This window comes from Lagopus muta, chromosome 6, assembly GCF_023343835.1.
Source record: "Lagopus muta isolate bLagMut1 chromosome 6, bLagMut1 primary, whole genome shotgun sequence".
Lineage (NCBI taxonomy): Eukaryota > Metazoa > Chordata > Aves > Galliformes > Phasianidae > Lagopus > Lagopus muta.
Window position 1 is genome coordinate 18,745,258 of NC_064438.1, and position 519,593 is coordinate 19,264,850.

General features: G+C 41.8%; 6 protein-coding genes and 4 long non-coding RNA genes across 26 annotated transcripts; 6 read left to right on the forward strand and 4 right to left on the reverse strand.

The window, feature by feature from the left end:
* Window positions 1-7,050: 7,050 nt before the first annotated feature.
* On the forward strand, window positions 7,051-51,676 carry LOC125695355 (uncharacterized). 6 transcript variants are annotated; one of them, XR_007377931.1, is made up of 10 exons: window positions 9,958-10,046; window positions 13,286-13,344; window positions 14,303-14,384; window positions 16,959-17,153; window positions 34,048-34,140; window positions 34,774-34,885; window positions 45,615-45,903; window positions 47,292-47,475; window positions 50,013-50,969; window positions 51,069-51,676. It is a non-coding gene; the product is annotated as an uncharacterized LOC125695355 (long non-coding RNA). The 6 variants fall into 6 exon arrangements; XR_007377928.1 differs by having other exon boundaries at window positions 50,013-50,230; window positions 50,863-51,676; XR_007377927.1 differs by having other exon boundaries at window positions 50,013-51,676.
* A 435-nt stretch (window positions 51,677-52,111) lies between these two features.
* Window positions 52,112-108,555, forward strand: CD44 (CD44 molecule (Indian blood group)). The gene is made up of 22 exons (XM_048948923.1): window positions 52,112-52,315; window positions 73,945-74,110; window positions 76,389-76,525; window positions 76,964-77,035; window positions 77,713-77,952; window positions 79,586-79,675; window positions 82,853-82,978; window positions 83,908-84,030; window positions 85,191-85,319; window positions 86,229-86,348; window positions 87,381-87,506; window positions 88,924-89,028; window positions 91,435-91,614; window positions 92,815-92,973; window positions 93,682-93,873; window positions 94,750-94,935; window positions 95,387-95,578; window positions 97,345-97,611; window positions 98,488-98,673; window positions 101,999-102,121; window positions 103,336-103,414; window positions 105,282-108,555. Exons 1-22 carry the CDS (start codon window positions 52,249-52,251, stop codon window positions 105,493-105,495), a joined length of 3,279 nt encoding a protein of 1,092 aa, XP_048804880.1. The 5' UTR covers window positions 52,112-52,248; the 3' UTR covers window positions 105,496-108,555.
* Window positions 108,556-112,870: 4,315 nt separating this feature from the next.
* On the reverse strand, window positions 112,871-197,523 carry SLC1A2 (solute carrier family 1 member 2). Of its 3 annotated transcripts, XM_048947758.1 has the most exons (12): window positions 196,163-196,568; window positions 194,422-194,617; window positions 148,348-148,487; window positions 146,322-146,474; window positions 145,488-145,738; window positions 141,915-142,083; window positions 138,856-138,982; window positions 135,062-135,295; window positions 132,169-132,363; window positions 129,981-130,115; window positions 125,016-125,247; window positions 112,871-121,830 (listed from the first exon to the last, which is right to left on the reverse strand). In XM_048947758.1, the coding sequence occupies exons 3-12, from the start codon at window positions 148,475-148,477 to the stop codon at window positions 121,759-121,761; spliced, it is 1,698 nt and encodes a 565-aa protein (XP_048803715.1). In that variant the 5' UTR covers window positions 148,478-148,487; window positions 194,422-194,617; window positions 196,163-196,568; the 3' UTR covers window positions 112,871-121,758. The 3 variants fall into 3 exon arrangements, with proteins under 3 accessions (XP_048803715.1, XP_048803713.1, XP_048803714.1); XM_048947756.1 differs by lacking the exons at window positions 194,422-194,617; window positions 196,163-196,568 and adding an exon at window positions 197,246-197,523; XM_048947757.1 differs by lacking the exon at window positions 194,422-194,617 and having other exon boundaries at window positions 196,163-196,567.
* Window positions 135,303-161,322, forward strand: LOC125694480 (uncharacterized). 2 transcript variants are annotated; one of them, XR_007377579.1, is made up of 5 exons: window positions 135,303-137,915; window positions 150,946-151,059; window positions 153,754-153,953; window positions 155,413-155,506; window positions 159,846-161,322. It is a non-coding gene; the product is annotated as an uncharacterized LOC125694480 (long non-coding RNA). The 2 variants fall into 2 exon arrangements; XR_007377578.1 differs by lacking the exon at window positions 135,303-137,915 and having other exon boundaries at window positions 150,816-151,059.
* Window positions 197,524-199,190: 1,667 nt separating the features above from the next.
* PAMR1 (peptidase domain containing associated with muscle regeneration 1) lies at window positions 199,191-256,901 on the reverse strand. Of its 3 annotated transcripts, none has more exons than XM_048950260.1 (12): window positions 252,270-256,901; window positions 241,001-241,177; window positions 240,235-240,363; window positions 234,015-234,129; window positions 228,418-228,635; window positions 225,031-225,138; window positions 208,747-208,947; window positions 206,620-206,832; window positions 204,935-205,001; window positions 202,815-203,047; window positions 201,489-201,784; window positions 199,191-200,241 (listed from the first exon to the last, which is right to left on the reverse strand). In XM_048950260.1, exons 1-12 carry the CDS (start codon window positions 252,340-252,342, stop codon window positions 199,705-199,707), a joined length of 2,367 nt encoding a protein of 788 aa, XP_048806217.1. In that variant the 5' UTR covers window positions 252,343-256,901; the 3' UTR covers window positions 199,191-199,704. The 3 variants fall into 3 exon arrangements, with proteins under 3 accessions (XP_048806217.1, XP_048806215.1, XP_048806216.1); XM_048950258.1 differs by having other exon boundaries at window positions 208,747-208,917; window positions 252,270-256,900; XM_048950259.1 differs by lacking the exon at window positions 208,747-208,947 and having other exon boundaries at window positions 252,270-256,899.
* LOC125695591 (uncharacterized) lies at window positions 239,082-246,347 on the forward strand. Its single transcript, XR_007378009.1, has 3 exons — window positions 239,082-239,176; window positions 243,303-243,393; window positions 243,993-246,347. It is a non-coding gene; the product is annotated as an uncharacterized LOC125695591 (long non-coding RNA).
* On the forward strand, window positions 251,021-475,509 carry LDLRAD3 (low density lipoprotein receptor class A domain containing 3). 7 transcript variants are annotated; one of them, XM_048950264.1, is made up of 10 exons: window positions 251,021-251,109; window positions 252,163-252,307; window positions 290,738-290,808; window positions 339,252-339,336; window positions 363,323-363,479; window positions 402,596-402,742; window positions 420,115-420,240; window positions 423,778-423,912; window positions 470,726-471,071; window positions 472,602-475,509. In XM_048950264.1, the coding sequence occupies exons 5-10, from the start codon at window positions 363,413-363,415 to the stop codon at window positions 472,861-472,863; spliced, it is 1,083 nt and encodes a 360-aa protein (XP_048806221.1). In that variant the 5' UTR covers window positions 251,021-251,109; window positions 252,163-252,307; window positions 290,738-290,808; window positions 339,252-339,336; window positions 363,323-363,412; the 3' UTR covers window positions 472,864-475,509. The 7 variants fall into 7 exon arrangements, with proteins under 7 accessions (XP_048806221.1, XP_048806222.1, XP_048806219.1 ...); XM_048950265.1 differs by lacking the exons at window positions 251,021-251,109; window positions 252,163-252,307 and adding an exon at window positions 279,307-280,064 and having other exon boundaries at window positions 423,781-423,912; XM_048950262.1 differs by lacking the exons at window positions 251,021-251,109; window positions 252,163-252,307 and adding an exon at window positions 279,309-280,064.
* On the forward strand, window positions 281,308-283,097 carry FJX1 (four-jointed box kinase 1). The gene has a single exon (XM_048950261.1). It carries the CDS (start codon window positions 281,308-281,310, stop codon window positions 282,460-282,462), a length of 1,155 nt encoding a protein of 384 aa, XP_048806218.1. The 3' UTR covers window positions 282,463-283,097.
* Window positions 332,026-355,964, reverse strand: LOC125695592 (uncharacterized). The gene is made up of 3 exons (XR_007378010.1): window positions 355,612-355,964; window positions 333,284-333,420; window positions 332,026-332,694 (listed from the first exon to the last, which is right to left on the reverse strand). It is a non-coding gene; the product is annotated as an uncharacterized LOC125695592 (long non-coding RNA).
* A 23,769-nt stretch (window positions 475,510-499,278) lies between the features above and the next one.
* On the reverse strand, window positions 499,279-506,016 carry COMMD9 (COMM domain containing 9). Its single transcript, XM_048949102.1, has 6 exons — window positions 505,919-506,016; window positions 505,704-505,829; window positions 505,454-505,593; window positions 504,778-504,812; window positions 501,350-501,453; window positions 499,279-500,250 (listed from the first exon to the last, which is right to left on the reverse strand). Exons 1-6 carry the CDS (start codon window positions 505,970-505,972, stop codon window positions 500,110-500,112), a joined length of 600 nt encoding a protein of 199 aa, XP_048805059.1. The 5' UTR covers window positions 505,973-506,016; the 3' UTR covers window positions 499,279-500,109.
* Window positions 506,017-519,593: the final 13,577 nt, after the last annotated feature.

Sequence of the window (519,593 nt, forward strand, 5' to 3'; positions counted from 1 at the left end):
ACTGTGACAGCTGCATTTATCAGTACCTGGTGACACACTTGGTTGTGTTTGAGGGAAGAATGATGCATTTAAAGGTCAATACTGTTTACCTGGAAGTCATTAATTTCAGTTTTAACAGACTCTGCTTTGATTTACAAAACTAGATCGAAACTCTCAGGAGTGTCTTAAATTGTACTTACATGACTGAAATCTCAAGTGAGTTCTAGAGCCTAGAGAGAGAGGTGATTTTGCCAAAGAATGCTCTCTGGCCGTTGCAGGAAGACATTGGCAGATAATTGCTATTGCATAGGGTAGAACAGATGAATGAAGATCAATCTTCTTTCTCAGATGATTTTAGTCAGTTTTCTCTATGTAGCGTAGTACCTCTATTTTGTTGATTATCAAGGAATACTTGGATTTTTTTAAAGCTGTAAAGCATAAGCAGATGGTCTCTGCCCATGTAATTATCTTTAGTAAATTTTTAGGGAAATACTTCTTCAAAATTCTTATTTCATAACACATTTATGAATTTGACTTTTACTCTTGCTTCCTTTTAAAGCGTGTAAAGTGTGTATGCATTATGTGTACTGAGATGGATTAGCAGAGAGGACCAATACTGCTTAGCAAGTGTTTGAAAAACTTTTGGACTCAGGCTGTGGGATGAACGTGGGGACAGGCTCATGAATTCTACTGCCAAGTCTTCAACATTTCTACTGTATACATTTTGAGATACTGTATGTATTACACTATAAGTGTGTGAATGTCTGTGTATTGGTACGTTGGGCAGGCCTATGGGAAACCTGCCCTGATTATGTTTAAGAAAATAATTGCAACGTTGCATACATTGCTCAAACAAAAATAATGAGCAAGTTGATAGTGAGAATCAGGTACTCTTGGTGGAGAGATAGCCTAAAGAATCTATGAAGCAATATGCATGGAAGAAGGTGACTTTCCTTTGTACGTATCTCCTCACAGTGTTTTGGACTGATATAAACTTGGCAGGGAGGGAGCAGGAGAGCCTTTTATCTTTGTGTGAACTTAGTGTCTAGTGCTCTTGGAGGTGGATTAAATACTTGATTTTGTTAGAATTGTATACCAAAAGACAACTAACTGAGCCGGAATTGTAACTGTTACAGAGGACTGCATTAAGTTTGTTGATAAGGCTATGAATCCAGAAAGGATAGGCTAGAGTTTTTAGGACACTGGGACTGATTTGGGCATAGCTTTAGTTATTGTTTTCTCTGTGCTTTTCAAAACCTGCATCCTACTTAGTTTTTAGGCTGTTTAATACAGTGATTGTCTGCTTGTGGATGTATTCTATATATGATTATAAACTTACTTGTAATTTCATAATTGAGTAGACAGACATTAGTACTTCATGTAATACCAGCTTTAAAAAATTCCTGAATTGCCAGAATAATGGATAATACTTAATCTAGTGATGTAAATTTTGCCTGTCTAATGACAGAAAGGAAGAGTGATTAGGGCAGGAAAACTGACTTAACTTGGAACTTAGTATCCAGAGTTCTTGTGAAACTTGCATACCTAGACAATATATTTTTTAATTTGTTGTTGTTCATTTTTCAGGTTAACTAAACATGGGAAATTTTAACTCTTCCTTGTTAAGCGACAAGCAGAAAAAGTCTTAATGAGTGGAAATTACCCTACCAACCACAAGCTCTAATTATAAACTCTGGCATATGTTTTTCTGACTGGAGGTTTTTAAGGTTTTTTCTGAAGTTTTTGTGATACTGAAAAGAAATGTTTGCATGTGTTCATATTGTTCTTTTTGTTAGCTCAAATACCTGGCTGAGTCTTGTATGTGAACAGCAGATTAAGCAATTATAGATTGTAATTGTAAATAGTGTTTCTTTAAGGTATGCAACTGCTAGATGTTTTCTAGGGTAGATTCCCCATCTCTCCCACAATAAGAAATGTGAAGAAGGCTTCTTTTCTAGGCTTTCAACAAGGTGAGAACATCTAATTTTTTGTAACCAAAGACATTTTTAAGTAGGTGAACATTTTCACAGATCTGTGGAGTTATATCTGTGGTTAAAAATGCATTTTCTAGAATTGCTATGGAGATTTTAAAGATGTTAATTTGCATTACATTAAAATAGAACTTTATTTTTATTTACTTAAGGTTTCCAAATATTCTTTCTTCAAGAATTATTTTCCTGCTTATATATGAATGGAATCCAATGTCATAAAATGAAAATGCTGTTAGAACTGTCCACAGAAGTGCCACAAGACTGAAAAGATTAGGATAGTTGTTCTAATGTCATCTTAAAAAAAGCTCCAATCTGCTTCCAGTGATGCTGAAATGTTAATGAGGGAAGGACATGCTGCTTTGTGTTCATGTGTTTCTCTTCTCCTGGCATTGTCTCATCTTTTTCAAGCTATAGTTCTATGAGAAGGCAAAGAAAACAACTCATATAACAGAAGTTGGAAGTACCTGGTTGAGCTACTGGGGGGTATTAACGAAGACTCCAGAGATTAGAGGTGAGAAATATTACAGAATGTTAGATTTCCATTTTTCCTTGTGATTTCAACAGTTTAAGATCAGTTGCCCCACTGACATAAATATGAAGCCAGGAACTTTTTCTGACTGCGATAAGGTCCATTTGCTCTTGTTTGTTAGAGAGAAGTCTCAACATCTGAAACAGTTTGTGACTTATGCTTACACCAACATCAGCCAACCAATAAAACCCCATAAAACACCACAGCTCTATTGCCTCATTCTCGTAAGCCTTGGTTGCCAGCCTTTCTCAGCTTTTAGCTCATCTTTCCTCTTTTCCATCTTCCCATTGGCTTTGAATTATCCCTGCTAGTGATGCTTCTTCATGACCTGTCTTCTGAGCCATTGTCAAGACAGGGTGATAGATTTACATTTATATTTGTGAATACTGCCTAACTCAGAACTAATTCCTTGAATGTATTATTTTGAGCTAACTAGTGTAAGTCTTTGAGGAAAGAGGGAATATTATAATTAAGATACACTTCTACATGCTCATTTGGAAATTGCAACTACTCATTGTAATCCATCAGGATTTGCCACTCTTTCAAAGAATTCCTTTGTCCACCTAAAAACTGTTCTTCATTTCTTCAACATTTGATGAGGCAGGCCTCATTAATTTAGGTCACACTCTGTGTTTTAGAGTTCAGAGTAGGGTTCCCATTGCCATTTCACTGTTAGAAGCTGTTTATGGAGGGATATATAAAATACAGCATTGCTGAAGCTAGTGTTTTATAATTTGCTTTGAAGTTTTACTTATTTTTCTCCCTCAAGTTACATGTTGTACTACAATGGCTTTTAAGAAGGGGTTAAAAAAAAATGAAGCAAGGGAAAACAATAGGGGACAATAGCTGCCCTTTTGGAGAAGAGGCTAGAGGGTAGCCAAAGTGACTAAAATAACAGAGGCTTGCATGCAAATGACTGACTCTCATCAGTGAGTAAGCATGGAGAGAAACTGCTCTTCATTTTTGGCTTGCTGTTTCTTGTTTCCCTAGAGAAACAGCATGAATGATTACTTTTAATGAGTGTTTGTTTTTGTTTTTTGAAAGGACCTTTTGTGCTCTCACTGCAGTTTATGCTATAAAGAGAATCATTTTTTCCATAAGCTTGGAGACTTGTCTCTAACAGCACCACCAGCTGTGCATGTCCCAGAGATAAAGGTACATATGGTATACACAGCCCTTAGAACTGCCACGTTCCTGGCACAGACTTGCTTCATGCACAGGTCAGGAGTCAGCTTGCAAAGCACTCTCTTGTAAAGAGAAGCAAAGGATATAGTTGCTTCTTCTGTGCATGTGTATTTCTATCTTTTAAATCAAAGAACCTTCAACCTAGACAAAAAAAAAATTCTTCTTCCCATTGTAAGGATATGAATTTACAGAGCATACGTGACTTTCCAAAGCAACCTAAGAGTAATTTGGTAGGAATCTCCTAAATTGTTTGCATGTACAAAATGAAACAAGGCTGTTCAGAAGAGGAACATTTCCTTAATGGATAGTAGGCTAAACACTAAAGCAGGAAAAATGTGGGGGAGAAAACGAGATGCTGGTACATGTTGGTGCTGATTACAACACAATAGGTTTGTCATCTTAAAACAAGAGCATGACATCATCAAACCAATGCCTTTGATCTCAAACACTGAGGAGAATTAACTGCTATAAAAAGCTATATGGTAGATTTTTCCCAGCACTGTTCCAGCCGATTATTTGGAATAAGAATTAATAGTTAGTTAATATGATTGTAATTCATACAAGCAGTCAAGTAATTAAGTCTGTAATTAGGCATGTCTTTGAGACCAGATGAGCATTTTCTAAGGAAGAAAGATTGGCTTGAGAGGGAATATATATTCCAGCAGGTGAGACCACAGTCCATGCTGAAGAGGGGCATGCTGTTTCCCAGCAGAGGAACGTATGCCAGAGATTAGAGATGCATGTTGAAAATGGAGCTGCAGGCCAAGCAGGCAGCATGGTAGGAAACAGAGCAAGTCTGGTGAGTGGAGGGAAGAGGGATTTGTCTGGTGACTTGCAGACAGTGAGTTCTAGGACTGTCTGCCTGTGTCAGTAACTGTCCACTGATCTCCAGAACAGAGAACTTACTTCCTGTGCCTCTTCTACATCCTGGCTTTTCATCCACATTAAGGTTATAATGTGTATGAGCCCCTTCACTCCAGCCTTTACAGGCATTTAGCACAATACATTTTTGAGATTTCTTATGTCAACTATAACAGCATCTGTGACCAGCAGGATAGAGAGGGTTTTGTTCAGTGGCTTCTCTCCTAATTCTAGTATCCAACAATGATCATTTGTGCCTGGGATGCCAGCAAGGTGCTGCTTCAGTTTGTTTTGATGGAAAACAATGACCCATTGGCTACAATTACTTAATAAAAAATAAAACCATTTACGTTCCAAAGGAAATAGCTCTGATTCTGCACCCCTTCTCTCTCCCATTAATCGGTATTACTGTGCGAGTGTTGTAGCCCTCTGTTGTCACATTAAAGATCATTATGGGAGGTTACTTTGTGGCTAAAGGAAAAGCAATCTATTAAGTACATATGCCCGATCTAGACTGAATTTTGCAGCTTTTTGCTTTTTTTCTTCTTTTTTTTTTTTTTTGGAGGCTGATATGCTTCAGCTCTTTTGGTGCCTTGTGTATAATGCATTAGGCATAAGTGTTGTACTAGGGAATAGGTAACCTCCTCCAGGAATCAGTGGATGATTTTGTGAGATGTTTTGTCTTCTGAACACTGCTGTGAACATGTGGTATTCATTGCAGGCATTGTGGGACTGCTTCTGCAGGGAAATGAATAGGAAAATGTTTCCGAGGCATTTTAATTAAAGTCCCAGAAAGAACAAGTCACAGCTTTATGCCTCAGAGATATTGAAGAGCCACAAACAGTTACCTTTGCCTGTATCTTTTGGGTGAAAGGCTTTAGAAATGTGTGAACAATAGAGGCTTATGAAATCTTTGTACATATGTGACATGGTGAAGGATAAAGATGTTTCTTTAGTTTTATGTGTTTTAAAGGAGTTCATCGTTTTCCCTCTGCTCCCCTCTGAGCAGTCAGCAATGTTGGACATCAGCCCACTGCAAGTGAAGGGCAAATCTGTAAAGGCAGATGTAATTATTTCTGATATACTCTGATATATATATATATATATTGTGCATGGACTAAATAGCAAGCCTTTTCCCAAGTGAGCATTTCCTACACTCCTTTTAACAACTTGTAATTAACAAAGTCATGGGTTAGCTTTGTAGATCCCTTGCCATTTCAACAGCAACTGAACCTTGATGAGTTTCTGCTTACATTATCACATGTCGATGCCCATTTTATCAGCCCATCTAACCTTTAACAGAAGAGCAGAAAGGACACATAACCGGTGGTCTTGATCAAAAGTTGCTTAATACTGTGCAGCTTGCTGTGCACTTACACACTGTTTCAAGATGAATACACTTCAGCAAATCAGTGCTTTTTCATTCTCCAGTGACTTTATTCAGTTCTGATGTTTCAGAGTAAAATCTGTTATTCAGATGTCAATCCTCTCTATGGCAGATTATTTTATAAAGTTTGTCTTTTTGATTAGAGAAAAAAATCAGGATCTTAAATAGAAGACAGTCTTCCAGGATTATTATTAGCAGGGTGGGTACTTGAGAAAAAAAGATCTTACCCGTAATAGCTAAGTGCATGATATTGTACGTCATCCCTAAAGTAATATGATTAAACTCCAGTGAGGTATCAGTTGTTCTTTTTGGAGTTTGGAAACAGTTGTAACTTTCCAGGCAACATTTCCACTGTGTATTGTTTAGCATGAATCTGCCAGAATTTTGAGCAGGCTTACCCTCACATTCTAATATTAAAATATTCTGTAGCACCTACTTCACCAAGAAATGCATTAAGGGTGTGGAAATGTTTCAGCTTGTCTGCTCTAGGGACAGAAGGCCAAATGATGTAGGAGGAAGAGAATTGCTGATACCAAAGACTAACTAAAAATATATATATATATCCAGATATCAACTTACTGTGTGACTTTGTAACAGCCATAGTGATGCAGAAAATGATGGTTGAAAAATAATAACTATTTGCTGCTAAGTCAGATGCATCCATTGCTCATATGTGCTGAAGTAGCAGTACTAGAAGAAGGCAACAAGGATCAAAGCCTGGAGTAAAACTGTCCTTGAATCTGGAAGAAACTTCTTATTTTGATCTGAGTTTTCAACAAGCTTTTTTTTTTTTCTTCCCTTTCCACTACTTATAAGGATAAATTATTCACCATTCTCAAACTTTAAGATTGGGTGGATTTCCATCATTGACATTTAGATCCACTACCCAATCACAATCGTAAATATTATCCTCAAAGCAGCACTGTCATTACTATGGCAATAAAAAACCTAAAGGAAAGGCAGCGAAGTATTAGACAGAGTTAGCATACTCTTTATTCTTGAGGAAAAAATCAAGTGGATTTAATAAGTAACAGCCTTATCTCTGGTTATAGTGTTACTGTACCTCACTGAATCATTAATTGCATGGATTATTATTGTGTTGTTTGCTGTTGTTTTTTAAGGAAAGTGTATACCTTATCTCTGCAGTGTGGCATCTCTGTGATATGCCAGTATATTTGGCAACATGCAAGCAGTTTCTGACTCCTGAGAGCATGAGTCCAATGCAAATTGTAAACACCAGCCCCATCTCTATAATTCTCATAGACTACAGATAAAACAGAAGTGCAGTTTGCTGTGCCTGCTGGGTAAATGCAGGGCAGTGAACCACAACATGTTTGCTGTCTGCTCCAACTGGGAAGAGGTAAGAATGACAAATTATGTGCTTTGTATCCCGAGTCTCTGAGTGGCTATCCAATCTCTTACAGTCTCTAAACAAGCAGTAAATGTGATTTCTCAACAAATTAACAACTGTTTGATCTAATGAAAAAGATCTTAAACGAAAGCATTCATTGTAAAGGTTAAAATTATGCTTGGTGTAGGTTAGTGACTTCAGAAAATTCAGTTGACTCTCTTTCACAAAATATCTTGCAACTGAATTTCCAAGACTGTATTCTTATTGAATCTCTTGACATTTGGAATGGCATGCTTTGACTGTCCAGTTCCTGATTTTCCTGTGGAACACAAATGATACAGCAGTCTGTCTGAAATCACTTGAAGTCATTCTTGAGGAAAAAACCTGGTGTTGTAATCAGATCTTTTTTTTTTTTCTAACCAGAAGAAAAGGAAGTACTCAGAATGAAATTACTACCAACGTAGGCTTTAGAGTCTCAGATTCTGAGTGTTCTTGAAGTCATAAAGGAACAGAAAAAAAATTAAAGTGAATCAGAAATCATAATGTTATATGTATTTTAAAGGTTATACAAATCAGATTTAAGCTGCCTCAAATGTTAGTGTTAACTTAGCTGGAAAGGCATAGGTGGTTAATGTCAATACAATACTGAAATTATAAATGAACACTTGGAAAATGCATTGTTTCAAAAAAAAGAAAAAAAGTATTGGATTTTTTCCAAACACTATTTAGTGCTAACTGAATCTCCAGTGTGTGCCTTCTCTATGTGCAGAGAATGATTTTAGCATCTTCGTTGTGAAACAGCCACAGGAATGTGCAATATTCTCCCTCCTTCCTTTTGTCTTGTCTTAAAGTTCTGCAGCCATGTTGTGTGTCCCATGTTTATACCATCTTCCACAGCTATGAACATATTCAGCTGCTTGTACTTGACATCTCCCCACTCTCAGTGCTGTGCACTGGGCTAATGTATGCATGCCATTCTGCATCACTGAAGACTGTATATGAATAAAGACTCAGCTGACATTGCTGGAGGAGATAATGAGCATCAGAGCTCTCTGAGGGTACTAATAGGCCTTCAGAGCCCCTAACCAGCCTCACTTGGAATACATATACGCAATATGTCTCTGCATATATCCCTGCCCGTGGGCCTGGCTCTCACATAAATTCAGGGATGAGGAGGCTTCACTACTGACCTGGATTACAATGCCCCTGTTTCTAGCTTTGTCTCAGCTCCTGCTTCTTTTGTTTTGCGTGGAAAGTTAATAGACCAGCAATTAGCTGGAAATCAGGACTTGATTACTTTGTCATGGTACAACTAGTGAAATGCTGAAGGGTAAAATTGTCCTAATAAATCAGGTTCCTATCACTGACTAATGGGATCTCAACGCCTAAAAATGTATCCTGCAAGAGCTTAAGTATTATTGTGTCAGTAGAATATAAATTCCTAAGTACCTAAGTCACTGCAAGAGAACCCACTTGTACTCCTCCTCATTTGGGTAGTAGTGATTTTTTTTTCATGTGAATTCATATGGAGCGCTAGCATTAAGGAATGATCTAGAAGCTTTAGTTCCTATGTTTCTTTTGCCTGATGTCTGTACCAAAGTGATTAAATTTGCCTGGCATGGTTTGCCCTTGAATGAACCAAGCTTTGTATAGGAAATAGGTAGATTTTTTGAAAGCTCTCTCTGCTTTCTTCCTTTTAAAGTCCAGTTTGGGAGCATTTAAAGACATTAAAATAAACACAACTGGATCCGCTTACCCACTTTTTCACATAACAAATGAGTTTTTATTTTAACCTTAATTGAATGCTGTATATTTTTATACGAGAACCAGTTGTATTGTACCTCAGCATTATACCTCTGCTATAAAACCCACAGGCTAGTAAAATCAGATGCTGTTACTTTCTGTCTTGCAAATTTTTTATCAGGTTCAACAACCTCATTGGATGAATATTCACAGGAATGGCCTAAGCAAGAAACATGTTGAATTGCCAAGTGTCTAGTTTAAAAATGTCTAGTTTAAAAAACAAAAAAACAAAAAAAAGAAACACCATCAAAATCTGTTGTAAGGGGTCACAGTAGATCATTTTTTTCCTTGGACAGCTATTCCTTCTTCAAGAACAATCATAGTCAGATGTTTGACTTGGAGGAGATTTAAAATTAGTGTTTGGGTACAAAAGACACAAGCGTGAGATGTGTATGATGCAACAGGATCTTCCTCAAGTTGTACTGCTAACTGCTGAGTATCAGGTTTTAATGTCACACTTGCAAGCTGTTTTAGAGACTTAGCAATGAGTACAGCAGTGTGCAATCAGTAACTCTCACTCGCTAGCCTACTGGATGATGAATACCCTGGAAATCTTTAGTGATTAAGGAAAAAGAACCCCTTCAGTGCAAAATGAAAATATATGTCTTGACATTATTAGGGCAGCCTCTGGAAACCTAACTTTGCAAAGACCCGTGGCCTTGTCTTAGTCTTCTGATCTCTCTTTTTTTAATTTCCTCTTTGTCTTAGTGTAACTCATTTCTCTCTTTCCTCCAGCTTTATCCTTGGCACTCACACTCCCAACTAGTTTTCACATAATTCTGTTTTGCTTGCCACTCAATTTTCCTTTTTTTTTTTTTTTTCTGTTCTCATTTCTAAGTCTCTATTTCCACTCTTATTTTAGGTCTCAGCTATATTATTAGCCCAGTGCTGCCTATTCAGATTTGCATGAAAGACAAAAGGATTTGAATGGAAGTGAGTGGTCTTTCACTCATGGCAACAGTAAGTATAGTTACTTGGCACTTAGGCCATTTTAATAATGGTATTTTTTTCCATGGAGTATTAGGGCTTTCATGCTGGAGTGTTAATTCTAAATCTTCTCCAAGTCAAACATCGGGCCAAGATTGCAACTACTCTGTCCTGCCTGGGAAGAGAGGCAAAGTTCCCTCCCTCTGCACAGTGCAATTACTAGCATGAGTAGCTTAAGGCTGTGTGATATACTACAGTGGCTGGCTTTTAAGGCTGCTCTGGAAAGTTAGCCAAGATTGTCACACTGGAACAGTAGAATAAGCAGTGAATTGGGAAGGGGCTGTGCAGTGACTTGTGCTCTGGGAAGTGCTCTAGGCAGATTGTCTCCCACCTCTCCAGAAAGGACTATAGAATCATAGAATGGTTTGAGTTGGAAGGGACCTTCAAAGGCCACCTGGTCCAACTCCCCTGCACTGAACAGGGACACCTACATTAGATCAGGTGCTCACGTGCTGCCTAATGTTGAATTTAAATTTTTGTTCTTATGCATTCAATAATATGAAGTAAAATATCCAAAAAACAATCTCTGTCATCACCGGTCTTACTAGCTAGCAAGGTCAGAGGAGTTTTGCTAAAACAGTGCTTTCTAGAATGTTTTACATAGAAAGTGTGTAAGGACTTCTGTCTTATATGGCGTACAAAAGCAGTCTTATAAAAAGAAGGGAAGTCTTTTCAACTATTTTGCTTTTTTTTTTTTTTTAAAGCAGCAGCTGATCCATCACAAGTCTGGCTCATTTGTCACCCCTAGATACAGTTTCTAGCTACATTATTTCTTTTAATAATGCTGTCTGGGCTTTGTGGTTAACTTTTAAAAGGAAGCAGTCTGTTATCTACGTGGTCACTGAATCACTGATGTTCAAGACGTTGGGAAATAGATTCTATCTCATCACTTGTGCTTGATGACTCAGTGGCAGCTGCCAATAGAAAAAGTACTGTTTCCCCATCAGGACATCCCCTTAGTGGAATGCTTGAAAGTGTGAGATGCTTCACAAGGAGCCATCAGAGTCTGAACTGACCTTCCTGCAGATCATTCAGTCTGCTCATCCTGGGGACTATGTTGCTTGAGTGGAGAGGCATAAAGAATGTTATTTATTGCAATATATAAGCAATTATAACATAGAGCTTATCCAAAATTTAGCATAATATTGATTGAAATAATAGAAACAAGGCCATTGTGTCTAGGATGCTTACCTCTGCCATGAGAATTTTCTTAGGAAGAAAGTGAAATATTGACTGAACTATCAAACTGCACAGTTTCTATCATGGTGTTCATCATTTTCTCAGTTTTAAGAAAATCGCTTTTGCAAAGTTATTAATGCTGAGAGAAGATTTATTTATTTACTTAGCTATATCTTGGCTAAAGAACAGATGAAAGTTGCTCACATCATTCTTGTCTTCCTTTCTAAGGATACTTTTTTTCCCCAGAAATGTGTTAGCAGTGATTTAATATTTAGTACTGTGAAAAAATATTGGAAAAAATATTTTTAGTAGTATGAGCACTGTACAGTTCTTACTCTTTTTATAGCCAGGTTCACTTGTCAGGTGGATATTTTCTCGATAAGTATGTCTGAGTTTTTATTTTTGTTTTTTCAACCTTGATGTTAGACACAGTTATCCTACATCATTTTCAGGTCCTTCCCTATCTGGTTAAACATGATGTGGGTCTGTTGTTATTACTATAAATTCTATCCAGTATCTTCTTTTATGACACTTATTGGGTCTGTTTCCAGAACTGCAAAGCTGTTGCTCCTTTCAGGTTCAAACAGCTCTTTTCCTAATTCTGGTCCACAAGAAAAAGTTGGCAGCCTTACATAGTGGTGTACAGCTCATTCATGGTCTAAGGAAAAGCCTGATGCAAAATCTGCCTCTGTTCTGTGACAGCTCTGCAGGCTGATCAGAAACTGTGGATGGTCCTCATCCACATGGGGCTAAACCAATATGTTGTCCGGGTTCTCCTGTGGCTCTCAGCCTTTGAGCATAAAACTAATTTATGTAATCTTTGCAGTGTTTTCAGAATGCAAAAGTGTTCAGGCACAGAGAATTTAAGTTCAGTGGGGCAGGAGCTCTTGTCTCTTATTTACAGTCAAACAGTTTAACCTGGAAGATAACGATTCACCTCTACATCCTGTTTTCAGTAGTGTTGTATGATTGATGAGCTTACAGTAAAACAGGAATAAGACACATGAGAAATATAGTCAAAGTCATACACAGAGGTGGGGAGAGGGTGGGAATTTTCCAGTGATTACACCCTGGCCCATGAGACTTAATTATCCAAAACAGTCTGATAAGTAATGTAATTTGTTTGCATAGCTAACTCCCCTGATTAGTTCTGGGGAGGTACGTGGCTTTCTTTCCACTTTAGGGAGTTTCTCTAATAATTTTCTTTCAAAGGTGAATAACGTCATATTTCCCTCAATGCAGCTGGTCTGAGAATCAAATTCTGTATTCAAGAAGTGAACTTTCAATCTCAAATGGCTTGATAGATGCTTCTGCCACAGGAGTTTCTTTCTCCTTTCCAGTGCATGTCTTCTGCGTGTTGCTTAGCTTGCTCTTCAGCTTAGGTCATAGTGTCCTTAAAGTACAGCTTTTTCAAAGTAAACCCATTCAGACGTAACTCATTCCATACTTTATCTGGGTAAATCTCTAGTTTGTAGGAGAGGACAGAAATATCACAACCCTTAATTTAAAGCAAGCAAACTCATTTCAGCATTATGTCCATTTTGTCTGGAAATTATTTGGATTGCGATTTAATTTTTTCGTTGTTCTTTTTTATCGTTCCATCAAACTGTAGTGTTCATGGATAGTGGTGTAGGCTGTCAACTGTTCTGTATACAAGACTTTATCACCAATTGACAACTGCCAAGTCTAAGTGTTGCTTAATGTGATCTCTCTTTTGTAAGACAGTTTTAAGGACTTTTTTGTTTTGTTCTCCCAGACATACGTTTCGAAGATCTCAATGGAAGAATTCTGTTTTTGAAAGTAAATGATTCAGTCTTGAATGACAGGAAACTTGGGTAGGAGGGGTAACTGAGTGATAGCATTTTGTTTTGCCAAAATCAAAGAATGAACATGAGTGGTTCCTCCTTATGTATGTATCACCTCTCCTTGCAGAAAGTAACTACTTTGAAATGCTGACTATTGCAACACCCTATTTTAAAGATTTTGAGAGTCTGTGATTTCTAACAAGGCAATCCCATTCACTTTTCTTTCAGAAGGAAGAAACTAAGAGACTTTGGTGCATGCTTTTGATGGACCATCTCCCATATATCTGGTACCAGTGCCAGTATTTATGCTTATAATTAATTCCCTGGGATTTCTGAGTCATTTAGACTGTCAGTTACTGAAAATCCTGGATGTTAATGATGGAATTCTCCAATGAAAAAGGGAACCTGTGGATAGTAAGCATCTTGCAGTGCATGGAGAGTTGGACTAGAAGCCAAACTGGTCATTCAAGGCAGACTGATGGAGGCCAGTAGAACAGCAATTCTGAAATCTGACCTTTATCTTTGCGTTAGAATTCTACTTTAGTCATGACTTGAGGGATAATAAAACTGGAGGTTTTTTTTTTTTTTTTTTTTTTTGTTATTCTTATCTGTGGTGGAGTATTTACCATGCATTTTTATGAAGGGAAGTCTTAAGCCTAGTCTTGCTTAAGAAGTAGAAGATGTAAGTTCACTTCTGTTTCTGATTCACATGTCTATGAAAACAACAACAACACACAGGTAACCCAGGGGGTAAAAATCACCTAATTATCTTTACCTATACTTAAAGAAGTGAGCCACAATGGAGCAGGCATTACAACATTCGAAGTCAAATACAGCCCACCAGGAGGTTGGTTGTCCTGCAGGAGTAGTTCTCAAGAGCGTGTCTACACTTTATCAATTATTACTTGCCAAAAACAAAGTTCTATTGACTGTTATTGTTAGGTAAACAGTAATCAATATTTCCCATCAATGATGAGAAATCTGACCATACTTTTTAGCTCTTCTGATCTCAGTGAATTTTGCATTTGGACTTTCTGTGTATGTCCAGGAGCAGAAATCAAAGTCATTTTAATGCAAAACCACCACTACACAGGGCATCAAAATACTAAGATAAGATTGTTGAAGATCACTGCTTTGGGCTGGAACCCCTGGAATCCTCTCTGGTTTGCACTTGAGGTATGTCTGAATCTATTTTTGAATCTAATTCATTGTATGTATCCATTTGTTGTTTTTGTTGCTTCATAGGATATCAGTAAACTGTCTGAGACTTGGGGAAAAGAAGGACCAACTGTTTGTTAGTGGAAGTGATATGCCCTGCAAATAAAAGGTAATAGATATCTCTTCCTTTCAGGCATAGTGCCTAGTGGGAGAAGGTGAAAGTGCTGCCTTCTGGATGATTAATGCCACTCTATGAAGGCATTCCCTTTTTCAGTGTGGCATTAGATAAATGATACTGTGGCTCTTCTGTCTGTTATCTGTGTGAAATAGTCCTGGCCAGAGATATGATATGTGCCAGCAAAGGAATTTATCATATGCTGTGTGATGGTTCACAACAGGTGAATCCGAAGGAAGTCTTGAATTGCATAGAGCTGGGCTGAGACAGTAACAGCTTGTATGTGTGAGTTACAAGAGTGTGATTTATTCCCTGGTCACAGTTTTCCATGATTATACCTCAAAGCCACAATACGTGGAAACGTTGTCCTGCTATAGCAACATGACTCATTTGTTCTTTTAAAGACATCTCAATTACATCAGAGGGATCATTTTTGGAAATCTGATCATTTTCACTGAGTCAGTTAACTGCCTTTTGCACATGTGCCTGATAATTTTCTGAGTAAGCTTAAAGAATGCGAGGCTGATGACTGTTGGTGGGGTCTGCCTGTCAGGAGGTGGAGAATACCCCCAGATGAATACGTGGCCTGTGTGTCATACAGTATTATTCATATGCATGCTATCTGAGCAGGGCTGCAATATGGCATACTAGTAATTAACTTTTTTCTCACAGTATAGTAAGTTGAAGAATGTGCTCTAAGGAAAAGATAATTCTGCTTTCTCAGAGTGCTTTCCCAGTTGCTTAGTTTGCAATAACAACCATGGAATCAACACAGATAACTTCATAAAGTCCGAACAGTTATCTGGGATATATAGACTGTATGAAAAAGCAACCAATTTTTTTTTTTAATTACAAACAATAAATCATAGGCTGTAAGATTTTAGAGGAATTTAAATGTAGAGGTAAAAATTGTCTTTAAAAAAATGACATGATATCATGTTGTCTATTTCAAAAGTATTTTTGTTTAGACTTAAATGGTCCAAGATATTTTCAGTGAACTTCTGAATGCTTAAAGAGAGTGTTTGGTTGGTTTGGTTTTTTTTTTTTTTTTTTTTTTTTTTGTGACCAGAAGAGATCAGGAGCACCTCTTTGTTCTATTTATGTATAGTTTTATTGGAAACATTTAAAATAGAAAAATATTTCTGTGTTAGAGAGTGTATTCATGTGTGCTACTGAAGAGAAGACTTGGGATTTCTTCTCTATGAAATGTTGGGTCTGAGAAGGTCACTTGATACAAACTGGATGTTAAAAAAAAAAAAGCCCTCAGAGTAAGTTAAACAAAGTCCTGCCCGCATGCTGTCCTGTGATTTGACTGTCAATGAATGATATATCCCCTGTCACTTGAAAACATGAAAAACAGGACCAAACAGAAGTAGGTTTGCCAAAATTAAAACTCTTAGTAAAGCATCTGTTCACTGTTTCACAGTGTTTCACAGAATGTTTAAAACATTCTGTTTTACTTTTTATTTATTACATATATATATAAAATATATTTTATCTGTTTTGCCAAAAAACAAACAAAAAAAGCCCTCCATTTACTATAGTCACTGTGTGCTTTAGGGGAACTTGTAAGAGTCTCTTGGTGTGTTCAAGAGACAGTTCTTGTTCTAGCTGTCTGCTTTTGGTAAATCTCAGACTAAGGAATTGTGAAATGGCTCTTGAAATTGAAGCTAGTGAGAGTTACTGGATGGGAACTAACAGGAAGGATTTCCCAGATTTCTCAGGCTTGGGGCTTTCTCATTTAGAAACACTGAATTATTTCACTTAAGTTGCCAAAAGTATCTCCACTGTTTCTGGAATACTAAGTTACACAATATCAGTGCTGTTACTGCGTGCAGCCTGCTCTGCTGCAGCCTGGCTAACATTCTTGGGGCATGAGTGGATGGCTACCAAGCAGAAGGCATGCTCAGCATCACAGCGGGCAGAGGCAGCTGATTTGACAGCATCTCAGTTATTAAATCTACTCTTACAGGGTCACCAAAACCAACCTGTAGGAAATAACAAGTCTCAGCTCGCTACGTGCAAAGGCAGCTCTTGCCTACTGCACCCAACAGGAACATTTGGGGCTTTGGATTAATTATAAAGCACTGTTATTAAACTTCTAATGAAATGATTCAGGAGAGATTGACATAGGAACTGTTGGGTTTTAAAGCTCTTATTCTATTTCAGAACACAGTCAACATCTTTATTAACGCAGTCCTGTGTTTGCTCTCAGGCAAAATGAGATGAACTGAGCACCTGTGCAAACCAGAGCAGTGATTGCAACAGCGCGCAGTTATACGATGCGTACCTGGCACTGTACTGCACGGATGTCAGGCTTAAAATACCAACACCGAGGTCCTAATTAAAACATGCATGTTGTTTGGCAACCAGTAGCTTTTGAAATCAAGGATTCACAGGATCAGGCTTTTTTCTCAGATCTCGTCTCCTCTGCATTCCAAGTGTACGTCCAAGGCATGTGTGCTATTTGATTTCTGAATGTATTCACTTTTTTTAAAGTACGTATTATGCCTAGTATCTCCAGAGGAGTTTATATTCAAATCATGATCAGAAATCCTGTTTTTCTAGGAGCTGATTGATTCCTTTTGGATGAGATTTGGACATTGATTGAAAGTGCAGAAGAAGAGTAACATCACCTTGGGTTTACTTCTGAGGAATGCACTAAATAGATACTCCACGCTTTAACCCCAGTGACTCCAACCAAAAGTTGATGTACAGATCTACAAAGAACAGCCTGGAAAAGAATAGCACAGGGGAACACAGGTACCAAAACATCTGAGCATGTATCTGTTTGAGGCTGGTTGTGTATTTCCATAAAGCAAAACTTACTTTAAAATATTCTGCAGCAGGAAGAAACCATTGAGGATCTTTATTACTTAAGGACATCATCATTTCTTTTTCCTATATCCTTTCTCTGTTTTTACCCTCAATATTTGTTTTGCAATCATTTTTTTCTTCTCTTCCTCTTCTCTAGGAAAATTATTACAGAAATAACCAGAAACGAGCAATAATTGTATTAGCACATTACAAAATAAGGCGCTCTTAAAACGAGAAATACAGCAAAGAACCTGTTCATGGCTAATTTCCTGGGTAGGAGAGAGAGCTCAGGGTGTGACTGGAAAGGGAGATTTATGCCATAGAAACATACTCATCCCCACGCACAAATAAGGGTCTGTTACCTAATGAGCAGAGAGGTTCTGCAAGGACCTCATTCTCTGCACTCGGTTCTTAGAGAATTCGTCTGGGTCTTTTTGGCCCTCCTGGCCAGGCAGCTGGCTTCAGTTAGGATGAAACCAACTGCATGAGAGAGCTGATGACTACCTTGCTGTAACTATGCTTATGAATGTTCCTTTGCATCTAAGAGCATAACCCACAGGTCTGGTGAGATTCCAAGTGACAGCGTTCTTCTACCTTACATTCTCACATGTATTCATCTGGAATAAACAATTGTCAAAACAATATGCTTTCAATTGGTTGCTGTATTGCAGTGACAGACATTAATCCTTAAATGTAGTCTGTACTTAGTCAATTGATGGTGATGGACTGCTAAATAAATAGCAATCTTTGTCCCTTGCAGATAGTTTTTAGATATTGCCATGATGGACAAAAAACAAAACAAAACAAAAAAACACCAAAATTGCTGGACAGAGGAATTGGTCTATTTTGCATTTTGCCTGGGAGGTTTAAAGTTGAGATGGGAACTTCAGTAGTGATATGTAAGTAGTGATATGAAAGCCAAACATCATAAGGTAATGTTTCATGCCAGTCAAAAGGAAACAGCAAAATCATGAGAAACATTATCAGATGTTTTATAACAAAATTAAACTTTCTGTTCCTTAAGAAGCAGAGTTTATGGTGCTTGGAACACAGTGATCAGAAAATGAAAAAGAAAATATAGCTACAGTGGAAACTGAAGAGTAACTTATTCAATTGATATTCACTTTTCTATGCTAATTAAGTTTCATGTGAATAATGCTAGATTGGCAGCTTGAAATATGAAGGCCTTTAATTAAGAAAAATAAAATCTCACTCACTTGGAGAGTATGTTAGAAATGGCATTAGATGAACTTCCTTGGGTTGTTTGAGCAGGATAGATAAATGGTTTGTTTCCTGGTATTTGGGAGACCTTTGATGGCCAGGTTTTCCTTTGTCTCCTATTAGTGTATCACATTTTGCTAACTCGAGATATTGCACAGGATGGTTCTCTACTCCACTATCATAGCTCCTTGATTATTTGAAAACTTCTTTATATGCCCTTCGTGATTTTACTTGAATGCATGTATATGTTTGAATCATTTCATGTCTGAATTAACTTCATTAGTGTAACTATTTTGTGCGGGTTATTAGCAGCATGTCACGTGACTGCTTTGCCTTCATATGTAGCGGCTGTCAGCCAAGGGGCAAAACATGTAAAACACCTACAGAAGCTAAGATTTTCACATCTCGGTGTAATTTCCCATTCTCAGTTCAAGAGATGCTGGCTGCAATCAAATGTGCGTTGCAGTGACTAATGGCTGAAACTGCACTCAGATGCAGTTGTGTTATTATCTGCAGAGTCTGCAGAGCCTGCCCTAGCTGATCTCTCTCTTTTTCTCTTAGCTCATGTGATCTGCTGTTTCAGTCTCCTTGTCATTCCCTGAGATTAAGCTTCCCATTAATTGTATCAAGGCATTCCCCATTTGAGATGAGAAACTGGAATTGAAAAATGTCCTTAGTGGGACAGGAGTGGGAATTCTGAGTGATTTCCAGGGATTTCAGAAAACCATTTAAAGGAATTCCTGATAAGAACGTCATTGCAGTAATATAGGAGGAATGTTTTTACTGAGTTTACATTTTAAAAAGCCCAGAAATTGTCTAAAGAAAAAAAAAAAGTTGTTGCTAAGATATTAAAGTTGCATTTTCATGTCAATGTTATCTTCTGCTGCATCCAAAAGTAGTGCCCCAGAGTGAACTTAGTCTTTAGAGGAGAAAATCACAGCAGAATTTGTTCTGCTTACTTGGAGACAGCTGGGCACAGGCAGAACTTGTTGGTGTCTACTCTTTGAGAGGAGGCTGTACTATATGTGAGAGAGAGACAACAAAAGGTTTGTTGCTGATGAAACACTAAAATGCTCCAAAGAATGAAAGTGTCCATTCACTGTGAGGTTGCCAGCACTGAGACTGTGGAAAATGCAGCCGGTATCGCTGCTATAGGCTGTTCTGCTCAAATGTGAACTTAGTAAGTAACCTGGAAGCTGTAAAGGAGAATGATTTTTGTTTTCTCACCTTAGGTCATCTGTGAGTATTCCCAACTCTTAACCCACAGTGCGCTCTTTCGCTACCTGTTCCTAATTTGTTGGCTTCCTCCCAAAGCTGTTTTTTTATGATTAGCAATAGATATTCCTGAACACGTCAGTAAGTATAATAAGAAATAATTAGATCAAGCCATTTAAAATTAATTGGGAAAGGAGATATAATTATATAGGCGTGCAGTTTGATTACAGCGGTCACAGTGCTTTCTTCACGCTTTCTTCACAATCACATGCTGCTTCTTCTCTTCATCTTCCCAAAACCCCAGACTCACGCAGTGCTTGACATTGACAGTGCTCACTTAATGAGAGTCTTTTGGTATTTTGTTTATGCCATGTTAGTCTACATGTGGCACTCAGGGGCTCTCTCTGGTGAACAGAAATCCCTCATGCTTCTCTGTGATTTGTGCCAGAATGTTTCAAAAGTGATAATTTGTCTTTACAATGCTCCCCAAGACAAACCACAGTACCTCCAGGAGAGATAGGTAGGGCTTATGAGGAAAAGAAACAACTTTGTGAGCTTGAGAAAGTACAGTTCTATTCATTAACATCATGTGCATTTCTGACAAAAATGGGACATGCAGGAAATCATGTTGTAGAATATGTAGGAGTAAAGAGAACTTCATGCACTCAAAGAGCAGCTCTCTCTGCAGTTGCAGCTGTGAACCAATGAGATTTTTGTAACTGGAGCTGAAGGTTCAGTTTAGTAATCCAGAAGCTAACGTACAGCCTTTAATTATTATTATTCTTTTAATTGCTTTAAGTTCTCCAGATCCAGATAGAAAATATGCGGCAGAGACAGGATTCATTTTCACTTAGCCCATGGGTGTCCAACCTTTTGTCTTGCCTGGGCCACACTGAGAGAGGAGAAATAGTTTTGGACTGCATGTATATAGGTCACTCTGAAAGTAATGCTTCCTATTTATTTCCATGGAAATTACAGATACAGTAAGCACTGTAACACTGCTTAATAGAGCAAATTCTCAGCTACATAACACTTATTTTTCAACACAGTTACCATTAGATCTGCATTTTTATCAGTGATGCACGAGAGCCTCCATGCCATGCTTGTGACAACCTGCACCAGTGGAGGTGACCCACTGTCACCCACTGCACCATCCACCACCCGCTGTGTCAGTGGGTACAATTTTTTCTTCATGGAGGAACTCGATAGCACACCTTTGATTCTTATGCACTTCCATGTCACCTGGCTTTCTGTCAGGCTGCCCCCCCTGCTGCCATTGGTCGTACAGCAACAGAATGACACAGAACATTGGCAGGAAGGTTCAACGTCTACCACCATACCAGCACTATCCACCTCTGGCATTGTGGGCAACATCATAAGATAGGAAATGTTAATTTTGGAGCTGCCCTCATAACATACGTAATATAGTTAATGTATATAAGTAACAAAAAAATAATTTAAAAATATTTTTTATTAAAACACTGAAAAGGAGAGCAATAAAACTAACGTGATATGTGACCTTGTTTTTGTGAAACTAATTCATCAATCCGTGGTTTGATGCTGAATAATGCATGGTGAAGGAGGAAATTATACGGCTGTGAAATTGTGAGGGCGGCTCCTTATGCATACAACAGAACAGAGTTATGATTATACATCTGTGCGTCCTGATATTTCCTAATTTTGGAACCTGCAACCTGAAAAACAAGAGGTGTTCTATGCAACCCTGCTGGGTTTTCAAAACCAAAATTAAAGCCTCCAAAAATGCTCCCTCTTAGAAAAACATCTTTGTTATTGTCACAGTTTTTGTCTCAGTTAACAGTGAAAGTTATCTGTGGTGCACTGATGCTGATGTCCAGACCATCACTAAGGGAAAAGGGAAAGAAAGACAGATGATTGAGGTTTTAGCACAGTGCAGCCACATTTGCAGAATGCATTTACTGTGTGTTCAGTGTGGAAGTCCTCCTGGCAGGAGGAAAAATAGGTCTTGAAAAAAGTTGTGTGAGTGTAGACATGGCTGTTGTTTATATTTCTTACAACACAAAGCTGAACCTTTCTATTGCTTCTGTTACACACAGTTTCCCTTTTGCTTTCTGGGCCGTTCCCATACTGAATCAACCTAGGTGGTCTTCTCTTCCAGCCAGGTCTTTTCATAGGATCCTTTTTGCAGTCCACTGATATGTGGATCAGCTCTTCTCCTTTCCTCGACTCTGATAGTTTCTTTATTTTTCTGAGTTAGTGTGGCTACATCATATTTGGCAGTTTGAAGGAAAGTTGTGCTTATCTCCATGTTTGGGCATGCCCTGTGGAGGTGGAATATTTGATAATAGCTGCAAAGAGCCACTGGGTGTAGGTGAGACACAGTTATTACCCTTACAGTTTTAGGGGTGGAATATGGCATGGTCCTGATGCAGCAACCACTCCCATGTAGAAATGTAAAAACATATGTGGGTGTAAGGAGAGCTGAAAGAAAAGTGTCAGAAATATGGAGTTTTGAGTAAAACAAATCTTATTTTTGTGTTTTGAAGCAATCATACTATTCTGATTGAATTTTTCCCAAACTGTATTTACATTAAAAAATACCCAGAAAAAAATAAGTTTAAAATCTAGCAGACCTTTAAAATAAGTGTTGTTACATGGCTTTAATAGGTGGAACAATGATAGAGGCTACCAAATCACCAGTAAATAGAAATATACAGAAATAGCTGCACAAGACTAACATGGAACCCAAGCAGCTATCTAGATATAGACCTATGTGCTGGATTTGTTCATTCACTTTCCAGTCTCAGAGCTTTTAAACTTATTTATTTCAGGATTTTCTTTCCTCTGGAGAAGGGATTTCCTACACAACCAGTGTCTCCTTCCTTTCTTCCCCTCTCCCTGCATATAATAAAATATTTTTCTCAGTCTACAGTACTGACACATAATTAAGCCGTCTGGCATTCTTTCAAGAAGATAGAGATACAAGGAGGATATTTGAGCTATTAGCTAAGCCTCGTATATAATTTTTTCTTTTTTAATTATGGTTTGGCACTTTCAGTGCTTTTTATTCTTTTATTCTTCTTAAAATACAACCTAAAAAATTCTTCATGAAAAAAATGAGTTAGATTGAATGGAGGAAGAAAAATGACATGTTATTGTAGAGCTCTGGAACACTCAGGCAGAGGAACTAAGCCAGATTTCACTCCGGTAGGTTTGGTTTCAAAATGGCTGGCAAAGGCAAAAAAAAAAAAAAAAAATTTGGAACTTCTCCACATTGCTCAGGATTTCTATGATCATCCCAAACCTCCTCTGAATTGCCTGAAGTAATTTCAAGGGGGAGCTGTATGCTCTCAAAGAGGAGTTGAATAGAGAGTAGTACTGTTGCTCTGGTACCTATTGTTCAGTTATTTGTACATACACGTACTTCCCAAAGGGAAATCACTGTGTAGTTTTTATTTTACCTTTTCTTCCCTTTCATTTCTCTCCTCCTCTTCTCATACATTCCTCAAAATATTCCTTTAAAATTTTATTTCTCTCTCTTCCACAACTGTTCCTCTCTACAACTCATTTTTATTGCTCACATTGAACCATAAGCTAGGATGATAAGTTTCTATGCCATTTATTATTTGCTAGTGAGAAGACTATCTCTTTGTTTAAAAGAAAAAAAAAATAAAGAAAAAAAGGCACAACAAGTCTCTGCCCTGTAAAGTTCCCATGGAGAGCTCTTGAAGGGTTTAAATTCTCTTCCATCACATTCACAAGGAGGCACGTTCCAAATCCTCTTTCATGTTCATGAGGGAGAAATTGGACTTATTTATAGGAAAAGAAATAAGAATGCTATGTTTGTATTTACACAGCTGATGACTACCTGCCTCATGGTAATTGTTAGGATCTACCTTTCCAGGTCTGGGTGTACAGTAATAAAACTGCAAGGAAATTCATTACGTCAAAGGCTATGTGAGAAAAGGACAAAGACCCTTTCTAAAATTCTCCTTTCTCCAACATCCTTGCAAAGAAAAATTAATTGCAAGGAAACTTAGAATGTTTCCTCTGTCAATCGACACTGCCAATGGAGTTTAATGCAGCCTCACAGACCCTCTTTTCCTAATCCCAATGGCCTTTGTCAAGTGCTGCTGAAGTCAGTTTTCTTGCAGTGTTGGTGATATGCTTTTCATTAAGCTACTTAGCATTTGAACCTTCATGAAAATAATTATTAGACTTTCATTTAAGAATCTTAGGGCCCAAATTTATTTCTTCTAAATGCATGTCTTTGCAATTGTATTACATCTGAGTTTTGAAAGGCAAATTTAGAACCCTTGGATAGTTACACAATAACAAGCTGTTCAAGATTCACTATACTTTCACAGTTCCTGCTGATACCAGATTCCTTCTGCTACATTTTTCCAGCCGTGTAGAAGTGTTGGGGACAAAAAAAATATGAAAAACTGTACAAAACTATAATAATATTAGATGTTCTTTTCATTCAAACAAAATATTGTATTGTTTTCACAGCATTCTTTTGTGGTTAACAATATCTGTGTTCCTGCTCATGGTAATGCAAGTTTGTGATGTGCTGCACAGAGACTTCAGGAAAAGATGTTTCCTTATCCCAGAAAGCTGTACCAGGCATGTATGAGGCATGATAAGTGAGCAGAAACAATCAAGTAGTGGTGGTTCAGTTAGCTGTCAGCATGAAGAGTTGTATGGTTCTCTAACTTCATTCAGTAATCATTATGTAAATCATAGCTATGGCAGCATAAAGGACTCTCTTTGGTATAGTTGTTTGATAAGGAAAGATTATTATTCTACATGAGTCACATAAAGAGCTATTGATCAATTGCAAAACTTCTAGAGCAAAGCATGGCATAAAATTGATTGCTGTATTGAAAATTTGACTTAGGAGGAAATTGTAAAAATGGTAACTCAGTCGTGTTAATAATCTACAAATGCTGAAGTGAATGCCAAAGGGGGAAAGGAGTTTACTGTGGTGCAAAGGAGGTGCAACAAGCACAAGAGAGATGAAAAAAATGGGGGAAGTACATCCATGATACTACAAAATGTTTTAAAGTAGATGTAAAAAATGAGAACAGGCAAATGTCTGAAAATATATAGTATGTGAATGAGACCAAGAATTGAAACTGAATAATCTACTTCCTGAGCTATGTAGCCTTTCCTCTTCCCTATTAGTTTATTTCCCATTTAGAAACCTCACTATTTGTGAAGCAGTTGTCTCACATTTCTGACTGTTACATTACCGACTGTGTAAAAAGGTAAAGGCTAATGGGTGACCTACTTTAAACATGTTCTATCTAATCAACTGGAGAAATCTCTGCAATCGTGATGAGACAGAAGAATTTTAAAATAAGGAGCAAGGGAAGAAGGAGGCAAAAGACCTGTATGTTTTCCAGGCATAGTTTTTTGCTCACCAAAAGGATGAAAAGTAAGATAAGTAAGAATACAAGAAAACCACAAAGTAGTCTCATCACTGTATAGCAAGAAGAGTCATGAATGTGGACTAAAATAAGGAACAGTATAGGTACAGAAGGAGCTGCACCTCATCTGAGAGACTGGGTGCGGTCAGTGAGAAATCAAATATTTATATAGTAATACTGCAGCCTGGCAACGCAACGGAGGAACTTGTGATGGTGGAGGAAATGAAACTAGACGGCATGGGAACAACAGAAACATGATGAATTAACACTCAGGACTGGATTGGAAGTACTGAGAGAGGTATGCTGTATGCAAAAAATGCTATTTATGCCCTTAACTGGTGGTGTTAAAGCAGATGAATAGTACAACGTTGTAAGGCTATGATGAGACGTAAACAAAACAATGGAAAAGAGGATGCATAGCAAAGGAGAGAAGGAAATCTAGTTAAGAACAGTCAAGTTATAGTAGGATAATACTGAACCATATTGGTGTTTTCAGACTTCCAGCCTTTCTAATATTTCATGGAAGTGTGTGACTTCTAGATTTTTGCTTTCTTGATAAACGTTACGTCACTTGCAATTATGAGTCTTAGACATTCTGAGAGTTTATAGTTAACACTTTATGTCATGGATTGTTCCCCCAATCAGGACGTGATTATGTTGTTTATTTTCATTTGTGCAATTAAACTTTCTACAAAGATGATACAGGAGAGCTGGCCACAGAAAACAATCACACATTGACTGATGGGGGCTTGATAAAGAAAAGCATATCTCTAAGTCCTTCAGTTTCAACACGGAAAAAAACCCCACAGCTTTCTTGTATAAAGTAAAATTACTTGAGCAAGAAAGCTGAGAAGCTCGAGTGTAGGCAAGTCCCAAAGTTTAATTAGAATGTTGTGAAACTATAAAGAATTCCTGTTTCATGCAAGGGGATACTTATTCCAGGGCCTTTATTCCTAAATGGGTAATACTGCCTCCAGAATTATGTTACAGTAAATAGTGTAGTGGGAATGGCCTGCTTACCAGGGGGAAAAAAATTTCAGACTTACCTTGGTCCTTCAGCCATATAAACTGGAAAGGAACAAGGAAAGATGTTCAGTGCAGTGAGAACATACATGATCTAGAGTGAGTTTGTTTGTTATAATTCAAAATTTAAACCAGTGTAAGCCTCTTTCCCATATTTTTAAGACTTTTGTTATTTGAGTTTAAATGCATCACATACAGTGCTACATTAGAAATAGTGAATTAAGAAGGAAATGATTGCAATTATAAAATAAAAATAGAATTGGTCAAAGAGGGAGGTAAAGCAGCAGCTTGGCAATGATGGGTTGGACTGACCATGGCAAGGTGATGTTACATTGTGATCACATAATAGAACTAGATCATAGAACAATAAAATATCCTGAATTGGAAAAGATCCATGAGGATCATTGAGTCCAACTTCTGGCTCCAGTTCTCTTAATCCACAGTGCAGGAAAAAATGTGAAGTTACTGAGCTAAATTACAAGAAAAATATGCCTGTCACTAAAGCTGTACTTAATTTTATAGTACTTTAATATTAAAGTGCTTCCTGCAGCTGTAGATGTTGTTTTCCTCCTATAGGAAGTCACCATGAAATACCTAAGGCTAATTGCACAGATGGCCAACTTTTTCATGCCAAAATAGATGCTCTGATTGCCTGGAGTCTGCAGAAACTGTACACTAAACACGTCCCTCCACAGACGGTACTATCTATCACCTCTTTGATGTCCTTATCTTGCTTAGTGTAGGCATGTGCATTATCATTTGGAAATGGTTCCACAGTCTTACAGTCTGAGCTAGTGGCCTATCTGGGCTGGCTAAGTCTGCCTGGAATTTTGATGTGCCAATCGTGTATAGTAAGATGTATTGTTTTAAAAAATTACAATATTTACTCTGTTGCTCTGAGAAAGTATCTTCCCTTCATTACCATCTTCCAGTCCACTCAGGAAAAGCTTTCAGAAGATTCCAGATTACAAGTTATATCATCAGAGAGGGGACGTGCATTATTAGCCATGGTTGAGTTTTGCAGTGGATGATGCTGAATATGAGGCAGTATGTCAGTGACATAAAAGATGAAAGTGGTAGAATGGCATTTCACTATCTAATCCCTTCAGTGCAGGAAAATATGCCCAATGTATGCAAAAGGAGATCATCTAAGATTTTTGAAGGAGGTTTGAAAAAAGCAGGAGAGATAGCTAGAAAGGAATATAGAACACTGTACTCAGAGTCATATGCTCTCATACTCTGCTGAAAGTACCCTGGTACAGAGTGAGATTGTTCCAAATCAGTGCTGATGTCTTCAATTCGATGTTTAAACTACATGTTAGCAAGAAAAGAGAGGAAGTAGCTCCACTGCCACAAGGCCTTGTACTTCTGCAAAACTGACAACAGAACACATTTTGCAAAGCGTTTTGCAGTTTTGCTTTATGGTCATTACTTAAAGCTTACCACTTGAGACACGCACAGAAAAAGAAAAAAAAAAGCTTGCCACAAAACTTTTTTCTCAGTGAAAATGAGAAATTCCGTAGTTTTCCATGTAATGAATTTCATATAGAAGGAATGGGGTTACATTTACCTGAATGAAAAGAGAAAAGCTGTGTTGAAGATTCTGTCTTCTTTTCATGTAGCTAATGAACATTTTCTGGAAAGTGCTGAAGAGTGTTCAGAAAACACGAATATTTTAGAGGTCTTGTCTGATAAATCTCAGGTATCACATTTCTTCATGTGGGAAACATTTTTAAAGGAAGTATGCACGTAATCTAGAACACTGTATTTCTTGTCTGGAAGGAACATTTCTATGTCCACATGAAAGTCTACTAAGTACTTTTTTGCATGATGCTTTCCTTTGATAGATACAAATACGCCTGTGAAAGTATTTCTGGGGGACCGGTGATATACACTTGAAAGGAACAAGTAACAGTTCAGACAGTGACGAAAGTTAGTGTTTCCGTGTTTTGGCTCCTTGGCCATCCTAGTTAGTTAGTAACGTAGCAGTAAGTCAGGCTGGTGATTCCACAGAGGTGTGGCAGCAGCAAGGAATGGAAAATGAAATACTTGCAGATGTGTGCATCTGACCCTCTCAGACCTTTCTAGTTGAACGTTTGAAGCAGTTAAGAATTTTTTTCTATCAGTTAATTTTGTATTACTCTTCAGTAAAAAATTTCTGTTCCTCTTCTGGGGAAACCCTGCTCAATTCAGTTGCTTTTATTAGTTAAACAAGTTAGTTTCATCGAGAGCAGGCAGTTGAACCATACCGAGTGAAAGGAGAACAAAAATAAATCAAGCGTTCTTGTGAACATGAGTTGCTACAATGGGAATTTCAATGGTTTTATATTTATAAATAGTGCATAAATTCTTTTCATGAATCTGCATAGCAGGAGGATTTGATCATACTTACAGCTGCTGCAGTCAGACAAGACAATGTTTGTTGGTTTTGTTTTAAAAGTGTTTGATTTAGTTCTCTGTAGTCTGAGTAAAAGTTTTAAAAAGTGACCCTTAGTCACTTCCTTAGGCCTACGAGAAGATTTGATGGAACTTTTTATTAGACTTATTGATAGAATTTACATTTATTTCCATTCTGGCATATTTACATCACACAAACCTGTTCCAAAATCCGGGTTTAAACTTGTTTTGGTTAAATGCTGTTTATCACTGATTGTCTGTAAACATTTGGACTGCTCCATGCACAGAGCCTGTTATTCTAATGATTTGACTAGAACAACCCGGCACAGCCCACTCTTGGGCTCATCTCTGAGTTGATATCCTACAATCCTACATAGAAAGTTGTACATTCCATGCTTACCCCATGCTTACCATGTTACAGAATTAGTTATCACAATTTAGTCCTTAAAGTAGTCCTAAGCTCCAGTTTGGGATTGAGATGCAATACAAAGTTCTGTGCTCTGTTAGTGTAAGCAGCCAGAGAGACTGTAAAGTCCATCTTACATTAACACAATGCCTTGAGAGCCCAGTTCACAGAACTTTTGAGGCTGGAATGGACCTCTTGATGTCATCCAGTCTAGTTCTTCTGCTCAATTATGGTAACCCAGAATGGTGTGCAGCAGGATTTTGAAGATCTTTGGATCTTTCTGGCCTACTTTTGATTCTGAGACATTTTAACATTTGTAAAGGTTCCTCAAGTAACCATTCGTATTTCTTCACAAAAAAAAAAAAAAAAAAAAAAAAAAAAAAAAAAGATAACTAAAAGGTCAATTTTCTACCCACTTATATGTACTTTCTTAATGGAATGGTGTGTGTTTCTGCATGGATAATGGATATAGCAAAAAAGGGATAAAGGGATAATCACAGGATGTGATGTCTTAATAGTTGGGAATGGAACTGGTGAGGTGCAGCAAGGCATATCATCACTCCTTTTGCCTATTGAATAGAATTCTTTATGGGCATAAACATATTTGTCCTACTTTGAAGGGCATCCCAGAAGTGAGGGAACAAACGTGTGCAAGGTAAAGACAAGAATCTGTGGAAGAAACTGACAATGTAGACGTGCCCAGTGTGCAGTAGAAGAGACAATAAAATCTATAAGTTAGTGTTAGCTCCCACTAGTAGCCAGGCCAAGATCAGCCTGGAATATCTCAAGATTCAGCAATAAATTAGGGCCAGAAGTGAATGTTTTTCAGTTTCCAGACTTCCTAGTTGCTAAACGAAGCTTTAAGACAACTTCAAGTCTTAATATATAGCTAGTTTACACTACTGTTTATTTTAAAGTGTTTTGTATGGAGACTTTGTATATTGGCATGCCTAGGCTGTTGCTTTTTGGTAGCTCTAGTAGTTTTTATAGAATCTTCTTGGAATACTGTTAGATACTACTGAATAATATTTTGAATATTATTAACTGGATTGTAAAGCATATCCGAATTTTGTACATTTTCTCACTAGTCATGCAGACTCAGTAAACACTGATTACACGTTAACATTTCTCAACTTGGCTCAGTGGTTTCTGTGTAGAGTTTTGTAAAAAATGTAATAATTGTGGAATTTTTTTTTTAATATTACTGGAGCAAAGAAATTCTGATCTGTTGACCAAAATTTACAGCGTGTTCCTCTCCGGGATGATAATTTTTCAGGTTCTATAGCTCAGTATATTTTTAGACAAGCAGTTCACAGTTGCGAAAGTGCAAAAAACAATAGAATCTGGCTAATATTGGGCAATTTAAACACAAAGGCAAAGCAAATTGCGGTTACAGGAGGTAACATACATTGTACCACAGAAATGAAAGTTCAGCAAAAAGTTTATTTTTCATTTGTCAGCTCCTTAGTCATCTAATCCCATTTAATCAGACCTGACAGAGTCAGTGACACTTTTCACTGGTTATTTCTATCTAGGAATCACTTCAGCAGTAGTTTTCTGTTGAAGAAATATAACGTGTTTTCCCCGAACAAACAGTAAAATATGATTAGAAGATACAGTGCTTTCAAGGTAGCATGTGGGAGGAAGGAGGCGTAGTGAAAGGCAGGTGTAGTACAAGTAGTATGGTCCCAGACCACTGAAGGTCAAAAACTTGTACTGCTTTCTTCTTTTGCACCTAATATAACAAACAGCTCTCTCATAGATCTTCCTTTGATAGGACTAGAGGGAACAGCCTCAAGCTTCACCAGGGGAGGTTCAGGTTGGATTTTAGGAAATGTTTCTTCTCTGAAAGAGCGATCAGGCACTGGAATGGGTTGCGCAGGGAGGTGGTTGGGCCACCATCCCTGGAGTGCTAAAGAAATGTTTAGGTGTGGTACTAAGGGGCATGATTTAGTGTGGGAAATATTGGTGGTAGGTGGACAGTTGGACAGGATGATCTTGGAGGTCTTTTCCAACCTTGGTGGCTCTATGATTCTTTAGATTATTGTCTGCTGTTATTTAAGACTTTGCTCTTTCCCCTCCCTCTGTTCCCCCCACCCCCTCCAATGGGAAGGGACTTGTTTGTTCTCAGATTGGAAAGATTGCAGTTATATATTTCTGACCACTACATATCTCCTGCATCTCTACATGGAAATCACAGAGAAAGTCATTGCCTCTCAGGTGTGTCAATATTGTTCTGTCTGTTGTAAGTATTTATAAGCTTCTGTTAAGCATTTGAATCAAACAAAAGTGTAAGTTCTAGGTGTGGTGGCAAAAGAGGGTTGACTGGAACTAAGTGCCAGATTTTCAAGATTATTGATCTTTTCATCTGTGAGATCTAAAATGCCTTTGGTCGCTGCAGCAAGGCAGATTCTTCACAGGAAACTTCATGGTTTTTTCTTTGTAGCATTGGATTCCTATACAGTGGAAGCAAACTTTTCTTGCATAATTTAACTTACTTCTGCTTGGTTGTTTCCGTCCAGCTTTTCAAACCACAGAAATCTTCAGTTGAACAAATGGGAAGTCCAAAATCTGAGAGCTCTTTGTGCAAGATAAGAGAGTTCTTTGTGAGGTCATATTAAACATGACCACACAGTGTAAAACAAACCATCTGAATTATATCCTCAAATGCATAACATATTAAGTTTGACATTTCTTGCAAGAAATTTTCAGTGAATGAAACAATTAGAGAACAAATAAGAAAAGAGGAAGGAAAGGGAGGGGATCTGAAACGTAAAAGTCACTCAGAGAGGAAAAGTTTCAGTTAAATAATCTCTTGCAGTTGAATAGATGAATTATATGAACTAGGTAGTCTTGCTCGAATAGCTGGAAGGAAGAAATTGATCCATATTACTTTCCCACAGATATTAGATAAAGGCAATTTAATTGAGAAATTGCTGAAGGCCTGGAAGTGTAAAAGAGCCAAAAAGTGTTTTGAAATTGTTTTCAGTCTATTTCTGTCTATTGTGATATTTCAATAAGATGCCAGTGTTGATTTCCCTATTCCTTTGCCACCCATTGGCTTTTAAAGTGAAGAATCTGCCACATCTTCCATAGATACGTGCTGGGTTTGCTGAGGGAGATCACAGTCTGACCACCTGATCTCACATTAGAAGCTGGTTATAACTTTTGGCAATAGCAGGAACAGAATAAAAACATACGAAGTTGAGAACCTGTGGGAATCACTTCAGCAAATATTAGGAGCGTGAAGAGAATATGAAGAGATTGCACTCTTAAATGCAACACGTGCATGTTACTTGTATATTATGGGTATTCCAAATAAAATTGTACATGCTCTGTCCGTTTTGCACTGGGAAATTAAACAAAATTTTACTAATAGGGAGATAGGGAAAACTAACAGGAAAGTAGGAAGAATTAGCTAATGGAAACGTGTCTAGAGGAGTCTCTGTTTTCTTGCTCCACTTGCTTTTAAATGTCTTCCATTTACTCTCAATAAGAAAGTAAAAAAATGTTTATGTAAAACATGGTGCAGTGATTAAAACGACCAGACAGTTCAGTTATACACAGCAGTCTAGTGCACATCATTGGTCTGTGCCTTGTGTTTTAGTACAGCTGCATGTAATATTTTACAACTGTAAGCAAAGAACAGTCTTCTAGGCAGGAAACTGAATCCCACAAAGGACAAACGGCAATGTGCATTTCTTTTTTTATCATTGGTAACTAACTGGCAAGAAGATTCTGGTATGCATGTAGCTATATCTGTGCCTTAGATCAAACCTTTGTCTAAATTGTTTTCTCTGATTTTCTTTTTTTTTTTTTTTTTTAGGGTTTGGAATTTTATTTTTTTTTTCCATAGGAACTGCTAAACCAAAAATGTACACAGTAACATTTATGTTCTGTTTCTTCTTTCCAAACGTAATATTTTTTTCCTGTTTCGACCACTATATTTCAAGTCCATTCAGTTATTTCATTTTACTCAATGTCTTGTTCAGTTAAGCATTATCTTTGCTTCCAAGGCAAAATGAGTACTTTGTCAGGTGTGAGGCTAACTTCTCCTTAGTAGGAATGAGTCATTAATATTGTTTGCATGGGTGATTTGTTTATTTTGCTTTCCCCTGGTGGCTTTCATAGAAGCAGCGCTAAAATCTTGGTTGATCTTTATAAACTGTCTACTACCAATTATTGCAGATACTTGATGTGCTATTTCACAGTCTAGAAGGAATTAAATTAAAGAAAAGGCAAACTGACTCAGACTGTCGGGAGGGGGGAGCGTTTATCTGAACTACAAAATAGGAAAAATGCTGTTATTTTCCAAGACATACACAAGCCTAAATTCAAGAGTCCTGGCAAACTGCTTGGATTCCCCATTTGAACGTCATTTTGTCTGCTAGAAGGCACTGCCAAGTTTATGCTCACCAGCTGCTCTGTAGCTGCAGTAGTAAAATACAATCTTGATGAGTACTTCAGACAATGAGTTGGACTTTCTGAACCTCCTTGCAAAGAATCTACATCTCTTCATTTTTGCAAAATCCAGGTGTTTTATTCCAGGTGCTTGCGCAATAAATATACAGCATGACAGAAAAGATGTTACTGTTACATGAAGAATAGTAAAAAAAAAAAAAGCATAGGTATTACTAAGTCAGGTGTACAAGATGTGTTTTGGGAACTGATGGGAATACAGCCAGGACAGTGCAGATTGAAGCAAGTGACTAAAATCTTACCTGAGCTTCCCCACAGCTTCAGATCTGCTGAGCACTGCTAATATGGCCAAAGGACTGTTGTACCCTAGGGCTTGTGCATGTGCATCCTAGCAAGGATGTGTTTGCAGTTTGAGGGCTCATACAGATGGACCTCTCAGGGAGAATTGGTTTGTTCTTATTTTCGCCTTCTCTGTGCTCTTCTTTAGGTCAAATGGTCTTCAATAAACTTTGCTCTTCACTGCCTCTGACTTTTCTCTTTAGTCTCTCAAGCTGATTAAACACCGGTCTTGACATTACTTTTGTTTCTTCATGTAACCTGCTGAGAGTAACTAATAATGTTGATTTCTGCTTTTTTTCATCCTGTGGCCCTGGAAGCAAGGCAGTGATGCTGGGTTCATTAATTAAACTGCTTTTGCAGAAAGACTCTGCAATATACAATAATCTCTTCTAACTGCTTATTTTCAAAGGCTTTTCTTCCTCAGGCCCATCCTGAAGGCTGTAATGCCTGGCTTTTTCCATCCTTGCTGATAATATGGTGATACCATGAGTGTGAATTTTAGGTAAGTACATACTGAGTATCACATATTTACGCATTTCATACATGAAACATATTATCACATAATTAATGGTGCATACTTAATGGTGCCTGTGACTAAAAATACAGGATTGCTGTCCACTTTGTATGTATTTTGTATTTATGTGAGTTTCATGGACAATTTTGTTGGTAGTGGATGGTTGGACTAGATTATCTTAGATACCTTAATGGTTCTGTGATTCAGTGGTTCTATAAAACTGAAGAGTCTGCAACTATACAGTAGATACCAATTTTTAAGTACTGGGTATCAGAAGGTATACTGGGAGGAAGAACATTCTTGCCTTTTTGCAGTTACCTCTGCTTATTTGCTTTTGCATTTTGCTTAGCACAATGAAAATAGCCCAGATTCATTTTGTATTTACTGAATTTTAGCCAATTTAATTCTCAGCCAGCTCTACAATGTTTGATTTGTAAACATCAGGGGAGATTTAATTGCTTTCGCAAAGAAATTTTCTTCTTGTTGTGTAGAAAGACAATTAGAGTAACTGCTGTTAGTAGTATTGGATTTATGAAAAATGATTCCCTTGCTTTAACATTTAATTCAGTGGCAATTAAAGCTGAACAAATTTTGTGAGATAACATAATATTTTTTTCCCAGATCAGCAGATATAATTAATGATGGACTGAAAATCAGCATCTACATATCAAGACCCAGGAGCAATACATTATGCATCCAGTTTTCACCAAGCAATGTTGAAATAATGCCTAAGGTACTATAAAGTAGTCTGAAGGAGAAATACAAAGCCTTGAAATCAAGCACATAAATAGAGATTATTGTCATTGATACTGTTTGATAAGTTCAAATTAATACAGCCTAACACTACTTAGAGTTCTACTGCCAAAATTACTGAAGAAAGTGTTATGCATTAGCTTTTGTTTTATTGCTGTTAATATGTTCTTATAACCACTTCGATTCACTTTACTGAAAGCGAGGAGAATGTAATAGCTGCTATGACTAAACTTGTAAATTTAATACTTTTCTGGGAAATGAACATGTAAACATCATTGACAAGGATTATTTAGTCAAATACAGCAATGCTAAATGCACATAATAGAAAAGCAGAAATATGGCTGTGTAGGCTGTGAAAGCTACTTTGAAGCAGTAGCTTTGCTGCTTTCGCTCTTCTGGGTAACTTCAGTGTTTAATGATTAAAACCACATGAAGCTTTGGCTCTGGAATTCAAGAAATAGGATGATTTTATATATTAAAAAAGAGTTGTTCTGTATGGTAACCACTTTATTTCTGAGATCACCAAAGCATGACAGAACTGGAGCACGCATTGGATTTACCTGTGAAACTTGATTAAATTGGGTTTAAGCTTAAATTTTTCTCAACCTATTTTCTATTCTTGAAGTGAACATTTGAAAGGCCATCAGGGGCATCAGTAGGCAAATACTGAAGTTTTGAATCATTACTGACTCTGTTGTTATTTAGAAAAAATAGTAGCAAACTCTAAAGATTTCTTACGGTGAAAGTACCAGCTTAACTCCTCAGGTATTTATTTTTTAAAAACAGTGGTTGTGATATTGGTCATCGAAATAATTCAGGTCTTTACTGAATGTAGACAGTACAGAAATGTACAGTAAATGTGCATGGAGATTGTCAAAGTAGTCCTTCATTAGTGCTTATTTATATAACGTTGTTTATAAACTCCTGATCTTTGCAGACCTGTACAAATAATACCATACCATAATTACCATGGAGTTAATCATGCAAAAGCCATGCAAAATTCCTATGGACACCACAGTGCATCCTCAAATCCTCTTAGTAATGTAGTATATGTTTTTTGGCTCAGTTTTGAAGTGTACACATCTGCATATGTCCAAAACAATGTGTATCATAAACATACTAAATAATCTATTGGTGTTGGAAAAGAAGAATATTTCAATATTCTGTATATCCACCACTGTATTGATTCTCCTCTTTTTAAAAGTGCCGTCACAATGAGAACTGTAAAAGAGTTTTGTGACACTGACCAATTTATTTCTAATTGTAGCAAGATATCAGTGACTTCCTAAGGCCAAGGTAATAAGAATGAATTGCTGGCTAAATATTTTAATTCCATCTCTTCCAATGACTAAGCCTGTTTCAGTGGGATTACTTGGTTTGTGTTTGGTTTGCATGCAGGCTGACTCTCTGAAGGAGAAACCATTAAGCTCAACACAAACATCAGCACTGATTAAAACTGCTTCACTTTATGCTTAATCTAATAATTTCTTCCATTAAGATCTGAATATGCATAAATGAGAATGTAAATGTGAGTGCATTTCCTTATAAACGCACAGTCAGTACAATTTCTAGGTCAGAATTGCAAAGCTATCTAAAATAGAGTGTTCTGACTTGTAAGTTGGGAGGGATGATGAACACTTTGCTTAAAGTGCTGTGAAAAGTAGATAATTTACGCTTAGTTTTTGTGTCCTAAGCCTAGAGAATTGAGAAAGAGATCAGATAATATTAAAGAATGCTATAGGCAGTGGAAGAAGAATTTCTTTAGTTCTAGTTATGATCTCATTGGTGGTGGAAAATCTGACAGTAACTGTTTCTTTGCGAGCACACATCTTACAATCTACTAAGTATGTAGAAAAAATATGTCATTGGCAGATGTAAATCCTCACTATGGTTGTATTCTACACAAGGGCTAGAAAATTGTTTGCTGTGAATTGCAGTGCAGTAAGGGAAAGACTGTCATTCTAAAAATTGATGTTGGACGTGGTTCCTACTTCATTAGTAGGAGTCCAATTTTATTTCCTCCTATGCAATCATGTATACAGGGGCCAGGAAGAAATTTATTAAAAAAAAAAAAAAAAAAGTGCATGAAAAAACTTATTTATTATGGCTTTTTTTTTAATCAATGAGATAAAAGGACAATAGACTGGATAGAAAATTTCTCTGAAAAGCAAGTTAATTCAACTTCTCTTTTTGTTCTCTTGATGTAATTATTATTAGTCCATTAAGTTCAGCAGAATAAAAATGAATTATCCCTTTGCCAAATGAGTGGAAGTACAGGCGAACATTTCTTGTACTAGGCGGTATGAAAGACAGTAAGAGTTGTGTTTCTGAGAGTCTTTAACAGAGAAATAGTTTTCTTTATTTGGGAATTTCTCATTGTCCTAAGCACTTCTGTCTGAACAAAATGCCCAGTCATCGATAGTTTCTAAGCAGCAGTTAGAAATAATGGAAGCTGCCTGGATTATGAAATAGATGGTTGATGAGCCAGTATCATGAGCCGATAACTGTACAATGACACAGAAACATTCTCTTCATTCAAGAGAGAATGTGACAGAACATATCTCTGTATTCAACACCTTCAGTCTTTAGAGAGACCCTGACAATTACCACATGGCAAAGCGAGGCTACTTACTGCATAAGAAGATGAGAAAATATCCTAGCTCACTTTCAAACACCATTTCAATTTGAAATTCTAAATGATCGTTTAAAGAAAATTTGTGTGGACTGAATTTTTGACCTAACATCCTGCTAGAGAAAAATTGGTTTAACAAGAATTTTATAAAACCTAATTATGGACTGAAAAAATGTGAGACACCTACTTGTTAAAACTAGTGAAGAACAAGGGGTACTTTTTTTTATGATGGAAGAGGTGAGATTACTGGTAATGCACGGGAAATGGCTTTTGTGGCACTGTAGAAAGGGGAAGTAGGAAAGGTAAAATAATGTGATGTCAGTTTCCTCAGTGGGTTCTGTAGAGGAGGCGCTGCACAAAGATGCAAGTTTTAGGTCTTAGACATACACACACACACACACACATGCACACACACACACAAAAACCAAAACAACATCAATAATCATGTTTCTGTTACAGTTAGAATCATTATTCTGGTTGTATAGATTCCAGTGGGACAGAGACCTTGAGAGAACTGAATGTCTTTCATAAATTCAACTCACTTCCACTTCTTTGTAGGCTGGCCAGTAAAAACGCCTTTTGAAACGTTCACCCGGAATCGCATTTTAAGTTGGCTTTCCTTAATTACAATTGCTTTCCCTGCTTCATTTAATTGCCAGTTTATTTCAATCCTTTCTTGCTCAGCTCCCCACCTCTGCATTGCTCCTTTCTATCTGATAATTCCTGGGCAAAACAGGGTGTTTTCCATGCCTCCCACAGCTCTAAACATTGTTTTTGACTGCAAGAAAATGCAACAGTGCAGTGTTGTAGAGGAAATACTTATTTTTCTATATTTTGAGTCACTGGCAGAAGTAAAGAGGCTTAATTTCTTCAGTACACTTCTCATCTATACAGATCTGAAAAGAGCTCAAAGCGTGAACTTTTCATTCCATTTTCAAGATACCAAGAATCAAAGAATAATTTAATAATTTGGTAAAATAACACTGTTTCAAAATGGTCTCCTAATTGAGGTTTGTAAGAAACAAATGTAATGCATATTAAATGTGATAAGGATTTTCATTTTTCATGCCTTGGACATGTAGGATTGATTTTCCTTGCTTGCTTCTCCCTGTGAAAAAACATTCATGTCTTTCCTACATTTGTTTGGGAAAGAACAAGGAAAGTGATCCAGCAAAACGTCAACAAATTCTTGTTTAAATTCATATTTTCCTAACTTATCAGTCTTTCATATCTTGTGAAAACTTTCTTGGGGGGCAGAGTTTAGATTACAGAGCTATGAAAAAGGCACAGAAAACTTGTTCTGCCATTGCCTCAAATTCTCAGTGGCCAGTTTGGGAGGATTGAAAAGGAGTTTATCATGATGTGCAAATAACATGGCAGCAGTCTCCATTTGCTTAGTTATAAATAGTAGACGTGTAGAAAGACAACAGTGTATATTAATGTCTCTGTGGCAATCAGTGATCATTTAGCAACAGGAAATCTCTCATTCAGAGATTTAAATATTTTGAATTCAAAATACCTAATCTTATTCACAAATTTGAGTCCAAGAATAGTCCCACTGAGACCTTTCAATCACTGACATAGTTTTTGAGGAATTTACTTTTCAGACTAGACCTTGTAAAGCACTTGAATGCTTAATAATTAGGTGTGTCAGCCTTCTGGCTGCCCGAGCAGAAGCCAAAACCTCACCCAGATTTCCCTAAAGAGTGGACAAAGAGAGTCAAGCATCTCCAAATGAGATTTATAAAAGACATTTACTACAGCTGTTTCTGGAAATGTTGAGAGGAATAGGGCCACTTCTGAAAGCTCACATTCCTTCCAAATTTAGATTTATTTCTCAGCTGTGTAAGAGAATATTTCCATTCACACAACATCACATCCCTGAACAGTCACTTGAAAAGAGGCGCCTATTATTATCATCAGTAGGTACCTACCTGTGTAAAGCAGAATCTGTAAGGATAAATACATAAATACCTACTCCCTCACACCAGAGAGAAAGCAAACTTCGACGTTCTTTTCTATACTCAGTAGCAGCAGTAGTGATTTTGTTGATGTCTGGAATTCCCTTTGTCTTCAAAGTGCTGATCAGTTTTATCCCCTTTTTTAGATAAACCCCATCAGGTTGAAGATGTTCATGGAGGCCGTGTTCAACTATGCGATGGGTGATCCATAAAGTTGCTGACTTTACATGCAGTATGTAGAGAGATACGTAACAAAAAAATCTGTATTTCAAATCATAAAAATCTCAATACGTATACAAGCATCTTTGTATTGCAATATGCTGGAGTGTAGGCTTCAGCCTTCATTTGCATTTCAGAATGAAAATAGACACAAAGAAACCTGATATCATAACTCTCTCGTTTGCTTGCTGTTTTGTTTTTTTTTTTCTTTAGTTCTTTTTCTCCCTCCCAGTCTTTCTTTGTTTTTAAAAGCAAGCACTTATATTTATAGACCTGCCACAAGTTTTCTCCTTTAAAAAAAATGCCTCCACTAAAGGTAACACCAATAATTGTCTCAAGGGAGTCCAAACAGTAGAGTAACTGTGCAGAAATACAGGGGAATATTTAAACCAAGCAATCCTTGAATGCCATTTTGGTACTTTCTATAATCTGTTTGCATTTCTGAGATCTTTATTTCCTTTAAGAGGATGTTGAGGATTTCTGCAAGTTTAAAATAAATCATAACTTAAGAAGAAAGTAACAAACTATAACTGTGTTTCCTTTTAATTAAGCTCTGCAGCTTCTCATCTGATGTGCAATTTCTTGACAATAATAGAGAGAGTTCGTTGCCAAGCACTTGGAATGATTGTTTATTCCTTTCCTTCACTCATCATGTAGGCACATGCAGAGGAAAGATATGATTGGACTAAGGTGGATACTGTGAAAAACGTGTTTGTTCACTTGGAAATTGGAATTTATTTATAAACCCCACAGATGGATCCTGATTCAATTTCAAAAGCTTTTGTGAATAATTAAACAAATGTGTTTGATGGTAAATTAAAGAATAAATTTCAGAAGTGAATTTCTGTTTATCTGGAACGTGTAAGTAGGTGGTGATTACGTGCAAATCATTACTGATTGAGACAACAGAGCCTTAACTGCTGGGTAGAAATGTGTTCTCTGTATCACAGCTCACGTTGTTTCTCTGACTTGTTTCTTACTTGAGAATATGTCTTAAAGCAGTGTTCTGAATTCTCCCCAGGTTCATATTTTCTCTGCTTTTTGCACTTCTTTCTGCCACGTTACAATTGCCAGAGATGCAAATTCTGGTGTCTTTTTTAACAGAGAAAGCAAGCTGAGGTTTATGAGAATTCTTGAGACTTTGGTGTTTCCTCACCCTCCCGCTAGAATGCGTTGGGTTTGGGGATATAAGCAGGGAGAAAAGGTAACGTAGTTTTGTGAGGCATATTGGTTTAATGGAGATATTCCTACCTTTATAAGTGTCCTGGATAGCTTGTGGGTCCTGAAGAAAGCTGAACTTTATAATCAAAAGGAGGAAATAGAACTTGATTTTAAATTTCAAAGCATGGAACAGACCACATTTTTAAAACTTTACTTTGTATCCTGCTCTCCTTTTGTTTTAAAGTTAAGTTTGAAGTCTTTGACAGATACAGCTGAATGCCATTTGGTTTGTGTTGTCAGTCACTGCTGTTCTCTTCACAAAATCTCAGACTGGTTGATAAGTAGCATTCAGATCCTCAAAATAGTGGGAGGGTTCAAGCTGCCAAGAAATAATGCTTCTCTCTTGTTTGTGTTTGTCATTTTCAGTGGTTTCTCTAGTTGGTTGTTTGTGCTGCTTCCTGCACAAATTCCTACACAGATTTTGTCTTGGGAAAAGGTATTTTTTTTTCCACCAATATCAAAAAATCAAGAACTAACTTTTCCTCCTCTAGGAGTATAACTCCACTTTTTACATTCAGGAACTGGGGACAATACGGAAAGATACACAGGATCATACTGTAGCTCATGACCCTTATATAGTTTCATTCTGAGACTTCTTAGCAGTGGGGAATATGAAACTGGTACTAAAGCTTCGGGTGAATTTGAGTCTCTGCTTGTACAAAAGAATGCCTAAGGCCAGTGCTGTGATTTGTCTATGTGTCCAGACTAGCTCAGCTTTGCCCCCCAAAAATCAGGAGGAATCATCCCCATGTGAGCCTTTTGTGGAACTCTCCTCTGTTTTCCCAGCTTCCTATAGTTTGTCTTGTGGCTCTCAAATTCATGAGGGTATTCTATGTGTTATTTGTATGGTCACTGTTGCATGGCTAAACCTGCACACATGAGCGAACTTAGCAGTCATCTGAAGGACTATAAGTATGTTTTGCTTGAGATTTTTTTTTTCTCTTTAGAATTGATATTTCAATGACCAAAGATATATCAGAAGTTATATTCTATACCTCTGTACTCTATTACCACACTTGAAAGAAGATGGCATTATGTATTTCATGGTTCTGAGCAGGTGCAAAATGATTAATTAATGATGTTAAAATAATCTCAACCCAAAAAAAAGCTTGTGGTTAGAACAGCCCTCGTACTCATGTTTCAAATGTTGTAACCCTTTTTTTCAATGACTTCTGTCCTACAGTACCACTCTGGTCGTAAGAATTTACAACAGAATTATAGCTACATAGTTGTTGTTTCCAATATTCTGTAGCACTGCATGCCATGCAAAAGTGATCATGATTTGCAAAGTAGTAGCTCTGTGTAGAAAGTATTGAAGAATTTGTAATAGCAAGCAGTATACAAGGCAGAAATTATCTTAAGGTGTTGATCTTGCTATATTCTAATTGAATTACACAGCCCAGAACATGGTAATATCTGCCCATGACAAAGGCACCAAGTGAAGTATAAGTAAATCAGTTCTTCTTTTGGAGTACGCTGTAAGAAACCATTGAGGACCAGTCTCATAAGTTGAAATTCAGAGTATTCCTTAGTTTCCACCCAGTAATTGGCCATCTGCTGGGAATCTCTCATTCTTTAGGGATGATGAAATGGATTCTTGGGGTGTGTAAAATCCACTGTGTCTGTGAGATGATCAATAACACGAGTACAATATGGGTTAAATGATATACGTCCTTTCACACCAAGTAATGAAGTGTACTTGCATTCCAAGAGAGGAAGTTTCTAGCTGGGTTTCATCCTGACAGCTGTGTGACTGAAAGCATTCTTTGTCTGCAGCAAAGCCTCTGAGGAGTGGCATATCCCACCACAGCGTGATTAACTCCTATGGCTGGTTTCAGAGTCTGTTCAGGTGTTACAAGTTTCAGTTGTGTGGCAGAGGAGATATGGGATGCTCTTCAGTGAATCATAGGTTCATAGTTACAAAGGAATAGTCATCTCATTCATCGTTCAGCAAGGGTGAGCATGTTCTCATAATTTTCAGATTAATTTTTTCTCTCTGAATTTTATCTTTCACACCAATTGGATCTCTGGAAGAGTTTCTTCTTGCTGAATGATGGATGCAAGACTTGTTTCTGTGGCCAATAATTTCTTATATGACAAGGCCAAAATCTTTTAATAAAATTAGTTTCTTGCTAAATAATTGCCTAAATCCATACCAGCAAAATAGAAAATCTTGCAGAACCTTGCAAAAGAAAAGAGAAAAAAAAAAAAAAGAGAAGGTGGGAGAGGGACACACTTCCCCAGACTTCAGTGGGTGATATAATCTTTCCTATTGAAAAATCACAAGCAGCATTACTAGTAACAGAGGACTAAATCTTGCAATATGCTGTGTTCTTCAGGTTAGTTTATCTCTGGGAACCCAGCAGAAAAGAGCAAAGAGGTGTATCCAGCTTGTATATCCAGAGCTAAGTAGAATCGTGAGTTCCTGAAAGCCATAGATCATCATGAGAATGAATTGGGCCCTAGCTAATTAGCTCTATCTGCAAGTCTAATTATCTTGTATGCAATACTCTATACTACGACTCCAACATTTTCACCTCTGAAGCGGGCTGAGCTGACAGCTGGCTAGGGCTTTCTTTGCTATGGAGGCACGCATACGCATGCTCACTACCTTCCCATGGAAGAAGGAAGAGGACCGAGGCTCTCTCAGAAGAGCCTCCCACAGGCTTGATTTCTTTCTCTGGTTCAATATTCCACTAGAATGGAGTAACTTCAGTGTGAATGCTTGAGAGAATCCTGGCTCAAGGGGACCAAGCAGTCCAATGCCTGGTGCGCACTTTCAGGACAGCACAAAAGAGTGCAATCAAGTACTTTGGTCTTACCTGCTCATAGATGTGTATGCAATTCTATAGTACTGGCTGCATTCTAACTCAGAAAATCACTGTATGAATAACTAAGGCTATATTTGCTGATAGAGATAACACTTATTTCTGTTCTCTGGAATTCTCGTCCTTAAAAATGTTGTGCAAAGGAGCTGCTGTGTTCTTTACATGATGCACCCATATTTTGGAGGAAGTGATTAATTTCTGGAGAGGCACAGTCTGGGTCTCCTCAGACATTCAGTGAGAGTTTCTGGGTGCTTGTGACTAGCAGTGTATAGTCTATCTTTATCTTATTTTTCAGTTTTCTACGAGTGCTTCAATTAATTCTCAGATGGGCTTAGCTTGGTATAGAGCAACATATTCTTTAGTAGCTTAGTTCAGTAAGGACTGGGCCATGCGAACTGAGTTTCGAATATCTGTCTGTAGAGAAAAGAATTAAGAAGAGAGGAAAAACTAGCTAGACTGGGGTTGGAGAACTGGATTTGAATATGGGAGGGAGAAGTTAAAAAGGAATCCTTAAATAGTTGAGATAAGCTCTAGTATCCTTATATCTTTATTTGAACCAGACTGTTGAACATTCATAGCCTGTCTATCTCACATCTATGCCCCTTGAGATATGCCTTGTATAATTCATCACTTAGAGAGTAATACATTTGTAAGAGTTGATGTTGATGTAGATCTATCCCTCCTAGGCTAGCTAATACCAAACAGCGATTTCTTCCTGTATAAGGGAAAGAAGCTTTACAGGAGTTCCCTTGATGCATTCCATTTTGTCCCAAGATTTTCAGAAACCTGTTTAATACAATATTCTTTACGGTACTGTCTGGCATTTCCTGCTTCCTAAATAGTGCCATGCAGATGTTATGCTCGTACCAGATTTGTCTGGCTTTTTCTCCCTTCTGTCCTCCCTACCCATTCCTTTAGAAAAACGTTTCTCTAAACTCCTTGTAACAATTAAAGAAGAGTTCACAACATTGTAGAAAGCAAACTTGGTGGAGTGTGAATTCTAGATAAATTCTTATGTATGTAAACATCTTCATCTTAATGTATCTTTCAAAATGTAGGAAGAGGGGCTTTTTGCAGATAGGACTTCCACGTGCAGTGGACAACAGGTAAACTGCAATCTCCCTTGCTAGTTCTCATATCCATTTGTATGTCACCAAATTTGCTCTCATATTGTATCTTTAAAATCTCAGATGACTCAGACATGCATCATTTCTTGTAAACTTAATGTAAATTGGCTGAAACTTTAACATCTCAAGGAGCCTTAATAGTTTTCCAGATCTAACTTGTTCAACATGCTGTTCAGACATGACCTGCTTAATCTTTCCAACACTTCAATAAAATATTTAGCATACATAAATAGTGTTTTAGAGTTGAACAAATAGCTCATAATACTTTATTTATTACCAATTGTACATTTCTACAAATTAAGAAGTTGTGAACATAGTGCAAATATTTTAGATGTGCATTATTCAGAAGAATTTGGTAAATTTTTGAAACGTGTTTTCTTTACCAATGAATCACAAATGACTGAAAAGCAGTATCCAGGAACCAAAGATAAAATGGGGTTGGTTAATAATGGTAATCATGTGATGCTCTGATATTTGATGATTAGTCTATTTATATAAGTCACCAACGTGGTGCCAATTTTGTAATTTACAATTGCATTAAACAATAAATTTAATTTTTTTATGTATAGAATTTCTATCCAGCAAATTTCTGCTTCTGGAAGACCCTGTCAGGTCTTATGTCTTTCAAAAACCAACTTGAACTGACTGCAACTGAATGCAAGCACATTTCAAAATCATATTCAAGTTAATATTTTTCCTCTCTTTTCTCTGTCTTTTGTAGACTGTTGGAGAGAATGGACGCAGTATTGTGTGACTGTCTCAAGTCTGTGGAATTAACCCCTACTCAGACTGGAGAAGGAATACATTTCCTGGATTCTTGATCTCTCTTTAAGCCTCTGTGCCAGGGTGCCTTGCTATTATGCTTTTAAAGGACAGAGATATCGAGGTCCAAAACAAACACTATTGTTGTTCAATATCCTTAAAGAAAAGACAAAGAAAATCAGCACTTCAGTAATATCAGCTTTTGGTCAACAGGAAACATGCACCCAGATTAAGCTGTATTATGCCAGGTATGTTATGAGAAAAAAAAACCCACCAAACTTCATTATATAATTGAACTCTTACCAGCTGTGTCATAATATTTCAGATGAGAGACTTTTTTAATTTGATTCTTTTCATTTCTGTAAGACTAGCTTTCATTGTTACTTAAGCCAAGTGATGATGTAGGCAATGGATGTGTGGTCTAGTGTGACAATTCTCAGTTCTGTGATTAATTCATTCTGTTGTAATAGCATTCAGCTCTTCTCTTACATATTTATTTAACAGAAATTCAGGAACATGGAGAAGTGAAGTTCATTAGCGGGGGGCCCTGAGTGCTGCTAGTTGTCAGGCTCCTTGTTTACCAGCTGGGCCATGGAGACAGCTGTCTAGGCTTGGGCTGTTTTGCCCAAGTGTAAAGGATCAAGTCTGAGTAAACAAGCCACTGCTATTGCACAAGGAAGGGACAAAGTCCTTTACTGCTGGCTATGTTTAATCTGCAGGACTAACAGAGTTTACTATATTTTATTTTGGAAGGGAGGGAACCTGATAGTTGCAGGTCCAATGAGGCAAGAGAAATGCTCTGTGGGGAATATGATGCTCTAGCGATGCACTAACTGAGGCTTTGAGAAAGGTCAGACTGCTTGATGCATGCTTTACCCAGGAAGTTGAGTAGTGAAATGCTCCCACTGCTGCGCCTGCTGGCCTCCTCATCCTGCTCATCGCATGACGTGCACACACCTGCACCTTTCCTCTGAGAGCCAGACTGGAACCAGCTATTATCTTAGTCTCTGAAAACAAACATGCCTATTATGGTCTAAAATTAGGATTCTTTTCCTTCCCTTCCACCTTTCACAGCGGTCATAAACTGACCAACAGGGAGACTGCTGAAATTCAGTAAGTTTCTGTTTACGTTAAGTCCAGGTCTGGTTTTAGTGTTCTTTTTAACTGGAAAAGAGAGGTTTAACTACCCATTCCCATGCTGCTAAGTTTAGGGCACAGCCTAAATGTGGCTGTGTTATATGTGGCTGTAGCAAGATGGGCACAAACATACACTGTTTGAATAGGAATTGTTCCATGAATGAATCAGCTAGGACTCAGTTTCTACTTTCTTTAGATAGGAAAATATTTGACTGTAAGTCTGATGGAACCCCTCTATCTTCTCAGATTATATACATACATGAAAAAAATGTTATCATAATACAGATACTGAGACTAAACCAAACATTGTTCACAGCTGGCTTGAGTGGTGGAAATTCCTCAAAATCAGCTCAGAGCTTGTCTTGACTTTGAAGGGCTCTGACCAGGTCCATATTAGGTGTAGCAGGCCTCTCAGATTTATCTGTTGGTGCAGTTAGCAGTTTGTTTATGAAAATCCTAAGTGTTTCCTGAGTAATACGAATCTTTGCATTTTGTACAGCTCACCTGCTCTTCTGGAGCATTAAGTCTTCAACTTTGTTATTCCAACACATGGCATAGAAGAGAGAGCAGATGAGAAAGGATGAGAGGTGAAACAAGTGCAGACAAGAGAGAAGTGGAGGTAGAAGTCAAAACCAGGAGGAGAATGGGGAAGACAAGAAACCTCACATCCTGGAGATGACCTGGTATAAGCATGGTTTACGTATTGTTAAAGGGCAAAAGCAAGAAACGAAAACAGGAAGACAAAAATGAGTGCCAAGATGGCAGCTCATGCCCTAGTGTGCAAATTTCTGTGTCCGTATTGTGCAGTGGGTGCTGGGAGGGCCAAGCAGGAAGCAGGAGGAGAAGAGGAAAATCAAAGCCACCTGCAGAGAATCTGTCCCCCCCATCTCTCAGTTCCCCCTGTGCTCCCCCAGCCCTCACACAGCTGCTACTGGCTCTGAGTCACCAGTACAAGCAGTGCATCTTTTCTGTGCGCTTTTTGGTGGCAGCTGATGTGCTCTGTGCAGGATCCTACCCCATCTCCAGCTCTGACCTAGTAACTAATGGGGTATAATGGTGTGAAAGATGTGGATGGGTACTTGTGCCAGGGTGTCCTGCTGGTGCCCCGCTGTGCGCCAGGGGGTTCAGCCAGGGGCTGATCTGTTTGAGACAGGAGGAGCGAGGAAGCTGACAGGACCACATGGTCTGCTGAAGAGGAAACCTTGCTGCAAAGCATTTCTTGCAGCGTACTTGAGCAATTCTGACTTAGAGATTTTTGACTGCATTGGATTAGCAAATTGTTTAGGGATCTGGGGCAAACCAGTAAAACAGGATGATGAATCTGTGCGGTAGGTGCCAATCTGGGTTGCTGCCTTTTTCAGAAGTAAACAACTAGCAACCATTGTTCATCTTCCTGACTCTCTGCAGGACACAAGCTGTAAATTACATCTGGGAACAAAAGGCTGATGGGAGTAGAACCGGGTGCCCAACTTCCCAAGGGAGTGCTTTGCCCTCCAGCCAAAAGAGTAGCTTTTCTGGCTCAGGCTAGCACAGCCTCCTCTTCTGCCTTCCCAACAGCACTCAGAGCCCAGGAAGTGTGCAGTACAGGATTTACTACACTGAAGCATTTACAACCATTTCCATTACAAAACCTGGTTTCAGGGTTGATCGTGAAAATTAAATCCAGTCTGAAATGTGGCAAACAAGATTGCAGTCTGGGGACACAGGAGGAAATCTTATTAAAAATGCCATATCTTATTGAGATCCCAGTTACATGGGTATAAAATCCTCCTTCCACTCCCAAACTGTCTTACAGCCAGACCAACTGTAGTCTATGCTGAATGTTATCTGCCATGAACAGAATTATCTAATGAGATTTTTTGTACTTTTTATTCTTACCAAAATTATATTCTTCAGGTCCCTACGATAATTGAATTTTCCCCATGATTTGAAATTTTCATAAAAATAGATTCAAAAAAGAATTCTTTATTAAAAATATTCCTTCAGCTAAAAATAGAAAAAAAGTTTTCAAATTAAGAACATTCTTTTTTCACGTTTTTTTTTTTTTTTTTTAAAAAAGGCAAGTGATTTTGACAGAAATAAAATTTCTTTCTTCCCCCTGTTTCAGTTGTTCCAATTTAGTAAAGAAACTGTTCTCCACTGATCTCATTTACTTCATAAGTTCAGGTATTTTCATTTGATAATCTGTATATATGATAAAAATCCAAATAAATATACAGGGAAAAGCTGCCCTACTGAATTCAGTGGAATTTTGATGTTTGACTTCAGCTGGACCAGAATTTAATTCCTCTAAGGGAATTCCAGCAAAAAAACGTATCTTTATATTGCTGTGAGCCACACGTTCCTTTTCAGGGGCTCCAAACCATGCACTCCCTAATAGGATTTTTATCAAAATTAATTGGTACTGGCTGCAGTTCACATGTGTGATAAAATCATGAATTGGTGCTGCTGTACTTGATAGCGCCATCGTGGACACAGTATCTGCTGTGTCAAAGGCTTCTGAACAAGGCAATTTTTTTTAAAGTTGTGGTTTTGCAATTTTAGTTGTTGGATTTGTTGATTGATTCTCCTTTGAAAATCCACCAAGTTCATTTGGTGCCACTTCATATTTTATAATTTTTTGGTGTCAATAATTTAAGTCATTGCGGCCAAAGCTAAGGGCGTTGTTAACACTGCTGTCAGGGGAACAGATTCTCAATTGAAATGAACTGATGGCCTCAACTTGAAGCAATGCTCTGCTACATTTCCTCAGCTGAAGAGCTGCTTCAAGATTTTCATGTTTCCTAGGATTATCTCAAGCTAAACCAGAACTTATTTATTTCTCTATGAAAAATTGTATGTCCTATACATTTTCCAGAGATGAACATTGCCTTTGACTTAATTTTCTGGGTAGCATCAGGCCCTGCACCCAGGCCAAATATGGATTGCTGCCTACCTCAGGCCAACATATTTTAAGGAAGAAATTCCATGTTTGGGTGGGAACTAAGGAAATATTTTCATGTCAGGCTTTTTATTTATTTGTTAGTGGCAGCACTTTGAAGTGTTCAAGGATCTGGAATGCAGGTCTGTGTCCTAGACTGGTGTGTATGCAAGCAGATGGCATGTGAAATGGCCAGACTGAATTGGGATGTACTCATTATTCTTTCTGTGGTTTATCACATGAAATGATGTACTGTGATGAATTATTCTTGTATACATCTGTCTTTTCCACTTGTATTAGGCACTAGAACATCTATGCACCTGATCTAAACATGCCTAATCTTAGCCTAATTGCAGCCAAAAAAGAAGAGACAGATATTTTGAAGTGGAATACCACTACCCCCAGCAAACACATGCAGGAGTACTGAGATGTCTAAAATAAGTATCAAATAATTGAGAAAAAGACCTGGTGATAATCTGATGTCAGAAGAGATGGAATGAGAAACTTCAGTCCATGGAGTGAGTAGGAATTTCCACTGCTGGTAAAATAAGAGTGTTGTTTCTGTAACACTTACCAATATCCCTGAAGTGAACATTATTCTCCACTTACCCATGGTAAAGAAAACATGTTTTGTTTTGTTGTTATTGTTCCATTTAAATTGGAATACAGGACATTAACAGAGTGGTATTTTATGTTTATCCAAAAAGAAACCAAAACAAACAAACAGCAGTCAAAAATATCCAAATTTTATTTAAATATTCAATTCCTTTGTCTCATGCATGGCGTGAATTTCAAAAGAAGTTTATCAGTTGAAGAAATTTCCTTTGTAGATCCTCAGTAAATTATAACAGGCCTTAACTGTGTACCAGCATTTTAAATCCCACTAAGCTTCATTCATTCATTCATAAAGTTAGATGTCTGCACATATGTATAAATATACAGGGATTCACAGAACTATTTTCACTCCTACAAACAGTAAGTTACATAGGAGGTAATTTTTGCTCTACTCTTAAAAACATTTGTTTCAAAAGAAAAAGCAACATATTCACAAAACAATATGTTTAATCTGTAACTTCAAAGTTGGTAGTTTCTTAATAAAAAGATCCTCTGGGTTTAAGGAAAAATTTTCACTTTAACCTTGTCCCATCAGATATCCCAGACCTGTAGGAAAGCCTGTTGGAACCTGTTGCTCAGGAGCCAGCTGACGGAGGAAGGGATGCCAGCCATCTTTAAGTCAAAAGTCAAAGGAAAGGCAAAGTATGAAGTTCTTGTGCCCGTGCCTGGAAAGACCTGTCTGTATTTTTCCACTGTTTGGTGTTAGCTGAGATTAAAAACTAATGAGAAAATTATTTACAGCAGGAGCATCATCACCATGGTAATCTGATACAGAACTTTTCACTTTGAATTTGCTGAGTGAAACTGAAACTGGGGAAGTACCATCTGCCTGCCCTGTCGGCTTCTATAGGTGGGATGTGCCCGGCTGGGTGAGCCCTCGCAGCCCCAAGTGCCACCCCACAAAGCACCTCATGACTGCTGAGGAGAGACACTGTGAGATCACCAGGGTGTGCAATAGACATGTCTCTCTCTTATCTGCAGGAGCTTTGAGGTTTTCACCAAGGATTTCATGTGGTGTCTTTTGCTAACTGTGGAGTCCCAAAGAGCCCCACATACTCTGTGTCTCCCTTGGGAAGCATGACTTCCACTGCATGCCAAAGACTGCTACGTGCTCTCGTCCTGTTCCTCTGCCTTGTGAATTGGAAATAGGAGGAACGACTCCTTCCCTATGTTGTACCATCAATACAATAAAGCATTGACCTTGGTCCTCGGTCCTGGCACTGAGTAGTTACCTACCTGCTGTTGGAGCACAGGGTGGAACGGGCTGCAGGCGACGGAGCCGCCTCGACTTACTTGCTGTGTGGGGATATCCTCCGGCTGTGAGCAGGAGCATCTCAGGAGAGCCCGTGGCAGAGCAGGTATTTTTGCTTGCCCTAAATTTTACTGCAGAGTGAGAGTATGATGAGATGGGACAAAATTAGCGAAAATATTTTGGAGAAACATCCAGGCAGTTGTAGGTGTTTAGCTGGGTTCTCAAAGCTGTATTGCTTTAAGTTTGCTTAGTTTACATTAATAAGATTGTAAAAGGCAGGAGGGGGAGCTTACAACAGTGCCTTCCTGAGCTACCTCATGAGAAATTACACACATTTTTCTGCAAGCACAACAGCTACAACTTTTGCCTGTACTTGTGTAAGAAAAGGCTTAGCGCCTCTTTAAAACTCGTGTGTCTGCTTAGTCAGAACTCACGGCCCCCCCGCGGCCCCCCCTGCTCTGCTCCGTAACTTTTGTTGCAATATGGGGTGTGACTTTTGATGGAGCTCCCCCTCCCAGTTATGTCATTACTTCAGTTCCTTTGAATCAGAATAAAAAGTGCAGCAAACTTCAGACTCATTGACTGCAGGCTTAACAGGCGCTGGGGCTTTTCTTCCTTCTGCAGCTTGCGAGGATCTCTGTTTTTTTGCAAAGCAGTTCTGAGGAAACAATGGCCAACTTCTACTTATGGGCAACTTTTGGATTATGCTTGCTGAAGCTTTGTCTAACAGAGACACGTAAGTTTTTTTATGAATGAAGCTTTTTATGATTGCTGATAAGTTCGTGCTTCAGACAGCAACAGTTCTGCTGCTGTATAGCTAACAGCTTTCTTGCATTTGTCTTTGTATAAACTGTTACTTGCAGGACTTATTGGAGATGCTTTTGAATTGTAACCTGGGCTGTGCTGTTCTGTGCAACCAGGGAAAGCTGGTGTACTGCTTGTAAATGACAATTCCAGATCCATAAAAAGGGAGTCGTAGAGCATTAAAGTTTAAATTAAGAGCAGAAGTATGCTTGGGAATCTGGAATAGTTCTGGTAAATCTGCGTTCAACACCCTTGGTTTGCTCTCCCAGCACTCTTGGAGGCTGGGGTGAGGGAACCCCCCTCAGCATACAGCAACTGTATTCCTGAGCTGAAGGGATTGAACTAACAGCTAATGCAGTCTGAATTTGGACACAGCCTGGAAAACAGAAACACAACTGCAGTGATCTGTGTGATTGAAATTTACAGAGCTTTTCTGCCGAGTGTGCCTGTTTCTGACTTCTTAAGTTTTCTTTGGGGCTGACTGATGAGAGTTTGAAACAAAGGGCGTCAGGAGTGCCCATAAAATTGATTGTGTGTCAATCAGCTTTCTGTGGCTTGGTTGTCTGCTTCTCATATTTGTATTTATAAATGTTCATATGGAGAAAGAAATAATAGCTGTGGTCCAAAACAGCAAAATGCTCTAGAAATTTGATGTGGTGCAGGCTCAGCAGTGTCCAAGGAAAATAGCCATGCTTTTAACAGACTCTCACTGTGACAGAAACTGCCTTGAGGCACTCTGTGGTCAGGGCAACAATTATCCTTCTACATTATTTTTTCCACTCATCAGTTCCAGAAATCTAACAAAGTACATTTTTCATTGCCATTGTCACCCAAGGGCTGTGTTTGTGCGTATGGTACATATATATATCATTTGTTTGAGCAGCAGTGAATACTTCTATAATGGTGGCAGTGCTGCCGGGCTGTGAATGGGTGTGTCGGAGTGAACAGTTCCCGGCACATCTGGGATAGCTGGAGAACCTTCCCTGCTCTCCCCTGCCTATGAATTGTCTGTCCACTGTTCCAAAGTGTGCTTGTTACAATCAGGTATAGAGATGCAGTCTATAGAGAAAGGGCAGGAGTACTGCGTGAGAGGAATATCCAAGACAAGACTTTGGCTTACTCCGAGTCTGTTTGCTGTATGAGAATTACAGTGTTTTGGTTACCCACCTGCTCAACTGATTTCTCCTTTTATGAGCTGCCAGGAGCGTCCTAAAAAAGTGGGGTCTGTACTGGTTCGGGGAGTCATGCAATTTTGCGGTGAGGCATGGAAGAAAAGCTCACCATCTACTCTTCAGAGTAGTTGCAAAAAGTATGTCAGACTGCATGTATGCCCCACGGGGAAGTTTCTTTAATGGCTTAGCAAGGTATTAGATTATAGCTACAATATATTTTAGTTGGTATGCAGTGCATTCCAGCATGACTTTGTAGTCAGTAATGACTTCAAAACGGCAGTTAATGGTAGTTTTATTTTCTTTTTTTAAACCAATGACTTCGCTGTGCATCACAGGATACTGGTCATAGCTGTTGATTACACTGTTAGTACTGAATGTGGCAAAAATGGAAACAGCCTGAGCTTACTGTTAATGTGACTGCTAAAGGAAAGATGAGATATAGAAAATCTGATTCATCCTGAGTTCAGTGCTGTTGTGACCATTCTGTCACTGTTATGTGAGGGAGGGGTACTTGTGGTATTGAGATGATTTCTGTTGTCCGATGAGTTTGAGCCACATTTCATAGGCCAGGAGAGTTTAGCTGCAGACAGATTGGTTAATGACAGCTCTGAGGGGAGATTTTCCCCTGTGGACATGATATATTCGTAAAAGCATTTCTCTCATGGTTTTCCTTGATTAACAAGAAGTGAATTGTAGAATTTTGACCCTTAAACTGGAAGAAGCTGAAACAAAAGTAGGAGCAAAGATGAAGTGCAAAGGGAGAGAATGAGTCTACCAGTGGAGGGAGGGATTCTCTGTTGGCACCCAAGACGTGCCAGAGCTGCAGGATAGGGCTCTGAGAAAGGGCTCCTCAAGTTATCAGTCAATCACAGAGGAAGCCTTTTAGCTTACATGTGTCATGGTAATCTGCAAATGAAGTAGATTAAATAAGCTATTTGCACTTCTTTGTGCTTTTTATTCACTTGTGTGTGTGTTGGCTATTCTCCCAAAGTTGCCAAGAAACTTGAATGAAGTTCGCTTTGACTTCCATCATTGTTTTTGTTAATGGAAAAGTTATATGTCTGCCCTTGAACTGCTCTCACACAAAGAGCCAACAATCCATGGCAGAAGATTGTCTTGCTATCTTTGGAGAAATATTTGTTGCTTCTTTAGTTCTCGGTGTTCACCACAACGCAGAGCCATTACCTTGAAAACAGGAAGAGAAAGGCTTAATGAGAGAAGATAGCATCGTACAAGTGAGGAGAACTTCTTTAACTAAATGCTTTTAAAACCACTGGTAGCTCAAGCCAAGATGAAATGAAACGTTCTCCCATACCTGGCGTGTCTTTCTTTCCAGAACTGTTCCCATGCCTTTCATAGGCCAAGGAAGGCCTGTACTTGAAGGCTGTACAAATACTGTGGTAATTTATCTAGTACCTAAACATGCAGGAGGTTCGACTGCAGCAAGAATGTGCTAGCAGCATGAGATGTCCTCAGCTGCTGATAGACAAGTATAAACAGTAGAGTAAAGCATGAGCTCATTGCTGCTAAAATACTTGATATTGTAGAAAAGAAGTAAAAAAAAGGAGTAAAAAAATTGTTTTTATTAATGGACAGCAGCAAAAGCATTTCAAATGAAAGACAGTGGAAAAAAGCAGAAAAAAATACAGTGAGGAAAAATGATGAGGATCTCCAAGTGATATTTGGTTGCATGGTCAGGAGCACAATGGATTTGTGAATAAACTAAAATTGGTTATATAGATATCATAAGCCTTGAAGAATTTTAACTTAGAGAAGAAATCTGAAAAGTATCTAGGCAGGAAACTAGTGTAAACCTCTGCAAAGATTTCCACTAATTTAGAAACCAACTGTAAGCTGTGGGGAAAAATAAGAAATTAGTAATAAATCAAGATTGCAGTAGCCATCAAGTTAACCTATAATAGGAATGGAGTATATAGATGTGTGAAAAGTTAGAATAAGTAAAATCTGTACTTTTCATATGGCAGAGGAGAATATAGAGGTGAAATCTGTGAGATATGTGTTAATTAAAAAGAAAAGGACAATCAATAAAATATGGCAACGCTCTTGCCAAAGTAAAGGTGGTATTCAGAGGGAACAGCTAAAAAGCAATGATAATTAGGTTTGAAAATAGGTTGCTAAGAGATATTTTTTCTAAGAAGCGATTACATAAAGAGATTGGATAAATGCCTTAAAAGGACAGTTTGGATGTTGGTGATCGTGCTCCTGGGTAAGAAGATGGAGTAGAAGTCCTGTGGTAACTGTGTTTTTGCTTTGAGAAAAGGGTAATTTTAGTTCTGAGTGCAGTTGACTCGTAGCGAAATATGTCATAGAGAAAGCAGGGGAAAAAATGATAAAGAGAGGAAAACTGTGCCCAAGAACTTTGGGGAAATTCCAGAGACGATGTAACAAAGCTTCCACACTGGCTTTCTCATCTTCTTGCTCTGTATTTCTGTTCTGACACTAACGAGCCTGTGCTAGGATAGAGTAAGGCAATTTTCAATCCCACATAACATATATTACATTATTTTCAAAAACATTGATATTTCTTTGAAAGAGAATCCCATGCAAGAGAACTGTTCTCTGAAATTGTTTTCCCAGGACTAAGTCTGAATGTATATGGCTAGCTCACAGAGAGGATAATGGTGAAATGGCCAGGACCAACATGCCTTCTCTGAAAAGAATACAATAGTGTACCGGAGTAAGTGATGCTGTTCAAAATATGATATATAAGCATCAAATCATAACCAAGAGCACGTATTAATCAAATTTGGGGTTTTGGCTCTGAATTGAATTTTTAGACTACAGAATTTCAGACTTCAAGTGGAAAGTGAACAAAGTGAGAGAAGCAAGACTAAGGTTGGGGTTGTCACCTGTACCTCTCTGCTAAACATGTTGGGGTTGGTACTGAGTAAAACCCACCCCTACAGCCTACTTTTAGTGGTGTATCTGGTGGCTTGGACCATTCTCTGTGGTCTATCGGCAGCTGGAAGGGAGAGACGCTTTGGAGCAGCCTCTGCCTTTTTCCAGATGGTGCCAGAAATTCAGGAGCACTGTTGTCTGTCACTCCAAGAGAGGTAATAGTCATTTCAAAGCCAGGCTTACAGCCATCAGACACTGTAATTGTCAGTGACCATTGTGGCTGCTGTTAATAGGGGTGGCAGAGAAAATTGTTTCAGCCCTGCATGTTTATCAGCTTCCTTCCCGTGAAATCACAGGGCTCTCCACGGTGGCATTAGCAGTAGTATCAGCAGCAGCTGGCGGTGATTTTCATCCCTCTCTGGGGCCCACCCCACCCAAGGCACAGTGCAGAAGCCCGGTGATGCATGAATGAATCTGCAGGCAGCGATGTGCAACAGAAGCCAGCAGAGGAAAGGGGTTTTCCTCGGAGAATCCTCTCAGTCAGACGGAAAGTTCAGCTAATTGCAACTTAAAGTTCAAGCCTCTGCAACTGTTTGCTGCCTAAAGAAACCTGCTGTCATTTTTGGAGTCTGTGCATACAATTAAATATGTAATTGAATTCCCTTTTGTATGCACTGGATTTGGGACTTTCCAGTTCCTGTATAAGACAACACTGGCTGTGTTTTATAGTGCAGCAATCTTACTTCAGAACAATAACCTTCAATTCTCATTGGGGGGAAAAAAAAAAGGAAGAAAAAGAAAGAAAACAGAAATAAATTGAATAATCAAACTTTAGTAATTACCAGCAGGTAGACTCCAGAAACAACACCAATTCAAAGTAAAAATCAGAGACCTGTATTTACACAGTTTGAAAAATACATTGCTTTGCTTTTTTTTTTTTTTTTTTTTTCTTCTAGTAGTGACTGGACACGATTCAGTGGCTGGAAGCTCTAACAGACTGTGCTATGTGTTGACACAAAAGGAAAAAAAAAAATGAAGCAACCTCAGACATGCTGCAGCTGTGGTAAAACTTCCGTTGCTGTCTTTGCTAATGATCCTGTCCCAACAGCAACGTGAGATGGCTGCAAAAGAGAGTGCCAGGCACAGGCGGGCAGCTGGTAAGGGAGAGGGTTTGAACCAGTGATCATCAGCTAGGCAGATCATGTCTATTTTAGTAGATACCTGCTTTTGTAAGTAAGAAAGCTGTCCTTGACATAACATATAACACCGAAAAATCTGTTGTTCTGTAGCTTTGCTTGATTATAGTTGTCTCACAGGGGCAGTGAGTTAGCAAGGCTCATGGTGAAACGGGTTCTCAGAAGTATATTTCCCTAGGGGGCTTTTTTATTGTTATTTTTGTTAATGGATAGGTGTCTGTAAAGCAGCAGGGTGTGGTATGTGTGGGCAGAGGTGATGAGCAGCTCCCCGCAGCATTCCCATGCAGAAGCGAGAGGTGAGCTGGCGCAGAGCGCGTGGTCGGTGCCCAGCCAGCACCCCTGGGCAGAGCAAGCGAGCCGGGTCAGGCAGCACACAGGCCTCCAGCCAGCTCAGGGGCTGCCCCGCCAGCAAATTGGCAGCTGCTCTGAGAGAATGTGTCTTGCTGCTGGGCGAGTGCAGCAGCCTGGGTCTGTATCACACCTACCTCTGCCATGCAACTTGAGCCTTTTCAAAGAGCAGGCAGAGCACATGTGCCCGCTCAAGGCAGGCCAAGGAAGCCAGGCAGCTGCTCCTCTGTGCTGTGGAGGAACGTGGAGGTGAAGGCGGTGGTGTGGTTTGGCTGTGCAGAGGCAGCCAGGCCTCCTGCCTCCATCCAAGAGTACCAGCGGAGCTCCTATGCAGGGACTGTGGAGTGGTTAACTGCAGAGCTTCAAGGGAAAGTAGTTTTGCCCATTATAAAGAAACATGATTCATTAGTAATGAAGAAACCGAGGGTGAAGCCTGAACTCATTTCATGGTTTGCTTTCACTGGCTTCCCTGTTCTTCCTTCTCCTTCCTGATTAGGTGTCCTCCATTCACACCTTTTCCCTTTTCCATTGTTTTCAGCCATGTAAGTGTAGAGAAAATGCCTCTTTTGTTAGTGAACCTCCAGATTTATAAATGTACTCTTTTGTTCTCTGTTCCTTATTGCTTACACGTAAGATTGGCATGTAGGAACATTTAAAACATAGAAATTAAATAATATTTATTCGGTGTTCAAACCAATTTCTCCAGAAGCAGTCTTATTAAAATCAGATAAAATTTCTCCATCACTCTGATGGTTCTGTCCTATTTCCTCGTGTGTATGTTATCCATACACACACTGGAGACTGGCAGTTATTTTCACTGCAATAACATTTGCTTCCTGTTAGAACACAGCCTACACAATATTCCATTTTCTTTAAAAGTTTCTTTTCAGGACTGATACTTCCCTGATAAGGGATGTTTGAAGCCGTTTGGCAAATGAGAACTTATCTAAATCTTTTGTCCTGCTGTCAAACTGAACACTTATTTAGATTCAAGAACTTTAAAATTGATTTAATAATTAACAGAAGGATGATGTATTAAATCTATTAATGTTTCTTTCCTGTTTGAGGCAGAAACTTTGTAATGATAACTACCATTTCATTTCTTGATATCATAGGACTGTTTTGCACAAAGGCTTGATACTCTGGGAAAGCTGAGTGTCAAGAGTCACAAAATGACTCAGCAAGACAGGGGAAGACCCAGGAGCAGACCTAGTGCCCTTGACCACCTTGTAGGTGGGCCATTTGGCTGCCATGCCAGAATATCACATAACCAAAAGGCTATGGATTTGGAGAATTTGAGTGTCCCTATGCAGCAACTGTGTGTATCCAGTTGGTAGCCAAGTGTATCTTTTAGATTCACACACCGTCTGTTGAAGAACAGCTTCTACCTATTTCCCATCTTCCCCATTAATCCATCTCTCCGTGGCATTTGGCTGAAGCAGTGCAATAAACTTGGACTCTTATCAGCCTGTGTCTGTGATAAAGGAATAAATCTATTTAATACAGTAAAAAAACTGCTGCTCAGCAGCAGTCATTCTCAGGCAAAAGGGAATGTGGAGACCAAGCTCTTTCAGGAGGCAGGCCTCAGTGAAGGCTCAAGGAATATGAAAATTCTCTTCTTCACCCTTTTTTAATTTCATTTCAGCCTTCTATGCTGGCAAGTCTGACTTGCTATCCTTGGGATTAATGAGAGGCTAACAAGGCAGAGAATCCACTGACTTCCAAAGAATGATGTTAATGAAATGTCACTCTTATTTTGGAGTGGCAAAAATCACTGCCTTCTTGAGAGGAGAAAAAGCACAGAACTCTTCTAGCACAGAAAATAAAAATGCTTCGCTAGAAGTGTCGCATTGAGCACTACTAAAACTCCACTTTCCCAGAATATAACAAATTCTTTTTATAGCTACAGAGAATTGGTACTTGGTTTTCATTGATATCTGAATGGATGTAGCATAAGTTACAGACAGGCAGCTGTCAACTTCCCAGTCCTTGTATGTACAGCTGCAACAGGCAGGCACTGTATGTGAGGCAACTTCCCACGGTGACTAACTAGAGAGAAGTTTCTTTCCTGCTTTTGTGGCTTGCCTCAGAAAAGCCTGAATCCATTTTCTCACTGCTCTGGTGTAAAAGGTTGCAGAGCTTTTCTCAGGATGCATATGACTTTTGTATCTCCTGATGTTTCCATTAGATCAGTCCCATTCATTCGTTTTCTTACGGCTGTATTTCCTGGCTGCTTGTTGGATGGCAAGTGGTCTGGGTAGTTCAGCTTTGTGTTCTCCACCTCTCCTTGGCCTGCCAAGTCTCACACATTATCTAGTAATGATGCAGCTGGTGTTCATCCTGAACATAGCGCAGCATTAACTGGCTTTTAACACAGAGAAGCAGAGAGAAGTAGAAGGCTAAGACCAGCACTGTTATGTTTAGGCATGAGGATTACATAGCATTTTCTGTCTGTGTGGGTTTCTGAGAATTGGAGAAAAGCATGATCATCCAGTTCTCCATGAGAAGGCACGTCCTGGGATTTAGATACTATTGAGATCAATGACTGCATCCGAATGTATTTTCTATTAACTCTTTGCTGAGAGTATATTTTTGTCTAAGCAGTTCATATGACAAGTAGTTCATGATTCTGGAGTTGGAGGTGTTTTTTTTCTTAAGTTGTTTTATATTTCCTAAGAAAACCTGTTACATGTATATGTGCCAGTGCAGTCCAGTAATGATAAATTAGACAAGAGTAAAAAATATATTGTCTGCAGAGCAATGCAAAACTAGTACAACGGTGCCTTTGAAGATCAGTGGCATTTTTATCTGAAATTTCACATTTGCAAATGAATGAATTTCTTAGTGACCTTCCTTTGCTGAGCAAAAGAGGAAAAGTTCAAAAAACCTTCTACTTGACTTGGTTACCCTTCAAAACAAAATACGGACAGGCTTACTTCTGTTGCTTCTGTGTTGTCACAAGAGATAAAAAATAGCCACAGCATTGAAAGTCTTGAGCTCAACAGGGGCTATATATATTAACAACCTATAAAACTGCTGATAAAATCTGCTGTTACAGAACTGCATTGTCAAAATGCAGTGCTCTCTTCTGAACGCATGCTATATTACTTTAAACATTTGAATTGGACATGAACACGTGTCTGAAATGTTCTCTTTCATTTGTCGCTTGCTGGATTCTCTCTGATACTGCAAAAGAAGAACTTGGGTTTTTCTTAAACAGAACTCAAATGTTTACACTTTCTCAATATATTACTTCAGAAATAGGAGATGTCTCTGATGAAATTTAGTTCTGTAGTCATTCTCTTTCCTGCATAACATGGAGTTCGTGTAAATGTTACAACATTTGGTTTGGAGAGATCAGCTGTCTCATCTGATGCATTTTGTCAACATAAATAGCACAGTTGGAATCAGGCTGAATGTGTTTAAGTCACCATAGAAACTGATATCTGAGTATATTGTCATTTAATGAGTAAAAGACCTTAGGTAGTGAGTGCCAAGTGAATTGACAGATACACTCATTGTAGACAAGAAAAAACTAACCTTTTTGTAGTACTTTGGAAGTTAGTGATGTTGCCCCCACCTTATGTGTGGGGAAACGGAGAGAAAGCAAAATAACTTACCCAGCAATGTAGCTGGAAACAGAAAATTTTCTCCTAAGCCTCAGCATGGTGCTCCATACACAGGATAAGTGCTTTTTTTTTTTTTTAGTTTAGATTTGAGAAAGCAGCTGTGATTTTGTATACAGGATTATTTCAGCTGAAATAAGCATTTTTTAATATTCAGAAGAGAAAAGTCCTCGAGTAAAATTCTTCCACTTGCAGAAATTTACAAGCGTAGAGAGAACTGGAGCATTTCTAGAAAGCTGGCATCTTAAAATAGGAAACTTCTTAGTTACTGGCTGCTTGGTAGTCTGCACCTGGCTATGCAGTCCTTACCACATTTGGACAATACATGTGAGAAAATATTCCTGTGTGTGTTTCATTATGAGCAAGAGATAAGTATTTTCCTAATTTGTGCAGTGCTTCATAAGCCATTGTTTGCAGACCGGCACTGAGATTATTGACCCTATCAGACACTTTACTGACTTTGTTGCTCATACTCGGTGCTCTGGCCATATCACTTTATCAGTACAAGTTACAATCTTATTGCTGTTGACTCACAGGAAATTCAGAATGCAGCAATTGCAAGACAATTATATTAACACCTTTTATTAACACCTGACTCACCCTGATTTCATACGAATGTATCCACAATCATAGCTATAGCAACATGTTCATGTCCCATGTAAGTCTATCTTTTGCCTTTTTATTTACTGGATCAATATCTCAAGTGGATTGCTAAGCACCCAGTATCTCCCATTCTTTCAGAATAAATAGTGTTAAGAGTCAGATGAATTAGCAGAATTTCAGAAGTTGGTTGTATGATGTGCCTAAGACACTTTCAGATTGCTCAGGACTCTTAGAGACTCTATATACAATGGCTGATAGTAGATCATCCTAAAAAGTGTTCCCACCCTACATCAGCTACTTCTGCTGTTTCTAAGAGCTATCTCTACTTTGTGTAAAGAACTTCTTGCTTCTCGTTTTTCTTAGTATGCGATGACATCTTCACACTTCTGTTCTCAGTGTCCTTTACTGGTTTCCTTTCTTTTTCATGTCTGCTGTAAACTTTTTGGTCTCAATTCAACTTGTACTTTTGTACCTACTCATCATGAAGGGGAATCACACAAAATCTGTTATTTACTTTGTCTAATGTATTTGACTTTTTTTTTTCCTAGAATGTAATCATTTTTCTTCCAAAAATACCTATTTAGGCTTTTCTACTTATGATGAAGACTTATGTCTGATTTGCTATTTGAATTGACTTTTGCTTAAAGTGAATCTGACTTCTTAATACTTTCCAGTCTTGGGAAAATTACAGCACATGAACTGAGTTCTGTCACTTCATCATTTGCTATTGAAATGTTGACATAATTTTGAATCTTTTCATAAAATCCACATATATTTCATTAAAATATAAGATTATAAGGATCTGTGAGCACCACAGCAAAATCACTGGCTTCACTTCAGGAAGACACTGAATCCACTTCTTGAGGATTATTGTCTTCAAACAGAAGTGTTCATACCTAAACTCATGTAGGATTTAGTGTAGTACTGGAATTCACAAAATACTGAGTTCACACTGCCAGTACTTCTTTCCCATTCTTCCCTCATGCACGTGAATCTTTACTCCCATGACAAATATCTGGGGACAGCAATAAAGTAGGACAGATATATGAGGCATTTTGCAGTTTTCCGTATATTTGCAGTAACAACAAATTTATACGTGTCCTAATGATAATTGCAAACAATAGGAATAGCATTTTCCTAAAACGTTTCTTAAAAGATTCAAGACTAGAACTGTAAGGATTACTTAAGAAATTGAGCTGAACATCTAACTTGATATACAAACAACCCGTATGTATCTTATGAAAATTTCTTGCTAGTTGATATTTTTGGTAGAAATCTCAAGATTTTTGAAACTTCTGTACAGATGGGTAGAGACGTGTGGCATCCAGCAAATGGAAATATTGTGCCACCAAAAGTTCCAGTAGAAGCTGCCTGCTGGCCTAGGCATTTTTGTTACAGGGTTTGTGATCCCAGCCCCTGAGGTATTGGAAAAATAGAGGGAAGAGCGGGTGTGACGCTGTTCTCTTCCATTGCAAGGAGATTGTACTGATTTAAGTGCCTTTAACTTTTCCGTTGACTTGCATGGACTCCAGATGGGATTTGATTAAGACGATTGCGTTAATCATTGCACATACTTATAGAAAGTGATCATTTTCAAAGCTGACTTTTTGTTTGAATATATACTGCAGATCACAAACCAAATCTTTCTGCCGATGAAAATCTTGGGCTTTTTCACTGTCTGTCCTAATTCTTCTGGAGTTAAATTTCACCGTTTTCAGGAAATGCGTATGAAACAATCATTTCATGAGTCTGATTTTTTTCAGTACTTTGTAGTATACTTTGCAATGATCCTAAAAGTGCTCTGGTTGCCATCCCTCTGTTGAAGTTGTACTCGTGGCCTGGTGCCTCTTGTGTTTTTACAGTGAGACACACTGGGATCAACGTACTCATGAAGTTAGAAGTTTTTGCCAAACATTGTTTCAAATAAGTAGCTTTCTTCAAGTTTTGTTCATGATTTAATTATCATTCAGCATCTAATTGGGTTGTGTAAGTGGCTGGTCATGGATTCATCCAATTGTTTGTTAGGGCAGTGATTGTTCAAAGAAACACAAGTATCAGTGCTTTTAACTCCTGCATATTCTGCAGGCCTCGGGAATGCAGATGATACCATATGTCATTAGCCTTTTTTTTTTTGTGTGTGTGTGAAAATCACAAACATTCAGTAGTAGTGTTTTACGCATGTTTCTAACTTCAAAGCTGTGTACAAAAGTTGCATCTATATTTTTAATCTGAGAAAGCTGAATCTACTATGAGTCATTAAAATATCTGTTACATTGGAGATTTCAGTGCTCCACTTTGAGTCACCAGTGAGGTCTTGGTCAGGTTGAATGGATTACTGGGCAATATTTCAATCGATATGCAGTTAAGAATTAGGCACCCTCATTAATTGTTTAAAATTGTGCTATTATTTTGCAAGGTACTTCCTTGCGAATTCATACAAGAAACTACTTTTAAAAAAAAAAATGTTTTTTTTCTAGCTTTTTCCAGATGTTTTGAGTGGGGATGTGAAAGAAACTGTGCATGAGTTTGTCTGCATTGTGAGGAAGCTGAATGCTGAATAAGGACTGACAAGGACTCCTGTTTGTCCTTTGACATCTTAGTATGTAAGGCATATTCTAAGAAGCCTTGTTCCTTTCTTGTTCCTTTTGTGTCTACCAGACTAATATTATCTTTACATTAGCTGCCTAGCTTTCAGAGCTTTTAAAAAGATTTTTGAGGTTCCTATAGCTGTTGTTTTTTTACAGGGGCCTTGTTCAAGGCAGTGATAATCTACTTTTTTTATTCAATGTCTTTTTTTCTTCTTTTCAGTTTTGATCATTGATTGCTTTTCTGTAATGAACTTGTAAAAATTCTGTGAACATTTACTAGAGGTTTTCATGCGGGATTTTTTTCTTTAAGTCCAGAAAATATTTACCAAGAAATCAGAGTTTTAAATGTTAGGTGAAAAACAGCCTCAACTCTCACCTGCTATTTTTATTCGCTAGCATGCTGCAAGTTGGTGGAATTTAAAATCTATCACTTAATTGGAGTTGTTGATCTTATATCTGATTTTGTATGAATCTTTTATCTAAGTAACCACAAAACTTTAATCAGGCTTCCCGTGACTTCTCAAAGCTTAGATGGAGGCTGACTGCAAAACTTGTAAGAACACAATAAAATAACAGGGTAATAGTTTGCTCTTACAGTGTTCTTTATCAGTCAATCTCAGATTGCTTTGTTAGGGAGGTTAGTTGCAAACTGAGGCAAAGAGAGATGAATTGGTGTACCTGCATTATACCAGCAGGTAAATGACAGAGCAGGGAATAGACATAAGGTGCTTTGAGCTCCAGGCTTGGGATCTATCTGCTGAGAATCTATGACCAGCCACTTACACAACAGCTTTTCCCCTGCTTTTGTCCCAAATGACATAACAATTTGCTTTCAGTCAAAAAAATGAAGATCAGACTCCAACTATTAATCACCAGCTTTCGTTTCCTGCACATTTCTTCACCTGGATTGCATGGAACCAGTCCCAACTGATTCACTTTGCAGTCCTTGTTATTCAGTCTTTGGGGTTAGACTGCTTATTGTACAGCCTGGAGCACTGCTGGTATGACAACGATGATCATGTTTTCATCATGTGCAGGGGGGCATATCTGATAACTGTCTAATTCCAAGACTATGATTTCACTGCCTGCAATTTTTCCGAAGAGGTGCTGCACAGCTGTACCATGTTCTAGTGGAGTCTGAAGGCTTTCAACCCACTGCTGGGCAAAGCTATTGCAAAGAAAGTAATATTAATGTCAGCAGCAAGGAAGTTTATCGTAAGTGATGACACTGTATAGGCTCACTCAGGATGTTTATCAGAACAACTGTTGCCAAGGAGATGAAGCAAGTTTGGAAGATGCATTAGCAAACTTTCTCTCTGCAGCAAATGCTGAGGAACTAAGCATATTTCTTGTACTTACTTGCATTCTGAATGCTTTATTTGATAAGTGCCACTCCTCCTCCCGCCATCCCCCCGTTTTTATGAAGGTAAATTGGTAGTCAGGGAAACTATCATACTAAGATTCTGATGATCTCTAAGTATCAGCAATCAAATAGATAATGATTTTGGTGGCCTGTAGGTATCTATAGGGGGAAGAACAACTTAGAGGGAAGCCAAGAACTTGAGCTCTGTTTTACATGCTTTTTTGAATGGGCGCTGACTGAAGTAGCACAGAGACATTAGGGATACTTATTAATATCTGGTAGGGAAAGCAGATCATCCTACTGCAGGTCACCCTTTTCATACTGTTGTCCATATCCCTGCCACATCTCTCCTTAGTACTTTCTTTTCATTTCAGAGGGTAACCTGAGTCCACTCGGCTCATAGGGTAATCATGGCTAAGTCATGGCTTTTTACATAGTTAACAATTGACAGAGACGTAAGGAAGCTACAATCTTATTTGCCTTTTCAGCCAAAATTACTACGTTCTCAAATATAACTGCATAGCAGGAACAGCTTTGGCATAACTTCAAAGAAAGGTCTGATTTTATAGCTCTGAATCTATGGAGACATCTTCACTTTCTTGTCACCACACCCAGCTATTAAGAAAATGCTGTTTCTATTTACAGCAGACAACCCTCACTGCATGCAGGTAATTCCTTTTCAAGTGTGTTCCTGGACTTTGCTGCCTTTAAAAAGCCAGCTGTGCAGAGATTTTCTTTCTGAATATTAGCAATCTGTTAGAGATGCAGCTGTGATCTTTTTCTCTCATGAAAATTTTCAAGATTCAGAAAAGTCTGTTAGATCGCACTGATTGAAGTCTGAATGAGTTATGGAGTGCAAAGGGGGGCTATGAAGATGAGGAATGGTCTGGAGTGCAAAGTGTATGAAGAACAGCTGAGACAGGAGGTGGACTTGATGATCCTTACGGGTCCCTTCCAATTGGGGATATTCTATGAATTTCCTATGCCAAACTGAAATAAAAATAAGAAATTAAAATTAATTCTACAAGGAAATGTTGGACTGGGTTCCTTAAACTGTCAACTTATATTGAAACCCAGTAAGTAATTTTTTTTTATTAATTTAATTTAAAATTAAAATTAATTACTTTAAAAAAATAATTATTTTTTGAAAATGTTTTTCTTTCCTCTTAGTTTATGCGAACTAATTGTTTCAAAATGAGAGAGTTTTAAACTGAAGAACAAAACTTTTCACAGATTCACAGAATATCTCAAGTTGAAAGGGACCCACAAGGATCACTGAGCTTTAAGTATCCACAAGGAATACTTAGAGAACAGAAGATATGGTTTATAACCACTGTATCTGGAAATATATTTCTTATAAATTACTTGACATTTCGCAACTTGGCAGGATACCAAGGAAAGTGTTTCATCTGCCAACTCCCAGGAATCTGTAAATTACTTTTACCTTGTGGCAGCCATTATTTGGAGAGGCCTTGCATATGATGTAGGTGGCTTATTTCCAGTTTTTTTTCCTCTGTTTTCTATAGAGAATGGGGACTAGAAGAACAAGAATCACAACTGGGAGAAAATAAAAACATCACCCATCCACGCTACATGACAAACAAGTTGCTTGATCCCTGGCACTTTTTTGTTGTGATGGTAAAGCTCTACAACCTCTACAAACACGCTTGCTTAACTCATGTGGATTCTGCAGATTTTGACTTCTAAATTTTCATCAGTGTGTAGTCATGCCAGTTTAGAGTCAGATTTTCCCGGTACAGCTTTCCTTTCCCCATCATGCCCTGAGGGATTCAGGTGTAGGTGTGTTTTAACGATGTCGACACGTGTCTATTAGTGAATGGGGCTGGGACTAATGAATCATTTTACATAACCAAATGAACAGCTATCCAGTGGTTTCCAGCAGTACTGACCTGGGCTTTAGTCCAACTTCTGACATCAAGGTGAAAGCTTCTGCATGCCCTCACAGTTGCCTGGACTGTGAATTGGTGTAGGGAATGGATTTACTAATAGACTCTAAAGAAATGGTGGAATGATCAGCAAATAATCAAGTCATTTAGGCCAGCATGTATGTTTTAGGTGATCACTGAACAATATTTTTGTTTATTCAAGTTCTCACAGATGTCACAATTACAGTAGTTGTGCTTTCTTAGTATTTGTGCAGACAGACTGTCTTGGCTTCTGAAGTGTTTCATGAATTCATCCCACGTGTGTTTTGTATTCAGCATTATGATTTAGCCATAAAGTAGTTTTCCCAATAAGCATTTAAAAAGCAAACACTAACTGTAGATAGATCTGAACTGAAAACCGAGCTCTGACTCATATACAGATCTTAGAGTCCTATCATCCATTTTCTAGATTTGCTTAGAGAGGAAAATTAATTACCAGGAGCTCTTTTTAAAAGGATTTTGATGTTTATAAAATGCCACTTTTCTCTTATTCTTTATCAGCACTAAAACAGGCACTAACATTAATAGTGTTGATAACAGTAGTAAGTAAGTTGATCCTTTTCCAAAGTGTCAGTACAAGATTAAATAATCTATACAATTAAATAATCTATGATTCTAAGGAAACATTTACCCATTTATATCTGCCTGAAGCCTGAAATCTGCTTAAGAAACTTAGAACAAATCTCTTATTAGCTAAGAGTAGAAGCCACATAAGCAAATAGAGAATGAAACTGTCTGCAATTTTAGTTCTGTCCCTGTTTTCAGACCCAGTTTATCACATTGTGGTCACCAGTCAATCATCCTGAACCACAAGCCAAAGAGGAAAATCCCCCTGAGAACAGCATACTAATGTTTCCTTTTTGTTGCCATGCAGTGATAAACACAGTGGTTTTACCAAGAAGATGATTAACAAGCTGATGTTCTTCTACAGGTTTTCTGTAAAGTGAAACAAGGTTTTCACAGGTCTTCCACTTCGTTTGCTTTGATGAATCTATGCAGTGATTAAAAAACCTTCATATATATATATACCTTTAAGTACATATATACATATATATATATATGAGAGTCATTATCCACCTTGAGAATTAAACCACTAGGTTTTCTCCTGAAAGCAATGAAGAGAAGAAAGAAGTGCATGAGCCATCCACACAGTACATAAAACATCTTTCTGCAGAAGTTACTATAGTGGGAAAAATTTACATGTGTCAGCACTACTCACTGTGAGTAAGGGTTGCAGAACCAGGATGGAAATGGAATTGCACCTGGCTTCTTATGGTGACAGCTTCTAACAAGTCTCTGGTATTAACAAATGGGGTGTAACTCACAATTTCATGAAGGGACAAGAAGGCTTTTTAGTCTATCTCATCTAGTTATATCACAACAGTGGGGTCTAGCTGGCAAATTCTCAGGAGAACAAGGATAGTAATATGGGCTGAAAATCAGTAATTAAGTTTGGTTTAGATACAGGATTGGTAATAGCTTTAAAGAGTTTACTGAAGAAGAACTCGCAGCTGTTTTCTGAGTGTCTGTTCATGACCAAAAAAAAAATATTAACAAAAAGGAAGAGCTGGAGAGAGAGGCAGAGCACCAGAAGTCATAGGAAAGGAAGGGAGAAATGACTTGTGTTAATGTTTTCCATGCTTTATAAAATTCAGTGCAAGCTTAAGGGCATTCCATGGCTTTGAGTTGAGTCAGCCAAGTCTCATGGTCTGGATGAGATTAATGATCATGACAATTCAGGCATGTTTAGTCCTTTTTCCTTTTTTAAGAGCTGTTATTAAACAATGTTGTCTTTCAGCAGCAGCAAATCATGTGGGTGTCATGGACAAATCATGGCCTGTCAGCCCTCAAAGGCTGCCAACCTATAGGAGGGGGCAGTAGGGAAGGTTTGGGTGCCTGTTATGATTCTGCTCTGAGTCCACTCTGAATCAGCTCCTTTGAAACTTCATATGCAGTGAGGGGATCAGTAATAGTCTGGCACACGATGTGTAGCCATAATGTAAGAACTCTGGAGTTTAATTTCCAGGTTCCCTGGCTGACTGCATAGTTCTGGTCAGTGTCCTCTGCATCTGTAGTTTGCCATATTTAAAATGTGGAAATTACTGCCTTCACAGAGGAGATGCTGGATTTATACAATGTGTTGAGACTATAAAACATTATGTGAGTTGTAGGCATCACTGTTATCCTTTTTTCACACTCACCGCTTCAAAAACATGTCTGCGCTGCAATAGTGTTGCAGACACTTTTAATAGCAGGTTTAGAAGATATAGTCAAAATAAGAACAAAGCTCTTCAGCTCAACATTATTTTAGGGCAAAGTGCCAGCTAAGAGAATGGCCTCAAAACCAGTTTTGCAAATGAGATTGCCACATGTGTCCCTGGTGTTTCCTGGCCTGCCATATGATCTCACGCATTGCATGGATACGGCTTCCTGGGAGCCTCAGTCCTTCTGCAGTGCAGATGTTCAGAACACGTGCACTGCGCCTGGTGCTTACCAGAAGTGTCCTGGTGTGCAGGATGTACAGTGTTGGGCCAAGCTCAGCATTTCCATGGAAAACATGCGTGTGCAGAGCTGTACCCTACAAGTAGTTCTATTAAGGTTATTTGTGTAAATAAGCCTATTTATCCTCAGCAGTTGGAGGTTAGGGAACTGACTGCCTTAAAAAGTGATTCCAATAGTGACTGGATCTCTGGGTGGTAACAGCACCTATGTTATAATGTTTAAAAGCCATGAGTAGACTGAAGTTTGGTGACAACTGAATCAAATTCCCTTTAAACAGAAGTGAACTTCACTTAATGTTTCAGTGAATCTATTATAAGCTGCAGGATTCAAATGTAATCCAAAACAGGGGGATGTGGAAATCTGCCTTCATAGCAGAAGTTCTTCAGATATGAAACTGAAGTTGTTGGAAGAAATGTTGATGTTTCAAAAAAACCTAGTTCCAAAATTACTGAATTTGTTACTTCTAACTAATACATCTTTGTGATATGACCTTAAATATAATATAATCTAGAGCTTCACAGAGTATGCTTATTTATTAGGAAACATCGACCTGTCTTGTTCTACAGGGGAGAGAAAAGCAAAAAGGGAAAAGTAAAGAGAAGACCCATCTGAGTTATTTATGCTTAATATAGCTGCTCATTAGACAACTTCCCATATAATGTCAGGTTTCAAATCAGGAATATTTGGAGTAAAAGTCACTCAGGTGGCAGCAATGAGAGCGGCTCCATCTCATAGTTGAAGCCATGGGCCACAACCATCTGCACGGAGTAGCTCTTGGTTGTGCTGTCATGAGAAAATATCTGTTGGGATCTACAACACAAATGCCTGTTGAGTACATTTGTTGTGAGTTACAGGCACGTTGTGTTGATGGCTTTTGAGCATGTTGTGCTGAGGCTTCTGTTGCTGAGGCTGTCATTTTATGTTAATCTACTTGCTTCTCCTTAGACTGGGAAACTCAGACTGGTTACGAAATATTAAGTCTTCCAGAGAAAAAAAGTACATTTGTTAGTGTTCCTTCCTTACCAGCTCTTCATTCTTGCCTTAAAAATCTCTCGTGACATGGCTGTCATCAGAGAAAGTTTAATAAAACTATTTTTCTCTGGAAGAAAACATGTGCCAAAAAAGACATTTTGAGAAAACATGTTAGACTTGCAGAAATTTTACAAAACTAAAATTTGTGCTGCCTTGGTATTTTTGGATTACAAGTCATTAGGACTATTAATAAATGTTATCAATAAGATATTATGTAACCTGTATCAATTTTGTACACATGAAGTGCTTTTCTCAATGTATATAATTTTGTGGTAATGGAGTGGGAGAGAGATTTCTGACATCCTTTTTGTGGAAATGCAGTCCAAGTAATGATAAGGATTAATTCTATTACCTACAGTAAAAACATTTAAGATCGGATGCACAGCTATTGTGCTCCTTTGGATGAGTTGCCACCAATACTACTGGATGCTACTTATCTTGTGCATGGTCGTTGTCTTCCGATAAGCTGCACAGTGTGGATTTAATCTGCTGTTTTATCTCCTTGATTGTTTCCTGTGATTGTTTCCCGTTACCTGTGGATAGGAGCATTCCTTGCAGTGAATATGCAGGAGCAGTGAGTAGATACACTGTAGATACAATAACCTCAGTTTGCCGGTGAACAAAAGTAAGGGGAGAATGTGTACATCTTGATTACTATCATTAGCTTTCACATCTTAGCTTTAGACAAAGGTAGACCATCAAGCAAAAATGGTGTTAGGAAGGTTGCTGGCTATTTACATAGAATGTGTCAATGAAAAAGAGCATGAAGTGCATTTGAGATATTTTAGGAAAGCAGCTGTTGTATGGCATCTTCTTCATATTCTTCAAATAGATGGGGCGGACACCCCCTTTTTCCCTTTTCTTGCACGTGGAATTCCCATTGAGATTATAAGTGATTCATGCTCCTCTCTTTGCTAGGAGTATCAGGCCACTCCTATTAAGCATGCTCTGCAGTTGTCATTCTAGTCTGGAGTTGCTACCACACTTTTCTCTTGAGGGAAAGGTGGGGCAGGAACAAAGTTATTTCACGTTGCTTTGAAGCATCCTGATCTTTCCATGTTTTCTATATCGAAGTTATTATTATTTTTAACTCTTTCTTTACAGTTTTTGCTAAAATAAAAAAAAAAAAAAAAGGACAACAAACAGATGTTCGTATTTCCTCTCATTTCACTCAGGCACAGACTTAGCTTTGATTATACAGTCTTTTCACTCTTCAGCTGTTGAACTGTGTAGGCAGCATCTTTCCAACAGAGAGGAGCGGATGGTAATCTCCTCAGAGCCTCCAACCCTTTTGCCTTTCATTCAGTGTCTGTAGTGACTTGAATGAGACATTCCCCTCCCGTAGGCTTTGCATGTACTGCTTATTCAGGGTGAAGGCCGGGAAATGAATTGCACAATAGAGCTATGGCACCCATGATATTATTTTAAACTTATTCATTACTTTATTCTCATACTGCTTGTCTTCTAAAGATAATTCCATGTGCAAACATACACAGTATTATTTGAAACTCACCTAATACACTTTTTACTACTAAAAAAACTTACTGCAGTATATATTGAAATTCTAACGTGGGTTGACAATAACATGTTTGTATTCAAGAGTGAGTTCAGAGTGCAGCAAGCAGAAGTCTTTCAAAATGAAGGGAAATGCTGTCAAAACTGAGGAACACGGAGCGAGAGGTTGGTTCATGTGTCCTCACACATTATGTATGGCCAAGGTTTCTCTTATTTGCTGGTAGAATAAGAAGAGCCTAAAGCTTGCCTTTCTGGGAGTATTTAACAGTGTTATGTTGTTCTAGTTCAGAATGTCTGTGCAGTTCTCTTTGGTTTCATATCAGGTAGATTCCCAGTGCAGTCTCCTGGCTTTAATAGGGTCACAATGAGATAAAGAAGAAACCTTATGATCATAAAGGTTTTGATTATACTATAATTTCATCTTTAAACGATTCTGCTTTGAATAAATATTTTCAAATGCATTAGAATATTAGGGTTTTTTTTTTTTTTTTTTTTTTTTCAGTAAAGTCTCAAAGATTTTCACAACTTATTTGTATCTTCTGCATTGTTATTGTTGATGATAAAGCATGCTGTATTGGTGGACTTGCACTTTTGCATTTTTTGAAAGGTTGCCATGTGTCTGAGCCCAAGGAAGAAAAATATGGAGAAAGTGATCTAATTTAAAGTGCCAAATCTCTTTCTAAATGAATTAATATCTGCTGTTTGCTGCTGGCTTGCACTGGAAGAGCTATACTTGAAAATAAATCAATTTCAGATCCTCAGTGAAGCATCAAGTCCAATAATTTGTAATTTTCTTTTATTTCAATCACAGAATTCAATGTAAGTTGCAGATATGGAGGAGTGTTTCATGTGGAGAAAAATGGTCGCTACAGTCTCACACGAACTGAAGCAATTGAGCTCTGTAGAGCTCTCAATAGTACCTTGGCAACACTGGAGCAATTTGAAAGAGCTCATGAACTTGGATTTGAAACGTGCAGGTAAAGAATTTGAGGGGAAAAATTATATATTGTGACAAGGCCATCCATAGTGTAATAATTACTGTTGTTGCTAATTAGATGGCCATGTCATTCCTGAAGTAAGTTATATTATGTGATGAGCAAACCATCTTTCAGCACATGTACATTTGCACTGGGTTCTACAATAAGTCTTTGACTGCATATTCTTCTTACCAACTATCTTGAAGAAATCATGAACTCCTCCAGATAAAATGTAAAGATTTAGAAGATTGAGAGCATAACAAACCATTAAGGGTGATGTTCAGGTCATCGCTGTGTCACTGGCTAATTGGTAAAGCAATTACATACAAAATATTTGTGATATTTAATGAACCTGATGTAGAGTCAATGGTATGCATAATGTGAGGAACTCTTTTTCCTGTCAGTCAACACAAAGAGCATCAAATAGCATTGTTGGGGAAAAATTACTGACTTCCAGTGAAGAACTGGTGACAGTGTTGGTACATTCTTAAATGATATGGATAGAGAAGTTTCAGAAGAAAAAAAAAAAAAAGGAAGAAAGAGAGAAAGATAGAAATACATTGTTAAGTAACTCAATTACCCCTTATAATTAATGTTTTATGGGGAAACAAATGTGAATAATAGGAATTCCTTAGTTTAGCAAAATATACACAAAGACATTGAAAGTTGATGATAATTTTGGCTTAAAAGACAAGTGTTGGAACAGATTCTTTGTCTCACCTAAGCTTCATCAAGACTGAATATTTGCCCCAAAGATGACATCTAGCTCAGGGTAGTCCAGTGGTCTGTAAATAGGTCAGACTAGAAAATCATGTGGCATTGTTTTACAAAAGACCTAGTACATTATTGCACAAGTCAACCTAAACATTCAAATTCAAAAGAGACTGACCTGGGGAGTTGTAAATTTGAAGGGTTTTTTTGTGTTTTTTTTCCCCGATCATGTGACAGATTCATGTTGAGTAGCTTTTAACTGTATAAAAAATTAAAATAAACAGCAAATATTGAAGAATTGAATTCATTACGCACTGGCATAGAAAAGTTCAGTGTACATTTCCTCACAATTTTAGTTTGCATTCTTGAATTTATCATTGAACTTGTTCATATCGTAGCAAAGGACAAATTTGGATATGTAAGGCATGTAGATAGGGTTCTTCCCTCCCTCCCTGCCTGCCAGCCCTCCGACCCTCTTATTTGCTGATGCTGTGTCAGAAGTCCTTGTCAGTAGAGCTAGGCTCTTATCGAGCTTGAGTAGGAGAGAAAAAATAATAGTATGAAATAGCTAAAATATGTGTGGAATGGTGAGTAAGCTGAATCAACAGATCATAAGAAAAGAAGGTGATTAACAGATTAAACATTGTCAACATCATAGGATTAGTTGGAAGTGGAGGTGAAGTAGTTTATAATTCTACCTACAACAGAATTTTAGAATTGCAATTAACTCTGTACATTATACATGCAACTGGAATAGAGCTCACAGATTAAAAAACTGCTAAGCTATGAAATGTATTCCTCCTGATGACTGTACATATTAAGAAGTAAAGCAAAAACCAGAATAAAGCCACAGTTTCATTACCATTCTTTCATCCCTTCAAGCTAAATACGTTGGAATTCATCAGGTGTTACAGAATTGCAAAATAGTACCAACATGTTGTGCATTCTGGAACTCTGTTAACCACAGTCTTCACTGAAATGTGCAAGCTCTGTACACAATTGCCATATTTTTCCTCTGTAAGAAACAGTAGGAACGTGTGGATGAATGACTGGTGTATCTGAATATTTTACTAAGATATCTGCATAGTAGAAACTTGTGTGTGTCTTGCAGTCACTCTCTAAATTTGATAGAGTACTGTAACACTGAGACCCAAACATTTTTGTATGAAATGGCACTGGGTAGAATGTTATGCTTAATGTAAAAAGTAAGGAAAAAGAAGCCAGACTATGGTATCAGGTGATACATCCTCTCACTGAATAAACAGCACATTTAGCTTTCTAGCCCCTCATTTTCACTACTTTGCTGTGGATCCAAGCATCTCAGCTAATGAAATCCTCAATTAAAATAGATTTAGCTGCAGACATTACATTACATGGGCTGGAGACTGATATAGCTACATGTGAGAGAAACATTCCCTGCATACAAAAATTATGCATAAATGCATGCACTGTTTTTTTTTAGGATGAAAATAATGGCTTATTTGTATCTTCTTCATGTTTGAGATATCTTGAGTGTTTGTTATCTGCTGTTGCACATATATGATGTGCTTTCCTCTGTACTTCACAGGTATGGCTTTATAGTGGGGCATATTGTTATCCCACGAATCAATCCATATCATCTTTGTGCAGCGAATCATACAGGCATTTACAAACTTTCAGCAAATACAACTGGCCGGTATGATGCATACTGTTACAATGCAACAGGTATGTATGTATGTTTATGGTGTTTTGTATACAAATTAAATAACCATGACATGTAATTCTTATTTAAGGTGCTAGAATGAGGTATTCTACATTAAATAGAACCTATTTCTCGACTGAGAAATACATTTTGTCAGCCTCCGGAAGTGCATCTATAGTATCAGCACACTTAATGATCTATCTCTGTGATTACGTACAATTTTAGAAATTTTCTGGGAAGTTTTCTGGATTGTCAGGTGAGGGACGAAATCAAACATCGCCATCTTCAACTCTATCTAAAAGCACAACAATTAGAAGAGGATCAAGTGATTTTTAGGAGTATAAAGCAAGCTTTCCAATAGGTTATTTTTAATAAGTCTTTCAGTCTAACTAATAGTGGTATATACAAGACTTTTTCGCATTTTCCTTAAATTAATACTTTCTGTTTTCCTTCTTTTTCAGAATCAAGGAGCAAAGCATGCGAGCCAGTTGAAAGAATAGATACTTCTTTCCTCAGCAATCAGAGTGAAATAGGTATTGTACTTACCAGAAAGCCTTGCCTTTTTTTTTTTTTTTTTTTTTTCATTTTTTAGGATTTGGTTATCTTTTTTCCACATAAACAATTGTTTTTAAAGATCAAGACAACCAAGAAAAAGATGTATAGATATACTGTGGGTAGTTAAAACGATTAATCACTCATCTTCCTATAAATCATATGGGGCTTAGTTTGTCTCAAGGTGTTAGGAGGCATGTTTTATTTGACATTTTTGAACAACAGAGCTGCTAATGTTTATTTAACCTAAAGGTCTTTGTTTAAGACAGCAACCCTTCAATATCTCATTTAAATTTCTGGTTAGAAGAGCAGCCAGAAGTGGCGGAAAATATTCATTCATAATAGATTACATTTTAATATTCCTGTTGACTTCACAGAAGCCAGGATCTTATGTTCAAACACAAACTGATCTGATTAAAATTTCAAATTATTTGAATCAGAGTAGCCGCCATATGTTTGACAGTTATGTATATTAAAACAGTAAGACGTTGCACATCCTTAAGCGATGATTTAGGTAGGTTGGATGAGATGCAAAAAACCAGATGAACTGTTTATTTTTACTTCTTTGTTGTTCTAAGACATAGCTGTCTATCATAACTGTAATGTAGCTATGTACCTCCTGGTTATCAACAGCTGCCCTATTTACTCTTTCCATCAGTTATTGACAATGAGGATGGCTCACGTTATAATGCAGATGGCACACGTCATAGTGGAGACTCCTCAACCTCAGGTGTGGATGATGAAAATTTAGGTAGTGGATCAATGCATGACACAACTCCAGGGGATACTTCTGTCAGGAGATCAACTCCTTCATATTATGGAAGTGTTACTCCTATCTCACATTTGCCAGATCATTCTTCTGGAGGAGGTGAAAAAGACCTGCATGTGAAAGAATACGGTAAGGACAATAGGATGCAACTATATCCCTTTTATAAAAACTGTGTGAAGAATTGCATTGCGAAGTAAATGATATCATGAGTGAAAGGGAAGCACTGTCTCTATTTTATATCACTGGGAAGTAAAAAGAAAAGTGTGTTTCTGGCTAAAAAAAAAAAAAAAGCAAACAAACAAGCAAAAAAAAGCCCACACAGAAACTTATTGAATTTCTAATTTTTTTCTTTTTCTTTTTCTTTTTTTTTTTTTTGTTTGTTTTTTTTTGTTTGTTTGCATGGGTGTACAAAGCAGCTGTACATATGCATAGTTTGGAAACATCAACGTCTTCCCAGGACGTTGAGAATAGATGTCCTAGGAATTTGCTAATGTCCTTGATAAAATATTGATTTCAGTTGAAGAATCAAAAACGTGTTTAGCAGTGAAAGCAGATAGGTTAGTGAGCCAATGCTTATGAATATCTAGAGATAGGATGACATATATTTATCTGTTCTCTAATAGAGTGGATTGATACTAAGTAATAAAAGGAATGGTATACAGTTCAAGTGACTTCCCTTTGCACAAATACAGGGATTTTTTAGAATGTCTTCTTACTACAGCATATTCACAACACATAAAGTGATAGAAGTTCAAATTAAAATGTAATATCTTCTTCCTTTAGGTGGTAGAATCATATTCTAATTTTCTGAAGTGTTACCAAATACAAATACTATACTCATTTCTAGGGCATTCAGCAGGGTGGAAAATCAGTGAATTAAGGTATCTTGCCTGCATTTTGCTTTCTTGTGAAGGTGCTGTATACTTAGTTTTGTTTTTTATGATGCTTGTGTACTGGAAATGATCAGAGGTCTAAAATACCAGCTCCCGTTGAGCCTAAGGGAAACAAATATACCTTAAGTACAATGATGTTTACTATGTGACCTCTGGCCACAGGCTTTCTATCAAATTGCCAACAACTTACCAGTGAAGGATGCCAGTGGTCTACATCATCATCCTCCATTAATCCCCACATTTTAAAAAAATATAAACTGAAACATGGACATTATAAATTATATATATTAGAATTACAAAATAGCTTTTCATTGTATATTTCACAGTATATTAATGGAATCTTCTACTTGTTTTTCTATGTGATTCACATCATAAATGGTAAATCCTAACATTTTCTACCTGAGAAATTAGGACCAGAGCCATTCTTCCGGGTGTATGCCATGTAGTTCAATTGCTAGCCATGACAATTCCTATTAGCTCTGCTTACTTACAGTTTAGTTCTTTAGGCTAAAGCTCAGAATATTTCTCAATAAAGAGGGGAGTACAAATAACATCACTTGCTGCTCTAGATTTCCTGTGCAGATGCCACACATGTACAGTCAGGGCTTTAATTGCACAAGAAAATCACTGATAGATAGTTCATTATCACTGTAATACATATACCTTTTGAAATGATTTATTTCGGTATTGTCTTTGCTACGTTACTAAAATAAGAATATTTAAGTTTGAATTGTGTGAAAAACCTATTCTGTATCTTCTCTTCAGTAAATGAAGGAACAAAGCTTTCAGTATAGAATAATTGAAGTAGTTGTGAGTAATGAGTTACACCTCAGCTAATGAAATAGTAATGATTCATCCATTTCATACAGGTTATGAAAGTTCCCCTACATCAACTGTTATCTTGGCAACAGCTGCTGATTTCCCCATAGAAGATGATGTACAGCATCCTGCCAGTACTAGTAAGATTTGTGCATTATAATAACTATATCAATTAATTACTGCATTAAAACTGCTTTCTTTTTTCCAGCAGTGCATTCTGGTAAGTGGTGTAATACACATTTTGTCCAACTTCAGAAATACCCCAAAAGACACTACTTTCTGGACTGATTACATCAGAAATAGACAGTGAAATGATTTTTTCACTTATTTAAAGAAATAAGGAGAACCAAAACACTTACTTTTTCTTTCCTTCTGAGAGAAAAAAAAAAAAAAAGGAAAAGAAAGAGAAAAAAAAAGAAGAATAAAAAGGTCTACTTCCCTAACTTACCAGAACTATTTACTCAAACAATAACTGTGACTGATTTTTTTTCATCCATTTCTATTAGACACTCTTGTGCTCTGATGAATTTTTCCTTATGTTTCATGTGGAGCATACTCTGAAAAATCTCATTCCTTACAAAAGGCTTTTGTCCATTCTTTGGCTGATTGGATAGGAAAGCATCTACATTGACATTTTATATATGGAAGGAAGCTGTAAATCCATATTTGTCACTCAAGTAAATATGTTCCTAACACTTGCTGTGGAGAGAAGGTAGGAGTGACTACAGCAAGTCAGATGACCATTCAAGGAGAAGTTGAATAAATGTGGGCATCAATAGTAGTTATGCTTCTACTGAATGTTTGCTACAAAATGCGCTGTACTTTAGTTTACCCATGGAAATTTGTGAAGTCAAGAACCAAAAATGATTCCATCATGCTGGAACAAGAACCATGACAACAACAAAATAAACAACTAGCCCCTCTAGTTCAAGGAAGTAAAGTCAGATATTCCCAGAAACACTGACACTTAGGTAGGAATCAGATGATGGCTAATCAATGTATTAGTCATTTGACATCTCTCATATTATCTCCCACGACACAAACTCTACTAGCAGAATTCCTTTCTTAAATAACATACAGGGGACTCATCTCTTGAGGGATGCTATAGACAGAAGCTCAATCTATCTTGTTCAACAGTAAGCAATGTAAGTGATCTTAAAGGATGGTGTCAGAAAAATCTTTCCTCCATTAAATCATGTGTTAATTCCTCACTATAATTTGAAGCTTGATTTGTAAAAGCTCTGCAGCTCTCTACTTCAATTATTTTCTTGTTGATAATTTTGATAATTTTGATCGTAGTTCCATCCAAGCCCCAGATAACTAATTTTTCGTTACTCAATTGCTCAGAGACCAGATTTTATAATGTTCAGATTTTCTGATCTTAAAAAAGGCAAGCCATCCTCTCTTCTTGCCCTGAAATGCCTGGAACTCAATTTGCACCTATTTTTAGTTTACTGAGTTTGAATTTTGTATCTAAAAAATTGCCTTTTAATTCTATGGGAATCTTTCTTATTAAATGAGCTTTTATGGCTTCGAGAAGAAGAGAAATCTTAAGTTTTTAAATTAACAGAATACAACCTGATCATGCTAGTTAAGTATTTTCATTTCAGATGGATGTATCTGCAGACCTCTTGGTTTACATAAAAGTCATCCAGGCACTCTGCCTGCACCACTTCTTCCACTTCTTCATTCAAAGTTGTTTTCACAATAGTCTTTTTTGAATCTTTTTAAATAGAAAACCTCACTTATCTGTAGATGGGTCCAGATGCAGCCCACAGAGTCAAATGAGAGAGACAGATTTCCATCGAACGTGTCTGCTAGTGCAGGAATTCCATATCTTCTTGTAAATGCTCACTGAGCATTTTATGTGGGGAAACTGAAGTTATAATGACTGAATTTTAGCAGGACTGGCATTTCCAGAAGCCAGTGTTGATTTTTTTCTTCACTAATATTGCATTCAGATTTATCTTACGCTCTTCTGTGTTCAAGCTACTTCTGTCAAACTATGAATTTGTGGCAATGAACAGATATGGAAAACAAAAAAACAGATATGTAGCATTTACACTGCTATGAGCATATCATCGTTTGTGAATTTTTGTGTAGTATTTCTTAATTCTTCATGGATTAAGAGAAGCTTTTTCCTGAATGTATTTACATGCTTTTAAAGCATTTTTGCTCAACATCACAACAAAATTCTACCACACTACAGTGATCTGTTTCTGCACTTAGAGAGTGATGGTATCAGATAAGCTCAATACTAATACTCCAGAAAATCCATCAGATTTGACTTCAGTGTTCATTATGTCTTAATCTAGTCTTCTTCACGACAGCTATACAGAAAACAACATGAAGGGAGTTATTCAACTTCAGACTGTTGGAAACGCTGTGAGCTTGTAGACTGTTTGTAATCTGTTTCTGTGTATGTATGTGCATACAACAATAAACCTTCTCATTAATTAAATTCTAGGGCATTTGTGATAACTTTGCACAGGTTTCTTACTGAGAAGTTATATCTTGCTTGAAGCATTTGTGGAATTTTCCATGTGATCATGTGTAATTCTGTATACATAAAATTGAAACATGACTACAGATGACATGAAAGAATGTATTAGCTCTCTTCTAACCAAAATATCCACACTGATTCAGAGTACATCTGTTGAAAATTGTTAACAATTGTAATTTTAAGTGCAGAGGATTTTTATGCATTACTGATCTACTTGTTTTTATTTTGGAGATTGAGCACTATTATCCTTTATTTCTGATATCAGAGTCAGAGTAGTATTAAATACAAGTCAAAAGTAAGCACAAAAAGAGAAAACAATTATTCAGTCAGGTGCAGCTTGCCAGAAAGGCACAATTTGTGTAGTTTTGGTGCCATAATTGCTACTCTTTGTAAAATTGCAGTTATATGTCCTTATGCTTTGTAATTAACAGTTAAGAAAACATAAATAATGATAAGCTGGATTTCTTGAGGATTTTCATTCTTGGTGTATGCATTTTTGTTAGCTTTGCATGCTTTTTGTCAAAAAGGAGTGTATTTCACACACAGTAAATATTTCAGAGCTGGTAATATAATCTTAAACTTCAGCAGAATGATTCAAACTTACACTAAAATGATTGGATATTTTTGCTACTGGAGGAATGTAATGATACCCCAGGTTCATACATTCCCTTTGTGCTCACATCCCTCTCAGTGGCATGAGCATGCAGCCCACATGTGTGCACCACATGGGTGCTGGTGGACTTGGCTTAGGCTGGAGAAAGTAAGCCTCTCAAGAAATAACAAGTTTTTGGTTCAATGAACCATGTCCTAACAGCTCCAGAGCCTCATCGTGACAACCTGGAGAAAACCACCACCCAGTCATGGTGGAATCCATTTTCAGACCAATGGTGGTGGTCATACCCCAGAGAGAAGACCCAAGAACCCACGCAGCCAACAAGGGGTAAAGAATGTCGTGCTAAGATGGTACTTTTTAAAAAAGGCTAAATGTCCAGTGAGCCATGGCAGCAAGCTTCAGAAGCATTAATTGTAGGGTGTTTATAGTGGGCAGTATGTGTTGCTGCTTTTCTCTGTAATGTTTCTGAAGAGGAAAAATAAAACAATCATAGAATCATTAAGGCTGGAAATGACCCTCAAAGATCATCTAGTCCAGCCTTCAACCCATTATCACCATGCCCAGTGAACCATGTCCCAAAGTACAACATCTACATGTTTCTTGAACACCTCCAAGGAATGTGACTCCATCACTTCCCTAGACAGCCTATTCCATTACATTAATACTCTCTTGGAAGAGACTTTTTTCTTTATTCCTAACATCCGAACTGAATCTCCTCTCATTCAAATTGAGGCCATTTCCTTTGTTCTATGAAAGTACAATGTTCTTCCTCTGTGGTAATATGCTAGCAAAAGAGCATTTGTCCATATTATTAGTGAACTACATACCTGAGAGGGTTGAATATTTGAGATATTCTGTAAAGGATGTATTAGAGTCTCTAATTTTCTATCTCCAAGTCACTTTAGAATGAGATTATTTTAATGAGAATTGTACAAGAAATGAAGAGTGTGTTTTCGTGGCAGTACACTACACTCACTCTGATGGAATAAGACAGGTGCCCTTTTGTGCTGTGACCTATAATTGGACACAGAAACGTAGCCAACAACAACAGTGGGGTAGCTTCAGTAGGGCCGTGGTAAGATAATGAATGTCTTGTGGGAGGAAGGACCAGTGGGAGATATGGACCAAGGCAAGCGTGGTGCGGTTCGGGCTCCTCTGTGACTGTGGGGTGCATGCTGGGGAGACAGCAAAGATTAAGTCTGTCAGCAAGAGACCTTGTGGGCTCAGGCTTCATGGCACATTTAACATCACCACAGCAGATGTGACCTCGAGCGGCAATGGTTCAGATGATGAAGACTCTTCAGAGGAGATGATATACTCAACGGTGTTTCCAGGATGGGAAATAAGTGTAGCCAAGAATGAGTATGCTCCAAGTACTAGTAAGGAACTTCCTCTCTCTTTGGGTACATTGCTGTTGTTGTGGTTTTAAGTTTGCTTGCTCATCATTCCATTTTCTGAGCAGTCTTCCCTTCCTTCACTATAGGAGCATTTGTTAAAGGAGTAGCTGCTGTTCTAGTCAGCTCTTGCTTCAGGTAACTCTCCCGTACCAAAGAAAAAGTTTATTTAGATCTTGTGAGGTCCTGATCCCTAGAAGGGCCTTCTTCCAGTGCTGCTAAAATTTATATCTCATTTCCATATGCACTGGATTTCCAAGATTCTCCTGAGTGACACTGTGTCCTGCAGAACAGTACTTCTCTGGAGGGAACTTCCAGCCTCTGTATATGCAACTCCATTCATTATGTTTATATACATGCATATATTTGTTTTGTATGGCACAGTGAAGGAAAAGGGGGTAAAGTCCTGTAATTTCTCTTGAGTGGAAATCTGTTTCCACACTCAAATGTCTGTCGCAGTCAATGGTTTAGTACTATTTGAAATGCCATATTCTGAGAAAATGCTGTGCGGTGGTAGTGTAATAGAGATGGAGTTGTGTTTCCCACATTTGTTGATGCCAAACTCAAAGGTGTTTCTGTTGTGGAGCTGGCTGTCAGCAGCTGACCAATGGGAGTGCATGCGTTTTTGTGCAGAATGGCTGTAGTTCTGAGCCCAGATCTTTGGCAGCGCCGGCTTCAAAGGGCTATCAGTAGAAGAGAATGCAAAAATAATGGGTGTGCTTGTTTCTGGGTACTCCTTCCAGCTGTTGCAGATACCTTTTTCTCTCTGTGTCATTTTTCTTCCAATTCCTGGTGGATGTTCTCCATTCTGGAGGTTATCGGAGGCTATCTGCTTTTTCTCCTACTGGCACAATCTGTAAGGAACTCTTTAACACACTAAATGGCAAGGAAAGACTCAGAGGGTTTTGTGATGCCTCCTCCCAAGCAACCATGTTCTTTCTTGGGATTGACCACAGTCTGTCTTTCAGCTATCTATGAGTTTCAGGAATGTACTGATTCCCAAGTTCATACATTCCCTTTGTGCTCACATCCCTCTCAGTGGCATGAGCATGCTCAGGGTGCTGGTGCTGGTGGATTGGCTTAGGCTGGAGAAAGTAAGCCTCTCAAGAAATAACAATTTCTTGGTTCAATGAACCACATCCTAGCAGCTCCAGAGCCTCATCATGACAACCTGGAGAAAACCACCACCCAAGCTCAGTGGAATCCGTTTTTGTACCAGTGGTGGTTGTCGAATCCCAGAGAGAAGACCCAAGAACCTACACACTCAACCAGGGGTAAAGAATGTCATACTAACATGGTGTTTTAAATCGTGAGACAGGGCAGCTAGCTTCAGAAGCATTATGTGGAGGGTGTTTACAATGGGCAGTGTGTGTTATCTCTTTTTTTGTATTTAAAGAGGAAAGAAAAATGTATTTGGCTCTTTCTTGGAGGCTGTGTATTTGATAGTGACAGACCACATCATGTATCCTGTGGTTAACAAACATTCGGAATATTAAGTCTGCCTATGAAAAGAAAGAACTATTGAAGTTCTAACATCAGTTAATTACATCCCACCAGTGGCCCAGATTGAAAAAATATTCTCTATGATATACAAGTTAGATTATATTACTGTGATGACTACAAGTGGAAATTGAATGAATGATCATTCCAGAAACTCCTTATGGTATTATTTCCATGGGGCTTATAACATTGAGGAATATTTGAAAAAAAGGTAGCAATAAGTACACTAAGTCATAACTCTGTCTTTTACAGACACCATAAAGTAGAAGAGTATACAGTTTTGCTTGTATGGACAACCAGTATTTCTGAAGGAATGAAAGCTGTGAGAGTAAAAACGATCGAACATTATTCTGAAAATTCATTCATATAAAACCAGATCACTCTTGATTAAATTTTGCTGAAATTACAGTTTGTCCTTAGGTGTGAAAAAAGGAATCAGATATCGGTGTTATGACTCTGTGTATGGCACAGAAACATAGCTAACAATATTGGGGTAGCTTCAGTAGGGCCGTGGTAAGATAATGAATGTCTTGTGGGAGGAAGGACCAGTGGGAGATACGGACCGAGGCAAGGGTGGTGCAGTTCGTGCTCCTCTGTGACTGTGGGGTGCATGCTGATTGAGTCTGTCAGCAAGAGACCTTGTGGGCTCAGGCTTCATGGCACATTTAACATCACCACAGCAGATGTGACCTCGAGCGGCAATGGTTCAGATGATGAAGACTCTTCAGAGGAGATGATATACTCAACGGTGTTTCCAGGATGGGAAATAAGTGTAGCCAAGAATGAGTATGCTCCAAGTACTAGTAAGGAACTTCCTCTCTCTTTGGGTACATTGCTGTTGTTGTGGTTTTAAGTTTGCTTGCTCATCATTCCATTTTCTGAGCAGTCTTCCCTTCCTTCACTATAGGAGCATTTGTTAAAGGAGTAGCTGCTGTTCTAGTCAGCTCTTGCTTCAGGTAACTCTCCCGTACCAAAGAAAAAGTTTATTTAGATCTTGTGAGGTCCTGATCCCTAGAAGGGCCTTCTTCCAGTGCTGCTAAAATTTATATCTCATTTCCATATGCACTGGCCCTGAGTCACACTGTGATATATTCGTCTTGTATGGCACAGTGAAGGAAAAGGGGGTAAAGTCCTGTAATCTCTCTTAAGTGGAAATCTGTTTCCACACTCAAATGTCTGTCGCAGTCAATGGTTTAGTACTATTTGAAATGCCATATTCTGAGAAAATACTGTGCGGTGGTAGTGTAATAGAGATGGAGTTGTGTTTCCCACATTTGTTGATGCCAAACTCAAAGGTGTTTCTGTTGTGGAGCTGGCTGTCAGCAGCTGACCAATGGGAGTGCATGCGTTTTTGTGCAGAATGGCTGTAGTTCTGAGCCCAGATCTTTGGCAGCACCGGCTTCAAAGGGCTATCAGTAGATACTCATACTCATAGCTTATACTTTTTTCTCTCTGTGTCATTTTTCTTCCAATTCCTGGTGGATGTTCTCCATTCTGGAGGTTATCGGAGGCTATCTGCTTTTTCTCCTACTGGCACAGTCTGTAAGGAACTCTTTAACACGCTAAATGGCAAGGAAAGACTCAGAGGGTTTTGTGATGCCTCCTCCCAAGCAACCATGTTCTTTCTTGGGATTGACCACAGTCTGTCTTTCAGCTATCTATGAGTTTCAGGAATGTACTGATTCCCAAGTTCATACATTCCCTTTGTGCTCACATCCCTCTCAGTGGCATGAGCATGCTCAGGGTGCTGGTGCTGGTGGACTTGGCTTAGGCTGGAGAAAGTAAGCCTCTCAAGAAATAACAATTTCTTGGTTCAATGAACCACATCCTAGCAGCTCCAGAGCCTCATCATGACAACCTGGAGAAAACCACCACCCAAGCTCAGTGGAATCCGTTTTTGTACCAGTGGTGGTTGTCGAATCCCAGAGAGAAGACCCAAGAACCTACACACTCAACCAGGGGTAAAGAATGTCATGCTAACATGGTGCTTTGCTTAAAGTACTAGTTAGGAATTTCCTTTTCCTTTGGATGTATTCGTTTTTCTTTTTTCCCTTTTTTATCATATATTTCTCACCTGTTGCTACATATATGTTTTGGGAAGAGTGTGCATTCTTCTTATCAATTCTTTCCAAAATTATTTTCTTTTCACTGGTAAAAGGATGTTAGAGAATTTATTGCTTCATTACTTAATGTTGACATGTCACTTTCATCCCTGTTTTAACCCAGTAGTTCAACACCTGCACTTCCTGGAAGAAATGTTTGTAATTTTTTCCAAGTTTTTCTTTTTTTGAAGAAAAACGGTATTAAATTATTTCTATCTTGTGTTATTTATAACATTCACCATATCTTTGCTGAAATATAACCATGGCCTTCATCACTATTTGTTGATATATTTTCTTAGTAGATTTCTTGGCTCTGTTATACAGAGTCTACTTATTATATGGAAGACTAAAGCCAATCTCTGTTCCCATTTCATTAGAAATTGTCACTCTATCACTTTAACTTGCTCAAAGATAGTAACATATCACTATTTTAAAATTTAATTTAATATAATTTAAGCACATCTTATTGTGTATTTTTCTTGTGCACTTGCGTACTTTGTAGTGTCAATAAATCTGTACTTTTAAGTATTTCACTATTTTTTTTCATCTGAATATTGTCAAATTTTGCCTTTTTCTCAGCTGTAGTCTTTGTTTTTCAGAAAGATACAAAATGAATGACTCAACTTGTTTAGGGTTTCTTTTTCTTTTGTCTAACCTTTAGATGTTTCTGGTTTTTATTCATTTAGCTCTTGCTCTCTGCGTTTTACTCTCTGACTTATTCCATATGGCACATACTATGCCAGCTCTACGGGCTAGTGATGTTTGCATACTCTCTGGGTGAAAATGTATGCAGTTTCTGATCATAGCCTCTTGTGGCAGTTTTATTTTATCATTTCAACTGTACTATAACTTTATTGACTAATACTAGGTGGCTATTGTAGTGCTCTCATTCATAAATCTGAATACTTGTTGAATACTTAGCAAGAATGTTTTACATTTCCTCAGACACCTACAATCTTCTTTAGGCCCAGGATTATTCTTTAAACTCAAATTTAAATGTCTGTAACTGCTGTAAGAGTTTTGCACTACTTCTGTTATACGTCATTCTTCTATCTCTTGTTTCCACCATTATTCCTGCAAGTCTTTGCATCTGTCTGATGCAAAGAAAAGAAATACTAGCTTGGTGTAAAGAAACTTGATAAGAAGAATAGTGTGACTATCATTTAGTTATGCATGCATATCCATTATCCCCTATCTTTATGGCACACACTAACAGTAGCGTAATAATGATAGAAGTAGAGCATGATCAGTATTGAATCCTCCATTGTCCTGACAGCTGTGGACTCACAACATGAAACGCTTCTGGACGTCTCCACACAAGATTATTGGAAACCCTCCTACACAGATGAAGAGGAGAGATATCCTAGCTCTGCTGGCAGGGGTAAAGCTATTAAACATTTCAGATAATATTCAGATTTGTGACATAATACAGTGAAGTCTAGCAATCTCACAGTGCTGCTAATTGTAATTCCCATATCACTAGCTTTGGTTATAACTTCATATTATTTGTGTTATAGACCTCAGAGGTGACATCTATGGCATTCATCTGTCACTCCAAATTTATCTTTTGCGCCTAATATTCATTACTTTCCCCTTCCCCACATGTCTCTGGGGTTTTAAAGCTTGCACTGCCAGTGGTGTAATAAAACTGAGCAGATTGCAACATGTAATTGTAGGTCCAGCTTGGTGAAGAAAAATCCCCCTTTTTCACTGTGAAATTTCTATTGTAAAATCTGAAGACAAAGACAGAAAATAGCACTGGTGATTCAAAAACATGAAAGTTAGATTAACCATAACTTCTCAGTTACATCAGGCCTCTTGAAAAACAAGTTTCTGGCAGTTACAAATGTGACAAAACTAAACAGTAACCACCTACTCTTTCCATTGCTTAGTACACGTGAAAGCATGGGAATACTTACAGAAACATCCAAGGCAATATTTGAAAAATATGTGGGTGGAAAACCTACAGATATAAAGCTCAGATTGATTTAAGTAGATTCTTCAGTGTGGGATAATAAGATAATAATAGTAGCATAAATTTGGCCATGTTAAGTTAAAAAATTATCCAGCCAGTACTACAATGTGGTCTTGAAGACAAAAGGCTCAGCCTAGGATCTGTTACTCCTGAGGGTCCATTTTAAATAGAACAGTAAGCATTGCATTCCCAACTGGGGTACAAAAGATAAGATGCTATCTCCAGAGCAATGTGAACATTTTCCTTCTGGTGTTAGTGTCATTAGCCAACCGAGCTATTGAAAATTCTCAATTATCACTTTCTTCAAGTTCAAAAATCTCTGTAGGCAAAGGCTTACGGAGTGCATTCTCCAGCTGTTTTTCTGTGTAGGTAAACAGTTTCCAGTTTGTTGCTGTTTGTTTGTTTGTTTTTAAAGCATAGCTAAATATAAACTTTGTTTTTGGCAACAATGCCATTTTATCTTGTTAAAAAGAAGATCAAAACTGAATAGCTGAAGATGTACCTTTCTACAGCTGGACTTGTGGAAAGCTTTATTATCCCTCTGTAAAGGCAACCGTTTTCTTCCTTCTGTGGTAGTTCTTTGGATCTGCCTTCATTAGCTACGGACATTTCTTTATGGTCCTGGGGTTTCTGGGAAGAATTCAGTTGGCATTGGGCAGGAGCTTTAATCACCTGGAAAGAGTTTCTGTGAAAAGTTTATTTTAGTTCTGAAATGTTGTTAACTTATGTGTTCATACTTTTCTTAGCTTTAATCTCCTACTAGCTGCAAATTCAGGAGCATATTTTGCAGGATTATCTCTCAATATTTTTCTAATTATGAAAATAATGAATTACATTTGTTGGAATGCTCTCTTTATGAACATTTCATCATTTGAAGATGCATCTCTCTCCATTTCTGTTCTTTTTGGAAAATGCTTATTGTAGGTTTCTCTAGCTGGTGACTTACTGCATGTGCAACAGCTCCAGTTCATTCTCTGTATCCTCTAGTTGGGACCTTTATTTTTGCTTTCATACATCATTTGTGGAAGTATTTGCTACCTAATGCTTTTTTCTATTATTTCTTTTTCTTTTTTTTAAATTTGGATTCTAATGCTCACCTTGGTGTTACAGGTATTCTTTTCTGATGTATGTTTTCTAAGCCTTTTAATGTTTATTACAAAATCTCTTGAGGTGGTGGTACTTCAAATTACTTCTGATTGCATCTTCTGCTATGTAAACAGTAAATCAAACATTGAGTATTTAATTTATTTTAGCTTTAATCATTACTCAGTTCAAGACTAGTATGCTTTTCAACCTCAAATATATGAACTTATTCATTTCATTCATCCAACTAAATATTCTTCCACTCCCAGAAGCAGTGGCAACTTCCTCAGAGCCCTCCTTGCAATTGTGTAGTTGATACATTTACTCAGAAGAGCAATTTCATCATCTCTTTCACTTTTATAAACCCCAAATCCACAGACTCAACTAATTAAGTTAGTGTTAATAAATACAAAGTAGAGATGCAAGCTGTTATTGCTGTGTCTTCTACTGCTTTTCCTATAGCTTTATTCTGTCACTGGTCATTGAGTACTCTGCAGCAAACTTAAATCTTCCACTGATCCTGGTGAAGCTTTCCTGGGCAAAACAGACTTTGGTTTCCAAAGGAGCTTTATTTCTTTCCGTCTTTCATTTCACACCCATTGCAACAAATTAAAGAAAAAAGGAAAACACAAAATCCAACCTTACTGCAGATAAGGATACTGAAGATAAGGATAGTATGACTGCTGTCGGGTATTTTGATCATTATTGATTCAATCATCATCTTATCAGCACTTGTTACAAGTGAAACTGAAAAACGTCAAGGACCAACCCAACATCCACTATTACACAGTGTTCACAATGGATGGATCAGTCAAGGACAAAATCCTGCAAACACCACTGGGGCTACTGAACAACAAGAATTTACTCCTCCAGGTGAAAATGATACTGAAAAGGAAACTTCTTATACAGGTAACATTGCAACTTAAATTCTAGTATATTATCCGAGTTTACTTAAGGTTTAGTTTTAGAAAGACTTTATGAACAATTTAGTACTCCGAGGTCGTAACAAATGTTTTGTGGATAAACCCAAGCAATACAGATCTATTGATTACCTTTTAATTTTTTTTTTTTAATCTATTCTTCAAACTTAGTCTTGGAACTTTGCTTTCTCTCTCATTTGCATCGTGTGTCAAGACCTATAGTGAATTAACACTGGAATTTTCTCTTACATTCAGCATTCTATGTCATGCAGTCACAAGGGTTTACCAGATTATCTGCAAGGGTTACATCTGCAGAAAACAGTGAATGTTTAAAAAGAAAAACAGTGATATCTGTTGCATTTTTTCATTTGTGAATAATATTTGTGAATTGTGTTCACGCTCCTGTTGCAAGTCATTATTGGAGCTGATTTTTGCACTTTTTTTTTTATATGGCAATTTTAACTAACTAAATAGTATCCAAAGTGTCTACTCATTTCACTTTTGAAATATGACAAGATGATATTGAAGTGAATGAAAAAAGCATAGTGTAGAAGAAAAGAGAGGTTTCTCAAAGAAATTGAAACATAAATGATGAAATTCTACAGTAAAGCTAGTGTCCGAAAATTGATAAATATTAGTTGTTGATGTCCCTGTGAGTGTATTGTTTGCTAGTTAATGACTGATGTGCTGTACTAAACAGTGCCATCTTTTCTTGATAATTATCAAACACTGAAGAGGAGATATACATTGTTATTTGGGATGCTCTATCATGAAATTGAGGGGGAAAAAATTGAATATAGTCAATACATCAAATTCTGTGATTAAAATCTTACCAACAGGTCAGATTCTTCCAGATACTTTGCATTTCTTACTTACACATTAGTGGATATTAGTTTGATATTCAACTAATACGAAGTCATGAGGTGCATGAGTCAAGTCAAGGAGATACACTGATTCTGAAAAGCATATGCTCAGTTTGAGGAAGGATTCAATCCTATTGGTGACAGTAGGCAGCCTTTCTAAACATAAACCATAATGAGAAGAAAATCTGCTTTACTTCTCTTTGCCATTAAATGTAGTAGACATGTGAGCAAGGCCTGTCATAGAGACAAGAACCGAAGAGGAGAATAATATGAGAAATGGATCTTTATGTACTGACTTCATAATTGCTTCACCATCATCATAACAGCTATGGTCTCCAATCATGGGGCCAAACAGAATGACTCAGCGCAAGACCCATTGGTGTATCCAGATTGGGGCAAGGAAGATTATTCCACACAATCCACTATAATGGATAGAGTTATTCCTTCCAGAGAGAGTAATCATGAAAAAGAGTCTTCTAATACAGGTACTAGTCATAACATCAATGATGCATATTTCATCACTTCTGTCTTTCAGATATCTTGTCTTGGAAAGCTATTGCATGACTTAGAAAGCAGGTAGCTTACTGATGTCCTTAAGTCTGTGACAAAGACTACAAAGTGACTCATTTTCTCTGTGATCTGCCAGGATGGTGTTGAGATATAGGATTTCAAATATGTCTTTCTATAAAACTTACAAGTAACAAGATAATTCTGTTAGGAAAACTACTCTTACTACTGCCATAAACAGATGTTCAAATAATATATTCCATAATTTGTAACTATTCATATAATCTTGAGCAGCAAAGGAGCATGAGTGGTTGCAGAAAGGCTTCTTTACTGCCAAGAATGATAACTGCAAGGTAAAATGCTCTGTAGAATAATTTGGAAATGACACTAACATTGAGGATCTGTGATCAGAAAGAGAACTGGTCCAGAAATTCCCCTGATTGCTTCCTCCATGTCCTCTCCGTGTGCCCACTGTCTTGGGAATCTTTTGGATTAAGATATGAAGTGCATTGACATTAATATTTCAAAGTGTAGCAATGAGGATTTAAAGGGGGACAAAACATTTTCTTCCTCTTTTTCGGTATGAAAAGAATAGCCATGTTTTGAAGGGAAGAGAAACTTGAATGTGATGGGGATGAGAGGGGCACATATTGAATTCACAGCTGATTCAACCATCATCATAACAGCTCTTGCCACACCTGATGATGGTGCTCCTCATGAAGACCCAACTCAGCCAACTCTGCCTTCAGAAAACGAAGCAGCACGGAGCACTGAAGGCATCACACATTCCACTGATGCCCCTGGGGGTCCAGTTCTCCTTGGGCTGGATCCCGCCAGTACTGACGAAGCTGGTGAGGAATCTCTGCTCACAAATACCAGTAAGAATAATGGATCAAGCTCATTTCTCACACAGCGTGTGAAATGAGACGTTATTTCTTCTGAAATTGACAACTTCTACTCTCTTTCTCATCTTTGGGTCTACATTCTTCTTGTGCACTTGCAGTGCAAAATTTGTGGCGCGATCTGATCTGCTGTTAGAGTGCCCTTCTGCACTTGGCGTAAGGGTCTCCTTGCTGTTGCGTTTGGTGGTTTCTGTTCTTTGCTGAAGCATGTTTCTGCAGGGGCGGCCTCTTGTCTTTTCTGCCTGTCACATATTTTGGTGACCCTGAATTTCCAGCCTCATTCTCCTCTCCTGCACATCAGGGAGATCAGGCTTGGTGTGCTCTGGTGACACGGTCGGTGTGGTGGAGGTGCTCTGTTGGGGTTAGCTGGGTGACTTGCTCTTGTGACTCAGCAGTGAAACCGTCTCCAGGGAGTGTTGTCCTGGTGGTGAGGGCAGGGCAGTCACACAGGAACCGTGCCCTACACGTTCTGTCTTTAATTCCTTGCACCTCCTTGCCTGTGCAGAACCACAGCAAATCTGGCTGTGGTGTGGGCGCTCACTCCTGAGTTACAGGATCAGGTTTCCTGCTGTGGTCTCTTCTTCTGAAGGTCTTCCCTCTCCACCTGTCACTGGCATATATGGATACAGCCAACATCTTCCTACAATGTGGCAAGCACGTGCTACTTAGGGGTCTCAAAAGCCACTGACAATGTGGAAGGAGAAGGGGAGTCCTTCATGCCTTCTCTCCTGCCATGCTCTCAGCCAGGTGGCAGGACATGCTTTCTGGTGTGCTGTGATATAGGTAGGAGGGAAGCAATGTGGGTGGAGGTTTGGTTGGCCTTTAAAGCTGATTGTGCCATCGTCCTGGCAGTCGCAGTGTCCACAGATGTTTTCCACCCAGAAGAAGCAACCAGCAAGCCCCTGGCACCCAGCACTCAGCCTGGAAGTGAAAGTGGACAAGCAAATGCCACAGATGGCTCTCATGTCAGTTTGATACCTGGAGTTTTTCCAGACATTGATGATCATCTTAACCCATTACCGACTCATCTTTCCACTAGTAAGAACTGCTATTTAATTGAATTTTCTGTATGGCAGAAAAAATACAGATAGTCTTGAGTAGAAAATGAGTGTTACTGAGTTATTGAAATTTTTTTCTGCCAAGAATGATAACTGCAAGGTAAAATGCTCTGTAGAATAATTTGGAAATGACACTAACATTGAGGATCTGTGATCAGAAAGAGAACTGGTCCAGAAATTCCCCTGATTGCTTTCTTCATGTCCTCTCCGTGTGCCCACTGTCTTGGGAATCTTTTGGATTAAGATATGTAGTGCATGACATTAATATTTCAAAATGTAGCAATGAGGATTTCAAGGGGGACAAAACATTTTCTTCCTCTTTTTCGGTATGAAAAGAATAGCCTTGTCTAAAGGGAGGAGAAACTTGAATGTGATGGGGATGAGAGGGGCACATATTGAATTCACAGCTGATTCAACCATCGTCATAACAGCTCTTGCCACATCTGATGATGGTGCTCCTCATGAAGACCCAACTCAGCCAACTCTGCCTTCAGAAAACGAAGCAGCACGGAGCACTGAAGGCATCACACATTCCACTGATGCCCCTGGGGGTCCAGTTCTCCTTGGGCTGGATCCTGCCAGTACTGACGAAGCTGGTGAGGAATCTCTGCTCACAAATACCAGTAAGAATAATGGATCAAGCTCATTTCTCACACAGCGTGTGAAATGAGACGTTATTTCTTCTGAAATTGACGACTTCTACTCTCTTTCTCATCTTTGGGTCTACATTCTTCTTTTAGACTTGCAGTATCATAAACTGTTTTATAATCCTGTTGCATGTTAACATCTAAATAAGAAATTCTATTCATCAAGAACATTCTTCCCTGGGCATCCTTTTTCTTATGCCTTCCAGTTCTTCACATGTTGATTTTAGTGGGATTTCATTCTTAGAAAAGATTGTTTTTAGAGTAAGTGAATCATATGCTTAAAAGCAGGTATTTATACCCATTCACTCTTGCTCTTGCTATTGTCACAGAAGACATTAGTACTGTAAATTAAAAAAAAAACCAACACCGTGTTGTTCATGAAGATCTATGAGTTTTTGCTCCTAAGTTTTTTAAGTTAACCTATTGAAAAGGCCTGAATATTATCCTATTGAATTATCCCCTATCACAACACTGGAGCTTTACTCTAAATTATTGTTTGTTTGTTTAATCATGGAGTCTTGATACTGTAGTGCTTTGGAAATTTTTCATCCCTTGTACTTTCTTAAAAGAGTAACAAATCTGCAAATAACCTTTATGGGAAAAAGTAATATTTATGCTTTCCCTTTTCTTCTTCACCTTTGGTTTTCTTCAGGATTACTTTAACTCTTGTGCTACAAAAAATGAAGTTTGCATTGGCAAAAGACAGCATGTTTCTCCACTTCCTCCTTTTGTTTGCTATGCATGGAAGGGATCACGTGAAGCTTTATCGTTTATTTTCATCAGCATGTTAAGCTTTATGAGGTCTGACAGATCAATTACAAATACAAAAACCCAAATAGGATTTTGAAAATTTACTCAAATACTTTCAAACAGGTCATTGAAATTTTACTGTTATGTAATGATGGGTATCATAATATTCATTTTATTTTAAAAATAGCATGATTTATTTCCCTCTTAAATAGTGATTACTAGATATTTTCAAAGATAACACTGTAGGCTACAGTTTTTGGAAATTAATGTTTTGGTTTCTCATTTTACTTCATAATGTTGAATTTTAGTGGTAAATTTTTCATCACTATTGATGTTTATTACTGAGATTGTATTTTGTGGCATTTGGATATTCTTCAAGTGCATCCAATTAGTCTGTGCTGCTTCTTAGCATGCTTTTGTGACATCCTTATTCCTTTACATTGACAATAGCCTCTTTAGAAGAAGAGCACTGTCTTAATGATGTAGGAAAGATATTCATTAAGTAGTTCAATTCCATAATCCTCCATGTGAATTCATTTTAAGTTTCCTAATGGGAAATGAGCACACATTTTTTTATGATTATCTCATGGAAAAGCAGAGATGGATAAATAAGTGAAAAGAAAAAAAAAAAAAAGGACTTTTTTTTTAACATGATGATATTATCAGTCTTAAATAGTTAGGTCTAAATAGCTGCTACTTAGATTTTGATAGATTTGCATGCTTGAAAAATGACTAAAATTTTGGAAACGAGTATGTAACTATTAGAGTGTTTGATAGAACAATAGTAAAGGAACAAAAAAGTAAAAATAATGAACGATCCAGATCTTTTTCTTTGTCCTACTTTTTTTTTTTTTTTCCCCCCTAACTCTACTCTCTACAGAGACTAATGAAGGAAAAGGTAGACTTGATAAATGAAATAAAGAGAAAAATTGATAAGGTAGGGATATGTAAAAACCTTTGAAGTTAACTTAGCCATCATCACATCACAACAGTCACAGACTCCAGTGATGTTCTGAAACCAGAAGATGTAACCCAAGAAGTGTGGACACCTCGAGTCATTGACACAGCTCTTGCCACATCTGATGATGGTGCTCCTCATGAAGACCCAACTCAGCCAACTCTGCCTTCAGAAAACGAAGCAGCACAGAGCACTGAAGGCATCACACATTCCACTGATGCCCCTGGGGGTCCAGTTCTCCTTGGGCTGGATCCCGCCAGTACAGATGAAGCTGGTGAGGAATCTCTGCTCACAAATACCAGTAAGAATAATGGATCAAGCTCATTTCTCACACAGCGTGTGAAATGAGACGTTATTTCTTCTGAAATTGACAACTTCTACTCTCTTTCTCATCTTTGGGTCTACATTCTTCTTGTGCACTTGCAGTGCAAAATTTGTGGCGGGATCTGATCTGCTGTTAGAGTGCCCTTCTGCACTTGGCGTAAGGGTCTCCTTGCTGTTGCGTTTGGTGGTTTCTGTTCTTTGCTGAAGCATGTTTCTGCAGGGGCGGCCTCTTGTCTTTTCTGCCTGTCACATATTTTGGTGACCCTGAATTTCCAGCCTCATCCTCCTCTCCTGCACATCAGTGAGATCAGGCTTGGTGTGCTCTGGTGACACGGTTGGTGTGGTGGAGGTGCTCTGTTGGGGTTAGCTGGGTGACTTGCTCTTGTGACTCAGCAGTGACACCGTCTCCAGGGAGTGTTGTCCTGGTGGTGAGGGCAGGGCAGTCACACAGGAACCGTGCCCTACATGTTCTGTCTTTAATTCCTTGCACCTCCTTGCCTGTGCAGAACCACAGCAAATCTGGCTGTGGTGTGGGCGCTCACTCCTGAGTTACAGGATCAGGTTTCCTGCTGTGGTCTCTTCTTCTGAAGGTCTTCCCTCTCCACCTGTCACTGGCACAGATGGATACAGCCAACATCTTCCTACAATGTGGCAAGCACGTGCTACTTAGGGGTCTCAAAAGCCACTGACAATGTGGAAGGAGAAGGGGAGGCCTTCATGCCTTCTCTCCTGATATGCTTTCAGCCAGGTGGCAGGACATGCTTTCTGGTGCACTGTGATATAGGTAGGAGGGAAGCAATGTGGGTGGAGGTTTGGTTGGCCTCTAAAGCTGATTGTGCCATCGTCCCGGCAGTCGCAGTGTCCACAGATGTTTTCCACCCAGAAGAAGCAACCAGCAGGCCCCTGGCACCCAGCACTCAGCCTGGAAGTGAAAGTGGACAAGCAAATGCCACAGATGGCTCTCATGTCAGTTTGATACCTGGAGTTTTTCCAGACATTGATGATCGTCTATATCAATTACCGACCCCTCATTCTCCTAGTAAGAACTATACATTGCCAGTGTTCTCATTTATCCATCTGTCTGTTCTTGTTTTTTCAATGATGATTTTCTGAATGTATTTGTAGTATCCCTTAACTTTCAGTTATACTTCTAGTGTATTTTGCTTGTATTTTTTTTTTCCACTGTTATTTTTTGTAGACATTTTTCAGTATGTTTTTAGTCCTCATTTAAGATGCAACTGAGGGGAATATTTTCCTCTCTGAAGCAGAATACTTGTCTCAAAAAGGTGATAGTAGTGTTTTGGAGATATTTTTCTCTTACAGTATGTATCTGTATTTTGTAACACTTCTCAAAAAATGAAGAAGTATAAACTTTCCCCTTATGCCCATAAGTACATGCTAGCATTTTGACTTCCTTTTAAATGGACACAAATGACTGCTGTGTAACCCAACTATCTGTCACTTTTTCAGCCGTCCTCCATCCCTCTGCATAGGTTAAACTTATATCAGAAATTTCTTGTGCAAACTTTTTTTTCCCCGATTAGTAGGTATATCTGCAGTTGGTATCATGGCAATGACCGAGTTGTAACCGACATTTTGTTTGTGAACAGTTTATTTAAAAGGGGTTATTCATCTGGTAATGTTAGTGTAATGTTAGTGTAGTTAATGCTTTACTTGTTACCCTACAGATACCTTTTTCTTTTTTGTCATTTGCTATTAGAGCAAGGAACGAAGGGACTTTTCCTTATTCCCAGATTTTCCATACAGATCATCATTCTAACAGCAATTTTTTTTTTCCCAGAAGCTATTTCTTTCTCATACTGATCTAAATAGTGCTTTCATGCACTTTCCTGGAAGTTAGTGGAGTTGTGCCAGGGTAGATTTTGGCCAATGCTATGTGGTTATTCTTTACAGTTAAGCACAATAACGTACCTATATATATTTAACATTATAGAGCAGATATTTTAAAGATAATTCTATTATTCCTAATGACTGGGAGTTAGAATTTGTTTCCAGTGAATGCAGTCATTTTGAAAAATTTTAGCTAGAAATGGAATTTAGAATGTAGGCTAAACGTTCCTAAGTTTGCATAATTTCTCTTTCCACTTTTACCCTGGCATAGCTCCACTCAATTTTGTGGAGTCTACTTAAATTATCATTAATTAATGTTAATTCATACAAGTGGAATTTGTCCTTTTTCTTCTTCAGAATTTGATATTGAGTCAACAATATCACTCTTATCAAAACTGCAAAAATTATAGTATTTAGACATAGATACAGCAATACAAATGCAAAATATGTATTTGCATTTTATTGGAAAGATAATCCTATTTTAATATCTGTTTCCTACTACAACAAATTCATTTCTTGGCACTCACTGCCCTATCACTTAATTAAGCTAAGCAGCCTCTATGTAGTGTGCAGACATTACAGTTTGAAAAAATGTTTGTTGCTTTTCTGCTTTGAGCATAGAAAACCTGTATGGATTGCTCTGGAGGCCTTTTTCAAAGTGAATGCCCTTTTTTTCCCCTGCTTATCTACTCTTTGTGCTTTTTATAATTACAGTCTAAAGGAATTACTAGTATTTATTGCTGGGTTTTTTTTAAGGCTCATTTTTTGAAGGACTGTTTCATTTGTATAGCTGTAATGGAATGAAAAAGTTTCATTAATATATTGGCTTGCTCTAGCTGTAGGCTTCTTCCAAACAAACGAATGGTGTCACGTACTGTACTGCTTTCTTTCAATTTCTCTTCCTCCACAGCAGTTTTAAAGCTGTGGTCTGACATCGCCCTAATGACTGATCTTTTGTCCAAATGTCACAGTGGAATAACAGAACAGTCCACTGAATGAATCAAAAAATAACTGTCGAAAAGAAGAAAACCCAGTATGTCATCAAAACAAAATGTCAGGGCAACTGAGAGCCCTCCCTGCCCACTGCAGGCACCTTCCTCAGAGCCGAGACACCAGGGGACACGGCCAAACTCTGCTTCTCCTCAGCACTCAGGAGAGGGGAATGGTGAATGTAGCAGTTCTTTTAGCACGGGAGTCTTTAATGTTTTTATAAGGGGCTTTGTGGTGGAAAAGCTCTACCATTTCTCAAGGGTGACATAAAGCACCTTAAAAAGTATCCACTGAAGTGCCAGTTAGGCAACAGTCAGTACAGTCCTCTTGGTCTGCTTTCTTGTCTTGTTAGATCAAGTCCTCTAGTTGCTGACTTAGTGCTCTGTCCGTTGGGATGAGCTATCGCAGAACAACTCATCAGTCAAAAAGTTACTTGTTAATAATAATGAAAACATCTGGAGCTTCATGAACTACTTGTTGGCTACGCTCAACAGAGGGGAAAAATGTGCTTCTTAGTTTGTATTTGCCAGCTGCTGTTAGGAAGTGAGATCAGAAAGGCTGGACAGAGGGGAATTGCAATATGTTCTAAAGAAAAGGAACTTTGCAGCTGATGGTGTCTAATTTGCTTTATCAGGGTCTGGAAGAGTTCAGAGAAGTGCAGATCTGTAATGTTGTTTTCGTACTGATAGCAAAGTTGTAGTCCCACGTGAAACACTGTATACAAATAATTTTAGATGTGGAATACCCCTATGGCAACAAAATGGCCCAGAAATATTACTGTTATCATGTAAGATTTCAGGCTATGTAACTGTCACAGGAAATACATGAGACTAGCAGAGCTCATTTGGATTTAAGATCTAATTCTGTCTTAGAACCAAGTTGCAAAACTTATTTTATAAGGGCTAAGGGACCCATCTCTGTGTTTACAGAGAGAATTTTTGTTAATAAGGAAAACATTTTGAATTTTTAAGGTCCCACATTATACATAGCTATCAAATGTAAACCATCCAGAGAACTATACTTCTATTTTATGAAAGCAGGAGAGTTTTAGAAATTCAATTTTATCCTGTATAAGAATAAAATTAAAAGTTTTAAAATTTCTTCTTATTGATCAATTCAGTCTTCTCTCTCTAGTCATTTCTCATTCTCTTATCCCTGTAGAACAGGCAGGACCTTTGACTTATGCAGTAGAAACCTCTTCAAGAAGTTGCCAATATGCAGAAGTCTTTACACTCTTTCCAGATAATTTCTAGGCAACTATAATTACATATTGGTTCATGAAAGTGAAGCACAATCAAAAATGAAACATATAAAAGGTGAAAGGGTACAGCCATAAGCTTTGTTATCAGAATATGAAAGCTAGCAACAGTTTTGATGAGTGCAACATTTATAGCCTGTGTAGTTTTTCGGTGTCATCTTTCTAGACATATATATGTATTTTTTTTTATAATGAAAATCATAGCTTTTGTACCTCCCTGTGAAATACTCCATAAGGATATCTGGACTTTTGTTTTGTTCTTTAGAGTCTACATCCAATATAGACAGTGATCAGGGACCATACAAGGGAGACAGTGAATCTACTCCTTTCCCTGGAGAGTCCACAACAACAACTGTAAGATCACAACCAAGCTCAGCCCAGGTACCAGGTAGGTTTCCAAAGTCATATATTTTAATAATATGCAAACAGAATGATGTGAATATGAACTGAACAAAAATGTAGGTCAAGTATGGTTATTCTGGTTTTGTTCTAAATCAGGTAACGTTCAGCATTTTCACTAGTAGTCTGAGAAATGGAGCGTGTTGTAACTCATAAAATACTCTAGCAGTATCTAGATGAGAGAAGTCGTGTTTTGGAGAACAGGATTTAGAGATAAATAATCTTGATACTTTGATATGCAATCAGACACAATTTGAACGTAGATGTAAAGTATCATATATGTGAAAATGTTCAGTGAAAAATATAGCTGAGACAAGCTTTGCAGAAAAAGGCTTGCGGATTAAAATGGAATAGAATAGAAAGAAGCCAACACAGTGATACAGTTGCAAAAGAATGCAAATATATTCTGTGACATATTAACAGTAAAGTGATTTTTAAGAGAGAGAAAGCAATTATCCCACTCAGTGTAGATCTGGCAAGTCCAGAGCTGAGGTACTGTATTCAGTTCAAGGCACTGAATCATACAGAAACAACAGGGAAGGGCAGAAAGATAAAGTCTGGTAAGGTAACCATAGCACGATCTGCATAAAGAACAGGGTACAGGGAAAGTTGCCATGAAATCTCCATTTTTAAAAAATCTAAGAGCAAATGGAACATTTGTCAGGAGTGTTTTTATTCACTGTGTTTCACTGGAAACAGCTTATGTGATCTCCCTTCCAGTTTTACCTCCTTATGATATTGCAGTTCCTTTTTATTTTTTAGAATTTGCCCTACAAATGCTCCTTAACTTAAGGTTTTAAATGACAAAATGAATGTAGGCATTTCACTCAAGCTTTCAATCCATCCTACTTTTGCACCTAGGATTGCAGTTGTCTCAGCCTTTTCTCCAGCTCTTGAAATAAATCAGTGATACAACAGCTTTACATCTATGTCAGCCAAAGTGCAATTCTTACATATGCTGACATTGGACAGGCATTTCATCAGAGTAGGCCTGGGCATAGACGAGCACTTTTTTTGGCCACATAGGCAACATGACTGATGAAAATGTATTTCATTTGCAAAGAAGAAATTTGCAAAAGGAGCAAATATCCACTTAAACTAGAAAGGAAAGTATTACAGTTTAAAGAATGCTTGAGTGTCCATGAAACTCTGAAATTGCATGGGATGGATTAACACATTCTTCTTCTCTCCATCAACCCCCAGAATGGCTGATCATCGTTGCTGCTCTCCTGGCACTGGCATTGATCCTCGCAGTGTGCATCGCCGTTAACAGCCGGAGGAGGTAAGGTACCCTGTACTTCTTCAAACACACTGAAGTGTGATGGGGGTGATAGAAAGAAGCACTGACACAATATTGTTAGAGACCACGTGAAATAAGAAAGATATCGGGCACATGGCGAGACAGAAATATCTACAGCTTTCTTTAAAGTTAAGCGGCTCTGGAGTTACACACCCTGAACAGCACGGCTTATTGATTTATATCTCACTCTGCTATGCCTATAAAAGCAGAGGCTGCCTTTGTTTCCTTCCTCATACCCCAAGTCACCATAGAAACAGACAAACAGGGCCAGGATGACTAATTATAGATTGCAACTGACAAGAACTGAAACGGTCTCAACGCTAAAAATTATGTCCCAGATGCTGCGAGTGGAAAACATCTCTTATGTAGAGCTGCCATGCAGCTGGGAGTGAGACCCAAGGACAGACAGTGAGCTTGGGTGGGTGCGTGTGTGTGGATTCACAGATTAGACCTTAGCAGCGTGCACTAATCCCTGTGGGGAGCAATTTTTCAAGCAGGGGCGTCATCTGCTTGAAACAGGTGGAATGTTTTCTCTCACTTTAGCAGGATCGAAATAACAAGAGATTCATTTGTTCTGATAAGTGCTAACCTGCTGCAGGGTTAGCTGGGCAGTGAGGTGGGAATGTTCCAAGCATTCAGTTATTTAAAAATGAGAACTACGTATTTGTTACAACATGAGTAAGGCAGCAATCTCAAGTACCTACACAAAGCAATTGGTCCTTCTCAGTGGATTGCAAATTGCTTCATCATACTGTTTTTGGTGTAGTGAGTTTTTTTATTTTTTTATTTTTTTATTTTTTTAAATGTTTAATGGCTGTTGTCTTAATTAAAACTGATGTTATCTTAAAACAAAGCAAAACCAAACAAATTGCCCAAGGTTCAGTACAGGGCAGTTTACTTGTTTATTTATGTCTTTATTATTCCTCGTGTTGCAAAGAAGACTGCCTGTGTATGGTGTCTGTTGCCAAAAGAGTTAGAATCTCCATGCAGAGTCCCACATTTAGGCACTCACTGTCATTTCAGGAAAGAAAAAAAAGTTGCACTTTTAAAAGTCTGTGCTCCTTCTGCATTTCATGGTTGCAGAGCAGGAATGATTCCCAAATGTGTATCCAACATTTACACAGCAAACTGAACTGCTTTGAATAAAATAACCCTCAGCTATCAGTCAGTAAGCATGAATAACAGTGATACTTAACTGCCAGATTAGTCATTCAGACAAAACCTGCTTCACTGAAAAGAGAACACTTTTACAGTACAAATTTAAAACTTGGTGTCCGTCTTAAGAGAGCTGTGCTGTGTGCATTCAGCGAACACTCAGCTGTTGAATCTTGATCCCAAGTCTGGATTTGGAACTGTCCTGTCTGTATAGTGGGATATATAAATAGTACATAAATATGGATATACCCGAATCAGAAAACCATCTCCATCTTCCAACAGTGCATCTTAGTCCCCTCTCTAGGAACAACAGATACTGGGTAGCCTGATGTAATGAGCTGCAATCCTACCCACGGCAGAGAGGTTGGAACCGGATGGTCTTTAAGGTCCCTTTCAATCCAACCATTTTGTGATTCTGTGATACTAAGTAGACCAGTGTGTTCCTGCAAAGTTTATGCACATAAATGCTGCATTTTTTCAAAAATAAAATATGCAACATGGAGAAACTGTGCACTTTGCTTTGCATAGGTTTGCGTTAGCAGACACAAGTTTCATTTCCAGAAACATTTTCCTAAATATTTACTTGAATTTTTTGTATTATTTATGTATATAGTATATATAAATATTTACTTGAGGTTTTGTATTTCCATTACTCTTCATTTATGGTACTTATATTCTTTTTATTTTGATCTAGATGTGGGCAGAAGAAAAAGCTAGTCATTAATAATGGCAAAGGTGCCGTGGAGGACAGGAAGACAAGGGAGTTAAATGGAGACGCCAGCAAATCTCAAGAAATGGTGCACCTGGTTCACAAAGAACAGTCAAATGACCAGACAGGAGCATGTGACGAATTCCTTACCGTTGATGAAACACAAAATCATGAAGTTGACATGAAGAGCGGAGTGTAGCGGTACAAAGTCACCAAATAGATCAGTGCTGGGGAAAAGTCAAAATCACACGGACCTTGGGCAGGAATTCTCAGATGCACTGTGCTACTGATGTCTTTTGAACACAATTAAGCTTAAGTTTCTTCTTCATTTTTAATTATTTTAACATGATGTCTGAGTTACAAAATTGACATTTGCTTTCTGAAACGAGCCCCAGGTGTTGCAGTCAGTTCCCAATTCCTACACAGAGGGCACTTACTGTGTCCTGGGCACGTGGCATGTCATTGTTCCCCAGATGCAGATGCCTTCGCTGTGCGGAGTTACAGAAGCATCCAGTTGCTCCATCTTACAGGCATTTAAGGTACTAAACTTATCGTGGTACAACAGTAAGTGAGTAACAAATGTCAAGAGCCAAAATAAAAAAGGCTTAAAACAGAAGTGCCTCCTATGCAATGCCTAACCCAGCAGAATTCACCAGCAATGCCTTCCAGCCAGGAAGAGTGGTAGGTGCACTCAAAGTCTGCCAGTAAAAGCAAAAAGTGACATTTTGTAATGATTGATGACTTGGTCTGTAACAAGAGAAACCCAGAAGGACAAAGTTTATTTATCTCTATTTTAAAATGTCTGTGGACATACAGCAAGTTTTTTTTGGGAGGGGGAACAAAGGGAGGAAAACATGAGCTGATACATAATAAACTTCTTTGTTATCCTAACAATCTGTACATATATCCTTGATTTTCTGAGGTGTCCGTTGCTTTTCCCCCTCCCTCCTTCACGGATTACAGTTCATGTATGTTTTTTAAGGAGTCAGTTAGTAAAGCTAATAAAGCAGTATGACCCCAGCTCTATTGTGCAAGCACAGAACAAGCAATTGGAAGTCATCAGAAATGATGACAGCATTTTTGTTCCTGAAGAATAGGTCTTTCTCTCTCCCTGCTCCATTTTAATAGGAGATGCAGTTTCTCCCATAACTGTTGTATTGCACCAGTTTGCCAATATTTTGAAAAGTTACTTTTGTATGATCTTGCTCACTTCTGATTTGTTTCATCCACTTTTTCTTCTTCTAGTCAAAAATGCCAAAAGAAAAACTTTTTTTATTGATAACAGAAGTTGAAATTTTACAGAAAAGATCAATGAAATTTTAAGGGAACTCTCCCAGTAATGTAATACAGTAAAATAGCTGCATCTGCATTGTCATAAACTTTTGTTTTGTCCTTCTGTGTCTGTTATGTGAAGTATTTGTATTAAGAAATGATGCTGTGCATTATATTGATATGAACTGCCAGAAAGAAAATTATTTACTACCAGTGATCTGTGCTATTTTTAAGCAAGCATATTGGAGTGGAGAGTACCTTCTAATTGGGCTGCCTCAGAAAAATGCAATTAAAAAGACCGGAGATCACTGCAAGCAGTGAGGTCTGTGTTGGCTGGGATGGGGAATGTTTGGTAAGAGATGTTCAGAGGTATCTGCTCCCTGACCACAGCACCTGCACTGGAAAATGTTCTGCTAACACAGGTTACTTTATGCTCTCCGTCTTGATGCAGTGCAGAGGATGGGCTTTCAGCTGGCCACATACTATCATAGGCTAGCACTGATCTTTACTGGGACACCAAGCACAACAAAAATTGTGATCATGGTTCTCAGTTTAGAGCCCTTCAGCAGCTTCCCAAGCATTCCATTGAGTTGCTCAGAGCCCTGGTATCTGCAGGCAGACCTCCTCAGGGAAAATGTGCACCTGGGCAAAAGGTCCCAAGATGAGGTGTGATTTCATTGTGCACATAGGATGCTTTCTGACTCTGTATGTCTCATCTATGAGCAGTCCAAGAGTGCTCAAACGAGGTGAAGTCAATAAGGACAAGGTGACATACACTGTCAGTACATGGGGCCCGTTGTTAAACCTCTCAGCCAACCATAAGCACATATTTCAACACTGAGCTGTGCTGTGCAAAGTCTGTTGACAGTCTGCATCGGTTTTTGTTTAATTCCTATACGGCCAGATTTTCTATTTCTCATTATAAATCAGAACAATCTATTGAAGGCTGTGTTTAAACTGGTGTTACATATGTATTTCTCTAGGTGTGGAGATTCAGAATAAGAATTTTGCCTCTTCTTAAATCTTAATTTATTATAAGCCTCAGTCAGAAGGAGATAAGTCTTGATGGGTGAATGTTCTTAAAAAATAAAAATAAAAAGGGCCAGGTCATGTTATTCATCTTCCTATGGAGATGTTGAGAAAATGGAGAAATCCACCAAATCTTTTTAATCTATCTAATGCTCAGTACCTATAGAAGTATGGACCGTACTTGTTGGCTTCTTGTTATATTTGTTATATGGAGATGCTCAATTTCTCTTTAAAAAGGCAGTGCCATTATTTTATATATGCTGATTCTTTTTAGGTTATGTTGTGCAAATAATGCATAATTAAGTTTCATTGTAGTTTCAAAACTAGATGGCCATTTCATACATGTAATATAGTGCATATTTTTATTAATCTTGGTTTTATTATTTCAGGGGTTGTTTGTTGCGTGTATGTATTTTTTTTATATAGAGCACTAGATATATTTGCATATTTATTTAATAGATTAATCAATGTTAAAGAAAATATCATCTCTAAATTGTAATTTAAAAAGTATTGCCAAAAAATACCACATGGAACTGTAAAATAAGCTTCCAGAAATAAACTTGGTTCCATGTTGAGGGTAAGTGAGGTCAATGTTGCTAGTGGGAGAGGAGAAGCATTTGGCAGTGTGGTCATACGGAGCCACGGGCAGATCTCCTGCTTGCAGAACTGGCTGTAGGCTGTGGGACCTCTCGTGCTCCACCAGCTTCCAGTGGGCCCCCATCTCCATGGGGTTAGCGACAAGCTCAGTTCCCTTGGAGCACAAATCTTGGTCCGAGTTAAGGTCAACGCAGTAAGGTAGAAATAACATTCAAAGCAGGAAGTATATTTAAAAGAGAGGTGATTGATATTTTTACAAGAATGTAATATTTTCATTGAACAATCCTGGGTGATGGTTTCACCTGTATTTTCTTGAAGATTCTGAAAGGAATGTTTGATTAAAGCAGAGAAAGGATGTACAGCCTTCGTCTCTATCTGTGTGCATGTTTTAAAGCCTTCTCAAAACACCAGTTCCCAAGTGATACTTCTGTATAGCATTCTTTCCTTCGTGTGATGTCTCCTGCACGTCCTTAGCCAAAAAACACGACTGCCAACTACCACTGCACTGAGTGCATGTTGGATGGAATATTGTCAGAGAAAATTTCCAGGTGTCTCATAGACTCTGACAAAGTCACACAGAGGCAGAGGTTTGTCCATCACCCTGGTTGGGATTTCTCCTTGTTGTTCTTTCTATAGATAAAGGGGAGCAATAAAATCCTCTGAGAACACTGTTCTGCCTCTGCTTACACAACACCAGCCGTTTGTTTTATGCTACATTAGGCTCTTAGCCAGCAATTACTTCGTGGCCTTATTAAACAGTTCAAGGCTCAGACATCTCTGTTTGCAAGAGATTTGATTTGTTAAAGAGCATATGGTTACCTTTGAGTAACCACATGTACTGATGTGTTTTCCTCTGCAGAGGTGAAAGCAACAGAGATGGGAGTAGAAATGCTGACGTGGGCAGATTCCTGGGTTGTAGCTCCAGATTTGTGGGTATAGGGGACAAAGCTCTCATCTCTTTTTCAAGGCAAGAAGCATGAAACAGTGGGAACTTTGGGGGTGGGAACGCCAGAGGTTTTGGTGAAGAAAGAGTACAGTCACTGGAAGACGAAATGGAGACTGAGTAAAATTTCTTTGCCACCTACTGGGAAAGTCCCCCAGTATCCCCAGGACTTTGGCATTTGAATGATTTCATGTTTCAGATAAGGAAAAGAGTATCAGCCTGTTCCTGTGAACTCCCCCACCTCCAGGTCACCTTCTGCATTCACCACCTGATTTGCAAATGGCTTTTGACCAGTTTTCCCCTGGTAGATTACTTCTCACCATTACTCATCTGTGTCTGTGCGTGCTCACCAATGCCCTGCTGAGAGCACCCAGCTCTGACTGTGGGAAACGAGAGGCAAAGCTCAGGCTACACAAAGGTGACTAACAGCACCTCGTCTTCTCTCTGCCCATCTCTCCCATCTGGAGCTGGGTGTGCTACAAGATTTCTAGTCGACTTCTGTCTTCACAGGTCAGTTGTGCTGCAGCATGGTTTTTTGAAAAGCTGAAGATGCCCTGACCTCAAGGGAGCTGTTGTTGTTCAGGTGCAGCGGAAGAAGAAAAAGCAGTGAAAGCTTTATATGTGCTTTAAACACAGCTTTCTCTAAGATTTGCTTGAATGGATCCAACAGAAAGGTTCTGTCTGAGCTACAGCTCCAAGGCTTTGCACACTTCTTATTAAATCTTTGTACTCTATAGGCAAAAGGGGTTGGGATGAACAAGTGGAGGGTTGAAACCCAAGGTCACACATTCTTTGCCGTGTATTGAACTTCGATGTCAATATCATTAGTTTTGTGTTTTCTTTCAGAAGAAAGGCATGAAGATGATGATGCTATCATCAAAACAGGTGCACAAAGGCTGTCAAATGAGCAATATTTTTTGTTTTAGAAATAGACATAGTTTAGTTTTAATATATCTGATTGAGTTTTAATATATCTGATTGATAGATTACTTTTTTTGGGGGGGGCGAAGGGGTGGAGAAGATGCCTAATATATAATACAACTATCTATTTGTACTGTGATATTATTAAAAGTAAATTATTTCCTGTTACAAAAAAAAAAAAAAAAAAAAAAAAAGAAAAGCCTGGAAATTTACAAAAAAATAGGACTTGTCAAGTCAAACAGGATCCAACACAACTTTAAGTGTATCCGTCAGAAAACTAAAACATTTTTTTTACACTATGAGTAAAAAAAGTCTCCCTCTGTAGCACCACTGAACAGACTGCAGCTCAACAGCAGCTCCATTCTGGTGCTGGATTGAGGCAGGTGGCTGCATTGCAATGCCAAGGACAGAGCAGAAGTTGGGGGCACGTAGGCAGCACTGGGAAGCCAGCATGCGGCTCAGAGACAGTGGCTGTTCTACTCACCAAAAGGATTTGGCTGCCAAGTTAATCCTGACATCCTTCAAATTCTGAGAAAGAAAGAAGAGAGGAAGAAACAAGAAGGCACTTTCAACCAGAGACTGTAAGTTTGCACCTTGTGTCTGAAAGCCTTGGGCTACTGTGCTAGGATGGTGTTTAACCTAAATGTCCATCTTGCAGTGGTTTGGTTACAGCAGAGTTTTAGCCTGAAATCTGAATTTACTTTGCAGTCATGGGTCTATATCTGCGTTCTGGCACCACGTTCTCAAAAGCCTATTCTTTTTCCTGGCTTAATCCAAAAAAAGCTTAGATAATTTTCATCAACCACATTTTCTTTGGGTGTATAAGACTCCATGCTTTCATTTTACGCGGAACAAGCTGGATATGTTTTGCCCAGAGATCAGATCTAAGTTCTGAGTTTATACTCACCATTTTTTATCAGCCTGTCCTTGTTAATAAGAAACATCTGTCTGGGGGCTGCTGATTGCTATCAGCATGCTCTCTGGAGCCAGCACAGACACAGCTGCCAGCAGACTGCAGCTTGAGCCTATACGATGAGCTGAGCCCTCCAAAGCCATGCCCAGTGCCCACAGATCAGGATCTCAGCTGGCTGCCCCACAGCTCCTTCACTCCTGCAAAGTCAGCCTTGCAATTATCACCACCATTTGGCATATTTTGCTTTGCAGCAGTGAGCTGTCAAATTCACCAATGGGGACAGCTTTATGGTGGAACTTCCCTGCACTTCTTTTGTGGTTTGTTCTCTAGTTATTGTTTATTTCACTTTTCAAGAGAAAGTCTGAAATACGCTCTAGGTGAGGATGCTTTTTTGTTCAGGTAGTGACTCAAAACCAGTGTTCCTTTGTTCACAAAGGGTGAAGGTCCCCATGCAGAGGCAGGCACAGAGCCTACATGCTGGTTACATGCCCTTCACGTGGCAGAAGCAGAGCTCAGGCACAGCTCAGAGGGTTGGCTTTGTGCTGCTTTTCTGCAAAGGTGAGGGCTTTGCTCACTGAGCCTTTTTGGAGCATTCTCCACACACACATTCAAAAATTGTTTGTAATGGTAAGCTGAAAGTTTGTTTAGTGCTGGTAATTCAGGTAATCCTGGCAATGTGTGTGAAACACACAGTGAATTTGTGGGCGAATTTCTTCAGCTCTCTCAGTTTGGAGTCAATCCTCCTCCTTCTGGGACACCTCCACAGCAGTACCTCTCACCTGCTGCCTGTGGGCTGTGGGAGCATGAGGCAGGAAGACCCCGGCACCATGTGGATCAGTCTCACAAATGAGAACGGAGGATGCACTCTGTTCAGTTTAGCCACGGATGAGCAGCTTTGCAGCTCTGCGAAGGGCAGGCCCTAGGATGCTTTCTTAGACACCTGAAGCTGGGGGTCTGGTTCCTCCGCTGCCCCTCCCCGTGGGTTTCAGTTGCCAGCTTTGCTATCTGTCACTGGTGATGTGCTTTGCTTATCACTGCAGAAACTTTCTGCCATGCCAACATCTCTGTGGCTGCACAGCCCGATACCGAGTGCAATCTCACTTCCTTCCTGCTTCCCTTGTGGCTGCACACTGCTGTGCGGCGAGGCCCGGTGCCAGCAGGCCCCACACGGCCGCCCTCACTTCCCCTCAGCACAGCAACCCCAAATCTGACTTGTCCTCTCCAGCCCTGTGCTTGGTGCAGGGGAGCCAGCCGCCTGTCTAGAGGTTATTTTTAATGCTCTTCCCCTCCTTAGGCATGGCACGTTGGGGACACCTGTTTCTTTCACAACCTTGTCTTGTTTACAGGCACCAATACAACAGAGGAGGCTGTTTGAGTTCTAGCAGCCCTCAAATCTCATCTCTTTTGCTCTCAAGTTGCAAGTAACGGGGAATAGCGAGTGCTAAAGAGACTGGAGTCGTTATGGCAGCAGTATATGTGAACAGGGCCAGGCCCGGATGTGGTAACATCCTTCCTCTGGCAGTGCGTGCCTCAGACACGCGGAGGTGTGAAGCAGGTTTTTAAAGCAACTGCAGCCAACTATCGCATCCTCCTACTCTCCTAACATTTCTTCTTCCTCCTCCATCCTTCATTGCCAAGGCTGTTCTAGACTTCACTGCAGTAAGCAGATGCTGGACTTCATGGCAAATCAGCTCAGCTGCAGCCGGTTCTCAGGGACATTTGGGGTATACAGCTCAGTGGGTGGATTCCTGGCGCAATGGCAAACCCAAGTCCACCTTCTGCCCTGCCTGCATCTCTTAGCTTCTCTCATCCATCCATCTGCTTTATCTAAACTCCTACCCAAATCATGCGAGAATTCAGCCCCGGCTGAGAGCAAAAGTCACAGATATAAGGCAGGAAAATTAGGAATCAACATTTATTGATGATATATACAGAAGAGGTACAACACTTAGTGAAATATTATATTCGCGACTATTTCCAGTATAGAAAGAATGTCCAGTTTGTTTTATACATGAAAGTTACAGAAATCAGTTCACACCGTAAGAAAGCATTAAAACCAAATGACTACAGATAACTGTAAAGGTCTGAACTACAAAAATAGAATTAGTCTACAAAGCATTCCAGCTACAATATACAAGAACAGAGCCCGGAGTTGGGAGAAATTTTATCATCTGCATTCATTAGTTAATAAAGTGTGCTATAGTTACTGTACAGTATGTTTCAAAATCTGGGGAACTTCTTGAGAGAAACAAAAAGAACCAATCCCATTCCTATTGCTTTTTATTCCTTTCAGGTGAAACATGTGAAAATATTCCATCTCGTGACTCTCCTCCACTTTTAAGAGGAGGCAAAGGGTATCAGCAGCAGGAGCAGGCAGTGTGCCGTCCCATACGTTGTGATTCACACTGAAACACCGTAGGAGGACTCACCAAGGATACTTCCTGTGCTTTGGGACTTGATTTTGATCACTTTCCACTTAATGGGGCAAGAACATATTTATGAGAACCAGACTCAGGTACCTTGGGCATGAACCAGCTTTTGTTTGCTTTCCCACCCAAACTCTTTCAGAACCACCTTCAGCTTCCGCCCCAGAAAAGTCACTTTCTTACAGATCTCAATCATAGCTCTTAGTTCTGAAGAATTTTGCCACTGAATACACAGTTCACGTCTGCCGTAGGATCAGACCTACTTCTTGTAAAAAACAGTCCCCTGGACTTCAACCACAGTGGTTCAAGAAGCACTCAGCTCTGCACTTATTTCCAGCAGTATTTTCTAGCATATTTTCCTATCAATATCCTTTTCAAACAATGTCAAAAGCAGTGGATCCCTGCCCATGAGTCACACACTGCACAAATAGCAGAGAGGGCACCTAGCAGGAAAAATTGATTTTCCCCTTGCTCATTGTGCTAATTTAAACAGTGACTTACTGAACTTCTGGTGCTAGAGTCCCAACATGTCAAGCAAACAAGAAGGAACAAAAAAACGAATCACTCCATGTGTGCATTAGTTCTTAGTGTCATAACAAGTGCACTCATGAGCCAGCACATTGATGCTGGCATCACTTTCTCTCACTACCAGGGAAACACACACATGCAGGTACTGACACGTACCATGCCAGTCAGAGAGCTGAAAACTAGAACAAGATATTTACAATAAGTTGGCTGCATACGTTATTCTGAATGTTATCAGAACAGAATAGTCCATAATCAACTGATAAAGCAGCTACTAAGCTATGAAAACAACTCAGTTAAATGGCCAGAAGGAAAACGAAGCCAGACAAAAGAACAAAACCCAAAAGTAGAACAGAATTTTGAAAGTCAGCCTAATTTCCTACTATGGCTCAGTACACAATGACCAATTAAATTAAATTAATGCACCACTACCCATACTGTACACACCATTTCACTGAAATTACACATTGATAGCTACATTATCTACACTAAGTGCAGAGAGGCACTGGACATCATGCTTCAACAAAATGTCAGAACTGGTAACAATAAGGTTTTACAGCTATTTGAACTATTCTACCTGCAGTTCTTATTAATACCTGGTACAAGTGATCTAAAGTACAAGAAAGATTATAATACAAGGGTACATCAACACATCTTCCTACATGACTATCTGCTAGAAATTTAGCCTCCGAAACCTCAGCAGAATAACACGGCCCCACAGAGTTCTGAATAAGTGGAGAGATAGCAAGTATCAGTTACACTGGGACAGTAGTATTTGCTTTTCAATGTTTTGCTTTGAATCAAGGAGCTAGCTGGCCATAAGGAAAACTACACGTGATACAATTGTTATTAATACTTATATATATATGTATATTTTAATTCCACTCCAAACAGTTCTTTGTTCTGTAAATAAAAATAATTGTAGCCACGGCCTTAAACGCCAACAGGAATTTGTCTAACGGGAACAGAGAGCAGTAAAAGAGGAGAAATTTCCACTTGTCCTAGTCAAAAAATATAGTGTCTGATCTCTTTAAAGACATAAGAAAGCAGGAGGTATTTCTATGGATGCTACCCAATTGCATTGGTCCCATGGCGGTTTTGTTGGTCCCCTTTCAAGAAGGCAAAGATAGGTGGCCAAGTCATGAAGTCTTTCTGCAGGCTGAACTCATGTACATTGCACTGTCGCACGATGGACTGGGTACCTATTTTTTGCCTACCCAGATGTACAATTTTCTTTAATCAGTAGTATGAGTCAGTCAGTTATACATGATCAGGTCCTAAGAAAAATCTGCAGGATTTGGCAAAGGTAACACCAGGAGAAATGACAAAAATGAGGGGCGATTGCCCAAGACAGTCAATCTAAAAGATTGTTCAGGTTATTATAACATTGTTCCATAATGAACTGCAGCATTTGAGGACATCTTGAAATTCCTATTTGCTTCTTGCATTTTGTGCTTTGTTTATAATTCATCACTAAGCATATCACAGAAATATTTCATTGATCCTAAATGTTATGAGAAAACTGGTTTTGTTCTAAGATCAGCTTTAAAGGACTACCTTCCTATCTATCATACAAGGTCATATAGAAAATATAAGAAAATATTAGAGTCTGTAAATTACAGATACAGGTAATTTAGTTCAGTCTACACTGTAGTTTCCAGAGAACAAGTACAAACCCCTAAAGCCTATATTAATAACTGAATCAGTACTGAGTATAGTGTATTTAACAATATAAATACATATGCAGCTTTTTCTCATGCATTCTAGAAGCTACAGTTCACACCAGATCATAGGAAATGGGCTATATTTAAGAAAGGGGCAGGATATGTTGGGTAGGAATGTATGCAATTGTCTTTAAGAAGGAAGGACAACCTGTAGTGCACAAGGACTCACAAGCCCATGCATAACACCAAAATGGACATGCCACAATCTACAATAGCGACTGCAAAATCAATTTGTAAACACAGTTTGCACACAGTCTTTTAAAAACTGTAGAAAAGAAATAGAAAAGAAAGATAGAAAAATCCCTGCACGCTACCCTATTTATGTACATAACGATATACAGGTACCAGACAATCCAGGTTGTGCGATGCTGTCTATGACAGTTTCCCTTCATGTAGTGGTGTATGCCACAAAGTGTCATTAAAAACAATTGCAGGGCTCCTGAATTTTGAACAATCATACTAGAAGGATTGGATGCTGCAGCATCCAGCAGCATTGGCTCCGTAGCAAAACACCGATAGAGATGAAAGCGGATCAAGGTTTGGGCGAAGCAAGAAATCTCACAAGTCTTCCTGCTTCTCCCAATCCGGTGTTAGTTTGTTGGCTGTTTCCATCTTGGGCTAGTAGAGACCTACTCAGTGACTCAGTGTTATGCTCTAGGATTTTTTCATGTTCAGAGTATGGGTTTTCTGTAAGAACTCTAGCTGCAAAAGCACAACCACCTTACCCATCAGCATTTGTACTGATTCAGTAATGGGAAGCCACCAAGCCTCCCCCAGCCAAGGGGAGATATTGCTGGGATGGAGGGCACAGCCAAGGGAGAGCACAGAGCCCTGTGCCAGGGAGCCCATTCATAAGAGAAAGGGAATCATCAGCACCTGGGCTGTTCAGCTATGAGCAGTTCAGCTCATTCATAGCAGCAGACTTCAATTAACTATCAGATATAATTAGAAGGAAAAAATGAGGGAGGCACTCCTTGTACAGCATAAAGCAGTGAGTCCTGCCATAGGCATGCAGAACTGGAGCCTGTGCTTTTCTGAGGCTTACTGAAAGCTGTCTGTGGGGAGGTAAGATCAATGACTTTCAAAGGAAAATGGACTTAATACAGCATTATAGGTAAATTTTGAACTAGCACATGTCACTTAAAAATAAGGTGGTAAAGATGAACTGTCCTTTTGACACTTCTGCACTGTAATTCCTTTCCTCCCCAGTACTCTATGCCATCCTCTATTTCCAGTTATTCAGCCAATGGAAATTGGGTAAATATTTTTCCCTCAAAATCATCGATATGATTGGAGAAAAGAAAATCACTCTTCATTCAGAGAGTGTTTTCTAGCAGGAGCAGGACTGCCCACGCAGTACTATGCAGGGAAGAAAGCACAACAGCCAAGGTGAGCTACACCAGTACTATGATTAATATGAAAAATATCTTAATGGGGTCCTTACAAGTCACAGTAATAAAATTGAGGGTAATCTCTGGCTCATAACAGACTAATATTACAGTACATTTTTATAAAGTGCCCTTATTTAGCCTTCTGTAAATTAATCCAAATGCAGCAATAAGAGTAGACTAATGGAGCTACTGAAATGAGAAACAGTTACACCTTATGTCTCCACAAAAGGATTTTTCTGAGCCTGGTACTAAAGCTCAGAGCCTTTTGAAACTTATTTACAGAAGTGAATCTCAGAGGTAAGATTTAATACTGCCTGTGTTTGGGGGGATTTGTGCGATCGCTGCTGTGTTGCTACAACAAGGCTGCAACAACACAAGAGAAGGCGAGGAAACAAAGACAACCCAGACAGTTGCCAGAACAAATTTGTTCAAACACTGCTGCTGCGGTTTCTCCTATGAACAGTCGGTTCTTTTGTGTATCAGCTACCAGAAATGTAATGGCACTGGCAGTGCTGGAAAACAAATCAGAAATCCGTACCAGTTTTACTTCCACGTGCCTTTTAAAGTAGCACGTGGAATTCCATGTGCTTTGAGAAAGAAATGAAGATTAGCAGTATCTCGAGGAAAGAACAGAAAAAAAACCCACCTCAATGACAGTAATCCTTATTTGTGTGCTGAGTTTTAAACTCAATGCTGGACTTGTAGGATAATTAGGAAAAAAACAAGCATCTTAACAAAAACTTTGAGAACCGAGAATCACCTTCATCTTAAGCAGCAGACAAAGACTGTTGCCTCTGATGGGATTGTGAAATCCCTTAGTACTTAGCAGAGACAGGAAGAGACTTGACCTTTCCTGGAAGCCCGTGATTCCCCTGGATTTCAGTGGAACTTTCACGCAGCCAGAACATTGCCGGCACAGGTTTTACTACAGCAAGCATAGTTTTTCAAAGACGTAATGAGTTTCTCACTGATTCAAATGGAAGAAGCACACTTCACATCATGGCTCACATGGCTTGTGCCCTACCTATCTAAAGCACATGTGTAAGAGCCACGTGTGTTTCTCACAGTGCTGGTGCAGCCTTTGTTTTCTAAGGGAAGAAATGAAGAAAAAAAACTGCAGGAAAGAGTTCCATTTTTTTTAGCTTTAACGTGTGGTGTGCTTTCACACACTCAGTGAGTGGATATCAAGAGAATGCTGACCTAGCTTCAGCAGCGAATGCACAAAATAAGTGTGTAATTAAGCATGCAATTAACTGACTCTTCGCCTGGTTTAGACTTCTCCATGTGCCAGTGCACTGTCAGCAATGCAGAGGGCAAAAGGTATCGGCTGCACAGACAACAAGGAGCTGACAGAGAAGCATGCAGGGTGAGCATTGGAAAGAAATGTTAATTTCTCCAGGATCTGCATGGAACGCTAATCACTTTCTACTGTGTTCTTCTTTTAACATTGCCACCCCAGCCCTGGAAACAAACACAAAATGTTTGCCACATGCAAATGCATTCATCAACACCTTCTAGTGAAACTAAAAAGAGAATGGTCAGTGGTCAGCCCTGCCTGCTGAAATGTGAACTTGCATTAGCTGAAGTGGCCAGTCCCTGGGTTAGTTTCTGTTTATTTAGTTAAGTAGCAACCCAGCCTCATGTGGAATGAGCAAATCGAGAAATGCAAGCCAAGAGTGAGTTACATTTTCCCAGCAAAATGGAAAGCTTTTGATGGTTAAATACAGTGCTGTGCTGGAGTAACACTATATTAAATATTCAGCCAGGGTAAAAGCACAGAGGTTTACCAAAAACAACATTTCTCCTTCTCCCACATCCACATTTAAGTGGAGAAATGCGATTGCAATTATTTCTTCAAACATCCCTGAGTTACTGTATCTATAGAATCACTATTTTAAAATCACAGCCTGCTATTCCAGTCCCGTCAAAAGGCCCACATTTATTTTCCCCTGTGTGGGTGGAGTTTCTCTAACGTCTCATTCCTTCCTCCCCTAGTCTCCATCCGAAGAACCATTCTTCAAAAGACAGCACGTCCCAAGCGGATATGCGTAAGCACATTGTAAGTGTTTCTCAATATGCAATTTTGAGGAGCTGCCCAGTCACACATTGCTGGCATCCCTTTTCATTTCCAACCACTGAACACTTTCAAAATACAGCTAAAAGTCTACGGACTGGTTTTCCAAATTCACTCACAAGACCCGTGGTTGCTGTGGCTGCTCTTCAGGCCAGTGAGCAGGCATCCGAGCCGGGCTGCCAGGTGCTGCCCCTTGTTCACCACTGCCCTAACCAGCCACAGATATGGCGTCTTGCTCTCAGGCAGGCCTGGCGCTCCAGTGTCAGCAAGCTGCTCGCAGCACAAGCCTGCACCCTCAGAGGAGGGAAGGCTTTGGGGCACCTGCAGCCTCCCCAGGCACATCTCCGGCACTTAATCCGCAAGTAACGTTGTTTTCACCTGCAGACTAGGGCCCCAATCCCGAGATAATCTTAATACCCAGACATTCTGTTCAACACAAACAGAGCAAAGTCAGTGACCTCCTGCTTCCTACCCTTGCCATCACAAATGCACTTTCTTAAAGTATTCGCATTGGTTCTCTTACGTATTCAGAGAAGCAGCAACTGAAGGTTAGTTCTGGTTATTTTGATATCAGTGACCAAAGAAAAAAGAAGACCACCTGCCTACCACTTCTCTGGATATTCTACTGTTCTGTACATCACAAATCATCCTTAAAATGATTCACAAGACCTGTAGAAAAGGCATCCACCTCTAATACATATTAGAGGCCTACAGAATTCACAGTGGTTCTATACTTGCTAGATTATTCAAGCTGACTTGCTTAGGATCATTGTGATGAGTTGTGAGAACAAAATACAAGGACAAAAAAATATTCCACACCAATAAAAGCATGACAAGGGGTGCTCTGACAGTGAACTTCGACTTGCACATAATTAAGAGCGTGTGCAGCTTTTTCAGAGGTCTTTATATGAATGCAGAAGAGGAAAAGCACATTATATTTATATTCTAATAGCTTCTATAGAGCCAAATACAGTCCACAGTTAAACACACAACTTCTGCTTAGACCTACAACAGGTCTTGAGCACAGATGCTGAATTGCCCATGTCTCTAAATGTTTTAGCTCTTTTCTCTGCCATTTCTAAGCTCACCATTCCTGAGAACCCCTGAGAGTTCCCCCAGACCCTGCACAGGGCCCACTCTGTGGGTACAGCCTCACAGGGTCCACCTGGCTCAGATTTGCTATAGAACATCGTTAGTAGTAGAGAGGCATTCACCAGAGTCTCAAAATTGCAGAGTATTAACAAGCACCTTTAAAAACACAAGGCGATTATTGCGACTGCAATTTCTTCTGATAGGATGAATAAGCTATAGTATGTTAACAAAACACCATCTTTCTGATGCAGATGCCATGTACTCTTAGAAACTTTTCTGACAAGAGATTTATATGAATCATTACTCTGCAAAGGAGAGAAAGACAGAAGGATATATTCAATGCATTGGTCTAAATCCTATAACTCTAGCTTATTCTTCATCAGTCCAAATCCTGGCCAAACTCTAGTAACCTTAACCAGGAATTTGGCTTACTAGTAATTTCAGGATTTAGTCATTCTCTGACATATGGCATGCTTGGAAGACACACTTCATGCCACTGATGGTTACATTCAAAACTTCCCAATTTCTTAGTGTAATATACTCAGCATTTACTTACAGAGCATTATCAAGTACCCAGTCATGACATCCTTGCTCACATTCAGTAGTATCTTATTTGAGTAGCCCCTTCCCCATGAAGACTCCCTCTGACATCAGTGAAGTAGGGTGAATAATAAGGTGCTACCTACTTTGATTAAGAATGATATAATTGAGCCCATGGTGTTCTATGTTTTGTACAATTGGCATGGATTTAGGAATGATCACCCCTGCAATAATACTGCCTTGTGTTACGTGATGCACTGCGGTCACAATAAAATGTGACCTAATAAAATGGGGGTGGCATCTGCCCTGGACAGCTGATAAAAATACATCGCATGCACATGCAAATCTAAGGTCTTAATGCCAAATATTAATTGTACTAGTCTAACAAAAGGTCCGGGATCATTTATTGACTTCCACATAGTAATCTTGCCCCTGGATCTCAGTTCTGTTTGAAGTACAACTAGGCACAAAAATTCAGTGCTTCCCATGTCAGGAGCTTATTATTATTGTAACAAATAGAAAACTTTATGGACACTTTCAAAAGCTGTTTCAGCCATACAGTGCTAACTAGATCAATTATGCCACAAGAGTCACTGAATCACTAGAAGGCTTGCATGAAGTTATATTTTTCTGTAACTATTTGTGACCCTGAGTCCCTTTAGTGAGCCCTACTGGCATTATGATCTTTCCATTTTGCAGCATTTACATTCTCTGCGTCTTGAATGAACAGGAAGGCAGGTGAGAACACATCACACTGCACGGAGTATTCTTCAGCTGCATTGTCCAAACAGTAACACAAGGGAGACAGATGGTTATGGATCACTGTTTGGCAAAGACACTACATTGACTATATGAGATCTTTGCTAAGTGTCAGTTAAGAAATTAAGCAGAAACTGTAGATGTTAAAAAAAAAAGAGAGAGAGAGAGAGAGAGAAAAAATCTTCCTTGATCGTGATATCTTTTACCAGAAGAAAGCTTCAGGATTTATTAAAGATGGAGCTGGGAATCTCTTCCCTTAGTTTTCACGTTTCCAAGGCTCTTCTTCAACACTGATGTCTGCGGATTTGCCATTGGTTGCCAGTGTTACCTGCAAGTAATTATCATCAACAACTGACTTAAAGGCCAAGGCACTTTGACAAGAAAAGTCATTACTTTTATAAGGAAGATCATGATATTTACAGGAACTAGATACACCACATCTTATTATATATGAAAAATATATTTATTCAGAATTCACATCACTCACAAATAGTGAGATTCCTGTGAATTTTATATGCTGGCAAGAAAACACTAACAGTAGAAAAAATGTTTCCTATTTTCTTTGTTGTAGTTTTGTTTTTAGTAACTGTTTCAGGTTATACTCCTATCGTCTATAATTTTTTTTTCTGGGTTATTTAAGCAACAGATTTCTTCGTCTGTTTTGATCTAGGAAGTTGTACTTTTTTAGTAGAACTCCTTCACAGAGCAAGATAGCTGACGCAAGGATACAAAAAATGTACAAGGCCAGAATAATCACAGATATGTATCTATAGAATCTCATCTACAATTACACCACCTTTAAAGAAAAGGAGCAGAAGTTACGCTGTGATAGCATTGTTCATTATATCACTACTTCTTATAGAGTAGTGAAACTTTATGACTACAGTCAGACCAAAAATCCATAGTAATGCTATTTTTGTCTCACAAAAATTACAGCACATCACTCTTGGCCATAAAGATCTGTGCTATATTTTGTTTATTTTATAGTATGGTAGAAGACCTACAGTGATCTACCAACTCACGGTGAACAGTGCCCCATAGGTTGCATCCCAGAAAGAGGTACTTCAATATATACTTCAATAAAGGTAGCTCCAGACAAATGACTTTTAAAAAATGAAGAAAAAAAGATAAAATGTTGGTTTAACTTCATAAAAATGATCTAGATCTTTATAACTGCAAGAGAACCTTTCTTTTAATGTCAAATGGATAGCTTAATCTTTCCTAACTTACCTTGTAAAATAACATCCTCAGCTTCAAATGAAAACTTAAAGACAGAGATGAAATTCCCCATGCTGGATAAACTGGATGCATGGAAACATTGGGGCATGGAAACATGACAAAATGCACTGATTTTGAAATGAAGTCAAGCTTTTTCTTAGATAATGGAAGGGGAAAACATGCAAGTACAGGAATGAACAGCTTATTCAGACATTAAAATCACATCAAGTCATTCATGTGAAATGTGATAATAAAAAAAATACAAAAACGTCATGCAGTAACATCCACTCTACCCCCATGTAAAGGTACACTACTTATTAAAAATGTACATTGACCATGCAAAATTATAAACTAGTAGTATAATACACGGAGTATACTACAGACTGTAAATAGAAAGCACATGCTAGCAGATTAGCTTTTGAAAACTCTGACCAGAGTTGCAGTGAACTTTTCACTCCACCAGGACATTTGACAGGATGAAGAGAAGTCATTTCAGATTTAACGAACGGCTGTTTTGAATCCCCAAATCCTATACTCCTTTGCTTTTGATACTCTAACACTTATGAGCTGTAGACCACTTCAACATCCAAGTGCTTTGCAAATGTCAGGATATGTTCATAGCTTACAAACTGGACAGTAAAACCACATCCTCTTGGCAGCTTACAGATAGACAAATGACCCACTCAAAGTCAGTCTTATGCCCTATCCAGTAAACCCTGGCTCTGTTCATGAATTTAAAAGTGCAAAGTGAAAGCCCATAAAACAATTCAAAAAAAAAAAAAAAAAAGGGCAAAATACTTCATAAGTTACTGGTCCCAGATTTCTACTAAAGAGCATACTTAGGATGTTATACTGCACCATGAGTCCATGTCTTTGAGGTAAAACAGTAACTCAACTGATGGGAATCAGAAGAGAAACTGAAGGAGAAAAGAAAGTACAGTAAATACTGTATCAAAGGTGATTAGTTTCTAGCTTGGCATGGATCTCTGAGAGATGGAAAGGAGTATTCAGCTCCATCAACCTGATTCAGAATGATCCATGCTAACTGTATTTGTCTTAAACTCAGTGAAAATTGAATATTCTCCAAAATAAATAATTTTGAAAGAAATTAATCAAAAAAATGTTGAGATATTTCTTTTCAAGTAAATTCCTTCTTCTTTTGTTGTTTGTTGTATTTTGTTTGTTTGTTTTGTTTTCCCCAATTCAATATCACTTTGTCCACTAGCAATTTAGGTTTGGCCGGACGTTATCTAGAAGTAAGCATTTGAAAAAAAGGGTATTCTAAAGAATGCTTCCAGACAGGCCACAGACAGGTGAAAGGACTAGAAGAAAACTTTCTCTCCAATCTATGTGATTATCTGCTAAAGGACTTATTGTAAGCATTCACAGTTAGATACTGGCTCAGTTGTGGCATCTAAAAGATGCAAGAGAATCTTCTTGGTTAAATGGCTGATGTAGGCTCACTGTGTCAAAGACAATGTAGAGGATCAGATTAGAAAAATAAATTACAAATAATAATTTTTCAAAAGATTTTGAATTTCAAAAGAAATTAAAACTTCTAGCTTGTTACAGTTTCTTTCTTCTCCTTTTCATTTAAAAACTCTCTTGATTCTAAACTGCCCTGTCCTAGTGGTGGGTGCTTTGTAAACTTCTAGCCATTAACCACCCCAGCTGTCTTCTCCTTCAACCGGTGGGGTTTCTCAAGCTCACATTGCTCTGATCATGACATTATTATCACTATTAACAATCCATGTTAGTTACAGCAAGGATTAGAAAGAAAATATGATGTTTGTGTCTTAATGATCCAGGAACGATGGAAGCAAAGCGTAAGCATGCTGTATGAGTGCAGGAGCATTCAGATGCTAAAGTGCATTCAATATGTCCATCTCTGAACAGCATATCATGGAAGGCAATCAGCAAACGACAACACCTGTATTTGGATTGCAGACACCCTTCATTTGAAGTTGGCAATTAAGTTCTCTGTTGCCAAAGAAAATTAGGTAAATGTCCACAGAAGGTGATGCCATATTTTCTGTGTCTTGGCATATTCCATAATACGCTGCGTCTTGCCTTTTGATATGTAAACAATGTACATGATTTTTCTCCTCAAACGACAACTTTTACGAAGAGTGCAAAAATCATCTTTTGCTCAAACTCATTCTGGGGTTCACGGAGCTTGTTGTCACAATGTTATTTGCGGAACAATTTCAAGAATACATGCAGGTTAAAAAATAAAATAAAACAAAGCATGCACTGCTATATACATGTCTCAATATCCATAAATGTGAAAGGTACCTTGCACTCATCTACTATGACTGAGTTGTGAGCTGCAAAAACACACTGGTTTGAGTTGTTTTCCCTATGATTTTTCATGTCGTCATAGATAGACTGAGTCTTGGTCATTTCAATGTCTTCGTGCTCTTTATGATGAGAATCAATGCTGTCAAGTTCTGCCTTAGAAAGGTGGTAGACGATGCCAGCACCAAAAGAATCCCCCACTACATTGACTGATGTTCTCATCCGGTCCCTATAAAAGAAGCAAAAGGAAGAGGCTGAATGGCACAAGAGGAAGAAAAAGGCCTGAAAGCCCTGTTAATGTTGCAGTTGTTGCACTTATTTCAGAAGATTTATGGCACTGTTAGAATAGAAAGATGGTAGCTTTCAAGTGAAATTGAAAAAACTTGCCTTTCCAGAGGACGTGTTCAGGCAGGAAGGATGTGCTAACTCCCATGGCCCAGCTGCTCATTCTCATGGGTTTTGGCAAAGAGTTTGCACAAGGACACAGCCAAACTGCAGAGCTGTGCTTTGCTGAGATCTCCCTGGCGCCTACTTCTGCAGCTGAAGGTTTCAGAGTCAGGGTGCCAGACTCACATCATTGCCCTTTGTTTAATCTGAATTTATCAGGGTACGTAACACAGTCAGAGAAAAGGATTTTGGATCTGATGAAGTGTGTGATTGCTGGAATGGATTAACAAACAGCCCCTCCCCTTATTCTTAGTGAGAAAATTGTTGGGATTAAACGCCTGAAACGTCTTCATGAGATGGCTCAGGCCATCACAACTCCTCTGCTGGCACCATCTTTACAGATGGTCATCTGTCAGATGGCAGCATGCCTGCCTACACTACCGTATGGCAGCACACAGTGGATGAGCCAGCCAAATACAGGTCACAGCCTACAAAATGATGAGCCTGTGGCAGCATGTCAGTAGCAAGTGCCCCTCACTGCACAGTGTGCCAGCGGAGGCCCATGTGCTCCAATACAAAGAAGCATGTTTGTTAGCACTTTCCAGACAGGATGCCTTTCTCCTGTCTCCTATTTACAGCATGACTGTCAGCTGTGAGGTCACGGCTGTGGATCTTCCCTCATTTTAGACTTCTGCCCAAAACCTCTCAAAAAAGGGAGATGTTCTTACAGAAAACTGCAGGACTGAGTGCTCCTGCTGTCTTTCCTGCTGCAGATAGGATGCACTGCACGTTTTGAAATCATTTACACCTGCCACCTAGATGTGAAGAGCTAACAGTTTTGGTGTTATATCTCAGCTGAAGCAGCTCCCCCCAGTTTTTTTTTTAATTCCATCAAATAAGAAGTCTAATAATCTCCCCCCAAAAAGATAAACCAACAACATCCTTCCAGTTTTGTCTCACATGAATTAAATGCTTTACAGATCTCACCCCATGCCTGTGAAAACTGTTTCAAACCTTGTCAGAGTGACAGAATAGGAAAAAATTACTTTCTAAAGAGTCACTTTTAATTAAGACCATCAAATGTACTGAACCCTCCCATACAGTGCTCCAAGAACCTCTGCTTCATTTTTATTTCTGAGTAGCATTAGATTTTGAAAGATGCCGGACAAGGGAGAGATAATATAAGCGTTGCCAAAAAATGAGAGGAGAATACACAAATATAACTGAGGCATGATTCAATTTCTGACAGGGTCATTTGACCAGAAGTGTCAGCCCATATTCATATGTTACTAGCCAAGAGATTCTGTAATACAAACTGCACGCTCTTACTGAGCATTATTACACTAAGTGAGCTGATGTAGACCAGAAACTTTCTTACAACCAAACAGGCAAAGTCATAGCTGTCAGAAATGAACAGCAAAGTGCTTCTGACTTCCTTGGGGTCAGAGAACACCCAAGGAGAAGTAAGACTGAGTTTACTCTTTTGTTAAAAATAACCAACAAAATAATTCCAGCTTCTTGGAACTTTGAAAACAAAATTAATATCAGAAAGTTGCAGTCTAGTCACCTGCCCAACATAACTACTTCTGTGTTCTTCATAACAGACCCTGAGAGGAATAATGGAAAGACAAAGTTCTCTCTCAAAAGCCAACTCAGCATCTGGTAAGAGTGTGTTTTGATATTGCTGCAATGTAATTCTGAAAAACCTGATAAGGATTAATGCCTAATTTCCATGAAGTGGCATAAATACGAACTGGAAGCTTGCTTATATAGATCAGAAAGAAGAAGAACTGAATTAGGCAGGCCCTCTTGTTATTAATGTAATAGCATGTATATAGTATGCTAATGTGCAAAAAAAAAGGTTCTCCTGCTCTCTGAAAGCTTGAAAACCTTGTATATCAACCTTACTATATTTTAGAAACATTAAAATCTTAGCACACCTGCTAATACAGAGAGTTGGTGATGTGTTTAGCATTTAGGCAATTATTTCTTAGCTGTTGTAGAAAAGAGCTCCTGTGTTTTTCAGTTCAATTCATTTGATTCATAACACCTAGATATAGAGTAAGTCTGAATGTTCTGAATTTGGAACTAAGCCATGGAGCAAAGTCAGAACTCAAAGTCAGTAACAGAGTTACTGAACAAAGGTAGATGTGTAAAATACTGGATTGGCTGCCCAAGCCCGTTTTCTCTAATTCCTCTTTCCTCACTGCAAAATATCACTGTATTTGAGGTTGTGCCATGATATTTGTTAAGCCTGTCAGTCTCACATTTGGAAAGAAGCCAGCTTTTAGCTGGAGGAAAAGAAGCTTGCTTCATTGCAGCTGTTGGCATATAATTGCTGTCCTATTAAATGTCACTGCTGCGTTGTGCTTAGTTTCAAACTGAGAAAACTGTGAGGGTTGTGAAATCTTGGGAAACTTGCCTGGTGAAAGAGCTCACTTTGTGTGTGTGCGTGGGAGGGGGAAAGGTTTAGCAACCTAATCTTTAGATATTGGAGAGACTTGAGAAGAAATCGATACGGAAACCTTTTGGCTCCTATTTGAAGGAAAAACTGCCAAGCTTAAAGCCAGTCAAAAGTCAGTTTTGTGTTGCACCATGACCAAATCTTGCAAAGTTGTTTTTGGTAAGACAGCAGTTTCAGATGATGGCAGTATTGTAAAATCAATTGATAGCTCCTTTCATTGGGAATACTGAAAAATTCATACAGTAGGCCATTCAACTGCTATAAATTGAACTATTCCAAAATATTTCTACTTGTTCCAGAAAAGTGGCTTTCATAATGCCTCAAAGATTTTCTTAACTTTCTCCTCTACATTCTGCTATAAATACTGCTGTAGTTTTATTTCATGATCTAAAGAAATGGAAGAAGGCAATGTTTGTATGTAAAGAAAATATGTTTTCATGACGATTTGTTTCAGATATCTTATATAGGGTTTGTGAGCCCAACAGACTGCTCAAAAGTTGGCTTGCGTGCCTTTCTTTACCATCTCCAACGTAAGCAACATTATTTTTCATATCTCATTAGACTTCAACACAACCACTGGAAGATGTAAAACAAAGCTGTTAGCCCTTGCCAAATGCTAATTAGCACAGTATCTTAACCAGCAAACTTTGCATAACTTCACAGCAGTAGTGTCAGGACACTAGAGCTTTTCATCTCATCTTTTGTCTCCTTTCCTCTGTCTTTCACTTCTGAACCACTCTGGAGTTGCACAAGTGATTGTTAGGCCAGAAGGATCCAAAACCAAAGTTTTGTGCTGGAAGGTTCTTCTGATTGGCATTTATTTTGGAAAGATACCATAAAATATTTCTTTCTGAATTACTTACTCTCAGTCTTGCTTCCTATACTTATATTCAACACTTCTACAGCTGCGCAGCAAGGTGCTTTTATTTCTCTAAGCAGTGCTGGATAAGCCAGAAGTAATGACACCTAAGCTGAGCCTGAAAAGCAACACGTACTGCTGGATCATAACTGCTGCTAACTAACGGCTCTGAGGTTTGCTAGTGTGGGCAGAGCTTCTCAGTCCACAGGAATATTTTTAAATGACATTTCCCTAAAAAAACAAACAAACCATAGGCTTCTTTTGCACATCCTCCTACCAGCTGCAGAAACCTACCTATTTGCCCCGCTTTGAGAGCCAGTAAAAACAGATTTAAAATGAGTATGCCCTTCCCTTTGCTTCCTTCTTTCCAGCTGCAGATGTCTACAACACTTTCCTGTTTTCAATCATGACCTCAGAAATATATTAAAACCCACAGAATATCACATTTTTCTCTATGCCAGCTGCACTCTGACTACAGAACCCTGCCCTACTTTGACATTCTGAGTCATGATATCATGATATTCAGTTATACATAAAATATGTAAGTAATTTTTTCCTCTGCTTTTCCAAGTTGTAATTCTTTCATTTCTCCTTGAAACAGAATCTAGAGTTGTACACCATTCTTCACAACTCATAGTGAAAAGACAGGTAATAACAGATACACTACAGAAGAAATGTCGAAGAATTGATGAAGACCTTGAATTTTTCTCAGTAAGTAAAGATATAATTACAAGAAAATAATTTTCTGGTTTAGCTTGAAATTCTCAACACTGCTTCTGCTTCTTGCATAGTTTTAGTAGTGTATCTTGGACTGAAAGTTACTGCAAATGAGGAGCTGAGGAGGAAATGCACAAGTGGTACAGAACACTTACATCTCCTGGAACAATAGAAAAATACGTCTTTACTACGTGCAAGTATATCAGGGGAGAGATGGCTGTTGATCATAATATGCTGTGCTGCTATCTGTGAGGCATTATTAAGAAGACAAAAATGCATGATCCTTGGGCTCATACAAGAACATCCTTTGCTCATAAAAATGGACCTTATTAGCTCTGTAACAATTTCTATCCCCTGAGAAGCTGCTTTCAGTGTTTCCTTCCTTATCAAATGGTTCGTGCCTGTTTTCTCTTTTGCTTCATCTGGCAGGAGATTCTTGGAGTTGTCTAGGATCAATAGCTGAAAAGCACTGCAGACAAGCAAGCATTCCCTTCATTCTTTTTCTGCATTGAGCAGAGAAGTCAGCACAACTTACAATAGCCAGTCAACAGCAACAAGCAAACTGATGTCCTGGGTAGGGAGACCCACTGCAGTCAGGATGAGAAGCATAGTGACGAGTCCAGCACTGGGAATACTGGCAGCTCCAACACTTGCAAGAGTGGCAGTCAAACTGCAAAAACAAAAATCAAATGAAAATAGCAGGAAGAGAAATATGAACTTTTGTTGCTTAATCATGTGATCAGTAGGAACGCATTATTCTTAGATGGTTCATTTATATTTATTCATGGTACCTAAAGAGTGAAGCTGACACTGTTCAGGTCTGAACTAATCTATGAGGATGTCAGCCTGATCTAGACCTGCCAGACGGCTGGGTTTGACCCGGACAGTCCAGGTCACAGTGTGTTTATCAGATGTCTGGGTTAGAGTGCAACTTGGCCTTCCAAACCTGCAGACAGATTCCAGCAGGCAGGATGCTTCACACTGCCATCAGGCTCTGCATGTGGTGTCATCTTCTTGGGCACAGCCATCCTGAGTTGGTGAGAGAACATTTCCAAGCTCTGCCAAGCAGAGGCTCTTTGCTGGCCTTTTCATAACAGTATGCACAGGGTTGCATGGGAAAGAAGCTGACACTGTTCAGGTCTGAACAGTCTGGCTTAACCACCATATCTGAGATCACCCTCTCCCAAAGATGATATAATCTGCACGATCAATATGAAGTAACTGTGACTAGGCAAAGACTAATAAGGTCATTGTGAATTTACATCCAGGTTATCTGAATATCCCCAGTATCACATCCTGGGTTTGGTAGGAAAAAGCTAGTAACTTCCCATTCATTAGTACTGGCAGCTGGAAGGATAGGCGTCATATAGGATAGGCTCTTGTAACATTGGAGCAGAAATGTTCTGTTATGGGAAGAGAACAGTTTTCCCACATAGTCCAAAACTACCTACTGCTTAATCAAATGTGAGTCATAGCTGACAACCACAGCCTTCACTTGGTGTGAGCAGACAGAGCTAGAGCCAGTTCCTTAGAGGAGGGAGGAGGCATAACTCAGATATGGGCTTAGCTGGCTTTAATTGTCCTGATTATAATTTGGTTTTTAGAAGTGGCATCTCTGAAATTACTCTTCTCATTTATCAGGCTAGACCTGAATATACTGAATATACTGAATATACTGAATATACTGAATAGACTTGTCTTCATTAGAAGCATCACTGAATGTTTTAGAAACCTTGTTTTTACTGTTTTAGGGGCCTGGGCAGGAGGTAAAGAAATGGAAAAACTGCTGCTAGTACAGCTGGGTAAGGAACACAGAATTATATATCCTTACACAGAAACTTCTTAAGTGTTAAAAGGGCTTAATAAAAGAAAGGTGGGTGGGTGAAAACTACAGGAAGAAGCCATATTTGGCAGCCTTCATTTGTGGTTTACATTTTACTCAAAATGTTACGCCTGGTGTCTTCATCAAGTTTTCCACTGTAAATTAACTAAAGCTGCAGCAGTCATAACTTTGCCTTTGTTTCTTATTAGTCACCGTATCTAATGGGCCTTAAAACTCCATTACAGTAAAACCATCCTGAATCACTTTTACCCATTTTGAATGGGTACTTTCCTTTGTTCTTCCAGAGATAGTCCTTAATATGAAGAGCTGATATCAAAAGAATAGAGCTAGCATTCTCTGGGTTAGAGAGAAAAAGTCCAAGAGTACCTAGATTGTGCTGCAGGCAATCTCACCCTCAGGATTTTTTACATTGAGTCCATTCTTTTTTTACTGTTCACAGAAATGACCCCTTCCACACCCCCCCCCAACAAACAAACAAACAAAAAAACAAAAAAACCCAAAGACATAGACATGTTTAGGAGTATTTTTCTCTTCCAATGTATATAAACACATACGTTCTAGAAAGTTAATGCCCCATGTATCACTTGGGGCATCCCTTTATACTAAAAGGTACTGCATTGAACAAAAAAAATGCAGTTTTCACAGAGCATCTTCAACAGCAAAACTGTACAAACACCACTAGAATGCATTGAGGCTGCAAAAGATTAAAGATTAACATCACTGGAAAGCCAGGACCTACATATATGCCATTCTTTTGCACAGCATTACTAGAAATCTGTGGTTTTCACAGTGGATTTCACAGCCACTGAGAAGACAGACAAGTGAAAGCTTCACCTTTTACTGTCTGTAGAAACAAATCTTGCAGTAATTTTAAACTGACCTCACAGTAACTATCTGGCCTCCATCCAGCTCAATTCCGTTCATCTGTGCTATGAAAATGGCAGCCACAGCTTCATAAAGGGCAGTTCCATCCATGTTAATAGTTGCTCCAACAGGAAGAACAAACCTCGTTACACGCTTATCAATGCCTAGGTTTTCCTCAAGACAGCGGAATGTGACAGGTAATGTTCCAGCACTGAAGGAGAGAAAGCAAATAAGTAAAGAAGACGTCATTTTAATGTAATATATATATGAGGAAACAAAGTCAGAAATTTTGCTCTTTGTTTACTTTCTGCTTCTACTTTCAGCTGTGATTCCAAGTTTTGGCCGTTGTTTCAATTAAATCTACATTTAGCTGGAGATGGGACTGAGGCCAAGGCATGAACTTGACTTCAGGAAAGGCAAGAGCTTGAGAGATTGTAGATGAAGCTTTCAGACTCATTCATGAATTATTTCTTGCATTTTGCTTAAAGAGGCCAGTTCCTAGTGTTTTCTGATGAACAGAATTACAAGCGTAGGGAAAAATCCTAAATGTGTTTGATTACAAATTTACTTTGAAGGGAGAAGTCAGTGCTGCATTATTGAATTAAGAGAAAAAAAAAAAAAAGTAGGCAAATACATAACAAAACACATGCAGCTCCCAGATAGTGGAAGACAGGAAAGAATATCAAACATGGTCGGAGTTTAAGAAGAGATGTGAAAGACAGCTGGAAGGGAGCACCTTGCACTGATCCGTAGTGTCTAGGCTCTGTGGGAATCAGTAAGGCTATTCTATTCACTTGTTCAAAATAAAACATCTTCATCTAAAAATACTCTTGAAAACAGAACATACTCCTTCCCTGTATATGCAAATATCTTTTACTTCCCTTCCCCAGCACGTCTGCATGCCTCAGGCAAAGGGCTTGCTGCAACAAGTATGAAACCCACACAGGAGCATGTTTTGTTTCCTCACTTTTCCGTATTATCTCTGAGGTCAAGTTCACCACTAAATGAAGTTGGTTGCTGCCTGAAAAGCCATTCTGAAAACAAACCTGACCTTGAGAAATGTGTTTTAATTGATGTCTCATACAGAAGCTGAAGAACATCTGCTGTGGTTTGTTTGCTTTTCTTCATCTGAGTTGGCAGAATTTCTCAAAGGCCTTCACTATCACGTACCACTGATGCTGGTGTCATTGCCCCTACAAAAATACTAGTTTGCTTATAAAGGAATAAAGACCTATCATATTTTCTCAGAAAAATACTTACAGTATATTGTTTCTAGTGCCTTGTAATTTCAGAGGATCTCCAACACTAAAATTCATCCATTACTGCAGAGATGCTATTGATTTTGCTATTGATTTTTCTAACAGATGTTTTTAATAGATGCCAGCAAGCCAGATACACGGCACCAATCACTTGTGTTCTAGAGTCTTTACAAATATATACATGCATTTACGATTTATTTTAATTGAAGTTGATTGAATGTTTAATATTCTCTCTTTTAAGCCAAATCAGAGAGAATTCATACTTTCTAAAAACAAAGTATTGCTCTTCCATATGTTACTGTAGAGGTTATATTTATAGCAGACGGATGAAATTATACGGTGACTCAGTAACTAATATTTGCAATTCACTTTTGAAGTCAGTTTCATCATCACTTTGCCTTTTACAGTAAAGGCACTCCCATATCTTGTTAAAAGAGGAACAGAACAGAGCGTAGTTCACTAACACACATTAAAACCCAGTACAATAACTCTTCTTCTGAAATACAATTGCCACCTTACCTTTACTTCCACAGAACAGATCACCAGCACAAAATATGTATCAGCCATAGGGTAACAGTGTCACAACATACCCTGGCTGGCTCAACAGGTAGAGACTAGATAAATATCTTCCCTCTCCAGTTCTGTCACCGTGAGCAAGGACACGTTAGCAGACCACAGAAGCAAGGTTTCTTTATTAAAATAGCACAGTAAATAGTCTCCTTCCATGGTTCCTCACCCAACCAAACCGAGAGCCTTAATAGGTCTCTGTGTACAGAGTACTTGCAGCTTCCAGAGGTACCAGGTTAGATTTGTATGATGGTGATTGTTGTCACATGGTCATCTGTCTGTGGAGCTATGAACTGGTTCATATCTGTCTGGCCAGTAATTCAAAACATAATACTGAGGTAAGTCCATAAGCAGAATTTATTCTCCGCATTAACAATGCATAGGAGTCTAATATATTCAAGGTTCTTTTGTGTTTTTTTTTACTGAAGTCCCCTTGCTCAGTCAAATTGGATGAAAGAACAAAATGAGGGCATTACAGTAACTTGGGAACCAGATTCTGTTTAAGCCTAATATGCTGTGAGCTCCCAAGATCTCTCGTGTGTCCTCCACAGAAGAGAAGGAAAGGGGCTTGAATGCACTGAAATCTTCACTAAGATCAGCAGATATACACAAATCCTATTGCATCTCTGCAGATCTCTATTACCATTATAAGTCAATACAAGAAGCAGCTAGTAGTCATCAGAGACTTCTATCCATTTCTTTCATTTCTCTCCTGAAGTCTAGGGCTATTTTTTCCCTCAGGGCAATGAGACTAGCCTTAACATGCTTTTAAAAGGTAAGTAAATAGTATAATCACTGTTTCCCAGCTGGTGAAACAAGGACAGAGGTAACTGCATACAAGTCATTTGGTCTATGTGAGAAAAGAAAACTAAAAGTGTGTCTCCCAGCTCTCCTCAGTGGGCTGTACAATCTCTGTAAAAATCCCTTGTGTGTTGTAACCTACTTCTTCCAAGAAGGCTGGATTTTTTAAAAAAGTTTTTATTCAGTGGCATAAAATGAAGGTCAGAACAGCAGATGTATGACCTTAAAGCAGCATCCTATAATCCGCTGAAAATAAATAAAGCTGTTATTTCTCAAGTGTACCTGGAAGCTGTGCCTAGTGCTGTGATCCACGCCTGGAAAATCCCAGCAAGGAATGAAAAGGGGCTTTTCCTCGTTATCACAAAGTAAAGCAGAGGCAGGAAGATTCCTCCATGGATGACAAGGCCCACAATCACAGTTACCATGTACATGCCAAGTTGTCTAGCAACTACTTCAAGGTCCTTGATTGCAATGATTTTTCCACAGATGAGACAAGCAATGCCCAAAGGGGAATACCTGGGGAAAGAGAACAAACATAGACAGAGCTGATCTTTGCAGCATGAAGTTGTAAAATGTGTCCTTAACAGAATACAGGCCAGAGAAAGACTAGGGGCTTCTCAGGCTCAACACTGAGATGCAGATCATGATGTGACAGAAATTCAGTGGCTTGCTTTCACACCTCTTCTGAAAACACTGGCCATCTCCAGCAAATTCCATATCTAATTCATTTCATTCCATTCTACTGAATGGAATATGCATTTCCCAAAAAGTGTTTGATCCTGGAATGACATCCTTTGAGGATATGATAACATTACACAGGCTTGTACAGGAATGTAGTAGTTGTTTTTAATATTTAACTTTCACAACTCATTTTTCATCTAGTTTCAGGAAGCTGTATTATTTGTTTCAGCTAAATGGCGTGCTCCTGAGAGCCTCTGCTAACTACTGGAGTTGCCACGTGCCCACAGCTCTGTGCAGGGATATCACAAGCCAAACAGAATGCAATTCTGAAATACAGTTGTCTTTATAAAGACACACACACATGAAAAAATGCTGCTTCTAGCCACAGCAATTCTTTAACAATTCTAGACAGAAGTGAACAAGTAGAACTCCCAAAACCAATCTCTTTGTCAAGAAAATAGGAATAAAAAGCACATCAGTAAAAAGAAACAAATATTTGCAGTCAATTTCTTGAAACTTGAATGGCTTCCTGCCATTGCAACACTGACTACAATGGAAAGTTCATAATTTAAATAAGGTATTATGTCTTGGGTGTACCAACTGGTGCTAAGTGAAATAAGAGTAAATTCTAGTCCTTGGAGTGTTATTAGACTATAGTCGCTGCCTCTCTCCATGCACAGTCAAGATCAGCAAGTTGCAGTAACTACTAAAAGTAGGAGGGCTTTGTGAATAAAAACAACTTTTTATGTGGCAAGATCCCCTAAAAGAAAAGCAGAAGCATAACAGGAAGAAAAAGTTATCTCTTCAAGTTGCTTCGTTCAGCTCATTTCTACATCACTGTTCCTGTCTACGTCTCTTGCTTAAGTTTTCCTTTCAAACACTGATGATGTTGAATACTCATGCTTCAGGCACCCTTCTCCCTTTTTGACAAACTTTGTCCATCTAAAGCCTCAGGGAAGAGGCATACTGCAGTCCTGTGACTCAGGAACTAATTTCCAGAGACACATATGAATCACGGGTAGCAATGAGCTATAGGTATAGGTGATGTAGGTGATACATACCAATGATATAGGTGTCACTCCACAAGTAATGCCTCCTATTTACTTCCATCGAAACTACAACAGCTACGTAGAGCTCAATAGCACTGTTTGATAGAGCAAATTCTCAGCTATGAAATGCTATTTTTCAGCATAGTCACCAGCATTGTCTCTGCATTTTTGCCAGCAATGAACAAGAGCCTGAATGCAACACATAAAAATCTGCACCAGAGGAGGGGACCCACAGTTTCACAGCTGCTGTGATAGCGTGATGGTGTTATTGCTGAGAAAATGTTGCCCACACAGTTCATCCTTCATCAGATTGAATAGATGAAAGTCAGAAGGCACCAAATCTGGACAACTTGGTGTGTAGTAGGACAGCCAAGATCACAAGGCCAATGTGCTCCACGGTCTTCAAACTGGTATGGGGCCTGGTGTTATTGTATTGCAAGAGAAAGGTTGTCTTCATCTGTGGCTTGACTCTAGAAGATCAAGCCTTCATCCTAGTCAGAATTGTGATGTTGTAGTCAGAGTTGATGGTTTGTCCGGGTTCCAGGAAATCCAGAAGGATCACTCCTTCCCTATCCCAAAAAACGATGCACCTCATTTTACCTGCTGAGGGCTGTGTTTTGAACATTTTCTTTTATAAGGGAATTCACACATCACCACTCTATGGACTGCCATTGTGACTCTGGTTCGTAGTGGTGACATCATGTACATCTCATCACTGGTAAATGATACAATCCAGAAAACTGTCACCTTCAGCATCTTACTGTTTCAATAGGTTCTGGCAAACTTGCATACAGTATACTTTCTGTTCCTTTCTGAGCATTCATGAGATTCATTTGGCACAAACTGTGATATTTCAGTGTTGCCACCATCATTTCCAATGAATTGAAGCTAATATTCAGCTCCACACATATTTCCCTGATTGTAATCCACCAATTTGCTTAATGCGCATTCCCATATCAGTCACCATTTTGCCAGACTGTCCCTCTGCTGTCGTCTGTCACACAGCAACAAAGTTTAATAGAATATTTATGGGAAGGTTCAACCTCTCCTGCCATACCACCAACACCTGCCACTTATGTCACGGTCTGTTATAAAATAGCTGGTATTAGTTTCAGATCAGCCCTTGTATACATATTATATTGGGAGAAGGTTATTTCTTCTTTTGGAAGACTGTGGAGATACCAAATGTAGTAGTACAGTGCTGTAGTGGAAATGCCAAGTCAGGATCTGAAGCAGTGATTGAGCACCTGGTGGGAAGGCAGGGCCCAGGTGCATGCAATGCAATGCACCTGAGTGACCGGAAGGGGTGGAGTCAGGATCCACCCCTTTCCAGACCTCATTTAAGGGTTGGCAGTGGAGGTAAGAGTATTTTGCTAGAGCTTCCTGCTTTTTTGAGGCCTTCTAAGGTAAGTAGTTCTTTTCCTTCATTTCTGTATCTGTGGCTGCTGTATTTGGGCTCATTCTCATTTGTTGTAGCTGTAGACTTTGACACCCTGCTGTTATTGTGGTACCTTCCATCCCATTATATTGTTACAGATGCCAAAAGTAGCGATGCACTTTTGTGTTCTGAAAAACTGGTTTTGTGTGATATGTCCAGGTTTGGCGCTGTATGCCAACAGTTCTGGGGGAATCCCTCAGAATAATCACCAAAAAAAAGAAAGAGCCAGTACCCTTCCAGAAATATAAACAAGAGCTTAGTCTTCACAGAGTAAGTCATTTGCTTGTAGGCAAGCCAAGCCCCGTTATTACAAATGGGTGTACTTCAAAAATAAGACAGGCATCTTCTACTGCTGTGGTGTTTCAAAACTCAAATTCTGCTGAAATTATGGGGGAGGAACTATGCATCACTGAAGACCACTGGAATTTTATTTGATGGTGAAGTATTTTTATTACAGAAGACAGCAAATGAAGTCTGTCTTTAGGCTTCTTTGTAATTACACCTTATACATAATACTCTGGGATTACTCTGATTGCTCTGTAACCTCCCAGGAAGACATGGAGGTTCTTAACATAGGGTATTCTTGTATGCTTAGTGTCCTCCTATATAATGAGTGTCAATAATAAATGTGGCATTTGAAGGTCTTTGCTGGTACCTTCATGTCTTGGATTTTACTAAACAAAGGACAAAGCTTGCCAATTTCAGAAATACTTCAAAATCATTCCTGAGTAATGTTCAGCATACAGAAATAATGCTGTTCTGGTTCTGACATAACTGGTAAGTCTTTAAAAACCAAATTATTTCATTACACTGTTTACTAACAAGCTATCTTTACTATATGCTGTAATAGGGTTTTGAGAGAAATTTATTTACCTATTTTGTTCCAGAAGTTAGGACTTTGAACTTACCACATAATCATAGTTACTAACTTCATTACGATCTCATTCAGGATATTGAAGAAATCCACCATCATCTTGGCTTGTTCTCCCATTTTCCCCATAGCAATGCCAAAAGCAATAAAGAATCCTATTAAACCTATTGAGGAAAAAGTTTTAAAAGCAAGTAAAAAACATAGGTTTTAGCAAGATCTCGCACCTAGTCGGTGTCTTCGTGCTACCTGCTAATCCACTTTTCAGAGTGACTATAGTGTGCTGTACATTTCTTAGGTCTTTTCAACATGAACTCACCCTCAACTTTTATGATTCTATTCTACAGAATATCCTTTAGTACTTTACCACACTCTAACTTCACAGGTCAACTAATTTTTTTTTTAATTGACTTGATCACCACAATATTTCCAGTGCAATGCAATTGTTAGAAACCTCATGGCCCCCAGCAAATAGGAGAGGCAACACAGCACCACACCATGACTGTTTTTTGTTGCTGAAATAGTCACTAGAGACCAACAGCATATTTAGCAAGGCTTTAAAAAAAAAAAAAGCCCTTGGCAGATTCAACCTGCAGACCAGTCAGTCTTGTAATACTAGTAGCAACCCGAGAACGTACCTTTTGCAGATCAGGAGTAGCCTAGTTAAGAAGGTGGGGGTGGGAGGAGAAAGTTTGTATTGTACTTCAAGCTTAACCATTACATTCACATTAAACAGATTGCTGCTGATGGTTTCAGTGAGAGTACATATCTAATCATTGATTCAATACAAGTAGAAATGGGCTCCCTAAATTTAGATGACTAAGGTGAGAAAGCATGGAGCGTTAAACTATCCGTGCACCTGTCATGTGTTTCTTTGAAGCTGTCTCTCTAAAGCTAACCCTCACTTTTGAGCAATTTTCAGTGTCCTGAGAGAGATTATTAGCTGATACTGATAGGTGGTTAGAAAGTCAAGGCATCACTTGAGGGTAAATTTTCAATCATGACATGAACTCAGTATTTAACAAATGTGTGAACTCATGGGAAATTCCTAAAGAGAAACCAATAAGGATTTTTAAAAAAATTCTGAAGGATGGATTTCAGCTGCTGCTATGCTGGGAAAAGACATTCTGTCTCATATCTTCTCACTGGGTTTAGTAATAAACCTTTTGTGGTGTTTAAGTATCCATTCTCTTGCATAGAAGGTCACTGTCTAGCACCAACTTATTTTTGCTGAGTCACTTAGAGCACTGATGTGCATGTATGTGTGCTGCAGAGCATGGAGAAATAATGAAAAGTTTTTTAGTCAAAGACCAAGTAACTTCCTGGAATTCAGACTGCACATCAGAAAATGTTTGTAGGTGGTTTCATTTTGTCAATTCCAGGCTAGCTGCTGCTTTATTCAGAGAAGTCAAGTTGGCTAACATTTGCAGGAATTTGCCTGGTTTGCACAGTTTATGCAACCTGGATGGCAATTCCTCAGTGTTTTCACTTCATATATATGAAAAAATGGAGAACAAATGATTGCAACATTTGAGAGTCATCAGTCAAAACACCACAGTAAATATCCCACCTAAACTATAGTTTTAACAGCATTCATTTCCTTCCTGTATGAATTTTACTCAGCCTTCTAGCTATTTTATCTCTGATGGGATCAGCACAGCACAAATTTCACACTAAGTGTACTTCATCTCTTGCATCAGAAATGCAATTTCATTTTAGCACAAAGTAAGATCTAGGAGCAAAAAAAAATGCAGGTGATGGTAACAGCATGACCAATGGGCTGCTGTCTCACATGGTGCAAAATTCCAATCTGCTCCTTTGCAAGAAAGCAGCTCTTCTGTCTAGTGATGCAGAGGAATAGGGACCGCAGTGGCAAGCTCACTACAGTAGCTCCAGCTCTTCTTAAGCAGGCTGTTTCCCAAAGAGGAAAAAACTGACCTCAGGTCAGTTTACTGGTATCATGCCCCTGCCTAAGTAAAGCTGCCTCTGCCAGCCAATTCACCAACACATGGTGGTGGTTTGCAGGCATAGCAATCCTTGGCTTAGTAGGAATTGCTCATCAGCAGTAAGGAGTCTGTAAGGGGCCATCTGCCACTAAAAAGTGAAAGCCTAGTGGTGGGATAAAGCAGTGGTTTAAGTACTGCCACATGCTGTCTCACTGTGAGGGCAGTACCTATAAACACAGGTGTGGACCTTCACCCTGTGAACATGCTGCTGCGGAGCACATGAGTCTTTAAGCATGGTTGTGCTGATGAGCACTACAAATTGAGGGCTAATTTGAGACCAGTTTCACCCACATTCACAAAGAAAGTGAAGAAGGATCACTTCTTTCTGAGCTGATAAAACTGAGTCTAAGCACAGAGGAGAAAGTAAGAGTGGTGTGGCAGCTCTTTGTTCCTTCATGCCTTTGCCTCAGCTTGAACAGGTGCTTCAGGAAAGAGTGGGAGATAGGCAAAACCTTTGTACCACCCCCATATGCTGGCTTGTACAGACAAGATGGCATGATGGCAGTTGTTCATAATGTGCAGCTGGTAAAGGTCAGCAGCCAAGATGAAAGAGAGAGGGAGTTGTGACTCAGAGATGTGTCAAGCCTCTCTGGGATTTTTCTTGGGTGGTGCGGTGCACACCCCACCTCTCACTTCAGGCTGTGCTTCAAGCCAAAATCTAGTTCAGCTTGCCCAAGAAACCTAATAGAAACAACTGAGTTCAAATTCATCAGAGAGTGGGTAAAGCACAGCCTCTTGAAGCCCTCCTCCATACTGTTTTGCCAATATGCATTACTATTAGTCTAGATGGGCTACCTCTGTGATGAAAGGATATTCTGGATGCCTCCTACATAGTTCCCCACTGTACTCCAAATAATTCCCGTAAAGCTGCCATTCCAGAATAATTCACTTGATTCTGTGATATCGTTGTAGTTCTACCAAGACTGTTTGGTTTTCATCTCAGAGAACAAGGGAAGCCGGGAGGTAAGATGATGACTATTTGTTGAGATTGAATTTGCACTGAGGAGCAGATCAGACAACACTGACTACCCAGTCACAGCTAGAAGCTGCATCATGCATATGATGTAGATATTTGACAGGCAAGCTTTCCTACCCAGGACGTTCATGCCATCCTTAAATTCGAGTCCTTTCTTAATGACTAGCTGGGCTTCTGGTGGTGCTTCACGCACTGTCTCATTCATCAGAGCAAAAGCAGAGTCAGTAACATTAGGTGGCTCTTCAATGGGTGGTGGCACCAGCACTTTCTTGGTGACAGTTTGGATCTGAAGGCAATAAAAAGAGAGGATGAGAATGGAGACAGACTGGATTTATTCCATATGAGAGATCAGGAAATAATAAAAACTTTTCACTTGAAACTCCGGAGAACTATATTTTTAAAGGATTAGGCACACATTCCACAACCTCTTACCCCTTCTTCCAAAAATAAGTTTGTTTTTCAATAGTTTCAAATGACACGCAGTCCTGGGAATCTTCACTGTGACTCTGGTGTGAAAGCATGGCAAATATTCCTTCCTTCTTGCTAGTGTGTAATGTTTTACAGATAGCTAGCCTCTTTGTCCAGATGGTTCACAAATGGTGCTTCACAGATTGTATTTTACCCATAGATGTAAATTATTTAGCACTGAAAGTTGGGTATCTCTAAAATCAGTCACAGCACCAACTCTACAGTAAGGCTTGTTATTTAGGATGGACTGCCCAGCTCAAGTTATTGTAGTGTGATGCTTAACTTTACTCAAAAATTCATGATATTTCCAACTCAGTGATTGAGGTTATTTAAAATGAAATGCACACGGTCCCAGAGCTCTCTAATTAAAACATTCTAATAAACACATAATGAAGGATTTAAACCACCAGATAACTACTAAATCAAATCTGACTACCTTTAAAATAAGAAGGCATCAGTAGCTAAATGACTGTGGACCTCTCCTGGCACATGAAAGGAAGGGTCAGGAGAAAGATAGGAAAGAATGGTGAGGAAAGAACGGGCTCAAGTTTATGGCTAGGCAAAGAAAATGGGGTATGAGGGTGGAAAAAAGAAAAATCAGTGAAAGGACTGCCTTTTCCCTAGATAACACCTTGAGCCTTTCATGGCTCTGAGACAGATGTTTCATGACTGTTTTGCCACTTTTCCCACCGCTCCCTATTTTCTGTGCTCTTAGAAATATGTTTGAGCAAGGCATTAGAGCCACGCATTAGTCTTTCAAGAACATTTGCATCTTCTTTCTGCTGAGATGGCACATTGTAGTACTACAGATGATGATCCAGATACATCACATACCATTTTAACATACCTTACATCTCTCCTTACCAAACTTGCTGTCTACATTAGAGAGGGGGTTGCAGACAGAAAACCTGCACAGCTCCTGTTTGAGAAACTCTTCAGTTGTCCTGAAACCATCAATTTCTGCCTGTTTTCAATTTTTTTTCAAGTGTTCAAATTTATCTGAGAAACGTTATCAATGCTATATATATTTTTTTGTAAAGTAGATGAAATGTAAGAGTGAAGTCACAGAAATTAAACTTAAAACATCAAAGCACTCAAATTCCACAACAGTTGATTAAGATAGAGGTCCTCAGCCTTCCACTGCATGTGGTCATAGTACTTACAACCTCATGACTAACACGCAGTTTAGATTCCAACAACAATATCTGAAGCCTAAAAGCTACTTGAATGTTGCAGTCATTTAAACATGATCGCCCTTTTCTCTGTCGTGGCTTAACTTAAACCTCTTCTGGAATAGCAGTTTTTATTATAAATTATGAATTTCTTTTCTTGACCAAAAAAAAAAAAATAATCAACAGCTACAGAAATTCCATGATGGTTCAGAGTTCAGCTGCCAGATGAGCTATATCAAAATTGCAATTTAATCTCTTAATTGTTTGTAGAACTCCCATTGGGATCACTGCTGCACAATATCACTGTTGTGTATGCTTCAAAAACAACCTTTGCAAGAATTTTGTGAATATTCTTCCTCCTGAGGCAACCTGGAAACTTTAAGTGAAACTTTGCTTGTGTAGAAACTCTGCATAAATGTCTGCATTGAAAGGAATTATTTTTTCCTCCTAACTCCTTTACTGGGTAGTTAAGGACTAAAGGAAGACAAGTTCAGTGTGGAAAGGATTGTGACTGACTTTGCAAATGAGAAGTAGCTTTGTGACAGAGGATTGCATTGGCAATTAATTTGGAATCTGATAAGAGGAAACTTAGGAAGGCTATAAGATCAAAAGGGAGTGTCCTTCATGTGCCACTGAAATTACCAGGACTGTTGTCTATTGATTGCTATAGGCTTTGAAATGGGTCTGCATTGGTAGGCTTAAGAAACAAATGATGGAATTGGTCATCTGGAAGTAATGAAGTGAATTAAACCTTAATATTACGCACACTGAAATAGCAGTATTAAGCTTTTAAGAAAACTATTTTACATGGGTAGCTTAATTTTTTTTTCTCCCATATTTTTTCCCTTTTGCCAAGGTATTCAGCCACTTTCAGCAGATGAGAAATTTAGTTCTCTCTTCTATAGTTTAAACAAGGGAAAGAAAGAAAAAAACACAAGTACCCTGTACTCCCCACACTCCATTTTGCAAAAACACATTTCACATTACATGTGGTGTTTGGCCAACCACAGTTTGACCACATGACTGACATTCCCATGATGATCTGGAAATATTGAGAATGTTCTCTCATTAAACCCCCAAGGACTATGTGTTTTTATGTGGAAGACTGTGGAAGAAGTGAAGAAATTCATGTCCTTTTGGCATCTTAGGTTGCCTTCTGTTCTTTCACCCCCACGGCCTCTTCTGTCTTCCCCCCCCTTTCTCTTCAGCCATAATCACAGCTCGTGCCATTTCACATAGGAGCTTTTAAGGGCATATTTGGCAACACAGCTTATTTCATTTTTAAAAAAAAAGTCTGCATTACTGCCAAACAGCTTAGCTTTAGGAAAAAGGAGCTCACATATAAGAAATTTGTTTGAGAAAGGCAGGCTTGCTGAGCTCTTATTTCCTTCATGCTTCCAAGTGAAGCCATTTTTATTAAATATTGGCAAAAAGCTTTTTTGACAAAATTTATGTACAAAGCAAGCAACACAGGGTCTAACATCCAACTTTCCCAGCGTGCCTCAAACCTGGCCTGATGTACCCACCTGTGAGTGGACCAGCCACCTGAGTGTATTATCCTCACATAGGACTATAATCTCTTGATATTATGGGAATTATGGGAAGTTGGGTTTCAGAGTACGTTCCCATGGCAACCAGCCTGAATGAAGATCATTCAGCCGTTATACGCTGGGCACTATAAAGCCATCAACTTTGTAGCTAATGACTAAGACCAAATTCAGTGGGTGTGAAAGACTCTGTAAGTCATCAAGTCACTCAGCACCAAGCCATCATTCATGCCCTTATATATTGTACAAAAAGTAAGGAAAAGTTTTTAAGATTACCTGGTAACAAACTAAAAATAATGTTAAAAATATCTATTAAATAATAATTACTAAACAAAACAACTACAAATAATGTTCTTTCATTTACCTGCTCAAGTCCTAGGACCTGTATTTCTCTTTGCATCGCTGTTTCTGTCATTCTTTGTCTGAATAGCATCACTACCTCTGTAGACAAACTTGGTCAATAAAAGAAGTTGTAAAAGATATTCTAAAGGAGTAGGATTTACCTGCTGAAAACATGCTTGGACTAGATTTTCAGGGAACAGGTTTCGGATCAGATCCAAGAAAGCATCCAGACTAGATACTTCATCATTCTTCTTCCCTTGACCAAGCTGTTTCTTGAGTTTTGGATTTCCTGGATGGATAGCTAAAACCAGAATCACACCCAGCACGGCAGCAATAATAGTGGTGGACATGTAGTAGACCATGGCTCTCGTTCCCAATCGGCCACTTGCTTTAGCATCTAAACCAGACAGTCCTGCATGTGTTTTATTTTTAAGAAACAAACAAACAGAGATTCAATATCCAATTCAATAAGCATCATAGGAAATGCTGTATAATTTGTAAATGTTAATGTCTGCCTACTTTTTCTCTTTGTGAAATTCTCGCTGAAACTTCTCCCTCCAAATCTTATGTGAACAATGCCTGCTGTTGCTACTTTAAAGAGAATAGTTTGAGATTCCATTTGACTGTGCAGGAGACGTCAAAAAATAAAAAGTTCATACCAACTCTTGCTTACACTGCTGCATATTGTTCACGTTCTGGATGACAGCACAGATTTAAGGCAAGGCATTCTGCTGTCATGACACCTTAATTCACATAGTTCAATCTGAGAATTAGGTGAAAAAACACATTAAGAAAATTCTTATCTTCAGGAAGGTGGTATGTCAGCATATTTTTGAAGACAAATTCACTGGAGCATCTATCAAAGTCAGTAAATTAAATTAACTCCAAATACACACTACAACTGCAAAATCCCTGACAGGATCACACACACACAAAGCAAACCAGGTGATTTCTGTAGCAAGCACCTTAAAGTATTTATGGCTAATAGATCTTACCTGTGATTAAACTGGAGATAATTAAAGGGAGGATCAACATTTTTAGCATCCTCATAAGTATATCTCCTGGGAAGGCTATTAACATGATGATGTCAGGGTCAATAGGCGTTGCTAGACGAAGAAGACCCCCACATAATGCACCCAGGATGACACCTGAAAGGAAAGTAAAAGAGAGTAAGTAGAAAAGAAAAATATACATGAATTGATCCACGTTCATTGATTATCAGAAAAGCCTAGAAGAAAAATAGCTATGGAAGGTGGTTGTTTTTTGCTAGAGAGACTGATTCTGGAAGGCATAATCCACTGATTGATACCAGCTGTAACATGCTTACCATATATCTCAACTAAAGAGAAACAGTCCTCAGTTTGCACCTAATATGTTATTCTGCTTCTGCATTGTATTTTCCCCACAATATTATTGAGGTTTAATAATACTGTATAGTCCTTGTAACACTATGGGAGAGTTACATGCAGGCGAACCTAAGGCACTGAGATGTAGTGATGCACACAGGGTCATTCAATGGGTTGGGACTCTTCTCAGCATGGCATCTACTCTTAGTATAAGAATGACACTGCATGAAAGCAAAACAGCATAAGTAGCTATTTTACAGCCTAAGAAAAGCCCTACAGGAAAGCTAAGATAGTCATGAGAGGAAAACAGATTCAAGGGTGACCTGGGGCTTTTTGGAGGGGAACATCAGTCATTTACTAGTAACGTGGTCATCTCTGATTTTATCAGCACACTACTAAGCAAACTAGGGAATTAAGCTAATAAAAGACCTAGTCAATTCCAGCTTCCCTCCAAATCCTGATTGATCTTTCAGGCAGCCAGACACCACTTTTCTACTCAAAACAGAAATTACTCCTACAGAGCTGTTATTCATCCTTTAAAGTGTCTGTAATGTAACACATGAAGAAAACTTGATTGAAGAAAAATCTGATTCTTAGTACTAATTTACTGCTACCTCCCTTTGATGGACTGCATCCTTCTGTTCTCATGGTATTAACACACTCTAATAGTCATTACCACAAAGAATTTCTTCATCACAAGTGTACTGTGAGAACACCTAAAATCCTCTCTTGGAGCTGAGATTTAAAGCCCTGTCTAAATGAAAAAAGAACACATTTACTTCCAAATCAGGGTCTTCATAAATGGATATTCTATGTCTACATCCAGCATGCTTTTGTCTTTTTTTATCCCAGGCTCAATTGTAACAAAATTTGACATCAGAGCTTAAGTTGTGATTTGCAGCAACTATACTCTTTGTAGTATCAGTTTGATATGATGCAGAATATACATTTACTTAAAACTTTTGTGGAATTGCATCAGCCACCTTCTAAAGATGATTCAGTGCAAACACTCTGTCTAAACACTTCAGCAGTATGTGTTTTGCAGGCTTAAAAATACGACTATGAAATCTGTAGCTCACAACCAGCTGCTGTTAGTCTTTCAAACAATAACAAAATAGAGTATGTCTGTGAATTTGCTGCGTTACGCTGTTAGGCTTTCATTGAAAATGAGCCAGGCAAAGAGCCAGGGGGCCACAATAAAATGTCAGACTGTTCCATATTTGGAAGCTGCTAAAACCAGAGGTAACGTTCAGGATGAGATCACTGAGCGCTGGCTTACAGCTACAGAGCGGTGGAAAAACCTTAACAGCAGTGTGAGCTGAGAGATAAAAAGATGAGAAAAAGTAAATTTTGAAAGTTTTTCTCCTTTTTCAAGTAACGGAGAGAAAATCTGCATTGCATTTGGTTTCACTGAATGACATTGATCTGACCCACCTTGGGACTTCAGTTACATTCCATTCTAAACCAGAGATGACAGGTAGCTCAGCTGTGTGGACTCATTCCATGTTGTGTTAATAACACCTTGCACACCTGAATTAGAGGGGCAATGCCTAAAGGTGTCCTACTTACTGTCTGACTGTTCAGCTAGAACAGCAGATGAGCATAGAAAGGGGCTGTGGTCTTACACCAACAAATACAGATCCTCAAAGCACCCGGACAGGCAGATATAGCTTACCAAATACAGTAAGAGTCAGGAGCAGATTCCTGCGGAGCGACTTGAAGAACTGCACACATATGTTCCCAGATCTGTGCTCCACTGGACTCAAATGACTTTCATGCATCCGCACTTCTACTTGCTTCGGCATATTGTTGGCGCTAGAATAAAAACGAAAATCAAGTAAAAGTTAGAGCACGTGATGCCAAAAGGAAGAGGAAAGCCTGAATTATTTCCATCACATGTAACTAGGGAATCTGATGCATATTCCATTCCTTCCCACATTTCATAAACACCGTATCTTTACTGCTCTAAGGAGAGAGGTGTCTGAAATGTTACCATCTGATGTATCTCTTCTAAAGGTATAGCCAGTAAGGTACTTTTTGGAGTTCTCTCTACAAACACTGTGAATTCACAGGACACCCTAACTGTTTCATGCGTTAACTGTCATGACCTAGGGAATCTGATTTCCCCGGAGATCACAGCTGTCCACTGAAACAGGAAAGATGGCTGACAAGCAGTTTATGTTACCAGAAAAATGCAGTTAATACCTTGTTTAATTCCAATCCAGAAAAAAAATAAAGAGTTTAAAAATGAGGATTTGATAAAACAATCCATTCCGGGATATTTTGCGTAGGATTCCCAAAACTTTTCAACATTAATATTTTCTAGTAATATAAACAAAATGCAGAAGTCAAAAGAATCTTTTTCAACCAAGTTTTAATGAGATTTGATCAACAGCTACTGAAAAAAAAAACAGAACATTACACATTCCTCATGAAAGCCTTTGGTTTCATTGAATTTGTAATGTTTAAAGGAAAACATACATGTATATATGTACGTATATGTGTGTATATATATATATACATACATTATATATATATATATATTTGAGTGATACACATGAGTGCAGGCCTTTGAAAAAGATGCTTCAAACTTTTTCAGTGCCTGATAAATCATTAGCAATAGATTCATTTTTTATATACAAAACCTTTAAATATACTTCGAGGGAAAAAAAAAAAAAACAAACCCACTAAAAATACTGCTGCAAATAAAACACTTTCCACAAACCTTATAGCCATCTTTTTAAATATGAGAAATATCAGAAGAACAGCTAAAATGCAATTTTTATTATCAAGGAAAAAAGAAAAAGATTGTGAGACCTGGTCTTACGCTAGCTTAGGGCAAGACTTCAGGGAAAAAGAAAAAAAAAGAAAACAAATCTGCATCAACAGTATTAGACTGAGGTTACAGACCTAAAAAAATTGTGATAAACAAAACTTGGATGCTCTATTACTTTTTAAATCAAGATATACTGTCCCACTATGGGTTGTCTGGAGCATATCACTGTGACTGCCACAGAGACAGCAAGCTAAAGCATCACCAGAGAGACAAAGCAATGCTTTATTATACATAGCACAGTTCACTGTCTTCATAAAGTTTCTTGATAGAGAGTTACAAAAATAGTTCTGTGATGTTCCCACTGAAAGTAAAATGGCATTTATTTCCAGTGCACCTATTGGGTAAAATAGCAGTGCCAGTTAAAAATATATCAGGCGATATGTTTTTTTAAGAGACATGGGAGACTTCTAATTGTTGTGATTTAGATTTTGTACCTTTTACATTTTTTAATCGTAAAATGTGCTTTTGATGGTGGAATAGCAAATTAGAATATTTGTGCATGCTCTGACAGTTCAAATGAGTGGCATAACTTCTTGAAAATCTGCAAACACAACTATCAGATATAAATAAGAATTAGAGAACAACGTACAGTTATTTGAAGTGCTGTAAGAATGAAATAGCATCTGTAGTGATCATGCACACGGGTCACGGAGACATGAAATCACACGTGGAAGCATGCCACAGAATTAAGGAGACTGGGATCTAAACTTTGCAACTAAGGACTACTTCCAGTCTCACTTGTATGTTGGATATAAGTGCAGCACTTATTTGGGCCTATATTCACCAAGGGCTGATTTTATACTCATCCGAAATTTTGAAATATGGGCAGTTGAAAGCAATTCAAAAGAAAATATTAGAAGATCTTCAAGTAGCAAATTATTGGCAGAACTAGGGTGGGTCAGTAAGTGCTGCCTACTGCCACTCAGGCCACGTGTCTTTCCAGACTAGGTTTAGTCTGGTTTCCCATTTCCCACACCTATGGCTTCACAGTGTCAGTAGAAAAGCTACCTCACAAATACTTGCTGCAGGCTACTCTAAACACCATTTTCCTAATTGACAGACAACAGAAGAAACCATTCCCTGCCCCTGTTGCCCATAAAACCCTCCCATGCAGAAGCAATCCTGTACCCAAGGCTTATTTCTGTTCCCACTTGTGTCTCAGTGACATTCGCTGTCACTGTATTTGCTGGCACTTGTACTCCTTGCCCTTGGAGGCTATCAGCATCCAAACAAAGGCTCACAAGGTGTGGGGATGGTGGGCCTGCTCCTGCAGCTGCCACTCAGGATTACATCCCAGGTGCACTGAATCCAGCCCTGCTTGAGGTTCTCAGATAACCCAGAGCTTCTATGTTACAGCAAACTCTTGTATCCAAGCTTCACTGAGAAGAGAAGAAAGTGATGGCACAAGGCTCTTTAAAGGCATTTCTGTTTTTCCAGGGACTTCGTACTGCCAACCATGTGTTTTTCTCTGAAGTGCAAAAAATGAGTTTTGCACTCTCCAGCTCTTCAAGATTGCAAGGAAACCTCCAGCAAGGACAGATATTCTGACTGGTATGTAATTGCTGTGTTTTTATTTTGCTTTCAAAGAAAAGGACCTAACACACACACACACAAAAGTTAATTGTGCAGACATGTTACAAAAAGTGTTGACAAGTGGATATAATTGCATATAAAGTGGGACCACACGAACAATTATCTAAGCATCTGCACTGTTAGCACTGCTCTTAGCACTGAGATTTCTATCACCAGACCAGAGACAAGGCTCTGGAGGCTGTAGGGTATGGGGGGGTTGGGTAAGGAAGACACTAAAAAAATAAAATCTGCTGTGAATGGTAAGAGAAGCGTCAAGTAGCAAGGACTAAATCAATGTTTCGCTCCAGAAATTTTCTATCCAGTTACCAGGTGATGAAAATCTGCTTGACTTCTGAATCATGGAAGTAGACTTGGGTCTTAGGAACTGAGCCTGAGGTTGAATTCAGTGAATTAGCTCTGTGTTAGTGGAACCTCTGTATATAGGTATCATGAGACAGCACAAGAGACATTTCAGCAGATGTGATCTCTCAAACATGCTGATGATCACCTTTGCTGAATAAGCTGCTGTTCCACTGCATGGAGCTTCCATGGGTATTCAAACTAGCCAAGCATTCTGAATGCTCATTTGAAACACAACAGACCAAAACTTCTTTTAGTCTAATGTCACTGAAGCTAGAACACTGTAATACAAATAAACTCTGCTTGTTATTTTCATATGTCCTAACGACAAGCAGCCAAACAGCTAAGCTGTGGAATAGACACACAGAGAACCGTAAGAACCGAGGCCTTCAAATTAAAGATATTGTTTTCTGCCAACTCCAGGCACCGGAAAACACTGATGGGACTTGTAAAAACATAAAGCAAATACTGGAAAATGCATAGCCATGTGAAACAGCTCATACCACAAGTTAGATGCATAGAGTGGCTTTCAAACACCAAGGATGACCTTCTGCCTAACCCAGCCCACCAGTGCTTCTGAGGCAGCACTTATTCCTAGAAGATAAACTTTTCTGAGCCCAAAGAAATGATTTTTATTCACCTTATGAGTACAGAGATGTCCCAAAGTGAACACAATCTGTACTTTTGCCTGCTCTGCCAAGGCAATACATGCGCCCATTAATAGAAACAAGCAACAGAACTCAACTGCAATTTTATCACCTTTTGAGGAAGGAAGCAATCTCTTTCCTGAGTAAGCATGAGGTTAGCCATTTGTTCTTTCCAGTGTCCCTCATCCCCACAGTCTGCACAAGAACAAAATCTGTCCAAAAGCACTTGATTTCAGATTACCTGAACGTTTGCAGTTAATTTTGCCTGTTATAGTGCTCATGTATTTCTCTGCAATTTTTAAGCTGCTGTTTGTTTCGCTTTCTGGTTATTACGCGTAATTGTGTAAAAATGTAGGAAAACAACTCATTAAAACTTCAGTGCCTCTGGGGTTTTCAGTCCTACTTCCTTCAAACATTTTTTTTAGGCTTTATTTTACCTCCCTCTGTGAAAGTCTGCTGCTATATTTCATTTTTACTCCTGTCTTTCTCACGTTCCCATTGAAGGCTCTATATATAAGGGTATGAAAAGATTATTTGCTTTTTGCACTTTGCTACAAAATATAAACTCATTTCCTCACAAAAGTTAGGCGTTAAGAATTCAAGTGTTTGTTAATGTGTCAAAGTGTCAATTGAAGTGACAATACCCTTTGAATTCCAATCACTCATTGGAACGCAGACCCAGTTTGACATCAACCTAAAGCAGAGACCACAAGGAAAGAATAATTTGTGATTTAAATGAAAAATGTAGACAAAGATCGTAATGAGGCTAGCAAAAACAGATGCTGAGGACGGGGCAAATTAGCAGAGACGGTGTTTAGTCTGCATGTACTCCAGCTGTGCCAATTAATCAAGCAGGTAATTTTCAGTATAAGAGTCTGTTTTGGTTAATTTGAATTTTTTGCTTTTTGGTTTTGGGGGATGGTGAGCTGCTTAGATCAGAGGCTCTTGTTAGTATAATAAATGGCTATTTTAGAGCAAGACAATCAAATCAGGGTAATCAATTGTTTGAGACTTGTCAAGATAACTTGTGGGGGTATATTAAGCTTTACACAGCAGAGTAACTCAGGTTTCTAGCAATACTTTTAGTAACAGGAACAGCACTCTTTTCCTGGAATGTCAGGAATAAAGCACTGGTTTACCTTCTGTGGCAATTACTTCAATATGGGCAGCTACAGTTATTCTTGAGAAAACAGCTCTGGATGTAGCAGCCATGATTTAGGTTCTAGGAACACGTCTTGAGCTGCATGTTTGCTGTCAAACCAAGCATGGCTCTATTCTAAGTGATGAGTAAGCAGCAGACGTAAATGTTAGCACTTGCTCAATTGTTCCTGGAAGAAATGGCCTTTTCAAAAAGGTAAAAAAGTTTGCTTGACCTCAAAATAAAAAACTCAATTATCTAATGTTGAGACAGGTGTTACAAATGTTGTCACCAAAAAGTCATGACAAAAATGATATTGTTTGATATATAGTAACTTTGATGAGTACTCACCCTCTGAGCTCATTCTGTCACCCAGTGGAATTGCATGGAAGTAAGCAAGAGCTTAGTCTACCCTAAATGAAATTTGTTAGCAGTAATGTTTGGTGTGTACGGTTGTATCTCTTCTTTGGAATACAGGAGAATTAGTATAACTCCATTGATTCTGGGGCATGTGCTTTTGACTGACAGATCTGTTCCACCTCAGTCATCACCTGACCCTGCAGGAAAGAGTCCGCCAAGGCTGTTAGATGAACAATCAGTGACTAGAAAAACTTATGGATAATATCACTAAGGCAAAAGATTTCATTCGTTGAATGCCAGAAGTCTAGATTATCTGCCTTAACACTTGTGTAGCATGGACTGAGTACCAGCCTCCTTCTAGTGTCATGGTAAGCTCTCATGCAAAAGCACCCAACTACTAAAGGAATGCTTCGTCTGTGTTAACAAAGGGTTTATTTTAAGCCCCTCACTAAGCTCTTCTATTCAATTTTAACTGTGTTATGTAGGGTTTTCCTTGCTATTTGCAGGACAGTAATGAATTCTGATTTGACCATGAAGTCTGATTTGACCTAGGGACTGATATAAGCAACACCCTGCAGCATGACTTGCTTTTTGCAGTAGGAGAAGGAGTTTTCTCCCTGAATCCTTTTACAACTATGTTTTTTCTGCCAACTTAGCATTTAGTATACATTCTCCAAGTTTAACATAATCAGATCTAAATAGCTGACTAGAGGCATCCTCACAGAACCTGCAGGGAAGAGTGGCCTAAGCGAACACTACTGCTCTCCAAATTAGTTTGCAGTAACATGCATCACTGTCTTCTGACGTTTTAAAATATTGTTCTTTGAGGTCATTTAGGAAAAAAAAAAAAATCTTCACTGCCTATCTGAATTTGCAAACTTTGAATTCAGGTTCATTTTGTTTGCATTTTTAAAACCCTATTGGAGGTAGCATAACGTTTCTGATGACTTAATGTGCTACCTTCAAAAATTCAACGATTTCTTCAGCTTTTGAATGTGGCTCAGGAAGCTTAATTGTATGATGGGGAGAGTGTAGTTCAGGGGCTGTTGCAAAGCAGAAGGAAAGAAAATTAAGTATGAGTTGATAATTTAAAAAAAAAAAATCACACAGTCCTTTTTTACCTGTTTTATGCACGTCTTTCCAGAAATACCATTGAGGAGCTGAGATTTTTTTTTTCTTTTGTTTAATGTTTGATTGACTAATGTATGCACATAGCGCTTTGTGACATATTATGGAAAAGTAAATGAGCCTTTATGGAGAGGCTGTGAATGAAGGTTCATTTCTCATGGAACCCTGCACCATCAACCACATGAAATCAGCAGATCATACTGAATCATGCTGGTTTTGTTAGAATGAAGATGATTGTGTTTTACACCTAGTAATGTGAGTGAAGACTTAGAAACACAAAGGCAAGTGAAATCCTGATTTTTGTTTTACCTTTGGGAGTTCCAGGTAGCTGGGGGAGAAAGAAATTGAGATGACACCTATGTGTTTTTTGTTGTGACAGGGGCAAGGAGCCACATCAGCTGAGGCACTACAAGCAGCCATTTCTTCTTGGGGTGTCTCAAACCCATTCATATGAAAACCTGGTTTTAACACCTCATTGAGAGTGGCTGAGTGTGTACACTGTTAGCAAATTAATTAATTTTATAATTTAGTGGCATGACAGAAGCTGACAGAAAGAGGTTAAGTTCCAGTTCCCAAGAAAATGAGAAATGTGCTTTTCCAGACCTCAGGATTCAGAGAGCTTCCACAGTCCTGGGCAGGGAACATCTGCAGAGCTTTACTAAAGCAAAAGTGAATTGATGGGAAATCCCTTCGTTGCAGAACTACCAGAAAGATCCCCAAGTACCGACTGCATCTGCATGCGATGACCACTCTACAAAGTGGAGCAAATGAGGGAAGGCTTCATGCTCTTTTTGTGAGTATGTCAAGAGTGAAATAATATGCCCTTAACAGAGATTAGCTGTAGGATTTAAGAGACAGAGTTTGTAATATATTTCACATTTTAGGAGACGAAGTTTCTGTGATTCTTCCTATTTGCTAGGTCCTCTGATTCACATCAAGTGAAGATGTGGCTATGAGCTCTCTTTCTGACAAGTCTTTAAATTTGGTGCTGACATGTTTATGTGAAGCTTTGGCACTATCCATTTACTATTTCTGCTTTTCTGATTCTGAATCTCAGGCCTAATCAACCTAAGAAAATAAAATCCTACTACGACACAGTAAAGATAGAGTAAACTTCAAAGTTTTGCACCTTAAAGGGACTATCAGTTCTCTGTGGAAGGAGAGCTGCTGGGCTTGTTTCTTGTCTGGAGTAAACAAGGTGCATTTCCATCCACAGGGATCATAGTCTATCTATCACCCAGGCTAAAGTGGGAAAAAAAAAAGGAATTTTAAAACACACAATGCAGTAACCATTGTAGATATGATAGTTTATTACTGTAATGATGCACGTGTGGAGTGTTCTTTTAAATGCCAAATTTCTGATAGGGCTTTACAGCAGCGTAACAACCTGGGAACACTGCCTTGCATGCTTCATTACTTCAGAATTATGTTCTGAGACTGAGATGAAGAGTAATAGAATTAAAGATGAATCATATTATTATTATGGCAAAGGATATAATAATGTGCATTGTGTAAAAATTATCTACTTACATGCTCAGAAACTCAGAGACAAGTAAAATCATGACCTTGCATTTGCTTCTACCTGGGGAGTGCCAGGTAACACAAAGAAAAAGGCTATGAAATGACTGGGGATTAACATAGTGCTCAAGAACACCGAGAAAGATTATTAAATCAGTTAGATTGGGCAAGGATCAGAAAGGTAGCAGCTCCTAGGCATGCTAGCTGGGACAACATGGAGTGAAGTGTTGGGGTTTTTTATAGGTATAATCCAGTGTTTGCAGAAACGCAGAACTGAACAAGGAGCTCCAACTGAGACAGTATGAATTAATTTTGTCGTGATGACAGGAAGCTAAATGCAAGCTCCGAGTTCTTCCTGTGAATTTATTTCTTGAGTGATGGCTCTTGAAACACTTTTTCCTCAGGTTTCCTCAAGTTCTCACAGGTTTGTCAGTAAAGGAACTGTGCCAGTGATTTTGGACCACATCACTACACAGAGCAAGTACTTAGTGGGCAGATAAACTTCCATGGCTGAATGAGTGCATCACAACTCTACCACTAAATATGCTTATACTACATCTGAACACAATTACTAGCATTCCTTTAGATGCTATTAGGGATCTATTATAAAGATCCCATCTTCATTGCTTATTTTCTTTTTTTGTATCAAATGTATATATTAACTAGTTACTAACAAAAACCAAGGAAAATTATTGCTTTTGGTATCTGCTTTGAAAGTTCCCTGTACCTTTGACAGCAGCAAGGAAGTACCAGAGAGAGAGAGAGAGAGAGAGAGAGTCTAGAAGCTATATAAAGTATTCCAAGAACTGAAAAGTGCTAAGTTTTACTATACACATTTAATGAGGAGGAAAAAAATGGAAAAATCAAGTTGGAAAAATAAAAATAAAAGCTCCTCTCTGACTTCCAGTGGCTGAAGTCTGAGAGAGCTGACCTTCCACATTTTCAGCATTTTCCTCTGAATGCTGCAGAAGACATAAATAGATTCAAGATTGACTAGACTTCAGATAAACTTAATAAAAAGAAGCCAACACAAAAAAATGCATTCTCTTCCATGAGATGTTTGTCAGTGGGCCAGCACATAGCATTGAATCCAAGCACTAATTCTGTTCTAAAACATTTCTCTGCACTTCCTGTGTGGGAAATCTCTCTTCCAGAAAGTACTGTGGATAGAGTCAGAAACTGTTTGCACAAAGAGCAACTACTAAGGAGACTGCAGGAAAACAGTTGAATGTCTATGCAGAAAATGTCAGGGCTTGGATTAGTATATGGAAATTCAGAAAGTCCCAGTTTGCTCCTAACAGATGTTAATTCTGCTGCTGCTACAGATAATGGTGTTTCTTTGCTGTTCTCCAAGAGTTCTTAAAGGAAATTCTAAACAGCCATAAGCTAATTTACCATTGCAATCTCTGAGTGGTGAAAACTGCTACTTCAGTGTGCAAGTCTTTTAGTATAAGATAATATCTGTTCGCTGGCACAATATATTTATTCATTTCACAAACAGAATGTTTATGTTGTCTTGTTTTTAACAAAAGATGTTTTTTTTCTCTCAGCATATGGCACATCCTAGCTTAAAACGCATCCTGTTCAAGAAACTTCGAGTCATTCTTCTCCGTTACTCATTTTGTAATTATTTTTCCAGAGTTCCTAGTTTTCTTTAGTGCCAGTACACTTTTATTATAGCCAGATATTCAGATTGCTTTAATCACAGCTATTGCTTTGGCAGAATTACTTTGGCCAAAGTCTGCTCGTGTTTTTTTACTGAGAACAGTCTCAAGAAAAAAATGACTTGGGCTGTGCCCTGAAAAAGCAAAGAAACTTAGTTTTGAAGACACACTAACTTCCTGTAGTATGTTTAAGAGATTACAGAAATCAAGTGTAGCATAAGAGAATCTCTCGTGACAAATTATTTTAGCTCCTCAAGCTCAGCATGAGCTGTCTTATCCTTTCTGACAGCTGTTGCTTGGAGCAGTATTTATGATCGCACAGTGCAAGCTTTGATGAGTGCGTGCCATCTGCTGGAACTTTAGAGGTCTTTTACAGAGTAAATCCTGAAATACAGCAATAATTTTGACCCAGTGTAAAGCATCATCTTTATTGCCCCGTGCCTTTATAATTAAATTGGGATTTGGAGCCTCCTTTTCAAACTGTACCTTCAAAACAAATCAGAGAGGAAACACATTGCAAAAGTAGTTTTGGAAAAGTGGGGAAGTTTCCTCTTCACATAGACTAGGAATTTGATTCAAATATCTGTATGAAATGGAGTGGGCATTCAAATAAAGAGATTGTTCAGGTGATCTGTTTATACTGTCTCTCCTCATCAGCATGTCTGCTAGGATACTGTGAGCTGTGCCCAGAAAAATGCAGTGTTTAAGATGGAAGCTCATGACTACAAAATAGCTTTCAGAAAGAAGCGTGTATTTAGGATTGCAGACCTAAAGATGGATGATCATGGATGGTAGGGTTGTTTTCTCTTTTATGTTATATATGTGATGCCCTTAGGGCATGTGGCTCTCTGACAAAGAATCCAGTTCAGGAGCAGTGCGCAAGACTTAACTGCCTTTGTCTCTCCAAAGTTTGCATATGCTCATTTTGCAGATGTAAAAGAGTTGAGAGAATTTCAGCACTGGCAACAAAAAGGTTATTTTTGGCATTCCCTGAGTCTGTGTCTTGACAAGACATTTTCTTGAACGTTTTATTTTTGCTGTTTATTTGGTATTGTCTTCTGGACTGTAGTACAGCACTGTGGATAGCCTCAGCTGAACTATTCCAGCTGAGCCCAGCAAGCCTTCGTGGGGAAATGCCTCTTTTTGGGACGGTGAGGCACAGCCACTACGGGTGTGTTGAAGACAGGTCTGTACATGTGCTGAAGTTCTGAGGCTCAACAGCAAGATGCAACAGCCAGCTTTCCACAAGAACACAGCTACTGTCACTGCGTGAGGGCAGAGCAGCTTCGGTGAAAACAAGGGTGGATTTCCTCATCTTAGCTGACTTCTGTAACCAAAACTCGAATTTTTTTTAAAGCTCTTAGGGGAAATCTAGAAAGGTTTACCAAATTATTCTGTAGTCCTCACCTTAGTGGTTTTTAATATGAAGCAGGTCAAATTTGAGGGCCCAGAGTTTCAGGTCCATGACAGTGCTGAGCCCTGCGTGCCCAGGCCATGGCAGCAAGATGAGCATGTAGCCCAGCAATTTCCGAAGTATCATCTTGGAAGTCATCAGTCTGTGGGCTGGAGATTTGAAATGCCATCTCCACATAAGCTATCAGATTCCTTCAGTACAAAGTTAGGAAAAGAAAGTCCAAGCACACGTTGTGAGTGTTTTTTCCTTTCTTCCTTATCAGACAGTATTTCTTAAAGAGACCAAGCCTGAGATGGTACTGGTAACCAAAGCAGAGCATGTCATACAGAATGATCTTAACCTTCAGCCACATTTATTATGGTGATATGTTTACCATAGCAAATTCCAAAGCATATAATATCCAACAAAATGACAACGTATTGCAGGGCAGTGTAGTTTAAGGAATAAAATGTCAAAGCAAAACCCTAAGGCTTTTATTCTGTTTTTGCTGAGTGTTTACCAAAAATGGACTTATGGAAAATCCCATTTACTTTCAGGAGAAGTTAAAGCCAAGGAATAAAAACTGCCCACACCACTAACCATCTAAGCAATGGATGTCCTTAAGTGAGTTTGAAAAGGACCGATAAGACCGTGTGAAGCATTAAAGCCCTCGGTGTAATGCCCAGCCTGTTCCTGGACCAGTGTCAGCGTGAATGCACAAAATTTGAGGCTCACCAACAGTACACGTCACACCCAAACACCATTTTCTGCCCTCTTAATCTAACCATAGTGATCTCCTGGGACACGGCTATGTGTTAACTCAGCAGCTCTTACACAAGTCCCTACAGTGAAGCATATGTTTATGTGGGCTATTGAACTGAGTGCTAACCAACAAACCACGGAAAAATATGACCCTACAATTTACTAGGCTATTTCTTCTAACAAAAGGCTTACAACAGAATTGCAAGCTAAAAGCAACCACTGTCTAAGTAACAACCATGAGAAACACACATTTTTGACTGTACACATTTCATTTTATTTTAAATGACTAAATATTAGACTTCCATATACTCAGAGACTTTGAAACCAGTGCTACTTTAAATGATCCCAACATTTTTTTCATTATATGCAAACCACCTAGGCAGTTCTGACTTTTAGGACTATGGAGGCTTTTATTTATACATTGCTTTTATTTATAGCATTTCTACACTGTTGCTTTAGAAATGTAGTTGTGGAGGGACCTTCCACTAATAGCTCACTGCTGCAGCAGTGCTGTTAGTGGAGCTCCAGCTTGGCATGCAGCTTTTGAGCTTGGACACCCAAACCTAAGCTCAGGCTGCTAGGACCTCATGCAATGGTGTCCTGAGAGTGAGAGCCAGCAGCACTTTCTTCATTTGCATTTACAGCTTACTGCTCATCAACAAAGACTGTATTGTTAAAAGCTGTGAAGTGGGGAAACAGGCATGGTGGACACACTGAAAATACAATGGATTAGGAAATGTTGTGGCTGTGCCCAGATTGTAGGGCAAGATAACGCTCAGGGGAGGCAAATTTGCAAATAGATTCAGATCAACTTCATGTGCTGCAGCTCCGATGCTGAGTTCTGTAGTACTTTACAGCATGTGTGCTTTGCTTTCAAAGAAATGAAGAAATCCACATTAAATGTCCACACGGGACTTGATTGAGCTCTGTGTCACCACAAACAACACAGCACAGGTGAGTTTAACTGCTTATCATCAGCTAAATACAAACTTAAACAAGGAAATCTGACATTTCTGCTTAGCAAAACTAACTGAGGAAGCATTCTGTTCAAATGCACTTTACAATTCTCCTGCCCTTTCCACGTATCACAGAATCACAGAATGGCCAGGGTTGGAAAAAACCTCAAGGATCATGAATCTCCAACCTCCCTGCCACATGCAGGGCCACCAACCTCGCCAGTTAATACTGGGCTAGGCTGCCCAGGGCCCCATCCAACCTGGCCTTGAACACCTCCAGGGACAGGGCATCCACAACCTCTCTGGGCAGCCTGTTCCAGCACCTCACCACTCTCTCTGTAAAGAACTTATGTACTTCTGTAAAGAACTCTGTATCCTGGAGTACCAATGAGTCAATTTAATCTCTGATACTTTTCTGACTGATTAACAGTTATCACCAGTCAAAGGGCAAAATTTGCACCACTGAAATACTTGAAAAACAAAGGAATGAAAAATTTGTGATTATGCGTCTGTGCATCTTTCCTCAGGAATCAAGAAATCACTTGAATTTGCCTTTTGTATCTTTTGTATCTTTCTCTTCTCACACTAACTTCTCTACTTTCTCATTACTTAAAACTATGGGTCTTCATTGCTGTATTTATCATAACACAATTCAATAAGTCTATCTTTTCTAGCGTCATTCTTGAGATACTGAACTCACCTTCTTCTGCTCTTCTATTGCTGTCAGCATAGTCTAAATGTCACCACATTTCCCAGCCAGAGGACACAAGGTCATTACCAGAGCAATTCTCTCCTGTGATCATATGCCTTTCAGTCATTCTGCTGAGCACATGACAACGGTCACAGCGTGACTCCATCCTTAGGGACATTTACAGGAGTTCTCCAGCCAACATCATACACAATGAGCAAGTAGAAAGCAGTAGATTCATCAGAATCATAGAGTTTGCTTCGAAGTAATTACCAAAATCACCATCCTTCCTAAGGATGGCAGTCAGCTTGAATTTTGGATCAGACAAATATAAATTTGGGAATGCTGAGAACTTCCTCTATTTTTGTTGGGTTGTGGACTGTAATTGTTAGGTGATTATTAAATCATTTTATAATACAACTCACTTTATTTCAAGCTTAGATTTATTGTAATTCTGCCTTCTACTGTATTTAAACTCTCAAGCAACTGGAGCTTAAAATGTCTAATGAAAAAACTGATATTTTCAGCTGTGCAGGAGGAAACAATTCTTGCTTGTAAAGTGAATTCTTGTTTGCAAAGACTCTGTTTCAGAGGAAAGAAGACAGATATGAAGTGGCCACTCATGTAGTTAGAAAATATGGCTTCTGGTGAACCCCCTTGGTCTTCTCAATATCCCATTTTGCTGCCAGACTATGGTGTGTGTGCTGACCCAGACCCACAGAGCCAGGCAGGGGCTCAGGCAGCACATCACGCCATGGTGTCATTCCAGTAGGAGCTGCATAACAGACATGGCCTTTCACAAACCTGGTTCTGTAGGAAGATTGCAGCAGGTGAGGGAGATAATTAATGGCCTCTGCATTTTTGCCTCTGTCTCCTGGTTTAGTAATTTGACCGCTTTCATGGCAAAGACTGACACAATAGATTTTCATACTCTTGATATTTTCCGTGCAGTTCAATACTGCTTTGTTAGAACATTTATTAGCAGGGCAAATAGTGACTCACAGGTGTTGTGCAACTGATATTTTTATAACAGGAAGCCTAGGTGTTAGACAAGAAAATATAATTACTCTTCACTTGTGCTGAAGAATAAACACAAAATCTGAATAGTAAGGGTGAACACCTATTTCAGTTAAAAAAATTGGGGAAGCATGTGATCAGAGGGCAAAGTTACAAAAAAAAAGTTACAAAACAGGGCTTTACGCAGTTACATTCATGTAGGAGATCCTACCTTTCAATACCAGCATAGGGCGTTTGCATTTTAGATACATATTTTTGTCTAAAAAATGTTTCCCAGCTGCTCCTTTTGATATTCATCTCTAAAAAAATTAGGCACAACTATTTGCTGTGCAGGAGCCCTGTAGCACTAATGGGGGAGAGCTGTAAGCCACAGGATGGCTGCCAACAACCCACCCCACTAACCACAACTGCCACAGTACCTCAGCCTCCTCTGTAGTGCTGACACAACCCTGTTGATGTCCCTGGCTCTCCCTCATCACTCTTTGGGTGAAGGACAGGTTCCCTGGGTCTCTCCAGGATATGCTGGGGCTCACGGCAGCCATGTGCCAAACAAGGATGGACCAAGCTCACTTCTGCTAGGGGGCTGCTCAGAGTTTCTCTAAGGCAATATGGCCGCCTTCAAACTTGTTGAAGGCCTGGCAATGCTACACCCATTCAGACCCAGGCAACTTCTTGTGAATATGTTTTAAAGCAAAGATTACTCAGATAAATAGAATAAATATTCCTGACTTAGAAATATATTAAGGAAGAAAACCCCTTCCTCTCTCCATAACTAACCCTTCTATTTCTATAGGTACTTGCACCTTGTTCATCACCTCATCATGCAAAAAGCTCATTAGCTAATACATTTGTTTGGACTCAGTGGTTTGCATTCCAGTGAGATGCTATAACACTGTACTGTCCAAACATGGCCTTGAACTTATCTGAGAAAACAAAGCTCTAGCCCTATTGCAGGAATGACCATCCCACTCTGTCATTCTTTGCTTTTGAGAGCTTTCACATTTCCAGGTTCCAGAAGATAGACTTGGGAGCAACAGGAATCTCCTGCCAAACCTTGAGAAAGCTTCTTTAGAGCACACAGGTTCAGCAAACATTCCTCAGCTTTCTTCTACCTAAACTCTCAAACAACCTGAGCTCCCACATCCCAAAGTTTGGTAGAATGGAAGCACAAATTTTCCTGCCCTTGACTATTTTGGCATTATTTGAATCAGGCAGAACTTGGGAGTCCAAACTGTGCCTAAGTTAAATTGCCTGCACCAAGACCCTTCATAAGGCAGTAATTCTAATGGTTCATGCTACAGCTTGTTACACAGTTTCCTATATTTTCTGTACAAAGAAAAAGAAAAAAAAAAAAAAACATGATGCTAACTGCTCTTCCTCCTCTTACACATCACTTAGGTTGAAGACAATCTGGCTCATTACTGCACTTGCAGGAAGTGTGGTACAGATTGTCTGGGATGATGAAATGCACACCTGCAATAGCAGCCAATCCACTTTCACACACATTACAAGGGAAGTTCTTTTGCTTTGTTAACATGATATTTTTCTAGCGCAGACATATTTTAAGCCCAGACTTGTTTTTACATTCAATTAAGATGGCCTAAAAGACATGGCCTAAGAGGAGAGGATTGGGAAAATTCAACAGAATGTAACCACAGTTTGAAAAGCTAAAACTACATAGTTGATATCCATCACTCACCCAGTAGACACGTGTGAAATATCTGAAAGACTTTACAGACTTTGTGACTGTTGAAGACAATTGTATCTGACCTGTCTGTTGCTAAAAATTTTCTCAAAGTGGACACAGTGTGTTCAGCCCGTCTTTGCCAGCTAATGAGGTGACATCATTGCTTTATGTCCTTCCCTCTGCTTATTACTGGCAGGACACAGACTGATAAAGGACAAGCATATATCTTAAGGACACAGACCGATTACTCTTCTTTAGAAGGAAGGATGAAGCAATGTCCCTAGAGTACTCCAAAAACACTCCACAGAGTACTTATTGTTTTCCCAGAACTGTTCCTTCCATAGGCTGACATCCAACATGGACTTACACAGATATGGCAATAAATAGGCTTCCTAAAATTAAAGGAGTTGTAGGCTACGCATTTTTCCTTCTATTATTTTCTCAGAACTATGAGAAAAGGGAATATTTTGGTGTTCACTGTTTGGTTTTCCAGGATTACTACAGTTTGCGTGAAGGCATTCAATGGTAGCTCAAGCTTTTTTTTTTTCTATGAGTACAACTGAGGTCTACATGAGATATTCTGTCTCGGAGGATTTTTTTGCCCCTGCCTCTGCCCTCTGATTCTGTTGGCAGCTCTGGCTTTCACACGATGAAAGTGTTTAAGCATTTTAAAGAACTTCAGTGCAGGATGTGAATACATACATGTATAATGCCACTTTCTCTTTGCTTTCAGTAGATGTTGGAGTAAAAGTGAAAGCACTCAACATTTAGCACAAAAGCAAGTAGCTGCTGCTGTAGCTGGAAAAAGAAAGCTGACAGCAGACAGCCCCCTTTTGGTTAGTACGTTAATGACCATTTTGTGTGACTGGTACACTAATGTGAGAGAGAGTACCAGTGAACTGAACTTACCACAGCACAAATAAGAAGAAACAATTGTTAAATAGCAGAGGCTAATGTGTGTATAGAAAGACATTAAGTTCAGAGCACATCTGTCTCCAACGGGAACCCAACATCTTTCACCATTTTCCACCCTACATGCCCTGTGGACTTAGCCTTCTCTAAGCTATTTCCAGACACAAGCAGCAAGTCTTGTCACAAGCTGTTCTCATTGAGGTGAGCATCATTTGAGGAGGAAAGGCACTGCAAACCAAGTTCTTCATCTAAGCACAAGGTAAATATGGAATGAAAGCACCACTGCAGGTCACCTTAAACACAGAGCTTCAAGTATCTTTTGAATTAAAAGCTTATTCAGGGGAAGGTCAGATTGGATATTGGGAAGAAGTTCTTCATTGAGAGAACAGGCTCCCCGGGGCAGTGGTCATGGCCCCAGACTGCTGGAGTTCAAGAAGCATCTGGGCAATGCTCTCAGGGTCTGATTTTTGGGTGGTACTGTATGGAGCCTGGAGTTGGACTCAGTGATCCTTATGGATCCCTTCCAACTCAAGATATTCGATGATTCTGTGATTTTATTCTTTAGAACATATATCACCAATAGAAATTAGGCCACGATCATGCATTCTTCTACGTATCCCCTATCCAACTCACACTTTCTTTTAGCCCTCTCTTTGGGCACAGCGCTTGGATCGCTGCCCTAAAGATGGAAAATTACAACAGCAAATTGATCGTGATGTCTGCCTTGAGGCACAACCTCACCCTCTCTGCAGCCCTTTAAAATATCCCTGATAACATCTAATGGCTTTTTACCTCTTCTTGTTTCCAGATCTAGATTTAACAGAACGGCGGGTTATTATCATTACATCTACAGTAGATGGATACTGTCTAATTAATTGGGTAAGTCCCTTTCTTCATTTACAGCCATGTCAAAGGTCACATTTCAGCTCATTTTGCTCTTATCTTGGAATAGAAAAGGTTGATTCATACTCCTCAAAGAACAGATTTTTCACTTAGAAAAGAATCTAACAGCACATTTATTCACAAGTTTTCTACAGATTCACTGGACTGACATGTTGCAGTCTAGATCCACTTATTTCTACTAGAAATAATAACTCTTCAGGCTAATATTACATATACCTCAGACTGTTAATTAGCATCACCTAAGAGAAAGCTCACCTTCAGGCTGAATCCCGAACTGTGATTTTCCTCTTTATTAATTAGCTTTTCCAAGTTAAACAAGGTCAGTACATCTCCTTTTTGTCTCTCACTTGCCTGCCCCTATAATCTCCTTATGTTTTGTTTCTTTTCTGAGCTATCATCTCTTCCACGCTGACAAAGACATGTAGTTTACATGGCTTCAGCCCCCCATGGAATCATCTTTTCTTTTTCTTGCTGAGGCAAGAAAAGTAAAAGATTATTTATTTCTGTCGGTTGCAAAGACATGTATGAGAAGGAAAGATCTGGCTCTACAACTGACCAACATTAAGAATGCAGAAAGCTTAGCAATAATCTCTTTCCCAAAGTAGAATGGAATTTATTAGATGGAACTTGACCATGTTTCTCAGTTGAGTGCCTTATTCAGACCTTAGTCAAAATTCCAGGTTTGAGAAGAACTGGGGAAGAGGTAGTTGAGAGCACATCCCCAGAACAAAACAATTTAGATACACTGAAATTAAGCTCTCTCATTACCTCAGGTCCATATACTTTTAGCTGGGCAAGGGACATAAGCATGATTCACTTTTCCCATCACAAAACATAATCTGACCTTTAGCCCAGCCTATTAATAGGAAGCCATCTGGGTACCCCCATTACAACTCCTGTGGCAATACAACAGCATTCCATGTTGTGACAGTTTGATGGTTCAGCCAAGGTAGCTTTCTCTAAAGTGATTTGATTTCTATAGGAGGAAAAGAAAGCATGCTTCAAGATTTCCATCTTCAAATTCCTTTCCCACACAAACTCTCCGGGCAGTTCAAGCATCTACTATAAAATCAGATTCACAAAATTACCTCAATTTTCTTAACATTCATGGATCATATCTCTGACAACTGAAATTAATCGAAGAATTCTGAAAAACCTATGTTTTAGTGTAGTTGTGATGTACAGTGTCACTAATGCAATGTTATGCTTTTCTCTTTGAATCATAACCACATCAGTTGCCCAGCATAAATAGAGCAATATACATGTGCCCTTCATGTGTTCTTTGCTATATGCAAAGAAAAATCCCAGGAAATCTACCAAATACAAAATATGCAAACCAAAACAAATGTGTCATCACAACTTGCCAGGAGGCATGCTCATCTCCTTCATAACACCACTCCTCAGTTTATAGCTTCAGTGAGAAGTTAAATTAGCAGAAACTTTACCATTTCTACTCTTAAAATCCTTAATGAGGGATCATGTGACTTACGATGAAAGTATTATGGATCTTCATATTGTAGAATAAAGAAAAAAGAGGAGAAAAGAGGAGAAAAAAGAGGGAAAAAAAAGAGGAAGAAAAAAGAGAAAAAGAGGGAAAAAAAAAAGAAAAAAAGAAAAAAAAGAAGATATTACAACTGTCATTTTTTCACATCCTTGCTAAAATATACACAGGTTGTGTATGAAATCTAGAAAGGCCTTTTGCCTCAAAAGTAAAATTTAAGAGCCATTAAAAATAGTGCAAATCATCAGATTAAATAGAAAACAGACAACAATCTTTCTATTGACTGTTTGATTTGCCTCTCCTCCAGTCCAGAAGCCCGACTTACAGGATGTGGTTTTGTTTTTGTTTAACATTAAATGTTTCTCTTATTTTCCTTCAACGTACAAGGAGGGAAAGTATCCAAAGAGGAGCAGTTAAAATAAAAACACTCATATTTCAATGTTTTTTCTTTATGTGGTATGAAGGGTGCTGTGAAAACAGACCATAACACAGAGCTGAAAGGGGAATTCAGCCAGAACATCACCTGCCTCTGTGTCTCTCACCTGCCCATTGCCTGGGGCATCAGCGTGCATGGCACCATCATACAATAATTCCAGTTCAGTGGGATAAAGGAAAAGCATATCATGGATGTGTCTTAGGAAGAGAATTGCTAACCAGAAATCTCTTGCCTGTTGCCATTTTCACTTAGTGAATAAGCACCCTTATCACATGACAGCGATGCCCTTGTATGAGGTGCCACTGGAGCAGTAGAACTTATTCCTGAGAACCTTTGCTAGAAGAAAATTTAAGGTGATATTCCTCTACACTGACAAGAAGAGATAGATGTTCAAGGCACTGCAATGCTGAAAAAGGCTTTCAAGAATCACTGCACCTGTTGTGCACATGTACGTACTTAATTCTTCTTGCTTCCTCCCTACAGCCAAAATGAACATTTTTCTCCTCCTGCAACTACTCACAAAAATGATGGAAAGGGAATTTGGTTTTTTTTGAACAGCTGTATTGGCTGCATACATACCAAGAAACCTGCAAACAGACAGAACTCTGAAATACAAGGAAGTAAGAAAGCAAGCAAAACGAACAACTTGAAATGAACAATGAATGCCACCTTTGTCCTAACTCAAGTTTCACAACATTCTGACATAAGTGGTGTGCATAAGGAAAACAGAAAGATGGAAATTTTAAGGCAGTCTATTAACTTCTAAAGGTAAGGATTGGACCTCACAAAGAAGGACACTTTCTCCTACTTGGCTTTAATCTGTGAGAAGAAAAAAAACTCCTGAAGAGGAAACTTTGCCATGGGAACATTCAAACTTCGGGTCCTTGAGGGGCACAAAGCTTGTACTATTGTGCAATCAGAAGTGCTGGAGTGAACAAAATGTTATTTGTGATGAAGAAGCTTTGCTTTAGATCATGTTCTAATACAGTTTCAGGAGGTGTGCCCATGGTTGGCAGTCAGGATGAAGGTTAGCACACAGCAAACAACATCACTCACTGTGGTCACCATCTCTGTATTGTTGCTCTATTTTTCGCAGGTTTCTCTTCTGATTGGTTACCAATGGAGAAATAAGTACAACCTGGATTCACATTTCGAAACAAGCACAGGGAAAAACAAACTTAGGGGAAAATCTACTGCTGTTTCAAAAGCTTGGGACTGTGAAACCTCTGAGCTGACGCAAATTATTGCAGTATCTGCCCTAAGCCAGTCCTGGTGAGCTCTACAATATACTGTGCTCTTACAGACTTCTCTGGTTTTTTCAGAAGACACAGAGACAGACAAAGTGGACAGCTTGTACATGGATGCTCCTGTTCTGTGATTTACTTCATACCCTTTTGCTCATTCTCATGATGCAGTTTCACCTCAGCTATCAAAGGAACAAGGCTCCTCCTGGGAAGATCTTCCTTATGTCAAAGCGTCACAGCCTGATCTCAGTTGTGAAGAATCAAGTGCCAGTGTGTATGGGCCATGTGATATGTGCAACTTCTTCATGTGAACTCAAGCAGGATAAGCAAGAAGAGATGGTATCATGATCTCAGGGGCTTGTCTGAGATGGTAATTCCAAAGATTTTAGAGGAAGAGCCTCGTTACTCAGTCTGATCCAAAGTGTCTTAAAGCTACTCGTATAATTGAATAGATCTCCCTTAAGCAGATGCCTCAGGAGCCCTTTCCATAGCCAATAAGAAGGCTATAGCTGAGAGAAGTAATTGGACGTCACAGCAATCACAATTCATGATTATCTTGAAACCTCTCAGGAACAGGGGCAGTCAGTATCACTTTAAATACTCCTACAATAGATTCAAATTACGCCATCCTAAGCTAGTATCATGGTCCAACCCTCTAAGGCACATCATGCTGCTGTATGACCTAGGCATTGGCTGATTTCTCTTCTGAATCAGCTGAATGCTAATTATATTCTATTATATTTTGAAGAAAAATCCAAGAGTGAAGTTACACAAGGTCAGTTCTTTGCAGGCAGTAACCTCGGCAAAGGAAGCAAAAATGGACTTGAACAAAGGCTGCTGTTATGCCACACCAACCCACAGAGATGTCCAGGTGCAGGAGGGAGCACATTTTGCACCCTCCTACATGTGTAAACAAAGCAGTGTTGTGCCCCTCTTCAGCACAGTACTCCAGAACTGCAAAATTACCCAGACCTGCAGGGCTCTAGATGAGTGACTTGCTAAAAGTAAAACAAGTCTAGACAGAAACCTGATCTTCTCTCCTCTTCTAAGACATAGCTTTTGAACCTGAACCAAACCATACCAAAGTTAAAGGAGAATTCCTATTTCTTGTAGTGATTTTCAGAGAAAGTCCTCAAGCCCCAGGACTACCTGATAGGAAGATGTAAGTGCCTTGCTGTATGAAATCTTGAGCTGCATGACAGGTTAAGGGATTTACCTGAGTAAGAAGAAAGAGTGTTCCCACTCCTGATTCTGTAGATATGAATCTCATTCACTCATTGCTGGTTTTATGTACAATTGCTCCTCAGTTGCTCAAGCAGAACAATGCAGCTGGCAATAGATTTCATTTTATATGTTGCTTGGAAAAAATAACATATGCAGGAACATCTGGAGAGCATGCCCTCCTCCCTCTGGACATAAAAGAATGACAGAGATGGTGGTAGAACTGCTCAGAGGCTTGGCAGCACCCCACAAAATATCTCATGTTGTCACACTTATTTGTCACACTTATTTGTCACACTGAGCAACTGGATACTTTCTCAGTAGGCTGCATACACCAGCAACTGTAAAATCCTGGCACTGGTAGTGAAATATACACTTAAAGCTGAGGGCACACAGTACAGAGAAGTCTCCACCTCATTTTTGGCAATCACCTTCGGTACTGAGCTACAACTGCATTCAAAGCAGCTCTGTGCCTCAGCACTCCCTACACACAAACAGAATCCAATTTCTTCATCCTTTCTGTACATTATTGGCTTGGCTGTATTTCTGTCTCGTAAGAAGTTGTTCCCCACAGTCTCAAAGATGCTTACAAGCCAACTGCTGCTAGACCATTCCTTCCCTCCCCCAACACCTCCTCATCAGGGTTACACTATACTCTCCTGCTTGGTTTTCTCTAGCTCCGTTATGAAGATTTAAAGCAATAAAAAGCAATAAAAAAAAATTGTGTTGATATACTGTACACTGGAGCTTCAGACCTTTTCTGCAGCAATTACAGCATGCAATGCCATCAAAGACTACTCCCATCTCCAAACTTGTGTTACTGGAGCATGGAAATAATTGGCTACAAAGATACCTCTTGGGGATACTAAGCAGAGATGTGCAACGCCTTGGAAAAAAAAAAAGAAAAGGTTCCTTACAATGCTGTCAAACAAATACGTCATTACTTCTTTACCTCTGACTTTTTGGGAGTGTATGGCTTAGCTCCAAATGAAAGAGCAGATTTATTTTTAAAGCAGGCAATATTAGTGTGCACTGAAATAAACTCACCAGAACAATCAGTGCTCTTGTTTCAGGGAACACACTTACAAATGGAACAAGAGGTGCTGATATGACTTACTGCCAGGCTCTGCACACTGAAAGGATCCTAGCTGGATTTACACATGCATTGCGCAGCATCCAGCATTCAAAACAGTTGCCTTTGGAAATGTTTTTCATCACAGCGCTCTGCTGATATGTTCTTTCTGTCTAGATTTCCCAGTTTAGGTCTGAAAACAAACAAGCACAGTGCTTCCATTTGCTTATTTCATTTTCTTTAAAAATAACGTTCATGTGAATCTGAAAAATTTTCTTATTAAATATACTTATATATACATATAATTCTCAGCTTGACAGAGAAATAAAAATAATCAGTCCCATTAAAATCTACATTGTGTGTCCTATGCTGACTTATTTGAAAGGCAGAATTAAAATGGTTATTGGAAAATGTGGATGAGTTGCATTCATGAACACATCCTTTTTCCTTTAAGTTTTGTGAAAGTTTTAGAAAGATCCACCCTTTTTAAATTCTGCCTAGAAAAAAAAAAAAAAAAAGACAAAAATAACAATGAAAACAACATCTGATGTATCTGATGACATTGAGAAAAAGTGTCAACAAACCCCAAAATTGCTGTGTGACAGACTTGACAGCAAGACTGATAACAAGGAATGTGTGCAGGAACATTAGCTACCTGGCAACTATGTCAAAGGCCTGACTGAAGGCAATTCATAGCAGAATCTCTAAAGGCTCTGAAGGAGCCAAGACAGCTACTAGAAGATGGATACGCACTCCAGCTCCTTTTCAAGCTGTTTTTCTTCTGATTTGAATTTGAATCAGGACATGAATTGGAGTAGCAACTATTAGGATAGTTTGGCATTTCTAAGGGAAAATTTTCAATGAAATGAGCCACCTCAGTTCTCCACAGTAGTGGAGATAAGCTGGTTAGTGATGAATTTGCTGACTGTATCTTCAAAGTTGTAACTCCTTCAGATTTGCCTTTGACTCTGTTATTTCCCTGTTATGCTAGAGATCTGCCGGACCGCTCTATACCTCAGCTTACCCTCCAGTAAATCAAATGCAATGCCACTCAAACAGTGCTCTTAGGGTACAGAAACAGCTTTGCAGGGCATTGTAGAAACACAATGTTTTTATTGCCATTTTATTGTAGCTTCAATGAAACATTCTCATTTGAGGAGGGGGGCACTGGGGAAAAAAAGGAGAGCAGGTGGGCAGGGTGGCAGAAACACCAGAGACTCCAAAACACAGAAACCTGGCCCTGCACTGCTACAAAAGTGGCTGAGCCTGGAGGCTTCTGTCATTTCACACAGTTGGGATCCTGAGCCAGGACACCATATGCACATCTGCCTTAGAATAGAAGAAAGAAGAACACTGTTTATTCTTGAACTTTGTTGGTGGCAATAGACCTTGTACCTGTTCTGGTAGTGCTCACATAGACCAGAGCTCTCTTGTAAAATCTTGTATGGAAAATCCCAAGGCATGGTTACATACTATTGAGAATTACTGGTGCTTCATAAGAACAATTTTTTACCCATTTTATGACCTTCTGTCTCAACCTACACTACTGGATTTGACGTCAGCATCACTTCTGTGTAGAATTTGTTTTACAAAGCAAATATTAGGACTCATATTTCTTGCTAAAGTTCATCACCATGGGAAGAAGGTCAGTTAGTTAAACTGGTGTGAGTGTGCTTATGCCATTACTTTGCGTAGCTGCCTTTGCAGATGTAACTTACTTTGAACAATGGTTCTTACTGCAAGGTATATACGAGATGTACTGAACCTTCCTTGCTCTATTAGGATAGAAAGAATTTAATGTATAGCAAGCAGATACCGGTAGGTGTTAGGAAAGCTTGCCTAGTGATGAAGATACTGACATTCTGGAGTAGGAGGCAGGAACTGGAAGATGTCCCTCATTGCCCCTGTTGTTTTAGCAAAGACTGGTCAGAGGTGAGAGCTGAGCAACTCATCCTTTCTCAGATGAGGGATGGAAAACCTCCCAGATCCTTTGCAGCATTACTTCCTCTGAGACTACAGTGGCTGTAATCTTACAGCAGTGTTTTGGTGTTCACTGATGTGGAATAAGCATTAATACAAACACATAGCAAAGAGCTTTGATTGCTTGGTTGCCTCTAATCTCTTCCTAATTATCAGTCTCCCTCAGCCAGTCAATGTGTTTTACAGTCTGTGCTGGGCTGGGGAGCCACACGTCTTTCCTCCAGCCAGGTTTGGCGTGCTGAATCCCCTGCAGAGACATCAGGGCTGTAAAGCCCCATTCTTTTCCAAATACCGAGGAGTTCTGAGGCACCAAGCATGTCAGTATTGTTCATTAGAATATTGTTCATTAGAAGAGTCCCACAGACATGTCTCTATGCACACTTAATAACACGATAATCTTCAACCACTAAAAATAACCTAGAATGTCTGTTTCTTTCTGCAACCTGGGGCTCCACCACAACCCATCTATCACAGAAGTGTGAAAATTCATACTTTACACATCCCAGAACAGAACCGGTGTTCATTCCCTCTTTAACCATGAGTCCTTGCTGTCTTAATCCCTGGTGTCTATTTGTAGTCCTTGTACCTATTTGTGGATAAAAGCATGACTGTTTATTTATAGTGAACTTTTTCCAAAGAGTTTTATTTTAAAGCCTGACTAATCTTTGCTGCGCCATGGACTAGGCTGATCTCTAGGTAAATCTTAGCTTAGGTTGGTGGTGAGCTGCACAAAGACACTGACTACGTTTTCAATTAATCCTCTTTTATACCCACCCTTAGAAGAAGGTAAGGAAGGTATATAAAGAGCCAAAAGTCATGTAATGCTTCTGTGGAACTACAGTGCAGCCTGGGAAGTTGGGGGAAGCCACAAGCATTTCATTGTCTCCTGTTTCTTCCCATGTATTTTTAGCAGCTCTGCAATACATGGATTTATCTGCTCTGCCTGCAGTTATCCACTGCATCTCAGAGACCAGAAAAACATACATCTGCTTGCTCAGATTTTCTTACGTCTATCTTTGCTTCTCCAGCCAGGCTGTTGGGAAAAAAGAGAAGGGCTGCAGGAGAAACACATATCAGTCTATGGAATGGTGGAGTTCTAGATGACTCTTCTCTCCTTGACCTTGCAGCTGCTAAAACAGAGTGTCCCCTTGCCCTGTTGTGGTGGTATTGGCTATTACAGGTGCTGGGGAGGAGCTAGCAGAAAGGTGAGGGTCACCTGGCCATTGTGCAGTGAACTCTGAGTGCAGGGAACTCTCCAGTATCAGAGAAGCAGAAATGCCCTCTCAAAACACCACCACAGCAGCCATGTGAGCATGGGGAAGGCCGTGGTGAGGGCAAATAGCACACTCCCTGTGTCCTGAAGTGAAAACCTAAGCCTTGGATTAACCCTGGCTGAGCAGAGGTTGAGCACGAAATATGTTTTACTAATCCACGCTGAAGAAATGGGCCCTTGGAAAATGGGGGAGCTCTGACAGGAAATTCCCATTTCACTTTCCTAATTTCAGTCTCAAGCCCAGACCTCAGTCTGACTTTCTTCAGCAAGAACAAAGTCCGGGCATTAGCTCCCTGTTGTGCTCTGCTCTGCACACAGTATGAGCACAGTCTTCATTTTTCCAAGTAGGGCTGCTAATGAGCAGACACTGCAAAATCAAGCTTGACTTCTTCTGCCCCAAGCTTAAATTAACCTTCCTCTCCTTTCTATTCTGAAGAGGGAAGAAAAGGAATACAAGTATAAAAAACCACTGGAGACCACATTTTAGTGAAATGATAGTTAGATGTACTATTCAGCTCGAGATGTTTACTGAATGCCTGAATAGTGGAACACTTCATAAATACAAGTAAATGTCTCTAGAAATATTTGAATTAATTTTATAAACAAGGCTTTAGCTGTAGCATTTTGCCCCTTTTGTGGTATGAATTTGAGATTTTACATCCCCTGACCAACGGCCCCACACCCTTGCGGGAGAAATCCAGCAAGCAGGGCAGGACTCAGCACTGCCAACCCACAGCCCAGTGCCACCCACTGTCCTGAGGGGTCACTAGGCTTCTGCAGGCTGAAAGACAAAAAGTAGGTGTCAGGAAAGGGCGAAAAATAGCAAAAAGCAGCATTGCTTTTGCTACCATCAGAACTCTTGGGAGGTGTGGTAATTCTCTATTTTTGTCTCAGCCATGAAGCAATCAACGACTGTGTCCAAATCAGCATGCGGAGCACATCACAGTCCGGGCCCTTTCCCACTCCCCAGCACACAGTTATATTAGCCAGGCTTCAGGAGGTCTGTTACATCCTGCCCTGAGGGATGAACGATAACAAGCACAGAGCAGGCAAAAATTATGTAGTATTCCTAAGCCATGAGGATTTTCACGAAAGCTTACTTCTTTTATTTTGCTTTTTCTTTTCTGTTTTTGTTTTGTTTTGTTTTGTTTCCATCCGATTTGTAATGCTTCTTTTTTTTCAGTCACAAGGAAGAGGGAGTTGGCCTTGAATACTCCTGAATCATGATTCCATCTGAGTTTACTGAATAGCTATATCTGCCAAGCAGAGCCTGCCTGCTCGTGCTATAGCCCCACACATACTCCACAGACCAGGCCTGTCCATCCCTTCTGCCTGTTTTCAGTGAATTACATTTCAGGATCACTCCTTGGCTGTAGTAAATACCCACCCCTTCCCACTTCCCACCACTCACTGCATTCTGCACAAGGAAGAAATATTTTCTTTCCTCCTAAAGAGCAGCTTTTGGACAGCGGGTGCAGATCACTGAATCATAGAATCCTAAAATCACCCAATTTGGAAGGAATCTATAAGTATCATCGAGTCCAACTCTCGATGAAGAAATGTCCTCCTTGCTGCTAGGCACACTGAGCACGCTGTGCTTCCTGGTGGAAGCTCTCAAGATCAGAGGACAACAGGATGCCACTGCAGAAAAAGGAAGACCAGGTGTTTCTCTTCTCCATTAGTGCCTTTGGACCTCTCTTCTCTCCAAGAAAGCTCTAATCCAGGTGCCTACTAAGTTACCAGCCCAATTCCCAGGGAAAGCAGGCTGTGTGCCTTGAGATATACTGGAATGATTTGTCCAGTCAGTCCATTAAAGGTTTAAGGAACTTATCTTTCAATAAAAACCCCTTCCAATGCAACAGTCTAATGAATCTTGCAATTTATACATAAACTATGTGTATGCATTTGGATTTATTTTTTTTCCAGTAAATTCAAGCTCATTTTTCCCCTTTTTTAATCTGAATATTCCCAACTGTATCTCACAGAGACTAGGCAAATTGATTTCCTTCCTTTCCTGATGCTACTTACACTGGTGCCAACCTGCAGCAGTGCATCTCAGCTCTTCCTTACAACTTCCACCAAAATCACAGATTTTCCTTCCCATGGAAATAAAGGCAAAAGCTGGCCCTGCTTTTTCTTCCTATTTCAGTGGCTTTGCACAAAAAACTTACTTCTAACAAAAAGCAAGTCTCTGTGCTTTGAGCATTATGTTTCTCCAAGCAGCCTGCTGTGCTGCTGCTTATTTGGGGGCAGTTGCTTGGCCCAACCTACTCCCAGCTTTTCTGGCTGATCATAGTCCACAATCCCTTCTGAAATGGGATCACACATTTACTTCTACAGAGCTGCAGAGAAGCACGATCTGGCTGGAACAACCGCCAAAAAAACCTGCCTATTCTTCAGTTTACTGCTTTTCCCAGAAACGATCAAGGTACCTGCCAGGTGTGCCAGCAAAGCAAGGCATCTCACAGCTCTGATTTCCTGGCTTTATCTTTTTCCAAAGGACTCATTAAGAGGCTGTGATGGACAGCCAGACAGATACTGCTCATGCCTGCTTGGCTGATGGGGTTATAGTATCTGCCCTAGACCATCAGCTTTGCTTTTCAAACCCTGCACATGAAACCTGCCTTTGGTCTTATTTCTGCACATCAAAGCCTAGCTGGAGCGTGAAGAGAAGAAGAGAAAAGCTGTGGAAAATCAGCATCAACAAGGGTAACAATAAAAAATTGTCAGCATACAATGACATCTGAAGAGACCAGGCGTCCCAATAGGGAAAGTTGGGGCTGGAAGGAGAAGACCCCCATTGACTCATTGATTGTGGACAGTGAAAGTTAATACCTGTGTATTCCTTAAATCAAATTTCAAAGACTTTCTGCCATTCTTTTAACAAAAAATTGCCACAGTCAGAATGTAATTCTTATTTGGGAGCACCAATGCAATTCCTTAGTGTGAAAATATTAAGATTAAGCCAATCTGAATAACTACAGAACACTGATTGTACAAACATGAGAAAATCTGATAAGCAGGATCGTATTTTTAAGTAGCATAAAATCTGGCAACAGCAGTTATTCAGAATACTGAATGTATTAAAAACCTCTAAATCTTCTGCAATATTTTTATAACTATAGAGAAAAGCTGTATGAAAAAATAGCAGGCATCAAGATGCATTTTTTCCTCAATTTTGATTTTTATAGCTACCACCTAAATTCTAAATAGTAAGTGTCAGGAGGCATGTTCTATGTAATATTTATCACAAGTGAGTTTGCAATTGGAATTTTGAAACTCAGGGGAAGAGACTCCCTCTTAAACATAACCTATTCTGCCTGTCAGTTAGTAGTTAAATAAGCTGCCAGAACTGCTTAAGGCTTGAGAATAGAATAGACAAAGCTCCAGGAAAAATATATAAAGAAAACAAAAAAAGCTTCTGGCTTACATACTGTACTGTGAACTCCCAGTGCTATGGATATCCCGCAGTATTTTCATAATAAAACACACGACAGCACAGCACACAGCCATAAGTAATAGGATTTTCAATTTTCTGCTGCTGAAAAGCATAAATAATTTACTCCTGAATGACAGTATTAGGTTACCATAGTAATGCCTAAGATCTCTATTCACAAAAACATACTTGGGCTGCTTTGAACACGAACAGTGCATGTCTTGACAAAGGATAGATGTGTATACATGAAAGGTGATGCTGCCCCATAAAACATGCACTCTGCAACTGATTGATGCATTGTCCCTATAAATTTCAGGCAAGCAGAAGGTCAAGCCTCTGCTGATACAAATTGACAGAACTGCACAGAAGTCAGCAGAGTGATGACCACTGAACACAAGCAGAAAATAAATCTCACTGTCTGCAATGTCACCTGCCTGAGGGAAAGTTGTAAAAAATACTCTTCATTTCCATTTTCTTTCTGCTGGGTTTCATGTCCACATTGTAACAGGATCTATTTGTCCCAGTGGGTGTGCATACACCAGTACATACAACTGTCCTCCATGCTACATCAGCTCCAGAAGCCCACTTTTGCACAACTTCTTCAGTTCCCTGGAATATCAAAGTAAGTCAGGAGGAGTGGTGTGGGATCCACAGGTGCTTTGTGCTGCTGCCCAGGAATTCAGAAGGTGGCTCTTGTAGCTTAGGCCATTCTTAGCAGCATGAAGCCACGCTCATTCATATTCCTGTGTGTAGCGCTGGAATGCGACTGTTTGCATGAACAGCACCATAAGAACTGTGTTAAGAATTGTGTCTGCTTCTCTGCAAGGAATGTTAGTTTCCTAGAGAAGGGTGAAGTCGGAGGGCAGCTCTTTCAGTTCAGACGCCAGCCCTAAAATAACCACACTCTTACAGCTTAACTCAGGGCCAGCCTGCCGCCTGGCTGATGCACTGCAGTACTGATTTCTCATGTCCAAACAGTACAAGGGAACAGAAACAAATTCCCTCTGCTCAGGCTGACCAGCAGGGTTTGTGTGAACCAAAACACACGCTGGTAAACCTGACAGATAAGGTGCACTAGCCTACTGCTAAGGCAGTCACAACTCCCCTTGCCTGGAGATGGCATGAAACTCTCCAGGCCAGAGCAGCTGAGCAACTTCACATCTGCCCACCATCAAATAACCCCCAGACTGCCTCATGCTCACTGGCAGTGCAGCAAGGGTGTGAAACATCTACATCTAACTATACAAAAAAGCAGTATTGACATTACGAAGATGGTGAAGGGCCTGGAGCATCTCCCCTATGAGGAAAGGCTGAGTGAACTGGGTCTGTTCAGCCTTGAGAAAAGGAGACTGAGAGGGGACCTGATCCAGGTCTATAAATATCTGAGGTGTGGGGGGCAGAATGGGGAGGCCGGACTCTTTTCAGTGGTGAGTGGAGACAGGACAAGGGGAAACGGCTGGAAACTGCAGCATAGGAAGTTCTGCACAAAGGTGTGTGAGAACTTCTTTACAGTGAGGTGACGGAGCACTGGAACAGGCTGCCCAGGGAGGTGGTGGAGTCTCCTTCTCTGGAGATGTTCAAGACCTGCCTGGATGCCTACCTGTGCGACCTGCTGTAGGGAACCTGCTTTGGCAGGGGGGTTGGACTCGATGATCTCTGGAGGTCCCTTCCAACCCCTACAGTTCTGTGATTCTGTGATTCTGTGATACTGTTCTTTGAAGTCCATTTCTAACAAAGCCCAGCTCTTTTTGTACATCAAGCAACCACTTGCATGTCCCCATTTCAATTTTGCCACTATGTTACTCGAAATCCAGAGCATCCAAATGCTCAGGCAGAAACAGATCTTTTACTACATCTTCAAAAAAAAAAAAAAAGTGATACACTGGCATTGATTATATGCACCACCACTCCCTTTTCTTTCCACTTTGGGGAGCCCCAGAAGATCACAGCCGTAACGTTACAAATATGTCATGATGTGTATTATGAAGCAGTAATGTGAATTCTGTGAATTTTTCACACACAGAAAAATTTACAGTAATGTGAATGTGAATTTTTTAATGTGGCGAGTCTTCGCTGTCCATCTGCTGGCAGAATTGAATTCCAGGTTCATATCTTTCTAAGGCAGGAAAAATTGTGACTCCGTGACTGCTACTCGGAAGTAGTACTGTCAGTGTATTCCCAAACACAGTTTCATTAGCTTACTTACATTATTGCATTTAAAAAGTCCACTTGCCATCTGTGAGCACTTTCCTGACAGCCTCATTAGGAAAGTGTCTAGTTGGCTTGCTTTGGTTTTCCCAAGCTATCTTTATTTTGTGCTAATTACAGCCTCACATGCAGCCCTGGTGTGTCCTTACGGTGACATATTAATTACCATGTGGCAGCACTCACTGTCAGCAAAAGGCCCTGCAATAGAGGAACTGGGAATCTTCTGCACTTCACACCAGTGCCCTTGGGCACTGCCTTTTATTTCCTCTGTGCCATTGCTGCTGCTTGCTTTCATGAGTGTTCCACAACTGGGCAGACACAGCTCCACGTCCCCCATCCTGCTCTGCTCGCTCCCGTGGCACAAGGTTACAACACAAGGGAACAGGGCAAAGACTGCAACAAGCAAAGGCCTGTGGCTCTGACACAGCTGAATTACATTTCTAAGATAAGTAACTATGAGTCAAATTCATTTTGTGAATAAATCCAGTGGTTTTATTAGCTGCCAGGCTCAAACTTGCAGAGTGTCTCATATGCTACCAAGCGGTAGTCAGAAGGGACTGAAGGCAAAGTCGGTTCTCCATCCCCATCTCCTGGCCTCAGCAAGCGGGCTCAGTGCAGCCAGAGAAAACGAAGCTGGCAAACAAGTGGTGAATGGAAAGAAGATGTGATTTTTAGGATTGAAAAACTTCTCCAAGTCTAGGAACCTAGTGTGATGCAGGCAAAGGTATGCATATATACCATGCTGCCTACTTTACACTTCGAAGGTATAGCAGGTACTTTGCATTTGCTTTGAGGCAAGTGTACCTGCAGGAAAATTAGCAGAGTAGCCAACACACAGACTATTAGCCAAACAGCTTACTTCACAGAAGGCAAGCCCATACCTTTCCAGAATGAGTATGAGCTTGTTTGTGAGTAGCTGTGAAAGACTCCTAACGAAAGACTTTCAAATCAACAAATAATCTAGCAAAGCTTCAGTATTTATGTGTGATGCCGCCTATCAGTATCATAAGGAAGTTCAGACTTGAGCCAAGACCAGCAAACTCCACTGACAATGATGTTGGCCATACAGATAATAGCCTCATGAAAAAGAAAGGAAAAAAAAAAAAAACAGGAAAAAAAAAGACTAAGCTTGAAATAAAAAATACCTCTGTTTTAACTGAGGAGAAACAATTGTTGGAACATGGGCAATCAGTCAGGGCAGTGCATGCTGACAAACCCCGAAAAACTATGCATAGTTGGCCAGGAGAGCTGCAATTAAACGTGTACCACCTTCCTTACATTCTTTTGTAATTAAATTTTACTCATTCTTGCAATGAGTAAGCATTAAAAGAGTAATAAATGGGCAGAATACTTACCTTTCACCTGTTAGAACAAGTATATGGACAGCATTGTGGAAACCCCACCATGCCCTTCTTTACCCCTGCTTCCCTCTCAGCGAAATATTTAGATCATGAACGAGTTCCAAAAACTAACAAGTCTGATTCTAGTTCACCTGACCAACCATTGCCACTAGGCTGAAGAAGAAACATGATGAGAAAATAGATTGTTTCTACTTTTTATCAACAGAGCCTTATAGCATAGTCAGAAGAGTTTGTAATTGGAATTGTTAAACTCTCCTTTAGTATTTGATCTGTTCAAAAAATTGAGAGTGACAAATTATCAGGTCTAAGGTACACTAGAACATACGTAAGATTTCTGTATGGACAAATCTGTGAGACACTGCAGATGAACACTGATGTCCACAAGAATGCACATATTTCCCCTCATGGTTGCTAAGAACACTCACACAAGAGACTGTTTCTAGGCCTGCCAGGGACCATTGAGGAGCAGAGCGTTGAGGGCCTGCAGTACAAGCCTTAGCCATACTGATGCTAAACGTGCTGTAGAAAATTCCCACTTTGGATGTACATCAGTGAATAGTAAAACAAACAAAAACAACCCTACAATATAACAGAATTGTTCTGTAGGTGGAATTCACTAGGGGCAAATGCTAGTTAGACCATGAAACATAACTTCATTTTCTCACTTGGAAACACCTAATGCATGATTCCACTGACCTGGAAGGATGTATTTAAAACAAAATTGGCATATAGCCCTGAAATCATGTAGCGCGTATGCATTGATTTGAAACCCACTGAAACACATTTGAGTGGTGTTACTGATAGGGAATCCATAGATAAAGGTGGAAACTGCTGTGACCATATTGAGCAAAGAAAGAAAAGGGGCATCTCTTCTGGGAGAGTCACCAGTCCTCTGCCAAGTTGTGCATTGACTTTTTTGAGGTGGATTTTTAATCAGAATTATCCAACAAAAAGGCCTAGCTAATTCACAGTATTTGCTTTTACCAAAGATTTACTGTAATTTACTGTATTTACTATTTACTGTAATTTTTCTCACTGTATACCATAAGCCCACATGGGACCGGATGAGCCTCACTGTCTGCACTATTACTGCTGGTTTTTTTTTACTAAGCTTCTGCTAATTCAGCTGTGCAATACATTTTGACGCTTGACAAAACACATGAATCGCTATGTCAAGTTAACACTGACCACTTGAAAATGCCAATAATTTGTGGAACAACTTGTCAGGGGTGACTGTTAGCTACATTAAAGTATTTTAGAAGAGCGGGCCAAACAGGCCAAAATCCTAAGCCTATTCTGTTCCATGCACATTTGAGTATTGATACCCCATCCCTGAAGGCATTCAAGGCCAGGCTGCATGTGGCTCTGGGCAACCTGGTCTAGTGACAGGCGACTGTGCACATAGCAGGGGGGTTGAAACTAGATGATCATTGTGGTCCTTTTCAACCCAGGCCATTCTATGATTCTATGATTTCAAAAGGAATAAGGAGTATAATTCTTGGACTGACGGAGGCTCATCTGAGAGGACACTGAAAGACATGGAGATGGCTTAGCCAGCGCCTACACTACCTTCTCCACAGACTCTGGATGAAAGAATTGCTGAGAAGGAAATGAAAGGTTGAGAACATCTAGCAGATTCACTAACCATCAGAAATTGTCCCTATGGGTGCAAATTAAAGCTCTCTCCAGAATATTCTAACTTATACTGGAATAACTTATAGTGGAAATGCTGTCAGGGCCCGAAGCAGTGATTGAGCACCTGGTGGGAAGGCAGGGCCAACCCAGGGGAACTCAGCTGCATGCAGTGCACCTGAGTGACTGGAAAGAATAGAGCCAGGATCCACCCCTTTCCAGACCTCATTTAAGGGTTGGCAGTGGAGGTGTAGGCATCTCTAGCTGAAGATCCCTGCCTACCTGAGACCTTCTCAAGGTAAGGGTTGGTTGGTTGGTTGGTTGGTTGGTTGGTTGGTTGGTTGGTTGGTTGGTTGGTTGGTTTCTGTTTGTTTCTACACCCATGGCTGCACTTGAACTTATTCTCATTTGCTGCAGCCTGGGACTCTGCTTCCAACACATTATAGTGTTATAAATGGGCCTTTTATAGAGCCCAAATGCTCCTTTTTCCAAGAACTCAGGACATGAGGGAGAGATTTTGGCTGTATGTGTATTTTGAAGCCAGCAATATCCAAGCAACTATCATACGTTTCAAACTAGCTCTGCTTTAGTTAAGCTCTGTAGTGTATCAAATGGGCCAAGTTAAAATTAATCCATGTTTGTCAGCTATGTCTGAGAAACATCTTTGTGGCACGTCACCACTTGGACCTGTAAGAGAATTCATGTTAGCATGTGTTCCATATAGTGTGTGTCTATATGGAAGAAATGTATTCTGTGGCTCCCTAGATGTGTGAACTTTAAACAAGGAACAGCCTTGACTCAACTCTTTATGGTCAGTTTCAAGGAAACATGCTATTCCATTCTTCTATAATGTCATGAAGGGGGAAAAAAAAAAACAAACAAACTACTAGGGTGTTACTTTGTTTACGTAATTGCTTCTTCAACTGATTGATTAACTTTTTTTTTTTCTGTGTCTTGCTATTCTGTCCTGCTAGGCAGAATCTTAATCAAAAGCATAATGTGTGAGAGAGAACCTACCTGTTGAAACATGAAATAGTACACTTGAAAGTGTTAAAGAAACTATGGGCTTCCAATACATTTTGACTTTCCATTTCCTAGGTGCTTTTTAACAGTAGTTCATAAAACATTGAGTGGCAGATCAGTGAGTGGTGATAAACTGGTCATCTGCCAAGAAGGATCCTTCTATTCTGACCTTCAGTGTAGACTTGGCACTAGTGTATTTCCCGTCACTAGGCAATGTCCTGTCTCTCCTTTAGGTATGTATGTTTTGCTGCCTAACAGCCTAGTTTCATGAATCAGCCACCGTCAGCAGATTCATCAGTTGCACAACAGTGCTTAAAAAATTCTGAGAAACTCATTATGACTCTAAAAATAAACAGTTGTTGTCAAGTTTTCAGACAGCAAAGGGAGAACCTAAGTACTCCCCAGAAATTCAATGAACTTGAAGACTGATACTTTCTTTTCACAGTATTGAAGAAGCCACTGCAGGTCCACTCAAAGAGGTAAGTTCAGCCCCTCCTCTGGCCTCCCTCTGCTCTGGGCAGGCAGCAAGGCAGCAACCAATATCACCTAGGGTGAAAATGTACAGGAACCAGATAGGATTTTGTATCACCTGATTGGGCACAGACACAGGTGCAGTTAGCTCAACTCAATCCACAGCTGCAGATTCCCATGTGAAAGCAAACAAACGTATGCATTAGTTCTCCATCTATAAACATGAGAACTTCTGAGCTGTCTCTTATTCCTCTGTTCAGACAAGATAAATTAGGAGACGTTTATCTTCCAGTACCTCTAATTTTAGCCCTGAAAGGCACCTCTCCAGCATTCTGGTATGACAGAATTACTAACAACCAGTTTAGGAAAACAACGCCTCCATGTGGCTGCTCTCAACATGCCATGGTTGAAAAGGGAGGTCACCAAAACTATCATATTTTTCTGATGACTCCTTATGAGCAGAAGTATAAATAGCAGAGAAACTGTGTGGAAGTTAAAATCCTCCTCTCCTTTCTCTTTCCCCCTCAAAATAATTGAAGAAGTTATTCTTCAATTGAATTCAATTGAAAATGAAGAAATTCTGACAGGTCTCCATCATTGCCTCCTGAGCAGCTTTCAAATGGCAACTTTCTATGTTCAATCATATACAGTCATTATACCAATTTGTCACGCAGACTATGAATGAACTGGTTTCATGCAGAGTCTGAATAGCATGATGTACAGCTATCTGCTTTGGAAAATCAGTTGTACAGATCAATCTTGTGAAATCTAGATCAAATGATCCAGATACAGGGGAAAATCTCACTAACATAATATTGTTCCTCGTGGTTTTATTATTATGGGCTCCATATGCTAGCTCCACAGGATGTTTGGGGGGGAGGGGGAGGGGGCAGCCTGCAGCTCAAAATGGACAGGAATAAAGATCTTGGCATTCAAGCCTTTTTATGACTACATCTTAACCCATCCCTTAAGACAGTACAGTGCATTCTTTTCTCCTGATTTAGACAGTATGTCCAGATTAACACCACTGCTATTTTGAATTAGAAGCATTTCTCTGTACTTCAGTGAATAAGTAACACCTACAAATTAAGTTGCTTTCAGACACCGCCTTACTCACTCACGTTCTCCCAGGGATGTCAAAGGGTAATAATGACTGAGTGTGTGTTGTTGTTTTTAAGCTAGAAAAGTGTTCAGAGCACAAAAAGGTTCTGACAGTACATAGTGTCATGGTCAAGCTGCAGCGCTTTGCTGGAAGTCTGTAAGAGACAGCAAGCTGCCCCAGGTACAGCACTGTCTGTCCTGAGCTTCTCCTGGGATGGAGCTGTAGTGGGCTGAGGGGGCTCTTCTGCACTCTCTGTGCCCAGGGGAGTCACGCCTCTTGGCATTTTCCAACACAGGACGTTGCCATCTGCCTGCTTCAAATGCCCTAAAATGTCAGCTGAGGGATTCTGAGTTGTTCCTCGCTTCCTGTCCTAGATTGCTGAGATATAAATAGCAGCCAGGTGTTAATTAATTCCCATATGCATGCCTGAGTGTGAGTGCCATGGGCTTTACCCGCGTTCGCTTCTAAAGGCAAACATTTGTCAGTTACTCCTGGAAGAGCTGTTCTCACAAAGATAAGGAGCCAGCTGCTTAATTAACAAGACTGCTTTCTGCCTCAGACAAAGCCTGCTACGCTCGTGATAAACTCAGAAGGCTTTGCTTTGCTGCTCACAAGCAGCTTACACACGCACATGTGTCTCAGGAGCCCAGTAGCAGCTTGTCCAGCAGAGAGCACTTACCTGAGGGTCTTGATGACCAGATAAACCAGCACTAGAGCTGTGGGTGCACTGCACAGGGGCAACATGCACAGTACGCTGTGTATTTGTAGTAAAGGTGAATTCAGCATAGTGGAGGCTCAAAGAGAGCCCTGGAGACCCTCCAGTGTGTTCTTGTACCCCCAGTTAAGAGTTACGTATCTTGGTTTTTGTGTTTTTTTTATATTAAGGAAGACACAATCTTTAATGGCTGGTAGTTAGAAATCACAAATGTTGTCCCTAATTTCCACGCTTTGGAAGAAACAGCATTGACCTTCTTTCATCAGACTACGAAGCCTGTTGAGAAACAGGCTTTCAAGCTCTATATGGACCTGACCTGGGGCATGAAACGTAACCATGCCTTCCTCTGTGCTAGCCCAGGTCATCTGTGCTCGCACTCTCCTGCACTCAAGCTAATTAACCTGGCTAAGAGGCAGTCATTAGCCTGGATACAGCGCTGGGTTAATACAGTTACACCACCTTCAGGATCTAAATTGGGCCCTGATAACGTTTCTCCTCCAGGTTGGAAAGGTGCACCTGAGGCTCAGGCAGCACCTCTCAGAGGGTGCTCACCATGCCCACTTGCCCCAAGATTCCCCTGCAGGTGCAAGCAACAGCAGACTGATGTGCAGTAGATGCCAGACATGCTGCGTGGACAGCAGGAAGTGTATCAGAGGTTGAACTGTGTGAGTGACTCAGTTACCTGTCATCTCTGCCACAGTCTTCACGAGAAAGCAAATCTCCAAGAGCCAAGGTAAATAACAGGAGGAAAGTGTAACAAACCAGCTGGAAAGGGAAAGGCTGGGGCTCCTGCCTTGGGGCAGACACAGTCAGCTGACCTGCGAGACACAAAGTGGGTGTCTGGAGGAGGCCACCAATAGGTAGAAGGTGCATTTACTCATAAGTTTGAAGCACAGATTTGATAGTAGGGCTAAGAGAGTTTAATCTGGAGTTGAGATACAGGGACAAAGAAATGCATCTAAATTTCTGGCAAGTTCCAGTTTGAATGAAGGTTTCAATGTTACCCTTTCTAAGCCTTCTAGTACTGGACTGGCCATCATCTCATCTGCAGATTCTAAGCTTAGATACATGACCGATTATTCTTGCAATGCCAAAAGGATGACTGATTAAATTATTAAATTGATTAAATTAAATTCGCCTCAAATTAGCCACTCTAAAGCACTGCCTGCTGATTTTCTTATTGGGGATGTAAGAGGAGAAAGTAAAGATGGAGCCTGACTTTGGAATGGCAGCTGCATCCTGCCCACCCTCCTACATCCCACAGCAGACAGGCAACCAATGCTGGTTACCAGTATGATGGTTACCACCATCAACAATCAACACAACAAACCTGCAGCTATGAAAATCAACACTGCAAAATGCACTAACAGTTGTTGAAACTGATACAGAAGAAGTTCAAAACTTCCTGGTAACTTTGGAAACAAAACCAGTGAAGAAACAGAAGTTCAAATCAGATACATATTTGTATGCATCCAAAGAAAAAAAAGAAACCTTTCATTCCAAACTAAACAGTACTAAAGCACAGAGACCTGGTAAAAAAAAAGTTATAGGTTGCTGCAGAAATGCAGGACAACGTTATGGACTTAAAACACAAAAATAGGACAGAAACAGCAGCAAAATCTACCAAATGAATCTGCTGCAAAAGGAGATGTATACGTGCTTCATTACTTATTTTAGACCGCAAGCACACAGAACTGTATGTGTACAGATAAGTTTAAATGCCTACAGTAATAGACTAGTGTTTAACTTGTGTTGAGAAAATAGCAATAAAGGTCACGGAGCAGAAAGCAGCCTGGAAAAACTATTGATTTTCGACTTTGTGGTTATATTATGAAAAAAATAACAATGAAGGAAAAGATCAGCTGCAGTTACACTTAAATGTTTCGATTTTGTAGCTTTTTTTTTTTTTTTTTTAAAGCAAACACAGGGCAAATATTGCTTTGGTCAACCTCAAATGTTTCCTTAATACACAGTAATGTGTTTTCCTTCGTAGCAGTCTCCAACTAGTTCATTTTAGTCTACTTTTTTTATTGCCTTTTTCTTCAGTTGAAAAAACAGGTGTGAAATAAAAATGGAAAGAGCAAATATTTCAAAAGCTGTAAACAAGCATTTGCATTTGAGACTTAATTTTAAATGCTTTTAATTTTTTTATTCCCTTTGTACCTTCCCTTCCTTTAAGCATTACAATCAATTTGATTTCTCAGGCATTTCAGTGAATTTCATGCCATTCTCCCAAGGAACCTGCAATTAGCAGGAGTGTTCCTTAATTATTCTGTGTTTTGGCTCCTTTTTGACCTTCCTTGTAATGGTCCTCGAGTCCTATATAAATGTTACAAAATATGGTCTTTGAACCTTGTCTGTTATCTTTCCCCAGCACTGAGACTTGTATTGCAGCTAATTGTCTTAAAGCTTTAAGTACACTGAGAGGTTTTGAAATTAATATGAAAGTAGGATTAAATACAGAAAAGCGCATTCATTTTTATTGCTTTCTTGCCTCTGGAAATAGCATTTTAGCTTAACGAGCTGGAGGCCAAAAGTGGCAGATATTGTACTGACTTGGCAAAAGAGGAGCTTTCATTAGCAGATGGACAATAGCGGAGATGATGGATTTGACAGATCCATCCAGTGTTTTCAAGAACTCATTGAATTAAGCGTTCTAAGTAGTGGGTATTGCAACATGTTGGGCTGGGAAAGGGAATTAAATCACACAGAATGAAAAGTTGTTAAATGAGAAGGCAGTGAAGACGAAGGCCCACTTGTTAGGGCTGTACCGAGAAGGAGCACTGCAGCAAAGCATGGGCCCAGCCCCACTCCTGCACACAGCAAGGAGGGGTCGCAGGCAAACCCTGGAGTTCACAGTCCTGGAGCCTTCTCCAACTTATTTAACTGAAGCTGAAGATTGGCTAAAACCAAGCATACTGTGTGACTTGTCCTTTGCAAATACACATGACTGTAATTCCTGGCCAATGTGGTAAATCCTGGCAGGTTCACACCTGGACACACATGGTATGAGCACAGGGTGTCATGGTCTAAAAGCATATCTGCACTTTTGTGGGAACAGCACTTGCACCTACATATTTATTTTGTCCGTGCCTCATCTCTTACAAGAGCACTCCTGCTGATTATATTCTCATTTCATTCAGCCTGGTACAACTAAGGAAGTTGCTGAAGCGCAAATGCCAGTGCATGACAAAAGAAAAAAGTAGTACTAGCTATTTAAAGTCTTCTAAGAATGTTCTTCATTGCCCATGTCACAAGGTGTAAGATATAAGATGCATTATTTCACACCTTAAGCAAAGGAATGGATGACTCATATCAAAATTAGCCCTGTGAATGTCAAGTTGGGAAAGCAGGAAACAACAAATCTGAGGTCTTCAATGTGACCTTAAGATCTCTGATTTCCAGGAATACTGAGAGTGTTTCTTATAATAGCACATCACGAAATATCAGGCTTCAGGTGAGATTTCACTGCCTACTAAATGTTGGCATGCAGTGACTACTGGCCAGAGGTCACTGCTGGAAGCAATGGATATCTATGCAGGTGGAACAGAAGAGAGTTTTTATAACAGTATTTTTAATGGAAGAACTGTCACCCTTGAAATACTGTTATGTATTTACAGCTATTAGCAGTCCTACTGGGATGGTCAGGGGGAAATGGAAAAATCAAAAAGAAAATTAAATATAGTAACTTGCTAGTATAGAAATACAGTACTTCTTCCTAAGTGGAACTCTCAGTGTACTTGCACATATACGTCTGCACAGATGTTCACAAGGAGGGTGTATGTATGCATTTATGCATCTCAGGGAAGGCTACAATGAGCTAAGACTCAATTTGAAAATTTCAGCCATTTTTAAGGAAAAGCCATTGTATATCTGATCCAATTCCCTAATCTGCTTTTCCCAAAAAGTTTAGAGTGATTAAGCCCTATAGACTTTCTAAGAAACATTTTAATATTTGTTCCTTTATGTGGGGGTCTAAAAAAATTGAGTTAATGTCTCCATGATGACTTCTCTTTGAAAGTATAACCGAAGGCCAAACCGAAGGTCATGCGGTCACCATGTCATGAGATTAGTTTTAAGGGACACATGTTATCTTCTATAGAGCTTCATTCTGTATCATTGATGAGACATCAGTGAAATGAAGTCAGAGCCACAGCTGATATGTCTAATTAATAAGCTACATCCATTTCATCTGCCCCACAAAATGTCTGAGAAAGAGTATAAGGTAAAACATCTCCATCCAGAGTTGGTACTGCTCAAATTCTGCATAAAAATAACAGTGAGAGCACTTGGAGGATTTAATCCTCTGAATATCCAAACACTCGTGCCAGCACATTTCATCACGTTTCCATTTTGAGGATTTTTGTGGGTAAATTACAGAGTAAAAATTCAAAATGACAAGAAAACTGTGGGTGTGCTTGTGTACACATAGCGGCAGATCTTGCACACCCACTCTCCTACGTAGGTGCCTGAACCCTACCAAGAAATGCAAAGCTAGTTTTTCTGACTCAGCGAGGTGTGCCCCATTGTCTCCAGGCTACATGTATAATATGGGCTGGCAATCTCCCTTTTGGGCTCTGTCTTGACAATCCAGCAGATGACTTTAGGGCTTCTACTCCAAAACCACCACAGCCACATGACTGAAACACTAACCCAGTATAATAAATTCATTCTCAAGGTTCAAATTTGTACAAAAACTGTTGACAGGTAACACGCATACACAGGGTTAGATGCTGGGTAAGGTATTTATTATCTGGGCCTCCCACGTTAACTATATGTTGAACTGATTAACAATTACCTTTTCATAGCAAGAAGAAAACTTGTACAAAAACCATACAATATGCTGTGGCTGATTTTGAAGAAAATAAATTGAATCATGATATATTTAATCATGGAATCATCTGATCTGGATCTGTAGTGGAAATGCTAAGTCAGGGCTTGAAGCAGTGATTGAACACCTGGTGGGAAGGCAGGGCCAACCCAGGGGAGCTCAGGTGTGTGCAATGCAATACACCTGAGTGACTGGAAGGGGTGGAGCCAGAATCCATCCCTTCCCAGACCTCATTTAAGGGTTGGCAGTGAGGGCATGTTTTGCTGGAGATCCCTGCCTACCTGAAGTCTTCTAAAGGTAAGCAGCTCTTTTCCTTCATTTCTGTGGCTGCTGTATTTGGGCTCATTCTCATTTGCTGTAGCCAACTTTGCAACCCTGCGGTTATCATCCCATTATAGTATTATAGGACTAAATTCATACTGTGTGGTGGTGAGGTGGCATAGACGGACTGTATACCTGCCTGTGTAACTGTAGCTTCAGAGACAGTGAAACCTGGGTTAAAGAGAGCATCAGTAGAAGAAAGTAAGAACAGTTAAGCTGTGAGAGGAGGAACAGACCACTGCTTGATTGTTTTGTTTTTTTCTCCTGCTAAATGAGTTAGCAATAATGGCAAACCTAAAGAGAGGGATCTCTGTAGTCTGCACACACCACATTTGTGACTCCAAACAAAACGGGAACTCTGCCTCCAAGCCATTGCATATTATGTAAACACCATTTATATTAAGTGTACATAAAATTGTGAAGCGCTTACATCTGTTTCACTAATCAAATCACGATGCTAAGCAATTACTCAGAGACTCCTGTATTTGCAAACATCATGATGTTGGCAGCATCCTGCCCCCCTTCACTGCATTTATTCTGTAGCAGAATCTGTGCCTACATGCACATACACACCTGCCGTATGGGGTACTACCTACCCATAAAGGTAACATCTCTGCTATTTACACCAACCTGCCCTGAACTGTTGTCTGGCACTCTGACTAAAGGGAATGAGGAGCCCGTGTCTGTGTTAGCAGCCTCTTGAAACAAGGGGCTCGCAAAAATGCCCATAGCAGGACAAGCTGCTGCCCAGGCAGTTCCCAGCCATGCCCAGGAGGGCAACCCACCCATGGGGCTGAACTCAGCACCCAGACACCTGCAGCTTCCCTGATTTACAGTCATAAATGCAGTGACAGTGTCTCCTAGTGGTTGCATTCTTAAAGGAACACACTCAAACTTCACGCCCCAAAACTCGCGCTCTTAAAAAGCACACAAAACTGTTGCTAGATCTTTAGAGTACTAAAACATCATCGCTTCTAGAATCACAGAACTTCTCAAGTTGGAAGGTTTCCACAAGGGTCACTGATTCTAATTCCTGGCTCCACGTAGGATAACCCAAAAATCAGACCCCATATCCGCACTCTCCTTGAACTCCAGCAGCTCTGGGAAGCCTGTTCTATGCCCACCACCCCCTGCTGAAGAACCTTTTCCTGATATTCAACCCGTTCAGTGGGTAACAAGGAAATGGCTTTAATGCTCAAGGCTTTATATCTGATGATTAAATCACAAGCTAATTTAACATCTAAAACCTCTAAATCATGCAAATGTGTTTTTTTAAAACACTGTAGCAATGCACTGCACTATTTATTTTTGAAACAGTAATGCTTCATTACTGTTTCTTATTACATAAGAGAGAGGTGAGAGCTATAACCCATGGGGAAGCAAGGTGTGCAGGCACCATCCATCTCACTTAATCTTTATGTCCTCTTAGACCCTGTAAAAGCAAAGGAAAGGCTAAAAAGCTCTGCCACCTACAAGTGGAACCAGTCAGCCTCCAGAGGTTCTACCTGAGCACTACACAATGTGCAAAACAGAGAATGTGAACAGATGTTGCTGGGTTTTTGGACCATTTTTCATTCTCAGAGAAGGTGACTGTGGTGGGTGGGGGGGGGTGGGGAGGGTTGCTTAGAGTGTAAACATGAAAACAAGCAACTCCAAACAGCACCAACAGTTGCTTCCAGCCCTTCTTCATTGAACCTTCTAGCACCAGCTAAACATCCAAAATCCATCCTGGTAAATGAGATGAGTACCAGGGCATTTTACGACAGGAGGACCTCGCGGGCAAGGTAAGCACATTCCTCAGTGAGAGCAAGTGCCAGCAGCTAGAACTGCAATGAAGCAGATCTGCAGCCCCACAGGCCTGACCCTGCCGTATTAGGGATGTTCCCTTTCTCATCTTCAGGTGATTGAAGTTTCCTGTTGTCCACATTTTCTTTCTTGGAACAGGAAGTCTTGGGCGGCAAATTTCCAAACATGGGTAACTTTCCTCAAATTAAGTATTAAAACAAAAAAAAGAAAAAAAAAAAAAAACGGTACAGACAAGAAAATATTTCCTAGTAAATCCTGGTTCTGAGGACTGCCTTTTATGAATGTAATATAGATTTGCCTTCCTCTGTGTATACATGGGGGCCTTACTATTTGCTAGGTGCCCTATCATTATCCCTGACATCTCTGATTTGGAGATCTCATGTAAACTGCACTGTTAGAGGAAAAAATAACGCACTGCAAAACTGACTGTGATTGGAGTTGTTCTATCCCAACAAAACAGTGACCGTATGTACTACCAACCTCACCTAGCACCGCCTGAGCACCACAGAGCCACCAGATGCTGTGCCTGCACACACACAGCCCGTCCCACCTCTCGCAGGGGTCTCTCCGTGTACCTGTGTGTGCCTGAGACACACCGCAATGGGCACTCTCTGCCACCTGTCTCTTTTCCACTGCACCGGCGTCGATGGAAAGCCTTCCTCGAACAGCCTGGATGGTCCCAAATTTGTTTCCCTGACGGTCCTTACGATGCCTGAGCTCGCCGGCCTTAATGCCAGTACGTAAAGCTTATTTCTCTCCTCAGCTTCTCACCTGAGGGGGGGGAAAGATGACAATTCAGGTTCTCAGCAGCACAAAGGGATTAACAAGAGACACGCATCCCGCTCCACTGGTTTCCCTCAGCTACAATTGGCCACCAGTTGAAACGCACCAGAGAAGAGCGCTGACCTGTCTTTGTCTCAGTGAATTTCCTAAAAAAAATTTGAAAACAAGGCCTAAACTTTGTGTTCCTTTTGTCTTACTGACCATTTAGCCCTGTCTGATATGGACAACAGTATCACATATCTATGGAAGCCTCTCCAATTCCGGTGCTCCTATCTCCTTTAGCCACCTGCTCAGTCAGCTTCTCTAAAGTGCATTACTCCTTCTCTACACATTATCCCCTATGGGGCAGATCCCCTGCTGCAGCCCCCTCTCATTAGGTCTCTTCCCATTAAACCCTGGCACAGCAAACCCCTGGCTCTGCAGCTTCCCTCTTTTGGATGGAATAGCGGGCAGCTGGAGTCTGCCAAGCAGAGTGGGGTCAGGTAAGAAAGACACAGAGCCACAGCTGTGGGATGCAGACTACTTCTGAACTTACTCCTCAAAACTCCAGCCATGGGGCCTGCCCTGTTCCTGAAGAACCAGCACTGGCACTGCTATGCTACCCTGCTCCAGGCTAGCTGCTCTGCAAGGTGCATGTCCCTTTGGCCGCATAGGTGATGGGACACCTGTGTGCACACGCCCCAGCCATGTGCTGGTAAATCCCCTCTGTCTCTGCGTCCAAGAGCCACACCAGCCATACAAACAGAGCTTGCTCTCGCACCCTGTCCTCAGAGAGTCCCATCCAGAGCAGATCACGCTGATACAACCTGACAACATCTAGGGATAAAGGGGAGGCTCACACCAGACGCAGCCTAATGCTAGCCTGTATTAGAAGAGGGCAACCAGAGATCAGGGGAACCTTTTCTTTCCTCTCCCACTACCTGCGAAGTAAGGACTCCTCAGCGGATCCTCGTGATCCCCTGTTGTGGGATAGGGGCAGGAATACAGGCAGAGACAGGGACAGGTCTCAGTCCCAGGGCCGCTGTCCCACCGGGCTCTGTGCCTCTCCTCAAAGCCTCTTGTATAACCCTTCGCCCTTCCCAGCATCTTCCCCCGCTCACGCTGCAACGCGTTTGGCACAAATTTCCCGAATTGCAAAACTCCCGCAGAAGTTGGATCCGTGCTCTGCCTTCCCCAGGGCCGGGCAGGGAGGGAGGGACAGCTCCCGGCTGTCCGCCGTTATGGCGAGGAGCTGCCCCGCACCCCGCGTTCCTCGCGCCCGGCTCCCCAGGCAGCGCTCCGGCAGGTGCTCTACGCTCGTTTACCCTCCGGGGCTGAAAGAAAGAAGCGACGGGAGAAAAACCAAAACCTCTCCAGTGGCTCACACGCCAATTCCCTTTCCTCCTCTCCCTCTAGAACGCGGCTGTCCGCTCCTCGCTGCCCGGCGGCGGGGCCGAGGGTTAACAATGACACGGCCGACACGCGGCCGCCGCAGACGCACAATGCGGACCACCCGCTCCCCCGTTCCTCCCTCAGCACCGGCGCTCCCCTCACCCTTCCGTCGACGCCATGGTCCCGCGAGCCCCCCTGTCTCCTCGGCGGCCCGGGCAGCGGGGCCGATCGGCAGTGGTTCCGTGGGTGCCCCTCTCTCGCCTCGGGGAAGCGGCGCGCGGTTCCTGCTAATCCTCGGGGCCGCGCCAGGCGGGGACCGGCGGCTCCGCTCGGCGCCTCCCGCCCCGCCACCGCCACCTCCCGCCCGCCGAGCGCTCCGGCCGGGCCTGGCGGGGCGAGGAGCCGCTGGCACCGCTGCGGTCCCGCCGGCCGCGTCTCGCCGCGGGGTGTGCGCTTGTGCGTGTGTGTGTGCGTGTGTGTGTGTGTGTGTGTGTGCCCGCCGAGAGGTGGGGGTGACTTCACATCGGCGCGGCGCTGGCTGAGGCAGGATTGGAAGGTTTAGCCTTCTAGCTGTGGATTTGCCGTCTATCCCTCTCTATTTTAGGCAAGGGCTGACATCACCGGCCGCCGGTACTCCTATAAATCCCCCCAACCTCTCGCTCAAAGGACAGAAAGGAAAGGGGTGGGGGCAGAGAGCCCCTCGCAGGGGGAGGGCCGCCCGCCTTGCCGCCGCTCGCTACCTGCCCCGCTCCGCTCGCCGCCGCGCTGCCCTGTGCTGCCCGGGCAGCCGCCGCCAGGGCCCGCCGGGACCCCCGGGCAGGAGCGGGCCGGGCCGCTTCCCGCCGCCTCCCGCTGCCTCCCGCTCCACGCCCGCCCGCCACCGCAGCCCGGCAGCCGCGCCCCTAGCCCGGCGCTTCTCCGCCGCGCCCCGGCCCCGGGCCCCGCTCCCCGCCGCCGAGTAACCCGCCCGGGCCGAGCGGGACTCAGGGCCGCCCGCCGGGGGACGCGCGGAGAGCGCCCGGGGCCCGGCCCGGCGGCGGCGCGGTGCTGCCCCCTGACGGGCAGGCGGCGGTGGCGCAGCCCCACCTGCACGGGCGGCCCCGCGCTGCACCGGGCTGAGGGGCGCGGGGTCGGGCTGAGGGCGGCCGTACCCTGGGCGGGAAAGGAGGAAGGAGGGAGGTTTGCGAGGCTGCCGTCCCTGCGGGGCCGCTTGCAACCCTTCCCAGCCCATGTAGAGGTCCTCACCTGTCTGAAAGGAGGTGCTTGAGGTAGTTTGGCATCTTAAAAATAAGTCCTTGACCTTTGAAAGAGGTGCAGGTACAGCTGTAGCAACCTCCTTCTGCCGTAAGCCTTCACACACAGTGATTTTCATCCCACAGCGTTTCAGAATGAACTTCGGGGTGGTACACAGCCGGTGAACAGCGATGGTGTTGCTGCCCGACCCTGCACCTCTCACCTATTTGTTGCCAGCTCTGTAGCGACTGAAACTAAACGGGGACGGCATTCAGTCAGAGCTGGAGGATCAGTAAATGCTCACCGTGGCCGATTGGCGGTAAAAGGAAGGGAGTGAGAGCTCGCACTGGCATTAATGCAGACCTCTGCAGTTCAGCGTGCCTAGCTCTCTCTCTCTCGGACAAATCACAGAGGAAGAAACATTCAGGGCCCATTCTTCTCAGTTGCAGCAGCAAAGAGCAGCGCAAGGCAGAGCAGGGCAGGTGCTCTCTGGTGCAAAGAACAGCTGAGAGAAGCAGCAGCTCACAGACCCTCACAATTTCTGTATTACCATTATGGTGTCAAAACTCTTATTTAAAGGAATCATGGAAGAGCTCTCAGTAGGCAAGCCATTGCTCCATAAACAATTATATTCCTTTCTCCTTCCTTCATTTTGTTCACTGTTGTAGTGTTAGCAAAAAAACAACGTCTTGAACTTTTGCAAGTTTATCCTCCTCCAGAACTGTCACCTAATTTCCTCAACCCCCTTTTGTAAGGGGGAGTACCATACATTCACTGGAATGTCTTCCTCCCAGTGGAGGAGTGAAACACATCTGATTTTTCATATTTAATTCAGATTTTTTGTTGCCATACAGTTTGTAAGCCAAGCACCTCTTTGGCAGTGGGAGATAGACAAACAACATAAAGTAATTCACTCTGGTTGTAGCCCTTAAATTAAAGGGCTTAAACTAAGCCCTTAACGAAAACCTGGTCATATCGCCAGTGAAAATAAGGAAAGTGCAAAAGCATTCAGTTCTTCCGCCCAGGAAGGCAAAAAGGAATTATGTGAAACCAAATGCCCACTCAGCAATAATTTGCAGATTCAAAAGTGGATGGGAAGTACAGAGCACAGAGAAACCAAACAAGATTTCACAGCATTGGAGAAATGGGAGTTGGAAATAGACTTGTCAGCTTCCAGGAGCCATGGTCATGCCATAGGTTTGGCAGAAAGTGACTTCAGGATCCACATCTTTGGTGAGGGTGCTCAATTCTTTCATCAGATCTTCACATCCAACTGTTGCTGTGACCTGGTTTGGACAAGGTTCTACAAATTCCAGAGTGTTATCTGTGATGGGAGGCACTCCTCTGTCTGCATTCCTCAACTTTTTCATCTTCCATTCTCATTCATAACTGAAGAGGGGAAACTGATTTAGTGAGAGAGAAGTGGTTAAGAACCATTAGGGGATCAAAGTCTCTCCACTGGACAACATGCCCAACAGGAGATTGTCATCTCATGCTTTGATGTCAGAAAGTCCGGAAAGGAAAAGCCTCCACTCAGCGTGACACCTGGACATAATTCTTCACCTTGCTGCACTTCAGGTGAGTTATTTTGCCACAGAAGTATGTGAGCAGATGGAAACCAGAACCTGTGCTGAGGTTTTTAGATATCCTTGAAATAATCCATGTGGAAAAATGTTTTGAAAAGTGTGTTTCAGGTTTTTTCCATTCAGAATTTAAGGTGGGAGAGAACTCTCTGAGTACATTTCATTGCAGTGGTTCATGTACAACAGTAGCATCACTGGGTGTATGCAGAAAAGAAGGTCCTTGTTATTTATGCAGTAATTGAATTGTGTGCTGATGCTGCCTTTCAGCATGCATGAAGAGCCTCAGTGAGAGTCACATGGAAACAGACAAGGGCAATAGAGAGCCCCTAGGGTGTGACACAGATAGAAGAAGAAGGAATTTAAACGTGGGTATGTATGTTAAAAAAACAAACAAACCATGGTTTATTTAAACATGTAAAGTACTTTGGAGGGAAAAAGATTACATTGTACTATGGCAATAGAGATAGCACATACCTTAACAAGCTCATCCAACATAATGAATTCAGGCTACTCTTTGCAGCCTCCTACTCCTGGCAGTCAGACTGACCTTTGGGAGAGGCTTGCCAGTGACTTCTCTAGGGGACTCCAAACTACAGATTAATTTCAATCACAATTTGCTGTCCTGTATCTGTACATCAGACTCGGGAGCAGGATATCACCCTCCCACCAGGGGAGACAGGTGAAAAATGGCAAAACTTCCCATGCACTACGACATTTAGCCATGAATTGAGAGTAGCCTGATGGAGCGTCTGATCCAGGGTGATTACCAGGGTGTCTGCCTTAACCTTATCCCAGGCGTGGTTCATCACTGGGATAAAAAGCCTAAAGCAGAACAGACTGTGAGAAATATCATGTTAATTATAAAATGCCATTTCCAGACACAGCTTTTTATTTCAGGTTCTTTTCAATCCAGTCTTTGAAAGGAATCACTTTGGTGTAACCACTGTAGAGTTCTAGGCTGCAAGTTTTATCATAACCCCAACTCACTAATCCCATCAGGTGCCACCTTAGCTCAGGAGATGCTTTTCCTGGTAAAGTTATGGCTGCAATCCCACCAGTCTCAGCAGGGCAGATATTCGAGAAGGCTGTGTGGTCCTGTTTAGCACAGAACATGCTGTCAGTGATGCTGACCTGTATCCCATTATCCTCATACTGTTGCTCACACAACAGTGAGTCCACCATCTGAACAGCTCCCATGCGGATTGTGTCATTCTTGTATCCAGGATCTTTAATATCAGCCAGTACCTTCCAGCCAGTAACTGTTATTTTTAAGTCTTCTGTGGATGAAGTCAAGTCATGAGAAGATGCCAAGCAAATGGGTTGAACACGACTGCTGATTCTGGCTTTGTCCAAAAGTTTTATGACAGCTATGTCAGAATCAAGTAATATGGGGTCGTAATTGGGGTGCACTATGATGGCAGAAATCTGGGGAGGAAACAGAACAGGAAGAATTATAGCATTAATAGCAGTGGCAAATTAGCAGCACTATTTCCATACTTTCATGTTGTAGTTTGCATTTCTTACCTCTCCTCTCCACTCCCAAAGAGTTATTTTATCTTAGATCTTGCTCAAATGAGAATCATAGAATCCTTAGAGTTGGAAGAAACCTCTGAAGGCCATCTAGTCCAAACATGGAACATGCAAATAGGTCAAGCATATTCTGTTAAGAGCATGTTTGGTGGCTTGGTTTTCAAGCCAGTTTTTGCTGCTGGAAAATCCTCCTGATGGAATACAGTCAAAGACATTTCCAGCACAATGGGGAGTTAATGGCCAGTTCCTGTGCAACCTACAGTAGGGAACCTGTTTTAGCAGGGGTTTGGACTTAATGATCTCCAGAGGTCTCTTCCAGCACCTGTAGTTCTGTGATTCTGTGATTCAGTAATAAAGTGCTGGGGCCAAATATTTAATGGCAGCTACTTTTTATGAAACACTAGAAGGAGGAAGATGATTCCTGATAAGAAATATTGTCTTAAAAATAATGTAATTAGGAAGGTCTGAAAAAGCTGGGATTAGAGAATGAAAAGAACAATAAAAGGGAAGGATGGGAAACAAATTAACAATGATTTTATGGATGAAATCAATTAATTACTCCCCACTCCAGAAAAAGAAACACAGTCTTGCTGTATTTCTTCTCATTTTGATTTCTACCTCTCTAGCTTTACTTGAAATAACAAACCACTCTGGCAAGCTTGAGGTGCTATTTTTGGAATTGAATTCAGATACAAAATTCTTTTGAGTTTAAAGATAGACAGATAACCTTGGGACAGAGGTATGAGATATTTTATTGGTGTCAAAGCCACGATCTAGAGCACAAGTGTTTCTTTCATAAATTATGCTGATCGCTTTTGACAGTAACTGACATCTTTCTTTTTTTTTTCTGGCAATATCACTCAAGATGTCATGGCCCAAGGAATCTGAGTTATTTTCTTAGTGATCTATGTTAGGAGGGAAGTATGCTAGTTGGACAGTGTCAGGGGAATTTTATGCACTGCAGCATGTCCCCTCCTTGTGCCATGACAGTTCTGTCAATTGATTCTCTAGATGCACATCTCAGAGAACAGCACGTAAAACAGCACATTGCCCAAAGGTTAATGTTTTTCTCCCTGTACAAGATGAATGTGATCAGCATCTGTCAATGCTCAGTGTTTTCTGCTCCCAGCAGACTTACTCACCCTCAGGTTCTGGATGGTCTTTTCATCCCTGTCATCATCTCTGTAGAATTTCCCCAGAACCACCTTGAGCTCTGCTGTCTTGAGCACGATGGTCTTGCCCAGGTCAGTGACGCAGTGAGCTGCCACCACTACGGTGCGCTCATTCACCAGAGCCCCGCTGCAGATGAGGATCCAAGCTCCTTTTTTGAGACTGTTCTCCTTCACCCCGTTGGCCGTCCGATAGATTGCTGCTTGCCATGGCCACCTGGTAGAGGTTACAGCCTTCTGAAGAGTGATATTTTCTGCTTTTCCACAGACTGAGGAAACATGAAACAAGAATGAGGTGACACTCTTCCCCATCAAAGAATCCAAATGTCACTCTCAGTTTTTGCTTAGGATGTACTAGAATGAACCAACCAGCAACCATCAGCATTAGAGACAGCTTTCTAAGTCTCCATCTCCAACCTGCAAGATTTTATATAGCACAAAAAAAACCCTCTTTTTTTTTTCTTGTTATTCTCTGAATTCCTGGCTGAAGTAGAAATGCAGAATTAGCACTTGAGTAAGTGAATTTTAAAGATAACTTTATCAAACTGCACTCTAATGGGAAAACTACATAAAGAAATAGAGAGAACACCCTTGACTCTTGCTTATAATAAAAGCCAGCAGTGAGCTAAAACTATTCCAGGCAGTCACAGAGTAGTTGTGCTGCTCTAGAACCAGTCTTATTGTAGCTGAGTTCAAGCTTATGAGAGTAGACTTGTCTTGCAGCAAAATTTTGAACATCAATCAATACCTATCCAAAGCAAAAGCTGTGCCCTGTCCTAGGAATATGTCACTATGGGTCAGACCTGGGGTAAATTTTCCTGCATTTGGAAATGTTTGCTTACATTTTGCAATATCAACCTTTCCTTAGCAGACTAAGTTAAGGGAAGAGCCTCTTTAAAATGCAGGCCCTGCATCCCATTCCTTAAAGCTCGATATAAGCAGTGTACCAAAGCAGAGATGAAAGAAAAATCATATTTGCAATAATAATACAGGAAAAGTGATAGTAGGAGAACATTTTCAAATCATGAGAGAACCACATTCCACCTTTGCTTGATGAAAAAATAGAAAAATTGATGGCAAATTACATTGCCAAAAGCTTCATCCCTTTGCCATCACCTACAGAAGTTCTACTGGTGCGCAAAAAGAGCTGTCTATCCTCTAAGCTTTATTGCTGCTATCTCCCAACTGCAAGCATGCACAGTCTACACCGTTGGGATTCCCTAATTATCTAAGATGAATACACAGCTGCTTGTCCCATCCGCCAAGAGACGTGTGCATTGTTTTCCCCTGGAGACTCACTTGGAATACACACAGGGGCCCTTCCACTCCATTTTCCTGTCTTCAGACAAGTCCTCCTGCTGCTACCCAAGCGACGGTAGAAAGGAGAAATGCATTCATACTGAAGCTGAGTGTGCAGATGCTGGTACCCTGGGGGCAGGTCTCCGAACGGCAGTGCTGGCTTCTTGGTTGGGTAGATTTCAAGCTTTTGCTTGCTGAATGCAGATGAGTAAAGCTGATGCAAAGGTGTTTCCCTGTTTCAGTGAACAAAGAACAAGGTCATAATAAAAACATGATAAAAGCGATCATTTCCACAGCTTCATCACTAGCTGTGTTAAGTATCATTTAAAAGCCTGAGCAGTTTGTGAAAGAGTGAGGCAAAATATCTTTCCAACATAGCTTAGCAATATTCCCATTTACAATCCAGCTATTTTATTTCTATATGTGCATTTGTTTATGACTTGTAATATGTTTATAACTTGTATAACTGCTTTATAACTACTTGTATCTCTTTTTTTTTTTCTTTTCTTTTTTCATTTTACAGTTTCTGGATTATATCCAGTTGCCTCTGAATGTGGAATAGTTTTTTTTACAAAAGGTCTGAAATACTCTGGTTTTAAACAGAGAAGTTGGTGTTACCATAATTAATTCTCACTAGAGAGGAGTTAGGCACATCTTTTCTCTAGTGAACATTTTAATAGGCAGTATTAGGAATCGATTCAGATTAAATCATGTTGATAAAGTTGCTTGACTTAGCAATTAACCGAGATAATTACCTCACCACAGAGATTTCATAATTGCAATAATCAGTAAGCTTCCATTTTGAAATTGTACTGATTAGCTGAGACACGACATATAATTAAAGAAATAAATAGATGCATCAGCCTGGATATGGACCATAAGCTTGATGACAGTAATACTTTAATCTTCATCACTTAGGACATATGCCTTGCTCTAACGTTTAAAAGCATATTTGTACACAAAAACTTATTTGCATCTGAAAAATTAAGCAATAAATTAACTTCCCTTGCTATTTCCAAAATTGCCTGAGTTGAGAAAAAGCCATAAGAATGCTTTTTCACATGGAAATTCCATTTTTGGTCCAAGAGAGACTGCCTCCATCGTATAGAATTTGTGAGTAGGCAGCACTGAGGAGAAGAAAAGCCATTAAGAACTAGAGCAACCACAAGCTTCTTGTACTTTGGAAGAAGGATGAGAGCTGCTGTGGTAACCCTAAGTCTGCCTGGTTCCATTTCCATCTGTTGTGACCCTGCAACGTTGCATTATCCACACTTGGCCTTATGTATGAAGTGTAGAACATACATCAAGGCATAAAACCAGTTCACATACATGAGATGCCATCATGATGCCATGCAGATGGGAGAATGGGTGCACTCTGATACAGCTTGCATTAATATCAGAAACGTCTACAATAAAAAGACCTGTGTTCAAAAGTGAGTCAAGAAATTCAAAGAAGAAAAATCTTTTGATGGCTCTGAGAGCCTCCTGATGCTGCCTCTCTCCAACTCATACCATATCGACTGCTGGAGATTGGGGACTATTTGGGGGAAGTGCGTGCTTGCCTTGTTGCTAAAGTTTTATTCAGGCATCTGCTACTGGGTCCAATCTTTCTTTTCCTTCCTCTCTTCCTACCTTGCTTCCTCCTCTTCCCTGTGCTCATCCCAAAGCTAGCTGTATCAGCATCAGCTCTGCTACCTTGCTTTGGGTGATGGAATGTAAGGCAGTCAGATTACATTGCCCTTTCTCTCCTTGAGTTCTCCCCATTCATTTCTTCTCTAAGGTGATACATTTTCATAGTTTAAAACACATTACTAGCTGGAGGGAACTGTTCCTCAGACTGTTCTTGTAGCCTGTTACAAGCTTGCAAGCCTAGTTCTGGCATGGTCCAGTGCTTCACACACTTATAAGGGTGCTTTTCTTTCTGGCTGCCTCCTGCAGCTTGCCATTCTGTGCTCAATCAGACCTCCCTTCCCAGCAGCTCTCATTGCTTGGTTGTCAGTGGAGTTCACAGAGCACTTCACAGGACTGGTTGCTCAATCAGGCTAAGACTCATAGGGTGAAAAGGAGGAAAAAGCAATCACATTTTTCTTAAAACTATAGTTGAGGTGCTGTGTTCTCACCTTGACTGAACCTGCATCGGCAGCACTTTCTGTCTCACCAGGTCAGAGATTTTTGGCTCTCTGCAGGCTAGAAAAAATATAATGTTTCACAGTATTTTTCCATATTCACAGCTCAAACGTTATGGCTTGTACTCATTTCCACCCCTTCCTCTCACTAACAAGAGGGGACTGGATTAAGAAAAGAGGCAGCAAGTTACATGCATTAAAATAAGGCTAAGCCCTAAAATGTACAGCTTTAGTAAAATGCTGTCCCACAGGTCTCTATGGATCTATCCCACTTACAAACACAGGAGCAAATCAACATCTTCTGCACTGGGCATTGTCAGCTAAGGAAGATTTGTTTGCCAGTCTGAATGCCAGAGTTACACCACCACAGCTGGCGGTTATGAACCTGAACAAACTTTTGCAATAATGGAATTATAGAAAAAATGTTTCACTTTCATCTGTAGAGCCACACAGAGCTAATGCCAGAGAGTCAGTGCACGAGAAAGGCTGCAAGATATTGCAGACATTGAAAACCCTGTTTGCATGTGCTCCATTAGGGAGGAGCTGGGGATTCAGAATCTGAGAATGACCAGAGAGTTACCTGAATATGCCTGCATATGCAAAAAAATAATAGAAGCACAACTGAGGATTTCTAATTTTGGATATTCCGTTCATTTGCTTTAAGACTAGAGTAAAATATTCAGCTCTATCACTTCAGATAACTCTGCTGGGATTTCCTTCTTGCTGCACAGAGCAGAGTCTTGCAGGATGTATCTCATCTGTATGCTTAAGCATTCATTTCTGTGGGATTTAACAAAATCTTGCTCTTTGTGGTTAATGTATATGTTAACCTTTATGTCATTATCAAAGTTAACATCAATAAAGAAGCTTTCCACAAACTGAGATGATTATGTGCTTCAGGGAGAGAGTATTTCCATCTAAAATAACGGAATAAAGCAAATTCCCCAGGGGACAGATATATTTCCTTATATTATCATTACTTCAGTTAACAAAAAAATAAAAAAATCCATTAGAATATGTTTCCAAAAATGCTTTGGGAAAATGAATTTGGCAGCTCCCCAGCCCAAATCCCTTCATCCATTCAGGGTTCCAGACATGCTTATAGTAGCCCCAGGTCAACAGCATAATTCCCCTTCTAGCAAAGTATTTAAAGATGTGTTTCAATGTTTTTGATGAACACAGATGGTTTAAGCACATTCCCAAGCGATTTTCTAAACCAGACGTTCAAGGTTGCAATCTACAGTCTTGGTCTTATGAACTTTTACACTAAGGACTTGTCCCATTGACTTAAAGGGGTCGTTAGAGGAGAGCTGTTTCTTATCACACGAACTCTGATGAGGCAGTTATTTCTTTCTGCTTCCATTCCCTGCTGATCTTTGATAATGATCTTACACAAATTTCATCCTATAAAGAGGGTATTAAGGGTCTAGGGGAATATTCCTCTCCACCTTTAAAGATGGAAGCATCTGCTGGAATAACTGGCATCTTCCCTGGCTGAGTTTAGCAGCCAGTAAGAGCTGGCAAACTACCAATCTCAGTATCAGCTGTCAGAAAGTTTATTCTTAGGAAAAAGTGATTCTCTGGCCAGTGTAAAATACACAAAAGAAAATCTAGTAAAAAAAAAAAAAAGTAGCAGCTTTTATGAGTTGTTGTAAAAAAAAAAAAAGATTATAAACTACCTTTAATACAGATTGGCTGTTTCCCTGACCATTCTCCATTGTCTTGGCAGGTCCTCTGTTCGTTCCCACTGAGAACATAGGAGTTGTTACAAAAGAAAGCAATGACTGTGCCAATTTTTGCATAGCGTCCATTCAAGAGCCCAGTGTCTTCCACTACTCTTCTGTAGCCATTGAGTGGGCCACCAGGATCTGAGCAGCTTTTCTCATCTAGAACTAACAGCAGGGGGAAAAACAGTAACCATTTTATGAAGTTGACAGCATTATTTTCACCCATCAGATCGCTTGACGTTTCATTCAGATGTTGCAGTACAACACATGCTTCATTAAAGACGCCTCTCTATGACCCATCTGTCCCATATGACCCATCAGTCTTTGAAGAAAATCAAACATTAAAGAAGCAATGATAATACAGATGAGTGTTAATGATACACGTTTTGTCTTTGTTGAAAGCGTGAGATTCTCAAATCCTTTAAAAGTCTTTAAAACCTGGCTGACAATTCTGAAGGAGAAACTTGACTTTACATGATGTTAACATCCCGTTGTCATTAACAGGACTAATTCAGGGACATAAAAGTATGCACTTAAGCAATTTGCACAAAACAAGCCCTTGGCATCCTTTTCCCATTTCTATACTTTCAGTACTCCACTGGTCTTGGATAATAAAGCTAGACTACTAAATTTTGCTTTTAAGTTTGGTTGCAATTTGGTCTCTTAGAGAGATCCCAATAATCCAGGAAAATAAAGGAATTTAAAGAGAACACATGTATATTTGTACTGATACTAAAAGTTTAATGTGCAAATTCATAGGCATACTGCATATAAAACCTCTTTTACTTCCTCCTTCCCGATATTTCCCCCTTCTTTTTATTTGCTTTTTTTGTTTATTTTTCTCACAATAAATTTAAATTTTAGGCCTAAATCTAGATGACAGCATTCCCTTTGTGATGCCTCACTTCAGAAAAGCACCAGTGCATAACGAAACACTCAAGTATTTATTTAAATCTGTGTAATCAGCACAGCAGTAGTGTACAGGTATGGCCCTGACCTGTTCCTGCATCCTCGTGTTTTCAGAGCCCAGCTCAACAAAGCATGTAAGCATGTAGTGAACTGTGGCAGTACAAGGTTCTATGAGGGGCATCTTCTCTTACTATGGAGCAGATAATTCAAATAAATGATATTTTTCAGCACTTTAACATTGGAATTTAGTATATGCTGAAGGTTATATATGTACTTAAATACTTCTCTACAAGTCGTACTGAAAAAAACAGGGACTAAGCTCCCTTTCTAAGCCCCAAATCATAGCAGCAACACTTCAGTAACAGCCAAGTCTAAAGACAGATGTTTCACTAGATCTTTAGCTAGAGACATCATGCAGCAGGAACCTACTGCATTTATTGCAATTGGAGGTGTTCTTTTTAGGTAGAAGAATGCCTTTGCTTGTTTGTCAAATGAACTTATATACAGCTGTTTCACAACACTCACACAACGCTCTCCACAAAATTTGCATTGCTTGCCACTGCACACTTGTGAAAGTGCTATTCAAATTGATATGAAGTGTTCTGGAATATGGAAATAAAATTGTGCAATATGAAACAACTGAACTAAAATTAATCTCTTTGGAAGTGAAGAAGGGAGTTGGGATTTCACGGATCAATATGAATGGTAGATCTGCCATAGGCATGTGAACTTGCACAGCAAGAATGAACAGAAGTTTCTCTTTTAATAGTTTCTGCTTAGGATAGGAATGCTGTTGACATAACAGTCTATTCTTCATGCAATAAGCCCCAATTACTCCACAGAGAGCACCACACTTCTGCAGAGAAGATAGCAAAGGTACCCTCATTTGATTTTGGTTCTAGAAATTTTTGTTTGTGTGTAAGGAGGATACATGCTTTTGAGGAGATTATTTTTCACTTGGTTGATTGACCTTTTTATTAGCAAGTCTTAAGGGCTTGGGCTTCAGCAGAGTGAAATAAGAATTCTTATGCTTCTTAAAGGTGGGATGACATAGAACATCACGCTAAACCATAGATCTACCAAGTTTCAAGTGAGATTTGCATATTCTAGCTTAATGTGAATACCATGTCTGAAACATTTGATAGGAATCAAAACTTAAAGTGACCTTACCACATTCGGGATGATGTGTTGACCAAATCCCATCAAGCTGACAGTAGGCAACACGGCTGCCTTTTAAACTGTAACCTGCGTTGCACTTGAAGTAAACCTGGGCCCCGTATTTAAAGTCATCTCCTTCCACAATACCATGAGCGGGAGCACCTGGAGTCCTACACATCACCACTGACAGTTCAGATATTTCAAAAAAATCCACTTTATTACAAAAACAGGACTGTGTTAGGATGATTCTTTAGAACATATTAAAACCAATTAAAATGGGCAGGAGTAAAAATTGCAAGACAAAATTACAAAAGTTTCAGAGAGTTGTTTAAACCTCAGTTCTACACACACTTACGTATACGTAACTCTTCAAAACATCCCTAGACCCATTCAGTTCAAATGATCACATGCATAAGTGTGTGTTGTACTGTTACAGCTTTCATTAGCTTAAAATACTGTCCTTCCTCCTAAGGAGAGACTTTGAATTAAGTACCATGCGTGGTCAACAGAAAACTTAGGTTCTTAAAAGCCTTGTATTGAAATTCTTTCAAATTTTCAAATTCTTCTTTTCAAGTTTATATATTTCTTGAAATAACCTCACTGAAATAGAAAAGCATTGTTATTTGTACAGGTCAAACATTATCATAATGACATTAAAAAGGTACCTTGATATTTACCAAACTGTGATATTTATCCTTTCCACAGGGTTGCTCTATTGGGAAGATACCAAAAGACAATGGGGTATTTATCTTCTGCAAGCAAATACTAAACATCCTAAATAAGATTTCTCTGAGAACATCTGGTTAGCCATACTAAATCAGTCTCAAGCTCCATCCAGCACAGAATTCTGCCTTCAATGGCAGCAAATAGCAGATTTGAAAAAATAATATAAAAACAGAGCAAGCATAGGGAATGCTTTCCTGACATAATCTAGGAGCATTTAGCAATTCAAGGCTCAAAATCCAGTGGTATCTTTGGCATAACATATGCTGGGGACTTTTTGAATGTTAATCTGTGTTTTCCAAAGTCAGCTACATACTTGGTGTCATATGCTGTGGCAATGAGTCCTGCAGAGTAAGCGTAGAGTGAAAAATGCACTGCCTTCATAAGTTTGGTTTTCAGCTTGCCACCTGATAACTTCATTTGATGCTCTATTTTCTCCATTATCAGAGACAAAGAACGCCCTTCTCCAAGTCACTTTTCAGTACCAATTTTCTGCATTAATGGAGAAATAAAAAATTAAATGTAGGAAATACAGGTTCCAATGTATACACAGTTGCCCATCTCTTTGAGTGTCTCTGACTTTGCCTGGCCATTCATTGTGGAAAACTGCAGAAGAAGGGATTCTGTGCAAGATGTAGCTGTGCATATGGGTTTTTTACCCAGGAGCTGCATCTCTCTATTGAAGATACATAGATGAATGCTACCAAGATCATCTCTGCTTTATGTTTTTAGAATTTGACTTCTTGTTGTGTTTTGCCTTGTAGCTACTGGATCTGGACACACAAAGAATGTCGCTTACAGCCAAATTGTGACCTTTACATTTGCAGAGGAAAAACTTTTCTAAGGCCTCAGGCCTGTAATCGTTACTCTGAACACACATGACTGCATCTATTTATAATGGAGCATGGACTATTCAATTATTCACACACAGAAGAGATTCTTGAGTGAGTAACTGCTCTAAAGCAGTAGTACTCCCAAGAACAAGGCATCATAGAAACTCCTCTCATTTTACGGATTACTACAGACATCAAACAATGATTTAGCAGAATCATTTGTGCACTACTAAGCACAAGCCTTGGAAAGAAAAACTGTCTAACGTGTAAGCATTAGAGAGGGGCTCTGACTCACTACTCCAAATCAAAACACATCCAATTAAAGGAGCTCCACATTTTTTCTTAATGAGTGATCTGCATCAGTATCATCTTCTGCATAATGACAAAAAATCAACAAAATTCATTCCTAGCACGTGATATTTTTCATATGAAATATATCCACTCAAATATATGTGTATACGCAGGCACATACATAAATGAAAGGGAAACAATAGGAATATAGATTTTAAACCCTCAGAAAGCTTTTCATTCCAGTCATGATCTTTGTATTCCCAGTCACTTCTTCATATCTGTCTCTGGACATCAATTCATTGCACCACATTTCTATTTCTCTTTTTCAGCATAAAGTCACACTCAGCTTGTCAAATGAAAAAAAGATTATTAGAAACATCTGTACGCCCCTTGGAGTACTCCTTTTTATCAGAAATACAGGTTTTGTGTCTATTCTAGTACAGCTCTGCCAAACAATTATTTGGTGCTTTTGTGTTCTACGTCCATCCTGGAAAAAACTTACCCAAGCTACACTTACTTTTAACCCAGAAATGGAGAATATTTGTTCTTGTTCTGTCTCCTAAGTGATTAAGATATTCTGTTTCTAGCCCTTGTGATTTGCTCTGCTTGCCAGACTTTCTTTAGAGTTTCTCTGTGCCAACGTTACCCAGCTGGAACAACTCTGGTTTTACTCATGAGATAAATTCAGCATTTTGTGCACAGATGCATTTAGGAACTATGGCCTAGAGTAGAGGAGATGGAGGCAGAAGGTCATGAGATCTAATATAGCTTAAAAACTGCGGTCATGGGTAAGTTGCTTCATTTGCTGCATGTATCAAAAGAGAGCACTCCTTTCCTCACAAGGACTTTATAAGCATTAGTTGATATCCACTCGTGTCACAGAGTCACTGTGAGTGACTATGATTCTCTGATTGCAAAACAGCCAAGCATTATTAACAGACATGGTGCTGCTGTTGCCCATGCCTCTATCTGCTGGTTGTCTGTTTTCATAACACAGGATTGCCTGTGGTCTGTCCCAATCTGTGAACTGCCACTGAAGGCACAGGTAATCGCTTTGTGTTCTATTTAGATAGTTATTCAAGCTCATTCTTTCTCTCTACGAGTTTAACACGGTTTTGAATCCTGAGATGTTCCCTGCATCTCTATACCACAGCTGAGCTGCGTTTTCAGCGGTATTATCTGGCCTGAAACTCACACACAGTTGCTCTAGCATCTGCCTGTGCTGTTTTGAATTTGAGCTCTATAGCTTTCTTCCCCCTTCAGTTTGGCTGAAAAATTACTCTACCAGATGGTAATGGACAATCAAGTATGAAGGAGGTTTCATGAAAAGTCTGCCAAAAAATGTCTGAGTAACTCAGAAAGTGTGTCTAAGCTGATCCCATTCTTTATGCCATGGTGCCATCACACCTATACAGCTGTGGGGTCTTTATTTCTAGAACTGTGGGAAAAAAAAATTGAGAAAATTCAGGGGAAGGTAAAATTAAAGTCAAAAATTAACTTGAGAAGAGATTAGGAGCTAAAAATGATCACTCCGGTCATGCAAAACTAAAAATTGCAATAGCCTAAGAGCTGAGACCAGGAAGGATGCAGCAAAACATCTAAAGGGTCTGAAGGAAAACAAAGAGGTATGTTTAGGCAGGATAAAATTAAGAACAGAATTATTAAGAAAAACTCTTTAAAAGCCTGTGTGATAAGTGCTCGAATGGCATAGTAAAATGTAAATAGAAATGATGTATCTCAGCATTTGAAAACAGAAAATCCAGCTAGAAAAAAAAAATGGAATAGATTTTGGAGAGAAAAAGCTGGCAGTGCCAAACCCACTGTGAGCTCAGAGACTTTTTTAATTTTAATTTTTCTATGCATTGTTACACAGTGTTGTTCCTCAAAAGTTCCATAATTGATCCATATGGGCATACAGACAACCCTTGTCACTTTGATGTTGTTCTATGGTAACTGCTGAGTCACAGCCTGAACCACTGATTGAGCACCTGGGGAAAGGACCCGGTCAGCCCTGGGAGCACAGGTGAACAATTCAGCTGTGTGACAGGAAGGGATGGAGCCTGGCTGCACCTCTCTTAGACCTCATTTAAGGGCTGACTGCCACCAGGGAAGGATCTCTGGTTGGAGATCCCTCTTCTGTGGAGCTCCTGTTGTAAGCCTAGCTCTTTGGAGATTGGTGAGTACTTCTTTGTAACACCTTTTTACTGTGCTTGTCCCTTTGTTTTTACATCTCCTGTATCACTGTTACATCATGTTGATTTTTCTGATTGTTACAGTGTATGAGACAGCTAGTAGCCTGATAGAGCTCTGTACCATTCATAAGAAAGTAAAGTGGAAAGGTGTAAAACTTAGTGGATAGAGACAGCTTTGGCAGAAATGCTGAACCATGACAACTGCTGTTAGGAGAATAAAAAGCAGAACTGCCTCAAATGCCTATGTGGCAGCTCACAGATTCAGTAACATTCATTATCCTCCTTGTCTCTTACTTTATGTCATAGGAAACAGAAAAAACTTTCTGTCCCAAATGAGATATAAAAATGGTTCCGTGTTTCATAGATAACTTTCTGCATTCTGAGAAGAACTAGGCTAGAGGAATGGAAAGTTCTTGAATTTTTAAGCAAATGTTCCATTATTAATAAAAACAGCGCAAATTCCTCTTCCCTTCCAATTATGAGTAGGAGACATTCCTCAGATCTGAATTATCTGCCATTTAGAAATAGTTTTCATACTCATTTCATCACCAGTGAGATAAATTAGATGATCTCTAAGGCTACATTGTTCTCTCTTCAGTGTCCTTCAAGTATTGCCTGATAGAACTATCATTTGCTCTTGTCCCAGAATCCTTTCACTAAATGAAAACCATTTTTCCTGCAGCCTTTCTCTCACCCACTTCCTCATTAAATAATATATACCCCCTCACATAAATCATACATCATCTCTAAATTTTGCACATCCTATTCAATAAAAGATTGCATACCTGAAATAAATCTTATTTCTCCTTACTGTTACTAATGCAAGGTTTACATCTCCATTTTCTTTCTCCCTGGAAGACTGGGTGAAAGAGCTAGTAATTTTATGGGTTAGAGGATTTTTTTAATGCTGCTGCTAAATACATTGATTTTGTTGCATATTCCCAAGTCAGAGTTCAGATTTCAGGCTGATATATGCTAATGTATATAGCACATTTTATTTTCTAGTGGTTTGGGGGAAAAAGAATTCTATTTACTTGTAGTATTGCTTTCATATAAGGTGTGCTGGCAGGCTCAGTGGAAGCTGAACTCTGAAAATGGCCACATCTCTGCACTTGGTGATGAACTGGAGAGTATAGCATCTTGGTTCCCTGCCATATGTCTTCTGCTGCAAGGCAGCTACAGACCTGCTCTGGGACACACAGTGCCATCATTGTAGACAAAACCAGACCAGTAACTGGCAGAGAAAGCCTGAACAGTGTTTGGTATTTTGTCAGGAGAAAGCCTAACTGCCATTCTTTTCTCCTGGGAATGGTATCGTGACCCAGCATGCTGATAAAGGCCACAGCTGCCCTGTAGCCAGAGGAGAGATACACAGGGAGCATTAGCATTAGGATTTTGGATACTGAGATCTAGGGATTCCTGGCTCCACAGCAGTATGGCTGGTGAGGAGCACTGGAGTTGCAGATCATGGCATCCCTAGAAATCACAGCCCCAGGATGTTGTTCCTGGAGGGACTATAACACACACAGGCTGAAATTAGAAGTTATTTTTTTCCCCCCTGATTAAATAATTTTTTCAAAAATTTCCAGCAGAAAACATAGATTACTTTGAGAAGTAAATTTACAAATACAAAACCATTCTAATATTCATTCAGGTCATGAAATTTTACAGTTTCTGCCTGTGGGCAGCCCTGCTGACATCAATAGTGATGACTCCTGTCAGGTTTGGGTTTTTTGGTTTTTTTTGGTCTAAAAGTCTCTGGTTTGAGCAAAATCTTTTCCTTGGTTTAACTTTTGTTGTGAGAGCAAGTCTGCCTACCTATGAGTGTCATTGTATAGCTGTTCATGACGTTTATAGTCTTTGTATTTCTGAATTTTAAATGTCTGCATTTCACTGAGGAAGATGTAGCACAGAAATATGTGATTTAGCAGAAGGCAAACAGTGAGTGAGTGGCAGAGCTAGGAGAAGAGCTGTGATCTCCTGATATTGCTACTAAATTTGCCAGTAAACTGACCCAGCTTTGTGCAGAAATCATCGTTAATTAACTATACCATTGCATAATGCTACACACTGCTCTCAGCAGTGCTGTTTTGCACTGAGGTGATGGAGCCAATGTGGGAGCACTTGGCTCTGTACTGAACACAAAGCACTGAAGTTATGGGGAATCACCTGCAAGCAGCCTAGCAGTTTCTGTGGGGTAGCAGGATGCCCTTTGCACATCAGAGCATTGCCCTCAGTCTTTTAGGGAATTTCTTTCTGTTTGGCCACCTACTGAATCAACAGGGCCGTTCCCCTTTAGTATTTCTGCAATTAGTCTGTTTTAAATCTTTCACTTTGCAGTGCTCTGTGCATAACGAGCTTTCCAGAATTCAGACTTAGAAAATCTGTCATTTTCACTCATGGCTTATTTTTTAGTCTAGGCTCTTGAGCTCTGACACCATTTATCCCTACGCTTATCCTTTCCGACCCCAGTGCACACCCACATGTGAGGATGCCCCAGGTTCTCACAGGGTTTGCTGCCAGAGAAGATCTGATGTGGGCGAGGATTCAGATGGCTCTTCTCAGACATCATCCCTCTGCAGCTTGGCATAGGAGTCTAGAGATGGCTAATGCCTAACACATAAGCCCACAGGTACTAACTTTAGCCAAAAGCATAAGGATGCTGGCTGTCAAAATGTTAGTGGAACAGCTGTGTCCTCATAGGGAGGGAATGAGATGAGGGAATTCTGGAGGCTGCAGCTCAGACTGCTCAGGAGAATTCCTATTTTATTTCTCTTCATAAGCAGTCAGCAGGATTTTTAGTCAAGTAGATGACTTTGGCAGTGGGTTTGATGAAATGGCCACCTCTGTGTGTCATGTCACACTGCAAGGAGAGAACCTGCCTCCACATTCATGCTTTAGGAGTCCCAACCTCCTGTTCTAGCTCCTTTCTGACTTTAAAGCTGGGCTGCAGGCTGGGATCATGGGCACTGTAGGCCTGTTTATGGCTGTATTGGGTACCTGAGGTCCTGGAGCAGGATGCTGGGTGCTGCCACCATAATTCTTGGGGCAGAAAGGTGCTGTTGCTGGTGGGTAATTCCATGCAGGCTTTGTGCCAAGTGACTGACATGAGAAACCTGCTCTGACTAGCACCACACAGAGCAAGCAATGTCAGTTGTGGTGGGAATGCCCTTCTCTCTGTGATGCTGCTGACACCCTTCTGGAGCTGTAATCATTTCAGCTTTGTTCCTACACAGAGCTCCATACACAGAGAGAGTGAGAGCCTGGCACCTTCTTAGGCTCTCAAGGTCAACTCTTAGCTCCAGCTCTCCTGAATAAATGGTAACAGACACTCAAGGGAGCTCCCATAAGGACATTTCCTTTTTTTCATCACCTTCTTAAAGCTCCCACCTCTCCCACACTGGAGATCATTGCTGAGTAGGAAGCCCCACATTGACAAGCAGCTCAACTGTTCTCCTCTAGATTCTGGCAAGAGCTGGATGTGAATGACAGCAGACAAGGCTCGAGGCCATCAGCTTTGCTTTGTGACAGTCATTCTTCCCCACAGCAGGAGTAGTCTGCTGGGAGCTGAACTGCTTTGGAGGACAGGTGGTCTTGGTCAGGACTCTGAAGGAAAAGCTTCATGGGGGCAGTGTGTGTATGCAGGCCATGCCTGAACAGGCTGGTGATATCTGGTTTGCCTGCCTGTCTTTGTCTTGCCTCAGCACTTGCTGTTTAGCGCTGGCAGGCTCTGGGTTTCAGGTGAAAGAAGTCTACAAGCAGGAATTAGGAGGTGATCAAGGAAAGTGAAGATGCGTAAAGCTTGAGTTGAAAACTTGTTTTTTGTTTTTTGTTTTTTTGTTTTTTTAAAGCGAGATTCTCAAAGCAGAGAAAAAAAATACTTGCAAACACTGTAGCAGATGCTCTACAGGAAGGGGCAAGGGCACTGTGATAGGAAAGAGTTCACAGTGGTAGCTGTGTGTTTTGGAAAAGGTAAAGTCTTGGACTTCGGAGAAAAGCCCTGAACACCTAAAACTGCATGTCTAGGCAGCACTGCTCTACCCCTGCCATGCTTATCACTAGACTTCTCACTGGCTGGGTGAGACTTTATGCAGAAGCCCATTACCACCAGCCTCTACCCCATCACAGGCACTTTAGCAAGCCAGGCTCAGGTAATAACAGCCAACTTCACAAAGGTGCCCATGTCAGAACGATTTCAGTAACTATGAGAGCTAACAAGGGTTTAAATGTCTTTGAGGAACCAGCATTCAGTAATAAATAAAAGCACTGGATGAGTAATGTGGATTCTTCCCCCAAAATGCCCCCGTGTTGCATTAGTTGTCATGCAGCTTGCTAGGCAGCAAGAATTTTGGATTAACTGTCTCTGCCCTTCCTCTTGTGTTTCAAAACAGAGAAAACTATCTGCCTACCACTATGGCTCTTGTAATAGCACATTCTCTCAGTTCCATGCCCAGCTTCGGCCACATCTCGTGCAGAAATACTGAGATGACAATTTACCACAATGATTATTGATCCTGAAAGCTCAAAATCTCCTCTCACTTTTGTTTTTGTTCTGGTCTTGACATTAATCCTGGAAGTGTCAAAGTAAATCATAACAAAAGCAGCTCATTAGCCAACTCCAAGTACTAGAGATTGTAGATTTCCAGTCCTACTTTCTGGGCCTCCTCACTTTTGCAGCAGTTCCACCAGCTAGGAATAATTGCACACAACTATGACATAATCCCTACTGAAATTCAAATCTTTTCATTCCCTTCCAGCCAATTGGAACTCACCCCTGATGTTTTCCAGCTCCCTGCTTCCGTGAATGAGACAGTATCCATGTGAAAATATGCTTGGATCACCCACTGTGATTTATTCATCCAGAGGCAATTTGGAGGTTGTTCCTTACAATTAGCCACTTGATCTTTATCAACATTGTTCACAGCCCTTAGAAATTTTGTGTTTCTGGATACAACCTTTCCGGTACTCAGCCTATTTAATTATACAACTGGACTTGTTTGTGCATTGGATACTGGAGCAAGGACTGAGCAAGTCCTAATCATCTTCAGAATACACTTTCTATATAGGAATTCTTGCTGATAATGGAGAATAAGTTCCCCTGTGTGTCTTTTGGAAAATGTAGTGATATCATACTGCAGGGGAGAACACCATCTGCTCATAGGGAAGATTGTAGGGCCCCAAAGAAGCTGATACACTCATTATACTGAATTACAAAGGAGAGTAAATCATCTTAAGGTGTTTCATTTTGGAGATGTCAGCTCTCCAGCTAAGCAGGGACAAGCCTAGGCAATGCTGGATGAAAAAGACATTCTAAAGAAATTCATGTTGCTTTGAAACTGTCTTTGTGAACATGCATTAGCTATAACAAGAAAACAACATTTCATGGTGTAGATTCACTCTGTTGTAGCTGACAGCATAGTGCATTCAGCATTTTGCGGGGATCTAAGCTGGATTTCAGTCAGAAAAGACCTGGTGTTGCCTGTTTAAGAGAAAGAGATCAAAATTCTGTAGTGTTCAGATGAGGGTGTAGGGAAAAGGAAAATGAAAGGAATTAAAAAGCAGGAGAGTACTAAAGCAGTACAAGGGGAATTTGATTGGCTATGAAAAGCAGTTGCTGAGCTCTTGAAGTGTACAAAGAGGAGTATGGGAGCCATAAGAAAGAGCAAGGGAGATACCATTTGTGTCATCATTCCTACCACCTGGGGCCATCCTGCTTCAATAGTGTTTTGTATCAGCTGCAAACAGCGTGCAAGGCAGTGGAATCACGCCCATGAGTGCAACAAAGGGAAGCATGTGAGGTACCTGTCTCAGATGTTTGAGTGTAAAATCCTCCAGGAGGAACAAAGCCTTTCAATGAACTTTGGGGGTGGGGAAAAAGAGTGTAACTGTCAGTATTTCTGCATGCTGATTATTCCAGCAAGCTTTCAAAGTGGTTTTAAGGTTACTCCAATGCAGTGCAAGACCATGCAATCTGTACATTTGCAGCTAAGAAGCTATGAGCTGTGGATCAGTCGTCTTCAGAGAGAACAAGGAGCAGTTAGAGGCAGAGAGCTCAAATCCGTCATCTACTCTAGGTGTAATTTCTTCAGGCTCCAAGGAAATCAAAAGACACACTTCCCCCTCAGCTAGGAGGCAGAAAATATCTCCATCGGCAGTTTAAAGCTGTACACCAGCCTCTATCGTCTGCAACTTTTGCAAAGGGTAGGGGAGACCCCAAAGTGTGATCAGTGGCACAGTGCTTTATTTTTGGCTTGCTGCACAATTATTTTGTGTTGAAAAGCTCACTTGTGGCACATATTAGAGCAGACCTGGGAAGATGACTTTGTTTCCTAAGTGATTCACTGATGAAGTGATGAGGAAAAGCATTTGTCCTGTTCAGTGTGGTAGGAAGCTTGGATCAAACTGTCCTCCTATAACATTGATAGATCTTTTCACAAAGCAAGTCATACCAGAGAGAGTCCTATGAATAGTTTTATTCTGAGGCATGTTAGTAGTAGACAGAGGAAGATGCTCGTGACTGTTTTGGGGTGGGGGAAATGGAGATTTCCTATGAATTATCCTTGGATGGATTTAATCTCAGAAAAGACAACTTCAGATTGAAAAGATAGCAATGCCTGGAGCTATGCCCTGGGCAGGATTTCATGTTCTTTGCCAGAAAGTTCTTTACCAATTATCCCTTTTGAAAAGCTTAAAAAAATGACTATTTAATAGACATTAAGAAAACAGCAAAGGGACAGGAAGAATTATCAATAAAGTCATTATCTTGTCTCTTTAAGCCTTGTTATCAGCTGTAGCTACTCACTGGTGTTTCATAAGATATTATGAAACAAAGTGCTGCTAAATGGTATTAGCAACTTTCTCACAGACTGCATGACTTGCTCAATCCAATAGTTGCATTGACAGAGCTGAAGGAAAGAGCAGTATTAGGGACAAGCATTTTGCAGTCCGATTCACAGGCAGCACTTGATTGTTTTGGACATTTGAAGTAATTTCCAACCTCAGTGAAGAACTGCATTCTTTTTTAGGAGTTTCTGCCCTCCTGACAGGCATCTTGGCTGTTTGTTCAATGGGACAAGCCGAGGAGCTTTAGCTGGCAGCTCAGCGAAGTAAGGTAACCCACAATGGATTTTCGGTACCTGGTAAACAGCAGGCATAATGTTTGTTGGTTTGGCAGTTGCTATGTAAACAGTTCTGACATCCTTCTAACCAAGGGAGAAAGCTGAAGGAAATATACTGAACTGAAGAGTGGGCCAGCTTCCTTTATGACTGCACTAGCCGTGTCTTCGCTGCAAGAGTATCTTATCCTGCCTGAACAAGCTGCCCCTTCTGAACAGTGTCACTCATAAAAAGCAGTTCTACTGAGTAACAGTGCTCAAGGCAGCTGTACCATCAAGTAGTGACTCTATCTTGCTTCCCAGGTGAAGTCCCAGGAACGTTCTGGAAGACAAGGAAACAATCAGAGGATCTTGCCTGTGTCCACACTACAGTTTTGCAATATGACAGGCTAAAGGGTTGTGCTGATTTAAGCTTTAGCCTGTTAAGTCTGCAAAACCTGGGAACTGATGCTTTCCAGTTAAAGGTTTTTTCTGGTGTATGGGTCTAAAAGAAGCTGAACCCCTGTGTAATGATTGTGAAAAAGGCTAGTAGCCTTTACTCCTTAGCAGCTCCATGTACATATGTGTTTTGGCAGCAGGAGATGGCTTCTTATTTCCCATTCTAAACAGGCATGCCTGCAGGGAGCACAGGAATAATGTGATGGAGAAACAGTAGCATTCCTCTCACTTTCTTGGCATAGCCACCAAAAAAAAGCCAACTCAACAACAGTGGGGAAGAATTCTGTCCCTTTAAAAAAGCTGTAAATAGCTATTTTCTACTGGGTGAAAAAAACACATCCTTAGAAAGCTCTACATTGCATGTTCGTGGTTAGGTGAGAATGCTAGAAACTTTCCCCAAGTACCTCATCCTAGAATCTACTGGGATTAAAATTCTGTCTAGGCTATGCCAAGTAGTGACAGCTATGCTCGTTTCTCCCACAGCAGAAGAAGGAGGCAGGAAATGGTGCAGTTTTAATACCTTCTCCCTGTTTAAAACATGAGTCGGTCAGCTAAGGGCAAGGGCATCCCTAAGAACCATCTCAAGTCGTAGTTTTATAGGGCAGAGAAGGACGGAACGGGATTGTTTCAGCTGTAGGGAAGGGTCTGAAAGCTATATTCAGAGGCTGATTGGAGCATGGTAAGGCCAGCTCTAGAAACATCAAAGGCTACAGCATGGAGTTAGTTCATACAGCTTAGCCAGCTGGATTAGACCCGTCATTAGGATGCAGAACAAAGCCTTTCTTCTTGGCAATAAGGAGCAAGAAACAGAATGAAAATGGAAATCGGTTCTGAGTCCTGAATTCCCTATTCAACATGAGATCCCCTATTTGCGTAGAAACTCTAGTTTGCCTGGCTTTGTTTGAAATAAAGGTAACAGGAAATTTCAGAGCAGGATGAGGTCAAGGTCTCTTGCTTCAGGGACAGCAGGCCCTGGGAGGACTCTTGAGGCAGAATGCCCTGTCCTAGGAGGAGAACAAGCAGAGGAGGAAAGCATTTGCCATGGGATACCAGGCTACTGCCTCCTCACAGCTGCATCCTCAGCAGGCAAACTCAACACTGAGATCTTAGAAAAGGCCTTTCTAAGTTTGAGATGACCAAGCAGTTGTCACACTACACAGTGTCACTGATAATCTGATACCTCAGCAGATGATTTAGTAGAGCACCACGATCAGGCCACTTGCTTGTTAGTTTTTCCCTAATATGTCTTTTGAGGAAGCTGCTGCTCTGTTTCAGAGTTTTGCAGGCTGAGAGAATTATTGGCACTTGCCACATCTGTGACTGCAGAATTATTTGCATTAAAATCCACAGAGGTCAGACAGAAAAGCCTGGCTTTGATCTCAGTTGTGTCAGCATGGCTCAGGTGTCACTAGGAGAAGTGTACAGGTGTACTGCAAATTCAGCTTAAGATCAGGAAGAAGTCCAAGAATTTCAAATAGGAGTCAAGTTTCTCTACTTACTTATCATCCTAACAAGGCTTTCCTATGTGCAAGAAGGTACTTGTTGCTTGTCACTAGGCTTTTTCTTAGTGCTGTGTTTTAGGAGAGAAGAAGAAAGATCTCACTCTATTAGTTAGCATCTGCTTTACAATTTCTTATAGATGCTTTTTTTTAAAAAGCAATCTTTGAAAGGAATAAGACATATTTAAATTAAGCATTTCTTGACCTTAAGCATGACTGATTGAAATATTAATGGCTGTTAGAAAGAAATGTGCCTGCGCTCCAACTCACACTGTTGAAGCCTTTAGATCACTGTATTCCCTCAGACTGGAAACAAAGTCTTCTACTGTCTGCCACGGTAAAAGAGAGAAGAGAGCACTAGTAATCAGCAATCTGTGTCTTTAATCATTTCAATAATATTGCAAATTGCAACTGACAGAACAATCAGGGCTGCGTGTTACCCCAGGAAAGCAGCTTGACCAATGTCAATGATCCTGTTAAAGGAATGGAATTTACTTTAATGGATGAAAAAATAGGTTTCTTGAGCTTTGTCATTAGAGTGATTTCCATAAGTCCCACAGTGATTCCTACACCATTAAAACTACAAATGGAAATGGATAAAAAGATGGACTTGCACTGGGATAACAAGGGACTTAAAAGTTCTTGATTTCTGTCATAAATGTATATTGCTTAATTTGTTTTACCTGGCCTCAGCTCTTTCCTCAATGAGATAATCCCTCACTTTCCCCTCCTCCAAAGTGAACCCCTTGGATTTCTCTGACTAAAACTCTCATATCTCTCTGGCTACCTTCTGTTGCTCCACCTCAAATCTTCTACATCCACTTAACGTCAGGGGTCTCTAATTTTCTTCTCTCTTTTATCCATTTTTATAATGGGATTGTACCTGACTTACTCCAAGAACACCAGCCTGGAAGAATCAGGCTCTCAGTATCCAAAGTCACATTCAGCACTCTGAAAGTGACCATTTTATGACTGTTTTCTGCAGAAATAACATTATTGCCTTGGTTTGACTTCACAAGTCACAGGAAAGCACTGTTGCTACAAACCTAACAGACAGAAGATCCTGAGCATGAAGTGATCTCCCTTGAACACTTACACTGCAGTGCTGTTCAGGGTCTATCTTTAAAATAATTTTAGCCATAGATGTATTTTCCAGTTCTTTTTTTTTTTTTTTTTTTTTGCTCTTAGAAAACAGACCCTTTTTCCCCTATATACTGGAAAATACTTACGATATGTTTTGGCGAAACTGAAGGAAATATCTTTAAAAGTACTTCTTTGAAGCCAGAAAGAACAAAGATTTGCCATGATGCTTTCCCAGTGTGAGCTTTTTTTAATTCTTATATAAGAAAAAAAAGTCAACTTTTATTTATGTTATGGATGACAGAAATGTAGGTGTTGAATTTAGTATTTCCTAGCTTAAGCAGAAGTCCAGCATATGTGCACAGACATTACAAAATGACAATATTTTATTCAGCTGCTCTATTCTTTCAAAAAATCAAACTTAAGGATTGCTCTCAAGATCTTACTGTATACATTTTCAAGTCTCTCCTCCCTCTAGTCCGTTACTACATACGGCCTCCACTGTTTACACTAAGATGGAAGCCTCATCCTATTCTTTTTTATCTTCTACTTCCTTTGCTGCTTGTGTTACATGGCTGAAATTTCTACAGCGGAATTACAGAAGCAGAAGAATGTGAACTTTCTTACATTCCTTGACTGTAGTGTAAAGCCTGCCAAAACTAGGGTTGAGGTTTGCTGGAAATTTAATTAATTTGAAATTTAGGTTGGTTCTGAATCAAATGTGAATCTTTCTTTCTTTTTCATTTCTCTCCTGCAAACAGGAATATAATCTCAGTGAGTAACTGCAGAGAGCTTCAAGTTTCCAGTCCCTAAATGACCCACTACTGGCAGGAAAAGGGTTGTTAGCAGAAAGCCTGCCACATTAGCCCTTAAGTCACGAACTCTCAATTTTCAGCAACCCACTTTTTACCAAAAACACATCAGAAATGTGTGATCTGGTAGAATGTGGCACAATGTTCTGAACCAAAATTTTTTGGGGTTTATATAGTATGTAAAACTACTCCTGTTCTGGTCTGCTGGGAGGAAAAAGTCAAGTCTTACGAACTAGTTCTGAAACCATGTAAATCTAAAGGTCTTGTATCTCAAAATAGTCCATTTAATAATGTATGGAAGTACCATGTCACTATGATTTAACTTCCCTGATGAAGTAAAAGCAATTTTAGGATAGAAATCTATTTCTGAGGCAGGCACGAGTGAGGAAAAGATTTTGAAGCAGTGAAGTTTGGTGCATATTGGCTATTCTGAGTTAGAATTTTAAACTCTTAAATTAGGCAAGGCACTTTGTGCCTTACAGCCACAACACTGCCACAACAGTGACACAATAAGTCATACTTTCTGTCTTGGGACAATTATAGTCCCAGTTATATTTCACTGTTATCACTGGAATCTTCCAGAGTCAGCTGGAACTCTAACTCAGTGGCTTTAAATTTTGGACACTGCTCTTTTCAGTCAGTAGATATGATAAAGCCCTTATCATAGCATATATCGCACAGTTCTTACTCCTTGCTCTTTAAAGCCCTGTTAGATGAAGTCATTTGCTCAAGAATGAAGAAATAAAAACTCTGAACAGACAGTGGGTTTGATCAGATTTCAACAGCATTCAGTTGGTAGAACAAAATCACGTGAATGACTGTATGTACACTTGCCAACACAGACAGAATCAACTATGTTTTTGTTCGTTCTGACCCCAAGGCCCTACATTTGAGGTGCCAGTGCTCTACTTTTCAAATGGCAATTAAGGAAGACAAACATCCTAGGACTGACTCTGGCTATCACCCCAAATGCAGGGCTCGGCTGAGGTATGTGCTGTTAGAAAAGAACACAGTGTTCCACACAATGGGGAAGTAGCAGACAGGTTACTATCTCTGGAAAAGGCTGGCCCATCACAAGATTTCTTGTATGCTGTTCACCAGCTTCAATTCTGTTTTACCCTTTTGCACATAGATACAAAGCTCTAACAATATTCTTCACAAACTGTGCACAGCATATCTTCAGAAATGCTACAAGTGCATTATCTGGAATGATGTTTGACTCAGCCTACATACCAGTGACACTTCCTAACGTTCAAAGGCCTGCGTTAATGACAGCCCTGGAGGATGATCATGCACACAGTGTCTGTACTCACAGTTTTCACAGCGACTCCCAGTATAGCCAGCGAGACAGGCACATTTATAAGTACCACTTTTGTCAAGAATGCATGTTCCATCGTGAAGACATGGAGATGAAGAACAAGCTATAAGGGAGAAACAAGAACATTCATGATGTCTCAATAGGATGGGGTTCTATCTTTCCTCATTATGGTTATGGCTGGGAGTTAATTGCATGTTCTGGTAAAAATTGAGGAAGATACAGTAAATGGCCTAATGCTTGTTAAAAAGCCTTTTTACACTCACTGAAGAGGAGATCTGCTGTGGATGGGAAGTTTTTTCCCCAGCATTCATTGTTTATTCTTAGCATTTTTCTCTGAGTACTGTCCAAACGTGAGGAAAAATAACTCACATCAAACTCCAACAGTGCTTAGGCTTAGCCTAATATAGAGAAGTATAACATCAACCTACATTTCTCCTGGCATTCATCTCAGAGTTAAAGGATGAGTTCCAGGATCTGTAGTAGTTCTGTACTATTACATTTGAAGCATTCACTTTGCTGCAGTCCAGAATGGCAGATATCAGAATTGGAAGTTTCCTTGAAAATACTTCAGTTGCAGCATGATGTTTGAGTTATACCCAGATGGCGAGTGACAAGAGATATATAGATACCACGTTTGGATTTCTCCAGAGGTTTCATATACTAATGTAACTGCAGCTTGTGTCTATGTGGCCAGTGAATATATCCCAGATCTCACTGAGGACTAAGGTCTAATTAAGGACAGTAATTTGTTCCTGAAGAGGAATATATATATATATATACATATATATATATACACATAAATATATATATAGTACTGTGTCCAACTAACAAAAAGAATCTCTGAGAAGGGGAAAGAGAATGAGGAGAGTTTGTTTAAACTGATAGCTGTAGTCACTGGTTTGAAGCCAGAGGACTTTCAGCTTTGTCCTCACCCCAGCTTTTTTTCATAACTGTGAGTGAAGATAAGCATCAGATACCACCCTCAAAAATGCCTGATACTCAAGAGAAATAGATATTTTTCTTTTTAAAGGAGTCTTGATTGCCTAGCTTCAAACACCATGGGACAATACTACAGAACATTAAGGCCCCTATGTTGTGTCAAAGATCACTACGTTACGGGTACAGAAAGTAGAGTGCTATTGAAATTCAACAACAGGCTTTCATCTAAACAGATCCAACATATGTCTAATCCCTAGGAGATCCTGATGCCTGCCCATCTGGCCTTCCACCCTTCTCATATGAAGTCTGCTGAGTGCCTTCGTGTCACTTGTGCCAATTATTGGCTTCCATTTGACAGTTGGCATGGGATGAGTGACAGAGCTCAGGGACCTAACACCTGCTTCCAGATCAGGCAGCACAACAGACTGTACGATCTCTTCCTTTAATAGCTACACACTGAGCAACCTTTCTAAAGGGCAATATAAGCTTTGAGCTTATTTTGTATTAATCAAAATCTTTCAGGCTGTTGAACCAGTGACCTCTGTGCAGCCAGTGTCACTGCTTCAGCAGGCTTGACTTGTAAGTCAGCACAAAGCTCAGCAGAAGGGAAACAGAATCACAAGCCACCTTTCCACTCCTCTCCATTACACCACTAAGGTGCTGGCTACACCTGGTCATCTCCACATCCTGAAAGTGTTGCTTCAGCTCTCATCTGCACCACAGCCTATTGCTCTAGCAAATCCTGTGCAGTCTCTTCCTGAGACCTCAGCTTTCCACAAGGCTGTGCGCAAAGGGGAAATCTCAGGGGAAATGCTTTACTTTGTAATGACTTGCCAGAGCTTTCAATCTTGTGCTGCCCTTGCTCTCAATTCCACACTGCCCCAAGCACGCCGTATTCTTCTCCAAAAACTGTCCCGCTGGCCAGGTTAATTCTTCACACAAAGAGATGCTGGGAGTATTTTAAAAGCCTTTCATTGCAGTTACACATTAGGCCAGAACAGCCTCATAATACAGCGTACAATGAGACCTCCTCACAAACTCTAAGAAGCCCTTTGCAACATGCTCTGTGTGGATTACCACACTTGCAACCACCCAGCCTCAGAATAATTACCGCTAAAAATGGGGCGGAAATAAAGTGCTCAACAGTATTCGAATACCAAGTGTTCCCTGCTGGGTAGAGAAAACAGAATCGATTCAGCTTGTGCCATATGGAAAATGTTAGTTTCCTGAGTGTAGGCAGCCCTTATGCAACATAGCCCACACCGCAGTCGTTTGTTCTATATCACCTCTCCTGCTGTAAGCCCAGGCAAAGTATGAATAGCTAACTGCTGCAGCTACATTACTAATGGGTATGCTGAAGGTAACAGCTGAAGAACAGGGCAGGCTCAGGAATGCCACAGGCACTGCATGCAGCAGTACGCACATTTCAGATTGCTAGTTACAATCCTGATCATTGGCAACTGCTGATTCACAGTAGGTTTGTGTATTTCTAAAAGGATTCTACAAACTAAATGAACTTCCTGAGCCAGATGTACTCTGGACAGCATCATGAAATGTGGGTCATCGGGATGTGCAGAAGGCAAGTTATGCTGAGTCATAGATGCTGCAGGGTTTTTCTATGGCAAAGCAGCGCTCCCTGATTAGTCTTCTGTGCCAGAAGTACTGGGGATTTTTTTGACCAAAATTCCCTTCATAGCTAAACAAAGGAAATCCAGAGTGAGCATACATGTGGGTTTAAATGCAGTGGCAAAATGAGGAGAAAGCTACACTTTCTAAGTTATTTAGCAGCCTGGAAAAAAAAAAAAAAAGTAGAGAGCAATGCGGGGCACTCAAGCACTGAGTACCAACAAAAGCACTGGAATTCTAGAGCCCCGCTTCTGTCATTCATAACACTAAGTTCATCACAGAATGGGAAAGGCCTCTATTTTCTCTTTCTTGAAGAAAAGAATATGTCCTTTGTACACGCTTTATTTGCAAAGCTCTAATGGTATGATACATGAGCCAACACCAGAGGCATGTCAGGGCACTTTGACTGAAGTAATTATAAGGCTTTGCATCAGGTTTCTCCTAACTGAGGCAGTCACTCTGCTCCGGCACACAGCACTGAGCAATTCCACAATTGCAAAAATATTCATGCCCCTTTCTCTGTCTTCTGTGCTCTCCATTCCCGGATTGTCAGAGAAAATTCCCTTAAAACAGCAGCCTTTCTGTGCTCACCAACGAGCTTGCTCTTCACACAGGTAGAGGGAATTTACTCTTCGTTAAGAGAGCCTCACATTCACATGCTATGCGATGGCCTTTGAACCTTCCATGCACTGACTTTGTGTAAGCTGCTGTAGGCAACACAGCATGAAAGTTTTTAATGAAGCAAAACAGGGAGAGAGATTGGTGAAACTGAATTAATGAGAGTGAGTGGCATGTTCCACTTTTTGGATTATTTTACCTGTAATTTCTTCAAAGACAGCGTGAAATCCATCAAAGTTCTTGGATCCATCAGACTGGAAAAGGACATGGAGTGAAGACCCAGTGCTTCGAATGGGAGCTGGCCTTTCATTCCCACAGAATTTCTTAATTACTCGGCTGTCCAAATTGTCCCCGTCACGTACCTCCACATAATCATACTGGCACATGTAATCAAACTCCAGGCTCAACATGGAAAACCTTGGGGAATAAGGACACACACAAATCAGTCAGGCCTCTTACTCTCTCCCCTGTGCACCCTGACTGGTGTATTTGGAAGTTTGGATATGCTACTGTCCCCACCTTTGCGAACCAGCAGATGCTGATAACACGACAGCCCTCTCACTTCATCGCAGTTTTTGCATCATGATCCTTGGAAGCAACTTCACAGGGGTGCTCCGTGAAGGTATTTAAGTGGCTGAACAGTGAAGTCTAAATTGAAGTCATACAGTCTGTTCACACACATCAGGACCCTAACCAGATCACGATGTTAGAAATTCCATCTACAGTCAGATGCAGTAGGGGGTATATTTTTTTCCTGGCTGTTTGCTGAAAATTGTTCTCTTTCCTCTAAGTAGAGTACTACATACTGAACGTAATGTTATCAGAGACTGAGAATCAAAAGCTGTTTACATGGAAAGCCAGCAATTCTCAGTACAATGAAAACTCAAAGATGTGACAGAAAGGGACAGAGAAAGGGAATCTGAAACAGTACAGAACACTACAAAGCAAAATGGCAGTAAACCCCTGACATCTTGCACTTGCCCTTCTTTTAAAGATAGAAATAAGGGACAGCAGAAGAGAAATATTTAAAGCTCTTTCCCACAGCGTCTGTCTTTCCTAGCTTTGATCCATCCACTGCACAAGGCTCCCCTTCATTAACAACAACGTTATATGCTGCTGTTTGAGTTCAGCAGGGCACAGAGCCAAAGCATGCCACCAGAATATGAATGAGAAGCAGAGTGAGAAACACCAAGGGATTCTGAATAAGCAAAGGCTAAGGGTGTCTGGCCTAGGCCTGGTACAGAGGAAAAGAATGAGAAGGTCTGGCCCTGGGAAAAGGCCGTGTTACTAACTGAAGATCATTTTATAAGTGAAACTCCTAATATTCTCAATCTTCTTGAGAACTCCTAGCTCCATAGACCATAGTATTTAGGATTAGATCAAAGCTCCCATGCTGCCTTTTCCAGTGTGGACCTAGTGTTTTGGAAAGAATGCATTTTCACACCAAAGAGATGAGCCAGATTTTGGATCTACTGCCAGAGATCTCAGAGTCTGAAGAGGCAAAAGAGTACTGGAGCCTATTTCCTGCTCTTCTCTTTTGTAGACTCAGGCCATAACAAAGCTTCTGTGTTATGTGAAATTGCCTTTCTTTGTGAACTCATGAACTGACCTAAGAGGCCTTTTCACTCCATCACCTTTGTTCAGACCATGCAGTTGGTTTTAAAGCATCAGGAGTGTGCTACACAAAGAGAAATGGGTGAGCGGTTGTAGGAAGCTGCATCAATGGAGGAAAGCCCCTCATTTTTTAAATAATCTGGTGAAGGTAAAATAAGAAAAAAAATGCTTTTAGTATGTGTAAGAGATAAATTGCATGCATGCTGAAGGCTGTCAGGTTTGCCAGGATTACCAGAGACATCCTCACAGGCATCAGGTTGTATGCTATATCTTCAAAACAGTAAAAGCTGGCAGGTCAAATTCCAGGGACCTCCTCTTATGGAAGTTGCAAAGCAATACAAATTAACCCATTTGCAGCAGAAGTGCTAAGTCACAGCCTGAAGCAGTGATTGAGCACCTGCTGGGAAGGCAGGGCCAACCCAGGGGAGCTCAGCTGCATGCAGTGCACCTGAGTGACTGGAAGGAATAGTGCCAGGATCCACCCCTTTCCGGACCTTACATAAGGGTTGGCAGTGGAGGTAAGGGTATTTTGCTGGAGATCCGTGCCTATCTGAGGCCTTCCAAAGGTAAGCAGTTTTTTTCCTTTGTTTTTTTGTGTCTGCAGCTGCTGCATTTGGGCTTGTTCTCATTTGCTGCAGCCAAAGGCACCCTTCTATTTGCTGCTGTGTTTCCTATCATGCTATAGCGTTGCACCATTCATCCTTGTTGCACTTATCAGGCTACAGTTTATTCTTAGTCAGACCTGAAGACATTTACTAGTTCTCTGAGCCGTTACATTTCTCATTAAAATTAAGTATGTTTGTAAATGTAACAGGAACGTTTCTGGTATGCCTGCCATGCAATGAGAAAAAGAACTGGGATGACAATGTTAACTTTCTGTATAGTACTATATACAGCTGCAGAGGTAAACTGTCTAGCAGTGCATTCCTGAGCAAAGAATATCAAGCAACAACAAATGAAGTCACAGTAGGAAAAAGTTTGTATATACAGTAGTGTTTTTAATTGTTTCCTGCGCTTTAAAAAATGATGAAAACAGAATGTGAAATAAGAAAGGTATTATATTTTACTTAACATTAAAAAAAATACACTGGATCGATCACATGAGATCCCAAGATTAAGACTCAGAACTAGTAGGTTAAAAACTCTGCCAAAGCCTAGTAGACTAGTTGACAGGACTCTTTACAGACCACCTTGTATATTGATGTTTAAGTCAGTTACAGTCTATGTAAGAATTTTACATCTCTTACCTGTAAAACTGTGACTATATCCTAATTCTGTTGGCTGTTATGAAGTCAAGCACTTTAATTTAGTGCTAGAGGTCATCATAGACAAAACAGAATGAAAAGTACTATATTATTTCATTACTGTCTGCAGTGGGAACACAATCACCAATCCCTCTGATAAAGTCTTCTAGTCAAAGGAAAAGGTTTAAAACTACATCTCTATTGAGATGTAGTTTTTTAATCAAAAGTGATTGAAAGTTGTAAGTTACTGCTACTCTGAAACGATACCCCTGTCATGGGTTGGGCTGAGGGAGCCTATGCATTACAACCCAAGGGAAAGAAAGGCTGGGGGGAAGGAAAAATAAAAAACAAAACAAAACCACACACACACAAAACAAACTATCACTGCAATCTGAGCACCAATTATCAAAACAGCTCTGCTTAGTCAACCTCCAAAGAACAGCATGGCACAGCTTGAGGCAAGAGAAGATTTATCTGATCCTGAGAGTTTCACTTTTCCTGCCCTGTGTAAGCAGAGACAAAACACTTTTATCCCCTTCTGTCCTGATCCCTTGGCCTTGCAAGCCGTTAGAGCAACAGCAAACCGAACTTGTGAGGAACACACAGAGAGAAGGAAGAAAGGTGTTATTTTGTTAGCAGCGATGCTGATTCAGCACAACACTGGCTGTGTGTTAGAGCTCCAAGCAATCAGCCCTTACAAAGGGAGTCAGTGCATTTTTGCAGAAATGCAGCAAACACAAAGGTTCAGCATGGATGGCAGGCCCAGGAAGATGATTCTAGAGGCCTACATACCTGTGTATGTATGACTTAAAGGAGGAGTTTCCAGATAAATGTACCAACCTTCCCCAGTACCTATCTGCTGAAGTACCAGTGAGTGGTTTGAGGCCCACCTTGAAAACCTCAGCTGATTCATTACACTTCAAGGTTTTCTTACATGAGGCAGATATAAGGCCTTATGTCTGTTTGGTATAGAGATTTTCTCCTATGCATTTTGTCACACAGGGTGGCAGGATTAAGCGTGGACTTTCAGGACAGTTCCCAGTCTTTCCCTAGAAATGCTGTCCCATCTGCTGGAATCCCTAGGCACCCAGGCACCAAGCTTACTCAGGCTGGGCACAGGGGTTTATGCTTCTCCAAGGCTATCTAGCTCAGATAAAAGTAGCTGCTGACAGCAGAAGGTTGGTAGCTTGGGCTTCCCTGTTAAAGCCTTCTCCAGCTAGATTGTAATGTTATGCCACAACAAGCTGATGCTGAGTATTGAGTTTAACTATAGGCAGTATAGGCACAGGGAGAAAGAGACAGGCACTTACTGGAGGGTGTCTCTCATACTGAATACATTTCTTCATCTTCTGGTAACTGTAAGGGTAGGAGCAAAATCATGTGCAAAAATTACATCTTCCTGACACTTGTGAGTGGTTCTCAGGGTCCAATAAGAAGGTCCTATCTTTCCAAAGGCTTAGTGCATCTGTTATCTTACTTTAGAGCATTCCACTGCAGCATGTCATGGCAAGTACTCCAGCTCTCTGTTAAAGTAGTCTTTTCTCCATTTCTAGGTACACTGCATCTGTCATCTTTTGGCTGTCATCTCTACCCAAAGATGGGTGCATCCACCAGTAATACCCATGAATGGGATTCATTTCTGCTCTCATACCTATCCCCATAGAAGCGAAGGCAGGCTGACTGCTGTAGTTGCTGAAGAACTTTTTAGCTGAAGAACTTTACAATTGATAAAATCTCCTTTTTAAAATGTAAAAATACTGGATTAACATCTCCCTTAACCTGTGCTGTATATACCACACACCTAGCTAATAGTGCATTTTAAAAACAAAGTAGGTACAGCTTGTACTCACTGAGACCAAAGCAAAGTTGTGTTATGATGCCAAACTCTTCCTCATAGTATTGCTTTCCTGTGTCTCTCTGTGTCTGGAGAATTATATGCTACATAATTATTCAGCCAAGAGGCTCCAGCACTAACCAGGCAATAATTACAGCTGCTCGTAACTACACGATAGGCTTGCATTTGCAAGTCTGAAGAAAAGGGTATTATCGTTAGATTGCCACAAGATCTTCATTTCTGTTCAATTTATTTATCTTCCTCTAATTAAATATTAAGTCTCTTTAAGTATATAGGAAGAAATATGTATCTAGCATAGCTCCTTTGCCTGGGCTCTGAAGCTGGTGGAATACTGATGTGAAGGCTTTAGCTACTGTTTTTATTATATTAGCTAGTGGGTTTTGAATGTGATCTCCTGCCAAGTTTCCTGCTGTGTGTGTAAGCTCCCAGCCATGCACATATGAAAACACTATTAATTACCCTAAAAGGGGCTTTCCTGCAATAGGAAAGATACCTGATCAAGAACTGTAAGCTCAAGTCATTTGGGAAGAGTTAACAGGACAAAGCCCACAAAGGCTAGAGCAGAATACCTTGCAGAAGAGTCAGTCACATTTCCAGACATATGAATGGTAAGAGGAGTAGCAGAGGCTGGTAGAAGACAGAGCTAGTAAAATGAAAGAAAATTAAGAGAGGGAAAATGCAGGCTAAATGTGAGGCAGGTACCAACAGCAACTCTCTCGAAGATGAGACAAAATGTTCCTACGGCTTTTCTACTGAGAATGTTTTAGGTCAGTCTGGAGCACTCTTGAGAAAGTATTGGATGTTTTTGTGTCAAGCTGTTGAAGAGATCTTGAGAGATACACTGTGCCCAATATCTGAGATAAACTTCTCAGCATCCCGCTGTCCTAGGTGGGATCTGAAGGCAAAGCACTGATGATACATGCAGCGGCTGCCCATCACAAGCTAGGCCAGGTGTAAGCTGAAGTTGCCAGGTGTGCAGTGGTGGAGCTCCAGGGCTCCCAGCTGCTGACTCTCATTGGCTCTGTGGTGAGTGCTTCATTACCCACCTACAGCCAGTGCTGGCTGAAAGCCATTATGACCTACCTTAATTCAATGTTAAATCCAGCTTGAACATGGATAGTCCACTCGCATCGTGCGTTCAGTGGGTAACTCTCCAGCAAAATCTGACCTCTAGGAGCCCGAAAAACCTGTCCACACCCTGGGGAGCAAAAGAAGAAAAAAAAGCTGTGTGAGGAACCTTCATATTACAGTTGAAGAAAATACAAGTGGGAACTACATCGGAATGAAAAGATAGGGTGACTTAGGAAGATATCACTTTCTCACATTGCAGTAACTAAAATAATAGAACAGCCACACAAAGGTTGTAAGGAATCATGATTCTACTAGAATTGTATTGTCTACAGTAAGACTGACCCAAGAAAATTTTACTTTGTTGCTTCTGCCTGCTTTGCAAAGCTGCCCTATGATACTATTCCATATAGCATTTGCCCCATTCAGGTTTAGACCATCTCCAGCTCACAAAACTTTGGATAGATCTTATGTTAACCTGTGTAATCACTGAAGCTGAGTAAACTGGTGGAACATTGCCAAAGGTGTAATGAACACATGAATTAGTCCTTCACAAGGAGACGTTTGGAGGAAAAAGTTCATCTGTTCCTACAGGGTGCATTCATTTGCCCTCAGGATTCACCACATCATCCTTACAATTTGGATGATGGCATTCCAATGGATACATGGAATCACCAGGACTTCACCTTGCTGTATAACATGCAGCCCTCATCCCTTCTCTGAGGTTCATTCCTATCCTTCCTCTCCTCCTGTCCTCCTCTGTCAGTGTCACTCAGCTTTATACCACAAAATCTACCTCAGTGCCCACCAGCAGTTGACAGGACAAAGGACTCCAGCCACTTCTGCCCAGTCTAAGAAAACCATCAGGGAAAAAGGACCTGAACAAACAAGCAGACAAGGTCACATATGGAGGAAGCAATCTTCATGGCCATCCTGCATCTGCCCCAGGCAGCTGTCCAGGGATAGTTGTTCTAATTCCTCATCTTGGATGCTGAGTGTTTGTATCCCAAAGAGTTCTTTCACCTTATGTAACCTTCCCCTTTCCCCAGCTATAAAATATGGCTGATAGAATTTTCTTCTGTGGAACAAGGAAAGTTATGTAGCATTTTCTGCAGAGCCTTCTGTGATCTGTAAATGAAAGTGCTAGCAAAATGCACAGTTAAGTGATTATGCACCACACAGAGCTCATTTCTCAGTTTCTGCTTTCCTGACTACATTTTTTGAATGGAGACTTGCACACCACTACATTCTCCAGTAAACCTTCTGTTGCTTTGCTGGGGATGAGTCTGTAAATGTGAGCCAGAAACTGTAACTGAGTCTAATAGCTCAGCAGAACCAAGGGATCCCAATGGTCTCCACACCACAGGTAACTAGGATAACAAAAAGACAAATGATGCAACAGGTCTCTGTGGCAAATCTCGCACTTTGTTTTAGCTCCTTAGTTCAACATAGAACCCTGCCTTCTCTATTTATTTCCAAAAAGGAACACTATATTTTTAAACAACAATGCAGGACTAATATTCCCTACAGGAATAGTGGATTTAATGCTTGCCCTAGGGCCTGTCTTCCCTTTAGGAATAGAGGGAGACAGTGACCTGATTTGCTGAAGTAGCAAGCATCCACAGTTCCCACTGATCTTAGTGCCTGCAAATCAGTCCTGCTGCATCTCATCTATGGGGAGACGTGAAAACTGAGGGTCAATTGCTCCTCTTTCTTAAGAATTAGTTGCTCAAATGAAATACCTTTTGTTCGTTTACCCTCAGTTACCCCTAATTAAGCAGGACCCAAGGAAAGAGAAATGCTGCTCGGAGCTGTTCTTCCTAAGTGTTTCATCCTCCTCTGTGGCTTGCTTCATTCCTTGTGTAAAAAGCAAGGATTAATGACTGTGCCTAGCAGCCACATTACGATTCAGCAAAGCTGGCAGGATCTGTTGTGGTGCACATGATAATGCTCCTTCCCACAGCAAGGAACGGGGCCTTGTGCTGCCGCTGGCTCCTGCCTCAAAAGCAACCTGGGACAAAGCTGCTAGAAATCTTCAGATGCTTTGACAGAGGGGTTGGATCACCTCAAAGAAAGTTTCCCTTTCGCCCCAAGGGCCTTTTGAGTTTGCTGTGCCTTTAGCAAAGGGAAGCCAAAGAATTGGTGCAAAGAGATACTTGTGTGCAAAGCATACTAAATGTGCTTTTCTGTTTGCAGTGGTACAGCCTGACCTCTCTGAAGGAAACAGGCTTGGCCAGCAAAGCAGGTGGTCCTGAGGCCAGAGAAGGAACCATTCAATGACTTTCTCCAAAAGAACATTCTCAGGTTTTCTACCACTCTCCTCTGCACAAAGTACCTGTGACCAGATCTGTGCTCCTCTATCTCCAGCCCTTCTCCCAAAGGTTAAGATGATTCCCCAGACCAACAGTTCAATCATCTGTTGATCAGGAGTCCTTTCTCTTTCCATTCTGAATTTGCAGGAGTCCTGGAAAGCTCTCAAGAATAATTTACATCCTAAACACAAACGCTGGCAAACGCTGCCTCATTTACAAAAAAATAATCCACTTTGGCAGGCTGTCAACATCCTTGTTCCGTTCCTGTTCCTGAAAAAAAGGCAGCTTTCAGGGCTGCAGTGAGATTTCCTCTGAGGTTTGTTACTAACAGAAAACAAAACAACCCAAGAGGCCTCTGAGTTCCTGCCCATAAAGACCCGTGGGTCTGTGGAGCGAGAGGTCCTGAGGAGACCTCCCGTAAGAGCCCACTACCTCCTGTTCCAGTGCCACAGCAGCAGTGTTGGGCTCCTTCAAAGGTCAAACAGGCTGAGTGCAGAATGGCAGCAGAAATGCTTCTGGTGTTCACAAACAGGCTGATATGAGAAAGCAGCTGCCACTGTCACACCTGGTTGCTACCTGATGCTTATGGCTGGCTGGTGTTACAGGAGACACGTTATGCTGTAAAAGTAGCTACTGCCACAGGGACCACATTCAGACAGCAAGCAGAGAAAAGATGTTGGGTAACGCTGCTTCCTTCTCTGCTTTACTGCTTTGAACTATGTGAAAATCTGAGCTTGAGTGTATGGTGCAGAGGAAAGGGTCCAGCAGGAGATTATTTTTGTCTCTGTTTTTAGATTCTAATATGTCTTCTAAGGGATGACAACCCAACCTAATACCCAGACCCACTAGGAAATGTCCTAGTACCCAACAGTCTCCATTTAGTGCACTGTTATTTCCTAGAGACTCCTCTATAGTTGTCCTAGTTCTCTTCGACTCTTCTACACCATTTATTATTATTATTATTTTTTTTTTTTTACCAAACAGCCCGGATTCCTTTTGCCGTTCCTCAGTCGTGCCTGCACGCTATGCCAGCACATGTACAAAAGGCACAGCCCCTCTGCTCGGCCCGTGGTCGCCCAGCCACCTCAGCACACCTGCCAGCTGCCAGGAGCCGCTTCAACCACCGTGCCGTCGGGACCGTGACCGCGCTCCCACCTGCGCGCCCGACCCACGCGGAACGCGTCCCGCCGCCGCCCGTCCCCCCGAAGCACCGGGCGAGGAGGGGCGCCTAGCGCCACCAAGCGGCCACCTCCCGGTACTGCAGCACAGCGCCCTGGGGCCGCCTGAGGGGAAACGGTAGGCTGGCGGCGCGGCGCGGCGGGGTCCCTGCAATGCCAACTCTGCCACTCCGCCTCTTCTCCGGGCACGGGGTAGCGAGGTGTCAGAGCGAGAGGAACGCCCGTGTACGGAGGAGCCCACCCGCTACGGCCAAGTGCGGAGCGCTCAGACCCGGGAGCGGAACACGAGGCGGGGGCCGATGCTGCGCGGCACCGCGAGGGGGAGGCAAAAGGCCGCGCTGCCGGGGAGGGCCGGCCGGGCACTGCCGGCTGCCCCGGGGAGGAAGATCCCTGCCGGCCCGGCCCTGCCGCGTGTAACAGGGAAAGAGAAAGAGAAATTGTGTGAGGCGAAGGCTGGGGGCGGCTTGTCCTCAGCGGAGGGACAAGGGAAGCGTGGGACCGGCTGGTAGGAGGAGGTGAAAACTTGCAAAGCGGAGGAAGACTCGCGAAAGCAGCGCCTGCCAGAGGGGCACCCATCTCTATTTCACACCGCGCCCACCGAGCCGGGTATGCGACGTGCAGACCCGTGGGCAGGGCCTAGGGGCAGCTCTGCCCGATAGCGGAGGCCACTGCTGTTGTGCTGCAGGGAGAGGTGCGCGGCACAAATCCCGCGGCTTCTGTGGTGGCGTTCTCTTGCCTTCCCTGATTTACTGACACCCGGCTGCCGGCAGGATGCCCGGAGCAGCCCACCAACTTTCAGATGTGATTCAGCTACAGGTACCAGGGAGGTGACTCCTCCTCCTGTCTCCAAAACACAGCATCTCAGCACATCTGCTCCAGCAGCTTGTGTGCTGTCATTCCCAGGCTGCTGCTGGCAGCCCTCCGGGCCAAATCCACATAGCTATGAGCTGTGAGCCAGCACCCAGAGTGGGCATGGGCTGCTTTCTAGCCATGCTGCCACTGCATGCCTGAGCCTACATAGGAGCCTCAGAGTTATCTGCAGACATGGAAGATGGAGGAGGGCAGCACAGGAATTTGCGTTGACCACAACTGTCCTATCTGCTCCTCTCTGAGTGGAAGCAGCAGCAGCAATATCTTCCCACCACACCCTGACAATGAAGTACCCAGAATCATCCAGACAAGCCTATCTTCTCAGTGCCACACTACAGCCCTCAAAGGAGAAACCTGTAAGAAAAACAGACTGTCCAAGCTGTATGAAAATTCAGCGTTGTTAGAACCTCCTAACAGACTGCAGTGCAAGGCTGTATTTGCTTTAATATACAAGCTGGCCAAGCAGGCAGAAATATATGATAGGCCACCAATCTATTCAGCATTAGATGAACTAACGATTCTTTCTTGGCTGCTTTTAAGTGCTTGGGAGCTTTAGAATGGATGATTCTAAGGGCCTCCTCTAAGAGCAAAATGGCCTTTAAAGCTGCAGCAGAAATGCTAAGTCACAGCCTGAAGCAGTGATTGAGCACCTGGTAGGAAGGCAGGGCCAACCCAGGGGAGCTCAGCTGCATGACTCACATGAGTGACTGGAAGGAATAGTGCCAGGATCCACCCCTTCCAAGACCTTATTTAAGGATTGGAAGTGAAGGTGAGGGTATTTTTTTGGAGATCCCTGCCTACCTGAGACTTTGTAAAGGTAAGCAGTTTTGCTTTCGTTTTTTGCGTCTATGGCTGTTGTATTTGGGCTTGTTTTCATTTGCTGTTGCTTAGGATTGATTATGCCACCTCACTACTACTATTGTACTTTCCATCACGCATTACAAAAGTGCAATCAGAAATCATGCTGTAAATTGCAAGGGACTCAATTTATCAACTTCTGAAGGCCAAGGCTGAGTAAACCCTCCTGCTGAAGCGTGGATCTTGCTGTTTAAAATAATTATTTTGTTTGTTTTTACCTCCTGAACTGTCAGGGGCTGTATTGGATAGGAAGATAGATTAAATTGTTGCTTTAATGTCTGTGACTTGAGGTAAGATAAGCCTCAGGTGTGTGGAATAATGGACAGAAAAGAATAGGAAAAGTAGACCCTCCTTTTATCCCTTTCAGTAAACAGAAGTGAAAGAGACAGTTGATAAAAATTGAGAGAGGGCTGGTGAAAGACTGTACTTTCACCCATGGGAAATTAGTAAAAGAAATGCTTGTCTCCAGTTGTTTATGAAACTCACTATTAAAAGATAGTATTAGGACCAACAGCTTAGCAAAATAGAATCAGGAGGGGCTTTTTTGTGCCATTTGAAACAAAACCTTCAGCCATCACTAGCAGGACATGGAAAACCCTGTGTTTTCTAATGCTGCCTTGGAGTGTGATGGAGCAGCAAGAGGAGGGTAGTGCCTAGACTTCTTGGGGCTGGTTCTGCAGCCCAGGGGTAGAGAGAGGACAGAGAAGTGTTCTGATGTAACTGCTGCTCCTGTAAATGTTTATGCATTGTTGAAGTCCTCTGGAGAATTAGTCATGCTCACATATGTCTGCGAAATGCAGAGACCAGGGGCCCAGGGCCCAGGCCAATCCCCAGCAGGCAGTCCTGGGGAGGGAACTTTTCCTTGCTATAGGGAAAAGTGCTCATCTGCTCAGTGCCCACTGCTGCTGCGCTTTACGAAGGTTGTGGTAGCAAACAGCTGGAAGGGCACAGCATGGCTCTGGCTCCGTCCCACTGTGCCCTATCCTTGGCTTGCCTCTGCCCACATAGGACACTTACTCATGCAGTCCCCTCCATACCAGCCAGCTCTGCACTCTGCGCAGTAGATCCCTTTGATGTAGAAGTCATCGAGTGTTCCTCCCCAGGAGCCGTTACGGCATGACTTGCAGTTCTCAAAAATGGTGCAGCCTGAAAGGAGAGCCACTGTGTCAGAGGAAAGCCTAGGTGAATTGCCTTAAGACAAGAGGAGCGTCTGCGCTCTGTTCTACACAATAAATGCCAGCAACATTAGTGACTGCTGTGGTGCTGACAGCTTCCCAGCTGTGAACCATACCCAACCTCCACCCCCAAACCCTAGGCAGCCTGGACTTCAAGATCTGGAGCTGAGCTCTTTGACTGGCCTGAGCCTCTAAATCTCATTGCTTCAGCTATAAATGCCTCTCAGGAGTCTAAGTGTGCATGCTGGTGCACGTCAGGCTCAGCCTCAGAGGTTCCAATGTCTTCCAATATGGCCCTGTTTTCTGCTTTCCTCTCTTGCTCTGCCCTTTCCTCGCTAATCAGGCTTCTGATTATTCCTCCCTTCTCACCTTGAGGATGCACTTCAGCCCAGAGCACCTATGAGACATTCCTGGTGCGGAGCTAGCTGCGCCATCAGTCTTTGGCAGCTGCCAAGACTGCTTGAGAAGTTCTAAGCAAGGACAGCACTTCTGGTAGAAGAGTTCCTGGTAGGAGATGCTACCTGCTGCTAGAGTGCCTGGCCAAGTGCCCATTACCCTCAATGCTCAGCAGCTGTCTTCACACGACTACAGTATGACAGTAAGCATACCTGGGTGTATTAAGCAGGAATCGCACTCGTTCTCCTCGTTCCTGCAGCAGGGAATGGTGTAGCCCACTTTTTCTTTCCGTCCTGGACAGACGCACTCGATTTGGTCGTACTCACAGCATTCCCGGCACATGATGTTCCACTCTGCCCCAGGGCAGTTCTCATTGATCACTGTGTACTCTACAAGTGGGAAAAGAGAGGAAGGATAGAGGGGGCAGAAAAAAAATCCATTATTTGGCAAGGACTGACAGAATCTGTTACTCAGCAGTTTGTCAGATCATGCATGGCAAGATGTTTTCCTTGGACAACGTTCCCTGCACGGGAAACTACATGGTAACCTGTGGCCGGAATACCAGCTTGGTTTGGGTATCTAAAGGACCCACAGGCAGTTTTGCAGGGTCAGACAGAGGAAGTATATATAGAAAGTTAAGGAATACATTTGCTTCGTTCTTTTCTCTTTAAGGCCTTCCCTTCATATCTGGAGATTAGATCACACGAGAAACTCTTCTTCAAATCTGAGGTCTGATTTATGGCTTTGTATACATGTAGATTATTTAAACTACAATGCCATGTTCTGCTCAGTTTGTGAGTTTGCTGCTCTCAAACAGGAAGGAATGTCCAACAGGAAGGGGCAGCTCCACAGATGGGCTGCAGCCAGTTTCAATCCCTATTTTCACTCAGAAGTATGCAGTGTCATACACAGTTTCATTGCCAAAGAAAACTAGACTTCTCATTATTTTAAAGGTTAATTCTGTCAGGCACTTCTGATACTGTAACATTATAAATGTTGTGGTTTTGTTTTTTTAAGCTAGCATAACCTTATTTGCTGATATTTAAGCTATCCTAGACACATCCTCTTAGGAAAGGGCACTGTGATACTGTCCAGAGTTGCACCTGGAGGTAAGTGCAGCTCCCACCTTCACTGTCAGCATGCTGTCTCAGTTCTACAAATGGAAATCTAATGAACGCGTGGGGCTGTCAGCATGTCTCTTACCCAGCTGACAGGCCTGACGGCTGCTTTCATGGAGTGCAGTAAGAAGTATGAGAGCAGACTAGAAAGATGAGATGTGAAGGAAACCTGATGAGGCACTTTATTTCTTCTTCTCACTCCCTTCCCTCACCCCCTCACCCTCTTTTCTATTTCTATTGTGTTTTGGTAATGTCCTTTTTTCTTTTGTTTTCCACTCTCAGTAACATTGCCATTGCAGCCATTGCAGCAAGCCATATTTCTGTAAATCACAGCACTCTCCTATCTTTCTTTGAGCCCCATACCCTAATTACCACATCTGCCGCAGCTCCCTGACAATGAACTTTGCTGCTCTGCCTTCCTTGATTCTTCACAGACTCCCAAAACCTGGTTCCTGGGATCTTATCTTTTCACTGGTGACATTTGCTCCATCAAAAAGTGACCACCAGATGTTCCTTCATTTCTTTTCCTTTGGCTGGGAAATGAGATTACACCCTTTGCACTTCTTAGAAGTGAGCCTTTCCCAGCCCACTGCAGTTCTGAATTTGGAAGCTAGGCTACTGTTTGTGCAGAAACCTTTATATTTCCTCCTGATCCCACAACCACTCCAAGAAAAAAAAAATATTAATCTGTCATTCAACAAAATTCTTTTTTTTTTTTAATTCCAGTGATTAATTCTTGCGTCAAAATAACCATAGTGTTTAGCAGTAATGTAGCCTTTTGCCTATAGATGTCAAGATGCTTTGCATAGCTATTTTTCCAGATAGGAAACTGAAACTCAAGAGAGATGAAGTGACTTTGCTCAAGGTCTCAGAGAAAAACAATAGCGGAGCCAGGAATAAAACTCGTGCCTTCTAATTCCCAGAACAGCAGTCAATCAACTTGGTCAAGTTGGGACTTCATCTATGGCTATTACTCTCTTCTAATGAAGCAATTTATCTATGAACTGTATCTGAATCAGATTCACTAGCAAATTGATTACACGTGCCTTATTAACTTATTAGAACTGACATTCAACTTGAGCCATCTCATCAAACATGACTGGAAATAGCTGTTTCTGCGGTGTATGGGAGTAGGTATCTCACTCCTTGTTAAAGGAGGATTTCCCAGTGTCTGAGCATTAAATAACATTAAATTAAATAACCAACAGTCGGGAGCTTTTGCAAAGCTTGCTTCAAATTGTTTTTTCAAAATTTTGAGTCACCCAACTGAAACTAGGTGTCTAGTTTCCCTCAGGATTGCTAAGGCTTATTAATAAAATGGCTGTATCCATTTGGACTGTAGCTGCAAGTTTCCCCAGAGACGCTGCTCTCTGTAAAATGATTCAAATGCTCACAGGCAGAGTTGCATTGGGCTGACTAAGGCACGTCTCCGTCCTTGCAGAGTTCAAGAACTGTTAAGACAATGATCAACACAACATAACTTCCAGGTTAGTATTTCTCTGAGAGAAAGGCTGGACCACAACACCTCAAGAGCTCCTTTCCAGCATAAATTACTCTATGATTCTATGACGTGTCTTTGTATGTGTAGAGTGTGTGCATTTATTCTTATGTTCAGATCTTGTGTACACCAAAGCCAAAAGGAAGGTGTTGGGCTCAACACTTTTTGAACTGAATGGGTAGCATAAGTTGAGCTTAAGACAACGTGTGGTGCTTAAAAAAAAAGGAGCAGCAGAATTTGGCCCTTAAGGAATTGTAAAAATAAATTTGCTGTCACCTAGAAATGCAGTTTGCTCACTTCTTGCCTTTGTCTCAATGGAGACAATGAAAGCAGACCGTCTTTTGATTTACTGTCAATTGATTTCCCTCCCAGGCTCTCAGGTACTGTGGTTTGGGTAATGAATGTAACTTTGACAGGGAAATTTATGGGTCTGAGGTTGTTGGTTTTTGTTTCTGTTTTTTTTTTAAGTGATCCTCTCTAGGATTCTATTCACAGACACCTTTAAATCTATTTATTCTGAAGTTTTGTATAAACTATTTTACAAGGAAATTTCTGCAAAGTCTTAATGTATCCCTTTAATAATTCTAGGATCCCTTTTGTGTTGCACATATATCTCTTGAATGCTGAACGAAGGGTAAAATAACTCTTTTTTCCTTCAGAAAGAGGAATGCAGGAGGGAGATGCACAGAACAACACATGAGGTTGTGTTGCTGAGCCCAGTCTGGGCTGCAGTGAGGAAGAGGCACGAGCCTGCTCCCCACTGCATGCCTGGGGATGCAGACACAGTTGGCCATTAGCACCCCGAAAGAGAAAATCTAGACAGAAAGGTGCATAGGAGATTTGATGAGTGAGCAAAGTGCCAGTGGAAGATGGGATAATTGTGGTGCACTTTGTGGGCCCGACCTCCAGAGAAGGCAGGCTGGCATGTGGGAGCAGCTGTGCCTCCCAGTGTCACACAGAGTCCAGAAAGTGGTTTGACCTGATTTTTGGAAGGAGCAGGAAGAAGCTGCTTGACAACCCCTACAAAATATTTAGCTGAACACAACAAACAAGCCTGAGGACAGGCAAACAAACAGTGAATTAATTTATGGGATTTTAATGATGGAAGAAAGGCCCATTAAATCCAGGAAATAGCACATATGGAAGCAGCTCAAGACCGTGGAAACCAAGCAAGAAATAGCTGTGTGGGGAAGGCACGCAAACAGCTGGGCAGGGTGCTGTCAGAATGCCTGCTGTGCTCGGCAGCCTGGCAGAGCTTGATGCTGTGTTTTGACTCTTGCTCCAAGTTCAGCCTGGAGGAAGTGTGCAATGGAGAAATAGAGGCAGTGTGCAACTAGCTGGTACTTCTCATGCACTTCCAGGCTTGACATCAGAACCCAGGGAGACCACCTGGTTCCTGCAGCACAGGAGCGTACTTCTGATCCTACAGGCTTTCAGTGATTGATTCTGTAAGACAGAAGTAGGAGGAGATGTTCCCAGGCAGAGTCCATGTTTCCATGATCTCTATGTGGCCTTTTTTGTTGGCAACATCAGCCCAAGGCATGTTAGAGCAAAGGCAATTCATCAGATATGCTGCCACCTCCCCTGCTCTCCTGTATTTACCTGAAGCTTCGGGAAGCCCTCCCTGCTTTCAGGCCGGCCCTGAGCTTTCTCCATCAAAGCCTGAATGTATGTGATGAGTTGCAGTGAGGAGAGATGACACAGGAGTGCCTGGAGAGGCCAGCTCTGTTCATCTCAGCTGAGCCCATGTGAGGAACCTGCTGAATGCAGGTGAGGAGCATGCACAGAGGAACCAGTACAGAATAAATGCACACCTGGTGTGCTCAATAGTGTAATGCTTCCTGACCTCCCTGTGCAGGCGAGGCCTCAGCTTCTCCACAGATCCTCAAGATTGCAGAGACAAAATGTTCAGCTTTTGCTCTTGATTTTGATTCAGCTCTGTGTTTGTCTTTGTGAAAGTGGTGCTCGTCTGCCTGCCTCTGTACCATATACCTGCAGGAGCCAGTGAAGGACTAGAAGCAGGTTACTCCTACTGCTGTCACAGCTTTAAGGGGAAATACAACTTTAATCAGCTGGACTATCAAGCTCCTGCAGTCATTCACTCAATTTATGAAGTTGCAGCAAATCCGGCTTTGATTTGACTTGTCTGGCTTACCCCTATTCCTTACTTGCTCTACCTTACAGATCCCTTTTTTTGCTTTTTATTTCTGTTTCACTTTTTCAAAAGGTGCTGACTTCCTTGTTCAAAATGTGCCTAGGCTCGGCAGCCAGGTGTGCAGCAGAGGACCTTGAACACTGGGTGATGCAGTCGTTATCTCCCTGCTGCAACCATTTCTGTTTTTCCTATCTCCCTCACAGCACACACATGAGTCAGCCATCTCTGTCCAGGCCAAACCTCAAATAATATCCTTTTCCAAACTGCAGGACCTTGGAAAGTGAGGTGATAAAAAGCCCACAAGAAATTCTTTATTAGTACTTGGGAAGGACAGCAATGGAATTTTGACAGAAATACTGTTTGAATAGAAATGTAACCTTCCAAAAGGGTATTTTTTACTGTGTCATTCTGAAAAACTGGATGTCTCCTTGGAAGATAAGTGAAGGCTCCATTAGCACTCACCCTGAGGAGTGGAGATATGTTTCTTATTCTTATGACAGTGAGTTCTAAGAGGATGCCCAAATAATAAAAAATAGCTGCAAGGATAAGACCATCTTAAAGCACTAGTTCTCAGCAGTCCAAGGTCTGCCGGGAAGGATAGTGATGAGTCCTATGGGATATGCAATGAGCCCAGTCAAATCTCTCGTTTGAAGGAAAAGCAGGGACCTACAAGGGATGGAAAAAGTCTGATCATCAAAGAAAGCAATGTCTTAGAGCTCAGGGATGAAGGGAGGACTGCCAAAAGCCAAACTGAACTTGACCTTGCAAAGGAAATTAGAATAATAGTAAAAAGTTCTTCAGCCATTTAAAAAAAAAAAAAAAAGGAAAGAAGAAAAGTGACTCTTGTGGTATAGAGGTGCAGATGAAATATAAGATGGTGTTTGGACAGTGCAGTGAGTTATTGGCTTTCATCTTCAGGGAATCCTCTTATGGGGAATCTGTGAGCAAAACAGACACGCACATTAATGGGTGTGAGGGCAAGGAAACAAATCAAGTGTGATCCACTCATTAGTGAACTTCTAATCAACTGCAGTTTGCAAGCTGGGACGTTCCAAGTAAATTAGCTTCAGTTTTAGTTTATGCTACACCGTCAGTCCTAAACATCTGGTGATTCACAAGAATGCTGCTGCCTGAAGGGTGGATCAGACAGCTCTTTGCTGTGGGACTTCATTTCAGCCCACTTGTCTCTGTCATGGTAAATTTGTCAGACACCTTACTAGATAGGAAGGAGATTTCTGATCAAAATGGCTTGGAGCTAAGAAAATTATATAGCTCAGAACTAAGGTGAGTCAAAGCAAGCCCAGTCACACCTATTAACTTGTCTTCCACTTCTTTGGAAGAATGGCTTTTTAAAGTTGTGCTCATTTTAAGCTGATGCACGTCCATGCTGGTGATGAAATGGGACACCTCCATCCCTTCTGTCTCTGACTTCCTATTCTCACTTTGTGCTGGCATTAGCTGGTACAAGAAGGGATCAGAGGACCGATCTGGCAAAAAACAAGTTTGCATCTTCATCCCTCCCTGCAAAAAAGAAAAAAAAGTGCCCCACAGTCCAAAAAAAGAGAACACTTGAGGACCTTATTGGATGTATGGATTTATCAAAACATGGAAGAAACTGTTTTGTAAGAACATTCGTGCCTTGATCTGAACAGATAGAACTTCCCATCTGTTCTGTTACCTTGCAAAGATGAGTTTTCCTCTTGTGCTGCCATGTATCTATCAGCACATGCATATAACACTGCTTCAGCTCAAAGAAATATAATTTCCAACTGCTTTAAGAAGTGGTTTTTATTATTATTTATTATTAAAACTATATTGTAAATAAGAGCAGGTACAGATACATCTTTAAATTAGAGTCCATAACGGATGCCTGTTTCAGTGTGTTTGTTCAACCACCTCACGTTTCACAGATGAGAGTATACCCCTTCTTATTGGATTGCCATTTATTTTTTAAGCATGATGCTCAATAACAATTAATGGCTTCTGCAGAATAAGTGAGTGTTTGAGTCTGAAGGAATGATTTCTTAAGGCTCTTATTAGGGAATGTTCAGCTGTGTAATATTTCTGAAGTGGAAGATTCTCATTTAAAGAAAAAATAGCTCCAACAGAGGTGAAATCCAGTAAGAGTGAATGTATTTTCTTTCTATTCAGGTCTGTCTCATTTTTGTGGCTGCTTCAGTCTGTTTCTTATTCAAGTCTGTGTCATTGCACCAATGTGCAAGCTGGTCTTCATCCCATAAGTGCCATGCATGTGGACATTAGCAAATGAAGAACAAGAAGTGCACAGAAGAACTAGAATTTTTTAACTGGCAGTGAGAAACGTGTTGGGTGAAACGGTGGCTCCGCTGTGATAATGGCAAAGATCTCCTTTTGAATTCAGTAAGACCAAGAGAAACAGATCTCAGAAGAGAAGAGAGAGATTACTTTAAGAGGCTTTTATTGGGGCACATGGAAAACAGTGTACCCCAAACCATTAAGAATGATGGGAAGTGCAGGTCTTTAGTCCTGACCTCTTTATGCCTAAGAAAACATATTGTGTGCAGTTCTGCTCTTTTTCTAATAGGTGGCTTAAGAAGATGAAAGAGACAGTGTTGCTCTAAAAATACTTGGTTCTCCTTAAAATTATGTACCTACCATTCTTTCTTAGCAGCTGAGCTAATTAAATGAGGAGCTAAAATACATCCTTGTTTTAGCTTTGCTCAGTGTGCTTCATTTAAGGATTACAGGCCATTGTTGAATAATCGGACTGTTTCTCCCAGTGAGCCAGTTCCCATCCTTTCCTGGCTATTAGTGTGCTTTCACACAGCAGTAAGAGGGAGGTGAAAAAATGAAAGGATTTCTACAAAGCAAAACAAACCAGCCAAAGCCCGTGGGTGAACACAGAGGGAAGTCTGCTATACTGAGCAGACTGTCCACTTAATAAATGTGCATTCATTCCACCATCTTTTTTAAGTTCCAAATGTGAGGTTGTGTTGAAAGCAGACTAACTGCAGAAAGTATATTCTCTTTAAGAAGTGCACTGAAAAACAGTCTAGTGTCTGTACAACTGTGTTCTGCTGGGTGAGGCCATGGTTGGCCTAAACTCCATCTTGTTAACAATACACAGAATGGGTCATATAGCTAAAAGGCTAATGCACATTCTTCTTTGGCTCAGGAGCTGTGGTCTGCCCAATCTTTCAAAAAATGAGGCTTTCTATTCTAGGCTTCCTGTTGTCATGCAGTGTATCGTAGCTATAAAATTCAGAAATAAGTAGTCCTGTTGTTCCTAACAGGCCTTAGGTTTGCTTCAGCGCGCTCCTACAGCAGTGCCTTTTTACGCTTGCAAGCTTCCCTTCTTAACTGGGCTGTGGTAAACAAATCATAAACTCTCAGCATTTCTGCTCTGGCAGAAGAGGAGAAAAGAATTCTTACTTCAGTAAGAAGTAATTTCGAGGTCTCCATCTGGTCCTTGGATTTCCCATATCTATCTCAATCCACTCTGCCTACACACTTTTGTTCAGTCAATAATATAAATCAAGCGCCCCAGTGCAAGCGAAAGGAAAGCCAAGTAAAAATTATGCTTCCTATTTGTGGCATGTAGGTGTTGCTCATCTAAGAGCTGTAACAGTGGCTTAATGCATATAGAGCGTTTCCAGTCTTAACAGAAAACAGGAGTGTCCATTCAGTCAGTCTATACCATAAAACCTTGGGTACCCTCAGCCAGCAGTGATGCCCCCTGACTATGTCAGGCCTAGTTCTTTTCTTCTCACATTTCAGCAGCCCTTTTTTTTTGGCAGCAAGCTGTACCATGAAAACTAGAGCCATATGGTATACGCTCCAAGTAGGAATCTGTTCCCCTCCACATTTTCTTGTACAAAGCCCTTATAGGCCTTCCACTCTCTCTAGGGAGAGGCTGGCTAGTCCATAGGACCAGAGAGATGCTTCAAGAACACAAGCATCCGCATTTCAGATCCTGCTCCAGCTTAAACCATGTTCCCCATGGCACACATCTTTCCTTGCCTTCAAAATGCCACAGCTTGCTCCTTCTGTATCCTTTTGCCATAGTCAGATTTAAATTAGAGGCCATCATCTATCAATAGTCAGAGTGTTTTAGCATCTGAAGCAACCTGACGAAAATTGCCCTAAACCTCCTCTTCCTTCGTTTTCTCCTCTGTAGTTATGAGATGGTATTTTGATCTTATTACTGGCTCTGTGGCATTGTGTTTGTTTGAGAAGGGCTGTGACGTGGTCAAACAGCCAGGACAAAGATGAAACAGAGAGGTTGCTACATTACTCATCAGGCCTTGATTTCTTCTGGGGATAGAGAAGATTATTCTGGTCAGGGAAATTACACCAGTGTGACTGGAAAGAGATTTTGTTTTTCTTCCGCTGCAGAACAAGGAACAGGTATGAATGCAGTGCTTTTAAGGTTAGAGAGCCCAGCCTTCATTGAGAGTCCTGGGGAAGAGAGTTCCATGATGGAGGGAATATCTGGGGACCTGTGGAAAATTAACAGCTGCTATATTTAAATCCATGACCACACAACACGTGAAGAAGTGGTGTTAGACCTTCAAGCGCTTCCTTGCTGAATCTGTGTCAGACCTGGACCAGGTTGGCAGAACACTTGCAGTTAATGTTGCTTGCATAGAAATAGCTCACAGAGACAGCAGCCGGATCTCTGAGCTCTCACCCCAAATTTTGCATAACTGCAGCCCCAGGGGAACTGTGTGCAGCCCTGGCCAAGGACTGCAGGATGTCCCCCTGGCTGCCAGCTCTGTGCCCTTGCTGATGGCTTGCCTCCCAACCCCACAACTCTCTCCCCACCACAACTCTGGTTCCATGGGCAGGAGAGAGATGCCTGTGTCCCCGAGAGAACCATGCTGGAGGAGGCACACGCGTAGCCCAGTGGTGGGGCAGGCCCCCTCCAGGCTACACAAAGCCCAGCCTCGGGGTACTGAGGGATCTTGGGGACTCCTGGGAGGTAGCCTTAGGGTTGAGCATGTGTAACCCCAGCTTTCCTCTAAAACAAAAAGCGAGGCTCTCGGCCTTTGTCCATGCTAGGAAGCTAAACATGTGAACTGAAGTAACCCATTTGCTAAGATTGAATGCATCTGGATGTCTCTGAGCGCATCTGGGCTCCACTTCTCTAGACAGAGGATGGAGGGGGAGGGGAAGAGAGACTGGGGAGGGTTAAGATAGGCAAGAGCACATACAAACACACATGTATTTTTAAGGAAATATGAGTCACTTGCACTTCAAGGTTATTCCAAAAATCAACTCCCAGACCTCCCCCGACTCCTGCCCCCAACTCTTGAGGCAGGCCCTGTGCAACTGGGTGTGATAAATAGGGATAAAAATTGGATACATCTGTGGGGAGGAGGCAAAGTGCTATTTTCCAACCTGCCCAGACATGCTAAGGCCACTGCGCTGTTGAGTCCTTGCCCTGGCTTGGAGCTCCATTCCTGCCGCTGTATGTGGGGTAAGAGGCTCAGAGCAGGCAGGGAGTGGCTGTCGATTTGGGATCCCCTGCCCTGCAGTCACTGACTCTGGCGCATGAGGAGCTGCTGCCAGGTGGGCAACAAATCTCTCTGCAGCAGCCAGCTGCAGGTCTGGCACTGCCTGTGCTTAGGAGTACTGGGGCATCTGACAGAGTGACAGGTCACCGCCGGGACAAGGAACAGTGCAAGTGGGACAGCGGGACAGCGTTTTGTGCTGGTGCCTCTGGGAGAAGCTTTGGCAGCAGTCAGGCTCTGTCGCATGGGCCCTAAGAAGTGGCGAGGCAGGGCGCTGCAGAGCAGACCCTCTGCTTCAGCCCCTAGTAAGGTGGACTCTGCAGCCCCATCGTTGACACAGTTTGTAGCCATCACACGCTGCTTGCATGCCTGACATGTCCCCTGGTCTGCTGCTCCCCCTGATGTGCTCACCTTGCCAGCAGCACTGCGACCTGCGGGCATCTGGGGGCACCTGACCTCCCAGTCAGCAGCCCGCAAGATGCTGACAGCCATCTGTGCCAGCGGCTCCAGCCGCTTCCAGGTGTAAACAGCCCACATTCGTGGCCACATGACAGCAAATCTGCACTCACCAGTAAATGCGTTTCGCTTAGTCTTATCAAGAAGAAACTGAACATGCTGGCTCAGCAGAAACTGGAGCAAGGCTTGACTACAAAAAAGATTATTCTGCTTTAACAAGGCTTCCCCTTCGAAAGAATAATATTGGCAGCACTAAAGCCCAGATCGGAAACAATGTGTGGCTTTTGTTTTCTTTTTTTCCTACACTTTTTTCCTCCTTTGCCTTCATTCTTGGTGTTGGGGCTGGAGAGGAAAGTCTCTGTCTTGCCAAACTAAACAAATTACGCTTTACAATTCGGAGACTTAAATGCCTTTTTTTATCATCATTTCCTTAGCTTTGAGTGTTGAGAAAATAAAGCAGTAGTAGGTGAAGTGATTGCATACCCTTTTCTTGATGGCCATTGGCAAACAAATCCAGCCAGTTGTTTCTCTTTAAGGCTATTAAGTTTGCCTGGAAACCAGCCCTGGGCAGACCTCCCCCCACACGCTCTCCATACCAGCAAGAAATGAATCAATAAAGCAGAGCCCCTTCCTGCTATTCTTACCACCCCTGCAGATCTCTCCACTTCCCATGACAGCGCGTGAGCTCAAACCCCTCTGACCACACTGAAGGAAAGGCACTGATTCGGCCGTGCCGGGAATGCAGACGCTCACTTACGGTACCTCTCGGCAAGCAGGAGATGAGCAGGAGCTGGAGGAGGGTAAGTCCTATGTGTGTCCAGGGGGCTCGCTCCATACTGCTCAGGCCGGTGCAGCGGTGTGACTGCTCAGGAAGGGAGAGCAGGCAAACAGCTTTTACTGGGACCTCACCAGCTCCAGGCTGCAAGAGATCTCGGATTTCAGACCTCGGCTGGCTCCCATCCTCACCAGAGGGGAACTACCTTCAAGAGACTTCTCAGGCGTCCAGAAGCACGACGTCACCCCAAACCTCTCCAACTGCTGCCTTAACCCTTTCTGAACTCTGGCAGCCGATTGCCTTTGTGATGTGTTTATTGGCTTTTAGTGTTCAGCTGTAAGACAGCAACTTTCATTGTAGAAAGAAAGATATTGTTATGAGGGAAGAAACAGAAATATGAATTTCTATTCATGAGTCATTGCTGTGGATAAGCTGAAGTTACAGATGTCTCCAGAAGGAGGCAAGCTTGGTGCAAGCTCCCTCTGGGCATGCAGGGCTGGTGTATCCCCAGGGTGCTGCCATCTCATGGGTGGGTGTCCAAAGGGATTCCTGGCCCACACTCTCATGACTGGACAGCCCTACTAAGTAACACATGTGCCATTACAACAAGCTTAAAATAGCTCTGCTTCCTTATGGTGGACCAGATGAATGAATGAGGCTTGCTAAGTGTTTGCTCCATGGTGGATGAAAACCGCAGAACACCAAAGGAATCACTTGGAATACAGATGCTTGAGTTAGTCAGAAGCTTTTTACAAAGTCCGTTTCTGCGAGAAAATGCAACTTTGGCAAAATTGAAATGTTTTGTCAGAACATGCTGATATTGAGGAAATGTTCAATCCAAACAAAGGAGACCATTGCATTTGGATTTTATCTTTGCGTCATGTTTCGTTTTGCCTTTTCTATTAATAAGCGCTACTGATTTTATCTGGTCACATATTTGTTAGCAGTTAACTTTTTTTTCTTATGTTTTTTCTTACAGTTTTTTCAGTACTATCCAAAGGAAACATTGCATGGTTCTAAGACAGGCTTTCTCAATTTCATTTCTGTAGCAAATTTGCCGAACTTACATATATTGTGAAGAATATAAAACAAAATATTGGCATTTTTTATGGAGTAGAAACTGAAGTATCTCAAAGGCTTTAACAAATACCTACAGATGTTTGTAAAGCTCATAGGCATGTTGAGCAACCTCAAAAATTCGTGAGCAGTAGCCAATGGAAACCTTGAGTAGTTTACTGCAGTGGAAAATCCATTATGCCTTCAGGTGGTCTTTCATGGGATGAATTCCTTTATCCAGACATCTCTCCAGGTTATCTTTGTCTGCCTCGCAACCTATTGATTTTTAACTGTGAACAGTCTTTGTAGTGTTTGAACATCTTCCATATAAACCAATGCCAAAGTATTTGTGCCTTTTCTAAATCTCCTAACAAAGATTCAAACAGTAGTCAGGGAGGCTGCTGATGTTAGAGACCATGAGACAGATACCATGATTTTGACCATTAAGGCACATAGAACATGATACTTAAAGGGTATTTTGCACTTAGCTGCTGTTTGACTTTCTGCATGGCTCCAACAGTGGAACTGATGCTAAACAAAACCGTATTTCAGGGAATGCCCACCTGCTCTATCTGCAGTGTGGATGTCTGTTCCACACTGCCATGGATCGCCTTCTCATGCTCCTCTTCCTCTGACCTTGGTGCTCATAGATGTCTTTATCGCATTTCTTTTGCTCCTTCTCTGCCTGTCTTTTCTAAGTCCATAGGAAGCTGCAAGTGGTGTCCTGACAAGCTGACTAAAGCTTTCCCCCATATTTTCCTCTGAAATTTCTCTTCTTTCCTTCCCACCCAGGTAACTGCTACTAGCTGCTCTCCTCTGTGTTAAGAAAAAAGCTAAGTCTACAAAAACAGATGAAAACAGAGGCCTCTTACCTCTTTATAAAGAAACGCAATTTTTAATGTCTATGGAATCATAATTAGTTTATTTCATAGCCTGTATTTCTAGTAAACAATGAAATTAATTAATGTAGTAAGTCCTTTTAAATCTAGGAGTTAGATATTTCATGTGGACCCAGGCCCAAATCTGCCTTTAATGTGTGAAGGAGGGGGAAATCCCACAGCACTGACGGAGGCTGGATGTAGGGAACCAGAGAGTTAAGGCTGAGCATAGAGGACCTAATACATAGGTTGCTTATAAGGGCCAGAACTACTGGGGAAAAAATAGCCACAGAGGCCACAAGTATTTTCTTATTTGAGCCAGTTGCTCTGTCAAGTCATTCAGCACGGCAGAAGAAGAGTCACTGAAGTTGTTCTTCTGCCCTGCTTGAGTACCAGCTCTGCAGGGGCACCGTTGGTTTTAGGATGGAAAATGGGTCTTTCTGATTCATAGAGGAGTGGGACAAAGAGAGGAAAACCTGACTGATCTTTGGCATAGCTTATTTTTCTTGTCTCTAAGGGAAGTCATTATGCTCATTAGGAAATACTGTTGCACTAACTGTTACCCTGGAGTGCTTCATTTATCCCTTTTGAAAACTGAGTTGCATTGTTGGACTCACTGCCTCCTTCGAGGATGGCAAAGCAGCCAAAAAAGTGAATTCAAACATGATGCCACAGATTTTTCCTGCCCAGCACATGGCCTATTTACACTTACAGTTTGGTGAGATGTAGCTTTAGCCCCATGAGGGACTGTGGACAGCTTTCACGGTGCTCCTGAATGCACTTCTTGTATTTCTATTAAGATGCAAAGACCAAACCAGGCAGATCACACCAGCCAAATATTTCAGTCTGTATGTAATTCTCCATGAAGGAAAGCTAAAAGCTCTTAGCCATGTGTCTGTGCTGAGGAATCTCACTGTAGCATTTGGCTGCGGGGTTTGTATCTGCCCTATTGCTGAATGTACTTAAGTACAGGTTTGAAAATTACATTCCATTGACACTGAATTGTAAAACAGATCTGCAAAAATTGATTGAGTTAACATATTTTACTAGTCATAATAAATTACCTAATGATCTATTTCAGCCTAGCACAAAACAAGCCCTTTGATAATTAATTATTACCCTCTGGATGAACATTTATGGTGTAATTAATACCATTAACTTGTAATAATCCACCATCAGAAATCTGAGACATGAAAAAACTGCATGGCCAAGTCTGCCAGAAGAGAAAGAATGCCACCATTTTATATGGGGAAAAAGCTGAGAAGCAGAGAAAAGAGCTGAGGTTCATATCCTGAAGCTGTGGCAGAACAAGTTCACCCATTAAGGACTTCAAGCTCTAAACCATACGTATCCAACCCACCAGTTCAATGGTTCTCTGCCCTCTTTTTTATGTTTTAATTTTTAAAAAGAAGTTTTGTTACTCATATACATTAACATAATATTAAATATTTTGTGTATGGCCTGAGATGGTTCCTCTTCACTTCATGCGGCCAAAGTAAAACAAAAAGTTGGACACTGACTTGATAGACCATGAGTGTCCAGCCTGTTGGTGTGCTTGGGCCACATGGAGTGAAGAGGAACTGTTTTGTGCTGCATTTATGAAGGTTGCTCTGAAAGTAATGCTTCCTAGTTATTTCCATGGAAACTACAACCAATACAAAGAGCACAGTAACTCTATTTGATGGAGCAAATTCTCTCTATGTTTTTCAACATAGCCACCACCACAAACTGTGCATTTTAACCAGTGATGAACAAGAGCCTGCATGCTGTGCTCGTAAAAAATCTGCATCGGTGAAGGTGACCCACTGTCACTGTCACCACTGCTGAAATGCACCACACACTGCCTTACTGTGCTCACTGTTTGGTCTCCATAAACACTGAGCAAACACTGATGAATGTCAGTGGGTGCAATTTTTTCCATGTGAAGAAATTCAGTGCCACACCTTTGCTTCGTATGAACTTCCATGTCAAAGCCATTTTGTCCGACTGCCCCTCTGCTGCCATCTGTCACACGGCAACAATGTGGAATATTGGTGGGAAGGTTCAGCCCCCACTGCCATGCATACAATATCTTCTGCTGACGTCATGGGACAGTATCATAAAACAGGAGGCATTAATTTCAGAGCAACAGTTATAAAATACATTATATAGTTAGCGTATGTAAGTAACAAAGTTCACAAGTAATGTATCTATGTCAACTGAAAATGGAGTCACAAATGAAACAAAAAATTGGTGATATTTTGGCGGTCTTGAAATCTGTTCTCAAATTCCTTTTCCAAAACAGAAAGCACAGCTGCGCAGTTTTTGCTGCTCACAGGACTGTGTTCAGCCACTGTGTCAGAATCCATAAACTTATTTGCCATAACTTGAGTTAGCACTGCAGTGTACCCTTCCACCTCCTTATTTCAGCCTGGAGTAGATCAGTATTGCATCAATGTTCCATTGGCAGTCAGTGATGGGTGCATGCCCTGGGCTGGGCCAGGCCACTTGGTGAGGCAAAGCTGCCATGATGATGAGAGTGGGTCAGAAGATGGCCTCAGGACAGGATGAGCAGACAGCAGGCCATATGTTGGACGTGCCTGGTTTAGGCTGTACTATTTGAGAAGACACAATGAAGAGTAACTAGTTATGAATATACAATTCTGAATAAAATCAGTTTGGATCTGTGATAAAATCACTCTGTCAGAAGAGCTTTTTTTTTTTTTCAGTCTGAAAATTCAGTGAAGTTTTTATTTCCCTCTGTATGGGAACTGCTGAATCACATCCTGAACCTTTGATTGCTCACCTGAGGCGAGCACTGAGTCAGCCACAGGAGCACAGGTGAAGGCAATTCTCCTGTGCTGCCGGAAGGGATGGAGCCTGGCTGCACCTCTCCTAGACCTATTTAAGAGCTGACTACCAGTGGGGAAGGATCTCTTCTGGAGATCTCTAAAGTTTTGCAGTGAGCCTAGGATACAGGTAAGCATTCTATTTATTCTCCCTTTGTTATTATAGCCTGCTTAGCTAAATTCTTTTGTTTATTTCATAATTAAAACATCTTAATATTCATTGATTATACACCCTCTGTTTTCACAAACTTCTGAAACTCTTGTTTCTGTTCTTGGAACATTACCAGAAATCTCTTCTTTTTGGTGTCTGCTCAGGTCATTCCTGGAAGGAAGTCTGTTATTCATGTGTGCTGTTACTGAATTGGATGCCTTCACTGGGCATCCTTCTTATGAGGACATTTGGAGCCACTTTTCTCTCTTCTCACAGGCAGGATTACTGCTGGAAACAGCAGAGTCTTCTGCAAAAGAAAAAGTTTGAATCATGGAAGCTCAAATACGCTCCCAGTGGAGTTGGTATGGTAATGTTTTGAACAAACCTTAGTGACTGCCTGGTTATGCCCATCACACTTGAACAAATTCTGAAGAAACCATTTAAAAGACATTGTAAAAGAAAATGAATCCACTGAAAGGCTGGAAAGGGCTTGTATCTCAATGGAGAAATAAAGCTCAAATGAAACTCAGACCTGGAGCTTTAAGAATAGCAGCAACAGCAGTTAATGAGAGATTAGCACTGATGTTTTACTCCTTCCCTCAAATTATTACTGTTGAATGAGGGAGCCCTTCCAGAGGAGAGATTACAAAGTGTTTGCCTTTAAAACACAGCTTTTAAAAGAAATTGCAGACCTTACTATAACATCTGAGGAACATTTTATAACTTTCTGGGAGTACTTAGTATATGCTTTGCCCTTTGAGCTTCAAGTTCTGCCAAATCTTTGCAATGCAATATCCAGCACTTGTGAACCAAGGAGAATTGTGGCAGCCTTCCTACACAGGCACCTGCAGGCAAGGACACTTTGTGGGGCTTTTTCTGGCCCAAGCTGCACAAACTATTCCCAGCTCTGTGCAGGATGTTAATCCTCAGTGACTGATACATCACAGTTGAGGAAAGCAAGAGGGGTGAGAATGAGAGAAGCCAAAAGAGCAAGGAGCTGTAGTGCCAGTGCACATTATAGCTCCTGACCTAATGGGACTTATAATGACAATAGTTATGCTTGTATTTGTTAGAAAGATTTTGTCAGGAAAACTGGGGTAGTTTAAAGTTTACGATTCCAATTACATTTCTGGGCTGGTGATCAGGAAAATAAGGCCAGAAAAATAGGAGTCCTTAATGGCACCTAAAAAAAAAAAAAAGCATATTACTTGTTAAGTTACTTTTTTTTTCCTGCTGTCTGGATGTGGTTTTTATTTTTTTCTGTGCTTCACTTTTGTATACAGTCAGTGATGATCTTCACCATAGCAACATGCATTAAAAGAGACAGGTGGAAGATTTGGTTTGAATTTAAAGCTAGCCAGTTGGTCTGCATTTCCAAACTAGAAATGTAGAATTGTAGCCCTTCTTGAAATATGATTCACAATGAGCTGTAATTGCATTGTAATTAGGTAATGAGTGATGTAAAACTTGAGCAGTGCTGTCTAACAAATTAAGAGCTTAGTTTGAAGTGTAGAAATTCTTGTGATCTCCTTTTCTCTTTTCATTGACCCCCATTAAAACTGAAAGGGAGGCTCGGTTTTGCTGTCCTTGTAGGTTGAATTTGCCAAAATGTCCTTATGAATATTCTGTGGAGAAATTTAGCTGTGAACAACTGTAAAATTCTAATTACAAGGAAGAATCATAGAATCATTAAGATTGGAAAAGACTTCTAAGATCATCTATTCCAACTGTCCACCTGCCACCAATATTGCCCTCTAAACCATGTCACTAAGTACTACCTCTACCCTTTTCTTAAACACCTGCAGGGACACCGACTCTACCACTTCCCTGGGCAGCCCATTCCAGTGCATCACCACTCTTTCTAAGAAGAAATTCTTCCTAATATCCAACCTGAACCTCCCTTGGTGCAACTGAAGACCATTTGCTCTCATCCTATCACTGTTACCCAGGAGAAGAGAAGCTGGTCCCCACCTCACTACAACCTCCTTTCAGAGAGTTGTACAGAGTGATAAGGTCTCCCCCAGACTCTTCTTCTCCAGACCTCCTCCTTCTCCAGCCTCCTTCAGCCTCTCCTTGTAAGACTTATGCTCTAGACCCTTCACTGGCTTTGGTGCCCTTCTCTGGACATGCTTCAGAGCCTCAATGTCTTTCTTGTAGTGAGGGGTCCGAAACTTAGCACAGTACTTGAGGTGCAGCCTCACCAGAACTGAGAACAGGGGGATGATCACCTCCCTTCTGATGCAAGCAAGAGTGTCATTGGTCTTCTTGACCACATGGACACACTGCTGGCTCACATTCAGCTGAGCCTTAACCAAATAATGAAATCATTTACTCCTTATAGAGGTTGTTTTATATTTGGTACAAGCAAATAATCAATATATGTACAGTAACATGTCATAATCTGTGTCCTTGTGATGCATCTTTTGGGAGTCCTGCCATCAGTCATTTGATACCTCCTTCTGCTAATCATTATCCAGTTTTTCTGTTCTTCTCCCTTGGTTGACTTGTCTGACCTTGACAAAAATGGGAGACCAGAAGGAGATGACAACAACAACAATAGAAACTTAATATTTGGAAAGAGAGAGTAAGATTGCTCATACTGAAAGATGAACCAGCTAAGATCTTTCAGAGCGGTAATATCTTCTGAGAACAATTGGTCAAGCAGGGCACTGCCAACTTTGGTCTCATGATATAACCAGATATACTGATCAAAATCTCAGGCCATGCTGCAGCCATCTCTCAATTTTTATTTTAAAGGTCATTAGCTTCTTCAACTAATGCAAAAACAGGTGCTGAAAAGTAACTCCTTAAGAAGTATTGTTCACCCCTTCTGTCCCTATCAGATACTGAAGTTGAAAGTCCCAAAAAATCCTATTTACAAGTATTCAACCTACCTATCTATCATCCTTGTCATCTTCAAGCTCTGGTATGCCAGACCACTATTGATGTTTTACAGAAAAATATGAAAAAGAAATAATGGAAAATGCTTCCAACTAATTTTTTTATTAGTGTTTTTTAGGCCCAGATATTGGGATATGAATCAGCAAGATCAGATGTTGTAACATACTGTACTTGGGTAAATCTAAGCAGTGTAATTCTTCAGCTCACATCCCACCCAACACCCTTAAATTAGTTCTTATGGGAAAATTTGTTTTGCTATCTGTCAAATCACTGTCACCCTTTTAGGGAATGCATACTAAGTGGGTAGTAGGATATGTTTGTATCAGGAAATCCCCTCTGCAGATCTAATGCCACCAAAAGAACTGCTTCTTAGTATAATTCTGTTATTTATAGCTCCGTAAGTGGAAGCTGAGGAGATTTAGAAGATTTATAAGCTGTTAATCAAGGAAAAAGGCTTTTTTGCATGAAAACCATGAGCTAAAAGTTCATTCAAGTTAATGAAGACTTCATATATTTCATAAGGGCTCTCTAAAATATCCTTGAAACTACTTAGACAGTATTGATAACTGGTATTTTAAGCTCAGACCTAGCAAAGACTTAAGCATATGCTTAACTTTGGTTAATCTACTGAATTCAGTGGGGCTAAGTGACATGATTTTAAGCCTTTGAAGCCTAAGTTCTAGTGGGTAACTGAAATTCAGAGAACTGACAATGTCAGGGGTCACACTGAAAGCTTTCTGCCCAAGTTCTGGGCTGAGTGTGCTTCCTACATCTCTGGAGTCACGATAGCATTGCTACTGTTACAGCAGTTGCCACCCTTAGCAGCAAACAGGTTCACATTTGCAGTGTGCTGCCTGCTTAATACAACAAATAAAAATGAATAGATTTCATCAGACCGGATTTCCCATGGGAATTACCAAGAGATGTGCTGAACCATTCGCTGCTTTGTAGACACAGAAAGAGTGACAGGACTTTCTAAATAAGGCAGTCTTCAGCATTTGTTGTTAATAGGCATGTTGGGATTTTCAGCGAGTAGTTATGTAGTGGCCTCCAGGATTAGAAATTGACACTGCTTCTTCCCCTTAAAGACTGATGAACTCAAGAACTGTGCCATTATCTCCCTCTTGGACTGTTAGCATTTAGTGGTGTGCATGCTGACAGAGATGGTATTGACTTTATTACTGCAAACATTTATTGGTAGAAAAGAAGCAACAGAAATGAAAAGAAATAATAGTAATTTATGGTTTGTTTCCATCAGGACTTTGGTCTTACAGATATAAGCAGTAAAAGAAAGGAATTCTCTTGCATTCTGGACCATCCTGCTACAGAATCTATATTTCTCCATCCTAGTTATTACCACTCTGTCTTGAAACAACAATGAGGGCATGTCCCTACTGACAGCATAGCTTTATCTTCTGATATCTGTTTATGGGTCCTCTCCAAATTCACATTACTGTTTAACACGTGTTATCATGCCAGGAAAGAAAAGTCTACACAGAAGTCTGCTCCTAGAACACCTCAGGAAGGAGCACAGAAATACCAGTTTTGGATCCAGCAGGGAATTTTTAGCTTGTCCTAAAAGAGTATTTAAAATTGTTTTTTTTTTCTATATATTACTGTCTGTCCATAAATCTGTTGTTTATATTCAGTAAATGTCTTCTGTGTGAGGAATCTCTTGGCCACTGGTATTTGTTTGATATTCCTCTTCATTTATTTTTAACACAGAACAGCTTGATCTGAGGCCTCTGAAGTGAATGCAAAGTCTGTCCATGAGTTTGGTGGCCTTCAGAGCAGGCTCATAAGGATTCTTGATGATCAGCTGATCAAAATTTGGCTGAAATGAGTGACTGCATCTATGCTGTGTTGAAAGAACAGCCTCTGGAGTGTCTGTGAGTCTGGTTTTCTCCCTTTCCTGACTGCCTGGGTTGACTCATCTCTTGACCAACCAGGGTTATACAGTCCTGTATATGGTGCTCTGGTTTTACGCCAGGCCATGTCTGGATAAGCAGTTCATGCCTATAGCTGTCATGAGGCCAACCTTTGCAGTGATGGTATAGTTAATGAGTGCACCACTCCAAGCAACTTAATCACTTAGAACCATGGGAGTACAGGCTAAACTGTGAATTAAATATGTGATTTCTACCTGTGTTAAACATGCTTGCGATCTCTTGTTGATATTCCACAGTTGTGTTTTACGCACATCTTTTAAAAGTGTTTGTTAAAATTTATGAACAGTGCATCCTTCGTGAGCCACCTGGTGAGCATTGGCTTTTAAACAACTGTCTTGTGAAGGTAGTATGTCAAGTCCCATCCCAACATAAGAACTTCAAAGCGGTGAGTAGTTTTCACGTGTAGATTTCATCTCTCTGCTCTAAACACTCAGTAGGCAAATGCACCATTGTAGGTAAGAGATCTTACCTACAGTAAGTTCAGTGATCCACTTCAGTGCGATTGCTCCATGCAGTGGATTGTTGTAGTGCATAATTAAGGTAGACAGCAGTCATTTTCCTTTCATAATACTTGGCTCTCCTTTTTCAACGGGAGTCAGTCAATGAGAATTATTCCTCCTGCTTCATCTCCTATTCCTGACATAAGGTATACTTCAGCTAGCACTTTTCTCACCTGGTCACTAACATTTTGTGCTATTTCACAGGCCTTTCACTTGAGCCGTGAGGATAGTATCCATTTCAGCAAAAGTTAAATGACTGTAGGTAACTGAGTCAGCACTTTTGATGTTCTTCATTATAAATGGAGAGAACCACTGTGTGGTTTATCAGCCTCATTTTCAAAGTCAGCATTAGGGTGAATTCTTCTCCAGGCACTAGAAAGGGCTTTTTCATTACTGCCTTTGCTGTGAACACTGACGTTTAGGATGTCTGATGTTAGATAAGATGAATCCCATCCCATTCTGGTGAATTTATGTGAAGACTGAATGCCAAATAAAAAAAATAAAATGCAAAGTCTGCAAACCCATATTTCACGGGACAAATTACACTGGTTCTGTTTACTATTCATCATGGAGCAAAGTATTGGCTGCTTGTGTAGAGTACAGATGTCAGAAGGGTGGCAGATAAGTACCACATGAGGATCTGATTTTTGGTGCCTGGGGTTTGCAAGTGCTTTTCTGCCATGTTAGCAAAGTAAAGCCCTCCTGGCCAGCACAGACGAGCTGCTGTAAATGATTTATGATTTTTCTCAACTAAAACCAGCCACATGGGTCACTGTGTAAACAAGTAGGAATGATAAGATATAAATAACAGAGTTCTGCATATTCCTGGATATGGAGTGAATGTATTTAGCATTATATCATCCCTCTCCTCCATGCGGTCAGAATGTAGGTGGAACCAGTGCATTCTTTTACAGCCTCTCTTTCTTTAAGTATGACATATGAACTGCAAAAACAGGAGGAAAATGTAAATTAGGACATCTTAATCAATAGTACTCCAAAATAAGTTGATGGGACTTTTTTCTCTGTAGAGAGGCACAGAGTAAACAGGTTAATCAGTTTAAGATTCTTTTATAAGGTCGCAGTGCTCAGTATGATTTACTGGAGATGAAATTTGGCAGGCAATATGTTCATAATATGATCTAATCATGTTTGGTAGTGTGCAGAGGGAAATAAAGAAATTGGCTGAGAGAGGATTGCTTAAAAATTGGCAACTTTGCAAAAACTGTGACTTCTCTATGGAAATCTCATCAGAATGATGAGCCAGCCAGCTTTTCAGAGCCTGTCCAGAATTTTTCCTTTCAAAATATTTGTGGATGAGTGATAATGGATAACTTCTATTACTGGATGGCTGTTGCAGTGCACTTCAGGACTGACCTGAAGTATCCCCTGCTATTTCAGCACTGGACTCCAGCAGCTCTGCCAAAAAAGCCTTGCTCCTCAGTCCCTGCTTTTCTTTCAGGCTGAGGGGTTCATAAGTCTGCTGGAATATCGTCAGGCCTCATAAGACTGAATAACCTCTTTGTGTAGCATCCTGCCAGAAATGACCCAGACCACATATTTCAACAGATACGACTATCAAATCATTTGGATAACCTGCTCTAGCACACAGCCGCATCCTGTTCTCTACTGATAAAGACTAGTTCAACTCCTGAAGTGTTTATGACTTAGCATTTGTTATCCTGAACGTTTGCTATCTACAAATTTCCCTAATAACCATCTTATACTTGTTACAATTTTGCTCCCTGAGGTATGCTGTGGAAAGGATTCATTGCTTAACTACATGCTGCACCAAGAACTGTTTCTCTAGTCAGTTTTGGATAGGCTACTTTCCATTCCATGAAATTACCCCATGGTTCCAAAAAATCAAGGCAGACACATATCTCTGTGATATTTTCTTGATGTCCTGTCCATCCTGCAGTCTCACATCGTGCATCTGAAATGCAGTGCCTGGGATGAGGTGATTATCCCATTGGTGTTGTGAGCACACAGCTCACGCATGGCTACCATTTGGATGTTCCTGATGAACTCCTGTCTTCGCCTCTGCAATCCCCCATTATTTTCAGTGTGGATCTCATTGTTGTGCAGTATACGTGCAGCTCCATTGATATGAGTTAGCATGTGCCATTGCTTAATTTTACTGTAGGGCTCTTGATTTCTCTTTTCACGTACTTTTTTCCCATATGCTCAAGTACACAGAGACAGCGTCCCATTGCGTGATCACTATAAGATATCTGAAATTTTTTCACCAAAAATTTCTCATGTTAGAAACGAGAAATAGTAACATCACAGTCACTAACGAGTGATTCATCATCATTCTGTAGAGCTTTGGCAACATGTCAAAGGGCAAATGTTCAGGAAAATAGAGTATTTTCCCAGTGTTAGTAAAATGTTCAGCAAAATAAATATGAACTCCCTGGAGATCACTGGCAATAAACATCTAGTTGCAGCCTCCACAGCAATGCATCATTCTTTCTGTTATTTTCTGTAGTTCCCCTGGATAAGGAATGTATCTGTGAAAGATTAATCTCTAGATAGTGGATTTCCCATGAAAGGAGTTTACCTTTTTTGTAACTTCTTTTGACCCTTCAAAAACTAACGCAAGGGTGTTCCAAGCATTAATTGCCAACCTGTGATTTGGTCTGAGGTGCAGCCCTGGGCAGGTGCTATTGAAGAGATTCTGTCAGCAATGCAAATTGCCGTGATTTAGCCATCTTACCTGCTGTGTAATGTAACTTGTTTATGAAGAGAACTAAATAGGTGCTGGGCCAGCGAGGTGGTGAGCTCCATAGCATATTCTGCAAGTGCCTTTACTTGAGGCAGAAACCCTTCTTTGGAACAGTTTTCCATCCCAAATATGATTCCTGGTTTCCAGAACTGCTCCACCATGGAAGATGGGCAGCAAGCACCTGCCCGAAAGGGAAGATGTTAGTCATTAAACAACACTGATAGCTGCCAAAGGGAAACTCTCTGGGAGGCTGAGCTGGCTGCAAGTGTTTGTTAGCTTCTCCAACTCCTTTATGAGAAAGAAGGGGGAAGTGGAAGATCTCTAACATCAAAGCAAAAAGACCAGATGTTGGTTGTGGTCAGTAAAACTGAGACATTCACAAAGAACAGGAAATCTTGGCAGGTGAGAGGATCAAAGAAACGTGTTTTCACAGGAGAAAGGCTTTTCTTAACGTGTGGAAATAGTCAAAGTCAAAGCAAACTGTTCTGTAACAAGGAAGAAAAGAGTGAAATGCTACGACTGAAGAACAAAATCATTTTCATCACTTGTTCAAGTCAAATGTCTCTCAGAGAAAGGTGAGAGACAAGCATTCACTGCTTTGTCTTCTATGTTCTTGTATTTCTGCTTTTATTTAAAGTAAGTCACTTTTTTCTGGGGGACTTCGCAACCAGTGTTTACTTTCCCTGCCATAGGTATAACAGTGCTGTCTCCTGCAACCCAAGGCAGAAATGCCAGGAAGAGATGCTCCTATGCCTGTACCCCATGGGACAGCAGCTGCAATGATGCTGGCGTGACATGGCCACAGAGCACTTGGGCACAGCAGTGGCTTGTCAAAGAGGGTAAGCCAGCAACTCTGAGGGTAGTGCCCTCAGCCATGTGAGGCAAGGGCATCTGGTGGGGAGGCCCACAGTCAAAGGAGCTCTCAAATAGATGCTTATCCTCATGTGGATAATGTTTAAATGGGTCCTTAACGCCCTCTTAAATGGGATGGACCAAAACATGCTTGTCAGCCACAGTTATGATATCCCAAGTGGGTAGAACTGTCACATTGAGATCATGATCTGGTTTAAATTGATCTATCAGACGTGAGGCTTGCAAAGTTTTCAGATGTCTCCAGAAGTGTAATTATCTTATATTCCTGGCACAAGGGATTAGCAGCTGTTTTTCTTTATCCTTTGCTTTTTCTGTCTCAGTCTCTTTAAACATGTTATTCTTGTGTAATGTAGAGAAAAATATGATTAAGTTCACATGGTTAATAACATAGCACAGTTTGTAGGAGGAGGAAAAATATTGATTAGGCCAAGTGATATAGCTGGAAAAAACAGACAAGCTTTTAAGCACACAAAGGATGAGTGAGCCCAGCAGGCTGTCAGTTTTCTCAACCGTATCATTTGGTTTAACAAGAGCAATTTCCTCTGTGTGTGCCGGCTCATGCGGATCCTCTTGGGGCACAGTCTGGAGAACATGCTGGGAGTGAGGGAGCTTACTGAAGTCTCCCTAGCACCCCACTTAATGAATTGGCGTAGACCTGGGTGAGAAGAACCTTATTATTATCCAGTTGCCTTGAAATTACTCTTAATTCAAGTCAGGATAGGGTCAGTTAAAAATGCAAGTATTTATTCTTGGAATCCAAACTAGCCAGTGTTGTCACAGAGTTTGTAACATGTAAAGTAGAAGCAATGGAAGGACAAAGCACTTTTGAGACGTGATAGGGAAGGTCTCTCTCTTGCCATTCCTTGCTTTCTCTCTGCTGTCTCCCAGCAGCTTGCTGCATCCTTCCCCATGCTCGCATGGGCAGTGGCCTAACCACTCTTCTTTGTTAAAATTTGAGTTGCCTGATTTTCTTGAAGTCTTCAGTTTCTCCGTGATGAACCAGGTGTTATTTTCAGTTCCTGTCTGTCCACAGGCCCAGGCGTGTGCTATTTTCTGTGTCCTCCCCCTGCCCTCATGCCTACCTTGATGTTGTGACCTTACACCGAGCCACATACTTCACAGCAATCTGTACCTTAAGCAGTGTGCTTGATTCTGGTCCTCTCTGGGATAATCACGTACTTCTCCTCAGCGAGTTTTAACTAAAAGCAGACATGTAGAATTAACCTCTTTACAGCAGTAGTGGATTTAGGGTTGTTGACTTCTAATATCTTTCTTCTGAACTTATTCAGAGAAGTATCTTACCTTCGTGCCTTTTAAGAATTAATGAATGCTTTCTCACAGCTCTGAGCAGGGACTTGAAGACTGTATATCGTTTCTTACACGAGGGGCTGAGACAGATGGGCTGGCAGCAGGATTAAGCTGAGGTGTGTGTTTGTTTTCATGGCCTAGAATGAGATGCCCAGACTGTTGGGATTCTGTTTAATAAATTCGGTTCGTTCTTCTAATGTGATGAGAGCAAATTCCCATCAGCTTCCATTACTGCTGTCAGTGTCATGTCAACTCAACGTTGGGGTGATGATGGGCACCTGGATAAGTCAAATGCAAATAGCTGAGAAGCTTGCTGAAGGAGTCCAGATGAGGTATTTGGGTGTTCAAGGCCTTTCTGTTAACAGAATGGTGGATAAATTCTGCAGAGACCCGACTGCTTCCCACTGGTGGTAAAATAACATAAGGCAACTTGTGGCAAAAGCTTTCTCTTCATGTTACTTCATACAAGAAGCACAAAGCAGTTTGTAGAAGTGCTTGTTTCAGGACTCTCAGTGCTCCCAGAAAGCTGCTGAACAGATGCTCTGTTCGGTGCTGATTTTGTTCCTTTAACACTCTGGGGTGTTTTGAGCCCACAGACAGGGCCAAAGGAGGCTCAGCTGGACCACATGCCGCTCGGTGGCTCTTCAGCAGAAGCTTCTGCCCTGGCTGTGGCTCCTCAGTAACATTTCCTGAGCTGCAAGGAGAAGCAGAAAGCAAAATAGCAAAAGGAAATGAGATAAGCTGGTGCTTCTGTTGTTCCTTCTAGAAATGAATGAAAAAGGCCTGAAAAGTGGGTCTTCTGCTTCTCAGAAAGGCTTCATTTTCTTCTTATGTCTTATCCTTTGAAGCATCGGCAAAGCCGAGACTTCGCTGCTTTTTCATGTGAAACTGAATGGATATCTCTGATATCAGCTGTGTAGAGAAGACTGACCTGAATCTTTAGAGAACTGATATTTTTATTACAGTTTTCCACAGAGGGATTGCATTGAACATGTACTAACAAAGCTCACTAACATCACTTTAAACAGCCTAGATACAGTTTATATCTTCTCAGATAATTACACTGTACCTCTGTCATAGATATCCTAATCCTCTTCATTCTCAAGCTATGTATGCAATTTACCAGGAAAAAAAGTAGAGACAAGATCTGAATTTTTCCTGTACAAAATATCCTCTGAAAAACTAACACCAAATGCCTATGAGATGAAGATTCTTGCAAGACTGCATTATAGATAGGGAAGGTGAAAAAAGGCCATGAACCCATTTGTTCCTCTCTGGAGATCATTCCCAGCAGCTGAGAATAGAGCTAATTTTGCATAGGGAACCTTGTTTCAGCTCTTAGTGTGGTACTCTGGCTGGGGCTGTCCTGAACTGACAGCCACCAGCTTTGGGCTCCAGCACTGCTGCAGCATGAGTGTCCTCAGATCTCCCTGCTCCAGTTCTGCAGGCTGCTTGACAGATCCAACAGGCTGACAAACTGTGAAAAGCAAAAGCTCTTCCATCTTCAGAAGATGCTTGTTGGAAGGATGCAGGGTCAGATCCCACTAGCTGTTAGTTCAAAAATGTTGTGTCCTACCTCCGCGCACAGTGTTGTATTGGGGTTGCATTCAGGAAATAGCATGGGATTTCCACTCTGCTGCTGCCTAGCAGGCTGCCAAGTGGCCCGTGAGCATGAGGCAGGCAGCAGGGAGGCTGAGGCACCAGCACAGGGCTGTCCTCTGCCAGCTGGCACCAGGTGGGAATCCTTGCCATGAGCAGGGCACTGGGAAGGGCTCCCAGCTGGAGCACAACGCCTCATGGAATGAATGTTTCTCACTGGAAAGCAGACGCTTTGGTCAGAAATGATCCCTTGGGCTGGAATGTACCTGGCTCCAGTTTTGAGGAAACTTGGATGAAATTGTGAAAACCATAAACTGTTTTGTTTTGGTTTTTTTTTCATTTACTTAGAAATTGCTGAAACTCAGGAAACACGGATCCACTGAGACAGAAGAAAAAGCAAAAGGTTGTCATTATTCTCATGTATCCTTTTACTTGCTCTTCACTGTGCCTTGCCAGGACACACATTGAGAAGCTTAACAAGTCCTCAAATGAAGGAACACAACTCTCTTTCTTTCTATACAATGAAAGCAGATAGGCTTGTGTGACATCAGACAGTTATTCAGCAATGATGGCCTTTGTACAAGCGAGAGGTTTTTTTCAAGAATAAGACGGCTGTGACACTAATAAAGCTAATCAGCTATGGCTTCTGTATGATGATTTTCTTCCTTGGATATCAAAGGACTTCACAAGGAATGGCATTCTTATCCTGTCAGTGTAAAATAAAGGAACAGATACAACAGAATTGAAAGAACTAGTCCAAGATCAAATAGTGAATCAAGGGGAGAGGAATTAGGCCCTGTTCCCCACAATTAGCTTGTCCCATGGCAGGTACTGAAGGTAAGAGCGTTGTCCTCAGCCTGGTCTTTGGAGGGAGGAATTCACACCAATGGCATTTCATCTCCTCTCTCTACTGCTGCTTCTGATCTTCATCCCTTCCTGCCTGCTTGGCACAAGCTGGAGCACCATACCTCCTCCTCCTCCTTCCCATTGGGCTAAACACACTGCGAGGGCCTCAAGGCAAAGGGAAAGGCAGCATCCCCTGACAGGAGGAGGAAAAAGGCTCAGACAGTGGGAGCAGCTGAATGAGGAAAAGAAATGGGGTCACTGGCTTGAAATTTAGGTGTCATTCCCATTGGACACTGAGGAGTGGGAGCTTGTGGTGTCATTTTCTTAAAGAAAAAAAACACAGAGTGGAACATTGCTCTGTTTTTTACAAGGAAATGTGTCTGTTTCATGATGACTTGCAGATCTTTGTTCGTAGATCATTAGGAAGCAGTGGTTCAAAGGGCCTGGAAATCCAGGTGCTGCACTTTGCAAGGGAAAGGCCTGGCAGTGCCTTACTCAGCAGGTGACTCTGTGGCTGTATGCAAGCAGCAGTGTCAGGGCTTGGTCACACTAAAGCCTCTCCGCAGTGGATAATGCACATGCACCTAAGAGAGTCCTAGCCCAAACATTTTATAGTCTCTCTGGCACAGACACTTTGGAGCTTGGAAATTTAGGGAAGGGAAATGGTTTCTCAGAGATCTCCAAGGAAACTTGTGGCAGAAGTACAAACACGGTAAATTCACATCTGCTGGGCTGAAGCTGTGTCCTGACTTCAGAAGTCAACTGAGTACTTTCAGTACTTCAGTGCATTTTACCTGCCTGCCTTCTGCAGGCATTTACTGGAAACTGCTGTGCCGTGACAGTTAGAGACTGAGATCCCCAGAGAAAATAAATGAAACAAGAAAAGCCTCTTTTGGTCTGCTCTGGATAGAATCAGAAGGTTTATATATGGAAATTATCCTTTTGCCAAGGGTGAAGGGAGACCTGGGAAGTGTCTGCTCCATGGCCAGCACCAATGAATGTATACATCATCTTCTACAAGAGCTGTCAGATAGCACAGAGCAGCTGGGTGTCACCAGAGGAATCTCTGCTTTCTGGGGAGGGGAAGAGGACGGATCTCTCCATGACTCAGAGACAGGGGGCTCGGCAGGGGCAGTTCAGCCAGCTACTATGGCTGGATTAACAAATTAGGTAGATATGTTCCTCTCTCTGTAGTTACAGCACAGGGCTGGAAGGAAGAAGGCACAGTCAGAAGGGATAATGCGGGAAGAGCTCAGTTTCCACATGTAGTGTCAGCTGAATGGCTAGAAGGGATTCTGATGAAAGCCAGCAGCCTGGAGCAGGATCCTGCCTGTCTGCCTCTAGTGCATGTATCTCCATGTTCAAGGGCATGTGATCCTGTCTCCTCAGCATAAAACATAAAACACAGCATTATAAATTACTGATATTTCCCTTTCTCTAATTCCCAGTGCTTAAATTAATGCTAACCCTATGTCTTTAAGCTCTGTTTGTTGCTTTTCTTGTTGCCATAGCATTTAGTGTTTCCATGTTGGAGATTTCCTTTTTTTTTCTTTTTTTTTTCCAGACATTACCCCATCAGCACAGCTCCAGACCTGGGATTCCAGCCACTTTTGGCTAATAGGAAACTCGTTTTTGTTGCTATAAAAGTATCAAGCCATGTAAATGCTAGTGGCTTAGACCTGGATCTTCGTGTCTAGGAATAGCAACAAAGCTCAGTGAGTGAGAGAGGGAGGAGCACAGACCTCTGTGCATCCTAGCTCATTCCTCAGAGCCAGCATGTCCTTCCAGGGACAGGGAGAGGAATGGGCCTTTCCAATCCTCCAACACATTTGCAAGACCTATGGGTTTTTTCGGTGTGAATGAACCTCTGGCTTGCACCTGCATTAGAGTTGGCCAAAGCCAGCAGGACCCACCAAAGTGCTGCCCAACAGAAGGGGACTGGTCTGAGTCGTACTGAAAGAATGGGTCATCCACTCAAGAGCGCAGTGTCTTGGAGACAAAAGAAATTTCTCCATTAGGGCCTGATCCAAGGATGAGCAGCCCTTTAGGAGGTATTGGTCTACAGTTAGAGCTAGGCTGTCCATAAGGACCTGTAGTACATGGTGGACATGGAAGAAAGTGTGGCACCAGAGTCCCTCACCTTACTCCATCCCACTTTTGCAGTTCTGTCTATCTGAGTGCAGTTTGCTCTGTGTGCTCAGGGTGAGTGAGACCAAGAGTCCCTTGAGAGACTGCAGCAGATGAGGGGGAAAAGGAGAGAGAATCTGAGACTTTTGAAGTGAACCTGCTGCTAAAACCAGGGAATTCTGAGGGAAATTCAGGCTGGGTACAGTGTGAATGCTGCATTACTTCTTGTTCTGGGCTCCTCCATGATCCTCCAGCCCTTCAAAGCAAGGCCAAAGCTTTAGTAGCACTCGCAGAAGGCAGCACCCAGGCATTAACCCTGCCCAGAGACACTGCATTGGCCCCAGCCTCTGCTGGCCTGTCTGGACAACAGAAGTAATGAATGGGGTTTTAATTGCCTTAGTAAAGTGTCTGCAGAAATAGGGATGGAAAATATGAACTAAGCACAAAGTATCACTAATACTAAGCTATTTCTTGCAGCATTGTTAACACTGCTTTCTGCAAATTATTGCTATTGACTCACCCTAGCACTCCCATTATTTATGCTGCATGAAGTGTCAATCTGTTACATTGCAGCACAGATTGAAGGAATGAGATAAAATGCTGCAGGGAATTGGCATGAAGCTTTAACTAGCTCTGAGTAACAGCTACCGCTAATCATTAACATTATGTGTTCAATTAAATTGCATTAAAATAATAAAGAACTCCAGCTACTGTATTATGTCATATTGTAACACATCAGGTGCAGCAGCGCATTCTGGTAATGTATAAGAAAATTACAGAAGATACAATTTTAGAAGTGGGGGGAAAAAAGGTATCATTGAAGTAGCATTGCTTTTTCAGAAAATCCTGAACGCTTCTTTCATTCAAATTCTGTTTGTGGGCCCCATGGATTTTGAGGTGAAACGAATCCAGGATCATTCCTGGAACTTTTCATAAGACTCAGACAGGAAGCGTGGTGCCAAATTCAAACAGTGTTCCTGGTGTCTGCCACTTGTTCTTTCTTGTGGTTTTGGATGAGTACTTCCTGGCTTATACTCATGGGTTATGTTGCTGTCCAGGGAAAACCCTTGAAAGAAAGGAATTTCAGCACAGAGCTCATTGGCCCTACTGCCCTGATTTATTTTTATTACTACTAGTCCTCGTATCATTTTTTTGTTGTTGTTGTTTTGTTTGCACATGAAAGGAAAAAATGTTTCTGGCAAAGGGAAACTGATAAAATCCTCAGGGGAATGTCTCCTCTGAACTTTCTTGAATTCCTAGGAGCAAGGAGGGCTGATGGCAGCAAGGCTGAGGGAGCCAAATAAAACGTGGCCAGGGAAGCAGAAAGGGCTGAGAAGCCAAGCTGCTCCCTGTCAGCAGGCTTCCCTGAGCACTGCTGTTGGGGTGCTGTGAGACAAAGTCATGAGCTGAAGGTGCCATGGGAAATCTTTGGCTCAGTTTCTTGTTAGCGCAGGGCTCAGGCATTCCCTCAGGTGTTGTGGGGCAGAGGCAGCATGGTCTGGGTGCTCCTTCTCATCCCTATGCTACTTCTTCCTTGTGCTCCAGGGCACAAATGTTTTCTGCTCCTGCCCTTCACCAATGTCTCTATTTCCCAGCTAATTGTCCTCTCACCTGCCATGCTGATAGCCAAGCTACATTCAATGTTCTGTTTTTTCCCAGGAGAAATATCTTGGAAATTTAATAGCACAACTCTTCTCTGACCAAGGCTGCCTGAAAGGAACTGCTACAGGCAGCCAGCTCTCCTGGAGCAGAGACTGATTTCATCTGCTGTTGTTTAATTTTAAAGTTGCAGACCCCAGTGATGTCATCTTTCTGCCAATTCCACCCCTGTCAGCACATCCAGGAACACAGGGTGTAAAAGCTCCCTGCTCCAGGAAGTGTCTCAGCTGGCTCTCGGCTCCCCGTGGCTTCTGGAGGCAGAGAACATGTGCACAGAAGGCAGCCGCTATCGCACATCAACATCCCAAACTGTACAACAACATCCCAAACTGTAGAGCTCCCAGCATGTAGATTAGCATGGACTGTGTGGCTTGGGTCTCCTCACACACTGTGTGCAGGAGGTAAATGCCAAATTCTGCCCTACTTTGGTGCAAGAAAACCTCCTCCTTTGCATCTGTGGTCCTTTGAGCACTGTACTGATAAATGCTTTGTTTTCATCATTGGCCCCATTTCATCCAGAGTGGGGAAGAAGGCTCATAGAGACTTGAGAGAGTTCACTTCCCTGTTGGCATGCTGATCATTGGGCTCTTCTAAAAGCAATAAATCATGGAATAACTTGCATTTAACTAGCGATTCTTCGTTGCACATTGATGGCATTTTAACTGCTTCTGGCCATTACAGAACATTTGACCATGAGTAAAGACTGTTAGATTCAACCTTGACATTTTAACGTAATAAAGCAATTAAGATGGGTGTTGCACATTAAATATTTTGCTTCCAGAGCAGAATTCATGATATAAGCCTATCTAGCCCTGTCTCAGAGGAGCCTGAATATCTCCCTTCCGTTGCATATTTAGTGAATATTGTGCCTGCCTTGACTTGGCAGCAGAAGATGGGAAGCTCTCGGAGGCTTTGGGTGTGCTCCTGAGCAATGCAGCTGCTGGTAAGAGATGCTATCAGGTTATGGCTGCATGGTGCTGTTGATACCACAGCCCAGGGAGAGTCAGTTCCGCCACAGGCAATGCACCTTCCCACCAGTACCTTCTCTTCTCTGCCTTCCACATGGAGAAAGAAGGCCCAGGGTCTTCGCAAGGGCTTTGTCCTCACTGTCCTCTCTCCACAAAAGAGGGGGCACTGAGAGGTGTTTCATGTTGCTGCTTCAGGCTGCAAAACCCTCCGTGCTGCAGCTCAATGAGCTGCTGGTGGCACAGGCTCTGCAGTGTGTTGATACTTTATCTGAAGAGCTGTGTGAAAGGACAATTAGAGAAATGCAGTGCATGTATACGGTACAGAGCTGGGAAGGTACCTGGCACAGCTGTGTCTGCCTCCATTGCTCCACAGTCCTGAAGTAGACTGAAGTCTGCTCACATCCATCACAAAGCTTCAAAAAATACATGGGTGTTATTTTCTCCATCATACCCTTCCCTGTTGTGCTGTATCCTGTTATCTCCTTGGTCTGTTTTGTTTTCTGCTAGTGACTCGGTGGAAAATCATCTCTTGTGATGCCCAGTAAAGAGCAGGAGGAAGAGAGCACTGACTGCAGTCTTGTGACTGTGTTTGTTTTTCTCCTCGTTGGGAGATTTATTTCATGACTCTTGTTGAAGTGTTTACAGAAAGTTTGACAGCTAGGCAGAAAGTCATTTGCAAGGAAACTGGGATAAATCAAAACAAAAATGTTGGTCAGCTTCCCAGAGGAAGAAGAGCTCTTTTTTTTGTAATGTCCATGCTGCCCTTCCTCTCCACCCACATGCTGTGGGAGCTTGAAGGCAATACATAGGAGCAGGACAGAGATGAAAGCTGAACCAAGCATGAAATGGAAGATGTAAAGAAGCTCATTTATTCCTAAAACCCTTCTGCTTTTTTCCTTTCTTTAACTTGATGTCAGTGAGAAGGACACAGTCATACACAAATCAGAAGTTAATTTCAGTGACAGTGAACAGTGACAACAAAAATAATACAGTTCTGCTGTGTTGGTATCCTCTAGTCCCTACCAGCTGTTTCCAGCTGTCAAGGAGAACTTGAGGACTGCTTTGGACATTATCAAATAACTTATCCTTACAACATCCTGTTCTGCAAGCTGAGAAACTGAGGCACAGGCAAGCTAAGGGTCACACTTGATGCTGCAGGGAGATGCAGCAGGGCCAGCTGTAGAAACAAACACCAACGCTCTGTCAGGCCAGATTTTTGGCTGTGAGAAAGGATAAGTAAGAGACTCATCCCTGCACTTTTCTATTTCATCTCTTCTGACAAAAGCCATGCTTTGTGCAGCACGTGTCAGGTGCAGCCTGGACCCAGCAGTCCCAGACTGGTGGAAGGCTCACGGAAGATGAGCAGCATCTCCATCCCTGGGCAAGCAATGGAGGCGTACAGCACGAGCACACAGCACGATGCATAGCCCAGCTGCAGCAGTCATGCAGGTCACACCTTTACTTTGTGGCTTTACAGCCTGAAGCTCCAACCAGGCACCTCCTTATTGCTGAGCTGCTCCGTGGCACCATAGCCTTTGCAGGCTGAGGAGCTGGGCAGTGCTTTGGGCCAGTTCAGTTGTGCAGGAACTGAAATACTTTCCTGTTTGCAGATAACATGTTTGGGTTTCACATTTTGACATTAAAAAAAAAAAAAAAAAAAAAAAAAAAAAAGTTATAGTATTTTTAATAAAGCCTAGTGAATAAAAAGTATGCTTATGGCTTTTAGATATTGGGCAGAGCCAGTTTGGGCCTGCAGCCCTTGCCCTCTGAAGGATATTTTCCCACTGCCATTAGGATCATAGAGGGAACACCATAAGTAAAAGATTCAAGGTAAAGACAATCACAGGCAGTAACTCTCTCTTGCTTCTGACTCTTTATTCATTCCTTCAGAGGAAGCTAGCTAAACAGCAGATAAGTAAATATGTAATCAATGAGACATTTACTGAATGTTAATGCTTTGTTTATTAGGGCTTAGAAATTTAAATAGGTCCCAGTAAGATGTAGAGTGCACAGCAGGGAAACTTCACAATGTCACAGACCCCAGTCACAGAATAATGGTGAGCTGGGGCTTTCCAAATGGGAACTGCTTGGTGGCTGAGGTGTGGGGCTTCTGTTTGCTGTCTCTCACCCCGCAGCAGCAGGCTGCACACGAGGATATCTCCACTGCAGGACGAGCCATGCAGAGCTTGCCGCAACTGCCCTGACCCGAGCTGACTGGTCCTCTTGAGTCTGAGCTCAGGGAAGCCATGCAAGCACAGTGGAATTCCTGCGCTCGTAACCTGAAACAGAGTTTCTGAGCTCAAGTTGGCTGTTGCAGCTGGATTATATCCGGGCTCAGCTGGCTTACCTCCAGTTTGGCTGTCCTTCCCTGTGTCAAGGTAGACCCTATTTAGTTTCTTCAGTAAAGACTGAGAACATCAGTCACTAATGTAACAGCTGGAACGTGCAGAAGCATTATCACAATAGGAATTGCAGCCACTGTCAGCTCTGTGGTGGAGATGTCTGCAAGGAGGGGTGGAAATCCCATCATTCGAGCCACATGAAACCACACAAGCAAAGTATGGAGGAGGAGGAGTCCCCACAGGAGAGAGCCTCAGCACGGCCTGGTGCCAACGAGCAAGCGGTCACCTGAGAAGGGCCCACAGCTCTCCTCAGGAGCCGACTCCATCCCCACACAGGGCTGGAGGCTGCGTCCTTTGCTGCACACTGTGAGCTCAGTGGGCCCTTACGCAGGCCTGAGTGATGAGGGCCAGGCTAGGAAGGCCCTGATGGGCAAGTGCAGGCCCCGGTGTATGAGGTGCAGGCTGCCTGAGGTGCTCAGCATGGACAGCATACAGCTGGCTCTGCCGGCTGCGTGGCACAGGGCTGTGAGGGCCAGGAGCTGGGCCTGCAGCTCGGCGTGCTGCTGGCTGCTCACCGGCACGGCTGGGGTTGTTACCTCACGGCTAATTACAGTGCTTTCACCAGCCCTGCAAATGCTGCACACTTTTGGCACTTGCTGAGAAGTTTAAGATGTGTCCTGGGTGTGTGTTTGCAGTAGACGCTACGTTTTACGAGCATTTTTTTTCCTTCCTGTAACAGTAGTAACTCTACCTTTAGCCTGGCCTCGTTTTTCTAGTCAAGTCTGGTCCATCCCAGTCTAACCGGGCCCTTCGCAGGGCCTACGTGCCTGCAGAAAGCATTAGAGGCAGAAGGATATTTTTAACGGTAAGGGTAATTAACCCCTTGCCCAGCTTACCAGAAGATGATGGAGTCTTTCTTTAAAGACAGTATCTTTCTAAATGATGCACGTTTCTTTATAGGTCTGCAGTATGGGGGTGAGGAATAGAGAATGGCTATGGGCTGTGATCCAGGTGCTTTGTCCTCCTCTTTTCCAGAAAGACACCGCTTTGGGGTCTGCCCTCTCTCTTGTGTTACGCTGCATCAAGGCAACTGCCTGGAATAACTATGCGAGCAGCACTGAGCAATGTTCTTCTCGTGTGTGTTTTGGCAGCCGGGAGGAGAATAGATTTGCTATCAATATATATGACACGAAAATTGCAGGCAATGGGATCTAACCCTTCAGGAAGCCCTGTCTGAAAGCAGGGGCACATACCCACTGCATTATTTATCCTCTCACATGGTGATTACACAAATTGCCTCAGCAATTTCACTGGAAAAGGTTCCTTGAACCTCTTTACTTCCCACCCTGAAAAAAATGTGTTTTATGCAATGGACACAGATGGCTCTAGAAGGGATGTATTCAGGGAGGGCAGGGAGCTTTGGATGCTGCAGTACCAACTTCTCTCTGCATTTGCAGCTCACCTTTAGCAGGGATAAGAGCAAATTCCCTGGCGGATCGAACACCATCAAGCACCTGACAAGTCTTATGAACATTTTCAAGAGCCAGGCTTGAGAGCTCGAGCACTTACTCATTTATTGCTTTGACATTAAAAACAGAGTCACAGATATTAAAACAGAAAGGCTCTGAGTACAGGGGAGATATGATCTGTTCTGTATACGGAAATTGCTCAGCTTCATGTTCTACATGGCGCTTCAGATTACAAAAAAGACCTACAGAGTCCCATTTGTCAGGGAGCTTTTCTGAGGGACCGAAAGCAGAACATGAGCAATAGGAAAGCTTCCACATTTCCAGCTTGCAACTCTGCAAAAATCAGCCCCATGCCTAAAGTGTGAGGTCCCTAATACTCCCCTCTGCTATGAGATTCAGAGCCACCTGCTTTTCTTCAGCCATGCAGTCAAAACAACCATCTGCAAATCCCACCCTGCAATTGCTGGAGTTCCTCACCAGAGGGATACTTCTAAACTAAAAAGTGCAAATCCATTGTGATGCTTGGGCACACACACGGACTACAGTGATGATACCTTTGTACAAAACACTCCTTTAATGGAAACAGTATACAGTGATGCTAAAGCACATAACTTTGTACAGTAAGCTTTTGCCAGTGTAACTTAATCCAAAAATCCAACCGTTCCCCAAGAGGAACAAGCTGCATTGCCAGTGGCATTGTTTTGCTGGTAACTGTGCATCTGCACTAGAGCATTTTGCAGGCCATTCTTCCCCCCCCCCCCCCCCCCCCCCCCCCATCCAGGCAGCCAGAATGGCTCCCTGGCCATGGGAAAGAATGAGGAGACAGCATTGGGCAGCTGTGCTCAGCCCAGCCTGCAGCAGCAAAGCAGTACTATATGTCTGCTGGTACGGATCAGGGCAACATAAAAAGATCCTGAAAACCACATTTTCACAAATCCAATGGATGAAAACACAAAGGAAGCGTGGAAGGACAAGGAACATACAGGACTGAAGAAGTAAGAGCATTGCTTTCCACAGCCCATCCACAGCTGTTTTCATCTTCTCAAGCAAGCTCAATTCCACACCTGCACCTGTCCCAAGAGGAATTGGAGACTGTTCCTTTAAAAAACAAAAAGGCCAACAACAAAACAAAACAAAAACCAAACCAACCAACCAAAAACAAAAACCAAAAACCAGTGAAGGTCACTAATTTGGGAACTCATTGGCAACAGCTGACTGCAAGGAGCCACAGCTACTAAATAAGTGTGAGCAGTGGTGGGGAAGATGTTACAGAGAAGTAGTGCTGTTTGGTAATCTGAGGTGTGAATTAAAAAGAACATGGACTGAGCTGGAGAAGTCTACAAGTGGGAAGAAGCTACACAAAGAACTTTAGGAGAGTCAGCCTAGGAAGATAATGCTGGACTGGAGAGAGGCATCCCTATTTCCACCAGAAGCCTGGACCAGAACTCAGAGTAAAGAAAGGACTTGGAGTGCTGTGCTGTGCTACTGAGAGACCACACTGAAGAAACAGCTTGGGTTCACCTTGTTGCTGCATACCGGGAAGCAGCTGGCAGCCCTGCTGAGTTAACATGGTGGTCCCTGGGCTCAAGGACTTGGCACAGAGGTGAGTGAATTCTGGCAACGGGAATCCCCCCCCTCTCCCCAAAGGCAAAAGTGAATGTAAAGTGTCATTGCTTGCTGAAGGGAGAGAAGCTTCTGGGCAGGATTACTTCAAAAGGGCTGATCATTGTAGTCCAAAGATGTCTGTGCTAGGAACACCTTCCATAACAGTAGGGAGGGGGCAGTGGGACTGTGCAAAAGCCTCAGGCTGTAGGTGTCAGGTGGAGATATGTGATGCTGATGCAGATCGGAGCTTGCCCGAGCCCTGATCCCTTGCTCAGCTGTGTTGTGCTGATCCCACCATTCCCCAGCCAGTCTCTGGGCCTGGCTTTGTAAAGTGGCTGAAACTGAATTAACCTGAGAACAACAGAGGGAAGGCAGAGACTTCATCTTTTTGCTTGTGAGGATGCTGGATCTGGCCAATGGCCAGTCTGTCTTCCCTGAGATGAGCCTGGGAAGCCCAGAAGCTGCCCTCGTTTATCTGCAAGCTGCTCACAGGGGCGTTTGTGAAGCAGTAATGAGACACCTGATTGACCCAAATAGATCGGTGATCGCGGTTTCAGGAATGCTTAACGTGCTGTAAATCGAGCAGCAGGTCAGCCAGGCTGACGTTTAACACTATACTAATTGTCAGGTTCTAAAAACACTCTGGCGTGCCGTAGCGACAGGTCTAGCAGCGGCACGGCTTTCAGCAGCCCTTCGCTCTTCCCGCAAAGCTGTTACAGGGGGCAGCGTTACCGGTCGCAGCTCTCGCCGGGCAGCGCGGAGCCTCCCCGCAGGGTCGCTGTGGGCACGTAGCGGGGCCGCCCCGCCGGGAGCGCTGCGGCTGCAGCGAGGCGCCGCGGCCGGCAGGAGGAGCTGGCGCGCCGCGGCGGGAGCTCGGGCTCGCCGTAAACTGGACGGGGGCGGGCCGGTAACCCGCGGAGAGGTCCCGCGCCGGCCCACGAGGCCCGGCCTCAGCCCGAGCGGAGGGGAGCCGGGGGCGGGCGGGGCCGCTCGGAGCCGGAGTTGCGGCGGGCGGGCCCTCCTGCGCTCGCGGAGTCGCCGCTTTAAGCGTCGCGCCACGCCGCGGGGCGGGGCGGGCCGCGCGGCTCCCCACGTGGTGCGGGCCGGTGCCTGCCGGCCGCGGCGGCGCGGGGCGCACTCGGCGCGGGGCTGCCGCCGGGGCTCCTCCGCGCCGCTGCCATGCGCCGCGCCGGGGCCGCCCCGCCGCCGCGTCCCGCAGCGGCGGCGTGAGGCGCGGCACCATGGAGCGGGGCGGCCGCGCCGCGCTGGCGCTGGGGCTGCTGCTGCTGCTGTTGCTGCTGGGCGCGCTGCTGGCGCTGCGGGAGCCGGCGCCGGGGCCGGCCCGGGGCGAGGCGCGCGGCGGCGGCGTGCAGAAAACTTTCCGGGCGCTGCTGGCCGCGGGACGGGAGCGGCAGCAGCAGGACGAGGGGGAGGAGGACCCGCCGGCGGCCCCGGTGCGGCGCGGCATCTTCTGGAGCCGCGAGCTGGAGGCGCGGGTGCCGCCGGGCTTCGCGGCCGAGGAAGCGGCGGCGTGGCGGGCGGCGGCCCGCGGAGCCCGCGTGGCCTCGCTGGAGCGCGGCGGCTGCGGGCGCAGCTCCAACCGGCTGGCCCGGCTGTCGGACGGGAGCCGCGCCTGTGTCCGCTACGGCGTGAGCCCGGAGCAGATCCAGGGCGAGGCGCTCTCCTACCACCTGGCCGGGCTGCTGGGCATGCAGCAGCGGCTGCCGCCCATGGCGCTGGCGCTGGTGGAGGCTCGCGGGCGGCAGTGGGAGCCGGTGCGGGAGGAGCTGCGCGGCTCTCACTGGGCCGAGGGCGCGGTGGTTAGCCTGACGCGCTGGGTGGACAACCTGACGGCCGTGGTGGCTCCCGCGCCGTGGGGCGGCGGGCGGCCGCGGGCGCTGGCGGCGGGCGAGCTGGGTGGGCTGCCCGCGGCGCAGCTGGTGGAGCTGGTGCAGTGGAGCGACCTGATCCTCTTCGACTACCTGACGGCCAACTTCGACCGCCTAGCCAGCAACCTGTTCAGCCTGCAGTGGGACCCGCGCGTCATGCGGCGCGCCACCAGCAACCTGCTGCGCGCCCCCGACGGCGGCCTGGTCTTCATGGACAACGAGGCGGGGCTGGTGCACGGCTACCGCCTGCTCGCCACGTGGGACCCCTACAACGAGCCCTTGCTGCGCTCCGTCTGCGTCTTCCGCGAGGGCACAGCGCGGCGCTTGGCCGAGCTGCACCGCCGGCGCAACGCCGCCGCCGAGCTGCGTCGCCGCTACCGGGCCCGGGAGCCCCTCTGGGCGCGCCTCGGCTTTCTGTCGGAGCGGCAGGCCGAGCTGCTGCAGGCCCGCGTTGACTTCGTGCACCGCCACATCGCCCAGTGCCGCGCTCAGGCCGCCGCGCTCTGACAGCACCCGCCCTCCCCGCGCCTCCGCTCCCTGTTTCCCCGCTCTCTGCCTACTAGGGCCGCGGAGGTCCCTTCGGCCTCAACTCCTCCGTGGGATGCGGAAGGAGTGCTTTCAACGTGTTCTTCCTCCTGTGGCAAACGAACCTTGGCACTGGGACCGAGGACTGGTCGCATGAAGGGGCACCCCCTGACTGGCGAACTGCCCTCTGAAGCTTGGCTCCTACCGATTTCCCTTAAGGAGAGCAGACCTGTCGCTGGTACTGTGTCCAGCCGTGAGCGGGTGCTCTGGTAGCTGTTAGTCTGTGTTGTGGGTTCATCTGGTTCTGCTGTTCTGATCCCCCAAGTGTGTGTCTGTAGTCGTCGCCATCCTTTGATTTGACGGTAAAATAACGGACTGACGGTGACAGAAGAGGACCCCCAAAGCATCGCTTTGTGCTGAGACTTGGGCACAATAGTTAAAAGTGGAGGAAAAAAAACTGTTCCATGCACTTTACTTTGACTTTTTAATTTTTTTATAAACAAAAAGACCTTTTTATTTTACAAAGTCTGCCTTTTATGTACATTCTCTATGTTCATAAGCTTTTCTGTAACATACTAAAGAAACTGATATTTCAGTAAAGCGTGTTGGTGATTTGCCTCCTTTGTGCTGAGTGCCTGAGCTGCGCTGCATTCCGCTGCGTCCCGCTGCATCTCATCCACCTGTGTCCTCCTGCCTTGTGCTGTGTGGCTCAATCTGAGCCAACCCGCCCCTGCTGGCACCCTTATAAGCCGTCGGTTTTGGAATGCTGCCCGTGGGTGATGTGGGCAGAGCTGTGCCAGGTGCTTGGGCTGCATCCCAGCCGTGTAACAGGGTCACTTCTTGTGTTGCTGTGCCCTGCGAACCCCTGTGGTGCCGCCTGCTTTAGCCCTCCTCCCATTCCTGCTATCTGTACTGCCAGAGCACAGCCTGAATTGAATAGACTCATAGAACTATAGAATGGCTTGTGTTGAAAAGGACCCCAACGATCATCTAGTTTCAACTCCTCTGCTATGTTCAGGGTCGCTAACCTCTAATAGGAAAGCTCTTCCTCTGCTTTGCTAAAATGTTTTTTTAATAGAAGTTTTGTAAGTTCAGCAAAGTGATAGCATATTAGATAGAACTTTATGAAGTCTCTTTGGCCGCAGAAGTGTTTTCTGTTTTATTTTGTGTGTGTGTGTGTGTATGTATATATATACATATGATGTAAGACCCCAGTTTAATGAACAGTTCTGTTAGCTGCAGCTGCGGCAGCCTCCCAGACAGTTCCCAACCCAGTGCCCCAGTGGCAGGACTCTATTGAACTCGCTTCCATAGTTCTGCATTTGTCTCTGGGAACAATGCGCAGCTCCCATGTGACGTTCTCCATTTACATGACAATGCTCAGTTCAGCAGTGTAATTCTTAATTCTTCAGTGCTGTTTGTCAGCCTCCCTCCCTAACTCGGAAGCAGCAGCTCTGTCACATTCACCTCATGAAAACGCATTCAAATAAACAACTGCTGGTGTTGGTTGTGAGCAAATGGTGTGCCTGAGCTTCCAGGGTTTCGGTTCTGTTTGAGTATTTCTATGAGCATTGATATGGTTTGGATGACCAATGGGAAAAATGCTCTCTTGCAGTGTCTTTGGAGCCAGACCCTACATAATTGCACATCTCAAGCAGAAACAGTTTTCCATCTGACTTTATACACCTCAGCTGTGTGCAGGGTGTGCGATGGGTTGGTGATGCTGAGCTGTGTGCTGGGGAAGCCACATCCTGCAGGGAGCTGCGCTCGCTTGGGGGCTGGGGAAGGAAAGTGGGCGCTGCGGTGCTGCTCTGGTGCAGACTTACTGCTGTGCTGGAGAAAGCCCCCAGTCACCATTGTATTAGGGCCTTCTGTGGGGTTTTTTTCACGGCAAGCTGTGCTTTGTACATTCTTGCTCCGGTGCATTCTTTGCGTGCCTCTCCCTCGCGACGCGCCATCAGAGCCTGGGCTGCCTCGCAGCAGAACAAAGGGCTGCAGTTTGGTCCGCCTTCCCCTGCGGGAGACCTCACTGCTTCCAGGCTCTGCAGTGCTCCAGTGCTTTCCTTTGGGCAGTGAGGTGGGACGTGGGACAGGCTGGCCACTGCAATCTGAGGCTGACAGCCCAAGACAGGGAGCTGAGCGGGCACGACGTCAGCTTGAGGCAGGATGCTCAGCACTCTATGCAGGGCAGGATGGCTGCTGCTCCCAGGGTGAGGCTGGTGCCCATGGGGAAAGGCCTCTTGGTTTCTGTCTGCACGCATCTGAAGTAGGTGGAAGCTGGACGTGTCTGTGAGGTGTGCCAGCCCATTGCTGGGCTCAGGGAATAGCTGGAAGGAAGTGAAAAAAATAGGGCTGGTTGTACTCTGGCTGACTGGCGCTCAGCATGCTCTTGCATTGCTGTGCAGGCTTTGTGGTTTGATTGCCCTTTGAAGTGTGGAACACTTTTTAATGGTAATAATGCTGAGAATTTTCTCATCGGCATGCTAGGTGGTCTGGGATGAGTTTGGATATGAGCTCACATAAAGACTGAACCTATTTGCTCATTACTCCCAGTTTGCAGCCACAGCACAAACCCTGCCTAGACTCAGCTGCAGATTGTGCCCACATCCAGAATCCGTGCCACACATCACCCTGCCCTCTGCCAGACCGCCTTCCCCAAAGTTTTCAATGGCCCTTCCTACGTTCAAGCTGAGGAGAAGTCATCGTTTCCTTTGTTTCATTAGGAGTAACAGGGTTTTCTCATCTTTTGAGTTTCTACCAATGCGGTGCAAAATCAGTGCCATGCATTATGGATGAGCTTGGATGTAAGGACCTGGAGGATACTATGATTCTGTGTTAACGGTATTTCTTCCTTTCATACCAGCTACACAGTGAAGCAACTGCTCTGTGCAGATAGCCTCAGTTTTGTAGCCACCAGGGATGAAAACCAGGCCTGTGGTGTGTGGAATGAGGGCAGGCTGAGCTCCTCCTGACCCTGCTGAAGTGAACATAGAGTTTGCTTCCATCTCATTTTTCAGTCTGCTGTCCATATAGTGATTCTGCCTGCTTCTCGCCATTCCAGCCATGATCAGCGTGTGCACACCAACAGAAATTCCCTTCAGAAAGCAAAGTGTACACACTGACGGTTCTAACAATTATCCTGCCTGATAGGGATTACTCACAAAGCTCGTTAACATTTCAGATCTCGGTTTGTGTGATAGCTAGAAAACACAGGTGTGCCAGATGGAGCTTTTGATGCATTAGAAATGAGAGGATTCTGACTTGTAACATTTCAGATGCACTTACATCTTCTGGAAATTGTTGGGAAAGGGCAAATACCAGGGAAGCATTCTCAGCATCTCTGTACCACTGCCTGGGAGCTGGGATGTAGCACAGGTGGGTAGCACCTTGCTACCCCCCTTGTGCAGAGGCTGTGCTGGTGGCTCTTGTGTCACAGGGAAGCAGGGATAGGGAAGAACTACCAAGCTGTGGTGGTTCCTGTTTTGGGTCATGGTTGTCATGCAAACTGGACAAGAAAGGGAGGGGTTTATGCTTTTGTGTCATTATTTGCTAGTGCAAATAACACCTTAGGAACACAGCAGAAAACAATCAGGCCACTTGCTGCTGTTAACTACTCAATTTAATTAATGTTCAACCCAGTTTCAGAACAATGGGGTTGAAAGAAAAAAAGAGACCACATGCACCTTTGTCGCAAACTCAAACCAGTCACAGATGTCACCCAATGTTGGAAACCCTTCCAGTGCCCAGGAGGATGTGATGCTGATTGGAACTTAATTTTCTGGCTTTCTGCCAGTGGAAGATTGGAGATGGCTGTGGAAGTCTGTACTAAGCTGCTGACAGTGCCAGCTGAAATGAGCCCGGCATGGCTGGGCTCCTCGCAAAGCCTCCTGTTTTGCTCTGACAGCGCTTTCCTGAAGCGCACTGCATGAAGGATGCCATGTGCCATGTTTCCACCTGGAGGCAAAGTCTGTTCCCTGCCTCCCCCTCCTTGTTCGGAACCTGAACTCTTCTCACGACGAGTATTTAATTTCCCTTTGTTCAGGATAAAACGGTATGCAAAGTGTGCGTTGCCATGGATGCGAGATGAGCGCCCGACAATCCTCCCTTACCCAGGTAGATCCCAGCCAGGGGATTTGGTGTCCACTGGCACCACTGCTGGGGTGGAGGGAACAGTGAGCTCACAAACAGGAGAGAGAGTGAGTTTTTGCATGATCTGATAGTGACTGGACAAAGGGAAATGATTTCAAACTAGAAGGGGAGATTCTTCACTCGGAGGGCAGCGAGGCACTGGCACATGCTGCCATTAAAGGCCAGTTTGGATGGGGCCATGGGCAGCCTGATCAGGTGAGGGGCAGCCCTGCCCATGGCAGGGGGTTGGAACTGGGCAGGCTTTGAGGTTCCTTCCAACCCAAGCAGTTGTGTGATCTTGTGTCTCTGTGATTCATTCTGATTCTAGGAAGCTGAGGCCCGGTGGCCAGGAAGTACGTGTCAAAATAGGTTCCTGGCATCCCCCTAGCTTAATCTCAACACTTTTTTTCCATGCCCATTGTATTTGACACGACGGCATACCCCTTCTTCTGGCAACAGTATGCTGTTATATCAGAGCATCAATTCGTCCTTGTAATTACATTGTGGCCTCCACAGACCTGAGCAAAAATCATTTAATTGAACGTCGTCCAAAGGGCGCAGCCTCGCCTCCGTAGGCTTGCGCTGATGCCAGGAGGAGAGCACAGACCTCCGTCCCGCTCAGGCCACCGGCTCCGTGCCCTTCTGGTTTGGTTTTCCTTTGGGGCATCCCGCTCCGTGTCCCGCACCCGCCATGTCCCTGGCCGTGGTGCAGGAGCCCCGCTGTGCTCCGGCCCCGCCGTCCTTTGTTGCTCTGAGAGCCACCGTAGCAGAGCCGCCTCCTTTCTTAACAGCTGGAATGGGCTTTAAATAAAGCTATTGTATTTGATCAGCCGCTTAGGAAACAATAATTTAGCATAATAGGGAAAGATCGTTAAGTTTCAATGAACCTAAAGCTCTGCTCCAGTTTTTTGCTGCCCTAGAGGGATGGAGTAAACTCTTTTTCCTTAATTGAAGACTAAATAGAATACGTTTCATTTTTCATTTCCAGCACTTTTTTCAATAGGCTTGCGATGTTCGCTAATGCGTGCTGAAAGGGGTGGGCTGCCCGACCGCAGGGAAAAAATTGGTGGGGAGGGCTCAGAGCGTATGAAGACGCGCTACCCTCTGTCAGATTGCTCCCTCGGGCCCGCGGCTCCTTCCCTGGCAGTCCTCGCACCGTAGGCCTCACGGATGGAGCGGAGGGGATGCGATGCTCCTTCCTGCACCCCGCTGGTCACGTACCCGCCTCCCCCAGGCTGTCCCGGGGACGGCAGCGCAGGACATGGGCGGTGGCGGGGGGTGGGGAGGGGAGTGCTGTGCTGTGCCGCGTGCGGCATCGCCGCTTTAAGGCTGAGGGAGGCGGGCGAGGCTCCGTGCCGCCCCTGCGCCGCCCAGGCGGGCATCGAGCGGCCGCCCTGCAGCGGCTCCGGCCGGGGGTGCCGTCCTCACGCGTGCTGTCCTGGCCGGAGAGGGGCTGGGATCACTGCGAGCCCCTTCTGTCGCCGCCTGACCCTGTGCTCGCTACTGTCTGTGCAGAACCTGCCCGCGCTCCTTTTGTATTTGATCCCGTGTCGTGAAGCGCTAACTGAACGCAACTGGTTTATATTTACTCATGCTGAATCCTGATGCTCGCATCTTTGTTGCTGACAAGAGAAATGCTCTCTGACAGCTTTAATTTCGTAGAATCACAGAATCGTTTGAGTTTTTTAAAGGCCATCTGGTGCAACTGCACTGCAATGATCTTGATCAGGTGCTCAGAACCCTGTCCGTCCTGACCTTTGGAGTCAAACAGGAATGGATGATCCACCGCCTCTCTGGGCAACCTGTGCCAGTGCCTGACTGCCCTTACTGTAAAAAATCCTTCTTCTATCCAGTCTAAATCTCCCCTCTTATAGTTTGAAACAATTTCCCCTTGTGCTCAGTTGCTGGTTGTGTGAGGGAGCCCCAGCCCCACGAGGAGAGCCTTGCATGAGTGTTCTTACTCCATTAGAATTGCTGGGAGTTTGATGGTGCTCTGCAAGTCATCCGCATCACACACTGCTGGCTTCCCCCTGTTTGAATGGAGCTATGGGCAGGGGGAGGTGGGATAGGATGGATTGGTTGTTGCACATACTTCACATTGTTGGCTTTGCTCAGACTGGAAAGGCTTTAGTAGCTGGAATTTCTTAGTACTAGGACAGATCATGTTGCCTGCCATGTGTGTGTACAAGTCTAAACCCCTTGTCCTCTACTCCCACAAAGAGAAGCCCAATTTGTGTTGCTGTACCCACTTGTTGGTGAATTAATACTTTGTGGGGAGACACCAACGCCAGGCAGTATGGATTGTTCTGAATAGCAGCAGAGCCATAGAGCAGGGATCACCCAAAGTGATCAGCAACTAGGACAGCGTAGTGGCTGCAGCGGAGCCTGGCCATGGCTGGAGACAGGTCAGATGGAACCTGGACATAAATCGCTCTAATTTTACGATCAGTGTCTGCAGCCTCTCCTGAGAGGAAAAAATGTTCTTGTTTTCTGCCTCCATCCATCACTCCAGGGGTACGTTAATGGACCGCTGAGATGCTTCTTGGCTCGTTTAAGTCACTCTGCCTTCTGTCTTGAGTATAACTAGTCCCTCGGGACACTTGCCACTGACACTGCTTACAGGAAAAATCTATTTGGAAACAATCCTTCCAGCATACCATATGTTGAGAGTTTAGGATTTCCTTGTTTGATGACTTGGGGCACTTGTGTGAAAACATTGTTGCTTTTGCATTTTATCCCTCTCTGCTGTTTATGCTTGTTATGTCACAAGCTGATTGCTGAAGAGATAATTGTGCTGTCCAAAGTGGAGCATGCAGTACCTGGGAAGTCTGGTGATTGGCACTCCATCAGCACCATGAGCGTGGGAAAGGAGTGTAATGCTTTTCCTCTTCCTATGTATGTCGTAGCTCTCTGAGACAGGAAGAAAGATAACGTCGAGACAAGAAACCAAATGCAGAGAGAGGACCAAGGGGCTGCCGCACAGCAGCCCCCCTGGGCTGGCTGGTTTGTTGCTGCTGAGGAGCTGGCTGTGTGGTATTAGGGGAGCCCTGCTCTGCCCTGCTTTAACACAGACAGAGGAATGAGGTGGATGGGATGAGGAGCAATGTGTCTCTTCTGGACTGCTTTCTCTTTCAGACTTAGGTGGTCTTTACACACTCTGAGCCAAAAGGGGGAAAAAAAAGAAGCTATCTAAGGTATTTTGCTGGCAGATGCTTAAATGCCTTTAGGATTAGGTGGGGGGTTGAGGATTTACATTTTGGATGCAGGCATTTGAATCAGGGTTTAGTTATCTAAGCCTCCCTCTAGCAAGGTGTCAGCACATTTTTCAGATTCTGTTCTGCTAAATGATGTAGATAAAATCAGAAAATGCTTCTGGAAAGAGCCTCCCTTGGACTCTGCCTCAACTCTTTTATTTGTCAGTGAGTTGCTGCCTCTCAAATAAGAGCAACTATTTTTTTTGTAGGGAGTAGCTGAAGTAAAGGAAGCAAATATTTCAGGTATTCTTGAAGTACCTCACAGTTCACTTTTTCTCTCCTGAAGCATGCATCCTTGATTGCTTCCTTAATTAGTACTTTTAAAGTCTCTCTTGCCTTCCATTTATAAATAAATCAAAATATAAATGCAGAGTACTAATTTATCAGGCACTCGATTCATATTCTAGAGAGCAAATTTAACACCTGAACATGAAAGAACTGAATGCCCCCAAAAGCTCCTAAGCTGATGACTTTGGTGGTGGCTGTGGAGCATCATCAAGCTTCTCTCATAGGCCTGCTTCATTAGCAATTATCCAAGGAAGCTGTGAGAAAAATGAATTGCCTGTGTAATTGCATTTATTTTTCATTCTAGCAAATCTCCCAGTTCACTTGGCAGCTTCTTTCTTCATTCTATCCTTCCCTCCTTCCTTCCTTTCCTTAATTCACGCTTGCTTTTTTTGTTCTTAGCCATTTTGTCTGAACAAAAGCAGTCCCACAAGGGCAGGCTAATGTATTCGTAACTTTGCTGCAACTTAGCTGATAGAATAAGCTGAAAAATTGCTACTTCCCGTTGTTTCCTGAGAATCTCTGTTGTGCTTTGTGGGGTTGAAAGAAGTGCTGCCCAGTGATATCCGCTCTCCTTCCTTGCTCAACAGAACCTGTTGCATTGAACCTGGTCACGCTGGAGATGGTGGAAAGGCTTAAGATCAAGTTCACAGACCTCAAAGTAAGTTACCAAAGTGATTGCTTGCTTGAACATTTGCTTGCTTGCTCTTGCCATTCTTTCTCCTTGATCTATCTGTAGTACATTGTTAATGCCAATTTGAATATTGCATTAAGCTCTAATTAAGCCTGCCCATCAAAAAGACCCAAAAAGCAGGCTTCTACAGTGCCTGGTTTAAGTCACATTTTCCCCCTCAATTTTCTGACTGTGAACATGCAGCTGGTAATTGTGGGTTTGAATTTTGGCTCTGAATGGCAGACAAGTACTTAATGAACTTTTACCATAGCATTTACCTTAAAAGCCAGCTTCAGTTATGCAGTGGATTAGAACAAACATGAGAAAGGACCAGTTGCTGGACTGCAGCTAAGGTCGTACTGGATCATCATATACAAGTCAAAGAAATTCTGCTCAGTTTTTCATGCAATGCCAGAAAATGTGCTAGAAATCATTCTGAGGAGTAACATGGTCTGGAAGAGTTAATATGACAAAGATGGCTAGGTACAATATCCTGAGTACTCCATCCTCTTCCTGACATTGGAGTAAGAATTACCAGTGGTTACAGCTAGATGAAATTCTAACTTGTTAATGGTAGTAGAGATGCTAAGTCACGGCCTGAAGCAGTGATTGAGCACCTGGTGAGAAGGCAGGGCCAACCCAGGGGAGCTCAGGTGCAAGCAATGTACCTGAGTGACCAGAAGGGGTGGAACCAGGATCTACCCCTTCCCAGACCTCATTTAAGTGCTGGCAGTGGAGGCGAGGGTGTCTTGTTGGAGATCTCTGCCTACCTGAGGTCTTCTCGGGGTAAGCAGTTTGGTTTTTTTTCCTTTTTATGTGTCTACAGCTGCTGCGTTTGGGCTTGTTCTTATTTGCTGCAGCCATCCTGCTACTGTTGCAGTACTTTCCATGATGTTATAGTGTTATTGTAACCAAAAAGCTTTAATGGCAGTGTCAAATTATGTGGTTGTGGAGCTTCCATTGAGGTCTTCGGAGTGTGTGGTATTGCTCTTTATAAACAACCATAATAAAGGATAGGTGGCTTTGACTCCACAGCATACTTGTGAAATAAAGCATACTGGTAGAGCTGAGGTTATGGTGTGTTTACAGCTTTTCATGAGGGTAGGGGAAAGGAAACTGGGATCAAGCGTTACAAAGATTCCCAGATATCAGAGTCAGTAATAGCCTTGGTTTTAGGGAGATGTCAGAACTTTAGTGCCTTGTTTTGGTGCAAATAACAGGGTAAAAGAACAGTACGTATTAGGGACTAGAACAACCAGCCACTGTGACCCATCAGTTAATTTCCACTCATGACTGTGTTTTTTATTAACCATAATGATGACTTGTGCACTTCTTAGCTGTTCAGCACCTTATTATAGCACGTGTGAAGTCTGCATTGTATGGAAGTTGTGTGGCAATGCCAAAACCACGCTAGACTCCTGACGGGTGGAGAGGAATGTTGGCACTGGAGGTGTGTGGCTCCTTGATGCCCTGTCCTGGTTTGTGCGCTTCAGTAAGAGATCTCAGGCTAATCAAGCTTTAATGCTGTGAGGAGGGGAGACTGACAGCTCTGCTCTAGCCTGACCTGTGTCTCAATGTGCTTTTGTGTCTGCGTGCTTTTTTTTCCCCCTTCCTTCCCCTGCTGTAATCCTTATGGAACATCCGCCTGAGCCAGAAACAAATGGCAGCTTGTTCCTGGGATGCGACGTCCTTGCTTGTACGCTCGGGTCCTGAAATCCTTCAGTGCTTTGTTCCTGTAGTGCTTTTTCCCCTCTAGCACCACAAGACTTGATTAATACAAATGCTGAATTCCCGCAGGCGCTACAGTTATTTTTAGCGTTAACATTAGAGCTCTGCGAAGGGTGGATGGAGATTTATGATTTTGTCTAATGTAAATCTCACAGCCTTCTCTTCCTGTGCTAGAAATTTGGATGGATTCCAATATTACCACTACCCCCCAGTGCCTAAAATTGCCTTTTCTTTCTTTAATTAAAAAGTTATTGGGGCTGGCAATTCTGCCTGGTGGCTGTGGGACAGAGTAGGTACCATGTCCATTCTACAGAGGTTCATATTTAGAATTCTTGCTCTCACTTGTGGTTGTTAAAACTTTGCGAATCTTCATTCTGGAAAGAACTTTTGAGTGCTTTCTGTTCTGATAAAGGAGTGGAGAGAGAAGGTGAGGGGGTGGAGAAAGGCGCTTTAACATCTGAGCATGCAAGCGGAATGTTCATGGTGGAAGCTTGCTTTATTTTCTACTACATTCTTTTATCTGCTTTTCCTTTTGCTCCTGTAGCTAATATCCTTAGGCTCCTCTTCAGCTGCTACTGAGCTTAGGCATGGGAAAAGGTGTTCTCAGTAAGAAACTTCAAGAATTAATTTGGCCAGGTCGTGCTCTTCCCTAGTCTGTGAAGAGGGTGAACAGTGAAAGAGAGAAGCTCAGTGGTAGAGAAACCACGATGTGCAGTGTGCTGGTTGCTATGTGAAGTTTGACCAAATCCTACTACCTGCCCAAATAATAGGCTGGAGGTGCTGCACAGCCCTCTGGTACGAGCAGTGCTGTGGTGACCTGAGCTGTGCACACTGCAGCACAACTGGTACTTACTGTCTGCCCATGGTTGTTATTCCCACACTTTTTTTTTTTTTTCCCCAAGTCAGGCATGTCTTATACCACAGCTGCTTCCTGGAGCATCTAAGTCTGATTTCCAGTTAACACCCCAAAACTCCACTTAAAATGAACTTAATGTGTTGGGGTGGCAGCTGTAATTGCCATATGTTTTCCAGCATGTGCTTCAGCATGCAAATGTGCTCAGGTGTGCCAGCTGGGAGCTGCTGTTTTCACCACATGCCCTCCTCCTGCTTGCAGACGCCACTACAAAAACTTGTACTGTATCCCTCCATGCCCTGGGAGAGCACGTAGGAACAGAGCACGCTCCCTGTTGACAAAATCAGGTGCTTAGGAGAAGTTGTTATTGCCTAAATTATTCCGCTTTCTGGAAAGTAATTTCTCTCTTCTGTGCATTTTCTGCAACCTGCATGATTACCAGCAATTATCTGCCTCTGCAGCAGCGTTTTGGGAAGCTGTTTGGCGGCTCTGGATGCAGCAGCAGCAATGGGAGAGCATCGCACCTTCCCCTAGGCAGGAGCAAGGAGCGAGGTGGCTGTGCCAGCTGCACCAGGCTCACTGGCCAGGCTGTTTCCCCATGCAAACATGAAATCAATACGCTGTAGCAATTAACTAGACTTCATAAACTTCAGCTGGCAAGCTCTCTGGAGTTGATTCAAAAGGGCAGCAACAGTTCCTGGCTTGCCTGAGAGAGAAATAAGCTCAGGTTATTTCTTTTGTTTAACTGGTGAGGAAAACAGAAGCCAGCTGAAAGGGGAGAAGGCTTAACAACCTTGTATCAACCTCAGTTTAAGGAGGGGAAAAGAAAAAAACAACAAAAACAGAAACAAGACCTTCTCTATATCTTCTTCTGTGCCTCTGCTACAAGTGGAGAAATCAATCTTCTAAACATCCAGATAGAATTTAAAAGAGATGCCCTTACTCCCTTCTATCACCAGCACCTTTTGTGTAGGCTTTTGTGAGTAGATTCCAGTAGCTTCTTGTTTGGCAAACGGTGATTCCTTTGCCCAAAGAGTTGAAGGAAGCAAATGCTGTTTTGACAAGCAGAGAAAGCTGTCAGGCTCCTTTTCCCTGCAGGCGAGTGTGCTTCATATTCCTGGTGCCAGATGATATTTGACATTTAATTTAAGACCCTCAGTGCCTGTGTATAAAACTTTACTATGATAACAGCGCTAAAGCAGCAGAGTGTTATATTGTTATATTTGATAGTCTTTTCTCCTCTCCTGGCTCGTCCCCATGCCTGGTTTGGGCTGAAGGATCTGACTTGAATTAGGAGAGGAGACTTAACCCTGAATTTTTATGAATTGAGGAGACCTGACTTGCAGATAATGATCTAATAATGAATCTTCTTCTGGCTCTGAGATCTTTTCCTGGCTTGCTCCTGACATGCCAGGAAGAATTTATGCAGAGAAAGAGGAACGGGTTGGGGATAATATCAGCTGAAGAGAAGGCCCTTCTGTTTGTAATTCATCCAATTACTCATCTTCTCACAAAGTAGCACGTACTCTATTGATCAGTAATGCATTTCCCAGAGGAAAAAAAGTAGCACTGACAATATTGACAAGGCTGTGTTTGTATGAGGAGAGGTAACTGCATTTTTATTCATTTTTAAATCGTGTTGGTCTTCATCAGTGCCGGTAGCATGCTTACAGCAGCATGGGCTGAAGTAGGTCTTTGTAGCACGTTTACCCTAAAGGAGAGCTTTGTGCTGCCAGCTTGCAGAAGGGCAGCTGAGGCTGAGAGAAGCAGAGCTTGGGCAGCTGGCTGAATGCCAGGTGTGGATGTGGGCCCTGTCCTTCACTCGGACTTCAGGGAGCCCTGGAGAAGGTAAGAAGATTGGCCTGTTGTCTTCTGGTCCTGTCTGTGGGCAAGGTGGCCAGATGCTGTGTGCTGTTGAGGTGCTGAGAGCTCCTGAACATTATCCTTGACAACTCCTCTGGTCGTGTGAAGAAAAGCTGGGAGATAAGTAGCTGAGCTCTTATTTTCCATGTCCTGACCTCTGCTTCATTTTACAAACTTCCCCCTTTTTGCACCTTGTCTGAGCACTGAGTGGCGTAGCCCCATCACGCTCCAGTGTTAAAAGAACGGGTGGTCCACCATGTTCTGTACAAGTCTACATTTTTGTAAAGATGTGGCTCTTGTCTCATTATGGGGTTAAAAGGGACTTCAATAAATGTAAATGCATCCGAGACAAATGAGTTCTGGGCAGCCCGATCTTGTTGGTTTTTGTTTAGCAATTTGCCACATGGGGTTTCAGGCTGATTTTTAGCGCAGAGATGGTTCCTGTGTCAGGAAGTATAGAACCATGGTGGAAATGAATATATATATATTTTTTTCTTTTGCCTTTCCCTGTTTAAAAAATACCCTGCTACTGCGGCCAACGTGAGTGCTCTGTCACTTGTGTTAGCTGAATGAGGAGTAAACACTGTGGTGAGCCATGCTTTTAATGTGCTGATAAAAATACCAGCAGCAAGCCTGCGCTGAAGATAGTGCTCGTGCTGCTGCTGGTAGAAAGCATCTAGGAGGGAAATTCTTAAGGGAAGAAAACATTTTTTTTTTTTCTTTTTTTTTTTTTTTTTTTCCCCCTAGAGGCTCTGGGATCTAATGTGCTTCCAGTGAAGGAGTTACATATTCAGTCCTACAGCAGAAAGCAGATAGAGGAAATGGATGATGTTTGAAGTCTTCTGGTTTAAAGTGAGTGGGCATGGCAAAGTATGGGGGGAAGGATTTCCTCTGTGCAGAGCAAACATTGCACATCAGTGTTTAAAAATAGTGCCTGCCTGCACGAAGGCCCTCAGCTCCTTGTGTCACTTCCAGCCACCCACTTCTCCGTAATTGGCTGGAGTGCAGTTGTTTCTCTCCAGCTCTTAGCAGTTGATAAGAAAACTGGGGGGGGGGGTTAAAATCTGTTGTTGTTGAGCAGCCCTGAGGCTCAGATGTTGGTGTGTGAAGTTGGCTCTGGTAGAGGTAGCAGGCAATGGGGCTGCCTGCAGGCTGCTGTGGCCAGCCAGGTGGGGTGTCTGGAGCAGAGCATAGAAACATACTGAAAATGCAGATGGAAAGGTGCTTTTTGGAGTATGCAAGTCTTTCCATCGGGACAGGATCATTTGTATCTGCCATTTCCAGCTGATGTTTGTGTAACTTGTTATAGAAAACCATCAGTGATGGAAATTCCACAGCTTCTTTGGGAAGCCAGTGCAAGTCTGTTGCTGTCCTGTACAAGAGAAAGCTTTTCCTGATGTCTGTCTTAAATATTCCTGGCTGTAATTTAAGCCTGCTATCAGCTCTTGGGTACTGTTACTGCTGCAACTTCCATTTTTCATGACTAACTATAGCAAGGACTTATTTCTTATCAATAAATCACTTGCTCAGTGTTCCCACTTACAAAGATGCTTCACACCAGATGTTCTGATGTGAACTTCAGGTTAATTCATTAAATAAAATGGTGGAAAAGTTGGTGGGCTGTGGCCACAGTGACCTAGAATAACCAGCTGTGTTAGCAGCATTAATTAGGATATATTTCAGGCCATGGAATTACTGGACAGTACTATGGCTTATGAAACAGCAAAGCAGAAAGAAGACATATGTCAGTTTTTGGTGCAATTGACAGACTGCTGTAAGATGATTTTTTTTTTTCATTGCCTGAATGAGACATAGTGGATAGTGAGCCAAAAATGAGTGAAACTTGAGATCAGGCAAAGAGGTATGGAAAGGGTTTGTACCACTTGATACAGCCGTGGGGAGCCGTGACTCACACAGTCAGAGATGGTGTTTTAGCATTTGCTTTGGATCTGTGTAACTCTGGTGTGACTGAACTGCTAACAGCAGCATCTGCAGAGAGGTGCGTATAGTACTCCATTGCCTCTTCAGTGACTTATATTCTCAATGGGGATAATAAATCACATAATTATTAAATGTTATTTATTTGCATTTTCCCTTCTGGAACTATTATGAATTCTGTTTAGTGCAAAAAGCAAGGAGTGAACAAGTGATGGGATGTGGTGTAGCTTTTGTCCTTACTTGGGGCTGTACTTCATCAATGGGGTGTAATGTACTGTGCAGCAATCACTAAATGGTTGTAGTATACAAATATCCTGTCTGCTACTGTTTCACCTGCACTGATAGGCAGGTAGAGGACATACCATTTTGGGCCTGTTCCCAGGCACGATGGCTAATCACAGAATCTGAGGGATTGGAAGGGACCTCAAGAGGTCATAGAGTCCATCACCTCTACTAAAGCAGGTAGGCTGCAATAGTTTGCACAGATAGACATCCAGGTAAGTCTTCTCTATCTCCATAGAGGGAGACTTCACAGCCTGTCTGGGCAACCCGTTTCAGTGTTCCATCACCCTTACCATAAAGTAGTTGCCATAAATAAAGGGATATGCTCCAGCAAGGTACAAAATGTAGGCTGAATGTCTATAGAAAATTAAGTATCTCTCAGCTTCAGTGAGGAAGGATTCTTCTTCATTCACCCTCATTTCTATTGGCCAGTCTAGCTAATATTCCAAGCAAGTGGCCATCAAAAGGTGGAATACACATTGTGCTAATGAGATGCAAAGCTGTTGGTAGCAACCTCACTTATGAGGGAACTAAACTGCATTTTAAACAGATGAACTTGGATATTTGTGAAAGACTGCTCCTGAAAACACTGAGAGTGGAGAATGTGTTTATTTGGCTTGCTTTTTGCTCTCATGAGTGCTTGGAACAGGAACTGAGAAGTTTGTTTGTCCTGTAGCATCAGTGCCTAAAAGAGCTCGTGGGATTATTCTGCCCTCTGTCAATGACTGAGCGAGGTGCAAAGCAACAGAACAATGCTGGAGCCTGGAGATGTGAACTCAGCGTTTCATCAGCCATAAACTTGGCCTGACCCAAGCGAGTCACTCAGGCTTGCCTCTGTCCCAACAGGCTGCAGAGTGTTTGTCATTTCACAGCACCACAGCTGGGATGAAGGGCTCTGTGTTGGTTCTCTTCAGCCATGCAGTTACTTGTGCAGTTGCTGTGTGTACTGCTCCCGGTATTACAGGATCTGTTGCTGTTAAGTGGAAGCTTTCCTTTCTAGGAAGTAGAGTGGTCAAACTCTTGAAGGAATACAGCTTCAATAAGGGCATATATCTTCCTTTGTCCAGTCAGAATTAAGTTATAGCATCAAAAAAGAAAAAGGAAGCTCGATTGTTATGTCAATCCTCTCTTTGCTGGAGAGAAGCTTTGCAAGGAGCCAGCCAGACTGTGAGGTTGTCTGGCACTGCACAATATTACATCCAGTCAGAGTCATGATGATTTTCCCAACTTTAAAACAGAAACGTGTATTGATCTTAGTTGCCATAATAGCCCCATTGTGGTTATCAGCAGTAGAACTGTGCCGTGACTCTCCTTTGTTGTCACTCCGACTGCTGCCATCTGAGTGCTGGATGAAAGCACCTCCTGCCACCAGCCAGGAGATGGAGAAGAGAGCTCTGCTGCACGGAAGCACTGCCACCTGCCTGGCAATCATTTTCCCATCTGCAGACACCCAGTGTGAGTGGCACAGATCTGGTGGAGTGGGGCTTGGCAACATCTCCCCACCCACTGTTGGCATCTTTCTGCCTTCCCAGCAGTGGAACACAGAACAGCTTTGGCAGGATAGACCCAGATCTTTCTCATATATATAGATAGATAGATATATATTTATTTTTTTTTTACAGTCAGTTATAATTTGACAGACTGCTGTTCTTTTTTGAGGAACAAGTGAAAGGAAGTTGTATTTTTGTTTTTGTTTTTTTTTCCTGCTGTTTATAAAGTAATGAAACTTGGATGGAACCTCAGTGAGTAGGGAAAAGGCACGTGGCTAGCTTGAGGGCTTTTCTCTGTAGCATCGTAGGAATGGATCCTTTCCAGGGAAGCATTGGTGCTGAAGTTTTTCTAACAAAGAACACGTTACATTCTCACTCTGGGAAGTCCCCATGTAAATCCCCATACTGGGGAAGAGTGGTTGCCAATTCTGTGAGTTTTGTTGTAGGTATGAGTATCCTCTAATTTCCCAAAACACTGCTAAATTAACTATACAACTGTTGGTGAGTAATATGGCAGTCAAGGTTGCTGAAAGTTGCAGGGTACCAACTGTAGCACCATGTATCAGTAGCTTTAACGTGCAAGGTGTGCTGCTGGCACGTTGCTGCCATTTCCCTGACTTCTCAGGAAATGCCTTTACAGCAATCTTACTGCACACAGTGCTTCCTGCCAAAAAGAACTACGTTCAAGTCCAAACCAGAAATGCACAGTTATTCTCTCAATCTCCCAGTGTGGAACAAATTTCTAGATGTGAGCTCTGTGAGCATCTGATGCTTCAAAAACAAGTAGGTGATGAGCAGCTACCCGGTAAGTACCACTGAGAAATACCACTGTCTGTTGGTCTCTTTTTCCCTCTCTCCCTCCCCATCCCAATGAATGAAAAAGTAAGCTGAAAATAATGTGAGGATTGTAAATTCTTTCCTTACTTACAGTACTTACAGCACAGCCCTTACTTACAGTAATCAGGTTTTATTTTGGGAAGGACTCTGTGCAGAGGGTATTTTTGGCATTCAGTTCCAGTCACCTAATCAAACTTCTCAAAACAACAACAACAAAATGCATCACCCTCAGAGCAGACCAGAGCTTTGGAAAGCAGCCAGAACAATCTGCTAAGAACAGATGCAGAAATTCCTGTTCCAGGCTTACAGTCTTTAGAACTTGGATGTGCTAGGGTGACTGTTGCTGCTGTGTAGGCCTGGGACAGGGCAGACCCTGGCTGGGAGATGATCTCTTGCTCTTCTCTTTTAGTTACGCCCATCCTCCTCCTTCTTAGAACAGTCACCACTCACATGTGCAACCGAGATGATGCTCCTGCCTTCATTTTATTATTAGATCTCTGTTTCAAATTGTACCTTCGTTTCAGTCCTTACTCCATAAGGTGAGGTGCTGAGTGGCTTCCTTTGTACCTGGCAGGATGGCTGGCTAATGGGATGAGCACTTGTATGGTGAGCATGGCAGTTCTGCTGGCTGCTTGTGCTGCTTCCTGCCCTTGACCCTTGTAAGTTTTTGCCGGAGAATGCCCTGTGAGCAGTTTTCAAGGGAGCTTTTCATGCAGGCTTTCTCTGCTATCTAAGCCTGTTAATTAAAAGGAAAACTATGGTGTAGAAAGCTACCTGCTGATAGCAGCCTTGCACGTCAGTTGAGGTTAACCTATGCCAGTTCAAAGACTGCTGTCTGTGGATAGTATCTAGCAAGAGCTACAAAGGGATTTTTTCTTTCTCTGTTCTGATTGCAGTAAGAAATTTTGGTACTGCACCTATTAGGATCACCTCAACTCTGTCCTAAGCAACTGATGATAGCATTGCCAATTTGTGTGGTGGCTGAAATTTTCTGCCTGGACTATCTATCTCATCATGATATGATTTTAAGCATGAAACAAACATGAATGTGACCTGACAGCCACCTTCTCTGCAAGCTGCAGTGCCTTGGCTGCTTAGAGCATGTTTTTGGGATTTGGGAGAGGAGTGGTCTTTGGGCTCATCTGTGAGCACTTCCCCTGCTGTGAGGAGTCACCAAGTGTTAAGCCATGCTGTGTACACACAGAAGTGACTTCAGGGTTTTGCTGCTGAACCCCAAGGCTTTCTGTTTGCTGAGAGGCTGAACCAGTTGCATTATTTAGTCCTGACCAGCCTGCTGGTGAGCAGTGCAAGTGACAAGGAATTTGCTACACACACTAATTAGAGACAGGAGAAGAGACAGGTCAGGAGCAGTCAAGCACGTAGGAGGAAAGGAGGGTCTGTGCTGAAGAAAGCATGCTTTATCTTTCCCTCTGCAGAGAAGCCCACAGTTGCTGTCAGCCAGGATTTACTCTACTGCCAGAGGTGGCAGCCTGACTCTCCTTCTCTCCTTTGGCATATCCTTGCTTGGAAGACCAAGAAAAATAACCCAAGTTTTATACTGGATCAGCTCCCTCATCTGCCTTCCCTATGAGGTGATGTGTTCGTGGCAATTTGAGGGATGCCAGAGAACTGAGCAAGCAGGGCCATGCTTTTGTGCATGCTGACATCCTGCAGAACTCACTGCCAGCAAGTGTATCTAACCATTGCTAGCAGGCTGCTTCATTCCTTCTCCAGCTGGCCAATGCAGAGGCTGACAACTTTTGCATGTACTGGTTTCTGTGTTTCTCCAAGTGAAGGAGGTCTGCAAGGCGGGTTAGTAAACTGAGCATTGGTGATGATACCCAAGGATGACAATGTGAAATCACATTGTGGTACTTGTGTTGGTTTTGTTTTTGTATGTTATTTTCTTTTTTTTTCCTAGAGTTTCTCCTTGCCTTTCATTTTTATTTGAGCTTGCATTTGAAACAGAAATTTAAAATGGTCAGTACAGTAATTGCTCTCTTCTACAATTGATGCTCGAAGAATATTTCCTTCTGATTAATCTTAATTGAAGCAATTCTGTTACTTAAACATTGCAGTCCTCTTTTTACATTTCCAAACTCTTTGGCCTTAGTAGCTTCTTAGAAGCTCACACAAAGGTACTCCTTTTATTTGTGCTTCAATTCTTTAAGTGGAAAAAAGAGGACCCTGCTGGGAGGTGAGGTCCTTTTTGTCCAGAACACTGAGTCCTCGTGTTACTCCTTTGTCCTTTTAAGAAGACCCTGAACTGAAGAGATTTTACCTTATATATCCTACTTGCTTCTAGTACACGTAGGTAAAGGTGGAAATTTAGACTAAATCTTCTATTCTCCTAAGTCTGATTGTGTTCATTGTATGTCTGTACAGGACATAAATAAAAATAGTCTCTGCCTTGAGAAGCACTGAAAACCCTTCTGATGCAAGGTCACAATCTTTTTGTACGGGTTCAAGTAACTTTCCAAAATACACTCAGCTCTATAAGGTTGATGCAGTATACTCTTTCTGGGGTGACACATGAAGTTATCTCAAACTTCATCCAGGGAGAATGGTGATGTGTACTTTCTAAGTGGTGTTTTGTGTGGAGCGTATTGTACCGTGCCTGTTGGAGACAGTTGAGTGAGTGTCTTTCGGATAAGAAGCTGCTGGTGGTTTGACAAAAGAAGTCTTCTGGGACTGGATTCCTAGGTTGTCAGATGAATTGGACTAAGAAAAAAATATATCTCTGTTTTGGTACTCTTGCATGCTGTAATCATGCTAGTTTTCCCTGAAAATTGCTTACTTTTGACCAGTGGATGAGAGCGAATGCTGTCAAACCTGGCTTCCTTGGGTCTACGTGGTAGCAGTGAACCCCAGTGGGATCTCTCTATTTCTGGAGCTACGCTGGATGAGCCCTCTGTTGTCCCTGGACTTCAGGTTCTGGTTCTCCATTACAAACCATTAGTTATTTATCTCCTCTAGAACTTATGGTTTGCTATCAAATACTGTTAATTCTGTTATCTCAAGCAGGTGTTTTGTGGCATGAATAATACATGTTAAGGGAAGTATTCAAAATACCTTATTGATGTGCCAGTTATATGTATATAGTGGCCACAGTACGTAGACCTGAATTTGAGAACAGTGTTTCTTTGCTATACATGTAGAGTCATATACAGGTAGCTCTTGATTAAGAGGAACATAAAGGATGTCCCGAAGTGGAAAAATAGATGGAGATGTTGTATTTTGATGACTTTTGAAAGATGTCCTCTTTGAGAGGTGTGAATTTATGCACTGTGTTTCAGACTCCCACTCAGAAGAAAGTGAATATTCATCAGGATTAGCAGATTCCTCTCTATGAGGTGTTAAAATGTGCTGTCAGCATAATTAATGTATTCCCATAGTTCTCTGTTCTGAGGCTCATTCTGTTGCCTTTAAAAGTTGTTTATGCCAAAGCAATTGTCTGCCAAGGCCTGTAGGCACAGGAGAGGCCAACAGGATGGACCCTATCCCTGTGCAGTACTGAGGGTGGACTTGTGCCTCAGACAGGCTGGTAGGGCATGCTTCCTTCTGTTAGCCTAGGGCAAAAGAAGTGTCTTTGGAGCTGTTCCTGTACTGCTGTTTCCACAGATGCCGGGATCCAGTGCTATGTACATCTTTGTTTAGAGATAAAGGTGATGAATTAAAAATACTTACGCTAGTCTTTCATGCTCTCCTGGTATAGAGAAGGAGAAGCTAATGAACTGATAAGAAAAGCTGTTTGTTCATATTGGTCACCATGGTGAAATCAGGAAAACAGACGTGACGTGATTTGATGTTTCTGGGAATTTGTGACTGGCTGGAGAGTATACACTATCAAGGAAGAAAATTAGTTTAATGAGCTTTACATTTAGGAGCATGCTGTAGCTATTATCTGGTGCTTTTTTTAACAGGATTTGCTTGGTTCATGGTTCATTTTTGTTTGGTATGTTGTCAAAGTTGACATGATCTAAGGGGCAGAGATAATGCATTGTATTAAACTGGTAAATATAGCTGGAAAAATTAGAGATGCTTTCAAACATAAGCAACACCTAATGTGGATTTGTGTGCCTGAGAGTCTCTCTGCTTCTTCTGGCTCTATTGCTTGGTTTAATCTGAGGTGTTCTGTCTGACCATAACCCCTACCCTGCTGGTCACAGAATCACAGAATTGTAGGGGTTGGAAGGGACCTCCAGAGATCATCGAGTCCAACCCCCCTGCCAAAGCAGGTTCCCTACAGCAGGTCGCACAGGTAGGCATCCAGGCAGGTCTTGAACATCTCCAGAGAAGGAGACTCCACCACCTCCCTGGGCAGCCTGTTCCAGTGCTCCGTCACCTCACTGTAAAGAAGTTCTCACACACATTTGTGCAGAACTTCCTATGCTGCAGTTTCTGGCCGTTTCCCCTTGTCCTGTCTCCACTCACCACTAAAAAGAGTCCGGCCTCCCCATTCTGCCCCCCACACCTTAGATATTTATAGACCTGGATCAGGTCCCCTCTCAGTCTCCTTTTCTCAAGGCTGAACAGACCCAGTTCACTCAGCCTTTCTTTATAGGGGAGATGCTCCAGGCCCTTCACCATCTTCGTGGCCCTCCGCTGGACTCTTTCCAAGAGATCCCTGTCTTTTTTGTACTGGGGAGCCCAGAACTGGACGCAGTACTCCAGATGAGGTCTTACCAGGGCAGAGTAGAGGGGGAGGATCACCTCCTTTGACCTGCTGGCCACGCTCTTTTTAATGCACCCCAGTAAGCCATTGGCCTTTTTGGCCACACTGCTGGCTCATGGCCAACCTGTCGTCCACCAGGACACCCAGGTCCCTCTCCGCAGAGCTCCCCTCCAGCAGCTCATCCCCCAACCTGTACTGGTGCATGCAATTATTCCTCCCCAGATGCAAGACTCTACACTTGCTTTTGTTAAACCTCATCCTTTTTTTTTTTTGCCCAGCTCTCCAGCCTGTCCAGGTCTTGCTGCATGGCAGCACAGCCTTCAGACATGTCAGCCAATCCTCCCAACTTCGTATCATCAGCATGAGGTCCTTCTCATATTGCTACAGACCGTAGAAACTTTTCTGGATTTTCCTGGTTGAAACAAACAACCTGCCTCTGCTCTCTTAGCTGTTTCCTTCAAGACCAGATAGCAAAATGTGTTTTTCACCAAATAAATGCTTGTAGGTCATGTAAGGAGCCTAGAACAAGGGGGGGGGAGAAAAGTTTTGTAGCGAAAATAGAGCCCTACACCCTGCTACTGTTGCTTTTCATAGCTTTTTTTTTTTTTTTTTTTTTTTCTTAAGAGTCTACTTTATATATTGTTTGAAAGCTTGCTGGTTAAAATCAAATTTCTTTTTACTGGTTTTAGTCTAGTTGTTTGTAATTGAAATAAATTTGGAAGTGGACATTAACTGATGAGGTCAATTACCAGTATTGTTAATAAACTCATAAATTTAGTTTCTCTCACTTGTAATCTCAGGCTGTACATAAATTCTTGGAGGGGAGAAGGTACTGGAATCAGACACTCAGAAGTAAACTAGAATGAAAGAATTTTACAGGTTCTGTCTAAATAATATACGTTGGCATTTCTTTGGATTGGGCAGCAAATGAACCATGTGTGCTGTATTTCTAAGGTATGATTAAGATTCACCCAAGGGAAAGAGCAGTGTGAGTTTTGGGGTGAAGCATGCTCCTTCAAGACACAGTCTGCTGTCGACTCTGTAAAGGAGCTGCATCTGCAAGTATAGCAGAAGTTCAGCTATCAGTTGCAGGTGTGTGCTTCATCTGCATCCAGGCAGTCCTTTGAGGAGGAACAGTGTAGACTTAATAAAATAGATTGTTCTTTCCTAGGATCTGTGGGGTGACATGGAGAGGCAAATGTATGCATTCAGCAAGAGTTAAATAGTTCATGACAGCCGGTCTGTCAGGAGGAGCTCTCCACCCTGAGGACTTGAGGGAAGCAGTGCAGTGGCTGCTGCTTGTGTGACTGAAGTACTGGCTGAAATCAATGTCCACCTGGCAAATCTGATCACTGAGATTGCATACATCTAAAGATAACCTAACACACACCTTCAGTGATCTGCCTTGCTCAAACCTTGGGTAAAAACTAAGAACGGATAGTGTGGGTTACTGCAGGAATCAGCAAAGCATTTATTTTTATGCCAAAGACGTGGAGTCTTCTGTTGCTCATATCAATATGTTCATAAGTGCCTCTAGGTATTCAGGGTGATGAACCATGATGTGATTAATTAGGCAGGACAAGTTGTGTGGTTATGTTTAGATGGCCACGTATTTCTAGTGGCTATGAGGAACAAAAAGCCAACTGTCTTCAGACACTTAGCAGAGGATTTCTGGCCTGTCACACATGAAAATTCTTGAGGCATGCTATTGCTTCATACAAACTGAAAGAGCACTTTTATGACTCAATTTGGAAATAGAGACTTCCAGCCATTCAAACTTCTCCCTCTTCACTGTAATAATGCTTTCTGAAAGTGAGAACTATTGTAAATGTGAAATCACATGTGTATCCCTTGAGGAAAAAGAAAACAAACAAACAAAAAAACCCAATGAGGTTGTTATTATTATAGCCTCCGTTCTTAAGTCGCCTAGAGCCCCCAGATTTGTGTATCTGTGAGCTTTCTTCTCATTACCTGGATCCTGAATAGTTGGTAGGATTTTCCTTCTTACCTGGTACAGCATCCTACTACAAGCCAGAATTTGCATATTGCTTTAATGAAATGTAGTTTGATGACCTCATATTCAAAACTCTGCTTAGGCCGGTTGCGGAAATGAATGAGAAGAATGAAGTACAGGGCTGAGCAGTCCACACTCTTATTTGGACTAGGCAGCCTTGATATTTAATTCCCTTAAAATTGCAGCTCTTCACATGGAGGCTGTTAGTCATTGTGAGTAATGGCATGTCGAGAAACCCGGTTTCTGGCACAGATGCTTATACAGAGAAATTCCAACAAACCCAAACAAAAAGAAAATGAGACACTTTAAAAAAAAAAAAAAAAAAAAAAGAGCAGATGAGAGGGAGATAGTAAGGCTAATAATTCTGATTATATGGTGAAATTGGCTGCTCCTGATTTTTGACAGCTCTGGACTGTATTTTAATTTATACCTGTTATGGACTTGCTGCACTAAATGATGCTGAGGTGTGTTAGAGGGTAGTAGGCAAAAAATAGTTGAATTTTCTCTTCAAATAAGTTCCACACAGGAGGGCTGGTGGAGATGTATTAAATTTTCACTCAAAATAATTTTTCAGGGGGCTGAACCAACTGGATTTCTAGTAATTCTGCAAATATGCGTGTCTACTAATCAGCTTCCATTAGTAAACTTGCTCTTGCAACTGACACACCATACAAATAAAAACCTTCTAAGTCATCCTTAGTTATGCCAGGCTTTCTGCTTGTGTCCTAGATTGTATTTGTTCTTCTTAATGTTTCCTGCAAGGGAAACGTTATTCTTCCATTTTCTTTCTTTAGTGTCTGCCTATTTTGATGCTAAGTATTGGGTACCCAAGGTTTGGGTAAGGTAAACAGCCATCCGAAACTCAATTACAGCCAAACTTCATAGTTCATGGACCTTAAGTCTGAATCCCACTGTGACTGTGGGGAGGAGAAGATAAGCCTGTCCAAGCATTTAGAAAATGTGCAGATTGTATTTTTCTTGTTAACTTGTAAAAACCTCGTGGCTTCTGTTATCCCCTTACAGCTTTGACTTTTCCTCATTAATAGTTTGAGCTCATCAATTTGCTTTCCTTTGTCCTTCATTCAGCAAAGACTTCACAAATGCTTGCTTCAGTTTTGATATTTGTTGAAAGATGAGGAAAATTGCCCTACTTAGATCATAAAAGAGTACAATGGATGAATACACATGTATCAGCCAGAGCTTTGTCATTCCAAGCCAGAGCCCTCAAGTCTGTTCTTCACACGGGACTCCTAAATGTTTAAATTAGTGCAAAACCTGGAAAGTGGCTGTTCTTGTGCATAAATATGTGTGTGTGTGTATGGAATTTAATTTTTCTTTTCACGCAGTCAATTGGAGCTCCTTAACTGAAATGAATACCTCACGTGCTTGGCACTATATAGATGCTTGGTAGGAGTCCAAGAGAATTTATGGTTCAGTATCCGTATTTCCTGAAGGCTTGTGTGTTTCAACTAGGTGCCTATCATCTCAATATATACATTGTTAATTCACATAATTATTTAAAGCAATCCTGCAAAACTCAGGTCTGCTGAAATTGAGTTCATTGTACATTCAGTTCATTGGTGTTACAGCAGGGATGAACTCAGAAACTCTGATTTGAAAGAGCCCACCAGCGAGTCTGCACTGAAACTTTAACATTTTTTTAATGCTCAAGGGAGAGATTAATTTGCTCAATCACTTTTGATTCGCCTGAAACATAAAGGGAATTGCAGATGCTTTAATAGCTGAACTGAAAGGCTCTTGAGTCACTGTTATATCTCTGTAGTCTTTGTTCACTTCCTATTTTGCAGCTGCTTTTGCTGTTATTCACTGAGTTGCCACAGAAATCTCTGATAGTGCTACTATGAGATTTTTATTTCCCTGGCAGTAGGAGAATTGCAGTGCTAATCCAAATCATTACTGCTAGCACCAGGGGGCTTTGCATTTAAAGTGAAGGTTATATGGTAGGATCTGCTGTAGCAAGTGATTGTCTCCAGGAGGTAAGGAAGGGTATCCTGGGTTTTGTGCATGAAAATCTACACTTTTGAATTAGCCTTTAGGGGACTTGCATGAAATGTGCCTTGTCTGTGACTTGGGACCTTGGGTGCTTCCATCACGTAGGTAATTACTAGCTTGGTAAGTAGGTGGTGTATCTCTGCTTTTCAGCTTTGTGAACAGAACTGGATTCTGCCTTACATGCAGGCAGTAAACTGTGAGTGGCACCATGAGTTGAGCTGCCTTTCCCTGCTTTTGTATCACACGGGCTGCTTGGGCAGATGACTTCATGGACCCTGAAGTGCCTTCTGCCCTCCAGTGCAATGCACAGCCCAACATGCTGCAGGGAAACAGAGCTGGTACTTACACCTTTGCCTTGCTGCACAGGGCTAGAAACCAGAGATGTTACTTCTGGGCCCTCAATGGTTTTGCCATACAAGCCATGAGCTTTCCAGTATATAGTCACAGGACAATATTATCCAGTACGAAGGCCTCAGTAACTTGTTATGCCATGAAGAAACAGCTAAAAGAAAATTCAGAGGAGCGCTTCCTGGTCAGACTGAAACAATAAGGAAAAGTTCATCTTTCCTTCTCTTCTTTCCAGTGGTTAGGAGAGGAGCAAGTGAGAGGAGCTGTGTGGCACACAAGGTCACCCATTTGCCCTCATGGCTGCAGAGAACCATGGCAGCTGCATTACGCAGTGGGTTCAAAAACAAAATAAAAAAAACAACAAAACAGTTCAAGCAGTTCATTACTCATCACATAAGCAAAAGTGGATAAAAAAGCACCCTTCTGATCTAGGGGTTTGATAATTACTGTATTCCATCATCACGTTTCATAATCAGCGTGTGCAGCTGTGAGAGCATAACGCATGTTGCATCAGGTCAGGCTGTGCAGCCCTCGGACCAAGGGGCTGGTAGGCTCATGCAGCAGCTAGCCTGCTCTTTCCGAAACCAAAGCAGCAAATCAGTGTGTGCCTCAGCACATCAGCGCTTCTGAGTAGCTACTCTGTGTCCCACTATCTGCTCCCTGCTGAATTGGGAGCTGCTGTTTGGATTCTCTCATGCTGCATGTAGCCTTTGGTGAGGTACTAAATGCATTTGTATCTGATATCTCCTTGCCCAAACCTGTAACTGAGGATTACATTCTTGTTGTTGTTGCTTAAGGGGAAATATATATATATGAAAAAAAAAAAAAGGTGTCGGATAGAAGCAGCAAATCCTTTGTATTTTCTCCTCTCTATTCAAATAAGTGTCTGTGTGTGATGCTTGCAGCCTAGACTTGAGAGTCTTTGTGCTAGTAGAGGCGAAACAAAGAAATGCATTGCATGCCTAGATCTCGCTTGTGCTCCCCTCTGAGGTCAGAATTAAAATGAACTGTAAACAAAAGTTACAGTGTTTCCCTCACCCATTTCTCCTTGGAGAAAGGAAAATAAGTAAGAGGCTGCATAATAATGAACAGAAAAACAGATTTTACAATTCTTTTATTTTATTATTATTTTTTTTTTATATAGCCAGCAGTCTGGTGAATAGTCTCAAACAAGGGATTTGCTTTTTAAGTGCCTAACAAGTTCTTAGCTTGACCACAGCCTTTGTTTTACTGTGTATCTCAGGTCTTTTGCAAGCCTACTCCTAGCTGCTGACATCTTACAGGCAATGGAGAAAGATGATGGCATGGTGTGTGAATATATCCAATCAGGTAGCTGTCCTTTCCCTATAAGAAAATCATCTCTAAGCTGAGGTGTCTTCAAAGCACTGCCCACAGGGCTTCAGCTGACTTCTAAGGCAAGTGGTTGAAGTGGTCTGAGGCATGCTGAGGTATGCGGTACATGTTTAGTTAGATTTGTGGAACATGTTAGCCTGCGTGACTGCTTATTTTGTATAATTCCCTTCCAGGTTGTCCAAGCAATTAGAAATCAAAGCTTGCTTAATGCAACTCTGTTGCTTTGCTTTTCTGGGGATGAAAGTAGTAGGGAGATGGAAAAAGGTGGGTTTTTCTGTGTGTGCCCATTACAAAAAATATCCAGTCTGCAGAGATCGTGTGTGATTAATGCAGTTATGATGTCCTTTATTGTAAAAACACCTGATGTTACAGAAGAGATCGAGATTACTCACATGCATGACTTAATGATGATTCTCTTTTGATACTCAATTGACATCTCTGTATTTCTGTTGACTGTATTTTGCAGGATTTGCAGTTCTTTAAACTCTAAGGTGAGAAAGAAATAGGATCTCTAAGACGCTAGGTATTGTTAGGCTCCTGTGCATTTATACACCATCTGCTTCAGTACACAGTGGAAAACTGATCAGCTCTTTTCTATAGCAGGTGGTACCATAGTGCTGCTGGGAGTGGGTTATATTGGTCCCAGTTCTCAACTAGTGTAAAAGGGGGGGAAAAAAAAAAAAACAACAAAAAACAGGGTTTGAAGAGGGTGCACATGTATTTTAATCCTTTGTAAACGAATGCAATCATATTTTGCTGCGCTATCTAGATGCGGTCATAAAAGCATTTTGCCCATTAACTCCTCGATCCAGTCATATATGGGGATGATGCCCTCGCCTATAAGAATATAAGGCTTTATTCCCCTTAATGACAGTGGGTGATACACTCCCTGTTGCTCAAGTGTTTGGTTCAGAAGGGGTGGTTTTCTGAAGTGCAAAACTTAAGTCTCATTCTTTTTTTTTTTTTCCTGGCATAACCAAGCTGATGAATTCAGTCAAGAAAACTTGTTCCACTTTTCTCATCCTACCCTCTTTGACACTAAAAGTTCAGTTTTGAGAGCAGATTCTTTTAGAAAGTTGAGAGAGCTAATAGGGACTGATCACAGCAATAATGCTGAGAAACCTCATTCTATTCCATTTTGTGCCAAGAGGTGATTCAAGTTAAAAATGCTCAAATATATGTATCTTAAATGTTTATCTGTATCCTAAATGCTTAAATGTGTGGGTTTTTTTTCTTAGTCCGTGCTATGCTTCCAGAGTTCTCATTAGGTTTAGCTGTAACTGTGCTCTGACTTCTGTTTATTTAGGATTCAGTTTTAATACTGCATTGTCTAATGCTTGTTGAGCACATTCAGGCTGGCTTGGAAAAGGAAATTTATATAACCTCAGAAGAGGGAGGTTCTTGACTGAAAGATGTCAGGTAATGAGATACCTAAGAGTTGTAGTACTGTGTTTACTGAGGGACTTAAACCAAGAAGGAGCTGGGGCTGTTGGCAGAGGGAAATATGAACAGTCTTGCACCTAGCAGCTGTGTAGTGTTTGAGGTAGCCAGAATTTACCACGTAAGTCTCTTGAAATCTTATGTGTTTGTGGGTATGGGTTCTTCCACTTACAGTATTATTTTTAACTTTATGGCTGTAAGACAGAAGCAGACTGTAGATGCTGACTCATTGGTTACTAAAATTATCTATAATTTTTATTTAATCTGAAATTCTTTCTTCTAAAATGAGAAGATTAATGGGCACAGGAACATGAGATATGATGGATGTGATGTTCTGTACTGCTTTCTGTTTTACTCTATTGTTTTTAGCAGCTCTAGCTTCCTATTTGTTTGCTGGCAGAATTCTGCACAAGTCTATCTGTTAGGTTGCATCTAGGTCACAGTGGAGATTCATCTGGAAGACATCTGATATAACATTTAGGAAGTTTGTTTTCTGCACTAATCACAGAATTGTAAGGGCTGGAAGGTATCTCCAGAGATCATCAAGGCCAATCCTCCTGCAAAGCAGGCTCCCTAACCAGGTTAATGTCAGTCAGTAATATTTAAGCTGTAAACTCTGAGGCTGAGAGTTTACACACCGAATGGCTCATTCAAGTTCTTTCCCCCAGTTCAGTTCTGCTGAATTTTCACATCCGTTTTCTGTTCTGCACTGAAGTAGTCAATTCAAACTCCGCGTTGTTGCCCAATTGTACTAGATTCCTAGAGGACTCTGGTTGCAATCACAGGCTGGCAGTGGGATGGTTACCTTTCTGTGGACCCACAGTCTCCTACCTAGGTGAGATCTTGAAGGTCTTTGGCATTGTGGATGGGATGGTGGTGGAAATGAGTTGATGAAGCCAACCAAGTGATGGAGAAAATGCAGATCTTCCTGTTACATGTCTGTGGGACTCTCAGTATGATGGCATCTGTTTTCATGCCATCTTGAGACTTGGGTAATAGGCAAGGGTGCAATCTTCTTAGAAGCCCGTGGTGGAGTGCTGCATCTGCACTCCTGCCCTGCTGCACTCATTGGTGCTAATTAGTTTGTGTCTGCAGAGCTTCCTTCTGACTTGGTCTGTTCTAATTAACACTTTCCTATAGTTCGCTGCTGAACTCAGGAAATCTCATTCGTGACACACATTTCACCATCCTGAGGAGACAAATCTATTTTGTTGACAAAGGTGCTGATAATACAAATATTGGACTGTGGTGTAATGCTTGTGTCCCCAAGACTGCAAGAAGTGTCAGGACAGCCTGTGTGTGTGAGTGGAGTTAAAAATAACACGGCAAACTGCAGTTGCAATCTGTCTACCAGCTTGAATTATTTGAGCCCCAGCCTGTATCTGCTACAGACAATTATATGCAGTGCATATTTCTTCTGTCCCTCCTCATCCAGTGTTGAAATGTTAAAAGATACAGTTGTTAGAATGAGAAACTTGGGAACTATATAATTAACTACAAAATACATACAAGAATATATTTTTTCTCTGTATATAATCTTTATTGTGGCTCTCTTTATATAGTCTGTGTACGGAGAATATTTTTCATTGAAAACAGGAGCAAAACCAAATCATCAGGACTCACTGTATTCGATAAACATAATCCTTGCAAATAGGCTATGACTCAGTTTTCAAGTCTTGCATCAGAAACTGCAGCATCTAAGGAACTTGCAGGAGATTTGAGGTATAGTTTGGAACTGAGAATGAGGTCTTTTATATGTCGGCTGTGGCAGCTGTCAGTGAGGCTGTCTGCTACAGCAGAGAAAGGAGTCATTGCAGAAGGCAGACTTGTTCCACAGGTGCCAAGGAAACAGAATCGGGTGATGAGGTCATGTAGACTGAAGCCTGTCTGAGGGTACTATCAGAAGTAGGGAAGTACTATCCTAGGACATTTGGTTTCATTTTACCTCCCACTTTTCTCCTGATGTCCCAGTGGGGAAATCAATTATGGTTTACCTGACCTATCTGTAGAAGTGCACATCTTACAATTAAAGCCTTCTGAAGTCAGTTAGTGAGACTAGGGTTTTCCTTGGTGTCACTGGTCTTCCCCCCTCTGCACCTTGTCTAGTTGCCTTCTGCATGGGCTTTGTGTTTTACCACTCTTCTGTAGCATGATGAAACTCCTCTGGAAATGCAAAAGGCAATTTCTGTCCCTTAATGGCTAACTCGGAATGACTGTACTTCTGCTATTTATCTTCAATCCCTTCTGTGACGTTACAAATGGCTTATCTCAGTGCTGTTTTCTTCAACCATTTCTGTGTTGGTGATGCTAAAACACCGCACTCTGCCTGGGAGTTATACTTTCTTTCCACCTTGCTTATTTTCCAGGTTCCAATAGTAGTTATTCTAAGTATCAGGCACTGCCTCTATAAAAGCTGAAGGGGCTGGCTTAAACTAGACCAGAACAAAACGAACTTTCAACACCATGATGGAACATGTACTGTATGGAACCTGCATGGAGCCATCTGAGTTTTATGGATGTGGGACTCTAATGCTGCTTTTTTTTATGGCCATGTTTTTTTGGCCACTTTTGCAGCCTCGTGCAAAGACCCTTCAATCTTATGTATCAAGGACAATCTCTGTTGTTAAAAGATCTTCTGAAAGTGACTTTGGACACCCATTCAGCCCCGAACTGCCTTTGGGAAATGAGCTAAAGCTGTCTCCATCACAGTAAAGAGATGTTAACAGGATTCCAGAAGAAGAATAAATTACCAACCAGAACAATCTGTTCACCTTACACAGACCAATGCTGAGCTAATAGCTTAGCTCAGTCACTGGGGAGTAGTTGTCCATTGTCTTTCCATCTGCCCTTCTTCTGTCTCAGTTTGATTAGAAATGGCTTGAGTGAGAACATATTGATGTGGCTGAAAATGGAAATTTAGCTAGTGCTTAATCATTTTTAAGGGGCTTTTGCAAATAATGAGCTTTAAGAATGGATATTTAAACAGGAAGCTTCCTGTTCCAAAGAAACCTCTTTCTATTTTTTTCTATTTTCTGTTTGTTTCTCCCAAGTTTTCTTCTTGTTCAGCATGGCTGTTTCATCTGAAGAGCAAAACATTAAACTGTGGGAAATGTCATGAAAAAGCTTATCAGTTCCAATACCCAGAGTTCTTGGGGTGATGAAAAAGCAAGTGGTTTGCTTGATTTGGCACGCAAGTGAAGTATTCACCTTATCTCCTTTTTTATCAAGAAGCAGTATTACAGCTTACAGGCTTTGTGTAATGCTCATGTCACTTTTTCTGTCCCCACTATAAGCCATGCTTTACTTTAGTAGTATATTGTATTTAAAAAAAAAAAAAGGCATGACATAATTGGAAACTCAAGTGATAAGATCTCAGTTGCTAGAATAGAGAACTTCAGCATCTTCTATGCCAAGAGAACTCACAGGGGGATAGTTTAGCTTTAATAGTCCCTCTGCTGTTCTTTTGGAGCTGGTCATCTTTCTCATACTGGGAAGAAAGGCCTGACTCCTCTCAGGCTGAGGTGAGAAATAGTGTAATTTTTAAATAATTGCAGATTTCCCTAGAAGTACTTAACAGGAGGTTCTGGCTTCTCATATTAACGTTACCATTTTCATTAGAGATGGTTGACACTGGGTGAAGTGTACATACTGTTGAGCCAAACATTTTCTATTTTTCAGCACCTGTTTCATGAATTCTTGTCTGCTGATGTGTGGTGGACACACAGAATTCTTTCTTGGCCACTTTATGACACAAAGAGCATCAGCGTTGCTTCAACTGTTTCTTTTTTTTTTTCCAGTTACAGGTTCACAGCCATGTGGTTATCATAGTTCCACTATGCTTATGAAGAAACACAGGCATGTGGTATGAGACTAGAGAAGCATGGGATATGGGCAGATAGAGCCATTCATTGTGTGAAGAGATGTTTGGGTGTTCATATAAGACTTGCTCATGAAGTCCTCTCATGGTGTAGATGAGAGAAGAAAAGATCTTGGCTTGTGTAAGATCACAGAATCATAGAATGGCCTGGGTTGGGAAGGACCACAATGATCATCTAGTTTCAACCCCCCCTGCTACGTGCAGGGTCACCAAACACCAGACCAGGCTGCCCAGAGCCACATCCAGCCTGGCCTTGAATGCCTCCTGAAGTGGGGCCTCCACAACCCACTTGAGCAACCTGTTCCAGTCCGTCACCACCTTTGAGTGAGAAAAACTCCTAATATCTAACCTAAACCTTCCCTGTCTCTGTTTAAAACCATTCCCCCTTGTCCTATTACTATCCACCCTTGTAAACAGTCATATCCCCTCCTGTTTATATGCTCCCTTCAAATATTCGAAGGTCAAGGTGAAAGAGTTTGGAAAGATGAAAGATTTTCGTATAGATTTGACAGTTCTTTTCATTTTTTTAAAACAAAGTAGTAGTTGATTTTCAGAATAAACAGCTCAGTAATCACAGCTCTCACTCTGTAAATTCCAGCTTGCTTCTGCAGACTTGTCCAAAACAGAACATGTGAGGTAGTCTGTTAATAATGCTTACTGTGCTCATTTGATGAGGCAGTGTTAATTCATGATAGCTTGGATTTAACAGCTGTCTTCTCCATACATCTTCATACTTCCATTTTCTACAAACATATTTACTAAACTAACCTATATGCCACATACTTTTTGTAGCATATCTTCTTCACGTTAGTCAGGTAAAAGAAGGAAGATCTGTTCAGAGCAGGCAGGCGGTAAGGGAACCCAAGTAAGCACGCTTTGCTCTATGTGGACATGGGTGACTGGAATCACTTCCCAAAAGACAAATCTCACCTGCTTGAGAGAGAGAAATAGAGGCTAGGAAATTTTGCTAACTTTCTAGAGCTAGTACTGATAAAATCCAAGTAAAATTTGGGAGTTTGTTGGCTAATTTAATAATTTAACAATAGTCTTTTTCTTACTCTTGTATGTTCTTAGTTCTGTTGCTCAGTATTACTTGTGAGGGGGGCAGGTTTTGCTGAAGCCACAGCTCATCATTTGTGCTCCTCCAAAACTGAGGGCCCCCATTGTGGTCACGGTGGCACTCTGATCATGAGAGATTGTGCAGAGCAGGGGCAGTCAGCAGGTGGTACTGGAGAACCAAAGCAGGAAGGGTGCTATATGACAGCTTTTAAGAAGGCTCTCTATGGCTGCGCTGGATGGGTTTGTGTGCTCAAGGCAGGCTTTCTGATGTGCCTTGTGGACATTGCTCAAAGAGCCCCTGGCATACCTGGAAGTCTTCAAGGCTGGGTGGCATGGGGCCCTGGCCAGCCTGATCTGGTGGGAGGCAGCCCTGCCCACAGCAGAGGGGTGGAACTAGATGATCTTTGAGGTCCCTTCCATCTCAAGCTATCCTATGATGTGGCATCTGATGATGACGATGAATGATTCTAATGAGGAGCTATCAGATATGGTTTAGTAGCTTGTGGTAGCAATGGTGGTGGGAGGGATGGTTGGACTAGATGATCTTACAAGGTTCTTTCCAACCTTGTGATTCTGTGCTTCTATCAGTGGCAATCCAAGAGTGACTGGACAAGGAGGAGATTGGGTGCAAGAATAAAAATTACATAGTAAATCCCTATTTCTAGGTATTAACAGTATTTTTTTTCTGGGGTCTTGACTCGTCCTAGGGAGCATCTGATAATTACTGATGAAATCTGGGAATGGCTTATTAATAAGAATAGCTAGGTGCCTTCAAATCATATCCCTCTGGAGTCACTGAACTCAGTACTGGAATGAACCTCCTGATGATCCCTTTAAGAGCTGCAGTGAGTGCCAGGTAGTGCTGCTGGTGTTAATATCCTTTCACTTGTGACAGGAAAACAGCAGGAATTGGTGAGCTACTTTCTTGGCCTGATATAAAGGTAGCATTTGACTGGGCAGCTGGGATATGGTGTACCTTTCTCCCTGAGCAGCCAGTTAGCTGACTAAAGTGCACTGCTCTGACCTATCTTTCTGCTTGATATGTTTTCATTTTAACAGCTGAGCAGAGTTTTAGCCATCAATGATCAGGCATTTCATCCAAAAATAGTCAATACATCACCTGGGAAGTTAGAGCCTACAAGTTAATGCAGATAAAATGAAAGTTCTTTGGGAGTGTCATGGTTTTGTTGTTAACTTCATTTTTGCCATAGATGCTACTGATTCTTCAAAAGTCCAAACAATTTATGACCACATCATTTTTAGTCCTAAAATGTTACTTGACCCACTTTGCACATAATTAACAGGGTTTTACAAGTGCTCTTTCACTGAGCGACCTGTCAGTGTGGATGGGACAAAAATCTTTAATGAGGGTCTGACCCATTTAAATCATCAGTGGACACTTGTGATTCATGTGGGTTTGGTCATGAGGCTGCTCCTGTTAATAGGGCATCACTGAAGCCATTGTCAGCATTGGCAGACTGAGGAATATCTTGGCTTCTACGAAGACCTGTGATGATAAATAATAGAGAAGTGGGGAGTGTTTCACTTCAGGGCCCAATATTAGGCATTCATGCTGTTTTCAACTTTCTCTACTCTTGCTGGTATCATATGGTTTATAATAAAATTTCATGTTTGTTTTATGATGCAGCCCAGATGGCGGACTTCACGCTGAGCAAAAAAAGTGGGAAAAAACCAGATAAAATCACTTAATTTATCTGGCCGTTTACACTGTGGCATCTTTTTCAAAATACTGCTCTGTATTGCAAGAAATGAAGGCTTAAATGAGGTCTTAAATGCATTCATTTTTTCTTTGCTACTTAAAATTACCAGAATTATTCTGAAATACTGAGGGTTTTTTTCCCCTCTGGTATAGTACATTATTTAAAAGCTCGAGGGAACGGGCCAAAAAACCCTAAATAAAGCACCATACGGATTTATCTTTCAGTAACTGGTTAATGATTCAGATGCACGGATTAAGGCCTGTTCAAATGCTTTCATAAAAAGCAGGGCTGATTCAAAGCTTCTGCAGGCCGTCCTCTAGGATTTCCCTTGTACTTGGGGAATTTGGTTTCTCAACCAAAGGTTCAGTAGTCAGGGTATAGAGAGCTGGAAGGCTCTTAGTAGGAAGTTGTGGTTTCAGATGCCCAGTTCAAAAAAACCATTCCTGTAACCTGCATACAGCTTTGCTCCTGTTCTCCTGTCCTGCTGCAGACCCCTCATGGGTCTCTGGTCATGCAGAATTTCTTCTACTGTTTCTTTTAAGAAAAATGTGTGTTCAGCTACTTAAATAATCTTCACGTTTCAAGTAGTGGTGAATGTTGCTGATCCTTTTTGAGAACTGGGCTCTTTCTTTGCTCTTGAGACTCTCTGGGCTTGGGCAAGCTTCTTAAAATTCTGGCTGTGGTCTGTAGAGCACTTCTTGGAGCCAAGGTGCTGGTCATAAAGGTAAGAAGCTGAGAGATGCTGACAGGCGAAGGGAAGAAAAGCTGTCCTCTCCCAGACCTGCATAGGTTAACCTGTTGTCCATGGGAGGAGGTGATTTCAGTCACCTTGCATTGTTTTGCTGGCTTGGACTGCTTCACCACAGCCTGCAGTGTCCTGTGGTTGCATGAGGTCGCCTGCAGCTTTTTCCAGGTGTGCTGGGGTGAGAGGAGGCTCACTGTAAGGCAGTGGGCATGCATACAGTGCCGTGTTTACTTATGAAATTGCCCAAGGGAATTTGTTTGCATTGGTTGTACCTGAGTCTTTGGCTGAAGGTAATGCTATTTGTTGTCCTTAGGGAAACCTTAGGTGGAGGGAAAGAGAGCCCCTGAGGTTTGCAGTGATATGTGGCAATATACAGCAGTAACTTTCTGGTTCTCCTGCACAAAGCACATGACAAAGGATTACTGACCCCAGGCTGTGAATGTTGTACTGAGAACCAAGCTCCTCCTCATGTAAAACACACTGGGTTAAACTCCCTTTCTGATGTGGGCTGAGGAAGAGCAATATTACTTTATAGAGTTTCTGTTATCAGGCAAAGCTTTGCATGTTAACTGCAGATTAAAATAAGGAGAAGTAACAGCCATATTTTTCCCAGGCGGAGTATTGGTGTTTGCTCCACAGATCGTGTTGCCTGTGTTTCTTTCTTCAAAGAGATCTTCAGATAGGGAGATTGGAGCCCACCACCCTTGATTTTTATTTTTAAGACAAGCATGCAACACTTGAAATTTAAGGAGGAAGCTGAGCGTGGTGAGTGCAGGTGAGGTGGTGGCAGCACCATGGATGCAGGATCAACTCACTGTCCTTCAGGCTCCAGCCACTGGAGCTCACAACGTCTGACTGACTTCGTAAGTCCTGCGGGAGCCAGCGGAAGAGGGCACTCCCTGCCCACAGCATTCCCCTTCTGCCAGCTGTGCTGGGCATGAGCTCCTCTGTGGTGCCCCATGGACACCTGCGGCTTCTACAACACGAGACAACTGCCTCCCTGATCTGCTGTAGCTTTTATTAAATAAGATAAACTTCCTGGGTTCTTTTCTCCCTCCTTCTCCTCCTGGAGTTCTGCTGCTTGACAAGAAGCTGTTGGAATCTGGAGAAAAGCAATTAATGATGGAGTTGGGGTTTTTGACTGACATAGTAATTATGCTGGAAAATGTAATTTTCCCTGCATATTAGAGATGGGATTATTTCAAGGAGATCTCATTAATGTGCTGTTCACCAACAAAGAGCCCAGTAACCTCTCTCTTAATAAGATTACTGTGGGGTCATAATACAGCAAGCTGCAATGGCGATATATTCTACCTTTTGTTCTAAAGAAATAAATTACCTTCTGCTGTCTGATAAGGGGTAGATTTCATTTTAAAAGATGGAGACCTGACATCAAGTCATTCTGTGATAGCAAGCTGATAACCCCATGCCCAGAGGCCAGAGTGCACCAGCTGTGAAACCCCGGGGCTGGGAGGGAAGCTGTACTGGCACAGTGAAGGCCAGCAGGTTCCTCAGCCAACATCCTGTGAGCATGGCCCTCTGCTGCCAGTCTTTTTTGGCCTGCCTTTAAGGTGGATATTGACTATTCAGAGCCCCCCAAGATGAAAGGTTGTTGGCACAGCTTCAGCTTCCTTGGTGACCGCACTGCACCACTCACCAGGGAGCACAGATGCTGCTGTTGCACATGAGCTGTCATGCTCTGAAGAGTAGTGCAGAGGAGTGGGAAGAGATGCCATCATCTTGGTTTTGGTTTGATCAATATGTGAAAATTCAGACCTCTCTGGAACACTATGTAAAGAATGCAGAGTCTTACAGGTGCAAGGCTTCCCTGCTCTCTGCTGATACGTGTGGGATGGTTTGGGGTGAGCCAGAAAGCAACATTGCTGAAAACATTGCCAGGCAGCTTTTCCCTTCCTGATCCCACTCGCATCTGTCTGCCATCTGTTTTGCTTTTGTCTCTGCTGTGCTGCTTGGAAGCATCCTCTCACAGTATCCTGAGACTGAACGTCAGGAACTTCCCCTTCACCACGTGAGAGGTGCTGACCTATGCTGACCAGCTGGCAGTTATTGCTGGCACTGCTGGCCTGCCAGCAGGCAGCTATGGGTCAGGAATCTGTGTCACTTTGCTAAATGTGCAGATTATGGGTCTTGTCCCACAGGTGTCCAACGATAATCCTTCCACAGCAAGCTCTGACACAGTGTTGAAATAATTTAAAGCTAAAAGTGTGAACATGCTATACCCCAGCAAGGGAGATGGAACAGAGGGGAAAGTCCTGAGTGCCACTGTTGGTTTTACCTGAAAGGTACTGATTTATTGTAATGGAGTGAGGTGCTGGAAAACCCCTTAATGAATCACTAAGGGGATTCTTAGAATCTCTCTGTATACAAGCTGTGTGTTTAACTGCTTTAATACAAAAAGAAAGAAATAACATTTTGCTTATTCTCTTGGTTTCATGATATCTCACTTACCTTTCAGATAATGCGCCAAAATAGAAGAAACAGGACATAAAATTTATGTAGGTTGAAAGTTTTTTTTCAACTGCAGTAATAAGCTGCAGTTAAGTATATTCAGGTGCAATTTGCTTGTGAGCTGGGTATTACTGACTTGTAATCTTGTTTTATTCATGTGCATCTGGAAATTGGAGGCGGAGCAACAAATAGCAGAGTTGTGTCACTGCTGCTGGAGGATATTGTGTGTTAAATGTTATTAATTTATGCTTTGAGCCAGGGGAAGGACGGAATGCCTGAGAACATTCGTGGACTTCATGAAAACATGGAGCACAAGATTGTCTCTATGCCCTAAAAATGCTTCTTGAAGGGTGTTTTAATGCCTGAAATTCCTTGTATAGCTTGCTCATCTATTTAGATGGTAAGATATTTCAGTTAGCAACAGTGCAAAGGAGCCCTGAGGTGAGCAGAGGAGGGCTTGCAGGCATGCTGTTAATGCCACTGTTATGTTTCTTGGGCAGTGGAAAACAATTTTTTCCTCTTTTCCCAAAGCATCTTTTTCAGAGGCTGTGACAAGTTATCAGCTCAGAGAGAAATAATCGTGTAGTTGAGAGATGTCCGTTTTTGAGCTTTTTAATATACTTGTGTGTCTCAGTTGAGCGGCAAATAGGATTTTCGTGCTTGTGGAAAGGGATATTGTGGGAAGAGCTCACTATATTTCATTGCTTTCTTTTAGCCAGTTGCAAGCACAGTAGAATTCCAGTTATAATGTCATATCTGCTCATTGTCTCAGTGATAACCTGAAATGCTGAGGATTGATGATGAGGGACTCCTTGGTGAATCTGGAAGGAATTCACAGCCAGGGTAACTTTTCACCACTCAAAAACCCCAATGCCAGATTGCAGAAGCTCTGTTTCTTCCCCCTAATGTACCATAGTTATGTTTACTTTAAAAAAAAAAGAAAAGCTCTCTTGCCAAACAGTAGGTAATATGATTGCATTTCCAGTGTAGATAAACCAGGTCAGAACTTGTGTCAGCAGAGATAGCACTTCAGTGAGCAAACAAAAACACTGAGTGTGTTTCTTTAGTTTGAAAGCTGTTAAACACTGCTTCATCGTCTGCTAAAAAGTGGGACTGTTAGTTGTGGCTTAACCTGTGATTTCAGTGCTAAGGCCCATTAACTCTGCTGCTCTTTTTTGGACAACACTTGTTTGGAGTAAAGTACGTGTCAGCGCTCCACTGGACAGCCATAATGAAAAGTGAGTAGGAGAAGGGTGTCTGGTGTATTGCTGGGTGTTCTGTCATCCCTAAACCGAAGTAAAAGCAGTGTTTTACTGTCTGCTTGTACAAAACAAACCAGAGGAAAGCAATTACAGGAAGAGGTATTCTTGTATTCTTAGTGCTTAGATTTTTTTTTCACTGGCTGGGTTTAATGTCAAAGTGAGATAGATACAAGGGGAAAATGTGCAAAATGTGCACTCGTCCTCTGTGTAGTAAGGTTGTGATAACACTGCAAAAGATCTGCGTATTTGGCAGGTGGCACTTTTTGGCTGACTGCAATTCCTCATCCAGCCTGAGCATAAGGCAGGATTTCCAAATGGACCGTATTTCTTTTTTGAAAGTTTCTGTTTTGTTTTAATTTCACTCTGCAGTATCCAGTTTTACTGCAACACGCTGCTTAGAACCCTCTCCTTTTAAAGCCTGGCACTGCACGTTTTTGTTGCACTCAGGAAAGAGCATTTTGACTGTTCATTTGCCAGAGCAGTGGAGCTGACCTCTGCCAAAGGGAGTACTGTCCTGCCAGTGCAGAACAAGAGCAATAAGGTTTTTCCTCTGTGTGAATCTCTCACTCTAGGGAGCAAAAAGCTGGGCTCAAGCTGCTTTGGCTCCCTGAGGCGCTCAAAGTGGAGCTGGGAGACCTGCGTGTTTTCTGTCATGCTGGGTAGGGAGGCCAGCACAAAATCATTAAGCAGGCCGCCTGCTTCAGATGCGTTTGCTGTAGAAGCAGTTTTGGATATTATCAAGCAATAGTAGCCATGCTCCAGCTTGTAAGTGAATTCCTCTTACTGACTGCTTTCTGGCTGCCTTTTCAGCAATCTACAAGAGCATCTCCTTGGGCTCGCTGCAAAGCTGGAGTGCAGAGTGACATTTTTCTACAAAAACATTGATGTTGACACAAAGTGAATTTACAAGCATGAAAGCAGAGCTGCTGAATGAGTCGCTTGTGTATTAGGACCCTCTAGCAAATAAGAGAGGGAGGTATTTTCAAGTCAGTTTACCAAGTTCTTGTGAAATTACTTGCAGATGGAGTCACATTCTGAAAAGCGTGTCGCCTTCTGAATTACCTGTTTCCAAAAGCAGCGTGTAGCATAAAGACAGCTAACTTTTATAGAAATTTAAAGGCCCTTACACACAGAGATTGTTGTTGTGTAGGAGAGTTCAAACCTATTTGTTCCTGGCATCTGAGCTATTAATTTTTTTAAATAAAGTTGTCAAGGTCAGAAATGCTGCAGCTTGTCAGAATGCTTTCAGGAACATCAGCTTAAGACAGCATCAGCTTAAGACAGCATCAGCAAATGGCTGTTTGCATCTGAAGGGCAAAGAAGTGAAGAGTTTCTTGCTTCTTTTCAATTGATAGAGAAAGCTTAAAATGTAGCTCCATTGCTGTTTTGTCAGCGTTAAAATTGAAGCAGTAGGAAAAAGCCTGGGGAGGCTCATGGGAGAGCCAACCTCTTGCTCACCCTGGTGAGGGCCACAGGGTTTGTAGTGTCCATAAAACAGTAAGATGCCTTTCCAAAAGAGGTGACTTCTAAGGCAGGTTTTGCTAGGATTTAAGGGCTTTGGGATGCAAAGCTGGGCTTGCCCCAGATCTGACATTTCCAGGGGAGGTTTGGAATGCCTGCTGTAGGAGCGCTTCTGGCTGACTAGATTGTACCTGCAGGCTCACAAATTCCCCTCATTGCTGTTTTGTACTCAGCTGAGCTTGTTAGTAAGCAGGGCTTTGCCTTTGAGAAGTGGTTTTGCTCTCTGCTGGCAAGCTGATGTAACAGTGGGAATGAAGCTTGTGTGCCTCACACACCTCCCAGATCGAATCCTGTCTGTAGGTGAACAAATAAAGAGAAGAATGTGGGTTAAATTATAGGCCATTGTTCCTATCCTTAACCTCTCTGAGACAGCATAATGTTTTCTAGGGAAATGATAGAAAGCATTTCTTTTCAGATGTCTGAAAACCAGATTGGATCAGGCAGCAGCGCATATCCCCAGGGAACATTGCAGTGCTGAAAAGCATTCTCACTGACCTACCTGGCTCAGATTCACAGGTGGGAAAAGATCTGTTGCAGAAGAGCAGCAATAATTTTACAGCTGAGGTGCTAAAACCCGTGTGCGCTTGTATTTCTCTTTAGAGCCTCTGAAGCAGCATCTTGCCAGTGCGTGAGTTTCTCTTAAATGTAAATGGTGCACCCATTGCCTCATTATTATTTTTATAGACAAATGATCCAGCTACGTGCTGCTTTTTAGCGTCCTACCATTATGAATACATTTGCTCTTCCTCGTAATAGCACCAATCAGAATGAATTCATTTTGCTTTCATGTTGATGTCACGAGCACTTTGGATTGTTGGTTTTTCTGTCATTTTCATCAGTAAATGGCCATTAAAAGCACTATCTGCACGCCCGCCTCTCTGCAGAGGGATCGAGGGAGAAGTGTGTGTGTGTGTAGATTTGGGCTTGCATAATCCCCCATGTAGCTGGGAAGCTTCCTCCTGGCTAGAAGTTAGCAACCAGCCACTCTGGACTGACTGCTCCTTGTGACAGCACAGACCTTAATCAATTTGCTGCGTACACAACGGGCACGTTTGTGTTCGTGCCGGAGGCATTCTGCTGTCGCTTAATGGCTGACTCAATTTAATGGACCGCTTACTGTATCCGTTATCTGTTCCGAGCGGCTCTGAGCTGGGGAGGGGAGGGGAAGGAGGCTTCATCAGAGGAGCCATCCCCCTCCCTTTCACAGAATGCTCTGGGTGCTCCCCACGCAGGGTGGGCACGCGGCGCTAAGCCTTTCGGCGCTGGATGAGGGCCGCAGCCCAGCAGTGCGGAAGAGCTGCTTGGTGAACTGGAAGAGGGAAATAATTTGGTGGCAGATGTTTGGTGCTGTGCGAGCTCCAAACATCCGAATGCTGCTATGAGTTGTAGGAAGGGTGCAGAAGGAACATAGGGGGAGCAGAGGGCTTGTGTAGGTCCAAGTATGGAACGCTGACTTGCAAAGGGGCGCATCAAAATGTGAGTGCAGAACTCCTGCTTGAACTGGGCTGCCCTGGATACACCACGCCACAAAGACATGCAGGAGTGCACATACCCTGGTGCTCGTGTCATTTCTTGATGCTATCAAAGAGCAAAGACCTGAAGGTGAGTTTTGAGGCAGGAGCCCTTAGTGCCATTTGACTGTACTAGATCCAACTGGCCCCAAAAGATCTGTGACTTCACACCATGATGTATGGCTCTGGCTGATGTCCTATGTCACCAAACAGAACGTTCAAGTCTCAGACTGGGGTTTTGTCTTCCAAGCCTGGAAGTGGAAAAAGTGAGAAGGCTGGGAAGCCCAAAGTGCAGGAGCCTGGTTTGAACCTATGCAGAAAAGTAGGGAATGCTGTGTGAAGACCTGTGGTCTCTTTTGATAAAACAGTCACGATCTTATCATGAATAAAACAATGCGTTTCACCTGACCAATTCATCTAATAAGGATTCGTCTCCACTGGATTCCATCATTTTCAAAGTAATGAAATCTCTGCATCACCTTGAAAGAGATAATTTGACCCCTGCATTTATATGCATGTACAGAGAGCAGTTTCCAGGGGGCACTCAGCAGGTACATCACTGCTTATGTTTTTGATGCAGGAGAAAGTCTCCTCCTAAGGCTTATTGGCTTGGACAGCCGGCTGGGAATCACAGTCTTAAAATGACTGCTCTGTCCCCTCTGCATTAGATGCTTTTTTCCATGCTGTGAATGCTGTTGTGTGACTTGGGCATAATTGCTTCAGAAGCAAAACTGCAATGAGAAGTCCTTAGTGTGCGAGGGGAGTGTGAGCAAAACAGCTGCTGTGCCTCAGATACAGGTTCTTAGTTTGTTTTGAAATAGTTTTGAAATCTTCCCTTATGGACAAGCCCTGAGAGGCAGCATCTGGATTGCTTTTGGAAATTTATGGTAGTTTAGTATCTGCTGCTGTGTGTTGGTGCTGTTGGAAGAGGCTGGGGGGCAATAAGCAGCCCACCTCCAATGCCCAGCTATTTGTGTAGGCTTAGCATGTCCAACCAAATTAATTTGCGGTGCAAAAACTCCTGTGCACTTCATCTCCTGCCCGCATCTGATTGTTGTGATTTCTGGGCACTTTTAGCCTTGTTTTTGTGGGAGTGAAGGAGACGGTTTAGTACAGCACTCTTGGCATAAGCCTCCACACTTTTTCCCCTTATAATAACATCATGTGAAGTAGTAGAGCTATAGAGATCGACCATAAAAATTGCTATACCTTTCAGTCCTGGCTCCTTTTTGAACTACTTCTGCAAAACACTGAGTGCTTCCTGCATGAATTGAGTGCTGAGGGTCTGCTCTCCTTCCTGTCTTGTGTTCCACTAATAACTCTGGGTTAGTGTCAGGCAAATTCCACCTTCAGATAGATCGTATAAACTTGGTGATTTCTTTCACATACTGATTTTATGATTTGTTTTGTAAGTACCTAAGAACCAACTCCAAGCTAAATCAGGGGGCAGAGGCAGGCAGAACAAACATATATGAGGTCAGATTGAGAAGCAGACTGTCACAACACCAAACTTTTGACTTCTGCTTTCCACACGGCCGTGCAGTAGTGACACGCTGAGCCTTGGGAGGTGGCTGCCAGCAGCAGGCTGAGTGCACTACTCTGGCTTTGCTGTCTGCCTTGTACTCAGAGGAATGCTGCCCAGCTGGCATGGAGCTCCCTGTGCATGCAGAGCTGTTCTGCGAGGGACACGGTGACCAGGATGGAGTGCACTCTGTGTCCTTTATTGGAGAAATCCTTTGGTGTCAGCACTGACAGATGTGGACCTTGAGAGCCACTCAGCGGGGAGAGCACTAGTGGGAGGTAAGGGTGAGAACAACGATGTGCAGAGAAAAGAAATTTCTGTGCTGTAGTGACAACAGTGTGAGCGTTGGTGCTAATTGTGCTAGGAACTGTGTGCTGCCTTCAAGTCAAAACTGCTAAGAGCAATCGGGTCCTGCAAAGTACCTGGGAGAGCTGGCAGCACTGGAGGTCTGCTGGGAAGAACATGTTCTGTAATTCATTCTGTCTGTCCCCAGGGCATGGAGGTGGAGTGCAGCGTGCTGCTGTCAAGTCATCATCAGAAGCAGATTGTGTAGGGAATGAGAAACAAGAACTGAAGCCCCATGACACAACGTAGTGCTGATTGTGTCTTTTGGGGTATGGTTTGGTTTTGAATTCCCACTTTGGCTTGGCTGGGATCAGCTGACTTAGGACAACCCATGAAGCACTGTCTCTCACGTGATAATATATGTGTGTATAGGAATATTTTCCTTGTGAAAGCTGCTTTTCCCCCTTGCTTCCTTTGGTGAACAACCTGTATACTGCCTGGCACTGTAGCTTGCTAGGAATTTTTCCCAACTTGTCCCTGCCACCGTTACAAAGCAAATAGCTGTCAGATCTGCTCTTGCCTCTTGGGGGGGGCAGGTGTGGGTGTTCAGTGCTTGGAGGAGGTATCTCTCTTTCATGGAAGAGAATTGGGATGCTTGGTACCCTTGAAAAATGAGGAAATGTGCATCTCTATCTCTTAAGTACCTGCCAAAAATCACTCTTGGTGGTAATATTAATAATAATTCATTAATTATAGAAGTGTTTCCAGAAATGGACCAGAGATCTAAGTGGAGAACAGCCAACGCCTGCAAGATCTTTGTTAGCAATGTTTGAGCAAGAATCCACTTGACCGCAGCAGGAGTTCCATTTCGTTCTACTTCATTTTTTGAGAAAATGAGAGGATTTGACCGGAGTAGCAGAAGGCTCTTGCCAGAGCAGCTGACTAGGAAATCAGCTGGGCCGAGTTTCACTGTCAGCTTCTTTTTTCCAGCTCTGTGTGAGCACACACATCTGAGCAGCACAGCTGGTTCCTGTGAGCAGCGGTGCTCACCAGCCGTCCCTGCCAGCATAGGCTGAGGTCTGTGCGTGCAGAAGCGGGATCAGGCCTGAGCCAACTCGTTGCAGCTCAGCATTGTGCTTGTGAGCTGTCAGGACTTCAGGTTGGATGTGCCACTGTAAATCTTTCTTGCTTTCTGGCTGACTTGTAGGCAGGTGCTAGCGATTTTCTCCTAGCTACTGTCATGCATAACTGCAGTTCAATTTTGATCAATAATTACTAAAAATGAAGAAGTGAACAGTTGGCTATTTTAGTCAGATACCTTATTTCCATTCTGGCATCTAATAGCTGGGTTGGGGGGTAATTTTGTTGTCTAGTCTAGAAATGGAAAATTCTTGCAGGCGTCTTTTTTATTTATGGTCCCAGATGGAAAGCACTCACATCCTGAAATCCCTCCAGATGTCTCTGTGGCATATGAAAGAGGGAAATCTACATCCTGCATTTATATCTACATGCTACCCCCTCCCTGCTTTCCTCCTTTCTTTAAATACATTTCTTGGGTACTTAATGCTGAAATAAGTGCTGCGTTCCTTGTTCAGTTTTTCTGCCTTGCTTGCTGTATGATGTGAGTTGTCAAAAGAGACACTTGATGATGCAAAATTATCTTCCTCTGAATTTAGAGCTCTGGAGGAGGCTGCAGAAGAGCAGGCTGAGTTTTAGGACATCACAGGTGCCAGATTTTGTCTCTGGCCTTGGAGCCATTGCCCAGTGCAAGTGGTGAAGAACTAGAAACTAGAGCCCTGGTGCATGTGGGGACACCTGGGAGACAGAGGTCATGGGGTCTGGTGCAACTGGTCCAATGGTGCAGCACCACACCAGTGCAAGGTGAGGATGGCAGGGAGTTCACCTGGAAGTGAAAACATCTCTGTTCATTTTGTCCAGAATCTCTGGAAGGAAAATTGCCAGTAAGTTGAGGCAATGGATGAAAGCTCCCAGCTATCTAAAAACAGCCAATGAAACAGCAGTGACTGTAGCCTGTCTTCATCTGTCCTTCTCACCCGCATTTAACAGTAAAAACAAAACAAAACAACCACCTTTTGTTATTGCTGTCCGTTATGTGGGGTCCCTAGGAGACATTCCTACCTCATAGGGCTCATGTTTGGTTACAGAGAGATGAGGAAAGAGCTGTCTATGGATGCAACCAGCTGTTCAACATCCAAGATTTAAGCAACATCAAATCATGGTACTGAATAAGAAGTGAAGCAGCATGCATGTGTTTCGTGCTGGGGTTTGCTATTCTTCTCAATGGTTTGGGCAGTTATGCTGGGAAAGTCCTATGCACAGCAGTTGTTTAAACTGTGGTGAACATGATCACTGGAGAACCTCAGCGTTAGTGTTTCTTTTATTTTATAGGCCAGTTCCCACTTCTGACATTAAAAAGTTCTATTTAAAAAAAAAAAACAACAGAAAGAGCTACAAAAACTGTGTAGCATGGAGGTGGAAGCAAGTGATACTGTGAAGGGAAGAAAGGTTGGAAGTAGACTTTATCAAGTCTGTAAAGGATCAGCCTTAGTACTGATCACAGTATTTGTTAGTGATTTTGGCTCAGAAACTGAAGTAAGTTAAATGAGACAATTTTCTGGTATTGACATGGAGTGCTGAGGCCCTGCAGAAAGAAGAATATCAAGATATGGTGTGGGGAGAATTGGATGATCTTGAAGATTAAGCAGTAAAAGTGTTGTAAAATGGAATGGGAAGATGTACAAGGTTATTCACCCAACGAATCAGCATAATTCATTTTGCTGTAAACCGGGTTTATAAATTAGAGAGAAGTGAGGCAAAAAAGGATACGAGCATCTTGGTCCAGATTAGAGTTGTTGCCTTTCTTTGTCTAAAAAATGTAGTTACCTTGCTACTGGAAAGGACTGAATTAATCCTGGGCAACTTTTTTTTTTTTTTTTTTTAAATCCTCAGCATGAGATGCTGATGTGATGCAGCTGAGGAAAAGGCCAAAGCAATCTAGCTGTAGAAAGAGGTGTCAGCAGAAAGGGCCACTGAAGCTCTATTCTTGAAATCAAGAGGACAGGTCTGGTTTCTCACATTCCAGAAAAATTCTGTGAAAGTTTATGAGAATGAAAATGTGATACAAACAGCGAAGATTATTTGTATTGCTTAGTAAAATGATAGTGAATGAGCAATATGATCCCTGTCTGTAAAACAACAGGGATTTGCCCTGTGCTTAGGAAAGGAATAATTTAAACCAATAGAAAGCCTTGGCATGGGAGCAAATGGGTATAAACTGGTGACAAATGTATTTAGACTAGAAATTAAAAGAAACTTCTTGACTGTAGGAGAAGTGAGGTTCAGGAGCAGACTTCTGCTTTGAGAGTTGGGAAGGGCATCGCTTTGTTCTTGTCAAAAATCAGAGGCAAAAATTGGAGTAGTTTGAGACAGCTTAATCTGGACTGAGTGTGTGTACCTGTGGATTGATTGAATGGCTCAGGAGGAGCCTCTGAGCTGGGTGTTCACAGACTTTATTGGGTATTTTATTCAGGACAAGTGAAGAGTGAGTGAAGCTGCTTAGTGTCCATGGACATCCCAGCTTAGATTCATAGAATGGCTTGAGTTGGAAGTTAACTCAAAAATCATCTAGTTTCAACCCCCCAGCCATGGTCAGGGTTGCCAACCACCAGAACAAACACTAGATCAGAGTGCCCAAGTCCCTATCCAACGTGGCCTTGAATGCTGCCAAGGATGAGGCATCCACAATATATACAAAGCATGGATTGCTCTATGTTTGTGCCTAAGAGCATGATTTAATCAGCCTTGGCATTTCGCCTGAGAGGGGAAGAGGGCATTTGTTGCAAGAGCAGGGGCTGGCAGCAGTGAAACAATGGGATTTGCAGTAGACTTTGTGATGAAAGTGTCCTCTGGGAGCTTGTGGAAGCACGTTAATTAATGTGAGAGAAATTACCACTTGGTTCTCTCTAGAAAAGAAGACTTGTGCTGGGCACACACATCAAGGTGCTACTGGGGATGGAGGTCTGGGTGTGCTGGAGGGGTTCGCCTCACCATCTTTTAAGGAGTGGGGCTTTGTCTTAATCTTCCTTGTCCCCCTTTCTGTAGTTCCCTATTTATGTAGCTTTCAGATTGCATCATGAAATTTTGCAGCTCCCCATTTGTTGATCTGCATAATTATTAGTTCTGTAATACAGCTGATAAATGTTCTTCTTTCCAAAAGAAGAAGAATCTGAGTGTGAGCCAAAGGCAGATTACTCTTCTGACCTGAGGAAGTCAGGTGGTTGTTCCTGGGAAGAACAACAAACATTTGTGATTTAGTGAACAGTTTATTTTCCAGACATAGTATAAAGAATAATTCTAAAATTCCCATTTGTCTGTGAACAGTTATAAGATAAAAATGAGGAACCTGTAGAAATGATGATCCATAATCACTCTTCTGTTGCAGCTTCTGAACAAAACCTTGCTTTAATCTGCCTTTGTCTGACACGAACTGATTTTGAACGCTGCAGGCGCAGCTCATACACTGCCATTTCCACCATTCTGAGAAATCAAATAAGCTGACATTTGATGCAGAAACACAGCTTGGTCATGTCTGTGTGCTGGAAATCTGGCAGAGACCTGAATACTGTAGAGAAAGCAGCATTGGGCAATCAGCTGCATCTTTCCCTTAAAGTCCCTGCGTCTTTCCTGTAATGCTGTAGAAATAGAGAAAGACGCTGTTTTTTATGTAATTTTTTTTTTTCTTCCAACCCTTGTGTCCATAGAGGCAGTTCTCCAAAATGCTGAACTCAATTTTGAAGAGTACATTCTTGTTCTAGCAACAAACCAGACGTGAATGGCACAGAACAGGGCTGTCTTTCATGGAGAGTAGAAATGACGGCTTGTCAGGCGCTTCCCACTGGTCACATATGTCAGGCAGCAGGAAGGAATTCCTAAATGTGGCAGCTGCCCTCATCCTACCACAGCTCCAATGCCAACAGAGGTCTTGCCCATGTTGTAGTGTGGGAATGATGGCTTTCACAGGCTTTGAAATCCTGTTTTTGGTGGCAAGCTGGGAACGGAAAGAATGCAGGTATAGATGTTATTTAATATGGTTTACATTATCATCTATGTAGTGGTTCACAGAATACAAATAGGAAAGAGCCAGGGGGCCTGTCTGTCTCTTTAATAAGTGCTTTGAAGAGATGATTGCTAAACTCTGTTGGTATACAATAGGCTCTAGGACTCACATTGTCTAAAAACTTTACATAGAACAATGATTTAATTTGCAGAAGCAATAATAAAAAGACAAACCCAATATTTAAAACAAGGAGGGCTGTGGGCTTTAAATTACTTTTGCCCCCTGCTCCTCTTGAATAATGAGCATTATCAGCAGAAGTCTAGCATACTAGACTCTTTCCAAGTGTACTTCTATGTTTCTCCGTAACACGTCTTCCAAAATCTTCTATCGACTTCTAGCAAGTCTACTTGATGCTTCTTGCTACTTATGGAGCAGTTTAACATCACAGCCTACTCTGTGTAGGGGCTTATGCAGAGATGCTCTGTAACGCTGTCAGGAAACCAGGATTCCCACTTCAGTAGTGGTTCTTTGTATGATTAAACAGATGTATGAATAGCAACACGTGCTGCCCATGTCATACCAGTTTGAGTTGGTTTCTACCTCTTGGATGACACTCAAGTTATGGTGAGGACCTGGGTCTGGCTTCTTAGGTCCTGGTTTTCAAGAATCATTTCCCATAACTCTGGATGATCCAGCAGTGCTACAACTGTAGTGAAGCTATGGAAGTCAAAATTAACAGGTGAATAAAAGCAAGCAACCACATACCTTCCTTCCAGAGCTCTAGCCTACTGTTGTTGTTATGAAGCAATGCTCGAGTGTGTTCTTAGCACAGACTCTGCCGGAGGCTCATTTAAAAAATTGCAAAGGCTTCATGAGGCTTAAATGTCTCCTGTAAATCCATTAGTGTCCATATATAATTTACTCTTCACATTGTTCTTTTGGAGCTGTCAAGTATCTTTGACAGTATCCAGCTTTCTTTTAAAAACTGAAACATGACCCTTTGTAACTACTTACTCTTAGAACAGTGAAAATGTTTGCTTTTTCATGAATTTATAAAATGTTTTTAATTATAAATCAGAGTAATTTCTTTGCCTTGGCAATCTAGAAGGAGAACCAGTTAACCAACCCCACCTGCCTGGCGAAGCAGCATCCAAAGGAGCAGCAGCATCCTCAAGTCAGACAACACCTCTGAGCATGCCTGCCCCTTTCCTGCCTTCTGAACCACCGGCCCTTCAACCAAGGGCCTAATTTTGTTTCAGAATTTACAAATGCAATGCCCTTTTCTACTAAGTCTTATCTGCCTAAAAGTTTCCTGAAAGAAAAATCTTCATACGGTAACCACAGTGCCAGTTTTGATAGAGACAAAATGAATGGCATGTGGGCCAGCCTGTCAAACTAAGGTTTTGAGAATACTGGTTTTCCCTTTGTACTTTGCCACTGCGCAGTGCCTGCTCTTCAGCACACACACACACACACACACACACACACACAAACCCAGAGCAAACCCAGAAAGCCAAACACAAACAAGAAATGGGTGTAATGCAAACAATGGAAGGCGTAACCAAACTGTAAAGGAATGGGGCTTTTTAGATCTTCGTAAACCTTAGGGCAAGGAATGCCAGTTGGTTGCCTGAGATGCTGGCAATCGAAAATGAGAAGTAAAGTTCACCTCTCTATCTCCCATCTGCTGGTGGGAGCCCACCTGCTGCCAGTGACCTCTTCCTGAGATTCATCGGAAAGGAGTTTGGCATCCTTATGGCTGTTGGTGAGATGTGAACCTACCTTGTAAGAACAGACTTCTAGCAGACACGTGAGGGAAAGGACAGAGATTTGTGTCACAGAGAGAAATCTTCCTGGCCAGATCAGAAGTGTGTTATCTGGGGAGTGCAAGCATGGCTGCTGGATCTGTGAAATGAATCATTTGGGATTTTGCCTTTTTTCCTCCCCTCTGTTCTCATTGTTCAGTCCTAATTAATTAATTCAGGGTGTCTGCATGCACATCGCAGCCTCATCCCAAGAACTTGTTGTCATGCTGTGAGGAGCCTCTAACATTGTCCTATTTCTGTGAGGAGATGGTAAGATTGTGTGCACAATCAAATGAGTGCTGCCACATGCCAAGTTTGTGCTATGGCAGCTTATTATAAGGTAGACCTTAGTCATCCACCTGTCTTTCATAGAGGATCTTGCATATCTATTCTATTTTCTAAAAGAAACAGCAGGCAATTAAAATCATCCTGAGGTCTGCCTGGCTTCCTGCTTCTAATCTACATTCTCAAGAGTGAATCAAAACTTTACAGAGAACAGGAGCGGAAGAGCAGAGGGAAAGAAAGAGAAGAGATTTATAAAGTGAAAACTCAGAATATATTCATCTGACAATTCAAGGTCTTCCTTGGGCAGACACTGATGTAAAGAATAAGCCTGTGAGCCTGGTGTCCCCTATTTCTCTTTTCAGCCCCTTAAGAAAATATTACTGTGCTGTAACTGATATTCCAAATGACTTTAATATGTTATTTCTACTTTATTTTATTCTTTTCCTGACAGGTGGTTTTTTTTTTTTTGTTTTTGTTTTTTGTTTTTTTGAGGAAAATGAAATGTGTTGCTAATTTAGGCTAATGAAGATGGCTTTGGTTGGCATCTCGCAGCTCTTACCTATAGAGGCAAATGAATGTTCGTAAAACCTGGTCTAGTACTTCCCACCAATTGGGATCATCCCTAGGTAGGAAAGAAGCTCTAGAAGCCAGGATGTGATCTTTGTGCTGTTGAAAGGAAGAAGGAACAGCAAGGAGGAATATTTGGTGATCAGGCTCTGGAGGTGAGTCAGCTCTCCAGACGCACAAACCACTGCTGTCTGCATTAGTTTCTGAGGCCAAAACAAAATGCTGTCCAACCCTTGTCCTGCCAGAGCTTCACGTTAAAGCAGCTGCTGAGTGGGACACCTGAGCCCAGAGCCCACTGCTTCAACAGAAGGGAAAAAGAAACTGCAGGAGCAAAAAACATTTGCTGTTTGCTGGCAGTGAAGTCCTTACAGGGACATGCTGTGCACAGGGCTGTAGAACAGCAGAGCCCTCACCTCCCCAGGGCTCCATGGGCACAACCGGTGAAGCAGCAGCCCTACTTTAAAATGTTCACAGCAGCCTCATGGGTGGAAAAATAACATTTGTGTACTTTCATGTAAAGTGACCATTTGGTTCCAGGGAGCGCTCACGTGTGCATTATTCATAGTCACAGAGGTGTAAGTGGTGCGTGAAAGCAGGACTGCATTTCATCTGCTGAGTGAGGAGAAACAGAGCTATTTGTGTGTTTGTTTCTGATGCTGATTGGGCACTAAATTAAGAAGGAATGTAGAGGAAATTGAGCTGGCTTCCCTAGTATATCACGCCTGATATTGGGTTCAGAAAGGGTGACCTGAGTTTTTGCACGCAAGCACAATGCCTGTGGCAAATGATAAGGCAGGTAGTATGCCAATTCTGGAGCTGCAGTGACTGTCTCTCTCTTGACCCTTCAGATAGCCATCCAGTACCAGCCCGAAGGCCAGCCCTTGTGCTGGCATCTCAGCCACTTCCTCACCTCTATGCCAGAGCCCTGGCCCTTGTCGCACACAGCTCAGCTGTGCCTCTGCCTGGAGTTGCTGCTGCCTCCATCCGGATCTGCTGCACGTGTCCCCAAGTGTCACACAAAAGGAAGCTGGGAGCTAATGAACCTCAGCCTTCTTTCTCTCCTATGGGCTGTCAGTGCTGCTTGGTTTCTCCACAAGATAAATAATATATTCCCTTCTATGAATATTTCACCTCTTCTTTTTGCTGTTTTCTCATGTGGTGTCGTACTGTGCCAACCATCACTGTGTTAAAGCTAAAGCTGGGAAATTAAATGCCTTTAGCAGTACTGTGCAGGTGTAATGCTGAACCAGCACCTGGGACTGGCTTCTGTTAACCCCAGTGTCTCCAGGCAGAGGTTTTTTCTGAGCAGAGATCGTGGAGATGATCACAGGGTGATCTCTGTGACTGCCAGATGGAAAGCAGGGGTCTGAACTGGTGGAAGAATTTACCAACATTCCTCCTTTGATATGCACACACCCATCTGAGGAAGGGCCTTGCAGCTGACAGAAGTGAAAAGATTGCTCCCAAATGAGATTTAGCAAAAAGGCAGTTGGTGGATTTATGAGGTATACTCCAATGTGAAACCGTTGCACGAGTGGTGGAAGTGCAGGGCTAGCTATGGGACTTGTGATACCGTGTCTTATGCTTCTGCTTCAGGGTTGCTTATCTGTGAGGAGTAAGTGCAAACTGATTGAAATAAGGCTTGCAGCTGAACAAGTGGGAGGAATTTCCCCCCTGAGCTGTCTTGAAGGCAGTGCCCCCAGGATGCTCTTCCCAAACCGAGCTCCTGAGACAAAGGCTTCAGTCCTGAGTGGCCAAGTTGGCCCTACTTCCCTTGCCCTCTCAGGCTGCCTTTCCTCCCAGCTGTGCTGCCCTATTCCTATCTCCCTGCCCACTGCCCTCGTGTCACTGTGCAGTACATGAAATGTGGGCTTGGTGTCTGTGTTGGTTTTCCTGCTCCCCACCTCCACTTTCTCACAGATGATGGATGGGCTGCAAAACAGGCACCGCAGAACATAAATATGCTGGGGAAATTTCAGCGTGTGTCACAACGTGGAGACGGTGTCCCAAGGTCCCCCTGCAGCAGCTGCATGCGTGCCTGGCTGGGCACTGCCACAGCCATAGAAAGATACAGCCAACAGTAATGGTCTACACATGAAGGGAGTGGAAAAGGTGACTCAAATGGTGGCATTGTTATAAAACAAAAGGATTCTGCATGTATACAGATAGTAATTAAAATGCAGCAGATTTCTGGAAGCAGCTCTGTTTTCTAAGCAGAAATTTGCTTTGTACTGTGTGCGCTTTCTATGGCAGTAGAGGCTATGACTGGTGAATGGGAAAGCAATTAGCACCCTTTCTGTGCACGCATTTAATAGATGCATAGTGGTACGGAATACAAGAGGCACTTTTGGCAGCAGCATCATGCTGCACAGAGACACGGTCCATACGTACGTGCTCTGTGCAGGCGGCATCTCCTGCACGCTGCGTGATGGTTGCTTACCCACAGTGTGCTGTTGTTCAGCCCTGTGGTTCAGCAGTGCAGATGTGTGTGCAACTTCTGGCTGAGCCCCACATTTTTTCCCTGCAGAAGCCATGCAGTACTCAGGCCACCCATGCCACCAAAGGTGGAAAGGGAACCTGGGAGGCTCCTGCTGTATACAGTGTCCCCATCTACCTGCATTTCTCCTCGTTTCCTTCTGCTGATGTTTTTCCAGCAGTATTCTTTCCTATCGGCCCCCCTCCTCCCCTGTTGCATCGTTAGTTCTTCTTCTAATGGAAACAGATTTCCCTGCCTAACCTCCTCATTACCAGAAAGGCCCTTTGTCCTTTATTTCAGTTTACCATATGTTACAGCACTTATCCAGTAGTCATTGTTCAGTGCCCCATTCTTAACGAAGTGTCTGAGAAAGAGAAAATCGAGCTCTAATTTCACCTGTCTCTTGGAGGAATCGTGGGGCAGCCATGGCTGTGTCTTTGAAAGCAGGGTCTCGGGTTATGAAATTCTCAAACATTAGCTCGGTGTGGCTGAACGAGGGCACGGAGAGCTGTGTGAACCCATTAATCATCACGGGGCAGCTGCCAGCTCACTGACTTTAATTGGGGATTTCTTACATTTACGCTGTTTGGAGTTTTTTTGGCAGTGCTGATAAAGGATTTCATTCCTCTCTCACGGGGCTGTGGGGAGACAGCAGAGGTGAGAGTTAATTCAAGGATGCTGAATGACTTGCTGGTTCTGGGGGAAATTATGTTACTCAGCATTGTTTTCCTTCTGAAATTGCTGTCTTGGCTGCATCTTCAGTAGTTTTGCATGTATGTCCCTTCCAATTTCCTGTTCCTTAGACCCCTCCATCCTTGTGGCTTCTAGTCCTGGCATTTTTATTGCAATACTATGGAGGTCAGCAGTCTCAGAGGGTGCATCCTATTCTTGTGAGGAGGAGGGGATGGAAGCACATCTTAATGAACTGAGGTTTTGGGCAGTGTAGTATTGCCAATGTAATGGAATGAAAAATTATTCCTCTGAACTCTGACTGTGACTCCAACGATATCTTTAAAAGATTATTAGGCTTCAAAAAGCTCCTTTAGCTTACTGTCTGCATTTACAGTATTGCAAACTCATACTAGCAAGCACGTGCAAAGAAGTGGGGCTGAATGAGTGTCTATTTCAGCATACCTGTGCTGATTTCTATGGTATTAATCATATCCTTAAAACAGAGTTAATGTGAGGGTAATCTCCCTCCCTTAACACAGCTTGATGTTGCATTTCTTTTGCATGTGGATGCTTTATCAGTTCAATTTGCAGCCCTTTGTCTGCACTGGATATCCTTTGTAGGTCAGCTGCCATGCGGGGAGCCTACATGTGTGCAGTGCTTAATTGGTCTCTCAGCTCCTTCCCATTCTATACTTCGTTTTGCTTACAGAGCTCATAATTTCCCTCCCATTTCTCCTTCCCAGGAGAGAAGGCAAGATAATGATGATGTATTCTCACCTGAGGGACCCTGCTGAGACAGTGATTTTGGCCACGAGGGAGACATTGCAGGTAATCTTGCGCTTTGCTCTCCAATCTTCTGTGATAAAAAGAAGGGCTACATCCTTCTAGTGATTTATCTTTTTCCCTGGGACCTTTACTGAAGCGATGGCTGGGAAGCCCAGCTCTTCCTGCCCAGGCCAGGTCTGTAAATCAGTCTGGATTTGATTATTCCCCAAGTCCTTCACTGCACATCCTCTCCCACAATGCTTAAAGCAGTGCCATTAGTCTTTGGTGATTTCTTGGAGTTTCAGTGGAAAGAAAGTAAACATGAAGGTGCTTAGTGGGGGATTTTGTAAGGCGCGTTGTTAGCTAGGTTTCCAAATCCTCCAGAGTTGGAAGGGATTTTCCAAAGGGGCTTAATTCCTTCTAAAAATCTTACCCTCACCTAATATATGCTAGTTAGCAAACAATACTATAGACTTGATATGACTTCATATGATGAATGAGAAGGGGCTTGTTATTGGAGTCTGGGGATAATCTCTTCATCGTTTTCATACACCTTACAGGCTCATACGTTTGGGGGTACTCTTCTTGAATAACACAGCTAATTGATTTTTTAAATGGTAATGAAGTCGATTCACATCCTGGGAAAAGTGCAGATCAGACCTAGTTGATTAGTCAGATATTTTAAAATCTTTTTGGATTTCAAGTAGCAAAAAGAAAGGCAAACAAAGAGATCTCACTTTGGATTTAATACCAGTGGAGGCCATGGATGCAGTTCAAACTCTGCAAGGCTTCTGGAGGGAGAGTTTCACAAAAGACACTTTGTTTCCTTTGGAACAAATGCCACCAAACAGTGGAATTTATTTCTTAATTATTTTTCCAGGGCCCCTCTGTTTCCAGCATGCTCACAAACACTTCACATAGAGATTTGCTTCTTTGGAATGGCATGAAGGGGGACCAGCAGTGGGGATTTGCTTTCTATGCATGGCATGGTTTGCCTCGTCTGCATGAGCTCTTTCTTGTTCCTAGGATACACTTGCTTGACTTAATTTATGAGCTTGCTTTATTATTTTTTCCCTTTGGCTGAGATCTGTTTTGACTTTCCCACTAAGCTCCTTTCTGAGCAGGGGCAAAACCAACAACACTGAATTTATTTAAGTGGAATTAAAGGGCAGTCCTTGTGCTGAGGCTGAGGCTGAGCTGCTAAAGCATGCTCAGCCTCCTGAGGTGCTAAAGAACCTCATGTTTCATTCAAAAGCCAACTGCACTGAATAGCAGAGAGGCACTTCTAAGAACTGCAGTGGGGCTCTAATACCAGAATGAAAGATGGGGCTTTAGAAAGTGATGTGATATAAAATAAAAAGAGAAAAGGATTGATCAACCAGATTAGATTAAGGGCCCGGTTAGTGTAGTTGCCCCAGAAGTATTGCTTGGAGGATGATGTAGTCCCTCTACTCCTGCAAGAGTCACTATTAAAAATGGGGGAATTGTTCATGCATGCATAAACACTGAGAGCCACTTTTATTAATTTCAGTTTACAATAATTTAATAAAGATGAAATTTGCCTTCTTTATTAGTATTAGGAGTTGCAAAAAGCTTTTTTTTTCTATATTGAATTATCACCTTGAAAACTGAGCTGCAGTTTTTGTCTTTGCTTATATTTTTCTTGTACATATTATGCTGTGTTTGTGTTTTCCTTAATCTCTTTTAAAAATGAGTGAGAAGCAAACTGAAACTTACATCAGAACTATACAGCAAAGCAGAGATTGGACAGAGCATAGCATAAAAACACATGGCTTTAGTGGGTACAACAAGGAGAACAGTTATGCAGGAGGCACGTCTGCCCCAGCAGCAGAGGGTGTCCCTGAGGTAGCTGAAAGCATGGAAGGCAGTGTCCTGGCATGGTGCCGTTGTGTTGTTGGGCATAGGGAACTCTCCACGTGGGTGGGACAGGAGCTCTCTCTTTGCTTCTCGGTGCTTTTGTTTGATTTTCTTTTTTTCCCATAAGAGAAGATCCCAAGGTAGACCTTAAATCTTTGCATTTTCCCCCTCGTCTGTAAGCTAGAATTACTCTGGGAAACACTTTAGGGAAACACGATTATGTCTGTTTATCAAAATTAATTTTCTCTGCCTGGTGTGGCAGGTAAGGTGAGCTAATGAAACTTCCAGCCCTACCCTAGAAGGGCACAGATATCTGTGGAGATCAAGCAACTCCAGACAGGCAAAGGCTTAGAATCCCTGATTGTGCCTGCAGGCGGTGGCTCCGAGATCAGAAACTGAAGCTTGTTGATGGGGAGTGGCACAAGAAGTTGTATTTCCCACCGTGTACTGCACCGTTGACTGCAGTAGAATCTCATCCTCTGGAGTAGTTACTCCTGCGTTTCCAGCTGGCACTAGATTAACTTGAAAAACTAGCAGAGCCTTTATAAATCATTTCTGTAGTATTCTTCTGATGGTAAAGATCCCAGAAAACTACTTTTCATAGCATCTTTTGCACAACTGCATATGTTGTAGGTTAAAAGTTTTTTGACCCCATCAGATGTTGACTGTGTACAGCTGGGCTTCTGTTTGTCTCTTCTTATTAAGAAGGTTGGAAGGGGAATGAGAGGTAAATTGTAATACATTAATTATCTTGTAATGAGAAAATCCGGTGTGGTCTCTGGAGTCTTCCTTGCATTTTCTTCTTTATCTCTGTTTTGCTGAAGTCAGTGCTGGTCGCAGTATTCTTACAAGTTCTTGAAACTGAAAGCACACAAATAAGAAAGGAACTGGACAGAAAAAAAAACAACTGACTTCAGTTCTACTAGATAGAATGAATTTAGAGAGGTGATGACTGGATACATTGGTGTTTCCAGAGGAGGAAAGCTCATTCACTGCATTTGACTCAGAGATGGAAAAGCTCTAGTAGTTGTCGTCATACACGTGGTCCAGCTTGACTGCTGGAGTCCTTTGTTCTTGATCGTGGGCTGGAAGGGATTGCATTAGAGAACCTAAAGCCAGCTCTGCTTTGAGGCAATGCCCATATCATAAACCTAGGTGTAGATATTTTGGCCTGGCTAACAAAAATGAAAGCATGGCATTATAGGCTTTGCAAGAGCTAACAACTAGAGTAAAGATCACAGTACTGCACTTTCCACGCAGCAGAGTGTGCCAGTGAGTCTTTGTTTAAGAGTCATTTTATCAGAGAAAAACTAAGATGGGTGGCAAGCCCATGTCACAACCAGCCCTTCGCTTTTCTGAGGACACCCTCCTAGCTGCTGATGGGTCAGCATGATACTCAGGGATGGCTTGGGCCATACAGATGAAACTCCTTTATCATTCCTGAGTTAGTTCCTATAGGATGAGGCATATGAGTACACAGGATTTTGCATGGTGGGCCTCTGCCAGCTCAATCATCAGTTGGCCTTGAGGATGGGACATTCAGGGATATTCAAAACGTCTGGTCTTTAAGTCAAAATAGGGTATGGCAGTCAGAAGGTTGTGGTTGTTCATTGGTAGGTGCCATCGGCCTCATCAGTAAGATGAGGCTTACTTTGGGCTGGGGTTGTTGTTTAGGCATCCTTTGTGGTTTTGGTTAGAAGCTATCCTCATGTCTTCTTTTTGAGAGTTTTACCTGAGGAGCCCTCATTACCCTTTCAGGCCCAAAATTTACCCTGTAAATCTTTTCTTGTTTCCCTGCTCGACTCTTATGTTCAAAAAAAGAAAAAAGAAAAAAAAAAAAAGAAAAAAGAAAAAATTGTTTCACAGAAAGATCTCTATTCAGTCTCAGTCTGGTGAAGTGTCATGAGCCACACACACCTGCAGAGGAAGAAGCAGCTGATGCTTTCTCTTGTTCCTTCACTTTGGCATGCCTTTGGTTCACCTAGATAATGGGATTTTTTTTCCACATTCTTCTCCTTCAGGAATTCACTTCCTATCACATCTGATGACTTATTCACTTGTCAAACTTTTTTTAGGTTGACCAATATCCTGCAAAGATAACACGCTGGCCTTTGGAAATGTGGTGTCAGTAATTAAAATGAAGAATGCATTACAGTAGAAAGTAGAAATACGGGTCTAAAAGCCACACTGGTATTTTTAGTGATGGGAGTAATTGAGGATTTTAGTTTAATAATTCAGTGCGGCTGAGATTAATAAATAATACAAGTTAGAAATGGTCTTTCAAGAAGAAGGATTTGAGGGGTGTAGTTAACAGTTTAATTTAGTATATCCTGGAAGATGCTGCCTGGGTCACTGCATAATAACTCAGCATGGTCCTAAGGCTTCTGAGCTTGTTCTGTAAAAGAAGGTATGTACATCCTGATTGAGAAATGAGCAAAGTGAAGAAGCAATCAGAGAAGAAGCCCAAAAGCTTGAAAATCTCAGCCTCGACACTGATTCCTGATGTAGTCTGTAGGAGGTTGCTTTGGATTGATATCAACTCCTGTCCAGACAGTGGCAACAGGGAAGGCTACAGGCTGCAGTGGGGAGCAGAGATGTGCATTTCCTGATACCTGCCTGACCGTGAGCTCTCACAGTGAAGTGCCTTCTCCTTCTCCATGATGCAAGTTGTCCAGGATGGACCAGGTGATCCTCTCGTTGTTTGTCTCAGCACAGAGTGTGGGGGAGAAGATCACCAACACTCTTTCTTCTCTGCAAGAGTGATGAGGCACTGGAACAGGTTGCACAGGGAGGTAGTGGAGTCACCATCCCTGGAGGTGGCTAAGAAATGTGTAGATGTGGTACTGAGTAACATGGTTTTGTGGGAATATTGGTGGTTGGCGGACTGTAGGACTAAATGATCTTGGAGGTCTTTTCTGATGTTTGTGATTCTATGATTCTATATTGGTGCAACATGGCAGGTCAGAGAGTCGCACATATTGCCTCCCACAGCAGAGAGGCTGCAGGAGGGAGCTCTCCCCAGAAGCAATGCACAGCTCTGGGTAGCTACAGGGGCTGAGATCACGTTTGTCCTTGCTCCTTCTCCCAAAACCCTTAGGGGATGCGAGGCAAGCTTCCCTGCTTATTCGACAGATTTCAGAGCATCAGAATAATTTTGAAATTAAAGAGTAGTATATATCACTACAGTCCAGTTGCACATGTCTTACAAACAATATGTACACACTCCTTTCTACATGTAGTCCCACAGAGTTCATGACCTCGTTGTCCTTGCAGACATTCACAGACTAGGTCCCAAGTCCTGCTCACATAGTTCTCCCAGTGTTGAGACTGTGAGCTTCATATGTTTACATTCCTCAGCTCAATAACATTATTTGAAACTAAATAAACTTTAGACTTTCTGGCAGTGACTCTGATGCTTCAGTCTGGAGCTTCCTACAAGCTCAGGATTAGTTCTGTGTAGCCCTGTGTAGCCTGTTGCTGGGATGGTCTGTTGTGTAATCCTTCAAACATCACTGGATATGTTTTAGGAGATTTTTTTTTTTCCCCACACAAAAACTAAAGCTGATAATGATCACATTCTCCATTTGAGATTTAAGGCCAAGGAGCCCCGAGGTGCAGATATGAGGAAGTCTTAGAATTGTCCATTTTGCTACAGAATAATTGTGTTTGGGTGTGGTCCACTGAAAATGGGGAAGATGCTGCTGCCTTGCTCCCTTATAAGGGTGCACTCATTCTTGGTTGTAAAGCAAACTGGAAATACAAAGTGCGTACTGATGACAAGGGCTTAGGCAATTTATACCAACTTCTTTCTTATGGTTTCCAGGAATGCTGTAAGTAGTGCTACTAAGCATAAGGTCTGTAGCAGTCCCTCAATATCCCTTCTTACAGAGCTCTTCCTCATGAATGTGAGATTGGGCTGTAGTTTCTGGGTCCAGGTGTCTGTTAAGGTGCCCACAGCATCCATCTTTGTGGCCAAAACATCGCTGTGATTTTTCTCAGGTATGGACTTGGCAATTGTGATGCTAGTGTTCCCAGCCTTTGGGCTCCATTTTTTTTGCTGCTTCTGACTAGAATAGCCTCAAAAGAGCTGTGTGTGTACGCAGCAGAACTTAGCAGACCAGACAGCTCCTCTGTGCCCTGAGCTGGCTCCAGGCAGGGGAGTCCATTCGCAGCTGTGTGTGGGCTGATCCCAAAATATTCCTTCCTTCCATGTTCGTGCCTTCCCACAAGAGCTGCCATCCCTGGTAACAGTGAGGCTGTCATCCTGTTTGAGTATAACAGCCATGACACGATCAGAATCCAGCCCCCAAAAGCGATTTTACTGCCCTGCCAGAAGGTAAGAACTCTCATCAGCAAGATTCAGTTCAGGTCCTGATTCAGCGAGATGCTTTAAGCATGTGAAAGTTCCTCTGGGCTTCTTTCTGCTATGGTGTTGGTGTGGGCAGGGTTAAGCCTAAATGCTTTATCTTGTTGCATTCAAACAGACACTGGAAAAACCTTATTTCCTGTCTGTTTTCTAGATGGGTGAGTTACACTGCAGGTGTACATTATAGCTGGAATGCATGTGTTGTATGAAATGTACTGCCCAGAATCCAGAGCGATGATTATTCATATGGAAATTATTCATGCTTCCTCCCATTTGCTTTGCAAGGTTTGCTGTATACTTCATTTATACCCCCAAGTTTCCATTTTCCTCTTGGTGGAGGAGAGGAGCCAAGCCCACCAGCCCCTTTGACATCTTAAAGCAGTGAATTAGTTACATAAAGTGTAGAGTTTACCAACTTTTTCTGTATGACTGTTCCTCATTTTAGTTTCTAGTATGACTTGAAATTATATAGGAAGGCTGAAGAAGACAAAGTATTTTGTCATAGCCGCTCAGGCAGTAAGATCGATGAAACCAGTGATAGAAAGGAGGGAGAAAAACTGAGTCCTAAGTCTTTTAAAAGGAATCTTCCCTTCTCTCCTTACAATGTCATATTCAGTCATAGTCTGTTGGATGTACTGTAGCATTTGTTGGAGTTTGATTGCTTTTTAATATCTGCCTGTGATTGTCTTTTTTTTTTCTTTTTTTCTCTAAAGGTAACATGTTAGCTTGAAATATTAAGATAAATTTCAAAGAAAATGATGTTTTAAGCTCAGAATCAATCATCTCAGCTTCTTCTAAATTAAAATTTGCCTAACAGAAAAGACTACAATCTATAAACTGTAAAAATCAGTAATATGGACAAAGAGGCACCGTAGTAATCTTAGGGAGAGCTTCCAATCTTTTTTACAGTTCCTCACTGTCTAGAACACCTGATGAAGTTGGAAGCCACAAGTACATTGAAAACAGCACAATGGCTTATCCAGAACAGCCCAGGGATTCTGGTTTATTAATTTAATCAACTTAAATCATATGATGTTTCCTGTGATTGCTACAGCAGGCACCCATAAACTCCACAGTGCCATGTTAGTCCTTCAGCACGTAAGTCATGCTGTTTCCATTTTGTTCCCAGAGCACGCTGTTTAAGTGTTGCTCAGATTTTGGCTAAATTGTGTTTTTATTTTATATGGTCGGCATTGCATTGCTTGCTGAAATAGCAAGTAGGGCTTTATCAGGGAAGCAGGTAATAGCCAATGTAATGAACCAGGAGCAGAGTAAAGCTGATGGATCACTAACCAAACAGCAGAAGAGACTTTCTTCAGTCTCATTTAGATGGTGGTTGCAGGTGAGCAACAGGAGCAGGAGGGGCCTGCTGTTTCTAAGACATGGATGAAGATGGTAGGGGTGCATGGACCCTTTTGCTTTTGATTGTGTCTCAACAGCTGCCCCCAATTGCAATTGCATACCTCTAAGAAGGCAAGCCACTGAGCCCTATTTGCACCTCTGTTGGCTCTGTGGCACAAGTGATAGTGTGAGGAGAAACTGGGGCACAAAAGCCTGTGTGTGATGGTCTCAGGACTTCAGCTGACAAAAGGGAATAAAAAGTTGGGTCTATGACTTGTTGGGCTGGCCCCTTCTCCTCAAGAAGATGACTCTAGTGGTCTGCTCCCCGTTCTCAGGATAAACATATGGCCTTAACATTATTGCTAGTGTTACATGGAAACCCACTCATTTACCCAATGTTGATGTGCAAAGATGCATCAGAAAGTTGACTGCTGCCCTGCAGAGCCATCAGACACTGAAGCTTTGCCAGTGTCAACAGCAGCCACATAGCTCTTGTCCAGCCTCACTGTTGCTTCAGGCTCATAACAGTCACAGTGCTAGAGAGGAGAGTTTGGAAGGAAAATAACAATGCTGCTTTTTAAATGGGACTGAGTATACTCTCTGATTCAAACCTGGCAATATTCAGCTACGCCACTATTCATGTGTAGTACTTCTGACCTACAGTTGTTGCTGTACAGCCTTGTGTAGCATACAGATCTTAAATATTCCACTGTATTATTGCAGACTTCAGCACAGAAAAGAGTGTTTCTCTTTAATATTGCCATTAAAAAAAATCACCTTCAACTTAGAAATGTGCATGAAGCAAAAGTTCTGCAATGGAGATTTTCACCACCTTTGTACAGATATTATGAATCTCTGCTCATTAAGTTTCTGAGACTGTTGATTTGAACTCCAATTAATTTCTGTAAAGATCACAAATCAAGTCCTGTCATAACTAGAGAGTATGGTGCGATATCATTATTGCTTGCCTCTGAGTGAACCTGCAAAGCAAGGTGATCAATCCAGGCATAATTGCAGTGTCACCAATTAATTGTTCATGAACAACTAAGGGCTTTTTACACTGGCAGCCTGTCAGTCTCAGAAATTGCAAGGTGATGTGGCAGCCCTCAGGTGGGATGAAAACATCCTTTTAAGCAAATGTAAATTACTAGCAGAGTACTTTGCTCTTAAGGTTTTGTTGTACAGCTGTAATTTTGCCATCATTGGAGGTTTGTTGCACAGTCTATGCCTTCTCCAGTAGAGTCAGGATCAGTCAGGCTCCACCAAACACTGCTTCAGCCACGTGTTGAAGCAGGTACTTGGAGCTAAGCATGTGCTTAACTCACATTGAATTCCAGATTAGTCATACTTAAGGGTTCAATTTAGAAATTACCCCAATAACATCCATCCTTGCTCAGACCCTAATCACACAAGTTGCAAGGGCAAGCAAATGCAGAAACAGCACCTGAGCTGCTAAAAGATCATCAGCGTGTACTATCCAATGCAAAACACAGTATGTTATTTGCAGAAGGCTTTAAAATATTTTAATCTCCTTTTAGAATGAGGGCTGGTCTGAGCATGTTTGTAACCATGAAGTTAATTCCACTGATCAGGAGTTAATTCCAGTGCTGATCTCTGTGGGCCTCAGTGTCTCCACCTCTAGAATGGAGCTAGGAACATGAGGGGCGATGGAAGGGGTTTCAGTGTAACCCATGTTACTTTGTAAACTCTGGTTTGATTTTGCATTGAACCTTTTTCCTTCCTCCCATATCCTGAACACCAATCATTTGAGCCTTGAACTTAAGGAGCGAGGGCCACTTTTTCATAACAAGACTGTTAAAAAAGACTCAAATCATGTGATGTGGCTTCACTTTAAATGCAGTTCTCAGCAAATTAGTCTGGTAAAATATCTATATTTGCAAACAAAGAAAAGCTATGATATTATCCCAGTGGAGATCAGCGAAAGAATTTGGGGAATGCAAATGTTGATGATGGTAGTTCCTGTGCTATAGATAGCCTGAGCAAACAGACATCTGCCCCAAAGCAGACAGACCTCTGTGGGTGCCAAGAGCTGCTCACAGGACAAATGATCAAATCCCCTTGTTGAGGGAGAAGTCAGATTCTGATGTCCCAGTCCTTTCTCAGACAAAATTATCACAGGGCATTTCCCCCAAAAGACCAAGAAGGTTCCCAGGAATCCTAAGTAGATGAAGACTGGGATTTGTAATGTATTTTCTGGGAGGAGGTTGTAACACTTTCTTTTATTTCTCCTCTTTTTTTAACCTGTGCATGAGTTGGTAACTAATCAAATTTAGTAACATAATTTGGCCTGACCAGGCAACTACATTCTCAGTGACATTCCTTACAACATATAGGTCCTTTGGGTATCTCGAAGAATAATGCAGGAAGAACTCTTGCCATTCCCCTGGCTTGAAAAGTGAAGAGAAATTTGTTTCTTAATAAAAACAAATCGAAACCCACCACTACCACTCCAAGCCCTGGCACCTACTGTATTGGCTTTCTTTGCATTGACCAGAACACAGATTTTAAAAAGAACAGGAAAAGCTGCGTGTCCCAAATGAGAAACTGTACTGCGTCACTTTGGTTGGACTGTTCTCAAGAAGCAGGAAAAGGGCCCCATCAAATTGAAGTATTACCAACATCAGCATTGTTTTTACTGGATTTGGAGACCCTTGAGGGTAAAGTAAACTTTGTCTCAGAAATGACTTTTAATAAAGCCAATTCTGAGGTGTGTTTGGTGCTTTTTGCTTTTTCTAGATCCCTGTTTGGAGCCAGCATCCTGCAGCTGCTGATTGCTGGATGCCACAGTTCAGAGGCCTCACCTTCCTCTCCAAACATACCCACCAGTTAGAAAGCCAGAGGTGCAGGGAGGCTAAGGAATGAAGCTAGTGAGCAGCCAGTCTTAATGACAGAGGTAGGAATGGGAAGAAGCACTGCTTGAAATAGACCCAGAAGCAAGCCTTCAGTATGGCTTCAATACTGCTGCTATCACGACTAGTCCTTGCTTGGCTTCCCTCTTGTGGCCTGAGTGAAGACGTGAGCCTCTGCAAGAGGTTAACAGCCTGATACTCCTTAATCATCTACTGTATGGGAATGGAAAAAAAATCCACTTGGTGTCCTTACAAGAAGCTCTCGGTCCAGAATTTGAAGACCTGCAAGCACTCACTGCAGCCTCTCACCTGGCGCTGGTGCTGCCAGGCACCTCCCTCCCTCCTCTCCCAGCTCCACAGATAACTCCAGTAGGGGCTGGCACTCTCCCGGTGGCCACATCACTTCTCTTTAGGGCACCGAAAGCTGAACACTGCCTGGCAGTATTCGCCCTGCTCCTTCATGGATCTTTCAGTAAGGAAATCTCCAGGCAAAACAAAGAGGTTTGAGGAGGTTCAGAATTTGTCATGTTCATTTCCTTACAGGTATTGTGTCAGACACCTTTAAGGGAGTTGATTCAATTATACAAATCTAAGGTGCTACTAATCACTTGAAACTTCTTTGGCCTTTATACATAAAATTGGACTCAGAGCAGGGAAATTACTGGTGTGCCTGAGCACACATTCAGAATTCCATTTCCTCCACTAGGTGGAAAGCACTACAAGATGGTCCTCCTGAAGTGTGAGCTGAAGTGAAAGTATCTTAGAAGCAGGCTGCCACTGCCTCCTTCTTCTAGGTGGGTGTGATTTGTGATGGCTTTCCACCAAAATACTTTGTGCAGAGAGGTGAACGTGGGCTGAAGAAGAAACAGAGCACTGCAAAAAGATGTCCAAAGTGTTAACTCATTACCCCAGAGAGCACCACAGCTAAGCCCTGTGTGTACCTTGGTGTTCAGGAGCTTGTGAGGGAAGGTGAGAGGTGATTAACCTTTTTACTTCATTTTTAATATTAAATGTTATCTTGTGGAGCTGCAGATACTGTTCTAAAATCCAATTTCAGAATTCTGAAATCCAAATTCCAGATCTTTGTTTAAAACTTGCCTGCGTGCTTTACCTCCTTAGCAGCTGATGACTCTCAGTAGGTTACAGAAATCATCTGCTATGGTGATGCTCAGCCCGTGCCTCTAATGCCTCCAGTGTGTCTCACACAGCCTGGCAGTAGTGTCCTCACATCTGCTGCTAGCGAGGCAAGCAGAGCTGATCGCACAGGCTGCAGGGAAGAGCAGTGCCAAGCTGTGGAGTCACGCTCGCCTCCCTCTGCTCCAGCCAAGAAGGAAGAATAACACGCTCGTTCCCTTCAGGCAGCTGGAAACAAAAAGAAACCACAGAGGACCACAAAATCATCACAGAGCAACATCTGCCAAGGCTATATGCTGCCTCTAGCAGGTCAGGACACAAGCAGATGAAGATAATGCTGTGTGGCAACTTCCTGTCAGTTGTTCTGTGGTTTGCTTTCACATGCGAGGAATTAGATGGAAGCCAACGCATGATCAGTGCTGACAGAAGAATATTTTAAAAGGCAAAAAAACCCACAGAGCATCACACGGACATGCCTCTTCTCACGCTGTTCCCACCCCTCATACTGCTCTTCCTCCAGCAGAGAGGCATGGGAGCCTGGAAGCGACCTTTATGCAGATGAGACAGCTATTTCCATCAAGCAAAGCTTCGTAATAGAGAGAGCTTGGGAAATGTTTTCCAAGGTTATGATCTTTGAGGGCTTTAATTTCTATTTAGAGTTTTACTTTTGAATATCTAAATATATTCCAGAATTTTTGTTTTTCTTTGGAGATTTCTCAGTTTAAAATATATCTTTAGCCTGGCCCTAGCAATAAACAGGCCAACCTAGCTGCCGGCAAAGAAAAAGCACATTTTGCAAGTCCATACCCATTGCAGGTATGAGGTTGTTTCTCTGGAGTGGTCTATAAACCAAGTTCTGGACAAGACTTTCTAAGAGCTGGTAGATCGTGTATTTCTGTAGCTTACAAAACTGGTAAAGATAAATGTGAGGATTATTCATTTCACCAAAGGATAAACGTGGAAGTAGTATAAACATGTTTAACTTCTTGCAGGCAGTTTTTGCCTCCTGTAGCCATGACTGCCTGCTGAGGAAAGAAGTAGAAGGCAACAGGGGAAGCTGACCACTTATCTCATAGCAGCCTTGGCACAAGCTAACAGCAAGAAAATTGGCATGAACACCTGTCTTCAGTCTGTGGCCCACAGCTATGTCTGAACTAGCCCTGCAGGCTTGTGTTCATCTGTCTGAACTAGCAGCCAAGAGATGTGCCTCTTCACATGTCCTTTCTTTCCTGTCATCACATGGGCAGCTTCTCTGCATGGCTACAGGAGGTCTGCTCTCAAATTCTTAATTAACTATAATCTCACCTGCTGTTTAATTATAGTATGGTCTAGTGATGGTATAACCAGTGGCTGGGAGAAAAGGAAGGCTCTGATTGTGCTCCCACTTTTGCTCAGTATTTGCTTTGCAGGGCACTCCTGGAAGCACTCCAAAAGCAGGCACAGATGCAATTCAGCAAAGGCCAGAGTGCACAGCGTGTGTCTCCTTGGTGAATAGATTCACTGCCGTTCAGCTTTCCCCACGACTAAATGCATGTTTAATAATTGCTTCTGCAAAGCTAAAGAAAAAGGAAGGTTGAGAGAGGGGCAGATGAATGTGACGTTAAGTAGCAGGTCGTGCTGTTGGAAAGTTGAAATGAGGTCTGAACCCACAATAAAAAGGAAACTGCCCACCTGTGGGAGGAATGCGGCAAGCTGTGGGGAATGTCAGCGCAGCTGCTGGAATTTCTTTGCTTTGTACTCGCCAGTTTGGGTCAGGCTGTGTGTTTCTGGAGGCAGCAAGATGTTATGTTTTCTGGAGGCAGAGCTACCTTTTCAGACCAAAATGTGGTTTTGGGGTTGGTTTTGTTTATTTTCCCTCCTACAAAGCTGTCTACCCACAAATAGCTCTCTCCTGAGAGAGAAATGGACGCATGGAGTAAGACCTGTGGTTTCCAGAGGCCGCTCTGGCTTGTCCTGGTGTTCTCAGCAGGCGCAGGGTCACACCATGCCTTGCTGTCCAGAGCTGCTGAGCATTCAATCCTCTGTGGGCTTGAGCTTGATGGTATTGCATGTGGCCCCTGTATAGGAAATGCTTGTGATGGAACAAGAGGGAGGAAAAACCAGTTTCAAAGAGACACAAGAATGTGGCTCGTTGGACTGGATGAGACCTGTCAGGCTGTATCCCACCCTGCAGTTGCATTGTTACTCGTGATGCTAAGTGGTGAGGAACCATCCCTGACCACTCTTCCTTTCAGAGGCAGGGGCTGCTGACAGCTGGCTGCTTTGACTTGGAGAAAAGCCCAAACTCTCACGTTGTTCTCTAAGCCCATGAAAGTGCCATAGGAGTCTATGTTTAAGCTTTAAAAAACAACAAAAAAAAACAGCAGCTAAAAAGTAGTTTTAAAAGAGCAATGGTAATGAACAGGCCTTGCTCACAGCAGGTGGCCTTGTCTTTTCTGTGCAGCCAAATGTCAGAACTGCAGGAAAAAATGTGTACCTCTACACAATACATGAGGAGGCTGCAGGGAGCAACATAGGGAGAGTATCCCCATTCCAATCTCCAGCAGCCAATCCCCTCCAGATAATGTGGAATTGCAGTGCTAAGTAGTAGCAGCTGAAATCTTTCCATTGGGAAGTGAATAAACAAGAGAAGAAGAGCTTTTTTTTTTTTTTTTTTTTTTTCCTTGCTCTCCCCCTCAACACATTGTGCAGAAAAAGCAACCTCAATACGTTGGGGGGAAGAGGAGAAATAAGGTCCTTGCTGTAAAGGTCCAAATCAATTTTAAGATAACCAATTTCTCTCTGTTGGGGTGCATGACAAGCAACCATTTTCTCCAAGTACTGGAAAAGGTAGGTGGTTTAGTTGAGCAGCATTGCCTGGGTTTGGACCCTTATGCCTCAGCCTGGATGTGGCCCTGCAGTATCCCTGGCCCAGTGCCACCTCCATGCTCCTGTCTGGGGAGAGGCAAGAGGGTGTGCTGGGACGGATGTCAGCTCCTCTGGGGAGATCCTTTCATCCCTCAGTGGCTGTCATTAGTCACCGGACCTGAGGGCATTGGATTCCTCTCCTGGCTGCCGATTCAGGTCATAATCGCTTTTCCTGGGGCTATGCAAGAAGAAGACTGGAAATGAGTAGAAAGCTGGGGTCAAAGAAGGAAGAAATTCGATTCCCCAAAGAGAAATGTTTCTCTGCTAATGAAGTGTGAATCCAAATGTGAGGGAGGGATTGAAGACCAGCAAGCTACCAGCCTGTGTTTGTTAAATCTCTGAGTGCTCTGAGATCTAACAAGGGCCATGGCCCACAAAGGGGTCAGCCACAAAGGAGATAATTGGCTGCATCAGGGTCACCCATCCTCCTGTGGTTTCTCTCCTCTTTCTCTCCCATTGATGGAGGAGATGGGTTGGATAAGCTGTGGTGTGGCTCACAGGGTGAGGAGTGACGGATGGGGGCTGTGTGGATACCAAGTTGCTACTGATGTACAGTGAAAGTGTGTCCCTGCTGGTGGGGAGAGGCAGGATGCAAGGAAAACCCTGATGAGCAAAGCTGCGCCTGTGGGCAGAAGGACACAGTTTGTCACTGGCATATGGGGCAGGAGAGGATGCCACTGGCAACCCTGAGGGATGCAGAGTAAACCTTTTTCATCCCTCCTTGATCTGATCTTGTAAGAGTATCAGCAGAGAGACAATACTAAAGGGATAGGAAAGGAGTGAGAGCTCCTGCTAAAAGACAAGAAATAGATTTCCAAATGTAACATATTATTTCCATGGCTTCCTCCCCATCTGCAGAGCAGACAAGACAAATATGTCCTTGCCCTCACAGGTGCTGGGCACCCATAAATCCCTCCCGCTTTAACAGTTGCTGCAGATGCTCAGTTCCTCTGCAAATCAGAAGTCAGGTAATAAATCTCTCTCTCTACCTGCATCTTTTTCAAACTTTGTAATTAACACTCTGCCATCTATTGCTGCTGGAATCTGGAAATTAATTGTCATTAATACGGTTTGAGGCACTGTTGCTCAGCTCTTTTTGTCCTTCAGGTGTGTGGTGTGATCAGAAATGTGGAGCATCGCTAAGCTCCTCCATCTTTCCTTTGCTTGTCAATATCTCTTAGATATAGAACCAAGCTGACTCCTTTCTCCCAGCTGCCAAGTAGCCATGGTCATGGCTTGTTCTGCCCAGCACTCAGTCATATGTGGTCTGCTGCAAAGCCTTCACCACCCCTAGTGTCTGCTCAAAAGCAGCTGGTTAGCAGAGCATATCAGCACACCCTGGGCCACTGTGGCTGCATCTGCAGTTTCTTGCCTGCTTTGTGTATGTTGTAGGAACATCTGATTGTGTGTTCTGTATTTACAGGCATGCTACACATACACAGACACATTCAAATGAAAGACAGTTGTGATTAATACATACATTTTCAGCACCTCCATCCAAAATCCAGAAAAAAATAAATAAATCTCAGGAGTAAATGCTCCCTGTTCTTTATCATGTGTACTTCACTATGTGGAGCTGAAGCCACATAGCTCTGCCCATCTCTGTCTGATACTGAGGCTGTTGAAGAAAACACCTAGATCTAAGCAACAGCAAACAGTTTTCATGTGTTCATGTAAATTGTATAAAATGCTTACAGGAAAATAAGCAGCAGTTGTTGTTTACCCATTGGTTTGTATGTAGCAGTGTATAACCCTCTAGAGGCAATGCTGTCACTTTAGGAAGCTCTATGTTAGCAAGGTGATAGGGGAAGTGTATAAAAGAGGAAAATAAAATGCGCTTACCTGTAATTGCAGGAAACTGGTATTGGTGGCCCAGCGAGTCCCTTCTCTATATTCCCAATAACCTTCAAAATATTTGCCTTGCAGTAGGAAATGTCCCAGCAGAGAGGAGCACGACAGCGTGGCTGTCCAGTGGGCAGCTCTGTACGGACGCATGAATCACTTAAATACCTCAAAAGCAGGCTACTTTTTTTCTTTCTTTTTTTTTCTTCTTAGTGACTAACATGACTGAAAATGAGCAAAATGCAATCCTGGAGCTGGGGTTGCAACTCAAGTCAAATCAGCCAAGTCATGAATTGGCAGCAGTATGAAATGAAGTCAACAGCTGATCAAATCATCAAACAAGCACATACAAGATTTGTGTAATGAAGCCAGACAACATATGGCAAATTTTATGAAACAATGAGTGCTGCTCTTCCTTACTACACTTCCTTACTACACAGCTACACTTCTCAGTTGCCCACGCTTACTTCTGTCTCTTCGTCCTTAAAATCTTTGTCTTCCCCCCCCCCCAGGAAGTAACTGGAGAAGCAAACATAGCTTTGTTCTGATCTGGTAAAGACCACCTCTTGGTGATGGATCAGTTTGGTGTAAAACTGGCCAAGGAAATACTGATGCTTGCAAAAGGAGACAGTTGGAGTTTATTCTTCTTGTTGTATACAATGTAGTAGCTTATTAGATAAGGTGGAAGGCCAGAGTTATTTGGAGAAGTAGGTTGGGAAATGAGGGGAACTGTCTCATTTTCTGGAGAGTTTTGAGAAGGTCCTGATGCACTGCACCACAGCCGGCTGCTGCAACTTCTGCCTTGGGTTCACTGCAGCCTGTGAGCTGATGTGAGGCAGCCAGGGCTACGTGGGTTGTGCTGGGTGGTGAAAGAGCAGCAGCACGAGTCAAGCTGAAACATGAAAAGTGTGAAAAGGAGGGGTCAAAGACCTGGAAACCTAACTGCCATGCATGCTGCAGCTTGGCTGGAGGTGTTTGGTTTGTGCCATATAATGAGACATCTCACAGTGATTAAGCTAAGGAAAGTAGGTTTGTGTCTAGGGGTAGAGAAGAGATGGGTGTGCACAGTATTTATGTAATATATCCTCAGCCATTCTCAAATTCTTAGTGGCCTAAACAGCAGCTAGCTGTCATAAAATCTACTTCTTTTACTGAAAATTATGTTAGCTGTCTATGCATAATGTTTCCTCTCTCATCCAGATGAACAGAAGTGCCACATGTGAGTGTGTGATCTCAAGGATTTAAGATACCTGGGGAAATTCAGAGACAGAGAATTTAGATGCTATATATCTGCCTTTGTACTACTGATGTAGTTTAAAGGCTCATGCTGTCATGGTGAAACACAGCCTAGCAAAGGCCCCTCAGCAGTCCTAACACTACTGAGCATCCTTACTCCTTCCAGTTTGTGTGTCCTATTTGTTCAATGTGACATGTTTATTACTAGTTTCAGTCTTACATGGTCTTACCTTATGGACTGTGGTGTAGAGCAGGAGGGGAAACTTAATGGAGGAGAGACAGACTGCACAGGATGTTCCCCCAGGGTTTTTCTGGGGGAAGGGAGAGATGATAGATGCAATTTTGCAGGTTGGCTAATGACACACTCTCAGCATTGCTTGCTGGAGAGCTGGGCTAAATGTGCTTTACCAAAAGAGGCTGCCATTATTTCCTGTAAGGCTAGGTTGCATCTTGGCTCCTTAATATTCAGGCTGTTCAGATCTGTTCTGGAAAAGCTTCTCAAAATTGCTCATATTTGCAAGCGAGGGCTGACCTTGTTCCCCTCCATATTGCTTTTGTCAGAATGAAAACATCAGTGGAGAAAACAAAACAGCCCATTGGGCTGCCAAGTGAATTATGCAGTGTGCATGTACCCATCCTGAGCTCCCAGGTATTTCTGTGACAGCTGCACTCCTGGCCAGTGGGCTGTGACACTTGCTTGTCAAGATATGTCCTGATGACACTTCCATACCAGGCCACGTTTTGCTGCCTCACATTAGCTGGATCTCAGGATCACATGAAGTGATGGAGATAATTCCAGGTATTGTTCCCAGATTGCTGTGTTTCCTTCACAGGTAAGGAAAGATCAAGGCATCTTGATAGGTGGTTCCTGATAGCCACAAGCCCCGTGAACTCACTGGTGACCATTTATGGGTGTCTGATGGGAAACGGTTCAGCCCAGGTACTGATGGTGATCTAAATGAGTTCCCTGCCCATAGCTCTCTCCTGGTTTGGCACTTCAGGAAGTCTGGGCATGGGATCAAGCTGCACTCAAGCTGGTCAGATGTTTTGGTGGCGAGTCTGTTGGTGTCCAGAGCAGCCAAGTTCCTGATTATCTGCTGAGAGCTCCCCAAATCTCTGTTCAGCTGTGGGATTTTAATTTGTGTCATGAAAGATGGAAAACTGAAGGCTGGCTCCAAAACATGCCAGATGCTCAGTGAGCTGATCCATCGTTTATTTCTAGCATTTGTCACCCTGGAGTGACTCTGCTGTGAAAACATGAAAAAGCCGGGGCCCTGCTGACTGCAGGGCAGCAAACTCAAAGCTCAATGACATGGTAATGAAACTAAATAAAATAAACAGAATGAAGGCAGTAGTGCACTGAAGGCAACGTAGCAAGAAATGTTCAGGAAATTGTTGTTTTGAAGGAGTTCAGAAATCTGCTGGAGACTTCATTTCTTACGTCCCTGTCTCAAAGACAAACTGAAAACCAGTAGCAATCCAATGTCATTGTTCCTGCTAAACAGCTTCCTATAGTGCATAAATTGGCTATAGCCCGGGTTCCCATCATTTGGGTTTCCCTTGCCACCATTTGTATTGGGGGAGGACAGTGATGTTGGAGTGCTCCCACGTCCCTGGCCACCACCACTGGGGCAGTACTGAGGTCAGGCAGGGAGGCTTTCTCTCTGTGCCCCTCTCTGCAGCTCTCTGTGGGTGATCACTGTCTTGCAGTGTTCCCCAGTGTTTCCATTTCTCACTGGCATCACAGCCAGGCCCTAGGCTTTTCTTCTGTTTTGACACCTTTGCTACTTCCAAACAGTAAGACCATAAATTTCTCCCCATCCTTTTTTGCAGAGAGTGTGTAACCAGAGCTTCATAGCCTTTGGAGATGGATAGTCCTGCTAATAAGAAGGGTGAGGTGATGATGTGCTAGAAAGATCCCCCGGGGATGCATTTGCCACTTTCGGCACTTGAAAGATGATAAGCTGTTAGATAAATCTCCTGAAAATATCACTTAGGCCAAAGTGGGTTGGTCAAAGGTGGTCAAAAGAGTTTGAAAAATGCCCCATTCAGACTTACGCAGTGACAGGTCAAAATATGAGACAGAAAACAGCGGGAGCAAGATTTTAAAAGCTATGCTGCCCTGAAAAGGGCAGCTACATTCGTATGGCCACCCGCTGCATCCCTGCCCAACTGCCTGAGTTAATGCCATCTTCCCCAGTGTCTTTTTTCACCTGAAACAGAGACTTTGCTCACAGGAAGCAAATGCCTGAATGCAATTTGGGTAATTAACATAGTGGAGGGTTAGAGCTCAGATCAGATGAGAAAAGAACAAAGGGAAAGAAAACTTAGAGCACTGCTCTTTGCGATCCGTCACCGGGGCTCACACTGCATCTCTCTCTCCTCATGTATGACCATTGCTTTACATTTCTCACCTGAAAACACGACCATTTCAGAACATGTTGATATGCTGATGATTCCAGCCTCTCCTCAAGGTAGCTGTGGACATTTCCTCTGCTGTGTGACCACCAGCTCCTCCAGCAGTGTGCCTGTTGCACCAGACTGGGGCTTTGCCAGGATCTGGCCTCGGCAGGAAAGAGAAGAGCATCTCCCATCTGTGCAGGCTGTTTCAAATTGTTCTCTCTTCCTCCCACTTTGCTCTTTGCTGCACAGGTGTCCTGTGCTCAAAAAAACAGTTTTTTTTTCCTTCTTGCTTTAATTTGCACTTTGTGAGTGCACCTGCTTGCACAAAACTTGAGACAGGCCCATTTGCTCTCACTGTTCAAGTGGGAGATTCAAGCAATGTCACACGCGGGCATCTGTTGCTCAAAGGAAATGATGGTGTCAACTTGTCATGCTTTGCTCCTGCATCCTGTGTAGCAGAGCAGCAGCCCACGCACAGCTGGAATTCCTTCCTGCCAACAAAAAGCTGCAGTCAGTAGGTGAAATCCACACAGGGCATCATTTGGATCTTTGAAATCAGACTCTTGGGCAACTTGAGCGCTGTGTGACCTTTTTTCATTAGGCTGTCAGACAGAGGTACATTTTTCTTTTGTGAAAACAAACAAAGAGTCATCTGCCTTCAAAGGATTCATTGTCAAAATGCTTTCCATCTGTGCAGTATTCTGCTTGTTATTTGCCTTTGTCTTCTCTTCCCGAGGGGTTAATTAAGACATGTATTCTTCCTGGGCTATTTCTTGACTGCAGAGGGGCTGAAAACACAGATTTGTTTTTATCTGTGACAATGTAGTCAGATGTCCTGAATCACTGCTGTTGGAGCTGGAAGCAGCTTGGCAGACCAGCCAATATATCTCCCCCTGAATGCAAGGTTCTTCCTTGAAGGGCACTCCTTGTGTTTTAATCAATATGATATATAGGAGGTTCGATTACTTCCCTTGCTACCTCCCGTTTCTCTGCTGTTCACAAATCCTAGAGATAGCTGGAAACCTTGAGAATTGTGTGCTGTGTTTATAGTTTTGATATTCTGAGGTCTAATTCTACTTGCAGTTTTTGCATATCGAGGCGCGTGCATACAGATTTATTGGTTTTGAGGCTTGCTTTTAGACTCTGCCCAGGCTGGGTTGCTTTGCCACAGCATGGCTGCCAATGAGCAAAGGATTATATCCTTGTAGTTTTATCTCAAACGGTGAAGTTTGACATTTCCTGATTCCGCAGAAACTTGTATCAAAGTGTTATCTTACTGTTTATGGAGGTAGTGGGACAGCATCTGAATCACCTGAGTGCAAAGGCATGTGCCAAGTGTTGTTTTTGCTCTTGGAGCCTATCTCTTTAAGGGAACAAAAGGAATAACAACTGAAGAGGTATGTTCCTGAAAAGGAGAGCTAAGTTGGGCTGTCATATAGGAAACACCAGTCCGTACTGAGATGTCAGCATAAAGACAATGGCTGTGCAAAAATTTCTGCAGCTCTGCCTCCCACTCGTGAAGACCACAGGCCCTACCCCTGGCTCAATGAGCAATGTGGCAGATAAGGGTGTTTTATCTCCATTGAAAAGATTAATGTCAAGCGTGAGGATTAGTTCTCTGCAGCGCAAGAGATTAAGTTTGGATTTTGCAAGCTTTCCCATTATCAGCTTTCTCCCAGGACAATCCCCACAGGCCTGTACCACCCTCCCTGACTTCCAGATTCAGGGAACGTCCTTCATTCATCTGTGCTTCCTTTTGCTCCAGCCCTGCATGGAAGTGACCGCTGTGCTGAGCCGGAGCCTCACAGTAAAGATGTACTGGTTCTGGAAGCCGGCGTGTGCCAGCACCCCATCCTGCTCCAAGGGAACCACAGCAGCTCCCATCACATCCCAGCACTTGGGCTGAGTTTTGAAATAATGATGCCCATACTAATGACTCCTCACCATGCTAAAAAAGACAGAGTGTATGAAAACACAGAAAGCTCCAGGTCTGTCATGCCAGTTTTTATTTTGTACCCCATCGAGGCCTGGTCTCTGGCAATACCCCACTCCCCTGGCCGCCATGGCCTGCCCTCCCTCCTGCCAGCCTGGCACAGGTGGAGAAACCAGTGCTCAGGGTGGATGTAACCAGGGCTACTCGCTGGGCGACCGCCCGCTTAATCTGATTACTGACCGGTGACGCAGTGCAGCCCATTAACCTTGTTGTGCCTGGCTCCCTGACACTTGTGGCACCAATGAGGTGTGACGTGATTAAATGAGACTGATCAGTTTGCTCACCAGTACAATGCCCACAGATGCCGTGCTGGGGATTTACAATGCAGGGAAGTGTTGAAGTCCATCATTTAGATGTTATGGCTGCCTTCCTCTGGCCAGAGTTATGACTGTCCTCTCCAAACACGCGTAGCTTGGTGGGGGGGACAGTGAGTCTTCTGGAATGGTTCCTGGCAGGTCTCAGCAGAACCCTGGCTTGGAGGTATGTCTATGGAGCAGAGCTTGTCTTGGTGTGCACCACACGCAAAAGAGGGCACACTCACCCCTGGAGAGGAAAGCAGAACTGTGAGCAATACAACTCCATACGTGTATTCAGTATTCTGATCATATTTCATTTTTGTGTGTGGGGTGAGGAGGGGTGATTTGGGCCAAAATATACAGGAGATTTTTAAAAAGTGCTAACCCATTGTTTACTGGAAAAGGCTATTAGAAAAGGAGGAAGGAGGCAGAAAGAATAAGCCTAAAGATTAAAAGAAAATAATTACATTGGATGGGATACGAAATCAAGGACAATGTTTTTCCTCTCTGCTATCGGCACTGGGATAAGGAGACTTTGTTCTTCCAACATTGTCAAAACAAATGTAAAATTCTCAGCCTGACACTGAAAATGATGGATGCCTTTGCAGAAGGCTGGACGCAGGCAATACAGATTTGTATTGCTGTTTGCTCATGTATCACTTTCTTCATTTCAGTCCACATGAAAGAATCCAGAATTCCTGCTCAGGGGTGCTGCCTGTCAAATAAATACAATATCTGTGAATCAGAGCAGAATGAATTCCGAATGAAATGTCTTAAATCAGCAGTATAATGTTTTATTAATTGGCTTTGTTAATCAGTAGAGCTTCAGGAGCTACAGAACTGTGTATGTGTGCTCGTGTGGGATAGCATGAGAGATCACACAGATGCTGAACTCAGAGACAGCATGCAAAGGAAAAGACTCTCTTAGAGAACAGTAACCCAGCCTTCAGCTTCCACTAATTCCAGAAAAGATTTCATGGCCAAATGCTCACTCAGGATTACCTAGCAGAAAATTACACAACTGCCGGCAAAGCAAATAGTCTTGAATAAAGATGAACAAAGCCCCTAAGTCAAGTCAGAAAGCTGTTGTGAACTAATCACTTTTCTGATCTTAACTGCTCTCTAATAGCCATTGGGTAGTGAGTGCCTGAGATAAATGCTTATAATAACTAAACCTTGCGAGATGAAGTGCAGGCAGGGTGAGACAGCTGTTCTCTGGCTTTTCCTCCTGCAAGCTGTCAGGGTGACGCTGGTTGGGGTCTTGCTGCAATGGGATGGACCAGGTGGAACCTGACAGGACTCCACATGCTGCTTTGTCCCCCAGTTTCTCTCCAGTCATCTTCTCAGAGCTGGTGCTCCTCGGCCCTCCTCCAAACATGTTTGTTGTAGCAGCATCACACAGAGGTCTCAGTCATGAGAGAGGCCTTCCTTGGGCTGAGCACGGCACTAACACTGAGGAGCTGGCATCCTAATTGACAAAGAGTAAAGGGAAAGCGATCACAAGGAAGCACATGGGTTAGCTTTTGGCTCATGAGAAGGAAAATGAATGGAATAGGATATCCTTTTGCTAAGTAATATAACTTGTGCTGGAAAGGGATGCCAACACTCCAGTATTGCCAGGGCCAAGACTTTTTGGCCTAGTCTTGCAGAGCAAAATTGTATTCCCATTCCTGGCTGAAGAATCCAAGAATCCATTCTTTTCCTCTGGATGCAGGTTAAATTTAAAGGTGTCTTCTTTATTTTTAATAGCTGTCTTTTTTTTTTCTTTTTTTTTTTTTTCCAGTTGCCTGCTCTTGCATTTCTCTGATGTTTCCTGTGGAGATATTCCTCGGTGACTCCCTGCAATGACACTCATAAAGACAGACTATTAAATATGAATCACAGATGCTCTGAAGAATTCCCTGATATTGCTACCAAAAGGGAGGTGGATGAAGTAAGAGGTAAGGGCAAAAAATAATGTCATAGTAGAACAGTTTCTTTCATTCCCACATGCTGCAACAAATAATTTTGTTAATGAAGTGTTACAATATTTTGAGAGTGTCCCTCTCTCAGAAGGATTTCTTGGAATCTCATAAGCACCTTTGGTAGGCCTTTGCACATAGGCCACGCACCTCTTGTGTGGATGATATAGAAACTCTAGCTCCTGCTTCAGATCAGAAGGACACACCCTGAGCATTGGTTTAACTCTTTCATCTTTTATTTGGGACACGACAGCAAAGTCTATGATAGCATGCCAAACAGGATTTGGCCTGAGCTAGTGATTCAAAATTGCCTGATGCTAATAGCTGCTTGTTTGTGTTCTTGTCTCTCTTCCTGCCACGTGCTTTAAAGGATTTTAACAGACCTGAAGTGGTATCAATTTATTAACTCCTTCGGCCTTCATACAACATAGAAAAAAATTATGCCTTCTTGCATTCAAGTGAAATGAAGATAGGAGATTGATCATGCTGGACTGATAATATTGCCAGGATCCCTTTTGCTCTTGAAAAAATACTTCTTTCTTCCTTTTTTTTTTTTGAGTCTTCAACTCTGCTTGCCATAGGATTTTCCCAAGTTTATTCTTCTTTTCCTGTGCTTTATAATCCTGACTGATTGTAAAGGATAGGAATTTATACTTTAAATGCATTCCTTAGCTGGAGCTTCCATTTCATGCACAAATCAGAGTAGGAAAGGCTGTATTTTAAATGATACCTCTTAGCTGGTTTGGGTCCAAACTACTCCTGCCTCGCCACATCTTAGTACAATTTAGCAGCTCTCAGCTGCAGTTTAGCCATTAACAATGTCAAATTTGGAAAGAACTGACTGGCTCAAACATGAGGTGCGTATTAATAAAGAAAACTCCTGGTTTTGTGCCATCCCAGCAGGTCCAGCTGCCAGCATCTCTAACAGCTGTGCTAGGGCCTTGCATCCTCTAATGTCTGCAAGCTCAGGGGAGCAATCCCTGTTTATATCACTAAATTTTTACAGTCCAGTCCAAAGGAATTCCTATACAGTGCTCTAGTCACCTTTAAGAAGCTTCTAACAGTACTCTGAACAAATAAACACTCAGCAGTTAACAAATAACCCAAATCAATCAATCCAGTGGCCATGTAAATGCAGGAAAAGCACATGCTGGTGTTTGTGCAACATTTAGTGCAAGCCTGTAAGTGTAATACAAACAGAAATGAAACTATTTCATTGGCATTAGGACCAGCTACTAAAAAATGAACCTTTTGGACTTTGGGACATTTTGTTTTCAGATCCAAATTTGCACTGGTTTTATACGAAGTTCCAAGGCATTGGAAGCTTCCTTTTTTTCTCAGCTCAGACCTGAGTCAAGCCTAAGATGCACTTGTGCCATCAGGACTGATTCAGATCTGTCTGAATTCAAGCAGAATGATTCTCAGGGATCTAAGTATGTGCTGCCAAGTGTGGGGACATACAAGGCCTTCACTGTCTGCACAACCCCTGTTGTTATGCAGCAGTACTCTTAAGAGTCTTCTGTATCTGCTCCTACACCTACTGTAAAACTGGAGCTCCTCTGGCAGTGACACTGTGGCCTTTCCCTACATCCATGAAAACTGCACCTTCTCTCCTAAAGTCAGCTGGACAGTTTTTTACATGATGCCTTGCCATCCCTTTGTGCACTTTATCATGGTCTCTAAAACCTCATGAGCTGCTTTGCACAGTTCTGGAAAATGGACAAATGTGGCTTCTCTCTTAGTAAGACAGGACAGCACATTTCATAAACATAATCTGCCCTGTTCTGCAGCACACACCTACTCCTTTTGTTTGCAGAGGGAGAGAGGCAAGCTGACACTAGGCCAGGAGGATCTGCTGGCCAGAGAGCTTCAGGCATGACGGCAGCCACTGGAGATGCTGCTTTGTGGAATTGTCTGCCCTGCTGATATAGCCAGCAGCCTCTGGATCTGAAAAGCCCTTTATGCTTCTGGCATGTGAAACCAATACTAATGCATGTGCAGGAGAGGTCACTTTGGATTTCCATACAGACAGGTTTTCCTTTTTTTTTTTTCTTTAATGAGATTTCAGGAGAGGGCAAGGGAAGGTGGCTGGTGGAACATTATTATGGAGCCTGTAATTGCTTATATAGCTTTCTAAACTGCTTGCACTAAGAGGAGCATGATGAAAGGGAGGCAAAGGGCTGCTGCTCTCTAGAGCATGTTGGGGAAGGGCAGGGATACACGAGGGCAAGGGCTGCAGGAATAGAGAAGGGCTCTTCTGACATTGTATGTGTAATCTAATCTAGGCCATAATCATTTCCTACTGGCTCAGCATCAGTCACATTGTTAGCCTAATACTGAAATAAGATCATACCTGCCAGTAACATTTGCTTTCCTATCTGGCCCATCTACGTACTGCAGTACTTCCTGGTTCAATTCATATGGGACCAACAATCTCAGTTATGTCGATCCAGACATAGCAGAATGCTTTTGCTGAGCACTCCCTGCAGACCCAGGAAACCATCACAGTGAGTGCTTCAACATGCCATTGCTCTCTTGTGTAAAAATAAGAACGAGTCTGTGCTGTCATATGGGGTCTTTTTGCCTTCCTTCACCCCACATTGTTCACAAACAAACAACAAAGACTAAAAAGGTATGCAAAGAATATCCCATATCTAAATCCACGCTATATCTGCACCCATACTGTGTGCAGTGTGGGTGGGACAACAGGTATGGCAGGACAGATTTGTTCGGCTGTTACTCCACTTCCTCTGTTGACACTAGGACTGCAGGATGAAGTGCTGCTGGCCCCTGCATTGCACCTCTGGCCATACAAGTTTGTGTTGCAATCTTACATGTTCAACGTGCTTCAGTCAGCAAGCCTCAGTCTTCAGGAGCTGTGGCAAGAAATGAGAGGTGTGCTTTCCTCAGATCAGCGCTGTTAGTACCATCACACTATAAGCATCAATGTTTCCCCCCTTTTCCCATGCTCTCAAAACAACACGTCATTAAAAAATCTTTGTAATAACCAGGCACTCTGTTACACTTCAGAAAATCGAAGAAACCTGGACAAATTCCTGTTGCAGGTCATAAATTTCTACTGAGCTTCTTGCACTTCCCAGGATGACAACTACTTGTACCCCACTACTACCAACACTGCTGCAGCACTTCCAGCCAGCCAGCCAGCCTCAGCAGCAGAAGTCATCTGAGCAAAGAGAAAAAAACAGCCCCTCTTGTTACAGCGAACACAAAATGACTGCATTCGCAATTTTTAGAATACTAGCTGGGTTTCCAGATAGAAACTACAAACACTCTATAGATGCCCTTCTCCCGTCATCTCATTGCCTTGCATTTCAGGAGGGCTTAGAAGCCATAAATTGGGCTCCTTTTTCATCTCTTATCTAATCATGAAGTCCTTTTGTAAAAGAGACCATCTTTCAAGCTCGAAGGAAGCTTGTCTGATTAAGGACCTCAGGGTTCAATTCCAAAAGAATGAATTTAAGATCTGACATTCTGAAAACGCAGTTTTAGCTTAGGTCTTCTTTTCCCATGAAGGTTTTAGCATCCTGGCTATTCCATCCCCTCCTAGCCTTGAATTTTTAATGACTTCTCTGCTTCTTGCTGCATTTCCTCTGCGCTGTCTACAAAGGCATATGTGTGAGATAGCACAAATATTTTGAGAACATGTTAAAAAAAAATAAATCCCACAACACATACACACATAAAGAGAAGCTCTCATGATGTGTTTCTTTCATGACCTAGAGCAAAAGAGACACTGCTTTTAAAACAGGTGTTGAACTAGAGGCATGAGTTAAACTGTCAGGCCCTCAGGTGGCATAGATAGCTGGTGTAACATTCTATGTTAGTTGGGGATCTACGCACATAATGTATGGCATTTGCCTGCAGATTATACCAAATCTTTATCATCTAGACATATTGATTTGCCTTTTGTTATTTATTTGTTAAAGCCTCTTTAAGGGCAATTGGAGCTTAACTGCTGTGGTCCTGCTAGAGGATGCGTATTGATCTGGGCATTCATTTATTGATTATCTACTTTACTGCCAAATAATCCTTTCTGTTTGCCTGTCTCTGCCTACTTTGGATTCTGGAAGCAGCCTGGAAATTTCACACACTGTCCATTATATGAACGAAAGGTATTGATATGCTAACTGTGTGGGAGGTGAGCGGAAGGAGTGGGAACCACATAATCATCATCTTGCTGTCCTATGTTCAGTCTGTGATGACTTATTTTGAAATCATTAGCTGAAAATATTGGCATTAGGCAATGAATAACATTCACATCAAAGAAAGAAAATTACATTTTTAATTAAAAAAAAAAAAAAAAAGCTTGCAAACACAATGAATTTCTAATCAGTCCCTCCAGAAATTACAAGTACTTGGAAGGTCAAGGATGGTAAAACTGAGCTGAGGGGTGGGAATGAGGAGTTTGCAAACAAGAAGACTTCTGTCTGGCCTTATAGCTAGAACCTGTAACTATGGAATTGCCCACTTTATGTGTATATGTATAAATATGTCAAATGGAAGTGATGCACTTTCTTGAAAGTGCTTTTACTTTGCACTTGAATCTGGCAGTGTGGCCTTGCTGGTCTACAGAAAATGATTAAAAAGTAAACTAGGCATCATTACCTTTCACTGTCACGTTTGATTTCAAACTTTGTCCTTTGTATCAGAGTAGCTGAAACTGGGTGTTTGCTTGGCTTGAGGAAGTGTTGTGGAGATGCAGAATTGTCTGGACACACCAGGACAGCCACATGCATTGTGGGTGTGAGGGTGGGAGAACTGCTCTGAAAATGTACCAGATGAAGTGTAACGTTGATTGGAGTAAAGTGAGGAGAAGGGAAAACAGCTGTGACCTCCCTAAGTGATACAGCTCAGGAGGAATCCTGCATTTTCAGCATTATCAGGGAATAAATAGGTGTTATCTGCTAATACTTGACAGTTGCATCAGAGTGGGCAGAGCACTGATCTAAGCCCCTCATCCTGCTCTGGAGCAGTGCCCCAGGATGTGCCACTGCTGCCATAGTGCTCCCTGCCATGGCTTTGACAACAGGGGAGAGCCCCAAAGGAAGTGCAGCCTGTGGGGTTAACTATGGAGCCATTGTGCACTAGCACAGATGCAGTTAATGCAATTTGTGCTATGGAAGGACAGAAGGACAAGGCTGAAACTGTGAAGCAAAGCACCAAAATGCTTGTGGCAGAAGAAAGAGGAAGAGAGGAGCCTTTGCTCACCCCAAGTCCCACAGGCACGAATGAGGTGTGGACAGGAGGCAAAGGACAAAACCTGTCAGAGCCTGGGGTGTTCTGCTGGAACACAGGGAGAGTCTCTCCACACGGGCCTGAAGGAGGGCACTAGGCAGGAGACACAGAAAATAACCCTGCACTGTCAAGGGTATGCACAAATTGACCTAGCGTGCCTTTTCCATCTCTGATTTCTGAGTCAGAAACAGAGAATGCCATTACAACCACAGCTCAGGCCAAATGAGAGCTGCACAGCAGGGGGCTCTTTGCAGATGGGTGATACACGAAGAACAAAATGAAAATGAATGAGCCAGAGCTCCAGGGCCTTCTCTCTCCACTGGAACAGAAAGCCCAGCAGCTATTGTAGAGCAAGCAGTGCTACAGTTTCTGTGCTTTTTCTACCATGAAGAGCCCACGTCCTGGCAGCAGAGGAAGAAGAGGATTTAACACTTAAGCTAGCTTAATTTGTACCAGCAGAACATCCCAGATTGGGTCTGTCATAACACACTTTCTCTGGATGCTCATTAAAACCCTTTCTGCACGCAGAATACAGAATAGGCCAGCTCTGCAGAGACCAGTCCTCATGCCAGCCGTGCTTGTGCCTTGGGCGCTGTGAGCAGTGAGCTGCTGGCAGCAGGAAACCAGGGCTGGTGGAGCTCCTGGGGCCTCGGGGGCTCAAGGACAGTGCACTAGTGTGCCTGGCTGCCTCCCGCTGCTGGGGGCTCAGCAACCCATGGTGTTCAGGGGACAGGGAAGCTTGTCTCACTCTCTTTGGCCTTTGTCATAGTCCCATCTGCTTTTCTGAGAAGGCTGATGGTGGAATTGTATGTCTGGAAGCTGCTCCTGACCTTCATGATGAGTGCCGTAGCAATGCACACCATTTTTACATGTTAAGATGTGAGAGAAGCATAGGAGTGATATGAAGGAATCTGAATGCCTATTATGACTCCTCTGTTGAAAACTGATTTCTAACTCTCTTTTCTAAAGAGAACATGGTCACAACAGTCAGGAGAGCTTCAAGCTTGGTGCAGAGCTAAGGATCAAAACATTGCAAAGCCATAATGGAGATGAATCCTAATGGATAGATGGATATAGGCTGATATTCTAGTATGCCTGTTTAACTTGATAGATGTTAATGATGATGACAATTTTAGAAAAGTATTTGGATCTATGTTTATCATTTTGCTGCAGTGTATTAAAAATGGAATTAGTATTATTTTGAATCCATCAAAAAGCTGTTGCTAAGCATAGTGCCAAACTCTCTCCTTTTTTAAGTGGTAGTCAGTCATATACCAAATATTGCGAAGTATTATTACATTTTTTTATCTTTAATTAACACATTCCTAAATTTTCATCATTATCAATCCTGTCACTGGGTCTGACACATGTAAATGACTGGAAATAATTCCCTCAGAGCACTGTTTCCAGATTGAAGCCAGCAAGTTTAGACTGCACCTTTGCAGCACAGTAACAGAGAACAAACTTGATGCCAAAGGCAGATATCCTTACACCTACTGTTAACAGAGACCTAGATGTTAACATAGGGTTTGCTGAGAGAAAACCTGATTTATTCAGAGACTGGGAAGTTTATAAATTAGAGGACCCAACATTTCATTGCAGGGGAGGGCAGAAGGTAAAGCCACCTTGGACTTGCAAATCCAGCAGCAAACATCCCACATCTTTTAGAGCACTGAACAAAGTACCAGAAGCTTTGGTTAGCAGCAATTGTGCTGATACAAATGAGCCTCCTCTGACAAGCTTGGCTCTGCTGAAAATTTCCCTTTCTAGCCTTCAGTTGTCAGGCACAAAGCTACAATGAGTGACTTTCTCATAACAGATCTTGCCAAGACCACAGGCCAAGCACAGTTCTTCATTACTCTGGTGTAATTTACTATGAAGCTAATGAAAGCAAGAAAGGAATCTTTTTTTCAGAGTATATTCCCTTGTTTGCTGGTACCCCACGTTACTTTTAGGCATTCAGAGTCCAACCACATACTGAGCAACCTAGATTTTTTCATTTATCCTTCCAGCATCTTTGTGGTGTGGGTGGCCTCGCTGTGAGCCCAAACATGGGCTGACACGAATGACACCTCAGGCTCACACACACCCCTCAGAACTGCCAGTGCACACAGAAACAGGCTTGACTGAGAATACAGAGTAGACTGTGGCGATCCAACACGGGGCTCAGCTACACCTGACCAGCCCCTTTCATCTGCTTTCCCTTCATTTTTGCATGCTTTTACCTCTTTGATCTACCTAAGTCCCTCCCTGTCACACTCTTAGGTCTTTATCCAAAACACCGCCTAAGATGTTCCAAAAATGCCATTCCTGCTGCGTCCCATGAGTCCCATAGGTAGGCAATAACCACTGTTAGTTAGCAAGGCACTTGGGAGACAGCTTCGTGGTTGACTCATCTCAGCAGGCTTCACACCAGGGAACAAAAAGGTCTAATCAGTCTTCTCTGATATGCTTTGAAGCAGCCACTTTGGTGTGCTCCATTTTCACTGGTAAGATGATTGGGGATTCTCGCTGGTCTTTGTGTTTACAGGGGTTAGATTTTAATCACATCACCAGTGGGTTAACTATGAGGGGCTGAAGTACCACTAACTAACTAACTGACTAACTAACACAGGCTAAACTGTCCTTTGGAATGATGCAAGATTCTTACCAATCTCCACAAGCTGTTCCAGCTTTATTTAATACCAATTGTAAGAATATTTCTGTGCAGATGAGCTGAGCAGTTTTAGAAGCCACTTAGCAGCTTTTTACTGCTACAAACCCGCTTTAATTCTCAGCTAAAATAACATACGCGCTAAGCCCTTCTCTTCAGCTATTAAACACAGGCTGCAAGCTTTTGAAAGAGCTGAACTTTATTCTGCAGGCATGCAGATCCACTTCTGCACTGCCGCACGCGGGGGAATACTTTACAACCAAGAGGTACCGCTTAATGGAGAGACAGCGATTTGCCCATAAAAGCGGGACGGCTCACGAGCTAACGTGGCTTTCTGCGCTCTCGGTCATTATATACTGAAAATTAATGTTGCTTAGAAGAAGGCCCTCTCCTCCCTGCTGCTGAAGCCCAGCGGGTTCAGGCCGAGCCGCAATTTCAGCTTCCCGAATGCCGGGTGTAGGAGCTTCGCGAGGGTGCCGAGCGCCAGAGCGCAGCACGAGCCGCGGGCCGAGCTCCGGCCCCCCGCCACGCTCCACCGCGCGCGGCCCCCGGCCGCCACCCGCCGCCAGGGCGGGGCGAGGCGCGAGGCCCGCGATCCCTCCGCGGCGCCAGTTCCGCTCCCCGCCCGAGGGGGCGGCGAGGCCGGGCGCGACCCGCGGGCGGCGGCCTCGGCCGGGCAGGGGCGTCCGGCGGGGGCGGGGCGGCGGCGGGCGCCGCCCCGGGCCCTCCCCCGCCTCCCCGCCCGCCGCCCCGGCCGCAGGCTCCTCCGTCGGGGCCGGGCCGGCGGAGCAGCCCCGAAGTTTGCGGAGCGGCCGGCGCCGAGGCCATGTGGCTGCTGTGGCTGCTGCTGGGCTCGGCGGGTGAGTGCGGGCGCGGGCCGTCCCGGGGCGCTGCCCGGCGGCGAGGGGGCGTGCTCGGCGCGGCGGGGGAGGGCGCGGGGCCTCGCGTCCGCCCCCGCCTCCCGGCGGCGCCCGGTGAGCCGGGGGCCTCCGGCCTCCCCTCCTCTCCTCTCCCCTCCCCTACGCTTCCCCACCTCCGGGCGGGCCGAGGCGGTGGGGGCCGCCCGCGGGGGGGCCGCGCGCCCGTCCCGGCCTCCCCTCGGGGCGGGCTCGGGCTGGGGGCGGCCAGCGGGTGGGCGAGGCGGTGCCTTGCTCGGCGCCGGGCGTGGAGCCGTTCGGGAGCGGCCCGGGCCCCGCCAAGCTGCCCCGCCTCGTCTGGGCTGCTGGGTGGGCTGCGCCGCTAACTCTTCCTTCGGTAAACTTTTACACCCCCGTGGTCAGCGGCTGTCAAAGTCAGCGAGCTGCCGGCGTGCCGTGAGGTCGTGCTGCGGGCGTGATTGGTGCTGCTGCTCGGTCCTAGCGGACTCTTGCCCGGAAAGAGGGTAGCCGACTTCGTACTGCTGCCGGCACGGGAATCGCTCCGTGCAGATGGAACGATGGCACGCAGTAGCAGAGTTTGGATTGTAAAGCGGGATGTTCTTTTTTCTTCTTATTGAAGAGCATTTGTTGTCATTAAGGTCTTTTAAGTTTCACAGATTCCACGATATAACTTTGGTTCTATGGGCAGGAAGAAGGAGAGGTGCAGTGGGACCTGCAGTGTTTCAGGGTCACGTACCTGCCAGCTGCGTGTGCAGCGTGTGTGGCTGCTCTGTAGGTTTGTGTAGGCTTTTCGAAATTATTTCAGCTGTTCCTTATTTGGAAACCTTCAGGCAAAGCCTGGGTTTGTTTATCTGTGTTGTGATGCTTTCTTCCTCGTTAAGTTCCATAACACAGTAACGTGGCCTGCACTTCACCGAAGTGTTCTAGCAAGGGACATGTTTCCATGTGCCGCGTGTACGTGAGTGAACACACTGGGCTTAGCGTGGGGCCTTGGAGCTGCCAGCCACCCACCTGAGCATGGCAGTCCCACAGCCCACCCCTCACAGGCCTGTTTCCCATGTGGGAGCCTTGCACGCTGAGCTCTGCCCTTCTTGCACAAGAGTTCCGCTGCAGTTATTTAACCAGTGACTCTGGCTTGCTTTGGAGCCGATGCAAAGAGCTTTCTGAAACCTTTTTTATTGTTATTTTTAATGCATTTTCTATTTTGAACATTCGTGTATTGGATCTTCGGGATTTTTGTTTAAAATGTTCCTTCCCCTGTATATTTTGGCAGCCCCATAACCTTCCCACAGGGAGAACTGGCTTGTCTTTGCCTGGCCTTTTAGTTTTGATAACTCCTGAAAGAATTTCTTTCCTTTTGAGTCTTTTTTGGGTATGGATCGGAAACTTTGAAGCCCTGGGGGTCAGTGTCAGCTAACAGAAAATAAACAGTGATTCAAGTCTGTGTCTAACAGTTGTTCCTGTTGCAGAAATAGCTGGGATTGCATCAGTGGAGATTTGCAAGGCAAAGTTCGATATTTTATTTACATCTTTTCTTAATAGATCAAATGTCACTTTTGATCCTGAAAGACCTTATCTGAATGGGAAAGGTTTTACCTATGCTATGTACAGGGTGAATGTATACGAGGCTGACAGATGATCAGAAGGAGACTGTCTTATCTCCAGCCATAACCTCTGCTCCCAGTAAAAGAGCTCCCCAATTTTATTCCTTTCTTTTTTTCAAGCTATGCCTCATTTCAGGTCCCACTGAGCTCTCACACCTTCATGTGCCCAGGTAGCACTCCACTCTGCCATGCTCTGACCCTGTTCCCAGCACTTCTCATGGCTCCAAGGCAGCTCAAGGGTTCCTGAATGCAGGTTAGGCCCTTCAGGGGTTGCAGTTACCATCTCGGGCTGTAAGAACATCATCAGGTTAAGGAAGATTGCTTTTTTTCTGACAACTACAAAACTTGTTCCTGTTTTAGATCTGAAGTAGGTCTTAAAAATGTCAGTCTTCAACCTGCTGGAGAGTCAGAGTGCAGTGAATAGCTGGAATTCCTACACGTGGTCTCTAGGATATCACAGCCCAGTGTAAAGATTGTTCTGATGTATAAGCAGTATATGATGTATAGATGTTATACTTCCTAAAATACACTCAGCTATCTCAGTTTTAGGGGGAAGGTTTGTGGCGGCTCCCTCCTGTCTTTCGCACTTGCGCTGTTGGGATCAAGACCTTGTTTCACAGAAAGCATAAACATGCAGGACCACATGTATGCTGTCATCACAATTTGCTACTACATTTCAAAAGTCTAAAAAAACCATAACATCCCCAAAACTGAGCAGGGATGGAAGCTGCTCAAAGGGTTATGTTACTGCATTAATAATGTGCGTGGTGTAATCCTCGCTAGCTTAAAGCTTTGGTACACTGCAAAGGGAATACCTAAGATTTCCATGTGCTGGTCTTCATTTGTACTGATGTTGAGGTATTGCTTCCGTTGGATTTCTTTGCTGAAAACCCTCGTGTTCTGCATGGGAGCTGAGGAGTGCTGTTGAGTACCATTCTGCTCCACTGCTGTATAAATAAAGGGAGCAAGGAAAGCACTCTACTTGGAGGCATGTCTGTCCTGTGTATACAGCATGCTTGTTTTGTATTCTTGATGCAACCTCTTAAAAACTTCTAAACCAGGTCTGTTGCTTCAACAACCACAATTTTTCCTGTTCCATTACGTGTGCAAACTGCAGACTGTTGTAGTGCTTTGATGTGTGGGTGATGAACAAGGATTCCTGTAGCAGCTTTGGCAAGTGAGGAAGCTCCCATCTCGGCTAACCAATAGGAGAGAGAAGAGATACATGAGAGGTGCTGGATATTTGCTGTAGTGAGAGCAGCTGAGGGGTGCTGCGTCAAGGGAAAGCTCCACATCTGGCTACAGGTCATTTGATGTTTGTTTGCTTAAGACTTCCTTTTTAGGTGGTAGGTATCGTACTCTGTTGTTTGCTATCAGAAACATTGGGTGCTGCCAACACCCAGTTGGGGGTAATGGCCTGATTGCAGTCTTGCAGTCACGTATCATGGTAGGAAGTGGAGATTGTTAGCTATAAAGTAGACTGTCAAAATGCACCCCTTGTACGAAAGTGAAATAAAATGTCTGAAGCCTACCGTCAGCCTGCAGTATCTGATACACCAAGAGACTAGCGTGCTCTTTGGATGAAAGGATTTTGTGGTGATAGTATAACATGTTTATTGTGACAACAGCAATCCAGCATCCTGCTTCCATTTGTTTGTTGATTATCTCCCAGGTGAGGAGTAAAACAGCTTCACTTGTCATAAATCTGGGAGGCTGGTTACAGAGCTGATGGCTTCTCAGACAGCAGGATGGGATGAGCAGAGGTTCAAACATCCCTGTTTGGCCAGGAAGGGCTGAGGCAAGGTTTTATCACCTACACACAGGCTTTGTTTTTTAAAGCCAGTAAATCTCACAGAACAGCTTCTGTGATGTTCTGTCCTGTGGTTGCCCTCTGTCTGCGCAGGCAGAAGGCAGTCATGTAACGGGCCTGAAAAATCCATAGCATGAGGTCCTCAATGATGATGGCAGTGCTCTCATTTTCAGCATCCTCAATGTTGTGGAAGCTGACGATGATTTTAATGAAGTGGTGGGAAGCCTTGCAGGCTGTCGTTGTTAGGTCGCCCTGTCTGTCGCAGACAGGCTGTGATGTCCTACCTTTGGTAGGAGGCACTGCCAGGGCTACTGAAGCTGGTGTTTTCTGAGCCTTGATGTGGAAACTGTGCCATTGTCAGTGGGTAGGTTTAGAAGATGAGAAATGAGAAAGATCTGATGTCTTCGCAGTTGTTTTTGTTTTAGTGGGTTTTGTTTTCTTTCTTTCTTTCTTTTTTTTTTTCTTTAAGTATTAAAGCAAAACTCTTGCTCAGGCAAGATTTCCTAATAGGATATGCTAAGATACAGAATGAAGTATTTCAAGTGAAACCAGTTTTAATGATGAGATGCATTTTAAGGTGTCTCTAAAATGAAACGCTGAATGACGGACTGCCTTTTGCCTGCAATGTAAGTAGATCATGGCTGAGGGTAATTTTATAGTCAGCCATTAGTGTAATCAGTTTATCCTGAATTTACTGGATGCTGAAGAATTTTCAAGAGAGAGCTTGTATGTGTTTAAAAAAAAAAAAAGGCAAAGAGTTCTGCTGGAACACATTTAACTAAATTAGCCTCTCTTGCAATGAAACTTTTAGCTTAAATATATGGTCAATAAGAGATATGGGCTGTGAATTTTGCACTGCATTTGGCGTGGGCTGCAAGTGTGTATCCAGATGCTTGTAGGACATGTAAAAACTTGCTACACTGCGGTAGCTTGGTCTTCTTGCTTGAGTCTGCTGTGTTGGTTTTTTCCTCTCGGAAGCCTCTCACACAGATGTACAACTGTCAGAGGAGAGACGAGTTCAAGCCAGCCTTACGCTGCGTGCAGAGTTGGCCACTGAGACTGAAAAGCACTTTAAAGGGAGAAGGTGCTGAAATGCTGGTTGTTTCTGGTGTGTGTTTGTATTTTGCACATGTGAAATGTCAGGAGGTATCTGAACAGAGCCACTGGTCTCTGTTCTTTCTTGTTCTCAGCTGCCACCACAGATAGCCATCTCTTGACTGCAAAGAAACTCGTGAAGTTAGGTGTCTCATTTAGCTGCAGCCCACAAAAACATGTCCTCAAAAGTTTGAGAAGTGGAAGGTACTTCCTATTAGCGTGAGAGGTCTGCTGCAGGATGGGAGCGATGTGGACAGGTAACCAAAATAGCCTGGATGAGTGAAATAGAAATGAAAGGATCCTGCAGGAGGGCTGCTGGTCAGAGCCGCCTCTTTTGTGGTTCTTAAGCCTTCCTCCTGCGACTGCAGCTGAGCAGCTGTGGACCTGGGCATGATCAGAACACATATTCAGTAAGGCTGCTTTTTGGGTGTGAGTAGAAAGTTGCACAAGTTGCTGTGTGATGTATTCTGTAGTGGTCAGGGACCTGACCTGATGAGTGGAAGGGGATGTGGCAGCAAAACTCTTAAAATGAGTGAAGCTTGAACCCGTGGGCAGGATCTTTTCGGATTAGGGGTTGGTTTGGGGAGGTCCTCACCCTGTGTGGTGTTCCCACCTAAAATGAGTGTTGCAGCCTGTGAGGCTTAGTTTATTAAAGATTAGGAAGTGCTTGCACCGAAGATGGTTGGAGTGTGCTCTTCTGGATTTTTTTTCCCTTTTACCAATATAAACAGTTGGATTTGGAGTTCTTCTGGACACCAACTCTCCTTAGCAGCTTTCATTTATGCTGTTAGTACTGTGGATCCCTGTTCTAGTCAGGAGCGATATCTTACAGGTAACTACAGGCATGTTTCCAAGGTTCAGAATTCCTCATGTCTTTGAAATGTTCTGTTTTGCTGGGAAGAGCTGAGTGCAAGGTAAGATTCTCTTGACACTATGAATTCTTCTCGGCTGTTCATCCCTGTTTTTCCTTTCTGTTCTTTTTGTTCAGTACTTCTTTTTGTTACAGTGAAGATTTTTCGTTTGTCATTAAGATTCTTCAAACAGAGGAGTTTCAGGTTTAGCAAAACATGAAATGTAATAAAGACACAAATAGACATAATAATAAAAATCAATGTAATTGGCAAGTTGCACTTTTTTTTTTTCTCCTCTTACAAGGCAAAGGAAAGAGCTGGCAACCTATAGTCCTGTTGCTTACACCTCTTTTTTACTGAACCTTGTGGTCTTCATCTTTTTTTTCCTTAGGCTTGGATCACTTCTTGTGTATTTGGTGGAAAGTGACATCACTTGATAAAGGAAATTTAGACATGTAGGATGCCCTAGTGCTGCTAAACTTGCCCTTTTTTATCGATTTTTCCCTTACCTACTGCTCAGTTGTGCCATGGTAAGGCCCAGCTGTGGGCTGTGTGGCTTACTGCTGTGACTGAGCTTGGAAGGCGCTGTTTGGCTACAGCAGGTTGCTGAGGTCTTGGTCTCAATGGGTTCTTGATGCAGTTTTATATGTGCACTGTGCCTCTTGAGCAAACTTTTGAATTTCTTAGTGATCATATATGAAGTTCAGTTAATATTTACTTGCCCCCAATGCGGGGTGTGTGTGCACAGATGGCTAAATGTGTTGTCAGTGTTGGCACCTCACCGCTGGGGAGATCAATACAAAATGTGCCAGAACAGTTCCTCACATTGTTAAATTTGTGTAGTAGCCCTACTTTGCTGGAGGTGCCAAAGCACATCAGTTCTTCGTGGACAGGTACGTTAATAGACTCACCACTTAAAAGCTCCAAAAGAAATACGTTGCAGCAATGGCAATGAGCTTCAAAGGAAAGCAGCTCTTGTGGCTGGCTGTCCCAGCTCCTGTCCGTGGCACAAGTTGCTGCTTTTGTGGCTATGGCTGAAAACATGCAGATCAAGAGCTGGGTAGGAGTGGGGACCACTAAGGTGAATAGATGGTCTGACTGGAGCCTGAAGTGCACCCACTTCTTGCCTTGAGGAGAGCAGCTATCTACCTGAGAGGTTCAGGGTTCTTTATAGCTTGTCAGGATGCTGGTCTTGAGGGCGGGAGACTGAAACCTTCCACGACAGGAGCCCTGATAAGAAACATGTCTTACCAAGGACTTGGCGTCATATGAAACAGAGTCTGCAGCTTTGCTTGTTTGGGTAACTGGAAAAACACAATACAGATGCTGAGATCAAGATTTGCTCAGGCTGGCAGAATGGGAAGGGCGCTTGGCAAATCCCAGAGTCTGGAAGAACTGTACTTACTGCTTAATCAGTTTTAAAAGACTATGTCATTAAACTAATTAGACGTAATTCAGAATTGGCTAACAGGAGCAACGGCAGTGTGTTTGTGTTGATTGCAGCCTATTCAGACTCAAAATAGTTCTGTTTCTTTCTTTGAAGACGGCCTTTTGAAAGGTGGAAAGAAAGTGGAGAGGGACAGAAAAAAATCCATGGGCTGATGCTGGTTACATGCCTTAATGAAGTGCTGGCTGAATTTAAAACCCAGGATTGTGGGTGAAATCAAAGCCTATGTGGGATAGCAGGTAGAATTGTGTGAAAAACAAAACCAAAAGCATGCTGAACTTTTAAATGAATAGACCATTCACTGTACCGTGTAACTGAGGTCTGGCGTGTTAAACCTGCCTTGTATTTAATGAAGTCCTGGTGTAATCCTAATTTACATTCTCTAAGAAATGTCTCTTTCCTAAGCCTTTCTGAAGGCAGATCTACCTCCACTTGTTTTGCGTGTTCTCTCTTGGGGTTGCAGTGGCTTTGGATATCAGTAAGCATGAAGGTGTGAGAGAAGCATGCCCTGAAATTTTTCAGCCTATTAACTGTAAAGCAAACCACAAGTATTGGTCCTTTTGCAGTCAGTTTGACCAGCAGCCCCTCCACAGATCTGCAGGCAGTAAGTGAGCTTCAGGAATTGATTTCTTTTCACTTCTCTGAGGAAGGACCAGAAGGCACAATGAACCAGTCAGGAGTGCACTTATGACCAAAGATCAATGAGATGTGACTGGAGCATTGATTGAGTACCAGTGAGATAAAAATGACAACGCTAGGAGACTTTCTAGCATTACTCATAAACTTCACAATCTTGCAAATCAGTAAGCAGTATCAATTTTGCCCTAAAAAATCTTTGATGAAGGATGTTAATTTCTGTATTACAAGCTTGAGGTAGAGTGATGCCAGCTCCTTTTTTCATACCAGGATTGCTGACAGTGTCACACATTGCCTTTTTAAGCATTTTTGATTGCAACCTTTGTCTTCCAAAAAGAATAGTTGCAGGGATTTTTTTAACACTTGAATTATCTGTCCATTAAGGAGAAGAGCACGACAGCAGTTTGTCTTCCTCCTTCCAATTTTCCTTAAATGGTGAAACAAAATGTTATAAAACATAGATATTATAAATCATATAATTTCCTCTTTGCACTGCAACTTTAAGGGACCTTTCTGTGAAGTGCTTGTCGTTTTCAACAAGTGAGGTAGAAGTAGATGCTTCGTGGAGAGCCAGTGATTCAGGGCTCCTGAGTGTTTGCTCTTCCGAGATGACTTATCCCGGTGTTTGTCTCTTAGTTACACTAGCAGAGGCCACCCAGGTTTCGTGGCACTTGATGATGTTGTTTTGCACAGCTATACCTTGCCATCAGTCTCACCTTGTAGATGGTATAGAAAGTTTCTGCCTTTCTTCTACAAAATTCTGCATATTAGAGACAGTGGACATTTCTGTTCTAATTTTTTGAAGCAGCTTTGGAATACTTTCAGGCTTTCAATGTTAAGGACTCTCTATTTACAAATGAGTTCAGTAGTAGACTTCAGTGACTAATCAGATAGGGTATCCTTAAAATTTCTAATGGGATCCTTGAAAATCTGCCAAGGGATGACATAGGTTTTCTAATGAATTGTTTTAATGGAGCTCTGGCTTGCTATTTGGTTAACAGTCTTCAGGGTAGCTTCAGGCTGCTTACTTTCCAATTTTCTTGTGTTATCTGGAGATAAATGTCCACCTTATCGGAGCTTAATAGCCAATTAGCTGGAAGAAATAATATCTGAAAATATAAAAAGCAGTTTTGTTCACTGGCAGGATATTCTTGTCCTAACTGAGGCTGAATCTTGCCTGTTGACTGCCATAAACAGTCCTATGGGGAAACTGTTCAGCCTGCAGAGCACAATTTGGCTGATTTTTGTTTTCTTTCTTTTTTTCTTCCTGCTTCATTTGTTTGCTCATCAACAGGTGCAAAGTTGGGCAGCCCACCTTGGTGAACAGACTTTCTTGTTTTAAGAAGCAATCAGTGTAACTTCCTCTAGATCTGTGTGGAGCCTGAAGAGACCTCTGTGAGAGCTGTCAGCTCCTGTAAAAATTAAACCTAGGTGATTTCTGAGGTATCTGGTGGTTATCTCTGTTTTGGACAGGAAACATGCCTGATAGGAGATACCTCAAAGGGAAAGTGGCTTTTGAGACACAGAGCACTCCTTCCAATCACCCAGCTCACTGCACTATTGAGGGCAAGATTTGCAGGCTCAAGAACTCCAAGCTGCTTCTTCACTGTAGGAAAACTAATTAGGCATAGACTCCGTAGGTATTCCAGCGTTGTTTAGCTCATTCTGGAAGGAGTGCATTGGCCTTTTGTTTTGGAAAAAGTGTATTATTGAAGTGCTGTAGTGCCTGTTTTGGTTAGAGAATGCTTTGGGTGAGAGCAAGCTCAGCTGTCAAAATTCAACCCTTGGTATAATAAGCAGCTGTACCAAGAGCTTGTCATTGCATGTTTCCAAGGCAAAATCATTTTGGAGAAGATGAAACATACAGATTCCTAGTCTGTTTTTAAGCAAGTTTCCTAAGTTGTTCCTTTCTTCTCCTCCCATGAAGCACGCTCAGCATTAAACAAAGGTCAGTGTATGCATACAAGAGGAAAACGAAAATGAACACCATACCAGGAGCTCCTGTTGAGCCCTGAGCCCCTTTGAGGGCAAGTAAAAGAGGATAGTTAATTTCCATACCGACAGTGCTTTGAAATGGCTAGATTCCGGTGTTTGCCTCTAGAGTTGCTGTGAGCTGAGTTTGGTTGGATGTTGAGCAGCAGGGCTTTGGGGACGTGTCATTCATGGAATCATATAAGGAGGGGAAAAAGCCACAAAGATTTCCCAGTCCAGCTGTGAACCTATCGTACCACCATGCTCACCAAAGCACGTCCCTGCATACTGTATCTACCCTTTCTATGAAGACCTTAAGGGATGATGATGATGCCACCATCTCCCTGAGCAGCCTGTTCCAAAGTATCATCGTTTGAGAGGAAATTTTTCTTCATATCCAACCTGAACCTCTGGTGGTGCAACTTAAAACCATTCCTTCTCATGCTATCAATATTACAGAGAAGAGGCCGACCCTCACCTCACCACAGCCTCCTTTCAGGTCTGTGTAGAGAGCAATAATGTCACCCCTGAGCCTCCTTTTCTCCAGACTGAACAATCCCAATTCCCTCAGCTGCTACCCATAAGACTTGTGCTCCAGACACCTCACCAGCTTTGTTGCTCTTTGTTGACATACTTCAGATTCTCAATGTTTAATAGAGAGTGGCCAAAAACTGAGCACAGTACTTAAGATGCAGCCTTACCAGTGCTGAGTACAGGGGGATGATCACCTCCCTGATCTGTTCTGTTACAGCTGGGCCTGCCTGCGTTCTAATCAGAGTCCCTGAACGGGGTATTAGCTGCATACTTGCTCAAAGATTTCTGCATATGTCTTTGCTTGTTTACTACTGATGAATGAATTATTCAAGATACGGCTGTGGGCCTTTGATACTGATACTTTGCTTTTTTTTTTTTTGTTTTTTTAATGATGTTCTCTAAAAAGCAGTTTATATATTTGGAAAGCTACTGATCAGTATATGTCTTCAGGTACCCATCTCCTTAGAATCTGAGCAGCACGGAAACATAAATTATGGATGCCTGCAGCATTCCCGTGGGATTGGAGAGCATTAGTAATCATTAACAGATAAAGAAAACCGAAGCCAAGGAAAGCAGAGTAATGTGATCATAGGAGACATCTGTGGTAGGGCTGAATCCTCTCTCTGGTCTTCTCGGATTCCACCCTAAAAGCTGCCCTTTCCTGTAAAGGATCCTGTTGGTGAGGCTGGGCTGTGTCACAAGCACCGACATTCATCTTCCTCCTCCTGAAGCTCACAATCACTGGCATTCCTGCCAGGGAAAGGATTAGGAGCTGACGTGCTGACATTACACCGTGTGTTGTTTAACCTGGGTCAGATGAGATATGGCTGCCAGTTTGACAGCTGAGTCTGTGTCTGCCCCGACTGTAGCAACTGCTGGTGGTGGTGAAGGCTCCAGAAGTGTGAGACTGCAGTAACTGTGTGTAGGCTGCACATAGGGCTGTTGGCTTAGCGTGCCTGGTGTAGGATTGGTAAGGGGCAGGTTGGAGAGCACGATGTGAGATGAATGTGCATGACACCCTGTCTGTTTTCTAATAGCAAGTAAACAATGGCATCAGTGGAAAATACAGGTGGGAAGTGTGGTAGGAATAGAGAGTTCTGTTTCCTAGATTACTCCTATGCATCAGTGATGGAAATGTTCCTTGGTGGTACTACTGACAACCTGAAGTGACTGTAAGAGTGTTTTGAATCATGACTGGATTCCTTGGCTTTCTACTGAGCTTGTAGTTGAATTTATTTGCATTGGCAAAAAGGTTAGCTAACTTGGAGGCAAGCTACGTGTAGACTTCAAGTATCTTAAAGCAGTAAGGTTTCAAGACCACCTTTGCTTCCTCAGGGCAAATCCCGTCACTGAGCACATGTTGTAGATCACATTTTTGATGTGTTTTTTCTTTTTTTTTTTTTCCCCTAGCTTTCTTCCTACTGCCCTTTCCTTTGAACACAGTCATCTTTTTCCTTTTTTTTTCTCCTCTGAAAAAGTAGTAAGAGGGTGGTGGTTACTGAAATGACTCAATTCTGTACGTGGAGCACGTTTTTTTTTTTTTTACAAATGGGTAGAGTGGAATATAAATCAAGGTGGTCTGTGCTCATGTACAGACAGGGCTGAGACAATGTCCTGGAGATAATGGTGATCCTTGACAGTGCTTAACGTTAAGTAGATTGTTTGCTCTTGGCCTTTCTGCCCAGCTCAAAATGGTGATACCACCTCAGTTTCTTTAGTTTCATAAATGCTGGTAAGTGCTCAGTTCCCTGAAGTGAGTGGTATCAATAATTCATTACTACTTAATTGCTGGAGTTGGTTTCTGATTGATTTGGTAAGTAGGACAGTAGGAAATGGTACGCTTCCCCTGTCAGCTGCACTTAGCTGCTTTGGCTGATGCCTCATGGAGAGTTGTGCCCGTGCTGCCTTCTTCCAGGGATTCTTTGCTCCGGGCCACAATAAAGCCAAGGGAGCTTGCAGAAAGAATGAGGCAAACAGCATGAAATGGAGTTGTGGATTTTTTTGTGACGTTTACGACATGTTCTTCAAGGGCTGGAGTGGGAGGCTCAGGCCTGTGTGAGTAGCACACACCTTTGCTGTCAGCCACTTCTGCTCCCTGACTTTCAGGTAGAGACATTTCTTGTGCACTGATACGTTGGTTCCTGCTGGTGCTCTGAGTGACTAAAAGTGTCCTGTTTTGATCTGATGCTGTTGTGTTGATAAGCTTGTCTGTGAAGGCTGCTTCACTGATCGCTTGAACATCACTCCTTTGAATCATGTAGTTTCTGATGGTTTTCCATCAAAGTGGGAATTCTTCATTTGGGAGTGGATGTCGGTGGTAGTTTCATTTTGCTCATATCATCATAGCATCCATCATGAGCGTTTGGAATGATGCAGGTTGTCCTTCCTTGCGGTCAGCATTTCCCATGAGCCAGACAGCAAGTGCTTCCAGTCACCCAGTGTGGAGAATGGCAAGTTCTTTTTCTGGCACCAATTCAGACACTGGAGGGGGGAACTTTAAGCTAGACGTCTGGGAAAATAGGTGGTTCTTGCTTTTATTAGCATAGGATAGTTTCTGTGCTGTGTAGGATACGGAATAAAATAAACATGAGGAAATATACTGTGTAGGATAGAAGATAAAATAAAGATAGGGAAACAGTGCAACATGACAATTTTACAGGCCTAGGAATGAGACATGGGAAAGGGGAAAGACTGTTTATCCCCAGGTGCTACTGTAAGGTTTTCTCCCTTTTATGATTGTGTTGTACATTTCAAAGATAGGTGAGTACAACAAGACTTCGATCATGGCGTCTTCTGATCAGTTTTAGTTCAGGACATTGTCTTTACCTGAGAATGTGCACAGTTCAGCCATATGAATCCTTCTCAGAGGTGCTGCTAAGTCCTAATAAATAGCACATGTCTCCAGGAGCATGTGTTCTGAGTCTGGATTACCCAGCAGATTAGAAAGGAATATGTTACTTTTTTTTTTTTAATTTTAGTTGGTTGTTTTTTTTTTCCCATGAGTGTCCATAGATTCCAAATAGATTTAGCTCTAAATTAAGCATGTTGAGAATTATTGTGTTACTTTTTTTCTACTTTTTGGGGGGCTTGGGTTCTCCTTTTCTTTGAATGAATACGTGGATATATTTCATTAGATTTGCTCTGTTTTAAGCTGCTGTGTGTGAGTATGAGGGTGTATTCACAGCCTGATTCTCAGAGGTGAATCTTTTTTTCTTCAGGTGTTCTCGTGTCTTTAAATTTCATTGAAATGACAAGGTTGGAAAGAACATCAGTGTCACTAAGCTGCTTTGCAGGATTTCCTCAAGATCACTTCATTTCTTCCATTTCCAGTCAGCAAGTTTCCTTTAAAAATGTAGGTTTCTAAACCCAAATTTCAAAAGATGAAATTTCATTGAAATGGAAAGAAGTTAATCATTTTAGCCAGCTGTAATTTGTTCTGTTCATACAGTGTCAGTCTCACCTCTCTTCCGAGGAAGGAGAGAATAATTGGACATAAAAGGTGCTTTTACTTCGAGTGAACTTGTTAAAACTGGGAGTTTTGACTTGAATTTCTTGCAGCTATGATATCGAAAGCAGCCATGTACCTGTGCAGTATTAAAGCTGTGTGTTTTTTTTTTTTTATAAAGAATCACAGAAAGATTTATTGTGAGTTCCTGTAGGTAGGAAATTGAGAAGGCCTGAGCAGCTATGGCTTAAACCTTCATTTTTCATGTGCACAATGTTTGATTCTGTGCTGGTTTTTACCACTGTGATTCTAGCAACTTTGCAACAGGAGAAGATATTGAGGGAAGATGCTGGATGAGTAGGGCTGATGTATGTGGAGATGGAATAGTTTAATTTCTGTTCCCAGTGGCAAGTTTTGTGCTCTGGTTGAGGGTGATTTGGTGGAAGGAAGCTTAATTTTCATCTTGCCATGCGGATTTGTTGGCACTAAGTAAGTGTTTGATCCCAGAACATCGCTGGTAGCATGTGCTTCCTGCTGACAGAGTGCTTCTAAAACAAACCACCGTTGTTGACATACCAGAGAAGCTGTGGAGTTGCTCACCTCCAGCAGTCACTGTGGATGATGTGACAATTTGCTCTGCCTGGGCCTCATGAGAAATACCATTCTGGGTACCTGAGCCCATGCTGTCACTGTGTTCTGGCCCTTCCTGAAGTGCGTTGATTACATGGTTATCTGGAATGTACTGATAAACTTCTGATGGATGTCAAATAGTGACAGTAATGAAGCTGCAAAGCTGCCTTGTTGATAGTGGTCTTGGTGGCATAATGGTCTTCTTGCCTTATGGAATGAGCCTTTGTGGCTGCTAAAGGGATGTTTATCACTGGGATCGGATTTTTAGAGGAAGTAAGAAACTAATTTTCACCAGACAACACTGTAGGCACAGGATTTCTGTTTGTATTAACTTTACACCCTCCAACCAACTATGGAAACTCATGTTGGCTCACTTGAAATCTGACTGATGGGGTGAATCTTTCCTGTTATCGGCTTTGGGATTAGCATATTGCATCCCACAGGGAAGATGCTGATCAAATGAATAGCCTCAGTGGAAAGGAAGAACATCTATCATCAGTTAAGGACATCTGTGTTTGGGTTAATGTTGTATTGCAGACATGTTGAGGCATCCTTCCTGCCTCACTGGATTTGCATATGGAGTTAACCTCCATTGTTTTGGTGCTGATAACACTTCAGTTAAAGTTTGTTGTTTTTTTTTCCCCACACAGTCATCAGCTCTGTTGTAGTCAGTACTTAAGATATTTCCTTTTACTTCCTGGGGAAATCTGGAGGATGTACAGCCAAAATGTAAAGAGCTAGTGAATGGTTTATGTTCCTGGCTGTGCTGTATCTTGTGCTTCATATGTAAAGGATGTGAATGTGGTGTAGGGCACTTAAGGCCCATGATGTGTTTGGTGCTAGAGTCCTGGGTGAGATTTATCATTGCATTATATTTTCTGTGTCTTAGTTTTCCCTTTATATTCTTTCAGCTAATCCACAGAACATGAATCAATGTCAGAAGTAATTTTTTTATGTTAACTTCCTGAGTCAGAAATATCCATATATATAATTGGCAGCAGAGCAATAGGTGCACAAATCTTTCCTTTCTGTGTTACAGACTACATTGTGTTTGAGTATGTGGAAGTTAATTGCATATGAGGTTAGGAGGATGGGAAAGAGCTACAGTAATCACATTCTACCTTTCTTCTGGTATACATTTAACTTAAATGAATTCAGTTTATTAATTGACCTTCATGTGTTAGTCCCACGAACAAATGGGAAGCCCTGTGGCTTAAGCAGGAAGCAAAGACAGTGGAAGAGCAGTGCTTTCGGTTTAATGGGTAACTGTACAACTAATTGCTTCTTCACGTACTTCATTTATGTAGCCATTAACAGTGAAATTATTAATGAGGTTTGATTGCTGAAGGAAGCTACATCTGAGGTTGGCTCTCCCCTTTCCACGTGCTCCAGTCGCTGGGTCAGAGGAGCCCAGATCCGTGTGGAATCAGTGTGAGCTGCTGAAGGCTTCCTTCCAAGCATGAAGCGGGGAATGCAGCTGGGTTGCCGATGTCTTTCTCAAACCCTGTTGTTTCTAGTTCTTGAAGTACAAAGAGTTTAGTCTGCATTATGATGAACGCTGAGCACCCTTGTCGATGCAGGTGGGCAAAGGCCTGTCGGGAAGGAGCCGGCTGGGGCCGCTGGGAGCGGAGCAGCATGCCAAGCTTGGTGCAGGGCCATCCCTGTGCTAGGCAGAGTGCCTTGTTGTGCTCTGCTGCTGCAGTGCCTGGAGAAGCTGTCCTGCTAAGTCCCTCTGACAGATGTCGGGGAGTGTTAGTGTTTACGGAGAAGAACACCTCTTTTATCAGATGCATGCTGAAGGACAGTGAAATCTTTTGTTCATATTAAAAATAAGAAGATCCGTAGCTCACAGTCCTTATCATGGGTGTCCAACCTTTTGGCTTGTCTGGGCCACATTGGGTGAATGGGAATTGGGTTGTTCTGAAAGTAATGCCTCTTATTTATTTCCATGGTAACAACTGATCCAAAGAGGATGATAATGCTGTTTAATAGAACAAATTTTCAGCTGCAAATCACTGTTTTTCAACACAGTCACCACCAGTGGCTACGCACTCTCACCAGTGATGAGCGTGTTGTGCTCATGAAAATCTGCACCAGAGGAGATGACCCACTGTCACCACTGCTGAAATGCACCACGCACTGCCTCACTGTACTGTGGTCTCCATAAACATTCAGCAAGCATCAATGAATGTCAATGGCTGCGTTTTTTTTCCCTGTGGAGAAATTCAGTTCCACACCTTTGCTTTGTGTGCGCTTCTGTGTCAGACACCAATTTGTCTGACTGCCCTTTTGCTGCCATCTGTCACACAACAACAGAATGCAATGGAATATTGGTGGGAAGGTTCAACCTCTACTGCCATACCACCAGCATCCGCCTCTGACACTGTGGACCAGTGTAATGAAATAGAAAGCAATACTTTTGGAGCAGTCATTGTAAAATATATAACACAGTTATTGTATGTAATAACAAAACTCATTTTAATCTTTATTTATTTTTATTAAAACAAAAAAAGAACAAAAACACCAAGCACACCACTGTTTGTTACTGTGATGGCGCAGGGCAGGGGGCGGCTGTGCTGTGAGCTGGGCCGGGCTGCATATGGCCCACAGGCTGTGTTGGACATGCCTGGTCTGTGTCATCTAAGTGTGGGATTCCTCATCCCAGCCAACTATTTTTGCCTTTGCAAGTGACTTCTGTGCCAAAGCACCAGTAGCCAAGTACCTCTATAATGTGCTGGTGTCAGGAAGTGTAAGTGATACGGAAAACACAGGACCGTTCTATCCGATGGTGGGGAATGAAAGCCCCTTCCTGCTTTCTTAGTGGGAGGAAAATAGTCAGTGATTAAGTCCACTTCTTTTTAATTTATTCCCATTTGCCTTACGTCTCATCTGGAATGTGCAGTTTCTTTCTAAATCTTTTAACTAATTTTGAGCAATCACAGAAATCCATTGCCTAAAATAGGTCTGTGTCCTACCTGTGGTACAGGCTGGTTCCTGTGATCCTCATGAAGCATGTGCAGAAAGGAGAGAGAACCTCAGTGTTTGGGTACTTTCAATTTATTGGGCTTTCCCATGTGGGAAGTGCAAGCTGTGAATTCTGCTCTTTAACAGAAGAGCAAACCAGAATGTGTCAGCCTGCTTATGATGAGAACAAGTCCTTGCAGTAGCTACAACTCAAAGGGACTGGTATATGAGGATCTCTGGTGCTTCATCAAGAGGTTTGTTGCTTTCAAGTGTTTTTGGTTACTGTAGGGGAAAGGAGAAACTCTGAACTGGTAACCAAGAAGGTTGCTTTTCTCTCAATTGTGCTGAGGTGGTTTTAGAAAATCCAAGACCAGATGAATCTGAAAGTGGTTTACTTCTGTCAAGTAAGAATTAGTTATTATAACAGCACTATGTTTGGATTTGGTAGCTTGTAATATGCAAAGGCTCAAGGCTGCTTAACAAAGTTGTCTCTGCTCCATGTCTGGAGTGGGGTGGGGGAGGCTCTGCGCGCTGTGCTAGTGGTCTGTCTTTTTGGCAGTGGCTGTTAATCCAGCACTGTTACCTGCCCTCATCCTTAATGCGTCCATCATCTGCAATTTTCATTGTCTTCTGAATTTCTTCTAGTGTGTGGGAGGGAAACTGCAAATGTGCCACAGAGCTAGCAGGTGGTGATTTCTTGAGGGTGCAAAAGAAATCTGAGCATGGTTGTTACAGAGAAAATATGCTGCCTTTTATTACAGAGGCATCTCTTTCTTCTTGCCTCGTCTTCCTCGGATCTGATAGGCACTTTGCAGAAGTCTTGGCGTTGCTTGGTGAAAGCAGTTCACTGCTCAGTGACCTAAAAGAAATTGCTGTTGAAACTCAGCAACGCGCAAGCTGTGCTGCCTTTGTCCTTACGCAGTAAATATAGTGATTATTCTTATTATTTCTATCTACAGGCAGGGGAAAAAATAAACAACCTTTCATGAAGTGTGATATCTTTCTTTTAATTCTGATTAATCAAATAAATTTCTCTCCCAGCAAAATAAACACAACGTGTGAAACCCACACAGCTAAATTTACACCCTGCAATTTTCAGACATTCATTGCCACTAAATTGGCAGAGTGGCTAGAGCCAAGCATACCTGCTTTGCAATTATATCCGCTGGGTTGGTATTTATGGGAATGCCTAGCTAGGCCAATGAGATGCAAAATTAACCCTTAATGGCAGCATGCTGAAACTGCTTCTTTATTAGTGAATTTACCAAGGCACTCAAAGAAGCCTGGTTATAGTCCATCTCGTGAGCCTCTGCGAGTGGTAATGTTTGGTTCCCTGGAACCTTGGGAAAAGATTGGGAAATCCGTTAATTTAGCAGATCCTACGTCTCAGTTTGGGTTTTATGTGAAAACAAGTGTATGCTATTTTGGAACCATGTAGATAGATTGATGTTTTGAGAACAATATTGAACATTTAGAAGCCTTGCCTTTTCCCAAGGTATCTTGAGTTCCCGTGAATGTTATTGACTTCATTTACATTGAAAGTTTTCAGAAAAACTGTGAGAGTTTGTTCCCTCCAGGCCCTATCTGTGTGAATTCAGAGCAATCTGTGGGATCATTTCTTTGCTTCTCAGCCCCCTCAGCGTTGCAGGTTCGATCTGTCAGGACGTGTCTGTGCCCCAGCTTCTTCCAAAAGCACACCTGGTAGCCTGCATAAATGTGATAGATGCCAGCAGGAATGTGGAGCTTTCAGGGGTTATTTAACCAGCAAAATGATGCCTGAAGTTACAGAAATGCTTTAGAGATCCCTTGGGTTTTGCTTTGGCTCATTTTGGGAATAACTGATGAAAAATTGTTAATTGAAGCCTTAAAAGATGACAGTGGCTTTGTAGTTAACCAGAAGCTTGTTAATTTGTGTTCTGTCCCATTTTCGGTCCAGTAAAACACAGCAAGGCTCGGAAGTTGCAAGTGGCTAAGTGAGATATCCAGAATGCTTGGTTATTCTTTCTTGGCTGGAATGCACCACAAGACTTCTTCAAGACCATTTGTCTAATGAGCATGTTGAGGTGGGTGGCGTAGTTTTTGGTTTTTTATTTATATCCAGGATAGGTGTTTAAAAAAGCAGTTACTGCTTTCTTGGAAATTGGTTAGAGGATTGTAAGAAGTAAAGGAAATGTAATTGGCAGGAATCAAAGAAGTAAGAAGTGGAAAAGAAAGAACACTGGTACATCGTGTAGACTAAATCCTGCTCTGTTTCTTCTGTGGCCCTTTCTAGGCCAGAGCTCTGTCCCAGCTGCCTCAGTCTCTCTGGGGGAGGTGTTCAGTTTTCTCATGCACGTGTTAAAACTTCTCCTGCTTTTTGCTAAATATTCTTCTGTCCAACTTCATCCTAGTACTCTTTGCTGCAGTGTTAAAACACTGCAACTTTTGAAAGAGCCAGAATCCATGATTGCATATACTGCAAACAAACCCAACTTTACTGCAATCTTGAAAGCTCTTCATGATATGTGGTATGTTGCTGTGGCAATATTTGCTGGAAAGCATTAGTCCCAGATGCCTTGTGTACCCACTCTGTCCACCCCGCGTTAACTTCCCATCTACGTGGAGGCTCTGTATGGGCTCCAGTGTGGTGGAGAAACATCATTTCTCTAAGTTAGGGCTTCTGGTGCAGTGAGTAAGTGAAATAGATAAGGCAAAACTGAACTGTGAAAAGGATGAGCTCTCACTTCAATATAATCCCTGCTGTGCATCTTCTTAACAGCATGTTTCCCATTGACAAAATGCAAATGCCATTTATTTTTCTGTTATTGATTTGCTTACAGAAAGCAGCAGAAATCTAATCCATACGGCAAATGTTGATTCTCTTTATTTTCTTTATATATTTTTATTATTACTGCATAAAGCATATCAAAGAACTCGGTCTGAATGGGGGAAAATCACATTTTAGATAGGTGCTTACAAAAACAGTTATTTTTCACTTGAAGCGATTATTCTCTGCATCTCTAGTAGTGTCTGTGGGAAATTCCCAACTTTAAATAACCAGTTGTTGTTTGCATCTGTCACGGCCAAGTCCTGGCTTCTGCCCTCATTTAACTTTGTCTGAGGTTTCTTGGTGCAGGATGCATGACCAGAGCTACCAGAAACAGCAGATGCATGCCATCCTTGATAAAAGAAACCTTTCAAGTCTAAAATAATGTCAAAATCTCCTCAGGTAGACCCAGGGCATGACATTTGAGGAAGCTATGCCCTGTGGTGTTTTATCTGATGAATCAGATCAGTATGAGCAGTGATCTCCAAAATACCAATGTGAGAATGATAGGAAAGTCCCAGGTGGGACTTGAGGTGGGCTGAAGAGCTGTTGCTGGCTGTGCCATGGCTAGTCCCATTTTCAATGTAGTGTGGCTAAAAACCAGCTGATTAGAACCCAACCTGATCCTCTGAAGTCAAGGCTTTATTTTTCCTTGTGGCTTTGAAATTCTTTTTTTTTTCTTCTCTGCATGTGTCCATTTCTGTGCTATCACTGCACCTGGAGAAGAATGTTCTGCTTTTCTACTTGCAGCTTCAAGGATGCCCACAGTTCTCATTGCACCATGTTTTGGCACCTAAGTCAGGTGGTGCTTCCAGATTCATGCATTGGATTCTTTTGGGTCTAACTCTTTTCACTGTTGGATTTACATTCCTGTTTGAAGAGGTTTAGTGTCTGTTTCTGGCTAGTGCTTTTGGCTAGGGGCAGCACTATCCTGTCCCCATAGATAGCATGCTGTCACTGGCACTTAGTACAGTCATTCTCCCCTTCTTGAGCTGTTGTCTTTCCTTGACTCCAGTTGTCTTCTGCTAATTGATCTCCTAACTTCAGCTGTTGCTTTAATGTATTGTTTGAAAAAACATTCTTGTTCCTCTTCCAGATTTCATTTTAAGAGCCTCAGGAGAGAACTTTCTGGACTCCTTGTTTTGTATTCTTAGGGCAGGACTTCAAAGCAAGAGCTGAAATGCTTTCCCAAGGTAGGGAAGTCTGCAGATCTCTCTGTGTCGAGATTAAAATCTTGGTTATCTGTCATCAATCTCCTTGCACTTGGAAATTAGCTCAGTGCTGTTGAGTGAGAGGTTATGGGCTTTCGTTTCTTGTTAAGGGCAGTGTTGCTGTTTTGTTTTGCAGCCCTGGCCTGCTTCCTGGCGTGGGCCCTCTGCAGAGCCTCCCATCACTGTCTCCAAGCTGCAGCCTCCTCATGTAGCCAAAGCCCTCTGCTTGTTACAAAGACCACTGCTTCCTTTCCCCTGCAGATGCGCTGCATTGGAGTGCCGTCACATCCTAAGTGCATAAATTATTCTCTCAGTGATATTAGGGGAATGCTGTTATTATAATTCACTATCATAAATTCATCTTTTCTTTTGCTCTACCACCTCTTGATTCACTTACTACATATATATATGAAGTCTTAGCATTTACTTTGTCCAAGAGTTGCTGTCCCGCGCTGACATCTGCTCCTACCGGTTTACACAAGCTTATGATTTATACAGGGTGATGCTGTCGGAAGTGTCCTGTTGCCAGGGAAAATGTTAAACAAGGAGAACTGTGTTTGCTGGGAGAACGAGCAGCTGAAACCTAGACATAACAGCAGAAAGCAGCTCTATACAGACCTGTGTGTAGCGGTTTAGTTTCATCACACATGAATATTTAAAGGATGGTTTTATGGGTGACTGATTGGGCCCTACATTGTGAGAGTATTTTAAAATTTTATGTTCTGTTGTGTTCTGCAAGCAGAATGTAGTTGTCTCAGCAGTTTGTGAAATAAAGGCAAATTTGTGTTTAAACTCTTAGCAAAGATTCTTGCATAAACTAGAACTCAGTCATAGCATCTCTCCCACCCTTGAGATGCTCTTCTGTCGGTAGTGAACTTTCTTCTTTTCTTCCCATTAGTGGGCCGTTAAAGAGGAGTCCCCTGACCTCTTTCTCTGGAAGAAAGGAGAAAAGATCCAGCCTGAAAGTCTTATTGCTAAGTGGATGTGGGCCACCAGCACGTTTCTCTTGCCATATTTTATCAGCAGAGCAGGCATTGAGGTGAGAGAGTCTTCAGAGGTGGTGGAGCAGGGTGCAGCCATTCTGCTTCTTTGGAAGTGCTTCCAGCATCTCTGTTCTAAGGAAGCTGACGTGTTGACTATGAAAATCCTGTGTGCTCTGCCTTCCAAAGAGGTGGTGGCCAGCCATTTGAGCATGTCTACTTAATGGGGATTTTCTGCAGTCATACAGGGAGGAGTTTGGTACAGAGTTGATGTGGACAGTAGTTGGAGACAGAAACAAGAGTTTGCTTACTCTATAGACTCCCTTCTCATTCATGCCCTGTGGAGAGTAATTCCAGCTGTGGTTTCAGGATGACTAATGCTGGATGACCAGATATGCTGCCTTTATCAGTTCTGCACTATCTGGTTAGATAACGTGCAGCAGCGTGGGCTCTGGCAGGACAGATGATGCCATACTGATCATAAATCTTCCAAGGCACACTAACACCGCCCCTTTCTGTTTTAAAATCCAAGCCTTTAAGGTATAACTGGCAGAATTATCTGAGAGGTTCTTCACTGTGTCAGGCACTTGTGGTATTTTATTAAGGTGATACTGGTTACGGTAAAACTTGATTTACTGTCTCTTCACACCAAGGTCTGAATCCATCAGAGAGGAAGGTAATGCGCCTAGCTGTGTCACGGAGGTGTTGCAAAAAATTACAGTGACTTCAGGCAGTGGGGCTGTATAATTATGACAAAGTACATGCAAGTCTCTTTCTTCAAAGTACAGAGGCAGAGCAAAAGAAGATAAAATGCTCTCTTCTGAGATGCTAAAAACAATTAACTTCTCTGTCCTACGTAGGCGTTTGTAGTTTGTAATATGGTATCTGAGTGGCCTCGTGTTGTGCTTTGTTGCAAGGCAACTGATATATAGTGATGAATGTATTGCATGTGCAGTTCAAGGAGAAGCTAGATTCTTTTCTACATATGCAAGTTCTGTCTTTCATTAAGAGCAGTATATGAAGTGTGTTAAGAAGGGATGCAGTCATTAGGATTAGCTTTGTGTTTAACTTGCTTGAATATAAAGATTGCATCTTTACTTTTTGTCCTTTCTTGCTCTTTTTGCTGCCATCCCCATCAAGCTCTACAGTGTCTGTGTGATAAAGAAATGGAAGATGGAGCTGATGCGGTGACACTTGCTAGCCAGCTTCCTGCTGTCAGACAGTAGGTTCTCTCTGGACTCCTCTTTGGGGGATGCTCTGTCCTTTGTGTGGAGCTACCTGCTTTTGTTCAGCTGCACCCCTAGAATCTCGTGTGTGTCAGTGAGCGTCACCGACTCTTATGAAAGATCAGATAGAGAATAATAACCTGTGGTGATTAGGAAATTATTATAAGACAGTGATTATTCATTTACCCTGAAGATGATGGTTGGTGGAATATATTCCTTGTATTTCAGATTATTCTTTTGGGCTGTGTTAACTTTCTCTGTAAGTGCCCAGAGATAATGGCTATGCTCTTCTGAAAATATGAAGAACACATCGTTAGGGAAAACATTTCCAGCAATTAACATCCTCCAAAGTGGATGGTACTGTGTCGGCACGTGCTCTCATTTGCTGGTAATGGTTTTCATAGTTTGCTTAAAATCATGGGAGGTGAAACTAGAAAGGCATCTGGGAAAGGCTGAAATCATAGATTTTGAGTTTTGATCTTGCTCTGAAATTTGGATGCACGTCTGGGAATCTTGCTGTGGGGAATGCTCCTTCTTCAAGTTGCGGTTCAGTAATTTTAAATAGTTACTTCTGCTGCTCCTCCTCTTCCTTTCAATCTTGTGCTGTTTTGAGGCTGTGGATGTGGTCCATGCTCACTCTGTGCTGTTAGTAGCTGCTGGCCTGTTTTTCTTCCACCATATATCTGTGCTGAGAGCCCGTGGATTTGAGAGGCGCTTTTATTTTTGGTGTGTTGAAGCAGCTGTGCTAAGGACAGACGAACGTGGGGGCTCCAGGGGAATGCCAAGTCCCTTCACAAAGGCTCTAGGATTAAAATAAACCTGTTCACCTCACCTCACTTTCTGCACGTGGTGTTTCAAGGAAAAAGCAAGTGGCTGTTTATTAGTGAATGATTTAGAAGATTATATTTAATTCAAGAGTGTGCATGGCTAAGTGCTGAAAGGCAGCCACCTGCTACAAGGAGTGTGCCAATTGCTTAAACTAATACCATAGGCTGCTTAGAAAGAGATACGCTATTCTGTGTGTGTGACATTATTTACAGAGGAGATGGTGATGTGTTAATTGCTCTCCAGTTCAATAAAAGGTGTCTTTGCTCTGAGGAATTAATGGCTCAAGAATGACTATCCAATAGTAGGCTGACTTCTCAGCATTGTGTTTTTTCTATTTGAATTGAAAGAAGCTGTCCGCTTCAGAAAAAAGGGTGTTTCTATTGACTTGGTTTGCCTTGGTAACATTTAGTGTTTTAATCAGAAGTAACTGTGGGATTTTCTTCTGTTTTGGCTAGGTTTGATTCATTTTTAAGTCTTGAGAATGCTAGCTACAGAATATATCGCACCTGGAAAATGGGAGGAGGGTAAGTTGAAGCTCAGCAGTGAGCAATTCCTTGAATTAATCACAAATGTAGCTGCGCTTCAGAGAAGAAGCATTTCTGAGAACTTGTGTTGCAGTGGGGCTGTCAATCTGCCTTTACAAATAACCCTCATAACTTCTGATGTTGTATAAGCAATGTAATCATCAGGCAGTTTAAATGAGGATAGGGGAGGATAGGGATTAAAATTGTTCAAGGGGATTTAAGTTGTCACATAATGGCTGGCAGGTGTCCTTTACTTGTGACAGATGCTTAGGTGATGTCACTGGTTTTGCAGCAGAGCAAGAAGGAGCTTGTCTTGTTCTTGGCTTCCCAAACCAGCCTGAACATACGCTGGGATGCTTTGTTTGAGTGATATCAGAGGTATTAATGAAAGAGATGCAGAGTGAACTTAGTCCTATGCAGTGTACTGATCTTTTATCTGCTGGAGCTGTTAATGGACAATCTTTTTATGCTGTGCATACTTGGATTCTGACTGGGACATTCCTCTTCAAAGCTGACTCCCTGTTTTCATTTGAACAAGGGGTAAATTGTAGCAAAGATGTTGAATAACTCTGTTGTCACAGAGCCTTTGGGTGGCTGCTGGAGTCCTGAATGCAGCATTATCTCATAAGCATAAATAGCCAGCTCCGTTGGTTTCACTGCACTGAGTGTTAGGCCAAGTCTGTCTTATTTCCACCAATGTTGCCTTGCTTACAATGTACCTTTATTGCCAGTGAAGATGTGGTGCTAAACTGAAATTTTTAGGCAAGGCATGATACTTGGAGTTTCTTTATGCTTAGCTTTTGAATTTCTCTTCTGGCTGTATCAGCATCAGTAAACATCTGTAAAATAGATGTGGATTTAGTGAGTCAGATGCTTCATATCTGCATGAGGAAGTCTGAAAAGATGCATCTGTCCTCCCACCTCAATCCACAGAAGCAACTGGACCTGAATGTAAACATTTTTAAATATTTGCAGTCTCTGAGGAAACAAAGTCTTGTGATGTCCTACCAGGCACTTTGCACTGCTTCTTTGCTGTCTGTAAGTTGACTTAGGAGAATATAAAAGTGTTTGTTGAGAGTCTGCAGTAACAGATTTATAAATCAGTATCCCAAGTCAGAAGAGACCCACTTTAAGTGGGATCATTAATTCTGACTCTGGCTTCACATAGACCCACCCAAAATTCAAACCCTGTGTCTGTTGTTCCAAGGTCAATGCAGTGGAAATACGGTCTCGCAGCATTCTGCCTGGTACACAGAAGTTTTTAAATCCTCCTGAAAACTTTTAAAATCCTCTGGTTTCTTCCACTATAAAAACAAAAGCACCTATGTTAACTAAAAATTTCCTTATCATATCTTTTGAAAAGATTCATACCATTAAGTCATGAATTGAGGTTTTAATCATGAAAGGGAGAGTTAAATCACTGTCTTCATAGCTGTGAAGTTCTTTGTGGATGAAAAGGTATGAGAGGTATGTCTTTCTGGTGCCATCTTGCTGCAAATTCCAGCTGCCAATCTGCTCTAGTTTCTCGTTCTCCTTTTGTGTTCACAGCATGTTGCAGATTTCAGTAGAGCAAGGACACCTTCCTGGTGCACTGGAATCAAAGCTGGTGTGGCTGTATGCGGGGTGGGAGGTAAGAAGGACAACAGAAGGCGTTCATTCATGTACGTCCTGAGTAGCCCTCGTGAGTAGCACTACAGCTACACACCAGCCTGGATCTAAATCAATCTCCTCACGTTTGGGAAATGTTGTACAGAGATCATTGACAGTATCCAGTGACAATTCCCACAAAAGGCATGAGAGGTTTGGCAGCGAGGAGTTTGTGCTTCATCCTTGGTGACAGATCCTCTTTGCAAAGAGGCTGAAGTTACAGACACTATTGGTGACCAAGTTTGAACTCACAAGTGTCCTGTATTTCTTCCTTAAAAACTCCATTGCCAGAATGACTGGCTGTTCCCTCTGATCGTGTGTCCTGATACAGACACAGCAGTATTATCAGTAGCAATCTGTTCTGTAATGTGCAGTTCTCTGGAGAGCTTTCAGGTAGTTTTTTCTGTGAAAGGCATCCTAGCCTTGCGTTGTTACTACAGTGCGACGTGCTCAGTATGACATGTTCTTTTATTTATTTTTCCTCTGATTCCTTTTTAGCGAGTATTAAATATTTAGATGCCAGCATTTTTGGAAGGGGCTGCTAAAACAGATTGGTTTCCTTTCTCGGTCCCCTTCAAAGTGAAACATGACTCCCTCTTTTATTCAGCCCAGATGGTGTGCTTTTTAAAGTGAGCAGTGTGTGGCGGTGAAAATGGACTGCTTCTTCTCCCTTCTCCCTTCACTTAACTGAACACATCCGTGCAGTTCACATTTGGGTTGAATTCAAAATTAGTCAGAGAGGCTGCAGGGTAAATATGTCAGCGATTGGAAAGGCGGCTCTGCCAGATTGAAGGAATTTCTGCCCTGCCAACAAGCAGTATAGCAAGTTGGCTGCACAAAATCTGACATCTGTACAGACTTCGTCAGGATACTGCTTGAATCCTTCAGAAAAATGGGTGATGGAACAGGTCCTTCTTGTGCCTGTAACACCGCTCTTCTCACATTCCCTTGCAGGGCAAGTGGCCACAGCAAGGGTTTCCTTGCAGCCTTGATGGCCCTCATATCAGATAGAAGAGGTTTACAAAGCAAAGGAAATGAAGTGGACTGTACCATTTAAATGGTTCCATGTGTGGCATAGTTTTGACAGTTCCATACCCACTGGTGGATTATTATTATTTTTTTTGCAGAGGTGGAGTAATACACATGACACGTTTCTAGGTGTGCTGACTGTGACTCTGAAATTGCGGAGTCTGTAACCTGCAGCTCTATTCCAGCAGCTGATGGGGGTCATATTTGAAGGGAAAGAGCTCTTCTTCCTTTGAAATAAGTATGAGTCAGAGTTCGCTGTTCCCATTCTGCAGCAGAACTTGCACAGGTCTGTTGGCAACTTAATCTGCCCATATCTTTTGTTTCCTGTTTGGTAAAAAGGTTAGTGCTACATCCTTACTTAGAAGAGCGTTGAGGATAAATTTATTGTATGGCAAAGGAAATCCTATAAACAAACCGCTTAAACAAACAAAATCTGATATCTGTTCTTGACATTTTCCTTCAATTCAGTAGAGTAGAAATACAGCCTTTATTCAAAACGGTTGTTAGAAGCATCAGAGACTTGATGGCTTTTTGGGGGCACTGTTTTTGAGTTTGTGCTTTTTGAGGCCTAAAACATTCATAAATGATTTGGCTCGATCCGAGCTTTTCATTATGGGCGCACAGAGATCCTGGTGGATGTTTTCAGGCAGATACAGCCTGCCAGGAGCCAAGCCGGGGCCTCTCTGCGGAGGAGGTGCCGCAGTCCTTGGAAGTGCATCAGTTACTGCGTTGTCTGGGGAGCACCGTGATGCTCAGAGCAGGGAAGGCAGCTCCCTACTTGGGGCAAGTCTAGACCCCGCGTCTGTTCTTTGCTGGCACCTCGCCCGGGCCTGGAGGAGTCCTCGCTGAAGTGTTGACAGCAAGGTTTCATTCTGAGTAGGTGCAGCTTCTGTGTGAAAGTGGAACAGGCTGGGGGAGAGGTGCAGGCAGGAGGGCTGGACGAGAAGGTGGCAAAGAGCAGCAGCACAAATGAGAATGGCACCTTTTTCTGGTGGTATTGCCTCAATGTACTGCCTGAGTGCTTAGACTTTGAGAGAACTGAAACCTTGGTAATTCCTAGTTGTCATATGATGCTTGCAGTATCATCATTTTGAAGCAGAGAGTTAATTTTAACCACGAGATTTAGATTGTTGTGGTTTATTTTCTTTCTTTTTTTCTGAGGACTGTAGAGAAGGGATTATGGTCTGCTCTTGAAGCTTCTTGAGAAGCTCAAGAAGATGGCATATTGGCCATGCCTTGATTCTGCAGAGGACATCCGTATCACTGTTTCATATCTTGGTCTGTTAAAGGCAAACCTCAGTTTGTAGTGCAGGGGTCATCTTCCTCCTGTTGCAGGCAGCTCTGTTATGGGTGTGCTGCAGGCTGCTGCCTAACAGGAGGCTGTGCAATGTTGGCAACTTCTATGTGGCTGTTGGGAGGAGTGATTTTTGGCTTGGCTGCCACTTATCAGATACAGGTCAGTGATATGAAGAATGATCTGATTGTGTCAAAGAGCTGGTTTAAGGAAAAAAAAAACTAACTCACCCCACATTTGCAGACTGACTGCAGAGCACTGCAGGACTTCGCAGAATCACAGAATCATAGAATCATAAGGGTTGGAAGGGACCTCCAGAGATCATAGAGTCCAACCCCCCACCAAAGCAGGTTCCCTACAGCAGGTCGCACACAAAAAAGTGATGCTTTCAGGCAGCAGTAGCCCAGGGACTGTTACTAACTGTATGTGCTCAGTGTTTCCTTGCAGCTCTCCTGGATGGCTGCTGGTAGCGGCACTTTCCCTAGGGATGGCAGTGTGGGCCTGGCACTGAGTTATTCCCAGTGCACAGCAAGAAGCTGCATCTTGCAAAACTGTTCTTCCTTGATCAGAGGAGCACTGATGCAGGGAAAGAAACTGAGGTTTGAATGAAACCAGTAAAAGCATAGACTAAATAGCCTGCTAAATTGCCTGGGCTTGCTTTCTGTGAGCTGTCACTTCCTTTCTTGAAGGTGCTATCACAGGGATGTTGCACATGGCTCTACTGTCCAGCTGGTGGCTCAGGTTGCCACATCTGCCTCAGAAGTTACAGTTTCAACTTTGTTTCTGAATCATTTTGTCTTCCAACAGCTCAGGGCAAATTTGCATTAAGGTAACCACTCTGTGCTGACAGACTCTTGAGCATCCCAGAAGAGTCAGATATTTGCCAGGAAAAAAAAATTGAGAGGAAGCTTATTGTTTGGGGCAGAAATGGGCGTAAAAATACTTCCCAAAGCAGTCCTGTCCTGCATCTTCTGAAACAATGATGTAAAACTTTGCAGCGTTATAAGGGAGCAGTGACATCCCCTTCTTTATGCAGGAAGGTTTTTGTTTTTGGTTTTTGGGAGAATATGAACTTGGAGCATAATGCCTCAAACGAGGCAGAAAGATGGGAAATGAAACTTTTCTCTCATCCTCTGCCTCGTCTTGCAGCTTCCCATGGTGTGGTGGGTTGAGATTCCGTTTATCTTGCTGCTCCTGTGTTGGGAGCATCAGTCTCCCAAGCCCAACCTGTGTTTTAGACCTGTGGTTGAATCTCTTTGCTTATTAAAATAATTGCCATTATCTGTCTTCCTTCCGTGAAGTTTACATTTCTGCAATACCTGTGTTCTGAAAACAGCGCACAGGCATGGAAGTGCAGTAGATGGAAATCACTGGCTAGAGCTCTTACAACCTTAAAAGCAAATGTATAGATTGCCTTCTTACTGTTTTCTCAATCTCCAATTTCCTCCTGCTAAACTGTCTCCACACAGCAGATCTTAGTAACGTTCTGTCTGCTTTCCTTGCCTGGACAGGTGTGTGCCAGGGCACACAGCTGACACCAAGCATCACTATGTTTAGAACTTCATTGAAAAGCTAGTGTGAATTAGTCCACGTGCTACCTATCTCCTAGCTGCAACAAGACAAATCTGCGAGCTAAATACCAGCCTGAAAGAAGCATGAGTGTATGGCGCTGAGTTCTTGTGGCCTTACCTATTTTACTTGTGTTTAGACCTTATGAAGGAGAGGGTTGCTTTTTTTTTTAATATCCTGTAAACTTGTTTTTTGTTGTTGTTGCAGATAGCCAGCTGCTGCCTGGGAACAATTTCACAAATGAATGCAACATACCTGGAAACTTCATGTGCAGCAACGGGCGCTGTATCCCGGGGGCCTGGCAGTGTGATGGGCTGCCAGATTGCTTCGATGACAGTGATGAGAAGGAATGCCGTAAGTGACCATTGCTATGACCTCGGTGTGCCTGTTACCACAGGGCTTGTCTGGTAGTGTTAGTGGTGTGTTCTGTACGATGTGCTATGTAAGTAATGAAGCCACTGCCAATTTCTTGATTTCTCTGTTGTTAGAGAAGATAGGTCCCTTCCTATTATTTCACATCTTTAAGGTTCTTCGAATTGGCCAATTGTAATTCAGCGCTTGGTAGCAGGTGCCTAAATCCCAGTGCACAGATGGGTAAAGTGAGACAGGCTTGACCTGTGGCTATTGTAGTGAGAGACTGATGCTCTGTGTGATTGCAGGGATCCTGCGTACCCTGGCTCAACATACAGGCCTCTGTAATGAAGGCCTTGACATCCCCACAACCTTCACTCTAGTCCCTTTTGTTTCAATATTTTAAACTGTATCTTGCTGCTTGTTTTCCTCTTCTGTCAAATTGTAATTCTGAGCCCTTTGAAACTTAAACAGTAACTTTCTGGAAAAGAAACAATGAATTGGCTAATAATGTTTACATGTCTTAATCCTCCCTACAGCACTACTCTTCTAGGGAGCTTAGGAAGGCTATCTCCTCCTTTGTGATGTCATGCTTTTGTTAGCATTAAGTAAGTTTTAGTTAATGTTATCCAACCTTTAGTTAACAAGAAGCTTTCTAGGCTACATAGTACCCAGGCAGCAATATTATGCTGTGGCAAAATATCATGAGACCATGTTTAGGAGGGAACAAGGCCACAAACTTCACATCCTTCTGAAGCGTCTGAGAACTTTCTGATAACTGAGTGGTTTTTGCCCAGCAAATGTTTCTTTTTTATGTAAGTGCTTTATAGAGATTTTATTCGTCTTAAAGCTCTTTATGAGAACCTTACCTTTCCCAGGACACTTCAAGGACATTACTAACCTCACTTGTGGAGTAGAATAAAGAATAAAAGAATATCTTCTTAAATTCATTGGCTAAAAGTAGCATGTTTAGTTAAATGCTTGTTTCTTTAACTTTATACCTCGTCTTTAATCCAGTTTTCCATTCCTTTTAAAATAGTGGGGGCTTTAATAACTGTGCTCTGGTAATCCACGTGCATAGCTCTGCTTTAAGCAAGTGAGCTTTTTTCCTACTTCTAAGGCCTTAAATGTATCTGTACAAAATGTCTGATCCATTGTAGTCTTTATAAAAGCATGAAGCTCATGTTGTAGCACTGAAGCCAAGTTAATTTGTTGGTGTTGTTGTAAGGACTAATCAGTTGTGCTCATCTGTTTAAGCCTTGGTAGAATTGCTGTTGGTGGGAGCTTGGACAAGAGTAAAAGATGTCTGAAGTTCAGTATGCATTTTCCAGTCAAATGTGTGGAAAAAAGGAGCTGTGTGACTTGCAAGTTCCTGGTTACCTAGCTCTTGAGTATGCAACTGGAATTTCTCTTGGTGTTCAGTCATGGCTTCTTAAAATGAGCTGAATGAAGATACTTCTCTGTATTTACAAGGCACAGAGACAGAGTTTCTGTGTTTTTTCTGAGAATGTTGCCATCCTCTGCCTTGCATGAATTTCGCTTCCACTTGTTAGACTAGAAAATTGTAACAAAGGTTTTCATTAATCTTATGGACAGGTGTTTTTTTTTTAATGAAGTAATGAAGACTGGGCTGGACATTTGCTCATAAATCATGAACAGGAAGATGTGCTGCTTGACTGTATTGAGAAGCTTCCTTATCAAAACCAGTTGGATATAGGGAACTGTAGGCAATAATGAGTATAGTAGCTGACAATAAAATATAAAAAGCTGCAAAATGTCAGTTCGTAGAAGTTATTCTTGTCATAACAGACTTGAAGACAACAGGGAGAGCAAGGGAGTCATATCCTGTGCTGGCTTGCTGTTAACAGGTCAGATAAGCCAAAACAGAATGGAAATAGAGCTTGTTTGAATATCCAAACAAAAAATTAATACTCATGCAAACAAGGTTCTGTAATATGTCTAGAGAGCTTCAAACTGTCTGTTTTGCATCTCCCTCCTATTTATTTCAGTAGACAACTTTTAACTCTCTGTGCTCCTAGTGGACCAACCACTGCATTTGCACTCCATGCAGGTGCACGAGGTGTTTGTGTGTTTGTGTCAGTAATCACAAAGCCAGTGGTGAAAAAGAGCCTGCATGCTGTGCTCATTAAAACCTGCACCAGTGGAGGTGACCCACTATCACAACTGATGGCTGGCTGAACGCGCCAGCCACTGCCTCTCTGTGTTCGTGTTCATTGTTTAGTCTGCATAAACATTCAGCAAGCCTCAGTGTATGTCAGAGGTTGCCATTTTTTCTGCATGGAAGAATTCAGTGCCTCACCTTTGCTTCATCTGCACTTTCGTGTCAGACGCCATTTTGTCAGTCTGCCCCTCTGCTGCCATCTGTCACATGGCAGCAAAATGTAATGGAATATTGGTGGGAAGGTTCAACCTGTACTGCCGTACCCCCAACAGCTGCCTTTGATGTCATAGGGCAGTGTAATGAAATAGGAAGCATTACTTTCAGACCAGCCCTTGTATATTTGTTGATAAAGACATACAGTATATACAGGTTGAAAAATTTAAAAAAAAAAAAGGTTGTTTTGCTCTTTTGATTAATTTTGAAAATGGGCCCACTCTTCTGAGGTACTGTTATATCTGTCACCAGCTAGTCATTTATGTCAGAAAGTGATGAAAATTTGGTTTGGCTTAACAGCCCTGAAATGGTGAAAGAGTTTCTAGGTCAGATCCAAGGCATGGAAAGGCAACCCTAGCATTTTGTCTGGGAAGTGTGAAGGAGGAAGGAAAAGTCACTTATTTGCCCCTTCCAGCTTGTGGCAATCTGTAAAGACAAGCTTATGGATTAATAGAGGCTGTAAAGGACTTTGGTTATCATTTGGTGCAGCTGCCTGCTCAAAGCGGGATGAGCTGAGATCAGGGTTGCTCAGGATCTTGTCTGGTCAAGTGTTGAGTACCTCTGAGGATGGATTGCTCACAGCCTCACTGGACACCTGCTCCAGTATTTGAGTATCTGCTCTGCAATCCCTTTCCAGTGATTGAAGCTGAACCAAAGAGCTTTTAAAGATGTGCAGTGTAATTAATGTCTGGGTCTGCTCACCTTACTGTGTGGGAGAAAGGGATGTAGGAGCCCAGGAACTGATCCTCTTGGGTGCAGAAACAGCGGTGGAAAAGTGAGAACAGCTGACGCTCCAGATGTGCGTTGTGTCGCTGCACCAGCAGCACTGTTCTGGTGTCAGATTCTGTAAGGGAGGGCAGCTGTGCTTGGATGTGTTGTTAGAGCATGACAAGGCTTGACAGTGTGCGTGGGGTGTGTATGTACGTGTTTTTTATTTATTATTTTTGGCTAGGCTTTGTTACCTTCCTCCTTTCAGAACAAGGCTCTGCTTACTAAAGCTTACCTTGCAGCAAAATCAGCATCCTTTGTTTTCTGCTGTGATGTTGCTTCGCATTAGCTGAGCTGTTGAGAGTGGAGACAAAGCTGTATGAGTTCTTTCAGCAGTGTGAGATGGCTGAGTTCCCAGTGTGTTACTACCCTAAGCCGTGCTGTAAGCTGCTTTGTCTGCAATTCCTCATCGACTAACTAGTTCACATTTAAAGGCTTTCACCTTGCCTTAAAGTGTTTTGTGTGATTACTGAATTCAGATGGTGCTGCAGACTGGTGTCTTCGTGAAGGCAATGTGCTCTTTTTTGGCATGCCCACAGAGGAAGTTTCACGCGTGTGCCATCAGGTGCAAAGTCTTTCCCTTTTGTGTTGCCTTATGATGTCCAGTAATATCTGATGAGTTCTGTACTATTTCATTCTCTCTGTTACCCTTAAAAAATGGAAACGTGCAGCTCAGATGTTGTGCTTTTTGTTTTCTGCTGCCCATGTGTGGAAAGCTATGAGGAGCCCACGCGTGCTGCTCTGGCTCTGAGGAGGAAGTGAGATGCAAGAGCAGAATGATCTGCACGTTGCCCATTCACATTTCCTTTTTCCTCTGTTCCTTTCTTCCTTTTTCTGTCTTCTGCTTTGGAGGGCCATCTCTCTTAACCACATCACTTTCTTCGTCTTCTGCATCTGCCAGAATTCATACCATCTGTTGCATTCCTGGCTTCCTCTCTGCTCTGACCTGTGAGCAATTTAACACTTCCCATGCCAGCTGTCTGTGTGCTATTTGGCACACAGAAGGTTTCCTGTACTCTCGCCTTATGTCATGGTGATGTGGCAACAGAAAGATGTTATCTGAGCAGGAGGGTAGAGAAAAGGTGTAAGAGAGAGAGGGAAGAAGCTGATGCTGGGACTTCCGTTGCTGCAGATGAGAAGTGATTTTCCTTGAAGAAGAGCATCTCCTTGGCTTTTCTTCCAGACTACTAACTGAGCTTGGAAAGTAATTAATTGACCACTGCACTCAGTAGTGCAAGTAACTTGCTATCTTCAGTGCATCTCCCAAAACGGAGAACAGTTTTGTTACTCGTTCCCTCTGGCTCTGCTGATTCTCATCAGCTGGATTGCTAATCAGCCTGTGAACTCAGGTATGGGTCACGCAGTTCGCTTTTGAACACTTGTGGGCTTTTAACTACTGCTACTACTGGTCTTTAGCTCTGTAGATGATTTATAATGGTAGTTGAGGTTCCTCTTGAGAAGTGCAGAGCCTTTTTATCTGTGTGAGTTTTCTGTGGAGCCTACAGCTGTTGACTGCATAGCTCCTGGGTCCTGCTCTGGTTATACACAGGGTGTACCCTATATGTGGGGTGTGTGTTGCTTGCAGTCAGGAGGATGGAAGCTGTGTGCTGTCAGCCGCTCTGCATTCTCAGTCTGTTAGCAGGTGTAGGGTTAGGAAAATAACACAAAAGAGAAATATGTTAAGATGTTTCAAAATATTTTGAGGTAAGTAGATTATCTTTAATACTGACCTTTATACCTACCTGCTGAAATATTGCATTAGGGCCAAGTCCAGAAAGATTCACTCCTGGAGGTTTAAGAGTACAATAATGTTCTTAGTTAAGCTCCTAATGTCATCTTTGTTTCCTTTTTTCTTTGTGCTTTTGTACATCTTTGTATTAGATTATTGCAGAAAGAACAATGTGAACACTGAAAATGGCTTTTGTCAGCTAATGAGCAACAGCAAGTGAAGAGATGGCATGTTGCTGCCTTTGTCAGCTAACGAGCAGCAGATGGTACAGATTCAGAGCATGGCACATCATCCGTGCTAAGTGCCTGGCATGACAGCAGCCAGAATGAGATAGGTAGCAAATACCCAGAAGTCTGGATTTTCCCTCATCGCTCTTCTGAGAGCCATTTCCCACAGGTCAAGATAGTGCGTTCAGCTACGTGCCAGTAGTGGCACACAGTGAATACAGTGACTGGCTGTGTTAGTCCAGGGGCATAAGCTGTGGGCTTGAAAAAAATGTTTTGTGAGGATAGCCTTGAGGCAGTGTGTTCTTGTGGCAGGAGCTTAAGTATCTCGTTTCTGGTGCCAGTCATTGCTGTTTCTCATTCAAACCAAATATAAAGGAAAAGCAGGTTTTTCACTCAGTCATAAAAGCAATGTATTGGGGAATGGCTGAGCAACAAGGCATCATTGGTGCTTGTAAGAAATATGGTCCCAGCATGCTGCTCTGCACAGAATAGCAAGAGATGGCCTCTGTAGAAAATCTGGAGCTGCAATACTAAAAGCCTTGGATTATCACCGTTCAGCAGCAACAGGTCTTGCTCTGATTGTCCTTCAGTCAGCTAGAGTCCTTATATGCAAGTCTCCTCCGTGGGAGAGGATTTCTTCTTTAAATGAAGTGCATTGTGAAAACAGTGAATTTTAACTAGTATTGCCCTGCAGACACTGAAGCCACCTGCCAAGCAAGCTTCCGCTGAGGGTCGGCTTAGTTTCTCACCTGATTGCAGTACACCTGGCTCTTCAGACAGGTGCTTGCAGGAACCCTTTGCAGTCAGGATGGATGTTTGCAGTTCTGGCTTGCACTTAGCATGGTGTGGTCAGCCAAGCTTCTGTGGAGCTCTACACCAGCAAGCTGACTTTCATAGCCCGGAAGGCTGCAACTCACATTAGGACAATCTGGGAAGCCAGTTCAGTCCAGGTGCCTCGTACATCTGGTAGGAACCTTTCTGGCTCTGCATCAGGGAGCTGGTGCTCTTAGGGAACATGCAGAAGCCAGGGCCCTGGTGACTTTCCACCTATTGGTGACAAATAGGCCTGACAACTCCTAGATGTGGCAGGTTGCAAGCTGTAGTACAAAGATGAAGGACTAAGAGAACTTGAATTTTTATATTTAGTCCAATTCCTCTAAAAAATAAAGTGAACTTGGGGGGAAACATAGCACTGCAGTTACTTTTCACTGCTGATCTGTTAGCATGTTAATCCTTTATTTCTTCTTTCCTTCTGTGTCTCTTAACCATGTTCTCTCTCATGTAGAATTTGAGTTGTGTATCCGTATCTAGTGAAAATGCCCTATTATTTTTTTACATTCCTTTTTCTGCATTCTCTTTCTTGGATATGTTTTTGGTTCCATGTATTCCGTCTAAATGCATGGAGCATTTTAGATAAACGTCTGACATCTTCTGCTGTTGTCAGGAGGTAGAGCGAGGGGATGGGATGCATGGCACAGAGAAACTTGCATAATTGATACGTGTTTGTGTATCTGCACGCTTGCATTTGTTCCTCACTGACCTTGTATTGGTGGGGAATTAGGCTGGATTAGCAACGTATCGTAGTTTGAATATACTGACCACTGTAACCTCTTTTAAGTTTCCCGAAGGTTTCCTGTACATTTTTGCTCTGCCTCCAATTTAAAAACCACCTATGAGACAAATGTTTACTGCTCCCTCTGGTGTTCACTTCCAACAGGTTTTACTGCTCAGCGTGTTTAGGAGTGGAGTCTCTGCAGGAAGGTGTTTGTAACAAGCAATTACACGCAGTTGTGGGTGAGATATTAAAAAGTCTTTTCATAAAGATTTTAAATAAAACCCACACTGCACAATTAACAACCAGGCTTTCCTGAAGCATGTGTTGAATCTGTTCCTGTGCTCTAAAACCTTTTCAGTCGGAAAACTGAAACTCTTGTAGAACAAAGGCAAGTTCATTCAGTTTTCATCTTCAAACTGGTACTTTGGTTATACGTTGACTGACTTAATTATATCCAGTTTCAAGAAAAAAGAAGTAGTTTATCAGGAACTGTAGGTATTAAAAGCTTAATGATGTCAGAATGGTGAAGGTTTTTTGGAAAATGGAGGAGTGTACTGAACCTGATGAAGTTGCTCTGTCATTTGAGAAACCCTTTAGTGGGAGCCTGATGCAGTAGGGGCAGTAGGAAGATGGAGAATCGAGTAGGGACTATGCCAGCATAAAACCCATGTTACATGTTTGGAAGCCTCAGTGAGGACAGATAGACTCCTTGTCCTTCATTCTTTGCTGATGTAGGGTGGATTTCAGAAGAGTGCCTTTAGATTTATTTATTTGTTTGTTTGTTGCTGCTCATTGCTTAAAAAAATGTTTTGTGGGGTTTGCCCTTGAGATTAGGAGCATTTTTTCTGCTCTGTTCTACAGGAAAATTACAAACTGGAATTATGTTAAGGCACATTATGTATTTACGTGTTTTTCCTGCATAAATCACAAAAATGAAAGAGGGAGAGATGGATCAAATCCACTAATAAATTATTCTTGACCCAGATCTTTCTGATGACAGTCTGAATTCAGATGTTTGTCTTCACCTCTCCTTAGACTTTGCTGTGAATTCATGACTCTACGTTGCTAAGAATAAGTAACCAGATTTACTGGCTGCTTTAAAAGACAGAGAGGAAAGGTCCTGTAGAGACAGCATGTTCTGCGATCTCTGTAAGCTATTTAATGACTGCTTATTACCATAGTACAATTATTACAGCTGCAGTTGTTTTGCTTGGGTTTAGCCACTCAGCAGAGTCAGTCTGATGAATAGCTTTCATGTACAGGAACAAAGGGTACAAAATAACTCTGGCTGCTATCCTTTTAAATACCAGGCTTTAGGGCTCAACAGTCAGAGCTCAGTGCTCTGAAGAGTGGGATGCAGCCTTTTGTTAATAAGAAATGTTTCCCCAGTTCGGAAGTAACATCAGTAAGCTCTAGGGATTGTCTGAACCAGCTGAAATCTCCTAGAAATACAGCAGCAGATCCAGACTCACAAGTAGTACTAAACCTACCCATCTGTAAAGATTATTGCCTTTACATTGTTTAATATATCATAGAATCATACAATCTTTTGAGTTAAAAGGGACCTTGAAAGGTCATCTAATCCAACTCCCCTGCAATGAACAGGGACACCTACACTATTTCAGGTGCTCACTTCCCCATCCATCCTGACTTTGAATGTCTCCAAGGACAGGGCTTCCACCACATCTCTGGGCAACATGTGCCAATTCCTCACCACTCCTATTTTAAAAAGCTTCTTCCTTATGTTCAATCTAAATCTCTGCACTTTTGGTTTGAGACCATTTCCCCTTGTCCTGTCACAGCAGAACCTGCTAAAGTCTGCCTACTTCTTTCTTATAACCCCCCTTTAGATAAGAAAATCAGCTCACCTCAGAGCCTTCTCTTCTCCAGCCTTTGTTATCCTTTATGCCCCTTGCCAAGTCCTGTACCAGTTGGGCCTTGGTCTTCCCGATGCCATTCCTAAGTCTGGCAGCATCTCCATACTCCTCCTGGGTTTCCTGTGCCTGCTTCCACTGCCTGTACGCTTTCTTGCTCTCCAGTTTGACCAGCAGGTCTCAGTTCAGCTATGCTGGTCTCATGTCTTCCTTTCATGACTTACTATATCTGGGGATAGAGAGTTCTTGTGCCCTAAGGAAAGCTTCCATACAGATCTGCTGGCTCTGCTCTGCTCCCTTGTTGTAAAGAGTATTTTATCAAAGTTTATCACATTTTATAAAAGATAGATAAGTAATCAATACTTACAAGTGAGTGATTTAGTAACCTGCCACTTAGAAAAGTGGAACATCAGCATGACAATTACTTTGCCACTTGAGGATTTTATCTTCAGATTCTAACACAAGAAGTACCAGAGCTCAGCTTATGCTCTTTAGTTCTAACCTCTATCTACTGCTTCAGGTTGTGTGGAGTGGCTGTGTCGTGGCTCATGGTACTAACCAGAGGCTGAGGTGGCTGTGACCTTCAGGCATTGTCTGTGTGCAGTGTGGAGATGATGACAAGCCTCTGCTGTAGATAAATGACTCCAGAGGCAGCTGAAGGGTTGATCTGTGTTTGTGAGGTAGCAAGCAAATGTGCTCTGCAGTCCCTTGGTGAGTGTGAGGGTAGATGACATAAGAAATGAAGGCATGAAGATAATTATAAAAGCCGTGTATTAAAATAAGTAATATGACTACAGAAACATCACGACTTCAGAACTCTGTGTTCCTGCTAAAAGCTGTGGGAAATTGTGGAAGTATTAAGCTATCTTCTTTTCTTCTTCTCCCTTCTGGAGTATGATCTGGGAATTTAACTTTCCATATAGGCAGGACTAACAGTACCATTGTGGTCTACTTCCCTACATTACATCTCAGTCTAGTGCATTCCAAATGCCTGTGAGGAATGCACGATTCTGTAATGAAATCTGTAAATAGGTAATTCTTTTCTTGACTACTTTTTTTTTTTGGAAAACATAGAATGAGAAAATCTAGCAACAGAGCCAGAACAAAGGAAAGGAGAAACATTCTACCAGAGCTTGCAAACTGTAAGGCTCGTACCAATAAAAATCTGCAGTCAAAGTAGATTTTGTGTATTTATGTTAATGCAGTGTTGCTGTGTACTAAATTTCCAGCTGCCAGATGTTACATGCACAGCAATCTTACAAAGTTGTATGAAAACAATCTTCAGTGGCCCAGTTCTTATTTACAAACCATTCATTTGTGTAAAAGGCTAATGAAATTAACAAATCTTTTTTTTTTTTTCTGTAACAAGTAGAATTTATAGCAGAAAATTAGGAATTCCTCTATAAAAGTATGCATTTGCTTAGAAGACCTCTGTCTTGAGGTTACTAAATGGTTTTAAGTATCCTTGTTTTTCTCACTGCTTCCTTTTTCTCCTGGTTATCCTAGCATATTCACTGCTTGATGCTCCAGCACGCCACCTGCAAATAACAGTCAAATACACCTCCAGATTCCTGTGATCCTGGGAAAAGCTCCTGAAATTCCAGGAAGGAAACCCAAGCTACTATGCAAACCTAACTTCAAAGGCTAATCACAAGTTCTGCTGCACCTTTGCCCGCAACTATATGATGCTGCCACTGCTTAGCTTCCACTGTGTTGAAGGTCTATCAGGCCCTGCATGGTTATTACTTGCCACTGTGTTTTTCTGTGTTATCTGTCTTCCAGCAGCAGAGTTTGTAATAGCAAAGTCTGATTTGTGAGATGTTAGCAAATCTCTGAAAGCCGAAAGCAAACCTTGATCTTCCAGCCTGTGATATGTTCCCAGTGTAAAACTGACTGTGCCATGAAATTGTTACTCTTTTGTGGACATTTATTTTTCACTCAAGCAAAGCATTCTTTCTGGAGCTACTTGTAGGTAATATAACCCCAAGAATCCAGCCTGTACTGCAGGACTCATGAGAAGTGAAGCAGAGATAGAAAGTTGCTGCTGAAATCTCTCACCAGCTACCTTCTAGTGTACTTCCACTGATGCAACTAGTAAGCAATTGAATGTTGAGGTTTTGCTGGCACTCATGCAGAGTAAGAGGGGCAGGAGCAGAGACGTATTTCAGCTTGGAGTTACTGTATAGAAACTGAGCTGGGAAGGGAGAATCATCCATCTATGGCAAATGGTATTTTAGTTGCTATTTGCACATGCTGTTCTCAGGGTTATAAAAACAGCTTGGAATGCCAGTTGGCCAGCAGAACCACTGGAAGACCAGCTCTAGTAGGTTTGTATCAAGTTTCCTAGAGAGGTGACAAACATCAGAATTTTTAAACAGAACTTTAACAGGACATTAAACAGTGCATGAAATGAGCATCTGCATTAATTGAGAAGATGCTGTAAACCAGCTGCTAATCTTTTCGTCCCTTACTCAAATGGCTCACAGATTTGGACTATCAAACTAGAATTAACTCTTACTTTCACTCATGATTAAGCAACCAAATACTTAGAGTAGCTGTAATACAGTTTATAATGAAGTGACCATGGTGAAGTTCTCATTTTAAGCTCAATTACAGAAATTTACACATGAGTAAAGACAAGTGCAATATCCGCTAACAGTTTGATGGCTTTTTATGCAAGGAGATCAAGAGGGTTTGTGGTGCTAATTACTTAATCCTATTGACGGTCTCCTCTAGGTGGATGTCAGTAGGTAGGCCGACTGGAGAGCCTGGAACTGGGACAGGTTTAACTCATGGATGCAATCAGTGGCAGCATGCAGTGCAGATCAGGTAGCTATTTACAGAGGGAGTGAGGGACTGAAATCCTTGGCACACCAATACCCTCATCAGGAGGGTTCCCCTGCTGCTGGATTCCCTTAGTGCTTTCTGTCCTGCTTATGTGAATCCTGAATAATAAGTTTGGAGATGGCTGAATTCAGTCAGTGTAACAACTGACCTAGAACTTGTGCTTTGAATGAAATTATTGTTCATTTTGCTTTTCTCTAAAAAGCAGTGACCTCTAAAATACTTCTTTCAGTGAGAAATCACTTTGCTGAATGGATATAGATCAAGGTTTTTGCCTACACTTTCTTCTAGTGTCTCATCTACTTTCTGACAATTTTGTAGATGATTATTTAGACTTCTAGACCACTGAAGATTACTTTGAGGAAAGATAACTTTAGTCTTTGACAAAAGTGAAGGCTATTGTCTCCTCAGTACTCAACCTCTGAAGCGTCTTCTCTTCCCACATGAAAACTCATTAAGTTAGATGCTTTTGTCTTCAACTGGAGAACTGGCATAGCAGATGATTGTGTGAAAACAAAATGCTAGCCCATACTGAAGAAGTTTTGTTATAACCTTCTAGTCACATTTAAAGATCTTCTAGTGAAGTCAGGCATGTCAGAATTGCTTTTGTAAAAGGCTATTCATATATACAATGTGTGATTTTATATAGTATATGCTAAATCTGTTTTTTTTTCCCCTACTGTTCATCATATTGCTGAGAAATAATAAAACAGATTACAACTTTTGAAAAATACTTCTGTTTCACACTTTATGCCCTAAAGATAGTAAAAAAAATTCTATTAATACTGTAGAACTGTGCCTGCAAGCTGTTAAATCTGTGGAAAGTACAGCTGGTCCTGAGTGGAAGTTTCTAATTTTTTTTTTTTTTAAGATCCTTAGAGGAAGGGAGTGAGAGGATTGATTTCTGCATAGCATAAGGAGTGAGTTCACATACTTGCATACCTAACTGCCAAAACAGTTCTCTTGAACTTAAGCAAATAAGTCTGGGGGGAGTATATGGCAAGCTTATACTGTAGCCAGAAGTTCTCTGTGAGCATCTTAGCCCTGTTATTTGGGTCTGAATTCCAAGTGAAGAGGAGAGCTTTGTAGTGAAGATCAGAGTTCCTGTATTTAGAAAAGCCAGAGGACGTTCATCCTGTGTGTGGCGATTCAGTGCCACCTTTTTGCCTAAATACTGTGGGAATTCCATTTTTTCAATGTAAATACAGTTTCATAATAATGTTTCACTCCTGTGTTTGGAGTGTTTTGAAAAGAGTGTGGCCCGCAGTCTGAGGGAGGTGATCTTCCTTCTCTACTCTGCCCTAAGGCCACATCTAGAATACTAGATACAGAATACTGTATCTAGTTCTGGGCTTTCCAGTTCAAAAAAGACAGGGATCACCTAGAAGTAGTCCAGCAGAGGGCCACAAAGGTGATAAAGGTCGTGGAGCATCTCCCATATGAAGACAGGCTTAGTAACCTGGATCTGTTCAGGCTGGGGAAAAGAAGACTGAGGGGAGATCTGAGTAATGGTTACAAATATCTAAGGGGAGGTAGGAGACAAATGGATGAGGCCAGGCTCTTCTTGTTGGTGTGTAGCATTAGAACAAGGAACAGCGGCCTAAAACTTGAACATAGGAAGTTCCATACTAACATGTGGAAGAACTTCCTTATGGTAAGGGTGATGGAGCCCTGGAACAGGTTGCCCAAAGAGGTTGTGGAGTCTCCTTCTATGGAGATATTCAAGACCCATTTGGATGCCAACCTGTTGTAGGGTGCCTGCTTTAGCTTACGGGGAGGTTGGACTCGATGACCTGTGGAAGTCCCTTCCAACCCCTGATGTTCTGTGATTTCTTCTGCCATGACTAGGTAGCAGCTGAGGAGCAGGAATGCATTGAATCTACACTTTTCCACCACAGGTTTGCAAATTGGTTGAATGTCCTTTAGGGTGCTTTAATACTTGCTATAGTTCTGCAACTGATTTACTATCTGAATCCAGACTGGATCTGCTATTTGAGTAACATTTCTGTAGACGCAGTTTGGTAAGTTGCTGTGTGATTTCTTGTCGTTTTCTGAGTGTGGCCTTTAGTTCTTCCCCCTTCCACCCAGTGTGTGGTCTTTCCATTGCTTAGATTCTGGAGTCCTGGGCTAGAGAGGACTTGCCAATTCCTTTTAAAATAACCAGCTTTTCCCTTCCCTTTCCCTTGGTGGATTGTACTAGCAAGGCCGAATGAGGTCAGATGATCCACAGGCGTCTGTTTCGTTTTTTATTGCTCTTCAGCCATCTCCTGATATCCAAGTAATTTTTTATTATCCTGAACCCCATTTCAGCCAAGTGTGACAGAAGGATATAGACTGGAAAGATAATGATGTCCTTGACAGCTTCTCAAGACTGAAGTTACTGAATGAGCCAAACAGGCAACTTCTTTTAAATAAATGGGAGTCTTCATGTACAGATCCACCTGAAAAATTCAGGCCTGTGCAACAAAAGACACAGTGATGCACAAAGAAGAGGAAAGCCTTTATCATAGCAGTCATGTAACAGGAGTAGGAACTACAGAAATGTTGTGAATAGTGCAGGAGATGTCTTGAATCTGCCACAGGCAGTCATGAACCAGGTAGGTGTATCTGTTACTTGTGAAAGGACTGAGGACCTGAAGAAAATGGATAGTCTCATAACGTTAAGGGTATTTCCAGAGATCACTGCAGAATGGGAAGGTGCATTTTTGCTCAGGAAGAAATGACTGTGTTTTCCACAGGAACTTTGTGAGAAATGATCAAACAACACTTGCCTGAAAACCTCAGGAAAACTTTGCCAGGGGACAGAAGGGATGTCAAGTTGGAAATAGAGCAGAAATTCCATAATGAGGGTCTCAAGAATTGGAATATGTGGCTTGGATTAAGCTATTATTAATTCCTCGTTTTTCTTCTGTGTTTATTCAGAGCATATGAAAAATTTCGTATCTGGAATTGGAACTTAGAAAATAGAGTTCTATTTGGGAGCAAGGTCTGTGCCAACTAAACTGCTAGCTGTGTGGATAGTGAGTCACTGTGGGATTTGAAACATTCCTTTATCTTTTCAGGGTATCCACTGTGAATGTGAATTTGGGCTGGGATTGGTTGGTGCCTGTATTATTATGCCTATAGCAAGTATGCAGGACTGCATTTGGGTTTTGTTTGCTGTTTTTTCCTTCCTTCAAGAGTAAATAAATCAACATTTTAAAAAGAGAGATGTATAAATCCTGTTCTCTGTCTGCTGTTCCAAGAGGAGGAGGAGGTATGAAAAGGTCTAAGAGGAAAGTTTTCAATTAAACTATATGTAATTGTCCAAGCACTACTTGCATTAAATCACGTCCCTAATGGTCTCTCCCTCTTTTTGATGGGGTATCTGGATGTTTTGGATAAACTAAAGAAAGCATTTTCCAGAAGTTTGACTTTTTTTTTGTGATCAGTCTAGCTCCTTTCTCTTCTAGATGTCATGAAGCATTAAATACTGCTTATGAATGGACAGTGGTAGCTCAGGTGCTTTGGGCCCTCGTCTTATGGACAAGGACCCAGCTGCAGTGGCTGAGGAGCGTGTTGGTCATTCCTGAAATTGAGCTGCTGCCGTGTTTGCCACCACGTGGAGCTGTGATGGGAAAAGTTCAGGGATTTGTGCCATTCAAAGTGCCAAAAGCTCCAGTTTTGCAATTCATAGTCTGAGGTCTCTCTGGAAGAATAAGGCTGTGCTGAGAGGTTATCCATATTAGAAATTGTAGAAGGACATAATTCTGAAACCTTAATCTGAGTAGATCTTCAGCGATGATAAAGGGTAGTTGAACGGCTGGCCAGAAACTTTATAGTCTCCAAATTCAGACTCCAAATCACAGGAACCACAGAACATTCTGAATTGGACAGGACCCACAAGGGTCATTGAGTCTAATTCCTGGCTCCAGCCAGAACCACCCAAAATTCAAACTCTTTGTCTGAGAACCTTGTCTGAAGTCTTCTTGAAGTCCAGCAGCTTGGGGCCATGACTACTGCCCTGGGGAGCCTGTTCCAGCCTCTGGTGAAGAACCTTTCCCTAACCCCCAACCTGACCCTTCCTGACACAACTCCATGCTGCTCCCTTATCACTCATCAGAGAGCAGAGCTGTGCCCATCCACTCCTGTGAGGAGCTGCAACCGCCAGCTCTAGGTCGAACAGACCCTGGGAAGTCTTAAGAATTGGGCATCTCTTTGTGTCTAAGTGTTATGGCCACGCTTTCTCAGCAGCAGTTTGGCTGGCTGGCGTGTCAAATGCTAATATGCAAATGCTAATATGGACTTCTTGCTTTGGTGACAGTTGTGGAATTTGTTCTTGAAGCATTTATTTTGTTTTTGTTTGAAGACTTAGGGTATGGCACTGCATCAAGCCTTGTGCTTAAACTGAATTATTTAGCTGAAATCAGTCTGCATGAAAACTCCAGCACAGAAGTTTCTCTGAAGTTTTGTTAAGAATTAAGGGTCTCAGGTGTCTTGGCTGTGGTTTTGCACTGCCGGTGTTGTTGAGCACAGGAGCTACTTCAGGGTAATTTATCAACCTGTTTTTCTACAAAGTAATGGTTCACCTTTTCTTTCCAAGTGAACCTTGGATTCTCTTCAGAAAATGTGGTAGGTGAATACATCAGTGATACATCCTACTTAACTGAAAACTACTGGTATAATAAAAATAAATAACAGTTAAAAAATGCGGGAGAGGAAATTGCAGGAATTTATACGGGAGGATACTAAATCAAGCATGAGTTACAATTGCTGTGGTTTAAGGCTGTCCCTTTCACATTAGTGCTCATGCTTTTTGTCCCCATTTGGTGTGTGTATAATATATATATATTTTTTCCCCCCCATATTTCTTCTGTTGTCCCTGACTTTGTCCTGGCCTCATAAAACTGTCCATTTTGGTGTATTAATCTACATGGCTACGTAGAAAGACTGCCTGCTACTGTGATATCCAGATCTATCAACATCTCAAAACCCAGGAGCTGCAAACGCATCTTCTATGTTTGGTATAAAGGAAGGAGAGAAGGAGCAGTTCACTCCAAAGTCCTTCAGTTAGCTGGCTTCTTTTCTGTTGTTCTCCTGGAAGTGGTCCACAGATGGCATTATGGCGTGTTGGCGATGTTCCATGCTCACCTCCCTGCAGTCAGCCAGGCTTCTGTTTTCAGGGGACTTTCTAGTCCATGATGCATCGCAGAAAATGAAGTCATGCTAAACTGAGGGGAAAAAAAAAAAAAAGGAACAAACAAGCAAGCAGCTAAATTAATTCTGGGCTGATGATAGCACAAGACTGAATTGGCACTTGCCTTGAGCAATGTAGTGGAAGCATCTGCATTACTCTAGCTGAGGGCAGCGTTCTCTTCTCCCTGCCATGAAGAGTTGCTGTGCAGTGAAGTAAAAAAAACAGGAAGTACTTGGGATCAAATGAGATTCTATAATCGCTTCTTAACCACATTTTGATGTTATTGTTAGTATTTAGTATTATGAATGGCTATGTGAGTGCTATGAAATAGATGCAGTTTATGTCCTGGGGAGCTTTATAATAAAAGCTGTATGATGGAGAGTTGTATAGTAAGAGATGGAATTCACGTTCCTTTTGCACCTAGTTCCACATAAATTGTGCTAACTAGAGAAACTGTTAGTTATAGTGGTTGTTTTTCTGAATTTGACTTTTGCAGCTTTAAAAATGCTTTAATGAAGATCTCTTATGTTTCCTATTATTCTCACATAGACACTAACTCATTTCATATCTGTGTATTCCCCTTTTCCTTCTCCAGGTGTTTCCTGATTCCTTGTAAACCTCTCTTTGCCCGCTTTGGTCTCCAGTTCCCAAATTCTTCAAACCTGCTGCCATGTTCATTATCCCTGTCCACCTTGTATTCTTCGCTTACAGGCTTCCCAGAGCAACCTGTGCTGTTACTGAAATGTCTTTAACCTTTGTAAGAAGTTTCCCTAATGTTTGCAATCTTCTGTGCATTTCTTCTCTCAGCAAAAGCCAAGTCCAAGTGTGGTGCCACCTTCTTCCCCTGTGCCAGTGGAATCCACTGCATCATTGGCCGCTTCAGGTGCAACGGCTTTGAGGACTGTCCTGATGGCAGCGATGAGGAAAACTGCAGTAAGTATCGGTCTACTTCCCAGTTAAGGCATTTTGTTTTCTTTCAGCTAATCATAGACAGGAACACTAGTTAGCTTTAGTTTGAGTTGGATAACCTGGTTGATCTGTATGCCTTTTTTTTTTTTCTCTCACAGAATCTCTCAGTAGCATCAAATGTTGATAGTGTTAATAACAGTCGAATCTGCCTCAACAGGAAATGTAAACTTTGGTACACCTCTCAGAAGAGTCTCTTCAGCCTTAGTGTTGTCTGATGCAGGCACTACCTCCTCCTATATGTTTCAGGGCGTATTTTCTTGTTTGGTTCAGAATCTCGGGTGAGAGTACTGCAGAACGATCGTCTTTACAACAAGCAGTTCAATAGTGGTGGTGGCGTGACATCCAATGTCTTTGCAAACCACTGCATTTCAAAATGGCGGGATGGCCTGACTAAGGCAGGCAAAGTTTCACCTGCTTTCATTTTAATTTTGGTTGTGTCCAGTTTTCACTCACTCATATACAAACACCGCGTCGTTTTCATTAGTATATTCTCCATCTTTTCCTCATTGCTGCATTTTATTTATGTATTTATTTATGTATTTATTTAGCCAAGCTAAGTGGGTGATTTCTTCAGTGGAATTTTTCTTCTTGCTGATTTTAAGACGTGTCCTTTCTGAGCCAATCATTTCTACCTCCTGTTCTGCTGGCTGGTTAGCACCACTCTTAAAATTTTTACTTTTATTGCTGTCAGTGACAGAGAATCTTGTGTGGCGTTTACATCACAAAAACAGGCCTTGTTTAAATAATACATGTATATTTAAGGATCCAGTTGACAACTATGATTTTTTTAATAAGGTCCAGCTTGGTTTTGTTTTGTACATAATGCTTGCATGTTATATTAAGATGTGTTTGTAATCTTGAAATTGGATTTGAGCTTCATGTTTGCTTTGAACGGGTTCTCTGTATTTCAGTATAATATGCATTTGTCAAATATTACAAATTAGACTTGTTCAGTTTTTATTGGCTTATTTTTCACTGAATTCACTTATTCACTTATTTTTCACATTTTTGCTTATTTTTTATCACTGAAGGAGATTCTTTGTTCATCAGTGCATTTAGGCTTCTCTGTCTATACATGTTCTCAAACAACAAAAAAAAAAGCCAGGCAATGGTTATTTAGTGAAACAGGATCTTTAAAGGAGAAGCAGGTTCTCCAAGTCAGAAATGCCTGTCAATACATGAGTTTGAGCCCCTGAGCTGTTCAGCATTTTGTAGCAAAGTCACAGCAGAGATATCATTTGAAGTATGACTTGACGTGGACTAAAACCCTGTTGTGTGGCTGCATAGATCTGCTATCTCTGTAAGTTTAGCAGGGATTTATCATAGTTGTAAGGAAAGGTTATGTTCGATCCAGCAGCCCTGCTGCTATTATCAGGAGCCCTGATGTTAAAAGCCCTGATGTTGTGTGGATCTGTAGGCGGAAGCCTGCAGCAAATAGTAGCTCGTTTTCTTGTTGGAGCAGGCTGGGCTTTTCCTTTTAATGTCATTTAAAGGTCAGGAGGAGGACAACAGACACCAGCTTTCAAAGATAACAAAAGGGGAGATCTTTATAGAGATCTATCACTGTCTGCTTCTAGGAAGACTTGCCTTTCTTGTTTGTGTGCCTCCCCCACATGTTGGGATCTCTATGGCAGCATGAACATCTTTTAAAGGTGCCATCTGTTGTTGGTTGACAGTCTGCTTTGGCTCCTTGGAGGGCTGTGGCAGCGTGATAGCACCTCTGCAGAGGATGAAGTTGGTGAAACAAGATTGAAGGCTAAGATTTTATGGTCTTTGGGTTACGCTTAAACAGATGGACTAGAAAGAGGTTTTGATGGATTTTCTTTGAATATTCTTGAGGTAGTGGACTGACAAATGGCAGGTTTCACTTTAAAGCATGCCACCTTGGAGTTAGTTATGAATTCTTTAATTTCCCATGTGCTTGATGTGCTTGTGGCAGTAGCTCTAACAAGGCCTTACAGCAGATAATAAGCTACTGATCTTCCTTTTCCTCTGTGCTGTTGAAGTGCACTGGTGGTATTTTCCAGCACGTCTAAGTGTCTAGTCACAGCTTTGTTTAAGTAGAGAAACAGTGCTGTAGGTCCTAAAGTGACCTGCAAAATCAACATGCTGTGCAAGTATGCAGCAGTTCCAGACCAAAAGAAATTTTGCATGTTCGTAATAAATATGCTTTCAGGGAGGTGGAGGAATTGGCCACATGTAGGAGTATTTGTTATGTATACTGGTATACTGCAGATTATATGCACAGAAGGTTTAAAGTGTGGTGATTTTGGTGTTGTGGTTTTTTGGTTTGTTTGTTTTTTGAAGTCTCTTTAAGGGCAGCTCTTACTTAAAAGAATAAAAAATAGGAAGTCTGTTAGTATTGGGGAACTGTAATCCCCTTTGTTGTTGTGGCAGAGAATCACTTTGAAGCAGACAAGGCATCTAAACAGCTTTTTAAGATTTTCAATTGGAATGCTGCACTCAGTTTCAGTCACCTCGTTATCAAAAATTGGCGGGAGTTCAGAGAAAAGTGACAAAAATTAAGGGACAAAGAGATTGATTCATGAGAAGATATAAATTATGCATATCTCAGCTAAGGCATGACTACGTAGGAGGATAAGGCTGTATGTGAAGGGTGCAAACATTGTTCAAGGGGGGATTATGTAGTCACGTATGCTGAAGTATAGCTAAAAGTAGAGGGATGAAATTAGGAGAGAGAAAACAAGATGAATATCAAGGAAATATCCTTAGCAGTGATACACATTGAATCTGTGATGTAATCTGAGAGAACTGTGCTGCTTGAGGCTTTTAAATGAGACTGTATATAGCAGCAAATATGCTGTAAGATGCCAGGTTTAGAGTGAGTGAAAACGGCTCTTCCTGAATGAGTCTGCTTAAATACTGTTCTGCTTTTGCTGAGTGTGCATTCACCTGCCTCACAGGGCCATATTTTGTGGAAGGATTTTCTGAGTGCACTTTAACTGTAAGAACGGATTTCAAGTTCAAACGCTGAGAATTTGAGAAAAGCATTGTATCAATTAAAAAAAATCACGGGTGGGGATGAGCAAGGTGGAAAAAAAGAGCAGAACAGGAGGTAGATTAAACTCTGTGCTGCAGTTCTGAGCTTGGATTGCTGGTTTATAAAACTTGAGCTAAACTGACTTTGTCATAATGGGAAGCAACAGGTATGTTTATGGTAGGCAGTGCTAGCTTCCATACAATTTTGAGTGGGGCAAAAGCTGAGTATCTAGCAGCAATTGTGATGAGGGCTCTCATGAAAGAACAGGATTACTACAATTGAGAGTAGACTAAATCTCTGCTACTTCTAGTGAATCTTGCATGATTTAGAAATTTCATCTCTCTCTGCTTAAAGAGGCAAGGTATGTTTTATTGCCAGGTTACTTCCACATAGTCAGTGAAGTGATCAGCTGTTGAGTTGTGACCTGTTGTCCTTAATTACCTAAAGGCTATTCCACTGCCTAAGAGAATATCTAATGAAAGATCTTTCTCTTTTCACAGCAGCCAATCCCTTGCTTTGCTCTACTGCCCGATTCCACTGCAAAAATGGTCTTTGCATTGATAAAAGCTTCGTGTGCGACAGTCAAAATAACTGTCAAGACAACAGCGATGAGGAGAGCTGTGAAAGTCCTCAAGGTAGGAATGGGCTCTTTTTCTATTAAGCAGCATTATACTAACTCTAATTAATGCGTTACGGACATAGAAATTATGTTTCTGTTGTTGCCCTGTGTTGACTAGAGCTGTGGTTTCCTAATCTGCAGTTACTGAGAGTGAAACACGTAGTGTGCGTGCGTGCGTTCCGGTGTCGGTGCTCAGAAGGTTGGTAGCTCTCTTAATTAATTTAAAAAATCACTTTTGCTGGAAGTGCTTGTGATCTGTGATCCAGTGCTCACTGAAGTTGCTAGGAATCCATTTAGTGACTCCTTGGAGAGATGGGTTGGACCTAAGAGATCAGTAATAAAGTTTCAGTTTGAGGAAGTTTGGTGGTCTGTCCGTTTGACAGATAGTAAGTATGGGTAGGCTTAAAGCTATGCGACCTCTTTGCACTGTTACTTTCTGCAGGGTAGTCTTCACTGTGTGACAAGTCTACAGTATATTCTACAGTATATATACGGGACATATACAATATATATACAATATTTTCCTAGCCTTCCCTGTTTCACTATTAAGAGAACAATATGAAGTCAGGGAGGAAATTTTTATTACTGTTTGAAAACTGTGTATGAATCTTTTGAGACTTTCAAAACACCATTTCTGTATATTTTTTTTCTTTTCAACTTTTTCTCTAACTACATACAGCATTTCTTACATTTGTTTTTTGTCACTTAATACCATGGTATTTTATAAAATGAATGACTTGGGGTTGACAAGTGATGTGTATCAGGCATCATCTTCTAAACCTTTTCATGTCTGAGTTGCTACTGAGAGTCCAGAGCAGGAAAAGATGGAAGTCTCTCTGGGTGTTTGCTGGGAAATTGCAGTGTGCTTGGGCCTATAGAGAGCAGAGCACATGAAGAGAGAGATAAAGGATGGTATGAAAGAAGATGAAATCTGAGAAATTGAAGGAGAATGACTTCAATATTTAGCTGTTCTGATGATTTAGCCCTTCGTGAAAGAGAAAGTAATTCTGAGCTCAACATGGTGATAAATATTCTTGACAACTCATAAGGGAAGAGCGAAAACAAGCAGCAGCAATGTCAACAAAAAAGAGTTTACAGCAGTGGTATGTGATGATGTGTTCTGTGTGGTTTTTCTGCTTAACCTATGAGCTCTTTCCTTTGGCTGAAGATGTAAAAGCTGAACGGGTCATCCTCTTACTTGCCAGGGCTGTGTCACGTCCTGGGAACATAAATCTGCCTGCATGAAGCCCCAGAGAGGGAGCTGGCCTGCTCTGGTGTTGTGGTTGTCTTGGGGAAGAAGAAGAAAAAGGACCTTTTGAGGGTCTGGTGCTCTGTATTGCTGCTACAGTAGTGCTGCTGTGTTGTAGAGTGAATTGTTTTTCACTACAGGTCTAAGGCAGCCCAGTAAGATTAATGCATGTGGTAAGTTTTTTTTTTGTTGGGTTTTTCTTTTTTTTTGGCATCTGAAGCTTAAAGCAGCAGTGTTCTTTTCCAAGGTTGGGATGGCTGCTTCCTCTGCAGATTAATTGGCTGGATTGCCTCCAGGTTGTTTGTTGTCATGACAATCTGCTTTTGGAAGTGACTGTCAGGCTCAGGAGAAGAAAAGAGCTGTATTTCATGAAGCTGTTACTTTGTCTTGATCTTTGGTCCTTCTGGAAAAGTCATATTATTATGGGGTGTTAAGCAGAGTAGTTCTGCCTCTTTCTGTGCATGAAAAAGCCCCAGACATGGAGAAAGGAACTCTCTTTTATTAGATTAGAGCAGCAAGGATCTGTTTTTATGAATATAAATATGTGCTTAAAAAAAAAAAAACAAAACAAAAAAAACCCAAGTCCAAGTACAAGATTGGGAATAAGGAGTGAAATTCTGATTGTGGTGAGTGTGTGTGATTGTCCTGTGGCAGTTCAAGAGCTTCCCTGAATTGCCATGTCCCCATCTGTCAATGGGTGATGCTTGTATACCTGTCTTTCCAAGTGAGGATTAAGCAGTGTAATGTGCTCAGCTCCTCATCAGAATGTAAATGAAGAGTCCCTCTGGAGTTTGCATCTATGGGTATGTCAGTCCTGGCTCCCAAACACCAGCAAAAAAAAAAACACCTTTGTATTAATTGAGATTTAGAGGCTACAGTGGACAGAGCCTTTCATTTCTCACAATTCTTTATATAGCAGATCTAATTAGCGTAATTATGATGAGTTTTGTATTAAAACAGCATCCAACAATCCTGGTCATTAACTAGAACTCAAGTGTTCTTGGGTACTTAGGACAGAGTAGAGTGCATCTGTAGGGCATTATGAAATCAAGATAGAGGATTTTCGTTCCTCCAGCCATGTCGTCATGTCAAGAGTAGTTGTTTTAATTCAGTGTAATTGAGTTCAGTCTGACACAGGAGATTGCCCTTGTGTGCTATTTCCCTACATAAAAAAATAGTTGATTTAGCAATCACTAAACTTCTGAACCTCTCCCTGTAGTATGATGTTGTCATTATCACCGTTTAACAGATGGGGAAGAAAAGGCACAGATCAGCTAAACAAAATGATCCCAGAGTAACATCCTGGCTGGTAGGGGTAGAACTTCATCTATGCTTGTCTGCTTCAGGTGAATGTTGTGAGACTTAATCAATGTTTGCAAACTGTTTTGAGATACTAAGATAACATGTGGAATAGAAGTGTGAATTATTAATTGGTACTTTACTCTCCTTCTGCTCTTGTGTATACTGACAAGCTTTTTAAATTAACACCTCTTCCTACTCCTCCATGAACTTCAAAGGCCTCCTTTACCCTGCTGTCATTACAGAAAGACTGCAGTAGCAAATCTCTTTGGTTTGTGTCAGATACTCCTTCATGCATAAAGGTCCTTTTGATCAAGAATGGTCACTCTACAGACTAGGAAAAGAGAATGCGACCCCTCCTGCAAAATGTGTTGACCTGGCTTTGACAAGAGGCATATCCTTGACAAATAGTAGCTTTGCTAGAACACTGTGTTTTGCAATGAACCTGAAGTCATGAGTTTGTAAAGATTCATTTTTGTCATAAATAGGAGTAAGTACATTTGGGGATGAGGCAGGAGTGAAGTGCCACAAAATTTAGGTACAAAAGTGGGAGGAAGGTCCCATTTTCTGAAAGCAAGTTCCTGCTCTTTTTTCCCATAGCACTTGTAACCCAGTGTTGAATATCTTATTAAGGTTTCTGTGTCATGAGGAAAGGGACATTATAAAAGCTTAGACCACAACAGTCTGAAAGCAAGTCAAATAATTCTATTCTTGTTCCCAACAGTGATTGTTTGTAGGCCTTTTAGGTGCTATGGTAATCCTTGAAGCTGTTCCTTTAATCTCTCCCCAACTACATTCTGATGATCTTTGGTTTCCAGCACTGAAGTGGAATGGCCAGACTTTTCCCTAACTTTAGTCTCTTATATTTATCCAGATGACCACTTGGGATAAGGCTGGATGGTGGGTATAACTGCTTGCATTATCCACACTGTTACATAAATGTAGCTCATGCAGAATTGGTCTTTCTAGGGCTTTGTTCTAGTTCCAGGAAAGTACCTCCCACCCATCTGCTTTTTTCCTCTGATTGCCTGGGGTATCTGCCACGTGTTGTGTTAAATTATGGTGGTAACCTTTCCAAGCAGCACCACTGGCCTGCCAGTCATGGGGGAATTTCCTGCTCTGATAGCAGTCCACTGATTCCTTGTTCTTAGTATTTTTCAGCAGCTGTGTAAATTGTTTTTCACCTCTAGCACTGTACTTAATTTATTTCCTTAATTGCTTTTTATCTGAATGTATTTTTGCAGAGTTTCTTCCTTCAGCTTATCCTCCATTTTGTGCTTTTTAGTCTAGAAAGATTTACCACCAACAAAGCATACTGGCTGTTCTAATTCAAACTCCTCTGCCTTTCATGGCCCTTCTTTTCTTTCCCACTAAGATTGCTAAAATCCTTTATTAGCTTTAGCCACGTTGCCTAGGAAAAGAGTATCACTGCTGCAGGTCTATATTCACGCTGGCCGAGCTGGCTTCAGTAATGTTCCAGTTGTCACCCTGCAGTTGTTAGTAAACAGTACCACTGCTGTCAAGTTACATGTTCTGCATGTGTCCTGAAGCTGATTGCTGTTCTGAATTTCTACAGTGCAATGGCCACTGCTGCACGTATGGGTACTTCCTTGTTCATGTTTACTTAGTTTTCATTGATTTTTTAATTGGGATTTTGATATCCCGCAGTATTCTAAAACAAATTTAGAAGCATACATGACTTTCAGCTGATCCTTTTTTCTTTCTACAGCGTATATAAATTGCTTGTATGAAAACAGGCACCATATTGAATCATTGATAAATCTGACCCTGTGTCAAACAAACTGACAGCCAAGTGGTACGGGCATACTCTAAATTTCGGTGAAATATCACAGTACCTGATTTATAAAGCACAAAGAGCTCCCAGAAGGTTCCACCCTGTGGAGCTTACAGTCAGCCCTTTGCATGCTTTGCATGTGGCAAACTGAAATTCTGAAATTCCCAAGTGCTCTGATATCACTTATACTTCCCTAAGCCTTGTAGTCTGAGCCTGGCTGCGCACGTTTCAAGTCTCTTTGACTCATTATTGACTCAGTCAGTAAGCTGAAGCTCCACTGGCAATTATTGTGCATCATCTTAGCCCAATTCAGCCTACAGCTAGAACGTAATACTCAGAGGCAGACTGAACAGAAGCAGGAACTCAAGAAAGGATACAGATAAAATGTCACTGAATGTTTCATTAAAGGAGGCTATGCCTGGGTGAATGTAGCTCTCTAATAGCTTTGTTTTCATTACAACACTTGCTAGATGGAGGTGTTTCTGTCAACTATGAATTGCTTCTTTTCTCCATTCCTATGTTCTCTGATCAATCTCAGGATTTTTTCCCTATTTTGACTTCATAAGGATTTTTTTTCAGGAGGCAAAGCGATGCATCTGCATAGAGACTAAAAGTTAAGATGGACAGCTGGTACAGGTATGTATGCAGCTATAGCATAGTGCCAGATAAGCAGTGACTCCAAATGAAAAAGAAATTGGCTTAAAAGAGTGTTGGTGCATCTGGGAGATGTCCTGCCTCCTCACTTATCTCCTGTTCACCCTGCTTTGGTAGGCTGAAGCTGAAAGCAGTTACAGCAGCAGATGACTTGGCTAGTGTAAAAGTCAGTTGTATGACCTGGATTAAATCTTAGACAAGGTTTTGTGTCACTCAGGGCTCACCATGTTAAAGACAGTAAAGATGGGCATCTAGTTATAGGTCTATAGCTTGTATGATTCCTGTTCTGTAAGCAGGGATGACTTGAGGATGTTGTATAAGCCCTAAAGGCACAGTTCCACAGTAGTGGTGGAAGAGCCATTTTTCCAGTAGTGCGGTATTGGATCCCTGCTGTAATCTGGTGGTTGTTTTTGTGTTGTGTTTTTTTTGGTTTGGTAGGTTTTTGTGTTGTTTTTTTTTTTTCTTTTGTTGGTGGGTCCATAGTTGGCGTTCCCAAACTAATTACAAAAAGAATTAGAAGCCAGTCACAGTTCAGCTGCTGTACTTTCAGCCATGGGAGCTGGAAGCTGATACTACAAATGGAATGTTTTTTTGTCACCTGTGCAAAAATGAAATAAGAGCTCTTAATAGTTGTGTCTAGATATTTTTACCTTCATTTCGACGCGTGCCTAATTAACAGTTCCAGAAAAAGGTGACAGGAGTATCCAGTTTCTTTGCCCATGCTTCAGAATTTCAAATATAGGTGATAAAAATGTCATGCTAGAGGAAGACAAATTTAAAATAAAGGACTTTCTTTTTTCCCCATTGTTCTTCAGGCTGATTAAATTCTCTCTTGAGCTCACGTTTGTAAAAATCAATTTCTTCCAAATACTTTTTCCATAGGGTTTTAGCAGTATGTGGGTGGTTGAGGTGTATACCATGTATTTTGGCAGTGTCATGCAGTGTCCATCCTGGCTGCTGAATGGCGTTAACTTTTCAAAGTTGTCAGTGTCATTTAACCGAGTAGTGGGCTCCTACTGCAGAACAGCAGCCTCCCTCTTTTTGCTGGCAGTGGAAAGAATTAAAATGAAAGGCACAGATGTTGATTTCTGACTTTCTGTAGAAAGGAATCAATTCCAGGTGGCCAAGTGCTTTTTCTAGAGTTAATGTGGAAAATAAATATAACATTTGTATTTAAAATGAAATGAATACCTATTTCAGTACCGGAGGAAACAGTTTTGGTGAAGTATTCTTTCTTTCTGGTTGGGAAAGAATTACTGTACTGGTACATACTACTGGTACATGGTAGGTAGGTGCATAGGTAGAAAAGAGCTGCAGCAAAGGGTACCTGGTTTAAGTGTTGAAGAGGAGTTGTCACTAGCAGAGTGACAGCTGGCTTGGCCTTCTCTTCTGTTTCTGGTCCTAACCCTCATTCATCAAACCCAGCCGCACCAATCTTTAACTCTATTTCCATGCCTGGCCAAAATCTTGTTGGCATGACTCTCCCACTGGGGCTGCTCCTCAGCACCGCAGCTTCAGTGAAGGGACAGAGCTTGGGTTGTAGTTTTCTAGCATTAATCATCTTTCAGGCATAATGCTTCAATCTAAATCTAGCTGTGAGAACTACCTGTGTTAGCAATGGCAGCAGAAAGTCTTACGTTGATTTAACCTCCATTGCCTTCACAAATCTTAGTCTATCATTCTCACGTCTAGCTGTCTGCTAGTCAGAAATGGTTTTCTAACAGGAATGATTTGGGCAGCTTGCTTCTTTTGGTAGTTTGTGTGGGAAATTGAGAGGAGAGTACTAGACTTTCCTTGCTCTTTAGGAGTTGGGTTGTTCTTTTTAGCAGCATAGGATTAGACAGAAGAGTTTGTTGCTCACACCTTTGTGAATGGAAGAGAAACATCCCAGAATCGTCTTTGTGAAGGTTAGTTTTTTGTTTGTTTTATTTTCTTGAAGCTACTGCTGTGAGGTTGGTGGATGTGGCTTCTGAAACAACAGGAAGCTAGTTTTGCACATGCTTAAAATCTGTATCTTTTCATACATGTACCTGGGGATAATCTGTGACGTGAGCTCTATCAAAGCTCTTGTGTGTGTTCCAACTCAAAGCCACAAGCAAGGCAGGTGTAAAAGTTAGTATCTGTAATCAGATGTTGTAGCAGTTTAATACTTAATCAATTATGTAATTGACCCAAATCAATATAATTTCTTGTAGACAGTCCCTGAGAGCAGGGTTACCAAGTTGGAAAGTTTTACTGACATCTGCTCAGCAAGAATATATGCTCCAGGTCGGCCAGATGTCTCTGTGGCTAGAAGCTGTGCTGCTGCGCTGCACTTGCCTCCAAGGAGCACAATGGGAAATGCAGAATTGCTCTCAAACGTAGAAGACCCCATGTGGTGGGGACTTGGATAGGTCTGGCAAGTTTATCCACATTCTTGAGAAATCCTTTGTTTAGACTAATTTGGTTTCCTTAAGCTTCCCTTAGCTGACATAGCCACAATTTTACCATGACTTTCAGAAAATACCATTTCGTATATTTTAAGGGAAATGACAATGTGTGAAGCTGTGTGTGCTTGGGGGATATCTCACAGTTGTGATGGTGTTAACATAAAAGTGTGGCTACTGCACCTCTTTGTCTTCACGCCCATTCCTAAATGCTGGTCCCACCAGATCAGCAGGAGTGTTATCTTTCTGCAGCTCAAGGCTTTTGCATCTTTTGCAAGTCTCACTTCAGCTGCTGTGCCAGTCTGCTATACTCACAGTGGAACAAAATAGCTTCAGGGTGATGTTTAAAACCCAAGGAAGTTGCCAGCCAGGGTTCCAGAGCAAGGTATTTCATGCTGCCTGATCTAAAACCAGCAAATGAAACTTGATAAGCAAATGGATTACCACCAAAAAAAAAAAATTGTTGCCAGACTTTAGATTAAACCAAGATTGATCCTCAGCCAAGCATTTCAGTACCTGTAAATCTGTGAAGGATGAGGCTGTTGAATTCTTAGCTTTCTTTTCTTTGCTGCTCTTGCATTAAAACTCGTGTCACAGAGCATGATCAACATTCTTTGGAAAGCTGGGCACCACAGGAAATTTTCTTCTGCTTACTGAAAGTTGTGAAGCGGTGAGAGACATCTAGACAGTTTTCAATCTGTGTGCTGTTCCCCAAGCTTGCCAAATTTACGCACGTCCCCATCTCACATTACCAGATATTCTGTGCTAATTTGCTGTAAAAGATTACGTTAAAAATCCATATTTATGAGGGATGTTAAAAACATAAAGCAATTACATGGTTTTCAATTACATAAACATCAACATGCAATGGGAATTAGAAGCTGAATAATTAATTTTCTGTTTATTTGTAATATAGAGTTTATGCAAACAGTAAAACCTGAAGAACTATCTGGGGGGAGCATGGAGGATACAGTGAAGTAGTGCCATAAAGTTTGGTCTCCAAACTAATTTTTAGTATCTCTGTTCCAATCCAGTTCAGATGTCTAGGTAGAAATTGGCAAATTGGATGCTAGGGAAAGTGGCAGTGTACTAGGTGGGAAGCACTGGATACAGAAGTCCAGTTTGTACCTGCAGTTAGGTAGTATTTCCACCAACCTTGCTGAAGTTTGGGAAAATGGGCTGCACGTTCTCATGTCCTGAAGGCAGAGGCAGAAGCAATGATAGCTGTCTGGATTATTCCTCTCGTTGACTTGGTAAATGGCCTTGGGCATTCTGGGTTAACTTCTGTCGGATGCCTTATCTCTGTTTTACAGATGAAGAATACCAAACTTCTTCCTTTTGAATGCTTTATGAAGGCTTATAAAGCAATGTGAGGAAAATAAATATCATGAATCGTTTCTGAATATTATCTGTCAGCTGCAGAGCACCTGCCCATCACTGTGGGGTCTGAGCGTTGGTGCAGAATTACATCCTTCCAGGCTTCAAAGCAGAATCTTCAAGGCTTGCTCTCTACTTTACCTTTGTTTATTTTAGTAACATTATTGCACCAGAGTAAATGCAGCTATTACCAAGTACTTCTTAAGTGGAAATAATCTGGAGAATCCAGTGTTTTTAAGAGTTAGGTAGTGTGTTACCCTGTATTAAAACCTCAGGGACTTAAACAAGCATGTTCCATTTGTTCAGCTGCTTATTCTTAGGTCCTCATTTCTCTTTCACCAACCTCATTTTAGTGATGGCTGTCCAGGAAAGGACTTCTAGACTTCTTGAAAAAGATTCTCCATGGCAGATGGTGCTTGTGATTTACTCTCCACTAGGGAAGAGACTTAAAGTTTGCTTTCAGAGGGCACTTTAAGCTGAGTTTTCTTCAAGAATACTTTTCTTAGCAAAGATTTGAACCATAATATCAGTTAATTTTTAAGCCCTTTGTGGCTGTAACTTTGCTGACTGACTGATGGACGTGGGACCTGGCTTGAGGGAAAGGGGTCACTGTGTACAATTAAATGGGAAGCTTTGCAAAGTGTTTGGCATTGGTGCTTATAAGAAGTCATAGCTATAGGAATATTGTATGGGAAAGAGAGTGCCCTTGTGGTGACTAATTTGCTGTCAAATTTAATTTTCCTATTTCACACTCTAGAAGCAGAAAACAATGAGCACATCTATGATTTTAAGAAAGCAATGCTGTGGGAGAGGTTATTTCCTTGTTTAATAACTGGATGACCATGATCAACCAGAAAAAGGCAAGAGGATGACAAGACTTGTTCTGCTCGAAACCTAACAGATTCCAAGCTGAAGTTTTTCTCTTGCTGTTTTTGCTTGCAATTAAAGCCAGCCTGGCTGACCAGACTGGGACAAGTGTGTTGGAGATCAGTTGGAATGGAATAGGCTCTTAAGAGCCACAAGGAGGCTGGAGCAGGTATGTGAGGCCTAAGCTGTTGGGATAAAAATGAGATGTGGTGGCAGTGAGCAGAGCCTGTCTTTCAGACAAGTAGGCATGATACTAAGGGGCTTCAACCACTTTCCTAATTGTTTGTTGGTTTGTTTTTTTTTTTTTTAATTTTACTTTGTTTTATGAAAGATGGCTTGTACATAGTCCTGCCATTTGCTCTTGTGGGGTAGGCAGCTGATACAGATGTGAAGGCGGAAATGGTGGTAAAACTCAGCTCTTGCAGTCATACCATTGTTTTTGTGATGAATCAGCTGCCAACATTTGCTTTCTGGAGCCCAACATCTTGTTCCTCTGTTGAGCTTGCAACACCAGTGTGATTGGATCACTGAGTGTTTGCACAAGCCACTGCTGGGCTCTCTCTTGTCTTCCAGTGTGCCTTTTTCACCACCTTTAGGTGTACAGTTCCCCATGAGCTGATGATTAGCTGGTGATGGTGTGAAATCAGATTCTAGTTATGACTGATAATTGCAAGAAAATATTCAGGAAGTGCCTTCCTGGCCAAGCTGGCTGTATTTCAAGACTTTGAACGTGAAGAAGTGCTGGCTGGAGGCACCTGAGGAGACGTACTTAGGTGCTACAACAACTTCCATACCAGAGAAGGAGCACAGCATGGGGCCTCTGTGCACTGTACAGCCTGTTTGAGGTAGGAACCGAGCAACACAGAAAAAGACACTGAGGAAAGGGGTTAACTTCAATCTTCCAGGAAGTTACAGGAATGCTTTTGGTCTGTACCTTTCTTACTAGTATATCAGTAAAGTATGGCAGTTCAGTCCTTCCAGAAAGCCCCATGTATTTCCGTTTGGATGGAACATGCTTTTGTGCATTTTCATTCATCATTTGAGACAGCACATTTGCACTTCCCTCTGGTAAACTATCATGATCTTTTCCTCAGTTGTTCTTGTTAGCTCGCCTTCTTGTTTCTTTCTGTCTCTGGTTGTTGTGTCATGCCTTCTTCATATGCTTAGTTTTGGCTTTTGCAGAGGTGCTGAACAAAAAGAACTCTAAGCTAGTTTAAGACTTCGATCATACACACAATTAAAGTGGTGCAAGATGATGTTGCTCAGGTAAAGCTTTTCTTCTCAGTTGTTTGCATGTTTTATTGCTGCCTTGGAGGGATGGGCAGTGGTCTGGGCTGCACGTACACAAACACATAAAAACTAACCAGCCAAAAAACGACACCACAAAGAAAAAAATACCCAAACATGATATAAATCATTCTCTATGAGAACGCTGGATGAAGATTCCTTTATTTCATGCAGCTCTCTGATATGGGCTGATATTCATGGCAAAGAAGTGCGTATGTTGTTTATAACTTCAGGAGATTTAATGCTACACATTTAATGATGTCTGGAAGTCACAGTCAGGTGAGAGTAGGAGTTTCTTGTCCCAGTTGTGCTAAAGCTGTTAGAGCAGGAATTTTCTTCCCACCTATTTTACCGCATGATTTGTACTGCGTATGTTTTATTGCCTTGATTTATAGCATATGTCCTGAGTTTCTCTGACGCGGGTAGCAATTCCGTGCGTGTGGTTTGCTAGGTGGAAGCAGTCTCCTGATGCTTTTGCCATTAGATCTGTGGTTTGGCAGCAGTGTTTTCCTGTCAGACACCAGAATGGAGCTCATGCAATGGAAGGGGGAGTTGTGGAAGAAGTTGCTGCATTAAACATCTGTTGGAGGGGGAAGTTTCCACAGGAACTGGGTTAATAATCCTCTTCTTAGGTATAAGCTGCGGATGACAGGCTGGTTATTTCCCCCTACTTGCAAAAACCACATGGCAGCAGAGTGTCAAAGCAGCTGAGGTACGAAGTGGAAGGTGCACTAGCTGAAGTTGCCCATTCCTACATAAAGGGAAATGGGTCCACGAGAGCTGGCGGTGTTCTGCTGCAGTAACCCTGCATCCTTTGTCACTGCTGTCCATCCGCAATCGCTGTGTTGGAGGAAAATCTGTCCTGGCTTTAACCAACAAGTCTTTTTGTCATTTGGGACAGGGTGGAGTTCTCTGTACCATTCTTCCCTAAGCTTTTCCATCTCCAGAGTTGATTACATCTGTGGGGAACAGCAACAAAGTCAGCCAGCCTTTTTCACTTCTTTGCTCATCCAGGGGCTTCAGTGTTGTCTCTCTGAAGTAGTTACATTAATCATATGGCAACTGCCTTTGGAATTGCAATCCCAACATGTTCTCTCTCTTCTTTGGCTGTTTGAAGGAATTGCTTTATGTTTTTGCTCTTCCTCTCTTTTCTTTTCATACCCTTGCCCATTTTACTAGCATATGGTGAGAGAACCAGAATGATGAGGTTGCTGAGCACCTCTGTCCTTTGCATAGAATCATATTATAGGATCATAAAATGGCTTAGTTTCGAAGGAACTTCAGAGCCCATCTGGTTCCAACCCCCTGCCATGGGCAGGGTTGTTATCACTAGATGAGGCTGCACAGAGCCCCATCCAACCTGACCTTGAATGCCTCCAGGGATTGGTATAAAGAAAAGGGAATGTTTCTCCTATGTGCCATGGCTGTTTCTCAATGAAAAAGCCAAGAACTACGACAGTGGATGTTTTCCAAAGTTCCTGTTTAGATGTATAAAGTAACATCAGTTTTAATAGATTCTGTGCTCCGAGGCATATTTGAAAACATCATCCTTTTATGTAAAAACAATTTTTTAAAAAAAAGGAAATGTTTTCTACAATGTTTTTTTATTTAATGCAGGCAGAACTCTTCCCTGCTTGTGAGAATACTGATTTGAGCAGATACCACACAGACACTTGTTTAGCTTCCCTCCTTGTTAGAGGCTTCAAAGATGATGTCCAATGCTTGCCAATTTGGTTTGCACTGTGAAGCATCACTCTGCCAGGCTTTGTGCAGTGTGGGCTTCAATGCCTCAGGTAGTGAGGATTTCATTGTTCCTGGATGATTATTTTTTCTGCAATTCTCACAATAAGTCTCCCTGTTCTGACATCACCTCAGCTCTAAAGTTAAGTCAGACTTTCCTAGTATTAGATTCACTACCTGGTTTCTAGGCTTCTACTAGCTTGGAGTGTTGGTCACTTATTGCAGATGCAGAATGACTTTAACCTTTAGCTGTTGTTTCGTTCAGTGTGCAGAACAGACGCTCTGGTTTAGGTTCCCTTGGAACTTGAATCAGGGAGTGAATTTATCTCAGCTTTTCTGGATGGAGACTGATGTTGAGATTAAAGAGAGCTCTGTGCCACACGGATTTGCATCTGCTCTTTCTATAAACTGTACAATGAATGTGCACCTTGTGTTAACACCATTCTGTAAGCAGTGTTCATGACAATTTAGTGGACTAGTTGTTGCTGGGGCTTGCTAAATAGTTCCTGCAAGAAGATTCTGCTTATCCTGAGATATAATCAGGTAGTGCTGGCTGTGTCTTCTGGCTTGATAATTGTTAAGTGGTGAGATCAAGCTGAATTCAGCCCCGTTCTGTCATTAGGGAGCCATTAAGCTCTTGCTCTATGCCTTCGTCTTTAAATGTGGGTGTTGCCATTAATGTTTTGTGTATGGTTCATGCTGTCCCAATCTCCTCCTGCCCTCTGCTTTTAATATTTTGCTATTTTTTTTTTCCCAAGTCTCATGTGTTTGCATAGGTGCATCATTTCAGAGGAATACAGGAGGGATGCAGATGTTATGACTTCATTTATTTATTACACTGTTGGGGCTTTTTTGATCTCTGGAACTCAAAACAACTTTCAAATAATGTTTCTCTTTCATTTTTTTTGGCACTAGTTCCCCTCCCTATGGATGAAACTGATTTTGGGTGGTTCTCACAGGGTTGGTGACTGATAAATTGTGTGAATCCACCCTCAGTCCAGATGAATTTACCTTTTTCTGTTTTTATTAGATCTCAGTTTTTTCTTCCCAACGTAATTTACGTTTGATATTTCAGGTTGAAGGAGTATCTTGTGGGCCTAGGAAGGGGAAAACTTGGCTTCTGGTCTCCCCTCCCCATTTTGCTTGCCTGTCCCTGAGCTGGAGCTCCCTTCAGCAACCAGCACAGTGATGCTGAGGGGAGCAGGGCCCAGACCCTTGTCACCCAGCAGTGGCTGGATCGCTCTGTGCTGCAGTTCCAGATGCTGATAGTGAGGGCGCTGGCTCTGTAGCAAACCCAGCAAGTCCTCGGCAGTATCTGTTTTCTTGGGTGCTTTCAGGCTATGTAAAAGTGGAACGTGTTTTACTAACCAAGTGTTGCATCAGGGATCCGGAAAGCAGATCTGACTAGGAGGAGACCTTCCTTTGGAGGGCAGGAGAAGAGGAGTATAATATTTGCGTGGGGGATTTTGTTGTTGATGGATTTTTTTTTTACTTTTATTTTTTTTACTGCTTTGAAACTGTGCATATCACAGCTTATAAAACACTTAGATCTGTCTGCCTACTGGCTTGTCTGTTTCCATTTCAAACCTGGATAATATAATTGATGTAATTTTATAAATACCTTAAAAAAAAAATTGAAAAAATGTAATACATCTTGAGGGACCTTGTTCTTCAGAGCGTTATATATATCGCTTTCTCTGTCAGTTCCTTTTGCAAAGCTGTTTATTTGCAGCTTCAAAGTATTTATACTGCTTAAGAACAGTGTTAAGTATCTTAATTAGCTTGGAAAATGTTCTGGGCTTTTTTGTTCTTTAATATATTTTAAAGATATTTTCCTTGGTGAGACTTCAAAGTGCCACTTCTGCAATTCCTTTGACTGTGCAAGTGAGCTGTCATATTCTCCAGAACTGAAGCTACCTGCTGGCATTTGTTTTGCTTTCAGGCCATCTCATCAGATACCATTTTTGCAGCTGGGCCCGCAAGTTACATTTTAAAGCGTCAAGAAGTCTTGGTGCCACATTGCCTAGCCTTTTATAGCAAGAAGAAGGGAGAGGGCTGGAGGGAATGCTGCCTGCTTGACCAGATCAGCACATTATTGGGCTGTGTGCATCCCCTGTACAGTGCCCAAAGAAAAGTGGGCACCTGCTCAGAGCCTGGGGGGACACTGCGACACAGACCTGTCCTCACAACCCAGAGCTGTGCCTATTCCTGCAGCTCTCTGCTCTGCGTTTCATTGCTCCATCTCAGTGCAGCTGGTGAGCAGCTGATGGATTTTAACAAATGTGTAATTACTGGCACTATATACTGGAATGTTAAACAGAAGCTTCTAAAACTGTGGGTGTGAGGGCATCAGGAGTTATCCGAGAGAGTTCAGCCAGGTAGGTAGGGGGAACTTTTGGGCCAAATACTGAATTCCCTGAGAGTCTTTGCCTTGTTTCTTACCCACCCGGCTTCTTTTAAGACTTGCTGTTGTTGCTGCTTTTTAAAAATATATTTTTCCAGCCAGAAAGGGAAGAACCTTCTGGTGTGATGGTGAGGCTGTGTTCCCATAGAAGTAGGCAAGTGTAACTTGCTGAATTCCTATTTCTACTGTTTGCAGTGGTGTTTATTTTCCATTCCTATTCTTCCTCTCCTCACACCATCACACGCACCTCAGAAGACTCATTTGCCCTAATCGTGTGTTTGATTCACAAGACCCAGCAAGATAATAGTCTGAGAGTAAATTACTGTGGCACCTGCATTCACAGATACTGTGAACAGCTTCTTTAAAGCAGTGTTTGATTACTTGAGGTGCAGGTTTCAAAACACTATAGCAGCTTCAGTAATTACTTGGCTTAAGCAATGAAGTTCTGTGGATACATTTCGTTTTTCACAATGCTCATTTTTTTTCCTTTCCAGAAAATGGACAAGAAGCCCGTATTAAAAAGTAATTAAATCTGCAACCCAAGCAAGACATAGAAAATTCAAAATTTAATGATATTGCAGTTTTTTCATTTTGCAGATGATTGTGTTGCCCACTCACAGAGGCACAAGTATGCACATCATTAGCCCTGACAAAGAGCTGACGGTTAACTTTGACATTCTTGGTTTCCAGAAGTTTATCTCGCAATCTCATTATGTAAATGCATTATTATTATTATTATTTTAATTGCCATGAGAATAAATGTCTGTCTAGAGCACTGCATGGGATGCATCGTGCAGAAGCTAGGCAGAACTACCTGTTCTGTTGAAAGAGAGTCGTGTTGCTTTGATTTATAATTAATCTTTAAGACTCTGAGGCATCTTGACAGTATAAAACAAACAAATCTGACTGTCTGACAGTGGTGTTTGCCAGAGGAGGCAGCGTCCCACATTGCATTGTATGCACAGCACTGTATGCATTGTCCTGAGGCTTGGCGGATTGCTGCCTTAATTGCTAATTTTCCTGAAGAAAAGGCATGTGTTGTGTGAAACTGTGCTTTGGGAGAAATGCATGGAGAGGAATTTGCTTCCCAAGAACTTGCAGCTCTGGCTGGTTTAAGAAAAAATAATAAAACCACAGTAAAATCTCAGTGCCCGGAGCCCTCCTGCAGGGTATTCCCAGTTCAGGTAGGTGGCCCAGTAAAAAAGAAGCTGGGCCTCATTAAAGTCCACCAAGCGGCTGTTTTTATCCCCTGGATGCTCCAAAAGTAATGCCTCCTATTTTATTGTGTTGGTGTTATGTATTGGACCTTCCAGCTGCTATCCATTGCATTTTGTTGCCATGTGACAGATGGCAGTAGAGAGGCAGTCTGACAGAATGGTGTCTGACATGGAAGTAAGCATGAAGCAAAGGTGTGGCATTGAAAAAATTGCACCCATTGACATACATCACTGTTTGCTGAACATTTATGGAGACCAAACAGTAGATGTGAGCACAGTGAGGCAGTGGGTGCTGCATTTCAGCAGCAGTGACAGCAACTTGAAAGACAAAATTTGGGCTCCCTATGTGGGCATGCTTTGGCTGAGCTGCAGTGGGATGGTGCTGCTGGGCACTGTGGCTGTGGGCAGTAGGTAGCAGAGCTAAACCATTGGTCAAGCAGGGTTTGTTTGCATTTGCAGAGCAGTGTGCTCCTGTGAAGCTGCAGCAAATATTACCTCTTGTGAATGCTGTTGGATGCTTTGGAGATAATGTGCACTGACTTACCCCATCGTTCTGGGAAAACAAATTCCTTCTAGCCTTTCACAGTGCGGAAGGGGATTGAATAGTCAGGTGGTTCAAGACTGTACTTCAAGACTTGTTAGTTAATGTGTCTTTAACCTTAAAAGGTTGTTTGTTGTTTAGAGCATGAATGAAGAGTTTGGAGTTTGCAGTGAATGATATCCTGCTTTAGCAATAGCAATCTTGATTATTATTTTTTTTTTTAAACAAACAAACTCACCACCAACAAAAATTCAGTATCCTTAAGTGGGATGATTGCTGTGTATGAGAGGTAAGGTTTTTGTTACAGTTTTGTTTATCAGTCTCCTTCTTCCACGTGTCTGTGATGCCATGAAAATGGAAAATAGGACTTTTTAGCACTAGAAGACTTTAGTTTGATTATTGCAGAGTATTTAGTAAGTTACATGTAAGTAGAATTGACTTTCCATTTTTTAATACAGTAATCCTTTCATTTTCATGTGTGTACGTAGCTCTGCAGTGCAAGGAGAAGGGTTAAAGCTTACAGACTTGTGCAGTAACTTAATGATTACTCACAATAATCTCTGCAGTGCCTTTATGGCAGTGTGGTTTGAACGCTTCTCTGCTAGTACCAGGCCTGCAGCTGATCACTGAATCACAATCAATTAGGTTGAGACACAATTGATTAAGGTTGAGAAAGACCTCTAAAGTCATCTTTTCCAGCCATCCATGTGTCGTACATGTGAAGAAATCGTTTGGTTCTGTTTTGGCTAAGCTTTTCTGGTGTGCTGTAGTCACGCTGTGTGTGACAATATGTGGTGATGTCACACTGTGCGTGAGTGTATTATCAATCTTTAATATATTTATGCTGTGCAGGGTTATGCCATCTATATATCAGTTTCTGTTTTGTTAACAATGGTATCACATAAATGGAGAGTTTGGTTTGTGTTTAAAATACTACAGTAAAGGGAAAATCATTTTTCTTTTGGCCACATGTAGAAAACTCTGGAATAATGGGATTGATTTCCTATCGGAGTAACTTGCCATCTCCTCAGTCACTCCAGAGGATGTTTTCCTTTCTGGTTCCCATTACTATAATTAGATGCATTCAGGGCATTCTGTTTCTGTTTATTAATATGTAACCACGTGATTGATTCTTGCATGCCAAGTAGACACTTTTTCCAAAGGAAGCACGTATTTTACATGAGTTTTCAGAGCAACTATGTGAAGAGCGCATATAAGAGGCGCGATAACATGCAGCTTGAACACTAAATAGTCTTTCAGACTTCTTTCTGTGCTCTTCCTTCTCATACACCTCCCTAGCTTTGTGGCACTGAATCATTGGTTCCCCTGCTACAATGCTGGCTTAAATATTCAAAGCACTGGCTGTTTAACTTGCCAAGATAAGGTGTTTCTGTAGCATGTGGATTTTCTACTGATGAGGATTTAGTGGGAGGCTGACTTGCCTTTCTGAATGGATTATTTGTGTCAAGGAAAGCTGCTGACTAAGGATATTTGTAGACATTTTTAATGATCCAGAGAATGCACTCCTAAATATTTTCAGGGTTTTTTTTGTATTTGTATTTTTTTTTTTTTTTTTGAGGGGTGTGGAGCAGGTGGGGTGGGGGTGAAATTACATCAGGTTGACATTCAACTTGTGTCTGCACCCTTTGACACTATTAGTTCCTTGCATATGGATAACTGCATGCAGTTTTTGTAGCTCTGATTATGTATGTACCCTGTCTTTCCTTTCCAGGTGGAAAGGGGTAATACTGTCTGTGAACCACAGCAGAATTGCTAAAAGCAATCAATAGTGTAAAACACACACACACACATACACACACACACACACACACACACAAAGAACACCTCCAAGGCACAAAAAGCCCCTGCTTTTCAGCCCAAAGAATTAATTTATATTCCCCTGGATGAGGTATGAATGTTAAACACTGTTATTCAATTCATCTTTTCCCAGGTTGGTCTGAGTCTATGACTCCAGAATCATCAGTTTGGGGTCTGTGTGCTGTAGGGGATCCAGCAGCATCCATGCAACCAGATTTGTTGGCTGTAGCACCGCATTTAGTCAGCTGAAGGAAGCCAGGCAATCCCTCTCCACCCCTGTCTGTGGTGTCTTCAGATGCAGTCACTTGCTTGTTTTCAATGCATTTCCTCACTGTAGTGAGTTTTATTCCAAACTAGAGCTTTGTGTAATATGGCAAATGTGGTTTTGATTTCATATTACTCCCTGCATCCCTGGGAGCTGCAGTGGGGATATAGGTGCTCTGCCAAATTTATCTAGTCTGGAATGGGTATTGAAGCCATGTAGGTGAGCAGATATTCCCTGCGTGTTTCATTTACTGCTGTACTGATCTCAAGTGGTCCTTCTTTCTTAAAAACAGGAGACTTTCTAGTCCTCAGAGATGTAAAGAACAATGATGTAATGCCAGTTCTTTGTCCCTAATTCTCCTGTCCATTATAGTTTCTGCATTTGTCGTGGTCTGTGGTTTAGACCAGTGGCAAAGTAGATGAGTACATTTCTGCTGCTTCTGCCAGCACAGCCATTTGCTCTGTTGATGGACAGAGCAGGGTGTCAGTGATATGTTTTCTGCTCATCAGCTGCTTGGCAGAGCAGGCTCTTTGTGACATGCAGCATTCCTTAGGAGTACAGTGGAGCTTAGCCCAAGAAAGACTTCTTCCAAAGGAGGCACAGAGCCTATTGGGAGGTTCAGCACTTGTTCACCCACCTGGCAATAGCACTTGGAGTGCTTACTGGCTGTGTCTGGGGCGGTCTGCCTTGGTGTTGAGCTCCTCAGTGTTGATAAAAGAGGACCCACGCTGTTGGCAACTGATTTTGCAAGAAAGATGACATTTTTATTTTTAAAAATACTTTCCTGCTATTGTAGCTGGAGTATAAATATAGGGATGAACTGTCGGTAGGCTTCCTGGCGTAGCTCTAATTGTCACCACAGATCATAAAGGTATAGATCAAAGAAAGCGTCCTTGCCACTTGGGCCATCCTAATCAAAGGGTTGAGAGAGTGAATGCAGAATGCAGTTCCTTGATCATCTGTGATCCTACTATGCGACTTACAGCAATTTTCTGCCTTGATACCTCTTTCTTTTTTTCTTTTTCTTCCCAGTTTTTAAATGGGAGTTTAAATTTTAAATGGCTGCTTCACGTCCCAGTGAAATCCCACCTGGATTTCACATGAACTTTTTTGATTGTTAGCTTAAGGCTTTTTCCTGGGTCACAAGAGCTACAGAAGTCTAATCAGTATGGATTTTTATCACTATGTTGAGAAACCAAAACCAGTGTATCCTAGGGTTGACTCACATTTGCTATTTGCTGAGAGATGAATACTCTATATATCCCAGACTGATTAATGTCTCTTAATCCATGTGTTGCTGTACTTATTCAGTATTTGTCAAGTGAGAGAAGTCAGCAAAAACAAGGGTGATGTTTGCCCTGTCCACCAGAGATGCAAGCAAAGCATTGACCTGCCAACGCACTAACACTTTTTCTTCAAAACTTTTGTTAGGAAAGGGACAGAAAAGAGTTCTTCCTGAAAGCGATGTACGCATCCACACTCTTGAAGTGGGTAGCGCAGTACAAGCTGCATTAATGCTCAGCTGTATGCAGCTTGGTTGTATCCAACTGTGGGAAGCTGTTGTTCTGGTGCAGCAACATAGAATCATAGAATCACAAGGTTAGAAACGACCTATAAGATCATCTACTCCAACCGTCTCCTCATCACCATTGCCACCACTAGCTACTACTGCAAAATACAGCCTTTATCAACTGTGTTGGTCATTGTTCTCTTTAAGGAGGGGAGCTTCTCTCTCAAAGGTGATAGATTTCTGTGATGCAAGTCTTCAGCAGACTCACTTGATCTTGGAAAGACTGTGGCTGTGCTGCTTTACATGCGCATATCACCTGCGTGGTCTAGAGAAACGGAGCTGTGTTTTTAGATGTGACATCACTGCATTTGCACTCCTTTCCTAACTGTTGGGAAAAAAATGACAGGTGATAAACACACTGTATACATCTCATCATGGGTGCTTAAAAGATTTATTATTTGGATTACAGTGTTTTCAAAAGGCAGCATAAATTATTTTTAATCACCATGCTGATATGTTAGCAGAAAACAGTTTTGTTCGTTGCCGTTTGCAGATACACTGAATATCTCTTATTGCTTGCAACAATTGTGACTGACTTATTTTTGACAGCATGCATGCAAAATAGTTTTGTCTCTGTCCGTAAGGGCTCTTAAAAGCTTTAAAAGAGGAGGGGACTCATGCGGTTTTAAGCTTGAAAGAGTAGCTATAATTTCAAGTAATTAAAAAATAGGGAAAGAAAGAAATGCAACTCTGTTGCAGGTAGGCAGACAACTGTGTGCTGACAGAGGCAGAATCTCCTAGGCACGCTGTTCAGCTAATGTCGTTTGCACCTTAATGCGATATCCTCATCTTGCAGTGAGTTACCTGTTTACTGAAAGATTATATCTCTGTCTGCTTTAGTGTAATGTTCTGTATTATCTATACAAGCTGCAAAGCAAGGAATCACTATCTAAATAGACCAAGACTTCTCCGAAATGAAGAAAAATATTTATTTTTTTCTTAAATGAATGATGGTAATATCTTGCATGAAGTCTGAATTTGTGCTGGTGGTCTTAAAACAGCCATCAAATGCATTTTGCTATCTGAGCATTAATGTCTGGACTTTTAGTGTCCAGCAGGGCAGGAAGATTTTGTTACAAAATCTTTTGTTATTTGTTGACTCAAATACTGTTTACAAAGAAGTTAATGAACTACATGTTGGGAATTCATGTCTGTTTAGGATATACACTTGGAAAAGCTAAGTGGTAATGCATGCAGTTCTCCAGGACATCTACAGCAGGGTGTGTTGGAGCAGGATGATGTTTCATCTAGTGGGATCCCACTGTATGTTTTAGAGTTTCATTCAAATTCTGCTTCTGCTAGTAGATCATTTCACTGGGAGCATGAAACTTGGCTGTGTGGAGTTACTCAAAAGATAGCATTTTGTGTGGCAACGTTTTGATAAACAGAATTGCTGTCTAAGCGCTGCATGGATGAGAGGGGGTCTTTTCTGCATTTGGAATCACTGGCATTACTCAGCTCTTTGAAGTGAAGAAAAAGATTATCCCTTTCTGATCAATGCAGTCTGATGCTAACCTTTCTAATCAATACAGTCTGATGCTAACCTTTTAATCTTTGTTTTTAGCATAACTTATTTATCCCTTGTTAATCCCTCTGAGAAATTAGTAGACAGTTTAGTACTGAAGACGCAATTCACCTTTGAGTTCCTAGAAGCTAACATGTTGGAATTATATGGGAGCAAAAAGAGTGGAGGCAAGGATATTTGTTAAATATACAGCTGTATTCTGATCTCAGGATACTGCCTTTGATCTCTAAATCTGTCCATCACATGGTTTTTATTCTTATCCAGTAAAATATGAGAACCTACAATCTCTTATCCTATTTTGTATTCATACCTTTTCATTTAATATCCTACGGTTTGGTAAATGTAAGTATCAGAATATCAGAACATAGTTTAGTCACCCTTGTTTCCACTGTGCAGGTGTATAATGATGAAGGGAAGTTTATCAGTTATCTCATTACTTTTTGCTTTCGCTGGTGGTAGATTTATCAGTTCCTCTGTCTGAAGAGGATGAAGAGCTTAGGTAGCCTTGTGCTAATCTTGGCACATAGTTTTAATGAGCCTAGATGTTTTTGTTCTTAGTTTTCATTGTATTCTTTTGGTTTTTCTATTTATTTGATTTTTGTTTTTGGTTTGTTTGTTCATTTTAAGGTTGGTGTGTGTTAGGAAGGCAGACTTCAGCTCTTTGAAACATTGCCTTTATTAATCAAATCCACCACACATCACGAAGAGAAGAGTACCTGTTAGCTGAAATAACAGGATGCACTAGCAGCATTTTAGCAGTATTCAGGGCATCTCTTCATAGAAGTCAGTGATATAGAAAAATATTTTTTAGCTGTAAATTAGTGGGGAGGGGATAAAATGTGAAATACAAGCAATAGCATAGAGAATGCACTCTTTCGGTTTTTTTTTCGTTTGAAAAGATAAGCTGTTGATTTCTTACAGGAGCAGAGGAGGAATTTCACTGTAATTAAGAGCAGAAAGAAGTGTCTGGTGTTCTCCGGAATGTTAGATTAACAATTTAGGTTGGAAGGAGCTGTAAAGATCACTGATCTCCACCTCCTACCGTGGGTACAATTATGTCCCACTAGATCAGACAGCCCAGCGCCCCATGTAGCCTGACCCTGAACACATCCAGGGACGGGGGGGCATACACAGCTCCTCTGGGGAGCTGTGCCAGTACCTTACCACCTCACAGTACATAATTTCTTTCTTATATCTAATCTAAACCTCCACTCTTCGTTTAAAGCTGTTACCCCCTGTTCTGTCACTACATATGCCTGTAAGAGGTCCCTCTCTGGTTTTTAGCCCTCCTTTAGGTACCAGAATGCTGCAGTGAGATTTCCCTGGAACCTTCTCTTCTTCTTCAGGCTGAACAAATGAGCTCCCTCAACCATTCTTCATAGGAAAGGTGCTCCAGCCCTCTGATGTGAGGTCTTGGCTTTCCTGATCCCATCTCTTCAGCCCGTCTATGGTCTGTTGATAATGATCATGTTTGTGCAGTTTGTGTACCTGCTGGCCTGTTTCCCTAAAGGTAAAACACTCCCTGGAACACAGGCCTTGAAGTCTGGGGAGGGTGATGCAAAGGTTGTGGAGGTCCCAGGGATCAGACTCGCTGCTTGATTATGTGTTGGTGTGAAGGCTCTGTGTTTGTGAAGTTATTCCTGTTCGCTGTCATTTCAGCTCTACAAAGATCAGCTCCTGTTTCCTAATTGTGTTTCTAATCTATGTATGAGAGGATGCTATTTTGTTCTGGCATCTACAAAAGTTTAAGTCGGAAAGGACACTTTGCAGCAATTAGAATGAAAAGGCTTTTTCTGTTCTGAAGACACTTCTGAAATTTATATGCCTCTGTAAATAGAGAAGAGCATTGGTATATAAAACACATCATGTAAAGCATTTGAGATATGCAGTTCATTGACGTGAATTCCATATTCAGTGCAACTTATTAAGTTCCTGTTCAAATCCTCAAGTTTATCCAAATTTGCCATTGATCATTTTGCAATCTATCAATAATTCATTATTGAATAAATGTGATGGAAGACTTCTCTAAAAGTAATGCCTTCTTTTTATTTTTATTATGTTGGCCTATGATGTCAGAGGCAGATGTTTGTGGTATAAAAGTAGAGGTTGAACATTCTGACCAGTAATTGTTAAGTTTTTTTTGCTGTGTGATGGATGGCTGCAGAGATAACCTCATAAAATGGTATCTGGTATGGAAGTGTATATGAAGCAAAGCTGTGTCATTGAATTCCTCCATGAGGAGAAGAAATGGTATCCATTGACATTTCATCAATGCTTGTGAGCACTGATAGAGACCAGCATAGTGAAGTGGTGGGTGATGCTTTTTAGCAGTGGCAGCAACAACATGAAAGACAAGTCATGTTCCGGGCAGTCTTGCACAGCTGTCACCCCACAAAATGAAGAGCTCTTGTTCATCACTGGCAAAAATGCATAGCTAATGGTAGTGACTATGTTGAAAAATATTGTTTTGTAGCTGATAATTTGCTCTATCACTTAGTGTTATTGTGCTCTTTTATCTGTTGTAGTTTCCATGGAAATAAATAGAATCACAGAATGGCCCAGGTTGGAAGGGACCTCAAGGATCGTGAATCTCCAACCCCCTTGTCACATGCAGGGCCACCAACCTCCACTTTTAATACTAGACCAGGCTGCCCAGGGCCCCATCCAACCTGGCCTTGAACACCTCCAGGGACTGGGCATCTACAACCTCTCTGGGCAACCTGTTCCAGCACCTCACCACTCTCATAGTAAAGAACTTCCCCCTGACATCCAACCTAAATCTTCCCTCACTCAATTTCATACCATAACTAGGAGGCATTATTTTCGGAGTGATCTGTGCACAATCTCTACCACTTTAAATTGTAAGCTCAAAGAAGAGGCCAGACAATTCAGCAGACCGGGTCAGGACATTGTGTGAGGTGAAGAGGTCACTACCTTATATGATTTTCTAAACAGAAAAGGCCAAGTGAGAATAGAGATTGGAATCACAATTAAAATTTACAGTAGTCAATAAACAATAAAGTGGTTATCTACTACTGTGTTTCTGCATGGTGGATGCAGTTTCAAATGACTGTGATTTAGCGTAGAGAGATTTGCATTAATTCATTTCACTGACTGTAGAGGTATGAAAAGAGAGAAGGAGAAACAATAAAAAAGATTTCACTAATGCAGAACTTAATGGATTTCTTTGTAAGCAGGCTCACAGTGTTCCTCAGTACCCCACAATTTTCCTTGTCCTTTAGTTAAACCAGAAAAGGTGCATGCAATAGCACCCCTTTATTTTGTGGGGACATGCGCTGAGAAAAAGGACCTTGATACTACCTCTCTTCAATCACTCTTTTCATGGATTAAGGAAATTGTATGCCATGTAGAGAAGAACTGGATGAATCTTTTCCTTTTTTTTGCAAAATTAAACATTGATTAAGATAAAAACAACCCTTGGGCGTTACAAAATGGAGCCCTAAGGCGAAGATAAATGAAGCCATGCAGGTTTGTGTGAGTGAAGACATGCCTAGTAATTCATTGCTTCTGGAATGGTGAGTTAAACTCATCATCTGAATGCCTCACCTTAAATATTTGGTTGGCAGCTCTTGGATCACTTGATCACAGCAGGAAGGAAAGAAACTGCTTCCCTTTCATTACTGAATTCATTTTTGCCAAAGTCTCTCTGTCCTGTACTCGTGTCCAATCTGGGAACTATTAGCTAATCTCTATGCTACAAAATTGGTACCATGTTCAGATGGAGGCTGTCTTACTTCACCAGCATTGTATGTTAATAAACATACAGTCACAGAAATCTGAAAAATGAGATGTCTGTCTCATTCTGAGCCTCAGCAAATCTTTGAAGTTCAGTGCTAATAGTATTGGAATGTGAAACTCGTACCGTACTGATCAGTGTAACAATATTTGTTATGAGAACTTGCCAACTGGTCCTGAGATTTGTTGCTGTTGCTGTTGGATTCAAAAAAAAGAAATGCATAAGTAGTTTAAAAATTGCTTTGTATATGTCACTGAGATGAATTCTCCAGGACTCGTTGCCTTAGGGGAATCAATATTAGGATTGTCAAAATGTTAAGGACCTTAGCTCAGTGTAATGTACTCCATTTGAAATGGATAGCAAATCATCCAGTATTGCTGTAATGATTACTGTGTAAATGAGATTAAAATCAGTATCAGATTAGTGGCTAATTGGAAGCCCCTGATTGGAGTGAGTTTGTCTTCAGGGGCTGAGAAGGAATTCTCACAACCGCTTCTGCTATAGAAAGTCTTGTCTTTGTTCTTTCCCCATTTTCTTCCATGCTTTTCTTCTGTGCCTGATCTTGTGAGCTCTCACAGCGTAGAGCGTGGTGTGATACAATTAAAGAACATTCCTTGGAGAAGATTATTTAAAAATTGCTAATCTCTGTTAGGAAAGATTAACCTGAAACCAGATAAGTTGCTTAAAACGTAAAGCTGTCAAAGAGTAGATGTTACAAAACTCAAATCTTCCTATCTAAGATTTGGTGAAATTGACTTATATTTGTACTGTTCTTTATCAAGTCCCAGTTCTGTCTGATTTTTCGCACTGCCTTGCCTTTATTATTCTTCCTCCCTTGCATTCAGATTGCAGTACAGCTGGCTGACAGATGAGGGGGAATTGCGTTTGTTTTTCTTTTGAACAAATTGTATTAATTAAAATGCCTCCCACCAGGCTTGCAGTTCGCTGTAAGCAGCACATATCATTAGCTTTTAAAAACCAACAGCATAATAAACGCAAGACTTACTTTTAGCTTAAATGCTTTCCGATTTGAAATGTGCAGCATAACCCTGAGGCAGAACAGTAAGCTTGGGCAGCAGCTCTGGGTGTCCCACAGAAGAGTGCAGGTTTTTTAATGCTGTACTAACTAGAAAGAGGAGAAAGCTGCTTTACAGCCAGCAGAACAGGTTAATTGTTTGACCAGAGCAAACAAAAGTGAAAACCAAAAAGGAACGTGCTGTCAAGGCTGCGTTGTGTGCATGTGCCTTTGTAACTGGAACATGTTTTCTTCCTGCCAGAATGCTGTATGTAATAAATAGTGGACTTTCAATGTGTATGTCTATATCTTCTGTTTTCTATGTTTCAATTTCAACCTAGATTGGAATTTCTAGAAAAGGGAAAGCACTTGTTTGCATCTTCCTAGGACAATTTTTTATTTTTCTATGCAATACAGTCTGGGGTAGGGCTTGTTGACTTGACCTCTTGAACTTAAAAATGCACGTTATACAATGGAAGAATGAATAGCAGCTTGACTCTACTGGAAAAGAAAGCATTTACTTGTAGTATTTAAAATGTTTATCATACATATACAAGCCCTACCACTGAATGTATTGCCATGGCAGATGCCTACACTTTGTGGCATGCATTCACTGAGTATAAGTAAATAGAAGAGATAAAAATTGCCTGTTGGGCTTCAGACTATGGGATGTTTCTCTTAGTTAAGAAAGTATTAGCCTTGGGTTGTGCAATGCAGAAATTTCTTTTTCAGCCAGCTCATTATAAAAAATGCAGCGCAGCATAATGGATCGTTAAATAAAGATGTACAGTTCATTAAGTGAAATACTTCATATCCAGTTAGCTGAGAAACAGTGAGCAGCTAGTAAGCAAATGAAGAATTATGTGCAGAAACTATGCCAAACACACGGACAAAGAGTTTGTTGAAGATCTTTACCCTGTTGTTTAGGCCTACCAGCTGACGGTGGTGGAGATGAGAATGAGAAGAATACACGTCTGAAAAGTCTTTGCTATCGAGGTGTAGCAAGTAGTTATTTAAAAAAAAAAACAAACAAAAAAACCCCAAAAATTCGCATAGGTTAATGCAGGTGAAGTGCTCTGCTTCCACTTGGGCACAGCAGAGTAGTTTGTCATCTGCTTCACACCTCTGTTTGATTGGGCTGCTCCCAGCAGGAGTTCATTTCCCAGAGCCTCTCAAAGGTGAAGGACCAACAGGCACAAACAGGATTGAGTTCCACCACAAACTGAGCATTTGCGTCCACTTGCCTCAGAAAGAGCCAGAGTAGGCTGGTTTTCCTTTCATCCTCTGTCACAGTCAAATCTTTGGCCAAGGGTATGAAACACCTTGCTGCCCTCATCCTAAGTGACTCAAATCACAGTGCATTAGAACAGTTAGAGTATGGATTAAGACAAAACACTCAGTCAGATTTCTCCTTTGTGGGAGAGAATCTGAGGGTCCTTGGGCAGGAGGCAATATGCTGCAAAAGTGGCTTGGAGGAGGCAGCACTATATTCTCTTCTCTGCTTCAAGTACACCCTTATGTATTTATATGCTGCACTGTATAGAAAAGCAAGAGACGAGATTGGAATTGGCATCTCCCACTTCCCAGGTGAACCTCTCATTGCTAGTAGCTGGATTTGAACTCACTTGAGCAGATAAGCCCAAATACTTTGCTATCAGATGCTGGTGAAAGAAAACAGAAAAATTCTGCTTGCCTGTTAAATGTCATAATGCTGCAGTTCTGTTATGGAATTAGGATGCAGTGAAGAACATGTAAAATATTTGTTCTGTACAAGGAATGACAAGCTCCAAGTCCTTGTGAAAGATACAGTATTAAAAAGGGCGTGCAGCACAGAAGTTGTCACTGATTTCCCCTTCATCTCTACAGATTGTTACTTCTGAACTGGTTTATTTATTGTTCTGGGTATGGTCACCTGCTACTTTTTCTTAAAGTATTGTGGTTTAATTACCAAGAGCAGGAAAGCCTTCCTGAAATTCCAAGTGAATTTCAAAATTACACAATTTTTCTGAGTCTGCAAAACCGTAACATCCCACAGGGGATGTAAAAAGTGTCACATGTTGTATGTTCTGTGTTTTCTTTTGTCTAGACAGAGTATTAGAGTAGATTTATAAAGCTACTGAGGAACATCTGTAGTTTTTAAATGCGAGAGGAATATATGTTGAAATACTTTCTCAGTGGCTGTCTGCTTTTCATGGAATACTTAGCTTTGGTTTTGGAGACTGTAATTCTGGTTCTGGGCATCTGATACAGAGTTTTTTGAGATTCTTGGTCCCAGATGTTGCTGCAGAGAAAGAATGGATACACACATAGCTTTTTCTTTTACAGAGGATTCAAAATCAGTGAAGTGGGTTTTGGGTTTCTGACAGCCAGCCTAGAAGTCCCTTTAGGACATATGTGAGGAGAGATGTCATGCTAGGTATGGTTTTGGTCTCTTCCAAGCCCCTGATGTGAACAGAAAGATCTGCGTAGGCTCCACTTGAGTGACAATCCTCATTCAGAATTTTTTGATGGGAAACATCCTTTGTTGGGATGCTGCATGCTTCAAGACACTTCTGTCCCTTAGTTGCCCCATTCTCTCTTCTGGCTTGAAGTTATTCCCTCAATTCCCTCTTCTTTTTCCTCTCTGCTGCAGTACCCGCCATCCCTTTCAAGAGCTTTGACTGTTCCACTTGGTGTGATCGGACCCCTGGCTCTGGTTGGTTAGAATACAGAGGCAGAGAAGATCTCAGCCAAAACTGAGAGTGCTCCAGGATTTCTGAAATGGACCCCACTCTTACTGAAGTGACAAAGCTAACTCTGAACAAGCCATTTCCCTATAACTCCCTATTCATTTAATTCCATCAGGTGTTCAGATGTTGTAGATCTCAGGTATATTGAATTAACCATGTTAGATCAGTACTTCTTTAGCAGCAGCGCGTTGCTGAGAATGATATTTAAACTGTGCCTGAGGGGACAAATTCCTGTGTCCATTGACTTGCCAAACTGAGGATTTTCCATTAGACTGAGGTCATCCCACTAACCTTCACTAGTCTCAAGGGGAATCAAGCTCATTTTAAACTGCAGCAGTAATTAAATCTGCATACCTACTTGACCGATTTGATATTTAATTAAAGTGGAAGTACTGTGGTGGGTAGTTGAGATAAATGGCAGTCAACATTTGCTGGGCTGACATCTGGGTTTTTTTTTCTTTTTTTCTGAGGTTTTAAAATGAGTTTTAGTCTAGTATTTAGTTATGCAAGTGGAAGTCTTTAGAAAATAAGTACTAGCTTAGAATGTTCCTAGCATGTATTTTTCAGATTCTGAATAGGGGCACAGATGACTCATTAGATGAAAGATGCAGTGTACATAAAAATTGGAAGGATTTCACACCCAGCCGTTGATTGTGGTTTTGTGTGTATGTCTGTGTAACACTATTGCTAACCATTAGCAGAATGAAAAAAAAAGAATCAAGAAAATATTGGACTTGATTACAAAGAGCTTTGCAATTTTAAAAGTTGTGAAGTATTTAACTAGAGGAAGTCTATAAAAGCGTGCTTGTGTATTTAAGTTTTATATCGCTTTTTACATCACACATGGTAGACAAGTAGGAGACTTTCATCACTGAATTGCAGATTATCTGTCAAACAGAAATCATTGCTTTCTGACACTACAGAGGGGTCTAGTTTATTCAGAACCTCCTAGTTAATAATGCACACATGGGTTGCAGGTTCAGCAGCTCTTAGGCTACAGAGACAGAACAAATACCGTATTCATTTGCTTTACTGGTGAGGGATCACTAACTGTAGCTCTTAATGACGCTTACTGAAAGTGCTTTTTTGGCATTCTTGGGCTCTTGACTTTCAATGCTTTTCTTTTTAATTACCATTTTAATTACTCCCCAAGCACCCTGGGAACTCATTATTTGCTGGAGTTTTAAATCAGGGAATTCCTTTTGGCCATTAAGGTTCCACCTTCCTTACAATGACAGCTCTCCAGATACAGTCACTCACCACAGTGTGCATGTCTTCCTGACTTGATGAAACTACGTTTGTCTCTTGCCGTAGCCAGGGTCCAGGGCTGCTCTAACCATGTGCCCTGTCATTCAGCATTTTTGCTCGTGACTTTATCACTACTGATTCATGCTGTAAGAGGCAGCTTCCCACTGTCTGGGATCTGATTTTTGTCACAACAAGGTTCTGAGGCATTCTGGATTTACCTGCATATGAGGTTGCTATTATCAGCTTTTTCTTTGTGAGATCTTTATTGCCATCATACTGTATCTGAAGTGTTCCTTTTCAGCCTTTTGCTTTTTGGTGACACCAATCTTCACCCCTGAGAACTAAAAGAAAAGTTATCAGTAGTGATTAATTCCATTGCTGGCAGTGTAGCCTGCAGTATAGATCTTTGCCACCATTTCATTGTGGACAGATCGTTTGCCCTGTTGGAGCAACAGGAATTCTTGCAGAATTGCAAAACTGATAAAATTACTTTATTCTCTTTATGTAATGATGTCTTGCTCACGGGGCTGTTGCTAAGCTGTGTTTTTCAGAGCAATTTGCTTTCTGATGGAGACAGCGTGCCTTCTGCTATTGAGCTCATCCTCCTCTAGCTCCTGTAGTGAAATCTTGAAAGATTATAACAGAAAATTTACCCGTGGAGTTAAGTAAATGGCTTACAGAGACTGTGGAGGAGTAAAGAACAAGTGCTTTGTTTGCAGACTTGCCTTGTCCTTTTGAAAATCTCCTGACTGATTGGACATTTGCAAGTTGTTTTTGGACAGAAGAAAAAGCTTAAATTTGATCAAATCCACCCCGACTGAAGCTTCAGGATAAGGCTGGCGAAAGTATTTAAAGTAGATAGGTTGACTTTTTTGTTGTTTAGTGAATTGTTTTGGTGGGCCTAAAAGCTGATATTGATATCGTTGATTTTTCTTTCTTTCTTTTTTTTTTTTTTTGTTTTTTAAAAGCTATGTGGAGTGTGTGCTTCTGGACAATTATTTTTCAAGGCTAAGTCAAAATGTTTCAGTAAATTATTTTTCTAAGTAAAGTTGAAATTTGGCTTTCCTATTTGATTCTTCCTCTTCCCTGACCTCTCAAGGGAAGAAATATTTGACACCTTTTTCAGATTCCCTTGTTGAACTGGACATCCAGAATGGTCAGTTGCCCTTGAAATATTAGGCATAATATTTGAACCACGGTCAAAAAAAAATGCTAGCTCTGAGCTTGATGTAAACTAACCATGGCACTGACGAGGCAGCTCATGGCTCAGGGGATGGCATGGACGGATTGTGGAGGATGGCAAATGGCAGTGGGCAGGTTGAATGTTCTTTGTGCAGTATGCAAGTGAGAAGCATACAGTAAATCTGTATTAGGGCAGCAGGCTCTTACTTTAAATGATGAAGTTTACAGTACTCTATACTACGTTATGTTACTAAAAGCAATTAGAAGAGTGTTTTGGTGTATGGCACCATCAGAGGTAAAAGCACCACGCTTACAAGAATGGCTTGGTTTGAAAAATTTTAATTTTCAATTAAGCTTGAAAGGACAAAGTGCAAAATTAACTAACTTGCAATTAATTTCAGTAGTAATTATGTAAAAAATTCCAGGCATACAGAAGATGAGACGTGTGGCATAATTAGTTGTGGAGTTTTTTTGCTGCTGTAATTACAGTGATGAATATGCATGAGGCTGTTTGGGGAAGGGAAGCGCAGCAAGCAATTGTATTTAATTAAACTTTTAGCTGGCTTAGTTATGGAGGCGGTTCTTTGTTTTAATCCCTTCAAAACTGCTGTGAAACTCCTGAGGCAGGGAGGTTGCACCCCACAGTGTGTAAAAACCTTCTTAGGGTCTCATTTTTCCATGCAGAGGTCTCCAAGGTCATTTGTCACTTCATGAATCATAGGTAATCACTATGTCCTGCTTCTCCTAATCTTGAAACTTGAGTGAAAAACCTGATCAAAGCAAGCTGCACTTTTATTGTTTGGGTATTTAAACAGTTCAAAGAGAATGGTGTAGTCTTGCACAGGTGAGTATGAGTTCAAGGAACCATCACGATCTTTAATATCACCAGGCAAATGTGATGCTGTTGAGCTCAGTGATGCTGAGATCAGAGTCAGGCCCTTAGCCTCTAGAGATCCTTTTGCTGGGTCCTTATCTGCAGAAATAAAAATTAGCTGAAAGACTAAAGGAAAAGGAGAAGAGCATCATAAGGTGCGTGTGGTTTGTTTTTTTACTATCTTCTAGATATTTGATGGTCCCACTTAGTCTAGGATCTGGTATGATTTGTTAGTTTTTATTTTCTTCCTGGTTCGTGTTTAGTCAGGTTTGTGATCTGACATTTAGACCTGCTAAATCAATCTGTCTTGAGCGTATGGATGCTTTCCATTGCACGTTAGCATACAGCAGGGTACTGAGGAGGACAGTACCAAGTAGCTGAAAGAATAATCAAGTTTGCTTTTAGAGCAAAGCAATAAAACTGCCACTTTTGTGGTAGCAAAGACAAAACAAATGTCTTTAAAAGTGTGTATGGAGAGAAGAGTGTATCTGATGAATGCTGAGAACTCCCAGTTCTCATCCTGATTGACAGTGTTTAATTCTGCAGCTGCAGGTGGGTTGGTTTAGCAGTTTGAACATTGCTTTTTAGGTAAAGGGTATGTTTACCTATCTTGTTGCATTACTGTAATGCTTTTGTGTTTTCTCTGTAAATCAGATTATTCTGAAGGAAGAGCAGTATAAAAGAAATAGTGTAATTATCTACATAGTACTATAAAGGAGATGTTGCAAATGTTTTTGTTTCTTACTGCTGGAAATTATAATATATGTTCCAGCTATTACAAAAGATGCTTCTGAGAAGCTTCTTCCAGATGATATGGTTATTCCACAGAACACAATTCTATACAATCACTCAGCTTTTGTTTAAATACAGCGATGCAGCATTATTTCACCTATTCACCCTTCTATCTGTGAAATGTATTGTTAAATTCGTCCTGTATCAATTCCCTTTTAGTCTTGTTGCCTTTAGTTGCAGTCTGCCCAAGAGTCTAAAAATGAGTCACCAAGCTTAATTTTTATTACCCATGGCTATTATAAATGTTTCAGTCATGTCTCCTCTTAATCATCTTTTCTCAAGACTGAATAAATCCTACATTTTTTTTCCTCTCTTGATATTTAAACCCTATTTCTCCATTCATCATCTTTGTTTCTGATGCTGTACGCTCACCAACCTAATTCTGTCTGTCTTCAAGTAAGCTGACCAAAATAGGATGCTACAGTTCAAACGTGGTTTCATTGGGGTTTTTTAGAGTCATCCAACAATACATTTAATATCCTTTGCTTGTGATAAGCCAGTTTTTTATTAACCTTCTTTCCCACTGCTGTACATTAGACCAAGAATCTGTCAATAAAAGTTCATTTTCATGTGACGCATTAGCTAATTCAGGGCCTTTTAAACTATGCTTAGCTGTACTAATCATTATTATTTGCCTCCAGTCTTTCCATGCAGAATGTGAGCTATAGCTACCAAAAACCTCTTCGTTTGTCCTTGCATAAAATAATTATCTAAACACAGCGATGAATAATTATGAATCCTGCCTCTTACTACAAATTTTAAAAGACATTTTTCTTTCTCGTGTTGCACACAAATGCTTTTCATGTCTCGAATTGCACAATTCAGTGTGACGAGCTCAGTCAGTCAGCCAGGGTCAGGGGGAAAATAAATGTTTCTACAATTTCTGTGGAAACAAAAAGCAAGACTTCATCTCCAGTGAGAACAAATCTGGCACTCTCACATTCATTAGGCTGCGCTTGTCAGTGCTGAATAAACAGTCTTTCATCAAATGCAGCAATTTTCTTCATTCTGTAATTAAAAATATTTTTTTGCTTAATTTATTTATGTGCAAACTTGCTGAAGTGAGACCAAAAATTTTATAATGCATATTTCACAAAGAGGAATGAAGGTTCTGGATAAAGTCCCAGGTACTATAATATCTTGATTTACTGTCTACAGTGTTATGCTGAATGCATCCACAATGGAAAGATATCCAAGCCTTCTTTAAACATGAAAGGAGACGAGCTCCTCCTTCCTTTGTTAATGAGTGGTTAGCCTGTAAGACTTGTACGATTTATAGATTAATCAATGAAGTGTGAACTTCTGCTGAACTTGGCAGTAGAACGAGGTCATGCAACAACAACAGCAAATTCTTTAAAATGAGGAGATCTGTGATCGCTGGTAGAGATTTTTTTTTCCAGTTATTTTTCTGCTTTTCTGAGGACGCTCTTGGCAAAACTGGTCACTTGGAGGAATAACCTCAATTTGGATCTTGTGGGGGTGCTTTGGGATTTATAGCTGGCAAGGGTAGGCATTTTGTCTGTTTTTGGACAGCATATGCATTCAGGACTATCAAAAGTCACAGGGGACCTCCAAAGATACTCTTGAACATTGTTGGCTGAAGTGTGGCCAGCTTTATTTATATTGTTCTTTGTTCTCCTATCTATCATGCTCTTAAAGATCTCCAGAGCTGAAGGTGTGAAGTCTCTTAAGGAGAGCTCTGTTGCAGTACTTCATCATCTTTGCCTTGGAAAGTTGCCTTTGGCACAGAGCTACAGACATAGCTTAGGAAATTGATGAAATGTTGTGTGGTTGCCTTTTAGGGTGTGGTTCAGTTTCAACCTGATTTGTAGTTAGTTGAAATCTGTAGTATTTTTTATGTTTTTCAGGAAAAAAAAAAAAAGAGAACTTTGGGAAACTCTCCTAGAGGAATTAAGGAGTGTTAGAAAGCCACCATAACATGCAGGGTAAGCAGAAATCACAGTGAGAACAAGGCATGGAGGCACGTGATTATGTTACAGCTACTAGAGCTCGAACACAAAGGTAGCAGCTCTAATCAATTAGATGCATGAAGTAAAGATGTGATCTCTCATCTTATTCATTTGGAATGCTTTCCTGCAGCTTTTGAAAACATTGAGTTTATATTGTTAGTCAGGGCAGGTATTGTTTTGATTCTCTTTCATTTCAAATCCAAATCATGGTGCTTCTGTATTAAAAATGTTAAAAGCTTAATTATAAAACTTTCTTGGTCCTGAACAAGCCTGAACAACCTTTCTTGGTAGATAGTGTCTTCTGAACATCTGAGCATTCATGTTCTCAATCTCAATGTTCAAACTCTTGGTCTGTTGCGTTTCTTTTGTTTTTGTTTGTTTGAATGTGTTTTCCTGAATTTAATCAGCAGAGACACCCTGCAGAAGCTGAGTAGTGTTTGGGGCTGTGTTTTTCACTGTCAGTTAACACCTTATTCTCAGCTGACACCTCATCTGTCCCAGACTGTTTCTCCTGTTTTCAGATCGTTTTGAATTTTAATCTTGTCCAGTAGGGCGCTCCTAGCATTGCCTAAGACAAACTGCATAAGCCTGTTCTCTCTACTTTGTCACTTGCATGCTTGCTGAATAGTATCAGATCCAGAACAGCCCTCTGGGCTCTCTAAGAAGCTTTCTGTTGTGTAGTGAACCAATGGCAACTGCAGCCTTTGAACAGTCCCCTCTAACTCCCTGTTTTCAGTGTCATATTTTCTGATCAAGTGAGATTTTAGCAGAGAATGAAAAACACAATTTTATCTTCTTCTTCCTGATGTTAATGCCTTTCAGATGCTCCCTAATAATAGCCCATTTGTACACTCACTTTCAAAGGCAGCTTTTTTTCTATTTTCTTTCTGCCTTGCTTTCCATGCTTCTTTCTGTTTTTTTTTTTTTTTTTTTTTTTCACTTCTTTTTTTTAATGATTTTTTTTCCCTCTGATTCCCTGTCCTCTGACAGGGAAAGCTAAATTGGGCAGTGCAGTAACCACTTTCACAACCAACTGCTGTCATCTTTGCTATTGCTTTTTATATATTATTTATACTTTACAATATTAGAGATTTAGGGTTTGATTTGCAAACAATCAAGATGTTTGCTGAGACCTTGTACCTTGATCATAGTGAAGTTTCTGAGGCCACAGTTTGACAAGATTTCGTTGCAGTATGCTGAGTTTATAATGCTTGGAGCTGAAAGGTCATTGAACAACTCTTTTTTTTTTTTAAAGAATCAAATTTAAGAATCAAAGCCTCTCATGATGCACTTTCACATGGGTGGATTTGCTGCTAGTTTCTTCTGTTGCATCCCAGAAGCATTCGGTGGAGGATGGTGGATAAGTATACCTGGCTGACGTGTAATGTACCTGTTGGGATGGGAACTGAGTGAAGTAGCAGCTCTCATCTGTTTCTGCTTTCATTTTTAGTTTTTATTCAGGGCCACATCATAGAATAACCCAAGTTAGAAGAAACCTGCAAAGGTAATCAAGTCCAACTCGTGGCTCCACACGGGACCACCCAAACCCAGTGTCTGAGAACATTTTCCAAATGGAACGTGAGCTCTGGCAGCTTGGGGTCATGACCACTGCCCTGGGGAACCTGTTCCATGCCCATCACCTTCTGATGAAGGAACCTTTCCCTAACACCAAGCACGACTTTCACGTGACACAGCTTGATGCCATTCCCTTGGGCCCTGTTGCTGTCACAGAGCGCAGAGCTCAGCAATGCCCCTCCTGTTCCTGTGAAGTGCTGTAGACAACCATGATGCCTGCCCTCACCTCCTCTGCTCTGGGTTGAACAGACCAAGAAGCCTCAGCTGCTCCTCACACGTCTTGCCCTCCAGCCCCTTTTCCATTTTCATAGCCTTCCTCTGGATTCTCTGTAATAGTTTTATGTTCTTCTTACATTGTGTCACCCAAATCCATACCCAGTACTGGAAGTCAAGCTGCAGCAGAAGAGCAGAGCAGGACAACTTCTCCCCTCACCTGGGGGCAGTGCCGGGCTTGATGCACTGCAGGGTACAGTCGGCCCTTCTGGCTGCCAGGATACACTGCTGACTCAGGTTAAACTTCCCACCAACCAGAACTTCATATTCCTTTCCATGGGACTGTTCTCCAGCCACCTGTCCCTAGTTGGTACACAAAGCTAGGGCTGCTCCATTCCAGATGCAGAATCTAGCACTTCTTTGGGTAGGTGATGACCAACCTCTCACTGCAGGGTGGCACTAAGGGCTGGGTAAGGCCTCAGCAGCTCCTGCCAAAGGTTTCTGAATTGTTAGGGCACTGTCCCCAAAGAATGAAGTTTTGTGCACTGCTCATCTGTCAACATTTTTTCCCTTACAATTCCAGAAAAAGATAGGATTCATTACAGTAAGACATGAGCAGTGCACGGGCTTCACACTAGCACTTTTTCACAGAGCAGATCCCTTAAAATAGTCCTTGAAGGATTAGACTGAATTTAAAAGCTGATTAAAAACTTACTTTTCAGTGTATCTAAATCAAACTTATGCTAGAAGTCTTCCTTGTCTCCTACAGCTGACTCTGCAGGCTCCATAAACCCTGCACCGCATGTCTTCAAGCCTTATTATCCTTCTCACATGCCAGCTGTCCATAGCACCGATACAGCATCTAGGAAGAAATTAATGGGTACATTCTCACTGGGCAGTGTGTCTTTTTTCACCCACCTCCAGAATAAACACTGTAAAATGTGTTTCACCCGTCTATCCTGTACGTCATCCCACATTCAGCTTTTTCCGGGCATTTTATTGAAATAATGTGCATTCTTTGCAGGCCTGACAATTTAGAATCATCCAAGATAGCAGTATTGTTTTTGCAATGTGGTGTAACTTAGTTATCAGCTATCCCTTAGTAACAGGCAGTAAAAAACACAAATGTTTCATCTTCTGGTTTTCGTTGGTTGAATTTTTGTTTTGAGACGTCTTTTTTCACCTTCTAGATGTTAAAAATGATTCCAGTGTTAGCTCAGTGTTTTATAGAAGCTTAGATTCTAAGCTCATAGGGTCAGACTGCAGTAGGAAAGGCAAGGTCACCCATGGCCTTTGATAAATGTATTTTTCTTCCTACTTTTGACTTGAAACTGCTTATGACCTTTGAGAATTAATCTTGGTAGTGTGTGCTGCGGTACTGGCAGGGAGCAGAGATCTGATGCAAGATGGCTCTTACCTACCTCAGACTTTTGTTATGCCAATTAACCTTTACAGGAGATAGGACTGTGCATGTGTGCATAAATTTTCCAGTGTTCCCAAAGATATTCAGTAGAAAATTCACTTGCTAAATAAAAAGGCAAAGAAGAGTCTGTTGTTGGAGATTAATTTTGAGTCCCCTTGTGTCTTGTTGGTTGAATTTCACAGTGGCGTTAACTTTTCCATTAAAATGTTCTTTCTCTCGTTTATGTTCCTTGTTTTTATGGTTTTCTGTTTGTTTTTAATGCTTTTAAAGTAACACTTTCTATAGAAGTATTTTAGAGCATAGATGGTTATGGATCTTTCCTCAGGAATCCAGCTATAGATTAACAATTTAATGATTATTTCTCATCTTAACTTTCAAGACTATGTAAGACTGCTTATAAATTGTATACACTCATCAGAATCTGGACTTCTCCAGCAGTTTGGGAGTAGTTTGTGACTTGAACAAGGCAAGACTGGAATATCTCTTGGGAGGATGAGGAAAAGGAACAGGCTGTGGTACAAGATGAGTGGCTGCTACCTCTGATTTGGATGCACACCAGGGCTAGAATCCACGATGCTTTTGGTTGTCATGGCTCTTGAGGAGGGCACCAAGAGCACACTTGTCCTACGAAGAGAACATAGTTTCTCTTTTGAAACACGTTCTTGCTTTGTTTGATAAGCTTGGGCTGCTGTTAGCCTGCATTTTGGAAGAGCTGCTGCTATTTGAGATTTTCCTTTTACTGAACAGATGTAACTGGGTGGTTGGGAGGGGGGCATTAATAGTGGGAAACCCTAGAGATATCCATACATCAGGTTGTTGCTGAGTGGCCTCTTTCTGTCATACAATGTTATGAGAAGTATACTTTAACAAACTTCTTGCTGCTTTTGTTGATGGTGACAGCCCATTTTCAAAAAAGAGGAAAAAAGAAACAAACAGAAGTAACTAAACCCCTCCATCTAGAGGAGAGAACTTTATTAGAACAGTGTTCATTCTTTCTATGTTCTGTCCCTGCTTTTGTTCAGTTTCTGTTCTCAGTGTGCATTAATGATCAAGTTAACTAGCCTTTTGGACTATCTTGTGTCTGGGAAGTGCTGCTTGGATCAGTGTCAGAATGATCCCGAGCTGTATTCTAGTAATACTTTAGATTCCTCCTTGGCTTCCTTCTAGATGCCAAGCGTGGACCTTTTGTTTTCACGCTCAATGGCTGAGCTTGGCTTTGCAGGCTTTTACATTGCTCTCAAGTTAATTTTAGAACTTTAGTTGCCATGGGTACTGCTAAGTAGTTCTCACTTCTCTACTTATTTGCTCAGTTTGCTGCTTTGCTTTTTTTTTTCCTTCTTTTTATTTTAATGTTTGAACTGCAATGTGTGAAGTGCATGGAATAATTAGCCAACCCAGCAGAAGATAAAAAGGAGGGCATGTGAGAGGTGAAGCTCTTGATCTTCAGTCTGATGACTCAGCTGCTCTTTCAGCAACTGCAGACTTAAAAGCACTGCTCATGTGCTGTGTGGTCAGGATGTGGGGTTTTAAGCCTGGTGAGGCCCAGGTAATGTGTTCATTTAGATGTACTGAATGAGATGCTGAGACTGCTACTAGTTCTGCTGACTAATACTATCTGGAGGCTTATCTGTACTTTGCTGGCCAATTGTATGTAAGTCCATATGTATATATGTGTGTTCTCTGCTTTATGTGTGGCCTGTGATTCTATTAAACAGTAACAGTGATCATCTTGCTCAGAGCTTCTGCAGTGCATAATAAAAGGAAGTCTTTCCTTAGGTAGGCACTGAAGGTCGTGAATGTCTTTTCAGTCTTCTGAAAGAAAAGGCAAAGATGCATATGGTGCTATTTAAACTTCTGATTTATATTGAAATACTTATGCTTTTGTGGAAAATGTAGTTCTTGTCAGTACAGAGGGACTTGGGAGGAGGTCCTTAGTGTCCTTCTGCAGACCAAGAGCTGTGGGGTAGTCTGCAAAGTGACTTGATCAAGACAGTGCAAACAGCACTTCTGCACATAGCTTGTGTCCCCTCTGGAAGGAGCAGCAGTGCAGAGGGGCGGTAACATCTAGATTTTGCATACATCTGTTATCACTGTCTCTCCAACATTTCTCAAACATCATTGTCTAGACTGCATGTGGGCATAACAGGCCAAGGAGCCAGGAAGACTATGAGAAAATGGCCCAGTGGGTGACTTCTAGAGCTGTGTTAAGAGCCACCATCTGCTCCATTTCACCTCAAGTGATGTGCTGGCTGCTCTGCTTCTAGTTCATGGATATTAGGAATGCTGAGGTGCATGTCATGAAATAGCTTGAGACCTTTCCAAGCCAGGATACCTTTGCACATCAGTGTTGCCTTGATGTGAAGCCCTCACTCCTGTAGACATAAGTGGAAGAAGCAAGGGATTTCATTATGCTGCTTTCCTAGAAATCTGCTACATTTCCCAAGCACCTGATAGGTAAAGATGTAATTGTACCATATTGTTTCAGCCAGTTCCCATAGCTAAGGTCTGTTTAGTACATGTAACACTTGTATTACCAAATCTCTCTTCTGTGCATGAAACAGGGAAAGCCAAAGCAGGGCAGAAATGCTCCTCAAATGCAGTGGGAAACAAATCCTGGCTGCAAGTGTGTAAGGCAAATATGAAGCTGCTTGGGGGTGGGAGAATAAATGATAACTGAGCATGAAACTGCATAAAGGAGCTGGGCTGTCTGGGATAGATATTGTTTCTAGCTTGGAAAAGGGCGGTAGGTGTGCAGGGGATCAAAAACAACTGGATTAGAAAGGCCATCACTTGAATAAAGAACATTTTTAAAGTCCAGGGCACAAATCTACATAAGGCTTGTTGTAGTGACATGTGACATCCTCAGAGGTGAGATCTGTAAGGGGCTTGAAGTCTTAGCCTGGATATCTTAGGTGTTGCCGTGGCACAGAAGGTAAGTATAGCACGGAGGCTCTGCCTGGCTGTATTTGATTTTTGTCATCTTTAACCTTCCTGCTGCAGAGCTGCTCTTTAAGCAGTTGGAATTTAAATGTGTTGTTACAGTAACGTCTTTGTTGGAGATGGACCGTGACTTGTGTTCATTAAGGCTACGGATGTCTGCTCAGATTATGTATTTCAAAAGCTTTTTCTCTGATGAACTGTGAAAAGCCAGGCTTGAGCAGAGGATTGCGAAAGATAAAATAATAGACCCTCTTCCCACTGTCTGGCAGACCTAATGCGGTTAATGCAGCTACTCTCAGAGCTTTTCAAAAACTTGGAGACAGCAAATTTGTTCACAGTCAGTAAGATGGTCTTCTGAGCACAACCCCTTACGTTTCCTTTATCAGTCCTTTCCTAAATTATTCACAAAGCTTTTTACACTCCAAAAATCTCCAGTCTGTGGATTCAGCATTTCCCAGGTAATAAGGTTTAATAGGCATAAGTGGCATTGATAAACTGTTTATACATGGTGTGATTAAAAAACATAGATCTTCTTAAGGGAAAAAAAAACATGAAAGAATAAATACGCCACGAATTTAAACTATATTAGCCTTCCTGCTCAACTTTTTTTCTTGCAAAATTGTATTTAATAGGAAAGTAAGGAAAATTCTCTAAAGCTACCTGGATGATACTGGCTGCTTCTGGGAGCAGATGGCTGTATTACCTAGAGATTCAGTTCAGTGCCTTCCGTGATGTGTAAACATTTGCTGGAAGTTACTGGAGCAGAACGAAAGAGTTGCAGCTTTTTCTTTCTGAAGTAGTAGTGCATGTTTGGCTAAGGTTTTTCAGGTGGTGTTTTATCTCACCTTTTCTCTATTAAGAAGTGTACAAAATGTGTACGATTCATTTAAGCAGTGTCAGCTTCCCATCCTTCCCTTCTGCACCCCTGCATGCTCACATAGTTCTGGGACAAACTGGAATGACATCTTTGGAAGCAGCTGTTTGCACTTCTATTTTCTCTTTGTGCAAAGCCTTCTCTTCAAATTTGAAGACATTGACAACATAAAGTAATAAGGGGAAAGGGAGCATGTGTGGCTTTTCTTTTATTCAGCAAGTTATAGAAGCATGGCAGAAGAACTTATTGCGTTCTCCTCCACTCTTGCAGTAGCTGGACGTACATCTCTGATGTGTGACGCTTTTTTGAACGTGTGTTGAATTATCATTAAGTTATTCATTTCAACAGGATCAGATAATGGAAGAAAAGACATTCTCCAAATGTCTTTTACAGTCAAAACTGTCTTGTAGTTCGGCTGCTTTTAGCTGTTATATAAAGCAGTTTTTGTTCTGGGATGTTATTTTAGAAGGAGACCAATAAGGGTTGTTCATTTTTTTTTTTTCTTTTGGATGGCAAGTGTTTTCTCTATGGCTACAAGTCAAGCACAGCTATCAGGCTCAGGTAATGTTAGCATTTTTGCAGTTAGTGACTTTGTTAGCAAAAGGAAAAGATGAGACAAAGATTCGTCTTTCCTGGTTTAAACTGCACCACAGGGGAAGTGGAATATCACTGGACTTCATTTGTGAGCATCTTTTGCTAAAGGCCTTTAAGATTTTGTATTTATGGCCAGAGGGTCCACCTATAAGGCAAGAATAAATATGTTGGTGTGGGAGAAGAGTGTTTCAATAGTACAGTGCATGTATAGAGGCTTTCTCCACTTAGGGAGATGGATTATTTGCACGCAGAAAGAGAAGTGTCTGTATCCAAAGTACTCAGCACTGTCCAGTGTATAAGAAAGAGCACTTGACAGATAAAACCTGATTTTTTTCTCTTCATAGTGTATTTCTGTACCCCTCAGCACAGCACCATGCCAAAGTAGCACAAACTAGTACTTGCTGAACTGATGGGGATGCTAATTTAGATCCCCCAAACAATGTTGCTTATGGGCTAGTACAAAGGCCATGCCAATCAGCTGTTTTCAAAACAGCATCATTTTCACTATGTTTGTGGTTGAGAGAGATCTATACTGACCCCAGTGGAGACATGTCTTAGGTTGCTCTTATTTTCAAAGGTATGGTGAAGTAAATGGAAACACAGGCAGTAAAACTAAAAACCTGAAAAGGAATAGAGAATTACTGGCAAACAAATGATGTAATTCCAAAACTGCAAAACAGTATGTTAAGGGGAAACTTGCACCAAATCTTTGTAAGATAGCTAGGCTACTGTTGTGTGAAAAGGTTTTGAAGCTAGATAAAACAAATGGTCGGGTTTTGTTTTGTTTTGTTTTTTTCCCCAGCCCTATATTGTCCTAAAGCTGTTATCGGATTCTTTCTCCTCTTTAAAACATCTGATTTTTGGCAAAATGTTTTTGGATCTGTGGAGGCTTTTCATGCAGGACCTAAAAAGGACCTATTCCAAACAGACAGATAACCCTATGTGTTTTCAAAAGAAGTTGACATATAATTCACTGCTCTCATTTTTTCTTCGTTTCTTGATAAGATGGAGATTAATAAAGAGGAGAGACCATGTTTCTGAGAATAGTCCCTTGGTAACTAATTATGTCTCATCAGGTCTGCAAAGGCATTCTGTTCTCACTCTTCTGCCCATGTGCTTTAACTGGTGAACCAAGATGAGTGGAAGTCTTGTAGTATTTTACTGGAATGTCATAACATTTTTACTTCCCTTGCACCAAAGATTCATAGGCAACTGTATGGATCACTCCTTGCATATAAACTTGTTGATGTTTTTGTACAAATGATCTTCTTGTCACTCCACTCCCAGCACTGGCCCTTGTCTGTGTTATGTGACAAGAATTCATTATTCAGCAGGTGAAGTTAGAGAAGCCATAGTAACATGTGATGAGCTGTAATTAAGCTTCCTAATGTATATAAATTCATTTCTTCCCTTCTGCTCTGACTTATTGTGCAGACTTTGTTGACTTTGCTAAGTGAGCCAGAGACAGGTAACAACAATTTGTGCTTCCTCTCCAGTGCTGCTGTGTGGGGAAATAAATTCATGAGGGATTCTCGCTGATGTGTGTCATAGACAAGAAAACTGGGATTATTCCGTGGTGAAATGTGGCTCACAGGTGGCCTCCAAAGCAGCTCTCTGGTCTGCGGTTACAGTGGTATCGACAGGAGAGCATGTCTATATCAGAGCATTAGTTTTCTTTGTGGTAACAGGACTGATAATCATGTTTTCTTAGTTCCAGTACAGTCTTTCCTTCCCTTCTCTTCCTTCTACTAAACTATTTTTGATTAAAATTGAGATGTTTAAAGGATTAGCCAATTTCAGTTGTATTATCTTACCTAACTGATACAGAAGTTATTTTTAGTGATGCTGTCAAGTGTTGCTTTGTGTTTTACCATGAAAGTAGAATAGTGAAAACAAACATTGCAAGAAATACCCAAAGGGTCTTGATTCACAAGTGGTACTTGAGGAAAACTGTTCTACTTTGTCAGATACATTTTGTGTACACTTCATTATTTTTTTCCCAGAGACAGTTGTAAGTGGCTCACTTGCAATTCTGAGTGACCAAGAGCTGTCAGCTGGTGGGTGGGAAGGGAAAAATCATGTTAAGGTATACTGTCCCAGCCTTTTGCTGTAGGGAATGAAAAATTGGGATAGATGGTCCCCTTATAATTTTGTGGATTTTAGAGGGTCAAGGGTGCAAGGATTTTTTGTTTGCTTTTACTCAGCCTCGTGTTTTTGCTTGAGATAGATTAATGTTTTGTGTCAGAACAGCGTTTTTATTTTTGTGTCTGTAAGGAGTTACAGCCTCCACAGGAATGGAAATTCCCCCAAAAGAGAGGGCAATTGTTAGATGCTGTTGGACTTTATCAGCAGGGTGTTGACATGGAACAAGGTTCCCAGCCCTGGCACTGAAGTGTGGCAGTCACATCAGTGTGTGTGTCATTTTGCTTCTTTAAGCCGCTTTTTCTTTGCATTTTGCCTCTTTCTTTGTTGTTTCTTTTTTTTTCCTCATAAGATTTGCATGCAGTTCAAGGTCCATGTAGATGTTATAATTCCGTTACCTTGTTGTTTCTCTGGACCCTGAGCAGGGATTCCTTCTCCTGTGTCGTGGCTCTGAACAAATCCTGTATAACTTCTTTTAGAATTCTCGGTGACTTTGCTGATTGCTCAGTGCCTTCTGCACATAAAGCACTGGCTGTATGGTATGTGAAGTACGTCTTCTGATCTCCTCATTTCTCTCATCACCAGTCTTCCTGATAAAGCTGCCATTTGCAACCATGCTCCTGCTTCTTCCCACCCAATTACCATTTTCAGCCATTCCACTGTCCATTTCCAAGTCAAATCGAAGCTCAATTACGTGATTTGTCATGTCCTCACTCCTGCTCACATTTTACTTTTCCTCGTTTTATTATAACCTAACCCATTTGTTTGCTTGTTTTTTTGTCCTTCCCTTCCTAGACCTCTTTGCTTTTAAGCTTGTACATCTTTTACTGGTATCATGTCTACCAGGCTTACAACAGTGATTTTATCTGCAGTTCCAATGCACTTTCTACTTTTAAATTACTTCCAGCAGGAGGTCTGTTGATCACAAATGTCCAAATAATCATTTACTGAGCAGCTATTTGTATTCTCTTTTACTTGTTTGGACTGCTGGATTTCTGGAGCAAAGGATGTAGTTGTTACCTTTTTTCATAAGTTCTAAGTAAACATCAGTTGTACCACTTTATAAAAAGCCTGATCTTTGCTTTTAATGATATTTCTGATTGTAGTGTGCTTTGCCAGATACGGTTGTGGAATTGTGCTTATGTCTCAGAAAGGGATGTTCTAACCTGTGGAAAAAGTAGTATGAATGAAAAGTATGATTGAGCGAACCTCATGATAATGCATGTGCTTCACCAGAGTGTATTTTCCTGCTCTTCAGCATTCTCTCTCTCTCAATTTGTCTGAGACATGTATTACAGGTGAGAATGAACTGAGAGGTGGTCAGCCAGTCTCTGTTTTGCATGCGTGTAGTTTTAATATGCTAAGAAACTTGCTTTGTCACACAGCATGCTAGCAGAAAGAGTATGTTGTCTTACAGAATTGTAAAATGAAATGAATCTCAGGCTTTCTTCTCCTTTTGTCTTGCAGAGGCAGGCAGCGGCCAAGATTACGTGACCTCAGAAAATCAGCTGCTCTATTACCCCAGTATTACCTACGCTATCATTGGTAGCTCTGTCATTTTTGTGCTCGTGGTGGCCTTTCTTGCCTTAGTCCTGCATCACCAAAGAAAACGCAACAATCTCATGACCCTGCCAGTGCATCGCCTGCAGCACCCTGTGCTGCTGTCCCGGCTGGTGGTCCTTGATCACCCACACCACTGCAGCGTTACCTACAACGTCAACAATGGGATCCAGTACATGTCCAACCAGACCTACCACAGGCCAGAGGATCTGGACTCGCCTCCGTCCTATTCAGAGGCTGTGCTGGACCAAAGGTATGTACAGCAGCTATTTCTGTTCTCACCAAAGTTTCACACTGGTTGCAGCTGTGTGCATCTGTGCTTCTGCTTCCTGCTTATTCTTTTTATTCTTTTGATGGTGATACTGTGTTGCTATTCTGTCAAGTTCACTTGCTTTTATTACCATTAAAGGCACATAAGGCAAACTGAAGTCGTGATCTTTGCACGTGCAGTTGTGGAAGCAGGAAAACGCAAAGAAATTTAGAACTCCTCTTATAATATCCTGTGCCAATCTTGAGTCAACACATGAAAACTTAATTCGGATTTTTTGCCAAAAGCTGGCTGGTATAGGACATACTATTAAAAATATGTATGTATATATACATCCTGGAGATGAGTGATAAATAAGTACATAAAGTGAAGAGATCTGCATTTCTTGCATCAGGAAATTGAATAGATCCTTTATACCTGGAGAAGAAAAGAGAAAAACTCTGAAATGGAAAGCTCTGTTCTTTTTTCTTAGGTAGCTGAAAGTGCTTTGAAGTTTTGCAGGTGTGTTGATTTTGTATTGGTGACACTGGTTTTATTTGTAGATCATTAACCTTTGTTTTAACCTTTGCCTGTAAACTCTTCCCAAATAAAATTGCTAGACTGACATCTTTGTACATAAAAAGGGCATAGTGGGAACTTTGATGATCCAAATTGTTCACTGTCACCCTGTCACCATTCTTTAGCACAATCTCTGGGATCTAGGAATGATAATATAATCATTTACATTCCTATTCTCTGCTGATTTGGCAGCAGCTTACTTGTCTTAATGTTGACATTCATAATAGTGATATCTTTTCATTAGTAAGGACAACTGAATGAACAGCAGTCCAGATTGTAATCACTTCTCACCTGGGCCACTGCAAACCATCTGCAATTTCAGAACTAATTGCTCCTGATACCTGATATCAATCTGCTGAACTCTGTCATTCCTTTACTTTTTTTTACTATCAGAATCCAAAAATAGTCTTACTGAATCTAGTGCCACATCCTTTCTGTGCCTACTTAGCATTGCTTTGTATGTGGAATGCAAAAAAAATTCTTGTGAAGAATTCAGTTCATTATTTATTTGTAGAGCCTAAGCCATTAATCTTTGTCACTTAGCAGAGGTTTCTTCAGAGCTTTGTGCTCGCATCTTTATCTACAGATGCAAATCTGCTACTTACCTTACTTCTTTTATAGTGCCTTCTCAGGTTGTGTAAAAGTTACACAAGAAAAACTCTTACTTCTTCATCTTGGAGGGTAAGCTGAGATTTGTTTGGCAACACATATTCCTTGCAGCAGGAAGTCATTAGTTCTGTTGCATCCTGACCAGAAACCTTGTTACCTGGCGGTGCCTTGGAGATTTTGGAATAACATGAATAATATGGGAAGGTCTGTTTATGATCATCTGACAGGTGTCATCATGGAAATGCCAAGAAATACTGCTCATTTTATTCTTTATTGGAAAAAAATCTTACGTACGGTTTTCCATGCCGCTATTTTCAGTAACCTCTTACTACGTTATGTATCTTACAGCAGACCACCTTGGTTTGACCTTCCTCCACCCCCTTATTGTTCTGAGTCTGAATCCCCTAATCAGCCAGATCTCCCTCCTTACCGGTCTCGGACAGGAAGCATGGTGAGCACAGACACCCCCACAGCTGGAAGCCCTCTGGGCACAGACAGCGGTTGGACGAGAGACATTCATGAGAGCATGGATGGCCACAGAACCCTTCTTGAGAGGACAGCAGATCCAAGCAATTCTCTGGTCAACCATGTTGATGAAAGAGAAGCGTAACTGCTCCACTGTTTGGGATGGACAAGAAGAGATGCTCTTTTTCTAGTCCATGTGGGTTAATTTGCTGTTGCTATCAGGTTCAGGCAGACGTGTGCCTGAATAACGACTTGATTTGTGTCCACGTTAAGTTAATTTTTTAATTCAGCATTTTGTGCTCATCAGAGACAGAGCTGTGAGAGATGAATGTGGAGTTGCATCAGTTCTTGACAATATTCCTGCAAGCAGGTTCCAGTTCAGACTAGCAAGGGAAATGGTGCTATGCTGAAGAACTGATGTGCTGTATTTCTCAGAATATATACTGTATTTGAATGTATATATGTGCATGTGTAATATTGACAAACGTTGCACGCAAAAGCTATGCCGGATCTCTTGTTTCTAGACTGCTTCCTGTCCTCTGTGAACTGTTTCTTCCTGCTGCCTAGTGCCAGGTGGTGGTCATTGAAGCACGAGAGAAGCAGCCCTTCAGGAGGAAAGAAGCCCAGTGCTAAGCCCACTGGCAGCACTCAAATTGCAGAAGATAATGTATATGGCCCTTCTCTTCCTTGCTTAGAACTTTCTCCTTGTGAATGTAACTTTCAGTTTTAGCTTGTGACGATGCAACAGCTCTATAACTGTGCAAACAAGTGTTTTTTGTTTTTATTCCTCTGCCCCAATGCTAGTATTGAGGTCAAATTTGCATGGATTTTCTCAGGAAAACCACAGAGGTTGGCTCATCTGTCAAACTTCAGGCTGACTGTGGAGGCAGTGAAGCTTAACACACCAGCTCAAGATTTCAGACGTGGCAAAACAACATCACTCTATGTTTCTTCTTAAAAATAAAAAATAAAAGTTAAAAAATAACAAGCATACAAAACCAAAACTTTTCCAGGTACATCTTCAACACCAAAACCGGCCTGAAGCAAATCCATCATGAAAACTTCTGTGTGGATGACTAGTTTGTTAATTTCTGAAACAACTGAAGGTGGGTGAAAGGTTTAGGGCTTGTCAGCGTATGGTCATGTATGGATACACATGTTTAATACTGTATGTATGTATATACATCATGTATTGCATAAGTTTAGTTCTGTTTGTATCTGTAGAACTTCAAAATCTTGACATTTTTCTTACGATGTTCTCATTGCTTTTTCTTAATTGCCATTATTCGTATTCATTTGGTTCAAATTCTAGTTTCTTCAGATAAACAGAATTACTTTTATCTATTTTGAGTTTTTCTCTTTTAATTCTTAGAATGGTCTCCCATGAAATATGTTTCAGTGCGCAGTGCTGAATCACCCACAAGAAAGCAACTCAAAGGTAAAGGTTTTCAGAGTGGAAAGAGGGAAGGTAAACTCTGAATTTTAATGCCGCTGCAGTGCTGTGCTTGCACTTAATATACAGAAGAGAATGCAGCGTATTTTTTCTTGTCCGGAGGGAAATTGGTCTTGAGGAATTATTTCTGTTTGTCTATTACCACATTTCCCACTTCTCATCTTCCAAGTAATGAACACTGTCATTAAACAGGCTTTGCTGTTTAATGGAAAAGAGGGAAACTACTGTTCTTCCAAAGCCTCTGCTTTTTTTCCTCCCTATTTAAGGTAATATCTTTCTCCCAAAAGATAGATGCTCGGGACTCAAGAATTCTTGAGTGTGGGTGTAGGTAATGGAGTGATTAAAGTTCAGTCTCAGTTCCAGCACATAAAACTGAATTGGTTTTGTGTTTGTTTTTGTTTGTTTTTATTTCCATATCTGAAGTCATCTGACATGATATGTGGGAGGCAGGCACCAGATGGATTTACAAGCAGCGGTCCTTCCAGGGCTGAGGTGACACAGTGGGGACACTGTAAAACTGTAGAGCTGATGGTCTTGGCTTTATTTGGAAATAAATTAACAGCAGCTTTTCCTTAAGGGCTTAGGCAGCCTATTCTGAAGTGCACTGAAGAAGATGCTTCTTGGTCCTTGTAAAACAACATGCAAGCCACGGTCAGATTCCATTCTTGGTGGAAGCTCAAGCAGTATAGTTAGACTGTCATGCACGAAGCAGGATTTGGCTAATTCATCAGTCCTTGCAAATTGGTAGGCAGACTGTTGTCACTGTCACATAAATAGTTGCTCTATATTTTATATGTAAGTCAAACTTGAGTATAGTTGATGTGACAGCATATGTGGGCATGGGAATGAGTGCCAAACCCTGCTGTCCCTCTTGTTGCCTTTGTGTAGGGATCTGCACAGCCTTCTGTAAGCAAACAATGTAATACATTAACGAAATTAGCCTTATTTTTCTATTGCAGTTTTTGAAACATTTTATTAGATTTCAGAACTTGCTACTGAAAAGTTTACAGTGGTTTCATTAGACTTTCATTTTTCCTGTTTAAATAGCCTAAAGCTGTATTAGTGAAACTAATCGTTGTGTCCTGTGTAACTTAAGTGGCACATATCCCTCTTGCAGGCCTTCCATGGAAGACTGTATTTCACATGTCTTCTGACACACAGTATGTGCAAACCAAACATGTTTGCCTTTGGAATCAAAAAAACACTATCTTGCATTGCCAAGAAGTAGGAAAAGAGTGGAAATAGCCTGCTGCTTCTGTCTGTGTCAGTCACTGTCGTTTATGTACATATATATATATATATATATATAGAAGATACACTTTCAGGTTGTATATATTCGTGTCACTTTTGCATTAAGATAATCCATTTGGACTTTAAAAAAAAAAAAAAAAAAAGGAAAAAAAGGAAGAAGCATTCTAAGTGGTGTGAATTTTTCCCTTCCAGCTAAGGGTGTATTTATCTTTGTATAGGAATCTTTCCGTTTTTTAGAATTCAAGTTATAAAAGGAGATTGTGCCTTTCTGACTGTATGTTGGTTTGGGGGGTCTGTTGTTACATATCGTTGTCTAGAGATCCAAAAAGAGAAACAAGTCTTGTCTTCCTCTTTGTTGTTAATTTTGGGGACCACTTTGGGAAGTACAGGAGTTCAGTATCTTGTTCCAGAAAGGCATGCTAAAACTTTAAGGAAAGTTTTCATCTTACTGCAGTTTTCTGGTACCTGTAACAGATTTGCTAGCTGGTTTCTTTGCAGATTGCTTTAGTATCATACTGAAATTGTTTATAATATGTCACTTTTGGTAGTGTTAGTACAGCACTGTGCTGCATTATTTAGTGGAATCTTTGGAGAAGCGTGGTAGCAACAACTGCACTGATTAAATTAAATATTTCATTGAAAATCCTGCAGTTCCTTCATCTTCATCTTGTAAGGTTGAAGCTAAACGTTCATGAAGTGCCGTGTAGTGGGACTTCTGTAGCTGGTGAAGTTGGAATTAATCATTCTATTGTTTGTGATTGCTCTTAACCTTTTAATTTGAGGTGCGTCCACCAGGAGCTTTCTCTTAATATTTAAACAAATTAATGTTCTTTCAAAGGCTGATTCTTACACAAGTAAAACAGATTTCTCCAGAGCCAAATTCTGATTCCTGATCTGTATTCAGCAGTGACCACAGTAATGAGTAGTTCCACTAAGAGCAGCATTTAATTAATAAATTTGATTTCAATAAAACAGTTGGAAGAAATGATTGCTTGAGGTAAATAAAGGAATTGGGTTTAGGCTGTTGGAAATAAGGTTTGGATTATTTTTGAAAACCGTGTATTTAAATTTCAGAAGTTTTGATTATCTTTAACCTCTGTAGAAGTCAGAGTGCTGTGTATTTTAAAATGAAGCCATTAGTGAATCTGCTTGATAATAAGATGAAGTTCCTTGTATGGCAAATTATAATTTACTCTCTGGTATTGTGCTAATGGAAAACTGGCAGTAATGTTTTTGCCTCTCAACAATTTTCTCTGCTCATGCCTGCAGTGGCAATGCATGACAGTGCTGCGACTGCACTGCAATTTTTAAGTAACTCTGCATTGGTTCTTCCTCTCCTTTTAAATCAGTTTTATTTACACCACTTCACTTTGATACAGCTAATGGGGCCCTTGTGATAGATTTAGAAGTTGGGTGGAGGAAAGAGATGATGACTCTCATTTTAATTAATGCTGCAGCTTGTTAATCTTGTGTGCTTTACTTTTTAGGCATCTTAGAAAAGACAAATGGTTTTAGTAGATAAGAAAAACTATTAATGATGAAGAGGATAGAGGGACACTGATTCTGAATTTAATTTTAATGAATATTTAAAATTGTCTAAATGAAGGAAGAATTTAATGCTGTCTTTTTAAAAGTGGTGATCGAATGGCAAGTACTGTTTTTAACTGTTGCTCCTTGGAAGCTATTTTGCATATATGCCTGGAACTAAAATTGTAATCAAGTGCTCTTCTTGCAGTTCATATGAGACCTGAAATATGTTTGTTAGCACAAGGCTGTATTGCATTTGTGGACTAAAATATGTAACTGCAGAAAGAATTTCAGTACCATGCTGGATTCTGCTTGGAATGTATCTCAGTACAAAACTGTGGCCTTTGTTTGTCCCTTTTTTACTGGTTTGAGGGTTCTTTTCCACTTGAAATTAAGATGTTGTATGAGAGCTTTAAGGGAAGCTGTGTGTTGAAACCCAACCTTGTCTTAAACTTTTGTAAACTGGATATCCTCAAAAATGTATTCTGTATTCCTGAATAAAGTTGGTGTTTTAATACTGCTCACAAGTGAAGATGTCCCCTATCTCACAAAGCATCTTCTTGTTTATAACCTCTTTTGTGAGGCTTCATCCATCTTCTCTTGCATACAGCATTAAGTTTTGTTAATCATCGTGAGTTCTAAACACTATTTTTAAAAAGGAAGTGATGATGGAAACCCATATGTGCATATATGTATAAGAATATACTGACGCATATGTCTTATATTTATACTAATGAAAATTGCCTGATTTCTTTCTCATCTTCCCGTTTGGCTGGTGCTGTCAAAGACAGGCAGCTGAAGCAGCCCTGTTACGTTGCTCTCTGCTCTGTCGCAAAGCTGTTGAGATCTTGGCAGAGGTCGGTGCTCAGCACTGAGTGCTGCACACGCATTTCCTAGCCGAGCAACAGGGCCTTCACCATTACCTTCTACCTCTCTCTTTCCACCTTCCTCATTTGCACCACTCGCATCCCCAGCACAGCATCCCCGTTCATCTCCATCTCCTCCATCCACGTGCCAGACGCATGAGCCAGGATGGCATTGAGGCGTTTTGGAGAGGATGCATGTCTGGCTGCAGTCCCATGGCAGGGAGCTCCCCGAGATCGTTCCTGGTGCCAGCTTTGCCATCATCATTGGAACACTCGGCCCCACCAGCTCCAGATCCACTTGACATCTGGATCATAGCCGCTCTTCCTATGGAGGTACGTGGTGAGATGGTCTTCACAAAGGGCTAGTGTTGAGAAATACCCTTTATGTTATGAAATTATTTTCACGTACTAGGAAAAATAGGTCCACATATTATGTCTAAGTATTTCTGTCTGTGAAACCACGTAGAGGCTTACATATTTCACTTCCATGACTCATCTCCACTCACTACCTTGGCAAAGGCATGTCCATTCTATCTTTCATTCTCCTGGTTAATTAAGTCACATACCCTCACTGAAATGCTCAGTTATCTTTGTTTGGCGCTGGCAGACTGCCCCAGAATAAAGAGCTGTGGATTCAGAATTCACTGCAGCACCACAAGGGAGAGGGATCTGTTGATGCTGCCACAATGCATCCTCTGCGGGGGGGGGGGAGTTGGAGCTGATTCACTCAGTCATGTCCCAGCAAGAGCTACGCTTCAGAAATGTTGATTCAGAAGACAGCCGCTTATGAAAACAAATAGCATGCTCTCCAGCTAAGCTCCCTGATTAATCATTTTATTCTCTCGGCATCCAATTTCTTCAAAGACCTTAATTTTTACACCTCAAAAATTAAATATGCTGTTTATTTTAGCAGTGATTTCATGGCATCTTTTCTTGCTGATTTGTAGCAGTCTCCTAATCTTTCAGCCTCAGTTATCTATTGGTGAGAGAAAGCTAAGAGGCTTTTCACCTTTCGGGGAGCTATAGTCCAAAATGAAGTGCTGTTATTACTTGAAGTAAAGGCATCTTCGTGTGGAAATTCGCAGCTCTTCAAGTGTGCTTTTCGTAGCAAAGTTGAGGGTATGCATTTTGCATAAAGCCCTTTGGAAAAGTGCTATATTGATCTCTAGGGACTTAAATTTTCTGTTTATCCACAAAACACAGTGTGAATAACTAAACTGAAATGTAGTGCTCTGCTTCCCAAAATCCCAACAGTACTCCTTACAGCCGTGTTGAGGGAAGTGCTGCAGAGAATAGGCAGTGCAGTTACGTGGCCAATCCGGCCCTTAGTATTTTTGTGGAAATATGCCCAAAGTGGTCCAGTGTTACAGTTGCTTTGGTAACGGATACTATGCAGAAAACTTCTTTCACTGAGAATTGATTTGGGGCCATCAATTCCTGTACTTTTCCCAACAACTGCTATACAGCTAACTACTTTTTTTAGTAGTTATCACCAAAGTTAATTCATACCAGTCATCTTGAAGTTAATATATATATATATATATATATATATATATATATATATATATATATATCATTCCTTGATACCACAGCCTGCAACTCCTTTGAATTTAAACCATGATCATTCCTCAGTACGAAAGTACAAGAGACTTCATCTGTGTAAGAACAGTAGAGGTAATAGTCAGTTTGATCCAAAACAGCTCATTTCTAGAACAGCATGCTGGCAGTGTCAGCTTGATGGAATGAGTGAGTGGTCTATCACAGTTACTCGGAGTACTTGCTGTTTCCTTGACAAATGCTAGTCATGTCACAGCACAGTGATGAAGAAGTATGATGTTGTTTTTGACAGTAGATTTTTCTTCTCATTTGTTTGTGACAGAGTTATCTCATAAAATGCTGTTTGCCCAGCAATGCATTCAGACAGCTCTTGCTTGTGCAGGTTTGAAGTAGGAGAAAGAATATATGGTTTGTTAGTTGATACAGGTGTAATCCATGGAAGTTATACTTCCATGCTAGTAACTCTTAGGAAGGAGGAGAGACCTAAATTTTTCACATCAGAGATAATTTTATCACTTGTCACTGCTGAATATGCAATGAGAGACCCAGAATTTACTGCTCAGTACTTTCTGGAGAGGAGCACTGTTCATACAGCCTTTGATGTGTACCACGTTCACTTGTTGTAGCATTGTGGATCTGCTTATTGAGAGTATTATGATCCAAGTCACAAAGAGTTGTCTGGGTGCATCTGAGAGGATTTCTTCACAATGGTGAAGGCTGCCTTTCCGGTGTATTGTTCTATGTGGAAGTGGGGGGAATTCCCCCCCCCCACACACACACACACTTTTGATGAAAACTGGTGTTTCCAACTTGTGTTTTGTTTCTATATTCCATCCATTATACCTCAAGAAAAAGTATTTAAGTGCTGCACGGTAAATGTGTTTGCAAACTTAGGAAATGTCATTAATAATTGGCTGTTATTTTGCTGGTTTCTATTTACCCAAATGCAAAGGCAAGAGTTGTGTTTATTGTTTTCCCTTGGTAGGCTGTACAGAGCAGAGGAGTTAGCAGAACCAATGAATTATCCAAAGTGGATTTAGAGAATGCTCTGCTACAGAGGTAATGGAGCTGGCTTTAATACCTGCTTTCAAGGTGTTGTATTAGATACGCTGGTTCAGGCATGGATTACGTAGATAATGCCATGACTGAGCTTCTGCAGAAATAAAAGAACGCTCCTGCCTGAGAGATGCAGCAGATGTTCGTTAGTGAAGCTGGTCTCCAGAAGCTGCGAGGCCAGGCTTGGTAGTTCCTGTGCCCTGAGCCCCATTGGGCCTGGTGCTGAGACTGCAGTCACAGCTAAAAGGAATGGCTGTTGGGGTTTCTGAAGCACAAGTTGGTCTGTCTGGTATCTGACACTGAAATATGTGAATGTGGTATGATAATCACCTTCCTTCAGGAAGATAGATAGAAATAATTTGCTTTGTTGAAGTCGTGTTTCTCAAGTAGCTAACCCCTCTGGTTAATCTTACCAGCAACTCCTCTTCCTTTTTCTTCATTGCAGGGGCAGGAGGAAGATTTGCACTGTTTCGTGAGTGAAAACACCTGAAACACAGATAGACACCAAGTTTAGTTTTGGAAATGACAGAACTGTCATCTTCCAAGATGCAGCTTCCAACCATTGGGAGTCATTATACCCATTATAATCTGTTGAATCCATTCAATTTTGCTTGCACATTTAAGAAAAAAGACAAAGGAGAGTCTGCACCTGCCAGTAACTCTTTCAAGTTCTCTTATTTTTTCTTTTTTTGTAAAAATTAGGGCAGCAATAGAAGCAAAGTTTTGAATTCCATATTTTCTTCTAACCTCTAGGTACTTGTTTGCATTATTTATGTTTGCAGACTTACAGAATTCTGTATAGCTCAGTGTGTGGAGGCTTCTGCTCTACAGTAAGTTTCCATTTAATTTCAAGCAGGTATTTCTGTAGGTTTCCACAGGTTAACAGATATGCAGTGCATGGATGTCTCCCAGAAGGAAGTGTATTGAAAGCGGTTGCCGTAAGTAATGCCAAAAAAAGCAAAGGTGTAGAGATGCAGCTTGCCAGTCCAGTGTGTGAAGGGTAGGAGTATAGGTGTGGGAGCTGTAGAAACACCTTGTCAGATGCCTGGCACCATGATTTTTTGCTTTACACGGTTGGGACTGGAGCAGGGGGAGGTAGGAAAAAGAAGTGCATATAAGTAGCCCAAAGTGATGTGGGAAACTACAGAGAGAAGAGAGAGCAACCTGGCTGCCTTTTATGCTGACATTTGAAAAATGATCTCAAGATAGTGCTTTGAAGGTGGCTTGGTAATATTACTCAATAGGAAGAAAGCCCCCACTTTCTTTCCTCGATACCAGTATTGAGAATAAGAATATTAACGTGGGGGAGACTGGTTTGAAATGATTGTTTTTTTCTTCCTTTGAAAATATAGGCAAAGTTAATTATGGAATGGCAGCGGTGTCTGATCTGAAGCAGGCACTTTCATCTCACCTCTTGCTTTTAATATCACTGTGCTCTTATCTCTGCTTGGAGGAAGGGATGTGGGGGGAGAGCCCTGGTGCTCTCGTGGCCTGGCAGTCGCTAGATGAACGGGATGCTTTGCAAGAGTGAGGCCATTAAAGACTGCCAGCAAAAAATTAATAAGAGTTGAGGAGCTAATTTCCCATGGTGATGGTGACCAAAGGAAGAAAAAAATCTGTGGTCTGTAAAAGACAACGAAAAACTATAAAAATTTAATGAGCCCAACTACTTTCATACTGTCCAAAATACATTCAGCTTTAAAGACAGTGGAAGCAGACAGGAACTTGGAGATGTGATGGGTGTTTCCCCTAATGTCCACTGACAGCCTCAGTCATACATTAACCCTTCCTTTTGTTAAACAAACCTAAGTTGCAACTATTAATCATTGTTAAGGGCCTGCCTGTATGCTGGCAGCATTTTTTGTATTAATCTGATAGAGCAAGCAGAGGAGCTCTGTTCCTAGCATAGAAAAGCTTGATGCACAGCACTGTGAGCTTTAGCCAGGTGCCTCAGGTGGGGAAGAGGCATGGATATGTCACTCCTAATGCAAGGTCTTATGAGGTCTGGGGTGATGGGAAAGAAGTGCTGCTGGCTGCTGATCACAGCATGGCAGAAATAGCCTTCACCTTTGGTTTTTCCTTGGGGGCATGTGGGGAGAGCCTGGGTGGCTCTCAACTGCTAGGGAAATGTCATGGGGTCTATCTGCCCTCATCTCTGTTAAGTCTGAGAGCTTAATGAAGGGATCCTGAAGCATTTCTTATCTTACTGGGACCCCTGGATGGATCTCTTCTTTCAGCTTTGTGTGGTGCTGCCCTTTGGTGAGGAGCTGGTGCTTCAGTGCACACGCTGTCTGAGAATGGCAGTCTGCCCTTTCTGTCCTTTTACATCTGCCCACCTGTCTGCTCTGCCTTTGGAAGGCCATTCAAGCAGTTAAAGGCCATCACTAAAGTTTTCCGGGAATGGTTCTATTGCTGCTGGAGATGAGATGATCTTGTATGAGTTTTGTCCCCCAGCTTGCAGCCAGGGAGCAGGTTTGGGTTTCCACACTGCTGCAGCTTGACTGCCTACTATCCTTTCCCATCCCTGTCTCTCACATCTTTAGGTGGCCAGTGGGAATAGGTGAGTAAGTGTCTTTTTGGAGGCAGCAGCTTGGAGAAGTCTCTCTGTAGAAGTACATCAGCGGTGACTTGGTAACACCAGACATTCCCAGGGATTGAGTTGGGGCACAAATTATCCTTTATTAATGCAGTGATTTTTTTTCTGTAGTCAGTGGCCCATGCAGATAGAAGTAATATCATACTTCTCTGTAAGAAGACTGAATTCATGCAAATTATCAGTCTATTAGTTACGATGTGTTTGTGTTTTTCAAGTAAGTAAGTTTTATCCAGTAGGAAATTACAGCTTCGGCTGTGGTCTGGTGAGTCTAGGAGTCACAGCCTAAGGAAGAACCTGTCAAATCCAGGATCTAAAACAATAAAACATCCGAGGTGGTTACTGCTGAGTTAATGGCCCAGTGAAGAAACAAATCACTGTGTGCCACTTCATGCTTCTCATCTGCCTGATCTCTCCTTCTTCCCAGCAGTCATGCTGCCCTCATCTCGCACACTAATCAAATGCAATCCAATATAATCAAATGCAGTGCAATAGTCTCCTTTTCCTTTTCAGGCTAGGCTTATTTTTAATCCTGTGCTACAGAACAAGGGGGCACACAGAGATGTAGCTGAATTCATTGCTCTCCCTCTGAGTCAACAGAAATGACTCAGGTCTTTTCCTAGATCAATGAGTTGCCATCGTGTCCCAGCAACCTTGCACTCCCTGGTAGAGAAGTGAAAAATGATCCTTTGTCTTCTGTGTGGCATTGGTACTGTGGTTGAAAAACGCTCCCCCTTTTAAGCTTGCTTATTTTATGGCATTGTGTATTTTTCTGTATCAGCTGTGTGATGATCCTCTCATTAATCAAACATGGGCTGGCCTATGAACTGCTAACCTGGAGCAATCTCTGCTAGATTTTACCCCAGTGAAGGAGGGACAGAAGGGGATGGTTATTCTGCGGTGGTGTCCCTTGACATGTTTCTTTGCTGTGTGCTCAGATAAATAAGTGAGCTGATTGAGGATTAGCCTGGTTATTTAACGGCCTGTCTTTGAAATGCAGGAAGCATTTACTGTTGTTCAGTCTGTGAGCAGACTAGTGATTCTCAGTTAAAGGTAAAAGGGAAGGGGAAAGAATCAAGAAATTGGCTCTTGTTGCTTTAGAACCAGTTTCTGAAAAATACTGCAGAAAATTGTCATTTTCCAATTGATTACATTGATTTCAAAGCTTCTAATTTTTGAATGTTGAATGCCCTGCTAAATATACGCTGCTCAAGTGAGACTGCTAATGAAACAAACAGATGGTGATCTGAATAGAGTAAAAGGACATAATAAAGATGTGCTTTGAAATAGCCAGACAGAGCAAATTGCACAGGAGATTGGGGAAAAGAAAGTGATGAAAAACTGAGAACAAACCATTACCGGTATTGATGTTATTCACCAAGTGGATCAGCATGCAAGTTGGAAGGTGTTTGATTATCTTCCATAATCTGATCTTCAAAAAAAGCTGGAAGAGCCATTTTTTATTTGCTGAAAATGTTGGGGGTGATGGACGAGAAATCAGTCTTGAAGCACGGGGGCCAGGCAGTGCGTGTGCATCTCATTACTGCCTTGGGGGCTGTGTGTATCAGCAGTGACATTTGTTTGCTTTCTATTTTGAGCATCACCTGAGGGGAGGAAAGAAAAACAAAGCAAAAATTCCCACACTAATTTTGTTTGCTTCTTTCCCAAACTAACACGATTTGAAATGTGCTAGAGGTTCAGGGAGGCCTGGGGCAAATGCTAAAGTTGTGACCCTCTGAATGTTGGGCTGTATTGTAGCAAACAGAGTATCCTCCCCCAGTCAGGAAAAGGGCTGGCAGAGGATGGCTGCTAGGGTGGCTGCTGGGCTGCCCGCCTTGTTCACTGCTCTGCTCCTACTCCCTCTGCAGCTTCACTGGGCTGCCTGTGCTCTGTGCTAGCAGGCTGGCTGGTGCTGCACCTTGGTCTTTCAGTTAAGATTTGTAGGCCACGGTGAAGTAGAATGACAGGAAGAAATAATTTACTTACATCAGGTCTGAAATAAAAACAAGTAGTGGGCTGTGTCCTAAAATAGCAGGCTACTTCAGGACATGGCAGTGAAGAAGCCCATGAGAATTCTATTGCTGCTCATCCCAGGGGTTGCGCTGCAGCCATGAAGCATCCCCTTTATCCCGCTTTCCCCATCCCAGATCATTGCAGCCCACTTGGCTAACCCATACCGTAGTGCCTAAAGCAGTTAATTAGCTGCTGAGCACTTTGGAGAACTAAAAGTTATTCGCTTTGGACTAAGGTGAAAATCCTTAGGATGGAAAGTGAGAAAGTGACACCTCTGTTTCAGGCCTTGCTCCTAAAGCTGGGAGGACAAGAATGAGATTTAGAAGTAGGTTTAGCGATGGATTAACCCATGCCCTCATCTGCACTCAGCTACATTGAGGTAACGAGAAAATCAAGATCCAAGGCACACGCATCTCCAAAGCTTTGGTATTTCAGCATCTGATGTTCTGATATTTCCAGTGAAAATTAATTGTTCTCTGCTGTCAGCTGAAGTCTCCACTGCTCCCTCATTAGCACACAGCCAAATGCTTCTCTCTCCTGTCTTGCAGGACTTGGACTCTGTTTTATTTGCTTGGGTTTTGTTTGCTGTGAACAAAACCATTCCTTGTTTCTGTGATTGTACCCCAAAGGGCAGAAGAAGGCAAAGCTGCGCTCAACATCTCCGTGCTCATCAAAGGACTGTTTTGCAGCCTGTCTGTGGGCATCACCTTGCTCCTTCCTTTGCTGTGTGGTGAATTCTCAGGCTTCCTCCCGCACCCTTTTCTCTGATCATTAAAATTGTTATGATCATGTCTCCCATGGCAGAAATAAATAGGAGCTGTGGGTGCCCTGATGGCCCAGCTTGCTGTGGCTCATTCTGTGCCAAAACAACTGTGACAGCTGCTTGGTCTCACAGAGAAATGTCAGTATCACATTGTGCCTTCTGCTAGGTTTATAGAATAATAAATATGTGACTTAAGAGCAAATTCCTCTTGGGCAGGTACAGGTTAAGTCCTCAGTACATGTACCCACTGCTATCTGTGTGTAGAGAACTGATGCATGTTCAGCATAGAAAGGATGATACAATGCAAGAGTTCTGAGATGGTGAGATACTGGAAGTCCCCTGATTCAATCCTTACGTTATAAGTGCAGACTTACCCTCCGTCGAGCCGTCTGTTGTTTGTCACCCTGAAGTCGAAGACTGAACTCCTCACACGGGGCACCAATTGCCTCATCCAGCGCAGAAAGGACGATTTGATGTGAGAGTTCTGTGATGTTTCTCCACTCCTTTATTACAATATCCATGTATATATACCATACATGCAGTCAGGTAAGGAATGCAGTCATCAAGCAGCCCATTTTCTGCTTGTCTAGAAGGCAATCTTGTATTATACCTTGGGACGAGTGTGCACACACTCCTGTTCTTTTGTGCTCCTGGCACGCAGTGTGACTGCTTTCAGTCCTGTCCTTTCATTTGCCCAAGGTGGTGTTCCACCCATTCTTCCACAATCAAACTCCAGCTGCTGACCTGACCCATGTCATGCTTTGATCCTTGAGAATAATATCATGCATTGTTTTTCTTTTATGTTAGTTTGTTATGCTTAACTATTTTAATTACTAAACCAGCTGTCTCTCTGCACTGCTATAAACTGAGGCAATAACAGCCATCAGTAAGGCTCTGCATTACTAGCGGGTATGTTAGAGGGTATGCTTATATTATATGCCATGGTCTTGAGGACAAAAGCTGGGTTATCAAGCATTGGGCATGTTTAAATGTCTAGTCAAAAACACAGTGAAGTGAAGACATGATTGTTTTTCATTACATGGAATCAGCTTTTTGCTGATTTGTGCTTCATGAACCTGATACTACTGACAGAGTTGAGACAATTCTTTGAGCTAAAACAAGTCCTCCATTTTGCCCCACTGCAGCACAGTGGCACTGCAGCTGAGGTATCCAAGTAGCCATCAACTATTTTTACTAATGAGTGTTGCTACCTTTTTGGAAACAGTAGGTTGTCATCACGGTATTGCATAAAAGTGAATTTTGCCTTTAAAACACTTCTGGTTCACCAACTCTGAGAGTTGTGAAACCTCCAGGTAATGTGATTTGAGGCTTTATTTGGTTTTATTGCCTGGGCTTTCCTAAAGATTTGTATGTGATTCACTGGCTTTTGACCTCTTTAACCTCATTTAAACTGGCCTTGCTCAGACTAACTTTTCTGTGGTCTTCTAGAGCCTTTGCAAAGGGATGGCGCCAGCCAGAAGACTCCAGCACAGCTAGGAACTATCCTTCTTTCTGCAGGTGCTCTGCACGGCTCTCTGAGGACATGTGGCCACCCTCCAGGACAACAGGTGAGAAGGGGTCTCTGCAGTGCAGAGAAAAGCACGTCTAACTGAGGTAGAGGGTTGGAAGGTGATTACAGCACAGGTGTGGTGCGCCTGGGAGCTGAGCTGGAGTTGGAGAAGGCGGTGAAGATGTGTCTGAGGCAAGGCAGAGTAAATCACTCAGCTTCCATGTGTCCTTGGTTCTTTGTGAAACTGTCTCATCTCACCACCTTTGACAAGAGGTGCCTGTTAGTAATTATGTGACACACAGGTTAAAATGTGATGGTTTGTATTGTGTAAACCCTGTTGTGTTTTTGGAAAGGTAGGAAAAGAAACAGTTCAGGTAGCATCCCAGTGCTAACTCATGGGACACTGCCGTTAGTTTAGTGTCAAAGTGGAGAGAGTGTTGTTAATCAGGTGGGTATGACCAGTGGTATTTCACAGGGCCTTTTAAGTAGCCTCAGATGCTACAAGAGGAGACATGAGAGAACTTCAAACATGTAGATGGCTGCTGAAAAAGAAGGAGAGGATCATTTGTTCTTGCACCAGTTGGATGGGATGAATGGTAGTTGGCTAAGAATTCAGATCCAGGCTGGACGGTAGGAAACATGCCTTTGTAAAGAGGAAAAAATAGTTTAAAAAAAAAAAGGGCACAGGCGTGGGAAATGTCTAGTTCCAGCTCAGAGCTGTCAGAAGTGATGTATCAGCCTCCTACTGCAATTGGGCTATGGTGACCATCCCCACAGCTTTCTGCAAGCTGTGATATGGAGAGATCATGCTCATTCATTGACCTTGTCCTTGTGGTTCATTTGCTGTGGAGTCATATGCGGAGAGACTTTTGTGCTTTTTTGCTGTTCTCTCTGAACTTTGCTTTACTTCATGCCTTTTGGCTTATGGCGTGGAAAAATGAGAACTCTCTAAGCAAACTTACAGCAACTTTGAGCAGTTTCTAGGCTGTGGCATGCAGGCAGCTGTTTATTTATAAGGGAAGTTATGCAGACATGGCAAGGAGTTGGCTGTTGACCCTTGCATAGTGTTGTAATAAATGGTGATGGAGGAAGGATAGGAAAAAAATCAAAGCGTCTTTACTTCAAAGGCAGAGAGAGAAGCTGCAATTAACATGGTCAGATATGGGAAATTCAGCAGGGGAGAGCCAGTACCAGAATTTGCACTGATGTCCCCCAGTCCAGACCCTATCAATCTTACCAGGGAATTTGACAGATGAGGAAAGTCAAAGAGCAGCTGAGGGATTCTGAAATCAAAGGACTTTGAAAGCTGGATCAGAGAATGGAGCTCTATTTTCCCATCTGCTTTGAATTTATTGTTGCTAATGAGGAAGCAGCCTCTGGTCTGAGTGAACATGTTGGACCAGAGGGGTCATTTGACATTTCCATCACATTCAAAAGTGGTATCAAGGGATTTCTTCTCCAACTTAACCTTTTCACTACCAAGCCCAAACAAATGAGCAATTTAGAGTGAGATAGCAAAAGGGGAAAATATGTTGACTTACTAAAAGTTGACCAAAGATGCTGTTTGGATTCCCAAACCATAGGGTTCTATGTGATGTGTATCTGTTTCTTCTGCTTTGTTGTTCGTGTTCGCCATGGTTGGTCTTTTTCTGCAGAGCCAGAGCAGCTGTAAATCCAAGACCTGCAAGTACTTTTGCTGTGTAATATGTGGTTTATGTACAAAGCTGGAAATGGTTCAGGCGGCCATGCATGTACATGTGCGTCCCCTTCAGTCGGATGCTGTCCCATATAAGCAGAGGTTACGTGAGAAGGGCAGACCTCTCTCCACTAGCCTCCTTGCTGTGTTTTCTAGGCAGCCGAAATTGCACAGTGTTTGAGTGTAGAAGCAGATGAGAAAGTAGGCTGATGACACTGAGGCAGGGCTTGGAGCTCTAACAGGAGGCCTTTTGCAACCCATCAGAGTTAATCTTGAAATCAGTTGTTTTGAATACCAGACACTGACCTCCCTATCCCATATTCCCTAAAACTTTTCAGTGTTTCCTGACCTTTGCTGGCCACTAATGTTGGTGCCATCACGTTTGATCTTCTCTGCCTCGTTCTGATAAAGATGAACGCACAACAGCCAGAGCCTAGAGATGCAGGGAACTGCTTTTGGAAGCTTTGATCCTGCCTGGGGCTGAGCCAGTTGTGGCTACAGGCTGCAACTCACCTGCAGGGCAGGATCCCTTGCATATCTTCAGTGTGGGACAGAGCATTCAAGGCAAAGTGTTGGTGAGAGCTGAGTCTCTGTCTCAGATCTGAGGAGGCCAGAAGCAGGCCAAGAAGCTTCTGTTGCAACAGGAGCTTGGTGGTTTGCACTGCCAGCTCCATCTCTTCTTTTGAGTACTGCAGAGCTCTGACCTCGGAAAGGTGTTGAAATAGATGATGGTTGCAAAAATTAGTTCAGGGTCTGAGTTTGGAAACTCATGTGAATACTTTTCTAGCAAAACATTTTAAGATGGCATGCAGTGAGACAGATCAGCCCCAGCCACTCAGTATGGTCTTACCTCTGCATTTCCAGCTGGCCAAGTCCTGTCTGAACAAGGTGTGTCAGAGGCAGGTTCTTGCCTTTGATTTTGAAAGACAAAAGATGCTTCCCAGGCTTTTTGATTCTCTCTGGCTCCCTCTTCTGAAAACACCATGGAATACTCTTTATGACAATTAAATTTAGGTTTTTTTATCTTACAGAAGGAATCTTTGGGTACTGTTGCTTCTGCTTCAGTTGTTTTCCTTACAACGCACTGCTGCGGTGATGTGCTTATCAAGCATAGAAATGGAGACCCTTGGCTGTGCTCTGCAGCAATTGCTGAGGGAAGTGGGTGATGGCAGAGGGTATCTGAGACTTCTGCTGCTGGCAGCACACAGGTGGAGGTGTGTGAGCTTACAGAGCTGAACAAGTAGGGCTGAGTAGCTTCTGCTGGTCAACTGTGCCACAGCAATGTCTGTGCAAGTGCTCTTGGCATGCTGCAAGTGTAAAGTGAGATGAGGTAAACTTCCTACTGCCGCTGTTCTACTGCAAGTGAGCAGGCTGGAAACACAAAGCAAGGGGGTGTTACCAGGTATGCAGCAGCTTGCTGAACTGCGGTGGACCAATTGTGGCTGAACCCATAGGTTTTAATGAGCTTGAAAGCATAGAACATAGTCACTCTTTGAGGATCCATTCACAACCAGTCTCAGTTTGCAATCAAACTAAGGCAATGACAATGTGTCTGCTGTGCCCTTTCCTTCTTACTGCTCTTCTGAAAGACGTTGCTGTTCCTGAGCTATTTATTTTCTGGTTGTCTCCTTGGGTGTTAGGCTGTGTTGTTTTAGGATGATCCATCATCCGAGTTAAGTGGTGCCATGCTGGTTCCCTTACCAGCGCTGCTGAGGCTAATTCAGTGAGTTGTGATCATGTAAGAGTTGGCAAATAAAAGGGGGTCCCAGAGCGGATGCGACACTGTGGTCATTAGTTACTGTGATATTTCAGATCATGTTTTCAAGTAAAGTGTTGGGAATTAAAGAGACAATGAGTTTTCAAGGACATTTTCTCTACTGGGAATGCTTAAACTCAGAAACATACAGTGTCAATAACATAACAGGATTAAAGCTTGTTGCATCAGAATCAGCACAATTTTGTTGCCAACCAGCAGCAAGAGCACAAAAGCCCTTATGCAGCAGTTAATGCTCTTAGGAGGAGGCCCTCCTGCTTACTGCCCATGAATTGCAAATACTGACCCACAGTTTGAGGCGCTGTCTGTCCTCCAGTACTGCTCTGACTGCTGCCATGCCCAGCTTGCTGCAGGCTGGCTGAATGGTCACCAAAACCCACAGGACCAGATGTGTCTTCTGTGTGGCCTTAGAGGCATCTCACCTCGCTGGGCCAGGCTAGAATTAGAGCATATATTTTTACCATAAGCTGGCTTTTTTTTCTGTTGATTTATAAGTATCAATCCTCCAAGGCAAGGTTTTGCTAGCTCTAATTTTGTTTAGGTTGGTTAGCAACCCACTGGTGTGTATTGCAACAGCAACATGGCACATGCAGATCTCTGCCAGCTGCTCTTCCCATAGCTGGGCTGGCTGCTAACATCTTCAGTTGCATTGCTCATAGAGTGTAGTAAAATTGATCCTTCCCTCTCTCTCACTTTTTTCCTTTAATGCTCCTAGCACCAAATAAAAGGAAAGCTGTAGTAATCGGAGCAGTGTTGGTGCTTTCATTCCCTTACTGCTGAGAGCCCCATGCTGTCTGTGGTAATGTCACAGACGTGCAAAGCTGGGATTAACATCAAAGAGTCCCTGGCCCATGTACCAGCAGCAGGACTGCCTTCAGAGCTTGCTCTAGTGCTGCAGTGTGCTAGTGAGGCATGGGGAAACTGTGGAGGTGGCTTGCATTTGCTTCTATTTCATTTTCAAAAGCGCAGCAGGCCTGCATGCTAATACAATAGGTGCTTGCAATGGTGGGGCTGCAGGAGGAAGGGGTCTATTGTGTGGTGACTCAGGGGCTCCTGGTGGAGCACTCAAGAGAGGAGGAAGAGAGGCAGAAGTAATGCCTGTTTTAGGGTTTTAAAAGAGCTTGTGATGTTTCCTGCCCAAGTTGACGCATAGCAGATCTCAAGAGAATGGTAACAGACCTGCAAACCTCTCTGTGGGCTAGCCCTATTAAAGGACAACATCTCAGCGTAACTGCTTAATTGCTGGTATTTCTCTGTTGGGTCTGAGAATTCCAAACATCATAAATGCAGTAATAAAAGTGGGTTAATAAGGCAATAAATGGCAATCATGAAGTAACTGGTTAACTTCAACTGAAAAAGAATGTGTCCTTCTATTTCATCTAGGAGGCTGAAGCCTTATTACATCCCTTCCTTGCCCATCTGCTTCACCTCAGGTTCATTTGAGCAATACATCACTTTGCCACTGAGACTCCGCTGGCAACCACAGACCCTTCCCAAAGGCCTGCCAATGCTCTAGTGCCCTCCAGGACATAGTTGTCCTACAGCAAATCCCACAGCAAATGAATGGAAACTGGGCAGCAGGGATCCAGCTGTGCAGATGAAGCTGGTGTAGGTAGGTCCATCTGGATCACCCAGGCTCGGTGCATGCAGAGGCACTAGAGCCCTTCTATCACCCTGCAGGGCATACACATCACAGGCAGTAGTACCAGGGGAATTCAGATACATGTCACTTCTTTCCTGTACGCAGCAAAGTCACAGTCTGTGAAAGGAGAAGCAAGGATACCGTGTCAGATACTGCTGGAGGAGGGTAGAAGTGCAGGACTGCAGCAGGAGAATAATCTTGATGTTGCTTCTTGCTGAAAGCAGCTGCCAGCCTACCTGGAAGGACAACAGGGGCTCTTCAGAAGCAAACAAACCGGTGCTCTTTTACTGTGGTCTCTATTCACAGCTTCCTTCTGAAGCCTTTCATATGAATGAAGTGGAAGGACCAACTTTTAAAGTGGGTCAGGGAGAGGTGAAGACTTGCTCTCAGCTATAAGCCCCAGCAGGACATGGCTCCTTGGAAGAGCATTATAATAACGACTTAGGTTTAAGTTCAAGAGCCAGAGCCGGTTGTATTTTCAAAGCTGTGTGGTGCTGTGCTTGTAAGGAACTGGAGAGAGTGATAAATTTTGCAAAACACTGTTTTCTTTGTAGGCAGCAGAAAATAAGTTCTGTCTTAGGGAGCACTATACTCTGGCATTGACATCTTTTTTCTTGGCACTATTCTCAACAGACTTGTAAGGCCCATATACTTCCAGAGGCTTAATACCAAGTGGACTGATTAATTATCCCATCTCCTTACAGTAGGTGTAACTGCTTTCTACCTGCTAGCAGAAGACAGAGAGGTGAAGGGAGAATCACAGCAGAGATGAACCCACAGCTCAGAGTCTGCATTTCCAGACCTTTCACTGCCACCAAGGCTACTTGCAGTTGCCCTAGGATCCCAGCGGTGACATCAAGGCCTCTAGCCCTGCATGGAGGCCAGGCCAGCACTGCACAGGGCTGACATAGCTGGGGCACTGCCACTGCTCCCCTAGGCCCCTGTTCCTGCTCCCCAGGGGCTGTGGAAGGTGTGCAGGTCTCTAGGCAGAACCAGGCTGAGCTGCAAAGCTGCGCCTGCCATCAGGACAGCCCTGTGCCAGGTGATGCTCCTCCAAACCCTGCTAATGAGAGGAGCTGCTTGCGTTTAGCAATAAATATCATTAGTGACCAGGATATTTATTTTGTATGCAGTGATCATCCCCAGAGCTTTTTCACTCTCTAGAGGATTACCAATAAATTGAATTCATCACCTGCAAGTCGAGATCATTTTCAGTCACTAGCAGGCTTCATTGCTCTTTTCATTGCTTCAACGGAGGCATTAAGAGTGTCTGTAATTTTTTTTTTTTTCGAATGTTGGTACTTTCCATTTATTATTATTGAATTCTTGAAATAGGATGGTGTCCTTCCACTGCCAGAATGCAGTCCGCTCTGGAGTAGAGGATAACAGCGCATTATGATACAGAATGATTTAGGAAAAAGGAATTGTAGAGGAAGAAAATTTAACCAGAAGTGTCACTGAAAATACTTATGTTGTGGGAAATTGTTCTGGGTTCCCTTCAGATCCTACAGGCTGGATGAGCCCAGCAGAGAGAGCACACATGTCAGAAGCATCTGGAATTCCACGCAAAGTACTTCCTGGTGTTACCATAAAGCCATCAGTAGGAAACTCTAAGACTCAAGTCAGAGTGTTAGAAAGCAGGCTCTCTCTAATATCAGCACTGGATGTGTGGGGATAGTCTTACCATGTATGTCTTGCACAAAAAGGTCTTCAGTTTATAATCATTCGGAGGCTTTCCCAGAGGTACATACATGTTCCATACAAAGACTTGTGAACCTTTTCTGTTCAATTCAGTACAAACATTTGTGGAACCTCCCTTACCTATTCAATAAAAAGACACAGACCCTTAGCTAAACAAACTACAGGTTATCCATTAAGGGACTTAGCAAGCTGCAGCTTGTATCACTGCCTCTGAACGTTGGGCTTCCTCCCATACTCCTGAGCAGTCTCTGGGAATACAGTCTGGCCATTACCCTGTGTAGATCTGTTTCACTTATCTAGCAAAAGATAAAAGACCACTGTCAAGCAACTAGAAAGCCAGAAATCTGATCCCAGAATAATGAAACTATCTTGGTGCATTACAGACAACAGACAGGATCCTTCTCATTGTAGATGAGAGCAGCAGCACCCTGTGTGTGGCTCCAAGGACAAGGTCTCTGCCTCTGGGAACCAGCAGCTCAAACTGAGTGCTGTGCAAACTGAGACAGCAGGGAGAATTACAGGTATATCTTGGTTTACATTTCTTGCTTAGGTTTTCTTCCTTTTTTTTTTTTTTTCTTCTTTTTTTTTTTCCTTTGGAAGTGTGGGGAAGGTTTTTAATGTACTTGCCTGAGGACAAGGCAGCGCTGTGAGCAGCTTTCATTTCATTTCATTTCATTTCGAGGGTCTCTTCTTTCCTGGGAGCTGTGTTACCACGCCCACAAGGGCAGCTTTGAACGTGTCTATTTTAGTGCCTTTCATACTGGCTAAGAACTTCTGAGTTGGCACCAAAGAGAGAAATTGGGTCACTGGAAAGCAATGTGTGGATATTGTAAATAAGATTACTTACAGGGCTGATGTTGTAGATGAGAGTGATAGTGATGTTTGAAGTTTACCATCTGTGCCGAGGAAGAGGAAAGCATCCTGAGAGACAGATGGTCAAGTACACTGTCATGCTGTCCTTTTCAGAGAGGGGAAAAAAAAAAAGTTGGCTTGAAATGCACTTTTCAACTTTCTGTTATGCAGTGTGCTCTTTCATGGTTTTGTGTCTCTTTTGTTTTGGTCTGATCTTCTGATTATTTATTTGTCAGCAGACACATCTTTACAAAAGAGGATCAGCTGTCTGTTGACATCCAAGTCAAACAGTCCATGACTTTCTGCCATTCTGGTTTAGCTTAGCACGAGCCAATACTGACTGTTGTTAGAGGATCTTCTCCCCACCCCCAAGTAATCAAAAGTAAGGTCCTTTGTAGGCAGATAAATGAGATAAGTGCAAAAACAGGCATGGAATGAGGCTCTGAAGCCTAAATCGCTCAGAGTGCTCAGGAACCAGAGGACTTCTGACAGTGCATACCGTAAATCTGCAGTGAACTTTTTATCCAGTCTGAGCGCTGCTGCTATGCAGAGGGGAGATGCTGCTTGGCAAGCCTTGCTGACTTATGTAGTGCTTTGTTTGGAAGCAACAATGGAATTTGTCTTAAGACTTAAGGGTACAGAGTGGGGGCTTGGACACTTCTGGAGCTACAGGCACTGATGCAGTTGTAAAGATGTCAGGATTTCCAATTAGCCCAATTCCCTTTCTGTGCAAAGGCCAGGCACTGGTATACTTCAGCCCACTGATTTAGGTTTCTTATCTCATTTTTACAGCAGAGTCTGGAGCATCAAAGCAAATTTGATGTTTATTTCTTTGTAGGAAACTAGAAAGCCTGCTCCGAGGTCCAGATTTTCACTGTAAAGTTTCTCTCCCTCATCTTATTTGCATGGCTGAGTTATAACCCTCTAAATTATAAACTGAAGCATTGGCAGACTCTAGCTAACAGCTCTAATGGATGCTATTATATTTCTGCTGCTAGCTGGCACTGAAGCTTCACCATCTCATCAGCATAAAGGGATGCTGTCAACTTGAAAAATCGTGTCTTGGAGGGAAAAAAAGCTATACCTACTATTGTTCCAAGCCTTTGCAGCAGCAGTACCTAGATGAGAATAAGGAGGAGAATGAGATTCTAGTTAGCTGTCTCTGTTCAGTTGGTTTGCTTTGTGTATTTGACAGTGCTTTGTGGTGAGTCTGTGCTGCTGGTGTGCATTAGCACCTCCCCTTCAAGCGGGGGAGATGGTGGCTCTGCTGAGTGCGTGCGGGAAGGGAGCTTACTTTTGTCCCCAGCCTCTTGATAACAGCAGCAAAAGTGAGGTGAGAAAGCAACTGGAAAACGTGCATATATACAGAGAACAGGCTTCAGCTATATTGGATGCCATTGTGCTTTGTGCTGTTTAAAACTGGTTTGCAGCATGCTTGGGAAGGAAGGAGCTTTTCCCCACAGCCCCTCATCTTGCCTCCTTCTCCAGACCTGATTTTCACAGCACTCTGTTCACTGCCATTTAACAACAGATCTGCGTGTCGTTTGGGAAGGGCCGGTTTTGAAATATTCCAAGTTGTCAGTGCTCTTTAAATACAGCTCCGACCTCTGCTTTGCTGCCGGACTAAATGGCTGTCAGAGCCGCTGCAGGCTCCCAGCCCCGGAGAAGTCCCGGTGCAGCTCAGCGGCTCTGCCTGCGGGACCGGAGATGGAAGAGCGAGAGGAGACCAAGCTCGCCATCTCCTGGGGAAGAAGGGGCACACAAGCGGCCGGGAAAGTTCTGTTTCACTCCTTCCTTTCATTCCCTCTTCTCTTTGTGAAACGCTGAGACTGTAGGAGAATGTGCTTCTCAAATATTTAAAACGGCAAGCACGGGTTTAGCGACTGCTCTGTGGAGCACAGGTAGACTGCAAAAACTACAGCAGATGATCTGGTTAAACCTTACTTTTCACAGTTATATGTTGCTTCAAAAACTAAAGCCTACCATGAATCTATGCATATCTGTGTATTTTTGAGTGTAACTCAAGAAGTTGATGGAATGAACTGTGTATACTCGTCCTTCACAGATTTCTCAGTAAAAGAAATTTGCTTAGAGATAACTCAGTTCCTTGTTGCTTGGTGTGAGTGAGTTATCACTCCACAATCAGGGTGTGTGTAGCAGGTGCTTCTCCTCAGTACTGGAATTTTTGAGCCCCATTACACAGTGAGGGCTTGGGTTTTTCTGGAAGAAGCAGTTCAGGTGATTCACATACTGTGACTGCTCTGTTCTTTAGTAATGCCCTTGGACTAGACTTCTCCAGAGGGAACAACTGTGCTCACTCCTATTCAAGGAGTTCTTCAACTGTACGTGAAGAATGGCCACTACCGTGCTGAAAGAAAATAGAGCTCACTCTGTTTAATTGTTGTAAGCGGAGGGCAATTTCACTGCTGCCTGTAAACGTGAGGGGAGAAAAAGAGTAAGCTGGGAGAAAACTAAGCTAGAGGAAAGAGTTGGTACAGGAGCAATCTGGTAATAAAGTTATGCTGAATACATTTAGGCTTATCTGCCAAATAGCAGCAATGTGTGGAGGAAGGATAAAAAAAACTGGTTTTGAGAGAGCAATCTTCTTGTGAAAAAGATCACGATTGTCTGCAAAAGCAGGCACTGTTCTCTGCGTTGCAGTCTCTGTAAGCAAGACATCAAGTACACTTAATGAAGTACTCTTGCTGGTTGGGTAATGACAGTTCTACTCAGCCTCTCTTGTTTCATACATCTTCTTCTGAGTGTTAAATTAAGTCTCAGCTCTTCTGGGATAGGTGATAAGAGCCAATAGGAGAATGCGTAACACTTCAGGCAAAGATTTGAAGGCGATCTCTCATGGTCTCCTAGCTCTTCAACTAGAGTACCAGAAGGACTTGAGATATACCACTTGAAGTCATGAGATGGCATGCTTCTGATGCAGTGGGCAGCCTCCGTAATTAAATCCCCATGGGCACTTTAGCTGTCTGCAGGTAGGGCAGCTATGACACTGGGACAGTCTCTTCAGTTCTTAGACTCTTCTCCACAACTACTCTACAGTTGCTTAATGCTTTTGTAATGAGAGCTCTTTGCACCTATCAGTTCATTACATTAGGCCTTACAACATTCTGACTTTATCATCAAGATTTTCCTCAGATCTACTATGAATGCTTCATCTCATTATTTATCTTTGCAGTGGTTCTTACCTTCTAGAATAAGCATGCAATGTATTTGAGATTTTTAAGGCTAGGCTGTTGCAGCAGAAATGCTAAGTCAGGGCTTGACCTGGTGGGAGGGCAGGGCCAACCTGCAGGGGAGCTCAGGTGCATGCAGTGCAACACACCTGAGTGACTGGAAGGGGTGGATCCATCCCCTCCCAGACCTCATTTAAGGGTTGGCGGTGGAGGTGAGGGCATCTCTTGCTGGACATCCCTGCCTACCTGAGGTCTTCCAAAGGTAAGCAGTTCTTTTCCTTCATTTTTGCGTCTACAGCTGCTGCATTTGGGTTTGCCCTCATTTGCTGTAGCCGAAGACTTTGCCACCCTGCTATTATCATCCTATTATAGCCGTAAAGGCAACAAAGCTTCCTCAAACTGAAGAAGTCTTTTAGGGGTATTTTCCATAGTTTCAACCTCGTGAAACAGATTTTTGAGTCTTCTCCCATCTCATTTCCTGAATAAATATGAAATTGACCAGTTTATCACAATAATACAAGTGTTACAATCTTCACGGGGACTTCAACAAGTGACTTGTCATGCATCTCAGCTTGCTGCACAAGCTGCATTAACACGGTGTCTTTTAAAAGCACAGGCTTTACCTACATCTGTATTCCAGGCTGCACAGAGATGTCTAAAATTAATTAACAAAGCTCAGTAACTTCTGTACACATCCCAAGTGATTTCATGTTTGCAAAAACACAAGAGACAGTATTTTCTGTTCTATGAAAGTTGGGACTGTATTTGGATGCAGAGTTCCATTTTGGTGCCTTAGGCAAACTGAGAGGAGTCTGGATTTTCTTTATTTCCTGCACTTCTCTACACATTCAGTGCACATATCTATAAAGTTTTAGGTCAGAGTACTCAACTGTGATATTGCATTGAGCTGGTGCCTGGGAAAAGGTGCTCTGGAATGTTACTAAAATGGAGAGAGGATGGTTTAAAAAATGAATCCATTTGAACAAGAAATAAAGAATTGCTTTTCAGCAACAAAAGTGAACATTCATTATACCAAGCTAGAAACCAGGCACCATCAAAAAAAGGCTGAGGTAACCCCGGACAACATTCTTCTACAGAAAAAAGGACTCACAAAATCAATTAGCAGTTCATTTTTTAATTAAATAAAGATTTATACAAACACCAGAATGCTCTGGAGAAGTACAGGCACCATTCACTGTAGAAAGGCAGCACAAAGACGATCAATTCTTAACTTCTCTAGTCTGCGTTTTCCGCAAAGTCCAAAGTCTAATAAACACGAACATTAATTATATGAACTCCTTTTTTCTTTTCAAACAGAAGGAGGAAATTGTTTGCTGCTAAAGATGTTCAGAGTAGTCATTTTGCAAATGGTGCTATGAAGCTGATCAGAAGGGAATGTGTTGTAGCATAATTGCCCCATTTCAAAGCATTATCCTGTAATAACAATCTGCAGCATGGCTGTGCTTCATTGAGAAGGAGAGCACTACATCTAGCATGCACCTCAGTACACACACATTACAGGGAGAAGTACCCTCCTTGTCTGCTAATGCTGGAAGGCAGCCCATTAACCAGCTTGAACCTTTTAGATCCTAATTTCTGGGCAGGGAGATAGCTGCAGCCAATGATGCAAGTGCTATTTGCCATTTCCAATTACGACCCTTGTGATTAAACCAAGCTCTGAGCCCTTAAACCTTTTTCTGAAATAGAGAACTGTTATTTTCTTTCTTTGTTTTTTTTTTCAACAACATTATGAAAACACTTTGTGGCACCAGGCCAAAGGAATGTTTAAATGTTAGCTTTTGAAAAGCTATCTAGTTAACTCAAAAAATAAATCTTTTTAATTATGTTTGGTTAATACATAAAACTTTATGTAAGCTGCAACTTAGGAGAGTTGTGGGCACAGAATATTTCCCTTCCTGGCTGCTGGAATTCACATTACTGGGTTTTCATTTGTTTGCAACAGCAGAAAGTTGGTCCCGGATTCTTCCTAGACCTTCTAACATAGTATCCAGGGTTTCTTTACTCAGTTCCACAGTCAGTGCAGAAACAACAGGACTATTACTACATAAGGCAGCATCTTCCTGAATCTGAAAACAGAAATGTAGCAGTTAGGTTTATGAAAAATCCTTTCACAGGTTTTTCCACTGCCACTAGGCGAGTTGGTGCTTGATGGAGAGAAAAAGAAAAATGTTTTACTTGGCAACCAGCTTCAACCTGAAGGCACAAAACACACTTCTTCACTGCGTGCCCCACCAGCAAAGTGCACGTCCATTGGCAGAGTGCATATAATTGTGTACAGCCATGAGTGGGGAAATTCTGAAGAGATTAACAGCAGCAAGCTGCATTCCTATCAGAAACATCTTAGCAGATAACCAGCGTGATACTTAACTCATCCCAAACATACATGTTAGATTTTTCCTCTTCTTCTAAAGCCTGTTCTTACTGATTTGGGGAATCAAGAATGCTGCAGAATTGCCAGGTCACAGCCTGAGCCAATGGTTGAGCACCAGGTGTGGCTAATTCAGGGAGCTGAGGTGCAAGCAATGTACGAGTGACCAGAAGGGGTGGACTGAGGATCTGCCACTCCTCACCCTCATTTAAGTATCAGTAGCTGAGGGAGCAGGATCTCTCTGGACAGAGATCTGGAGCTATCATCGGTCACCAGAAGGGGTGAGCTAATTCTTCTTTCTCATCTTCTATTGCTTCATAGCACTTGTATCTCAGTAGAAGGCACTGTCATTGCCTTCTTTTGCTGCACAGGAATACAAGCAGTACGTTTGGCTATACTGCCCAAATGATAGATGTGGCCAGTGAAGGAAGTTAGTAATCAGAAGTCATCTTCCCAATTAATACAGTCATCCACTCATTATTGAGTTACTTTGAACTAAAACCCAATGGATTCTCTGTAACTATTTTTTTTTTAATTTTCTTTATATCTATAGAGAACAATTGTGACCAGGGACAAATATGCTGCTTCTCTCATCCTCATGCAAAGAAATCTCTCCTTCATGGTGAAGAGACAGCTTTCATCAGAGACACTATTCCCAGGCTCTGTGGAATTTCAAAGATCATCTCTGAGAAAGCCTGTTAGATGCACCAGATGCTTGTCCAAACTGTTTTGTGCTGCCACTGGTAAGTCAGGTATTGGACTCTGTTATTTTGATCCTGTTCAGGTATTGACGTTACCTTTAACTGTAGCAGGCAAGTAGGGACTGCCATTCTGTTGATGGTGTCTGAAGATGTCTTGATGTCTACCCTCCAGTCCATGTCAACCAGCCGAGGCAGGGAGACTGGGGGAACCAAAAAACAGGAATCAATTAGGCCTGACAGCACACGATGACACCAGAGCAAGAACCTGTGTCTATCCCTATGTACATGTTCTTTACAGACAGAATCCTGCTGGCCCTGTGAAAATGTACAACCTTAGTGCTAACTGTTCACATTGTTTTTATTTATGTTGTAATAAAGCAGTCAGTGAAGGCCTCTGCCTGACCCTAGAAGAACAAACAAGGTTCTCCATCTTCACAAGTAAGGATGGCACAATGCAAGACAAGCTGAATTCACAAAGCAGGTGAGAGAAGGGGAGTGGTAAGGTATCTTATCTCTTTACATCTTGCCGCATGCAAGACTCAGCCATGTCAGCATGAGTTACTAAGGGACCTACTATGCTTACTGCTCTGTTCTGTAACTGGCAAGAAAGCACTTCGGATTCTTATAATCATACAGTATAAAGTGTTACTTCAAGCTCCTCAAACTGTGAACCAAAGCAGTCTGCAGTATTAGGATAGGAAAGGGAAACTGCAGTCTTCACATGTCCTGCCAAGTGGTAAAAAATATATTGAAGATACCATCTCAGTTTCATCTATCGTAAGAGAAATTATTCAACAGTCTGATTGCAGTATTGACAGCAGTAGTTCAGGGGCTGGAGATCCCATGAGCCTTCCTGTGGGAGGTGACAGGTCCAACTTGGCTGCCCTGCTGAGGAATTTGTGCACCTGTCCCTTGCAGACAGGAGTACAGGATATTTATCCATGATGGTGTATGCTTACAGGAGCTTATTTCATTATGAGCCCTCAAGTGTCCCTAAAGCACCATGCAGGCTGGCATAAAAGCTGAGGTTGAGGTTATCCCAACAAATCCCTGGCACCAACAGGCTGACTGCAAATGTTCTTTGAAATCTTGTGTTTTTCAACAGTGCTTGCAGCTGCCACCAACAGTTACTACAATGAGCATTTGAAGAACAGTCAAGTGAAACTGTGACATGTGGGTGGCATGCAGATAGCTATCCTCCCCTTGTTCAAACAAAAACTTTCCTATTTTCATAAAGAAAATACACTTTTAACTCAGAAAACTGCATTGATTTTCAAATCAGATCTGCAGGTGTTGTCTCACATACTGCAAAACAGAGGAAAGTGTAATTACTTACCTAACCAATATATAACAAGAGTGTTCAAGCCCTATCTTGATTGTTCAATGATAAGGCCTGATTTACCACAAAAACCCAGAAATGTGGAAAATGGCTGTAAGATAAATCTCTTGTTTAAAATACATATTAAGGAAGCAAGTTGTAAGGTGCAGTTTAACAGAGCACACTTATCACTCCCACTTGAAACTGTTGACACACAACACCTCTCGCATCTTTTTCAACTCAGTTTTCTGGTGAAAGCTGAGCTATGCTTCCTATGTTCAAAAGTGCAGTGTAATATTTCCAGAGAAAAACAGTAAATTCTCACTAGGAGAAAATCTATACCGAGGACATCGAAGCACTGACAAACTCTTTCAGTTTGAAACAGGCTTTGCAGCTAACAGGTACTACTTTTGTCAGAACTGTATGAGAACAAATGGTTTCCAGAGGCATAAGGAAACATTGTTCTGATTTATGTCAGTTCAGGCTTTAGGAAGGAGTCTGAAGGAAATATAGGACCAACTCCACAAAACACTGGTAGAGAGACGATAGCTTATTCTCCAACCCAATTTAAAATCTCAGCTATGGTGCTCAACAGGCTTGAGTGTCTGTGCAAAGCCTTACTAAGTAACTGCTAATAACCATATTTGATATCTATTTAAGAGTACCAGAAGTGGATGAAGAAGCAAAGATAGCTTCTACAGAGTGCTATGGAAAGAGCTGTCCCAGCAGGCAACTGCAGCCTGTCTGGATTCTGCCAATCATAAAGTGTCTAGTCTCCTCCCTGAGCATTTATTCAGTTTGACCTCTAACCCTCCTCCTGATTCCTGGCACTTGGAGAAGTTTATCTATGTGGGGAATGGCTCTTCTTCCTCCCATCAGCAGAACTGTGGGGGACAATGCAGAATTGACTGCCTTGCCTTTTGCATTCGGAACAAATTTCAGTTTATAGTCCATCATGGCAAGCATTTGGCAACATTTGCAACAACATAAAATGCATCTGTTTAGTGTTGTATGTTAATTTGCAAAGATTGATTGCTGGTGACTTAGGAAAGACAAAAAAGCATCTGCATTTTCATATTATCATAGAACAATCAGACGGGTTGTTGTCTTTAAATCTCTGCTTTTGTTCCTATGTAATGTATGTTGGATGTTTCATAAATATAACACTAAAAGAATCCACCATTTCTTAGAAAACAGTCTTATGCCGATGGGGCTAAATACTCATCTATATAAAAACATGCAACTCAGAGTGAAACTCCTGAGTGGCTCCAAGCACCACACACTCTGCCTTGCTTTTGGGTTTTGAAGTCCTAGCTGTTACATCACGCTGGCACATCAAGCTTGTGCCCGTTTCCTCTAATTTTTGATCCTGTTAAGGATACAGGAGGGAGCACTATGTCTTAGCAATGCCACAAGTGCTTAGCATAAACATGCCTGTTTTTATTGTTATTAGCATTTTGCAGTAGTTTCTTCCTCTTCCCTATTTTTCTGCCATTTATACTCCATTAAGATCTTTGAGGGACAGCTGTTTGCCACATCCTTGCCATACTGTTCACCTCTTGGGTGCTATCCTCTCTGCATACAAAGAGAATGGCCAAGATCATCTATGCAGGCATTTGTGCGTCTCATTTGCAAGGCCCTGATGTCCTACAGCTGTCAATAAAAACAAAACAAAAAACTCCTAGGGAAAAAACAAAGTGGTATTGCTGTACGGAACACTTAACTGGAATGTAAGTCTTTGCTGCTGTTATCAAAAGCTGTACTGCTAAATTACATCATGCTTTGAAAAAGTGAGGAAAAAGCAAAGCTGAATATATGCCAGGGACTTTTTGGAGCATGGAAGAGTTAGATGTATTGCAGATATTCCCCAGTACTGTGCACTGCATGTGTGCATCACTTAAAGGCTTGAACGGGTGAGTCAAGAGCGCTTCAAGTTCAGAAGTCTGGCACTCTGCAACGTAGCAACAGACTGAGCATGAAATGGAAGTTGCTTGATGACTGGAAAGGATTTTAGCACAGTAGCATGAATCTGAATAAAACCTTGTTAGCCTTTGCTAAGCTGTAGGATGCCGCCATCATACAGCTTCTTCTAAGGCAAACTGAGGTATGTCTGTGCTGTGCCATCATGAGAGAGACTGTGAGGTACTACTCTAACCTCCAGGCTCTGTCGGATGATCTGAGGAACATGACATAATTACAGACTTACTCTGACTTGCTTGTGCCTCATTTCTCCAAGCAGAACTGTGAAAAAGAGAAAAGTAAAAAACAAAACAGAATCAGCAACACTTGAAAAGGGAAAGAAGAAAAAAACCAAAAGCGCTCAGAGTGGCTTATCTCTGACAGGAGACACCAGGACTGCACTGGTGATCAGGGGAGAGAGACTGCTACTGAGTGCTGAGGAAAGGTGGGCAGTGGTGGAGCAACCTAATGGCCAGCTCCAAGTTCTTCTCTGAGTCCAGCTCACTTGAGGTGTACACCTTTTGCCTCTGTTTTGTCAAACTGACTAGCTACAAGGCATTGAGTCATATGGGCACCAGAGCAGCTGTTCTCCACTGCTCTGTACTCTCCTGTACAGTGCCTCAGCAGCATATAAGCAGACAGTCCCTGGGTGCTGAACAACCAGATGATACTTCAGCGGTGAAACCCAAACCACTGTTTTATCCCCATCTGTCTCACTGTTCTATGGCACAGCTGAGCTCGAGACAAAAGCAGTTTTGCACGATGTGAATTAGGTGCACGGCCATTTCAAAACGTTTGAAGGACAGAAGGAAAGCCTTCTGTGTGAGCTTATCCCGGCCCGTGAGCCGATGCCCACGTACCAAAACGCGCACCTAAGCTTTACTTTTGCCACTGAAAGCAAACAGCAGGCGCTGAGCACTCACGCATTCTCCAAGATTATTTTAGTTAAAAGGTTCTTCAGGTTTTGGTGGAAGTTTTCTGGAAACAGAGCGAGGATGTCCTCGGCCCCCGTCAAGCCGCGGAACACGACGTGCCGGGTGAGGCTGTGCAGGGCGGACACCAGCTGTGGGAAAGAAGAGGGGAAAGGGCTCTGCAGCGCTCAACAGCATCACGGCGGGCTCTCCCTGCCGCAGGGCCCAGCAGCCGCGGGGAATCCCGCGCGCCCTCTCGTACCTGCGCGGCCTCCTCGGGGCTGCCGGCGATGGCGGGGCAGGCGCGCTGCGCCAGCGGGCCGAGGCGGCCGGGCGGGCAGGAGAAGCACTCCTGGCACAGCTGCCGCACTGCGTCCTTCGACGACGCCTGTCGGGGAGCAAAGCGGGAGGTGCTGAGCAGCGGCCCGGCAGCAGGCAGTCCCCCACCGCCGCAGGATGAGCACCGCGTCTCCTCACCTTCAGCAGGCTCTGCAGGGCGACGAAGTCTTCCTCGCGCACTGCCGCCGCCATCTTGGCGCCGACGGCTGAGGCGGGGCGGGCGCCATGTTGGGGCGGGGCGGGGGCGGGCTGTGGGGCACGCCGGGCGCTGTAGTCCCGCTGTGTTCCTGCTATCGGGGGCTACAGTCGGAAACCCACGTGGAAAACTGCGAGGTTATTTTGCTCAGGTTTCCTGCGTGTTTTGACACAACAGACAAGCAAACTGGTGATGAATTCTGAAGTGTTTAGGCCTTAGCCCCGTGCTTCTAAAACAAGCTACCGTATGCATTGCTGGAGCTAAAATGCAGGGTAAGAGTTTGCACTGACTTAGCATCCCTCCTGCACACGGGTCTGCAGGCTCACACAGCTCTGTAAGGGCCACAGCACCCTTTTTGAAATAGTTGGTGTGATGTTTTTTCGTTGTTGCTGTCAATGTACTGAAGAGTGAAACTAGGCACAGGAGTTCAAGCTCACTGCACTGCAAAGATTCACAAAGATGACACTGAAAGGCAGCAGCATCCTTCACTCCCTGTCCCCTTGGGTGGCTGCAGGCTCTGCCCCTGTTCTTCGGGCACCTGCAAGTGTTGAGCTGCTCTGCTCTGCAGCACACACAAGGTAAGACGTGCACTGTGTGAATGATTGTGAGCTGGGCTTGAGATACCGTGCCTCAGGTGTGTGGCTGCAGGAATGGCCTGTGTCTGTAGCGAGAAAGCTGGGATAAAAGCCCTGAACAGCATTTTTCTCACTCTGATGTAACCAATTCTTTACTGTCAAGGCAAATCCCTATGTTGGATGTGGAGTTTAGCAGTAAATAAAGATATTTTCAGCCAGTGAGAGAGGAAGGCAAAAGATTTATTGTGGCGTTGCTGCAGTGATATGGATCATTACCTCAATAAACTGTGTGTGTTTTACACTTTTAAGATATTCAGATCCTCTTTCTGAGGGAGAAATAGTCTCTTCTTTATCTTGTGCAATTCACAGTGCATCTGGTACCAGGACGCCCATGTAATTGATGGGCTTTCCCATCACCTCTTCTGTAAGAACAGCCCGTCTTCATTTTCATTTGCATTATTCTCCTGTAAGTGCAATAATACATGGTATGAATTGCAAATGGGATGTCATTTGCATTGGGCTCCCCAGGTTTGGTGGGGAAAAGGTCTTCCTCTTGCAGAGGAACAGGTTTTACTTTCTGTATTGGGGAACCTTCAAGGGCAGAAAAATCCAAAGGGAGAAAATTTTATTTTCTATCATTTTTTATAAACAACAGGAAATGAGACTCGGGGGAATTTGGGGAAACAATCTGGGGGTATGAATTTACCGTGTGTGGCCTCTTGGAATTAATTAGTGTGATTGATCAGTTCAGAGAACTGCAGCATGTATTTATGCTGCTTTCTCTAACAGTGCGTTACTAGTAAGTTTAATCCAGTGCAGGCAGTACATTATGGAAAGCTGAAGGTTTGCTTTGTGGAGAGGCCTTCCTGGGAGAGCTGACATGCTGCTGAATTTATGTGACAGTGAATCCTGTGGATGTCAGTTGCTTATCCAGGTGATGGTACCATGTAACTCGGTGCTCTGACTGGAAAAGGAGAACAAGCTATGCAGTGTCAGGTTACAAGAAATGTGGCTTTGTCTATTCCTTCCCTAGAGGGTGCACCTGAAAGATGTGATGATAGTCTGTCTTCCAGTAATCATTACTGACCTGAAGAAATACAGCAGTGTCTGTTAACTACACATCGTACATTAGAAAGTGAAGGGTGGGATTCTAATTTTTGTTTGCAAAATGAAAAGTGTGTAAAATAAATGAACTAAAAAATTGTATCCCAAAGGAAAAATGAAATAGTTTTTTAGAGGTCAGGATTTAAGACCCAGGAAGCTGGAATCTTGTCTTCCTTCACTTGGACCAATGTAAGTCATTTTTGTTACCCAAGTGACAGGAAGGAGATGCAACTTTTGTATAACATAAAACTCTGCATTACTAAATGTAGGCATTATGAATGGAAAAGGCATGAAAAGGCAACACTGTATTGTGATCTCTGGGCAAGTAAGACTAAAGGAAACATAGAAGAACTGAATACAGGATATCACTGAAAATGGTAACTGTCCTCTTAAAATCTGCCTGCATGTTTTGTTTCCTGACCCCAAAAATTAGCATTTTCTATTATCAGAGGTAGGCAGAATGCGTCTAATGCTAAACATTCTGAAATGCCATCTCCAAGTGGGGAAGCAAGTCTTTGTGTTTTGGCAGAGGTCTTGTAAAGCAATCACTGTGCAACAATAGAAATCAGAGTGAGCTATGCCTAGGTTAAGGACCTAATAATTCAGAATAACTTTGTCACATATATGGGTGGAGAGATACAAAGTGCAGGAGGGAGGAGAGGGAGCAGATAACTAAAGTTGCTGTTAAGAAGCATGGCAAGGGAGAACGTTTACTTGTGAATCACATATTTGGAACAAAAATATTGCCTGCCAGTAAACATAGCTGGCATCATGTTGAATTCATTCTCCAGTCTGCTTCCTATTGTTGTCATTTCCTCGCTGCGGAAGCCTTCTGGTTATGAAGAAACAATGATAGGTTTGTTTTAATATCAAAATCAAAACGCTCCTTTTGTAGCACACAAGTAGTCAGAAACCAGCAGAAATGCTTAGTAAACATGTTTCACCTGAAGGTGAGTGAATTTTTGTCCTGTTTTTCTTTCAATTTCTTATTCCTTTAGTACCATCTGTAGCTGTCCTCATGGTCCTCCGAAGTCAAATTTCCTGATGCAGCAGGGAGTGAAGGGTTGAGGCTGCATCATCTAAGAAAGGCTTGTCCTGTGATCAGTGTGCCTATCAGGAAGCTCTGAGAAACACAAATTCAGCTATCTGCTGTGCCAGAGGCAGTTCTGAGTTTGAAAAAATTGGTTAAAGGAATGGAGTGAATTGGATAACCTCCTTTAGTCTACTTACAGCCCTTTTTTTCCATGATTTCATGTCTATATCACCCAGTGGGACCCAGCTGGGAGCTCTCAGCCTGCAGATGTATCTGTGCAGCACTCTGTGCAGGAATTGGCTTGGATATGAAGAGCTGAAATGCTGTTAGTCCAGACAGAGTCTGAAAACTAAATTCTTCTTCTGTATAGGGCAAATTTATTTGTGCCCAGGCCTGGGTGATACAGCTATAATGCTGACTGATTTGGAGTTCTCTTGCTTGAGCCAGCCTGGGTACCTACAAATTGTTCTCTCTGAAGTAGTGCAGAAATGTCTGTGTAAGACAGTATGTGGGCAATAGCAGTTCAGGGAACTGGGTAAGTGAGCAATCTCCAGACTGTGAGACTCTTAAATACTGGTTATAACTTTCTAAATTCAGGATCTCCCAAACATGCAGGTATGGGTGTATGGATACATGTACATACTAGCTGTTACTATCAGATAATAAGTACTTACTGTCACACCTAGCCTCTGTTCCCTGCCTTGTGAAAAACAAAGACCCCAAACCTTCAGAACTTGGTAATTCGTATGGAGGGATAGGATGAGTGGCCCTGGTTGGGTATTACTTGAGAAGAGCAGAGGTGAGAAGAGATGAGTTCTGAAGGGTAGTGGGAGGTTTCTGGTGGGAATTGGAGATCTCCTGGGGCTTGGAGTGGGAGCACCGTTCTTCATTTGCCTGCTCACTTAAAATAGTGAATTGTCCTTGGTTGTTGTTTTGTTTTGTTTTTAATCTACTGCTACCTGACTAGCAGGTGTCGTGGTTATGAGAGACACCTCTATGTCCTCTCAAGTCCATGCAGTTGTAAGAGCGACATGGATAATTACATGTGTCAAGAAACAGTCACAGGCAATTTCCTTGTGATCACCTGTCTCTGCCGGACTCCTGAGGTGTTTAAACCTCTTCCTACCTGGAAAATATTGGGAGAGAAGTTTCCTGTATGCTTTTTTTTATTTTGATGGAGAGAGAATAATATCCGACTGCTTTGGTTTGCTTTTTGTTTGTTTGTTAAACATAAAAAAAAAAAAGAGGGGGGGAGGGAGGGGAAGAATTGAAGATTGAGAGAAGTACTGGAAGAACTAAGTGTATTAGTGTATTTCAGATCCAAAGTATTTCTCTCCTACAGAAGTCAGCTATGGTGACAAAATAAATTCCATGAAACCACAGGACAAAAATGAAGGGATGGAAAGCTGAATGGAAGAATTTCAGTAAGCCACTGTAAAGTACGCTTTATGTTTTTAGACACAGCTTATATAACTCCAATGACAGATAAACATTTTGCAAAAATGTCATCTTTGTTTTAGTCCATCAACTGCAGTAAGTGCCCAAAATAAATGTATGTGACAGGGAATGTGTTGTGAGGAAAGAGCCAGTCTTGCTGTTCTAAATATGATCAAGGTAAAAAAAAAAATAGACATAAAAAAAGCAATCACATAACTTGACAAAAAGCATTCCAACAGCCAGTCTTTTTTTTTTTTTTTTTTTTTTTTTTTTTTTTTTTTTTTTTCCTCTCCTTAGGAAGTTAAAAAGGAAAGGAATAAATTTAGCTTCTTTACAATTCTTGGTTGGAGAATTGTAACCTTTCATACTCCAGGAAAAGATGCTTCAGTTCTAGCTCACTTTGGCTGTTCATGGCTCCGTCAGAGAGAAATCCCTTGGAAGATTAAGGTTTTGATGGGAAGAACCATTAGACTTTTCCTTGCAGTTGTATTGTATATTCATTGGAGCATCTGTTGCAGAACAATGGTCTCTTCTTTATGAGCTTTCTGCTGCAAGGCAGGGCTGTGCTGTGTAACCGCACCCTGCTGGGTGTGGGCAGTTTCCCTGCTGTAAGGAAAAGCGAAGCTGTTCTGCTCTGACTAAAAACAGTTCCCCAGTAGGTAATCCTGCTTTATAGAATGAGTGAGATAAACCGAGAGACTTCTATTCCCTAGTAACTTCTGTGTTTTATTTTATTTTATTTAAGTAGTGTTACCTTAGCAACAAGTGAGCAGAAACTAGGAAAGGAATCTTCACAGAGCACACATGCATGCTTGGGTTTACTAGTGCTAGCTGTAGTCTGCTTGTAGTTATGTTCTCCAAACAGGACTTTCCTGAAATGTCTCCAGCTTTCTAAAGTCTCATTTATGCTATCTTACGTATTGATGAACGTGTCAGTGTTTCCATGCCAGAGCTAGGACAGAAGTTTATATTCCTGTTATTACTGGGAATCATGCTTAGATGTGTTACCAGCAGGTCGAATTTCCCCCTAGATGTCTGGTCACATCTGTGCTAGTAAGCTCGACAGAGGCAGAGATTATACCTGAGCCCTTCACTGTTGAATTGCTAGTGCTGTTCTTGATGTGGTTTCCCATTGTACTGATTGTCATTCTCCCAGGCAGCTCCAAGGCATAGGTCAGGAACTAGCATGGACTAGGAGGAAACTGGCTGAACAGTGTACTTGCAGCCATCCAGTCCAATAGGCTGAGAGCTGAGGAGCTGATGCAAACAGTCTCATGAAATTCATCTCAGAGTCGGTCTTTGCATGATAAGACAGTCCAGAACATGCTTGATTTACTAGCAACATATTTAGTTTACTTGCACAAATCTAACTTTTACATTCTTCTCCTCAGTCCATTTGCTCCAGTTAAAATGAACTTTCCAAAAGACATGGTCTCTCTGTTTAGTCCACCTAACCCACTGCACAAACATCAGTCACCAGAGACTGCATCAGTTCTCCTTAGCTTTTGTGCCTAAGGGCAGAGAGAGACTACAGTACAGATGCAGACACGAAAGGCTAAAATCCAGGACTTTAATCCTGAGATTTTGGAACCTGTGTTATTTTAGGCATGTTGGCAGAGGGGGGGTGCAGAGTGCCCAAGGCAGAGACATTTTTTCTATCCATCAGTTTCCTGCCTGCAGGCTGACTGCAAGGATTTTTTTTCCCCTCATATTTCTAGCTAGCAGAACTTTGTCAACAATTTTGAAACTTCCAGTATCAATTAAGGCAGCAATAGGAGACAAATGCTTGCAAAATTGATGGAGAGCAAAAATAAACAATGAAAAAGCACATGTTGCTTTAATAGCCAGCTGATGTGAGTGATCTTTATTAGCATGCCAAATGGCTCTGTCTTCTATCAGAAGCGTAGATTCCTAAGGACTTACGAGTCATAAAATTAGCAACAAACTCAGAGGAAACTTCGCTAGCATCCTCATCCAGGAAGACTTAACCAGCTTGATATGTGAAACTTTGCCAACATAAAAATGTTGGCTGTTTCAGCAGACACCATGACTTCTAACAAGTTTCGCTCTAGTGGCAAAACACTTAATGTAGATCCAGCTGCATCTAAAGAAAAGCATTTTGTATTTTGCTGGTTGAGGTGTGTAGGAACATGAGTATTTAGTGGAGGCTGTAAGAAAATCTAGGTGCTGATGTAGCCAACCCAATATCAAAAGTACAAAGAAAATTGATGTTCATAAAGACTTGTTTCTAAATGGTAGATGGTTCAGATGCTGCTAGTACTCCTTTGGGTTCATGTGCTTTTCAAATGTGGGTGCCAGACACAAGTTAGCTATGGGTAAGTACCAGTAAGTCTCTAAATAGACAGAAAGATCCTTAATGAGTGCACCACAAGCCAAGAGTCATAGAGAGTCATAGAATATTCTAAGTTGGAAGGGACTGGAACATGCTCTCCAGAGCGGTAGTCAAGGCAGAAGGCCTCCTGGAGTTTAAGCAGTGTTTGGTCAGCTCTCTCAGACATGGAGTTTGAATACAGGGTGGACTGTGTGGAGCCAGGAGTGGGACTTGATCCCTGTGGGCTCCTATGGTTCTAGATTGGAGATATTGCCATGGAAGTGTTTGAGAATTAACTTCTCTGCTGTTAATCCTGCTGCAGAAACAGATGTATCCTGTAGAGGGAGAGAGATTTGGAGTTGTAATTTGTCAGGAAAATACAGGAAGAGTTGTTACAGCTCAACTGTCAAAATCCTTACCTTGGTCCTTTGGTAATAGGTATACAAAGCTACTTGTGTCTACTTTGGTGAAAAGTTTTGAGATTTGTAGATAGAAAGTGTTAGGCAAGCTGTAAATCTGGTTCTTGAAACGAAACAATTAAAATATTGAAAAGTTATACAAATTAGAATACTTGACCATCAACCTTTGAATGCGCATTGCTTTAAAAGCCTTTGCAGGCATGAAGACAAGGATCTTGTGTTTAGCATTTTGACATGTACTTCTTCTTAATGCAATTTAGAGGCATCGATTGGTCTGCATGACTCAGGAGAAAATCTATGTTGATCACTGCAAGTGACAGATAATCCTTACTGTAAGGACTTGTCGATGTTAGCCTCTTTTTCTCTTACAATTTCCAATATTTATTTGTATTGGTGAAACCAGCTGATTTTGGGAGGATAATAGCAGTGTAGGACCATTAGCAATATTGGTCTGACTCTGTGTGGCTTTGCGCCCTGTGCATTGTCAGAATCTGTCATCATTTCTTGCAGTGGCTACAAGACATACAAGCAGCATACAATTAAAGCCTTTCCTGTTGCACCGATGCAGCATTTGTCCCCATCTCTATTTAGTAGATAGCTGTCATCCTGATAGGGTTCTGATTTTACTTTTTAGGAATGGAACGAAGCCACACGGTTAGTACTCAGGTTTGTACTTTTCAGTGCCTGTTCTCCATCATCTTTTGGATGACAGTATTCTTTCTCCCCTGGCCTCCCAGCTGAAGCAGCTAGTGCCTTTCCAGTTTGAGTTACTGATACTTGAGACTCTTCAGATGGGACTGCTAATTAGCAGACAAAACCACTGCTGACAGATGTGATCTGCAAAGCTCTGTGCTAACAGACACTATCCATGTGTGATGTGAGTCTGTGGACACTTGTCTGTATTAAAATTGGAAACCAAGCAGCTTAACACCATTGTGAAGAAGGCACTAAATATTAGTCTTTCATCTAAGGGGCTAAAGGAAGATGAGTATTTTCCAGCAGAAATCATTTGGCCTAGATGTACTATCAAGCTTTTACAAGTTTCTTTATCCAAGATCTCATCCAAACTTAACAACTATTCACTAATCTTCACAAAACTCCTGGGAGAAAATTTCATATATATCTCAAATCAATGGAACTGTGTCTATTTTTTTTTTAAGCAGAGTTACTACTGGCAAGACAGAAAGAACACAACACCAGGGACAAAAGTGAGACTTCAAATCTCTCTTATAGAAGCAAAAAAGCAAACAAACCACAGAGCTGGCAAAGGATAAATGTAAAGTTTAAACTTCATGGAAGGGGATATTTCTACCTCCCTACTCTCCTTTTAAGTGTGTTATCCTCTTGGTGTCCCTCAGCATGACTTGACTATGCTGAGGTCATGCCATGAAGCAGTGGCCAGCCAGCAGCAGAGGCCAGCTCCCAGCCTTTCCCTTGCCATCACTGCAGGCCCCTGCCACACCATGCAAGTAGCAATATGGAGCAGAATATAGAAAGGGAAAAGCTCGAACCTACTGAAGCTCATTGGCTAACTGTGACTGACAGCAGCTGTCAGAAAGGGCTTCTTCAAGGCTGGTATGTAAGATAGCAAACCTCAGATGTGCACTTTTCTGTTGCCTGGTTCTTGCCTTCAACAGGCAAATAGGAGGATCTGTTACTGGAAAACATTATCAGTGGGAGAGCAGTCTCCGTGTAGACGGCCCCACGCTGCCCTGATCACCTCTTGCCGGTTTTGTCTTTAAAACTAAGTGAAACATCAAGGACCAACTCTGAGATGCCGTGATGCCAGTATCAACAAACTGACTGTAGAAACATTTCATCAGTTTAATTCTCTGTATTCATTACAAAGTCTTGCTGCAACACAGCCCTTTGTAGTCAGCTGCGGGAGAAACCAAGGTCGCAGTGACACAACTTATAATCTCTGCTTAACCATTTCTTGCTTACTTCCACTTTTTCACAGTATAAACCCAACTTGATCACTATCCCCTGCACTGCCTGCTTTAACCACTGGGTGCCAGGGGTCTCCCAGCAGGGAGCTTCTCATGCACAGCTCATCTTCTAGTGATGGGACTGCTGCCTGCAGATAAGCAAAGCCTTATGAAGAAACCAGTGCGGTTCTCCAAATCCAAATGTAGAGTGTAAGTGCAGAATGCATGGAACTGTTGAGTTTTGTAACATGAATCACTTGTAAATTTGCCAGGGCACTGTGCAAAATGCACCTGTACAAAAGGAAGAGGCCAGTGTTCAACCACTTCATCTAGCTGTGCTTGTGCTCAGCCTGCACTTGTGGTAAGCGCAGGCTGTGAGGTGCACTCTGGGCAGTGGCAGAGAGAGCTGGCCTCACGCTCTTGCATGCTTTAAGAAATTGCATACATTTATTCACCATGGCTAGTCTTGTGGCTCAGGCTGTCTGCAAGGTAACAGCAGCTGTGATTTTGATTGCACCAAGAATACCATCAGCTCATTTTATATGAGAATAAGTGACAGAAGTGTCACCATTACTTTGAATTGCACTTCAGTAAGTAAAGGGATTCATGACCCATTATCAAGGAGTCATTCAGCTCCTTTTGTTGCGCTTGCTGCCTTTTATTGATTTGAAATGAGAATTATAAAGAGCTGATTTCTACCTTACTAGTTGGAATTGTCTTTTCATTCTGTTAAAGTACCAGCTAGTTCAAAGTAGATCAAGTGTAATCAATTAGAAATTATGATCAAGAAAATCTTAAAGCTTTGATTTATTTCAGTAGTACCTAAGAAAGCAGCTTCTTTCTATAATTGTTTTGAGTGGGTGAGAACTGAGAAAAGATGAGGTGCACTCCATACACTCAGAAGAGTCTCTGTGGAAATGCTCCAAATCAGAAAAGCAGAACTGCAAATACTAAGAAACATGAATACAAATGATATCCCTTTTTCTTCTGCTAAAGCTCTACCTAATCACAACCCCAACATGCTTATATTAATAAGGCGTAGTAGGGGTAAATGTCAAGGTAAATGCTTTAAAAATGTCTTTCTCTCTATTATGAATATCATCATGGACTATTAAAATTAAAGGGCTCTTATAAGCATAATTGATTTTTCATTATTTATCTGCTGTTACCCTTATTCACTTCCTTGGGTGTGGGTAGTGAATCATCAGAGGAGTGTTTCGTATCTGTACAAGTGTATGTTAGATGTTTCACCTCTGTCTTTTTATAAATAGCACAAACATAACTGTATTTGTGCCTCCAGAATTTCAGGACATGAAGCAGCCTCTGCCAGATCAGACTACAAAAAGAAGCTTCCTGCAGGCAGCCTGTCTTCTGCCAATTTTTATATGTTTTTCTGAAATGTCTTGTATTGATGACCAGAGTGTGTGGAGTGATGAATTCTGTGGACTACTGGTCCACTCTATCTTGGAAATTCCTCACTAAAGTTATGCTGGGTGGCACTGAGCATCTTGAACCTGCCGTGGCTGGCCAGCTGTACCTACAGCCTTTGCGTGTGCGTGTACATGCCTGTGTGCACATGTGCATGCACTAGAAATAAGTGCCTACATGAAACAAGATGTTGTGAGGCAGCTATCACTCATTTAGGTTTTAGTGTAATCTAACGGGGAAATAATTCAACTTCCTTACCTCGTGTCCATTATAAATTAATAGTACATGTGATAACTCCTTAATTTTGTGCTTAAGTTCACCTTGTAACAGTGGAAATTATCTAATTACTTTAAGGCTTCAGATGATGTCAATGTGAAGCATGCCATAAACAAATTTAATTAACCTAGCTCACAGCTGGACTCTTACCAATAGGACTTGAAAAGGACAGTACAAAATAAATATCTTTCTTTTAAGGAAATTCTTTGAATTACATAAGATATGTGGAAGGTATCTTCTTCACCAACACATCATCTACTTACTACACAGTAGACAAACCATGTTTAACAGAAATTAATACCAACTTTCACCAGAAGACATACCTGCTACCACTGCGTAAGTATTCGCTGTACCTCTCAATCCTCATTGCCATAAATGTGTTTTGGATGAAAATATAATGAGCTACATTTGGAAGCACTGGAAACCTGAAATTTGCTTTTTTTTTTTTTTTTGCTATCATTATGCCTGCATTGGGCCTTTTTTAGTCAGAAACAGGCTGGGATTTTTGGCAAGGGTTCTGCAACAGGAAACATCAAACAGAACAGTCATCAGACAGCTAAAATACCAGTACAAGGGCCAGCAGGGCCTTGAGCTCTGCCCTGGAGAGCAAGCACAGAACTAGATTTGCCTAAAACCTAAAATATTTTGTTTCAGTCTCTAACAGCTTTTGATATAGTAGTTTTGAAATAGTCCATTTTGCTATTCTTCTACAGGAATTGATATAAATTCTCACCTGATTAAGAAAAGAATGGGAATAACCAGATACGCTAAGATAAAAAAAGCACAAGTGTATTTTCTGAATGGTGGGACCGTGGCTGTACTGTGGCTGCAGGCAACGAGTGATGAGAATGAGATGTGCTCTTGGAGCTGAAAGCAAACAGAACTGTTTTCCACATGTTCTTTCATGGTGATTCGGGCAGATCTGTCACCAGTTTCACAGCAGAATCAGGGCTGTGCCCTGCAGTATTTTGTGCCCAGCAGCTTTTTCTGTAAGGGAGGAAGGATGTACCAGGTGGGTGCCTGCTCCATGGTGCATGCAAAAAGACAGCTGTGTCACTGTGAGTATGTGAGGTACAATCCAAGCTGTAGGGTGGCAGCAGTGAATGTCAGTGGTGGGACTGTCAGGTTCAGTGTGCGAGGTCTGGCTGGGCTGCTTTGGAGAAGCAATGGAGTGGTGCCATGGACAAGAAGTGGTATGTCACCATGCTGGCTGGCCAAGGGGGAAGGAGGCAGCTGGCAAAAATGAAAGCTGGCATTTATTGATTAGCATTGAAAGTATACAATTTTCTTTTTTTCTTTTTTTTTTTTTAAGTACCCCATCGGTTCTCATTAATTTAATTGTATTTAATTGATTTTTTTTGTTGTTTTAATTCAGAATGTGTTATGAATATGGACGTTTGTGTGTTTTCCTCTCAGGAAAATTGTCGTGCAGAATGGAGCTTGCAAACAACTCCATCCTTTTAGGGCATACTGTATTTAGTGCTGGTACCTCAGATACATAGTTTGATGTGAAAGTCTGAATCTTTTGCCATGCCAAGAAGGGCACCTAAGCATTAGTGTGCTTGTTGTTTTGTTTCCTGCAAACTGGGACATTCGGCAAAAAATCTGACTTCACTCCTTTTCCCCACAATGATAGCATTGTACACTTGAATGCAGCCACAACTCAGCATCAACAATGGGAATCGTAGTTCATGGTACCAGTTTGAATTGAAGGGGTACTGGTGAATGTCACAGCCTTAAAAAGCGGTGTGTCTGAACCGAGATTTTGGAAACAATTTTGATTGATTGATTGATTCATCTATGTGAGTGTTGTTTAATCCAGACTTCTGGATATTTCTCTGTAAAAAACAGCAACAAAATCTCAAAACATTTCTTCTGACATGGTTATGAAATCACTTTAGTTGAAAGGTGAACTCACTGAGTCTAACATCATCTCTAGAAAGTCATTTCTTGCCTTGGAGCCACCTAAGTTTCTGTGTCACTAGAAACTTGATTGGTTTTACCAAAGCCATGCATCCACACTGTGAAAAATTGTATTGTCAGAAGGCCTATTCCCTATGGAGAGTTGTTCAGGGACGAGCACTGCAGATGTGATTTCATTGGCAGCGTGTTTCTCTGGTATCTGTGCTTGCTGAGGATCGGTATCAGCTCAGGAAGAAGGTGCATGCATGCAACAGAAAGGCTAGGCATTGGTGGCTGATGTTTATAATTTCTGCCTGTCAACATGCAAACCCGTGATAATAAAAGGCAACATATATGTAGTAGAGTAAACCAAGCCTTAAGAAATGCTTTAGTTTTGCCCATAACTCTTTGTGACAGTCTACATGGAAGCACTGAATCCTTGTGTTGTGGTGGTACTTTGCCAGTATATGCTGATGTTACACAACCTGTGTGGTGTATTGTGCAGTGATACAAATACCATGGGACTGTAGCATTGCTTCCAAGAAAAATTCCTTCCATCAGGAAGAATAATGATTAAATCAACACAAGCCCAGGTTTTTGTTTTTAAGTCAGCTTAGTGACACTAGCCTGAATCAGTGTGTTTGCAAATGATGCATCATGAATTCTCCTATCGTCATATACAAACTGTTGTAATTCATACAAGTACAGTCTTTCAGGAGATGTGCATAAAGGTAGGAGTTTATACACCAAGATGAAAACAGCACAACTAATTATGTGTCAGTCCTTTATGCCTTACCTCTATACTGTATTTGTAATCTCTAGAGAAGTAAGGTATGTGTAGGGCAGAATATCAGAAACTCCACTGCAGCAGTCCTGCCAAGAATACTTATGATGTGTCTCCCTTCATATGAGAAATCTCACATCTCCTGGCCATCTCCACTGCCTGTTTTTTTGTTTTGCATTATGGACTGATTTTGGAGTGCATGGATTCAGTTCCAGTGAAACCAAACTGAGAAGTGTTCTCAAGAAGTGCATCTAATGTGACCCCAATAAGCTCAGTCCAGGGAATCTGAAAGAAGAAGCTTGAATTCAAAAAACCTTCAAATGGTCCGAGTAAAGTTTTTAGGAGTTAGTGCATACACAGTATCACTGCAAGTGACATTAATGGAAATATACAGGACAT

Coding starts and splice junctions, on each gene's coding strand:
- PAMR1 (XM_048950260.1), bottom strand. CDS start 252,342: ATGGAGCGAGCCCCCTGGACACACATAGGACTTACCCTCCTCCAGCTC. Junction 241,178..252,269: donor CATCTCCTGCTTGCCGAGAG/GTACCGTAAGTG, acceptor TCCCACTTGTAG/AGTACACAGTGATCAATGAG. Junction 240,364..241,000: donor TTCCTGCTTAATACACCCAG/GTATGCTTACTG, acceptor CTCTCCTTTCAG/GCTGCACCATTTTTGAGAAC.
- LDLRAD3 (XM_048950264.1), top strand. CDS start 363,413: ATGAATCACAGATGCTCTGAAGAATTCCCTGATATTGCTACCAAAAGG. Junction 363,480..402,595: donor GGAGGTGGATGAAGTAAGAG/GTAAGGGCAAAA, acceptor TTGTTGTTGCAG/ATAGCCAGCTGCTGCCTGGG. Junction 420,241..423,777: donor CAGCGATGAGGAAAACTGCA/GTAAGTATCGGT, acceptor CTCTTTTCACAG/CAGCCAATCCCTTGCTTTGC.
- FJX1 (XM_048950261.1), top strand. CDS start 281,308: ATGGAGCGGGGCGGCCGCGCCGCGCTGGCGCTGGGGCTGCTGCTGCTG.
- CD44 (XM_048948923.1), top strand. CDS start 52,249: ATGGCCAACTTCTACTTATGGGCAACTTTTGGATTATGCTTGCTGAAG. Junction 77,953..79,585: donor CCTGCATGTGAAAGAATACG/GTAAGGACAATA, acceptor CATTTCATACAG/GTTATGAAAGTTCCCCTACA. Junction 93,874..94,749: donor ATCTCTGCTCACAAATACCA/GTAAGAATAATG, acceptor TCGTCCTGGCAG/TCGCAGTGTCCACAGATGTT.
- COMMD9 (XM_048949102.1), bottom strand. CDS start 505,972: ATGGCGGCGGCAGTGCGCGAGGAAGACTTCGTCGCCCTGCAGAGCCTG. Junction 505,830..505,918: donor CCCTGCAGAGCCTGCTGAAG/GTGAGGAGACGC, acceptor GCTCCCCGACAG/GCGTCGTCGAAGGACGCAGT. Junction 504,813..505,453: donor AAAATAATCTTGGAGAATGC/GTGAGTGCTCAG, acceptor TCTTTTTCACAG/TTCTGCTTGGAGAAATGAGG.
- SLC1A2 (XM_048947756.1), bottom strand. CDS start 197,280: ATGCCAAACTACCTCAAGCACCTCCTTTCAGACAG. Junction 135,296..138,855: donor TTAGTAACTATGATTATGTG/GTAAGTTCAAAG, acceptor CTCTTTCCCCAG/GTATTCCCCTTTGGGCATTG. Junction 125,248..129,980: donor GTTGCTGTTGACTGGCTATT/GTAAGTTGTGCT, acceptor CTTCTTTTATAG/GGACCGGATGAGAACATCAG.